The following is a 533,094-nucleotide window of genomic DNA, read 5'->3' as shown; positions in this document are numbered from 1 at the left end:
ACGTATCGTGACACGCTCGATTAAGACCGAGTTTGGTGTGGGCGAGTTGGTTTGTGTTGTGAAGCATTATTTTTTATGACTCGGATTATCTCAGGAGCAATGAGTTCGCGATGCACTCAAACGTGTAAGTTAAGTATACCCACGTGAAAGAGGAGCACGTAAAGGCTAAATAGAGGTTGTAATAAGTAACAGAAGCTAATGCAAAACTGCAGAACAATCAAATTGAAAAGATCTTAACATTGGCAGTATGATGCCGCAAAAGAAACAGTAGATACGGGTAGTATGGGTAGGTACGTATACACAACGAAGAAACACACTTTTATTGCGTGTTATTATAAATTGTTCGTTTTCTAGAGGCACGATTCTGAATACGAGGCTCAACTTACATTGCTTAGTGTCAGAAGGATGTAACGACAAAATTGCTGTTTTCAAAGTAAATATGCCACTATATTCAGTTTTTGCCGCTTTATATTATGTCAGAATGATGTATGTATCTCCATCTTTAAAACTAACAAGGTTAGGCATCGGGGTAACTACAATTCTTTTGGAATAATTAGTGTCATAACGATTTAACACCTCATACCTCGTTGTGTCACTAAATAACATATTGTTACACCCCCGAATGGTCCCCATTTGGGGATGTCTTCTCTGGGGATCTAAAGAGCCTGAACCATTTTCTAACCGACGCATAGTAATGGTTGATTACGAAAAAAAAACCTGGCAACGTTGTTTGTCCGAATGTCAAAAAAGGCAACGCCGCATTTTGTACCACTAAAAGCGAACGATTTTCCCGCGCAGCAGATGCTTCTAGGTATCGTAATTGTAAACATATACCTTTCGTCCTCCGCAAAAGTTATTAAAAATATATAAAATGTAACCAAATACGCCATAATTTAAAATAATAAATAATTTCGACCATCATTCCGGAGTTTAAATTGTTCACATCCAAGTCCCAAATGACAGACGATCTCCAGCAACCAGCATACTGAGCGAAAAGATGCATTCCTCTCCTCGCTCAGTACGCTAGTGTTTCGTCATCGTCTGTCATTTGGGACTTGGGAGTGAACAAAATAACACCGGAATAATCGAAAACAGCGATTTTCATTTGCTAAATACTATTTGGTGCTACATTTTTATACAATTTTTAATATTTTTACGGAGGACGAGTTCGACACGTATTTATAGCTTTGATGTCTAGGAGCGTCTCCTGCGCGGGAGAATCGTTCACTGTCAGTGGGTACAAAATACGGCGTTGCCTTTTTTGACATTCGGACAAACAACGTTGCTATGTATTTATTTATTTTTTCGTAATCAAACATTACTATACGTCGGTTAGAAAATGGTTCAGGCCTCTTCAAACCCCAGAGGAGACATACCCAAATGGGGACTATTCGGGGGTGTAACAAAATACACACCTTCTATGCAATATGGATATTGGGTTATAAACCCTTCTGACACCAAGCAACATTAACATTTATTTGCATTATCGTTTCATATCGATAAGGTAGATTCGATAGATAAGGTAGAGTAGAAATGAAAATAATATAGTAAAAATTGTTCAGAGAGCTCACCACCCTCTTAGAGTAAAAAATACCATCATATTATGAAAAGGAGTTTATAGAAAACTACGTAAGATCATTTCCAGTTTTGCCAGCACATTATGCTCATAAGACACTACAGTAAAGTTGTTGGGTCACTTATGATGACGATAGTGTTTTATTTTCTTCTAGAAATCTCTTTTGAAATATCTAACATCTAGATGAAACTGTGCTAAATTGCTAATTTACCTGGAATTAAAGTGCTGCCGTTGTATTAGGCCACCTATTTGTGCCTTGTCATACATCTGTTTATGACCAGATAATATGGTAAGTGGTGCATTTTACCAAGAAGTAGTTAATAAATTAATGATTATTTTCACGATTATCAGAATATTTGATTGACGATTTGACAGGTTTCAATAATCGAACAACGAATACCAACCGAACAAACTTAATTACAGTGTTCAAAATGTCAAATTCCGCAACAGAACTATTCGGAATGTTAAAACTCACCGAAAAGTACGGACACGGATTTCCATTGTCGTTTTATTTAATTCCTCTTTCATGCTGTAACTGCGCAAAATTTCGGGTAATGTCCCCCCATTACGAGGGACTTTATTATTCGTCCCCTTGACCTTTCGTCCCCTTAATGTACCCACTTCTACCGACGTTGCGTCTTCATTTCGGCAGATGGAATTATTTCTTGTTTGCTTTCGCCGCGTGTATTTAATTCTGAATGTTGGGAGACATGGGGAATTTCCCTTATATTGTTATAATTTTGTCTTCTAAAAACATTCAATTAAAATGATTTACTTAACTGTATAATATGTATTATTTTTAATTAGTGAAATGAAAATATTGTTCAAATTATCAAACTAATCATTATAGTTGGTACAATTTTTCGAGACTATTAATTATATATTGCAAACAAATTGTACGTAAGTTGAATAATTGTTATTATAAGAAAGTATACATTAAGACCATAATCCAAATTGTCAATCATGAAGATGTATATGAACTAAAAATTGGAGTGGGCGACTACCTCGGGCATTGTCAGCGTTATTACGACAATGCAAGAAGCAGCGAGTCATTCAACTATCGCACAATTGCCGCATCTGCCATCAGCATATTCTACAGGCGTGACATACTTCGATAGGGTCGACTACCTCGGGCTCTGTCATCGAAACATCTTGAAGTTGCAACGGTGCGGCAGTCAGCACATTTCCCAATTGGAAACTATAATATCAACAATGACTCTTGCAATTTACTGAATATCCATGTACATAAATAGCGAGTCACAGTTGATGGATTATTTCAGGATCATTCCGTTCAATAATCTCATCTCAGTCCGTCCAGTACCTCAGATCAGATTCAGTCTCAATATCATACCGCACAGTAAGTATTCACTTCCACCGAGCCTCGAACCGCTAATGTAACTCCAGTATCATTTACTGATTATATTGATTGTTAACACCCGAAGAAGAGGCAGCGTTGAAAAAAGAAGAAGAATTAACTACGTACAGATAGGGCTTAGAATCATATGCCGGGTACTCATTAGCGAGCCCTAACTGTGACCGAGATTTCGCGAGCTTAATAAATAATTATTTCGCATCAAGAGTTGGTTACAGTATCTACAACGGTTACAGTTACGGGTCGCTAATGAGTATCCAGCTTTAGACGTTAGTATGCCAAGAGACTAGAGTAGACAGGGTTCCAATAATCAAGAAATTGGTGCGGAGAATGGTGTTTGTTGAAGAAAAATAGGATTTTAGTTGAAATTAAATCAACATAATATCGACAAGGTGAGGTTTAACGTCCGAGTGGCACAAGTAACATGCTGGATCTAAGTATACGTTAAAGTGCCCACCACCACCCGTCATATATGCACAACCGTGGATATGCACGGCCGCTTTCTATGACGCTTTAAACGTGTCTGAAAGAAGTGATTTTAAGTGCTCATTCCGTCCCGAGACGGAGCCGCACGGGACTGATGCTGCAACCATGCACCGTAGTGCTTAAAGAAGAAAGTTAAGAAAGAAAATGTTTGTTTTTGGACTGGCTGTGCTGTCCGCTGACGTTAAGCGCTTTGTGTACCCGCATACTGAGTGTCACGAATTGAAATGGATGAGTCTACGGAAGAGTCGGGACTATCCCGCTCCCCATACGACGCTGCAAATTTCTCAAATGCCGCAAAGTTGGCCTCGGTTGCAACCAGATCTCCATGACCAATTGGGCCCGTGTGAGGACGGACCCTGGCAAACAGCTCCGCTCGTTCGAATTCCATAATCGGGCAATCCCAGAGGATGTGTTCAACATCTTGGTGGTCATGCCCGCAGGTACAACCCGGCCCATCTACTATCAAGCCAAACTCGTGGAGTCTGGCGGCGAAGTTGCCATGGCCGGTGAGGAACTGGCTAATCCAGTGCGAAGGTTGGAGTCTTCTAGTTTGGTGCCTGCAGAATACGTCTGGAAAAAAACGGTAAGTGTGCCGCCCCTTGGGGGAGGCGGTCCACCTCGCCTGCCATGCCGCAAATGCGGTCTTGTACACAATGTCACTTACAGTCTTCCTGTAAGGAACGTCCTCGGATCTCTGCGGTGGTGTCAGATGGACACCGGCGAGTATTGTGCTGATCCCCCTCAAGAGGAGGGTGATCGATCCTCTGACTTGGACGTGCAGATCGAGGGGTAGCACCCCCGCGAGTACGGCAAGCGCGTCAGTAGAAGTTGTGCGGTAGGCTTTGGTAAGCGAGATCAGCGCAAGCCGCTGCCCGCTTAATAGTGCGCGTCTCACGAGAGTTAAGGAGTTTACTCGGGAATGCCAAATGCTGGAGGCGTAACCGGCAATTCCCATGAAAATTGCGCCGTATGCAACCTTAAGGGCTCTAGGCTTAAATCCCCAATTGCTGCCCGCCATTCGGGCCATTCTCTGATAGGCCGAATTAGCCTTAGAGACGGCCGTCTTGGCGTGGTGAACGAAAGACAGCTTGTCATCAAGAATTACTCCCAGATACGTAACCCTTTCGGAGAAACGCACTGAGGTCTGGCCAAAACGAACCGTGGGCGGCCGTCGAGTTATGTTGACCCGAGAACTACCCCTGAGGAGGACAGCTTCCGTCTTGCTCGGGGCAAAGGTCAGCTTGTTCAGCAACCCCCAATTAAGGATTCTGCCCAAGGCGTCCGTGGCTGCACGCTCAAGTGCCGGTCGGCTCGTCGCCCCAACAAACAGGAGCAAGTCGTCGGCGTACGCAACGAGCGTGCAGCTCGGAGGCAGTGGCAGGGACAGAACGTCGTCAAACAGAATGTTCCACAGAAGGGGTCCCAGGACGGAGCCCTGGGGACACCCCATGGTGCTCCTCCTGTGAATCAGGCTGGGGCCGGAGTCGTAGGTTATCTCCCTATTGCTGAAGTAGCTTTGAACTAAGGCAAAGAGGTCCCCGGGGATCTGTTTCAGCCTAAGCTTTGCCAGAACCAAGGGCCACCACGCAGTATCAAACGCGCCCGCGATGTCGAGAAAAATCCCGGCAACGAGGTCCTTGCCAGAGCTCTCCACAGAATCGATCACAAAGCGAATCGCATCCTCGGTGGACTTTCCGGGTCTACATCATCTAAAACATCTCTCTACCTGGCTCGTAGTTGGCCTTTTCTTTCACACGAAGCCGTCTCTGGCAACGAATTGCACCGCATGGTGTGACCTTTCCGAAACCAACCTGCAATTCTCCCGATAGTTAAATATTACGATTTGTTAAACTCATTTGTACCCACATACAAAAATGAAACTTATTATTAGAAAATTGCAGTTAATACCACTTATTTAGTCGCTACGATGTCGTTTGTGACTTGACACCCAACATGTAGGTATCAATATGTAACAGTGGCGAAGGGTGGAGGTAGGTTGCTAAAATCTGACGTAAATAGTGCGCACTAAACTTTGCCAATCAAACATATTTGTTTTAATTGAGCTAATACTACAATGTGTAGATAGTGTTCATTAGTTTTTAAAATTCAACTAAGCCCTGTCTAATCCAAGCGATAGTAGATTATAGTCAAAAAATATTCGTTTCTCTATAAAATATCTCAAATTATGTCATCAAGCTATACATAATTTTTTAATAAACCATTTCTTTTATTCAACGAATAATTGACAAGATTTTGAGAATGTAACATTTCATAATATATTGTACATAGATATTTTATAGATAGAAGATTTTTTTATTGATTATGGTTTGGGTTAGCAGCGATTAATGAATTTTAACAAACTAACCAACACCATCTGTAATATTTATTTTTCATTCAACTAAAACAAATAAGTATGACGCAACAAGTGTGCACTATTTTTGTCGAATCGCCCATAGCATACCTAAATTATTATAGTTTAGCTTAGGCAGAGTTAAATTGAATTTTAAAAACTTAAGAGCATCATCTGAAAATTGTATTCTTAGTTAAATAAAAACAAATAAAAGTATGACTGACAAAGTTTAGCGAGCACTATTTATGTCGTTTCTTAACAGCCTACCTCTACCCCTCGGCACTGCTATGCACCTATATAATGTCAAAAGTTTAAGAGTTAACTCTATCATTTAAAAAAACATTATTGATTTTTATTTTTCATAGCCTTTACCGAAGGAAGAAATTTTATAGAAATAAATGAAAAATACGTACCAACTGCTGTGTAGGTTCTAAGATCTACATAATTGAATTATGTAGGTGTATTTGCCCAGGGCTACAGATTGTGAAGAGATATGTCTGGCGTATTTTTGGCATTGATATTTTACCCAAATAATAACCAAACTCAAGAGCCCAAAAGAGGAAGAATGAATACCCATCTCTTATAAGTAGGTATTTACTGCGTACTGTATCTACGTACTTTACAATACAACGTTATTTTTCTCGAAAATATTATGTCATGCGAAGATTTTTTGTTGTAATAATAACTGTCCTCTTAGAAATCAAAATTTAATCAGATTTCATCTCAATGTGGATGGCATTTTTATCAAATTATATCTTATGTATATAGGAACTACAGTGACGTCCTGTAGGGGTTGGCAGATTGAGCGTCGCTTGGGGGCGGTAAATCGAGGAGAATCATTTGGAATAGCTACTTTTTTTTTACCGAGGCTTTGACTGCGACTTGTCATATCGCTCAGTTCCTCACTCCTATTCTGCTAAAGAACTTTCCAATTTCCTTCTTTTTTTTTTGCTTGATGCTTCTGGTATTCCATTGCACAATCCTAATTTGATTTTTATTATCCATTTTGTTGCAGAAACTCCCCAGAATCTCTCCTAAAACTAAAAGTGTTTATATACCCAATCCACTGCTTTATTTATTAGTTGCTTTATGATCTGCTGCCAGTCTCCACCATTTAGCAAGATTTTCATTATCTCCCCAATCGTATTAACATCTGTCTTCCCCTTTGTCTTTTTCCTATTTTGTGCACGCTATTGCCTGTAGCTGTTATTGTTGAGCCAGAGGCTTCTTCCACCACTTCTTCTTTCTTTTTGTTTTCCTTTATTTTTGGAATTATTTCGCTTTCATCTCTTCCCACGTTTTTATTTTGTTTTAAGATGTCAGCATAGCTATTACTTAACATATATTTTTTTCTTCCTTAAATGTCATGTTCATCTTTTTCATTTCTGCTTAAACTTAAACTTAGTAATAACAAACATATCTTTCCATTAAAAAAAATCAGCTTACTGGTTTTCTCGGTTTCGCGATGTCTAGCTTACTTCCGTTACCCTTCCGTCCTTGGTGACCAGAAACGAAACGTGCAAAGTTGTGAATAATTACAGTCTGAGTGATTAACCTATACCACAGCAGTTGCGTTGGTCGTCGAAACTAAAGATGCACCCCACTCTTACAGATCGTCCCACCTACCGCTCCTAGTCTACGAAACATTTGCAAGCTTAGACTAAAAATATCAATAAGTACAGATGTTGCCAAGTTTTGTGAAGAAGAAAACCGACACGGATCGCCCTTAATTCCTCAAGACAGAACAAATAATGTATCGCAAAAATGACATGTGAGAAGCCACTGTATTACCAACGTTAAAAAGATCCCCACTTTTTGTATGTTTTAGTCATTTAGTCAACAGTGGTATATAACACATTTCTTAGATATTGGACTCATAAAAGCATGATAAAAAATACTGTTTAAAAAAATGGGGCAGCATTTTGTCTTAGGACGTCAATGAGGAACTATGTGAGTATTTATCTATATTGAAATCTCTTAGCTTTTTTAAACCGTAACAATACAACGTAATGATGATACGCTTTGAACAGTTCTTAATATGTAATCTCTAATTCAATGCCAAATATTTTTAAATTGAAAAATCCTTTTTTTCCAGGGGGAAGGCAACAATATGTTTTATCTTCTTCTATGTCTCATAAATACATACAACTGCCTTATTTACGTGTCTTCCTGGGAGAAATTGATGAGATTTATTCTTACATATAGATAAGTTAATTACATACTTAAATAATTTAGTATGATTTTTTGAGTGAATATTCATCATGAAAGATATTTATGATGTTTGGTTAAATAAAAAATGTTAAAAAAAGAAGTAATTTATTAACAGTGAATCTGGGTGAATGGAGTACCGTCAATGTCGATAAATTACGAGTGAATTGTAAAGTCAAATAAAAAGTTTAACCAGATTGAAAAACCGCGGATGGAGTGGAAAAAAATCTTTCGTTGCACTTTTCATAGTAGACTGTAATTCTGCGATGGAATGATTGTAATGGTGTATGTGAATGCTGAAGGGGGGTATGTAAGGATGCTAGGCAATGACCTTTTATGACGTTGACTTCGTGGTCTGGTTGCACTAGCACCCGCGCGGTATTGTTTGTTGGTTACCCGGTGCGCGGCACTTGACGGCACACTTCTGATGAATGAGGTTGAAGAATGACAAGCGTCGGTATCACGGCTTGTCAGGTACTCAGAATTATCGCTTGGACGACCATCGCACTATATCAAACTAATCCGGCCATGGCTCACGATTAACGTAATAATCACTAAACAGCGGCTTAGCTGTAACAAGCCAACACGCACTTGTTGTCTTAAGGTAACTTGAGCTAACTGAATGTTCTACAATCATGGTCGACTGGTGACCCGTAACTGCTAGTCGCCTGGTCTTGCGATAATAACTAAGGATTTGAGGTAGGTAAGAAAATAAGGAGGAGAGCAACCATAATTATTGGCTTAACCAATATTATTATTCTTAGTTTTAGAACGAAGACGCTTAAAATAATACTATTTTATAATATTATATACATATTTTAGGTACTGTTCCTGTTCGGTTATCAGGAATACAGCGGAAAACAAATTTTGAAAATACCCGATATACTGGATTATTTGTTAGTTTGGGTTAGTTTAGGTTAGGTTAGGTTAGGTTTGGTTAGGTTTGGTTAGGTTAACCTAACAAATAATCCAGTTTATCGGCTACGTATGAAAATGTGTTTTCCGCTGTATTCCTGATAACCGAACAGTACCATATTTTATTCTGACCATAAATGTTGATTTCTACAATAAGAAATTATAGGACATACTATATTATCTTTCCTAACAAAAAATACTGATTTCACTGGTCTAAGATACATACCCGAATTAATTATTTTAGTTTGAAAGACAATAAATATTGCATAATAAATACTACAGTATTACTAAAGGAAATTAAATTATTAGCGAATACTGTGTTTTAATAGAAATTTAGAGAGAGGATTAACTTCATTAAAATAATCAACAAAGTTATTTATTTACGAATAAATTCACCGATATCTCGGCTCGTTTCAAGGCCTTTCCCTGGCAAGTAGATACTGTGTAATTGAGGAAAACGTATCAAATACCGCGCAAATTTGTTTACATTTTCGGATACTATGCTTATAAAACAGCAGGGCTCTTTATTAATCCACTAACAAAGTGTATAAAAACGGAGATTTTGACGTGGATATTAAAAGGAATAGCTGTTTGGATTATGTACAGAATTTTAACGACCGCGTTATTAATTTCATACCAAAGCATAGACAATTTGACAGGTGGATTAGTAAGTTTTTATCAATGGTGTTTTTTTAATTACTTAAGTGGACTGTATTGATGGGGAGGTTAAGAGCATACTTCAGCGAAACAGCAAATAATTTTTAGCAATAGGTGGGACCAGGGAACTCAGAAATAATGGGAAATGAAATACCCAACGGGTAAGGCGATAGCAGGTAACCGACTCGAGTAAGGAAGAATCCGGGTTAAACTTACACACGTGTGAAGAATACGTAATATCGAATACTGAAAACTGCTCTCGGTTTATGCATTAACGCTCATTTAATGTTGGTGTATTACACACACTATTGCACGTGCATAATGCGTGCTTCATTTTAGTAGGACACTCACACGTTCAAAACCCCTGCTTCAACGTGCGGCGTATTGCATATAGCCTATCGGTATTCTATTTATTATCTGTTCTGTGGGTGGGACATTGTTAGTCAGAGCGTGATAGTCGACTTGTGAGCACGTCAATTTGTTTTGTGATGGCGTCAGACGAATTAATTCTTAAATCGTGTAAAGATGACTAAAAACGTTACGTATTTACTCGAAAAACAAAACATGTCAATGAATATATTATTATTACTAATTAAATAACAATAAATATAATATTAAATGGACGCATGTAAAATTTTTATGACAAATTATGTTTTGTTCGTCACGCGTCGATTGCACAATCTGCGCGTCGCCTAGTCACGATCGTTTTAGACCATGCCTCAGCTGAAGTATAGCCTTAATATCTACCGAACGGATCAGTCAGTAACCACGGCACATTATTCATAATAGTATATTTGTCTTGATTTATCTGTCTGTCTGTCATTTGTGTGTAAAGCATCTAACAATAGACTGTCTTTACCTGACGAATATAAATTTGCATGCGAGAGGGTTTGCGGTTTTGTTTCGCGATTGCATAAATAGAACGCCGCACTTAATCGCTTAGTCACGTACCTACAAGTATCTATGCATTTTCCTCACATGATTCTTAACCCATTCACTCATGAAACTCACGTAAAATACACCGGGTGTATCGAAATATATACCTACCAATATACCAATCTATATTGATATTCAAATCGACGCGTAATTTAGCTATGAATATTGTCACCATATTGCCATGATACAAAAAGATAGTATTATCGAGCGCATCAACAGTTATGTTGACAGGTGGCACTGCCACCCGGTACTTTTTCTAGTTATTAATAAGTATATTTAATTTGTATCAGTACAATATATTCTAAAGGCCGTTAGTATTATATTAAAAATATTTTATGAAATGTATTATAACATTGCTTTTGAGTGCATTCTTTTATAAAACACGAGAGGGCAAAATTTTATTACAACATATTATAAAATATTTAAAAACAGTTATGTTTCAAAAATAGACAACAAACGTATGTTAGCTTTCACGTTTATGTTTTAGTCTTTTATTTTCGTTTTTGTAATCTTTTTTACAATCAATATTTTTTTTTGTTAATTTCTTGCCGTCTTCCATTTTATATTTTATAATAAGCTGTAAAAACAACAGTAGACCCAGTGTTTACTAAGTATACTGAAATTTCAGTATATATACCTGCTTGGGTTGGGTATTGGGTTAAAGGTCATATTTGCATAATTTTGTCAGTGGATACTTGTGAGATTATCCCAAATAGCATGCTTTAAAAATTACTCATTCATTTTTCATCAAGTGCAATAAAATTGTTGATTTTTATGTATTTTGATGATAAATCTATTTTATTTTTAATTTTATATGGGTACACTGAAAAACACCTTTTACCATCGACCAATATTGTATAAAAGTGCTATTATTTTTTTATAAAAGATCTTTATTAGAGACGTCATGTATAATATAATATAATATATATTATATTATATTAACGTCAACAAATGTTTGTTTAATTTAAATTTTCTACTTAGCTCCAACTGACATATACGTAAAAAAAAAATACAAAGTATCTTTGTTCAAATTAGTTTTCCTGCCAATTCCAATTTTGAATTTTCACAAGAGATCAATATAATGTTTGCATATTTTGGATTCGATTTTAATTCGATGTTCTTTTATTTGAATTAGCTGTCAGAATTTTTTTTTCTTGATATATCCTCTGTCTAGATACAGATATTTTAATATTGAAGAATGTAATTATCATTGTTTTGTTAATTAAGATAAATGTATAACGAGTAAGAAACGCCGTGTGGACTTCATTGATTATTGCACTGCAAAAGATTTTAACTTCATGAAAGATATTTGTCAGTTTAATACCGGCCTTCGGTGTATTGAAGTATAAAAAGTGATCTTCTGAGAGTATGTGATGTAACCTATTATTTCCTCGTGCACTTTATCTACATGTTTGTAATTATCATTACTCTAATTCCCTACTAGTAAATTAGAATTTTTCCCTTTTTTAAAACGTAACCCGAGTACCTACTTAACGTTATTGAAGTGAGCTCAGCTTGCAATGTAGGCACTAACAAAGGGCTGTAACCGAATTCACAGTATGTCGTATACTAAGTATAATAAAAGTTATATTATGTGGGTGTCACTTCCTAGAAGTGGGGGTAAAGTGAGGGAGACAAGAGAGTGCAGGTATCTGGAAAAATGCTTGACACGACACAAAAGAGGTTCCTAGAAGAATTTTCCGGATATGACTTCGCTACATGATATCGTTAATGGGGCAACGTCACGTATCCATGTAATGGAAAAAAAATGTGTTTAATTATGAATATCGTATTATTTATAACTTGCCGTAATAAATATTTGACAATTCAATTATAATGTATCAACATCATCATTTATGGCACTACAACCCCTGGTGAGTCTTGGCCTCCTTCAAAAACTTCCTCCATCCTGGACGATCCAGCGCCGACACTCTCCAATTGCTTTGACCTAGCATTTTTAAATCTCCCGTGGCATAGTCCAGCCATCTCTGTTTCGGCCTACCAGGTCTCCTTTTATCAGGGGTTGCGTACATAGCTCACCTCGCCGGGAAATCCGCCGGCATTCTATGCACGTGGCCGATCCAGCGTAGTCTCCGCATTAAATTATATATAATTATAATGTATATATTTTTATCAGATATATCAAATTATAAATGTATTGTAAACTTTTACAGTAGGGTTTAAAATCTTGGATGCCCGAGACACTGGTTGATTTTGAGGCACCACGATAAAAAAATAAAAATCATACATTTCACCCACCAACTAACACCACTAAAAGTTGTCATCCCCTAAGGATAAAATTCAACTGAACCCAAAAGAGGCCGGAATCATTATTGAGCAATCTCATAAAAATATGAGCAGGGTCGATTACGAGACAGCAAAATTTTAAGCCAAGAAAAATGTTCAATTTGCTTCTGATCCACAATATGTTAAGGACAAGGCGGATCTGTCGCATGATCCAAGTCGTTTTTGATTGGCTGGATTGAGACGCAATGTTCTATTTTTTATACGTGCATCCGTAAACTCCTTCTCGGACGTTCAATTCGGCGGTACTGACACCGCAATGCAACAACTACTGTAATCATTCTCTAGTAATTAAATCTCGCCGTTTTTTGTACAAACATTCTTGTTTTTTTATCATCCCAAGAAACAAACAGTTGACGATGCCATCCTACACCAAACACAGTGAGAGGGAGTACCAAAAGCTCCTCTCCCTTACTTTCGGAAGTGACACAACGTACATATTAAAATATCAATGCGTATCTTTCCTAAAAGCACACCTGTAACTAAAAATAACTATTATTGAAGATGACAGTGGTGACACATCACAATAACATTAGTGGCTAATTTTTTCAGTACAAATAAACGTAGGTGTGTCGAGTCGTGGACCCTGAAGGAAGGAAGGCAATTGATGCCTTTGAGATGTGGTATGGCGCCGAATGCTTCGTATTTCTTGGACTGAGCACAGGACGAATCAGTCAATCATCCAGAGACTGCAGATAAAGGAACAGCTCTCGACAATATGTCTGAGAAGAATTCTGCAGTGTTTTGAAGATATTGTCCGGCGCGGACCGGATAACCTGGAGAGATTGATGGTTTTGGGTGGCCTCCAGGGAAGGCGAAGCAGAGGAGGAGCGTCTGCGCGCTGGAGTGACCAAGTGAAAGAGCTGACATTCATTCTGCCCTGCGAGCAGCGGAAGGTCGAGGTGGATGGAAAGTCTTGGTCGCTCAAACTGCTCAAAGGATGGCAACATTAAAAAGTGGTCACGATCCTCAGCCATGAGTGTACGACCAAGAAGATAAACTTAGGTATCTGCTTGAGGGGTTATATTATGGCCCCCTTTGGTGCATCGTAAGGTTGGTTGTAAGGATTTTTTATGCCAAAGGTAATATTTTATACTCGATTTGTGATGAATATACATCGTTTCAAGATTTTGGAATATTTTAATAACTGTCATATGACTAATTTCAACTGTTTCGAGGCCCAATTTTAAAAATTTTGACGAATCGATGACGTCAACTACCTACGTCAAAGAAAATCGCTGCTTACGATACGCGGGTCATAATGCATCATAATGCACACGTCCGTAACATATTATGAAGGTTATCTAGGATCTCAGAAATATAACAAAACTGTGCTATGTGTGTTACGTAGATGGAATAGATCTGTAGATATCAATCTTTAGAATAGATCCTCTTAACATTCGTATAGAAATATAATGTAAAATGATACATGATGTATAAATACTCGTACAAGGACTACTTATGATTTTATTAATTCCTGTTTCATCCACACGTTCTTGCGAAAGCTTCCATATTCTTCTCAAAATAAAATTGATAAATTCGAGTTACGTGATTCTGTGGCGTAGAGCCTCGTCTACGGCGAGAACGTTTGAAGGTTGTCCGTACACGTTCGTACGAGAACATCAAATTGTAAAACTTTAATAATTTTGTCTGCCGGCTTTTACAGCGTCACATAAATTTTACATTGAAAAAGAACACCTTGTGTTATGAACGATGCTTTCGCGAACAGATGTTATTGTTGTGCTCATAGACGTCATATTTTTTATGTCAAAGTTGGTAGGCTTCTACCAATTATAAAACAATTCTCTTAACGGCCGTTCCCTCAATTTTTGTGTGCGGATAATGAATTCGTCTGAGCAGTAAGTTTTTTGCAAAAAATATATCCTCAAATATTCACATTTTTTGCGTAAGTAAAAGCAGTCGTAAAATTATTATGTATTTGAAGTAAGGTACCAATACTTGTAGGTAAATAATTGCGCAACATTATTAAAAAAAATTGGTGATTAATCACGTTAGGTTCAGTAGGTCAACCAATATATATATATATATATATATTATATCAGTGGAGTGCAGTCCATAGCTGCTGTGGATACGGCGCATTCCCTAATTATTTCAAGCTATTTTAAGCAAAATTATGATGGTATATTTTTTGAAGGTATACTTCTTTTCGTTTGGTAGAGAGTGAAATTGAGAGCTGCGCGCGCACACTGTTACGAAAATGCGCGACAGTATGAAGTTAGCTGCGAATCAGTCAGCTTTATACAAACGCAAATTTGTTAGTAGAATAATTATTCCTTTGCCTAGGCAACGAATTTATTATTGTAGGCCATTTGCAATTCCTTACGTAAACAAATGATTAAACGCCAGAATGACAGTTGTTACTTAAAAAAACAACGAGAAATAATTATATAATTTAGTAATATAAATTAAAGTCTATAGAAATAAACCAATGGCGCTCCAATAAGCGGCCCTGTTTCTTGAATGTGTAATTTAACAAGATAATTGAGAGCTAGTCGAAGAATCTAGGTTATCACAAGTTTTGTTTTTGTTTTTTTATGCCAAAGAAGTATAACTTCTAACCCGCGTACATAAGTACACACACACACCGATTTTTTGACTATGTCTGATTCTAATAGGATCATATGGGCCTCCACAGAGCAGAGGTTTGTAGTAACAATTTTTTTTTTTTTTTTAATTTTTTACGAGAAATCCATGTTAGCCACTTGCTTAAACTATTAGGTCCATACTTTGACTTCAAATACAAATTGAAAAACAATAAGTATGTGCATTTGCCAGACCCATGATTCGAACCCAAGCCGAGGCGAAAGCCGTTCGACCATCGTATGGGTAATGTAACCAATAAATAAATTTAATGATATACCAGCATATCGGTACTGCTCCCTATGGGAGAACATGTGGTATGGTGTGAGACTTGCTATCTGATAAATCTCTTTCATGTTTTGCAAACAGTTTCCCATTATTTTAAGATTGAAATGTTAACGTATATTTCATCAATGACATTAACACTAAATTCATGTGTCTTGAAAATCTGTTCTCTACCATTCAAAAGAAATTGTGTATTTCAAAATTGGAATATCCAACGTCATAAAAGTGTTACATTGCCAAATACTCCTATGATTTTAATATATGATTTAGACGATCGTGCCCGATCTGAAAAGACACCGCACGCCATTGATATCTATATGTCTTTACAATGTTAATAATCCTATTATTCCCAGTGTTAAAAAGATTATTTTAATCACGTTCGATCCTGAGAAGATCATATGGGCACCACAGCGTGAAGGTTGTATTAGCAGATTTATGTTTTTTTTTTACGAGAAATGGATGTTACCCCTTGCTCAAACTAGCAGGTCAATACTTTGGGTGGAAACACGCATTAGAAAACAAAGTGTGAATTTGCCAGGCCCGGAATTCGAACCAATTTAATCCTAAGTGGAGCATATGGGCCTCCGGAGTGGAGTTGTTATTATTATATACTATTACCAGACCTTTACGAAGAAAAGTTACGATATAAAAAAAATATATACTTATCGTGTGGCATATAATATATAATTGATAGAATTTTAATGGAAATTGTAGCCTATATTATAATATATTTATATTTTTTACGGAAATATTAAGTATATTGTTCAGTTACTTTTACTATTATCACGTTAAGAAAATATGGCAATAATAAAAACAAAGGGGATGTATTATAGTAAATTGTATCAAACAAGGGTCGCGTGCAGGAGGTAATATATTGAGTACCTAAGTATTTATATATTTTTTGCAGGTTTCCCACCACCAGAAAAAAATGTGCGAACATTTGTACCGATCGTGGATTTGAATATTTATTTGGAATTGGAATAGTCCACAAACGTTCAAAGCGCCACGATCCAACAGTTTGACGGAAAAGTATGGAGATGTGTTAAAAAGTCGATTTTGGACATTTGATATTAAATTTTTGAATACCTATGTAAATTATTCTTTAAAATGACGTAAAATTCAATCAGGCCAGTGTGTATAAATGGAAGTAAAAGTGTGAATTGTTTACACAATATGATTTTTGTCCGTTAAATTTTAACAGTAAATATAAGCGATGATAATAGTATAAACGTTGCGTGCGGTCGATAGATGCTGTAGAAGCAGAGCATTCCCAATAATAATCGATAAAAGACTATTGAATAATAGTATTTATTAATAATTGTGCAATACCACTGCATCTTTTACGTAATTATATTTCATATAATGGTTATATAGTATTGTCAGTACGTTAATATTTTTAAATATCGCAAAGCTAAAACACACACTTCGCCTAAATGAGAACTCTGCCAATCTGGGCAGTGTTGTGTCCCTGATAACTATCTTAGAAATAGAGAGCATCAGTTGTTTATTCTCCCAAGGTGCAGAACCAACCTGCCACTGGTAATGCCAATTCGGAAGGCGATAACTACGTTCAACCGAATTGCTTCAGGTGTTAGTATATTCCACTTGCGTGAGCGTGAGTTTAAGTGGACGCTATTTTATAAATTATTAAAATAGGGTCTCCTTAGCAAACTCGGTGTACTTGTTTGAACTTCTACATATGTGTAATTGTATTTTTAATCCTTTTGTATGTTTATATTATTATGTTCTCTTTTTATATTTTCATTTTTAACGTTTTTATTACTTTTTTCCTTATAATAATGTTTTATGTCATGTTGTGAACGTTTTAAACTTATAATTTGTAATGTCCATAATATGTCAAAAAAATAAATTGAAATTGAAATCACAACATTATCTGCCCGTCAAGACTAAATATTTTCTAAAGCCATAAATAGATAATATTATGTTAAATGGTAAGTAGGTAAATATGTATTTTTTCGACAGAATCCCTACAAGAAAAAGTCACCGCACGCCACTGATATAAACACTATTGTATACATATTTTTAAAAATCAATAACATAAGTATATAACTACTATAATTAAAACGAGATGTCGTTGATTTTTACCTCGATCAGACTATAATAAAACTATTTAATAGAGATACCTATGTTTTAATGTGCTTGTATGATTTAATTTTATGATAATGGTACCCTTTGAAGTTTGAAGGTATGTGTACCGACAAATTTCTTACTTTGCTCAACTTTAGAACAATGATGTTGTTAATTAGTTAGGCATTATGCTTTTGATTAAATTAATTGTATACATACTAAACATTGGGGTATTATAATTAGTTCATCATTGTGTTATGTACTAAATTTCAAAGAAACAGTATATTTACCCTTGTTTTGTTTGTTCAATGAAACTAAATTAGGTAGTATTATTACTTATCTATATATTATATTATATATAAGTGAAAAGAAGGTTTGTTTGGTTTCGTTTTGCTACTTGGCCCCAACTGAAATCTACAAATATAAAAAATACAAAGTTTATTTGTTGAAATTAACTATGCTGCTAATTCCAAATTTAAATTTTCATGACAGATAGGTAAAATTTCCATATTTTGGATTCGATTTTAATTTGATATTTTTTTGTTTGACTTAGCTGTCAGAAATCAGAAATAACTTCGTGAAGAATGTAATTATTATTTTTTTGTTAATGCGTCAATGTCATTGAGCTACTTTACGAGCTGCTTGTTGGCAAATTTACAATCTGCCTGTTAAGTCGCCCAGTGTCATCATCGAACAAGCTAACAAGCAGATTGTAAACAATCTATCGAGAAAAGTTGAAAGCCGGTCAACTTTACACGTTACACCCGGCGTGTGGGCCTACTGCGTCTGCACAATAGAGCGTAGTAGCGACCTTCCGGTAAAAAACAAACTATATTCTGTCAAAATAGTCGCTAGCTTGTTGGCTTCTCAGCGAATGGAAAGTTTTTTGTGTCATCATCACAGTCTCAGTAGCTGAATCGGCCGCTTTTAAATTCGCCAACAAACAGCTCATAAAGTAGCTCAATGTAATTGACGCATAAGTAACATAACACTCAACAGGTTTGTATATGGGTCTATAGCTATTTTGGCTTCCAAACCATGATTACTTTTCACACTACCTTGCTAAATGACGTTATACTACCTATTTCAGTCAACTCAAAACTAATTTATAGAATGTAATATGACGTAGATATGGGCTTACTGAAGAATATTTAGGATATCATAGAAATGATGGATATTCTGTGATAAATGAGTGTAAAAAATCAAGAACCTTTTTTATTGTGAGGAAATAAAGATTCTTCGTGAAATGTACGGTACCAAGAAGACGTACTTATTTTACGAAAATTAGAAACGCACATTATCACTTTTCGTAAACGTGATGAATACAGTGGAAATTAAGATAATGATAGCCACTCTTCATTTTTTCAATAATGGCATATATTTAAAAAGTAGAAGAATACTTATGTCATGCGCAAGGCCGCGTCAAGTTTGATTGCCACCCGGGTGCCAAGTCAACGTTGCCGATGTCATGTTTAAAATTGAAATATCTCTTTTTGGCCATTCCCTCATGGTTGAAGATCTGACCAAGACTTTACACTCCTTTTGATCCTCTGCTTCTCGCAGGGCAGAGTGAAGGTTGCTCCCAGTAAGATCCTACGCCGACACTCTTCCTCTATTTTGCCTTCAAAACCACCAATATCTCCAGGTTATCCGTAATATGTCCAAAAAACTGCAGAAAGCGTCTCAAATATAATGAAATAATTATTATATTTACACATATATATCGATATTTTATAAATCGTCTCGAAGAAGTACCTACAAAACAGATTTTAAACCACGTTAACTCTAGATTAGACACGTATTAACAGAAACGACACCGCAAATTCAATTTCGACCACTATGTCTTTGTAGAAATTTCGTATATAAATCTAGAAACTGTCATATCGCTGTATAATATGGTCATTGATAGACCATTAATAGACAACTATGCATAAACGGAAAAGGAAATGGTTGCATCTCGACCGTCCTAGAACAGTTGCATTTTGGCCATTCAACAATGTAGTCAATTTACGTGCGCAACTCCGCGTAACATTCAACCTATATTCAAATTATAAAGTTCACCTTCCAACTCAGCATTAAACCAATGTGACAGCCCTTTATTAGTGCTGTGTTTATCCAAACATTATTACTACAATATAAAATCATGAAAATACCACCGCTGTGTATTATTCATCACTACCCGAATTTAGCATATCACGTAAACTCAACGCAACCTTCCAGACAGAGATATTAATAACGTTGGGAGTAAGAACAGCATATACATTCACCCAACGATACTTTCATGGTACCATATTTAGAAAGTAGAGGTTCTATATCAGAGCAGATGTTTTTCCTTCAAAATTATACATTGTTTTTTGATTTGACAAACCTACTCCAAAGAGTGGGTTTCAATTGTAAATCGAGATTTACGTGACATTGAGATTTGCACCATGCCAGCCAATATGATTCTAATTTCACCCGAACTCCTTACTCACTTTATACATTTAAACGCGCCATTTCCAAAAACAGTGTATTTCGGCATCTCTTGAAATACTATCGACCGCGTACTGCGTATCCTCAACACTCCACTTTATACGGACCTGGGAAATATATATCTAATAAGTGGTTAAACAAGATGGTGGATATATTCATCCAAGACCTGTACTTTATATTCCTTATTTTATTCTATAAATACACAAACGAGGTTTCCATTTTTTAAGACAATGAAACAACGCACATTAGAATTTGAATATGATTAAAGTCTGAAGTATTTGTAAGAAAATTTAAATTTTCTTTTTTTAACATTTCAATTTCAGCTTAGTGTTTTACATTTTCGTTTTTATCATCTCCAAAAGTTATTTTTCTGATAAAGTTAAGCTTTGTAATGAAATGCTATGGGTACAGTATCATTTTTACTACTAGTATATATTATTTTTCAGCAAAATTTAGATTTTTTTAACATTATTCCACGTATGTGGGCTGGAAAATTTATAAAATACATTAAAGTTGCTATTTGAGTCGGCATCGTTTTATGTTATTTTCACGAAGGTAATATCATTTTAATTCTTATTTTATTGCTACATAGAAGTTACAGATACAAATATTCTTGTATATATTATTATGTATCGAATACAAAAATATTTGACTACTATTTATTTTATACTATATTATTTCCCAACCAAGTTTAATATGACTAACGCAACAATTTAGATTTATTTTAATAACCAAAGAATTTTGATTGTATAAAGAAGGATCCTTATACATTATTTCTGTTAGGAGGTTTAAAATTATCTAGCAAACGCGTGAAGTATGATTAAGTTGGTACACAGTTAGCATTCTGATTGTTTTATTCACATAATATGGCGGTCATTTTTTTAATGTTCATTGTGATTATTTACTCGAGTACTGTTATAAATGGTTATGCACACATTTTACAGGATTTTTCAACTATATAATAATAGTATTACTGAATGCTTATATTTTCATCGTGTTCTGAAAATTGACAAATAAATATCATAGTGATCACCTTTAACTAACTTTATCAGTGGATCAGTGGTAGTTTTTTTGCTTCAATTTTATACATTTAGGCTCAATCTATCTAGAAAGAGGTATTCAACATATTCACAAAAGTACGGTTGATTTAAAGCGAAGATAATAAGTTATTATTTTTTAATTAATTACAAGATTGCAGTAGATATGGATAAAAAATGATTTTTTTCAATTGATAATAATATACGTTTAGCAGTCTTCAACCGTTGTATTTGTAAACCAGTTGTGAAATTTACCTCCAAAAACCTCACGAAATATTAAGCAACAAAATAACACAAGAACACTACAAGAAATATATAATTCTGGCTATTAAAATGATTAAACAAATAAGACGTAAGTACCTTTTTGTATGCAAAACATAAATACTCTCCATCACTTTTTGTTTCTGTCATCAATGTTTCCAATATATTTATTATTACTTTAATTTAATAAAACGCATTTTTTTAGTGCTTATTCCACTTTTAATAAATAAATCTGGACCTCTGAGCCGGACGAAGCCGGCTTAGATTTGTTAATTAAAAATAATATAATGCATTTCCACCATGAGTTATTACAATAAAAGAAATTTCGTCTAAGCTAAAGCCTTCCCAGTAATATTTTTTTTTTGATAATAAGTAATATGAAGTAACTATTTGCCATTTGGCCATATACATAAATAATAAAACAAATAAGGCAAGTGATAGTAAATTCTTTTCAATCCATATTGAAAGTTTTATCTTTCACTACATTTTGCTTTTCGGTTAATGATTTTCTTTCTGTAAAATATAGCATGTTATTTATTACGATTAAAGTGACAGCTTATATTGTTAAAAAAATCCAATAATATTTCAATCCGCTTTAAATGTCACATTATTTTAAATTAGACATAATCAAATATCCCAATGGCGCAGGCCTTGGTGGATAAAGAATGAAAAGATAAATAAAGTTCGAGATATATAGATGTATACGGAGTACAATAATATATGAGTTTGAAAAGAATCGGGGATGGAAAAGGGAGACAATATGGCCGACGAATTTATTTACAAGTCGACAGATGACGTCCGCAATGCCGCGTGTGAACATATTTCATCGCTTTAAAAATTCAGAGAGCGGCCTCGTCTTGGCTGGAAAGCGGATCAAGTGGCAGTTGGATTCCACTTGATATGTCAAGTTGAGATCACGGGGAAGAACCCTCGTCTATCGGCAAAGCCCGGTTTACTAAGCATAACTTGGTTTAAGAGGAAAATTTTATTTAGTTTAGAGTGAATTCGATAACTCAAAACAAAAATGTAAAATTCAGTATCGTAATAGATTTTTGGGTTTCCACCATGTCTACTTTTTCCTTCTTTCCTCGACGTTTGCAAAGGCCATTATCAAATGTTTTACGATCAAGTGTAGTGCAGGTATATGAATGCAAAAGTCGCTCTAAGAATGCCAAAAGGTATCCGATTAGCTAAGAGCAAACGTTGCTCAGAGTAATGTGTCAATCGTTACGACCAGAGATACCGAATCGAATATTGGATTTTGCTGACAGTGCCGGAAGCCATGACGTTTTTAATCGTAACTCATCATCCCTATTAATGCTTTCAGGGTTTCTCTGGATTTTGATGGCTTTTTGAATAAACCTTTTTTTCCTTTTTAATGTTTTTACATACGTACTGATCAATCATAATACTTTGAAATGTAAATTATTGTATTACAGTGTCTGGTTCATATTTTGTCGCTAGATACCGTTATTAGCAATAAACTCTCTCTCAACATGGTAGAGTAATCACGTATAAGCGCATGGACTAAACTACGAAAAGTAAACTTGCGCTCGTTTATTCCGTCGTGCAAAAAAGAGTATTTTCTAGAAAATATGTCGCGTCCCGTGACATAAATGGAAGAGACGTGTTTTTGAGACAAATTAACTCGGATTTGCCATCGATGGAGGAGATCGGATAATTCTTTCTCCTTGAAATGTGACGTTGCCAATTTTAATTTAGTTTTGATAGGGACACAAGAGCCAATAAAATATAAATTACTTTTGTTTTCAATAAAGGGAAAGCTACACACTGAAAGCTTGCATTCAGCTTTGAATAAGAAATAATCCAATTATTTGTATTGTTTATTCAGTGGGATTTGCAAGAAAAATTGTCAAATAGTAGATCTCACCTTGATACCTTGTGAAAACAATTAATACCGTACCGTAATGTGTTATTCTAGCACATATAGTAAAATATTGAAAAAAAAAAACCAGATCCGGAATCTACAATCATTTAAATTACAGTCCTCTACATCAGTGCTCCGCAACCTTTTCCCACCCACGGCACACCAAAGGTCTTCCCAGAATTCCGCGGCACACCACACGTAAAACAATTTGTACACCAAAACATGGACCCCATATCCTTAAGGGGGACCCCATGCCAAGATCTTTGGCGGGTCCCCTCTACCTATCGCTATGGTTAAAGACAGTGTGATACTCTAAAATAGTGTTCGAGGTAAAATTAATGGGATTGATTTTATGTTTAGCGATTTTTTGTATGGCTATATTATATTAATATAATTATGTTTAGTTGTCGGGTTAGGAATAATTATTTGTCGAGTATTGACACAATAATAATAAATTGTACCCTACAATCACATGTCTTAAAATATTAATACTAGTGTAAAAAAATAGCCTCGAATTGAATCGAAAACATGAGCTGAATTGCGATAGCCCTGTCGGAAATCCGAGGATATTTTGTATTAACTGAAATCCAGAAAATAGCCAATGTAAGTTCAGTTTTAGCGTCCCGTCGTTAATCAATTCAACAAATTCCTCTCAAATCTATAGGAAAAGCGCTTCTATAGAATTTTTGGCATTGGTTGCAAAAGGGTTTCGTCTCCAGTCACATTGATTGTATGAAAGTACTGATGAAATTTCTTTTACAGCAAAGTTAAAAGTTTTTGAGACGGATCCAAAATTATTTGCTTGTTTTCAATGGTGGTCTGGTAGTTCCTTTGGAACATTTGTAGAAATCCTTGTCTTAACTCCTTCTGCCAAAGTTCGAGTTTATTTTTGAATTCTTCTAATTTATCAGAGCACGTCAATATATTTTCATTCTGACCTTGCATTATTTTATTAAGTTCATGCAGGTTCTCAAATATATTACCAGCCACGTACGCAAATTTGGGTATTGCACCGCGGCACACCTAGCATCGTCTCGCGGCACACCAGTGTGCCGCGGCGCACCGGTTGCGGAGCACTGCTCTACATGACAATGTAAATATGTAAAAATATTATTATATACATAATTTTGAAAACAATTCTGAGAAAATATTATATTACAACCAATTGAAAAAAATCGGTGTGTGTACTTATGTACGCGCGTCAGAAATTATTATTCTTTGGCGTACCAAAACAAAAAAACTCATCTTTGCCATACAGCGGTTATAATCGATTCAGAAGTGCCCATGATGAATGAATAAGAAATCAAATTTTATTGGCGTATTATTATGATTATATTCATTTCGGTCTCAGGGGTATTTTATCGATATAGGTACCGCCAGCAATAATATTATGTACGCAAATAAATAATATTATTGCAGAATGTACCTACTTTGGAAGAAGAAAATCTCAAAACCTATGTTTGAAAAATTTAGCAAACCGCTTTCGACCACCTTTGCTTAAACAGACGACTGTACAACTATTTTCGTTAACAATAATACTTTATTACAAATCAAAAGTAAAACATAGCCTATTTAATGGTCTAACTCTAACTGAAACGTGATATTGACTTTTGTGATGAAACATAATAATTATTATTTTCTTCAATTATTATATACCGCTAATAAATAAATTGACATGGGATATGCGACAAATATTGTCTTTAACTCTAAAAATATGTATTTTTGTGTATGAAGTGTCTAAATATTGTAAGTTTACAACATACCAATGTTTGAATTATTTACCATCTCAACATTCACATTTTTTTAAATCTATTTATATATAATTTTAATCATAAATAATAATTACATAAATATAGCCTCAAATATTGATACACAATCTTTACAATGAAAAATAAATATGCACTCCAATATAAATATAGTTTTATAAATATAAATTAACAGTGTAGAATGTTAGTCTCCAGAAATTTGTTTATAAACATATATATTTATTAATATAATATGTAACAATCACTTTTTTTTATTTATTGATATATAATTTTACTCATAAACAATACTTACATAAATAAAGCCTCAAATCTTAATGAATAATCACAATAATAAATTGTGTTGCATCGGCACGTGAAACTTCCGTCACACGCCAAAAATACACTCTGATCTGTTTTCCCAAACGCGCCAAAATAAGTATAACTTCAAAAATCGTTTTGAAAAAAGTAAGATACCCCGCAGAAATCGAACCTACATCTCTCGGGTATCGCGCCCACGCACATTTTCTCAGAAGTGTTTTCAAAATTATGTATGTTCAATAATTAGAATGTTAGATTCTTAAATCTTGTGAATTATTCTTTGTATAAAAAATAGTTAATTAAACATTATTAGCAAGTTCAAGTAAGTTACATCAAAGTTGAGTTGTGTTTATAATATTTTGTTAAACGGACAAAATAGATACGAAATGGATTGTTATTAAGTGTATCATGAAAGGATGTTGAGTGTGATGTGGTAGGTAGGTTGACTTAAATGAATCGACGGTGGATGCGTGATTAAGTAAATACCCGATTTATTTCCCTCAACGATAAATGATACAAAAATTACAGACAGTACATTGATAGTTAAAAATGAGTTTGAAAATTTAGATTACGACGATGCGTTATGAGAAAAATTACTATTCGTCGATCAGAGATTCGACTGTATGTTGAAATGAATTTATAACGTGTGATAATAGATCTCTCGTGCCCCGAGCTTTTATACGATTTCAAATAAAGGAAATCTATCGATGGCTTGGGGTACATGACCTGAAGATGCATGTCACTGTTTATTGCATGAACTAAGCAGGGTTCACGCAAATATGACACTGTCAGCGTTTTATAGTTGCATTATAAAATAATTAACAATAAATTTCCAAATACAATGTTGCAGTGAATCAGGCGAGTTGATTGACCTCAGTACGTGCCGTCAACAAGATTTCGTAAATTATATTACAAGCCTTTTTTATCAACTATCTTACAACGTGGCATGGTTATTAGGTACTTAAACAAACTATCATAACTTATATCTATACTATGATGGGAGATCTGTGGGTGGAAGAAGACTCCGCAGACAACGTGCAACATGTCAATAGCATTTAAGTTATAGTTAAAAAAAACCTAGACATATGTACATCATATAAATAATCTTAGAATGTATTTCAAATCAAAATTTACAGCAATATAATTTTTACGATCAGTAAACTCGATTGTGCGAACCGACGCATTTACATTTCCTGCAGTCCGAAGGAATGTTTACATGTCAAATTTCATCTGTTGTATTAGAAGAATCAACAAGTAAATGATGCATTTCTGCTACATTGTAGTGAGAAATCCATTATTTAATTGATAACATTTGTGTCATAGTCAAATTTCGCAGACAAATTTCTAAGAAATAATCCACAGTATGGGAACCTACAGAGGTCAGTCAACCCACGCCGATTCTGATATTCCTTTGTCTACTTTTGCTATAAGAACAAATGTCGCAATACAACGGTAACTAGTACCTTCAAATCATTCAAACTAACTACACGCTTCTCGCTTCGATGTTAAATAATTTTCATTGCAAACACAATTCTTCGTAAATATTATTTGTAAACTTCTCGTTGTACGAACTGTAATTGAACTTGTATTTTTGTTTGTTAAGGGATAATAAATTTGGGCTACTTTATCATGCAATAAATCCTTCTGTTCATTCGTAACCTACCTCATCATCCTCCCTTACAACAGATCTTTGAGACACCCACAAGTGTGTTTTATTTTAATCAACGATTACTCCAATCAACGTTTTAGCCCCGTAAAAATCTTCGTGTTTATTTTTACGTTTACCTGGATTTTGATTATATCATAAATACAACCTGATATATAAAAAAGGTGTAATGTAACATTAGTACGTTGCATTTTCCGTCGAACAGATTAGGAGATCCGTGTGAAACACCGTAACAAATACTGGGGAAATCTAATAGGCATTAAAAGAAAATTGATGACACCGCTCGAGTGCGCCGTTACTCTAGGGCCTAGGCTAGGTAAGCAGGCCATTCGGCGAAGGTATCCTACCTTGTCGAATAATGTTTCATTTATCAACGCCAGATTAAAGCTCTTCCTAGGCTGTATTGCCTTAGGGCCTGCGTGGGTTGTAGTATCGAAGCTTTGGACGATTTATAAAGGATATAAATAGGTATTTATTGCATAAATTCTTTAGTGAATGTCATAAATTTGTTTGATTTGAGGTCTAGATTGTTATTTATCAAATATATACAATATATGTGAAGTGTCAAATTTGAAAAAGGTACAGATTCTATACCTAATATTAATATGTTATTGTGTTGACTTCTGTAGAATGATGGATGTGTCAGACGAATTTTGCTGATTGGGCTTTAGAGCAACTTGAAAACAAATAATATATAAATCTCTTATTTGGCAACCCTATATTATAATAGTTGTTATTCTGTAACATAAGTTCCATATCTATCTGTCAACATATTGAAGAATTTGCTTTAGATACTTTAGAGCACATGTACCCAACCTTTTTCGGGTGGCGACCCTTTTTTATAAAAGCCATGTGACCCGCGACTCCGATGCAATTGAAAAAGGCATTTTTAATAAGGTAGGTAATTAAAAAAAAACAACGAAAATAGTTATTTTAGTATAATTTTATTTTAAATTATGTTTAATAATTAATTTATTGCGATGGTTGAAATTGCATGTTATTAGCGAGCCACAAAATTTGCGGGTGAGTTTTTGTTGACGCCTACCTCATGTCATTCTCAGCATTTAATTTATTTCTTTCTTTTGTTTTTAAACGAAGAAGAGTTGAAAATCTACTCTCGCGGAGATATGTAGATACAAATAGAACTAAAACTTGAAAGGCAAGCATCGTCACATTTGGGTATGAATGATACATACCACACCAGAATTGTGTGAACAAGGAAAGCAGAGAATGGATTTCGTGTCAATGTAGTTTCTTCTTCTTTCAGTTTATGGAAGTAACGCTGAATTTCGTTTTCAAGGGATTCGAGATGCTCAGTAATCTCCTTCAAATTTTCATTTATTTCACCTTCAGATTCATGCAGCGTATCTTAAACATGGCAATGTTTCCAAGATTTATTTTTCTTCGCCAATTTTAGCGAAACTCTCAACACATGTTTCAACTAATTGTGACAGAATAGCGTACCGAGATTACACTTATTTTAATTAATAAAATATATATGAAATTATTAAAACTTCAAGACACCATTAAAAATAAAATTTGCATTATATTGAATATTTTTTTTAATTGACTGTATAAGTTGGCGACCCCACAGAAAACCCGTCGCGACTCATTGGTTGGGAACCCGTGCTTTAGAGTGTATTGGGGCTAAAAAAACAGCATTCCTGTACTATTTTACTTAGCACTACAGCACTGGATGTAAACACCAATAATTATTTTCAATTAAGATATTTTTCATGAAGCATTAAACGTTACACAAAAAATTAGCAGTACGATTAATATTATTAGAATGGTTCTCAGTCTTAGACTATAGATACAGTGGTGTAATAAGCTGCAACGATTTCATGAGCTGGAAAGCCTGGAGAGAACACTGCTTGTAATAATATAGTCAAAATAACATATGTACGTATATAAAATTATGGACATCACATAATATATTCACAATCAATAATGACTTCAAAAGAAAAGCTACAAAGAAAAGTGAGTAATACTTGCATATTTTTTTGTTGGGGAACAATCTGAAGGTTGTGTGGGAAACTTTTTATCATGTTTTTTTGTTGTATGGAAAGTTTGCATATTACAATAAACATAATCAATCACGAGCAAAGAAAAACTCTGTATTATTATGAAGGGAGAATGTAAATAAATAATATGTATTGGCCTGAGTTATTCAAAACGTATGCATGGAGTTTGTAAAGGTAGAATGGAAACATCTCTTTTATATAATATATCCATTTTAACAGCTATTATGTTGTATAATAAAATCACGTATTTATATTAATGACACTTATTTAAAATGTTTACAAAATTTATAATCATTATCTATTTTCTATTGAGTGATCTAGCGGAAAATTATTTCGAGTTTTCATTGCCACGTTACATTACTTTATATATTTGGATATCTCGTATAATATATTAATATAATATTGAGTTCATGTTCGAAAAATCAAAAATAAAATACATGCCCTTAAGGGAGGTCATGTCACGCTCAACATTCAGATCAAAGGCTATGAATTTGCGAGTTGGGATCAAGCATTACCCTTCAATACATCAGTTGAGAAGTTTTTTTAAAATTTTATCAAGTCTATGCTGAGCCTTATATAGCTGTACATTACATTAATGATATAAAACTAATGAGTATATAAAGAAACCATAATGGGTTGGTACATATTACATGTCATCTTCAACCATGTGTTTTTATAATTTGTACTTGCAAGTTACTTTTCTCCGAAATATTTGCATACTCAAAAACGCTTTGATTTTTGACTGAGCTATAAAAAGTGCAAAATTAAATGGTAATTGATAATTTTGACTTCTTGATTTTTTTTAAAATTTTTTAAGGAATCAATGTCTTTGACCATCATAAAGTGGACATTCCCAACAACATGATTTATATCTTCACCGTCGCTTCCGCATTGACATTTATGATCATTTATTATATCTAAGCGAGCTAGGGATAGATACTGCATGAGCTGAGAAGTTAGTAGAAGAATTACGACGGTTTGCAGAGACACTTCAGATCTTGAGTACTTTCAAGGAAATCCACAATAAAAATATACAAAGCTGTCATCAGGTCTATATTAAAGTATGAGTTGGAAAGGTGACCTTGATCGAAAAGATGACATGACACTAGTGGCGAAGGGTGCCTGTTTACTAAACGTAGCCTGTGACATATAACCGAAAAAATCCTAGGATAGCCATGTCTACGGGACTTGAATTAAGTATAAGATATTTGACTAAAAAAAGTCAACATGCATTAAAATAGATATTTTACAAAAAAGTGATCTTCTATCAGAAATTGTATTTGCGTCAAAAAAATCTATGACTTTATAAGTCAGCCGTCTTATACAGTAGATAGGCTGCTGTGAACTCAGATCACTGTGCGTAAAATAACAGCCATTACTCAATATACGCAAAGATAGGTAGGCTTTGTCGTTGGAAGAATGGGTTATTTTTCTAAAATACTGTGGACAGCCGTTAGGATAACTCAGACTCAAGGACAAATCATTTCAAAATCCATACAAAAAACTTTGAATAATCTCGAATCTTTGTTTGCATATGTTGGTAGAAGATTCGATAGACTTAGATATAGTAATTATATCTGTGTGCGTGAATTTTAAATGCAATAATTATGGACAGATAAGTCTGTTGGTAATTGTTACGTTTGAAATGTCTTTAGGTTATGTAAATTTATTTGTCTTAAGAAGGTAGGCTTTAAATAATTGCTTAGTATAGAGTCTTTGCCGCCGGAGGAAACTGGTCATCTTTAAAAGTAGGATAAACGACTTTAAAGGGTCTTCGGAGACGTGTGGAAGGAAGGTAGGTACAATAACGAATTGCAAGCATATTACGATGATCCCCCCCGTCGCCTCATACTTGAAAGTGAGGCGACTCCGTTATGCAGTCCACCTCTCAAAGATGGAACATAAATTAAATACTAAAGAGTCTTCTCTTCATTATAAAAGATAGTACAATGAAGATCAAAATACCAATAATGAGGTGGTTTGACTGTGTAGAAAGAGTCAACATCCCTGAGACTAAGTTAGTGACGGGGGAGTTTGTGGCAAATAGGGGAAGAGGAGGCGTCCAATATCCAAATGGGTTATAGTGCAGATGATAATAATGATGGAGTCCATGTTTCATCAGAAGTTTATATGAACAACAGAATACATCGATCATTCAAGAGACATAATTAGATTGTTTAAATGGAATCATAATCCAAAACAGTGACGGACATGAAACCAAAGAAAACAGGCGCCCAAGCATATTATTTATTCTTCTTCTTTGTGTACTATATCCGTTATCGGCCATCGGCGATGATTTCGGCTATTTTCCTCTGTATGTTGCTATTTTAAATGTCTCTACCAAATACCAGTCTCTGAAATTCTTGAGAGAGGATGTTCTGCTTCTTCCATAGGCTCGATTACCAGAAATCTTTCCTTGAATGATAAGATGCAGACACTGATATCTTTCGGGATGTCTTGGCAAAAGTAAGCCAACTTTCTGGTTTTTATTTATCTGATTGTTAGTCTTTTTTGTCATCATTGATATCACCCGGACATTAGTAATTTTGTCTTTCTAGCTGACACAGAGCATGCATCTGTGCCAGGATTGCAAACATAACGTTTTTCTTGCACGATCTAGCATTTTTCAATAGGCATCTAGCTTATGGCGTTTTTATTAGTGTTTTTTGATGCCTTCAACAGCTTGAAATGTGATAGTTTATTTATTAAGATATTTAATAAAGTTAGATCGGTACTTGAGAAATAAACCAACACAATGAAACAATAGGAGCATTCTTGGCGTTATAGTGATATAATGGCATCATATATTACAATTTAATGTGTGTTTAGGCATGTGGCATCGGATTGATGAATATCGGGGATTTCACTCTCTGGTATTACCTAATTATTACTTATCGTAGGTTGTGAGATTAATTTATTATTTCATGTCAATTTTGAAATGAGTTTTTTTGCACTTTTTTCGATAGGCAAAAAAAGGAATAGACATTTATTTTATTTTCACATAATCTAGCGTTTTTTCCTGCTGGATAGTTTGTTTTCGTACCGTCTGGCATGTTTTTGTCAATGATAGTTGGTAACACTGATCTGTACACCCAAATTTTCAAAGGCTTCAAGTTTTCTGGGCGTGTTTCTGTGACGAATATTGTTTAAAAAAACTGTAAATATTGTTGAAAATACATCAAAATCGCTCATCTTGCACGGAGAATTAATACTTCTTTAATAAAAACTAGTCATGTGGTTAGAATCCTTAGTAAAAGTGTATCTATTTAGGTCTGTTTTGTATCGCGAAAACGTTGCGCTAAGTCTCGCAAGCACTTCCACTGATAAAGTCTACGATCGGTAAGCCTACGGCATTTCTCGATTTATCTCCTGCAATCCCGAGAGGAGACTCGAGAAATTTTCGTGAAAACGGGAAAGTTCAAAAAAATAAAAATAGTTTTATATTTCGTTGTTAAGACGTCAAAATATTATTGATGGTGGAAGGGTATACCCTGAAATTCTCTCTGTAGTAAGCTGTTTATAAGTTCTAATTTAAACTGATCGTAAGGTGAGTTAGACCCTTGTAAGTTTAGTTATCCATTAGTTTGAGTTTAAATTAAACTTCTATTGAGCACTTATAGTAAAGTTGAGAGTCACTGTTCAAACTAAAGCATGCATTAACGGTTTTAAATAAATTGTTTTACCGGTATTAATTATTATAGCATTCGGTAAATTACCGGTTGACCGAAAAAAGTTGTATTTTTATGTTTTAAAGGAAATATTCGTAGTTGTTTAGGTATCTGGAAATTCTTATATATCTTTTCCACCTATTTCTAATAAATGTTTTTTTATCTTAGGGGTTACTTCATAGCCTGACGGTGCTTTATGAATAGTTAAAAATCAAGCCTGTCTATTAACTATTTTATTAATAAAGCTATTAGCATTTATAGTTACTGCTTATTCTATAAATAAACGATTAACTATAAAATTAGATTTGGGAAAAACGATACTTTAAATATATTATGTTTTTCTTATCAATATTTTAGTTCTCCTTCCGAAAAAGAATTATTTAAATAAATAAGAATATACTAGATACATTGATGACATTTAATATTCTCCTTATTGTTTTTGTCCCTTTGAAAAGGAAATGTTTTCGTAATAGTACGTTGATGGCATTAACTAGTTGTATAATCAGAGGCTTATTTTGTTAATAACTATTATTTAATAATTGCCTTCTGATCTGGGAACGAAGAAATCAATAGAATATTATTTAATTTATATCCATATCTGAAATAAATATTTATAGTATATTTTGTGTCAGTTGAAAATATCCCATTCAACCGAATGAAACCGGTTCTGCTTATTATTAAATTATGTGGAATAAGTATTACAATTAATTATGTTATATTTTATTGAATATCTTCATAATTCCAGAAATATATAACGCACTAGAAAAAAACATGTTTTTAAAAATCACGACACCCAGCAGGATTTGAACCATTCCTCCCCTGGATTTACGCCCATGTGTCTTAATACTTTGGACGCTTAAGACGCACCTGGCGCGTAATGACCAGGCGGCCGATTGATGTAATCAACGTGCATTTTCAAGGTGGTAATTAAAAATCATTATCTAGTCAGCAGCGAATAAGTTAACCGTTAAGCAATATGTGCTGTATATAATTAACTAGTGTTTTTACAATTCTCTCTGAAGAGCTTTCTACATTTAATTGCGTTATAATCAATCGGCTTTAGTATTTACAATCAAAGTATTATGTATATACAAAGTATTCATTGAATAAAAAAATACAGTTTATTACCTTCATAATTACCCTTTTTACCAGTATATATTTTTTACCGATTTATCAATATAGCCTTTTATCGGTAATGTTTTATTCCCTGGTGGAGTGCCTTGATCGATGAGGCAGCGACAATGCCCCAATGACCTGTTAAGGGTCTTGACCTCATATAGCATCTACCTATATACACGTTTCTATGGCACTTGTCTGATTGAGTGATTTTTAACGGTAAGTTCAGCTGTTTTTCAGGTTTAAAAGAGTATGAGAATATTCTTACTGAGGTGTGAGAAAGTAGTTTTACAACAAACATAATATCTTCTTCTTCCACTCTGTCACGTCCCAACATTGGGGCATAGGGCAAGCACAAGTTAGCGCCACTTCCCTTGGTCCATCGCCAACTTCTGCGCCTCCCGCCATGTCAGACCTGCAGCACGTTGGTCGCTTTTGTAGCATCGCTGCAGGGTGAGGGAGGGCCGGCCACGGCGACGGAACCCTTGAGGCTGTGCCACAAGGGTACGAAGTGCCGCACTCTTTGGCGGCATCCGGAATACATGTCCCAGCCACGTAAATCGTCTCTTCGTGATAAATTCAACCACCGAAGGCTGTTGTGTCTGCTAACGAACTGTTTGTAACGCGGTCGTACCAATGTACCCCTAAGATTCGGCGGAGACATCGATTCTCAAATATAGCCAATGTTAAATATTATGTTTAAGATAAGAGCATTCAACAATATTTTGGTATATTTTTAAGATTATTAGAAATCACATAATATGTCTAGTAAAAATTGTTGCATTATTAAAACTTGTGTATTATTCATTGAAAAATAAAATAATTTCTATACGAAATATAATATAAGTTTGGCAGTGACAAAATCCACGCAACCTTCTGACCAGGCGTGTTCGACCTTCCGGGATGACTAAGCTGGCTCTCACATCAATACTCGTCTCGTGTGCCACGTGTATAAAATAAACCTTCCGAGAACTGAGACCCAATGTTGCTTGTGAAGACCGCGCGCACCTACTTAGCGACTGTCGCGCGTAGCATTCAAAACGTGTAGAATATAGATATTTGAATGCGGTGATCGGCGAGCCGGTGTATGAATGACCAATTTGTAGGTGTTTGTATGTGACTTCGACTCTTCGACTCGGAGCCCGAGAAGAATTTAACTTGTCGATTGCAACAGCAAATGTTTTTTTTAACGAAACAGTCGCATTCGACTAATCTGTGGATCACCATTTGGCAACGTGTGTTTTGGTAATAAAGATGACGTCACATTGACGCATTCGACACGTTTTAGGCGAGATGAGTTTTGATATGAGAGCCGGCTAAACTTCACCAGCAGCAAATAACCATGACAACATAGACTCCACAAAGATCAAGGAGAAGGTGATACTGGCACAGTCAGCAACAGAAGGAGAGACCACCGTTCTTTCGAGATTCGATTTCGTATCTCCACGTTTCTTTTAAAGTAATTTATAATATATTCGAAGCCCAGTATACCGCTGCCCAGATTATACCTTAAAGGAGCACCGTCAGAATGGAAGCGTAAAGCAGGTGACATTATATTATATTAATTAAATAAATAATAATAATCATTAATTTATTTTAATACCTTAATATTTATTTACAATCTAATATTGCATGTTGAAAATGTTCGATGATAATAATATAACCTTTTCAATGCCATTGTCGACACTATCGTTCTATTTTTAACGTATCGTTCCCTCTTAACGACACAAAAAAGGGGCGAAGAGAGACATTTAATATTCATTACATCGCATAGCTGTGTTACAGGGTGGGTAATGTACATTTGGTGAGTTTTGCAATAGTCAACGTATCGCATGTTCATCGCTTTTAGATCAGAATAAACTTGTTACTAAATCAATACTAAACGTTATTTGAATAACATGTTTGTATTTTGAGATTATCAAGTAGAAAATAATATACTTATGTGGTGTTCGATGTGTGGGTAATGGTGTTGAGGATAATGATGAAGTCGAAGATGTATGCAGGAGCGAGTTTTATTTGCAGCGTAACGGTTGGTACGATAGTATAAATACAATACAATACCCACGATATTATGTACTGAGATAGTAACGAGCCAGGTGACATTTTGATAAATCAGTATTCGAAATTTATACAGTCAAAAGTAATACCTAAACATTATATTCCAGTACATAATTATATTGAACAAGTCAGCGGTTTAAATACGAGTAGCTGTGAATTTTATTTATTATTACAGTCATAATATAATATGACACTATGGGAATTGATATTAGACTAATTTTCCATTGCGATACCACGTTTAATATCGCCAATCAATCTGCTGACACAAGTAAACAGTTGTTTACCGGTATATGAGTCGCTGGGAATTTATTATTGCGGTCGAATAAATTGATACATTAAATATATATATAATGATCGATAATATACTGACACATACACTTATAACAGTTATAACATACTTATCGTCAGTGTATCTTACACACATCACATAGCACATCCATAAAAGGCGTTGTGTAAAAGGTAACAAAAGTATCCATCTAAATACCTACATATCTAACTCAACAAATTTCAAAACACGTTTTAGGGGGATTTGAAACTATGCGCTTCAAATATTAATTTATAAAGATAGGTTAATCATAATAATATTCTTTATGGGTTCAATATCCCCGATATATGAATAATGATGTGCGTCACAGTTATAATATAACAATAATATATTGAAAAGCATTCTCTCGAAGTCTCAATAGAACGGTTCGGTGTCAGGAATATAATATTTCTGCAGAAATGTAATTGAATATAGACAATAAATTAACCGACCGAATCATTAAGTTACAATATCTTTTTTTTTTACCATGTCCGATCCTAATATGATCATAATATGGCCCTCCACAGAGTGGGGGTTTGTATTAAAAGATTGGCCACTTTTTCAACCTATTAGGCCCATACTCTGACTCTAAACACAAATTGAAAAACAATGTGTATTTGCCAGACCCGGGATTTGAACCTGGGACCCTTGATATTATAAGCCGATTGGCTATCTGAAGAGGCATTATCATAATGGCTTGGTTTAATAATGGATGATAAAAAAAATTTGTCTGCGGCGCAATAATTATCGTACAGGTTATTAAACATTTTAATTAAAAATGAGAAACTATTTTTAGTTAGAATACAAACATTTTGATTAAAGAAGAATAATGATTTTAACTATTTTAATGTCTTATTTGATTTAAAAAAATATATTTTTGGGTTGAGGCAATCACCCTAGATATGACCCTGATTCTACTTGTGGCATACTGAGTACCTAGTGTACCCTCGTGTTGTTTAATAAACATGCAATGTACTTATTATAGTTTTAAATTCATGATTTCCATATAGGTACAATGTTGCTTAAATGGGGGTTAACTAGGATTAACGTGTAAGTAGTTTTGATGAAAAAGGTAGGAACATTCTACACATTCGAGGTTATACGAACCGCGTTATATTATTTGAGAGCACATAGAATAGATATGTAGCCAGTAGCCATAGATATAAAAAAGTGGGTGGCTCTGAAATTTATTGCGGTCCATTTTTAGGAGACGCAGAGGAATAAAAAATGTCCCGAAGCTTGTAACAACATTGTCAGGTACAAACATGGTGACATGTTATTTTTAGACTCGATCCTCTGACGTATTTCAAAAACATTTATCATTTTTGACAGTATAATACCCGACTGAACGGATTGTGCCAGAGATGGATGTTGTCGACCACTGTGGTTAATTGACGGAGTTTCGCATTATGGGATGACAATTTTTGGTTTAAGTAATTTCCCATGTTTTTACAATTTTATTATTATATAGTACCTATAATATGGACTACCATTGAAGATTTTAGTTGTAAAGCATTCAAATACTAATTGATGAGATTTTTTTGTACTATAGTCTATCATTTTTTCTGTAGGTACTGTAGGATTGTGTTTTAAACATTTTCGCATTACGGTCACAGCACAGTATTCTAAATTCAAAACTTTGGCGGCAAACTGAAGAATTTTGACGTACCTATCACAATTTTTAAACTTTATGATTTCTAAATGCATTTTATTGATGTATTTTCTTTTAGAAGTAAAGAGAGCACACAATTTACTACAATATATTACTTTAATATATTATACTGAATTTGTAAGCGGTATTTTCCGATGTTTATATATATATTATTTATTTGTTTAACCATTTCAAATTCAAAATATATTATTCTTTGACTTATTTTATACAAGATTAAAAAAAACAAAAGAATATAATATAATATAGAATATACAAACTGCGTTTAGATGAAAATTGTATGTAAAACGTGTCAAAATGTTTATTGAATGATACAAATTTAAAAAAAAACTCTCGGACATAACTGCAGGTATGTGAGTTCAGTAGAATAACTGCCTACAGAGCTTTTAGAATATTTTTTCTCTGTTGACAGCTGACCAAGGGTGCACCGAGTGAGGGAGGGAACACCCGGGCGGCAAAGGTCCTAAGAACCAGTCACCAGAAAATGATCTGGGTCATGAAGGAACAATATTTCAAGAAAAAACAATTAGTCTTATGAGCCTCTTTTACGGATAGTAAAAAAAGTCGCCTGTGGTGCAATTTTCTCTAATGTCATTAAAGATTATTTTATAAATTTAGGCTTCCATGTTCCATCGATACATATCGATCGTTCAAGTCACTTTCAGGACGTTATATTATTAATTTAATAAGTAGGTAAAATATGACATAGTGTTTGTTGTGAATGATGACAACAAAATATTTTATCAAATTTTCTTTGACTTTTGCCATATTTCCACTAAAATATATATTTTATATGGGGGGGGGGGATTTTGGACTAGTACCCAGCGGCAGACGGTTACATGTAAATTGTACGTAGCACGGTTCGCCGTGAGCTTTCTTATCGTATACTATACAGTCTCCTCCTATACACTTTATTAGATTCAATATGAACATTAATTAATTTTCATAGATTTTGGCAAATTTCATGAATTCAAGAATAAAAACCTAACCTTACCTAACAAATAATCCAGTATATCGTCTATTTTCAAAATTTGTTTGCTGCTGGCTTAGATTAGGCTGCTGGCTACCTGTAAATTGTAAACCGACAATAACCATGTTTTATTTAGACATGAATTTTATGCCAGTACTATACGACCCAAGGAGGTTGGACAGTCTTTAATATACGACCATATATTTCCGATACAACATTTATTTTCACGGTGAAGTATGATACGGCGAACTGCATACGTACACGTTTTCGGACACGGCGGCAGACACCTTTGGCGCGTTCCTGCTTTAATCTATAATATGGAGTAGGTAAAAATTAATAATTTATGATATTTTGAGTCGGATATCTGTCTGACTTTTATATTAATTAATAGATAATAATAGATAATAGACAAAATTAAATTTAAAATTCCTCAGTATTAAATGAATTTTTTTTATCATTGATAATTCATACGAATAAATTGGCTAAAATATAAATTAAAAAAAGGTCTTTTGCGATCTTGTTTCCGACTGAATGCTTTTTTCCCTTCCATTGTTGAATTTTGATTTACTTACTTTATGGCTTGGATTTGAGTAAAGAAAGAAATCTATCTCAAATTGAATATAAAATTGCTGAGACGGCATCCATTATTTTTTGCGGGAAACGCGTTTTAACCGCGTACCAATCTTCACTCATTGTCTTCTGCATTGGGACTAGGAAGAGCTTGTATAAATCGCTAACATAAAGCTTCATAGTATTTACTGTGAATGAGAATTCCAACATAATTCTTTCAAGCACCATTTAGAGTCTATTCAATTTAATTTAATTATTTTTATTCAGTATATTATTCTGTTTTCTTTTGAGACATTTTAGAGGTCATGATTTCGACAAATTAAAGGTAAAATTCTCAGATAATTGTTTTAAATTTTTGACAATGGCGGTTTTCCATACTGAAACAGAGGAAGCCATTGTTAGAGCGCTCACTAATTATCTGAAAATATTAAAGTGTACGAGTTTTTTGATATAATATACATTGTACAGCTGGCGATACTTCAGTGAAACGGCAAATAATTTTCAACTATAGGCGCGACGAAATTTTGGACTCACTGGCAGTCTGAGAGCGAACGTCGAGGTGTCAATACGTCATTTTGTTTCGTGATGGCGACGGGGGTATTAATTCTTAAATCGTGTAAAGATGACTATAAACGTTACCCATTTACTTTAAAAAGAAAACATGTCAATGAATATATTATTATTGTTACTAATAGAACAATAAACAGAACATTAAATGGACGCATGTTGGATTTATATGAGAAATTATATTTCGGTCGGCATACGTCATTTGCACCCGCGAGCCGCAATCCGCGCATCGCCTAGCCACAATATTTTTAGACCATGCCTCAACTGAGGTATAGCCTTAAGGAGGATCCTTATACCATCAGAGGCACCTAGCGGAAAAATACGAATCTTGCAATTTGAGACATATTTTTGATAATTTTCAATTTTAACTGTATTAATTAATAAATATGTAGGTATCTGAAAATATTAAAAAAAAAAAATATTTTTTTAAATCAAAGATAAACTTAAAATTGTAAAAAAATGTGAATTCGTTACATTATTGTCACACATATTTTATGGTCATATTTATTATTAAAATTTATTTAGTTTTCTATGTTCTGACATAGAGATTTTTGACTAATACATAGTTATAATATTTTTTTTATATTTTATTCAAAAAACATCATTTTTTATAAAAATATAAATGTGTATAACTTGAAAACCTTTAAAGATTTTAAGATCATTTGAAATCCTTTAAAGTTTTAGTTGAAAAGGTGTGAATAACTAATAAATTTAAATTCTGCATTTAGACATCTTTAAACTTAACCATATGGATGCGATTGACAAGGTCTGTCAAGTGTACATGTTCTTTTTTAATGTATATTAATAGACTAAAATGATGCAAGATGTGCAAGTTGTTAACATCCGTTTCTTGTAAACCTTTTCGTGATGCGACTAAGTTCCACATCGGATTGTAACGCCAATTAAAACAATATTCAGTATAAAGTATAATGTTTTACTATCTCCGCTTGTTAGCTCAGGAAAATGTATTAGAGAGAGAGTTCTTAGTCTTTTGATTGCATAATAATATAAAAGGAAGTCGGTATTTTCTGAAACATTCTTCCGTGCTGTGTTTCGCTCTTGATACCTCTGAGCCACGGGCACCTTGCTTAAAGTCGATAAATTATTCATTATCTTTGTTTATATAGAATCTAGATAATCGAAAATCGGCACGTATAGAATACATGATTAATAATTAATTATATTATTAAATGATTAAAAATAATAAACGTGAAAGCGACATCTTGGCAATAGCAATAAAATCAAAATTGAAGACATCTAAAATAATTATTGTTTTTTTTTGTATTCGAAATTACGTATTATGCATATTTTGTTGGTATTGATTTTTCTGAAATAATAAAATTACTGTACTTAAAAGAATTTTAATAAAATCTTGCTTTTGAAACTGTGAAATTCGAAAATAAATAGAAGTTTGTGAATTATAGGTACTTTAATAATATATATTTAATTATTATATTATTTAATACTTGGTGAAAAATTAAATATACACACGTAAATAATGTTTTAATTGGGCATATGTCAAGTTCCAACGAGATGTGAGTTCTTTTTATTTTTATATACAGTGTCAGGCGTAATAATTTTCAATCCTCAATAAAAAAACATGATGTTAAGAGCTAAATGAATTAAAATTAGTAAGTAGTAAATAGAAGCTTATAAAACTTCTTTGTCTACTTTCTGTATCAAATCGTAACGAACGTCTATTTATTTCATTAATGGACGTTATTTCATTCGACCGTGCGGTGCCCACTTGTCCAGTTGTCCCAGTACCGTGAATTCATTTGTTTACCTAGAGTCCTTTGCATGGCTCCCACAAAGGGGGGGGGGGGGGGCTGACAGGGCTCTAGCCTGGGGGCCCGACGAGGCGAGTCGACCAAATACGTGAGATAAACAACATAACAAATTTGCTTTAATAGTGAAAAAAGTCACCTGCGGCGCTATTTCCCTTCTTATTTAAATTTATTATTTAAAATTATGTGGTTGCGCGATAAAAATTCTAATTGTGTATCGATACTCGACAACTACATAATTCAAATGGATGTATTAACTCATTCGCTGCTGACTAGATAATGATTTTTTAATTACCACCTTTAAAATGTACGTTAATTACATCGATCGGCCGCCTGGTCATTACGCGCCAGGTGCGTCTTCAGCGTATTAAAATATACAAAAAAACACTAAATGCACCTACACATTAATATTACCGCGTACACCATTTGGAAAACGCTACTATAGACCCTCACAGTGCTTTTATCCTTAGCGATAGGTAGGGGGACCCGCCAATGATCCTAGCCTGGGGCCCTATGTTAGAACTTGCGAGTGCAAGCCGCCCGGTCGACATGACATCATATGACATCATTGTGACGTACTACCGGAGTGATAATAGCACTCGAGAAAATAACGCTGGTCAGACAGCGGCGTTATTCATTGTCACCATACACATATAGGTGTTTCATCATAATAATATCTACGGTGAGCACTGTGCGCTGGGTGGCATGCCTCGAGCGTGTATTGGCTGACGTCACAATTACGTAATGTCGTCGGCTGGCACACGAGTCAATAGTTAGGAAATCGCGGTGCTGGGGTCCCGCTGCAGAATGTGGGGGCCATGGTCCTTTGTAACAAACACTAATAACACAAGCGGCGAAATAAATCGCTAGATTAACCTCGCCAACATGTGCTATACAAGACACTTTCAAGGAAAACCAAAACAACCCTATTTAAATTTTCCAGCGCCCAGTAACTAACGTATTAAGAATCTTTGAGGCTGATCCAAAATATGGCATTTGGACGTCCTGCTGTCAAAATACACATATTTTATTAATAAATAATGAATATTAAACATGTTAGAATAATTATTGTCTGCCCGTTATAAAAATACATAATAATATGTAATATTTTTTAAGGCATAGTTCGGATTATTGGTGTTTTTCGTTTATCCATGCCGCATCTCCTCACCATTAGCCCGGATAATCGGGAGAATATTATATTTTTTTGTTCACAGAATATATACATAATAATATATAAAATTTATTGATATCAAATATTATAATTATACATACCTAATATAAGATAAGATAAGTAAATTTCTTATCTAACAGTTTAAAAATCATAAAAGTGTTTGAATAGTATATTTTTTGTGGGTACTTCACGGATCTTAAATCAGAGTGTATATTTAAGTTAGCATCATAGTTTGTTTAAATACCTTAGAACCTATGTTTTTATATCTTTTAATATCAGTTACAAATCATTTGTCAATGACACGCTCTGTGGTCAGCGAACTCGGATGAGCAAAACCGCCTCGACAATGATTTTTTCTTCTTCCACCCTGTCACGTCCCAACATTGGGGCATAAGGCAAACACAAGTTGGCGCCACTTTCCTCCGTCCATCGCCAACTCCTGCGCCTCCCGCCATGTCAGACCTGCAGCACGTAGGTCGCTTTTGTAGCATCGCTGCTGGGTGAGGGAGGGCCGGCCACGGCGATGGAACCCTTGAGGCTGTGCCACAAGGGTACGAAGTGCCGCACTCTTTGGCGGCATCCGGAATACGTGTCCCAGCTACGTAAATCGTCTCTTCGTGATAACTTCAATCACCGAAGGCTGTTGTGTCTGCTCACGATAACATATAATATTTTTCTTGCTAAATTAACTGTTTATAATAATTCAGAAATGCGAAAATGAATATCGAGTCATTGTTATTGCAAGAAAATTACTTGTCCGATCGTGGAGGAATGCAAATAGTGCAACTTTGTATAATAAAATATATTAATAATTATTTGATAATGTGATTTTGCAGTCATTTTTCCATGAATTATTTACCAGGGCATGAAATCAGCATCGGTCATGCAGTAAATAATGACATACATCTCCAGGTCGTTCGCCCCAAGCTAACATAGTATTTCCTTTATCTCAAATCACTATAAAAACCAAGGGGGCGAGAGACCTAACAACACAAGTCATAAAATCATTCTAACATCCAGTCGAATCAACGATCTAACGATTAGTAATTTTCTCAAGTCGCATCTCCGAAATTATTAACTGTAAAAATCAGTTAAATATCATAGTACGTGTCTGTATTAAAATTGTATCATTTATGGTTAAGGGAAATATATTGGGTCTTACTTTATCACGCACAATACTTCTATTCATTGGAATCAACCTACCCCATCATCCATCCTTTACCATATATTTGTATACTTCATCATAATTATCAGCCGGAGTTGATCTACTGCTGAATGAAGGGCTCTCTCAGCTCCTTATACTCTTCTTGGTCTCTAGTTTTTTTGGTACGTACATCTGCCAAATGAACGATCCGAATTCTGCAGTGGTTTAGTGGCTCTTGGGTGTGATTGCATTTGTCCATGCGTTAGCCGAGTGACTTATTTAGTTTAGCGACATTTATCACGTTACCAAAGGTATCTTTTATGATCTTTCATAATGAATCTCTTCATGCTATGTTGTGCTACTCTAAGTTTTTGAATTTATCTCATAATATACATACATACATGAGTACTACAAGCGTACATTAGTTGAACATTTCTTAACGCTTCTGGCACAATGGGATGTCATTTCCTTTGCTTCGGATGTTTATATATTTTGCATACGTGAGAGTGAGGCGGGTGCTGTTTTATAAATTCATAAAATATGGTCTAACTAGCTCATTCGGTATACTTCCATGTATATAGGTATCTACTTTAAAAAATTTGTATTTACTCTTTATACTGTTTTTTTTTTAATACTGTATCTATTTTATTGTTTTTTTATACTTGTTAAATACTAGGTTTCTTAAATGTCATATTGTGAACGTCTTAAATTTATAATTTGTAAAATTCACTAAGTATAATATGTAAAATAAATTTGAATTTTAATCATTTTGTAATAATATACTATTCAAGTACCCGAATGCACTTCATTTCAGTTTGGTTCTGCAAGAAACTCTAGTCAGACTATCAATTTCGGAGTCAACATAGAGTTAAATTCTAATCCATCTACATAGTGCTTGCGAAGTCCAGCTAATGGGTAGCGCCACCAATGGGTCTCATTTCGAAGTCACGCCGCTGTATTTGGAGGTAAATCCTAATCTGTTTACATAGCGCGTGCGATGTCTAGTCAATGGGCCGCGCCATATATGGGTCTCTTTTTGAAGTTGTACTTGCAATTATAACATTAAAAATGGTATTCGGGGTGATCCAACGAATTATAGTTTTAACGATTTTAATAATTATCAAAATTAAATAAATTTAAACAAAAGATTTATTGACCCCGCTCCAAATTGCATTAGACACTTTCTGAATAATAGCTCGTAGTAATATGTTCGAAAAATTGTTTTTCAGTCAGAAAAAATAATATGTTTTAATTTTAAAGAAATTGAAAATTCCGTAATCTGAAAACAATTCATCATATTTTAAAGCTAGCAAAGAGACCGACATAATATCCAATTTAAAATGATGGATCGATGGTTCAATAAAAACAGACTATCAGTTTAATGTTTTTTATTGGTGTCAAATTTTACAAATTTTATTAAAAGTAAAAAAAAAAACGAACACGTCACAAAGACATAAATGCTCCTAAATAAAATGCACGCGATTTATCAAATACTTTGGCACAAACAAATACTCAGTAAAATTATATTTTTTTGTGTATTTACACATCAATCAGTACTTGGTGATAGCATTTGATTAAAATATGAATTGTCAATCTGCTGTTATTATATTATAACAGCGGTTACACATGAGCTAGACATTACATCGTTTTAATTTTTTTTTTTTAACAATGAACAGTAACGTAAAATCGATCTTACCTGTTAATAAATTAATTCAAAATATTTGGATTATGACACTATAAATAATTAGATTTTTTGACTATTTCAGGTGATTCTGTTACAACGATCTGGGTTTCAATATTTACTATATTACATTACATTGCCAGGTTTAATCAGAAGACAATCATGAAGGCTTAGGTACACAGAGTAGAGGCTGTATTAACAGATTTTTGACTGTACGAGAAATGGATGTTGGCCACTTGCGCAACCTATTAGATAAATATTCTGGGCCCAAACACATATTGAAAAACGACAAGTGAATTTTTCCAGACCCATGATTCGAACCCGGGATCCACGATAATATAAGCCGACTAGTTATCGATCGGCCACCGTAGGCATCCACACTACACATATTATTATTATTAATATTAAAATATATATAAAACTTTTCAATAACTAATTTAATGAATGATTTTAACAATAATTGTTTAGTTAATTAATTTATTATAGTAACAAAACAGTTATGCATACAATACATATTATGTACATACATAATTTGGAAAAACCTCAGAACTACTAGAAAAAATCTTTTTGAAAAAATACGACGCCCAGCGGAACATAAAAACCACTAGTTAATTTCGTCGCAATTAGATGTGACGCACATATCTTAGTTGATAGAGTACATTGGCGCCAATCTAGTAAACGCGGGTTTGTTTTCAGTAGTTATAATATATGGTTTTTCTCAGTTGTTTTCAAATTATGTATGTTTAATATAGATATATTGTGAATTATTATTCTTTGAATAATAAAATAAAAATAATTTATCACGTGTTTATTATGTAGATTTAAATTAGGCCTGGAGAATTGGAGATGCACAAAAGGCAAAACTCGGATCATTAAAACCTAGTTCTGTGGAAAAGTATGTATATCTAATCAATGAGAATTTTAATTTCATTTTCATGAAATACGATAGTTTCAATTGAAGCTTAATGTAATGGTTCGGCTCATGTGTATACGTGGCTTTATAAAAAAATGGTTTTACAGACTCTGAGAAATAAATGCATTTTCAGTTAACACGAATGGTACAAAAATTAAATTTAAAATGACAAAAAAATGTAATGATCAATAAACAATAATGTCTAAAGTTTTAACAATATGATATAAATTATGTGAAACTGCGATGTTTTATTGTTTTTAAAAAGCAAAAGCAGAATTATATACATATCTCTATAGCTAAGTCCAGACTAAATTAAAAAAAAAACAATTGTTCGTAAACTTTTGCAACTACACAATTAATACAGTACAGTTATTTTACTTGAGATTCAATTCATGCCCATCTCTTTAAACATTGCCAAGAATTAAGTGTTGTTTGGAAAGTCTATATTCTACAAATTTGCACTCTTGGATCAAAACAAAATTCCACAAGACCATGCATCACTTCCTTTGATTAACAGTTTACCATTTTTCATTCGTTGCGGAATACATTAATTCATGATCAATAATTGGCCGAGGGTCGAGGGGTCTGACAATATAATATGACAAAAGTCTCAAAACCAATAAAAATATAAATTTACGATTTTTAGAATAAATTATCCCGTAAGATACTGTATCGTTGTTTGGGGAGGCGATATTTTTAATTTTATACCACTATTCTTCAAAAACGTTTAAAATAATTTTATACAATTTGATCACCTCGCTATTTTAAGTCAGTCTGTACTAAGCTTCATTTAAAATAATTGACTAACTAATATTATAATAGTAAAAATTTCTTTAATTAAAAAAAAATGAATAAAAGGGGAACAAACTTAAAATAAGAATGACAGCTTTGGTGATAAGAATCAAAACTATTCCATCTAATGCCTAGTCTAGAACAATATATATATATATTTTCATGAATAAATGGATATTGTATTAAAAAAATGTTTATTTTATGCGAAAATTATCGAAAATATAAACTGTTTTTTTGTATTCCACTAAAACATCGTTCATGAACAGATATTTTTGATCTAGACTAGGCATAACGATTACATAAAAACATAGTGAATTACATACAGATGACGAACAAATAAGTAACTCATTAAAATCATGGATTTAAATAAAGGCAAGATAGAAAATAAACAAAAATATTATAGTTATACTTTAAATAAATAAAATATAATAAAAAAAACAAAAGACACAGTATAGATAAACACTGCCCTGCTAAGTAAAAAGACAGCGTTTTTGGTTATAGTGAAACTGTTGAAGGATAACTCAAGTTTTAAACTATTCTTTCTCTTATATTATGTAAAATTACTGGATTGTTTTGATATACTTAATATAAGCAAAAGGGTAGTTTAAAACTTGGGTTCTTTTAAAACAATTTCACTACAACAAAAAATATTGTATTTTTACTTAGCAAGGCAGAATACTTCACAAAGCATAATTATAAAACCAACTATTCTTACATTATCTTTTGATTTTTTTTTACAATAATCCATCAATGATTAACTATTTACAAAAAAAGAAAACAACTGCAGAAGAAATATTAATTTATGTACTTAGATATTATATAATACGATTATATTATATTGTTTCCCTTTTATATATATGTATAAAAAATATGTTGGTTGTTTTGGTAACCGAAATATAATACAAATAATATTGATTTTAATTTTATTCAGTAAAATTTAATGATAAAAATTGTGTATTTTGATAAATAAATATCAAATGAAATTATAACTTAATAATTAGCATTTTTTATTTTTTTCCTAGTTGGTATGACTGTGCCCAATAAACAATACATAATTTAGGTAGGTACGTCATAATAATTTTATTTAAATTATTTCCGTATAATCAGCGCTCAATTAACAAACAAAAATAATAAACCAAAGTATTTGGAACTCATTTGAAGTATTAAAGATATTTTAATAAAATAATTAAATTAATTTTGAAGACAATTTAGAGATATTAGTTCTACCGTAAGCAAATGCTTTGTTTTATGAAAATAGCGTATAATTATATAATATGAATCAATCTGTTATTATTATAAATGTTAATGTGAATTAAAAAAACGGTCAGAGTTCCAAATACGGCGTTTGAATTATTATTCCATTTGCCCTCTACGCTCCTCTACGATCGGCCGCCATCGTAGCACCACGCTTTGCACGACGTAGAGCTCACTCGGCGAAAATAACATCGTAGACGGACCTAGGAAAGTGGTCGGCTACGAAGGACTGGAGCTTCTCGCGGCGGGTGACGGGGGTGTAACGGGCCAGGGGGAAGGACCTGGTGACGGCATCTGTCAGAGCACGGGTCACTGGCGTTAGGTCGGCGTCCTGGAATAATAAGTAATTGCAGATGTAATATTATTTATTCGTTTGAATTGCAAAGGACAGCCATTTTGTGGGTGAATTAGCAATTAGTATTTAGAAAAAAAATGCAAAACGAATTTAATTTAAAAATCTTTGACCTATTTAAGTAAGTAAAAACATGAAGATAAAAGTCAATATCATTTGGTTAATCCAAAGACAATTACATTGTAATAAATGATTCAGTTCGAACAGATCTGCAACTTTACTACATTATTTTTGATAATAAAGAGCGAATTATATTATGGTGCTTGTCGTTGACTATCACGTGACGTCACAGTAAGCTGCCGCTATGGGAAAAAAGTGTGTAATGACGTTTTTCTTGGTGTTATCAGACTGATGCTCCCATCCCGTAGCACATTTTGAACCTTTAAACTTACATTGTCTGTTGGCAAAATCTGCCGAAATCACCAGAACAACAATGAGGTCACCTCACGTTGAACCGCACTGCATGACGTTGTATCATTTTATAGAGCTCTACACTTTTCCGAATCATGTCAAAATGACGTTTTTTGTTTTTAGTGGTTGGCACTATGTATTTTATATAAGAATATTGTCTATTATTTATGGTCTGCAGGCTGGGTTCTGTTCAAAATATTATCTTTGAATATATTAACGTATGTACACGTAGAAACTGTTAAAATTAATTAAACTTTGCATGAATAATTAATAATAATTCAAAATACTAACACATTATAGTTGGCACTCTCTATAGTTGAATTTAGAGAGGTGGCGATCGTTTTGCAAAATGACGAAACCATATACTAAATTTGTCACCGTGACAGTGTGACAGTGACGTGAAATGCATCTCAATTTGATTTCAACTTTAGTTGCTCATACACTGGTGTGTTTTGGTCTGGACTTGGGGCATAAAGCTCCCATTCACTATAATATACCGTGTAGGAAAAAGCTATAATCGAAATGCATTATGAACGTTCGATAAAAGGTATGGATTTATTATTAAAGGCTGCAAATCATGCCATCTTACTCTTGCCTACGCGTGTTTCGAATATCAATACATACCACGTGCCTATCTGGAGCGGAAGATGTGTTTCTTTATGTGACCGGATTCTACGATAAGACTTATCACTAGTAAAATTTCATCGATTTTCTCAAATGGCTTTTAGACGTACGAAGAAAAAGTGAATGAATCTCCGATTGGTTTCTGATACAAAATATTTTCTTAAAAATAACTTCTGTTTGAAATAAGTCATTCATTTGATTTATTTACAAGAATGAACATTATAAAGTTTAAATTCAATATGTACGCGTCACGTGATATAATATAAAACATAATATGAGGCGTGTATATTCAAAGTGAACTTATTCCATTTCAACATTTTTTTGGCGAAAGCTAAAAAACTGTTTACAGTGTTGATGTTACATATTATGCTTTTTGTATTGAAAAAAGTTACTTTTGTTACTAACACTGATTTTGAAGATGATTTTTCTACTGGTTTGAACTCTATTAGGATCTTCTATAGAAAAAAATACATTTTTTCCCCTTTAAATTCTGGCATTCATTACTCATTTTCGTAAAGTAGTGGAATAAGTCCACTTTGAAAATACACCCTTCATATAATGTAAATATTGAAAATAATACATAACCGATTGTAAATTATCTATGCCTGAAAAAGATTTATAAAAAAAATATCTATAACAAACAGAAATATAAAATTTTCTTAATTATTAGTATCTACGTATTCAACATGTCTGAATAGAAATATGATATATAGTATACAAAAAAGGTACGAGTGCAGGTCCACCGAACTGTTCCGGTTAGCAGACGACAAAGATAAGATCGCCTTGATGGTGACCGACCTCCGCTAGGGGATGGCACAATAAGAAGAAGATACAAAAAGTCCGGATTATCCGTGTTTTTTGACTATCTATGCCTTCTTCACACCATTCCCAGACAATCAACAGTTATGTGTAACTAAAAATACGTATGCAAGATGACATATACGTACAAGGAAGTACACCAGGTGAGCTAAATAAACCATATCTTAAGAATTTATCAAACGTAAACGTAAACGTTCACCTAACCTCACTTTGACGCAAGTGGAATCAATATTACCATAAGCAAGTTAGTTGTGTACCTTAGGAGAACAAACAACAGATAAAGCTGCTGATTTCTTAGAAAGTTATCAGGGAACGATTATATGTCGGAAAAATACGTAACCAAATAAAGATGTCTTCTAAATTTAAGACTACATTTGTGAACATTTGTTAGAAAAGTCAGTCGGATAAAGTGTGGCTCTATTCGACTGACGATAGTATCTATACAGCCTCAACCATTCCCACTATACAATCGTATATGCAGACTACATCCAAGTATACATGAGCATTGTAAGATCTGATGAGGAAGGGTAGGAGGGGGGTTGAGGAACAAGTGGGCTGTTGAACTGAATTCATGTTAACTTCCGATTGAATGAATATAATTTCGAATATATTACGAGGGTAGTCCCAGAAGTACCCGACCTAACAAAGAAAACACAAAAAATTTGGGAAAAAATATTTTTATTTCTCTACGTAGTCTCCTTTTAGGTCGATACACTTTTCCCAGTGATGTTCAATAGCTTCGATACCCTGTTTATAGTGAGAATCGTCGAGCTCCTTAAAATAGCCATCAACCGCAGACTCCACGTCTTCATTGTTGACAAATCTTTTACCACCGAGCCATTTTATCAAGTTTGGAAACAGAAAATAATCCGAGGGGGCTAAATATGGCGAATAGGGTGCGTGAGGAAGCAATTCGAACTTTAACTCATTGATTTTGGCCATCGCGATAACGGATGTGTGAACTGATGAATTGTCCTGATGAAAAGAAACTTTCTTTTTCGCCAAACGCGGTTGTTTTTTCTTGATTTTATCACTCAAACGCTGCAATAAGTTTGCATAATACACGCCGTTGATTGAAATCACCGTTCGAAGATAATCAATGAAAATTACCCCACGCGTGTTACAATGTCACAATAATATTATGTTACTATTATAAACAAAGTAGCAGACACCCCCGAGTAGGATCTAGCGCCACTTTGATATTGGTTGGACTGAAGCCTTTCAAATGAAAGTATTGTATCATATAGCTATGACCAATTTTTTACATGTTTACAAATTCACTGAGAGCGCTCACTGTTGATGACTAAACTTCAAACTTAGGCTTTATAAGGTTGGTACTTTCTATCATAGTCATTATTTTCAAACAACAACTGCTATCTATACATCAGGTCGGGTACTTCTGGGACTGCTCTGTATTAAAATTCTTATTAGTAAGAATGTCCGACGAAGTGAAAAAATCTCACCCAATCTACACTAAAACATCAGATAAAATGCAGAAGCTTGCAAGTGAAAGTCGAAAAATAGTTTTAAAGATTATTATCCCAAAGACAAGATAAATGATAACATATATAATATGACGAACTTGCGCGCAGAATCAAATTGCTATGGGACGCAAGTAAGTGACAGGAAACAGATAAGAGTAAGCAGTGTGATAGAGGACGCCAAACGAATTCTAATAGGCTGGACAAATGCAGTCGTGTACGGGTCACCAAAGGTCACGAAATGACCATAGGGACATGATAAAAACAGCTGAATTGAAAGTTCACTGGCTCCCGTGATACTCTTGATTAAGACCGAGGGTGGTACGGGGCGGGTTTGGTGGAGGGACTTTAACTTCAATGGCTAAACATTGCAGTGAAAGACTAGGGACCAAGAAAAATGGACGGAGCTAAAAAAATATTTTCGTTGAATTCCATTGTTATCTTTGCATATCCTAGTTCGTTGGCACCATAGATAAGCCACCCAAAGTAAAAGTAAAGAACATTATGTTTTTGTCACTTGGTTATCTCTCCAGTGGTTTAACCAGTTTTCCCGGGGTAACGTCCTTAAAACTATCTTAATGGTTTTATAATTGCGATCGCCTACTCTATCGGCCATATCTTTGTATGAGTGATTCGAGTTATAAATAAATACCATACTACGTAGCATCTTACTAAGCCAGCGATGGCATTTATTTTCTTGTCTATTCCGGAGCTTTAATTTTTGTGAATTAATTTTGAGATAAACCAGTTTGACTCTCAGCAATAAATGCGCATTAAATGCCACCTATAAATAAAATGTCATGTTATGAATGTTCAATCTGCCGTGAATTGAAGATTCATCCAATTGCTGATCTCCTCATTTTGGATCCGTTTTCTATCGAAAGTTGGCGACCAACATACAGTACACCTTCCTATCCAGGGCCAGTCGTATCAGACATCCACTCGACCCCTTGGATATTGAACAACTGACGGACATAGTGTATCCAAGAAAATAGCCTTCTAACTTCACTTCTGCTGTCCTGAATTATGGTGTGTCCCTATCTTAGAAATAGAGAGCAGCAGTTGTTTATTCTCACAAGGTGCAGAACCAATCTATTACTGGTGATGCCAATTGTGATGGTGATAATTATGTTCAACCAAATTGCTTCGGGTGTTGATGTATTCCACTTGCGTGAGGGTGAGTTTAGGTTGCAGCCATTTTATAAATTCTTAAAATAGGGCCTCTTTGGCAAACCTTGTGTACATTTTTGAACTTCTATAGATGTATAATTGTATTTTCACTGCTTTTGTATGTCTATATTATGTTCTCTTTTTATATTTTAATTTTTATCGCTTTTATGATTTTTTTTTTTAAAGTTATACTTCTTTTGGCGGGCTTGGGAAAACAGATCAGAGTGTATTTTTGGCGTGTGACGAAGTTGCGCGCGCCGATGCAACACAATTTATTATTATGATTATTTTCATTTCGGTCTCAGGAGTACATGCGCATGCGCATAGTGTCATTTAGTTAGTCGTTAAATACAACCAAGTAAACAGCACGTGTAAACATAACTACTATTGTGTCATAATAAATATAGGTATATATTTACAAAGAAATTTCTGGAGACTAACATTCTATACTGTTAATTCATATTCATAAAACTTTGTTTATATTGAAGTGTATATTTATTTTTCATTGTAAAGATAGTGTATCAAGATTTGATGTTAAAATTATGTAAGTATTATTTATGAGTAAAATTATATATCAATAAATAAATAAATTTTGTGAATGTTGAGTTGGTAAATAATTCAAAAATATATTAAAATTTTATTTTTTATTAATTCATCATGGGCACTTCTGAATCGATTATAACCGCTGTATGCTTTACGATATAAAGATGAATTTTGGTCCAATACAATAATTAAATTACAATTATCATGTGCTATTTATATGAGACACAGATGGATCGCGTACGTTCTCATTAACCTAATCCACTGTAATATTAACTGACTCAGGTAACGGCTTATTTTGTTTTGTTACGCCAAAGAAGTATAACTTCTAACGCGCGTACATAAGTACACAACGATTTTTTTTTATTCTTTATAATAATGTTTCATGTCATGTTGTGAATGTCTTAAACTTATAATTTGTATGTCCACATTATGTTAAAAAATAAATACATTGAAATAGAAAATATGCTTCTCATTGAGAGGAAACTATGCCCTGACTGATATTATTTACATACATTTCACAACATAATATTAAATAAAACAGTGGAGTATATTATACAAGTAATCATACATAAACGTAAAGTACCGACCCGTTATAGAATTTTATTATATTTTTTAGTATCGCCGAATGCGTATTGAAAAGCCATACTGTATTAAATTGCTTGTGTTTTCGTTTTCATTGGCCAAATTTACGTGAATGTTTTATAGGAGGCGAGCCGTCGGGAAAGAGGGAAAAATTTCCCTACGTAAAACGAAAGAAAAAAACCGTTATACATTATCATAATGGATTTATGGGGAATTCAATAAATATTGTAACAGCGCGAATTTGAATTACGCTCACGGAATTAAAAACATATTGGGTTAGTCAAAAATCGTTTACGCCTTCTTATCGTGTTCCGTTTTACATACTCGTAATATTATTATAGAATCAGTTTTCTTAAAATATCTACTACCATAAATTATGACAAGTACGTATTTAAAAATAATCATTTTTGTTTATGGTGATAATGTGAATCTTTATTACAAAAAAATCGAATTACGAACTACGGGAAAAATATTTTGATGCTCTGGCAATTCTGTAAATATAATTTAATGTTCCCAATTCATATAGAACATTTAAATAATTATTGTTAGGTAATTAGGTACATACCAACACTATAGAAAATTCGGTACTGTTCAGTTATCAGGAATACAGCGGAAAACACATTTTGTAGCCGATAAACTGGATTATTTGTTAGGTTAACCTAACCAAACCAAACCTAACCCAACCTAACCTAACCTAAACTAACCCAAACTAATAAATAATAAAGTATATCGGGTATTTTCAAAATGTGATTTCCGCTGTATTCCCGATAACCGAACAGTACCGAAAAATCTTTATTGAAATACATAATTTTGATTTTTTAATGTTTATTTACGAGGGTGGGTCAATAATTCCTTAGAAAAAAGCATTAAAACAGTTTTTATTTTTGTATTTTTTTTTTATTTCTCAACATAATCTCCTTGGAGCTCAATACACTTGGTTAGACGTTTCTCAATATTTTTTAAGCCGTCAGAAAAATAAGTTTTCGGAAGGTCCTCAAAATAAGCATTTGTCCGATCGATGACTTCTTCATTTGAAAAAAAACGTTGTCCACTTAGCCATTTTTTTAAGTTTGGGAAAAGGAAAAAGTCACTGGGGGCTAAATCTGGCGAATACGGTGGGTGGTCGACCAATTCGAACTTCAATTCTTCAATTTTAGCCATTGATCGTAAACATGTGTGAACACGGGCATTGTCCTGATGAAAGAGGATTTTTTTCCTGTTTAAATGAGGCTGTTTTTCTTCAATTTTGTTTTTTAGCTGGTCCAATAAAGATGCATAATAATCCCCTGTTATTTTTTTTCCTTTTTCCAAATAGTCAACGAAAATAATTTCACGTGCATCCCAAAATACAGTAGCCATAACCTTACCAGCTGATTTTACGGTTTTCGCCTTCTTTGGACATGGTTTGCCTTCGCAATCCACTGCTTTGACTGTTCTTTCGTCTCGGGAGTATAGTGGTGTATCCATGTTTCATCTACAGTCACAAAGCGACGAAAAAATTCATCCGGATTGCGTTGCATGAGCGACAACAGGGCTTTAGAGGCCACCACCCTATTGCGTTTATTGTCGACTGTGAGCAAACGCGGCACCCATCTTGCAGAAATATTTTTCATGCCCAATTTGTCATGTAAAATAGAAATGACGCTACCTTTTGAGATCCCTGTAACCTCAATTATCTCACTCAACTTTAATCTTCGGTCACTTAACACCATATCGTGGATTTTATTGATCATTTCTGGTGTAGTCACCTCTACAGGACGTCCTGAGCGTGGTTCATCCTTTTTAGATGTACGACCACGTCTAAATTCATTTAACCAGTTATAAATAGTTGCAAGTGAAGGAGCAGATATGCCGTGAACTAAATCCAACTCATTTTTTATTTCCTTTGCTGTTAACCCTTTTATATTAAAATGTTTAATAACAGCTCTAACCTCAATTTTCTCCATTTTCCATTTTTCCATTTTCCACAAGCAAATTTTTTTTTGAAATGTACGAGAAACACACAACAACCCGACCAATCTGATTGAAACTTCGCAGCATACTGAATCGCTAGTGCCGCTGCATGAAAACAAACCGCTTACAGTACTAGTCGCGCCACCTGTCGGCTTTTCTAAAGACTTATTGACCCACCCTCGTACAATCATCGTTTTATACGGTTTTTTATTATGTGTAATATTACTGTCTTCATGATACCCCATCATATAATGGACTTGAAGTTTCATGATGCTGTATATCGTGCGGTTTACATATTTAATAGCACCATTAAGGTCGGTCTATTTTGTAAAACATTTATTTGTATCATTTTGTGGTCATGGCGATTTTGTAATTGGTTATGCCATATGAAAGTTTCACAACATAAAGTGAATAATACAAATTTGTGAATAATACAAATGAGGATGAGCCATCGTCATGTTAGCGAAAGACGTGTGTTCAAACCCCACTCGGTATATGTTTTATTTTTCATGCTTGATTCTAAAAACCAAAAATTAAGTAGGTATCATGTCAATATAATAATATGTTATAAGCAGTCTGACTAATTTTGTTTCGATTGTTTTATAATATTATGTAACTATTTAACTTGTTTTTATTTTTGCCAGGCTCTAATTACCTTCATAATATTTCTGCATGTCGGATACATTAGCTTACAGACGATAATAATTGAATAAATGACGTACCTATTATATGATTTGTTTGTTTCATCTATTGCAGCAAAAGTTAAACTTCTACCTGAATGCCCTTCACATACTTACATACTTTGAAAATACTTTATTACGAATAATACATTTTAATAAAGACATTTTCTATAAATGTTACTCACACTTACCTATTTCATTAATTAATGATTATTAACGTCAAATAAAAGTTTTTTTGTAGACGATTCTTCACACCGTTTCATATACACAATAAATTTCTTTTTTACTCGTATTTAGGGATTCCAATCCCGGGATCCCGGGCTATTTTCGATACCTATGAATCTCGGGATTGATAAACATAATTTTGAAACTTTCGAGATTGATTTTTTTTTATCAATTTTTATGGAAAATAAAATAAAAACGAAAATATAACAGAAAAAATACTTTTAATAACAAATAACTACATTAGAAATAAACTCAGTTTAAAAGAAGTTTGATTTATACCAATGTGTAAGTTGTCGATTCATTTTATTTTTTCACATAAATCAATAAAAATGAGAAAGACTGGAAAAAACAATGCATCGCACTATTAACAAAGTAATTCCACCATGATCTCATACGTTTTACGGCAGTTTCATATTTGCTGACTAATTAGATTTATGAAGCGGAAAGGCCATAAGTACACCAAGATTTGCTTTACTATTTTAAATCTCGCTAACCCATTCATTAAGTCTTTACTATCAGAAACAGCAATTTCATATTAAATTCACATTGTTATTTATATTACAATATTATTTACCCCATTAAACTTATGTATTTCCAAGATTGAACGTATACAATATTAACAATAAATGTCTTAAATAGTATAAATTATACTAGATTTATTTTTGACCGATTTTATCAATGTTATTTGCAAATATAAAATTTTTATATTAACAATGGAAAAAATGTCAATCCCGGGACTGTCAAATTGTAATCCCAAAATCTCGGGATTGGATTCCCTACACGTATTATAAAAAGCCTTTTTAGATTTTTTCTAAATTAAAAAAAAATACAAAGAAAATAACAGTTCTCATTAGGTACAATACTTCCCCTACCCATGCTATGATAACAAAGCTTTCTCAATATTCGCATATTTACAAAACTACACGTAATGACTGAAAAAAATGGCGACATATTTTCTTGGAAAATTCTTACTAAACAATATTTAAATAATTTTATATAGATCTTACAAACAACGGTAAGAGAAGGAATTTTAATTAATAAATGCTGAATCGACATAAACAAACAATAAAGATGAAGGTCAAATCATTTTGGAAAATACTTTTAGAATCTCAATTTTATTGCTGTTAAATTTAAATGGCGTAATGAAAAACGCCAAAAATTTCACGGACAAGCATTAATTAAAATATTGACCTATATTTGAAATAAGAAAAATGTTTGATAATATTATCCTGGGCTAGGGGTCAGAAAACTGCGACTCGCGAGCCACGTAAAGTTCTTTGGAACGCGTGCGTGGTTCTTCAGAAATATTGAATATGAAAATACAATTCCAAATTTCCAAGATTTTGTCAAAACATCGCCGAGGATACAATACCACAATCATCAATTTATTATTTCAAGACAACCGTCTTAAGATGAAAAAATCAGTTTTCTTTGAAACTTTTTGGAATTTATGAATAGTGAAAAGATAATATTAAACCCGTGCTGAGAATTTAAAAAAATGTAATTAATAAATGCTATAAAGCGGTTAAGTATTGAAAGTTAGTAAGATATTCTTTACGGATATCTGGATTGTTGACATACATCATTAAATTCTGCAGAACCATTCGACAATGCAACGCATAATATAAAGATATCTTCAGACGACTCTGTATTGATCGATGAAGATAATAATTAAATAAAACAAAAAAATAATTAATATCCTACCTCTCCCTTTGTAAACTTTTCCAAGTGCTTCAAACTCTGTTCAAAGTATTCCTCTCCATAAGCTCCCCTCTGCTCCTCGCTGAGCAGCTGCCACATCTCCTTTGCCTGCTCCAACAGTCCAGCTTCAGACAGCCACGCACTTCCGGTGGTGTACTCTCCGGGTGCCACAACGACGACGTCCACACCCCTGGGCCTCAACTCTTGACGAAGGCAGGATGACAGTCCCTCCAGGCCGGCGAGGAGAGCGCAATGGACTCCGCGCACCGGTGAAGCAATACGGGCGAGGCCTGAGCTGACATTGACGATGCGGCCTCTGGCGCGGCGGACCAGCGGAAGCATGATCTGCATGACGCGGGCAGGACCTGTGAATAAAAAAATATTCTGATTAATATACTTTCAAAAATATAAGATTGTAATTTATTTATTATAGAAATGGGTAGAAATTATTTATATTACAATACCATAGCGATTCCAAAATGAAATTAGTATGGCTGAGTTGATATCTATTGAAACATATATATTAAATGCGCTGGAAACACTGTTTGATGGTGGCTTATTTTGACATTTTGATTTAGATGGTCGCGTCTTGTCAAACCCTACTTATGAGAAAGCATGATCAAGGAAATTTTCGCACCTACATCATTGTAGCCTTTAGTGACCACATTTCAACATCACCCATATAGATAGACTATAGCTCCAAGGTTTACTTATCGTAACTTAGTAGGTACATCGCAGCTGCCTTTCGTGCGTAGCGATTATGCTTTGATATTATTGTTAATGAACCTCAAGCCTACACCAATTTTCGATATTAGCTTTACATGTATATGATATTTAGGAATGTATGATAGAATGATATTAAATTTGGAGCGTACTGAAAACATAACCTTTCTCTTACTCTGATAGTAAATTCCCTTCTGAACTGTGATATTAAATGACGTTACCATATCACTGTCGCGATATAAACATATTTTAAAATAGATATACCGGCTTATATAATATATCATATCTAATATCATACTTTAGTATTTTATTTATTTATTTAGAAAAAAAGTATTCCGGCATTACAGCGATTGGCCAATGCGCCATAATACATAATAAATACAAAATTATAAAAATATCTGAATTACAAATAACAACTAATATAACAAGAAAGTAGAAAAGACATCATGTGTTTATGTAAATATTAAAGAAACATGATAATATATACAATTATAAATTTAACCTATTTAACACGTCCACAAACATTATGTAGTTAATAAAAAAATATATCAACCTTTATGGTGCCATCAAATAAGTTAATCGCACGATACACAGCATCATGAAACATAAAATCTGTCCTGCGACGAGGTATCTTGAAGACCGTAGAGTTACGAGTGATATTGGTGGGAACATGACAATTAATATTTGCCAGTATATACGGATTGTAAATGAACCCACGAAGAAGTAAAAAGAAATGCTTTAAAAAAGCAATCACTCTTCGGGTGGACAAGGATTGCATTGATATTATGCCCAGAAGAATAGATTATTAAATATGTGTTCATTATTGAACTTATGAAACTTGTTTGCGGCCATTTTAGTGTATTGGAAATACTTCGAGGCTAAATATCCAAAGTAGCGAGATGTCTTGTATTTAGGTACTAAACATGTCGCGTTTTTTTTTTTTATATTTTCTCCAACTGTCCTAACAAAGGTGGTCGGGACACTTAAATGTCTCGTATCAATATAATTATTGGTATTAATCTATTTTATAATTTCGTGGCTTACGAACCACCGTGATTGGTACGAGTGCAGCTCCTTGGCTGAGACTTAGTAGCTCAATAAAGAAAAAATGTTTAATATTTCAGGTATAATAATTATTATGTCATTCATTTATTGTACAAACACCGAAATAACTTAAATATGTGATTACATGGCAGAGGTATTCAATTGAATTTTAGACCTTCAATTAAAATCAATAAAATCAAAAAAAAAAAAATAATATTTTTATAAAAAGTTTCACTTCCCTGGCGGGTGTTATATACATATTATTGAATATTATACATATTATTGAAGCGCCTAGTTTCAAAAGCCCCTAAGACAGTTTTTATGATAGTTAGATGGATATTTTTGTTATGATGGCTAAATATTGAATTTTAAAAAACACCAAAAACCGTCAATACGTATGTTCAAAAATTAGGGTAAATTTTAAAACCCGCTAAAATGGTTAGGTGTGCTTTTAAAATACCCCTAAAATGGAAAGCAAAACTACACTTTATAATGTAATGAATTAAAAAATAAATACATAAAGTTCACAGATTCATTGCTTTTGATTATTGATTTATAGCTTTTATTGTCACTAACTAAAAGAATCACTAGAAAGTATTAAATAGATTTTGTGCATATTCCGAGAAATATTTAATGAACCATGTCACCTGACTTGACATCATAGAACCGGCAAGGTTAATCAGGATATAATCAGTATGTAGTAAGGGATGACGTAAAGTCGATTTATTGAATGCTTGACCACCAAAGATTCAATCTTGGGTACGAATTGACAGAAGGGTTTTGATGCGTGATAAAGTAGCCCAAATTTATTATCCCTTAACAAACAAAAATACAAGTTCAATTACAGATCGTACAACGAGAAGTTTACAAATAATATTTACGATGATTGTGTTTGCAATGAAAATTATTTAACGTCGAAGCGAGAAGCGTGTAATTAGTTTGAATGATTTGAAAGTACTAGTTACTGTTGTATTGTGACATTGGTTCTTATAGCAAAAGTAGACAAAGGAATATCAGAAACGGCGTGGTTGACTGACCGTTGTTTGTTCCCACACCGTGGATTATTTCTTAAAAATTTGTCTGCGAAATTTGACTATGACACAAATGTTATCAATTAAATAATGGATTTACCTGATTTACAGATGAAACCTGACACGTAAGCATTCCTTCGGACTGCGGGAAATGTTTATGCATCGGTTCGCACGCACGAGTTTACTGATCGTAAAAAAATATATTGCTGTAAATTTAGGTTTGAAATACACTTTAAGATTAGTTATATGATGTAAATATTTCTAGGTTTTTTTTAACTATGAATTAAATGCTATTGACACGTTGCACGTTGTCTGCGAAATCTCCTTCCACCCTCAAGTATATGATTTATTTGCTAAACGATGATAATCGTCAATTGAACTATGTGACCCATATAACTGATCTGTATTGTTTCTTCCTCGAAATGTTATTGTCATTAAAGCGTGAATTGGAAGTGAATAATAATGAAGATTTACATACAGTTAAGTACATGATGCTTTTACCGTAAAAGCCTTCCACGAATATCCTATTTAACTTATTCTGAGAGTATGTTTAACGATCCACAAAATAATATTTTACGACAAGTTGGAGTGAACAGGAAAGGTGAAATTATTTTGACGGCCCACGCACAAAGTTAAGTATGCAGTAAAGCGAAGCGGACGCGCAGGGCGTTTGTGTTGTTTGGTTGTTGGACAGGATCATATGAAGGGTAGCTGCCGTGCGAGCGCCAATTTTCTGAGAACGCCGATTTCTTTACTAAATGACGTATATATGTGTAGATAATTTTCGCGATTTGGCTAAATTCAAATTCCGCTCGAGTGCCGTGCATACTAAGAACTCCCGATTGAAGCTGGTTTGGATAAAGCAACATCTGAAGAATCAGATTTTTTACTAAATTTACTGTAGGATCCGAATTAACAATAATTGTTGTATGAGTAGTCGAATTAAGAATTACAACCACGGTCTTTCTACTCAATGAAGGTTTCCTCGGGAAGCAAGCCAACTTGCACCTAGGGGTTACCATACCTGTTATAATATATATATATACATGTTTAACCATGTTCGCCCATAATCAGAGTATTTGGAGAAATATTAAACGTTTTTACGATGAATGATTATTGATAAATTGTACAATCCATTGGATTTTTTCACGGCACGGAACGCACATTGAAAAAAAAACAACGAATTGCGAGCAAGTCCGTGATGTACGGCCGCTCTGGGAACTAGAAAATCGTGGGTGTGATAGATACGAACATAATACAAGAACCATAAACGTACTACGACAATATGTTTAGACAAATTAATTTAAAACAAAAAAAGTAAATTAAACAAAAAATGTACTTATTATATAAAAATGTTGACAAAAATCTTCTTCCGTAGAATCTTCTATGGTTTCACTATCGAAATCACTCAAGCAACATTTAGTATATAATGTATGTGCCATTTTTCTAGACAACAAACAATATGTAAGTTCATCGTTTTTACAACGTTTTTCTTAGCTCGTAACCTTATTTGTCCGGTGGTTCTTTATCCAGTACAAATTTTGCAATCGATTTTTAACTAACTTCCCGACTAGCTAGACATTTGAAACTTATAGAATATATCAAAACACGATGCCAATGCATTTTTTTAATACTTTTAGCCATCTTTAAGTAGAATTGGATTGATTTTCAGTTAATTCTGTTTTGTATGAAAAGTTATTTCGATACCATTATTGGTTGCTAGGGGTCTGGGGGTACTAGCAACTAAATTATTAATATATACGTACGTTACAATGGAAATCAATATGACATGTCAAAATGACATTTCAGTATTATTTCTATCAAGTACAAATTTTTTTGATCGTTTAAGTTAGTCAAGTCAAGTTTATATGATTCAACAGAAAATATAAAAACGTTGTATATAAACATTTCTTTTTATCTTGTAATTATTTTGTGATTATTACACAAATTAGTATACGCAGGGTCCTTCTTTGTATAGAAGAAGGTTTTCTTCAACAGTTTTTGAATTTATCGAGTATTTTTACATAAAGTTAATGGGATTATATCTTAGGAAACTATGAAATAAACCAACGCCTGCGGTCTCTGCGAAACAACCACTGAACACGTACTCGTAGCATCAGAGAGAAAAGCACGTAGTAACCGACGTAGCGTATATTTAAAAAAAATATATAGGGGAATAAAATGAGAGATATTTACTTTTAACTTTTCTTTCAATAAGTTGACTGTATCACGAGTAGTGTGGTATGTTGCACCATCGTGTTGGAACCATATATCGTCCAGATTAAAATACTCTAATTTATGCCAAATAAAAAATCAGTAATCATTTTCTTAAGAAAAATACGGTCCAATTATACAACCAGACCATAAGCCACACCAAACTGTTAATTTTTGTGGATGTAAAGGTGTTTCAAGAATAGCACGTGGGTCTTCATTACTCAAAAAGCGACAGCGAAAAATAAGCTTAATGGCCGAAGAAGCTTCTCTAAAACCTAATCAGCAAAATTTCGACGCATCAGTTTGACATTTGGTTTATTTTCTTGTGATATCTGTAATTTATGTCATGTATTATAGTCATGTAGCGCGACTACAAGATGAGAGATGGACAAAAATAATTACTTCATGGAACGGCCCAAAACGGAAACGCTATAAAGGAAGACCCAATGCGAGATGGCAAGACAACATCATAAAGACAGCGGGCCCAAATTGGCTACAAATAGACAAAAAAAGAGTCCAGTGGGACTCTTTGGAGGAGGCCTTCACCCGAAGAGGGGTTCTTACAAACCAAACAAACTAATTACATATCACTGTTTAATTTATAAACATTATCTAATAATATTATATTATACAAAATAAAAAATATTAATATATGTATGTATTACACAAAAATATAAAAAAAAATAATAATTAATATTATATAAACTAGAAAATAAGTAGATAATACAATCATAGATAGATATATACAAAATATATATATTCATAGGTTATATATATATTCATTAGATATAGTCAATTAACTGTCATTTACTTTTGTCTGTAAGAAATGAAAAGGCTTTTTTATTTTTATATTTATAACTGTAATTTATGTGCCTTCAAATGTAAATCTTTATGAAGAATATTCCATGTAGTGCCATAAGAAAATCAAAGCTCTTGAGAACGACGTGTAATTGATTGTTCTGGATTTTAATCTACACTTTGATTCACAACATCGATATTTTCAACAGTACGTTAACGTTTTTGGCGAGTTCTTAACATTACAAACATTACAATTTGATTCAAATTTCTCAAAAAAAAAATACGAATAATAAGCTCTGCAGGTCAATGAATTTGACCACCAATTTCACGTAATGCCCAAAACGTACCTCGAATAGATTCATTATTGTTGTAATATTTTTTTACAATTTATAAACGCTGCAAAACTGTGTATCTTTTTATAATGATTTTCTAAACAATGCTGAAAACAAATTAAAATTTTGGCGGGAATTAGAAAAAAATGGCTGCTATGACGTCTTAAAAATCTATAGTACTCATTTGATAACCCTTTATATACGAAATTAATATTATTGAAAATCATTTCCAATAGAGTTTTGACATGCCTAAGGGTTAAGACATGCCGCCGCAAAACGAAGTCGGTATCGACTGAGACAAAATCTTAAACCGATAATATTATGCTAGCAGCGGTCACGTATGCCTGTGAAATACGAACCATTAATACTTGAAAAGTTCATAAGAAATAGTAGCTCACTGAATCACTGGAAGGTGCATATTGGGCATATACCGCACATTACTGAAACGGGAATATGAAAAAAGCAATGGGTAAAAAACCAAAAAATAAATAAAATCGGTGTATGTACTTATGTACGCGCGTTAGAAGTTATACTTCTTTGGCGTAACAAAACAAAACCAAAACTTGTGATAAACTAGATTCTTTGACTAGCTCTTAATTATCTTGTTAAATTACACACTCAAGAAAAAGGACCGCTTATTGGAACGCCGTTGGTTTATTTATATACACTTTAACTTATATTACTAAATTATATAACGGTTTCTCGTTGTTTTTATTTTTAAAGTACCAACTGTCACTCTGGCGTTTAATCGTTTGTTTACGTAAGGAATTGCAAATGGCCGACAATAATAAATTCGCTGCCTAGGCAATGGAACAATTCTAAACTATAATATTATACTGTATAATCGTCACGATTGCAGTACCATACCGTGACGTAAAGGTAGTGCGTTCGGCTGATAACCGAACAATCGGTTGTTCGAATCCAACCGAGTGTGTTTTTTTCGTGTGAAAAAATAAATTATGTGTTACATGTCACACGCCAAAAATACACAAGGATCTGATTTCCCAAACGCGCCAAAAAAAGTATAACTTCAAAAACAGTATCATCAAATAGCTGAAATTCAATAAATGCTGAATATTTTGATACTCGCAGAACAAATAAGATTATAAGTGAGTGCTATCAAATAGTAACAAAACGTTAATACGACCTGCGGGTCTATTCTATACACAAGGCGACTATCGACCGCTAAAGTGATACAGTGATAGTATGTATTAACTATTTGTATTGAGGTATTATAATTGTTACAATAAGTTAGCCGTCTAAACAGTCAAAACTTTCTATCTCGCTCCAAATTTTATCACAGCCAAGAGAGGTGCTGTTAAAATATAGCACTTATTGCAATCGTTACAATAATAAGTGCTAATACTTTGATACAAACCTACCCTAGTTTGATCACTTTATCACTTTAGCAGTCGATAAGTATGGAATTGACCCACAGAAGCCAATGAATCGATGGATCGATTTAGTGTCACACAAGACGGTAAAAAGCTGATCATTAATGAATTAGTTGAAGAAGTTCAGTGGGCCTTTGCTCAGTATTGGATGGACTACGTAGGTTCTTCACTAGGTCACTTTTAATTATTGTTTCTTATAATGAGTAGCGAGTGTTGTTATAGATTTCCGAATGATATGATACGTGTTTAAGAAGTATTCTGCTTGAATTGTTTCTGGTTGGTGAAAAATCCGTAACTCTCTAAAATTATTATTGATGCGAACTTTTAATCTCATTCCTAGTCATAACCAAGACCAGCGCTCGAAATGGAAAAGTTTACGAACCGGAGCGTTCGACCATTTTCTGAAGGTATGAACATAGTGATCAAATTGAATCTGTATTTTATAAAAATAAGTGTGTTGGATTTTTTTCATTATGGCTTATCTAGCTCAGACAGTCAAATTATTTGTTTCACGAGACGGAGCGATAATTTTACCGATTTCACGACGCGGAACGGCGCTCCAGTGCGTTCCGGTCCATTTCGAGCCCTGACTAAGACACATCCATGCATAAATGAATACATACTATACACATATTATGTTGGAAAGATGTATACAACTGTTTATAGACGTTTGCATTAAAACATTTGTTGTATTTTTACGTATTTGTACGTATTTTTTCGCTCGTCTGTGAGCTGAATTTGACGTAATGGGCTGAAATGTTAAGCTATGTGTTTACGAAAAAGAAAAATGAAACTAAACAAAATTAACCTTGTCAGATTTATTTTTCAAAAGCTTTTGATGAAAATATTCATCTTTAAATGTCAACTAATTTCATCAAAGTCAAGTACAGTCGTTGAAAAATCAACGCCAATATAAATGGCGTGGGCCGATGACATCTGTGAATTTAAAACCTTAAACGTTAAATTAATAGACCGTTTATATATTTTTTCAAGCTTGTTTCAGATCTTGTTTAAGTTTCAATGAAATTCAGTTTAAAAAAAACATATTTAATTGTTTTAAATATACGAAATGTCAAAAAAATCTGGAACTCAGTAAAATTTCATACTGTTATTACTGTGATTTAAATTACAAAGATGGTAGTCATTCATTGACGGAAATTCGAAACATCCCCCGTTTATAATGTTTATATTATACAATGCAAAAAATCCGCAAGGAAGGCACTTGGGTCGATATCTCAGTGCCTAGAGTATGTACGTACCTGTGAGCAAAATGCGTACTCTAATATTCTCAGTTCAAGGTTTTTTGTGGACTTTTACAATGCGTATGTCTTTTAGGCTTTTAGAAAGTTATGTTTAGATTATGTATTTATTTCAAATTCGAGACAGTACCTAGCAGTTGCGAAGGGTGGAGGTGGGCTATGGAAATGTGACATATATAGTGCACACTAAGCTATGTCAGTCATATTTAATTATTTTCATTGAACTAATAATACAAATTGCAGATGGTGCTGGTTAGTTTTTAAAATTAAATAAAACCGTGCATAACCATACCATAATAGATAAAAAATATTCTTCGATCTATATAACGTCTAAAGTTATACGTCATTTTACATATTTCATAGATATAACAATATTTATTGTTTGGTTTGGGTTTAAGTGAGTTTTTCAAAACTATTCAATACCACCAGCAATTTTTATTCTTAATTAAATGGAAACAAACTCATATTACAGTTTGGTTTAGGCAGTGCTTAATTTAATTTAAAAAACTAACCAGCACCATCTGCAATTTATATTCTTAGTTCAATGAAAACAAATAAGTGTGACTTATAAAGATTAATGTGCACTATTTATATGAGATCTCCATTGCCTATACCTTCACTCTTCGCCACTGTAAACTATATTTACATTATCGTCATTGATGAGGGTTATTTTCCCCTTTGGCATATCACAGGGTTGACCATCACTGAGGAAAATGTTGTTAGTCTTCAGGAATGCCCGAAACAGGTCTTCCGCTTGTCAAATTCCGCTCCAGTTACGATATTAACTTAGAGGTTTTCTTTTTCCCAGTTCCTCTGAGTCCTTTGATTTTTTTGTTATTTGAACAATCAAACGTCAACATTAGGTATATACCTGTTGTGATGGGTTGTTTATACTGCAGACAGTGATTCTTTCGTTCTGATAATTCTTTTAAAAACGTACATTTTTTTAAATCCTATCTATATATTATTATGATATGAAATCTGTAGCAATAATCTCTGCAGTCATCTATCATAAAAGTTTTTAGGTGCCTAAATATATTTTCCTTCATGTTATGCATATTGACTTGACAAATTAAAATGTATCACACATACAGATAATATTCGATTCTCTTTTCATATATTTAAAGTTTAATAAATTGTAAGTAGCCAAATATTGAACATACAAAATTTAAAAACATTTCATGCATATACTTAATAAAAAAAAATCTATTTTAGAAAAAAATACCACACAGTTAAGCTACGGGCGTCCTTCTTAATTATGTCGATTTTAACTAGTAGTTCTTACATGAAATACTTACACATACAATTAATTGCCCTAATAACTAACCGACGTCACGGATCACTCTAAGTATTTAGTTTTTAAAACGTACTTGCACTTGCCAATTTTTTAATAAAATAAGTAGTTTATTAGCCAAATATTGTTTATTTTGTAATAATTAACTATTTTTTTTCAATTAATTAGCACAGGGATTTTAATCGGTAGTGTTTTTCGAACTCTAATAAAACATACGTTTAACACAATATAAATAATTCCGTTATATCCAATTTTATTTTGCTTATGGTTATTCTAATTAAAGAACAGATTAATAAGATAGAAATATAAACGTAAGTCGCCATGGACCAGTGTTTTAGAGCCGGACTCGATTTATTACTTTATGACGGTCAGAAATCGCAAGAAACATGAAGTGTCCTCGGAACATACCAACTAATTACCATAATACCAACGCATTTAGTTTACGTAACAAACTTCAACGTACACTATAAATAATACACACATTACTATTGAAAATAGCTTATTCTTTAACACGTGTTTAAGTTTATGTCGTATTTACATTTGAGATTTAAACCTAGTTACAGCCTCACCCAGAATGTAACCCACCTTCTATTATTTCTGTGTTCCCTGATTGTAATAAACGGTTTATTGGGCAATAAAAATGGGCATATTATTTTAATTTGAAAATTAAATACGATGTTAAAAAACTAATATTAACTGAACCATTTATGCGTTCAACATTAATTAAAGACGTTTAACAATGAACTTAAATCGGTAATAATTGTAAATAAATATCCTTTAGTTAGGATAACCATTAAAGTCTCTTATACCTAGGTAAGTTATTTTTTAGACAATCGATATTATATTATTATTTTAGTCTTATTTTAACCCTCTTTGCACTCAGTGGATATTTAAACATCGCTCAAGCCTCCTCACTAGTATTTCTCTTTTCTAGGTAAAGTGACTTTCAAATTGAAAGAGTCCACTCAAATCTCAAAAGCTGTTTGACTCCTTCATTAGGGGGCTTTGTCACGACATTTAAACTTGGGGAAAACATCATTACTCAGCTCGAAGCCAGCGACATTTCTGCGAAAAAGATTTAAACTGCTTTTTTGTCGCTGTTGTTACCTCCAGTCACTTTCGACTTTCTGAAAATTAAGCAAACTCGCGTTTAACAAATGTTGTCCTTAAATTTTATGCCACTTTCTTAAAACGAGCGCAGAAATGTTTACATTAAGATAAAATGTAAACGGCACATATTGCATATAATATTAAAAAAAACGTACTAAAGATACTACGCATTTTTAGATAGTTAGACACATTCCATTTTCAAGGTGACAGTTAAAATTTAGATTTTTTAAGCTAAGATAAGGTACTACTTACGATAAAATATCTTACCACAAACCATCATTATTATTTAATAAGCTATTTTTTTATTTTACGAACCGGAGCGGTAGAAAAATTTCTAATTAATTTATTTCATTATGCGTATATTTTATAAAAATAAGTGTATTAGATTTTTAATCAACGAATAATTAACAAGATTTAAGAATATAACATTCTAATTATTGAACATACATAAGATGCAGGTTATAATATCTTTTTTCTTAGAAGTGTTTTCAAAATGATGCATGTTCCATTGTTAGATTTTTATTTTGTAAATTTATATTCTATCAAGCTCCGCAAGACGGAACTATAATCTCAAGAATTCTGCTAACCGGAGCTGAGCTTCGGTACGCTCCGGTCCATTTATACTACTGAAACGAATAATTATTCACGATTTGAGAATGTAACATTCTTTATTAAACTTCTTTTCATTATGTTAGCTATTAATTCTTGATGGAGATAAAGTGAATTAATTAAAATAAAACACAATAATATAAGATTTATTTATTTATTATTATTTAGCCATGTGCGATCCTAATAAGATCATATCCTCATGGGCCTCCAGAGAGTGGAGGTTTGTATTAACAGATTTTGTTTTTACGAGAAATGGATGTCAGCCACTTGCTCAACCTAGTAGGTCCATACCCTGACTCAAACACAAATTGAAAAACAATATGTGTTTTTTTTTCCAGACCCAGTATTCGAACCTGGGATCCACGACGCTATAGGCCGATGCTTAAGCCGCACTGCCATCATGAGTAGAAGTACAAATTCTGATTTCATAACACTCCAGCGGCAAGATTAATGGGGGGGGGGGGGGGGGGGTCAGAAAAATACATTTTAATGATATAATTAAAAAATGTAGGTTTTTCAATAACATAAACTTAACTTTATGATGAAAAAAATGCTTGTGGCGCAATTCTTTTCTATGCCTTCATTTATAAATGGTTCAGTGCTCCAATTATTTTTAATTCGAATATGAACAAGTGTTCACAAGAGAGATAGAGCGAGAGAGGGAGACGACACATTAAACATTCATGTTCTAAATTTGAAAAATCGGAGGAATCGTTTATTTTAATCGGGTCATGAAAAAAAACAAATGATACTCGCATAACAGTTTGACAGATGCTTACATACATAGCATATTGAGTGATTAGTGTGTCGTGAAATTAATGTGTTATTTCAAAGATTTCAGGATAATTGTAATATAGACAGGATGCTGTACCACTATAACCTTAGGCAGTACACACAATCAATCAAAAAATAAAAACATTATGCATGATAAAGAAGTATCGGCTAAGCATCGCCGCTTGACAAATGAACAAGGTTAGCAATGGTGTGCTCAGAAAAGTCAGAAAACTCTACAAAGACTCTGCCAGACTCATGCAGCAGTTCATAGACAAATAATGGAGTCTGAAGCACCAAAACAAAGACAGAAAGGCAGAACTACACGTAAACGTATGAGAGAGAAGGCGTCAGGGAGAAGACATATGAGAATGGGTTACATGTAAATTGTACGTAAAACATTATTTCACTGTGAGCTTTCTATCGGAAAGAGATGCCCGTATACTATGCAGTCTCTAATTTTATTAGATTCAATATGAACAAATTCAATTTTCATATCTGATTTTGGCAAAATTCATGAATTAAAGAATGAAAATCTAACCTAACCTAACCCAACCTAATCTTACCCAAACTAACCTAACCGAACCTAAGGGAACCCAACCTAACAAATAATTTTCAAAATTTGTTTGCTGCTGGTTTCCTGTAAAGTGTAAACCGAAAAGAACAGTGTTTTATTTAGACATTATTTTATGTCAGTACTATACGACCCAAAAAGGTTGAACGGTCTTTAATATACAGCCATATATTTCCGTTCACGGTGAAGTGTAATACGGCGAACTGCATACGTACAAGTTTCCGGACACGATGAGAATGGTGATAAGTGGTATATAAGATAGTGTATAACACCCATTTTTATTATAGTCGTATGGAAAGTAATTATATGAAAAACAACCTCATTTGCTTCATAGAAACCTGCTACTGATTGCTTTGTTGATTATAATAATTATCAGCTTAACTGTTAAAATTTTAAAATTAGTTCCTAAGACTTGTCTAACTGAATAAAATTCTAAATTTAATTATTAAAACAATGTCTGTTAAATCGTATGCATGGTTATAGCATGTTGCTGTTTTTGATAACTTCAGTTATTATAAAATTTTAATCTCTCTTGTTAAGTGAATAAATACAAAAGAAACTTATAAACAGAAATAATTAGCAAAAAGCCTAGCTCAAAGAGGAAAATAATAATACAAAACTTTGTCTTATTTTCGCGTTTCGCCGCTAAAACTAACAGACTAAAATACGCGAATGAAGACAAGTAACACAATCATACTACTTTGTGGTTAAAATAAAATGAAATTTGGCTAGCTCCGTTGTTGGCGGATAATGATATTAACTGTTAGCATTTAAATAATTTTGTTAGTAGCGAAACAGAGAAATTTAGGTACCTACTTGTAGTTTTAGTTTGTGTATAAATACCAGTGTTACCCAACTGTCGGTCCGCAAATAGTTGCACCCCATTTTAAAATGCATTTATTATTATGCCAAAAATTCCAAGCGAACTCTCATTCAATAAAAATAATCCTGTCATGGAATACGTTAATTTTATTAATACGCAATTAATAGTCGTAAATAACAAAATGAATCGATTTTTTTAATACCACTCTTATAATTTGTAGGTAAAAACTCATTATATTATCGTCCACATTAATTTCGATTAGGCGTAGATACCTATTAATTCACGTGAAACTTTTTTGGTTGTCAGTAAAAAAAAAAACTAATCTAGCAAAGATGCAGCAGCAGATTTCGCACTATTTTAAAAAAATAGACTTCCTTAAATTATCTTAGTCTTATTTTTAACAATTGATTAACCAATCATTTTCGGATTATTTTAATAATTGACAATATAATTTTCATGTATTTTTTTGTATTAGAAATCAGACTGTCGTACTCTGTCCAGCTAAGTAAAAAGACGGTGTTTTTAGTTTTGGCAAAATGAGAACCCAAATTTTAAACTACCATTTCTCTTATATTATAAAAAATTATTGAATTGTTTTTGTTTTTTAAATAATATAAGAGAAGAGGTAGTTTGAAACTTGGGTTCTCATTTCACCAAAATCAAAAACACTGTCTTTTTACTTAGCAGAGCTGTACTAAAATGCTGATCTTCGTTTTTCTTTTGACTATGTTCGATCCTAATAGGGCCATTGGCCTCCACGGAGTGGCGGTTCTTGTATTAACATATTTTTGTTTTTACGAGAAATAGATGTTATTGATGAATTGCCACTTAGGTACTCGACCTATTAGGTCCATAATCTGACTTCAAACAAAAATTGAAAAACAATAATGTGTATTTGTCAGACACAGGATTCGAACCTGGTACCCACGACATTATAAGCCGACGCATAAACCACTCTGCCATCGTGGACGTCAATGTCTGTTATTAAGTGACGCTTAATTTTTCCCGTAAACGCAATATTGAAGTTCGGCATACATTATGCTAAGGCAATAACAATATTATTCTAATTTGGGGGCGGTCCAGTACTCCAAACATGGGTCTCAAAAATTCTTAAAAAACTATTTTTTTTGAATATATGAATAGAATTGAACACACCTATTGGACATATAGTTTTGAAAAAAAATACAAATTATGGATATTAAAATAACAAATTCATGTTAGTACATTCTTAAATATTGTGACTAATTATTGTATTCATTGAATATATAAATAATTTTGTTACGACGCTAGCCATTTAAGATGAAAACGTAAAAAAACACGTGCGTCGTTGATCTACTATTCGAGATAGAGGAATTCTGCAAAAACACTGAAACGAATTCGGTGGTTGATAGTATTCCTGGTTTAAGCTATCAGTTATTAGCTACCAAGGGTCTCGTAAAGAATGTAAAAATAAAATGTCTAGGAAGTTTGGTCAACGGTTTTAAAGCAAAAATTAAGATGTCTACTTATTAATATACCATTGTATTGATATATTTTGACATATTGTAGATTCAAATGTCATAAAATTTATTGGGATACCACTGTACAAAAAATGAATAAAAGTTTATAAATCATAATAGGTTATGAATAAAGATAAAACGAAATTAATCTTTCTCTCAGGGTCATATCATAATCGTTTACCCGGTAAATATTAAATTATTATTTATTACCTTGCTTGAAATTATAAAAGATTTCTCTTTGACTTCACCCTAATTAAAAAGAAAGTCAAGTAATTAGTTTGAGATAAATAAAAAATAATGACGTACGTATTGCGTAACATTATTTTCCTTGGAACATGATCGCTGAGAATTCTAGTTTTATCTTTTTTTTTGTTTTGAAATGATGTTTATTATCTAAGGGAGGGTAGAGAGATTCTCAAGTTTACCTTTCCCACGCATTTTATAAAGGTTAATGTATTGCTGAAAAATAAAGTGCTGGTGAACAATGTTTGTAATTACGAAGCATTGCGTAGGTAGACGTAATTAATTGATTAATATGAGATGGAAAATGGAAGAAAAATGCTGGATTGAAATATAAGAAATACTTTCATCAAGTTGGACACAATTATTCATTAGAATCATGATTTAAACCTACACCCAAGGTAACGAAGGGTTATGTTATGGTTATGGAAAATCTCATCTGATCCACTATTGAGCCTGTTAATTTCTTACGACTTGGCTATGAGTTACAAGAAAATAATTTGTATCCAAGACAAATGACGAATGAATCTCTACCAAATTAATTAGTTAAACCATGCAAATGTAATTCTAACTGCCGTACTTTATCATGTAGTTATAAGAAATCGGCTTTGACATGTATATCATTGTGAAAATGTGTAAGTAGTGTTTGTAAAAACTGTGATCATGATACTTAAAGCAGTTTGAACACTTGACTTGTTGTTTCTTTTTTTTTAATAAATGTGTACTTAGTGTGGTTAGTGGTTATCGTTATTTCATTTATTCACCTACCTATATATGCAACCTACACTGTTTCTGGATTAACCATAATACTAAAACTAATATCATATGAATATATAATAATATATAGTAAAGAAACCAATCTGGGTGATTCTATATGAAAATGCTATTAAATAAAATAATTTAAGTCACGGTGGATCCTAAGAATCAATAATTTTGAACACATTGCACTACGCGCTATTTTTATTTTTTCAAATGGGACGAACCGTTCTACGACCATGCCGATGGCATGGTAAATTATAAATCAATCCCTGATTCGGTCTTGGTTTTATTGTAGAACTCAGAACAATTTTTGGTGGGTTATAAGAAAAAAATTAAAACCTCAATAAAAAAAAAATTACCACTAATATCGCCTGTCAACATCGACATTATATATCTTTGTGACCCCTAGAACCTATTCCAATTGTCAGAATGCGTTCCGCATATTATGTATACGAAAAGTCTATGGGATCCTGGACTATGGACAAAGTCACGGACGATTGCTAATCTATCATAACATATTATGATTTCTGCACGCGCGCAACTGACATCCATAAATACTAAATCATAAAGTATCCGGCCTGCATGATGTACAGCGAGGTGTTCGATTATATCACAGATTGCATTTATTTGTAATGTTCTATATTTAAAATAATAATATTATGTATTTACCCAATTGATACTTATGAACGCCGGATATATAGACAATAAATTAAAAATGTCCATAGATAACTTTTTCATTCTGTATAACCACATATTAGTATTAATTTAAATATGTATTTTCTTATTAATGTGTTTTATGCGGACTGAGCTCCGGTCGACCGCCAGAATTAAATAATATAAAATTTTACAAACTTTTATAGGGTAAAACTTGAGTATCGGCTAGAGAACAAATGTCTCCCACCGGTGTCCTTGGTGTTCTTTTATGTAAGATAATTCGTCCAAGGTAAGTGGTATGATATACAATGTACAAGATGGAAAACACATTGCCAGCGGTACGTGGAATGGGAAGTGTACATATTATAAATAAAATAAGTAAGTGGCTAGTTATTTAACGAAGACAAATGAATATTGAATATGTAATTTTAAAGAAATAGCCAAATCTAACACTCGGTATTTTTATTGATTTACAGTTCATTGTTCACATAGCCAGAAATAAATACGATGATTTCAATATGCTCATCGTCAGAGGAAACATCCAACAGAAGGTCGCTACAGTTCAATGCATGGAACACTGAAGATCATGCCCCCCACAAGAGAGAGGCTGATAGGTCTTTGCCAAATGATCCGGGCTTAGGAGGTCAACCAAAGCATGTGAGATAAACACAGGTTAAAAATTTGCTCCAATAGTAAAAAAAAGTCCAAGAATAATAACATTTTAAAATATGTGGTTATGCGATACAATTTTCAATTATTGTGTGTTGATAATAACTCCATAATTCAAGTAGATGTAGGTTGTATAGCGTCATATTGCCTTTAACTTTAGCGATGTGTAGGGGGCCGCCAAATATTCTAGCCTAGGGGCCCGTTTCAGGACGTGGGGGGCACGCTGGGGATACTAGGACATTAAAATTTAGTCGTGATTCTCAACAAAGAAATGATCATTGATGTAAGGTTATATTAAACTGTTATATTAAACCAGACTTGCGTCACACTATGCTTAGCTTTGCTAAAGTGGTGCTTCAAATATGGTGGAATTATTTTTGAATTTGACTGGAGTTATAAGATTGATTGTTCACATACTACAAATTAAATGGTGCTTGATAATGGTACGAAATATTATCGGATAAAAATACCATGATAATCTAATTTAATGTTGCCGCCATATGATATTACGTAGTCAACAGAATTTTAAAACGGTACTTAACTATAGTGTCCATAGTGTCCAAGCATTGGATTTCTATAAATCTTGTTTTAACAGCTATTTTGTCATTTCATTATTATATACGTACATTATAACATACGTAATTTCCTTTATTGGGTCTTATTGTAAATGGAGAATTTATGTGTCAATTAATAAAAAATACCAACAATTCAAAACAAATTAATAAGTATATATTATATAATATATTATAATTTATGAAATTCACTGATCAAGTGAGTCTGAAATTATATTGAACCACCGTTATTAGTGTGAAGTGTGTTATTATTTAATATTAGCAGTTTTACTTTCAGATTCACATTAGAAATCTATAAAGAGAAAGCTTTATTATTTATTGGATACCCAAAGCAAAATCTTTGGGTGTGCAATAAATAAAAAAGATTGCATGATACACGAGTCGCTTTAAAAGAAAATAAAAAGTACATTATAATATTTTTTTAGAGAGATATATTATACAACACGTGTTTTGACTTTAACTTGCTGTTGTTAAGTATAAGAGAAAATGTTTCCCTAAAGAAAAATATTGTTGTGTTTACTGAATGTAATGGAAAATTACTTATATAACTACCGCTGAAAATGGGAAAATGGTGATTGTAATCATATAAGTTTGTTCAAACAATTTTTTTATTCAATGAATAATTCAAGATTTGAAATGTAACATTTTTTATTAAATATACATAATTCTGTAATATAACACCAGAAATCAATATAAGTAGTTAGATATTACTGGTCTTTCTTTGCATAGTTCGGTTGCTTTTCTGTGAGGACCAAATATTGTTTGTTCAAGACGTGCGTGCTACCTGTGCTCCTGTATGGCTGTGAGACGTGGCATCTTACTAAGCTTCAAAAGTCTCGGCTTTTGAGCTTTGAGAATCGATGTCTCTGCCGAATCTTAGGGGTGCATTGGTACGACCGTGTTATAAACACTCGAGTTCATGAGCGGACATAGCAGTCATCGGTGATTGTGGTAATCACGAAGAGATGCTTTACGTGGATGAGACATTTGTTCCGGATGCCGCCAGAGAGTGTGACACTTCGTACCCATGTGGCACAGATGAGTTGGCGATGGACCGAAGGAAATATCGTGAACTTGTGCTTGCCCTGTGCCCAAATTCAAAAAACACTCCACCAAATTTATGACTGTTGGAAAGTTAACCATTGCGTAACGTACCGTGACTTAGGTTCGTGAAAAACGATTTCACTTGGCCTTTGTTTATTATATTTCATACTAAGAAAAAAAAATACTATAAAACCACAATGATCCAGGCTATAAGCAGGTAGATAAATTCAAAATGAATTATTATTGTTTCAGAAATAGAAGCAACAACAGGAAAATATCAAGGCAGTTTTTTCACTATACGATTCATGGAGTTTTCCAACTTTGGCACTATGCGCCTCAAATAATGCTCAAACTTTAGATTTAATGGCGCTCGCGAAAGTTTGAGATACTTTTGTAAACCTATATCAGTTTTACCGAAAGTTTTCTCATTGAAAATATATGTATCCTGAGGAAAATTTCTGTACCTAAAATCTATTTCTACTGTGATAGTAGAATTTTCTTTTCAGATTACTTATGAACTACTTGGAAGATCATTATAATAAAATTAATGGCGTTATATAGTTGAAGGCCTACAGTATTTGTGTGAAACTGGGATAATAAAATTAGCATCATAGTCTACGTTGCCAACTTAACTTTTTTCTTGATGATATAGCATTTTTGAATAGGGCGTTAAATTTTGCATTTTTCGGAACCGGAAATAACTTAAAAAAATCTCATAAAAAATAAGAATATTATAAGTACCAGATTTGTTTGAAAATCAACATCCTGGCCTTTTTCCCTTATTTATATGAATGAAATATTAGTATATATAAAAAAGAAACATTACGTATCCAGTGATCACTGAATTTCGTATCTGCATTAATTGTTATTTGTATGATATATATTTATTAGTAATTATTCTTCAATCTTTGTTCCCGTGAAAATATTTGTGATAATTATTATGACTATCTTTTTGAAATGATGGTTACTAATTTCCTTTTAACTTCAAGTAGAATTTATTCATCGACCAAGTTTTTTTGCACTATCTAGCAAATTTTATAAAACACTGGTTATAGTTTAGTGATAACATAAGAATTGTTGATTGGATTTAAAATAAAAATTATGTATTTTAAACCAAAGACTTCTTCTATAGAAACCAAAATATAAAATTAAGCCAAAAAGAGTTGATGCGGGGAATAATTAAAATAACTGTAACTCATTTCGCATAACAGATGAATTTAGATTAACTATCACTATTTTTTTTCTAGAATATACCGAGATAATAAGCGACTTCTATTAGTGTTACGAGTGTAAACCAAAATGTTATACAATGAAAGAGCACAATTTTGAATATTTAGATGAATAATCACAAAAAATTAAAATAATAATACATTATACCTACTGTATAATAAAACATCTTAACAGGTCGTCATCAATGCTGCTAACGCATAGAATATTATGTTATTAATACTATCAATTCAACTACACACAAAATCTGGAATTACTATCAAAGATTGTTGAATACGATTAGCTCATAATTACTATAAATCCATTCATGTATAGTATATTTTTTTTTGTTAAAACTGTAAATTTATTATTTTTACTGTGGATTTTACCAGAACCCCTCATCTTTGCATGCGGGCCTATCATATAGCACATCAATAATAAAAGTACCCTTAAACCACGTTCGGGAATTTTTTTCGTTCACTAGAATCTAGATGAACGCATCGCGGTACATGCGTAGCCAGCGCATTGCCCGCCTCAAATCGGTTTCAAAATGACCGTTTTTCGTGATAAAAGTGCTAGCTGCTGTTGACAACCTAATGATTTCCCATATAATGTATAATAGTAGATTATATTATAATTTTACGGCAAATGCGCCAAAAATATTATAATTTTGAAGAATTAAAAACGAAAAATGTTAAGTGTACTAGGTATAGTTCTTTCAAAATATTATAATTATTATATATCTGTATTAAAATCAGCATTAAAAAAGGATGACAACACAAATTGATTACTTGACGTACATTATTGTAGACAGCATACGCAAAACTACTTGGTGTTATAACTAGAATTAAAAAGTTGAAGAACTCTAAAGAGACCATCTTAATTTCCTACAATAGGTTTTCATTTAAACTCTCATTCAATTTACGATTTTACAACGTCTATATCAAAATCCTCTTTTGGATACCATTTTACTTTGTGGCTTTCGCAGTGAAGATTTACAGCTCTGTTTCTCTGAGCTTGACAATATTATTATAATATGAACCAAAACAGATTTTTGGTTGCCACATTTGATTAACTTGCAATGTAAACAGAACACGCGTCGCATAAAATTAAAACAATGTCATAATATCTGGTGAACACGAAGAGATACAAGATTAAAAATATTAAAATAATTGTGTTCGTGTCATATGGCAGATTACATATATATATTTTGTTTATGTTGATCAATATTTGGGGAGATTTTGAAATCTCTCTCGCGTATGTGGGCAAATACTTGTTAAAAACATAAATTGAATAAGTTTTTACAGAGTGCGGTTTCAAGTGAGTTTAACATTTAAATTGAAAGCTTTGTGGGATACTGTCGCTGTATAAACTTTACCCTAAAGTGTGTAATACACGCCTAGTTTTGTATTCTGCTGTACTTTGCATTATAATATTGCAATGTATACATAATTTGGAACACCCCTTTTAAAATTCTTGATCCGTGGTGTGTACGTAGACCGCAATAAGATTTGCTAAATGTAATTTTGAACACTTGGTATCAGATATATTAATTATATCATAGTCGATTCGGGTTCGATTCCTGGTGATGACACTGTATTTATATGATTTTTTCTAAGCCTGGGTATTTGTGATTGTTAAAATTACTAAAAACCACTTTGCACGAAAAAATAAGGGCATAGTTAAAAAAAATCTAACATACATAACATACATATTATGTTGACTTTTAAAATATAATATATAGATGATAATACGGTAGAATTGTTGATTTTTACAAATACCTCGAATTTATTCATAATTTGGATAAAATTATGACGTGTCAAGAAGGCTAGTTTATCAAGTAAAGTAGAGTCTGCTAATCTCAACATATTTGCGTCTTGCCAGCACAGAGCTTCTATACTCAATTTAACTCATTTAGTGCCAACACCGCGACTGGCGCGTTTGGAGTCGTTGGCCGTTAGATATAATTAACAATTAAAAGGTTAGCAGTAATGATATACAATAATGAAGAAATTACAATAAATTCTGCTTTCTTAAAAATACTGGAATACCGGTTTTGGAATGCCAGTGTTGCAATCCTTATATCCGGTATTTCAAATAAGTGTGAATAAGTAGGTAAAGAACACGCCACGGCGTCCCTAAAATACTAATGTGTAAGGGCACCTCTAACGTAATACGCATGCAACGATAGAGACATGAATTTTTCTAAAATATTCTTACTGGCAGTGGCAGGCACAACATTTACGATCAGACACACACTATCGCGCGCACGCAGTATAAGGATTGCGTCAGAATGCTCCAAACAGTCCAAACATTAATAAAAATTGACGCAGTGAACATGAACCCTTAAATGTATGATGTAGGCAGTGACGTCCCATAGGGGTAGCCAGATGAGCGTCGCTTGGGGGCGGCAGTTACTCGAAGGGCGGCAAATCACGGAGAATCATTAGATATATATATGGGAATAGGTACCTAAACTTAGTAATAACGGAAATATCTTTCCATTAAAAAATCAGCTCACTGGTTGGAAACAAACTAACGTAACGTATTAACTAACATAAAAGGTTTCACAGGACTGTATTTTTTTTGTCGTTTTCGCGATGTCTAGTTTACTTACGTTATCCTTGGACGTCACGATCTTGATGACCAGCAATGACACGTGGAGATTTGCGAATTGTATTTGAATTATAGGTAGGTACATACTTACCTAATTAATTTATCCAAATATTTTTGCCAGTGATTCGCGAGTTTTGAAAGTTTTCAGGTGTATTTTTAAATGTATATGAAACCATGGACTACCAATATTGTCTATTGAAGTAGAGATGGCATTTACATTAGATTTTGTGGAATATATTTTGTTAGTAGTGTATCCGTACAACACGTCATTTCTTAGATATTGGAGTCATGAAAGGATGATAAAAAAATACTGTACAAAAATGGAGTGGCATTTTGGCGCTGCCTAGGGGCGGCATTTTGTCTAGGGACGTCGTTGGATGTAGGTCTATATTACTTTTCTAATCGATCACATTATTATTATTATTATTATTAATGAACAGTAAGTAGCACCTGTGTATAAAAACTATAACTATTTTGTCAGGTCACTTAATCTACTGCAGAGAACTGTAAGTTTTTAAATAAAATTTCATTCACAACAAAATACAAAGAGCAATATAGTTTGTTGTTGAAAAGTAACACCGTGCAATTTAGAGTTTCATGTACCTACATTGTACCTATGCAGTTTGCCGTATCACAGTTCACCATGAAACATAATATGATCGCATAGCATTTAAAATTTACATATTATTAAAATTAATTAGTTAATAATTGTTGTAGAACACGTATAAATACTAATTAAAGCCGTGGGTTCAAATCCTGGGTCTGGCAAGTACACAATATATTGTTTTTCAATTTGTGTGTGTCAGGGTATGAACCTAATAGGTTAAGCAAGTGGCTGACATCCATTTCTTGTAAAAAAAAACAAAATCTGTCAATACAAACCTCCACTCTGTGGAGGCCCATATGATCCTATCAGGATCGGACATGGTCGGAAAAAAAAATAAAACACTAGGTACCTAACTAAACTATACCTGGTGGACCTTACGGTATGAAGTTAAACACCACATATTATTGTTTTTATTTAAATAATTAAAACAATGTTTTTACAGTTAATAAAATTGAAGTGCACTACATATTACTTATAAGAATCACTAATTATTTATACAACATATTAATTTACATCCTTCTACCTCAGTGATACTGAAAATATGTTTTTTTTTTATTATTATGAAAAATTGTTTTTAAAGTAGATGCTAGTATTTATGTAAGCAAGAAGAATTACAAAATAACACATACTGGTGAAAACGCGATTAAATGCGACGTGTTTCTATATACAAGATTACAATTTGACTAGAAATATTAACTGTAAGCCGGGTCGCACATCTAAACTCATCTTGTCTGTAACGTGTCGAATACGTCGATGTGACGTAAAACACACGTTATCTTATGGACCTTTGCACACTGCTGGAATAAAACATTCTAGTTTGAAAAAAAAACATCAATCACATTCAACTATTTTCACCCGACATGCAGCGCGCAGGTATAATCCCGAAATGTTGCACTTCGTCATTTATTTTGGCTTGCCGTGTAACGTCACTGTTCTCGCATGGCCTTGTCTATACGCAGATAAGACAGTTGCATGTTGCGCTCAGTTTTGATTTATGATTATTATCCCAGTCGAGACGATTTTCAATGTGCGACATGGCTAAGAAGAATATATTATTTAAATGCTGTTTGTTCAAATTATACACACAAGCAGAAGATTTGACCACTTAAAATACTCGTACATACTGAGAAAAACTACGCGGAACCCTTTCAAACTTTCATCAAACGCAGTAGTCGAATTGAAACTGACTAATATTTGACTTTCTAGAAAATATTACTTGTGTACTTGCTACCCAGAATTCTTACAATTTAACACACAAAATCTAACCTTATGATCAGTTAAAATTAGGATGATTATATTTTTTCGTTTTTAAGGATTTAGTGTTTCCCAATAATTGATGAATAGCCTTTTAAAAGGCAGGTGCTTCCGTCTATCGTACCAAGATTATAGTTAATCCTGTTTGTTTATTTCTTTAGCAACGAATCGATTCAGTTTTTCATCCCAACTTGTTTTGACGGAAATTGAAATGTACCTACCTATTTGCTGCAAAAACAAGTAAATTGGTTTTGCTTCGCAGCAACATTACTAAAGCAAAGTGAATATTGGCAGAGATGAAATTTATTTGAAATGAATTTCGTTCAGTTTTCATAAAAATCATCTTGACGTTGATTAATATTAACTACAGTTTTTAAATTATTAGTCTCCAGAAAGACAGAGCCATACTTGTAATTATTATATAATTATTATTGAAGTGCTTTTCTCAAGTTTAATTAAATTCACTTCATAATATGCTACGGAAACTTTGTAAATGGGAAATCTGCACCTGAGCTTTAAAGTAGTGGTATATATTTAAAAATACGTATATTTTTTAGACTAATCGCTATATTCAAAGCCGAAATTTTACCCCCTCTAAAGATGTCCTTTATTAACTTATCTCATAAAGAACAAAGAAAATAATTAAGTAAATAAAAATTGTACATGTAAAGAGTTATTATATTTATTTCAATTGATAATTCGGTCTTTCCTATTACACATGGAATGCAAAATCATTCAAATAACCTCCCCGGGCCATCTTGCCAATTCTGACCATAATTTTGTCAAAGATTAATTTACCATTTTCGAAGTATGATTGTACGATTTTTATGCGCTGTTCAGTTGAGAAATGATTCATTGTCTTAAATGGTAGACTTTCAACAGACTATACGTCAAAAAGTACGTGCGAAATTTTTGACAGGTAACAAATGACAGGACTGTGAAATTCGTACATTAGTTGAACAAACCTACACGTTAATAATATTTATTGTCTATTGGCTCTAATAAGCAATTATAAACTGTACTACCAACCGTAGGTATTTGATGGAATTTGAATTTTAACTGATTTGAGTTTTTTACCATTCAACTCCGAGTCATTTTTTGCGACCCGGGTTTCGTCTTTCGGAGTCTAAAGGCACTATTCGCACTCACCAATTTCAAATACATACTGACATCGAATACAGTTAATTCTTGTTCATATAGTAATTTAATACAATAAAAGAAGGTTTATTTTATTGTATTAAAGGTTATTTGCCATTGGTGAGTGCACATAGTACCTAAAGATGCCAAAAGGCGAAACCGTAATCGCAAAAAATGAGTCAAATGGAATATTATATCTGACTCCAGACCATTACACCAGTCAATTTGTGACTGGTCATGGTGGATTCGCTGGCAATGACTGACTTGCAAGCCGTCCGACATGTCCATGCGGAGGGAAAATACAGGATGCCAACCACATCCTATGGGAGTGTATGAGTATGTACTCCGAACGGGAGGAAATGCTCAGGTCGGTCCAACCAGCTGTTGGACCCATCGGCCCGTCCGACCTGGTTGCTACTAAGGCCAACTATCTTGCATTCAAAAAGTTTGCGGCGTCTTACTACGGGCGTGAAGATCTCTTCACATAATTTTTTGCTGCCTGTATGATTAGCTTCGTTCTTTGATATAATAAATAAGTAGCTTATTTTCTTTTTAAGTAATTTTCGTGTGCTTTTTCTCTCCCTGGCACTTTGCATTAGAGTAAACTCAGTAAACTCAGCCAGAGCTCACTTTGAGCGTAGCAATCTAAGTCTTGGGCATCTTCTCCCAGGACACTCCCAGGCCAATTCTTAGATGCCTCACATCACCAATTGACGGGTCCCGTGATACTCTCGATTAAGACCGAGGGTGGTACGGGGCGGGTTTGGTGGAGGGACTTTAACTTCAATTAGAAGTATAAGTTATTGTTGCAATTCAGACATTTTATCAATCTGCTCATATTATCTTCTGTATTTAAGAATGTCTCCAATAAAATTAGCGATTTGCTACGGTTTTCCATACAATTTCAATTTAATATGCAGACGTACTTGAATAAAATATTATTATTTACGTTTATTATATTGAATGTGGTAAATTACACATAATTCAAAACGTTCACAAAACGGTCTATAAAACAAAGACTAATTAGCGTTAATAATTTTTTAATAAAATACATGTTAATACGAGTAAAAAAGTACGTGGAAGCAGTCTACTAAAAAAACGTAAAGTAATCTTAAAATCTCATAAAACAACGTCTACCTAAACTTACCGCATATAAATGTAATGTATTCATATCCTTAGCGATTTGATTAAACACATTTATGGTCCTCCCTATTGGCTATAATACTATAGTAAATATCTGAGCATGTAAGCCCTGTTTAAACTCTGATATGTCGCTGATAAGTAAGATGTTTTTATTAGTATACTATGTTCATGGCCCCCACAAGGGGGGGCTGACAGGGCTCTAGCCTGGGGGCCCGGCGTGGCGGACCGACTATCACAAAATTGCACTAATAGTAAAAAATGTCGCCTGCGGCGCTATTTCACGACTATTCTAACATTGATTATTGTTTGTCGATATTTGACAACTCCACAATTCAAGTGGGTGCATTAAAATACAAAAAATCGTTATAAAATACCCTAAATTACACTATTTGTATTATACTATTGTAGATCGTCACACTGATTTCAACCTAAGCGATAGGTAGGGGGACACGCCGAAGATTCTAGCCTGGGGGGCCGCTTCAAGATGTGGGGGCCATGATTATGTTGTAATGTAAGAGGGAATTATTTATTTGAACACAGGAGGCTCACCTTTCGCGGCGGCCCTGATGTCAAAATTTGTCACCCTGTCAATCTAAGGGAGTTTGATTAAACGTATATACAGCCACATTTTGAAGGTCTCAACCATCAAGTTATATTATATTATAATATTTAAAATTATTTACACACGTTGTAAGTATAGCATTATATAATATATTAATACATAATAGGAGCAAAAAAAAAAGTACCAAGCCGGTGGTATAGGATATTCGCAATTTACACGTGTACCCAGATATCAGGGCGTTTAATTTTTCCCTCGCGCTCACACCCCCAGCCCAGACATCGTAAGTAATAAAACATATTACTAGATTCCCCGCGGAGGGCGTGCAACATCTGGTTGCTGTTTTACTTTCGCCACAAGGAGAAAAGAAACAACAAAAGCGCGCCCTCCGATAATGTACGAAGGTATTATATTATAAAACGTATAACGACCGCTATATACAAGACTCGTTTGTTTTTGCTGTGGTTACTTTGCGTTTAGACATTGTACGCAAAATTCCCCTTTGATGATTATAGGAAAAAGTATGTTTTAAAATGAGTAACTTTATCTAGGGACATCACCTCGACATTGGTAACATTATCTTTCCATCTAATATGGAGCATGCGACTGTACATTCATATATCGAAACCTTCAAGTTTTCTAGGCATTGTCTTCATGAGTGTCTACGCTTCCATTCCATACAATAGTACTAATAAGACAAAATTTCCTCTTATATTTTACATTCCTTCTGAATCCCATATTTAAGTTGTGGCCACATAGTATTTTTCTTATTTGTGTAAAAGAAACCGTGGCTTTCTCAATTCAGCATTTCAGTTGAATGATATGATTACAGTTATCATTCAGAGTGAAATCTAAGTTCGAAAAATAGGAACAAACTCTAGATTCTTCTAGATACGAAGTCACACAGGGATAGCCGGAAACGAGGAAGCTGATAAATACGCCAAAGACAAGCCATAACAGATAAAATACCTTCAACCTACACACACTAAGTCACGCAAAACAAAAACTAAACGAAGACACATCAATATAGCTATGGAACCACAGATACACAACATCCGCCACAGGATCAATAACGCAGAAATTTATTCCAAACACAAACTTTGCCATCATTTTTGCCAGGAACATAAAAATATCATACGAACTCACACAGATACTAACAGGCTATGGAGCGGTGCGATCTTATCTAAAAAGATTTAAATTGAGGGATGATGACTGTTGTCCATGTGACGGCAACACGTCTCAAACTGTGTGGCATGTCATCAACGACTGCCCTATACTAGAAAGGGAGCGATGGACTCTCAAGACTCGGTATAGACAGCATAATCATGAAATTGACCTCCAAAAGCCTCACGAAGTACTAAGCAATAGAACAACACAAGAACACTACACAAAATATTTAATCCTGGCCATAAAGAAAATTAAATATATAAATGGAGGAACCTAATTAGCCCCACATCAATGCAACTAACCCACCCAACTACCTTGTACGAAAAAGCAATGGCATGGTTATTACTATTTAAAAAAAAACCTAATTATACAATGGAATGTGCTCTCTCCAAGGGCACTCCATTCACTTCGCAGGTTCAGTGATGTATAGGAGAGTCATTGCTCTTCATCTTGTTTGTTCCCTTGTGGCTGAGGATCGTGACCACCTTAAAATTCTGACATATTGTGAGCGACCAAGACTTTTCATCCCTATCGATCCTCTACTTCTCTCATGGCAGAATGAAGGCTGCCCCCAATCAACTCCTTTTCAGGCTACCAAAAACTACTAGTCTCTCCACGTTATCCGGTCCGCACCTAACAATATGTCCAAAAAACTGCAGAATGGGTCTCAAATATATCGTCGAGAGCCGTTGCTTTATATGCAGTCTCTGGATGATTGACTAGTTCGAATCATTCGGCGCTAACATGATATTTTTTGAGAGCATTGATTACGTTCCGTTCCATTGCTCCCAGGGTCCATAAGTCGACACCGTATAAAAATATGAAGAACACTAATGTTTGCACAAGCATACTTTTATGGCAACTAAAATTGTCCAATCCTACCTTTTCCACTAATGGTCGATCCCAGATATACAAACTCATCCATTGTTTCTAGATTTTGGATTATAGTTGCTGCTGGTATAAAGTTAACCCGATCGATAACCATTCTTGCTATACTCATTATTTTAAGGTTCGTATATGACGACATTTATTTTATGTGTTGGTATTAGACAACTAGAATATTTGAAAGGTATCACTATCCTCAATATTGTACATGAAAATTAAGAAAAAAAAATATACATGTCAGCATTGTGCAATAACTTATGTTTGTGGGGATTAAAAATACATTTATTTCACCTACCTACTAGTTGCTACATATTGCCTACTTAGGGGTTTTAACCAATTGCACCGTGACGGCCGGATGATGTATTATGGTATGTGGTATTTCAGCTTCGTAGGTGTGATATATTTTGAAAAAAAAAACCAACATATCGTCACTGTTCTGGCAGAAGACACTAATTCGAGAAATTGACATATTGAGTTAGTTATACCAAAATGTTCCTTATTTCAAACTTTACCGTCTGGAAACCTTCTTAATAAATTTAATTAATTTTTTAAAGTCATCCTTTTTACGATTACTTATTAAACTCACATGATAGACCATTTTAAACATTTTAACAACTTCAAAGTCAAATTACTCAAAACTAGTATTCTCCAGTTAGTGTGTTCTGCCAGAACAGAGACGATATGTTATATAAAATAATAACGTTAATAACGTAAAATAAAGTAAAAGCATGAGACAAGGAACCGGGTCGTGAAGTTACCTGATCTTTTCCAATCTGAACTCCGCTATCCGTCAGAAACTCGCAACTGATAACTGTAATTTGAATTTAAAAAAAAGGGATTGCACGGCTGAAGGCTCGTGCAATCCAGGGTTTAGGATGTACATAATAAATTTCTGGGCGCCACACGATCTTACGACCGTGAAGATAATAATAATTATTTAACAGTGTGGAATATGGGAACAAATAAAATAAAAGAGAGATTTATAGTTGACAGGAACTATATTATCGCAAAGACAAGAATTTAAAAATACATTAAATGGATATTAAGCAGCTCGATACTGAAATTTGAAATACTTACTTTAAATATAAGCAGCTAAGTTTGAAAAGAAATAAAGGAAGAATGGTGAATCAAATAAATAGTTTTAAAATACCCAAATTGGAACGATCAGAGACTCTTGACATCGTGCTCCGTTAGGTGACGTCCATGATTAATATTTGGTATACCCAATCGGAGTACGACTGTACTGGGCGGCAGCCAAAATCAAAATGCCTTGTTTCTACTGTCGCACTACGCGACCTGACACTGTCTCCGGAAATTCCAACAGCGCCAAATTTGTCCACACGACTCGCGAATATAGCTCGTCCAAAGACAAGTCGGTGTGAACAGTAGAATTAATGAATATTGTAGCTGATGTTTAATTTAAACATAACACATACTAATATTGTACCCTTAAAAGTTAGGCTAGGTAAAGCGTGTCATACAATTTTCATACAATACCTAGTACCGTTTTTTTGTAATATCATTTTTTATGGGGATGCAGAGAATTTACAGCATCTATGGGCCCCACGCCACTGATATATAATACATTGTAAAGTATATTTTCATCAATGTTTCTCGATATAACCTACGACAAAACAATACATCTTATTGTTGAATCAATATTCCATAATATTCATTTTTACAAAAAGAAATTTAGAGGAAAAAATACGAAACAAACATGGGTAAATTAGTGTAAAAAAACCATTTCGGTAAATATTGAGAAATGGGTATGGCAACCCAATTTCGTTGAATTTGAACGAAAATAGATGGGAAAAAATTTATAGGCTGGGGTTCAGTCATGTATCCAGAATATTTTCCAATAATCGTCGACGAGCCATTTCAATTTTCACGGTTTATGCTATTAATTTATTTTCATTTCGATATGAAGAAGTATAACTGAGGACGTATATATATTTCGTGGATCGGATTTTTTCTCATTTAACAGTATTCGACTAAAACATAAAATATGATGTTCGTATGTATACAATTACAATGAAGGGTGATCGCATTGCTTCTACGAATGAATTTGAATTTTTTTGATAATTTTTATTTTAAATAATACCTTAAAACAATAAGTACATTTTTTTAATTTAGAAAAAAACTAAGTATATACAATGTGTTCTTGAAAGTCAGATTTTTAATAGTTCATCCGATTTGATAAATAATTTTATCATTAAAATTTGGTTTGATAACTTGTTTTTTTGCAAAATTTCATAGTTATAACGTTTTTAATTTTGTAAACATCATTTTTTCTAGAAAATAATATAAATGAATATAACTCGTAATCCTTTTCATTTATATTGATGCGAGCTTTGGTATAAAGACCGCACAAAAGCTTGTTCTGATATAAATAAAAAGAACAAGTTATTCGCGCAAAAATCAATATTGTTAAATTTAAAAGAGAAGAATGTGTTAAAACTATTAAACAACTTCTGTCTTCTTTCTTTTGACTATGTTCGATCCTAAAAGGATCATATAGGCCTCCACTGATTGGAGGTTTTTATTAACATATTTTCGGTTTTTACGATAAACGGACGTTAGCCATTTGCTCAACCTATTAGGCCATACTCTGACTCCAAACACAAATTGAAAAACAATATGTATATTTGCTAGACCCAGGATTTGAGGCTGGTACCCACGACATTATAAGCTGACGCTCAAGCCGCTCGGCCACCGTAGGCAGTAACTAATCAAACTATATTATGTCTTCAAAATATTCATAAAATACAATTTATTTAATAGTTTATTTTGTAACTAAAAAATAACATATTTAAAATCAAAGATATCTGTAAAATGTATTAAATTGTAAGTTATATTACAAACGTTACTCTCCCCATTAAAATATGAAAACTTCAAAGACGTTGTAGAGACTCTAAATATTAGTGTACATATTTTCCGTTTTATATTGTCGAGAAAATCGTATTTGAATGATTCGAATCTATTGAAAACCGATAACAAAATAAACATAATATAGGTATTATAAGATTGCTTATTAAACAAATAGAAACATCTCCGGTTTTAATATTTATACACAGATATTGATCAACAATAAAAGAGAAAACTTCAAACGGTACACAGAGAAATAGATTAACAAGATAATAATATGACTCATGACTCGCTCGACCCAATGAGCAGATGAAGTTGCCGAAGGATTAGTTCACTTCATTTGATAACTAGATAACCACACTTACTAGAAACGGATCTCAATAGTGTAAGGTAGGTAGTTAGTCTCAAAATAGAGGGCCTGTATGATTAAAAGAGTCAAAGGTAATCAGACTAAACTGAAGCTGTGAGATTGTGAGTGAAGATTACGAAGTGAACATAGGGTTAAATCCTATTCCGTCTGCATAACGCTTGCAACATCCAGGCAAGTAGACAGCGCCCTGTTTCTCGAATACCCTATTTTTATGTAAAATATTTTTAAGGGTGTAATTAATTTCAATAAAAACTTGACATTCAATATAATAATTATTATGCGCACTAACTCGTCGCTATACTGGATTGTAGTTGTAGAGAGATGACTAGGAAATCCAATCCCGAGCCAAAATCTTCATCCTGGGATTGGCTTTTTTTTAAAATAGTTAATATAAAGTTTTTATATACACAAATAACGTTGATAAAATCGGTCAAAAATAAATCTAGTATAATTTATACTATTTAAGTCATTTATTGTTAATATTGTATAAGATCAATCTATATGTACTTGCCAGACCCAGGATTCGAACCTGGGACCCACGGCGTTATAGCCCAAGTGGCTAACATCCATTTCTCGTAAAAAACAAAATCTGTCAATACAAACCTCTACTCTTTGGAAGCCCATATGATCCTATTAGGATCGGACATGGTCGAAAGAAGAAAAGAAGTTCAATCTTGGAAATACGTAGGGTTAATGGAGTAAATAATATTGTCATATAAATAATAATGTGAAAGTAAAACAGTTTTATTTATTTATGAAAAGATAATATAATAAGATTATTTCTATTGTACTTATATGTTATTAAAAGTATTTTTTCTGTTATATTTTCGTTTTTATTTTATTTTCCATAAAAATTGATAAAAAAATCAATCCCGAAAGTTTCGGGATTATGTTTACCAATCCCGGGTTTCATAGGTATCGAAAATAGTTCGGGATCCCGGGATTGGAATCCCTAGATGTGACTAAAAGTATTGATTTTATTGGCTGGATTTAAAATTGTAAATCTGAAGACAAAAATTGTACGTATGTTCTCGCATTTGGTGTAGGTACAAAATAGATTTTAAGTGTAGAAATAGCTGGTATACCACTAACTAATATAAGTATTAATGTAATTAAGTAATAATATGTGTCGTACAGTTGACGAAATCGGCTCTGTACAAGCGTACACATAATATAAGCCGTAAATACTATGATGCTTAGGTATGTGTGTGTACCTATTTATACTAAATATATGGAGGCATTCAATGTTGGAGTGTTCGATTTGGGGTATTTCCCCCCTCTGCTGCTTTCAAGTATGTACGTCACTGCTTTGTAGGTCAATACGATGATATTAATACAGTTTGTGAGAAAAATGCAACTCGTTCATCCAATATTCACTAATCATTAGATTTTTTTTTACATATAATGAACTCTACAAATTATAAATTCAAAACGCTCACACCGTGACGGTGAAGTGAAGATACAATTACTAGGTTATAAGAATTAATAATTTTCGAAAATACGATTGATATTGACAGGATTGAGCTGTATGTAATAAAATTAAACATGAAAAAATACATTTAAGAGTTGTACATTAATTAATTGTGTGCCGATATATAAATTCTGTGATAATATCGCCATATATAAGACAAATATACAATCATCATAAAAAATAACAAAATAGTTGACCCGAAAAAATATACAAACGTTCAACTCACTACTTGCAGAACGTTTTAAAGTTTATTAAGAGAAAACGAAAAGGGAGGTCGCTCGCGCTAACAGTTACATGACACCACCAAGGCCATCGACGTCGGGCTTTACAGCTACAAAACGAATCAAAATGATTTCAATTATCATACGTAATCGGTTATTCTTTTATTCATCACTCCGATTACACAATGCTAATATCAATATACGCAGTTCTACGATAATCCCAAATGGCTGTGACCCTGAGCACATAGCCTTTTTTTTAATACAGTCGTGATCATGCCAGTAAATTTGTACGTGTACAGTTGGCCGTATCACAATAATTAATCGCAAACTGTTGTATCAGATCTAGATGGCCGTATAGTCTTTTTCTTTTCTTTCGACCATGTCCAATCCTTATAGGATCATATGGGCCTCCACAGAGTGGAGGTTTGTATTGACAGATTTTTGTTTTTACGAGAAATGGATGTCAGCCACTTGCTCAACCTATTAGGTCCATACTCTGACTCATACACAAATTGAAAAACAATATGTTTACTTGCCAGACCCAGGATTCGAACCTGGGACCCTCGACTCTATAGGCCGGCATTTAAGCCACTCAACCATCGTGACTAAATAAAACACACCAGAATACAAAAGAAAGACAGAAGGAAATAGGTAGATAAGTAAAATTAGAAATACAATCATACCATATTTATATATGTATATGAAATTCTGGTAGGTGCTCGTAAGAATCAACTCGTAACTGTCAAATATCTGATAATAATGACAGCGTTATTATTAGATAATGTTATACAAATCATTATCAAGTTAATGTTCTTATTGAATCTAATAAATTTGGAACATTATGTACCTACTGTATTTTTGAATCTCAATACTATAAAGCCATCTCTTTATGCTAAAGCGTCAATGACATTGAGCTACTTTACAAGCTGCTTGTTGGCTAATTTAAAAGCGGGCGATCAGCTAGTGCGATTGTGATGATGACACAAAACTTTCCACTCGTTCAGAAGCCAACAAGCTAGCTAGTTGAAACCGTCATTTTTAGTACTATTTTGACAGGACGTATGACGTAGACGCAGACGTAGTAGGCCCACACGCCAGCGTGTAGTTGGCCGGCTTTCAACTTTTCTCGGTAGACTGTTTACAATCTGCTTGTTAGCTTATTCGATGATGACACTGGGCGAGTTTACAAGCAGATTGTAAATTCGCTAACAAGCAGCTTGTAAACTAGCTCAATGTAATTGAGGCTAAGACAGCTTATATTAAACTATACTACAGCGAAATGTGCTACGTACAATTCATATTTAACCGGTCGTGATAACCGATAATATTATCAATTCAGTTATATTTGGCAGGTAGAGGTGTGAATAATCAGATTGTATATATTACAGTAGGTTTTACTCTAGGTCAGTGGTCGGCAAACCGCGGCTCGCGAGCCACATGCGGCTCTTTGGTTCCTTGAGTGCGGCTCTGCCACAAATGCCCACTGCCCTATTTTACATGGTAACAAAGAAAATGCATGCGTGAATTTTAAATTGAATTAATCGAGACTTTCGCGTTTATTCAAAACTTAAGTGGCCTACCGACCTGTATTATTTGTCGGGAAAAATTAGCGCATAACAAGAAGTCAAATTTGGAGGGACACTTTACAACTAAGCACGCGTCATTTATCACTACATATCCTGTCGGTGATGCAAGAAAGAAAGCAGTTGAGAAACTTTAGAAGAGTCAAGAAAAATCAAGTTCTGTATTTAATTTTTGAATACAATCTTCCAACAATGTTAATATTGTATGTTTTGTGATTAGTAAAGAGATTTCTAAGAGAGGAAATCAAGAGTAAATTGAGAAGTTGTCTTATTGATGAGAACCTGGAATCATCAATAAGTCTTAAAATTAAAAACATCAACATACAAACCTGACTTACCCAAACTTTCCAAGCCATTATTCAGATTGAGTGTTTAACAGTCATTGTCATGATTTAATTTTATGGATACCATACTTACAATTTAATTTTTATCAATAAATAAGATCATTGATAATATCAAGTTTTATTCAGTGTACCTACTTATTAGACTTAAATGTTAACATTAAAGTTTATTTAGTTAATAAACAGTGTACCTTCATAGGTATATACTTTCAGCTTAAGAAATTTGGCTCTCAAAAGAAATCTCAATTGTTGAACTGTTGATATTTGACTCTGTTGACTGATGAGTTTGCCGACCACTGCTCTAGGTTGTTAACTATTATGTATTGATAATCTATTTGCATATCGAGTAGTGAAAATGTATTCAATATAATACTCGTACATGAGCAGTTTTGAAAATCAATCCAGGCCATGTCAGTATTAGGCTTTCGCGAATAGAGTTTAATATTATGTAGTAGGTATGTATATTGTATATACGTTTTTGATAAGTAGTTGCCCTACCTATTTCCTTTGTCACTTTGTCACCGTGTACATTCGACGTCAATGGTTTTGAAGGCCAATATCCAAATCCAAATTATTGTCGTATCGTGGAATATTGACATATAATAATAATGTGATTGACTGACGATATTATATTTATAATAAGCATGTCAGGATATAATATAACAAAATAGATTCATTAAAATTTATATTAAGTACCACGTACGTATTCCTGAGAATAACATTATTCAGTGTACGAAATTTATTCTATATATTCAAATTTATTTGTAGGGTATTCTACCCACTAGAATACATGTAGTATATAACAGTGGCGAAGGAAGTTATTGAAGGTTGAAGGCTGTAGTAGGTAACTGAAAGAAAGTCCTACCACAGCCATATTTTCAAGGTTACATGGAAATTGTACGTAAAACATTTCACCGTAGCACAGTTCGCCGTGAGCTTTTTTATCAAAAAGAGATGATAGTATACTATACGGTCTCCAATTTTATTATATTCAATATGAACATTAATTTAATTTTCATAGCTGATTTTGGCAAAATTCATGAATTCAAAAATGAAAACCTAACCTAACCTAACAAATAATCCAGTATATCGGCGATTTTCAGAATCTGTTTGTTGCTGGCTTCATGTGAAGTGTAAACCGACAAGAACCGTGTTTTCTTTACACATGAATTTTATGTCAGTACTATACGACCCAAAGAGGTTGGACGGTTTTTAATATACGCCATAAGTTACGTATTAGTGGAATTGCTATGTGCCTACATATCTACAGAGAGATGTCGTTGTCATGTTGTGAACGTCTTAAACTTATAATTTGTAATGTCCACAATATGTAAAATAAATAAATTGAAATTGAAATTGTAAATTGCTTTTTTTAGAATGTACATAAATGAAGTTATTATTTAAATACGTTAATAGGTAGTTAAACAATATTTTTTATTAAGGAGGTAAGCTTTTAATATTCGCCTAGTATGGATTTTTCGTAAATGGTTTAAAATATTACACTATTGTGTCAAATTGCGTTGTCGGTGATATTTTTTTTTTGATGTAATGTGGTAGTTCGGATGGGTAGGGTGACATGAGAAACCCTGGGCACTAACTTTTAATTGATAGTGAGCAGAGTAAGTCTCCTAATCTTGGCTCTCAGTAACTCACGCATACACTGTCACAATTTCACTCACGAATTTACAGCCCACGGTCTGTACAGGTGCGCGGTCACATTGTAGTTCTTGGTGTTTATTGGTTTTGATGAATTTAATTGTTTACTGTTATACTTCTGTATATGCGCATTATTTGTAAGAGATTTTCTCTCACACCATGAAATGTAGCAAAGTTTTTCAAGGCCCTCGTGTAAACAAGTAACAATTTTGCGATTGGTCCAGTTGTGGGTCACAATAACCCGACAATATTTTCCCGTTAAATGGCATACTGCAATTTTCGATATAAGTCAGTGGGAGATGCTATTATGTCAACTTGGCAAAACTTGACGGCAATTTCACCAAAGTTAAAAGTTCAATGAAATGTTCAGTCACTATACCAATATGTTCGATGTATAGATCTATAGAATTTCAAATGCTCGAATTACAATGGAGATTTTTAATCTAAGATTCCACCGTTCAGTTGAATTGGTGCGACGTTCTATTATACAATCCAGTGGTGCGCACCATTGTAAATCAAGGATAACTTTTCCAACATTTAATATTTAAAGTGTCACTCTAAAGAAAAATTCTTTTAGATGAGAAGAATTCTATGTATAGGTACTAATAATTCAATCTAAATATTCGCTTTTTGATCTCTTGTCTGTTTGTTTCGTTATTACCCAAAAACTTCTTCACTAATAGGGCGGATGTGCTCAGCGTGGGTCAAAATGGAGCTTTTTTTCTATTTTCAAAGCATGATCCTGGACAAACCTTAAACGTTGTAGATAATTTGTTAATTTGATTTTGAAGCCTTATTATCCTTTATATTTATTTTAAACATTTGATGACTGCATAAAGTATTTTTATTACATAAAATAGTATTCTTTTGATCCTCTCGCTCTAATGTTTTAGAATATAGTCATATTTCAGTACATAAATGTGCAGTGGTGTTAAGATTTTTTACATTTATTGATTTTTAAACGCATTTATAAAACCATCAGTATAATTTATATCGACATTATTATAGTGAAATATTTACGATAAAAAAATATATTGATAATCTCTGTGATCCCAAATTTGACAAGAATTGGGCATTTTATTATTCAAAAATCGGCAAGATTAACACATTTCAAGATAATTATAAATATACTCATTATAAGCTATGTATTTGACCATTCAAGTGTGATAAACATCCTACGAATAATGATTGCTTTATAATAATTATTGACCTAAGAATAAGGTAGTGTTTTTTTGAAATACGCCATTTCTTTTGGCATTCCCCAGTGGTTAAGCTACAACATACGGCCGTAACCATAAATTAACTAACTATAATTGAAGTAGGGAGTAAAATGATGTTAACGCGCGTGTTTGAACATGTACCGTTTAAAAAAATCGGTTAGGTATCATCACATTCAATTCACTTAAACTGTTAATTTTTCACATCAACTTCCAAAATATGATAAGTCGGTATCAAAATAATCTTATGGGAACACGCCATGTTAATTGTTCCATGTTCAACACGGTGTATATAAAATTAATTATTATATGTGAGAAAAACATGGAACCATCCACTATTTTTCATTTGAATAATAAATATATAAACACATATGATTATCCAGTTTTAATTTATGATTAGTATCTACAAAAAAATATCATTAGCTTGCTACGAAGAAATTCTGCGTGATGAAAAGAAGGTATTGTGTCATCACTCATCAGAAGAATTTGTTAGATTTTATAAAGCTATCGAAATAACCCTTTTACGTAAATTATTTATTTTTTAAATATATATTTATACATATTAATATGTACAACGAACTGCAATTTCATTAAATATTTTTATATGCAAAGTTGTACCCCGACTTACGCGAATTGGACTTACGCGATTTTCGTCGGATCCGCCTATCGCGTAACATCGGGGTATTGCTTAAAAAACTGTAATACATTATTTGGCGGTCTCGTTGTAGATGGACGAGACCGCGGTGGTAGACGGGCCAGGAGTTGTAGATGGAGAGTCGTCTGGAGGAGAGATGACAAGTGGAGATTTGGTGGCTGTTCTGATGGACGGAGGAACGAGTTTTATTTGCAGCGTAAACAGTCGGTACAATAGTATGTTGCAATACTTATGATACTGTTCCGAGGTCCGAGTCTCGGTAGAATGGGATGCTGTGCGGAGCGATACAGAGACTGAGATATACTAACAGACCGGGAACTTATAATCGAATGATGTTTTCAATCAATTGTGATTCGCTAATATTTATCGAGGTACTCACAATCAAAATAGTATCCTAAAAGAATATTTAGGAAATAACTATTATAATTGAGTCAGTTATTTTATATGGAGTTTGCGTCATTGAATATGACTGACATTTGACTGATGGAAATTATAATTGCAGTCAGCTATTTAGTGAGTTTGCAATAATTGGACACTACTGTAAATGGATGTTAAAGAATTCGTAATTGCGGTCAGTTATTTAATATCGCCGATCAATATGCTGACACCGCTTGAGTTGTTTATCCCCATAAGCATAACAGTTAAAATATAACGTTGTTTTTCAACAGGGATCTATTTTGACCGTGCGATCAATTCTGCATAAACCGCTTCAAAGCTTAGGGATACCAAAAAGTGACCAGTGCCATATTAAGTGTCCCGCAGAGCACCACTTGCGTACCACTATTATAATCCAATGTAGCAAACATTGTGTGATACAATATAAGAGACATTTTATATTTATGTTCGCGGCGAAATTTAATTTATTAAAGGATAAATTCTACCTCCTACATGTTCACATAAAGGCTCTAAAACGTCAAGCCTTGGCTTAATTTATGATCGCAAGAATAAACCTCGTCTCTAACGAATGCTCCTTTTAACAGAGGCTAAAATTAACCCGGGATGATTTTACAGTTTTGGAGGGATTATAACGTAATAATTCGTCAAATTGCGCCGTAAAAAGTGTTTAAGTAGAGCTATAATGATAATCGTGGCGTGATATGATAATTAATCATCATGACATAACGTTAAACCGGGCTTAATGAATAATATTTTGTTCAAAGAATTCAAATAAAGGACGCTATCGCTCGAAGAAAATTACTATTTTTAAACAGATAATAAAGAAAAAAGAACGAGTCACATAGAGAAGAGACTACATTACAATGGATCACATTCATGTATCATGAAATTAATAATACCAAGGATAACAACTTGTTTAGAGACATTTTTAGGAGATACGAGATTTACCAAAAATTAGCCGCATGATTCTTACTCTGGATCCCCATAGACAGGGCTTTGAAAAAAAAAAAACAAAAGTGCCGGAACTCACTTCTTGCCAAACTTCTTACATACTACAGAAAATTATATTCAAATACCATTTAAAGCAACTATTCCTACGCCACAAAGTGCATAAAAATTAAACAAACAAAAAATACAAATAAACAACTAAGTTAATATAATAAAGTTGAAAAAATAAAATTGTAAAAATATCATATATTTGAAGAAAATTATATGGTGATTTCCATGACCCCCACATTATTGCAATTGAGATACTATTAAATTGGTACTGTCTATGTAGGCTTTAAGCTGTGCAAGTTTCATCAATATCGGTCTAGTATTTTTAAGTTGTAACGGAAAAAACTAGCCAGACAAAGAAAATATTTTATGATTTCTTTTATTTTGTTAACTGTCAATTCATGGTGGAACTGCATTGTTGTTTTAATTAAATAAAACGCAAATTTTTTTGTAGTACTTATTCCACTTTTAATCAATGAATTAGGACCGGTTCAGTTGAAAATGTCCCTCTGAGGCGGACGAAACCGGTTCTAATTTATTGATTAAAAGTGGAATAAGTACTACAAAAAAAATGCATTTTATTAAATTAAAACAACAATAAATATTTTATGCTTGCGTATCATAGAAATTTTATAAACGCTGGTTAAAAGGAAAATATTTAGAATTCACAGATAGACACTTCAATTTTATTATCGGTATAGATGTATCAATAATTCATTCCCAATTAATCTGTTAAAATACCAGATAGAATACGTATATTAACCGAGCAAAATTTTCGATCGAAGTTAACGATTATTTCGAGTGGTTTGAATGACAGCAAAATTTTTGAGAGGATCACTTATAAACTGAAGCGTCCTCGCTCCGAGCAGGAATACTTGAAAAGTTGATCTTGCGAGATTGTTTGTATTACGAGCAAAGCCTTCAATCACGGCGGGGATTCCCGGCTATCGTTTTGCCCCCGTCGAATTTCACGGGAAATTTAAGTGAAACAACTAAGCCTTATCGGAAAACTTTGCATAAACACGCGGGAAATTCCTCGAAATAGAAAACCGATCGGTGTTTCCCTAGAAATGTTTACTATCTTACAATACATATAAATTGTATATTTTTATTGTCGTGATTTTTACAAATAGCACATTGAGATATTAAAAACGCGGTGTGACAAAATTTAAATTTGAAACAAGAGACAAAAAAATCCTTATTTTTCTCAGAATGACACGATTTCTCTACAAACAGGTAGCGGGCGGCGCGCTATCATCGAGTCTTTGTAATACGTACATACTCGTATTATAAAGATATTACTCTTATAAGGTGATATATTTTATATGAGGGATTTCTATAATTTGTTATAATGGTACTCGTACATATTGTGTAGAATATTATATATTTCTTATATAAACAAGAAAAAAAATAACAAAAACATTTTGACAATTTGGCACATCAGAGGTTTTAACAGCTACAGTGTCGACAAAATCACCATAATAAAGTTACTTTAGATCATGCTTTACTTACAGTAGATACCCACCATGTGCCTAAAATACCGTCAGGTGTATACCATGGCGTAATGAACAATAAGCATTATTAAAATATTTTCCGAAGACGCTGGTTTTGAATGATGTACACCATAGTGTGCAGAGTTTCTAGATTGAATGTTTCTATTGATGTTTCTGTTCGCTGAGAAAAAACCACCTTTCTTAACGTACCTATAACGTATACTATTGAAAACATATTAAATGCAAATAAATTAGCCTTTGTAGAAACCAAGTTGCAATGGCCGAACGGTTCAACTGAGAGTAGGACAAATTTAAAAAGCTCTCTCCCTTCAATTACAATCTTCGCTCAGAGAAGGTTGTAATTTTTAATAAACTATTTCTTTTATTCAATGAATAATTCGTCGAGCATCGTATTTTTTTCAAATATGATTTTTTCTAGTGTGTATATATCTGAGGTGTTTTTAAGTAATAGATTGTAATTTATTGATAGCTTTCAATCCGTCACACTCTAGCAGTCCAGCATGTCTTACTAGGACTCTTCTGGAACCTTCATAGCATGGCTGCAATTAGAGTTGGGTTTCGAGAATTTCCCGACGGGAATTCTCGAGAAATTTTCGAGACTTTCCATCCCGAATCTCGAGAATTGAAATTTTTAACATTTCGGGAAATCTCGGATCTCGAGAATCTTTTCTCGGGATTCGGGATTTCTTTATTATCAAATATTAATTGGACATAGTTATGCAGAAAGTAGCCAGTTCACAAAAAATAAAAAAAATAAGATATGATATAGATCAGATGCGAGAAGGTTTTCTCTACATTCTGCTGAAAATAGCGAAGCCGCAAAAAAAATATTCTGAAAATAAAATACTACTTACAATTTGACATTTTACATACATTTTTAATAACCATGTTGTTACTAAAGTGCCATTATCTCAGCTCGACATTATTGTGGACTGGCTACATTCTGCATAACTACGTTCAATTAAAAAAACGATTTTTATATGAAAAAAGTGGATACGAAACACAAAACGTTCAAAGACTAATCGGAGCATTTAACACAATTAAGCCAACGTAGACTCAAAATGAGCGCAATTTTTCCAACATCAGGGTATGTTGTATCTCAAAAGCGTACGCGATTGTCAGACGCAGCGATTGCCAGTCTGTGTTTTTTGAAATACTATTTTAATAAGTAATGTTTTGAATTATTTTTGTTTTCCTACTTATAATTTCTCGATATCTCGAGAAATCTCGAGAATTCTTTTCTGGAAATCCCGAATCTCGAGAATTCAAAATTTCATCATTTCGGGAAATCCTGAATCTCGAGATTGAGATTTTCTCGGGAAATACCCAACTCTATCTGCAAGTTTATGTTGCTGTATGCTGTGATAAATAAATAATTCAGCTGGAGCCGAGGGCATATAAATATACCTAGTAGTGCTGAGGAATCCATCGGTAGATCACCGTTAAGGAGTCCGCAGGCATGATAATATATTATAAATGTAAGGCAATGTAATATTATATCGTCAAATTATTATCAATAATTCGTATGAATAATAGAAAGATAAGAAACCCAATATATTTTCACTTTTATGTAATAAAAATACCAGTTAGAAGGTGATGTATATGCGAGTATATAATAAACGGCTTTTACACTGTGGAGGTGTCGTTATATAATTAGTTTTAAACAAAGCAACTAATCCCATGTACATAATAATATTATCTATAATTGGATCGGCGCGACACGATCTTAATATAATATGTTAGCGGCGCTATCTCTTTTTGTAAGCGATTTCAAAGGCGTTTGACATTTTTCTAAAGAATATATTTTTATTTTATGACTACACGTAGCACTGGTTTATGTACATTGGTTCGGTCGCGATGTCACTATTTTTAAATGTGTACTAAAATACATTAATTTGAATTTTATTTATTGTACCTACTAATTATTTATTGTGTGAAGGTATATTTTAAAAATACTACCAATTATTCGCTCTTGAATGATAAATTCATTATTATGATTTTGGTCTCTAAATTTTAGGATACACTAATGTTATTGGTGGATGATGATTACGCTTATCAATGACTCATATAATGAAATGAATGAATGTAATATAATGGTACATAATCATTGATGGTAAGGGTAGGTACTCACTTATTTGAGTAAAGAAGAATCATTCAATCGTTCAATCATTAAATCATTTAATCAGTTCAATCGTTCATTTGTTCAATAGTTCAATCACTCAATAATTCAATAATTTAGGAGTTCAATCAATCTATCAATCATTCAATCGTTCAATCATTTAATAATTATTCAATCATTTAATATTTAATCGTTCTATATTTCAATCGTTCAATCGTTCAACCATTAAATTATTCAATAATTCAATCGTTCAACAATTCAATCATTTAGTGAATTGAGTCGTTTATTATATTTGAATTTGAATAGTATCTTTAAAAGTGACCTCCCATTTTGTCTTAAATGAAAAGTGTTCAAATTACCAGTAGTGCAACGGGCATGGAAATGTGGATGTTGGGCATAGCGCGTAAAAAATAAACCAATTGATAAGGAAGCAGACAAGAGTAGGTACGCGATGTGATAGAGGTCGCTAAGCAGATGAAATGGCAATGAGCTGCACATGTCACTCGGCGAGTGGACAGCCGCTGGACAAATGGCGTCACTAAACGCCCACGAGGACGCACTAAAAAACCCGCTGGATAGACGAGCTCATAAAGTTAGGTTAATGCAAAGAACTAGGGACCGAGAAGAATGGAAACAACTAGCGGAGGCACTCATTCAGCAGTGGACCGATTCCGGCTGATTATGATGTAGATGGTATATACTTTTATTATATTTTTTTATAATATGACATATCTCGCTCAAAGTCAAATTAATATTTACACAAGACGGAGCGATAATTTTGGGGATTGTATGAATCGGAACGGCGCTCCGGTGCGTTCCGGTACATTTTGAGCCCTGGTATATACCTAAATCATTTATCTTGTATCTTATCAAGATCAGTCATAATTGGATCTGGGCATTAAATATTATGGGAAGTATACGTTTCATAATAAATATAATAAAGCCATTCACAAAAATCATCAAAGAAACCTTAGATACTAAGAATTGCGCCGAGGGAGGTAGCTATTTGATTAAATATTTCATTATTATAATGCCGTATTGTAACATTCAATCTACGATGGTACTATTTTGGTAAAAGTACAAACGTAGCCAAATCAAACCGACCTTTGTTGAAATAATATCATACAATTCGTGCCGAACCATTGTCGACGGAATCAACTTTGGATTCCAGGAATCCCAGATGAATAATTCACGTATATTCGGTGACCTTGGCCTTTCAAAATGTTACGTTATTACTTATTATATAACATAATTTAAAATTTCGGGAAAAATAAACAGAGGACTAACAAAAATAATATATAATTACAGTTTTCAAACAAAGAGAGTAGAGCTGTGTTTTAGTCAAATGAATAATAGGGGTGTGCATTTTAATATCGAATTTTTTTGAAATCGATTTTTTTAAATTTTCCGATCTTTTAACGCCAAACAAGACGTTTCACTCTACAAAACTATTTTAGAAGTATGGAAGTATACACATGCAGTAGGAAACATGTTGACAAGGCGAGTATAAAGGATTACATTATTGTAGTGAAACAACTTAACCATGCAATTGCGCACTACTGCACATGAATTACACGGGGTACATTTAATTATTACTACCATTATTATTTCCGACTGTTCATGTACATGGAGCCGATCGCATCATTTTCTCTCTCTCGACTTCGCCAAAAAACTAATTGGGAAACGCTGGATTATACTTATAATTGATAATAGTTTAATAAACTATTTTTTTAATCTTTAATAAATATGTCATAATTAATTTAAGTCTTGGTATAAAATATGGTACCGGGCAGGACTCGAATCCACATCCACTGGATTCAGACTAATGTGTTTTACCAATTTAGCCACCTGCGCTATATCAAATTACGACGAAATTCACTAATAATTATGTGAATGGAGTGTTTATTAAATTTCGTAACCTTTTTACCGCTGACGGCACAGCTGTTGTACCCTCATTAGTTGGCCATTCGATATAATTAGCATCTTATTCAAATGAGGTAATTAAACAGTAATTAAATACTCCGCGGTGAAAGGGTATTAGAGAACGGATTTTATGGTTTGAATCAAGGTATCAGGAAACACAGCATTACAGGTAACTCGCTTACCCTGCCGGGTGTTGTATAACAGGGTATACATATCCTGTATGGAGAAATATGGGATAAACTTAAACTCGTGTTAAAGAATATTATATCATACGCATTAAAGTTTAACACATAAACGAGTTGCGTATTAATTCAAAACGACCCGCTTTGTGTTACTTGAGTTTTATTGCCATGCTTAAAAACTTTGGTCCATGGCGACGTCGCGACGGTCTTTCAGATTTCTGCTTGATTTTAGTCATAACTCACCTACTCGTCTTTGTTTTAAGTTTTTAATTTTACTTTTTTTTATTCAAGAAATATTTCACCAGATTTAAGAATGTAACATACATAATTCAGAAACACATCAAAAACACACCCACTCGAATAAATCTTGTATGTTCAATTAAATCTTGTGAATTATTCGTTGAATAGAACAGTTCAATAATTTTATATAGGCGTCTATCACTGTTTCACGGGTAGGCTATAAACATAGAACATACCATTAGCCGTTATGTGTCTGTAATATTAATAACTTAACTTCGGATATATCGGACGTATAAGCGAATAAACCATCCACGTGGCAGTTTTTGTTATTAATTAAATACATCAAGCTCAGTTGTAATCAGTAATCACACTATCGTGACAAACTATTTGTCAGACAATTCCGGAACATTATTCCGCGTTTTGACAACATCATCAAAGCACAAATATTGTCAAATTGGAATTCACTATACTTGGGATGGAATTTAGTATTAGTTTTTACTCAATCTATGTTTTTTTAGAATAATTATTAATAACCATGTCCTTGCCTTTTCGTACAAGGAGGTTGTTGGTAGTTTTGAACAATGATTTGAGTTTCCCCATCTCCATCCGTCATGTATATGCAGCCGCGGGTTGTGCACGGCCGCCTTCCATGACGCTATAAACGTGTTAGAAAACAATCACAAACACCCAGGCTTTGAAAAAAACTCATAAATATTGTGTCTTCACCGGATCGAACCCAGAACTCTCGGGTGGAAGACCAGCGCCTTACGCACTGCACCACAAGAACCGCCACTATATTTATGTTGAATTCAAATTGCACATTCTGTATTACCGTATCTGGTAAAAAATGAGTTATTCATCTTTGACTGTGATATATTAAGGGGGTTGGAATATTAGTTAAATATTTTCTAGGGGATGTTTGAAAGTCTTAGACAAAGAACGGCTACTGGCCTTGAGGTCAAAATATTTACAACACTCACTAGCTTCTTATATTCTGGTGGTTCGAGTTATTGAGACTGGAAATCATCGCCCCCACAAGGGGGAGGGAGCTAACAGGGCTCAGGAGGGGCCCAGCGTAGCCAGTTGACCAGATAAGTGAGATAAACACACAGAACAAGGCGCTATTTTACTTCAATAATGTTATTACTTAAAATTATATGGTTGCACGATAAAATATTTGATTGTGTATCGACACTCGACAACTCCTTAATTTAAATGGATGTATTAAAATATACAACAAAAACACTAAATATACATATTATTTTTACCGCGTGCACCATTATTTGGTAAACGCTACTGCAGAGCATCCCACTGCCTTTATCATTAGAGATAGGTACGGGGGCCCGCCAAAGATCCTAGGATGGGGGCCCGGTTCAGAATGTGGGGGCCATGATGGAAATAGAGTGAGTTTCAATGTTGTCATAGTATCCCCCTCATAGTGAAAGCTTTCATGATCGATAAACCACAAATAATGTTATTGCTGTAGTATTTAGAAATGGTGGTGTCAATGTATATGGTTGATAGCAGTTGATGATTAATTGTAGGAAGAAACGGGCATGTAAACGTTGTAACAACAACAACTGTGAATGTATTATCAATATTCAACCTGTACAACGTATGTAATAATATTATAATATACCAATAGTGGTAACTGGTGACGTAATCTGAACACGTAACCTTCTGGGATGAGTTCCGGAGATGCATCTAGCTTTGAGACAATTTGAATGATCATTTTTTATCAGTTATAATTAATGTAAGTAAGTGGTTTAAGTGTATCTGTAATTCGATTCCCGGTGAAGTCACAATACAGATGCCAATTATTTTGTAACAAGGCGTTTAAGATGTTGGGCTTCGTCATGCGTACTTCCTGGGTCTTTTCAAATGTTATACCCCGTTTACACGTGCGTCGATGTACTGTGCACAGTAAGAAAATGTATGGGGAAACATGTATTATCCTGCAGTTGGCAAGATTGCGTGCATACATCAAACAAGATTGGAAGATTCCAAATTTCCAATGCGACAGTAAGATTATTTTCGATTTGCGCCTGCGCAGTAGAGCGATCGTAGCGAACCTGCCGGCAAAAAAACGAACTACTTATTTTGAGCTCCGATTTTCAATACGACCTGTCAGATAGTAGTATAAAATGACAACATCGCGCCTCGCTTACTCTTAAAGAATGAGATTGGAAAGACAGTCAGCGCTTTTACGTGTAAACAGTTTAAAATAAGCACAATTGCCGACAGTTATTCCATGCATGTGTACAGGCACTATAATGGTATTAAAACTTTTGTTTAATTCTTTAGTTCGAAGCAGGCTTGAGAGTGGGTCTATTGTTTGGGCGCCGTATCGGTTGAACAGCCTTATGGTCGGGAGAGTTCAGAAGAAATTCTTGAGACTCATTTACTTGAGGTTGTATGGACACTATCCGTGGCTTTATCTAACTGACTTTCTCTTAGGTATGCTTATATACTGCAGTCTGCAATTTAGAAGAGTTATTTGTTTCGCTACGTATTTTTTCCACTTATACGAGGTATAAATGAAAACTCTGCCATTCTAAGCAGTGTTGATCTGTGTGTCCTTAATAACTGTCTTAGAAATAGAGAGCATACGTTTTTTATTTTCCCAAAGTGCAAAACCAACCTGCCACTGGTAATGTCAATCTTGAGGGTGATAACTATGTTCAACCAAATTGCTTCGGGTGTTAATATATTCCACTTGCGTGAGGGTGAGTTAAAGTGGACGCTATTTTATAAATTCTTAATAATTCTCCAATAGTCCTTAGCAAACTCGGTGTACTTATTATTTGAACTTCTATATATGTATAATTGTATTTTCAATGCTTTTGTATGTCTATATTATGTTCTCTTTTTATATTTTAATTTTTTTCGTTTTTATTACTTTTCTTCTTTATAATAATGTTTCATGTCATGTAAACTTCTTAAATTTATAATTTGTAATGTCCACAATATTTAAAAAAATTGAAATTGAAAATTAAATTAATATTATGTAATATTTTTCAAAGAATGTATGTTTTAATATATTATTGAGAGAAAAGGTGAAAAAACGGTTTCAGTAATTGAATAATATCAGTGATAGTATTAGATTTAATCAATCACCATTATTCGGTATTTTTATGCCGCTATTTTTAAAATTAAAGTCCCGCTAGGGATTTTACAAAAAACCATGAGTGCACCTTAAATAAAACAGTGTTCTGAAATTGCTTACTAAACACCATTAACTATTCATGTCAGGGGAAGGACTAGGGATGAAGACCCCAAAATACGTATATGCAAGGCTAATCCGAAATGGGAAAACATCTGAACACATTCATAATATTATTAGAAATAACGTTTGAAAATTAGATGGGACATTTTGTTAATCCAAAATCCCTTAAGATTGGACAAAATAATTTATTATTTATTTAGATTTCTCTACTTGCACGACATGATATAGATAATAATATAATATTTTATTAATATATCAATATGAGAATAAGATCATAGTAGAGAGGGGCTAATGAGATTTTTGTATTAACACCTTTATTTTTCGACTTTTTTTGATGTACCTACCTACCTAGATGGTTTGTCAGACATATGAAATTATAATATTAATACTATCGACCGAAGGTACTTCATTGAATTTGAATTTAAATTCTAATGGATTTAAGTTTTGCACTACCTATTCCATTTGAGTCGTTTTTTGCGACCCGGGTTTTGCCTTTCGGCATCTTCAGGCGCTGTGTTTACTCACTTAATAAAAGGTAAACACACACTGACAACGAACACTATTAACTCTAACTTATATAATAATTAATCAATACAATAAAGTATGTAAAAACTTATCATCTACCTAATAGGTAAGTCAAAGATCCAATAAAAAATAATATATAACAGACAAATTATGAATAGTTGAAGTGTTAGTAAAAAATCCCATACATGATCAATAATAATACACTCGATAATAGAGTTGGGTATTTCCCGAGAAAATCTCAATCTCGAGATTCAGGATTTCCCGAAATTATGAAATTTTGAATTCTAGAGATTTGTGATTTCCAGAAAAGAGTTCTCGAGAATTCTCGAGATATCGGGAAATTTAAAAAAAAAACCCGTAAAAATCCTAAAATTAGTGTAAAGACAGACAAATTCCAAAAAAAAATATTTTTTTTTATTTATATAAGAAGACAAACGAAATAGAAGTAGGAAAACAAAAATTATTCAAAACATATAGAAAATCGTTTTTTAAATTAATATTTGATAATAAAGAAATTCCGAATCCCGAGGAAAGATTCTCGAGATCCGGGATTTCCCGAAATGTTAAAAATTTCAATTCTCGAGATTCGGGATTTAAAATTTCTAAAATTTCTCGAAAATTCCTGAAACCCAACTCTACTCGATAAGCGTATAATAAATCGTCAAACCTTTTAGATCATTAGTAATTATACTAATTTATTATCAATAGTATTTATATCAGTCTCATTAGTATTTAGATCATTAGTATAGTAATAACACAACTTAAATCGATTAGAATATGTAATTATATTCTATATGTTGGTACACTGGAAAATGGTGGCTATCAGAATTGAAAGAAAAATAATAGATATCGAAATAATTATAATAATTAATAAAATATAATGGGAAAATGTTGCGATTTCTCTAAAATGATAAATCAAATGCCACATCTAATATGAAGTTTTACTAAATCTAAATATAATGATGTATTGACAAAAGAATTCTTTGAAACATTGCCGTAGCGATGAATAACTTTTGAAATAATGAATTAATATAAAATTAATTTAAAACGGAGACACTTAAAATTATACCCAGGTTTGTGATATAGTTATAGTTTGTGTGATTGTTAAATATCGAATTACATGATAAGAGAAGGTTGTGCACCATAATGACATATGTAACTATTTTCTACAAAGTTTACACTGATAATGATTTTATTATTTTTTACAACGTTTTTATTAGCTAGTATTCTTGTTTGTTCGGTTGTTGTTTGTCTAGTATAAATCTTGCAATCGATTTTTAACTAACTTACCGACTAGCTAGACATTTGAAACTTTTAGAATATATCAGAACACGATGCCAATGCATTCTTTTAATACTTTTAGCCATCTTTAAGCAGCATTGAATTCATTTTCAGTTAATTCTGTTTTGTATGGAAAGTTATTTCAGAAAAATCCGTAAAAAGTGAAAGACTATTATTGGTTGCTAAGGGGGTAGTCCTAGTAACTAAATTATTATTATATACGTACGTTACTATGGAAATCAAAATGAAATATCAAAATGACATTTCAGTATTATATATTTGTTTGTTTGTTTGTTTGTTTTTTATTTACTTCATATCAAGTAGAAGTTTGAGCATATTCAACATAATAAGTCAACAGAAAATTTAAAAACGTTGTATATCAAAAGTTCTTTTTATCTTGTAATTATTTGTATTTACTCTGTTACTAACATAACTTCTATTTATTTATTTTTTCAATACTGTTTTAATAATATTTTATTATTTTTCATAAGCTGTGAAACGCAATACCAATGTCACTTAGGCCTTGTCCATATGGGGCGGTTTGACTCGCGCGCATTTCAGGTACATGTGACCTCATTGAGCCGTCCACAAGCACTCGCGCCGTGACGAATGTTGCGCACGGTCGAGGTACAGGTGATCTCGTTGAGGTATTCACATTCACTCACGGCGAGACACGCGCCATGTGGAGAAAGCTTTATAGATGATATTCGCTAGAGAACCCTATCATGCATTGAATATTGGAAAAATAATACCCGTGAGGCTCTAGTAAAGGATAAAAGAGTACATTTAATGATATTAAAGTCCAGTTTGTTACGTTATATAATATCTATTTCAAGTTAGAGCTAAAGAAACTCATCCAAGATGACAAGTTTCAAGAAGAGTTTCAAGTCATCAGCGACTATCTATAAGCATACTACGAGTAACATTGTATGAATTTATTTCTATTGAATTCGAGTTTGGAGTGGAGCCAAGTTAAAGTCAATATCTAACCTTATTAGAATCGAACTGAGAACCATCTGTTTATTTTTCAAGTGATTTAATCAAGCATACGACAGCTTTTTCATCTTTGATTGCGTTACTTAGAAAATACACAAGATATATTTCAAAAGTATAAAAGAGTTTCGTACAGCGAATGAATAAAAAAAAACAATATAGAATAAGTCGAATAACGCGGGAAGGTCACCACTTCATAATACCGTAGACCTATTGCGTAACTTTAAAAAAAGTTTTCGCCGACCGAGAAAACTCGGCAAAAAATCGACGATAATTCTGAATCGAAACGACGCCCATTAATCTGAGCGCCGCGACGTCGATGTGTTGCTATCTGAAAATACTTATAAAAAAGATAGTAATACGTAAAATATGTCACGTATTTAGCAAACGAGAGCACCCGAAAGGGTAAGTTAAAAAGCGCCCTTTTATCAACGTATTTTTAATATTACGTTTAGTACTTTGTAATTCTCGGGGTTGACCTTCAACACCTCAAGCAGAGTCCTTCATTCTGCTCGATTTTTTACAACCTTGACTCCTAGCGTATATTAACACACCTTTTATCAGGAATAATAATTATTAGTCCTTTTATCATTGCTTCTTTGCTATGGATCTAACATAATATACTGGAAAAAATTAATCAAATTAAAAACAATATTTATTTTTGTAATTAATGACTTAATAGATGGATTTTAGAGAGACTTTTAATATAATACAGTGATGGCAAACCTATCATTATCATCAGCCGGGGCCAATCCACTGCTGGATGAAAGCCTCCCCAAGCTTTCTACAACTCTCTCGGTCATGTGTCGTTTGCTGCCACGTATTTCCGCCGAACTTTATCAGTTCGTCAATCCAGTGGCTTTTAGGGCGACCCTGTGGCCGTTTCGTACCCCTTGGGTACCACTGGATGACGGCATTTGTCCAGCGGCCGTCCTTTCGGCGAGCAATGTGCCCCGCCCAACGCAACGTCTATTACATCGCGTACTCTTGTCTGCTTCCTAACCCATTCGTTCCTCTTACGGTCCTTTCGCGTGATGCCCAACATGCACTTCTCCATGCCTCGCTGTGTGACTCTTAGCCTTTGGACAAACCTATAGCACGCGAATATTTTATGTTGAAGAGAAAAAAAATTAGATAATTAGTATAATAATATAATATTATATAATTAAAAAAAAATAATGACGACATAGCCATGTATATTTCTTCGATTTTTATTAACATTTTTTCCAATAATATTTACCAATCGATGAGCGTTTAAACGCAAATGATGAAATTCACGTATACATGACAGATCGCATTGAATAAAAAATAGCATTCAGATACTCTTCAAGAATAAACATTACGTTTAATTTAAAGTGAATTTAAAGGTTCTTAAGTTTTATGCGTCACACAAAAATTATCGCACTGACCTCATTAGGTGGCGGGGGAAACCGCGCCGCGAACGTCTGATTTGAACAATTTTATCTGATTTAGGTGTGATCCCAATATTTAAGCTCGATTTGATATAAATAAAAAGGATTTCAAGTTATACACATTTACATTTTTATAAAAATCGATGTTTTTTTTAAATAAATATAAAAATATTAAAACTATGAATTAGTCAAAAATCTGTATGACGAAAAATTGAAAACTTAATAAACTAAATGTAAATAATAAATATGACCATAAAATATAATGTATTCATTGATGTTTGTCTTTGACTTAAAATAAAAAAATAATTTTCTTTTTAATGTTTTCAGATACATATTTATTAATTAATACAGTTGAAATTGTAAATAATCAAAAAAATGTTTCAAATTGCAAGCTTCGTATTTTTCCGCTGGGTGCCTAAGGTACTCCCTTAACATACTAATAATTTAAAAAAACATTTTTTATTTAACGAATAATTGTATTGTTATTCAAGGCTTGTGAATTATTCGTCATATAAAAAAATAGTTTTATAAAACGTAACATGAAATTTACTCAGCTGGCCGACCTCGCTCGCCGCCTCTTTGACAAATACAATGCGGTCTAAATATTATTACGAAAAAAATATAGTTCAAGGTTAACATACTTTATATTTTGAGTGTGTGTTTATGTAAATATAAGCTCTCACGAAGGTAAGTATATACTCTATTTACTTAGTGCGATACAAAGATGCTTTATTTTTCTAGTAGACGGCTGAGATTTTGCCTCGGGATTTGCCAGAGCACCTTCGTACTTACTTTTCCTGGAAATATATTCCACTAGGAGGTCACTTTAGAGGTCTGTGGGAAGCCGGGAAAAGTCTTTCGATGTATAGGTACGTATACAGAGTGGCGTCAAAGTAGTGGATCAAAGGAAAGCTTTACGATTGGCGCAAAGGCGAACGGAATGTTTGCCATTGTAAACCGATGATTTGAGAGTACTCTGCATTTTTTGATTTTTAATTCATTTGATATTAATATATTTTAATTATTTTACATAAGTAATTGAAAAATATACAATAATCTAATGTTGAATCGATCCCGGATAATTATTGTGATAGTGAATTGAAATATTTATTTTATCACTAATATTAAGTAATGTGTAATGAAAAGCACTAATAAACTACAAATTAAATTTATCAATAACTTATTATTCTACTTTATTATTACTATGTCATGTAAATATATATATATCATTACCTTACTATTAAGACCTCGTAAGTCCGATATTATGGAAAAATGAAGTATGAAATCCTTAGTTAGAAGCAGACTTGAGAGTGGGTCTATCGTTTCCAAAAGAAATTTTTAAGACTCCTTTACTTTCGGCTGTATGGATATTATTATCCGTGGCCTATCCGACTGATTTTCTCTTAGGGATGCTTACATACTGTAGCTTAAAATTTAGAAGGGATCTTTATTAAGCTACATATTTTTTCAGACTTATACGCGGCGTAAATGTGAACTCTGCCATTCTTGGTGGTGTTGGCTTGTGTATCTCTGATAAGTACCTTAGGAATCGAGGGCATCCGTTGTTTGTTCTCCCACGGTGCAGAACTAACCTGCCATTAGTAATTCCAATTGGGAGGGCAGTAACCATGTTTAATGAAATCGCTTCGGATATTGATATATTCCACTTATGTGAGGGTGAATTTAGGTGGACGTTATTTTATAAGTTTTTAAGATAGGGTCTATCAAAGTTCACTCTGTGTGCTTCCATCTACTTTTATTTTGTTACTTATTTTATTTATTTTCTTATTTTATTACTCATTCTCTGTATTTTTATTTAAAAAAATGATTAACACTTATTTTATGTCATGTCGTGAACGCTTTGAATTTATAATTTGTTATGTTCATTTTATGTAAAATAAATAAATTTGATTTGATTTGAAGTTTGTTGAACAAAATTTAAACAAAAAAACATTGTAAATCATATCAAAACCTCGGTTGTTTAGACTAGTATCCTGTCCATCTATCTATTAATAAATTTTAAAAACTCGTAAGTCTCGTGGTTTTGAACATTGAATTAAAGCCTTGTATTTCACAACCAGTGTTAGCAGATTCATCGATTAGAGAAGTGTTTAAAATATTGTTTTTATTACGTTTTTTCCTTCCTCTCAACATTTTTCTCAAACAGACTTACAAGTTTTTAATAGTTACGTGACAATATATATGAAAAGCTGCATTAGTTTATGAGATGATACGTAAGATTGACTCCAGAATATATTGTAGGGCAATGTAAAGGGCAGCAGACGAAGATTTTATAGACTAGGCAACATCCGTAAGCTGCTCAATGTCCAAGGCTTTAGTGATCTGAAAGATCCTTATAATAAAAAAGGATTTGTTAATTATAAGAGGGTTTTTACTTAGACGTTTTAGTGTTTCATATTTTTAAAGGAAATGAGGGTACCTACGAGTGAACTATTGTGTATTATCACAGTCTTAATATAACACTCTGTATATACATATATATAACAAATTTAAAAATGAAATAAGTAAACGTATCTTAACATGTCAAATTTATTACATAGTAATTTGTAGATATAATTCATGAAAATATATTAATATTGTTGTCTCTAATTAAGTATTCCCCATAAACATTTTTTTTACCAGTTATCTCAAATGCAAGTGTTTTCAGTTTGTATGCAATTAAGGTACTTATCTATCGCATTATCAACTATCAGAATTGATTATATTGCATAACTGTAATTCTTTCATGTTGGCAAAATTAAATTAGATCTGATGACTACGTGTTTTGCTTGTGGTACATATAATATTTAAATAGGTTTTTGTAAAAAATATTATGTGGAATTTACGCTATTGACCTACCCATTTCCTCAATTGTATATTATATTCTATTGTATGTAGGGAGCAACATAAAATATATTTGGATTCAAACACTTAAATTTGGATTTTCCCAAAACTAATTAATCGCACCTTAAGAATAAATTAATAGAATTGGAGTGACAAATTGTGTCTTACCAAAAAGGCTATTGAGATCTATTAGTAATTTTTCACTGTCACCCTGTACACCTTTATCATTTTGTGACGTATATAGAACGAGTGGGTTTTTCGCTGGAAGGCTTTGTTTTCGCGTAAACAGGAGACTATTGTTTCACGTTTGCCTCAAAAGAAGGAAAAACATATTTCATTTATACGAATCAAAACTGTTGTACCTATGTACCTAAGTTGTTGACGAAACACTCACTTGGCTATGTTCAATGTTTCAATTATTCATATTGAGAAAATGAAAACAATACACGACTGTTACGTAGCACGATTGTGTATTTTAGTTTTCACGAAATGATGAAATTTCTTATTTTTTTTTCTCATATGTATAGAACTCGATCAAGTTTCATATATATGCATTTTTACGTATAATTTGTGAAATGAACAAAGGTTAAAAAAAATTAAATGGGGACCAAAAAGAAATCAATATAGTCCAGTCATATTAGGTAAAAATAACCCCGTATAGTCAACGCTGGCTTAGTACATAGAGGTTTGAATCCGCGGCTGCTCAAAAATGCATTTTGTTTTTTCAGTGTGTATATTTTGACCCTGTGCAAGAGGTAAATGTGTAGGGCGATGGCCAACGGCTATTCTTTGTAAAAATCAGTTAATACAACCTCCACTCTGTGGCACATATGCTCCGCCTATAATATATATCTATTTTAAATAATTCCCCTAAAATGGAGGCTTTGTATATCGAGAGTTTTCATATCCAGTAATGATACGATAGTAATAACACTCGTGAATGCTATGCTACGGCCGCCATTTTGTAAAATGGTGGACGATTTTAACCTTTTCAGCACAATCTAGTTAAAATCTCAAAATATCGAAACATGTTTTAAACAATGTATGATCACAATAATGAAGCATGATTTGATATAAATAAAAAAGATTTCAAGTCATACCTACACATTTTTATTTGTTATAAAAATCGATGACTTTTAAAATAGATATAAAAAATACATTAAAACTATGAATCATTTAAAAATATTTTTACAGTAATAAAGAAATTAAATTGTTATGATAGACATGATATAATTAGTAATTTTATTGAAAAATGCGATACTTTAATAAATTCCCATTTAATATATATATATATATATATATATTTCTTATTAATTGTGCGATTATCTTTGACTTTGATTAAAAAAAAGGTATTATGACACCTATATGGATAATAAAGTGAAATTTGGATGATAGCTATACATCATGTTAGTATAATAATAATTATACTTCATTGATTTAAATAACAAAGCCGGTTGCCTTTCCTTTATGGATTTTGAAACACTGCAGGTGGTGTAATTATTAGTAATAATTAGATTGACAATTAAACGGATAAGACTCACTCGGTCCATCTTTTTTTATGGAATTTTCTGTAATATTTATGTTTCTAAAGTTTTTTTTTAATTATGTGCCATACGTACGGGCCTCGTAGTCCAGTGCGTAAGACACTGGTCTTTCATTCGGGAGCTCAGGGCTAGATACTCGGTGATGTCACAATATTATATTTATGTGACTTTATCAAAGCCTAGGCGTTTCTAATATTTTTTTCACTTATTTACAGATTACACTAATGTCATTGGGCCACATGGCCTGGTGTAGTATTGAAAATAATATATCATATGTTTATATAATGTATATAATTATTTAAAAAAAGTAAGTTTAATGTATATAAATACCAACTCACTTAAAATACAACGTCTACATATACGAGGAAATTCCTATGTGTATTTCACAAATGCCGACTTGACTTATATTAATATATTTTGTTGTTAATAATTGGTAAGAATATTCAATGATTTGTTTTCTTCACGCCAACCGGATTCCGGCGTCCTGGAAAACGGCTGAATACAATCCATAGGGTGTATACGGTGAAGCTATGTGACGCAGAAATTCTTGAAGGCGTATAACAGAGGGGGGGGGGGGCATGGACAATGAAAGTAAAACGGAGATATTCAATGATGAAAATTTGAAAAATTCAGCTCCACCACTACATTCACGTGGTATGATCCCCTTCATTATATTTATCATTCACTTATACCTACATATTATAATGTATTATAATAAATTTAGCTGTAATTTTAGTATGTTTGTAAACATAACGTCCATTTTATTATTACATATGAGGCTATTATATTTAAGATATTTTGACATAATCACAAAAGGACTGAATAGTAGGTACTAATATTATTCTTATTTCTCATTAATAACTATTAAATTTCCAATATGTGCACAGTAATTGACGATTGTACACCTGTTGATTGTGTCATTACTCATTACTGAGTAGATATCAAATGATCTATTTTTTAGGGTCTTGACAACTTATACGTCTATTGAATGTATTATTAGTAATTGGGTAAGGTTTTTTTACACACACTTCAACTATTCATAATTTGTTTGTTATGTTTTATTGTGATCCTTGACTTGATAGGTAGTGATACCTATTTAACTACTTTATTGTATAATTTTAATATATAAATTAAAATTAACTGTATTCGTTGTCAGTGTGTATTTACCATCGGTGCCTGAAGTTGCCGAAAGGCGAAACCTGGGTAGCAAAAAACGGCTCGAATGAAATAGTACAAAACTTAAATCCATTGTAATATTGAAGTATAGATAATTATAAAAAGGCGAATATATAAATTAAATGACCCAAGGTCACTAAAATTAATAAAAAACACTGTTTAATATTTGTAGAGAAATATTAAAAATGGTTTAATACTATTTTAGCAAAAAATAGAGCTGGATTTGATAGTTTATCAATAAATGATCAGAGAATAAGAATACAATGAGTTTCATATTGAAACATTTTATTCCTTATTTTTACATTATATAACGTCTTGGTGTGGCCCGCATCGGAAAATGGTAGAATGTCTTATTCTAAAGCCGTAGAGCACAGTTTCAAATATATCGCGGCTGGCCATTGCCGACTGAAGAGAAAGCCGATACATTACGATTGGTCCTACCTTTCCACCTCTCTCGTTGTCTATGGATGACCTGTCATCACCTGTCATTGTTCTATAGAATGCTCATACTAACGCGTCTGTCGTGTTTATTTGTTAGAGTATTCTTATTTTCAGATTTCATTCAGATTATTTTAACGTATCTTGGAGACCTTGCAGTTCATCTGATTTAGTGGTTATTACAAATCGATATTTCCAGCTGTCTTGACACAGGGAATGGTTTGATTTGGATAGATGAGTAAAATGATAAATAATACACTAGCATTAATACATCTTCTACAAATTTAATGCATAGATCAATGCTACATATTTTTTTGAAATCAATATTCCCGCCGGTTTTTGTGTGAAGGACTAGTCTGACACTGGCAGTTGATGAATAACAGGAATGTATATTATTTATAAATAACACTGATAGTTAGTATATTTTATTTGGGAATTTTTTTATAATTCAATTTGAAACGAGAAAGGGCGAATCAATATATTAAGAAATCTGGGATCTGATTTTGACAACTGAAAAGTGGACCACTCGTTGCTTGTGCAAAAAGTTATGGCCAGGCTTTATTAATCTAAATATGGTGGTGGGCTGGCACAATAACACATAATTTTTTTCATGTGTGGTTAGAGCTAATACTAACTTAATACTTGGAATATAATAGGTATTATGTGCTGGACTGAAGGCCAATGACATGGCATGCCGTTGTTTACACTGGAAGCCTATAGTTATACTTATTATATATTATTTACATAAATAAATTAATAATGTGATATTTTTTAGTCAATTACTAATTTATCAAAAATATATGTAATAAATAATGGTCATCTCAATGATGGAATGCAATACTTTGGGATTTAATTTAGTATCATAAATACCTTTATGTACATTTATATACGTATTATATGGCAAACTTAGATTCATCAAATAACTGAGTTGCCTAGGGCATTGTGTAGATCTATTATAATATCATATAAATATAACATTGTGGTTTAATATTTCCAATCGAGAATTCACAATTACATACTTGTAATTCTTCTCTATTCAACAGAAATTCCTATTGATGTTTTACGTTCAAAGTTGAGTGTTACTAGTTTGCTGTATATAAATATAGAATCAAAGTTATTTTTTCCAATACAATGTGCCAATCATAAAAAATATTGTGAATTTCGACTACTGAGGATTTTGACAGCAAGGAAAATCTGGGTAGTACCTATGTAAAACTTAGTAATAAAAATAATCTATCAAACGTATTTAGATTACGATTTTCAGATTGACACAGACTTTTATCTGGATTAATTAATAGTTAATCTAACCTGACGTAAAATTTGATGTATATATTATTCTTTTAGATAATTATTACGAGAGACATTAGACAGGGTCTTATAAAAGTCAATATATGGGATATAACCGTTCCTTGAGAGCATACTTCAGTGAAACGGAAAATAATTTTCAACTATAGGTGCGACGAAATTTTGGACTTGCTGGCAATCGGAGACCGAAAGTCGAGCTGTGAACACGTCAATTTGTTTCGTGATGGCGACGGAGGTATTAATTCTTAAATCGTGTAAAGATGACTAAAAAACGTTACCCATTTACTTGAAAAAGAAAACATGTCAATGAATATATGATTATCGTTACTAATAGAACAATAAACAGAACATTAAATGGACGCATGTTTAATTTTTATGAAAAATTATATTTTGCTCGGCAAGCGTCATTTACACAATCCGCGCATCGCCTAGTCACGATCTTTTTAGACCGTGCCCCAGCTGAAGTATAGCCTTAAAGACTTTACGCTATTTGAAGCAATGGTGACATTTTTTGTAATAATGCCATGTACATGAACCCCCGTTAAATTTAAAGATCAGTTGCTAGCCCATTACCTATCCGTTAGTCCACACTCCTCCCACCCCTTCCTGTGTGGTAGCAATTACTTCCCAATACAGTCTACTAATTTTATCATACTTTTGTAATAACAAATCAGGTAGAAATCTATTTGAAAATTACTTAGTAGTTACGAGCGCTGAATCGTCGAAGATGGAAAAAGTTTTTGGAGGGCGCCGAGACCCGTCGAGTGTTGTGGTGCCGTACATAATGACTTAGTATTTTGTGACAAATGTGATAATACAAAATGATTACAATAACTATTATTATATTATGTGTGGAGTGGATAAATACAAACTGATTTGAAAGTATTATGCATTCATTTTTAGCTACAATCGTGAAATGTTTTGTACTTTGTTCGCATTGTGATTAGTCGTATCTCTTAGCGATGAATCATCATAGCGACTGTGTTTAGGAAAAAGGGCGTAACCCTCGATTTTTTGAAAAGTGCTTTATTAGATATTAGCAATGTATACAACTAAATACACGTTATATAAAAAGGAAGTAAGCCGCAAATGCCGAATTATTATCTAAATTCAGGTTTTAATTGAGATTAATTAATTTTTAATTTATGGAAAAAAGCATTTATCCTCAATTTTAATGATTTTTTCTGTAATAATTTCTTTAATTATTATTAGATCGAAAATATATTACACCAAATCATCAATCATCATGCACCCAATGTCTGTGCCTATTAAAAAAAATATATTAAACTAAAATCACTATTTTTTTTTGCCTCTCCTGTAAAATTTCTTCTATGAGAGTTACGCCCCTTTTCCTAAACACGGTTGATAGGTATTTGTGAAAAAATCTTTACCTCAAAGTTGGTATATCTCAAGTCCGATTTTGTCAAAAATTGGTTTAGATTTTGTCAAATTTAATATCTAAATTGTCATAATATTATCTTATCGTGTCAATTAATATTTTGTTTATATTCAAAACAGATGTCTGAAGTTTCCAAATCCATAAAGTTCAATAACATAAAGATCCTGAAAAATCTTCAATACCGTTTTTCTTGAAGGTATTCTGTTTGGACTTAAGATACATTGGCTCTCAGGTAAATACGTGGGTTTTTCAAAATAAAACAATTCTCAAGGATACCGTGGCCAAATAAAAGACTATCACCGTGAATTATGTATGAATAAAAATACAAGTATGCAAACATAAACATCGCAACAGAAAATAATATGAAACTTAAACATTGCATTTTGTGTTCGTGCAAGAATTTGTAGGCTTTCTCTCCCGTTGGTGGTGTATTCAGCGGAGTGGTGTTATGTATACAACTGAAGGGCTGGTAACAATGAATTTTCTAGTATTTATAAACCGAGCTGTTGGATGTTACACCACACACTGGAATTGCCGTGGTTAAAATGAATGCATATTGCATACTGTATGCATGTAAGTAGGTTAATGCAGTCCTGATGTATTGCCATCCTACAACGTTGGGTTGCATAAAATATTATATTTACCAATCTGCTAACAAATAAAGACGATTAAAAGTGAATAATTAAATACATAATTACATTAATTAATCTCTGCAGAGTTGATCACTATAATATTGCGGGATCCCTAGCTTGCTTAGGTATAATAAATGATACTAAATGTCAACGCGGAAGCGACAATGAATATATTATTGTGATGACGTTTTATGATGACCAAAGACTAATATACCTTAAAAATTTGAGAAGTCAAAATAATCAATTAGGTACCATTTAATCTTAAAATATTTATAGCTCAGCCAAATAGTAAAACCTTTTTGTGTATCCAAATGTTTCTGAGATAATGTAACTTATAAGTATAATTAATTACCTATTATTATGTACCTACCTATTAGGATTTTTTTGTTATTTTTATAATCATTAATATAATATAAATGTATAAATAACAGTGTAATTTACAGCTAATTAAAAGCTTAATAATATTACTAAAAATAATGAATAATGGAGGTTCTGAGCGTTGAACGAGTACAAGTAACATACTATAATTTAAAAAATGAGTTAGGAGCAGTTTTTACATCACTACACATATTATATTTATACGTAAAAGATATATTCTTTTTTCTTTTCTTTCGACCATGTCCGATCCTAATAGGATCATAATATGGGCCTCCACAGAGTAGAGGTTTGTATAGACAGATTTTGTTTTTTACGAGAAATGGATGTCAGCCACTTGCTCAACCTATTAGGTCCATACCCTGACACACACAAATTGAAAAACAATATGTGTACTTGCCAGACCCAGGATTCGAACCTGGGACCCACGGCGTTATAGTCCAACGTTTAACGGCGCGGCCACCGTGGATAAATATATATTATAAGAATATATATTAAGATAAGATAAGATAAGATAAGAATATATATTAAGATAAGGAAAGATATATATTATATAATATATGTAAATATTTTATTTTTATTCATATAATGAAATATATCTGTCCCATTCACGTGGTGTACAACATATTGTAGTGTAAAGTGTTTTTATGACAACCCTTTACAATTTGAATGTTTTGGTTTTATTTATCGTCTTATGTGTATTTTGGTGAAAGCAGATGCTAGAGGAGACAAGGATCTATATATGGCTGTAGCATCAGAAAGACGACTAATCAGGAGTTCACAAAACTTTGGGGATCGGGGGGGGGGGTCTCCCTGAGAAGTGATGAAGTGATAAAGCAGCGACGCTGTAGAGTACAGAGAATTACAATGGCCAGAGTAATGATTAACGGTGCAGAGTAATCGAAGTGAGCTCGTGCTCATACCGAGCCGCAATCCGCGACGACTACCGATCTACTGTTAACGAAAATACTTTGAGCAGGTGACTGTGTCAAGTGACGAGTCAGGAGTGAGTGTGTCGAGTGGAGTAGTGAAGAGTTATGAATCGTTATCGCTCTTTATACAAATGAAATCAATACAAGAGTCTTTGACGCAATTAAATTAATCATACTAGACACAGTTAATCCAGGTTATGATGTAGGAAACTGCTGAAAACAAAACATGAATATCGAAGTATGTCATACTTGTAATGTTGAATGGTATGATTAGAGTTGGGTTTCGGGAATTTCTCGACGGGAATTCTTGAGAAATTTTCGATATTTTCCATCCTGAGTCTCGAGAATTGAAATTTTTGACATTTGGGGTAATCCCGGATCTCGAGAAACTTTTTTCTGTATTATCAAATATTAATTGAAAAAAAAACGATTTTTCTATATGAAAAAAGTGGACAGAAAACACAGACAATTAAGCCAACGTCGACTCAAAATGAGCGCAATTTTTCAACATCAGGGATTTTTGTATCTCAAAAGCATACACGATTGTCAGACGCAGCGACTGACAGTCTGTATTTTTTGAAATTCTATTTTAATAATTAGTCATTTATTGAATAATTTTTGTTTTCCTACATATTTTTGTTTGTCCTTTTACATCAATAAAAATGGAATTTGTCTGTTTTTACACTGATTTTAGGATTTTTTACAGGTTTTTTTTCAATTTACCGATATCTCGAGAATTGTCGAGAACGGTTTTCTAAAAATCCAGAATCTCGAGAATTCAAAATTATATCATTTCGGGAAATCCCGAATCTCGAGATTGAGAATTCTTCGGGAAATACCCAACTCTAGGTATGATTACTACAAAACTATAATACACACAAATGTACAATAATGCGATTATTTAGTGATTCTGTATAATACATTTAAAAAATTCATTATTTCTAGATATTTTGGGACCAGTTAAATTATTACAATAAAACTTTAATTTCAATCTATCTTATAAGATGACGAATATGTATGGAGCATGTATGGAGCATAATAGTATAATTTGATTGCTTTCAAATATCGAAATAAATGAAAATCGTATATTAATTGTTCGAAATTGGAAATTCATATTGCCGAAGATATTAATATAATGTTATCAATGTATAAATATTAGAAACAAATGAATTGTCATTGAGATATTTATGTATCTAAATTTAAACATTATGGACGTGTTTGATTGTACTAGTAGCTTACTAGTATATAACTCATTTCAGTGTTATAGATAATAATATATAATGTATTAATATGTTCACAGAAGAAGTAAATTATTAAAACCTGTCGTACCTACATCAATACATAATATATTGATCATTTATTAATGGTAATTCCATTATGTAATATGGTGATATAATCCACGAGGGTTATAATATTATATAGAGGTAGATTTATAAAATAATGATGATTAAAAATATATTTGGCATAGTATAAATTATTGTATAACGAGACATTTATTTGACACGCAAATAACAGAAAATGTTATTTCATATATCTGTGTTACAGTTAGGTACTATATAGAAGTTGAAATATTGTCGATGAAACAAAAGAAAGGTTACTTATTGTGCGTAAAATATTAGCAGTGGAGTGCCAGGGTTTTATAATTTATTCATTAATAACGTTATTAATAATGCACATACATAACTTGAAAACACCTCAGATATACGCACTAGAAAAAAACATATTTGAAAAAATACGATGCTCGACGGGATTTGGTATTGTGAGAACTGTGCATTAACCAATTATGGTACGAGCCTCCTATCTAATTAGGAGAGTTTAAACTAGTAGGTCATACATGAAATGCTTATCAAATTGCTTTATTATTGAGGTATTTTCTAGTTATGTATGTTTAATATATATATATATATAATTACATTTTCAAAATCTTGTAAATTATTCGTTTATTTATTAATATGCTGTTTCATGACAATTTTTTTTACTAAAAAGGTTACTTGGTATGTTTTTTTTTACTATTTTTTGAGAATTATCATGGAACCCTGATTAGGAATCACTGCTTTAGATATTATTTTAAAGTCAATATTCGATTTAAACTATTTTAAATCACGTAAATTAAAATACAAAAGTCGATAATCAATAGTAGTTTAATTTAGAAAGCGCTTCAGAGAGTAGGTATTATGAGAGCCATTAGTTAAAATTTGTCGTAATTAAGTATGGTGCCTTTAGCATAGTGGTCTATGTGAGTGGGCGCAAAACCCGAGAGATGCAGGTTCGCTTCCTGCGTGGTGTCTTACTTTTTTCAAAAAGATTTTTTTTATTGGTTATAACATATTTTCTCAGAAGTGTTTTCAAAATTATGTAGGTATGTTCAATAATTATAATGTTACATTCTTAAATCTTGTGAATTATTCGTTGAATAAAAAAGTAATCAAACAATATATTTAACTATTTCTTTTATTCAACGAATAATTCACAAGATTTAAGAATGTATCATTCTAATTATTGAACATACATAATTTTGAAAAACACTTTCTGAGAGAATAATATATTATAACCAATAGAAAAAATCTTTTTTGAAAAAAGAAAGCCACCCCGGCGGGGAATCGAACCTTGCATCTCCCGGGTTAATGCCCCATCCGCGCATTACCACTATGCTACGCAGTGACATACTAATTGTGACAAAGTTTAACTATTGGTCAATTTTAATACCTATTCATCAGCGCTTTTCCAAATCAAGCTACTTTGGCAGTCGATTTTTGTTTCTTAAATCAAAGTAAATACCTATTACATCGATTACTAACCGACGTCGTGGATTTCTCTAATATTTTTTTATGATGTAACTTACTTGGACTTGCTTATAATTTATAATTAACTATTTCTTTTATTCAACGAATAATTCACAAGATTTAAGAATGTATCATTCTAATTATTGAACATACATAATTTTGAGGGAGATGCAGGGTTCGATTTCCCGCCGGGGTGGCTTACTTTTTTCAAAAAAGATTTTTTCTATTGGTTATAATATATTCTCTCAGAAAGTGTTTTTCATTACTAACGAAATTTGTGTTTATTAGAATGAGATAATAATTGCCTCATGAGTGAGTGAGTGAAAAAAACTAATGAATATTCACCAAGTTATGAGTACGAGTATAAAATAAATATATGCGTGTAGGCCTGATGAAATCGATTAAAATTTGATTATACCGTGTATAAAATTTACTTAGCCGTATTTTAGATCAAGGACGAATTCATTTAAATTCTGGGTCCTCCATATACATACGATCTGCATACATTATTTTCTGACAAGGTTTCTAAACATGGAATAATTAATTTATTAAGATCGACCTGCCACCTTTTCAGTGTTTCCAGTTACATAACTTTATTCAGAAAATAACAAAGTTTCACTCACAGCTTTTCCCCGAAATGAGCTTTTGAGTGGTTAGTGAAATGAATTAAAATTAATTTTACATAATATTATCCCCTCAAGTCTTTAGACATCTTTTCAGTTAGGAAACTTTTGTGATTATTTATTGTGTTCATGTGAAACAAGCTGTACCTAATTATATCATCATAATTTTATCTAGATCTCTCTCTCAATCTGATTCCAATCTTTTCGGCAATGCGTCATGTATTGCTTAATTTATTTGCAGGACGTAACTGAGTCGTAGATCCAGCAGTCTCTAGATTTATTCTATAAGTCTGCTATCATCGGGGTAATCTTTGCTTTATCATCTGCTACCCAGGACAGTTCGATGGAACTGCACTCGTACCAGTTCTTAAGCAACAAAATGCAACGTTGTTTTCTGTTAAATTTACCATTGATTTTTCTTTGGATGATGACAAATTGAGGCATACTCTAACTTTGTCCTTCGATAATGTAACATAAGTAATGTATTTTTCTGATTTTAATACCACGCAGAACTTCTCAGACCTTTCTCATTCGATTGAGAATGTCCAATGAATTTTGACGATCTATCTATACACTTAAATCTCGAAAGCCTCCATTCTCCGTGATATCTCATAGTTTAGTGTCCATACCAGCATACCATTTCTTGGTTTACATTTTAGATATTCAGTACCACTGGGTAACTACATTTTCCTAACAATTTTTTTTCTTCGAGTTTCTCGTGTTGCAATTCGATTACATCGCATAGCTTTGTTTGTGCTTATATATATTATTATTTCATATATATCGACCGTATTTAGGAAAAAGGGCGTAACCCACACAGAACAAATTTTACAAGAGTGGCAAAAAACGTTTTTTGAATGATTTTGGTTCAATATTAATAAAAAAAATAGGCACAGACTAGGTGTATGATGATTGCTGATTTTGTGTTATATCTTTTTGATCTATTAATAATTAAAGAAGTTATTACAAAAAAATCGGCATTTGCGGCTTACTTCCTTTTTACAGAACGTGTATGTAGGCACTTCGAGGTTTACGCCCTTTTTCCTAAACACAGTCGATATATATATATATATATTGTATCTCTTAAGCAGTGACCTCCCACTGCGTTTTTAGAGTAGTAAAGTGTGTGCTATCGGTGCTCACGTATATAAACGAAATAAACAATATAAGAATAGCAAAACTTGGGATAAAACAGTGCACGTTGAATATAACTTGCTGTCCTTCCACGTCTCTACACCCGTTATGCAGGCATATACCGTGGCGTAACGAATGTTAGGCGCTCTTCAATTTTTTACTGAAAATGTTCCAGGAGCAACTTCCCAAGACCTTGGTTGGCGTGCACTAGAGTGTGCGTGATCCCTACTTTTATATAATATATTACAGTCAATTCTCGATGAGAAAATACCTTCTCGCTCGCCGTAAAGTACCGAATTTTTTTTAAAAGATAAAAATTAAAAGTAAAAATTAAAAAGATTAAAAGAAAATATAACTCGGAAATATTAGAAAAGAGAAAACTAAATAACGAGGCTGACGAGTATTTGAGAGGTTACCAACATGACGAAATGGCAACATCCCGGAAATGTCGCTCAGCGAGTAGTAGTAGTAGTAGGAAAAATGCATTCATTCAATGATCTTACCCAAGTGACACTAAACGACTTCACGGTATAAAATTCATTGAATGTATGAACTCAACAAGTTTTGTAGAGGTACGTAACAGAGAAAAACTAAGGAGTTAGATGAGTGCTTCATTCAGCAGTGGATCAACGTCGGCTGATGATATTAATGATGATGTTATATAACAGGGTTGGCGAACCTTTTTACGTACGCGTGCCAAAACTTCCCAAATATCATTTTTCAACTGTCTGACGTGCCGAGCAGTTTTTCATGGGGGAAAAATAGTTTTTAAAAATGCTATTAAAAATAATTATGTTTCAGAACTCACAAAACATAGCACACATATTATAATAGCTTTACCACTTTTTTTCAATTACGCCATATATTTCGGTCAGCCAATTTTGAAACTATATGCTAGAATTACTATTATTAGCTTCACCAAGCTTTGTTTCTTATTTGGTGCAGTCATTTTTTGTGGGTATAAATCAAATTGTTTGTTAGTGTATTGCCCGATGAGGTTAGTTTGATAATATTATATGTAACGAAATAGTCTAAGGACAAGAGGTGAGTTGGAGATACTGTCACCAGTTTGTGTACTCAAGTTTCAGATGAAACTACCTATACTCAGTATGTGTGGCACAATAAACTTATTCCAAAAAACTTGTGATGATATCATCGCGAGTCGCTGTTTTGTGCACTAGCCAGTTAGTAGACTTTCAATACTATTGATATTAAATGCGCGCGAACGATATAATAGCACTTGGATATAGGTATATTAGTCTATTGCGTTCGAATGTATGAATAATAGGTCATAAATTTTGTATCGTAGCACAGTGGTGAGGTGACGCACAGGCTTAGGCTTATTATATTACCGCTCAAAACATGTTTAAAATTAAAAAAATAACACTGTTATTCCTTTTTGTTAACAAGAATATTGTAACCTAGCAGAAAAATAACTCATAAATTTTAAATGTGTTTAAAATTTTATAATAAATGGGACTTTACGACAAGCGGAGTCCAGCGTATTTTTAGCGATTCTATTGAAGCCGATACACAGTCTGAGTTCCCTGAGCCGATACGTATTTCAAATATGGAAATATGGAGTTGGTTTTAGTTTCAGTTGAGTATGAAACTTTGTCGCATACGCACTCCGAACACTATATATAGTATTCCAAATACTAGTAAGTATTTTGGAACCAGTTTCTATACTAAGTATTTTTTTATACTGGTAGTAAGTATACTTAGTCTTCAAAATCGACCAGTTTTTCCATCTCTACTAAGGACCGCCTATTCAAGTATATTAACATTAAACGTAATACTTATTATTGAAGAGTATTTCCCTGCTACTTTGTTTTCAATGCGATCTGTCATTTATTAACATTATAGGTATTTTTTTCTCTTCAAACGCGTGCCATACAAAATCATCTCGCGTGCCAATGATAGCACGCATGCCATAGATTCGCCACCCCTGATATAAAATATAATATATAATTTAAAAGTGTGCTTACGTGGTATCTGGGTATTGTTTTCGTTAGTAATTAAAAACAAATTTTCAAGGTAAATGCGAAACTAGTAGGGTGATTTAGGTATTTATAACATATAACTATTTAATGTAGAGGATTTTTTCTTTTGAAAATGTTTGAAACTCGTTCGTATTCGAAAGTTCATGGTCAGATTTCAAGATAAGATAGAAATTATAGTAGGTTATATTATTTTCATCAACAAAAGATTTCTCAAAGAGTATTCTAAGAATCCCTACTATCTGAGAGATGGTTTTCTCGACTATTTCTTAGAAAAACATATTGGATATCTTGGTTAAAGTATAAAATATCTTTCATCGTTTAATATTGAATAACGACCCTTGATATATAATGAATATAATATATGAATTCTGGACAATTGTAGATGATACCTACAAAACAAATCTAGGGAACAAATGAATTTAATACGGTCGTATTCATGAATAAATTATGACACCCGAGATAACTCTCTGTAAATTATACTGAGCTAGAATAAAATAAAATCATTATTTTGATTAATATATAATATGAAATCCTTAGACCAAAACAATAACTGTGTGTCTTTATTTTAAAAATATCTTTTTAATTGTGTTAACTGTCATTTCTTAGTAGAATAAATTAAACCGTTATGTAGTACTTACAAATTTAATAATAATCAGTATTGACTTCGTCCGCTTCAATTGAATCGTCAACTACATATTATACAAAATATAAAATATACCGTATCTATAATAATGTATATTTTTAGGGATTTTAATACCGGTTTTTAAAAACCGGTATTAAATTATTTATTGATACCGAAATATCGGTTTCAAAAATACAAAATACCGATATTTTCTGTATTAAGAAAGCATATTTTCAAAAATGAATTTAATGTTATTTTTGAATTATTTACTACTGTATTGTATATACAGTGTATAAGTTTTATGCTGCCAAAATGCAAATATATTGACTGATACCAACAAAAGTTAAATAATAATAAAACAAATTCCTCAAATATACTTATAGAATTGTTGCGATGAATTAACATAATATGTCGAAAAAGAAAATATTCGTGGCAAATATTTCCATTTATTCTATAACTATTGATCCAACGTTGATAGTAAACCTAACAAAACGTAAAATAAACTTTGTATTTCAATGTATTTCAGTAGGTATTTTTTTGTAAAAATTAGCAGTTCTAAAATATTATGATCTATACATATTTACAAAGGTAGGTAGGTACTTTATATTGCTATAAAATAGTGTTTGGAATAGATATTAATAGTTATATGAATTGTTAGGTACCTTCTTATTTTTGTCTATAATATGTTTTGACGAATACCGGTATTAATACCGATATTCAATAAGAAATACCGAAATACCGGTATTGATATATTCATTCGGTATTGCAATCCCTACGTGCTGCAGGTCTGACATGGCGGGAGGCACAGGAGTTGGCGATGGACTGAGGGAAGTGGCGCCAACTTGTGCTTGCCCTATGCCCCAATGTTGGGACGTGACAGGGTGACAGAGAAGAGAGAGATTGCAATCCCTATATATTTTGTATAGGATGACAATATACCATTGAAGCGAACGAAATCGGTACTTATTATTAATAAATAGGATGGAATACATATAACGTATTATATTTAATTCCATTTAATTATATAATATATTTTCATTCACTAGTATAGTGATTCAATTTATTATTATTGATTAAGGGGGATCCTTATACCAACAGAGAACCCAGCTGAAAAATACGAAGTTTGCAACTCATAGAAAACATGCTTTATAACAAAATCTCATTTTTGATCAAAAGTGCAGTTAGCTGGTTTGCGGATTAAGCAGTCGAATAGGTTATCAAAAGTTATAACCATTACTTAGTCGAGAATTGAACCCAAATAATTAGAATAGTTAAAGCAAAAAGCTCACTCAAAATTTTAGAGGCGAAGTCGAATATTGTCTATGATTTCATTTTCATTATTGACATAACAATAAACGTCGTCAGTAAAATTATATTTTATTTGGTCAAACATTAAAGTAGTCTTCTATTTAATTGAAGGTTCAAAATCCAATTTTGAAAACGTAGCAGTTACAGAATGCTTCAAAATCTTGGCATATGACCCGTCGGTAAAATTGAATAGGGCTAGTTCTATCCGCCAGAGCTATTTCAAATCGTCAGTGCTGTGGGTCTATTCTATACTTATCGAACACTAAATTGATAAATAGTATCAAACTTAGGGTATGTTTGTATCAAAATATTAGCACTTATTGTAACAATTACACGAAGCCGGTTTTTATTGTTGCAATAAGTGCGATATTTTAACAGCAGCAAGATAGGTGCTGTTAAAATATAGCACTTATTGCAACAATAAAAACCGGCTTCGTGTAATTGTTACAATAAGTGCTAATATTTTGATACAAACCTACCCTAAGTTTGATAATATTTTTCACTTTATCACTTTAGCGGTCGATAAGCATAGAATAGACCCACTGAATCAGCTAACGTGACCGCAGAAATATGGCTCGGTCACAATACCGCCAGGGGCCGTAAACTGCGCGCCGTGTTCGAAATCGGGCCCGTGACGGCCTACGGTTCGCTTACGTGGCTGTGAATAAGAGCTGACTACATTTTGTGCTGAAATTGTGTTTTGACGTCTAGGTCAACGAGCACGACTTTTTGGTTAGGTATAAGAATGTATGTCAGGGGATTTTAAAGTGTTTGGACTATAATTAGAGAGAGTTTTATGAACTTATAATACTACGACATTTGCTGGTATCAATTTTAGTATGATTGATATAAAAAATATAATTTTGTAATAATATGACTGTTATAAATTCAACAGCCGCCATCTTTAGCAGTATGCTTTGACGTTTTGTTTTTGTGTAAGTATCTAGGGAGGTTACATGTAAGTTGTACGTATGCAATTTTATGTAATACTCTTTTATATTTCTTTCATTCTAAATGTCATATTGTGAACGTCTTAAACTTATAATTTGTAATGTCCACAATTTGTGAAAAATAAATAAATTGACTTGAATTGACTTGAATTCATCGTGGGATACTTATTCGTGCGCCGCAGTACGTGAAACATGAGTTCCTATAACATTTTATCAAATGACGAGTTCTTCGTTGAACATTTCACCGTGGAATACATTTGTACGTATCTTACAAAGTGCGGCGATATTTTTCAAATAGTACTGTTCCAATTAGATTAACCCTAACCTAACCTAACCTAGTAAAGACATCTCCACATGTTGTAACATACGTACAAATATACTCCACGGTGAAATGTTCAACAAAGAACTCGTCATTTGATTAAATTAATGTTACACGAACTCATGTTTCACGTACAGCGGCGCACGAATAAGTGTCCTGCGGTGAACTGTTTACGTACAAATTTCCGGATACGATCTAAGGCAGGGCATAATATATGTATGATATTTTGTACTTCATTCAATTTGATGCATTTGTTTTATCTACTATGGATTAACAATATATATTTAATTTTAGCACCTCATATATTATATTTGTGTCGCTACATTTCTAAATCAGCCAAGTCCATCTTTAGGTATTTTTTACTTTTGTTGTGAATTGCTGAAGAACTACTGCTCTCTAACTTTTCTGCATTATCAAAATATGGAACTTATTAATTTTAAATATTCTATACTCGAAATAATATAAACTTTCACCCTTGTGACTGTGTATTTGAGAAAACAAAAAGCTGTTTTTCTCCTATTCATCTATTATGGACTTGGTTGATTTTGAAATCTAATGACACATTTGTCTTGACATATATAGCGCATGAGAAAAAAGCACATCCAAATGTGTAGGAGAAAGCAAGACAGCGAGCAGACGTATTAAATAGAGTAAGATAAAAGAAAAGATCATCGAAAATTGTAAATCTGTAAAATAAACTGCCACGAAAATGAAGGAATTGTTTATTGTAATCGGGTTATGAAAGAAAACAAATAATATAAAATATTTTCATAATAGTTTGACAAGTGCAAAATTAAGCCATATCCAAGAAGGTTGACAGGTCACACATCACCTGGTTATTTTGTATAGTTCAATAATAGTGACATATTGTCGCACTCATATTATGCCAGTTTGGTTCTAGCATTGTTACCACCTAAATAGAGGAAATAGTAAAATGGAATAGATTTCTGTTGAAAACATGCAAACCCAATAATTATTATTAGCGATGGGATCAAAATAAATTAGCTAAACAATATTTCCACTACCGGAAATCATTATTATATTTCTAATGAATTGAAATTCAACGAATGGGTTATTATTTAATGACGGTTAGACACTTCCATTGTTACAATTTTCCTCAAATTTCTATGAATCCTTTGATAACATGAACCGTTGATAGAAATTTTAATAAAGCATTTCAAATTCTATTTCGAGGGTCAAACCATACAAACGTATTTTAATACAACCTTATTCGCCATTTAGTCTGTCCATTGTGATAATTTGTCAGAGGAATAATCAGTTTTTAGTTTATTGAAATTATTGTCAATTTAATATTTTCGTGTTATAAAACTATGGACCTGTAGTAAGTCTATTCTATCTATACACAAGGCGGCTAAAAATAATTGATAAAATAATCGATCAGTTTATCATATTTATGTATTGAGGTATTATAATGTTACAATAAGTTAGCTGTATAAACTGTCAAAACTGTCTATCTCGCTCTAAAATCTAATACAGCCAAGAGAGGGGCTGTTAAAACACTTTCTAAATCACTTTTTGACAGTTTAGATGGTTAATTTTAAGTAACAACTAATCGCCTTTATACGTAAATGTGGTAAACTACCGTCGATAGCCTCCTTGTGTATAGAATAGCTTCGCTGATGTCATAATGCACCTATCAGGCACTATTGGCGAGGGGTGCATGACTAGTCATTGCGCTCCCCAAAGACGTATAAGTACATTTTCGGTGACGTGGTATTATTTTGTATTCGAAATTTTATTTTTCTGTATAAAAATGTACTTATATTTTTATTAATATTATTATTATATTGACACCCCGGAAGTCCGGGTAGGGAAGGGAGTCGGGGCCGCACAGCCCGATCCGATCTCCGCGCTCGACTCTCCGGTCGACCGGGCGTCGATGACGCCCTGGTTAGCGTGCTGTAGGTCGATTCGTGTGAGTCACACGACCAGCTTCCATCCTTCGACTAGCTCAGTGATTGAAATTGTTTAGGGCGGTCAATAGAAGCTGGGTTTTGTGTTTGGGTAGAGCACGTTCAGTGTAAGGTTAGGCCTTGACAGTTGATTATGGTGGATCTTCACAATGAAACACACGTTGTTCGTAGCACAAAGTTCTATTTTTAACTTATAGTTCACAAAAAAAGGTACGTACACAACACACAGATACACAATATTAAGTTTTACACGGTTTATAATTTTTCAACAGCCCTAAATTTATTAATGATGGGCGCCGTAGGCTGTGTCAATTAAAATTTAAGAATCAACGGGCACGAAGTCCATCGCGTATCGGAGACTCGGGCTTACTGCCCGCCAGATTGGTTATGTCCCCGTTCCAGCCTTATCGCTGTCCCTCTCGATCTACCCCTGGACGCTCATCCCTCTCTGTCGTTCTCGCCTGCGGCAGAACGCTTGGGCCTTTACTTGGGTTTTACCTAAAGGGTCGTCCAAGTCACCTTTTTGCCAGTAGATGAAAGTTACAGCGATTTCGGAGGGATTGAGCCCAAAAAAAAACAACACTAGGTATCTTAATACAAATACGATTTAAAACTAAAGCTATTTCCTTTAAGTCTCGATCATACCAATCCCGCAGGTCCAACCTTTATCTCCCTATCTAGCAATTTTTATATTTATAGATAATTAATAAAAAGCATCTTATGCATAGAACGGCGATAGAAGGACTTTGGCTTGGCGGACTATAAGAAACATGAATGTGGCATCCATAGCTTTGCTCGTACTTTGCCCTTAAGGGGTCCTCCATACACGTATAAACGTGGCGGTATCAATATTATATTATATTCTTATCTATTGTGAGGGTAATATTTGTGATGATGTAAATATCATGTTATGAGCGTCTTGAATTTAGATTTGTTATGTCCATAATGTTTTCTTTCTTAAATAAATAAATAAATAAAATAAAATGACACTTGGTGAGAATTCCACCAGTGGTCATGGTGTCAAGGTATGGGGCATGTAGCTGGGAACGTAAGTGGGTCAGAAGCAGCGCTCGAAATGGAAAAGTTTACGAACCGGAGCGCTCGACCAATTTTCTGAAGATATTTACCTAGTTATCAAATCGTATGTGTATTTTATAAAAATAAGTGTGTCAGATTTTCTATTGTATGGCCTATCTACCTCAGACAGACAACATATTTTTTCCACGAGACGGAGCGATAATTTTACAAATTTCACGAGCCGGAACGGCGCTCCGGTGCGTTCCGTTCCATTTCATGCCCTGGTCAGAAGTGGAAGCGGCAGTGTAATAAACGTGTACGTACGAGTACTTATCAGTCACATTGGTTAGCTGTGTGGATTTTCTGTACTCAATAACGTCGTCTCACAAAACATTATAGAGAATGCAGTCCGCAGCGTGTGATATTTATCGCGTCTACACCAAGTGTAAGTTAACACATTCACTGTAGACCTTTTAATTATTAATATTTAATTACCACATTTAAATAACATGCTAATTATATCTAATGGCCACCTGATATAATATTACTAATTTATTACAGTAATCATTGATATACGACTTGTGAATATAATATGTTTTAATATACCATTTCTGCAAACCCCTTTATTACTCTCAATTAACTAAATCTGACAGAAAGAAGCGAAGAATATTTGAACAAAGAATAATACCATTATGCAATCGGCAGTTTCGCCAACTTAAACATACGGAAACAAAATTAATTGTCTCTTATAATTTACTGAGTATTATGTTGGCAACAGTGCTTTCCCTCTGTTGCAATTACAGTGTTTTCTTATCAAATTTAACAAGAGATGTCAACTACATAAAATTATATTATTTCACGATTAATAATTCATATCTGGTATTATAATTAATGTACGAGTAGTATATTAAACCAATTTTGTAGGAGTAAATTAACAGAATTTCAAGCGAATTCCAACACGTGCGTGCCATATTTGTTGTGAGTAGCATAATATCTAGTTACAATGATAAAAATGTATGATACTATTCTATATTATGTACCTAACATTATAAATAATTATATTATATACGTAGTACCTAACTGGTATTATATTTTCATCCCATATGATAAAGTAATATAATATACATAGGACACAAAGTGTAATTATCTTTTAGGCAGCGTCATGACACACATGATATGGTATATATTAAAGGTTGCTATACCGTGATTCCCGCTCGATTGATTAATTTAGAAATGCCGGGATTTTGCGCTTAGTTTTCATATGATTTTCACAATATGCTGAAACTATAGCTTGTGATTTCTCGACATTTTTTTATTTTCAATTCAAAAAGCTAATGTATTTATATTACTGTTTCCTTGCGACGTCGAAATTAGTTTTTTTGATTTTCTGAAAATTCTCGAGATTCTCAACAAATCGACATTGTTGTGACGTATGATGTTACCTCTTGCCATTAAAAGAATTACCATTACAAAATCCATTCAAGATCGATCTTTTTTGTTCTGCAAGATTTAAGAGATTTCATTCAGAATCAAAAGCGAGATTTTTTTTAGTTCTTCCGGCAAAAACAAATTCCGTTCAGCATCAATTAGGAGAGATTTTTTTTGTTTAAAAAAAAAATACCGGCGAATATTTAACAGTTTGGTCGTAGCCGGCATCTTAGCTTAGTAACAATTTATCGATTTTTCGAGAAACTCATTGGTGGTGTCTCGAGAAATGAGAATGGTGGAAATTTCGGAAAATTTATTTCTCTAGATTTGAGATTGGCCTTTTTCGAATCGATCGAAATTGATCGAAACGAGATTTCTCGATCACAACCTGCAGTCGAAACGTATTTTAGTGAAGTTGGTATGTAGTTGCTTAATAATTAGAATATAAAATACCGGCAAAAGTGCTGTATAAAAGACGAAATAAGGAATTTGGGAAGATTAACATCCTGAACGTCATAAAAATTAATTTATTAAACTTTGTAGATATATTTTTATCATTATGACAACTTTGCTTCTTACCTATGACAATCAACATTTCATCATACAAAATATTTTTTTTTGTACCATCCAAAATATTATTATGAACGTCCTTGTTACATACTAAATTAATTGATAATAGAGTCATATTTTGATTCGATGGTAGGTATTATGATTTTTTTTACACGTCTTATATTATTGTCTATTTAGGTTTAATGTTCAGTTGACATTATATAATAAAATATATTCGATAAACATAATATTAGAGTTTCCAATTGAGTCGTATTTTTTTGAGAAACTAAAACAAATTGCCATGTTATATTTTGGAATAATTTAATATACATGCCTACATTAATCCCGAAATTCTAGAACTAAGAATTCTGTCCGGGATTATAATCCCTATTATGTATGTGGATATAGCGCGAGGTATTTTTATTTTCGGTATAAAAAAATCTATGTCAATATTATATTTCATTCTTAGAAATTCGTCGTTATCAGTATTAACCGGATAAATCCACTGTTGGATGAAAGGCTCCGCTAGTTCTTTCCACTTTTCTCGGTCCCTGGTTCTACGCAGCCACGAAAATATGCCATATTTTATGAGTTCGTCAATTCATCGGGGTTCAGTGCGACCCTTAGGTACCAGTGTGGGGAGTGTCTCTATATGTCGGTTGAAAGGGAAGAGCTTCTCAAGTCAGTCCGACACTGTTGGACCGATCGGCCATTGCGAATTAGTATCCAAGAGGGAAAAATTTTAAAAAGCTTGCGGCATTTTACGGCGAGCAAGAAGGTCCTTTCTCATCTAGAATTGACAGTAATTTACTATATCAAAGCAGGAATCAAGCACATTATATTGCACGCCAACTAAGGTCCTAAGACACTCTCAGAACAACTTTGAAGTACACCTAACGTTCGTTACGCCATGGTATATGCCTGCATAATGGGTGTGGAGATGTGAAGGGTGATGGAGGAAAAATAAAGTGTATGACTGTATCTGTCTAGCGGTTGTCCACTCCCTAATTGACATATCTATCCCATTGACATTTCATCACATCACGTACTCTTATTTGCCTCCATATCTATTGGTTTATATTGTGGTTTTACCGCGTTATACTCAACGGACACCTTTTCATGCCACATTATGATAAAAAGTAGTTATTGTATTTATTAGTTGTTTCAAATTATTAGTATTAATATAAGGTAGAGCTTTATATAGCGAATACTTAACTGTGTTTAAAATAATGTAGTGTGACACCCCCGTATGGTCCCCATTTGGGGATGTCTTTGTGTATCTGGAGAGGCCCGAATCGGTATCAAATCCAACAAATAGTAACGGCTGATTGCGAAAATAATTAAATAATGTTAAATATCTGCCGGCAACATTGTCTGAATAGCGTTAAAAATACAAATGGCAACGCCGCATTTTGTACGGCTCTCAAGTGACCGTTGGTTTTAGCGGGAGAAGCGTTTTTGACAGCAACGCTGTAAGCAATGTTAACCTCGCTATCCGTCAAAATTAAATCGAAACGAATTTGTATAAAAATGTAGCCATTTAGAATATATTAACTTAAATATACCTTGCCGTTTCCAAAACAATTCCGATGTGTTATCTGTTCACCTCCACATCCCGAATCCAGACGAAAAACCTGACAACAAAATAAGTGGCAGTTTGTTTCTCACTTACGAAATTGGAGGGAAATGATAGTAGGTATATGATTCTCTTTCATGTTTTCTCTTTTACGATCATTGAAACGTTACTTTTTAGTATGTCTACTTAACAAAAACTGAAAGATTGTGTAAATATTTATGAAAGTAAGTCAAAGCATTGTGATAATAATAATAAATATTATAGCGTTATAATATGAAATACAATGCGATTCCCAAAAGACATTTATAAAATGAAATATAAGTCTGAAATAATATATTCGATGGCCCACGAGCGGCGCTTTCATTTCCTAACAGCAGCGAGAGAGATAAGAGAAACTGACATATTTGCATTAAATTTCACCGCCTTGTGAAACAAAATATACTATAAAACATTTTCAATTGGATGGATGCAACATAATAATAATAAATACTGATGGTTGAGTCCACCCAACGTGAGCCGGAGACTAGCACGCCTGTTCACTGATCGATAGTTTGATGTTTCGAATCCAGCAATAAGGTTATTTAAAAAAAAAATAAGGCTTGACCTCAGAGTAATAATATAAAGAGAGTGCTTAGTGTTCGGCAAAATAAACCTGTGTTTCTTGCGTATGCATGTATGCTTGCACAGTAGAACCTAAAGTAAATGTTCCGTAGACGATGTCATGAGATTTTATAACTTTCTTTTTAGACCAAGCCAAACCCAACCTAACCTAACCTAACCTAATCTAACCTACCCCAACCTAATATTATAATAATATTAGGTTGTAATTATAATATAATATAATCTTAGTTTGTGGTAATGATGCATAAATGTATGAAAATTTCGAATTTCGAATTTTCAATTAATAATTATTAGATCGAAAAGCCTATGCGCCGAAAAAAAGGTATTTATTATAATTGTCTACATGGAATAAACTGTTTACGTAAAAAAAATATAAAAGCTCATGACAACATCTGCGGTTCAATTATTATCAAACCTAAATTTTATTATTATAACTTAATTATGTAATGTTATACCATCATGTTACTTCTCAGTATGGGTAACAAATTTAAACAGAACATAATTAACTGTATTTTCTACTAAATAAGGTAATCATTCAAATCAATATTTAACGGCGACGTGCACAAAAAATATTTAATTCAGCCGTAGAAATTCTATCTTACTCTAACGGTATAACGCATACTGCGAAGATATAAGAGTTTGGAATACTTTCTCATTCGCACGTATGGTTCGTTTTTGTTCAGGCCTTAGGTTAGACCTTATAGGGTGAGTAAATCACCTAATATATTGTAGGTGAGTTAATCTCTTTTTATACAGTCGCGTGATCCATGAGGTCAAAGTTGTGTACTCTGAGCCGCTTTATTGACTAATTGATTGCTGATATAGTAAACAATCTAACCATAACCTTGCGCAGATGTGATTTCTTCTAGTGCGCATGAAATAGCCGATACTATTTCCGAAGGACTGCTTGCTGATGGCATCCGACAGAGCGGAGCTGTTTGACAGGGTCTGTTCACACGGACCCAATCAACTAAGGCCAACTTTGCGGTATTTGAAAAGTTTGCTGTGTCATGTAGAATAGATGACAGAATAACTCCGATCTTTCCTTAGATTCATCACTTGCTGAATCCTCTGTTTCATATAATTTTAAATATACGTCTTTAATATAATATGACTATTTTATTTCTGATACAACGTTTCACGGTGAAGTGTAATACGGCGAACTGCATATGTATAAACTTCCGGACATGGAAAATTACATCTGCCTTGCTTTTTGATAAGTAGAATTAGCAGGATACGACGGGGTGAATGACGCCATGGGATCTTATTCACTAATGGTCTCCAGAGCAGCAAAGTCTACAAATGAATGGCGGAAGGTTATCTAGAATAAAATAACTGTTTCGGTCAGCAGAAAAAATAACGACAATGAAGAGAAATACAACCACGCTAAATATCTTCTGAAATCATTATCGTGTATTGTATAATACAATACGTAGTCCTATCCCTATAACTCTACCAATATTAACTAATGTATTGTCGATATTACATTGTTCAAAAGCACCCCTTTCTAAAAATAGCATTGAATGTCAGTAGGGTGAATTTCTTTCTCGTGCTATGCTATAAGCTTTAAGTGGGTACACGGGATTAACAGTGTTTTATAAAATTTCATTTTTACATTGTTAAAAAAGCGTCGCCGAAGCCTGACGCATATTAATTATTTTCCAGCAGGGTCCCGTGCGAAAGCTTAATGACGTACCATTTTTTTTAAAGTGGCCGCTCTGGAAAAGCTCGATTTTACAAAAAAAACTGACTGCAAACAAAATGAGAGTAATTATATCAATTTTGTTCGTGGCGTAGAAACTTTATTTCTTTAGGTAGCAGTATTTCGTTTCCTTTTGTTTCAGTAGACATTAATTTGGTTTGTCTTTGCTAGATGTACAATTAGTATTTTATTGTCATAATAATAAATGATGGTGTATAAAGTAATGACCAGACTCGAGTTGACAATATCATACAATTAGCAACACGGTATTAATAATGGGTGTTTTTTGATGTTGCTTAGATAGACTTCACAAAAGAGGTAACTGTCAAACCGAGCTGAGGTACTGCGCTCGTTTTTTAACAATAATGATCAGTTTAGTTTGGAAAATCATCACGAATACAGTCACTACCAAACAGTGGTGAAGAGTGGAGGTAGGCTGTTAAGATCCGCCATAAATAAAGCACACTAAACTTTGTCAGTCATACAGTAACGTCCCTAGAAAAAATGCCGCCCCTGGGCAGCGTCAAAATACCACTCCATTATACAGTATTTTTTATTATCCTTTCATGACTTCAATATCTAAGAAATACATTATTAACAAAATATATACCACAAAATTTAATTTAAATGTCATCTCTACTTCAATAAACAATATTGTGAGTCCACAGTTTCAGATATATTTAAAAATACACCTGACAACTTTCAAAACTCGCGAATGACTGGCAAAAATATTTAGATAAATTAATTAGGTAAGTACCTAAGTATGTACCTACCTATAATTCAAATATAATTCGCAAATCTGCACGTGTCATTGCTGGTCATCAATGAATGATGTCCAAAGACAACGGAAGTAAACTAGACATCGCGAACCCGAGGAAAAAATACAGTCTTGTTAAACCTTTTATGCTAATCAATACATTTTGTTCCCAACCAGTGAGCTGATTTTTTTAATGGAAAGATATTTCGTATTTCGATATTCCGTTATTAGTATCTATTCTTATACATATTTAATGAATCTACTCAATTTGCCGCCCTTCGAGTAACTGCCGCCCCCAAGCCACGCTCAATCTGCCTATCCCCACGAGACGTCACTGCAGTCATACGATTTGTTTTCATTAAAATAAAACTACAATTTACAGATAGCGTTGGTTAGTTAGAGAACTATTCATAATTTGTTGGTTATATTTTTTTATTGTGATCCTTGACTTAATAGGTAGGTGATAAAGTTTTTACCTACTTTATTGTATTGATTTGTTATATAAGTTAGAGTTAATAGTAGGTACTCGTTATCAGTTGTATTTGCCTTTTGGTGAGTGTACACAGTGCCTGAAGATACCGAAAGACGTAACCCGGGTCGCATAAACGACTCTAATGAAATAGTACACAACTTAAATCCATTAAAGATAAAGAATTTGTTGTGAACATTTTTAAAGTATTTTTTTTAATAAGGAAATTTTTTTAACAGATAAAACCGTTTTTTTTTTTAAATTTTGTTATTGTTTCATCCTAACAATATATGTTATGAATTTTGCACCCAGTTTATTTTAATTATTCACTGAGTTTAGCCAAATAGGCCACTATTGGTTAATTTAATATTTTAGTTAAAATGCTTGTGTAGCTAAAGTGACAAACAGCGCATAGTCATACGGTACGGGATTCCAATATTAATGCGGCATTTCGTATGCAAGTGTTGCTCCTCAAACGCGTATCTAATACACTCGTATCGGTGCGACCTCACGTGACATGCATAGGTGTTCAATGTGACCCCGAGGTCAGGGCCGTGGAGAGGACCGCGACTCGGTAATGTGTACCGCTGTATTGTGACTGCGACAGCTAATTTAAAATGCAAGCGCACGCCTTTATTGCTACTACTACAACTCAATTGTGGAAACTCATGTTAATTATTAAAATAATTGAAAAGATTAATACAATATAAATGTACGTGCATATAAGCGAGTCGAAGCACTTTGATAGGTAGTTGTTAACTAGTTCACGACATTCTTTGATATTTATATAAGTATTAATATATAAATATCAAAGAATGTCGGCTATTATAGCGACTTACTAGTATATGCACGGGGTATGGCAGTGCTTATATATCTGTCTATAATATAATATATATTTACAATAATGTGTTGAATATATTTCAAGAAAAACCAACAATAAAAATTAAAAAAAAAAAAATTATGGATATCTAAGAAATCATATTGTTTTTATATAAATTAATAGAATAGAATTTTTCATTATGTTGCCACATATTTTCTCATCATAATATGATACATACATAAACATAATCATTTGCACAGTGACGTCCAGAGGCAAAGTGTCGCCCTTAATCAGATTCAGAATGCCATCCCTCTTAATTTTTAGTCTCAAATTGAATGCAAATTTGTTGGGTAGCTACTGACCTATTTTATTAGTCATCATCAGCAAATTTTCATGAAAAACAGTGTTTTTAGGTAAGTAAGTATAGGTCTGAGACCTTGACATGTTTGGAGGCCCCCTCTGAACATTTTTTCTATGCGATAAACCACCATCGGGTGTTATAATACAAAAATACGAATAAGAGGATAGGTTACCGAAATTTTGAATGCTTCCATTATTTTTTAAACTGTCGGTACTTTTCAACTAATCGACTGCATCGTCTACATCACAGAAAACCGCCCCTGGTCTCAAAAGTTATATTATTCGTATTCGTTCCTTCATTTGCCGCTCTTTATAATGCATATAATGTATATATGCAATGCATAGCCTGCCTATCCCCATCAGACGACACTACATTTACAAAATATTTTCATAATAATGTTTACTATTTTTTAAATGTTGTCAACTCCAAATAAATTCGAATTATTTAATTTTTGAAACCCCGAAGTTCAATTTTACATTATTCATTCATATTAGATTTATTGAGATTTTTTATTAGCTGGCTATATACTTATACAAAAATATAAGAAAAGCATAAATATTAAATTTGAGATAGTGGCTGAGTGCCCGCATCTGAAAACGTGGATGCGGTTTCGATTCTTGGAAATATTACGTATTCTTTTTACAATGTGTGTCCGATCCAGAGAAAGTACCCAATGGGCCAAACGAATCGTTAATACTAGTAGTAACTATTTCACGTAAAAATGTTTATTAATATAACCTTCGTGTTGATATTATATTTTAATGATAGAAGAATGTATAAGGAAAGTTTTGATTGTTTTATTAAAAACATGTGTCATTTTTATAATAGTTAGCTTTCTTCAAATGGAGTGACTAAATGCAGAGTTGGTAACTCGGGTTCTTTCCTTTACCAACCTGTCTGATGCTAAATGCTGAAGGGGATGGAACCAAGTAATATTTAGCCATAAAAGAACAGATGAAAAATAAGCTTTATTGGACAGTATGGTTTTGTAAAAGACATATTAAACATATTCTTTTGGACGATATAATTTAGTTTGACTGCACTCTCGCGATTATGTTATAAAACATAAATTCACAACGGTACAACGTGCGACTTGATAATTTAAAATAATCTTATTTAAAAAGTTTTTTTCGGAACAAACAAAAGTGAATAAATCTTACTTATAACTCTGTTTGCGGAGGGGTGCGGTTAATACAAAGTTATGTTCCCGGGCGCCAGTAAGAAAAGCGGCGCTAGTGTTTAAAATTTAAATTCGTGCCTGCTGCGGTTTGCGTCTTTGATTTAGAGTAAAGTCGGCTGACAGTAAAGTTCAGATGTGGAGAAATTACATTAAAGAGAGGCTTAATTAAAGAGAGAAAAATTTAAGTCAGTTCTGGGAAAGCGTTGTAATACTCGTAATATGTCACTTTGGAATACTAAGTAATATAATAAAAAATCAATCGGAAAAGTTTTGAAGCAGTGTTTGATTTAGTCTGGTTTGGACAGGTCTGGTTTGGTGGTGCCATTAGCTTAAATTAATGGCACCACCAAACCAGACCCGGTCTTAATTGGGCGTATCACGGGACCCTACGTTTGGTTGAGAAGCATATTTTTTTATGACTGATAATGTCTCAGGAGCAGTTACCCAATTCTAAATGTGGTTTGACTGAATTTACATGACTTTAACTTAAGAATACCCATGGAAGAGATGAGCATGTAGAGGCAATATTCAAATTTGTAGTAAGTAGGTAACAAAAGCTAATATAAAACTGCCGAACAGATCATAAGTGAAGAGATCTTCACGTTGGCAGTATGACGCCGGAAATTTTCTAAATGCAACAAAAATGGCCTTTGTTACTACCGGGTCGGACGGTCTGATGGGCCCAATAGCTTGTTGAACCGATTTGAGCAGCTCTTCCCGATCCATATACACTTCAGGATATTCTTAGAGGATGTTGTTTGCATCCTGTATTTCTACGCCACTTGGACATGTTGAACGGGTAAGAAGATCAAGCTCATAGAGCCTGCAAGCAAAGCCACCATGTACAGTCAAGAATAGACTGGTGTAATGATCTGGTATAAAAGCAGTTATCTCCATTCGTCATTTGATATTTAAAAAAAAAAACATTTATATTAGACTGTTTTTGGTGGACGCATCCCATTTTTTCTGCCAAGTCTTTAACGCTGCACCCAGCATCATTAGACATATCATTTTATTCAATAACGTCGTTCTTTTAGACAATAAAACCTTAAATAAAGGAAATTAAAACATGTCACATACCTTAAACTATGTGAATACGTTAGCACCATAGCCGAAAAAAAAAACTTACACGGAATCCACCATTATGTAGGTACATAATCATGGCCCCCACAATGAGGGGCTGAGAGGGCTGTAGCCTAGGGGCCCAGGCTTAGGGGGCCCGGCGTGGCGGGTCAATCAGATATTTAAGATAAACACACATCACAAATTTGCTCTAACAGTAGGTAAAAAAAGTTGCCTACGGCGCTATTTCTCAAGAAAGAATTTTAAATTTAAAAAAAAGAGGTCGTTAGATGCATTTTGATTGTTTTATGTTGATTCTTGACAACTACATAATTCAAGTAGATGTATTAAAACTACAAACATCCCTAAAAATATACCGAAGGCACTTACTTTTACCTCTAAGACAATTTTGAAAACGCTTCTGTGTGCGTCACACATGCCATTAAACTAAGCGATAGGTAGGGGGGGCGCCAAAGATCCTAGCCGGGGGGGCCGTTTTAGGATGTGGGGGCCATGTACATAATACTCATAATTTCTGCCTGAATTTACTTTCTCTAAGCAACGCATGACCTGCTTACTTCCACGGGACGTTACTGATTAACAAACAGAAACATTGTTGAATGATTGAACGATAGTTTTGCGTTTGTTCAATGAAATCTAAATCAGTAGTATTTAAAAATATTAATTTGTGAAAAATGTGCTCAACTTTTTTAGATTTTGGTTATTTATTAATTGTTTGACTGTACTATTTTCGAGGTGCCCTTTTAATTTTTCTGACGAATCGATTACCTACGTCATTTGCATCAAAGAAAATCTTTGCTGACTTTTTAACGTTTAATATGCGACTGTAAATTCTGTTCGATGTTCTAGAATCTAGTATAAGTTTTGTAGACTTGCATCTCGATTCTGTATAATCTCAAAATAACTTCTTTGCAACAATATGTGGTGGAAAACAAGCAATAATACAGATCATTATATGTCTTCGTTGTGTAAATCTATCTATTTTTTATTCTCGTATTTCACTCGGGCGAAGTCGTGGGGATTCGCTAGTCAAGAATAAAATATTATCGGTTTGCTATATAGGATAGGCCTTTAGCTAAAGTCATACAGATTTGATGCATTTACATTTTCTGGCAGTTCGTAAAGCATTCAGAGCCATTCATTGGTCGGCGGATTAGTATTAAACGGCATGCAGCAAATGATGTATCGACTTATTAGTATGGAGTGGTTTTCAGCCAATGAGATTTTATATCATGTTTGCCCAAATTGAAGATGGACAATGCAACTAAAAAATCAAACCTCATTGATGCAATATAGGGAACTTTAATGTTTTTTATTAATTGTAGGTTGATAAAAATAATTTTACTCTCCACAGAGAGATAAATAAAAGGCAGGCGAAAAATATTTAGAACTAGCTGAAGTACCCGGCTTCGCACAGGGTCGCTTCGTGGTTATATTTATCTTAGATATTTAAAAAATAATAAGAGGTAATTATTTTTTTAATATTAAAATATCTGTGTAATACAATATATCAATATGAAAATAATTCTAATAGGAGTAAAGGTCAAACAAAAGAACACTAAATTAAAATCGAATCCAAAATACGCAAACGTTTTTAATGTTATTATTATGCACTAACAAGCCAAATTTGGATTAAACGAACTTTGTATTTTATATAACACTAATTTAGAAACCTTTGCAGGTGTGCGCACAACAACTTACAAAATTTCATCGCAATCAGATGAATGGTATAAGAACGCATACGAATAGAAGAAGATAGAATAGAAGAAGAAGATGGTCGTACTAATTCAGAAACCTTTGCGGGTGTTATCACAACAACTGACGAAGGTTTCATCGCAATCGGATGAATGGTATAGGAACCATACGAATAAAAGAAGATATAATGAAGAAGACGAAGAAAATGTTTGTACAAATTCATAAACCTTTGCGGGTGTTGGCACAACCACTGACGAAAGTTTCATCGCAATCGGATGAATGATATAGGGACCATACGAATAAAAGAAGAAATAATGAAGAAGAAGAAGAAGATGGTTGTACTAATTCAGAAACCTTTACGGGTGTTACCACAAAAACTGATGAAGGTTTCATCGCAATCGGATGAATGATATAGGAACCATACGAATAAAAGAATACATATATAATAAAGAAGAAGAAGAAGATGGTTGTACAAATTCAGAAACCTTCGCGGGTGTTGGCACAACCACTGACGATCTGAATCGGATGAATGATATAGGGACCATACGAATAAAAGAAGATATAATGAAGAAGAGGAGGAAGATGGTTGTACTAATTCAGAAACCTTTACGGGTGTTACCACAACAACTTATGAAGGTTTCATAGCAATCGGATGAATGATATAGGAACCATACGAATAAAAGAAGATAGAATGAAGAAAAAGAAGAAGATGGTTGTACTAATTCAGAAACCTTTACGGGTGTTACCACAACAACCGATGAAAGTTTCATCGCAATCGAATGAATGGTATAGGAACAATACGAATAAAAGAATATAGAATGAAGAAGAAGAAGAAAATATAGATTTTTCTAATTTAGAAACCTTCATGGGTGTGCATACAACCACTTACCAAAATTTCATCGCAATCGGATGAATGGTATAGGAACCATACGAATAAAAGAAAATAGAATGAAGAAGAAGAAGAAGATGATGATTTTTCTAATTCAGAAACCTTCATGGGTATGCATACAACCACTTACCAAAATTTCATCGCAATCGGATGAATGGTATAGGAACGCATACGGGACAGACACACAGACAGACAGACATTCATTTTTATATATTCGTATAGCCTATACTCTTCGCGAAAGTGCAAGCAATAAGTTGATAAAGTTTTATCGCAATCGGATGAACGGTATGGCAGTGCATTCAAAACGAACAAACAAACAAACAAACCCACAAACAAATATTATTTTTTATATATTAGATTTTATATTATTATGTTCGCTTTCGATATTTTCATTTTTATCGTTTTTATTACTTTTATACTTTATAATAATGTTTCATGTCAAGTTGTGAACGTCTTAAAATTATAATTTCTAATTTACACAATATGTTAAAATAAATTGAACTCAAAAAATTAATAAATTGAAAAAGTTATTACGTATACTTCGAACACAGTTAATAAACTATTTTTTATTTAACGAATAATTATTTACAAGATTGTAATATTCTTTTATTGAACATGTATAATTTGAAAATAATTCTGAGGAGTATATATATATCTAGATGTATTTTTCAACAATATTTTTACTTGTAGTTATTTTTACTATGCCTGGAATTGTAAATTTCTGCTACTCGGTTTTGGAGAGGTGTAATATTATTTTTTTCAACCTAATGGCTCAAAGAGACTCTATGACGATCGGTCATATAAATGGCGAAACAACTGTTTCTTATGTTGGAGTCCTGTGTCACAGGATGTCACAGTGTAAATACGATGTCATAGCTGTCATACAATATATATGTATAATATGTCGGAATGGCATAGATATGATCATAGACACTAAATCGCTCTTAGCATAATATATATCTGTCCGATCGTCATATAGTCTATTTGAACCTTAAGCCGTTTGGTTGTATTACTAAGTGTATAATTTGTGGTTTGTACTTACAACTAATTTGACTGTCTCTCCACTCAAATCATGTAGAAACTTTGTGGTATTTAGATTACTATCCATGTATGAAATGTACGCAAATAAAAAAATAAAAAAATAATTGCCAGAAATAAACTTCATTACTTGACGTAAATCATTGTCAAAATTTCTAAATATATGGAGCGATTAAGGCTTTAGTAATCAAGTCTGATGAATGACTATCATCATGATCATCAATGCTATAAGATAACCTAAGTTATACGCTTCAGTATTGACTTTATGATCCGGGTGACTCGTATTATACATCTACCATAATATGCTCTCCCACCACTGCACATCGATGATATAACAGTTATCTACGCATTGCAGGGACAGAGAGAGATGGTATGCTTTACTTATGCTTCAAGTAAATCGTATTATAAACGTACCACATTATAAGTAATTTTCGATTGTTTGGGTAGCCAGCAAAAAATATTGATTGAAGCATCAAGTGAGAAAAGATGGTACAATAGGTGTCATCTAAATAATATTATTTGACATTTAGAAACTTTAGAAACGTCAGTTTTGTCCACTTTATGCGCACTGTTTGGGAATTATTCCAAACAATGGCGAATAACGCTAGCATTCGGTGTGTATATAAAAATGAAAAGAATTTTTCACATTTGTATTATTATTATTATGATGAATATAGTTTTTTGACACAAATAAAAAAAATGGTAAAAGTAAATCGTAGGATGAAAAATGTAGATATTTGGGAAATAATGAGGTAACTGTCAAAATGCGGGAAACCGTTTGCGCTCGAGGGTGACTTTTAATAAAAATACTATAGGGGTAGGCAATAAAATGTTGCGTATGTATGCCCATATACATTCACGTGCGTATACAGGTAAACTCGCGTTTACGAACAATTTTCACCCGAGATGAAATAATAAAAGTTTTTAATACTAGAAACGCTAAACCAAGAGATGTCACGGAGACTTGAAGCTTTCGAGATGTGGCTGTATAGACGCATCCTCAAAATTCCTTGGACTGACCGGGTGACAAATGTTCTCAACCGAATGGGGAAGGACCGAGAAGTTGTACGTAGTACCAAAACCAGGAAACTACAATACCTCGGCCACATTATGAGAGGACAAAAATACAGCATTCCCCAAATTGTCATTCAAGGAAAGATCAATGGGAAGCGTGGCAGAGGACGGCGCCGCATTTCGTGGCTTAAGAACCTCCGTGATTGGTACGAGTGCAGCTCTACCGAACTGTTCCGGGTAGCAGACGACAGAGATAAGATCGCCTTGATGGTGGCCGACCTCCGCTAGGGGATGGCACAATAAGAAGAAATACTAGAAAAAATTGTGGAAACGAGTGAAGTCGAACTAATTTTTTTTACTGTCAGGGCCGTTGCGTCCAACGCAACTGTTGCGTTACCCATCAGGTGGCCATTAGATATAATTAGCATGTTATTTAAATGTGGTAATTAAATAGTAATTAAAAGGTCCGCAGCGAATGGGTCGCTACCAATCCGTCTATGACTCAATATCTAATAATTCTGACAAAAAATAAAGTAATTAATTTATTTATTTAAGAAAACAAAACATTGTGGACATAAGAAATCTAAATTCAAGACGTACACAACATGAAATTTACATTATAAGTCAAACATTACCCTCACAAGAGAGAAGAGAATATAGAAAAATAAATATATATATAATAACAAAAAAAAATAATCGAAACATACTTAAGACTCAGCTGAACAGGAACAAGGTCATTCATAGTTTAGTCAGAAATAAACCTCAGCGTTGAAAGGACGTCATTTTAATTCAGTCTAACCTCAAAAACCTCTAACCATCGGGGATTTATTTTAAGAAACGCAATAATTATTAATTACAATTCTCGGTCGAACGAATATCATTATTATTATTCCCTTCAAACATAACATGTATGCGACGTAACCTGAAGCCCGCCGAACGAATACAGGGCTGTCAAAAAATTTAAAGTTAAAAATAGCTTACTGTACAGATGGAATAATTACATACTTCCAAGCGTCAAACGGCATACAACATTCATCTAAAATAATTATGAAAAGACTAGCTGATTATGTTATGTTATTTTTGTATTGTTCTTATTTTTTTGCTTATCAAAATATTTCACACATTATCTGATGATGTGTATTTTGGATATATCGTAATATGTATCTGGTCTCATTAAAATTGCTATTAAGTTGATATAACATAGGAAAATCTGTAAATCATTAAAATGTTAATTTCGTTATAGTTTTTAATTAAACCGGTGCAATTACATATTAGATTTAAACACTGTTGTACTGTGTGACTTTTATAATATCAGATAAAACTGTAGGATGTCAGCAAAAGAGTAAACAAAACCCAGCTCATGGGATAACCGAATGGTGAGCAACTGTATATATTATATTTTCCCGCCAAATTGCACACAATTAAAAACAATTTATCATAAAAACAAGTAAGACGTCTTCGACAGCCCTGGGTGATTGATTCGATAAAGTCGGCAGTTTTTTTTGTCTTGTTCTCTGCGATCGCTAGCTTTGAATAAAAAAAATCTATGGGTGACCATTTTTTATGAGTATAAATTATTTCTTGCATTGGCTTTTATTAATTAATAATTATTGTACCTACCAACTAAAAGTAAAGTTGCGTTACTTGTTTGTAAAAGTGTCAGACTAAATTAATTAAACTAATCGGGTAAGTAATAAAAAGTCATTAATTGAGTTAGCATTTACTTGGTAGAATTCCATTTTAAAAGAAATGAAAATATAATTAATTATATTTTCATTTCTTTTAATAAAAAGTCACTTTTATAATAAACAGACATCACTATATTAATTTTTTTTTTAAATATGCATTAGAATTAAACAATATGTACCCATTTTTTTTTTTAAATAGTTATGTAATAGGTCTTACATATTCAAAATAAATACTATTCATTAATAATGTTTTTTGGATAGCACATGAAATAAAGATGTAGGTAGATATGTATTTCAACATCCTCTCGGACAATTTCAGGTTAAAACGTTATTAATATATTATTATTAAGTTTATATCGTGGCTATCCATCATATTGGTTGCAATGTTTTCCACCAAACACCTGATTAACAAATTGAATTTAGTAACATTTACGTATATTAGAAGATATCATTTTTTGGTCACCCCATATTTTATACACTTTGACAGTGTTATGATTTAAATTAAATAAGAGATCATTATTTACTTTAGACCAAAGCATTGTCGGCGACCTTTGAATATTACCAGTAGAGCAACAATTCCGGACCACATGTAAAAAAATCATATTTTCAATTCTCAAGGGCAATTCTGTAGAGCGTCCCCTTAAGTACAATTTAATACAGAAAAATATAATTTTTGAGAATGAGAAACATACAATTTTATACAGAAAAATACAGTTTTGAAAACAAAATGCAAAGTACATCATTCAAAATGTCTATGTCTTTAGGGAACGCATTTACTAATCTTGCACCCTTCGCTAATGGTGCCTGATAGGCTTGACACGAGGAAACGGTTCCAATCCAGAATAAATCATGGCTGCGACCACGTAGGTAATTGACAGGCGCATAGAAATTCAAATTCATTAGGACACCAGGATTGGAAACCAACCCTCGCGATAACAGGCAAAAGTGTTTCAACAGCAGAAGAGACCGACCAGTGATGATTGATAATGTATGTATGTACTTAGTCGATCAGAATGCAAATCATTTGAAAATACGGCTGTCTAGCACAGTAAATATTGAACCAAAGATGAAATGTTTCTTAGGCTAAAGGGCCTCATATTAGATTAGCTACCATTAGCTCTAAATTCAAAATTTAAATATAAAATAACCACATGGACACAATTGTGTAGGAGGCTACTGCTTCCAAGTAGCAGTTAATGCCATTTCGCACTAAAAAATAGATTTTTTTTTCTGTCGAACTGCATTCATAAGTCATTGTTGGATTTTTTTGCAGTTACGACCTTATAGATCTCAGTATGCGATATTACTAACACGAGCTCTCGTGGTGCAGTGCTCCTGCAGATCCCGGTGTGGACACAATATATTTATGTGATTTTCTAAACGCCTGGGGGTTTGTGATTGTTCAAAAATTACTAAAAACCACCTTGTACGAAAAAGCAAGGACATGGTTATTAATAATTAAAAAAAATATCACAAGCATGATTTTAGATAGCGTTCGGTATTAATCAAACCTAAAAATTACGTGCATGCACTGATTAATTACATTTTTTTTATTTACTGAAAATATTGATTTATGCACATAATATTTTAAATTCTTATTATTGAACAATATATATCATTTGTAAATTTTTCTTATATTATAATAATCACTTTAACATATACGTTAATAGATATCTTAGTATACCTTTAGAAGATCGTTGTATGGTTTATTTTATCAATACGTATAACATAATTATGTCTTTATCATCATTTGAAGGGGATGATCCTTTACAGTATAAATGCCTTGCTTTCCTCTTTCCACTTCGTACGTAGCATTTCACTGACACGTATTTCCGTCGATTTTAAGGGTGATATAAATAGGTAGACATTCATAACGTAATGACATATCAAGATTATGTCCTTTAGATAATTCAATGTGAAACCTTTGCTTATCTTCGAGCGTCAGGAAATAATTAATATAAATTAATAAAATATTGAATTAAACTATGTAAACAAAAATGATTATTATTATTTTATGTTACATATTACTACGTCAAAGAAAAGATTTTATGATTTTTCCGGGTTATTCGAATATATATTGATGACTTCAGATATAGACAATCTATACTACTTCACAATAATATGTCAAAGTCATATACAATGTCAAAGAAAAGCATATTTTTGCACTGTCACAAGCTATTCCGATTTTCCATTTATTGAGTGGCTTGAGAGCGAATGCTTCATACAATACTGAATAATATGTCTCATTTTTACAACGATTTTATTAGGTCGTATTTTTATTTGTCCGGCGGTTGTTTATCTGGTACAAATCTTGCAATCGATTTTTAACTAACTTCCCGACTAGCTAGACTTTTAGAATATTAGAACACGATGCCAATGCATTTTTTTAAAAATACTTTTAGCCATCTTTAAGTACAGTTGAATTCATTTTCAGTTAATTCTGTTTTGTATGAAAAGTTATTTCGGAAGAAATCCGTAATCCAATCCACTATTATTGGTTCCTAGGGGTCTGGGGTCCTAGCAACTAAATTATTAATATATACGTGCGTTATTATGGAAATCAATATGAATGTCAAAATGACATTTCAGTATTATTTCTATCAAGTACAATTTTTTTTGATCGTTTAAGCTAGTCAAGTCATGTTTATATGATTCAACAGAAAATTTAAAAACGTTGTAGGTATATAAAAAGTTCTTTTTATCTTGTAATTAATCTTTCATCAGATTGATAGCATCTATATCAACGGATATATTTCAATGTAGATTTTTCTATACAGCCCAAGGCTAACTATAATACAGACCGTGGTACCGAATTGTGAATTACGATGTCAGTGCTAGTTATTGATTATCTTAGAATGAAATACAGTAAGATGTATGCATTAAATATAGATTTTCGATTGCATTATAATGCAACAATAACCATTTTATACAGTTTATCATACAGTATTCGAAGTATGAGCAATTACTAGCACTACCATCGAAGTTTACAGCTTCGTGTGTCGACGAGGTATAGGATTAGCCAGAGCTTACTTTGCATGCTCAGCATACACGAAATGGAGACGAACACCGCACTAACGAGTTCAGTAGCGAAGTAGTGAATGGTTGCCTTTAATTATTTAGAAGAGTAAATCGATGGCATATATTTACGTTTATATTTTAAAAACAACCATAAAGAATCGATTGGTAATTTTTGAATCGATTGGAGATATATATATAAACGGCGTGAGTGTTGTGACGGTGGTGGTGAAAACTAAGGCTCGCAATATCGTCACGCGCCTTCTATGGAATATGCTCAAGACTAGGGATTCCAATCCCGGGATCCCGAGCTATTTTCGATACCTATGAATCCCAGGATTGATAAACATAATCCTGAAACTTTCGGAATTGATTTTTTTGTCAATTTTTATGGAACATAAAATAAAAACGAAAATATAACAGAAAAAATACTTTTAATAATAAATAACTGCATTAGAAATAAACTGAGTTTGAATGAAGTTTGATTTATACCCATGTGTAAGTTGTCTATTCATTTTATTTTTTCACATAAATTAATACAAATGAGAAAGATTAAAAAAAACAATGCTTAGCACTATTAACAAAGTAATTCCACCATGATCTCATACGTTTTACGGCAGTTTCATATTTGGCTGACTAATTAGATTTTTGAAGCGGAAAGGCCATAAATACACCATGATTTTCTTTACTATTTTAAATCTCGCTAACCCATTCATTAAGTATTTACTATCAGAAACAGCTATCTCATATTGAATTCACATTATTATATTACAATATTTTTTACTCCATTAAACTTATGTATTTCTAAGTTTGAACGTATACAATATTAACAATAAATGTCTTAAATAGTAAAAATTATACTAGACTTATTTTGACCGATTTTATCAATGTTATTTGTAAATATAAAAAATTTATATTAACAATGGAAAAAAATGCCATTTCCGGGATTGTCAAATTGTAATCCCGAAATCCTGAAATCCCGGAATCAGAATTTTGGCTCTGGATTGGATTCCCTACTCAAGACACAATATTTAACAGTAAAAGATAGGGAAGGCCACTGGATCAAAATCGGTACACCAGCGAACGACAATGAGGCGCCGTTGTAGGATTTGATGCACTCTCAACAGTGTTGCAAGTTCTTGTCAATGAAGTAAATATGACAGGTGAGGTAAGAAAGAATAATTCATTGTCATGAAAACACGCTGGATTTCCTTTAAATCTTCTAAGTTTAGATACAACGTCATATTGTCTTATAGTTATCTTATAAATTGATTCTATATACAGTTAAACAAAGTCGTATGTGGCACATTTTTTTGTCATGTTAGCGCGCAACTAAATGTTTTCATTTTTTTATATCAGTCAAATAAAATATTTAGGTTTTACCTATTGGCATTTTTCAGGTGTTATTCATTATAAAAAACGGCGATCTGTGGTAGTTTATGATGACGCTTAGATAACGATATTCAGAGTGATAATACCATATTGGCTGTTTAAAGTATGTCCTGCGGAGAACTCATATGGATTCTAGTTTTGCTCATAACTGCTTACTATGCCCCAGTGACCCTGAGACAAACAAACGGAAAAGTTTCTCGACATCAAAAAATAATAGCTATATTACGAAATAAAATTCTTGTCATAGTAACAACAATCCTTGATTGAATAAAAAAACTATTACTGTTTTTGTAAAAATAACATTTTGTTGTAGTTTTACAATGCCTATCTGATGATTTAGTTGTATAGGGAATAAACTGTATGTTATAAAATTTTGTGACATGCCAAAAAATTATATAAGTAGGCACATAGTTATACCATTTAGGCCATCCTCCCACGGCGCAACTGAAATCTGATGGAACTGGTTTATGAAGGAACTCATAAACTGACCAATGTGATGCTTCGCACACGGCGCCACTGAAACCCAGTTGAAATAATAATTACATAACCTCAAACTGTCAAACTTAACTATCAACCGTGTTGTACAAAAACTGACAACACGCGCGCTGCAGCGTTTACATAAGGTTATTTTGATTTTCCAATTAACATTTAACCAATTTTGGTAAGAAAATATGATTTTTCACCGAAATCTAATGATGTTGGTACCACTGTTTTACGGTGACTGGAAACTTCAGAGACCGCGCGACTAGCATGTCGCATCTCTTCGCGACCGTTTTGAAGCTGAGAGATTCCAGTCTCGCCGTCAGCGAGCCGCCATTGAAATACATTAGCTAGATACTGGCTGGAATTTTAGTTTCAGTTCCGACGGACATAAGTTGCGCCGTGGGAGGATGGCCTTAGACTTTAGAGGATTTATATTACCTACTAATAAACATAAAGCACTAATATTCAATCTATATCCATGTAGATAAAACACGAAATTACGTAAAATATAATCTGGAATTAAATTTAAATGTTGATTGGAAATAAAATAACAGGCAACGTTTTTTTATTGTTTTCGTGAAAATTTGTTTTTCCTGCGCCATCTAGTTATAAAAATTAAAGTAATAATATGTAGTTATGGAAATCAAGTCCGTGTCGGTAAAACAGAAAATATTTTTAGAGGTGAAAACCCTTGCTATTTCACTTACCAAGAAGGTTGATATCAGTAGCTTTTCGGATAACTGGGAAAGGCACCCATTCTAGTTCTCCGAGCGCACACCAGGCAGCAGCGTTTACTAACCCCCACAGACCGTCGGCGCCATCTGGCAAATGCTCTGCGATGTAGTGGGACGCCGAGAGAATCTGTAATAGGAAATTTCATGAAAGATGGGAAACTGTATTATTATTTAAAAAGTGGTTCATTTCTCTGCTGTGGAAATTATAGTTTTATTTTGTATCAATAGAGGGTTTTGTATAATATAGTTATTGAAATCATAATAATGACGTAATGGCAATGTTTTATATAGGAACACTCCTATGAATATCGTAATAAAATATAGGTGATTATTAAAATAAAAGTTTCCCGATTCAATTGCATTATAATATGTAATAACTAATAATGTATATAATGTAAATAAAATTGTGGTTTTTAGAGTTGAATGGATTGAATTATAAAGTTAAAACAGTATAAAAATGGACAATTAGAGTAGGATGCATATTTCTTTTCTATGATTTATTTTTTTTGAATAAAAAATGAATCATGGTGTATTTACTATATTTATGTTTGCAATAAGTATAATAATATATGTCATCATCAGCCGGGGTCAATCCACTGTTGGATGAAGGCCTCCCCTAGCTTTCTCCAACTCTCTCAGTCCTGAGTCATTCGCTGCCACGTATTTCCGCCGAACTTTACCAGTTCGTCAATCCAGCGGCTTTTAGGGCGACCCTGTGGCCGTTTCGTGCCCCTTGGGTACCACTGGATGACGGAATTTGTCCAGCGGCCGTCCTTTCGGCGAGCAATGTGCCCCGCCCATCTCCATTTCAGCTGTTTGGCAACGTCTATTACATCGCGTACTCTTGTCTGCTTCCTAACCCATTCGTTTCTCTTACGGTCCTTTCGCGTGATGCCCAACATACACCTCTCCATGCCTCGCTGTGAGACTCTTAGCTTTTGGACATCTCTCGTGTTGAGGGTCCACGTCTCGCTGCCATACGTGAGCACGGGTAGCACACATTGGTCGAACACCCTACGCTTAATACACAATGGTAGGTCACTCTTGAAGATACTATTCAGACGTCCGAAAGCACTCCATCCCAGCTTTGTTCTTCGAGCAATTTCATCGTGCATGCTTCCGTCTATGGACACCTGCTGTCCAAGATAGATGTAGCTGCTGACTTGCTCGAGTTGGGTGCCATAAATACAGATAATCGCAGGGTCCGAAAAACAGTTACTCATCACTTTTGTGTAATAATATATAATATACATTATTTGTTTTCCTATATCGTTGATAATCTGAGAAAACTTATAAAACTATGTATCATTGACTAAAATAATTACCTAACCTACATAATCTAAACTTCTCTCAACGAATGCTCATTTTTTTGTAATGCTGAAAGTTAATAGTTGAATGAAAATACTATTTCTTATGTTGCTCACTGTATTAGGTAATAATATAGGTATTTATTTAGAAATTAAACACCTGTGCTTGAAACTTTTCAGTTAACTGTATTATTATGTAAATCCAGCACTAGATGTTCCTAGTACCTACTGTTACCTCCTAAAGGTATCTCCTCTTAAGGTATTACGTTTGGAACCAATTTCTGGCTGTCTTATTGCAACATAATCAGGAGTTGGCTTCAAATTTAGCTAAATAGCATAAAATTCTATAAAATTTTAATGTTTTCTTTTAATGTAATTCTAGTTGCAAGCTATGTGTAAGATACCTGTACAATTAATTTGTATAGCATAAATTGTATGTAAAATAATATGTTGTTAGACCGACGAGAATAATAATAATTTTTACTTTATAACTAACTCAAATTTAGCTGTACATAAATTAAATAGTATACCGGATGCCTGAATGTTCTGCCAGTGAGCCATTTCCGATAAGCACACACATGGCGTCAGTCAGCTACGTGGGGACGGGTCGCATCATTTTAATTATCTATAATACTTGCATTATAATTATTATAACACACTTGTCCCTAGGGCCGTCATATCGAACGAAAAAGTATCAATACCATCGTATCTAAAGAAAATATCGATATCTCAAAGTATTAATAGTTTTCTGACGGCCTTAATTGTGTCATCTAACTTACCAATAAACATGCCGTTCTACGTCTACTTTGATTTTTTTGTTTGACTGAACCGATCGAATCTTGACTGTCAACAATAGGGCATAAATGCCCAATGCCTTGGGCCCACGGTGGCCAAGCGGCTAATGCGTCGGTTTATAATACCGTGGGTCCTAGGTTCGAATCCTTTGCCTGTTTTTCAATTTGTGTTTGGAGTTAGAGTATGGATCTAATATGTTGAACATGTGGCTAACATTCATTTCTCATTTAAAAAATCGGTTAACAAATCTCCTCTTTGTGGAGGCCCATATGATTTTATTAGGATCGGACATGGTCAACTGACGGATATCTATCAATTTATATTACCTATGTATTTGCTGGATAATATCATTGATTTTATTAACAATACTAACGTATATTATGATTAACTGAAGTGTTTGTAGTTTAATAGGCTGGGTAACCCAAGGTTAAGTTTAGTGTTAAATCTTCACAACATTGTCGTATTTTTATTTTATGGTATTCCGTATTTTTGTTAAACCTATTATTTTAATAAATTCAATGGCTTTCGGTAAATAACACAAGTTACTTATCACTTGATGACTGAGCTAATCTGAAAAAACTCTGATAACTCATGGATGTTTTTACAAAATAGCATTCACTGGTCCGGAAAATCCTAGATTTACACAAAACTTACATTACTATAAGTATATCCACTTACTTACATCTCAGAGGCATAAATAATAATTAAGCAAATGGAAAAGTTCAAAGAGACTATACCACGGCTATAAATAGCTGAGGGAAAATACAGTCATAAAATAATGTCTAGTTATTTCATACAAAATAAGAAAAACCCGTATCAGAGTATATTGTAAGTAATAACGCGCGTAACTAGATAGATGTGGCGATAAAGATGTCTTTACGTATTTGTGAAGTTAAAAAAAGCTCACAATAAAAGCGTCTCTATTCTATAAGTTTCCCTAACCGCGACCAGGCACTTGTTTGGTCAATAGCGTCTCATAATATCAAAGCTCACTACATATATAAGGGGATATAATTATTATTATATTTCGGTTACAATTTATAAGTGCACATTTTTTAAAACTATGTGCGATCATAAGAAGATCATAATGAATACGTGTATTAAATAAGGCTCTAAGTACCAAAAAGTAGTATTGCCCGTAGTTACAAAATACCGAGTCATTGTAGTGAAATTTCATGAAGCAGACCTTTTGAAAAATGTAGTTTTACAGTGTGAAGCAATCACGGCAGCTTCTATAATTTTAGGTATTAAGAACTCGCAAGTGTCAACCCACCATCGTCAGCTATTTTATATTGAATGCCGTTGACCACTGCAGTGCTACTTACACCATTATAAATAAAACACGCCAACGGACTTACAACCTCGACAGGTTTAATTATTTTGCTGTATTTTTTTGACTTGCTTGAGGCACTTAGACTATAGTTGAAGTTATTGGCATTGGTATGTAGAACATTTTTCTATAAAATGTCAGTTTTTATGTTTTTGGTACTTAGCGCCTTAATTAATACACGTATTCAATTATGAGCCTTCACAGTGTGGAGGTTTTATTAATATATTTTTGCTTTTTTTAAATGGATATTAGCCACTTGCTCAACCTAGTAGGTTCATACTCTGGATTCAAACACACGTTGACAAACAACACGTGATTTTTTTATCACTATGTTCAGTTAAGAATTATTGACTGGTGCAATAGTCTGAAGTTAGAGTGGTTATCTTCATTTGTCATTTGATATTTGGAAAAAAAACCTAGTACTATAGATATTTAAAACATAATAGCCATTTTTTTCTGATTCTCACCACAATTGAGATTTTTGTGTTCAATACTGTTTGGAAAATCGAACAATTATTATCGATGTTGTAAATCAAATGTTGATGAAAATTCAGAATAGTCAATTACACGTTGTTTTTAAGGACTTTCTTATGGCACTACATGGAGTATTCTTCATAAAGATTTACATGACGGCATATAAAATACATTTAATACAATAACTTAAATCGAATGTATATTTGGTACGTCAAAACTTTGCTGATTGAGCTTTAGAGCAACGTGAAATAGACCCATGATTTCATTTAAAAAACCATTTTAGCGATGAAGCTCATTTTTGGATAAATAAGCACAATTATTGGCGCATTTGTAGTAATTTGTAATGAAAAATTAACAGTTTGATGTGGTTTATAGTCCGGAGGTCTAATTGGATATATTTTTTTTTTGAAAACGAAAATGGTAATGCATTTACTGTCAATGAAGAATGCTACAGAAACATCAGTAATGATTTTTTCTTGTATGAGTTAGATGATTTTGAACTGAACGATATGTCGTTCCAACAAGATGGTGAAAGATGCCACACAGCTCGCGACACAAATAACTTTTTGAGAGAAAAGTTAAGTATATATATATTTTTTTTGATAACCTTATATGTGTACATGTCTTTGGTGGTAGCATCGTCATTAGACCAGTGTCATTAGATGAATAGTCCGATTCATTACGAATAATCCATAACATAGGATGTTTTAAATCAGGGTTTCCCAAACCTTTTCTGCAATGGAACACTGCGCAAACACGGAAATTTTAACGGAACACTTAGCTTATTTTTTAGGTTGGGTAATTCTTAATAGTAAAAATTAAAAAAAACACATTATTTATTTAGTAATTATTTTTAAATATAAAACTATAATATAATGTAAACATTAAAAATATGAATAAATAAAGCACTGAATGACTTTGATGATTTTGAGTCCTTGAATTGCATATGAGTACCTACCTACCTTGGTATCAAAGTGGGACATAAGCCATTTACAAAATTTTACAGAAGACTCACAAAAATGTGTGAAAATTGTCCGTTTTTTATATAACATACCAACTTTAAACTAAAAAATCTCTATGAAAACTACCGTTTTTGATACGTTTGGTGGATTTTTTGAAAAGAACATCGCTTGCACTACCATGATCAATTAAAACATGAATTTAGTGGGAGGTGGCGTTTGTCCCACTTTGATACCAAGGTACTCAATCTTCTTGATATCAGGCACAATACTGGTAAGTTGCATTCTATTATCTGGTGTAGCGTCGAGCCTGTTCCTTCACTTTCACTTCATTGCAGCACAAAAAGAAAATCCCGCTTCGCATAAATTGGTTGTAGAAAACGGAAGTAAAACAATAATAGCTTGTTTTGAAAAATTGGGCTACTCTTCTGACAAACTCACCCAGAAATCATTTAAAAGCTGATCTTTGTATTTGTGTTTCAAATCAGAGTCACTAATTAAATCAATTATATTTTCATAGTCACTTGCGCTTAAGTTTACTAGTTTAGCTATCACGGAAAATGGATTCTGAACCCAGGAATCTTCCTTACTAGTTTTCGGAAAATAATGCAAAAGTGTACAAAACATTTTCAAATTGTCGTGGAACACCTATTCAGGTTCGGCGGAACATAGTTTGGGAAACCCTGTTTTAAATAAAAAAATGTTATATTTTGTCTGTCATTGTGTACGTATTTTTATTCATGTACGCCAATGTATTGAAATATTAGTAATATCACGAAGTGCGCAAAATGAACCAGTGAAATAAATTGAAAAGTACCGAAATCGTAACTCCTCCCCGTCTCCTCAAATCCGGCCATGAAACTTTGTCGACTTAACTAAACTTAGTAATATGCCAGATTTAGCAATAAGCAATCGTGCATATAAAGCTAATAGTTTGGATTATAGAAGAAGGATTTCTTCATTATCTTTGATGTATACATAGGTTAATATTGCACAGTTAAAATTGCGCAGAAGTTATGAATGATTTTGTGTAAATAAATGAATGTACCAACATACAGTACCAGTTTTGTTTTGCAAGCATTTTACGTTAGCAGGGTTGCAGTAAAATGCATTTTGACTGATGTAAGGTCTTTGTAATTTGACATCGCAACAACGTGCAAAACATTTTGTCACCTCAATACTACAATAAGAATAATCTAATTATTTTGACGCCCTTGATGCTCGAGCGGTAACGTGTCAGCTTATATCGTCGTCCAGGATACAAATCCCGGGTTTGGTAAATCCGAATGTTGATTTTTATGTGTTTTTGAGTGAGAATGGACCCAAAAAGTTGAGCAAGAGGCTAATATACATACATAAGAGGCCATCCATAGACTGAAACCGTATGTGGCTTAGAGCCGTGTGCCATACTAAATTTATGATTTCTATATTGAACAGAAATCAGTATTAGTATGGCACACGGTTCTAAACCGCATGCGGTTTCAGTCTATGGATCGCCTCTAAGACGCTCATTATTATTTTGATGCCAACGATGGCCGAGCGGTAACGTGTCGGCTTATAATGTCGTGGGTCTCGGTTCGAATTCCGGGCCTGGAAAGATCGCAGGTTGATTTTTAATGTGTGTTTGAACTTTGACCTAATAGGTTGATCAAGTGTTTAACATATTATATTTCTTATGAAAAGGAAAATCTATTAATGCAACCTCCATAAATAAACCCATAATAATATGATCCTCTCAAGATCGAACATGGTAATTAATGTATGTATATAATATATAGACAAAGCTAATCTCTACTTGCGATCTAATCTGAGCTAATCTGAACATACTAGTCAGTTATTTGTCATTATTCTGTAAATATAAATTTTCCCCCCTTTTTATAATATATTTCGGTGATATCATATTAATTAGTTTATTGACTTCTTGTGTATGATATCCGGGCATGGGTCCATAGTACTATGACCGTCTGCTGGTCAACAGTTTTGTTTATCAAGTTAGAATAATTCTGTAGGTAGTGCATCATATTACCTACATGGCTTTTGTTTATTAATCCTTATTAACTTGCAAAGTTTGGTAGGTATAACATACTCTGAAACTTGGGAGTAGGGAATCCAATCTCGAGCCAAAATTTTGATCCCGGTATTTCGGGATTACAATTCGACAATCCCGGGATTGGCATTTTTTCCCATAGTTAATATAAAATTTTTATATATACAAATAACATTGATAAAATTGGTCGAAATTTCGTAAAATCAATATTGTGTTTATATTATACGAGATTGCTGTTTCTGATAGTAAGGACTTAATGAATGGGTAAGCGAGATTTAAAATAGTAAAGCAAATCATGGTGCATGGTCTTTCTGCTTCATAAATCTAATTACTCAGCCAAATATGAAACTACAGTAAAACGTATGAGATCGTGGTGGAATTACTTTGTTAAAAGTGGGAAGCATTATTTTTTTCCAACTTTCTCATTTTTATTGATTTATGTGAAAAAATAAAATGAATCAGCAACTTACACATGGGTATAAATCAAACTTCATTCAAACTCAGTTTATTTCTAATGTAGTTATTTGTCATTAAAAGTATTTTTTCTGTTATATTTTCGTTTTTAATTTATTTTCCATAAAAATTGATAAAAAAATCTATCCCGAAAGTTTCGGGATTATGTTTACCAATCCCGGGATTCATAGGTATCGAAAATAGTTCGGGATCCCGGGATTGGAATCCCTACTTGGGAGGTATAAACTCTAAATGACAGTATGTATTATGAAATTTTACGTATGCACTGAAGTAAAATACTTAATACAGTTTAGCTATGGCTTGAAACTTATTACTTTTTATCTTCGTATATCTACAAAACACTGTTAATGGTCAGTTATATCGGTGTGGTTTCTGAGCTAGTTGTTTCTATTTTATCAGATAATCTCTACCTCTACCAATTACTCTATCCATTGTTTTAAGGCTTGGTTAAGTGAGACTATCATATTTGCATTTAATTATCTCAAAATTATTATTTTTCACATATTATTAAAATGGACATTTGTTGTTCTAGAATATAGACAGTGAAATAATATTGAAATAAAATTTAAATATTCAAATCTCTCGTAGATGGTAATTGGAAAATTTTAAATTTACATATAAATTAAAGGTTTTAAACATCGTTATCAACACAACGTTTTTATTGCTAGGTCTAGCATTTTTAATAAACATCTAGTTTGCAAAATATGCCTCTGTAGTATGGTGTTAAATCTAGCGTTTTTCAATACCGCAAACAGTTTAAAGATTGAATATTATTCTGCATTTGCTTGAAAATCAACATGTTGATCTTTTGAACCTTATATCTTATAAAAATGCTATGTACAAAATGATCGCAAAACTTCTTATCTGTAAAATACAAAATTCTTCTTTGATATTTATTCTTGTAAAAACAATGTTCATAATTATTACTATTATGACACAACACAATGTTTAAGAAATGCTAATTTTTAGACATTGTGCATTTTAAGAAAATCTAGCACTTTTTCTGTCACCGAGCACAATTTCTTATTCTTTCTGGTATACTTTTGTGAAGTACAGTTGGAAACACTTGTTTTATATGCCCATCTCGTATACTATCAATCGACTGTAGAAAGGTAAAAGGGCACAACCCTCAGTTTTTTCAAAATAGGTTTTATTGCATTACAACGTTGTACACGACTAAATACATACTGGGTCCAAAGGGTATAAGCTGCAAATGTCGATTTATTAACTAAATTAAAAAAAGAAGAAAATGGCGTGAGAAAAAAACTTCACAATCATTTTTGTTGTTTTTTTTTTAATTAACTTAATAATTAATATCAGATTAAAGATATAAAAACCAAATTATTAATTATCATGCACTAAAATGTTATGTCTATTTTGTTGTAAAATTTGATTTGTGTGGATGACGCCATTTTTTCCTTTCAATATTCGAAATGTTAGTGTGAAATATCTAAGGTATAGAATTCCTTTTCATTAATTTGTTTCAATTCGGTTGACAACTTGTCAAAAATAAAATGTTCCAGGGATAAATAATACGTTTTAAATTTAGTATAAAATAAGATATTTAATACTAGAAGGTTTCATTTTCATGTACGCTGTACAATTTCTGAGAATTATTTTACCTGGCGGCAAAGTTGGTTATTTGAAACAAGCTTTCTACCCACAAGTATTTTGGAAAGCTTTGCAAAAACTTAAAAGCTTAAAGATAATATCAACCCCAAATTACAAGACAACTGAAGACGTTCATTCCCCAAGAAGTAGACAGGCTAACGTGAAAGTAAGAGTTGGCAGTTTAAAATAAGAATTTAGTTAAAGTCAATCATGTTACGGGTAACCCACGGGTCACACTACCCAAATTCCCGTTAGCAATAAAGTCGTGTATCTTGTCATCCAAAAAATAAATTATAATGTGTAATCGTCATTGAGCTGGTGAAACCTCCAATACACGATACACGAAAGACATAACTACACACAAAACGTTTTAACACAATTGTCACAAAGTACGTTTTAACAGATTGAAAACGATATATTACCATCATTATCATTTACGGCACTACAACCCGTGGTAGATCTTCGCCTTCTTCAAAAACTTCCTCCATCCTGGACGATCCAGCGCTGACAATCTATTATTGCTTGGACCGAGCTTTTCTCATGGCACAGTCCAGCCATCTCAGTTTCGGCCGTCCAGTTCTTCTCTTCCCATCAGGGGTTGCGATATATTACCATATATTATATCCAAAGAATTGGAAGATGGTATCACCTCAGAGTTTAATAGTTTTCGAATTATTCAATTAATCTCTCATTTCGCCTACATTTTTCCATGGTAACTTTAACAATATGCTCTGCATACACGATAACCAATTGTAAGTTTTTAATTTAATAGTTGGCAACCAGCAGTTTTTTGTACTTGCTTTTAGTACCTGCTTCAAAATTATCGTATTTTGCTTTAAACCAGGGCCAATATAACGTTTATTCATTGAAATTTTATACACTATGTCATAGACCGTTGACTGAGAATTGGTATTATTTATAGTAGTGGGAGTTTCATATTAATTTTTATCAAACTCAACTTAATACGACAAAAAAAAATATCGCCGGCGGCGTAATTATGTTGGATATTGATTATTATAACAATACAATGATTCATGATTTGACATCACTGCTTTGTATCGTAACATTGACTGCTGGCTAGATAATTATTTTTAATTACCACATTTGAATAGCATGCTAATTATATCGAATGGCCACCTTAATCGTTACGCGCTGGGAATTATTGCCTATTTTAAAGAGAGTATGTATTTTTTGGTACTTAATATGTTTTGAATTTTTAAGCCAAGAAGACGCGTTCTTCACTAAATACTTTTTCCCAACACACACACAATGTGTAATCTAACATTATATTATATTACTTATACTCACATTTATAATTTATATTGTGTTAATAAATCAGTTTTCTTAAACTAAATTTATCCTAAATTACCCCTCTTCCAGATAATGATATCTTCCTTCAAAATATTCCACCCCCTCTCCTGCGATTCATCCCCATATTTTTGTCCGGAGCTAAAGTGCGGTTTGTTACTAGGTGTAAAAAAAACTAGAATTTTCCGACATTCGGAAAATATTATCGAGCGCTCCGGTTACTAAAATTTTCTATTTCGAACGCTGACTGCCATACTGGCTGTCTTTGCCGTTGATGTTTATTAAAGTTTTAACTATGGAAGATCAATAAACTTTCGTTGGTAGTAATAATATTCAAATGCATATTACAGGCTCCAAATAAGGTCAACAGTGACGGTTAAGTTGTGATCAAACTGGGATGCATGTCCCGCACTGTTACGCTGTCACGGCGACAAATTTAGTCGATGGTTTCGTCATTTTGCATCTGTAAATCCAATAATATTTTGAATGGAGCCTAATGGTTCAAATAGACTATATGACAATCGGGCACATTTATGCTAAGAGCGTTTTAGTGTCTATCATCAAATCTATGCCATTCTGACATTTATACATACATATTGTATGACAGCTATGACTTCGTATTTACACTCTGTGACACCCTGTGACACAGGACGCCAACATAAGAAACGGGTTTTTCGACATATATATGACCGATCGTCATAGAGTGTATTTGAAGCATAACCCGCAGACCATAGATAATAGACAACATTCTTATAGAAAATACATAGTGGCAAAATGCTAAAAACAAAAAACACGCGATTTTAACATGATTCAAAAGTGTGTAGGCATGTGAAAGTGATAAAAAACGTTCATTGAGTCAAGCAGGTATCGATACAGTGCAGTTTAACGAGAGGTGACCTCATTGTTGTTCTGGTGATCTCGGTGGATTTTGCTAACTGACAATGTTCGTTTAAAGGCTCAAAATGTGCTAAGGGATAGGAACATCAATCTGATAACATTTAAAACACCAAGAAAAACAAAAAAAGCTTTCTGTGACGTCACCTGATAGTCCGCGACATGCACCATAATATATTTCGCGCTTAAGATTTAAAGTTATACGACACAGCGGCTATTAAAATATACGAGAGTGGGAGTGTCCATATTCATTTTTATGTGTCACGTCATCGATATAATATGCAACGCTCTACTAAATTCGTGTTATGTCAACGGCACAGCATTGTGAAGCTTTATCGGTTTTGTGTGCTAGAGAAACTCCGTTATCCTTGGGTCGGGGTGTATATAAGTATACAAAGCAGGAGAGATTCACAATACGTCGCATCTATGTTATTGAAATGGTATACATGACAAGGATTGTCATGGAACTGAGATTTAAAAAAAAGAGCGCTGCGTGTAATAATAGAATATGCCTAGGAAAATTTACAAAACCGGTGATGCCGTTTTTAAATTCATTGTGGAATTACTTGATTTCTTTGCCATGTCTACGCCAACCGTACTATAATTATAGTATTTGTACTATAATTTTGGCCCACGTACTATGTACGACAGTGGTTTCCAAACTTTATGTTACTACGCCTCCCTTTAAAAAAATCTAATCTTGACGCCTCCTCCCCTTTATTTCATTAAATAATACAGACACCTTTTTAAATAGCGAAAAATGTACTACTTAATACAACAGAAAAAAAAAACTTAATAAAGTATAAAATTAAACTTTTATTAAGTATATTAACTTTTAAATTAATTACTTTTTCATGCGATGGATGTGCTTGTTTCTTAGCACAAAGTGCTCTTTTTTCTACTAAACGGGATCGATATTTGGATTTCATTGCAGCTAATGCAGAAAATCCCGTTTCGTATAAAAATATGATGTTACGAATGGTATAGCAGTACCTACTTTACTTATATAACTTGCATTGCTTTTCTTAACAAAGTATTATATTATTTCTTCACTTCTATTCAATCAAAATTGAACTAGGGTTTTTGTTTCAATGAATTATCGCATGTTAATACTATCGATTTCTTTTCCTTTTCAATAGTTAGTAGTCAATCCAAATAATTCATCATCGTTCATTGACAAATGGATTCTATCATGGGGTGAGGCCTCTAAAGTAGTGTTTCCTAAATTGTACACGGAAGTTATCATTTAAGTACCTATAGCAATTATCATATAGGTATCAAATCAAATGCATCATGCAATGCACAACTACATATTTAAAATATTTAATAGTTTTGAAACAAAATAGCGTCGCAGGCGAATTTTTAAAACTATTGGGTTAAATTTGTGATGTCTGTTATGCCCGGGCCCCAGGCTCTTTATAAACTATGCATTTGCAAACTGCAAACCCGTGCCTACATTTGTGTTAAACTTTTCGCGCCTCCCTTCACAACACTCCGCGCCTCCCAGTTTGGAAATCGCTGATGTGCGATATAAAAAAGGTAGTATGCCCAAAATACTATATTTTGAATACTTATAAAAAGAACTTTTTATATACAACGTTATTAAATTTTCTATTGAATTATTATGCTCAAACTTGTACCTACTTGATATGAAGTAAATAAAAAACAAACAAATATATTACTGAAATGTCATTTTGACATTTCATTTTGATTCCAATAGTAACGCACGTATATATTAATAATTTAGTTGCTAGGACCACCCCCTTAGCAACCAATAATTATAGTCTTTTACTTTTTATGGATTTTTCTGAAATAACTTTCCATACTTACAGAATTAACTGAAAATGAATTCAATTCTGCTTAAAGATGGCTAAAATTAAAAGAATGCATTAGCATCGTGTTCTGATAATATATTCTAAAAGTTTCAAATGTCTACCTAGTCAAAAGGTTAGTTAAAAACGATTTAAAAAATTTTACCGGACAAACACGACTACGAGTTAATAAAAACGTTGTAAAATACACCAACACTACCATAATTTCAGTATTTCCGTAGCATAATTTGGTGCGAAGTATTCTAATTTCGAAATATAGGAAAATTTGTCCATCCGAGAAAACAAAAGTTATTTGAGAGGTAAAAAAAAGTCCTCGAAACGAAATAGATTTTTTCAGATTCACCGGTATTTTTTTTAAACCGGAAGAGATAAAAAATATGACTCAAATTCTCCATTACGTTTTTGTGACAAAGACCTATACATTTTCAACCGAAGACAATGTGTACTATAATTCGGTGACAAAGAGATGGCAACGCTTAGCAGTTTTACGTAGCTCCGCCGTAGATAGTATTTAGCGTCCTTCCATGACGCCGGAATCCGGTTGACTTGAAGAACCGACAAGAAAGGTTGAAGCTTTCTTCTGACATCCGCAGTACGTGGCCGAACCATGCCCAACTTGTAACTTTCTGTACCACTCTGCATACAGACCTACATACAACTCCACTACTGCTGCCTCAATCAACTCACCTGCCTACTCCCTTACGATCCCAATAGTGTCTCTGTAAAATTGTTTATTTAGTAGAATTAGATAGCATAGTTATTTTTTTTGCTGTTCTTCTGCTGCTATTAGCTATTATAAAATCCTCACAAAAATCCTTCCACGTATATCCAACTGGTATTCTATTCACTAAGTATTTACAAAAGACGCAAACTTTGTAAGTTTCGGCGGGGAATGCGATGAATGGAAGATTCGATACATTGTGGCTCAGTCTCGTTGTCTCGGATGGAAAGATGAGTTACTTTTTTTATTCCGTCGCTTCTCTGGAAGAGAAACGTAAAACTTAGGCGAATGCGAAATCGCAGAAACGGAAGTAATGGGGTAAAAGGTTCTGTAATGCTAACCTGTAAGTGTTTCAAATAATATAAATATTGCTTAGCGGATGGGGTTGTTATTTATATGGTTTTATGGTAAAAGAATTTCTTGTTCTTCAATTGCCGTCTCCTCTACGCAATGATTATGTAGGCTAAGGGGATCATAGTGCATAGATAGTGTAAAGTAATGACATTAAGTCTACTTATTATATATTATAGCATACGATATTTTTTGAAGAGTGTGGGTTTGATGTATTTAAACACTGCATTTAGCACGTGGAAACACTTTTATTCTTCAAAGCAAGTACGTTACATTTGGGTACCTATAAGGTATAAGAACGAACGTCACATTTAATTGAGGTTTCACCAAAATATGTCATATTATAGCACATGAACAATTGCAAACACGCGCGTTAACATCATTTTACTCCCTACTTCAATTATAGTTTGTCAATTTATGGCTACGGCCGTATGTTGTAGCTTAACCACTGGGGAATGCCAAAAGAAATAGCGTAGTTAAAAAAACACTACCTTATTCTTAGGTCAATAATTATTATAAAGCAATCATTATTCGTAAGATGTTTATCCCATTTGAATGGTCAAAAACATAGCTTATAATCAGTATCTTTAGAATTATTTTCAAACGTGTTAATCTTGCCCATTTTTTGAATAATAAAATGCCTAATTCTTGTCAAATTTGGGATCACAGAGATTATCGATATAATTTTTTATCGTAAATATTTCGCTATAATAATATCGACACAAATTATACTAATGGTTTTATAAATGCGTTTAAAAATTATTAATAAATGTAAAAAATCTTAACACCAATGCACATGCATGTACTGAAATATGACTATATTCTAAATCATTAGAACGAAAGGTTTAAAAGAATACTATTTTATGTAATAAAAATACTTTATGCAGTCATCAAATGTTTAAAATAAATATAAAGGATAATAAGGCTTCAAAATTATGTAACTAGATTATTTACAACGTTTAAGAAATGTCCAGGATCATGCTTTGAAATTGCAATAAAAGCTCCATTTTGACTTACGCTGAGCATGTCCCCCCTTAAGGCGATATCTTTACCTATCAGAGGGCACTTAGCGGAAAATTTACGAAGCTTGCAATTTGAGACATTTTTCTGATAATTTACAATTTCAACTGTATTAGTTAATAAATATGTATCTGAAAACATTAAAAAGAAAAATATATTTATTTTGAGTCAAAGATAAACACTTACAATTGTAAAAAAATGTTATACGGTGTGAATTTGTCAAAGGACCCAATCTTGTTATTAAATATATTTTATAATCATATTTATTATAAAAAAATTAGTTTATTAAGTTTTCTATGCTGTACCTCAGAAATTTTTGACGAATTCATAGTTTTAATATTTTTAATATTTATTTAAAAAAAACATCAAATATAATGTGTATAACGTGAAATCCTTTTTAATTATATCAAATCGAGCTTCCATATTGGGACCATACCTAAATAATACTTCATATAATACTACTCCTGGTAAAATCCCATTGCTCCACTGCTCCATGGTCCTACTCCGAGTTCCGCTCCAACGCTCTAATAAAAAGGTTCGCCATCGCTGCTCTAATATAATAATACTATCGAATTTAATAAAACATAGGTATTATAATATTTAATAATACAAGTGAACTTTGATCTCTCAAGGTGATAAAAGACACTGTGTAAATTATTATTTCACTCTAATGAATAATTGATTATAGTAAAGCCTATCTTAACGCGTTACGCGTGAATAGTTTTCTATCGAATAAGATGATATTTACGTTCTAAGTAGCATTGAATAATGCCACCTATGAAGCGTGCTGTTTGCAAGAAGAAGCATATAGGCATAATAATATTATTGAACTGTGATATAAGTACCAAATTCGCTTACACTATTTATTTCTTACGATTGAATTTGCGATAGAAACGTTCTGTGAATAGATAGTGTTACCATTATAATAACAGACGTGTTAACCGATGTATTATTGTGAGTGTGATTAATTGACCAAAGTAGAGCGAGCCAGTGAAGGCCTCCGACTTCCTGACTAGCTCAGGCACTTGGAAGTGGAGGTTCATTAATGTGGAAGAACAGGCAGGAACCTCATGGACGTGGAGTAACCAAGAAGTCACGGGGCACAAAGTCAATTAAACACCAGATGAAATCTTCAGAACTCGTATTTTATTGTTATTAGAATATGTTTGGCCTTATGGCATTCCTTCATCAAGGATTATAGTCCAAAGGTATCATTCACATTGGTATCGAAAGTCCCAAAGTTTATAATAATTAAAAGAAACTCGATTTATTGTTATTATCCATACACCACAATTAGTAAAAAAAAAAGAAAAGTCAAATCAATTAATATTCGAAGTTCACAGTTCGAAGTCTCAATAAACAAGAGTCAACTAATATCCGAAGTCACAAAAATAACCACATTTATTACTGATTAATTAAAAATTAATTCGAATATTATTATATAATTATTTTAAAATTAACTTGATTATTATTAACTAATTATTTAACATTAACTTAATTATTTCTAATTAGTTATGCAGACGAGATCGTGAGGGTCCCGGGACAACAAGCCGTCGCAGAAGCGACTCCCGGAACCCACAAGTGACAAAACAGACTGACTTTGGATTTAATAATCTTGCCTTTTTATCCGTTAGGGGTGGTTGTATTTCTTACAAATTCACACCGATCACCGATACCGCCATATGCTACACATTTATATAAGGTTGACGGATGTCAGACTATCAACCAAACATATAGCGATATCGATGTACATAATATGATTAATATTAATATTACTTTAATTACATTAATTCCTTAATTATCTTAATTATTTTAAATACTACATAATTATTACTAACGCCCGTCCATACGTCCTACTTTATTATTTCTCTAACCCATTGCATATTACATTAAATTTACCTATTATATTACAATTTACATTACATATTACAATTACAAATCAAATCTTATCTTACATTTAATCTAACTTAATTAACCCTTTATCCAATTATGTATTCAATCTAAATTTAATCCTATTACCTTTTACCTTATATTTACATGGTCTGCGACCGACTTATTCCTCCACAGTTCACCCTGGGAAGTGGTGGGACCTGCCAGAGCAAACTGCGGGACTTCTACATATATGAAATATTGTTAATTTTGTTCAGCTTTGTCGAGGGTCGTAATCATTCCACCGGTGGCACATTGACTACCAGGGACAGACCGAGCGGCTGGGAGGCACTACTCCTTATGGGAGCGCCCCCCACAGGGGCAGAAAATTCAGTGTGTGACACCAGTTTGATTTTTGTTTTAAATTTACGCTTTTCAGCATACCTTGCGCTTCAGTGACGAGGCGTAATCGGCCAACGCAACTGGTTTTAGCATTTTTATATCTGGTGACGAGCAGTTTCGTATTAGTAAAGATCCTATTCAAAATGTAACTTCCCTGGTCTTGTTTAGGTAAGATAGCGTGTTGTAATCTCGAGCTCTTTTCAATAAATAAAAAAAATCCATATTATTATATTGTAGTTGTTCATCACTTTCCGTCGGCATAACCATTAGTAGTTCTTTTGTATTTTAATTTGGTGTGATGTCCAATGACTCAGTTTATATGGATACATATTATTTGATTAATAAACACATAACTGTATTTATGGTTTGTATTATATTTTAAGTATTTATAATATGTTTAGATAATATTAATTTATTTATCTGTGTATTTCGTATTTAATGGTTGTAATGACAAACACAGTATGAGAGTAACGATTATTTAATTGAGAGATTATTTGTGAACCGCTTGATTGAAATGTTTGATATCGATTAATTATTATAATATCTAATATAATGTAATACTTTGTGTGACGAGTATTTAATTATTATCATCCGAGATTGTTAGCTATATTTTATGTTGATAGATGTTACGATAGTCACAGAATCTAGCGAGGTATTACTATCGAATACACAAGTGTGCTTTGTAAAATGTCAAAAGTTTGCATTAAAAAATATGTCCGCGAGATGAGACCTATTATCAGTTATTAGCACTAGACCTCCTCGAACTCAAATCTGGACGAATATTTTTCTACTGTTCCAAAAACCATAAATCCCATAGTAGTTCTTTGGTAGCCTTGTAACCTTGGTAACATCAACTATTTGAGACTGGAATTATTAAGTCCAATTTTATGTTTCTCAAAGTTATTTGAACCCTTAAGGGCGGACATGCTCAGCGTAGGTCAAAATGGAGCTTTTATTGTATTTTCAAAGCATGATCCTGGACATTCCTTAAACGTTGTAGATAATCTATTTACATAATTTTGAAGCCTTATTATCCTTTATATTTATTTTAAACATTTGCTGACTGCATAAAGTATTTTTATTACATAACATAGTATTCTTTTAAACCTCTCGCTCTAATGTTTTAGAATATAGTCATATTTCAGTACATGCATGTGCAGTAGTGTTAAGATTTTTTATATTTATTATTTTTAAACGCATTTATAAAACCATTAGTATAGGTTATGTCGACATTATTATAGTGAAATATTTACGATAAAAAATTATATTGATAATCTCTGTGATCCCAAATTTGACAAGAATTAGGCATTTTATTATTCAAAAAAATGGGCAAGATTAACACATTTGAAAATAACTCTAAATATACTAATTATAAGCTATGTTTTTGACCATTCAAGTGTGATAAACAACCTACGAATAATGATTGTTTTATAATAATTATTGACTTAAGAATAAGGTAGTGTTTTTTTGAAATACGCCATTTCTTTTGGCATTCCCCAGTGGTTAAGCTACAACATACGGCCGTAGCCGTAAATTGACAAACTAAAACTGAAATATGGAGTAAGATCATGTTAACGCGCGTGTTTGAACATGTACCGTTTTAAAAAAAATTCGGTTAGGATGTCCCCCCTTAATCTTTCGAAGAAAAAATATTGAAAAGAAAGATAGCTTATTTAAAAGTGCTTGATTTTTTGCTATATATCGTATACTTATAGATTTAGTTTTACCTTTCAAGGAAATATTTAAGTTGTTTTGATTCAACATGATATCACACAAAAATGCAACACTCCTATGAAAATTTAATGACTGCGAGCGTCTTCTTTTTCAGAAGCATTTGAAGACCAAAATAGCACCTGTTGGCGAGATTTATTTGATCGCTTATGTTATTAGTGTTTGTGACAAGAGACCCTAGTGACCTAGATAAACAAATGAATCCACAGTTTCAAAAGCATCGCCGCCATTAATAAGGCTGTTATTATCATTTGGTTCACTTTGGAAAACTGATAATTATTTTGTTTTAACAGATAATTTTCAAATAGCAAGCATACGTCATTAACAAACAGTATTTTCATGAATGGCTCAATGTAATTAGACATACATGTTCATATGACGTCATTCTGTATCTATTATTGAGTAAATATTATACCTGGTACCCTCAAAGATTAGTTTGAGCTTTCGGAACTATGTAAGCTTAACTTAAATAGACGTTCTTAGGGAGGTAACCTGCAAAGCAAAGCAAGCTTTACTTAATACCAAAACAGTGGTCCCCAATTTTTTTTTGTTTACCGGAACCTTTGAAGTATTTATGTAGTTAAATCTCAGGGAACCCCTACTTGACTGACATATAGTAAGGTGCCGATGACTAAATTACAAAATAGTCGCATAAAGAAGTGATAAACCCTTAATTATTTATATTATATTCCAAAATTGTAAATATATTCATTACTTTGGTATTTACTACATTTGATTAGGTTAATTTGTCTAAAGCGAATCGAATAGTCGAAAAAATAAATAAGATAAGCAACTTTATAATATGTAGCTTAATATACATAATTTCAAAATATCTCGTGCATATACCTACACAATAGAAAATTGCTGGATTCGCGCCAGTATGCTTTTCCAATTAAGCTACGGGAATCATATTAAATTACGACAATTTTAAAAACCTGGTGTTTGTTACATGAAATGCTTATCGTTAATACAAATCTGTTAATACAACCTCCACTCTGTGGAGGCCCAAATGATCCTTTAAGGATTGAACATGGTGAAGTAGTAGCGGTTGTTACATGAAATGCTTATTGAATTACGTTATAATGTTTGCTATCGGTTTTAGTATATTAAATTAAGGTAGATATCGATTAATTCCTTAATTACAGACCGACGTCGCGGAACACTCCATTATTTATTTTTTATAACGTACTTGCTAATAATTTTTATAGCAGACAGTCCCCAGAATTGTCTCAAAACCCAGGGGAAAGACAATATAATTAGGTAAAAGACAGTATTATTTTTTGGTATTGTTAGACTCAGTCAAAAGAGCTGCTGAACCTGACGATTAAGCAGATTCGTCCAGTTGGGATGCCGCGAGTGTATGTATTCACCACAGTGGCATCTTAACCATTTATTTTCCTTCTCTCTATGGAATCATCGTGATACCATCAAGAATTATATAAATATTTACAATGTTTATAAATAAGCCACATATAACATTGTTTTTAGCAAAAAAGTTTCACGTTGGACTACTTTTTTGCAAACTTTTGCGAATTTTCGCGGAACATTGATTGGGAATCATTGTGTTATACTCTAATAACCTAACACATTATATTTCTATTTCTCATAATTAATTAGAACGTAATTTGCTTCCTTCATAATATTATTATAAATACACTTTTGAATTATTTATGATTGAACCCTGACTTGGATTATAATATAATGAAGAACTATTTCTAAATAATAAAATTTAGATAAGTGTTGGTTAACTACGATAGAATAATTAAGAATAATCATTTCGTTGAGTGGTGGTACATATCTAATCAAAGGTCAACGGTCTCAGCTTTTGAGTTACATTTTTTTATATTACAAGTATTTTATATTACAAGTATATTTACGAGTTTTATATATTATATTTACTATTTCTAAAAAAAATATCAGCTTTGATTTGGGAAATAAAAATGTACAAGACAATATAATATCAATAAAAATATGTTGCTATGTCAGTTAACTAGCATGCAATTAAATTTGAAATAGGTACTTAAATTAGGTAAAATATATCTCATATAACCTTCCCTATACGATGCTGATAAATTTCGTCTGTTCCAGTGATGTCAACTTGAGTTATCGTAAAATATTTACAATATTAAAATAAGAAAAATGAAAATGCTTATTTTGAAAACATAAATAAATCAAATAAAGTTTCATCGTCATTATTTGCTATTTGTTTTATCTATAAAATGATAAAAAAGGCATGAAAATTTAATTTTAATCATACGAGTATTTCTATACATTTATGCAATCTTAATCTCACTCCTTATTTATACATATATATATATATCTTTCTTACAATAATTGAGCATGTCTCTCTTTGTCGTATATACTTTTAGATCTATATATTTTATTCGCAATAGAATGCGACGCTATGTATGCAATTTGCAGTTATAATAATTTATGACAGGTAAATGAAATCTTACACACATAATATAGGCATACATTGCATGCATTTACCAGATAATGTTACCGATTTTAAAAATAATATTATTTTAATTAGATGCTATTTTGCTGATTCTAGAAATAACCGAAATATGAAAATACCAAGAGTCCATATTTGCAGTTAAATGGATTGGGCATGGCCCCCACAAGGAGGGGGCTGACAGGGCTCTAGCCTAAGGGCCTGGCGTGACTCGTCGACCTATAAGTGAGATAAACACAGACCACACATTTGCTCTAATAGTAAAAAAAGTTGCCTGCGGCGCTATTTTAGTTCAGAAATTATTAATTATTAAAATATTTGATTGTACGATGCAATTTTTAACTGTGTGCCGATACTCGACAACTCCTTAATTCAAATGGATGTACATATTAAAAATACAAAAAATCGCTAAAAAACACCTTAATTTTACCGCGTACACCATAGAAAAAGCTACTGTAGCGCGTCACACTGCCTTTACCTTTAGCGATAGGTAGAGGGGGGGCGCCAAACATCCTTGCCTGGGGGCCCGCTTCAGGATGTGGGGGCCATGGGGTTCGTTCACGTAAGGTGATATTACAGTAATGGAAGAGTTAATTGAAAATCTCAATGAAAGGTAAAGTAAAGGTTTGAGACACATTTTCGTAAAGAAAAGTCTCACGAATAAAAATTTGAATATTTTGAATGATAGGTATTTGAAGGATACCTACTTTTTTGAATACGAGTTAAATATTTTTAGATTTGTCGTACAGTTATCAAAATGACCAGATATTTTTTACGAGCCTTGTCCCGTCAAACTATTGAATAAATAAAAGTGTTAATCGTATGTATTTATAATATCTTTATCGAAATATTATTTACTTATTTATATATGAAATCGTTGATTCATTATTAATTATTGAAATACGATATCACTATTTTCTCCTCTGCTTGCGATAACTACGTAATTACACATGCGAAGCAAGTTTACGATAGTAGCAACACGAATATCTGTGCCAATGCTTTTCGCTCTTTTGATGAAAAGCTTTATAGTAAAAGTTGAAAAACAATACTTAAAAAACTACTGCTGTACCAACATGAAAAAGAAATCATCATAATCCATAGTTGTTCTATTACGAAACTGACGATAAAAATGATTATTTTAAACGTATAACGATTGTATAAATTCTTACATTCGCGTCGGTGGCATATTATAAAGCAGGGGTAGTCAACCTTTTTATACCTACCGCCCACTTTTGTATCTCTGTTAGTAGTCAAATATTCTAACCAGTTCCACAGTAATGATGATTTATAAAGCAGAGTTACAGCAAGTTAAAGCATATAATAATAATTACTTACCAAATACTTTATGTCAGAATAAATCTTTATAAAACTACTGACTGTAGTTAAATCTATCTTTTTATTTATACTTTGCATACGTATAAGCATGAAGTCTGATAAAATTATATTTAATTAATTAAAATATAATGAGATTCCTGAGACTGATGCTGCGAAACTAAATAATGGATATCTGGCTCAATTTTTGTGAGGAATAAAAGAAGGTCTCCTCTTTCGGAAATATTCAGGCAGTTTCCTTATTTGCTCATAATATAATTAACAAAACACATTCCCTGATTCCACAAAATATGAGGTAAGGAAAGGTATCAATAAACTGAATATTATTTTGTTGACTACTCCTGTTATAAAGATTTCACTAGTAGTAGACAATCTTACAAAATTCTAGTAATTAACTAAATTATTTTTGAATGTAATCGAGTATTCAATATTCATGATAATCGAGTATTCAATAGCAGTTCTCGGTAAAATTCAGCTTGGTTAAATTGACAAATACATTGGTTAAATCAATAAATTTGATTGACGTATCTCACTGACTCGTGCTACGTCTTGTTTGACGAGCTGCGACATTCTAGCAAAGATGTGCGCTCAAGCGGAACTTCACTTCACTGTTATATTGCACAGTTGTAGAACATAAAGCTTCTCGATATCTACACACACTACCTACATGGTATTACAATGTTGAGAAATACTTGAATCGGGATTTCTCATATGAGTTATTTTATAACAATCATGGCTATTTTTTTATTGTCTCTACAATTCGGTGTTGATTATGGTCTTCTTTAGAAACTTCCTTTCGGAAAAACGGCTTCATAACCGAATTTTCTTTATTACGGGGTAAAATAGTTAGTTATTGGCTCTCAAAAAGGAGATATATATGCAGCTCATGCCATATAATTATCACATTGAACGAGAAACCCACAGTTTGGCCTGTCTCGGCTAACCGGGTTGACTCCTAACTACTACACCAGTCAATTTTTGAATGGTTACGGTGGATTCACCGTCAAGTTCTTTGAGGTTGAACTTGTTACTCCACCAACATGTCAATATGGTGGAGAACTACAACAGGGTGCAAACCACATCATCTGGGAATATCCGAGAATGTGGTTTAAAAGTTTGCGGCGTTAGAACTACAGATGACCGTATTGTTTCAGCTTTGTATTTTGTATAGTTACTCTAATATATTATTTATTAATTAGAATCATTTGTTTTTAGTCTTAGTTCAACTTAGTCAAATCACACTTGAGTGTGTGATTTCAGTCTTAGGTATCTTTGGCGGTCTCGTTGTAAAGGGACCGCTGTAGGAGGATGGCCATAAAGAGTGATGGACAGTTGTTAAGAAGAGAGATGAGACGTCGTGATTTGGTGGTTGCTCCGATGGACGGAGGAGCGAGTTTTTATTGCAGCGTAAACAGTCGGTATAAGAATATGTTACAATAGTTATGATACTGTTCCGAGGTGCGAGACTCGGTTGAATGAAGTACTGTGTGGAGCGATATAGAGATTGAGATACTACATATAACAGGCCCCGGGAACTTATAATCGATTGACATGTCCAATCAATTATGATCTGCTATTTATTGACGTACTCACAATCAAATAACATCTTGAGTTTGCGATCATTGGATCTGGCTGACTATGAAAAACGGATATTGCGGAAATTATAATTGCATTCAGCTATTTACTGAGTTTGAAATTATTGGGTACTACGGAAAATGGATATTAAAGAATTCGTAATTACGGTCAGTTATTTAATATGCTGACACGGCTTGAGTTGTTTATTCTCATATATCTACTCCTGAGACATTCTTACGCGTAAATAACTATTGATGCTTCCCATCAAATATAAGGGCCTCGTGATTATATTTTATTAAGACCGAGTGTGGTACGGGGTGGGTTGGTTTGTAGGGGTCTATGTTTGTGTTCACAAACGCCTTTCGTAACTCTAACAGACGCGTTTCTTGTTTTGGCTGGGGTCTTCCCTCTCGATCTGTATCATATACAGGTATGTGACTCATCCATGATGCTCCTAAAAGGTGAAGAGGCGAACCGGTGACTTTCATCTTACACCGATGGTTAGAAACTGTTCATGAGAACGTATACTATCTAATTAATAACACTGGATCCACACTGGACCTAGCAGAAAAAATGGGATGCCTCTATCAAAAGCAAATGGCAAATAGAGATAACCGCTTTGACTTCGGACTATTACACTAGTTAATTCTTGACTGGATATCAAACGACATTTGGTCCTAACAGAATACAGCTTTGAACTCAATGGTACTTCAAGTTGACTGGAAAGACTGTAAGTTATCGTAGGTAACTATAGCACCAAAGTATTTTAATCTGGTTACTAGGCTTGACGGGCATATTGGAAACCCGCAGAGGAGTGTCGGCATCAATACATGCAGTACTGCACGTATATTTGGTCTTCGCAGTATTCAAAGCCATACAAGGTTCGAGTTTGCGGCAAGCCTGTTCAAGGTATCTCCAACCATTCGATCGTCAAGTCAAATATGACTGCATCATTTGTGTATTCCAAATCGCACAGTCTTTATTCGCATACTTCGGTTACATCATCATGATATAGGCTGTATATTATACAACTTTATGGAATCACGTACCCTCACGGTATCATTGATCCTATCAATGAGTACAATGAGTACCCAAAAGCAGATTAACGGCACCCCGACAAAGCCACCCGGACATTGCCGCCCAGACACTGTCACCCGACATTGCCGCCAAACCAAATCCACCCGCAAAAAATACAAAAATATAGAAAACTAAGTGCTGTTTTGGTTTTTAGAATTGCGATAGAAATTTACAAACTTACGATAATCAGTGTAATTTTAGATTTAATCTGTTGTAGCTGTTAATAGAGTAATAACTTAAAATCATCAGCTTTTACCACTTAGTGCATATTTATAATTTAGAATATTTAAGAAGATTAGCACACAATATTGAAATTTAATTTTAAATACCTTTGTTCGTATGTCTTTTTTAATTGTGTATCTAAAATATAACATTATGTAAAAATTAACATTGCCTCATTTCTAAATTGTATTGGCGGCAATGTCCGGGCGGTTTTGGTTCGGGCGGTTTTGTCGGGACCCCCAGATTAACACTTAGTCAGTCAGGTATTTATAATACGTTTGGTCAAGTTAAATAATGACAATGCGAGAGTATGAATGGTAAATTGGTGCCAGTTTTGATATTGAGTAGTGTTGATCAAAGCCTGGTCTTGATTAGGCTCAAAAAATATTGCACTACACAGTGTGGGAATGGACATACCATGAAAGTTTATAGATGATTTCAGTACTGGATTAATAGTTATAACGATGATCTATTGAAAAGAGTTATGTCGTTTGATCTATGGGAATCTATAAATATGGCCTTTGAAGACAGCAAAAACATCTTTGGCCGGCGAAATAATAATTAGTTCGCGGTTAGCGTGGGGATACATCAGAAATAATAAAATTATTTTTAGACGTACTTGTACCAAATATTTCATACTCGCCATCATGGATTCTTAATTTAGAGTGAAGTTAAATTCAAGTTTGAAGCATTGCGATTGGTTTCGTAGTGAATAAACATCTGCTTGTTTATTGTGGTTTGTCGAAAAAATGTGAGGAACGAATGAAAAAAATATGTTGCGTTTAAATCATCGTAATAGATTTGTGTTTTATGATATAATTTTACCATGTGTCTTTCCGGCAGATAGAGATATTCGAGTAAAAATAATGTAATGTGCATAAAGTAAGTAGTTTGCAAATTTTTGTATTATATCCCCCACGCTATCGCCATATCTTAACGTATCCGGAAATTTGTACGTAAACAGTTCAGCGCAGGACACTTATTCGTGCGCCGCAGTACGTGAAACATGAGTTCGTGTAACATTTAATCAAATAACGAGTTCTTCGTGGAACATTTCACGGTGGAGTATATTTGTACGTATGTCTTTACTAGGTTAGGTTAGGTTAGGTAAGGTTAGGTAAGAGTTAATCTAATTGGAACAGTACTATTTGCAAACTATCGCCACATTTTGTAAGATACGTACAAATGTATTCCACGGTGAAATGTTCAACGCAGAACTCGTCATTTGATAAAATGTTATACGTGTGTTTCAAGTACTGCGGCGCACGAATAAGTGTCCCACGATGAACTGTATACGTAGAGCTTACATGCAGATTATCACTAATAACTATGCTATTTAAGTTTGATATTCTACGAAGTAGATGCAACGTATTATAGAGACCACAGCCCCAAATCTACTTCATAATGTGATGATAAGACGTTTTTGGGTACAAATACCAGTGTAGTCACAATAGTATTATAATATGTATGTGATTTTCTCAAAGTCTGGGTGTGTTTCACTCCAATTAATAACTAATTGGGCCTCATGGCTTGTTGAAATGTTAAAAGAAATTACTATACATATATTTTTTTTTTAAATAATAACAAAAATAAAAACTGTCCAGGCGAGTGTTTTTATCTATTAAGCAATCAATATGAGTCTTTAATTGAGGTAAATGAATGCTTATTTTCATCAGCCTGGATCTATTTACTCTACGATGATTTTATTTTTCGATCCAGGGCGTTATTACGTACTTTTGCAAAACTTTGGTAGATTCAGCGATCGCTAGCTCTCTACCTTTCGAACGTTTTCCAACTCTTGGGTACTACTTCTTTTCTTTCGACCATGTCCGATTCAAATAAGATCATATTATGGGCCTCCGTGGAGGTTTGTACAGATTTTGTTTTTGTGAGAAATGGACGTCAGCCACTTGCTCAACCTATTAGGTCCATACCCTGACTCATACACAAATTGATAAATAATATGTGTATTTGCCAGACCGAGGATTCGAACCTGGGACCCACGACCCTATAGGGAGACGCTTAAGCCGCGTGGCCATCGTGGAATTACGTGGGTCTACTGAATGGCTGTATATTAAATCCAGTGATCATCTTACTTTGTTGTATACCATTTCCGCTTCCGTTATCCAATTATGCCTTTGTAGTTGCACTTGGTAATAATTAATACTAATAATTTAATATGTAAATTGTTCTTGCGTAGTCAGTATTAAATAAAAAATAATCGTAGGTATTCGAAATAAAATAACGTTCGATATTTCAAAACATTTCAGACATGTCATCGCGTTCTCAGTATTTTTAATATTGACAAAAAAATAACCTTTCATCTTTAAGTTTTAGAACTTATAATATTTGTGTAAGTTTTTGATGAAAGATGAAATCAATAATATTATGATCGCGTATTTATTTAATATTAAAAATAGCCCTGCGAACTTTATTGAGTGCTTTTAAAAATCGTCTGTGTAAAAGAAAATTTAATTTTCTTCTTTGAAAACGTTAGCTATTTTAAAAACCCACAACTAAAAGAATCTTGTCAAATAAATGTTATTTTATAAAAAGACTCTAAAAAGACTTTGATCTAAGTGTCTAGATATGTCAGGGACTAAAAAGATATTTGACTACTCTTTGTCGCTTCAAATTGCGGTGGAAAATCAATATTAAATTGGAAATATAAGCAAGCCAAATTGAAACCTGAACTAATAGAGAAAACAACAAGAGGATTTGTATAGTAATATATCCATATAATTCGAACATAGGAACTAATGATTACCAGTCGCGTACAATACCAATACGACATTGCCGACATCATATTAAATGATAAATTATCTTCTTCTTCCAATTCGTAAGGCACTGTCTTCTCATTTTTCCGGGTTAGATGGGTTTGGTCCTGATGAAGTCATAATACATAATTTTGATTTTATCTAAGCGTGGTTATTTATGTGAAAGCTTAACTACTACAATTATTAATGTTTGGATATTATACCGTAATTAAGCCTCACGCCTTGTTTGTTCTCCCAAGATGCAAAACAGTTTTGTTAGTAGTTACCATTCAGCCCATTTGGCTCAAAGAAACGTGCCAATTGGGAGGGCAATAACTGTGTTCAACCAAATTGCTTCAATTCAATTCAATTTAATTCATTCATTTATTTTTTTAACATATTGTGGACATTACAAATTATAAGTTTAAGACGTTCACAACATGACATTTAGAAACAAAGATATATAAATATAACAGTATTACATAAAAAAAGAGATATATCAGTAGATGAATTAGATAGGTACAAGGAAGTACACCGGATGAGTTAAGCAGACCCTATTTTAAGAATTTATAAAACAAGATCCACCTAAACTCATTCTCACGTAGGTGGAATATATCAACACCCGAAGCAATTTCGTTGAACATAGTTATCACTCTCCCAATTGGCATTACCAGTGGCAGGTTGCTTCTGCACCTTGGGAGAATAAACAACTGATGGTCTCTATTTCTAAGATAGTTATCAGGGACACACAGGTCAACACTGCCCAGAATGGCAGAGTTCTCATTTATACCTTGTATAAGTCCCAATGATCCCAGTGATCCCAGTGATCCCAATTTTCAAAAACGGCTCCACTTCGAGAGCAGAAAACTACAGACCAATCTCGATACTATCAGTACTCAGTAAACTTTTCGAACGTATAGTATATGATCAACTTTACCCTGCTATATGTAAAAACATTAGCGAAAAACAACACGGTTTCATGCAACGCAGGTCGGTGGTAACAAATCTTGCTATATTCTCTAGTTATCTTCTTAATTCCATGGATAAAAAATCGCAAGTAGATACCATCTACACCGATTTTTCTAAGGCCTTTGATAGAGTTAATCATACTATCCTGATCCAGAAACTAGAACTACTTGGTATTCACGGAGATCTACTCCGCTGGCTTACTTCATACATTCACAACCGATGCCAAGCCGTAGTTATTGGTGGACACCGCTCAAACTTTATCTCTATTCCCTCAGGCGTTCCCCAGGGTTCTCATCTGGGCCCACTTTTATTCAACTCATATATCAATGACATTGGCAAGTGTTTTCAACACGCAAACTATATTTTATATGCAGACGATCTAAAGCTATACACGGAGGTGAATAGCCTTGCTGACTGCCATAGACTGCAAGAAGACATAGAACGCCTAACATCATACTGTGACCAGAATCTCCTTACTCTAAATGCTTCCAAGTGTCAATCTATTTATTTTACAAGAAACCGTACACAAATAAAATTTCAGTATGAAATTAACTCCGCGCCAATCCCATTCACTCCGGTAGTCAGAGACCTGGGCGTCCTATTGGATATAAAACTAAACTTTAATGCTCATATTGATCACATTGCACAAAAATCCTCAAAAGCATTAGGTTTTGTTTTGCGTACAGGTAAGCCATTCACCAACACACACGTCATAAAACTACTTTATTTCTCCTATGTACGCAGCATCTTAGAGTTTGCTTCTACTATTTGGTCACCCACCTATAAATCACAAAAAATCAGACTTGAAAAAGTACAAAAACGATTCATCAAGCACCTAAGATATCACAAATCATCACCTCCAACCCAAGTAACACAACATAATTCCACCAGCACACATAACTACAACATCAACTCCCTGGAATCACGACGCACTGTCCACGACATTAAATTCCTACACCAAATCATACATAACGCCATTGACTCGATCGAAATAGTGCAGTCCAGCATATGTTTAAATGTACCCCAGAAACGCACGCGCTCTCAAAAATTATTCCATATACCTAAACACAACACTAACTACGCTAGTAATGCTGTATTCGTTAGAATAATGACTACGTACAATAATTTTTTCAGCGATACAGACATTTTACACCTAACATTTGACACATTCACAAAAACAATTTGCGAAAAAACATACAAAACTAACTTCATACTACCGCAATAAATACCAAAGCCTACTCCCACGCACTCTCACCCATATATACACACGCACGTAAACACATACCTTATATTATATACTTATTTTAAAGTTGTTTCTTCTATCTCACTTTGTTTTAGTTTAATATAAATGTAATAATAAATGTGGAAACCCATTATTGGTCTTTGTATATTATGTAAAAAGTTGTAATATGTACTTTCAATGTCGACTGTGAGGTTTCCCAAATAAAATAAAATAAAATAAATAAAAATAAGTCAAAAAAAATACGTAGCTAAATAAAGATTTCTTCTAAATTGCAGACTGCAGTATGTAAGCATGCCTAAGAGAAAGTCAGTTGGATAAAGCCACGGATAGTATCCATACAACCTCAAGTAAAGGAGTCTCAAGAATTTCTTCTGTACCCTCTTCACCATAAGGTCATACTTCAACTGGTGCGGTGCCACCAACGGTGCGGTGGATATTCCTATAGTCCACCTACGTGAGATGAGTATAACGTATACGTAGATGCACGTTGTTCGATAAATTCTTACAATAGGGTCCTACTTCGCTCAATCAGCGTAATATTTCCTTTATAATAGTTATTATGAATTTACTCTTTACACTTTTTATACTAAGTTTCTTATACTGCTTCTTTGCTTTTTCATGTCATGTTGTAAACGTTTTAAAGTTATTGGTTGGGCTATTTATATTCCCATTCCATTTCCTATCTCATCACCCACCTCCTAATCCCACAGTGTTATTGTCACCAGACAATCTATAAGCAATTATGCGTCATTGGAGACTGTGTTGCAAAGAGACATTCAGTTGCATCTCGACAGCGGGCGTGTGCGGGCTTCTAATAGCTTTCCGTCGCTTAAGTGATTGACTCAATAGATACAGACTCATTCATACTCTATCATCATCATTCATACACCCTCACATATAACCCATAAAATTGTGTCACAAAGTGCGTGAGTGTACGAACCAGGTGACCCAAAACAATAATACCGATACTCGAGTGAAAGTTGAAACCAGACCACGGAACCATCAAATATCATCACAAAAGTCAGTGTCTGGCATTCTAATCCATCGCCTCCACCCCTAGATCCGACCTCCTCATCTTCCCTTAAAATAATTACAGTCCACTTAAAAAACTCAATCAGTTATAATTTGTAAAATTTATAAATAAATAAATTTCAATTTGTATTGCAGTAAGTACCTACCTACTAAAAATGTTTTTTTAATAGTACTGTTTAATACAATTTCCATATTTTTGTTCATGTCTTGTTGTGAGCGTCTTGAAATTGTAGTTTGTGAAGTTCACTATAAATGTAAATAAATAAATTGTAGTATATTGAACTAAGATAAAAAAAACTTTTTATATACAACGTTTTTAAATTTTCTGTTGGATTATTATGCTCAATATGGTCAAACGGTACTGTTCGGTTATCAGGAATACAGCGGAAAACACATTTTGAAAATAGCCGATAAACTGGATTATTTATTAGGTTAATCTAACCAAACCTAACCTAACCTAACTTAACCCAACCTAACCTAACATAAACTAACCCAAACTAACAAATAATCCAGTATATCGGGTATTTTTAAAATGTGTTTTCCGCTGTATTCCTGATAACCGAACAGTACCGGTCAAACGTGATATGAAGTAAATAAAAAACAAACAAACAAACAAATATAGAATACTGAAATGTCATTTTGACATTTCATTTTGATTTCCATAGTAACGCACGTATATATTAATAATTTAGTTCCTAGGACCACCTAATAGTCTTTTACTTTTTACGATTTTTTATGAAATAACTTTCCATACAAAACAGAATTAATTAACTGAAAATGAATTAAATTCTGCTTAAAAGAATGCGTTCGCATCGTGTTATGATATATTCTAAAAGTTTCAAATGTCTAGCTAGTCGGAAAGTTAGTTAGCAATCGATTGCAAGATTCGTACTAGACAAACAACCACCGGACAAAAAAGAATACGAGCTAATAAAAACGTTGTAATAAAATAATAATTTATCCCGCAGAAAATGTCAAATCGCGTACAGGTGATACAAAATCATTTACAGTTGAAATGTTTCTCTTACCTGTGATTCCGAGGTGACGTCCAGTTGCAAAGTCTTGAGCCTTCCTGAGCAGTCGTTTTTGAGCATCTCAGCGTCAATGTTTTCAGCCTTGTTATTGAACCCAGCGAAGACTGTGTAGCCGAGCTCGTCGAGTCTTCGGGCGAGTGCATTGCCAATTACGTTATCGCAGCCTGTGATCAGTACTGCCTTTCCTGCGGCGGTTACCTGTTGATTACACAATAAAAACAGAGCTATATTAATAACTGTTTACCTTTTTTACAGTTGCCTAACTATCAAAAAGCGTTTGACTATATGTATCGCTAGATTTCAAAATCAGCCAAGTCCATAATAGATGAATAGGAGAAAAACAGCTTTTTGTTTTCTCAAATACACAGTCACAGGGGTGAAAGTATATATTATTTCGAGTATAGAATATTTACAATTAATAAATTCCACATTTTGATAATGCAGAAATGTAGTAGTTAAAAGCAGTAGTTCTTCGGCAATTCACAAAAAAGTCAAAAATACCTAAAGGTGGACTTGGCTGATTTTGAAATGTAGCGACACATATACGATAAAACTGTATGTGAAAGGTAATTTTTTAAATGGGAATTCCAGCACATGTTACACATGGTTACATGTAAATTGTACGTAAAACATTTCACCGTGGCACAGTTCACCGTGAGCTTTCTTATAGGAAAGAGATGACCGTATACTATAAAGTCTCCACTATTATTAAATTCAAAATGAGAATTAATTCAATAATTTTCATAGCTGATTTTGGCAAAATTAATGAATTCAAGAATGAAAACCGAACCTAACCTAACAATTATTTTTTTTGCTGCTGGCTTCCTATAAAGTGTAAACCGACAAAAACCATATTTTATTTAGACATGAATTTTATGTCACTACTATACGACCCAAAGATGTTGGACTGTCTTTAATATTCACCTGCCTCCATCGATCCCCTTGCAACCATGGCCAAATCCACTCGAATGGAATACAAGAAAGCGATTACTCAAGCCAAAAAAGACTACTGGCGTAACTTCGTCACCATTGAGGGAGGTTCGGACCCCTGGGGTCCTCCATACCGTGCATTGAGGCTGGGACTCAGACCGACGAGCCTCTTGTGCGGCATCGAGAAACCGGGTGGCGGACTCACCAGTACTGAGTCTGAAACGGCTGCGGTCCTTCTCGAGGCCCTCATCCCACTGGATGATGAATCCAGGGATGACGACGCCATGAGGATGGCCCGCTTTGAGGCATCTCTTCCCATCGACACGGATCACTCATCGTTGCCTTCCGAACAGGAGATCAACCACATCATACGCACGTTGATTGCTGGCAAGGCCCCGGGCCCGGACTGCATTGACAATCTACTTGTCAAACGCACATGGGCCATCGCCGCGCCAGAGATTACAGCCCTCTTCAGTGACTGCATCAGAAGCGGCACGTTCCTCGACTGCTGGAAGAGGGGCTTACTTAAGGTAATCCCCAAAACTGGCAGCCGAGAACCGTCTAGCCCCAAAGCCTACCGCCCTCTAACACTCTTGCCCGCTCTGGGTAAAGTGCTGGAGAAGCTACTGTGCCACAGGATTGAAGCCCACCTGGAGACACACTCGCCGCTTTCCGATAAGCAATTTGGATTCAGAAGAGGCAAATCAACAGTCGACGCCATAAGGAACGTGATTGCCATTGCTGAAAATTCTCGCCGTAAATACGTCCTAGGAGTTTTCCTGGACATCGCAGGTGCGTTTGATAGTGCGTCCTGGCCTCTTATACTTCAAAAGCTCCGGCTGAAGAGACTACCAGGAAATTTGTTCGCGTCAATTCAAAGTTACTTCACCAATAGATCGATCGAGTTTCGAGTTGGATCAACCATAATAGAGAGGAACACCAGCATGGGATGTCCCCAGGGCTCAGTCCTCGGGCCCCTTCTCTGGAACGTACTCTTCGACGATCTCCTTAGAATTCCGCTTCCAACCGACTGTACTGTCATTGCCTACGCAGACGATGCGCTGCTGCTGGTCGAGGCCGACAGCAGGGCGAAGATTGAGAGCACCGTTGGCGAAGCCTTAGCATCAATTGAGGCTTGGGGTAGATTAACTAGACTATCATTCGCACCTTCCAAGACAGAAGCCATTGTCCTCAAAGGACCAAGACGACTTAGCTGTTAGAGACTACCCACAGTCCGATTCGGTGACACGAGAGTGAAAGTGTCGAAGATCGTAACCTATCTAGGCGTCAAAATGGACACAATGTTAAATTTCCTACACCATGCCGAAACCCAAGTCCATAAGGCTGGGGTGGCCTTTCAGAGGATCGGCCGCATGGCTGGTGAAGGATGGGGCTTAAAAGTAAGGGCGCTCAAGATCGCCTACGGCGCCATTTTTATGGGAATCGTGGCTTATGCCGCCAGTGCTTGGTGCCCGCGGATTCCCAAAAGTGTCAAACTTAGAATCTCTCTTTTAAGAGGACAGCGCATCGCGCTTCTGTCCATTACCAAGGCCTACCGTACTACCTCAACTGACGCGCTCCCGGTCCTGGCCGGCATTCTCCCACTTGACCTGCATATTCAGGTCAGCGGCGCTTCAATATTGCTCCTCAGGGGCGAGGAGGCCGACGTTGGTGATTTTCACCTCGTCCCCCCCCCTCGGCTAGCTGGCGAAGGAGTAGCATTATTGAGGCGCAGAATTAGACTCATGTCGCTCAATGCGGCCATTAAGACCTGGCAGCGAAAGTGGGACGAATCGACCAAGGGCCGGCACACATATACGTTTTTTCCAGACATACAGTGGCGAATGGAGATAACCAAATATCTGACTCCAGACCATTACACCAGTCAATTTGTGACTGGTCATGGTGGATTCGCTGGCAAGCTCTTCGAGCTTGGACTTGCAAGCCGTCCGACATGTCCATGCGGAGGGGAAATACAAGATGCCAACCACATCTTATGGGAGTGTCTGAGTATGTGCTCCGGACGGGAGGAAATGCTCAGGTCGGTCCAACCAGCTGTTGGACCCATCGGCCCATCCGACCTGGTTGCTACTAAGGCCAATTATCCTGCTTTCAAAAAATTTTCGGCGTCTTACTACGGGCGTGAAGATCTCTTCACATAAATTTTGCTGCCTGTATGATTAGCTTCGTTCTTTAATTTAAAAAAACAAGTAGGTTCATTTTCTTTTTAGTAATTACCATGTGCTTTTTCTCTCCCTGGCACTTTGCATTAGAGTAAACTCAGTAAACTCAGTCAGAGCTCACTTTGAGCGTAGCAATCTAAGTCTTAGGCATCTTCTCCCAGGACACTCCCAGGCCAATTCTTAGATGCTTCACATCACCAATTGACGGGTCCCGTGATACTCTCGATTAAGACCGAGGGTGGTACGGGGCGGGTTTGGTGGAGGGACTTTAACTTCAATGTCTTTAATATTTCCGTATATTTCCGATACAACATGGCACGGTGAAGTGTAATACAGTGAACTGCATACGTACAAGTTTCCGGACACGGTTACATATATCATCAACAATCTATATAAAGAATAGTGTATTTTCTGTACGTTTCCAAAGTGAGAAAGGAGTCTGTCTGATATGTATTTTATCTCCGTACTTGTTCAAATGGAGAGTACGTAATATAATCTAAAAATATCTAAATAATTGGCGCGGCAGTATAAAAATAATTGGTGACCAGAAAATAAATCAATTCAGATTCGCCATGACACTACACATAGATTTTTTTATTTATTTTTATATAGAATATTATTAACCATGTCCTTGCTTTTTCGTACAAGGTGGCAACACCCAGGCTTTGAGAAAATCACATAAATATATTGTGTTCTCACCGGGAATCGAACCTAGAGCTCCCGGATAGAAGGCCAGCGCCTTACGCATTGCACCACAAGAGTCACTCACTACATAGAGCTGTAACACCGGATAGAGGAAGAGAGCCGCAAATACGATCTTATTATTAATAACTTTTCCGACTGCCTTTCTACAAGGCATGCTTACTTTTCACTCTCTTGAATCTCGTCGGTCTCTTCTTCTCTTGAAACACTTTTGCTTGTTAGCGCGAGGGATGGTTTCCAATCCTGGTGTCCTAATAAATTTGAATTTACATTCGCCTGCCAATTTCCTACGTGGTCGCAGCCAAGATTTATTCTGGATCGGAACCGTTTCCTCGTGTCAAGCCTATCAGGCACCATTAGCGAGGAGTGCAAGATTAGTAATTGCGCTCCCTAAAGACATTGACATTTTCAGTGATGTACTTGCATTTTGTTTTTGAAACTTTATTTTTCTGTATTAAATTGTACATAAGTTTTGATTAAAATTGTTTTTCTGATATTATTATTATTATATTCCAGATTGTAATATTTGTTACAATGTAAATCTTATGTTGTGTACGTCTTGAATTGAGATTTTTTATGTCCACAATGTTTTGTATTCTTAAATAAATAAATAATATGAATAATACCAAATATAATAATCATTGATCGGGCTAACCTCATACACGCATCAATAGTACACTCCATACTTTAGAAACATTGAATGAGTTGTATATAATGGCATCGACCATTAGTGGAAAATGTGGATGTGAAGCAGAAATAAGAAAGCGAACACAAATTGTCAAAGATTCGATGATACGTTTTACCATTAAGGCTAATGTTGAGGTTTCGTGGCTAGGCGATGCGCGGATTGCGGGTCGCGGGTGCAAATGACGCATGCCGAACGAAATATAATTTGTCATATAAATCTAACATGCGAACATCGTGTAGCTCCCGGGTCTTTTGTGCTTTAAAAATCGAAAAGTCATCCGATTTTGAAAAAAAAAAGGTTTTTCTGTTTTGGCTCATGAATGTCAACCTGGTGTTACCAAATTTTTTCGAGAGATTCCTCCGGAAAGCCGTAAAATCGGAAAATCTTTTTGAATGTTAGTTTTTTGATAAAGTGTCGCGAGAAAGTGTTTCAAAAAAGTCGGTTTTTGCTCCCAGGCGTCGACGGAAGCCCCCTTGCATTCAAAGTCGTCGGAAAGTTTTCGGAAAATCTCAAGGTTCTTCGTGAATCGAGTGAAAACCATTTTTTTTTGTCTTTTTTTGTGCTATTTGTGACATTGTGAAGGCCCCCTTTAGGCTATAGTAATAAATTGTTTGTGGGATACCGGCGTATGCGCCTTAAACGTTTTGGTGTTTGTCCGAAGAAATTCGGTTCAGACCAACCGATTCTAGCTCCAAAAAACCATAATTTGTATTGTACCATTCCCCGAACACGTGCAAATTATTCATGTTTTGATTTGAACGATTTCCAGAACTTTCTCGAATGATCTGGAAGAATCGAATTTTGAAGTCCGCATAGCAAATACATTTAACTGCAAATCCTTCTAGAAGTTTCTCGAAACTACTGGAGGAAATCGAAAACTTCGAGGGACTTTTTTATTAATAATATTACTTGCATATATATTTTAAGTTTAAATTTAATTTAGATTATTTTATTGAATTGAATAGTATCATTTATAGTTTTCTTTAATAAAGAATATATATTTTATATATATTTTTTAGAAATATTTTTTTTTTTTTTTATAATTCTAAAAAAGGATTTTTTAAATAGTTTTTAATATTTTTAATAATATTTTTTTTAAATAACATTTTTTTTTCTTTCTTTAAATATTTTTTTCAATAATTTGAAAAAAAATATAATTTTTTTTTTACTTTTTCTTTTACTTTATTCATTTACTTATTCCACTAATCTTATATATATATATATTATAATAAGCTTCTCCACAGCAACTCCACAAGAAAAGCAACGGCATGGGAAAACCTGCAGTCGATCCGCCCCCGGGAGGGGATAAGCCAATAGTTCCCGAGGACTGGTACAATACGCAATCCGACCCCTCCTCCGAGGACTCTAACACAGATGCAGTGCTTGACACCACCAAATCCGAAAAGGAAACGGTGAGAACTAGGGCAGAGGCTGCCACAAAGGCGAAAATCCTTGCTCGAAAGGCTGCGGATCTGATAGCGGAAAAAATCCTAGCGGAAGCTGCCGTGAAAGCCAAAGCATCCGAACGCCAAGCGGCCACAGAAAGAAAAGAGAGGGAAGAGGCGGCAGCCACCAAGGCCAACAAGAAGATCAAAAAGGTCAGGAAGAAAAGACGTTCCCTGGCTGAGGAAATACCACAGGACTCCGAGGAAACCCCGATGCCAAACGCCAAGAATCCAAAGAGCGTTGCCCCCCCCGGAGATAGGATAGCCGACTTGGATGTGACGGACTCCCAAAACGGGGCTACTAAGGTTGCTCAAGCAATCCAAAGAGTAAAAAAATTACTCTCCGGCGACGGAAATATCCCCGCATCGACAATTAAGGCTATAACAATGGAACTGGAGGCAGTCGTCGCGGAGACTTGGTCTCTCGCAATCAAGCTTGAATCCAGCAAAGCCATACTGGAAGATCGTGCCTCCTACATAAACGCGGTTGCCGCTGCCACTGGTGACGCAGTCAGTGAAGGAACCAAGTATTCTTGGAGCGACGTCACTCGAAAAGGCGCCAAGCCGGTCAGACAGACTTCTCCGGAATGGCAAATTGTGCCACCAACAACCGCCGCAAGGCCCGGCGTGTTCTTTTTTCCTACACAAGAAGGAATGGAGTCTCCGGCCACTAAAGAAGTCGTCAAGAAAGCCATCGTGCCCGCGGAACTAAAAGTCCAAATAACGGGCTTGAGAATGGTACGTGGAGGTGGGGTAATCATTCACCCCATAACCGAGGAAGAGGCCAAACGACTGGCCGCCGCTCCCGGTCTAAAGGAGGCCGGTCTCCGAACTGAAATCGCAGGAAAAAGGCTCCCGCGGATAATTGTATTCAACGTGCCGGTCAAGACGATGGAGGACGACCTTAAGGAAGCCATTAAGGCCAACACTCAAGAGGTCACGGGTCTCCTCTCGGAGGCATACCGCCATGTTAAACTGAGCCACAGGGCAGGCCCTAGAATCGGGAAATGTCACATGGTGATATCGGACCCGGCAAAGGTGAGGGAAGCGCTCATCAATGACGGGCGCATATATATGGGATGGGAATCCTTCCCAACCAAAGACTTTTGTGGCGTCGTCAAGTGCACAAGGTGTCACTTATACGGCCACATGGCAAAGAATTGTTCGGCGAGAAGCGCCACATGCGGCCATTGCACCGAGGAAGGACACGATAGGGCTGAATGCCCTAATATTAAGGCCCCCGGAAAGTGCTCGGCCTGCGCCAGGCACAAGAAGCCGCACCAACATGCAGCGATCGACCCTGATTGCCCAGCGCGCAAGTACGCAATGGCACAGGAGCGGAACCAAACGGATTATTCGATTCAATGATTCGGTTCGGTCAGTTAAATGCGGGCAAAGGGAAGGCTATAACGGCGGAGCTGATCAAGACGGTTCGGGAAATGGACATCGATTTGGTCCTGGTGCAGGAGCCTTACTCCTACGGTCCCAACCTGGGTTTCAGTGGGGGTTGGGTAATGCACCACGGCCTGGGGTCCATGGCCTGCATCTTCGTTGCGAATCCTACCCTAGTGGTGCTACACCTTGCCCACTTGTCGAGCGAACTCTTTGCCGTAGCGGAGGTCTCCGACCGATCGGGGAACTCCATTGTGGTGGTCTCTTCTTACTTTAAATTCAGCGTAAACATCCTGAAATGCGTCGAGCAGCTCGGTAAAATTCTGTTTGCATGCCGCGGCAAACAGATTATAGTGGGAGCGGACGTCAACGTTCAATCATGGCTGTGGGCCCCCCGGGGGCCGCGGTCTGGCCGGGACAATCCGGCGCCCCTCGAGGAACTCGTGGCAACTCACGACCTGACGGTGGTGAATAACTCTAATAGTCCAGCCACATTCTCTACCAACAATGGGGAATCTCACATTGATGTCACTTTGATATCCACTGGTTGGAAATGGGTGGCAATGATCCGTGGGGCCCTCCCTTCCGCGTGATGAAGCTGGGCTTACGGCCCGGAAAAGTCATGTCGGCGGTACGGCGCCCCGACGGATCGTTCACTAATAGCTCTGAAGAGTCCGCCACAGTCCTGTTGGATGCTCTTATCCCGCAGGACAACGAGTCGCTCGACATTGACAACGACCGATTTCAGCAGCTTTGCGTCTATGCGCTGCTCTCCTTAAACACCCCGCGATCCGCAGCCACTACCATGTCCGAACTAGGGATCCTGTTTACCAGCCTCCCGATTGGCAAAGCCCCGGGGCTTGACTGCATAGATAACGTGCTAGCGAGAAGGGCGTGGTCTCTTGCCTCACACGAGATCACGCAACTCTACAAAGAATGCATGAGTAGTGGCATATTCCCCGACTGCTGGAAAAAGGGTCATCTCACGGTGATCCCCAAAGCCGGCAGTCGCCCTCCTTGTGACCCAAAAGCGTATAGACCGATTACGCTCCTTCCCGTCTTCGGGAAGATATTGGAAAGATTGATAAACAGCAGGATTGAGTCCCACCTGTCGGAAAACTGTCCAATCTCGCAAAGACAATTTGGGTTTAGACCCGGAAAGTCCACCGAGGATGCGATTTGCTTTGTGATCGATTCTGTGGAAAGCTCTGGCAAGGACCTCGTTGCCGGGATTTTTCTCGACATCGCGGGCGCATTTGATACTGCGTGGTGGCCCTTGGTTCTGGCAAAGCTTAGGCTGAAACAGATCCCCGGGGACCTCTTTGCCTTAGTTCAAAGCTACTTCAGCAATAGGAAGATAACCTACGACTCCGGCCCCAGCCTGATTTACAGGAGCACCACCATGGGGTGTCTCCAGGGCTCCGTCCTGGGACCCCTTCTGTGGAACATTCTGTTTGACGACGTTCTGTCCCTGCCACTGCCTCCGGGCTGCACGCTCGTTGCGTACGCCGACGACTTGCTCCTGCTTGTTGAGGCGACGAGCCGACCGGCACTTGAGCGTGCAGCCACGGACGCCTTGGGCAGAATCCTTAATTGGGGGTTGCTGAACAAGCTGACCTTTGCCCCGAGCAAGACGGAAGCTGTCCTCCTCAGGGGTAGTTCTCGGGTCAACATAACTCGACGGCCGCCCACGGTTCGTTTTGGCCAGACCTCAGTGCGTTTCTCCGAAAGGGTTACGTATCTGGGAGTAATTCTTGATGACAAGCTGTCTTTCGTTCACCACGCCAAGATGGCCGTCTCTAAGGCCAATTCGGCCTATCAGAGAATGGCCCGAATGGCGGGCAGCAATTGGGGACTTAAGCCTAGAGCCCTTAAGGTTGCATACGGCGCAATTTTCATGGGAATTGCCGGTTACGCCTCCAGCATTTGGCATTCCCGAGTAAACTCCTTAACTCTCGTGAGACGCGCACTATTAAGCGAGCAGCGACTTGCGCTGATCTCGCTTACCAAAGCCTACCGCACAACTTCTACTGACGCGCTTGCCGTACTCGCGGGGGTGCTACTCCTCGATCTGCACGTCCAAGTCAGAGGATCGATCACCCTCCTCTTGAGGGGGATCAGCACAATACTCGCCGGTGTCCATCTGACACCACCGCAGAGATCCGAAGACGTTCCTTACAGGAAGACTGTAAGTGACATTGTGTACAAGACCGCATTTGCGGCATGGCAGGCGAGGTGAACCGCCTCCCCCAAGGGGCGGCACACTTACCTTTTTTTCCAGACGTATTCTGCAGGCACCAAACTAGAAGACTCCAACCTTCGCACTGGATTAGCCAGTTCCTCACCGGCCATGGCAACTTCGCCGCCAGACTCCACGAGTTTGGCTTGATAGTAGATGGGCCGGGTTGTACCTGCGGGCATGACCACCAAGATGTTGAACACATCCTCTGGGATTGCCCGCTTATGGAATTCGAACGAGCGGAGCTGTTTGCCAGGGTCCGTCCTCACACGGGCCCAATTGGTCATGGAGATCTGGTAGCAACCGAGGCCAACTTTGCGGCATTTGAGAAATTTGCAGCGTCGTATGGGGAGCGGGATAGTCCCGACTCTTCTGTAGACTCATCCATTTCAATTCGTGACACTCAGTATGCGGGTACACAAAGCGCTTAACGTCAGCGGACAGCAGAGCCAGTCAAAAAGAAACATTTTCTTTCTTAACTTTCTTCTTTAAGCACTACGGTGCATGGTTGTAGCATCAGTCCCGTGCGGCTCCGTCTCGGGACGGAATGAGCACTTAAAATCACTTCTTTCAGACACGTTTAAAGCGTCATAGAAAGCGCCCGTGCATATCCACGGTTGTGCATATATGACGGGTGGTGGTGGGCACTTTAACGTATGTTCTATTCCTAACAATAATAATATATTCATTGACATGTTTTCTTTTTCAAGTAAATGGGTAACGTTTTTAGTCATCTTTACACGATTTAAGAATTAATACCCCCGTCGCCATCACGAAATAAATTGACGTATTCACACCTCGACGTTCGCTCTCCGAATGCCAGCGAGTCCAAAATTTTGTCGCGCCTATAGTTGAAAATTATTTTCCGTTTCACTGATGTATCGTCTTAAGGATATGGAAGGATTGAGGTATCTCAATAATTGGTATGAAACTTATGCTTATGTAAATATTAGTCATGTATTCTGCGAGCAAGAGAGCAAAAGGCAATAGATACTTTCGAAATGTGGTGTTGAATACAGAATACAGAACAAAAGAGTCAATTATCCAGAGGCTCTAGATAATAGAACGATTCTCGACAGTCGACAGCAAAGCAGAGAAATGCGTCGGCACGCTGGAGTCACCTAATAAAGGAGTTGTTTGGAGGCAGCCTTCATTCCGTCTTGTGAGAAGCAGATAATTGAGAGGGTTGGAGAGTATTTTAGTCGCTCACAAGATGACCGAGTTTAAGGGTCGTCACGATCATAAGCCATGAGGAAACGTCAGAGAAGAGATTGAACCCTATTGGACGTTTAAATAATATGTACGAAATAAAGAAACTATGCCCGTCTTGAAAATTTTTACCGTTTGTTTACTTATACACATCTAGTCTTAATGACATTTCACCCTGTTAAAAACGCTAAATTATCATTACCTGTTTAATTGTCAGATATTACCTTAACCATCAAGCCGTCGAATAAGATGACCGTATTTTTGATACCTTCAACGTTAAATATTAAATGATTAAATACTTTGGCCAATATCCCTTAAATTCTCATATGTTTATAATAATTTCATTTTATATTCTGGTGTAGTTACTTAGATAATCATGTGTCAAAATCACAGAACAGATAATAAATAGAATACCGATAAGCAATATTCAATACGGCGCATGGTGAAGCAGGCTTTTGAATGTGTGAGTGTCCTACGAAAATGAAGCATGCATTATGCATGTGCAATAGTGTGTGTAATACACCAACATTAAATGAGTGTAAATGCATAAACCGAGAGCAGTTTTTAGTATTCGACGTAAAACTTATTCTTAACACGTGTGTAAGTTTAACCCAGATTCTTCCTTACTCGAGTCGGTTACCTGCTATCGCCTTACCCGTTGTGTATTTCAGTTCCCATTATTTCTGAGTTCTCTGGTTAAAATACATAGTTATGAACCTATTTACTGCCAAACATTAGATAAATTAAAGTATTTTCTTCTAATTTATTTGATTTATATATCCATTCGTGGAATACGAGACAGCAATTCCTAATTAATAATAAATGTCAAGTAAGGTTTTTAAAAAAGTTCAACCAATGTGTGCCACCCGTGCTCACGTATGGCTGCGAGACGTGGACCCTCAACACGAGAGATGTCCAAAGGCTAAGAGTCACACAGCGAGGCATGGAGAGGTGCATGTTGGGCATCATGCAAGTAGTATTCCAAATCTGGATGTTGCCTCAACGTCAGGAAAACCGTCATGCGGTGCCCAATCCGTCGATATTTTTTCAATTAATGAGAGCGATGTACTTCAGTTTATTAAAAAAACTGAAGAATACTCGCTCTTTGGGACCTGATTATGTTCCTACATTTTTTTTAAAGGGTTGTATTGACTTCGTTAAAGGCCCGCTTTCATATATATTTAATCTCGCAATGGAGACAGGTATCTTCCCGGAAACGTGGAAGATGTCGAAGGTTACTCCAATCCATAAGAGTGGTACAGAGTCATCAGTGGAGAATTACAGGCCGGTAGCTGTTCTCTCTGCACCAGCAAAAGTTCTTGAGTTGATCATGCACAACATGATTTATCCAAAAATTGAGTCATTCATAATAAATGAACAGCATGGATTTAGAGCAGGCCGATCAACGGAAACTAACCTGATGGTATTTACCGATTATGTGTCATCGGCACTGGATAGAGGCCACCAGGCTGACTGTTCTTACAATGACTTCTCGAAAGCATTTGACAAAGTCGATCATGACATCCTGATGGAAAAACTCCAACTTATTGGATTGTCGGATCGATTTTTGAAACTATTCGGGAATTATTTTAGGAACCGTCAACAATACGTATCGTACGGCCTTTATCAGTCACAGACCTTTTACACATTTTCTGGTGTCCCTCAGGGCTCAAACTTAAGGCCGTTGCTGTTCACGATTTTTATAAATGACATAGCATTGGTAATAAAAAATGCTATGTTTATGTTGTTCGCTGATGACTTGAAACTCTTTTTGGAAGTTGTCACCTTGGACGATTGTCGTCAGCTCCAACTTGATATAGATAATGTATTAAATTGGGGCAGGCGTAACAAACTAGAATTCAATATTGATAAATGCAATCTTTTATCGTTTACCAGAGCCTCAAAAGTGTTGTTTTTCCAATACTCGATGCATGGCAGAGTTCTGTCACGAATATCATCTGTAAGGGATCTTGGCATTACGTTTGAGAGTAAACTGACATTTATTAGCCATATAGTTACCATTTGTAACAAAGCGTTTAAAATGTTGGGCTTCGTCATGCGTACTTCCCGAGTCTTTTCAGATGTTACGGTATTAAAACTTTTATTTAATTCTTTAGTTCGAAGCAGACTTGAGAGTGGGTCTATTGTTTGGGCACCGCACCAGTTGAAGTATGGCCTTATGGTGGAGAGGGTACAGAAGAAATTCTTGAGACTCCTTTACTTGAGGTTGTATGGATACTATCCGTGGCTTTATCCAACTGACTTTCTCTTAGGCATGCTTACATACTGCAGTCTGCAATTTAGAAGAAATCTTTATTTAGCTACGTATTTTTTTCGACTTATACAAGGTATAAATGAGAACTCTGCCATTCTGGGCAGTGTTGACCTGTGTGTCCCTGATAACTATCTTAGAAATAGAGACCACCAGTTGTTTATTCTCCCAAGGTGCAGAACCAACCTGCCACTGGTAATGCCAATTGGGAGAGTGATAACTATGTTCAACGAAATTGATTCGGGTGTTGATATATTCCACCTACGTGAGAATGAGTTTAGGTGGATGTTGTTTTATAAAATCTTAAAATAGGGTCTGCTTAGCTCATCCGGTGTACTTCCTTGTACCTATCTAATTCATCTACTGATATATCTCTTTTTTTATGTAATACTGTTATATTTATATATCTTTGTTTCTAAATGTCATGTTGTGAACGTCTTAAACTTATAATTTGTAATGTCCACAATATGTTAAAAAAATAAATGAATTGAATTGAATTGAAAATCACGTGAAAGGACCGTAAGAAAAACGAATGGCTTAGGAAGCAGACAAGAGTACGCGATGTAATAGACGTTGCCAAACAGCTAAAATGGAGATGGGCGGGGAACATTGCTCGCCAAAAAGACGGCTGCTGGACAAATGCCGTCATCCAATGGTACCCAAGGGGTACGAAACGGCCACAGGGTCGCCCTAAAAGCTGAACGAAGACGAACTAATAAAGTTCGGCGGAAATACGTGGCAGCGAACGACACAGGACCGAGAGAGTTGGAGAAAGCTTGGGGAGGCCTTCATCCAGCAGTGGATAGACCCCGGCTGATGATGATGATGATAACTGATATATCAGTTCAATTTAAACGTGCTTAAGGAGGACATGTTTTTATCAAAACAGTGATGGAGTGTGGTGATCTGCCGGACATTGTGAAAATTTTCCGTTAATTTGTATAAATTCAATAAAAACGACATGCTTATTATTCACAATTAAGTAATAAAGATAATTAGGCGGTATATTTTAGAATTTATGGATATTGGTTATTGTAGTGTCAAATCAGGCCGATAGATAACTTATTTTGGTGCGTCTATTGTTATGTAAACTTAACTTTCATCATGGTTTTAATGTTAACGCAAATATAATCCGGTGTCGTTTGGGCATAACCTGATAACTGCTTTTTTGGTCATTTTATGTTAAGAGTAAAAATTGGGTCACTATAGTATTATCTTCCATTTGGTAATAACCCGATATTTATATTTCACTTAAAATGCTCAAAACGCTATTGTAATAATATGATGATATGTGAACAAACACAGTGGTTAGTTTGGTCAAAACATGACCAATGACCTTATCATAGTTCGATCACTGATAAGTGACCTTATTTTCCTAATTAGTGAAATAATTGACAATCTAAGTATTGCCATATTCTTCTTCAGTTATTTATTTTAAAATGTTTTTTTCAATTTTAATCAAAAAAATGAACTGAAATTTATGTGGGCAATTCAAAGCTTAAAATGGCTCTCCTGTAAATTCAACATTTTGCAGTTAACATGTTATGCCCAAACGCCACCGAATCTTAACTGAAGAATAACCAAATTATTAAACTTGTTATATTATACAATATTTTTCTCAATCTATCAATTTTATTTGACAAACATCAATTAGATTATACATACAAAAACATTGTTAATAATATAACAACCATCAAACTTGATAACGGTAATAATAATGTATACACGATGTACCTACCTATAGTAGTATTGTATTACTTAAGAAACAGTTTGACATTGTAAAGTTAAAAATAAGTTTGAAAGTAAAAGAGTTGACAAACAAGTAATATAAGTTAGGTATTTAAATAATTTTGTAAGTGTTAAGTATTTATAAATTTAAAAGAGTTTTTCGCAAATAAAAAAGTTAATTAAAAATAATTCTCCGCGATTTCTTTAAATAACATCTTTTGGTTTTCGAATTTTATCAGATTACAAAAGAAAATGTTGATGGTTATTTAAATTTTATTGCCTAATTTATTAAATTCAATTACTTATGTACCTATAAATGAGTATTAGAAAGCTAAATACGTTCACAACATGAAATGGAAAATAATTTAATATGAGATGTCTGTTTCCAAAAACCGACTAGCCTACAATTCAATATATATTCATACACCTACACTACATTTCATCATAACACAATATATTTCCTGATAATGGTCTCTGTAACGAGTCCGAAACTTTGAGGAAAGAAAGAAGAAGTAGACGCAGTGAAAACCCAAGAATCTACTTTAAACGTTTTCCAAACTTTGGTATGTATTCACCTAGTGTTACATAATATGCGAATGTCTTTTTTTTACAATAATTATCATATTTAATAAACTATTTCTTTTATTCAACGGATAAGACACAAGGTTTGAAAATGTAACATTATATTATACTGAATATACATATTTTGAAAATATCTCATGCATATACACTTAAGAAAAAATCATTTCGTAGAAATTTGTAGAAAAAAATACGACGACCGACGGGTCTTGAACCTGTATCTGTTGCATTCGCGCCAGTATGTTTTTCCAACGACAATAAATTATAATATTTTAGAATAATTTTAATCATTGTTTTGTATAAATTAATACAATACCTACATCAGTATTATTATACTGTTTTTGTATTTCCTTACTGCTGAAACATCCTTACAATTTTTTGAATCTAGAAAATAAAAGTAGGTCGTAAAAGTTTAAAGAGGGACTGACATAATTTGTCATCAAAAGTAAGATAAATAGATCCCTCTATTATTTCTAAGACTGTATCGGTATATTGTACATATGGAAACACTGTATTTTTGGTATCATGCTTGATCCTAAGAAGATCATAATATGGCTCTACACAGAGTGGTGGTTGCAGTGGCGAAGACTCAATACAAGGCGATTATTTGAAGCCTACCTTCCTAAGAAAAATATTTTTTAATTACATATTGACTTATTTATATAATCAATTATAATATATTGTATAAAATAATTTATTTTGCCAACGAGAGATGCCATATGTGTAGGAATGTGTTACACAGATAATAAAAAAACAGTCTGCAAAGGTTTTAAAAAATATACCACAGCGCGTCATCTGTCTTGACGTAAATAAAGGTCGGATTATGTTTCAAATAATTCTCATTAGTGTGTACCTATTCATTAATAGTGATATTATCTTCTTATTTCTCATAAGTATACCTGACAAGTGTGTTTTTTTTCAGATCTCCACAGCCTGCCTCTTTCCAAAAGTCACCCTTTGCCACTGGGAGGTTGTATTGAAAGATATTTCTTTTTTACGAGGAATGGATTATGTGCATACTCTGGGTCCAAACACACATTGAAAAACAAAATGTGAATATTTGTTAGACTTGGGACTCGAATCAGAGACCCACGACATTATAAGTCGATGAGGTAGCAAATTCGACCATCGCGGATGTTGAAATTAATATAAGTGACGCTAATCTAATATTAGAAAAATAATACATTTAATATAACTAAAATTAGAAATATATATAGGTAAATATACATTTTCTTTTATTGTGAATATAAAAGAAAATGTTATTATTAATAAAAACGAGATTCCTATCTACGTTCATATTACAAAAAAAAATATTACATTACCTGAATATTTATTTATTTTGGAATCATTTGAAATTTGATATAAGTAGTGTTTTTTGTTCATAAAAGGATTTCATTTGTTTTCTGAAATAAATATTATTTTTGAAATAATGCTTGTAATACTATACCGAATTTTATTAGAAAATTCGATGAGGATTTTCAAAATGTAATATTATTATTGAAGAAATTAGACTTACTTCAAAATACCGACCAAGGAATTAAAAAAATGAATTTATTAATGGCATTTGAACAATATAAAATTTTAATGCTTTTAACTATCAATTTCTGCTGGAAAGATTTTTTTTAAATTAAAATAAAGCACAATATAATATATTCTATAACCTAATAGTGATAATAATAGAGTTCGCTAAAAACCTCAAATGGAAATGGGCTGGACACATAGGTCGAAGAAGGGACAGTCGTTGGACAAATCTAGTCATACAGTGGTACCCAAAAGGTACAAAACGTCCGCAAGGTAGACTTAGAGGCCGCTGGATCGATGGAATGATTAAGTTATGCGGAAGTACGCGGCAACGCAACGCACACGACCGAAAAATGTGAAATCAGCTTGGAGATGCCTTCATCTAGCAGAGGATAGATTCGGGCTGATGATTATGATATATATATATATTATAAATACATACTTATTATAATATATAAACATCCAACGTTTAACCTAATGGCAAGTATAAAAGCGCGCGCCTACTATAACGTCTGGCCGTTACAACTTGATTATATTATACTAAATGTAGGAGCCAGTTGGTATGGTATACATGTGTGGGGCTTAGAGAACACACCTACATAAAAACGCAACCACAAACGGCGTTAATGATAGCGTGCGGTTCATCAATGGTTGCGTTTTTTTTTAAAATTATTAATAACCATGTCCTTGCTTTCTCATACAAGGTGGTTAATAATTTTTGAACAATCACAAACACCCAGGCTTTGAGAACGTCACATAAATATATTGTGACCTCAGCGGGATAGAACTCGGAGCCCTCGGATGAGAAACCAGTACCATACGAACTGGACTATGGGGACCGTGTATTTTATTGACCTGGCCATTAATTTGAGAGTAGATTGATTGCGTGAGGATGATTAATTTCATACATGCGGTGCTTACATACACTGAATATTCTTAATTGTAGACGTGTATATGAAATTTGTAAAGAATTTTATAGTAGCACAATTATAAAATGTAGTAAGAAGATAGGTTATTAATATTACATAAATTTTGAGATAATAATAGGGAGAAATTAATATAACTCAGTTAAATAGGGCTTTCCGGAGATTTAATATATAAATTGCTCGAAAGGTGTCTACAAAACAAAAAAGGTTAGGAATCACTGTTACAGGCTGATAATTATTTGTTTTTGTTATTTATTATATAGAATCGAAATGAGCTTAATATAAACAGTAAAAAGCTCGGTATTGAAATTTCTAGTTCGTTGTATTATTATACAGCGAATAAAAAAATGTTGCCATTAAAAAGAGAACTTGTTAAAAGCTTTGAAGTATGCGTTACAGACATCAGTGGCAGTAATACCTCATTAAAAATCGTCCTTTGATAACAGCTGGTTCAATGAAAAGCTCATCAGATTAACAAACGAGTCAGTGGAAAGAGTTCATGGGATTTGTTCAAGTAACAATATTAAAATGGTCGTGTGGTTATTTACATTTTTTTTAAAAGCTAACTAATTTAATATTTTTACGTGATGTATGTTTAAATTGTCAAATAATTAGAAATATTTTTTTAATTAAGTATATAACATATATTTACAAATATTCTTGTGTATTGTTGTACAATTGTGTTGAGTAGTTTCATTTATTTTCATCTTGCTTTTTATACAGTTGACCTTTGGTTATATAATAATATAATGGTTAATTTGATTTTTAACTGTCTCAAACTCTGAAGTGTACTCACTGGATATTTAAAAAAAATATATGACAAATTTAACGTTGATTTTTACAAATTAAACAATTCAATACATTCACTGATGTATTTAAGTTTTATACTATTCCATTTGAGTGGTGTTTTGCGACCCGGGTTTCGCCTTTCGGCATCTTCAGACACTATTTGCAGTCACCAACAGGTAAATACACAATGACCATGACAGTGACTTTACCTGTTCGTGAGTGCACATAGTGCCTGAAGATGCCGAAAGGCGAGACCCGGGTCGCAAAACACGACTCAAATGGGATAGTACAAAACTTAAATCCATTAGAATTTAAATTCATTTTCCATCAAGAGTATACGTTTTATAACTCTTAATACTCTTTTTTACACCTTTTACTACACTGATACGCCTCTTTTCCTTATTACCATGCAAACAATTCGATTAAATGATATTCACTTGTATTAATATAATAAGAAAACAAATAGAAAATAAATGTAAAGAAAATATTTTTAAAACATTACAACACAACACATTACAACACATACTCTACCCTCGGTTTACAGTGTTAATATTCACTAATACCAATAAAATATTCTCTTTATGTTGTATATTGACGTGTTCAATACCTCAGTTGAGGCACACAATTATTATAGTAAATGAATGATCAGCAAGAGCGATTCTGGGCGAATTTGAATGAATTTTTAAGATTTCAAAAAGTCATATGCATAAAATGGCCGCCAGAATGCAGTTATCGTAATGCATTTTGTCAACTTCCGGTACTTGTAATTTAAGAGCCAAGATAAACAAAATCGTCGAGCATCTCCAGACCTTGAAGTGAATTGTTATTAAGCTACTCACTGTTTCATAATAATTAAAACTGTATCGTGATAAAAGATAACGGCGGTGATATTTTTAATTATTGTTGTAAAATTGTTTGCTTCGCAAAAGAAAAGCTTTCAAACCGGCTCAATTTCGGCTTCAAGATGCGTTTGTTAGCAGCGAAGTAATGTTTATAAAAATTAAATGTGTAATCTTATCACAGTAGCTTTATTAATTATGAAAAGGATTGTATCTGGCGGAAAGAGGAGAGTGGATAATGAATCACATCTTCCAAGGATGTCTCTCTCGCCCTGGCTTTTCTCTTAAGCCAGACGTTCAAAGCTGGTGTCGGATTTCATGAATGAATGTATAAATAAATATAAACACATAATAGGATAACTTTGTAACTAAAGGGTACTTTTAAGCTCAGTCTAAGAGTTTTAATTAAATTGCAAATTGGAGAGTAATTTATTTACTCTAATAGTAGTGCCACTTTTGTCATAGAAAATGAGTCACTTAATTATGAACGGAAGTTTTCACGTCAATTATATGACGTCATGTCTCGTTATGCTTGATTAGATCATTTGAGTCACAAAGAACATCAAGTTATCTTCGAACGAGTTGATTAAGAACGCTCTGACTTGTTCATGTCTTCAGAACTTTCGCAAATAATGTTGACTAGATGGAAACGTACCCTTTTAACCATAATACCCATGATACAGTCCCGACTGACTTGCACGTTGCCTCTGATTCACATTTTGTTTCAAGACAGTCGTAGTGAAATGACGCAAGTCTAGCTTGTGTTTTTAATTCTAAGTTTGAATACCATGACCATAGCCCCCATAAGGAGGAGGCTGACAGGGCTCTAGCCAGGAGGGGCCCGGCGTGGCGAGTCGCCCAGATAAATGAAAATAAATACACATCACAAATTTGCTAAACACTAAAAAAAATCGCCAGCGGCGCAATTTTCCTTTAATAATATTATTATTGAAAACTATGCGCTGGTACAATACAATTTTTAAATGTGTATCGATACTCGACAACTCCATAATTTAAATGGATGTATTAAAACATACAAAAAAACACTAAATATACACATTAATTTTACCGCGTCCACCATTTGGAAAACGCTACTGTAGAGCATCACAGTGCCTTTAACCTTAGCGATAGGTAGGGGGCCCGCCAAAGATCCTAGCCTGAGGGTCCGCTTCAGGATGATGTTCAATTTTTCGTCACCCGCCGTCTCATTATATCGTTATATGCATTATATATACATATGCAGTGGCAACATAAATAGTACACACTTAACTTTGTCAGTTGTTATACTTATTTATTTTCATTGAAGTAAGACTTGCAGATGGTCATGGTAAAATTCAATTAAACCCTGCCTAAACCAATCCATACTAGTTTAGGTACCTATGTTATGGGTGATCCGACAAAAATAGTGCACACTTTTTCGGTCGAATTTATTTGTTAAGAATACATATTACAAAATGGTGTTGGTTAGTTTTTTTAATTCAGTAACCAATGCCTAATCAAGTCATAATCGATAAAAAATATTCATCCATATAACGAATGTTTTTTACTATTTTCTACTATGGCTTGCATTAGGTAGCGTTTAATTAAATTTTAAAAATTAACAAACACTATCTACACATTGTAGCCTTAGTTCAATGAAAAAAAATCATTTGACTGACAAAGTTTAGTGTGCACTATTTATGTAAGATCTTATAAACCTACCTCCACCCTTCGCCACTGCTATATAGCGTATCGAACTATGAGCGCTATATAAAGTGCTGGAAGCATCCAAGGATTTTTAGAAAAATAAGATTGAGTAAATATTTTTTTTTATATGTGCCAGCCTTTTCCACCAAGAAAGAAGAGTAAAAAAATTTTATGTTTATTAAAATTGAAAATATATATTTGATGTAAAACCAACGTAAATGTGTCATCGTTGTAGATGAGTTTTTTTTTTTTGAGATTTTCATCAGTATCGAATTATTGCTGATTATACTTACTGTAGGCACTACGTCCACTAGTTAATGATATTATATGCTATTAATTTTATAGCCCCGTTTCATTCAAAATATGCCCACACTATTTTGTCATAAATGACGAAAAATCCAGTGTATTTGAACTTGAATTACAATAATTAATTTAAATAGTATGCAATAAAATCGTAATTATTAAGAGTGAAAGCCGAGCTTAATTCATTTCCCGAGACGCTTCTAAAAATAGGCTCACAGAACGAAAGAGACGCGAGATACATTAAAAGGAGCTCACACGCGGCAGAGGGAGATGGCAACAAAGCCAAAGCTCTTCCCAGCGGTTCCTTTTTTAAGTTGAAACCGCCGTTTGCCGCATACCCAATTTGAAATAAAAAATTTATGACTTAAGTGAGCTTTGAAAAGATTATCGCTAAAGCTTGAAATGAAACGGAGGATTAGTAATTATTTATTTATTTGTTTATTTGTAGGGTAAACAGGACCTATAGTTTTAATTTGTTTGTCAAATATAAATATCGTTCGATGATTATTTATTAAGCTGATGTTGACGAAATTGTGTGTCTTCCAATCATGAACACAATTGCTATCCATTCATTATCATCGGCCAGCATAAGATGCAGTTGCCCGCGGTCTGACTGATTTTAAGGGCCTGAATTTTCTCATTAATTTAAATAAAACGCAATTTTATAGTAAGTACTTAAATTATATTTTTATTAAATATTAACTGAACTGGTTTTGTCCGTTTCAGGGGGACATTGTCAATGTTTTGTGAATGGCCCAGTTAATATTTAATAAAAATGGAATTAGTAGTATAAAGTTGTGTTTTATTTAAATTAATAATGCAATGCATTTCCACCGTGAATTGAGAGTTAATACAATAAAAAAAAATTATACTCTTTGTCTAAAAAAATATTTGTAGAAATTTAATATTGAATGCTTTTGATGAAACATTTAAAAAAAAGCTCTCAGCTTTGTTATTATTTTTATATTGGACCATTGATCACACATATAAGTTAACATCAGATGATAATAGAAGCAGTGGCGGCCGGTGACAAGAATATGAGGGAGTGCAAAAAAAAACTCACCTATTTATACAAGAAGTCCATCTTCCATCGATTTTGAAAACACGTCGATAAGACGAACATCTATACTTAACATCGCAAGAGCATTTAGCCTGTCTTGAGTCATTGTATTTCTCAAAAATGACTTAACCTTTTCTAAAGTTGAGAAACAACGCTCACTTCCCACTGAAATCATCGGGATTGTACAAATTATTTTTAATAGGGTAACACTTTTGCCAAATACTTCCAGTAAATTATTATTAGTGAAAAGTTGAAGTATCAATAATGCTCCAACAGTAACGTAGAAATCTTCTCTACTGTATAAGACTATTAGTTCATTTTTAAGTTTAAATTTGTCACGTTCATAATAATTATTCATTATTTATAATTAAGTATTAAATTACCCGATTTAAAAAAGAATCATTTACTAAAATATAAAGCCAGCCGGCTAGGTAGGCGGCTAGCTCTCTTCAGTACACATTTTAAATATACGTATGATTTTGAAATGATTAATGCGAAACATAGCTGATAATTTGGCATAATTCGGTCGCGTTGTTTACGAAACTCTAACTGTGACCGCCGATTTTTAAAAATTCATTGCGTGCGGCCGCATTGTAGATATGTTTCAGACGATGCATATTTACATATTCCAAAGTTTTAGCGTTGTCCATCGAGTAATAAGATAGTTATAATAAAAGTTATAAAAAATAAATGTCACCTCCGCGCATTGCCAATCTGCCCCTATGTTAAACGTCGAACTGCAAAAAATGATATAAACTTTGCAACGAAGGAATTTCGGCACATTTAACATGATAAGTGACATGCTTATTGAACATATTTAAGCCGAAACGTCGATATTGAGTGGAAAAAATTAATATCTTCGGTATTTTCTTTAAAATCAGCCCATGTCAGATTCAAATCGCAGAACGTTCCCGCGACACGACAGTGCTGTGATCTGTCATATAAAATCGCAACTTCGTTTAATGAATGCATTTTCACGATACCTACGATGACGTTATTGAATTGAATCGTCGATTTATGCTCTAAATTCCCATTGATGACATTCTGCCGCTACGGCAGCTATCCAAGGTAGGGTTGTATCGAAGTATTAGCACTTATTGTGATCCAAAAGCAGTCTTTATACTTACCCACCTATAGAATAGATGATGCGCCGATGTGAATAATAATTGCTTCATGAATTCGACTCGGAAAATTAATTCCCATTAAACTATAGGACAGTGGGTAGTTATCGACATACTACCTACACAATTACCTACCTAATAATAAGGTTAATGATACCTACTTAATCTCAAAATGACCACAAAAGAAATGGGGCCTTTTTATCGTACTTACTTATCAAAATAGGTACCACCTAATCTCAAATCGACCACGAAATAGGGCCCCATTATCGTTTCAAATAAGAAAAATTATAAATAGGTAGGTAGGTACCGTTCAATGAATGAATACTTGGCTGAGCTAATAATGTCGGCCAATGTAAACTGTCATCCTTCTCGATGTGAATCGCTAATTAAAATAACGATGAACAATAATAATTTCACTTGTAAAATTCTCATTCAACGACAGTACCTATGCTCCATGTTCATTCTTATTGAATAGATACCTACCTACCTATCTGTACAAAATAAACGTAATCATAGATATTATAAGTCCTATGTAACTAGGTACCTACTTCAATGCGGCAAACACAGGCTAATTAATTGTTAAAAGCTACCCACCCACCTACGTCTACAATTCTACACCTAAGTACCTATTTATTCTCAATAACAGCCTTTCTGTGGAATACCCACCTGATTAAAATCATAATGCACCTAAGTACCAAATTAACAAGCTGAACTGAACTGTGTGTACATCAAATTTAAGATACCTACCTATTGAAACACTAATAGTAATAGGGTAATCTCAAAATGAAAATAAAAAAATTAATCCACCAACGTTAGCATAATAATATCGGCGAAATCGGTGAAACCGGGAGCGGCTTACGTTGAACTAAACTTACTAAACTAACCGTTTGATAAATAAGTCGAGAATATGTTTCTATTTTTGCACTGCATGCATCGACACGACATTAGTCATCAATAATTAGGCTTCCAACTATATCTCGACGCGTGGCCTAAGCGCTTGTGTTGGAATATTTATATCGGCCAGTGTATGATTTTATTGTCCGAACGCCGAGTTAAGCTTTGTGTGCTATGGCATTAGGTACAGGCAACCTCCTGAAGAATTAACTTGGAAAACATCATTTCCAACGAAGATTCATGTAGTTTTATAGAACTTTGTTGGTTTTGATTCTACTAGCCTCATTTGTCGATCTAAATTTTTAAATGTATGCGTGAAAAATAGTGTAAATTCAAGGTACACTTTGAATTTTGCTCCATGGCATGTCTCACCGATGGAGGCATGTGTGTATTGGTCGCGTCTCATTGGTGTAGTTACGTGTGTTTTGGTAGACGGTGGCGTTGGCGCGTCGAAATCACATGTTCGAATACGCGCGGAATTCAAAATGATTGATTTCGTATAAGTTTCCGATATCGCATTTTTCGGAATACATGGGGGTTGTATATTATATATTTTTATTTAATCGATGATGGGAGTGCAGTGCACACTTTGCTCCTTTACTAGAACCGTCCCTGAATAGAAGTTAACCAAACCACACTGACCCCGGTCTTAATCAGGCGTGTCACGGGACTCTATTTTAAACTCTCATTTTTTGATGTGAACCAACAGTATTTTTTAATTTCTAAAAATGTCTTTGGCAAAATTCAAAATTGTAGTAAATAACAAAAGCTAACAAACAATCTAAGTAAAAATGTCTTCACGTTGACTGTGTGACACCGCATTTTTTTAATGCAATAAAATTCACTGTTCTTGTGACCAGGTCGGACAGTTCAATGCAACAGCTGATCAGCATGGAAAATGCGGAAAATACCTGCAATAGAATATATGAGAAATAATATTGAAATATCGCCAGTTTGTGCTGAAATTGACTTGGCTCAAAAATTACATACTATTAATAATATATAATTCGAAGTTAAAATGGGGTTGAAAATTGAAGGTAGCCAGAAGCAAACTTTAAGAAAAGACCAATATCATTACTGTACAGAAATCCAGTGGCGAAGCGTGAAGGTAGGCTTTTAAAACCCGCCATAAATAATGCACACTAAACTTTATCAGTAATACATATTTGTTTTCATTAAAATAAGACTACAATTTACAGATAAAGTTGGCTAGTTTTTTAAATTCAATTAAAACCTGCGAAATCCAAGCCATCAAAGATAATGGTAAAAAAATACTCTATAAAATATCTAAAATCATGCTATTGAATCATACATAACTTTGGATATTTTATAGATAGAAAAATATTTTTATCCATTAAAGTTTGGTTTAGGTAGGGTTTAATGAATTAAAAAAAATGTATTCTTAATCCAAGGAAAAAAAAATATTATGAATGAAAAAGTGTTAACAATTTTGTCGTATCGCCTAAAATATACGAAAATTATTATGGTTTAGTTTAGGTAGGGCTTAATTGATTTTCAAAACTAATCAATACCATCTGTAAATAATTGTAGTCTGTTCAATAAAAACAACTACGTATGACTAATACGCACTTTTTATAGCGGATATTAACAGCCTATCTCCACCCTTCGTCACTGCAGTAATCCAAAAAGTAATTAAAATTGGAATTAAAAATCCATTATATAGTAAATGTCACTATGTATGCATTATGTATTTCGAAAAAAATATTATTATTTAATTAGAAAGAAATTTAATTTTGTGATTACACGTTATTCCATGGAATTGTATAAATAAGTTTCCTCATTTTTTCAAAATTCGCAGAAATATACGAACCACGTAGGTACCTACCTACCTGTTAAATTTTCCATTAAGAGGAAATTATAATAAAATAAATATATAATATATTATGTATATGAACGATGACCGTGACCTTTCTCTCAAAAGGCCTCTTTGAAATAATTGATTTCCAGATTTTAATATTCATCGGTGATTTTTTCACCGGATGTGTTTCCGCCTACGCGCGCAAAACTAAAGTTTAATGGACGTTGAATTAATAAAATAAACGGGATTATGGGGCGATACGGTGGCGCTATGGGGCGGTATAACGCAGAGAACCCGAAATAAAATTGAGCCATATGGTGGGAACATAGTGGAGGAAAATGACGCCGAAATGCGAAGTGAATGTTGTCCTGTTACTGATAGAATACTATTGTAAATACTGGTTGGGCCAATTGTGGTCGCATTCATCCTTTCTTCCCACCTACCCTCGAATCATTATTTATTATTTTCGCAAGACTAGGGTGACTAGCAGTTACGGGTCATGAGATGACCGTGATTGCGAATAATATTCAGTTAGCTCAAGATAACGTATGCGTGTAGGCCTGTTACCACTAAACCATTTATTTATTGATTAATTTAATTAAACAGACTGCTTCAAAAGTTAGCTGGAGTGACATTCAGAAAGTGGTCGCGTTGCGGGCTTGTGATAGCTTAGCCGTCGTTAACTACTGAGTGACTCAAAACGCGTATGTTTGACTTCGTTGCACTAAATCTGATACGGTCATTTATTCTAAAACCAGGTGAAACCGTGAGAGTGACATTCCGAACCATCCGTTTACCAGTGCATGAGTACGTGAATACCGAACCGGCTCCAGCGCGCGCCAGCCCTCTCAACATAAAAAGGTCAGTGTCTGGCATCCTGGTAAAAACCCCCCTCCATTTGTAATCCACCCACCATCACTTTCAAATTACAGTCCACTGCTATCAGTGCCACCATATACTATGCTGTTTAATTGGAATGTGGATGCTGACTAAAAAAAGCCAGGATCAATACTAGGTGCTCTGACAACTGGACGATGGAATAACTGTGCGGCGCGTAGATTAATGAAATGAGCGAAGAAATACATATACTACAATTTGAATCAGTGACAAATATGATTAATACTGAGTCGGTGTCTATTTATGATGATGATGCTGTATATGGTGGGTCCAATAGTCAACAATAAATGTTGCGGAGAACGATATTTATTTTAAGATCAATACAATACATAATGGCGATGTAATATGGCTAAAGAAAATAGTCTGAGAGATATTCAGATAACTGACGGAGTCCAACAGATAAGTATTCTTTGGTACGTACTAGAGATGCGGTATGATAGCAGTTAACGCCAGCTTTCTCGGAAATGGTCCACAAAACTCTTAAATAGTATTCTTAAATTCTAGTTCTAATCTGGTCCCAAAAAAGGAGCCATTTTAGTTGATGTCACTAATTTTAATAAAACGAGGCATATGTTTGTTGCAATATACTGACGCCGATGGTGTGCTTTTACATTCCAATATTTCACGGAAGAGGATTGCATAAACATTTCGTAAATTGCGCAACTAGTTTTCAATTGGCACTATGGTATGCATTGCATAATTATTCGATACATCGACCAAACGATTTTCCAGCCCAGCAATTCCATAAATGAATATGAGTTGAATGAGGGTTATGGAAATGATTTATTTAATTTTCTTTAAGGGAAGTTCTGATAGTAAACTGCAGTACGTTTTGTTATACGTCAATTTTCCCGGTTACATGTAAGATGTACGTAAATAGTTCACCGCAGGACACTTATTCGTGCGCCGCAGTACGTGAAATATGAGTTTGTATAACATTTTATCATGTGACGAGTTCTTCGCTGAACATTTCACCGTGGAAAACATTTGTACGTATCTTACAAAATGCGGCGATAGTTTGTAATTAGTACTGTTCCAATTAGATTAACCCTAATCTAATCCAACCTAAGCTAGTAAAGACATCTCATAAAATAAAATCGCCACATGTTGTAGCATACGTACAAATATACTCCACGGTGAAATATTCAACGAATAATTCGTCATTTGATTAAATGTTACACGAACTCATGTTTCATGTACTGCGGCACATGAATAAGTGTCCTGCGGTGAACTGTTTACGTAATAATTTTCGAAAACGAATTTTCCTTGCTATGTTGTCAGCTTTATTATGACGTGTGGTTCCTATCTACGGAACATGTCACTCGGGAGTGGTTTTTGTTTTTTGATAGCGCCTTTACCTACTAGAGATGAACCATTTTACGACAGCACATTTTTAAAATGATCTTTAACGCGTGCCCAAAAAATATACACATGTGTCAATGATATTATTGCAATAAAAGAATTTTAAGAAAGCACGCATTCCACGCGTAATACAACTGTTGATCGTTTTATACTTTCACTTCGATCTATTTTTACACATTGCACGTAGTTTTAAAATCTTACACTTGTATTTTATACGTAAATCGAATCTTTTTTACGACTTTCTAATCATACCTATGAATAATTATAACACATTCATCAAATTACATTTTTACACAGCTATTTTATTAATAAGAATTTAAATTCTAATGGATTTAAGTTTTGTACTATTCCATTTTAGTCGTTATTTGCGACCTGGGTTTTGCCTTTCGGCATCTTCATGAACGATGTACACTCACCAAAAGGCAAATACACACTGACAACGAATACAATTAACTCTAACTAATATAACAAATCAATACAATAAAGAAGATAAAAACTTTATTACCTACCTATTAGTCAAGGACCATAATAAAAAATATAACAAATAAATTATGAATATGTAGTTGAAGTGAAAAAAAAACCTTTACCAATAATTATACACTCGATAAGCGTATATAAATCGTCAAAACTTAATAATAGATCATCAGAGATAAATATAGCACGGGTCGCAGATAACGATTCAAAATGAAAGTACAAAACTTAAATCCATTAGAATTTAAATTCAAATTCTATCATGTACTTTTGGTCGATTATATTAATATATATAAGAAAATATACATTTTTAAACTGTAAAGTGATCAATCAGTTTAACACCGGCAGTGATCACCGGATGGTGAGATGTAAGATAAGATTGAACGTCAAATCAGAAAGATCCAAACTGCAGAAGAAGTCAAATGCTCGCGTATACCTGCAGAACAATACTGAATTCCAAAATGAACTCAAAAATGCACTATCGGCTTTCTTAGATGAGAACGAAACCGTTTCCCTATCCAACGCGGAGGATATAACGAATATTATTCTACAATGTGCAGAAAAAATAGGCGTAAAAAACTCAGAAGTTACACTTTCCACCAAGCTTTCGAAGGCAACATTGAATCTTATGGAGCAGAGAAGGAAAACCAAGAGCGATAGACAGGCACAAAACGATATGGAGTTTTCATCACTTTGCAAAACCCTCCGAAGGAAGATTAGAGAAGACCTTCGTAAATTCAATGTAAACCTCATACAAGCAATTGTGAAAGCAGGCAGAAGTCTAAACAAAAACAAGCAATGCTTGTCGATAGGAAAACGTCAAATCACAGCACTAAAAGCAAAAGATGGTTCTATCGTCAGAAATTGGGAACACTTGTTAAGCCGAGTTGAAGAGTTCTACAGCGATCTCTACAGTGATGACACTGACAATACGACTATAGACTTAGATCTTCAGAGAAATGGAAATTCGGAAGACCATACTCCCGAAATTACATCCTGGGAAGTAACCCATGCTTTAAATTACATGAAAAGTGGGAAAGCCCCCGGGGAAGACGGTTTAACGATAGATATCCTCAAAAAAGCAGGAAAGGATGCAAATGAAGTACTTGCACAATTGTTCACAGCCTGCATATGCAAAGAGGATGTCCCAGAGGTATGGAAAAATGCCAGCATTGTCATTCTTCACAAAAAAGGTGACAGAGAAGACCTAGCAAATTATCGTCCAATAAGTCTACTCCCTATTCTCTACAAGACGTTCACAAAAATTCTCTCAAACCATCTGCAAAATGTACTAGACGAGAACCAACCGAGAGAACAAGCCGGATTTAGAGGAGGATACAGCACTATGGACCATATCCAAGTCGTCAGAGAAATCATAGAGCGGTACCAGGAATACAAACTGCCACTATGCATGGGTTTTATAGACTATGAGAAGGCGTTTGATTCGATAAAGAAATGTTCAATACTCGACGCACTCAGAAAACAAGGAATCCCTGGACGCTATATAAATATTTTCAATAATATATACAGTAGCGCAACAGCATCTGTAAATCTCCATAAACCATCGCGCAGATTTCCTATCAGCAAAGGAGTCCGACAAGGTGATACAATCTCACCTAAACTATTTACAGCTACCCTTGAAGACTTATTCAGGCAACTTGACTGGAATGACAAAGGGATCCCCATAAATGGAGAATACCTGAGTCATCTGCGCTTTGCCGATGACATAGTAATTTTCTCGCAAGACTCAGAAGACCTCCAAAGCAGAATGCAGGAACTCGCTGAAGTAAGCAACAAAGTAGGTTTGAAAATAAATGTAACAAAGACGAAAGTCATGTTCAACTGCTTTGCAGGCCAAAAAGAGATCCTCATCAATGGCACTCAGCTCGAACAGGTGAAAAGCTACATCTATCTGGGACAACAAGTATCTATAGATGGATGTATATTTGATGAAATTGTTCGCAGAGTAAAGCTAGGCTGGAGTGCTTTTGGCCGCCTGAATAATGTCTTCAAAAGTGACCTTCCACTGTGCCTAAAGCGCAAAGTGTTCAACCAGTGTGTGCTTCCCGTGATGACATATGCGTGTGAAACATGGGCCCTAAGTAAAAGAGAGATCCAGAAACTTAGAGTAGCACAACGTGGTATGGAGAGGTGCATGCTGGGCATAACGCGAAAGGACAAAAAGAGGAATGAGTGGATAAGGAAGCAGACAAGGGTTTGCGATGTAATAAAGTTTATTAAAAGCCTTAAATGGAGATGGGCTGGACACATAGCTCGAAGAAGAGACAATCGTTGGACAAATCTAGTCATCCAGTGGTATCCAAGAAGTACAAAACGTCCACAAGGTAGACCTAGAGGCCGCTGGATCGATGAAATGATAAAGTTCTGCGGAAGTACGTGGCAACGCAATGCACAGGACCGAGAGAAGTGGAAGCAACTTGAAGAGGCCTTCATCCAGCAGTGGATAGATTCAGGCTGATGATGATGATATTAATATAACAAAAAATTCTTAGAGATAGAAGGTGATTCAAGAATTGTATTCATTTTCAGTGTGTGCCTTTTGGTGAGTGTATATTTCAGGCACTCCTGAAAATGCCGAAAGGCGAAACCCGGGTCGCAAATAACGACGCAAATGGAATAGTAGAAAATATGAATCCATTATAATTTAAATTCAAATTCCATCAAGTACCTTCGGTCGATAGTATTAATATAACAAGAATTCTAATTCTAAAGCTTCTCTTAATGTTTATGAAAGAATTGCAATTTAATCCAAAGCGTTATTGTGCAAAAGCTTTATTGGTTAGGAGGTAGAGTATTCGTGATTGCATTTCTGATTGCCGTAAGATGATGATATTAAAACTGAAAAGTTTTTGTCATGTAATCTAGTAATCAATCATCGTATTTGGAATATTTATTAATTATTCTATATTATCATAATTAGCAATAGATAAATAAGAAATCAAAGCAAAAAGTAAATGCGTACTATGTATAAAATTTTAATTATTTTATTCTAATAATTAAGATTAAATATAAAATGTAGAACTAATTCTAAATAGTTTATTAATAGTCCGAATCGTTAACTGATCTCTCTGAAGCAGATGAAACTTCGTCCAAATCATTATCAAATTATGTTGTAAGTATATAATATTTATTTTAATGAATATAACAAATTTCTACAAGGAAATAACAGTTAACACAATTAAAGTAATTGTTAATTAACTATTTTTTTATTTAACGAATAATTCACAAGATTTAAGAATATAACATCCTAAATATTGAACATGCATAATTTTTAAAAACACTTCTGAGAAAATATATTATAACCAATAGAAAAATCTTTTTGAACGAAGTAAGACACCGCGCAGGAATCGGACCTGCATCTCTCGGGTATCGCAGCCACGCATATTGACCACACTGCTAAAGGGGTCATACTTAATTACGTCAAATTTTAACTAAATGTCTTTTAATAATCACTGAAGCGCTTTCTAAATTGAGATACTATTTGGCGATCGGCTTTTGTATTTTAAATGAAGGTTCCTAGTATGTATTACTATAATTACTAACCGACGTCACGGATCACTCCAAGATTTTTTGTTGTAACTTACTTGAACTTGGTAATAATTATTAATGAAGTATTTTTTTTGTTCAACGAATAATTCACAATTTATATTAATCAATATGTTATTAAAGTAATTATTTTTAACTACCAATTATTATTCAACTATAAAAAAAGTGTTATAATATAAAACGTTTAAAGCACTACCTCTATAATAATAACATAATGGTTCAATTTGTTTGTGTATGATCATTATATTAATTGAGTCGCATTTACCGTGATTTAAAAATGCTTTTCAAGTGATTTTTGATTATTGTCTTCACTGGAACATTGATGTTTAGTCATAACATTCGATTTCAATTGAAAAATGTTTCGTACATTTACCGGGAAATCTTTACAGAGCTTGCTAAATCAGGGACCAACAGTATATTAATTATTATTTTTTTGATATTGATGTTAACTAAATATACGTATTAGTGTAGGTATTATGTAATACATTAATTCTATACATTTCCTGTTGATGTTATAATTTCTATGTGTTTTGCGCAACAGCAGGCTGTCAACTTGAAAATAAAATAGTGTATGTAGTTATCAAATACTCTGTTTCAACCCCATATAATGCAATTTTATTCTAAAACGTAAATCACAGTTCAATTATTCAAAACGATATCACCTAAAGTGTGATTATATTGATATTCACGTCGTGTGCTGTTCCGGCGACAAATTAGTCTACGTTTTTGTCATTCGCAGAATATTTTGAACGATCATCATCTCTGTAAATTCTATTATGGAGAGTGCCAACTCTAATGTATTAGTATTTTGAATTATTATTCATGCTAATTCAATTAATTTTAACAGTTTCTACGTGTGCATACCTGCGTTAAAATAACTTGCGATATTATATCCAAAGATAATATTTTGAACAGAACCCAATAGAAAATTTATAGTGCCAATCGCTAAAAACAAAAAAACACGCGATTTTGACGACATGAGTCGAAAATGTATAGGTATGTAGAAAATGATAGAAAGTGTTCATTTAGTCATGCAACTGTCGATGCAGTGCGGTACAACGTGAGGTGACCTCATTGTTGTTCTGGTAATTTCGGCAGATTTTGCTAACTGACAATATTCGTTTAAAGGTTCAAAATGTGCTACGGGATGAAAGCATCTGTCTGATATCATTTTAAACACCACGTCACGTGATAGTACGCGACGTGCAACATAATATAATCACAACTTAAGTGGCAAAACGTTTAAACAGACTATCCATACCCTGACACACACAAATTGAAAAACAATATGTGTACTTGCCAGACCCAGGATTCGAACCTGGGACCCACGGCTTTATAGTCCAACGCTTATGCCGCGCGGCCACCGTGGGCGTTGAATATTGAAATTATTATCAAATTTTACATAGACATATAGCGTAATGCCGATGATACATTGGATAAATCAGGATTACCTCAGAAATATATACTTTATCATGGTAGAAAAATCTGCCATTGAATGCGGTTCTAGATCAATCAACACTTTACAAAACACATGCGTGCGAGTGAAGCTTTATCGAGCTAAGCCCTCATGATCAATGGTTTAAAAAAATCTAAGAATTTATAATAACAATTACGAGTTAGTATAATAAAACAGGATAATAAATCTTACTATAATTTACACTGTATATCGAGACCTGAAATAAAGCTCATAAAAGCTTTCACCCGTCTCAATAGCGACGTCCCTAGGCAAAGTATCGCGCTTAGGCAGACATAGAATGACGCCCCTTTATTTTTTAGTCTAAAAAATTTATGCGGAATTGTTAGGTTAGGTTACTAAAACAGTGCTAACAATCGCAACAAAATTTTTGAAAAAAAAATGTAATAGAGAATTTAAACGAAACCCAATCTCAAATAGCGGTGGTTTAGGTACATAGAAGCTTGAATCGTTAAGAAGTATGGAAGCAACCATGAGATGTTTTAAAACTAAAATATAGGTACTTTCTAACGAAGCGACAGCATTATCAGCATGGAAAACCACCACTGCTTTACCCTACTCACCTACCAACTCACCTAAGCGATTTTTTTTAACGGTACATGTTCAAATACGCGCGTTAACATGATCTTACTCCCTACTTCAGTTTTAGTTTGTCAATGTATGGCTACGGCCGTATGTTGTAGCTTAACCACTGGGGAATGCCAAAAGAAATGGCGTATTTCAAAAAAACACTACCTTATTCTTAGGTAAATAATTATTATAAAGCAATCATTATTCGTAAGATGCTTATGACACTTGAATGATCAAAAGCATAGCTTATAATTCATATCTTTAGAATTATCTTCGAATGTGTTAATCTTGCCCATTTTTTGAGTAATAAAATGCCTAATTCTTGTCAAATTTGGGATCACAGAGATTATCAATATAATTTTTTATCGTAAATATTTCACTATAATAATGTTGACATAAATTATACTAATGGTTTTATAAATGCGTTTAAAAATTAATAAATGTAAAAAATCTTAACACCACTGTACATGGATGTACTGAAATATGACTATATTCTAAAACATTAGAGCGAGAGGTTTAAAAGAACACTATTTTATGTAATAAAAATACTTTATGCGGTCATTAAATGTTTAAAATAAATATAAAGTATAATAAGGCTTCAAAAGTATATAAAAAGATTATCTATAACGTTTAAAGAATGTCCAGTATCATGGTTTGAAAATACAAAAAAGCGCCATTTTGACCTACGCTGAGCATGTCCGCCCTTAAGTAGTGCATGCACTGGTAGTGAAGGAAGCTTATGACAAGCAGATGGAGTGATGACGTAGCGTAAGTTAGTTGTAGCACTGATGATCATGAAGATTGTAGTTATTTCATATAATTTAATAAGTAATACACATATTTCGAAGTTTTATCAGTAAACATACTTTCATCACTGGACACAGAAGTTCTGGCCTACTCAAGATATTTTTCTCAGTATTGGATATCTTCCGGTATCTTTCTTCAATCTGGGAGTCTGGATACATGCACATCCTTAGCCACACCCTCCAATCATCGTATTTTGTATCTACCAACACTATTCAGACCATACCTATAAAGCTGAGATTATATTATTATGCTGCACGTCGTGTACTATCACAGTGAGCTGCCGGAAAAAAGTGTATTATGTCGTTTTTCAAGGTGTTTAGACTGATGCCTCCATCCCGTATCACATTTTGTATCTTTAAACGAACATTGCCAGTCAAAGTCTGCCGAAATCACCAGAACAACGATGATGTCACCTCAAGTTGTACCGCATTGCATCGAAACCGGCATGACTCAATTGACGTTTTTCATCATTTTCTACATGTCAACATATTTTCGACTCATGTCGAAATTACGTGTTCTTTGTTTTTAGCGGTTGATACTATGTATTTTCTATAAGAATGTTGTCTATTATCTATGATCTGCAGGTTGGGTTCGTTCTAAATATTATTGAATTTACAGAGACTCTTTACTAGGTTACTCCATCATTGAATTTACAGAGATCGTGTTCGTTCAAAATATGACGATATATAATATATAATGACGAAACCATAGATTAAATTTGTCGCCCCGACAGCGTGACAGTACATCTCTATATAATCACAACTTAATAATCTTCTAATAGATATTATATAAAAATAATTTAATTTACTTATTTTATGGTATTTATTAAAATGTGCAAAATCTCTGGAATAATCAACAAATTGTTTCCAATAAAGCATTTCTAATGAAACTATAAAATGTACGCTCTCGTGTTCAACTCGATTTTTTTATAAGCACCCAATGAATTGTGACAAAAAGCTTTGTGTAACGTTACTCATAAATTCTTTGCTACTCAATTATAATAAACTTTGAAAGCTTGCATGTATATAATATGACTAATGCAATACATTTCGTATTAAGGTTTCTAATCGATATTTTATTTCTTTGAATGATTAGTAATATACAAGTAAATTTAATTATATAATTAATGAACAAGCGATTCAATTATGTAACTATATAGGGAAATATATTCTGTAATCTGATTTAATAACCTGTAGGTTATTTGAGTAATGCTAAGGGAAAATCTATATTTAACATCGCACGATTTTTTGGTATTTTTGACCACCCCTCTTTCCCCGTTACTTCTTCTTCTTCTCTCACCCTGTCACGTCCCAACATTGGGGCATAGGGCAAGCACAAGTTGGCGCCACTTCCCTCGGTCCATCGCCAACTCCTGTGCCTCCCGCCATGTCAGACCTGCAGCATGTAGGTCGCTTTTGTAGCATCGTTGCAGGGTGAGGGAGGGCCGGCCACGGCGACGGAACCCTTGAGGCTGTGCCACAAGGGTACGAAGTGCCGCACTCTTTGGCGGGATCCGGAATACATGTCCCAGCCACGTGAATCGTCTCTTCGTGATAACTTCAATCACCGAAGGCTGTTGTGTCTGCTCATGAACTCGGATGTTTGTAACGCGGTCGTACCAATGTACCCCTAAGATTCTGCGGAGACATCGATTCTCAAAGCTCAAAAGCCGAGACTCTTGAAGCTTAGTAAGATGCCATGTCTCACAGGCATACAGGAGCACAGGTAGCACGCACGCGTTAAACAAACGACATTTGGTCCTCACAGAATACAGCCTTGACCTCCATGCGACTCCAAGTTGGTTGAACGAAGAGCCCGCCACACCCATGCGGATTCCAAGCTCACTAGAAATACCACCATCATCGGCAACCGTGGCACCCAAGTACCTGAATCTGGACACCAGCTCGACGGGCAGACCAGAAACCCGCAGAGGAGTGTCGGCGTCGATGCAAGCAGCACTGCACATGGATTTGGTCTTAGCGGCATTCAGATGAAGACCCACACGCATCGAGTTCGCGGCTAGCCTGTTCACGGTCACCTCCAACCTCTCGATCATCGAGTCAAACACGACTGCGTCGTCTGCATACTCCAAGTCGCACAGTCTTTCTTCGCATAGATCGCTTGTGTCATCATGATGTAGGCGCATCTCACTGTCGGGGCAAACCGTCTTACGCATTATGAAATCCATCATGATGATAAAAAGAAAGGGCGCAAGTACACATCCTTGCTTAACTCCTGACGTGATTTCAAAGAGGTCAGAGGATCTTCCGGCTGCTCTCACGCGACACTCTGTAGTGGTGTAGAGAGCACTTATCACGGCGACCAGTTTCCGTGGGACACCATATCCTAGCAGAATTTGCCACAGAGATTCACGATGAGGACTGTCAAATGCCTTTTCATAGTCCACGAAGCAGCAGGCGACAGGTATATTAATCTCTTGGTACTGTTGCAGAAGGCATAGGAGAGTTGAAATATGCTCTGAGCAAGACTTCCCCGGGACAAATCCACTCTGCTGCGCACGCAAAATGTCCAGCATGGGACTTCTAATCCTGTACAGGAAAATCTGCGCCAACACCTTCCCGGGAACGCTGAGGAGAGTGATTCCTCTGTAATTATTACAGTCTTGTGGGTTACCTTTTTTGTGCAGAGTAACAACGGTACCATCCCTCCAGGCTTTGGGCACTGCTCCCTTTCCCACACCTCGTGCAGAAGGTCACACAAGGACGGCAATACAGCGCTCAGTCCGCAGAGCAGAAATTCTGCATGGATGCCATCATCTCCAGGAGCTTTCCTGCGCTTCAGTCTTTGAAAAGTACCCGTGTGCGTACAACCTATGAGCTGGAGCTGCAGAAGCGCTTATATGATGCTAGAACTCTCACGTCCTCCATCGACTCGGATCCCTTGGAAGGAAAATGGATATTATTCCGGGATGCTATAATGAGCTCCGCAACTACTGCCTTAGGAGAGCGGCATACGCACAGGCCGGACTGGATGTCACCTCATACATGGGAGATGATTGAGAAGAGGAAGCTCCTGAAAGAATTGCGAGACAATGGTACATACGACTCACAGCGCAGCGCGGAATACCAGACAATGGACCGCGTGGTAAAGCGTTCTGCCCGCCGCGATAAGCGCCGACGCCTGGATGACCTCATTCGGGATGCGGAATCTGCTGTCTGCAAGAATAATCCAAGTGCTCTCTTCCGCATCACCAGAGCAATTTGCGGTAAGAAACGTCCAGTGGTCACTGCATTACGCAACTCTGACGGAGTGACAGTCACTGAACCTGCAAAGGTCCAGGAGCTATGGCGCCAACATTTCAGTGATGTCCTGAATCGCCCACCTCCATTGCATCCCTTCGATATTCCGTCGGAGATCACTGCCCTCGGAATCACTACTGCATCGGGATTCTGCGAAGATCCTCCGACAACTGCTGAAGTTAAAGAGGCTGTCAAAAGACTGAAGCGCAGGAAAGCTTCCCCGTTACTATTTGCTACAAAATATTTTACCACCCCAAGAACATAATATTATATACGTCGGTATATATAATATATTTTGTATTATATAAATTATCTATTGCGTAGGTACGTATTCTCAAACGGACACAAAACGTCGATTGTAGGACGACTTAGTGCTTGTCTACAAAATCGGTTTTTAGACATAGTATTACTTAAATTTAATCGTTTCAATATAATTTAAAAATACAATCCTAGATTAGACAGTGCCATGAAAATCAGCCGGCGAATTATTAATTTGGCAGTAATATTAATGCTAACGGACACTTCATCAGTGTTAGAATAATTAACCACTTTTTAAACTGTGACTATGTTGTGTATACGTATGCCGTTGACGTATGAAACGGACAAAATATCTATGTATTAACGACCATGTCTCATAGAATTCTGGATCATTTCATGAAAGTCATTTGTAAAGATATAGATAATATGAAAGTGGTTGAAAAATTATCTTTCCCTCTATTGTAATAAAAGTCATGAACGACTGCCCAATACTAAGAAAGGAGTAATGGGCTATCGAAACTCTATCCAGATAGCTAGTAACATAATTACAAAATTTACCGTTAAGACGATACTTCAGTGAAACGGCAAATAATTTTCAACTATAGGCGCGATAAAATTTTGGACTCGCTGGCAGTCGGAGAGCAAACGTCGAGGTGTGAATACGTCAATTTGTTTCGTGATGGCGACGGAGGTATTATTTCTTAAATCGTGTAGAGATGACTAAAAACGTTAACCATTTACTTGAAAAAGGAAACATGTCAATGAATATATTATTATTGTTACTAATAGAACATACGTTAAAGTGCCCACCGCCACCCTCCATATATGCACAGCCGTGGATATGCACGGCCGCTTTATATGACGCATTAACGTGTCTGAAAGAAGTGATTTTACGTGCTCATTCCGTCCCGAGACGGAGCCGCACGGGACTGATGCTGCAACCATGCACCGTAGTGCTTAAAAGTTAAGAAAGGTTTTTTTTTGTTTTTTGGACTAGCTCTGCTGTCCGCTGACGTTAAGCGCTTTGTGTACCCGCAAACTGAGTGTCACGAAGTCAAATGGATGAGTCTACAAAAGAGTCGGGACTATCCCGCTCTCCATACGACGCTGCAATTTTCTCGAATGCCGCAAAGTTGGCCTCGGTTGGTATCAGATCTCCATGACCAATTCACGCCGTAGCATAATGGTGAAATGCGACGGATGAGGCGTAAACTCGGAAGATATTAATATAACAATAAACAGAACATTAAATGGACGCATGTGGGATTTGCACCCGCGACCCGCAATCCGCGCATCGTCTAGCCACGATTTTTTTAGACCATGCCTCAACTGAGTTATAAACCTTAAGAACTCACAAAATATCTAATTTTGGTTTCTTTTTCAATAATTTAGAAATAAATAGAGACACATAACAATGACACGATACTCAATACAGACTCCTACTAAAATTTTTATGTAATAAAAACAAGGTTTATAATAATTAGAGAGATAATTAAAGAGTTGATTTATTTTATATTCTGCTAATGCATATTTATATGTCGACGTGCCCTAGAAAAACCATGATAAGTCTGAAAACAGCGTTTTAAGTTTTATTAGCTTTTTATAATATCATATTTTTTGTGCATGTCCTGTAAAAATTTCAGGTCTCTAGCATTAAAATTGACAAAGTTAGGTTTTCGACAATGGTGCTCTATATTTACATATCGCATCGACCAAATTTGTGTTCACATAAATATCCGAGGAGTATAGTCATATATCAATAAAAAAAGTGTACTGCGTTTTATTTTACGAGTAAGAAGGTTGTTATACTTGCAATAACAGTCTTTAACGGAGATCCTAATATATGGCATGGTTTATATTGACGTATCACATTAGTTTTGAAAAATATATTGGTTTATCTTCGGAAAATATTGGAATTTGCAGTAAGTAAATGCAGTTTTAGTTAAAAAGCTACTCACTAGTCACTAGTACTAGTGTTTTATTATCAAAATATTATATTATTGAATATAAAACAAACAAAATAGAAAAGAATTATTTTGTACTAATATAGGTAGGTACTTTTACTATACTAGGACACAGTAATAATGTTTAAATATTGATTATTCATTATATTGATTCATCAGCCAATTTCAATCCACCGCAAAATAAAGACCTCCACAAGCTTTCTTCGACTATTTTCGGTTAATTACTCTTCTACTTAGATACCTAAAAAACAATGTTGTAGGTAATGTTTAAGTTTGAAATTGTTATATTATTTGATATTAAACAAATATCCAATAGAAAACGATATGGATATATCATTATAATAATTCACTGTTTCAATTATTTAGATGAGTAAAAAAAGTATGTAATTATAAATAAACTTAATTTAAATAAATACCCAGCAGAAAACGACATATTTTAATTAAATATTATTACCTATCACTAGAAAACAAATTGTTTTGCAATTAAAAATGTACCCACCTAAAATATCCGATCATGTCCGATCATAATGAGGCCCCCCACAGATTGGAGAACAGGTTTTGTTTTTACGAGAAATGGATGTCAGCCACTTGCTCAACCTATTAGGTACGTACTCTGACTCCGACCACAAATTGAAAAACAATTTGTATCTATTTTTCAGACCCATGATTCAAACTCGGAACCCACGATGTTATAGACCGATGCTTATACCTATAATATTATGTTTTAACTTCAAAACGTTATTTTATTTTCGGTACAGTATGACACATTTTGATTAAATTAGTCTTGTACATCGATAATAACAACTAAGCAGTATTTTCATGTTTAAATTACAAAATATTTTATTATTTAAAAGGAAGGACTTATCTAGCTAGCAAATACAAAAGAGTTTATTTTATTATTCTCTTAGTAAAATTCTTACTAATTACGGAATAATATTTATGACTTAAGAAAGTGAAAAAAATCATTTTTATTACTCTTTCAAATGGTGAGAATTTCCGAAAGGCTTACTAATTGATTTGTACACATTGGGACCAACTTAAGCTCATTGTAAAACTTAAATACGTCCGACGTGTTAATTTTATGTTTGCAATAATATAAAAGGGTATATATTATTATTACTTTGTACATTGAATGTTTCTCGAAAACGAGCTCTGTGGATTGTAAATTACATGTCGGTCACCTAAAAGAAAAGATTAGCCGGGTTTTTTGAAAACTTATTTTATCTATTATTTTCAATAGAATTTTACCGAAAAACGTGTATAATAGTCAGTTTATGAATCATTTATTGTTGTCTAGAATCTAGGTAAATAATATGTATGAGATGGGATTAACATATTGTGGTATCCCCGGTAGGTATAATATCAAACAAAATATCAATTGGTTTTGAAAAATCTAGTACCTACTCTCATATATACTTACCTCGTATTAATTTATTGAATATGATTGTTTTAAAATATGAAAACTAGCATAAATAGTAATTACTATTTTTTATCTAAGTTAAATCGGTCGGAGTTATATAGATCGTTCAAAATAGTAAGTTAAATAAAGTGCTATGAATGATAATTGATATTAAACTATGTTTTTTTGAGAAAGTATTTAATAAAACTCTACGTAATTGATTAGATAAGATAACAATATAATGTATCATTTAAAGAAAATACTAGTTAAAAGCCAACCGTTTAGAAAAATGCAGATTCGTACCACGATTATTTAAATTTTAAACCAAATATTACAATGTTGGGGAGGCACATATTTATTTTATCTTTCCAAATAAATTATTGCAATCATGACACCTCGTATTAATTAACATAACTGAGTTCAATTAAGACGTACTTAAACTGATGTTTCATGATTTATGTTGACAATTAAATATAATTCAACTATGTTTACTAATCGATAATTAAACTCAGTATTTATAAGCTTTTAATTACAATTTTACAAGATCAATTACAGAAAGATATTATGTTGCAAAAATTGAATTGAAAAAAGTGAATAGAAGGTAGGTACTGAAAAGGTTATCACTCTTGCTACAGCAGAACTACATAATGTTGTATCAATGTTATTTTAGATAGGTAATTACCTAATCGTGATTATAGAATGTGTATGTAATACAAGCCTAGTATAAATTTTATATGAATTTAACTTCTGCTGGTGAACATTTTAATAATGCGATCTCATTTGATAACGAAAGTGAATTCAGCTGTCTTTAAATAATAATTATTAGGTTATAAATAACACTTTCTTTAGGTTTATTAGTATTAAAATTTTTGAAACTAATAAACCTACTTAAATATATTTTTTTCAACATTTCGATGCTTTGGTAGATACATTTGTGCCAAATTGTTATGTATAATATTATATTCCACTAGTTATTTAATATTTTTGTATTTTTGTATTGAACAATAATAATTATGTGTGTTCTAAAGTGATAATTACTAATTTAATTCACTCAGTATATCCTTTATGTAAACCATTAACGAACTTATAATGATTTATTTAATGAAATATATTATCTCTCTGGTTTCGATAATTGTACTGAATATTAATTAAATTAAAATTGTCCTAGCGATATACATGACCATTAACATGACATTGTTTTTTTCTATCTATTCTTTATTTTTAATGAAAAATTTGTTACGAAGTAGGTATAAAAAATAGATATTTTATTGATGGTGTGGTAAGTAGTGTTATGTACTAATTTCCTCATAACTTCTTTATTATTCCATTATAAACATTTTTCCTGAATGTTTATTATTTCGTAATGTACATATTCTGATTATTTATAAAAATATCAATAATAATTTGCAAAAAAACATAAAAAGTCACACTTAAATACATTTAAATTATAAAAACTCCGTATAAAAATATATATATATCAATATGTCCCTGTATCCCTTGTTAAGATTTTATAGACACGCTGTACTATTTCGAGTTAAATATTGCGCAATGTAAATTTTTCCGTAAAAGAGCGTTATAACTATAGTTGTAATTAATAAAATCGTATGGAGTAAGAAAAATGCGACGTAAAATAAGGTTTCTATCTCAGAATATGAATGTGTTATGTGGAGTCAGTAATCTATTTCGTCAGCGCAAAAGCATGTTGAATCGAGTCAAAATATAAAGTGCGTAATATTATTCCAAATAAAAACGATTTTTGGACATTATCTCAGCTGTTAATTAATGAATCACCATTAAATTTTGATGGGAATATAGACCATAAAATGGTCTATCTGATTTACTTAAATAAAATAAGAAAAAACTTACTCATTTTATATGATGAATTTAATAGCGTAAATATTTTAGTTTTTTCGCTCTCCTGAACATTTATGATTTTAGACTTATCATGGTTTTTCCTGGGGCCGTCGATGTATAACTAACTATACAGCCAGATATTTATTTAGTTGTACATTTGGCAGATGTCAGTGACCTATTGTGAAGAACGTATTCATTTTAATATTAAGATTTTGTACACGAGGGTGTATCATGTACATCAGTAAGTTTTAATAGTTAATGGTACTATTATACAACCAATATGTCATGGCATCGATTTATTATAATGTTAGGGACAGGGCTCGGTGTATAAAAAGTGTACATGAAAAAGCGGGGATCTGTAGTTTCGCAGATCGCCGCTAAAACGTCCGGAGCCATGGCATAATGGTAAATCTATACTAGAATATATCCCCAGAGATATAAATTGTTGAATCCGTATTTTATATAGTTTTATGCGAACGTAAAAATGAAATTAAATATCCTATTCCCCAACATAATATGATAGCTTGAAGACAAATTACATAAAACCGCTTTCATATTTCAAGCGCGTCTCGTTTTTCAGGTATATTTTTGTTTATAAAAAGATTCATCATTTTGTTTATATAGTATTATTATTCTGTTTCCTGAAAATGTGAAAGGCTTGTAAAAATAATGTAAATATAGAGGACCCCGTATAATATTACCTATGTAAGATATTCTGATATGATCCCCTTGAGGCATTGCAAGGCTATATTTCTCAAGTATTGACAAACACAATGTACAAAAAGTACAAAATGACAATAAAATTAAAACAACTATTTCGTTTCTTCAACGAATAATTCACGAGATTAAGAATATACCATTCTAGTTATTGAAGATACATAACTCTGAAAACACTCATGAGAAAATATAGCCAATAGAAAAAATATTTTTCGAAAAAATGGCTTGTGCATTATTGTGAATTATTCGTTGAATAAAAGAAATAGTTATTTAAAATTATTAGCAAGTTCAAGTAAGTTACAACAGAAAATATTGGAGTGATCCATGACATCGGTTAGTAATTAAAAGTTACAAAATACTTTAATTTAGAATACAAAAATCGATCGCCTACCGTAATTAAAAATTTGGAGAGCGCTTATTAGCAGGTATTAAAGGCCAATAGTTAAACTTTGTCGCAATAAATTAAGCATGGCAGTCGTAGCATAGTGGTAATACACAGGGTGCGAAACCCAAGAGAAGAGACGCAGGTTCGATTCCTGCCGAGTGTCTTACTTTTTTCGAAAAAGATTTTTTCTATTGGCAATATTTTTCTCACGAGTGTTTTCAGAATTATGTATGTTTGACAATAAAATTATTGAATAATCATTATCGTTATCACTAGAATATGAGTGTTTTGAGTGAAAATCAAAAAAACTGAGCATATTTTCATGCATCATGCCTCTCCTGGGAAATTTTCTGCCATGGACGGTGGAGGATATTAGTTTTTATTCGTTTAGTCAACTACCCCCGATATTATTTTATATTCAAACGGTTGCGTTTGTATGTGACATAATATTATAATGATGTTGTATGGGCAGTGTTGAAGGAAAATACGCGTTGGTATTTTATATCGTTTATATGGCACAGATAAATTAGTAGTATTACACGGCAGATAGCATAAAGTTATATTAAACTATGTTTTTAGTGTAAAGGTTTATCATGATTGTTTTAAATTGATAATTTGAAAAAAGGGCTGTGCCCTTGTAACTTCTACATAATATATTGAAGATCTCTAGACAACTGTCATTTCCGACTAGCCATTGTCTATGCTCCAAAAATGAGCATAAACAATAACGTGTCAGTTGTAGTGTTGGGTAAAACCTCTACAGTAGACCAAGTTGCCGCCATAAAGCCTACGGAATGACAAGCTCACCAAGTGTGGCTTGAGTTCGTGGCAGCATTGAAATAGATATCCGTTACAACAGGATAAGTTGTTGATAAGACATGCTATTGATACAGTAGCGGGTATAATCAGGTTGATAATGGTGATATCGTGTATGTATAGTTAAAGCTTATTTGAGAGTTCAAAGGAGTTCATTAAATGACTATCACAAAAGTATACCTACCTAATGATATGCGTACTTTACAACAGACAAAATCTAAATATTCATTGTTGATGAATAGAAAGCAAATATATTTAAAATTATAAAGATATTTGTTCAGAATACTTATATGTTAATTATTAAAATTATTTTATTCGCCGAGATATTTTATATTGTCGTATATTTTAAAAGTAAATTAAGAGGAGTTTTATTTACGATATAATGACATTATTTATGACTTTAATTGTTATAATACTTATTTATATCTTTTTTTTTTTTTTTTTTTGTGATTTTACCGAGGCTTTGACTGCGAATCGCTGTCATATCGCCTCTTCTCTTCTAGAAGGGGATCCGTCGATCAGGTTCTCACTCCTATTCTGTTAAATAACTTTACAATTTTGCCTAGCTCTTCCGTCTTACCCACCGCCAGGACACCCTTCAATTCGTCGACATTCTCATAGATATCTGCAATTCGCAGCTGTACTCTGTGAATTTCATATTTGGGGCATTGCAGTGCTATATGTACAATGTCTTCTAAAACATGACATTCATCGCAGAGCTGCGACTCGCTTCTTTCCACGAGGACATCAAATATTTTGCCCATGGTGTGCCCTGTTCTTAGCCTCAGTATTAACTTAAGCTCATTCCTCGTCAAAGAAGACTCTACAAACCAGGGCACCTCTCGTGGTGATGGTAGAATCGACTTACTCCATTTCCCCTTTTCTAATGATGCCCTATGGTGAAAATCTATCCACATACTATGGCACATTTTCTTTATAGCCTCATTCCAGTCCAGGTTTTCTGGTATCCATTGATATGGTACCCCTAAATAGCCGGCTTCCTTTGCCAGATCATCTGCCCTTTCATTTCCCTCAATGCCCATGTGCGATGGGATCCATTGAAGGCATAGATCTCCTCCTCTATTTTTCTTGGCGTCGATCTGCTCAAGGATGTGGTATGCTATGGTTTTACTGTTATGTGAGCGAGTTGCTGCGGCAAGATGTTGTAAAGCGCTTTTGGAGTCTGTTAAAATGACAGCGGATTGCGCCGAGAAATCATCGCTTAAAGTGTATTTAATTGCTTCGTTTATCGCGATGAGTTCCGCCGTCATTACTGGTATTGCTGGGTTTAGCTTCCAGCTTTTGTTTATACCTACTTCTGATATCACAAGAGCTGCTCCTGCTCTATTCTGATCTTTGGATCCATCTGTATAAAGGTGGCTCCATCCTGCGTACCTCTCTGTCAGCATTTTTTCGACACGCTCTCTTGCTTTATCGGATACTATGCTCCGTTTTAGGTTATATCTTATTCTAGAGACTAGTTTTATATACATTGTACTAACCTACGTAAATATTGGTTAATTTAATAAAAATATTATTGATTTCCCTTAGAATAGGTATCGTATTTGGTTGATTTAGCAAAACACGTGAGGGCACTTGTGATTTTAGATTTATTTGTGGTTTACTAAATAAAGATGTTAAATTAGACTTGTATGCATGAGTGTATAATGTACGTGTGTTGCGCCCGGAGGCTTGTGGTGGACTGAGTCATGCTTGAGTTGAGCGGTACGCTACAAATTTAATTAGCTTTTATATCGTCAATAAATAATTGTAATTTTTAGAATACTATACGAATATATTTTCCTGTTAAGAGGACGAAACCTGTCCTGATCGTCATTAAATTATACTGATATTGTATTGTAAAATGAGAATTATATTGAATGAGATATTATATTGAGTTTGACCAAACTGAATGTGGGTGATGTACGGTTTTTCGTTTGTAAGAACGTCTACAAAAACGCAGCGAAAATCAAATCTAATTATAATTGTTCTATTTATCTATCACTAAGCACGGTTTGAGAATCTTTCTATGAAAAGATTTTGTAAAAAAAAAACACCACAGGTATCATAGCCGAGTCAGTCAGATGAAATGTTTTAATATACTCGGCTATACGTAGATAGGCGTTCTCATGCCAAATACATTCGCACATAAAGGAAACCGAATCAGCAATTCAAATCATAAGCCGAAGAAAGCTCAGCTAGGAGGTTTTTTTTTTGAAATTATTATTTTCAAACAGAGAGTTCAGCGATTTTATAAGATTTAGTGACGTCAATAATATATTATACACTAAGCATTTCAGAGAAAAAGTTCATTTAACATGTCATTTAATAGAAAAATAAAATATTATTATACTGTATATTATTATGTGACGTATTTTTAATATAATAAAATCAATTCAAATTTCTAAAATGGAGACAGTTTATTTTGCACTGTTTCACTGCACAACTAACATTGGGAACAGATAAAATATATTAATTAACAGAAGGTTTACATTAATAATTATTTTAGTTAATCAATACATACAAACAACATTTAAAAGAGCATTCGTTGAACGCTTTCAGCTTAAAAATACATATTTTATTGAAGTTATACTTCTTTTGTGGCGTTTGGTAGATAGTGAAATTGAGAGCTGCGCGCGCACACCGTTACGAAAGTGTGCGATAGTATGAAGTTAGCTGCGTATTAGTCAGCTGTATATAAACGCAAGTTTGATAGTAGAATTGTTCCGTTGCCTAGGCAATGAATTTATTATTGTCGGCCATTTGAAATTCCTTAGGTAAAGAAACGATTTAAACGTAACAGTTGTTACTTTAAAAATAAAAATAACGAGAAATAATTATATAAGTTATAGTGTATAGAAATCAACCAACGGCGCTCCAATAAGCGGCCCTTTTTCTTGAGTGTGTAATTTAACAAGATAATTAAGAGCTAGTCGAAGAATCTAGGTTATCACAAGTTTTGTTTTTGTTTTGTTATGCCAAAGAAGTATAACTTCTAATGCGCGTATATAAGTACACACACCGATTTTTAATGTATATAGTATTATATTGTTATATAATTTTGTTAATGAAATGTATTTTAAAATGCTCTCTCAAATAAGCACATAAATAATCTATGCATTTTTATAAACATAATTATAGGTAGGTATATGAAATAAAACAGTTTTTTTTTTGCATTATATTATATTTGAAGTCTGGCCAACACAAACATGGGCTCCTCCAAACTAACCGACCCGCATTATACTCGATCTTAATCGAGCGTATTACAAGGCCCTATATTTGGATGTGTAGTATCAGCAGTTTTTTTTGGCTGGGAATGTCTCAGGAGGATATACTCAAAACTAAGGTCGCCACTCACTTAGACGTGTTTCGATTGAGTTTGCAAAGACATTCTAATAAAAGTGTCCATGGAAGATAGGAGCATAGTGAACTCACAAAAATAAATAATATATATGGTACAAGTCTGACTAAAATAATGTCATATTTAAGGCTGTCAAATAGTCGCAAAATGATCTATAATATACCGCCTATAATAAACACAAATTAATTTAAGTCACACCATGAGTACTTTAGTGTATTAACTCCAAAAATATAGTTTTGAGGTATCAATGTTTGAAGTTATAAATCATTTATATCTTATTGCGGTTAGTTTAAGAACTTCGTATGAGCTTAATACTATATAGTATTAAGCTCTATAATATATAAAATCAAAATATTACATTAATGCACCAAAATATACATCACATTGATGCATTACCATAGTACCAAAAATAATACATCACATTAATGCATTACCATAGTATATCCTAATAATATAGTAAAGCAGTCAACTTCTTAAAATACTTAGTGAAATAACTCAATTACAACGCATTTCACATTTTGTTTGAGTTACAACGTTAAAGTAATAAATAACGCAAAAAATTCTGCATTATTAACTACAAAATGATAATTTTTGATTTAATCCACTAAAGTAGTCATGCTGCGAAGTATTCAGGCCAGAAATAACCATAATACAACATATTTATTTCAAATACTAAATATCTTTTTCATCATAAATTTCATGGCATAGAGGTTTTTAGAATTTTTTTCGAAATTCTACTATAAAGCATTTGATCAAAAAAATTTAAAAAATTGACCCAGAAATACGTGATGCCACCTTGATGGACTTGTTTCGACTGCATATTACACGATCATTTAGTAAATGAAAAAAAAATGTCAATAAATCACGATACAACGATTTTATTTTTCTATAAGTTAAAATTAAATATTTACAAGATAAAAATAACCTTTTATATACCACGTTTTTAAATTTTCTGTTGAATCATATAAACTTGACAATTCTATGTATTAATAATTTAGGACAAATAAGGCAACAAATCATTTTTTTGCTATTTTGCAACAAACAAACAAATATAGTACTGGAATTTCATTTTAATTTCCATAGTAACGCACGTATATATTAATAATTTAGTTCCTAGGACCACCCCGCTAGCAACCAATAATAGTGGATTGGATTACGGATTTCTTCCGAAATAACTTTTCATACAAAACAGAATTAACTGAAAATGAATTCAATTCTACTTAAAGATGGCTAAAAGTATTAAAAGAATGCACTGGCATCGTGTTCTGATATATTCTAAAAGTTTTAAAAGTCTAGCTAGTCGAAAAGTTAGTTAAAAATTGATTGCAAGATTTGTAGTGGATAAACAACCACAGGACAAACAAGAATACGACGCTAAAAAAAGTTGGGTAGGTACTACAATAATATATAAAAATATAGATTTACGACTTAAAAATGTTTCTTCAATAATTCTGTGGGGGTCATCACTGTGGGAGTCGAGATTTGGTGGTTTCTCCGATGGATGGAGGAGCTAGTTTTATTTGCAGCGTAAACAGTCGGTACAAGAGTATGTTACAGTAGTTATGTTACAATACTTATTATACTGTTCCGTGGTCCGAATCTCGATAGAATGAGATGTTGTGCGGAGTGAGAGACTGAGATACTAACAGACTGGGAACTTATATTCGAGGGGCATGTCCAATGAATTATGATCCGCTATTTACTGTCGTAGGTACTCACAATCAAAATTATCTTGAAGAGAATATTTAGGAAATAATTATTATGATTGAGTCAGCTACTATATGGAGTTTGCGTCATCGGATATAGCTGACTATGTAAAAAAACGGATATGCAGAAATTATCATGGCAGTCAGCTATTTACTGAGTTTTCCATAATTGGACACTACGGGAAATGGACATTTAATATCGCCGATCAATATGCTGACACGGATTGAGTTGTTTATCCCTATAATTCAGTGAACAATTTTGATAGGTCAATATCGGATATTTGATGTCATTTAAAATGACTTTTAAAAAAACCTCTGAACATTTGATAACTTTTTTAAATGGGTAAATGTATTCATCGAAAAAATCTACCTTTAAAAGAATTGTCATTAATCGTTTGCTATACGAAACCCTGAAGTTTTCATTTAATAATGTCAGGTTGTTTTGAATAAGTTGAAAGATCGCTGGAACTATTATATGAGAGATAAAAATAGGGTTGCCCCTTCTGCAACAAGTGTCTTGAGAGATCTCTTTTAGTTTTATAGTGCTGCGTACTGTATTTCGTTTTATGGCTTTAAAGTGCCTTTTTCATCAGCTGTTTTCATACTTGCCAAGACAATGAAACTTATTATTTTATAGTATAAAATAAGGTCTTGCATCGACTTTCTGGGTATCAAATGACTGCTGTTTCTGATTATAGTTATGAAGCATATATATAAGTATATAATACTTTTATTTCCTTTATTACAAGACAATAATTTTATATTATTATAAGTTTTATGGAGGAGAATAACACTTTTAGTAAAACCTGTAATTTGATAGATTTTACTGATAGCTTTTATTTTAAATAATCTATACGCTTATATGAACAACAATATATAATTTTTTAGTTAAAATACAATGTAAACTGTGTATTATTTGGAAGCCATGTTTTTATTAATACCTACCTATATCGTTATTTTATGAATATTTTTAACGTTACAATAAAGTTTGATACATTATTTAAAAGGTGGCAATACGATTTTTGAAATTGTCATAGTTTTATTGTAACCTATTCATTTTATTATTTAAAAAATATCGATTTTTTAAAATAAATAAAAATCTGTTATTTTACTTATATCAAATTGAGCTTTAATGCTTTAACAATCGCACAAAGTTTCAAGTTATCAATCAATGACTTTAAATTATATTGTACGTTCAAATTGTTTTAAATTAGAGCTTTTAAATGACACTTTAATTTAAAACACAAAAAATGATAACTAAAATTATATCAAATTGAGTAAATAATAAGTACTGTTAGTTAATTTTGATGTAATTAGATAGGATGGCCGAACTTAACTGGTCTGAAATTAAATTACCCGAATCCAGTGGTTACAAATCCCATCGAGTGACAGCTATTTGTCAAACAAGATTTTTTCTATTACGTATATATCTGAAGTGTTTTAAAATTATGTATGTTTAATAGAAAAAATGTAACATTCTCAAATCTTGTAAATTATTAGTTTATAAAAATATTCGTAAAATGATATGTAGGTACAGTAAAAACAAAACAATGGTTCGATTCATGGATTGTATGCGTAGAATACGTATAACGTCATCAGCATACTAGTACATCGGCTTCCAGGTAATTAGTAGCAGGGAATGGGACAATAGACGCCAGGACAATTGGACGCCGTACTATCGTAGACACCTATACAGAACGTAGACGACGAATTTTAATCAGATTCTATCTACTAATTAGTAGTTTTAATTCATTTTACTCTTAACATAATGTTTTTTTATTGTGGATTGAGAATTACTATGCCTAAGGCTTTATATAAAATAAAAAACTCTTTTTTCGTTGGAACTTAAACATATGCACGATTAAATCATTATTTGCGCGTGCATATTTAAATTCTCACCAACTATTAAATCATAATATAATAATTTAAATATACATAATATTATTAAATATATTTTTTAAAAGTACCTGTAAGTACCTAACGTATATATAGTTTCGAATTGCGTGGCGTCCAGTAGTCCCGGCGCCAAATCGTCCTAGACCCTTAGTGGCACTAGTAGGGGTAAACATCCGCACGCCCACCATCGACCAACCAAATCAATGTTTTGTTTTTACTGTACCTGATAATAAAAACTTGACTTCAAAATAATTCACATTTCAATATTAAGTACCTATGTAGTTTTTTTTCTAAAGTTTTTATAATGGTTTAGATACGTATTGATCATCTAATATATAAAAATTAATATTTGTGTGTTTGTTTGTTTGTTTGTTTGTTCGTATTGTATGCGCTGCCATACCGTTCATCCGATTGCGATAAAATTTTGTTAACTTATTGCTTGCACTTCCGCAAAGAGTATTATAGAGTATAAGTAGTAAAATGAAAATCTGTCTGTCTGTATGCCTGTCTGTCTTTCTATCTGTCCCGTATGCGTTCCTATACCATTCATCCGATTGCGATGCAATTTTGGTAAGTGGTTGCATGCACATTCGCAAAGGTTTCTGAATTAGAAAAATCATCATCTTCTTCTTCTTCATCATTATATCTTCTTTTATTCGTATGGTTCCTATAACAATCATTCTATCTTCTTTTATTTGTATGGTCCCTATACCATTCATCCGATTGCGATGAAACTTTCATTAGTGGTTGTGCCAACACCTGCAAAGGTTTCTGAATTAGTACAACCATCTTCTTCTTCTTCTTCTTCATTATATATTCTTTTATTCGTATGGTTCCTTCACTGTTCATCCGATTGCGATGAAACCTTCGTCAGTTGTTGTGGTAACACCCGCAAAGGTTTCTGAATTAGTACAACCATCTTCTTTTATTTTATATTCTTCTATTTGTATGCGTTTCTATTTTATTCATCCGATTGCAATAAAACTTTCGTTAATAATTTTGCCAAGCCCCGCGTAGGTTTCTGAATTATAATAACCATCTTCTTCTTCTTCTATTTTATTCTTTTCACTTCTATTCACAATGAAACTTTGGTGAGTTGTCGTGCGCATGCCCACAAAGATTTCTGAATTAGATAATCATCATCTTCTTCTATTCGTATGCGTTCATATACCATTCATACGATTGCGATGAAACTTTTGTCAGTTGTTGTGCGCACACCTGCGAAGGTTTCTAAATTAGTATTATATAAAATACAACGTTTGTTTTTTGTTTGTTCCATGCAATTTTGATTTTTTTTTACTACATATTAATAACATTAATAACGTTTGCATATTTTGGATTTGATTTTAATTTAGTGGTCTTTTGTTCGACCTTTACTCCTATTAGAATTATTTTCATATTGACTTATTGTATAATACAGATATTTTAATATTAAAAAAATAATTACCTCTTATTATTTTTTAAATATCTAAGATAAATATAACCTCGAAGCGACCCTGTGCAAAGCAGGGTACCTCAGCTAGCTTAAAATAAAAATCATCAATAAACTGTTAATACTCACCCGCAGAGGAATTGCGACCACCCTTAAAGGGTGGTTGATGGAAATTGATATTTCATTAAAGTTTGGTGAGATAAAAATGTTAAATTTGATTTGTGTGGATTAAGTCCTCTTTCCTTTCTACAGTCGAAATGAAATAACATTATATAAAGATCAATATTTAACCAGATAAAGGTTCCGCAAAGTCCGCCAAAGACAGGTTTTATCTCGCCAGTTATTTAAAATATAGCATATAATGCGGAAAGTCCTAGATCAGTCGTACGGTGGAATAACAATTGCTGACCAGAAAATAAATATCACAGATCTGATACACCAGGTAGAGGAAAAAAGTCTTATTGATATGAATACGACCAAATTAAGGTTATTAATCTTAATTAAATGGTATATATATATCTGTGGTGTTTTCAAGTTATGTGTGTTCAATATATGGAATGTTATATTCTCAAATTTATTAAAAATTTGTTACTTTGATAATAATATAATGGAAACATGACTAGGGTGTTGCAATATGCAACCTGATTGCGGCTTCGCCCTTAAACTATACTTGATTAAATAATATTATACAATAGTTAGATCGATCGTGCCAAAAACGCAACGAAATTGACGTCATACTAGTGTTAAGCTCGTGTCAAACACTTGCGAATGTTCGCCGAGAGTTTTTTGTATTAATCGCCCAACGCAATAGTAATCAGAGCGATGCTACATAACATCGCCCACTTGAAGTTATTGGCAGGCAGAGGCGAAAGTGATGTTTTTATTAGAAGACGTCACGTACAGTGAATAAAAATAATGTAGCGGTAACTTTACTACGACACGAGAGAGAGAGAGAGAGAGAGAGAGAGACATGTGACTAAAAAAGTTTAAACCAACATAATGTACTACCTATATTAAATTTGTAAAGGGTATTTTTCGATTTTATATTTATATGTAACTAGAGCTGGGTATTTCCCGAGAAAATCTCAATCTCGAGATTCGGGATTTCCAGAAAATAATTCTCGAGAATTCTCGAGAAATCGGGAAATTTAAAAAAATCCTGCAAAAATCCTAAAATCAGTGTAAAAATAGACAAATTCCGAAAAAATATGTTTTTTTTTATGTATGTAAGTAATTAAGTAATAATTCAAAGCATTACTTATTAAAATAGAATTTCAAAAAATACACACTGTTAATCGCGTACGCACAAAATTCCATGATGTTGCAAAAATTGCGCTCATTTTGAGTCGACGTCGGCTTAATTGTGTTCAATGCCCCGATTACTCCCTGAACGTTTTGTGTTTTCTGTCCACTTTTTCCATAGAGAAAATCGTTTTTTCGATAAATATTTGATCCGGGATTTCGCGAAATGGAAAAAATTTCAATTCTCAAGATTCGGGATGGAAAATCTCGAAAATTTCTCGAGAATTTCTGTCGGGAAATTCCCGAAACCCAACTCTATATGTAACCATTCCAAATTCAAAAAAATATTTTGATATTCAATCATTTTTATACAAGATTTAAAAAGAAGGTTGCACATATACTACCGCTAATTTTATAGAAATTTTAAAAAACAAACGAATACCTGTTCCATCTTATTTCACTTTTATACAAATTATTTTACTTTACTATGACAATTTATTCTCTAATGTCAGAAATGTCATTTTAAAAACATATTTTTGTTTATTGATTGCTACGAATTTAAAAACCTATCCGAACAACTTGTGTATCATGAAAATTAAAAAAAAGTGTATTCTCTGTCTACTTAGGATACATTTATATATTATAAAAGCTCGTGCAAAGTGGGCAAGCTAAACCGTATTAACTTATTTACAGATTATTTATTACCAATTTATACTTATATATTATTATTATTTCATCTTTATGTAATATAAAACCAAACTTCAAATTTCCACTATGTCAATTTTATCTTTCATTGGAAAATAGCAAATCTCACACCATACCACATTAATTGCTCCCGTAGAGAGTTGTTCCGGGTAGCTAGTAATATTTTATGTAAATACCGATTGAAAAGATTGTATAATTTTTTTTTAATAGATGAAGTTTATTTCAATTAATCAATGGAAATTTAAATCTGACGAAAATTTGAACCGATGGTATTGCCACGGTGAGGACGGTACGTTGAGCTCGGTCGCACTTGAAGTGTTAGGCCATCCTCCCACGGCGCAACTTATGTCAGTCGGAACTGAAACTAAAATTCTAGCCAGTATCTAGCTAATGTATTTCAATGGCGGCTCGCTGACGGCGAGACCGGAATCTCTCAGCTTCAAAACGGTCGCGAAGAGATGCAACATGCTAGTCGCGCGGTCTCTGAAGTTTCCAGTCACCGTAAAGCAGTGGTACCAACATCATTAGATTTCGGTGAAAAATCATATTTTCTTACCAAAATTGGTAGCACTTCGTAAAGCCGCTAGCGTCATATCGTAAAAACCGAAACAACCAGAGACGTCAAAACTCAAAAGTACAAGATGAGCGAAGCAAGCATGTTTGTATTTTCTTTTTGAATAGCAGGAGTGATGATCCTAGGTAGCTTTCCTTGGACATTCTATAGAAAGCCAGAAATTTGGAATCGGTTTCTTGCAGTTCCTTTGCAGCAACAAATAGTCTGCAGTCTATGTTCCTTTCTATATAAGGATGAATCCAATAATTTCTTTTATTTTGACTCCTGTATCTGTTGTATTGATACAAAACCAAAGTCTCCTCGTCGCTTGACCCGCTCGAAGACATTGTTTGTTAAATATTAACTTAAATTAAAATAACCTAATAAGCGCGCGTGTTTTGTACAACACAGCTGATAGTCCAGTTTGACAGTTTGAGGTTATGTGATTATTATTTCAACTGAGTTTCAGTAGCGCCGTGTGCGAAGCATCACATTGGCCAGTTTATGAGATCCTTCACAAACCAGTTCTGTCAGATTTCAGTTGCGCCGTGGGAGGAGGGCCTTAGTCAGTCGACGGAGTGGCTAAAGTCTTCAACGCGCATTGCGGATCAATGGCTTATAAGTTGTGCGCTACGGTTAGAATGAGGTGGATGTGTCGTTTAAACAAATATCTAGCTTTTACCTTTTATTATAATAAAAATATAGCTTCTAAACGGACTATATGTGAGAAAAATTTCAATATTATAAGATGGCAGTTATTAAAAATTCATTAATAGTTTAATGCGCCAATTTATGAAACATTATTTTTTTCTGTGACTACCAATAATTATTCATCTAGGTACATTAAAAAAAATTAAGAAACGTCACGAAGTTATAGAAGTACTAATAAAGCTCCCTCTAGGTATAGGTACAAGCTTTTTGGAGCGCTATAAGTAATTATATTACTTGAAATAATAGCATGATCATTGTACCAAATAATTTTGTAATTACGGAAAGTCTTACAATATAAATGCGGTCATAGTAATAATTATTGTTGTTGTACGCTAATTTATACGTCACTGCTATGTAAAGGTTTATTCAACCCTAAAACGGTGATGTTTTTCTATACAAACGGGGCCTAATTAATATATAAATAATTACAAAATAAAAAGAACTTTTTACATACAACGTTTTTAAATTTTCTGTTGAATCATATTGCTAGCTAGAGCCCCAGACCCCCCTAGCAACCAATAATGGTGTCGAAATAACTTTTTATACAAAACAGAATTAACTGAAAATGAACTCAATTCTACTTAAAGATGGCTAAAAGTATTAAAATAATGCATTGGCATCGTGTTCTGATATATTCTAAAAGTTTCAAATGTCTAGCTAGTCGGGAAGTTAGTTAAATATCGATTACAAGATTTGTACTGGATAGACAACCAATACGACCTAATAACAACGTTGTAAAAATGAAGCTATGAGAACGATATCAAAAGCTAATGATTAATAATTTGAAAATTCATAATACCCACTACTGAATGATATCCAAAATATTTTTTGTCAAAGGTAGGGTACGTCAGTAAAGCAAATTATCTCTCTGAAGTGGTATTAATATCAATGTTTGGGTACTGAAGTAGCATAATAAAGCTAATGCTGAAGATTAAATGAATATAAGTGCACCTTGACCAAAAAAAGTAAATCAACTTTAAAGCTAGATATGTCATAAATTCCGTAGACCTATCTTAATAGCCCATTGCTATATTGAATATTCTATATGATTGTTTACATGCGAGACTATACTATTAGGTATTATCATGTATTGTATATATGGTAATGTATTTGTTTATTTGGGTATGTGTGTAATTTTTACAACGTTTTTCTTAGCTCGTATTCTTATTTGTCCGGTACAAATATTGAAATTGATTTTTAACTAACTTCCCGACTAGCTAGACATTTGAAACTTTTAGAATATATCAGAACACGATGCCAATGCATTATTTTAATACTTTTAGCCATCTTTAAGTAGAATTGAATTAATTTTCAGTTAATTCTGTTTTATAAGAAAAGTTATTTCGACACCATTATTGGTTTTTAAGGGGGTCTGGGGTCCTAGCAACTAAATTATTAATATATATGTGCGTTACTATGGAAATCAATATGACATTTCAGTATTATTTCTATCAAGTACAATTTTTTTTTTTAGTTTAAGCTAATCAAGTCAACACCCACGGTGGCCGCGCGGCATAAGCGTTGGATATCACGCTGTGGGTCTCAGGTTCGAATCCTGGGTCTGGCAAATACACATATTGTTTTTCAGTTTGTGTGTGAGTCAGGGTATGGACCTAATAGGTTGAGCAAGTGGCTGACATCCATTTCTCGTAAAAAAAAAAACAAAATCTCTTAATACAAACCTCTACTCTGTGGAGGCCCATATGATCCTATTAGGATCGGACATGGTCAAAAAAAAAAAAATCAAGTCAAGTTTATATGATTCAACAGAAAATTTAAAAACATTGTAAGTATATAAAAATTCTTTTTGTCTTGTAATTATTTTTGTTGGTTTTTGTATTTATTAATACCAATTGTTATTTATTATTAGTAGGTAATTATATTATTGTCATTTCTCATTAGTAAGCTCTATTAAATTCCCAATACATTACTCTGTAATTACGATTTTATGCCTATTGATTGTGTTGTTGCGTTGTTATCTAATGATCTGTTATTTAGGGTATTGACGATTTATACGCCTATTGAATGTATTATTAGTAATTAGGTGGGGGTTTTTTTATAAACACTTCAACTATTCATAACTTGTTTGCTATATTTTTATTGTGATCCCAGGCAGGTGATAAAGTTTTTACATACTTTATTGAATTAATTTATTATATAAGTTAGAATTAACTGTATTTGTTGTCAGTGTGTATTTACGAGAAGATGGAAAAAAGCGAAACCCGGGTCGCAAAAACCAACTCAAATGAAATACTACAAAACTTAAATCCATTAGATTTTAAATTCAAATTCCATCAAATAATCTCAGTCGATAATATTAATATAATGTAACTAACTGTTTTAAACGTACTGATTTATAAGAATATTAATAGGATATTTTTATAGCCGTATCTATACTGCCCTTCCAAGGAAGAAGGCAGTAACTCGCAAAATTTTTGAAATTGAGTTATGAATGCCATCCGTTAGGTAATTTTGAAAGCTATATATGCTGTCCATTTTAAAATCAGAATTATCACTAAAATACCGTTAAAATCCTTATAAAAAATGGACATCTGCTAAAATAATACAAATTTTTTAGCAAAAAGCCAGTAATTGCACCTATGTATTGCAATTACTGCTTGTTTATTATTACTTTATTTGTATTTTAACATCCGACTAATAAAAATTATCACCATTTTTTATTAATTCAAAGTATCTACTAATGTTGGAAAAAAAAACAACATTATGTCATTTATCTCAAAAGTGTATGAGAGTCAGTTACTGCCTTCTTCCTTAGAAGGGCAATATATCAGATACGTCGTAATTTTTTAGTAAATGATAGTTACAACCGAATTGCTTAGTATGTATCGAGTTTTTTCTCAAACTCTGTAAATACGGCTATTAAAAACCTCGATTACCTTTCTGTAACTATTATAGCAGTTACTGTTTGGATTTATTTACCGATCTTATACAAAAACTTGGCAGAATCCAAATTCACGAAAACATGAAAATACATAAATACGTCAGTTACGGCAGCAAAAACCTTGTGATTCCCGTATTACCAAAATGGTTTTAAGTTGTACATTTATCTTTATGTACTTTATATAACAAGATACCAATATTTGGTGACGTATTTTTTTCGACTTATACGTGGTGTAAATGAGAACTCTGCCATTCTTGGTAATATTGACTTGTGTGTCCCTGATAACTATCTTAGAAATCGGTAGTATCAGTTGTTTGTTGTTCCGAGGAACAGAACTAACCTGCCATTGGTGATGCCAATTGGCAACAACTCTGTTCAGCCAAATCGCTTCGAATGTTGATATTATATTCCACCTACGTGAGGATGAGTATAGGTGGACGTTGTTTTAAAAATACTTAAAATAAGGTCCATATAGCTTATTTGATATGGTTCCATGCTTTATAATTTATATTTTTTATAATTTTTCTACCTTTTACTTTACTTTTCATACTGTTTTTGTGATACTGTAGAATATATTTATTTCTTCTTTACCCTGTTTCTTTGTTTTTAAATGTCATGTTGTGAACGTCTAAAATTTATAATTTCTAATGTTCACGGTATGGAAAAAAATAAATAATTTGAAATTTGAATTTACGAATTCCCGTGGAACCTCTGGTACAGCTCACGGAGCCACAGGCTTCTATGGTTTGGAATCATTGGTATATAGAGATTAATTAACGTATTTTTTTTTGTAATCCATGGAGTTGCGTCGATGCATGTGATTTGAGTATTAGGGAAGGATATACTCGGGTGCTCTATCCCGGAAATGTTAATTTATCGGGGATTTAATGTTAATCTATATTTTATATATCGACTGTAGAAAGGAAAAAAGGACGTAACCCTCAGTTTTTTTCAAATAAAGTTTTATGGGATAATAACGTTGTACACGACTACATACACGTTATATCCAAATGATGTAAGGTGCAAATGCCGATTTATTATCTAGATTTAGCTGGTAATTTAAAAAAAAGGAGGAAGTGAAGTGGGAAAAACGACTTAACCATCATTTTTGTAGGTTTTTCTTTAACTCAATAATTAATATCAGATTAAGAATACAAAAACCAAATTATTAATTATCATGCACTTTACGGTTATGTCTATTTGTATTTTAACTTTGACCGAAAACCATAACAAAAAGTTTTGTCTGGATTATGTCCTTTTTCCTTTCTACAGTCGATATTATAGTTAACTGAATTAATCATAGTTATTTAAAAAATGTTTGAAATTAAGGATCGACACAAGGGACATGAATAAAACGAGCAAAATCCATAGACGCCTACTATGTGCCGTCACTGGCGTCACTGGGGGGGGGGGGGGAGGGGGGACGCCCTGCAAGATTTTCCGAAATGGGCCAGTCAAATAATAATGACGTCTCTTAGGACAACTATTAGGGGAAGGTTGTTTGAAAACTTATACGTCTCGACAGAACATTACTTCCCCTTTATTAAGGGGTATAAGGGTTTGTGTTATTATTCACGAAAGATCACAAAACTATTGAAAAGGCCATTAGTTCAATGAACTAATTAAAAAATGTAGAGCTTCTTCTAACTTCATTACGAATTATTGATGGGATGAGAAGACAAAAGGCATAATATGTAACTTGAATGATATTTTTTTATTTCATGTTATTTAGTAAACAAAATATAAACACATCAGACAATCGATCTTCGTTGAATTTCGAGGGTTTCACACTCACCAATCACGAATATTTTAATTAATAAGTGGTCTTTATAATAGATAACTAACCATGGTTTCTAGACAGCGTCAGGAATTCTGTAAATGCTGTATATTTATTTTTTAATATGTGTATTTTAATGTGTTGTATATCGTCAATAGTTAATACTATATTCTTAAAACATATTTAAAATTTGTAAAAAAAATAGTTAGTGATTGTCGCTGCGAACTGGCCGCAGGCGGTTGGCCACCGTTAATTGGCCGCCGGTACAATTGGACGCTAGCCCAATTAGCCGCTGGGACGATTGGCCGCCGGGAGGATTGGACGCCGCACGGTTGAATTAAATTTGCAAAGAAATAAACGTACGTAACGATTTGGTAGAGTAAGTAGGCAAGTCAGTTTAATATGCGGCTCATAGGCGGCTCTCATGGTTCAGTGCGTAAGGTGCTGGCCTTCCACCCGCGAGTTCTGGGTTCGATTCTTGGTGAGGGCACAATATTAATATGTGATTTTCTCAAAGCCTGGGTGTTTGTGATTGTTCATAATTACTAACAACCACCTTGTACGAAAAAACAAGGACATTTATATTAATAATTCTAAAAATATATATATATACCAGCGGCCAATAGTACCAGCGGCCAATCACCCGCGGCTAGTTCGCAGCGCCAAATCGTCCTAGACCGCTTTCTTGGTCTATAGACATGCCCGATGAAAGGTAAACAAAATGTAATTACCTATAAAATGCCGTAATTTGATATCAGGTGATAACAGCATTAAATGGAAGGCGATAAAACGTCCGTTAGATTAGGATATTGTTAAATTTATAATTTCATTAAAACATTTACAAAATAAAATAAAATTATAATATGTATGTATATAAAAATAAAACCTTTATATACACCGAATAAACTCACAAACACCATAGATTATTATAATTTATAACATTTAAGTTATTTATACACACTTTATTTATTACGATTATGATTTGATATTTTTCTGCTAAAAACACATCAAAACTATCAGAATTAGACATTTAATATTAAATACTGACAACCTACAAAAACAATGATTCAATCACCTGTGACTTAAAGTTCCCTTCCATAATATTAAAATTCAATCTAAAAAATATACGTGAAGGCATGCGACAAGAAAAAAGTTCTCGCGTGAAATTTGTGGTGCAACACGATTTTTCTAACTGATACTAAGCTGATACTATTAGTTTTCGGTTCAAAATGTGATACGGGATGGCACATTTGTCTCATAACATTTTAAATACCGAGAAAAACAACCATTGCAAACTTTTTGCCCGTGTCCTCACGAGCATTCACATGATCATAATATGGTTCTAGCATTATTGTCATTATACGACTGCCATTTTCGACATAATATTTTTTGGACTCCTAGAGAATCGACACGTTCAAGATATGATGATAGCGAAGGATTCTCAGCATAAATATTTCTATGTAAGAAAAGCTTGACACGAAAGAATATTTCTATCAGTCACATGCAAGAGACGCATTCTTCAATTCTACGTCACATAATATATAGAAGAGATCAGAGCAGCCCATAAAGGAGAGTAATTACTGGTGCTAATGAAGAGCTAGGGAGGCCACGTAGGCGAGTGCCTCCAAGATGAAGCGAATTAATGGTGACCTGAGCAACAAGATTGGTGCAGAAATGATTCAGATGAAAGTAGATTGTTGGAAACGTCTGTGATTAATCAGAGACCACCATTCTCAATAATTAGGCAAAAATTATGAAGAGATTTAAAAATTAGGATGCATCTTATAATTGAGGGTGTTTTCTGACCTATGCACTTTTGTAGATTGTGTCACCAAATATGCCCCCCCTCAAAGAACGCCTCAAATCACTCATGAGTAATCTATCACAAATTTAAGAACAACGTTAAATGACCAGCCCTGCAAAAGTTTGCAACCCCCGATAAATATTATAAAAAAAATACTTCGCAAACGAAAGACGCTACCTGCTTGTTAGAGGCAATATACCTACATCCGACTTTGAAAGTACATACCTCAAGCGAAAATCCCGTTAGTTAGCCAAATCACCTCCTTGCCCTATGCTCACACGTTTCACCCCCACGCGAGAAGGGATGCATTTTTTTAAATAAGAGATACGAAGGTCAGTACCAAAATGACCATCAAGTCAACATAAATAAACGGTCCTTCGCCCGCCATGCGGCAGAAATGCCCATGAAACCTAATAAATAATGAATACCACAAGGTACCTAATTAAATCAGCCGAAAAAAATAGTGTCAGTGTAGTACCTAATCTAAGCGATAACGCCCATTGAACGGAGCGGAGTGCGGCGATCGTGGCGCAGTCGGCACAAGAAGCGTAAATACATAACCATAATCACACACCTCTTGCCGCGCATTACCTTTCACCTATGTAAAAAGCGGCGCCGATCACATTTCGCCTCGTGTTTCTTTGCAAAGCAATAAAATTTATTAATTAATTGGTTGGCTCTAAATTCATTTTCACAATTATGTCATTGTGCTAGCTGAGTAACTTAATATGATGTAAGCACACGGTGTAGAATAACTTATAATATGCGGAATAAGCGCGCGCCTGTACGACAACGCTCCCAACAGCCGAGTCAATTAGAGACCGTCGCGCCCCATTCGCTGGTCACATCCAATGTATTTTCATTTTATTGTCGTGCTATGACGTCAAAAGATGCCGCACTGAACTCTGTGTGCGTTGAAATATAAGGCGCGCGAGGCGTTATGCCGGGTCCACACTGGCAACATGTCGCGCGACAACCACGTTAAATTTTACGATAATTCCCATAATTGCTAAAGAAATTTTACGATAATTATCATACTTATCGTACAATTTAACGAGGTTGTCGCGCGACATGTTGCCAGTGTGGACCCGGCATTATGTTCATCATACGCTGTGTATGCTCTATTGTATTTCTTGGTGATTCATCGCCCAAACTGAAAAAATGCGCGAGCGCCCCGCGCGCCCGATTGTATATGCTCGGCGCCTTAGACCTCTTTAAATATAATTGTAATAAGACCCATGCTTGTCCATGCTTTAGTGTAATAAATCATAATACTGTGCGAAATTATAAATTAAACCTGTGTGTTATACTAATTTTGCTCGTCATATTATTGTCTTTCACTCCCCAAACATCAAAAATGCCAGAAGGAGGGACTCCACCAATACACACGTGAGTTTAAAAAGGTATTAATAGGTATAATATGGTATATGTATTTTATAAGTCAAGCAATAATTATTGCAAAGAGTCAAACCATATACCACGCTGAAAAGACACCGGATACTGAGTATAGTTACTTGAATAACAGATTATTGTGATTAATAAGTAATAGATTATGTCAACAACACGTGTATTTATAAATAGGTATACCTACCTACGTTCATATTCCAGTTATTGAGTGGGATAAAATAAATATCATACATAAGTGCGTATAAATAAGCCCACTCGCATTGTAATTTTATGTTGTAATTTATTTATATTTTTGTCATCTGAACCTTCAAAATAATTGTTTAAAAATAGCAATAGTATAAAGATTATTTTGTTCCTGTATAAATATCTACCCACGGTGGCCGCGCGGCTTAAGCGTTGGAAAGCCGTGGGTCCCAGGTTCGAATCCTGGGTCTAGAAAGTACACATATTGTTTTTTTAATTTGTGTATGTCAGGGTATGGACCTAATAGGTTAGGCAAGTGGCTGACATCCATGTCTCGTAAAAAAAAATCTGTCAATATAAACCTCCACTCTGTGGAGGCCCATATAATCCTATCAGGATCGGATATAGTCGAAAAAAAATAAAAATATATCTAGTATCTGAAAAATTGTATATGTGGGGAGTGCCTCGTTGTATTTATAAAGAGTTTTGATCACTGCACAGTTTCTCAATTATTGGAAGAAAACCAGATACAGCTATTATCTTTTGACGATATACAATTATTTTGATTCCATGCGTAATATTCATAATAAGTAAAAAACAATACGCCAATGAATCAACTGTTGTGACAGTGTATCAACGCATCTAATAAAGATTTCCTGAAAATATTGTTGTGAAAACTTCTGTAATTTGAAAATGCGTCCGGAAATTTAAGCATATGCGGTTCCTCGTGAACTGTTATAAATCAAAAAGCTTAATTTATAATATATCTTTGAGGTTAAATTACGTAATAAAACCCACCAGTATATAAGGGAAAGATAGAAGAAAATAGGTAGGTAAGTAAATTAGAAATACAATCATATTGTATATATTTTATGTAGAATTCTGAATGGTTCAAAAGTGTGTTAGAAGATATAATGATAGAATGATATCTACAACGTTTAAGGTATGTCCAGGATCATGCTTTGAAAATAATAGATGCTGAGCACGTCCGCCCTTAAATGATTTTGTAAGATACGTTCAACTTACTTCAAGGTTGAAATCCTCCACGATCGCGTTATTTTATTACCACGTTATTATTAGCTCGTATTCTTGTTTGTCCGGTACAGATTTTTTCTTTTGTGTTCAGTACAATTTTTTTCTTGTTTGTTTAAGATTTTTAACTAGCTTCCCGACTAGCTAGACATTTGAAACTTTTAGAATATATCAGAACACGACGGGAATGCATTTTTTTCCTCTTACCATCTTTAAGCAGAATTGAATTAATTTTCAGTTAATTCTGTTTTGTATGTTCCGGAAAAAAATCGTTAAAAGTAATATTTACTACTCACTATTATTGGTTGCTAAGTGGGTCCTAGCAACTAAATTATTAATATATACGTGCGTTACTATGGAAATCAATATGAAATCTCAAAATGACATTTCAATATTCTATATTTATTAATACATACAATTATCAGGTTTACATGATTCAACAGAAAATTTAAAAACGTGGTAAAAAAGTTCTTTTTATCTTGTAATTATTTTGATCTTAATACCACAGTGGCAAAGAATGTAGGTGGGCTGTTAAGATAGTTACTGATATACCATCTGTTTCTGGCACAATAGGTTTTGGTGAACTGCGATACATCGAAATGAATACGTATGGTTTACCTGTTGAAATGTAAATATCTACGGTTTTATAAAGCGTAAAATACACATTTCAAAACAATATTAGAAACTTGTATGGATACTGTAACAGTGCAACATGACAAAGACTAGACGTTTCAACAACATGCACGCTAGGTGTTTATTGCAAGGATATCTTGGATATGAAGATTTGATGTGGGGAAGATAATGATATAATATGCTCATTAAAAAAATGATTGTTGTCGGAACAATGTATTGTCGGATTTGATGATCTTTTACACAGTGGCGGCTCGAAGACTTTCTAGGTGGTGGGGTTTAGCCATTAATTGTTAAATATACATACATACCTACATATTTTCTCATATTATACAAATGATACTTATAATAATATGACGTTATTAATGAGGAAATGAGTAATTTTTCAGAATAAATAATATGATTATCTGAATCGTCACTTAATCACATTTAAAAAGCGTGTTTAAAAATATTAACTTAATTAATACATACCTATTAATAATTATTATAGACTTAATATTATCAGTTTTGAACAACGACAAACAGCGAGCGTTTTAACTGATCATGGGGTCATTTGATTCGCTCCTCTAATGATAAAATAAATTAAATGGTTAATTTAATCATGTAAATAAGTATGTATATTGTGACAGTGATAAAAATATTGAACTTTTATTTTTGACATAACGATGTGGGGATGGTCCCTACGAACCCTTAAGGTAGAGCCACCCCTGCTTTTACATGAGAGAAATTTTATAATATTTTGCAAGAAAACTAAAAAAAAGCTCTACCGTAAATATTATATTTATATGAGTAACGCTCACGATGGCCTAGCGTTTTATACCTCGACTTATAATGTGGGTCCCAGGTTAGAATCCAGGGTCTGGGAAATTCACATAGTGTAGCGGCGTGACTTCAAAAAGAGACCCATAGATGGCACTGCCCATTGACTGGCCGCAAGCGCTATGTAGATGGATTAGGATTTAACTCTATGTTAACTCCGTAATTTTTATCTCTCACAGTCTTACAGCTAGTCAGCTTAGTATGATTAGCTCTGACCCTTTTGATCATACAGGTCCTCTATTTTGAAACTAAGCACCTTACATTATCGAGATTCGTTTCTAGTGATAAGTCTAGTTGAAAAATATGATACCTACCTGAACTGAACTAATTCTTTGGCAAGTTTATCTAGTAATTTGGTTGAGCGAGTCATCTTATCTTATTAATCTGTTTTCGTGTACCGTTTGAAGTAGTCTCTGTTATTGTTGATTAATCTATGTGAACTCTGAATACATACTAAAACCGGAAGTGTTTCTATTTTATAAACAAAAAATATACTATAATATTGTTTTTCAATTTGTGTTTGGAGTCAGAGTATGGAACTCAGGGAACTCAGAAATAATGGGAACTGAAATACATAACGGGTAAGGCGATAGCAGGTAAACGACTCGAGTAAGGAAGAATCCGGGTAAAACTTACACACGTGTCATGAATACGTTTTACGTCGAATACTGAAAACTGCTCTCGGTTTATGCATTTACGCTCATTTAATGTTGTTGTATTACACACACTATTGCACGTGCATTATGCGTGCTTCATTTTCGTAGGACACTCACACATTCAAAACCCTGCATCAAGATGCGGCGTATTGAATATAACCTATCGGTATTCTATTTATTATCTGTTCTGTGATGGAACTAATAGGTTGAGCAAGTGGCTAACATCCATTTATCATAAAAACAAAACAAAAAATCTGTTAATACACTCCCATAATATGATCTTATTAGGAACGGACATGGTTGAAAGAAAAAGAATGCGTGAACAAAATATGCATTATAAGAATTCTTGGAAGCTCAATTGAAACTTCACTATTATTTCACTTAAATGCTTAGCATCTATGCAGTGGCTGTATCCTACGCAAAAAGCACGTTGGATATAACACATAAAGCTTTCATGAAAGTATGCCAATTTTTCATGCCGTTTCTTTTTAAAGAACGGTTTCAAAGTTTCGCGGCCAAGAATTAAATTAGCATATTATTTAAAACCACTTAACTTAACTTTTAAATTTATCTCTGACCATTTTCAATGTCACGGTCACCGCAAGAGAAAATAAAATACACACAAAATTGCACGAACATGAAGTAATATTGTTATGAAAAATGCAGTTAATCTATAATATCCGGTGAGTATTTTTTCATTACAACTTCGTTTTCGCCCATAAAGATCCTAATAGAATTTCTTCTTTCTTTGCTTAATAATAAATAATGCAATATGTGGCATTTATCGTATTTATTGCACCAAATTTCAGGTACCTTGCTACATAGGAAGTGAACAAAAAGAGAATTTTAAAATTAAAAAAAAAAACAATTACATAATTACGACCGTATTATCTTATTAGAAAGCATAATTGTGTCGCTAGATTTCAAAATCACCCAAGTCCATAATAGGTGAATAGGAGAAAAAGAGCTTTTTGTTTTCTCAAATACATAGTCACAAGGGTGAAAGTTTATATTATTTCGAGTATAGAATATTTAAAATTAATAAATTCCACATTTTGATAATGAAGAAATGTTAGAAAGCAGTAGTTCTTCAGCAATTCACAAACAAGTCAAAAATACCTAAAGGTGGACTTGGCTGATTTTGAAATGTAGCGACACAATTATGCTTTCTAATAAGATAATACGGTCGTAATTATGTAATTGTCTTTTTTTAAATTTTAAAATTCTCTTTTTGTTCACTTCCTATGTAGCAAGGTACCTGAAATTTGGTGCAATAAATACGATAAATGCCACATATTGCATTATTTATTATTAAGCAAAGAAAGAAGCAATTCTAATAGGATCGTTATGGGCAACCACAAACTAGAAGTTTGTATTAACAGATTTTGTTTTTTACGAGAAATAGATGTCAGCCACTTGCTCAACCTATTTGGTCCATACTGTGACTCATACACAGATTGAAAATTATGCGTGGATGCCAGATCCAGGATTCGAACCTGGGACCCACGACTCTATAGGCCGACGTTTAAGCCACGCGGCCATCTAGTGTGTCAATTAAGATAGACAATGCAAAACATAGCAATAGTATAATATCTATTGGTTAATTAGTAGGTACAATTAACAGTTTTTGGTTGATGGAAAGAAATTAAAATACCTATTTGTAGGGTTACTGCAAAAAGTCTTGAAGTCATGTTATGGAGTAATTACAATTTGGAAGTTTGACATGCCCTATAAAATCAGGCATAGTGGTAATTTCTTTGTGCTTTATGTGCATGTTATATACTGGATGACCTCGATTTTTTTCTAGCATACGTATTTATATATGTATAAACATAATTTGTTGTTTACTCTAAATTTAATACATAAATTATCGACTTACCAACTTTTGGCAGAAACTTAAGAATATTAGGTACCTAATCCACAAACTGAATTCAGTGCATTTTTATTTATTTATAATTGCGTGGATGAAGTACCTAGATAGGTACCAACTTATGTGGTTTTATTTTAATTGATAATGTGAACTTGAAGCAATAAATTTTATTTACTTTTATCTTAGTGGAATACCTACATAATTTACGACTTACATAATTAACAATACGTAGCGTGATGGGATGGGTACCTACTACTTTTGTTTTTTTACATTATCGGAATAGAGATGGTAGTATATTATATAGAATATTACATTCTAAACATCTTGTGAATTATTCGTTGAATACAAGAGATGGTTTATTGAAAATTGTTAGCAAGTTCAAGTAGACATTATAACTAAAATATTAGGCGAGAACCGGGCTTCGGTTAGTAATTTTAATATTCTAATACACAAACACCGATAGTGAATAATAACGCAATTTGATAAGAATTTCATGTATGACCTACTAGTTTAAATTGTCGCAATTAGATAGGAGGCTCGTAGCATAATTGGTTAATGCACAGTTGGCGCGATACCAGTGGTTATGCGGGTTCAAATCCCGTCAAGCATCGTATTTTTTGCAAATATATTTTTTTATAGTGGGTATGGAATGTTACATTCTCAAAATGTTGTGAATTATTCCTTGAATAAAAGTAATGGTTTATTAAAAAAATTACTTTGATAATAATATAATGAAAACATGACTATGGTGTTGCAATACGCACCCTGATTGCGGCTTCGCCCCTAATCTCTACTCGATCAAAGATTATACCATAGTTTGATCGATCATGATAATCATATTATGTAGGGTTCGCAATACCGGTATTTAAAAACCGGTATTCAATTATTAATCGATACCAAAATACCGGTTTCAAAAATAAAAAAAATACTGGTATCTTCGGTATTAAGAAAGCATACACGTCTATGTTTTTTGAAAATGAATTTAATGTTATTTTTCACTACTTAATACTATAGTGTATATTAAATTTAGTGTATATGCTGCCAAAATGTTAATATATTGACTGAAATCAACAAAAGGTAAATAACATTAATACTCTAAAAAATTTACATACTTCGAAAAAGGAAACATTTGTGCCAAATATTTTCAATTATTCTAGAATTATTGATCAAACGTTGAATTTTAGAGCAATTTTCCTGTACCCGAACTTACAGTATTTCAAGTCAACTTTCAAGTTTCAGTCAACATAATAAATGAATGGCCTTTAGGTTGCATAAAATAGTATTTTAATTGGTACTTACTACTTTTTTATATAATATGTTTTGACAAATACCGGTATTGATACATTCATTCGGTATTGCAATCCATAATGTTATGTATAAAAACTCCGTCAAAATCTTAAAGTATGCCTATATTTTTTGCTGGTATTAGCGTTAACACACACCTACCCATATACACAGCTATTTTAAAAATACATATAAATTTGTTTTCTTCGCCAAAAAAAAATCTTTTAAATAAATTTTCATCCTGGTAAGAAGGAAAACGATCGATTTGACATATGTTTTTACAATGTAAACTGGAAAAAGGTGAGTATTTTCTTGTGAAATATTAATATCTTTGAAATCAGTCAAGCCTGCAAGACCCTGACATTAATATGATTTTCTTTTTCTCATTTCTTTTGAGTTTGAATTGGAGGCTTAAAGTTTTAAAAGTTTTTCAAATTTTTAGCAAACTTTCTTGCTAAGTAAAGTAAGTAAAGCCCAAACACGTGTTACGAATTTCTAATTTCTCGATGATACGATATCATATTTAAAAAAAAGTTTTGTATCGGTTTAATATTTTTATATGTGTATCATTTTATTATAACAATCTTGTATGTTTTTGTCTATGTGGTTAATTATAAATTTCATGATAAATAAATGAAAATGTAATTGTAAGTATTTCATTTTAAAATGTAAATACTTAAATGAATTCGAATTTTAAACCTTCTTAGTAGAAATGAGTTGGAAATACTGTCACTAGTTTGGGTACTCAAGTCTCGGCATGCAACTACCTATACTCGGTACGTGTGGCCCAATAAACTTGTTCGGACGCATGCGATGAGATCATCGCGACTCGCTAGTTGGTAGACTTTCAATAGTATTGACATTAAATTCGCGCGAGCGAGATAGCATAATACACGTATGTCGAGCCATAATACACCCAACTGTCATTGGCGTCATTGCTCTCTCTTTCTCCCCAGTTGTAAAGTTGGTATTATAGTGAAGGACAGAAATGGTGACAAGTTCATTTTATAGTAATAATATGGAGTTAGTTTTACTTCCAGTCGAGTATGAGACTTATGCCGAGTTGACGTCAGTCTCAAGTCCTGGAATAGGTACTAGTTCTCGAATTCTGATAAGTATTTACGCGTTTATCTGGTTTTGTCACGTCGAATTTTTCGATTTTTAGTGTTATAATTGGAACTTATAAACCGATTCAAATTTTATTTGTGATTGTGTAAATGGATATTAATTATATAAACAATTTGGGTAAAAGTGGCTTCTAAAAAGTCAAGTTTCTTGTGGAATCATTTATACCTATTTATCCATTACCTATTTATACATAAATATATACCTACGCCAAACGCTTTATATAATATCCCAAATACTAATAAGTATTTCGGAACAAGTTTCTATACTATGTATTTTTTTATACTGGTAGTAAGTATACTTGTCTTAGTCTTCGAAATCGACCAATTTTACCACCTCTACTACTTACTAACAAAATACTAGAAGTTGTAGAGGTTTCGTATAACCCTACAACCGACATGTTATTGTCTATGGTCATTTATAGACCATAGACAATGACGCAAACGGAAATGAAACAGTTGTCTTTCGGCCTTCCTATAATGTAGTCGACATGCGCCACTGTTCCGCGTCTCACTGTATCAAAATTCCAAAGTATAATGTAAACCTTTCAACTCAAACTAAAATCAATGTGATAGTCATTTCTTAGTGCCGTGTTTATCCGAAATTTATCACTATTCAATAAAACCTAGAAAATACCAACTCCGTGTATCATCATTGCCCGAACCGGCCCGAACGATATCATGTCACGCACACTCAGGCAACTTTCGGAACATAAACTTAATATCGGGGGTAAGAAAACTCAACGTTCACCCCCCACCTCGATAAAGTTTAAATTGTGAAAAAATATTAACTTATATTCTGTCCTGTAAAGTTGGCAATATATAATTAACATAGTTTAATTTAAAAGATATTATTTTCTGATATTGGTAAGTAAATGATAATTTTTCATTTCAGTTAAATCGACTAGACAAGTTTAAAAATATTCTGTTCAGTTTTATAATGATGAATGAATATATATTTTTGTTCTTTACATTGTGAGGACAATGATTGTATGAATGAGCACCAAAAAGAAATAAATTAAGGACAACAACCGCGCATTGTTATAATATAATAATGTACTCAGTGTTGCCTATAAATAAAACTAATCATTTCCAACGCCTCTCTATACAATGGCCGCTTGTTTGGTTCAACAGCCGTTGCTATTATGAAAATTTTCTATACACGGAAAATTACTATTTGTATTTATGTTCCGATAGAAAATGAGGCTTTATACATGGTTCGCATGTTTGGTAACTGCCAGCATTAGATAAAACGGTTTATATTAAACTAATAAGGGTCGTGAAATTATTGTATTACCGTAATGCCAAATTATAGTCCCCAGTAAAGAACTAAATGTATGATACACTTGCATATAGAACCCATTGTAGTGTTACAAAAATAGTCGGTTTAGTTTTTTTTTTACAAAGAAGATTGATTATTATTGCAAATTCTTAAAAATATATTTTTTTGTATCCGGAAATATGCTGTGTTATCAACTTGGGATTTTTTATTCTAGATCTAGCAATCTTGAATAGGTTTATAACTTGGAAAAATTTCCTCTGGCGCATGGCGTTAAATCTAGCGTTTTCATCATCGCAAACAGCTTAAAATTTTATCATGAAAAAAAACTATAATTATACTCTAGAGTTCCTTTAAAAACAACATGCAGGCGTTGTGTATATTACTGTGGCGAAGGGTGGAAGTAGGCTCTGACATAAATAGTGCACATTAAACTTTGTAATCATACGTATTTATTTTTATTGAACCATGACTACAATTTACAGATGGTGTTGGTTAGTTTTTAAAAATCAATTAAACCCTGCCTAAACTAACCATAATAGTTTTGGTATAATGTTGGGCGATCCGATAAAATTGTGCACACTATTTTATTCATACTTATTTGTTTCTGTTGAATTAGAAATGCATATTACACGTCATGTTGTTGGTTATTTTTTTAAATTCATTAAGAGCGTACATAAGTGAAACGGCAAATAATTTTCAACTGTATGTAGAACGAAATTACGGCCGCGTTGTCATTCGGAGAGCGATAGTTGAGGCGTCTGATGAAAATATTTTTAAATCGTGAAAAGATGACTAAAAAACTTTACGTATGTACTTAAAAAAGAAAACATGTCAATGAATATACTATTATTATTACGAATATAATAATAAAAATAACATAAAAAGGACGCATGTTGAACTTTTATGACAAATTATGTTTCGTTCGGCTTCCGTCATTTGCACCCGCGACCCGCATTCCGTGCATCGCCTAGTCACGATCTTTTTAGACCATGCCTCAGCTGAGGTATAGCCTTAAGCCCCACCTATGCTAAAATATAATAGATAAAACATATTATTCTATCTATAAAACATTCAAAATTATATGTGATTTAAAAACATAATTTTAGATATTTTGTAGATAGTATTTTTTGACTATTATCTATAATGGTTTGGTTTTCGCAGGGTTTAATTGAATTTTAAAAACCAACCAACACTATTTCTAAATTGTAGTCTTATTTCAGTGAAAACAAATAAGTATGACTAACAAAGTTTAGTGTGCACTATTTATAGAGAATCTTAGCAGCCTACCTCCACCCCTCGCCACTGGTATATTATACCTAAACAATAAGAATATAAGATAAACGATACATACAATATTATACAAGTGATGATAAATTTGGTGTTTGAATTATTTTTATTTGTCTGACTTGTCGCAACAAAATGTTTACTTTATTATTTTTACCTGCTGCGCGGTAAAAAATATCAGCGCGGCGAAATATCTCTGCATAGCCACCGAGTAGAACTTATTAATATAATGCTAAGTTATGCATATGTTACACCGAATGTGCGAAATTGACTATTACATGAAATGGGCAAAATTTTGGCTAATTCATGTAATAGTCAAGCCTGTTGCCTTATTCATGAATTAGGTAAATTTTCTGCTGAGTACATGAATTCGCCAGGGTATGGAATTCTTGAACTGTTAACATGACAGAAGAAAAAGTAAATTTAATACGGATGGTTTTATTAGTTATAATTGGACATAATATAATATTATTATTATTAGGTTAGGTTAGGTTAGGTTAGGTTAGGTTAGGTTTTGTAATTCTGAATTAAATTATTCAACTATATGTCCATTTTGAGGTTAGCTATCAAGTGTCAACAAACTATCACAAACATTCAATCGACCATTGCACGATTGATACTTTGAAAATACTTTTCAATAAAATTCTTCCGTTATCATATTATAGTTCTAGATTTTTTTGCGCATAGTAAATGGATATGAACGTCATTGTAGTTATTGATTGGTATATTTTTATATTATAATCAATGACATTTGACACATTTGTTTAGTTTGATTAGTTACAAACAATGACATTATTAATGGACGACGCACTCAATACAGTAGCTAGCAAGTAAATTCGGGCATTCGCATGTATAGGTAGACATTACGCAATTTCCAGTATACGATATCACGCATCGAGAATTTATAGCAATATGACCTTTATTGTAATGGCGTTACAGCCGTGTTTCTAATGTCAATGTTCATTTGAGCGAACCCGTTCGAACCGAACCATTCGGCAGACCCAACAAAAAGCATCAGGAATTTAAAGCAATATCACCTCTATTGTAATGGCGTTAGAACAGATTATGCCATTCGGCAAACCCGACAATAAAGTGAGTGTCATTTTTTTTCCACATGATTCGTCCATATTAATGTCATTGGTTACAAAAAACACCACCGGAGCGCGACATCTATTTTGACCATAGATAATATATGTACATTTTGACCAATGCATGAGCATTTGATACATTTAGTTTAGTTGCAAAAAATACCACCGTAGCGCTACTATCTAATTTGTCCAATACATGAAATAGGCAGAAAAATTACTGCCGAATTCACGCACTCTCCAGATATTTTGTCTAATTCATGAATAAGGCAACGGGCTTGTATTTTTCACGATTTAGGCAAAATTTTGCCCATTTCATGTAATATTCAATTTCGCACATTCGGCGTAACACATATAAATATTCAGTTTTACACTATAACTGTGACCAAAGTGTATTACAATAATCTTACCTTAAGGTTATGGTAGAACCAGACGGCACCAATCGTCGAGATGGCGAACCACAGGAAGAGTGTAAACGCTGACACTTGCGAGATCCTCAGTACATTAAGGAAGGTGGATAGGATCACAGCCAAAGCGTGGCAGAAAAGAATGGGCGTTAGACACCTATCCACGATGTCCCAAGGAATTTCCTGTGGAGTGTTAGGGGATTTGTTGAGCAGGGATCCACGTCTGGACATCCGCCTTTGCGGCTTCAGCGAAGCTCTCCGTGTGACGTCACCGGCAGGCATTTTGTAATCAGGTATTTTCACCGGGTTCAAATGGTGGCCTGTAAGAAAAACACTACATTATAATTATCGACGAATTTTATGCTTATGTGGTGGTAATATATTTGTTTTATATAATACTAATACCTAGTCTAACGCATTATATATCTTCTTCATTAATCTTGTCACGCCCCATCATTGGGGCAGAGGGCAAGTACAAGTTTGCGCCACTTCCCTCGGTCCATCGCCAATTGTCGAACCTCCCGCCATGCCAGACCTACAGTGCGTAATTCACTTTTGTAGCACCGCTGGAGGATGAGGGAAGGTCGACCACGGTGATGGAACCCTTGAGGCTGTACCACAAGGGTACGAAGTGTCTCACTCGCTGATGGTATTTGGAATACATGACCCAGCCACGTAAAGCGTCTCTTCGTGATTACCTCAATCACCAAGGGCTGCTGTGTCCGCTCAGAGACTCGAGTGTTTGTAACGCGGTCGTACCAATGTACCCCTAAGATTCGTTAGAGACATCGATTCTTTGAGACCTTTGAAGCTTAGTAATGTCTCACAGGCATACAGGAACACAGGTAGCACGCACGCGTTGAACTATTTTGTGATGATCAAATGTCGTTTGTTCATTATATTATCTACCCGTAAACAAATTATTCAAATATTCATAATTAAATATTTTATTTTATAATTTGTATTTTTCTTAAGTTACTATTGTTTTTTTTTTTTTTTTAATTTTTTCATGGTTTTAAAATCATGTATTTTGATATATTATAAAATGTTACACTCTAAAAACATTTTTATGTATTGAAATGCACAGAATGTCCACCAAAGAGATCAGTTCACATGTTACTTGGATGATGCTATAAATACTTTTCTCCCTAAAGAGATTTTCAATGATATACTTAATATTTTGGACGCGGAAGACGCACACGGCGCGTAATGACCAGGCGGCCGATCGATGTAATTAACGTGCATTTTAAAGGGTACAATTAAAATCTCATTATGTACTCAGCAGCGAATGCGTTAATCTCATGTTGTAAACGTCCTGAATTTTGATTTGTTGTGTCCACAATGTTTTGTTTTCTTAAATAAATAAAAAAATTACACTAGGCTGTAATGCCAATGATGATACTGGCACATGTACTGGAGTCAAGGAGCTTTGAAAGGTGATAGAAGTACTTTTCGTTGACCTATGAGAAGTTTTTCGATGGAATTAATAGGCTATAGACACTAAAGCCTTACTTGTGCAGGCTAAAAAAATCATAAAAAAATAATAAAGTTTTTTAATTTAACTTTAAAACATGAGAATAAAAAAAATGATATAATTTTAATTAATACGGTTCTTTGAAAAATTCTCGTTAAAACATAATTAAGAAATTTGCAGACCACTTCTTAGATTTCACTTGCAAGTTGGAGCAGTGTTATTATTATTTATCGTGTTTTTTCAAATCATGTCAATTTCTACAAAGAGTAAAGGTATTGCAGAATCTTCCAGACGCTCTATTCCAACTTTATTTTGCTTGTTAAGATATAACTCCGATAACATCTGAATCAATTCTGTATACAAGGCGGGTATATAAACTGCAGTTTAACACCTGCCGCGCGTACGCAATGCAACTGGTATTTTTTATGTCACTTTGATGTTTGGTTAACCTAAAAAAGATTCCGTCAAACAGGAACTATGTACACTCTATATCACGGTAGGTAACTATTATTATATTATAATAATATCGCACTTATTATAAATAAAGCCAAGTTTACTTCGTATGTATTACATTGTATAATATTTCACATTGTACAAAATTGCACTGCCTTTGCGATTTGTTAATCATATTTTGCATAATCAATGACATTTGACATCTTGTCGAGTAACGTGGTGGCGCTAATGTCGCGATGTGACTCGGTCTTTAAGGGGGACATGCTCAGCGTACGTCAAAATGGAGCTTTTATGCTATTTTCAAAGCATGATCCTGGACATTCCTTAATCGTTGTAGATAATCTATTTACATAATTTTAAAGCCTTATTATCCTTTATATTTATTTTAAACATTTGATGACTGCATAAAGTATTTTTAGTACATAAAATAGTATTCTTTTAAACCTCTCGCTCTGATGTTATAGAATATAGTCATATTTCAGTACGTCCATGTGAAGTGGTGTTAAGATTTTTTAAATTTATTAATTTTTAAAAGCATTTATAAAACCATTAGTAAAATTTATGTCGATATTATTATAGTGAAATATTTACGATAATTTTTTTTATTGATAATCTCTGTGATCCCAAATTTGACAAGAATTAGGCATTTTATTATTCAAAAAATGGGCAAGATTAACACATTTGAAGATAATTCTAAAAATACTAATTATAAGCTATGTCTTTGACCTTTCAAGTGTGATAAACATCCTACGAATAATGATTGCTTTATAATAATTATTGACCTAAGAATAAGGTAGTGTTTTTTTGAAATACGCCGTTTCTTTTGGCATTCCCTAGTGGTTAAGCTACAACATACGGCCGTAGCCATAAATTGACAAACTATACTTGAAGTAGGGAGTAAAATGATGTTAACGCGCGTGTTTGAAGTGTATCAAGTACAAATGTTTTTGATCGTTTAAGCTAGTCAAGTCAAGTTTATATGATTCAACAGAAAATTTAAAAACGTTGTATCTAAAAAGTTCTTTTTATCTTGTAATTATTTCTAAATACGTTCAGAAATTATATATTTTATCATAAAGTAAATCATAAACTAACAACATAATGATCAGGATAGTAGGCCACTAAGATACTTGAAAGATACGCAAGTCAATAGAGACATTAATCATATAAAATATTCAGTATTTTCCATTCGTAAATAATTAAGTACCCAAATAATAATGAAATTGTATTTTTTTTATATTACAAGGGCGTATTTTCCTGGTCAAATGTTGCTTTCAATTTTTTGTTTGAATATCACAAATATATTAGTGTTTGACAAATAAATATACAATTTCATTCATCTTTTTTTAGGTAAAACAATGAAATCGATAAATTTAATAAAGGACAAGTAATGCTATGTGTGACAGGATAGAATTGGGAAATTATTAAAATTTAATTAATAAGTTAGAATATTTGATTGAGCGGATGTAGTGACGATTGTCTTAGAGACATCACTATTGAAATGAAAACAAAAGCTTACAGCCCATTACAATGGGTGGTGCTCAGCCGTAGTGGTTTGGCGGGCGCGGCGCGGCGACGTCTTGCGTAACTCAAACGTATAACCGTGTGTGAAATGTTCGTAGACAGTGTCTTTTTTCGGGCATAATACATACGGTTATACGTTTGAGTTTCGCAAGACGCTGCCGCGCCGCACCCGCCAAACCACTACGGCTGAGCACTTAGACGAAACTGTAATTCGCAGAATGTAGTACTATAGATTAGACTTGGGAAGATTTTTGCAGGGAAATTGTTTGTTGGAATTTTCTTCAAGTGTCACTGTCCACGGCCTATATTATAATGTAGCATTTTTATGATAAAGTGAGTATTTAAATCTGTGTACGTACCTGTCATAACAAAAAAAAAAAATACAACGTTTTCGGTTTCCTGTAAATTAATGTGTGATTGATGTATGCATCATTGCGCACTACAAAAATAGCGCGTGTGTTATTTTACAACTTAATCGGCTAGCTGTCCAACTACACACTCTACGATACGATTGTGGAAAGCCGATTTTCGTCTGTAGTAACTGTGCGTATGTAAAACGTATATGTATTTTAATATGTTTAACCATATAGGCAAAAATTACTTTTATTTTCCCTTAATTCAAGCGGTCACTCTAAAAATTCGGACGATTTGGACATGAGAATAATAATACATTGATGAGCCGACGGCGCCCTTATGATAATGATAATACAATGAATTTTCCGACTAGTTTTCTTCTGAGTATGCTATCAATGCAATCCCTGTCCACGCGAAGAGTAATTGCTTTTTTTAAAGCATTTATTTTTCATTCTTCGTGGGTTCATTTACAATCCGTATATACTAGCAAAAATTAATTTTCATGTTCCCACCAATTTCACTCATAACTCTACGATCTTCACGATACCCCGTCGCAGGACGGATGTGATTTTCCATAATGCTGTGTATCGTACGATTAACTTATTTGATGGCACCATAAATGATAATTATTTTTTTTATTAACTATATATCATGTTTGTAGACGTGTTAAATAGGTTAGATTTATAATTCTATTTATAATTTTTCTTTAATATCTACATAAGCACATACTTTCTTTTCTACTTTCTTTTTAGTTTGGATGTTATTTGTAATTAAGTCATTTTTATAATTTGTATTTATTATGTATTATGGCGCATTGGCCAATCGCTGTAATGCCATAATACTCGTTTTTAAATAAATAAATAAAATAGCTAGGTACTGGAAATATATTGTACATAAACGCGCGGTCAACTCTTAAAGCTTTAATCAAGCCGCGGATTGAACTACATCAAAATACCATCATCTCCAAATTGGACATAATATGCTGCTATTTCCTGCGTTCTGTGGATGCGTCTTATCATCATAACTATCAAAGAACTGATAAGGTCAGCATGACATCTCCATTTCCAAGCCAGTCACGAGTATTGTATATGAAAAGCTCTCAATAGATCTCGATAATGACCACCTGTCAGTGGCAAATTACAAGTCTGGCAAAATGAATCAGCTATTGAAAATAGCTTTGTCTTGCTAACCGTCGGTTTAAAGCTCATAATATGAAATGAACTGCGCGTAACCAATCTAAACCTACTTTTAGTGCTATATATTTATTTATAAGATAAAATATGTTGATTTTATATGTAATATAATATGTATACTGCGTTATTTGATCTAATTTACCGTAACCTACAGATATTATAATAACACTCTTTTCGGGAGGAGGACTCAGTTGTAAATATAAACTTATATTATCAGTCTTAATGTATATATCTGTCTGAGATCATCATCATCATCATCAAAGAAAACATATATATTAATGTGTATGAGAGAGCGCGAAAAGAAGAAGACGTATTAAAATGATAAGGCAAGAGAAAGCAAACATGTAAACGAAAATTCTAAAATTTTAAAGAAAACAAATGAAAGAATACTCTCATAAGAATTTGACAGATCTCTACAGTGTATTACTAGCATATCGAGTAGGTATATATACAGTATTAAACGACATTATAATTAATTTGTGATAGATTCACGGAAAAAGTTGAAGAAGTATAGTGTCTGGTGATAGTCAATGAAAATTAATTTCTGTTTCAGAACTAAGCCACATCCAAGAATGTGAAAGGTGCTAATTTTTTATAATATAATTATAATAATATGGTTCATTCTGTTTTCATTATGTTCAATAAAGAAACACACTAAGTACACGTCTGTTAAAAATTGTTATTTTAAAATTAGAACACAATCAAAAAAGCTTTCGGTTTGACACGTTCGATCGATTGTCGCCTTTTTCAGTTTGGCTTTTGTAATTTACCTGTCAAAGAATGCTTTTCGGTTTGATGAATGGATTGCCGGCGGCTAAAGAACGCGCGTCTAACCTAAAACCTGATGAGCCCAAATAGATAAAAATGTGACGTCAACGATTATGTATCGCGTTTCCACATTCATAGAATAGCATGAATGGAAGGGGAGCTTTGTCGACTTAAGCTAGTACACTTTATCATATTTATTATAATATATAACTGAGACACTGAGAATTAAACGAACGTGTAAAAGATATATGTAACTACATAATTAGTAAAAAGCATAAGTCAAACACGATTAAAATATTATGTAACTAATTCAAATATACATAATTTGAAAACACTTCAGAGAAATATTAAAATACCTACTAGAAAAACACTTAATAAAAAATACGACGCTCACCAAGACTCAAACCCGAGTTCACTGGATTCGCGTTAATGTGCTCTACCAACTAAGCTATGTGAGTCCTATCTAATTACGAAGAAATGAACAAGCAGTTCATTTTAAATTGCGTTAATTTCGGCAGTCAGTTTACCGGACTAATTTTTAAAAAGAATTAACAGATTTTTGATAAGAATTAATTTCAGTACAAATTACCTTTCTATGGCATAAAAGTATGGACGGTAAACCAAGAGATGTTACGGAGAGTTGAAACTTTCGAAATGTGGCTGTATAGACGCATCTTCAAAATTCTTCAACGGTAAGCGTAGAAGAGAACGACGCCGCATTTCTTGGCTTGAGAACCTCCGTGATTGGTACGAGTGCAGCTCCATTTAACTATAAATACCGGGTAGCAGACGATAAATCTAAGATCGCCCTGATGGTGGCCGACCTCCGCTAGGGGATGGCACAATAAGTAGACAAATTACCGCTCGGCGAAATAATGAATAAATAACGTATCATCCGGTCTCAATGATAGTCTGCCATCTGTTATTAGAATAAATAAAGGTACAATTCGGTTATGAGGAATACAGCGGAAAACACATTTTGAAAATACCCGATATACTGGATTATTTGTTAGTTTGTGTTAGTTTAGGTTGGGTTAGGTTAGGTTAGGTTTGGTTAGGTTAACCTAACAAATAATTCAGTATATCGGCTTATTTTCAAAATGTGTTTTCCGCTGTATTCCTCATAACCGAACTGTACCTAAATAAATGTTCACGGTCATAATATTTATGTACAATTTTCATATAACTAACCTTGTTTTAAACCATAACTTTAATTTTGTTAGTAAAGACTGGTTAGTCAAAAATATAATTTTCGATATTGGAGGATTTATAAAAAAAGACCTAGCATGTCCATGGGAATTTATTGAATGGGAATACATATCTTCATAATGATATGAAAAGAGATAAATTTCTATGTTGAGGTTCGCGTCAGCTAGTGGAGAGAGTACTAGCGGCGATTTCTCGTTAAAGCAAAGTTATAGGCACATTATATGACGCCCACTTCGCTACAAGGTTTATTTTGTAAGATGTGGCCGCACACTAATATTGCCCGAATACGCAATGGCAACCACAGTAATGTTCACAAAGAGACTGCGATTAAAAATCCTGAAAATTAATATATATGTATTGTTCTAGTAATACCGAAACTGAAAAACGTAAAGAATTAGCGATTTTATAATACATATATTTATAAAGTGTATTGTTAGTTTTTTTTTTTTTTTTTTAAATTAAAATAGTTAAATAGAAATCCAAAAAATCCGCTAGTAAAACTCATTACACCCAATTTGATTCTTATTGAATACACTAGTATTGCATATAAATTTGTGTAAGATTCTTGCACCCGTGATATTATATATAATAATTTCAAAAACAAATTCACAAAATATATTTTCTAAATTGTGTCCATTTATCATGGAAAAATTTGAATTTAGAACATACTTAAATACTTTAGCTTTTGCTGTCTTTTGGAAAAAAAAATATTTTCGATTAATAAGGTTTAAATTATATAATGACAATAACAGACGATAAACTGTGCTGTATTTTATAATGAGCCGTTGCCCGGAATAACGTTGTATCCAACAATATTCTTGTTTTGAGAAAAATGGAAAAAATTAAACCAGTTATGTTTTGTTACATTTTATATTTTAAATACAATAAACATACAATTATTAAGAGTTTTAAATGTAAAGTGGCGAAGAAAGGCAATTAAATTTGGATTTATCACAAAAAACTATAGTAAATTAGTGGAAAAATGTTGTATATGAAAATTTCACATACAAAATTATTCCGCAAAATGTATTTTATTCATTCTGCTTCACTCAATAGTGCCTTAAAAAAGGCAGCATGCTCATCTAACATGAATTCACACATGTCATTTGAGGTTTTTGAGCTTATAATTATCTTCGTCTGCGTTCTGAACATAGCGTCCGACATTCGACTCTCAATACATGAGACGAGATGATGACTTTATCCATTGTGATTCAGTAACCTGAATGCTAATTGAACGTAGTTATGCAGAATGTAGCCAGTCCACAATAATGTCGAGCTGAGATAATGGCACTTTAGTAACAACATGATTATTTAAAATGTATGTAAAAATGTAAAATGTCAAATTGTAAATAGTATTGTATTTCAAGAATAATTTTTATGCGGCTTGGCTATGTTCAGCAGAATGTAGAGAAAACCTTCTCGCATCTGATCTACATCAAATCTCATTTTTTTTAATTTTTTTGTGGACTGGCTACTTTCTGCATAACTATGTCCAATTGAATATTCGTCTTGATATTAAAATTGAGAACACGTCCCGGATAAAATTTTTTTTGGCACAAACGCGACCTTGCAAAATAGAACTAGGAACGATTAAAAAAAATTGAAACGGTATTAAATTAAGTTACAATATAATATAGCACTACAATGCCAGCATTATTATCAAACAACATTTCCAATAACAATATGGATAAATCAATTGAATACAATCGAACGTAATAATTTTATTCATGAGATCAACAGAACTGTCAAATGGTATACAACATTATTCCACAAAACTGTTTCGACGGGTAAATTGCAGGCTTAGATAGCTTCCTAGCTTTGATATTTGTCCAGTTTAAAACATTAGATGTCCGTTATCTTCCTTTATTCAAGTGAATTATACCACGCTCCGTGATATTGACGGATGGCGACGCCATTTTGACAATAGCATAAATATAACGTTCTTCCACAAACCAATAACTGTAAAATGCTGCCACAAGCCTAAATATTTTTTCTTTGCTATACTACCTACCTTAAACGATGCATAAAAACATACCCAACATTATTCCATCAATACCTCAATATTGACAATTTTGTTGGATACAACATTATTCCGGGCAACGGCTCTTAATGTTATTGTTTTTCCTGAATTAAAATGTTGTAGACCTTTAATTTTAATCATTATTATACCAAACACAGACAATTGAGCAGTAGCGAAGGGTGGAGGTAGGCTGTTAAGATTCGCCATAAATAGTGGACATTACATTTTGTTAGTCATACGTATTTATTTTTATTGAACTAAGGCTACAATTTAGAGATGGTGTTGATTAGTTTTTAAAAATCAATTAAGCCCGCCTAAACCGAACCATAATACTTTGGGTATATTTTGGGCGATACGACAAAATTGTGTACACTTTTTTATTAATACTTATTTGTTTTTGTTGGACTAAGAATACATATTATTACACATATTGCTGGTTATTTTTTTAAAATTCATTAAGCCCTGCCTAAACCAAACTATAATAGATAAAACATATTATTATATATCTAAAGTTATGTATGATTTAATTGCATAATTTAAATATTTTATAGATAGACGGGAATTTTTTGACTATTATCTATTATGACTTGGTTTTCGCAGGGTTTAATTAAATTTTAAAAACAAATACGTATGACTGACAAAATTTAGTTAGCACTATTTATGGCGGATCTACAGCAACTACAACAGCCTACCTCCACCCTTTGCCACTGCAATTGAGTATATAAGATTCACTGGTACACAAGAGTATCTTAATTTTGATATAATGTCAGAATATCTTGTCAATTAAGTACATAAATCTAAGAGAACTGTTATCGAAATGTTATCAACAGAAAGTAAACACATCTATTTTTTGCTTTGAATTTTATTCAAAATATAAAGATTTTTTTTCTAGTATTGACAGGAATTATGCGATTTTTGTGAATTATGTTTTTAAATGGTTATACGTGTTATGGATTCAAGAATTTTACAAAGAGATAGATAATTGATAATACTAACATATTCAAATAATAATAATAACAATAATAATAAATGACCAAAATGCTATTTTAAAGTTTTATAAGGTAGACTGACATCTGATTTTTTTGGAATTGTTAGTATGAAAAAATAAACATATCTATGTATTAAAATTTGAACCTATTAAATCATTACAAAACCTAGTCACTGAATGTCCATTTTTTTTTTGTTATTTTATAATATAAATTTTAAAAAGTGCCACAAACTTTTGTTTATTTTAATACGTCTACAAAAATTTTCATAACAATTATTACAATTTCGACATACTTAATGAATATCGTGGTGAACACAATGTACCTATTAAATTATTGCTCGTGTGTTGTGGTTAGCGGTGTGCGATGCGCCTTTAACTTGTAAAATAAGGGAAGCGCGTCGTACCGGCCTTTTCTCAGTGCAGTAATTTTCCACTAGTGTAAAAAGCTTTTCTCTATGAAAGCGTTTATCACTTAGATCAGCGTTTCTTCTCAAATAATATAGTATCGGTTTTCAGTAAATATAATAATAAATTTAATCCTAATTTCGCATTTTAATTTACCACAATTTCGTTAGTAAGACCTGCTGTAGAGGTTTTTAAATTAAAACAATACTTTTATTTAATGATTTTTGATATGTATAAAACTTTAGGAAACAAAATAATTTTAACTCATCGCTCAATTTCGTTCTTATTTCCTGTAATAGCACCTGTGCACGTGCACGGAATTACTGTCGGCAATAGTGCTTATTTTAAACTATCGTGACAATAATTATTTACACGTAAAAGTGCTGACTGTCTCTCCAATCTCATTCTTCAAGAGTAAGCGAGACGCGATGTTTTCATTTTATGCTACTACTTGACAGGACGTATTGAAAATCGGTTAACCTCAAATGAGTAGTTCGTTTTTTTTACCGGCAGGTTCGCCATTATAAATAAATGCGCATAAAAAATCAGCACAATTCAGAAGCTTCCAAACTTGTTTGATTCATGCATGCAATCTTGCCAACTGCAGGATAACACATGTTTTCCTATACATTTTCTTACTGTGCACAGTAAATCTTTGCACGTGTAAACGGCGTATAAGTAAATCTGGCAAGTGTGTTCTTTTTATCTGATTTCCACAACCTACCTGTTTCCAAAAGTCATTCTTCGCCACTGATATAATATAATATGTACGACTGGACATTAATACTTAAATGCTTTATGATACGGAGTACTCACACATCTAAACATCTAACAGTATGTATATTTTATTAAATATAATTATCTCTTAAGAATGGCATCTGCATTTCCCTAATAACGTTTAGTAAAAAAAGGGGAAAAAAATGATGACAACCCAAAAACAAAATACAATTAACATTATTTAGTTATATAACTTAGTTTCACTTTCACTATATAGTTCGAAGTCATGTGTGCTATAAAAATTGGCTGCCCACTGCAAATATATACAGATATATATTCATTAACCAGCTGTTGGTGGGTATCTTATATTTGAAAAGCGCTGGCTAATGATTTTGGCTTTTAAATATGTCTCAATTTGAGAGCCGTTAATCTATAGTGAGAGTGATGGTACTCTCACCGTGGAAAGCGTGGGCTATGATGACGCAGTTGGTTTATATTTTTAATTTAAAACAAAACTAATACAAGCAAATAAAAACGTATTATTGCATTTTATTATTTAATAATATCTATTACATGAAAATGTTTAGTACGGCAGGTAAAGAAGAGTGAAATGGTTTTCTAAAATGAATTATAGTGTTTATTTTGATTGTTTTGATAAATATGAAAACAAAATATTATATTAATTAGTAACCGCAGGACCTTTAGCGCATTAGAATTAATTGCCCATTAGCTTAATTCTAGTCTAAGTGGTGCAGATATCATGTTCTATTTATATTAAATAGTTATTTTATATTGGATATAATATATTGGTATATTCCCTTAATCTGTAGAGATGGCAGTAGCGAGGGGTAGAAGTAGGCAGTTATACATAATTAGTACACACTAAGCTTTGTCAGTAATAATTATTAGTTTTCATTGAACTAATTATACAGATTGCATAAATGGTGCTGGTTAGTTTTTAAAATTCAATTAAACAATGCGTAACCCAAGCCATATTAGTATAGGTATGCTATGGGCGGTTCGAAAAAAATAGTGCACAATTTTTTAGTCATACTTATTTGTATTCGTTGAATTACGAATGCATACAGTGTTTCCAATCGTACTATAATTATAGTATTTGTACTTTAATTTTCGTCTACGTACTATGTACGATATAAAATAACTATAGTACGCCTAATTACATAATTTACAAAATTCGGAAAAAGTTTGCAATAGAATAGATAATAAATAGCCCTAAAGCTGCTCCGGAGAACTAAAATACCTAATGAGACGTCAATCACTTTCCATTTGAATTTTTGTCTAAAAAATCGAGACGGTAATCACATTAAATTTGAACTTTTGTCTAAAAAAACAAAAAGGTGACGTTATTAATTTACTTTACGCGCATTTTTTTGAAAAATAAATGCAGAAAAGTATTGGTCATTCAACGCGTATTATATGTTTTGCCGAAAAACTATAATTCCACTTTGGAAATATGGCAACGCTGAATGCATATTAAATGAGTGTTAGTTAGTTTTTATAGATCGACTAATATTTTTTTATTTTTTCACTATTATCCGTATGGCTTGATTTACGCATGGTTTAATTGAATTTTAGAAACTAACCAACACTATCTGCAAGTTTAATATTAGTTCAATGAAAACAAATAGGTATGACTGACAAAGCTTAGTGTGCACTATTTATGTCGAATCTTAACAGCCTAACTCTACTCTTCGACACTATGCTAAGGATCGTCGCACAGTACGACGGCTAGACGCAACCATACATTACAGGAAATAGCAGTCCAGATGTACTTTTCAGAGACTGCTCGGACATAAATATATTACTCGGAGGGATGGAGGTCACATTTATACCCGTTATTCGGCGGTGGGTCAAAATACTGCCGACAAGACTCCTACTGATAATGATTTATGGCTACATCTAGTCACTGTGATGTGCGACGAGCCTAAGTACGTAAGTTAGTAATAATTTAATTAAATTTTCATATTGATTGCGAAATGGTCTTATGGATGGCCGGAAAGACGTACGTAACATTACTTAGTTTTTCCTTATGACTATATTATAATGCTGTAATAATTAAAAAATCAGCTATATACGAGGGTAGTCCCAGAAGTACCCGACCTAACAAATAAAACACAAAAAATTGGCATTTTTTTATTTCTCTACGTAGTCTCCTTTTAGGTCGATACACCTTTTCTACCGATGTTCAATAGCTTTGATACCCTGTTTAAAGTGAGAATTATCGAGCTCCTCAAAATAGCCATCAACCGCCGACTCCACCTCTTCATTGTTGGCAAATCTTTCACCATCGAGCCATTTTTTCAAGCTTAGAAACTGAAAATAGTGCGAGGGTGCTAAATCTGGCGAATAGTGTGGGTGAGGAAGCAATTCTAACTTTAATTCATTGATTTTGGCCATCGCGATAACGGATGTGTGAACTGATGAATTGTCCTGATGAAACAAAACTATCTTTTTCGTCAAATGCAGTTGTTTTTTCTTGATTTCATCACTCAAACGGTGCAATAGGTTTGCATAATACACGCCGTTGATTGATTTTCCTTTCTGAAGATAATCAATGAAAATTCCCCACGCACATCCCAAAAAACTGACGCAATGACCTTGCCTGCAGATGGAACTGTCTTCGACTTCTTTGGAGCCGATTCTCCCCTTTCAGTCGATTATTTTGACTGTTCTCAGGTATAAAGTGATGGACCAATGTTTCATCCATGGTTATGAATAGACGCAAAAACTCTGCCTTATTGCTGTGAAAATTCGCCAAACACTCGATTGAAACATCCTCACGATGCTGTTTTTGTTCCATTGTGAGTAATCGCGGCACCCACCTTGCGCACAACTTTCTCATGTCCAAATTTTCAGTCAATATGTGATGTACAGCATTTTTTGAAATGCCTACCATGTCTACTAGCTCGTGCAATTTCAGTCGACGATCATCCAATACCATTTTGTGGATTTTCGTCACCATTTCTGGCATGGTCACCTCATTTGGTCGACCACTGCGATGTTCGTCTTGGCAGCTCGTACAGCCTCGTTTAAACTCACCCACCCAATATGTTACTGTTGTAAACAAAGGAGCAGACACTCCCAGAGTAGAATCTAGCTCCGCTTTGATATTAGTTGGACTGAAGCCTTTCAAATGAAAGTATTGTATCACATAGATTTGACCAATTTTTTTCCATGTTTACAAATTCACTGAGAGCGTTCACTGCTGATGGTTGACAAATAATTACTGAACAACGTAGCGTCGTCAAACTTTAAACTTAGGCTTTATAAGGTTGGTACTTTCTATCATGGTCACTATTTTTAAACAACAACTGCTATCTATATGTCAGGTCGGGTACTTCTGGGACTACTGGTACATCCATTATAGTTTAATCTGAGATAATCTTAGATAACCTGTTTTGTCGTTGGTTAATGATAAATATATAAATATCAGTTAGTTGACGTTATCGACTTTAGAACTTGCTTTCAATTTTAACAACATTTTACCAGTGTAATCAGTTTGAACTAAAACTTGGCGAAGGCCAAAAAAATACAGTAGTAGTTCGTAAATAAAATAATTCGTAACGAATGTAAAATTAAAGAAAATTAGCTAATTGGATTTATAACAAATAACTATAATACATAATGTGTTATTATTTTTGGTTTTCATATATTTTATAAATAATATGATTGTTAATATAGGTCATAAAAAAGTATGTGAAATGGCTTTATAAATTATAATTCAATGCTATTGCCGAATGAAGATCTCTTCTACTGATTTCAGATGCCATAAATATATTTGCTACAAGTGTCATAAACATGTTAAAAAACTAGATTTATTAAGATACTTATTCTCGCAATAAAAACACTTTTTGTTATAACGTTTTATCTAGCGAAGCAAATTGCCATATTCAGGACATGAACGATAAATTATTGTTGTGAAGGATTGATATTAAATCTATATTTAGTGTAGTAATGTAATAAAATGTTTTTTTATTTTTATTTCATTAAAAACAGCCTACAGTACGACCAGCTAAAGGTACTGAGTAGTCAAACTTCAATAAATAATTAGCTATACACTGCTGGTACACATGGGCCATGGCGAAGACTGCCCAGTGGAAGACGGTAAGAAAAAGGAAAAGCTCGTTATTCAACTTATAACGGGATCTAAATATCCACAGTTAATTACAGTGAAATCGCGATTTTACGTTATTGAAGTGACTGATGAGAACAATGTAAATAGTGGAAAAATTTAAATGTATTAAAAATTAAAATTTTGTATTTATTAAAAAAATATTTGCATTGTTTTTTTAACATATTTTTACTCTTTCAATACTAGTTAATTGTATTGTAAGTTATTGATTGAAAGATTTGATTTTTTTTGGACATTAAATTAAAACGGATGTAAGCAAAAGAACACACAGCACACATATAGATCCATTATAAGCAACGCATCCCGCACCACACTCAGTCTTAATTAGGGATTCCAATCCCAGGATCCCGAGCTATTTTCGATGCCTATGAATCCCGGGATTGATAAACATAATCCCGAAACTTTCGGGATTGATTTTTTTTATCAATTTTTATGGAAAATAAAATAAAAACGAAAATATAACAGAAAAAATACTTTTAGTAACAAATAACTACGTTAGAAATAAACTGAGTTTGAATGAAGTTTAATTTATACCCATGGCCGATTCATTTTATTTTTTTCACATAAATTATTAAAAATGAGAAAGATTGAAAAAAAACAATGCTTCGCACTATTAACAAAGTAATTCCACCATGATCTCATTCTCATACGTTTTACGGAAGTTTTATATTTGGCTGACTAATTAGATTTATGAAGGCCATGATTTGCTTTACTATTTTAAATGTCTAGTCTTTACTATCGGAAACAGCAATCTCATATTAAATTAACATTATTATATATATTACAATATTATTTACTCCATTAAACTTATGTATTTCCAAGATTGAACGTATGCAGTATTAACAATAAATGTCTTAAATAGTATAAATTATACTAAATTTATTTTTGACCGATTTTATCAATGTTATTTGTAAATATAAAAATTTTATATTAACAATGGAAAAAATGCCAATCCCGGGACCAGTCCCGGGTGCCCGGGATTGTCAAATTGTAATCCCGAAATCCCGGGATCAGAATTATGGCTCGGGATTGGATTCACTAGTCTTAATTGAGCGTATTATACAATATAAGTTTGATTGTGAAACATCAGTAGTTTTTACGCCTAACAATGCATCAGGAGCAGCTATCTAAGACAAAGGTCGCCACGTACTCATGTGTGCTTTGACTTATTATTATTATAAAAGTGCCCACGAGAGCGAGGAGCACAGTGAACTTATGAAAATCAAAAGAATGATTCTAGTTACAAAAATAAACTTAAAAATGTATGGAAATACAAAAACTAAGTGAAAGGATGCGATGATTCAATATGCGATAAGACCACGCAAAACTTAAGAGCATATTTCAGTCAAACGGCAAATAATTTTCACCAATAGGCGGGACGTAATTTCGCATACGTTGCCAGTCGGAGAGCGATAGTCGATCTGTGAGCACGTCAATTTGTTTTGTGATGGCGTAGGAGGAATTAATTCATAAATCGTGTAAAGATGATTAATAAACGTTACGTATTTGCTCGAAAAACAAAACATGTAAATGAATATATTATTATTATTATTACTTAAATAACAATAAACTTAACATTAAATGGACGCATGTTGAATTTTTATATCAAATTATGTTTTGTTCGTCACGCGTTGTTTGCACAATCTGTGCGTCGCTTAGTGACGATCGTTTTAGACCATGCCTCAGCTGAAGTATTATAGCCTTAAGGTGACGCATCAGTGAAACGCCAAATAATTTTCAACTGTAGGCGCGACAAAATTTTGGACTCGCTGCCATTCAGTGAGAGAATGTCGAGACAGAAACACGTCACTTTGCTGCGTGATGGCGACGGGTCAATTAATTCTAAAATCGTGTAAAGATGACTAAAAACGTTACCCATTTACTTTAAAAAGAAAACATGTCAATGAATATATTATTATTGTTACTAATAGAACAATAAACAGAACATAAAATGGACGTATGTTGGATTTATATGACAAATAATATTTCGTTTGACAGGCGTCATTTGCACCCGCGACCCGTAATCCGCGCATCGCCTAGCAACGATCTTTTTAGACCGTGCCTCACTAATGCATGGCCTTAACAAAATTGGGCTTTGGGATGACCTCGCCTAAAGCACCACGAGTTCGAGCTTCAGGTGAAAAATGTGTACAAACTCAAATGCGTCCACAAAAATAAATAATGGGGTCACCTAGAATTGTATAAGTAGTATTGTTATGTGTTATGGTGTTACATAGTTGGAATAGACTTGCTGTAGGGTTAAAATGAGAGACCATTGGTTATGCCGCAATAAATGAAAACCCCATAACGAAGCACCTACCTGCATAGAGTGAGCAGAGGGATGAGTTCAACTGATGAAGATAATTAATATCGAAATTTCACAAAACGGTAAATAACAAAATCGTTCCGCAATGGTAATAATGTGTGGGTGCCCGATACTCATTACAATTTATTTTCAAATTAAACTTGTACATTATTTTGAGTTGTATTAGTATTATTACGTCATGGTTACAGCATATAGTGATGGAGTTTGATGCTTGTCCGTTTGCGCTGTACGTATCATTCATTTTAATAAACAGTTTAATATTACAGATCACGATTAAAGTCTTTCCATGCGCTGGATGCCAGAACCCGTTCTGTAAATAACTTTTGACATCGTTTTATTTTTCACTCCGATCTAAATGAAACATGTAAATAAATCATCGTGCATAATATTACATATATTCGAGATGTATTACGAATTTAATACAGGGTATCTGTAAACAATATTTGTGTTTATTTGATATATCACGGAGTTACTGCCAAAAGTTGGTAAGTCTCGAAATCATATTATGTAATAATTGCAATTTGAAGTTTGACATGCATTCTAAAATCAGGCATAATGCTATTTTTTGTGCATGTTCTATTTATTATATCGGATGGGCTTGAATTTTGTTTCTAGCATATTTATATTATATTTATTGAGCATACATAATTTTGAAAAACACTTCTATTCTAGAAAATATATTATAACCAATAGAAAAAATCTTTTTGAAAAAAGTAAGACACACAGGAATCGAACCTGCATCTCTTGGGTTTACACCCCGTCCGCGCATTATCCACTATGCTACGAGGTGACATACTAATTACTACAAATTTCAACTATTGGCCTTTTAATACCTGCTCATCAGTGCTCCTCTAAAATTATGTATGTTCAATAATTAGAATAGTGCATTCTTAAATCTTGTGAATTATTCGTTAATAAAAGAAATAGTTAGAATATAATTAAAAAATATATTTCTATATACAGATACATAATTTGTTGTTAACTCTAATTACTTAAATTATCGACTTAACAACTTTTAGCAGCAACCCCAATGATTACCAATTGATCATAATGAAAAAAAAAAATTATTGTAACTGGAAAAAGTCTGAAGTCATAATCTCATTATTAGGGAGGTAAGTGGTAAAAAATGTGACATGGAATTTATTCACATACGGTCGAAGGCAAAATATATTTAATATAAGAATTGAATATAAAAAAAAAATTTACTACCTGGTAAATAAGGGGCATTTATATATCACTTCTGCAAGAAGACACCAAAACTTGGTGGGATTATAGTATATTATAATTTATTTCACCAAACCCACTGATAAAAGTTCACTTAGGTACATAGCCAATGACGAAATAGTTGTTCGCATCGCGGGCTTGGGTGCCTCCCTCACTATTTTTGAGTACATTTGAATTCTATAAAATTAATTAAGCCGTAATTTAGTTACGTTATCCCATTATTTATCATAATGCAATAGTTTATAAGATTCATCGAAGAATAATTGTAATGATGGTATCATTATTATTATATCTTACATAAATCATTCTGGATGATCTATTCTTGTGATTTCTCAACGTTTTTATATTCCTTCAAAAAATTATGGAATGTTTTATTATAGAAAATATGAAGAATACAATTTCTTTATAATGAAGTAACCGTATAAAACTTTAATGTTTTGACTTGAGTTGTCCTTTTAAATATACTTAATCAAACTTTCAATCAACACAAATAAATATAAACATTTTTTAGTATTTAAAACAATTTTTTCAGGTAATATAAAATTGTTTATATATAACTGTTAAGTCGATTACTGGAATTAGTCACGAGTACACTTTTATTCATTTTATCTTCAAAGTCACATTTCCCACCAAAGATAGTATAAGAAAGTGCCAGAAGAATTATTATTTTATCTTACGATAGTACAAATTTAATCAATAATTAAAATGTAAACATTTTAACTGAAAATTTCACTTAAATACTGAAAACAGGCTATAATAATTGAGAAACATACAGTGAAAGCCTAGAAGCTTCATATGATTATGAATTCTCCGCGAAACCGCGATAGCTTGTAAAATTACTCCGCGGGTTTAATTGAGTTATACAAAGTTGTGACGTGTCAGTTAGTTTATAAACGCCCTGTATATTATTCACGAGTGAGAGATCCAGCGATCAAAAATACTCTCGGAAAATCTTCAAATAGACTTCGCGATGCATTGCCACATTAAATGGACGAAGAAGTGTTCGAATGACTAACTTATGCGAATATACTCTCATTTTTCATCGTCCAATATTCAGAATTTATTGGATATATTCACATCTGTGTGATGATTTTGTCGTGTGAATTAAGGCTTTATGAGTTTACTACCTGGTATAATGGAAATATAATAGCCTTTTGCATGAGTAAAGATCTAAGAACGCGTGAAGAAATTTGAAGAATGGTCAACACGTGCGTGTTTCGTGTATGGTTGTGAGACATGGCATCTTAACAAGCTTCAAAGTTCAAATCTTAGGGGTACATTGGTACAACCACATTACAAACACTCAAGTTCGTGAGCGGACACGGTAGCCCTCGGTGATTGAAATAATGAAATACATAATTAAACGCTTCACGTGGTTGGGAAATGTATTCCAGATGCTGCCAGAGAGTCGACATTCCTTACCCTTGTGGCACGATCTCAAGGGTTCCGACGCTGCAGGTCTTGCATGTCAAGAGGCGTGAGACTTTGCGATGGGTCGAGGGTAGCAGCGTGACCTTGTGCTTTTCCTATTCTTCAATATTAGAGCGTGACAGAGTAAAGAGGCATACTTATTATACCCTAGGCCATACAAAAAAAAACGCGTGGCCCAGGGCATTCTGAATTTTATAGACCCTCTTTAAAATTTAAAGCTATAAGGAAGAAAATTAATAATATCTATTTGGATGAAACAAATATTTACGAATTCGTATCAACAAATAATAATGTATTAATTGCTTCGGAATAATCGAACGTGTTTGCAATATTGTCAGTCTATTTAAATGGTTTTAACTAGGGATTCCAATCCCGGGATCCCGGGATCCCGAGCTATTTTCGATACCTATGAATCCCGGGATTGATAAACATTATCCCGGGATTTCGGGATTGATTTTTTTATCAATTTTTATGGAAAATAAAATAAAAGCGAAAATAAAACGGAAAAAATACTTTTAATAAAAAATAACTACATTAGAAATAAACTGAGTTTGAATGAAGTTTGATTTATACCCATGTGTAGGTTGCCGATTCATTTTATTTTTTCACATGAATTATTAAAATGAGAAAGATTGGAAAAAAACAATGCTTCGCACTTTTAACAAAGTAATTCTACCATGATACTCGTATCATACGTTTTACGGCAGTTTCATATTTGGCTGGCTAATTAGATTTATGATGCGGAAAGGCCATACGTACACCATGATTATTTGCTTTACTATTTTAAATCTCGCTAATCCATTCATTTTGTCTTTACTATCAGAAACAGCAATCTCATATTCAATTCTCATTATTATTTATATTACAATATTATTTACTCCATTAAACTTGTGTATTTCCAAGATTGAACGTATACAATATTAACAATAAATGTCTTCAATAGTATAAATTATACTAGATTTCTTTTTGATCGATTTTATCAATGTTATTTGTGAATTTAATATTTTTATATTTACAATGGAAAAAAAATGTCAATCCCGGGACCAGTCCCGGGATCCCGGGATTGTCAAATTGTAATCCCGAAATCCCGGGATCAGAATTTTGGCTCGGGATTGGATTCCCTAGTTTTGACTGATTTTAGTTCGTAGAAAGTTTTTATTCCTTTTCAGTAGGTACTTATTATACTACACCAACAGGTTGATAAGTTCGAAGTTGAATTAATAGATGACATTGTGTGTTTATATAAATTATAAAATTGAAGCCCCCAAAGTCCCTTACAATCGTGAGGACCGGGAAATTACCCAACCTATCCTCTCTGATATAGTAATACCTATATACATTTTATTCAAATTAAAATGTTATAATTTTGACGTTTAATTATCTTTCTTTTGTTTTATATGTGGCGAACGTGTGCATTCCACTGAAGTCAAATCGTAGTTTAAAAATGTTTTGAAGTAACAAAACAAATGCTGTCGATTGATCGAATACAAGTTCATTGCTGACCAAGTTGTGTAAATTGACTTCAAAGGTAAACATTATACGTTTGTAAATTCTACACAGTTATTTTCAATATTCTATAAATAAGATTATTACTATCAAATAATTAATTATCCATTACCAGAAGAAACATGATTAAGTCTAGATTTTTTTTAGTATTTTAAAAAGAACAAGTTAGAGTAAACGTTGCTACTAAAAAAATAATGAACTTGTATACAACATGTCCGTGAACTATTGGAATAAAGCTTTTTATCAAGCCCTCCGCATGAGCCGATTTTAGTGAGTAATGTTTTACCAAGTGCACAGCCAACACGCCAGTATTGCCATAATATAATTTATAAAAACGTCGCTTGTAAAATTATAACATTGGAATAAATATTCGATATCTGGCAACACTACGACACGCACACAGTCACACATATTTTCGAATAACCCAGGAAAGGGTCGCGGAGGAAGCTTGAAGGGGGCGAGGCAAGTGCGTGAAAAAGTTTGTCATGTTTTGAGGGACAAACACTTGCAATAGCTCTATCTATATTTTTCTATAATCTAAGCTTCTTATACAATTTGAATCCAATTTAAAGCATAGGTATTGTAAAATCTGTACCTTAGGGCTAAAAATGCGGAAGTTACATTTTTATCGTTTTTGAGTTAAGTATACAGATTTAAATGTGTATTCACGTTCTGTTAATGCTGAAAAAATGAGAGTCTAATCTCACATGGTTTTCAAAATACTTACTTCTAAAACGACGTTAGTCCAATTATACTTTAGAGCTGAAAGAGTGGATGTTCAATTTAAGTCATTTTTGCTTTAAAATATAGCAAAAAGATAAATTATTGCAAAAGTGCAGAAGTCCAACATCTGGAGTTTTAGTCCGAACGCGAGTGAGTATTTTAACTAACTTTGTTTGACTGTGTTTTTGGCTGTCACCCGTATATTTTAGTGTGTTTAAGGTGAAGCCTTTACTGAGCCGTTTTTAAAGAGGCACCTAGCGGAAAAATACGAAGCTTGCAATTCGAGATTTTTTTTTTGATAATTTACAATTTCAACTGTATTAATTAATAAATATGTATCTGAAAACATTAAAAAGAAAACTATTTTTTATTTTAAGTCAAAGATAAACTTACAATGATTGTAAAAAATGTAATAAAATGTGAATTTGTTGAATCGGACCGCATCTTATTATTACATATATTTTATGGTCATATTCCATCCTTTGCCATTGTCAAATAATATGCTTTCAAAAAAAGCATGCCTTATTCGGTAAGTGATAGAAAAACTTAATAAAGGTAAGTTATCGCCCAAAATACATTTTCAAACATGCGTTTATTGACAATAACTCATAGATTAAATTGTAGTTATGTTATATATATCATTTAATGCTTTCCGGCTTCAACAATTAAAATTCCAAAACATTTTGTAACTACTTGAAAGTATTGTAAGTTAATTTATTCGTTCTTTTATTTATGTCAGTTGATCTAAGATTTAACACTGTGGATCAAACATTTTAATTTAGCTTCATTTTGTTGACGTATTAACGTATCACCATGGTTACAGTGACGAAATGGTATCACCCAGATGTGAAAATAATATATTTGTCAACCGTCTTATAGATATAAATACAAACATTTGTAAATAAATACAATACTATTATGTAAACTTAGATTTGAAACACTGCCAATATTATAATATCAGTATAATGATTGTAATAGATAGATGATATATAATAGTCTGTTGAAAATGTGAAGTGGACTCTTCGTAATCACTAACATGCATAATAAAATAATAATATGGACCCGACTAAAGAAGTCCGAAAATTTTGAGTGCTACACTGTAGAGTTCTGACACAAAATAGTGCAAACTAAATTTTGTCAGTCATACTTATTTATTTTCATTGAACTAAGAATTAAAATTACTGATCGTATTAGTTAGTTATTAAAATTCAATTAAATCCTGAATAAAGCAAACCATAATAGATTATCGATGAAAAATATTCCTCTGTCTATAAAGTATCTGATCTATGTCATTCAATCATGTATAATTTTAGATATTTCAGTTTGGTTAGGCTGGGTTTAATAGAATTTAAAAAAAACCATCTACAATTTGTATTCTTAGTTTAATGAAGACAAATACGTATAATTGATAAAGTTTAGTATATTATTATTATACAATATAAAACAATATATAACATTGAATATAATTAAGTTCCATTAGAATTTAAATTCAAATTCCATCAAGTAGCATCGGTCGATAGTATTAATATTATAACTAAGTTAATTTAGTTTTGTTAAAAAAACATTTTATTATTAAAAAATCGCTATTGCCTATACCGATGTATATACATAATACATTTAATTGATTGTTTTACTAAATTTTTAATCTATTGTATTAACAAATACTATTAAGTAATCACAATCATAAGTAGTTATAGTATTATCACATAGTTTAATTTAAAGTAGGTGAAAGCTCTTACACAAACGTATGGAACGATTTAATTTACCAGAAATTAATGAAATTTCCTTGCTGGTATATGTTACGTAAACTTTCATTACAACTAGAAACTATGTACACAACGACGCAACGGTAAGTTATTATTCAACAACACTGTCTGGTTATGATATAACTTAAAATTAACGTATTTTGTAGAACAATATTTTAGGTTTGTTTGTAGAATTTTTTTGTTATGACAAATTTTTTAACACATTACTGAAGAATTATTTATGATACATTAGAATTATATTATAATATAAACTTTTAAATATGTTCACTCAATTTTCGTTTAGTAGACGACAAAAAAAATAAGAATATAAATACAATTAAAGCAAATTATTCATATTACAAAATGTTGTAGTAGGAATACAGTTATAATTTTTTAAAAGCTGTCAAATTATATAAACATATTCGTTAAGTAAACTCTCTTATTATCCAATCACTGATTCATACGATATATTTCGAGAACGGTGTAGAAAGTTTTAAAAATAATGGCTGTGTAATGAAGAATACATTGAGTTCATTATTATTGTTTTACACTTTTATGTTGAACACAAAAATTGTAAACTATTTACACACAATAAATAAAAGTTTTCTTTAATATAAAATAAAATAGTTTAGATAGTTATAACAATAATAATTAGTGTATTAACGCACAATATTGTGAATGTTTGTCATATATTATTTCGATAAAAGACAGTTATAATATTAAGTAGATACTACCTTTAAATTGTGTGTCAAAATTTTGTTTGTAGAACTTTTGTGTTAAAGAGCTGAATACACTGTGAAATAATCACTGATTTTTGTGTTTTATATTCACTGTAAACTCGCATTTACTATCTACTGTATAGTTTTGTATTACACCATCTAATTTGTGGCAAATTGGTCGAAAGTTGTAAGATAACAACATTAATAAATCAAATGAATACTTACAGTATAATATACGTCAAATTTAATATAAACGAAATACCTTGGTTGTATTATTATGATCACTGGAGTATGAGAACTTTTTATAAAACACTGTGACAAGTTGAAACTTTTTGAGGTAACACAGGGATAAAATATTTTCAGTGCAGAACTGTTGAAACTTTCGAAATACCTTTGTTTGGCGCCTGATTGAGGTAGCGACGTCCAACCAAAGGTGGTTTACCTTGGTTGTGTAAGTCACTTTGCTACGAGAGCCACCGGAAGTGGAACTGTGTTGAGCTGGACTGAAATTCGAAGGCCCGGGCACGCAGCAGCGCGGTCACTCGGGATTCTTATTTCTGGAGGCGCGGGTCGAAGCGCAGTCGAAAAGCGAACGAAATAAGCCGGCAAATGACACGGGTTTCAAGACACGCAGGGTTGACACTTAATGAGCTTATCGCGCGAGCTTTTGGAAACTAGGTATATTATTATATATATTATATCATAAAATAAGCATAATTTGCAACATGACAACATTTACATACCTAATATTATTATAATAATATGCCATATTTGTCGATGCCCTATGTTTTTTTTAGGCTGGACGGCCGTATTGAAAATTTAAATAGAAGTGGGTCACCAAGTAAAATACTATTTTCCGATTTATAAAAAGTGTGTATGATGGAAACTTAGATAAATCGGACATACAATATAAAGAATATACAAATGATTCACAAATAATTGATAATAATATTGTTTTCACACATCTACCAGCAATTTAATGTTGTGTTGATATTGTATAGGTAGGTACATACTTATAAATTCCATAATAATGATTATATTTTGTTAAAGTTCTGGTATTTATGTTAGTACTGTGGTATCATCATCATCATTAGCTAGGGTCGATCCACTGCTGGATCTTCGCATTTCGCTATTAAAATAAAATAAAATAAAATGAAATAAAATAAAATAAAATAAAATAAAATAAAATAAAATAAAATAAAATAAAATAAAATAAAATAAAATGCAATGAAATAAAATAAAATAAAATTTAATTAAAATAAAATGTAATTAAATAAAAATAAAATAAAATGTAATATAATATAATTAAAATAAAATAGAATAAAATAAAATGAAATGAAATGAAATAAAATAAAATGAAATAAAATAAAATAAAATAAAATAAAATAAAATAAAATAAAATAAAATAAAATAAAATATATTCCTTCGTTATTTTCTGCCACGTGCATTCACCGTGAGTTCGTCTATCCAGCGGGGTTTTAGGGCTTGCCTGTGGGAGTTTACTGGCTTTTGGGTACCACTGTATGACGGTATTCGTCTAGCGGTTATATATTAGACGAGCGAAATATGCAGCCATTTCATCTGCTTAGTAACCATATCACGTACTTCTGAGAGCTTCATTATCAATTGGTTTTTTTTTGTGATCATTACGCGTTTTTCCCAGCATACATCTTTTAATGTCACGCTGCACGAATATTGTATACCTATGTAATATAAATATACCGTTAAAGATAAAATAATATTTGTAAACTGCATACAAATACATGACAGACCATAGTATTATGCAGCCCGCGGGCCATAGTTTTCCTATTGTTCGGCTTCTATATATTGACATCTACGTTATGGCGCTGTTTTTGCGATTTAAGTATTACGCGTATTACGCAACGGTTTTAGTTCCAGAAACGGCCGCGTGACGTATACGTCTCGATATAGCCGAAGTCTAATGATGGTGTATCATAATAAATCTGTACCTACTACCGTACACCAAAATAAATAACTGATAAAATTAATTAAAAAATATATAAAATAATAAATAAACAATTATTTTCACACCAAGTATAATAATATTATGGTTTCTATTTATTTTGTTTCCTTGTTTTTTATGACGTTTTAACTCCCGTATACAATAACGATTGAATGTGATTTACGATTATGTACCTTTATTTACTAATATGCACACGATGGCTGAGCGGTAGCGAGTCGGCTTATAATGTCGTCGGTCCCGTATTCGATTCCTAGGTCTGGTAAATTCACGTTTTGTTTTTAAATGAGTAATAATCTAATAGGTTGAGCAAGTGGCTAACATCCATTTCACATAAAAACAAAAATTTGTGACAACCTACAGTTTGTCGACGCCTATATTATGATCCTTTTGGGATCGAACACGATGATGTATGTAATGTAATTAATTAATATATAACCATGGTCATCAGCCTGAATCTAAACACTGCTGGACGAAGGCTTTTCAAAGCTGCCACGTACTTCTGCAGACGTTAATCATTTAATTGATCCAGCGGCCTCCTGGGTACCACTAGATGACTAGATTTGTCCAACGATGGTCCCTTCTTTGAGCTATGTATCAGCCCATTTGGCTAATTAATATAAATTTTTTTAATAATAATCGTATCCAGTTTGAGTGAATTATGACAAAAAATAATATTATAAAGTAATTAAATATTATAAAATTAAGAAATTAATAATATTGACACTCTGAAACTCGACTTTTTGAAAAGATTCAGTTCCGGCTCAAGGTTTGTATTTGGTTTTATGGCGATAAACAACTCATTACCTGTTTCAATAGAGTACCGGAATTTTGTAAAAATTCTTTAATATGCATTCCGTAGCAAATTATAGTACAATAGTTATTTCCGCGATATCTATATTTTATACAATAGTCAGCTACTCAGATGTCCATTGACGCAAATGACAGTAAGTAGCTGACGCGATTAATATACCTAGTATGTCCTACATTATAATGGGTAGATATTATTTTTATGTATAAATAGCGAATAATAATTCATCGGACATGTCACTCGAATCTAAGTACTTGGTCCGTTACTATCGCAGTATATTATGTACTGTCAGTTTATTTATATTAATGTAGAGAGTGTACCCTTGTATTTATATAACCATAAATAAACTCTCACTTCTCCATCATCACGAATAACCACGATCGTATTTCATATACAACACCATCGACCCTCAGATAGACCACTCCCGCAGTTTCATTTCCAGTTATGATTTCAATACAATTTTGTACGGCTAAAACACTTCCCGAAAATGCATCAGTAGCCTGATGCCGAGTACCTTCGCTACATGGAAGTACATTGGAACATGTATATATCTGAGAATGATTGAAGACACATATCCACATTCCAATGTACTTCCATGTAGCGGAGATACTCAGCATTTACCCACTAACCAAATGTTTTGTTCAAAATTGATTTTTTTACCCAGCCTCTCAAAAGGTTACCGACCACCGATAGCAGATAGTGTTTGTTACTTTTTGAAATTCAATTAAACCCTAAATCGAAGTCATAGTCAAAAAATATTCATTTATATATTAAATATCTAAAATTATGCCATTAAACCATACACAATTTTAGATATTTTATAAATAGAAGAATATTTTTATCGTCCATTTGTTTAGTCTAGAATTCACTTATTAACGTATATATGTCTTACTAAGATTAAAAATATAAATTAATAATTTAAGAAATACAAATAAGTAATAAATTAAAATACAAAAATATTTTTCGGAAGTTGGATTCAAACCCACGCCAACAGAACATCAAGTCAATTTGTATACAATTATCGCAGCCTTAGACCGCTCCGCCACCGTGCTCTTCGCGATTTCATGAAAAATTGTAATGAAATACTAATGGTAACATTTTGCGTAACACTCAAATTTGGTGGACAGAATTTTATTTTAATGTCACGGCGAAAGGTTAAACATATATTTATGTTCAAAATGAATCATTAAAAATATTATTTCATTATTTTGAGCACCCTGCGTTCGGCGTGCTCCCGGTGAAATGTGGGCCGCAAGCCAAAATATACGATGAGTTGACTGCATCGCCTAACCGACGGATCCGCTAGCCACCAGCAGTGAAAGGTTCCTACCTCACTATGTATATTCCTAAGTCACCTTTGCCTTATCTTATCATTTGAGATAATCCATCAAAAGTAAAATTAACTTACGTAGAATGCGCATAAGCAGTCGTTTTATTGAGTAACAGTGTTATTAATACTTACACATAGCGTTGTCAGTTAGGTTAGGTTAAATGGTAGCACCTGTATGATTGAACTTTTTTATATTTTTTATGTATATTTTTAATACTTACTAGGATAAAATAAAAATTTTATGGTTTTTTAAGAATACATATTTCAAATACGAGCTTTGAATTAATACATAATTTAATAGTTATTAATTAAATTACTTTGTTTAGGTATTTATGATTCAAGAATATTAGAGGATTGATAACTAAATGGATAAAGATAAAAATGATTGATCAAATGCGTTCGAATCTTTTAATCCAATTAGTTTTTTTAGTATTTTTTTTATTATTATTAATATTTTGCTCCTTTTTTCCATGAGTACTCTTAACTTAAAGTCACGTCACGGCCGCAGTCTTGGGTAACTGCTCCTGATACATTTCCAGTCATAAAAATTATGCTGTGTATCCAAACGAAGAGTTCCGTAATACGCCCAATGAAGACCGGGTGTGGTGTGGTGTAAATTGTACGTATTACATCAATTCACCGTAGCAGAGTTTGCCGTGAGCTTTCTTATCTGACATGAAAAGATGGAGAGAAAAAAATATAAGTGGTTCGTGGAGCATTGCAGACAATAATGTTCCGATTTTATTAGATCCTAACCTAACCTAACAAATAATCCAGTATATCGGCTATTTTAAAAGTTGTTTGCCGCTGGTTACATGTAAACCGACCAGAACCGTGTTTTATTTAGACATGAATTTTATCTCAGTTTTATACGATCCAAAGAGGTTGGACGGTCTTTAATATATGACCATATATTTCCGATACAAAGCGCACACGGTGACACACTTCACCGTATGGGTGCCCGGACAAAACAGAACATGCCAAAACAGAACAGTGACAAAACAGAACAGCCAGGGGAAAAGATAGATTAGATTAGATAGAAGATTAGATTCTAGCGATTAGGAATGCTGAAATTAGGCATATAATTTAATTTATTATGGCGTATTGAAAATCTGTGCTATTAAAAATTTATCAACATAATAGATATAGGACAATTTCAATATTAAATTTATATTTTTCCTGAAAGGTCATAGTTATATTTATCGTTGTTCTGTTTTGTCACTGTTCTGTTTTGTCATGTTCTGTTTTGTGATGGAACCGTTAATAACATGCATTTACTGATATCTTCAAATTTGAATGTAAATTACTATTCAAAATTCGGTTTTATATACAATTTTACATGATTAACATTCCTGTTACTGTATTGTCACATGAGGTTACCCAGCCCAATAAACTGAAAATATTTCAATTAATATGCACTTTATCATTTTAATATTTAGACTAGTTATAGAATCATCAATATAAGATCTAATTAAAATGTTATTATTTACAAAGTCGATAGCATTATCCAGTAAAAAACATATAATTGATAGGTATTCGTCAGATTTTATTTACATGTCATTAATTATAATTAATGCACATTGAAAATACAGCGTCGCATTCCACTATGAACAAAAGAGATAGATCTAAACTAAACGTATTTATATGCGACAAAGAGAGACATTCAATTATTGTGAGAAAAATATGTGAAATTAAGGGGTGTGTATGATCAAGATAGTATTACGATTTGCAGACTGTAAAAATGTAAAGAAATACTCATATGATTATTTAATTAAGTTTTGATGCCTTAATCATTTTATATATAAAACAAATAACAATTAATAATAATGTTGAAACCTTATTTGACTTATTTTTGTTGCCAAAATATACATTTCTTTTTTGGCTTTTATTGACTGTAATATTGTTAATCTCTGACGGTGACTCAAGGTGACATAACCAGAACGGACTGAATGTATTAGCATCGTAAAGAAAAGATGAAAAAGCTTAATTATCATTACAACACCTTGATTGCTACATATAATAATGGTAATAATTTCACCCTAAAATAACTCTTAAGTAAACATTAACATCCTTATATATACGTTATGTGTAATGGCGGGTCCAGACGCGTGTAATGTAACGTGTAATGTAACGCAAATTAAGTATGGATGGCACACGATCTCAACGTGAATCCTGTTATTATTCGAGTTCTCGAGCACTGCGAGCGCTTTTGTGTTCATGTTAAAACCGACTGTCAGTGCAGTGTTACCAAGTCAAAATTTAAAATTTCAGTAGATTTTGACAAAAAATTCAGTAGATTTCATAAAATATCAGTAGATTTTAAAAAATGTGGTTTATTAGATATGATTTAAAACTAATAAGAATAACAATAACTAATAATATTAATTTATTGTAAACAATGATGATATTATGGGTAAAATGGCGCTCTTGGGTAGAGTTACAATGCTTTTTATGTCAATTTAGAAGTGTATAACATCAAAAAAGGTCATGCGTAAATCATTTCAAGTTTATTATTAAAAGAATCATCAGTTAATTTACAATTATGGAGAAACACAAATATCAGTAGATTTCTTGAATTTCGAAAAAAAATCAAAAATTCAATATATTGGCAAAAAATATCAGTTGATCTACTGAAATTTCAGTAGATATGGCAACATTGTATCGATGGATCAGCAAGAACGTCATTACGAGCATTACATGTAAAAGGCCAGCCACACGCTCATGCTTCACCACGGTATTGCCTGCGCAAACCGGTTTGCGCAGACAAACCCGTAAGTGTGGACGGCAAAAGTGTACACCGCGCAAACCAAAAAGTGCGGCCTGCGCAAAATTTGACTAGCTTGAAATTTTAACTGCGCAAACCGAGTTTTATAAGCCGCGCTCACTTCGTTGAAAGTTACGGTCTTTTTTCATTCATACTTATTTGTTTTCGTTGGATTAAGAATAGGTACATAATATTACACATATTGTTGGTACGTTTTTTAAATTCATTAAGCTCTGCCTAAACAAAATCACAATAGATAAAAAAAAATATTATATCTATAAAATATTCATATTTATGTATGATTTAATTGCATAATTTTAGATATTTTATAGATAGACTAGTATTTTTTGACTATTATCTATTATGGCTTGGTTTTCGCATAGTTTAATTGAATTTTAATAACTAACCAACACCATCTGTAAATTGTAGTCTTATTTCAATGAAAACAAATACGTATGACTGACAAAGTCTAGTGTGCACCATTAATGGCGGATCTTAACAGCGTACCTCCACCCTTCGCCACTAGTATATATTATATTTAGGCAAAAAATGCTGATTTATATGCGAGTGTATGTATCTTCTCGGTAGCCATTGTTTGGTCCACTTGGATCTGGAGGATTTATTTCTTTTTTTTTTAACCAATAAACAATAGAAAAACGCTTGTGACAAAACAAATCGTCACTTGACGACATTGCTGCGATTCCGAAAAACAGTGTTTTCACGACGCTGACTTCTGTCGTAACGTAATGAGTTTTGCGCAGTTTTACTTGTGCCGTGTGGCCATGCGAGAGCATTCCATTTTTTTTGCACAGGCAAAACCGCGCAGGCAAGTTGCTGCCGTGTGGCCGGTGCATAAAGATCGTAGCTACGTCCAAACGACAAATTCGCGTTACATTACAAGCGTCTGGACGCGGCATAAGGACTTATTTAAAGATTCCTGTTCGCTATTAATAATGTAAGTATTGGAATTGATTTGTTTGCACATACGTAATTATATGGTTAGGTATAAATTGAGTCTATCAAAGCACAAAGTTGCTTTGTTGTTTATTTTAGCTTCCGTCAGTGGTATACATAATTTCATTATAATATTAGTATATTATATTAAATTTAAGTATTAATAGAGTTACTAACTAATTGTATTAGATCGTACAATTTTAATTGAAACTAGACTATAAAATTAGTAATGTTTTCGCCGACGTGGTGTGTACAGCTGCACCTATCCACTGCTGGATGAAGACCTCTCCAAGCTGATTCCACTCCACGTATCTCCGCAAAACTTAATCATTTCATCGATCCAGTGGCCTCTAAGTCTACCTTGCGAACGTTTCGTACCTATTGAGTACCACTAGATTACTAGATCTGTCCAGCGATTATCTCTTCTTCGAGCTATGTGGCCAACCTATTTCCATTTTAGGTTTTTATCGAACTTTATTATATCGCAAACCCATGTCTGTTTTCTTATCCAATCATTCCGCGTTATGCCCAGCATGCACCTTTCCATACCACGCTGTGCTACTTTAAGTTTGAGGATCTCTATTTTACTTAGGGTTCATGTTTCACACGCATATGTGATTACGGGAAGCACACACTGGCTGAATACTTTTCGCTTGATGCACAATGGAAGGTCATTTTTGAAGATATTATTCAGGAGGCCAAAAGCACTCAAGCCCAGTTTTACTCTGCTAATAATTTCATAATAATATATACATACACCTATAGACACTTGTTGTCCCAGATAGATGTAGTTTTTTTCTTGTTCGAGCAGAGTGCCATTGATGGGGATCTCTTTTTGGCCCGCAAGCAGTTGAACGTGACTTTCGTCTTTGTTACCAAACCTGTTGTTTTCAAGCCTACTTGTTGACTTCAATGAAGTTTTTAGAAAAAAATTGATAGGATAATTATTCGGAGGCCTGTAGAGGTATATAAGCTCCAATTAGGATCGATTGTGATAATTTGAAATACATTATAATATTTTAAATATTTATTAATCTTTATTCAGCATACTATTCTGTGAACTCACTTGCTTAGAGATTAATATTATCTTCCTACTGTATGTTAATTTCCTTCATTGAGATAAGTGAGATTATTTCACTAGGACGCCACTGTGGAAAGTCCCAATAAATTTCCTAGAAACCGTACCTACTCCAAAATATCGTTTCAAGGCGAAATAACTGTGGTAGGCGAGCGTCTGAGCTTAAAGCTTTGATTTGGTTTTAACTTTGAAGCTCATGAAAGGTGCGGATGTCATAACAAAGTCATTTGCAGTAAACGGTTTGCCACCTAAGCGGTCCCTACTGTAAAACCTGTCTTTAATACTTCGGTCAATATCAAATAAGATATTATTCAAAAATAAGCTTTACAATTTACATCAATGTTTATTTTAATAACGTAACATTGGTTAAATAAACTTTACTCGACTGTATTTACGTATAAAAATGACTTTTGAATTTATTATTGTACCAACTCTTTAATTGTGTTAACTGTAAATTTTTCGTCGAATTGTATTAATTAAAATAAAACACAATATTATAAAGTTTTAATAGTATTTATACAAGTTACAATATTCGAGAAATGGACAGCTTATACAATTATTAAGTTGAGGGGTTCAGAATTTTTATTAGGAAAATCGTGTTGAGCGGGAAAAATAATTATTATTTCAAATATTATTAGTAAGCTTCTGAAAAATAAGTACGTATTGGAACAGCACAAACATACATACCTACCCCTTCAAACCAACCCACATTGCACTACGCGAAACCCTGTATTTGGACGTAAAGCATTACAAGTTGTTTATACCTGCGAATACTTACAGGAGCAGTTACCCAACAATGACATTGGACTGCACATAGACACTTCTTGCAGTATAAAGCTCTGAGCATTGTGTTTCCTAGAAAGCCACGACAGCCAGTCAAGATTTGACTGGTATAACGGTCCGGAGTAATTGAAGTTAATGTAGTTTAGGAAATATTGATGTAGAGCAGCGATTTCCAAGCTGGGAGGCGTGAAAAGTTTCACACAATTAATGTAGCCACAGGTTTGTAGTTTCCAAATACTTATTTTATAAAATGGCCGCTAGATATAAACTACATAAAATAGTCCTATAAAAGGTTGTTTGCAAACCTGTCTGAAAATATGGAGACTAATATTGTTTTATAATACCTCACTTCTATAGTATATTGTGAAGCGCGCTGGCTATCTCGTGAACAAATGAAATAAAAGGGTCAAATCATAATGTTGAAATTTGAGGCTAATTTGTTAAGGAACGATAATTTTGTTGTTGAACATGTCTATTTGGTTGAAAGTTAAAAAAATGAGTGAATAAATCAATGCAGGGACCACTAATGCATTCACTGATTTAAAAAGACGAAGTAAAGCCATTCTTAAAATATTGGAGCTTTGGAAATCAAAATTACAAAAAAAAATAAGTTCGCCATGTTTCCACTTTCAAATGATTTGTGCGCCAGATACATTGAAGCAAACAAAAATCTATTTACTGAATTCTTGGTTAGTTTGGGAATGCACTTTTCACGTTATTTTATTAATAGTAAAGAAAGTCGCCGGCGGCGCTGCTGTCTTTAAGGGCTATTAAACATTTTAAATATCTGGTTCTGCGTTGCAATTTGACGTGATTTGATATGATGATTGATATACTTAAATGATAATTTTTTATATAATATTATGATGATATTTAAAAAGGTGTCTGTATTATTTACTGAAATAAAGGGGGGGGGAAGGCGCCCAGATTAGATTTTCTTAATAGGGATGCGTAGTAACATAAAGTTTGGCCATCAAAGACCGTGGGTTGGGGGCTCGTTTCAGGATGTATAGGCCATGACTTTTGTTTTCAAAATATTATTTTTCTGTATAAAATTATACTTAAGTAGGTACTTATGTTTTTATTTTAATTTTATTTATTATTAATATTATTTTATATATATTCTTCTCTTTTGTGAGGGTAATATTTTGTTATAATTTAAATCTCATGTTGTGTACGTCTTGAATTTAGATTTGTTATATCCATAATGTTTTGTTTTCTTAAATAAATAAATAAATGACTTAGTGTAATAGAGTTTGTTATAAACCTAAAATTAAATTTCGCTGAATAAATAGTGCCCACGTTGGCTGAGTGGCTTAAGCGCCGGATTATATTATATCGTGAGTTCCAAGTTCAAATCCTGAGTCTGGCAAATTCACATATTGCTTTTCAATTTATGTTTGAAGTCAGAGTATGGACCTAATAGATTGAGCAAGTGGCTAACATCCATTTATCATAAAAACAAAACCTGTTAACACAAACCTCCACTCTATGGAGGCTCATATGATACTAAATTAGTATCGGACATAGTTAATAGAAGAAAATGATCAAATAGATAAAAGAAAATACAATAATTAGTGAAACTAAAAGGTAGAAAACGTCGGAAAGGAGAATAATATAGTATAAATAAAATGGAAGTACGTAAAAAATTGAATCAGCTTCAAGAGGCCTTCATCCAGCTGAATATAGATCGTGGTTGATGATGATTATAATGTATTCCTTTGGTTGTCAAAAAGGCCATCGCGTCTTCTCACTTTATTTATGAAGATGGATAAATGAAGACAAACAAATAATTAAGTTTCCGCCGGAAATATATTAATTTGAAATTTTACTACTGCGGTTCTTAGGTTGTGAACTAGTTTGCAAATGAATGTATGTAGGTACTGTTGTTTAACGAGATGATTCAATGAAAATAACATTCTGTATACCAGAGGTAAACTACGGTATATCCAAAATGACAACTTTACAGGAGAGACGAATTTGTGATTATTGGTAGGTACTTTCAACTTCTGGCATTCGTGAATGGAAAAAGATAAAATTTATTTATTTATCAAAACAAACATATTTTCTCGTGTTCTATTATAATATGTATATAATTATTATTATTATTTAACGCTCATAATGGAGATACATTTGTTTACCTTGAAATCTGTTGGTAGTATACTATAAAATATGCTAAGTAATAAACAACTGTAAGCCCAAGGGTTTTTTTTAATTGACTCCTTGGGATTGGGAAGAAATGCAACAAATACACATTTTTTTTTTTTAAATAAAAGGGTAAATTTAAATTTTAATTAATATATATTATAATAAAATTAATATATATTATAATAAATATAATAAAAGCATATTTTATTGTGTACCACCAATAGATTTCGAGGTAATCAAATGTATCTCCATTATGAGTGTTAAAAATAATAGTAATAATAAAATATATTCATAGTATATTAGAACGCGAGAAAATATGCTTGTTATGATAAATAAATAAATTTGATTTTTTTTCCATTCACGAATGCCATAAGTTGAAAGTAACAAAAATCACAAATTTGTCTCTCCTGTGTAGTTGTCATTTGGATATACCGTAGTTAACCTCTGGTATACATATGCTTCGTGCGAATAAGCTCCGAGGTTTAAACAATTGTAACATGGACTTACCATTGTTTACCGCTGTAGTCGGATTATAAGTTTCATCAAAAGAATTGTATGTTTTTGTACTGTTGTTTACCTCTAATAGTTATGGAGTTACAATGACATTTTTAATTTTTAACTTTTATAATAAGAGTAATATGAGTTACAGCTGTTTACCACGTATGCATGATAAGTAATGAAGTAACAATATAACAATAACTCCATTTCACGATTTTTGGGAGTTACAATAGTTTACCTCTGGTATACAGCATTAATGGATTTGTTAAGTAGTGGCATTGAAAAATATTTTACTATTACGAGTATATTTCTAAACAAGTAATTCATTGAAAGCTGTAAAAATTTTATATTTTAAATTAATTAGAGCGTTAGGTTTTATCAGAGATGAGCATTCATTAAATCCAGCAATCAATTATTGAATTGAATGTGGTTTTGCTTTGAAGTGAGAATATAATGAAAATAAACCTGAAAAAGAGGCTACTATGGAAAATGATTAGATTAGCTGCAGTCAGATTGTAATTTTACTTTGTAACTTTTTTTTTCTTCTTTTGCCATATCCGCCCCTTAACTGGAGCATATGGACACCACGCGGCGCCTCCAAGAATCTCTGTCGTTTCTTCGTTCCAGGTCAAACCAGCATCCCGTAGCTCCGCCGTATACACTCTGTAGATTGTATTTAGCGGCCTTCCAGGATGCCGGAATCCGGTCGGCTTGAAGAACAGGCAAGCCAGGTTGAAGTTCTCTTCTGGCATCCGCAGCACGTGACCGAGCCAGGTCCAACGTCGCCTCTTCACTTTCAGCGTGATGAGAGGCTGCTTGGTGCGTTCTCTTATCTCCTCGTTGCTCCTAAAGTCATACCACCGCACATCCAGTATTCGTCGCAAACATCTATTTTCGAAGCTCAGTATACGGTTGCTCTGAGCCTTCGTAAGGTGCCATGATTCGCTACCGTAAAGCAGCACCGTCAGAATGCAAGCGTCGTATAGGCGGCATTTGGTTTTGACCGAGTACAATCGTGAGTCCCAGATATTCCGCATCGAGTTGAATGTTGCTCCAGCCATTCCCATTCGGATAGCGAGCTCCTTCAACTTTGTAACTTAGTTTACCATAATATACCTAATTATTATATTCAAAACTGAAAAAGTTATTTTTTACTACGTTTTTATTAGCTCGTATTCTTGTTTGTCCAGTATTTTTTTTTCTTGTTTGTCCAAGATTTGTATTGGAAGATTGAAGATTTTTAACTAACTTCCCCACTAGCTTGACATTTGAAACTTTTAGAATATATCAGAACACGGCGACAATGCATTGTTTAAATACTTTTAGCCATCTTTAAGCAGAATTGAATTCATTTTCAGTTAATTCTGTTTTGTATGGAAAGTTATTTCGGAAAAATTCGTAAAAAGTAAAACACTATTATTGGTTGCTAAGGGGGTCCTAGCAACTAAATTATTAATATATACGTGCGTTACTATGGAAATCAATATGAAATAATTGAAAAAAAATGAAAATTTGGAGGTATAGTGAGGGGGTGATAGATAGAAGGTCGTTGATCATTGGTTGTTGAGATGAGAGTTTATTGGTTGATACAAGAATACATTGAATGCAATAATAAGCATGATGACGTAAGATTATAATTGCAAAGTAATGATGTACTGGTGAGATCGATATGATCAAGAGATTAATTATAAGAATGCACTCAAAGACTTGATTCGACTGGAATAACCGATGCACTATGTCGAGTGAAGAACTCGTGACAATAGCAGCACGTCTCGTGACGGACTCGATGAGTTGGATGGATTCATAGATAGTCTTTCTTATTTATATTATACGCTCACAATTATTATTGTTCTAATATTTTGTTTTAACAACAAAACCTAGATATTTAGAGTAGTATTATTTCTATAGTTATATGTTATAAATATAATATATGTTTATATATCAAAAGATTTATATTGTATTTTCAAACGTTAATCATGGAAAACTTTGCTATGCGAAAAAGTGACGTAACCCAGTGATATCTGGCGTTTAATTGACGTTTCCATTAAATATTGTACTAATTCATTTGTATGTTGGTAATACTATCTAATATGAAAAGCACACATTATTTTTTTATAATAGTTAAATGTCTTGCCAGCTGGACATTTATTGCTCGACGAGCGGACAGCCACTGGACAACTTCTGTCATACTGTTGTTCCCGAGGGGCACTAAAAGACTACAGGGATATTATTAAACCCGCTGGATAGACGAAATCATAAAGTTTGGTGGATGTACGTGGTAGTGAAGGAATAAGGAGCGAGAAAATAGAAAGGAGCTAGGGGAGACCTTAATTAAGCAGTCGATTGACCCCGACTGATGATAATGAATAGTTAAATCTCTTTCTTGTCAACTTTATTTCTAAGTTTAAAGTGGTAATTTTACTTGTTATTAAAAAAAAAGGTCAGACAAGCAGTTTATTAAAAACTCGGGTTTTCTTCCTTAGTTATAACTTACTTAAACATTATCTATAAGTTTCTTAGGAATTTGTTGACATTTAGAGCGACCTCTAACATTAAAAGAAGGTAGATTACGGTAATTGTGTTTCATTTTCTTTCTTTAATAGTTATTTTATAATAATTTGATAAGTTAATCTAATCTACAGCATCATAAAGTTGTTTATTAAACGGATCATTAAAATCGTTCTATTTATAACAATCACCCAATCATCTCATTTATTACTATTGAAATTATAACAATTATTGAGACTGTTTTAAAGTAGGTAACCTCCATATTTCGCAATTTTGTGATAATCACGAAAAACTGTCATGCACACATGGGACTGAAAATATTATGGGTCTAGTGATTGCAGTTACCACCTGCAGTTGACTGTTTTGTGTAAAGAACGATATCGCATTTATTTATAGGCTTAGGAGTTTAAAAGTTTGTTTGAGCATATTAACATGCTTTATAACAAAATAGCATCAAAATCTCATTTGTGGTCAAAAGTGCAGTTAGCTGGTTTGCAGATTAAGCTGTCGATACTGGATACATTAATTATTATACCAGTGGCGAAGGGTCGAGGTAGGCTGTTAAGACCCGACATAAATAGTGCATTAAACCTTGTTAGTCATACGACTAAGACTATAATTTACAAATGGTTACAATACAATAAAAAAAATATTCTATCTATAAAATATCCAAAATTATGAATGATTTATTGGCATAATTTTAGATTTTTTATAAATGGACGAGTATTTTTTGACTATTGTCTATTATGGGTTGGAGTAGGCAGGGCTTAATTAATTAAATTTTAAAAACTAACCAACACCATCTTAGTTCAATGAAAACAAATACGTAGGTATGACTGAGAAAGTTTAGTGTGCATTATTTATGGCGGATATTAACAGCCTACCTCCACTCTTCGCCACTGATTTATACATATATTATAATATATACATATTTTGTGTAAAGTTTTTACCATATGTGAACTTATCTGTTTTTTCGTTTTCATTTATTCTTTCCATATCTGATGAAAGGTAAAGTAATATTAGTGCAATGAGTTTTAGATAGATGGTTTTACTTAGGATATTTCACACATAGCTGTAAGACTATATAATTCAAACGGCATGATTCCCAGTAGGCCCATGCAGTCTGCTAATTTCGTTCAGAAAGTTCGCGTACGTTAGTAAGTTATATGAAATGGAGGGTTATAAATAGCCCACGTCCCACATACCGGCCGCACATTATCACTCGAAACTCTTAAATATCCCGCTGGGAAGTTCAAATTAACGCATTTGGTTTGCGAATTACCTAAATATAATTATTACAGACATACAAAATTTTAAAAATGATGATTTGTCAATTTCACTGAATTTCGATACAGTATTTTAATTAATTTAATTTTTTACATACGGTGAACTGTAGAGGTTTCGTATAACCATACAACCGATATGTTATTGTTTACGATAGGCGTTTTGCAGGGGCAACCTTTTGCATACCATGCGCCAAATTTTCACAGATGAGCTCAGAGTTCACTAAATTAATTAATACTATCGACCAAGGGTACTTCGTGATTTTTGAATTTAAATTCTAATTGACTTAAGATTGAGCCCATATCCGGAAAATGAGCGTTATCCTGAAAATGGCGTTCAGAGTTTATTCTTTAATCTAAGGCTCAGAGATAGTGGCAGTAAAAATTTCAGTTGCTTGTTGTGGAGATACCCGTTATCGAAAATATTTAATAATGATGAATAAAAGTAGTTTGAGTAATTGAGAACATGGTTTATTAAACAAAAAAACTTCAACCACCATGTTTATAATAAAATATACGCTAACAAATTTAACGCTGTTTTTCCGTATAACTTAAAATAATCGTACAACTCTGATTTTGATGGTAACATCATTTACCATAAGTTTTCAAGTGAGTCACTAAAAGTGATGTCTTCATCAAGAGTCAATTTCCAATATTTATTGGGATAAATTCCAACACATTTTTCAACCAATCAGCACTTTGTTGGTTTCGCAAAAAGCAAACAAGGCAAAATGTTTTCATTTACTTTGCATCCCGTTGGATTTTATTTCCCATTTCCCAAAACTTGAAAAATAAATTATTTTGTTAAACGGCTGAAAAAAATTTAATGCATAACTTCTGACAGCACTTACCCATATACATCAAAGTATATTTTATTGATAATCATTCCTTAAAAAGTTTTATAATTTTGACCACTATTCTTTTTTGACGTAATAATTACTTTCATAAATGACACGCCTTTTTTAGAACAGATAGATTCAGATTTTATACTCTGATGAGTAAAATATATTTATCGCAATAACAAATGGAAATGCCGCGAACATCCGTAAGAAGAAATTGTGTGTACAGTGACGGAAACTTATCTGAAGAATTAATGGGGGAAACACAATCCAAAACACCCAATCAAGACTCGCAACTGGACTTGGATGATTAAAGTTAGAATTCAATAATATATTACTTGTGGTTGTCTTCATCGTCTCGCAATAGGACTGAATGATACTCGTACATCCATACTTACACAACAAATTTTGAAGTCGGGATTGATTATACTAAGGTTTATTAAGACTTTTTTGAAAAAATCTTCGTTTAATTGAAGTTTAAAAACTAACTAACTAGATCAATAGATCAATGGCAACAAATACATTTGACTGAAAAAGTTTGGTGTGCACTATTTATGTAGGAACTTAACAGTATACCTCCACCATTCGCTACTGCCATATACTTTGTGATTTTATCAAAGTCTGAGTTTTTTGTTTCACTTCTATTACTAATTACACTACAGGCATTGGGTCTCATGACCTTCTGTAGTATTAAAATATATATATTTATAGGTATGGGTTTACGTAGGGTGTTGATTTATACTTTTCCACTTATTAAAAAGACGGATTCAGAGACATTAAGTATTATGTAAGTATATTTCGCTTGACAAGTAACAATTAATTATTAATAACATTTGCAAACGCACGCTTTGGCGCAAAAAGGTGGCAAATCGTATTTAGAGGCGACGTTCAAGGCTCAAGGGTAGGTACCTACTCTCGATATTTCGTCCGCCCAGAAACAGATAACGGTAACATTCTTTTTGTTTGTATCGCTGTGCATCCTGGTCTAGCCTTGACTCATTTACAGTTATACAATAATATTATTATTATATTCCCAACTCTGTCGACTGGAGGATTTTTGATGGGGGATTTAGGCATTATGATATTTGGTATCAATATACACATATATATAATTTATATAAGAATAATATTATGAAATTCGCACTAAATAGTTATAAAATACAAAACAGGTTGCAGCATTCAATTTAGATATTATTACTAATTGATTTTTAAAACCTTAAATTAATATTAGACTCATCAGCCTATTTAATATATAAAATATTTATTCAACGTCACTGGTTTTAAATGGTTATAAAATTTTTCTCTTGTATTTTTTGAAACTGAAGATAATTGCTCAATTTCACCGATTAAAATAATCTCATCCAGAATTATGGCTCAGCACTTCAAAGTGTTCTGCAGGCAAAATAATTACGTGTCATTTAGCTGTCAATTAAAAAGAAATAATTAATGAAATCATGATTAAAATGTTATAATTAGGCTTATTATCATTCTATTCACCTTTCTTTGGGATAATTAATATATATGGATGAGTAGTGGTTTAAAATATTTAAAATATTTTTTTTAGGCTCTAAGCGAGCGATGTAGAACCAGAATTAGGTGCGTAAGTCCTTAAACGCCCTCATGCGTATAAAAATAGAGATTTTTGGTATTTGCAGAGCATAAGCCTGGACATTCCATAAACGTTGTAAATAATCTATTTATATAATTTTGAAGCCTTATTATCCTTTATATTTATTTTAAACATTTGATGACTGCATAAAGTTTTTTTTTATTACATAAAATAGTATTCTTTTAAACATCTCAATCATATTTTAGAATATAGTCATATTTCAGTACATCCATATGCAGTGTTGTTAAGATTTTTTAGGTTTATTAATTTTTAAACGCATTTATAAAACCATTAGTAAAATTGTTGTTAAAATTTTATTATAGTGAAATATTTACGATAAAAAATTATATTTATAATCATTTATATTTATAATTAATAAAAAAAAAATCTTTTTTTTCGGTTAGGCACATGTTCAAACACGCGCGTTAACACGATATTACTCCCTACTGCAGTTATCGCAATTATATAATTTTTTATCGTAAATATTTCACTATAGAATGTTAACAACAATTTAAATAATAGTTTTATAAATGCGTACATTATTTCCGATAGTTTATAAGGTAATCAAGACTGTTTATTTGTAAAGACTGTCGTGGGTATTCTGCCAAAAAGCACTAGGTCAAAATTTTGCTGTTTTGACTTAATGATGAGGTAATCTTATTAAGAGTACGCTCTACAGTCTACAAAAACACACACAGTCATATCTATGAAACTGGCGAAGATAATTTATGTTATAAGTCAAAAAGACATTATTCAGAGAAAAGGCACTAAATGAACTTAGTGCATTTGCTTCTCTCATTCTCAGGCTATATTCACAAAATTATGCGTGCGAAACTGCACTAAGTCATACTCAAAGCAATATCGCAGAAAGGAATTTGCCTTTTATATATATAAAATAAGTTAAGACCGTCCAAACTTTCAAACTCGATTATCTCAAAACTAGTATTTTTGACTTGCTTATGCTTATTCGCAGTAAACCCACGGCTATGTGGTTATTGAGGTGTCGGCTGATTAGTATGGCATGGTTTTCAGCCAATGAGATTTTATCTGGTGAGCCCAAACTGGAAGTGAACTCATCACAATTTTTATTTTTAAGGTCGTCTCTATGAACACAGTGGAAAAAAATATACTTAACCTCATTAGCTCTATGTACATATTTACAATTACTATCTGTATTTAAACTGCCAATAACTTTTCTATATATTGTTCACTATATTTAAAGAGACTTAGATTGAGTACACAGATGTTAATGAATTGATATGAAATACATACTTTGTTTATGCTTGGAATCGGTTTTATGGTCTAAGTGTGTTATTAATCCCGTGTTATCATTTTAAATTTATCACCAACTGATTTCTGATAATTGAAAAAATAATTTAATCTATTTTAATGAAAACATATTAAATATAATGTTAAGAGTAACGGAACGAGACAAGTAAAAAACACAATTTATTTTGAAAACCTGAATATAATAATATATAACAATACAATTTTATTCAAATTGATTTACACAAGGCAAGATAAAAATGTAAAATAAATAAATATACAGTATATTAACCAAAATTTTAAAGGATTATTATCAAAAAAAAGAATGTGTTAACATAACCATAAACTAGTCACTGGAACTATGTGAAATGCTTGATGACACTCCCTCATCGTTTTGATTTACTGCTTCTGCATGGGCTGTCGCATCTCCACTTGTCCACGTTTCAGTCTTTGGAGGTCCATTTCCATCTGACACGCTACTAGAGTAACTCGATGATCCTCTACTATCAGTGCTACTACTCCACGAAGAACTTTGCGATTCTCCTCCAACACCTCCCACGGATCTCTCTGCTCGTTCATTTCCACTGCTAGTTCCAGGACTTCCATTTTCACTAGTAGTTAGACTTACAACTCCATCATTGTTCTCAGCAAAGGCTGCAGCTTGTCCTTGTCCAGTTGTTTTGGCATCTGTCTCAGGGTTTTGGTCTCCATTACTCTCACTTATTGATAGACTTGTTGATTTTTCACCAGCACTGTTAGTTTCTGCATATGCTGATGCTTTACCATCTCCTGTTGTGTATGTTTCTGTTTTTGGTTTTCCATCACCATTGTCTACACTACTGGAGTAAGTGACTTCTCCTTTGTCGTTTGTGCTACTGCTAAATGATGTACTGGTTCCACCACCAGAACTGCTGGAGGAACTGCTACTTGAAGAATATGATCCACCTGAATTCATCATATCTGGAAAATTTGGGGGACTATATGGCCAAGGAAAATTTTGTACTGGTGGGTAATAGAAAGCAGCTGCTTTTACGTCAGGAATCTGAAAATATATAAGCCACAATAAGCGATGTATTTATAAGAGTTCAATGAAAACCTAAATTGGAAATGATAAATGCCGTCATAAAACGATATTCTGACGGAAGCCTTTAAACTCACTGAAGATACCAACATTGAAGTTATTCCCTCCAAACCAAACCCACCCCGCACCACACTCGGTCTTAATCAAGCGTATCACGGGACCCTATAGTGGCGATTGTGAAGCATCTATTTAATGTATGACTGGAAATGTCTTGTGAGCAGATACCCAAGACTAAGGTTGCTACGCTCTAAGTGAGCTCTGACTGAGTTTAAAATAATACTTTAATGCATAGTGCCGGGGAGAGACGAGCGCATGGAAATTACAAAAATTAAAAGAATGTAAGGTATATGTAACAAAAGAAGCTAATTATACGGGCAGCAAAACTTATGTGAAGAGATCTTCACGTCCGCAGTAAGACGCCGCAATTTTTTTAAAAACAAGATAATTGGCCTTTGTAGCAACCAAGTTGGACGGCCCGATAGATCCAACAGCTGGTTGGACCAGCTTAAGCATCTCTTCCCTTTCGGAGTACATTTTTGGACATTCCCAGAGGAAGTGGTTGGGATCCTGTATTTCCCCATCCACGTGGACGGTTTGTAAATCCAAGCTTGAAAAGCTTGCCAGCGAAACTATCGTGTCCAGTCATAAATTGACTGGTATCAATCAGGAGTCAATAATTTGGTTATCTCCATATACAAACAATGTTCAGTAGATGTACATAACAGCATAGGGACCAAGAAGAGTGGAAGGAGCTAGGGGAAGTCTTTAAGTAAGTCCCCGGCTGATGGTCATGATGCCTTTTATACAAAAAAAAAATCTGTATGTATTTTAAATTTAAAATATTTAATACAAAACTAATAATAATATGTGCTATGACATTAAAAATAATTAAAGAATGCTTTGTAAACAAGAAAGAAAAGTCTTTATAAAGAGAGGATATAATTTGTATACCAAAAACTAGTGGTTTTTTCTCTTTGGTTGTATGGGAAAAAATCTGAAAATGTATAACAACATTAAACGTGACTTGGTGTCAGATCGTGTATTAATAATGAAAATCGCAACATTTCTTATCTATTTTTACAATAAAATGAGAGCGTGCGCATAAAACGTCACGTGACATGTAGGTATTTACCTGCAGTATTGTATTTTAGTTGCTGATTAGCGTTTGCACAGGTGATGTTTACATTCGTTTGGTTACACAACAAAATGTACTCTGCTGGAATTTAATGTAGTGCATGTACTACTCCCAGTAAAAATAGACAGATTAAACACTCGATCAAAGATAATTTATTGAATGCGTTGAGTATTATTTTTCTCAAATGCATTCTCTATTGCGACGGAATCCCACGACAGCTGTATTTATACAAATAATTACGCATTGAGTAAATAAGTGTAAATAACTCCCACAACTGGTGTATTGGGAAGTATTCATGCTCAAGGCATGAAATTTTTTCGACATCCTTTGTATCAACATTTATAAGTGTCGCTAGATTTCAAAATCAGCCAAGTCCATAATAAATGAATAGGAGAAATGGTGAAAGTTTATATTATTTCGAGTAAAGAATATTTAAAATTAATAAATTTCACATTTTGATAATACAGAAATGTTAGAAAGCAGTAGTTCTTCAGCAATTCAGAAAAAAGTCAAAAATACCTAAATGTGGACTTGGCTGATTTTGAAATCTAGTAGTGTCGCTAGATTTCAAAATCAGCCAAGGCCATAATAGATGAATAGAAGAAAAACAGCTTTTTGTTTTCTCAAATACACAGTCACAAGGGTGAAAGTTTATATTATTTCGAGTATAGAATATTTAAAATTAATAAATTCCACATTTTGATAATGCAGAAATATTAGAAAACAGTAGTTCTTCAGCAATTCACAAAAAAAGTAAAAAATACCTAAAGGTGGACTTGGCTGATTTTGTAACCAACAGGAAAATATTTGACAAATACAAAAATCGATGGAGCCATTTTTACAGAAGTCTTAAAGAAGAACAGTCTAACGATTGAACGATTGCAAATGACAGCACATGACAACACAGATTTTTTTAACAGAGTAAAATGAAGGTTAAAAATATTAATGTTAATGAACGAAAAACTGTAAAAAAAATCACTTAGGTAAATAAAGATTAATTTGATAAATCGTTCAATGCGCAAACCGCACCTAGCGCGTAGCTACTAACATTATAATTAAATGTAGTCATTAAGTGGTCAGCAGTTTTAATGCAATTAATATAAAATATTATGCAGTAAATTGTATTTCGTATTATTATTATATTAGTATTTTAGGTTACTAATATAAAATTTTAAATTAGTAGTCGAATTGTCAGCGATACTTTTCATGTACTCATTAGCGAACCGTAACTGTGACCGTTGCAGATACAGTAACTTATATGGACGCCAAGTAAATGATTAGTTCTAACTGAATATGTTAAAAAATGACAACAATCTAAGTTCTGATATACCCATATGAACATGGTATTATTTTTGTTGATTCTATATTTTGATGTGACGCTTTTGGCATGAAACAAGCGACTATTGATGTAATCAACAAAGTTCATGATACAAAACTATACATGCGTTGAGAGACCAAGGAGAAAAAAATAAAAGCTTTATGTATAATAACTTAATATGGTTACAATATGTAAATTGTAGGTAATACATTTCATCGCAGTACAATTCGCCGAGAGCTTTCTTATCGGAAAGACAATAAGGCCGTATACTATACGGTCTTCAATTTTATTGAAGTTATACTTCTTTTGGCGCGTTTGAGAAATCAGATCAGAGTGTATTTTTGGCGTGTGACATGTAACACATAATTTATTTTTTCACACGAAAAAAACGCACTCGATTGGATTCGAACCACCGATTGTTCGGTTATCAGCCGAACGCACTACCTTTACGCCACAGTATGATACTGCGATCGTGACGATTATACATTATAATAGTATAGTTTAGAATTGTTCCGTTGCCTAGGCAGCGAATTTATTATTGTTGGCCATTTGCAATTCCTTACGATAACAAACTATTAAACGTCAGAGTGACATGTCACCAAAAAAACGCACTCGATTGGATTTGAACCACCGATTGTTCGGTTATCGGCCGAACGCACTACCTTTACGCTACAGTATGATACTGCGATCGTATACAGTATAATATTATAGTTTAGAATTGTTCCGTTGCCTAGGCAGTGAATTTATTATTGTCGCCCACTTGCAATTCCTTACGTAAACAAATTATTAAACGTCAGAGTGACAGTAATTGGTACATTAAAAATAAAAACAACGAGAAACCATGATATAATTTAGTAATATAAGTTAAAGTGTATATACATAAACCAACGGCGTTCCAATAAGCGGTCCTTTTTTTTGAGTGTGTAATTTAACAAGATAATTGAGAGCTAGTCAAAGAGAAATTTTGTTTTGTTACGCCAAAGAAGTATAACTTCTAACACGCGTACATAAGTACACACATCGATTTTTTTTGTTTCAATATGAACATTAATTCAATTTTTATAGCTGATTTTGGCAAAATTCATGAATTGGAGAATGAAAACAATATAACCTAACAAATAATCCAGTATATCGGCTATTTTCAAAATTTGTTTGCTGCTGGCTTTCTGTAAACCGACAAGAACCGCGTTTTATTTAGACATGAATTTTATGTCAGTACTATACGATCCAAAGAGGTTGGACGGTCTTTAATATACGGCCATATATTTCTCATACAACATTTCACGGTGAAGTGTGATACGGCATACTGCATACGTACAAGTTTCCGGACACGATAATCAACAAAGTGCACGATACAAAACTACACATGAGTTGAGGAGCTACCACTAGAGTTGGATTTCGGGAATTTCCCGACGGGAAATCTAGAGAAATTTTCAAGATTTTCAATCCCGAATCTTGAGAATTGAATTTTTTTACATTTTGGGAAATCCTGGATCTTGAGAATCTTTTCTCGGGATTCGGGATTTCTTTATTATTAAATATTAATTGAAAAAAAAACGATTTTCTTTGTGAAAAATGTGGACAGAAAACACAAAACGTTCAAGGACTGATCGGGGCATTTAACACAATTAAGCCAACGTCGACTCAAAATGAGCGCAATTTTTGCAACATCAGGGAATTTTGTGTCTCAAAAGCTTATGCGATTGTCAGACGCAGCGATTGACAGTCTGTGTTTTTTTAAATCCTATTTTAATAAGTAATGTTTTCAATTATTTTTGTTTTCCACTTCTATTTTGTTTGTCTTCTTACATAAATAATAATTAAAAACATATTTTTTCGGAATTTGTCTGTTTTTACACTGATTTTAGGATTTTTATAGGTTTTTTTAAAATTTACAGAATTCTCGAGAACTATTTTCTGGAAATCCTGAATCTCGAGAATTCAAAATTTCATCATTTAGGGAAATCCCGAATCTCGAGATTGGGATTTTCTCGGAAAATACCCACTCTAGCTACCACGTATAGTACAAGTGACACAAGTTACTCTCGTTGCACTATATGCGCACTACTTTTATATCTATTTGGCATTTACACTGTTATAAAATATTACTATTGTAAAGTTCACATGAAAATATTGTAGATTTTATGAAATATAATATAACCGAATAAATATTATTATGGAATTGATAGTTTTATGGAAAATTGTTTTTATAATAATTTAATAAAAAAATATTGAATGATAATATTATAAACACCTACAGCATAATGAACCTTATTCTTTCAATTATTTATTTATTTAAGAAAACAAAATATTGTGAACATAATAAATCAAAATTAAGGACGTTCACAACATGAGATTTACATTATAACACATATTACTTTCACATGAGAGAAGAAGAAAATTATATACCTATCCCATATTTACATTTCCCAAATCTTGGCATCACGAGACATAAACGGAGAACATTAAATCGATGTTCTAACATTGAAACCACGTAGGTATCTGACATCTATATCAATATTTTTGATAGGGAGAATTAAAATGTTATAAAAATTCAGGTAATCAACTTAAATAAAAAAATAATTACTAGATAAAAAGAACTTTTTATATACCACGTTTTTAAATTTTCTGTTGAATCATATAAACTTGACAATTCTATACATTAATAAAAACTTTTTTTGTACTTGATAGAAATACTGAATTAATATAGAATACTGAAATGTCATTTTGACATTTTGACAATTTATTCAAAGCATTCATGACATGACATAAAAATAAATATTAATAATGTTGAAATAATTACAAGATAAAAAGAATTTTTTACATACAACGTTTTTAAATTTTCTGTTGAATCATATAAATTTGACTTGACTAGCTTAAACGATCAAAAAAAACTGTACTCGATAGAAATAATACTGAAACGTCATTGATTTCCATAGTAACGCACGTATATATTAATAATTTAGTTGCTAGGACCGCCTTAGCAACCAATAATAGTGTTTTACTTTTTACGGATTTTTTCCGAAATAACTTTCCATACAAAACAGAATTAACTGAAAATGAATTCAATTCTGCTTAAAGATGTCCAAAGGTATTAAAAGAATGCATTGTCATCGTGTTTTGATATATTCTAAAAGTTTCAAATGTCTAGCTAGTCGGGAAGTTAGTTAAAAACCTTCAATCGTCCAATAAAAATCTTGGACAAACAAGAAAAAATTTGTATTGGAAACACAAGAAAAAATCTGTACCGGACAAACAAGAATACGAGCTAATAAAAACGTGGTAAAAAATGTAAAAAAATGTTTTTGCACGAAGCGTACCTGTTTTGTTTTTATTTAATTCCATTTGGTAGTTTTTGTATAAATTTTAAAATATTGAATGTCAAATATGAGGAGTCAATGTTAGAATATCGAAATATTAAATTCAAATTTAGAATTACATCAATCAAAAAAAAAAAAAGGTTTTTTCAATATAACATTTTCACGATTGTTTCATTAATAATGGTAGTTCACCCATTGACTATTATTTATTATTAAGTTTTTAATTTTCTTTGTTAGAAAATTACATTTATAAAATTAAATTAAAATAATATTAATTACTTACCGTTACAAATATTTGACAAAGCAATAAACCCGCTGCAATATTAGAACATACACCCATTTTGTTATCAAAAATTACAAGCTGCAACTATTACTAGAAAAATATGTACAATGGAGTAAGTATATACTTGTTAAAAAAATAACTGAAACTATATTATAAAATATAATATTTTTAAATATTATTTTTACTGACCAGCCTAGTTGAGTGGCAATGTCAAATTATACTGGCACAACATTGGCAGTTGGCTACATATATATTAACAATGTGTAATGCAAATTGTGTTATAGTTGAGAGGCAAATATGAGATGCAGCCATTTTGAATCTATATCACATTATTATTGATTTATTAACCGACTGTATTTGTTTTATGTTATTTTGAATAGTAATTACGTCTAAAATAAGTAAGGTGAACAAACAAAAATGAATATCTACTGTCGAATGTTCTATACCAAAGATGATTCGTAAATTTTCAGAATTTTTATTTCATCATCATTATTATTCGTCAGATGTTTTTCGATATTTTTTTTATCCACCCCCTTCCCCCGCTTGCTAATTAACGTCACGTTCTTGATACCCCTCCATTTGCTAATAAACATTTTTTCCCAAAATTATCGATTTCAGATTGAGCATAGAAAATAATATATTAATTTAGCAACGTGGCGTGGAAAGGTGTATGTTGGGCATAACGCGTAAATTTCACAAAAGAAACCAATAAATTCTAGTGCGTCTATTCTATACACAAGGCAAATATCGACCGCTAAAGTGATAAAATGATATTATTTATTACATATTTGTATTGAGGTATTATAATTGTTACAATAAGTTAGCCGTCTAAACAGTCAAAACTCGCTCTAAATTTTATCACTGCCAATAGAGGTGCTGTTAAAATATATCACTTATTGGAACAATTATAACCAACTTATTGTAATTGTTACAATAAGTACTAATACTTTGATACAAACCTAACATAAGTGGTAATATTTATCAGTTTATCAGTTTAGCGGTCGATAAGTATAGAATAGACCCAAAGATGAGGTTATAATATATTTATGTGATTTTATCAAAGCCTGGGAGTTTGTGAATGCGATTCACTTCCATTATTAAATACACCACTGTTTCACTACACTACTGTCATTAGGCGCCATGGCCTGTTGGTAGTGTTGAAAATATTATATATTTATATTTATTAATTGATATATTTTTTTTAACTCATGTGTGCTACCAACGCTCACATGTCCGTGTGAAACGTGGACTCTTAATGTAAGAGAAATGAAAAAAATTACGAGTAGTACAACGTGGCATGGAAAGATGCATGTTGGGCATAACGTGGAAAGATCACAAAATAAACCAAAATATAAGGAAGCAGACAAGAGTATGCGATGTGATAGAGTACGCTAAGCAGATGCAATGGCAATGGGCTGGAATGTCACTCAGTGGACAACCGCTGAACAAATGCCGTCATACAGTGGTACCGAAGAGGAATTAAATATCCACAGGGACGCCGTAATACCCGCTGGAGAGACGAACTCATAAAGTTTGATGGATGTAGGTACGTGACAGTGAAGAACTAGGAACCGTAGAGAGTAGAGAGAGCTAGGGAAGGATGATATTATCTGTTTTGTAATGTTTTATTTTAAATATCTCCCTCCCTTAACCTTTCATAATTATGCTTGACTCTTTGCCCTATATTTCATTATAATATCACAATACATAACATTTTTTTCTTTATTCAAAAATATTTTTGCAATATTAGAATGGAATAAACAAAAAAAACTATATTTTGTGATTCAGTGTCATGGAAACAGTCAAAACGATCTTCAAAGTATATTAAATTATTATAAGTATATATTTAAGTACTTAAGTCAAAAATAAGTTGAAAAAATCCAATAAATAAATGTTTTCCTTTGAAAAAAATACTTGAAATATTGGTTGTCACAGGTTAATTTAATCTTTGAATAAAGTTTATTTAAGGTGAATGGTTAAATGTACAGATGAAAAGGGTATATTATATTTTTCCCAGAAATTAAAACGAGGTCAAATATTACAGATGTCAAAATACAACAGCTTATAAAGAATATTATGTTTGTGATTTTAAAATCATTTTTTCGATCAAATTCAAAATAATATCTCCCACAGAAGATATTTTTTTACAACGTTTTTCGGTACTGTTCGGTTATACGGAATACAGCGGAAAACGCATTTTGAAAATAGCCGATAAACTGGATTATTTGTTAGGTTAACCTAACCAAACCTAACCTAACCTAACCTAACCCAACCTAACCTAAACTAACCCAAACTAACAAATAATCCAGTTTATCGGCTATTTTCAAAATGCGTTTTCCGCTGTATTCCGTATAACCGAACAGTACCCGTTTTTCTTAGCTCGTATTATTATTTGTCCGGTGGTTCTTTGTACGGTACAAATATTGCAATCGATTTTTAACTAACTTCCCGACTAGCTAGACATTTGAAACTTTTAGAATATATCAGAACACGATGCCAATGCATATTTTTAAATACTTTTAGCCATCTTTAAGTAGAATTGAATTCATTTTCAGTTAATTCTGTTTTGTATGAAAAGTTATTTCGACACCATTATTGGTTAATATTGGTTATTATTGGTTAGCAACTAAATTATAATATTAATATATACGTGCGTTACTATGGAAATCAAAATGACATTTCAGTATTATTTCTATCAAGTACCTAAAAATTTTTTTGATCGTTTATGCTAGTCATGTCAAGTTTATATGATTCAACAGAAAATTTAAAAACGTTGTATATATTTTATCTTGTAATTATTATATATACCTATAAATTAATTCCACTGAAAAAAATATGGACAGAATTTTATTATATTGATTTAATGTGTCCTGCACTAATGATGGTCGTGATTCTTTTTAAATATTCTAGTAGTCAAACGTTTAGTTTACTGATTTTTCTTTCTGGTTATCTGGCCAATGTACTACAAAACTATTTAGAAACATATTTTTGTGAATAAAATCATCGGTATTTCACGTTTATTTCTTTCAAAATTAATCTGTTCTGTGCTCTGTACGTAGTAGATAAAAATAATATATATTTTTTGAGTTACACCATAGCTTATCAATTTGTAGAAAAGCTATACAGTTTTAGGTAAATACTTAGATAGGTACGCCATTTAAACCATTTTTTTTGAAATTATATTTCTTTTGACGCGTTTGGGAAAACAGATCTGAGTGTATTTTTGGCGTGTGACGAAGTTGCGCGCGCCGATGTAACACATAATTTATTATTATGATTATATACATTTTGGTTTTAAGGGTGCATGCGCATGCGCATAGTGTCATTTAATTAGTCGTTCAATACAACCAAGTAAAGAGCACGTGTTGTAAACATAACCAATATTGTGTCATAATAAATATATATGTTTATAAACCAATTTCTGGAGACTTAAATACTACACTGTTAATTTATATTCATAAAACTTTATTTATATTGAAGTGTATATTTATTTTTCACTGCAGAGATTGTGTATCAAGATTTGAGGCTATATTTATGTCAGTATTATTTATGAGAAAAATTATATATTAATAAATAAATAAATTTTGTGAATGTTTAGTTGGTAAATAATTCAAAAAATATATTAAAATTTGATTTTTTTTATTAATTCACCATGGGCATTTCTGAATCGATTATATCCGCTGTATGGCAATGATGAGTTTTGGTCCAATACAATTATTAAATTACAATTAGCATGTGCTATATGAGACACAGATGAATCGCGTACGTTTTCATCAACCTAATCCACTGTAATATTAATATACTCAGGTTACGGCTTATTTTGTTTTGTTACGCCAAATAAGTATAACTTCTTACACGCGTACTTAAGTACACAAACCGATTTTTTTCTACAAAAATTCCCTAAATTAAATAAAAAATAGTTATTCTCTTTTTAGAGGAAGTAATAAAATGTGATTATCAATATAATGAAATTTTTTTCGAAAAATATTTTTCTATTGTATGATATATTTGTTGTACATTTTAATATTATATTTTCATGACTTCACAGCGTCACTATCAAATGATACATAAACGGGTTTATGGATTCAAATGGACTCATTATAGTCGAGTAAATAATGGTAATGATTCACAGCCAACGGGCTTAATAACTTCCGTTTCAAAATTTATTGTGAGAAAAATAATGTGTGTGGAGTCAATGTGTTGATTAAATCAACACCTGACGAATACGTTATGCATATTATATTAGCAATATATGTCAACTCAAACCAAACAGTGTATCTAGACATGAGTAATGTATTCTAGGAAATAATTATTAATTAATTTCTAGAATATTCACTTTTTTCAAAATAATATGTGAATTTGAAAACCTTAGAAACATACCACACAGTGACGAAGGGTGACCTTTTGAAAGTAAGTAGGCAATAGGGGTTATAACAGTGCAAAGGCATATGTACAGGAAAGAAGCAATGGCGGTTTTAGGGACCTAGAAATTTCGACTACCAACGTCAGTAAAAACATCAATGTATAACTTTCTTATACATACATAATTCGAAAACACTTCTGAAAAAAAAAAATTTTGAAACCCTCAGGAATTGAACCTGCGTCTCTCGAGATTCGCGCCCACGCACATTGACCACAGCGCTATATGCATTCTATCTAATTGTGATAAATTTTAACTAATTACTCTTACAATACTCTCTGAAGTGCTTTCCAAATTGAGTTACTATTAGCAATCGAATAAAAAAAAGATTTTTTCTGTTGGTTATATATTTACTCCGAAGTGTTTTCAAAGATATGTATGTTCAATAAAAATAATGTTACATTCTTAAATCTTGTGAATTAATCGTTGAATAAAAAAATAGTTATATCACTTACGATCATACCTGTTGTAGCCAACAACATTTTATTAATAATATAGACAAATAATAAAACGAATGGTTTAATTTTATATGGAAGTATAATAATAATATGTTGGAGTGGTTAATGTTACAGGCCCTTTTGGTATTAGTTGCAATGATTTTGTTATGCTTTTTTTTTTTTTTTAGAATTATTAAAAACCATGTCCTTGCTTTTTCGTACAAGGTGGTTGTTAGTAATTTTGAACAATCACAAACACCCAGGCTTTGAGACAAACACATAAATATTGTGTGTCCTGACCGGGAATCGAACCCAAGAACTCTCGGATGGAAGGCAAGCGCCTTACGCACCGCACCACGAGAGCCGCCCTGGCTATGCTTGTATAATGTAATATCTTATACGAAATTTGTGAGAAATACGCATATTTTGAAGATTTTGGTATAATTTAATTATTTTATGGGTGGTTTGAACCATTTACAGGCCCCCTTTAAAATATTTTGAAGAATCGATTGCGTCATCTGCGTCAAAGAAAATCGCCGCTGTTAAATGATGACAATATTAATATGATATTTCTACTGATTCGTAGGTAGGAAGGTACAACGTAAAATAATATCGTAGAGGTGATTACATGAGGTTTTTAAAAAATATTACATTTTGAACAAAGAACCATAAGCGATAAAGTAAAAAAAATATTTTTTAAATTATCTATAATTAAAATAAGATTTGATCTTTAATTATTTGCTGAAAGCTGATAATGATGACTCAAGTGCAATTTTACAGTAGATGTCTAGATATCATAAACAAAACATCCTAGTACGGATTATTACAGCCTTTCAACGCCTTTGTCTGTCAAACGAACGAAATATAGATACATCTGATACAGCGCATCGGAGGGTAAATATATTGCGACATTCATTAGGAATATGAAAGTCATTCAATGACATATTTTTATATATTATGTACTTACTTTGGTCAGTAATATCATCAGATAATAAAATACCGTTTCAGACAGCGATTGTAAGACACCATCGATTATAAGTTGCACCCGAATTCATAAACACCAAAATAACAAGAAAACATGCGTCTTATAATTGATAAAAAATTCAAAAAAAAAATATGGGATTTGAAATCCATTTAATTCTGGGCAGTGTCTTTTACTGCTAAGATACCGTATATTAGTAACAGGTAAAAAGCATTATTTTATTGTTAACAAAAACTTTTGAGTTATGTCATGATAATATAATGTGTTATCACCGGATTAGCACATGTGTACCGAATTTATATTCCCAGGAAACTGTGGAAAGCGTCAAAACTATTTATAGTGATTATATGGGGAGATTTAATTGAGAGTGATGGATTTGGCAATTTAAATATTTTATTATGTAGTACAAATGTTACGCATTGAAAAATAATTATCTGCAGGAATAGACAATTTAAAGTTTCACTAAAATGTGTGAATAAATACATTAATATATTATGTGGGTTGCATTGTGATATTTTTGGAAAGGTTAGACCAATATAAATAATGATTATTTACGAGATTACACATTTATTTTTGGTCCTCTTGTGGTGATAAGTTAATTTACATTTCCTGGATATAATAGTATTTATTATAATGTTTATTCAGTGGTAATTAGTGTTACATTATATTATATGGTAATATATGGCAATAAAAATATAATGACATGTAGTATAATATAACCCTTAAGCTGCTATTACATTATGATCAGATCACGTGCCATCACGTACTGGCACGATGACAAATTTGGTCATTCGCCATTCCGAATAAATTCAATTATGGAAAGTCAGAATATATAAATATCACAAATGAGTACCTATATCTCTTTTTGTTGCATACAATTTTAGATCTATCTCTTTTGTCCGTAATGAAATGTGATTCTTTGTTTGCAATGTGCATTTATAAATTATGATAGGTAAATGAAAACTGATGGATATCTATCAAATATATGTATTTACTGGATAATTCTATCGATTTTTACAATAGTAACATTTTAATAAGATGTTATATTGATTCTAGGAATATCTGAAATATGAATATAATATTTGAAGCTTTCAGGATTATTTTTTATCGTAGTAGATTTTTGGGTTTCCACGGTGTCTCATTCTTCCTTCTTTACTCGACGCTTCGGGCTCGTTGCAGAGGCCATTATCCAGAAATGATATGTTTTATGATGAAAATGTAGTGTAGGTATGTGAATGTAAATGTTGCTCTAAGAATTCGAAAGGAATCCGATTAGCTAAGAACAAACGTTGCTCAGAGTAATCTGTCAATCGTTACGACCAGGAGTACTGGCTCGAATATTAGATTTTGCTGATAGTGCCGGAAGCCATGACGTTTTTAACCGTAATACATCATCCCTATTAATATTTTCAGGGTTTCTATGGATTTCAATGGCCTCTTTTACCAATCGTGCGAAATATCCTTTATTCTGACCCAATATTTTGGTTTCAAAGTCAAATTTGTGTCCTGTATCCATCGAGTGCTCGGCAACGACGTGATGTCGGAAATTATGCTTAATGCTCTTAACTAATCGGATTCCTTTTGACATTCTTAGAGCAACGTTTACATTCACATATCTACACTACATTTTCAGTTGGTGATATCGTGTAATGTTTAAGTCGGTATGCCCTCTCGTGTTTACTCACACTTTACTGTTCTAGAAGTTTGGCCTATATACTTTTTTGATTTCCTTTTGACATTCTTAGAGCAACGTTTACATTCACATACCTACACAACCATAAAACATATCATCTCTTGATGGCCTCTGCAACGAGCTCGAAACGTCGAGTAAAAAAGGAAGAAGGAGACACAGTGGAAACCCAAAAATCTACTACGATCTGAAATATGAATTTGATGACGAAGTGCATATTAACTGAAATACTTTCAATTTATTAGGCTGGGTAGTATTAGGTTATGACATTATAGTGTTAATATTGTCAATATTGGTAATTAAAATTGACAAAAAAACAACTAATGTATCTAAGTTATTACAATGAAATGTATTTGCAATTATAAAACATTGGCAATAATTTATACCACGGCTCAGCGATATTTGAAGCGCCTAGTTTCAAAAGCCCCTAAAACGGTTTTCGAAAATTTTTGAGTTGGATATGTTTTTAGATGGATATTTTCGTTACTTATATGATGGCCAAAGATTGAACTTTAAAAATCGCCAAAAACCGTCAATACGTATGATCAAAAATAAAGGTAAATTTCAAAACCCGCTTAAATGGTTGGGTGTACCTTTCAAATACTCCTTAAATGGAAAGCCAAAATACTCTTTAGAATGTAATGAATTAAAAAAATAAATACATAAAGTTCACAGATATGATTTTTCTCAAAACTACCTAAAATTTTTCTCATTTTTTTCAGAACTACCTAAAATCGTTTTAGGGGCTTTTGAAACTAGGCGCCTCATTTTCAGACTTCAAGATTCATCTCTGAAGTCAAATTAATATGGGTGTAATGACTATTCCATTATGATGTTCCTTGTTGACTGCGGAGCATTTAATTACCGCATTTAAATAACATGATAATTATATCGAATGGCCAATTAATTAAAGTACAGTAGGTGTACCATACGCGTTGAAAGGATTAAGAAGATATAGCGGAATGGGAGATTTTTCATGACCATGTTTTCAAGCCTCTACAATAATTCATGGCACCCTTGCTGCATCAGGATTTTTCTATGACGGCCTCGAAAAACGAAATGTTTTTTAATAAGGTATTGCAGAAGAATTTTACCAGCGTGATATTTGAGTGTAATGGTTCGCTAGAATTGCTTCTAGATCCTTTTTTTTATAAAATAAGATTAATTCCGATACTGTTTCATCTTTCAGCCACTTCTCATGTCTTCATACGAGATTTCAGATATTTTTGGTGGCATATGTCTCGTCTAAGCAGTTTGCAATGATTGAGAATATCGTAAGGCACACTTTAATTATTAAGATCCCATAACTAAGAAAAATGTTGTTGTTTTTACTAATTTTTGTAGCCCAAACCCAAAATAAAGACGTTAATCTGACGTCGTCTTGTCAAATTATCTCTAGTTATCTTAGTGACTTGAGTATCTACCCTTAAGACTCTCCGAGTAGTAAAAAAATCGGTGTGTGTACTTATGTAAGCGCGTTAGAAGTTATACTTCTTTGGCGTAACAAAACAAAAACAAAACTTGTGATAAACTAGATTCTTTGACTAGCTCTTAATTATCTTGTTAAATTATACACTCAAGAAAAAGGACCGCTTATTGGAACGCCGTTGGTTTATTTCTATACACTTTAACTTATATTACTAAATTATATAATGGTTTCTCGTTGTTTTTATTTTTAATGTACCAACTTTACTGTCACTCCGATGTTCAATAATTTGTTTACGTAAGGAATTGCAAGTGGGCGACAATAATAAATTCGCTGCCTAGGCAACGGAATAATTCTAAACTATAATATTATACTGTATACGATCGCAGTATCATACTGTGGCGTAAAGGTAGTGCGTTCGGCCGATAACCGAACAATCGGTGGTTCAAATCCAATCGAGCGCGTTTTTTTGGTAACATGTAAGTTGTACGTATGCAGTTCATCGTGGGACACTTATTCGTGTGCCGCAATACGTAAAACATGAGTTCATATAATATTTTATCAAATGACGAGTTCTTCGTTGAACATTTAACCGTGGAATACATTTGTACGTATCTTACAAAATGCGGCGATAGTTTGCAAATAGTACTGTTCCAATTAGATTAACCCTAACCTAACCTAGTAAAGACATCTCATAAAATTCGTCACATGTTGTAGCATACGTACAAATATACTCCACGGTGAAATGTTCAACGAAGAACTCGTCATTCGATTAAATGTCACACGAAAAGAAGTATTTTGTTTGATAGATCGTATAAGTGTGCTAGAGACGGTGTGTAATTTTTTATGCAAGTTTTCAAAGATATATTTTGTAAACCATACTTTCAGATAATTGTAAACTTAACCTCATCAAGAAAAGTACAAAATGTTTACAAATATAGCTGTGTACTACAGTAAAAATGTTAATTATGTAATAATAATATGCAATATGAACACTTTCGTGAACTCTCGTTTCAGGTACTGCGGCGCACGAATAAGTGTCCTGCGGTGAACTGTTTACGTACAAATTTCTGGATACGGTTTTTTTTCGTGTGAAAAAATAAATTATATGTTACATGTCACACGCCAAAACTACACTCTGATCTGATTTCCTAAACTCACCAAAAGAAGTATAACTTCAAAAACTTCTGATGACTCATATCAAACGTAGGGTTTGTGATATGTAGATTAAGAGTGTGGTGCGGAGCGGGTTGGTTCGGAGAGGTCTATGTTTGTGTCAAATTAAATTCTTGTCCACGTAGTCCACATGATATTACGTGACATCATATTACCCTAATAAAGCCGAGTTCAGTTTTAATTTAAAATCTAAAATGTTTCCTAGATTTAATTTTTATTACACCCACTCGGGCCTAAGTTAATATCTAGTTATTTAGGCATTAAGCATCTAGCGAGGCTCTCATTACACTTTAACTGTATCGTAAATTAAACAAGGTAAACATTCTCAGGTTTGTTATTTCAGTCTGTAAACTTTTTTACTCCTAGTTGTAATTAAGCCGTGCCATTCTTTGACTTTTGGCGAACGTAAACGTAATTGATAGCCACTTTGCTTTGAAATAAAATGTTTTTGTTTCAAATTTATCAATGAATTCTCTAGTAGCGTCTTGCTTACATTTGAATGAACGAAATCAATGAAAACGAATAATATTTAAAAGAATAATGTATTGGGTAAAATAGAGTTTGCGGAAAAAGAGCCATTAGGTGAGGTTAGGTACACAACTAGGGTTGGAAATATGCCTAAAAGTATGAGACGCAGGCATTTCGAAACCTTTTTGCAGAACTTGAATGTGCGTACGTTTAGTTGTTCATTTTTTACTGTGCTGTTGATGAGAAATAGTAACAAGATAAAAAGAACTTTTTATATACCACGTTTTAAATTTTCTGTTGAATCATATAAACTTGACAATTATATGTATTAATAAATACTTTTTTTGTATTTGATAGAAATACTGAATAAATAATATAGAATACTGAAATGTCATTTTGACATTTCATATTGATTTCCATAGTATCGCACGTATATATTAATAATCTAGTTGCTAGGACCCACTTTGCAACCAATAATAGTGTTTTACTTTTTACGATTTTTTTCCGAAATAACTTTCCATACAAAAAAGAATTAACTGAAAATTAATTCAATTCTGCTTAAAGATGGCTAAATTGTCATCGTGTTCTGATATATTATAAAAGTTTCAAATGTCTAGTTAGTCGGGAAGTTAGTTAAAAATCGATTATTGCAAGATTTGTATTGGAAAAACAAGAAAAAAATTGTACTGGACAAACAAGAATACGAGCTAATAAAAACTTGGTAAAATTCTCCTGTCATATAGAATGAAGCTATGATAGTTATACGTTCCGTTTGACCGCGGGCGATATTGAACCATTTGTATTAGTCAAAAAATAACTTTTCTGTATGTACTATCAGATTTAAATGTTCACTTATCGATTCTCCGTGGTTAGATTCCAGAAAAAATGTAAACAATGTACCTATAACATGTCGTCAATTTACTTTCTGAAATAATTAAATTCAAACATTTGGAATTAAACTGCAGTGTGTTTTTTTCTATATGCCTTTATGAGTAGGGGAGACTGGGGACAATAGAAACAAGGGACGATAGAAAGAGCGGCTATAGCAGTCGATTCATATGTCCGAATCACGAGAGAGTTTACCAAACTAAGTATCATTGGGAGCTTCTGCCGCTCAGCAGTCGTCCATCGAGCGCAGTCCAGAGCGGACCTGTATACCTCGCAAAAACGTTATTCCCACCATTAATGTAATATTTTGCGTTTATCGAAAAAGTGTGACTGAAGATACAAAAACGTCAGTCAGATGATTTCAATTATATTAACATATTTATTTGTCTATTAACTTTAGGTGAAATAGCTTACATTATTGCAATTGATTGTTGTCTATAAAATAATTAATGATATAAACAAAAAAAATGGTGCGGGGACAATATTGAAGTTAATCCCTCCAAACCAAAACCCGCCACGCACCACACCCGGTCTTAATCGGGCGTATCACGTGGTTCTACATTGGCGATGTGAAGCATCTAGTTAAGTCTTAGGCCGGGAATGCCCTAGGAGGAGATACCCAGGACTAAGGTTGCTACGTTGCTAAAGTTACTTTCTAATGCAAAGTGCCGGGGAGAGAAGAGCACAGGGAAATTATGAAAATAAAAATGATTCTAGTGTATATAAAACAAAATAATGAAGCTAATCATACGGACAGCAAAAATTATGTAAAGAGATCTTCACGCCCGCAGTAAGACGTCGCAAATTTTTTAAATGCAAGATAATTGGCCTTAGTAGCAACCAAGTCGGACGGCCCGATGGGCCCAACAGCTGGTTGGACCGACCTGACAATCTAAGGTGGGGACGTTAGAAACATATTTCTACTGTTAGTCCAGTGCATCGATTGTCATGGTTGGTCAAACGAGGCATGCACTCAACAAAAATTCAACTATACATGTCACAATTGGTTATCAGAATCAATTTTTACTACTAATTATATTTTACTATTACTGTTTAGTCTCGTTACTATTACTTACCAACTACCTACTTACGTTAATATAACTTATTGTGTTGTTACAATATTTTTTTTATTTTTTCAATGTTAACTTTAATTATTTATAATAAGATGTAATTAAATAAATCTGTTTTCTTATTATTAGCACTAAAGACGCCATAGAATCTAAGTACTTTTTCAATTGTTCCCAGTATGTGTTTCAATTGTCCCAGACACGGGGACAATTAAAACACGTTCCCAATCTTCACTGTTTTTGTAATATCTCTTTGATGCATGGTTGTATACCATATATAAAAATATACACAGAAACTAGAATAGATATGACAACAATATCTTACTTAAAATTATTGAAATTTGAAATATGTAAGAAGAAAAAAATTCTAAAACCCAAAGTGTTTCAATTGTCCCCGGTCTCTCCTACCTTGCATTTACTATCGAGGCTTCTTTACCACTCAAACTACTATACTTTAATGCTAGTTAAATAAAAATTGTGCCAGATAAAAAAACACCTTGTTTAAAATCATACATCTACCCGCATCGGGAATTGTTAATTTGAATTCGGCCAGGGCCTATGAAACCACCTTGCAAAAACCCTGGAAAATTCTTTGTAGCGCAAGGCGGATGGTGCGCGGTTTCCTAATATGTATGAGTTGATCGTGTCACGTAAGCCCTAAGCCATAGTCAAACAAATTCCACACCCTAGCCACGCCGGTTTCTGCAGGTTTCCTGTCTTACACATCTGCACTTTACATGTTGCTAAGCGGTGTGTTCCCTATTTTCATATAGTAATTGTATGTACACGCATTTAAGTACTTAGCGCATATTGGCCATGGCGACTTACTGTGTGTGATTAGTATTTTTCTAATACACGTGAAAATATATTAAGAGTAATAAATACATAAAAAAATAATGTAGGTAACTGAATTATTCAAACTTTTATGTGGTGGCTGATACAGAGAAGTAAATATTATTTCCCCCAATTTATTACATATATCTCTACCAGGGTGGAGGTAGGCTGTTAGGTTTCGATATAAATAGTGCACACGTAACTTTGTTTTCATTGAACTAAGAATACAATTTGCAGATGGTGCAGGTTAGTTTTTAAAATTCAATTAAACCTTGCCTAAACCAAACCATAATAGTTTAGTTCAATTCAAGTTCAAATATTCAATAAAAAATTGCACACTTTTTCAGTTATTTATTTGTTTTAGTTGAAATAAGAATACATACTATTGTGTTGATTATTTTTTTAAATTCACTAAGCCCTGCCTACGCCAAGCCGTAATCGATAAAAAATATTCTTCTATCTATAAAATAGGTACCTACCTAAAATTATGCATAGTTCAATGGACTTATTTTAGATATTTTATATATAAATTATTTTTTTTTACCGTTATCTAATATGGCTTGGATTAGGCAGGGCTTAATTGAATTTTGAAAAGTAACAAACACTATTTACACATTGTAGTCTGAGTTCAATGAAAACAAATACGTTTGACTGATAAAATTTAGTGTGCACTATTTATGTCGGATCTTAACAGCCTACCCCCACCCTTCGCCACTGGAGTACAACATAGCTTATTGAAAATCTCTATTCCATTTTACTTCCTAATTCGTACCCCACCGTATTATAGCTTTGTTTTTTCTAGTACATAATATGTTTATTTATGTAAACGCCACATAGAACATTTATATAGATTTTTTATAATTAATCTAATGATGGATACATAAAAACTAGTAAGTATATTATTGTAGAAAATATAAATACAATTGACAATTTAAAATACACTTGAATTGTGCATTTCTTAGTATTCTATTTTAAACACATTGTAGGTGACATAATAATTGCCATTAAATCAAAGCAAAAAACAAAACTAACTGCACCGTGCTTCAAAAGAAGATGGCAATATCATTTATATTAATTTTTAGATATTAAATGATGCAATGAAAGATCATTGATATCGGACGAAGGTTCTATAATAATATTACGATTTTTATGTAATCTTGTAATCCTAAATCAAATGTCCAAATCCCAGAATTTTTGGGTTAACTTTAGTTTTACTGTCATTTTTTGAATCGTTTGAATGCTAACGCGGTCGAAAGACAATTATTATAACTGATCTCTTATCAGGCAGAAAAAAAGCGCAAGCCGTGCAATGTTAGCTGTTTGTATTTTTTACTGAAGCACCAGGCGCGCTTAACGGTGTGAATTTAAAACAAAAATCAAACTAGCTTGGCTTTGGTCAATAATTAATCACGATCATAATAATATAATGAATCACACGTTTTACTCATGAATTATTACGATGGTGACAACATCTACTAAAATATTTTTTGTTCATATTTTTTGTCGCTAGGACATAGTGTGTTCCGGATGCCGCCAGAGAGTGCGACACTTCGTACCCTTGTGGCACAACCTCCATGGTTTTGTTACCGTGGCTGGCCCTCCATCACCCTGCAGCGGTGTCACAAAAGCGATCTACGCGCAGCAGGTCTGACGTGACGGGAGCCGCGAGAGTTGGCGATTGACCGAGGGAACTCGCATGAACTTGCGCTTGCCTTATGCCATAATGCTAGGGCGTGATAGGGTGAAAGAAAAAGAAGAAGACAAGTATTCATTTTTTTATTATGACAGTTTGATACAATTGAGATGAAAGATTTTTTTGTTTGATTACATTGTTTTATACGTCGGTTACCTCCATTTAAAAAATCGGTTAGAAGTTATACTTCTTTTGGCGTAACAAAACAAAAACAAAACTTGTGATAACCTAGATTCTTCGACTAGCTCTTAATTATCTTGTTAAATTACACACTCAAGAAAAAGGGCCGCGCATTGGAGCTCCGTTGGTTTATTTCTATACACTTTAATTTATATTACTAAATTATATAATTATTTCTCGTCGTTTTTACTTTTAAAGTAACAACTGTCACTCTGCCGTTTAATCGTTTGTTTACGTAAAGAATTGCAAATGGCCGACAATAATAAACTCGTTGCCTAAGAAACGGAACAATTTTACTATCAAACTTGCGTTTGTATACAGCTGACTGATTCGCAGCTAACTTCATACTGTCGATTACTTTCGTAACGGTGTGCGCGCGCAGCTCTCAATTTCATTCACTGTAAAAATCTTAGTTCTGATTCTCAAAGATCTTTTCCATTGTATGTATATTCGTAAACTAAAGAAACTAGCTTTGTAATAAAATAATATTAAACCGGAAGTTGATTGCTAAATTATTTGTATTCAGTACCCGCCATTTTTATAATATATCTCTACCAATTTTAAATATATAATTTATTAATTTTAATGACTTTAGGATCTTATTATTTAGTTATTTATTTTTTCACTAATTACATAATAATATTTACAAAAATAAAACATTCTATTTCCAGTCCTAAAATTTGACGGTTTTTTGCTATTACCTCAAAATGGTGGAAGATAGCGGAAACCGACTTTGAAATTACTAATTATGGTCTCATTTGTTATGTAGTTGACTTTGGAATAAATTAATAGGACAATTAATAGCCTTCTCCTATGTGAGTTTTGATACAGCGGTTGATGCAGAAATTAATTGCATACTGAATATGACATGACGTATTTATTATGTCTCATTTAAGAAGCTGCCTAAAACATTACTACATTAGGTAATTGAATATTCCCAGCCACTTCCCTAATTGTAATATAAATATTTTGATAATAATACCACATCACATTGTAACGTCAATATTAAAAATGTAATCCAATATGTATTAGAGACATCTAGTAACAGAACTAAGAACTATACAATCGGTGACTTTCCTGGGTAAATTGCCGCCCTTAAGCAGATTTAGAAGAGACTGAGACAACTGGACTCCAGGACAAGTGGCAGCCGTACTGACGAATAAAATAAATAAACGTTCGTTACGATTTGATACAAAATAATAATTGTAACAAGTTGCTGTCTACTACGTAGTAGTTTTAATTGATTTTGCTCTTTAAATAATGGTTTTTATTGCGGATTGAGAATTATTATGCCTGAGGCTTTATAAAAAAAATAAAAAAACTCTTTTCTCGTTGGAACTTAAACATATACACAATTAAATATTTATTTACTTAAGGGGGGACATGCTCGTCGAAGGTCAAAATTGAGTTTTTATTGTATTTTAAAACCATGATCCTGGACACTCCTTAAACGTTGTAGATAATCTATTTATATAATTTTGAAGCCTTATTATTCTTTATAGTTATTTTAAACATTTGATGACTGCATAAAGTATTTTTGTTACATAAAATAGTATTCTTTTAAACCTCTCGCTCTAATGTTTTAGAATAGAGTCATATTTCGGTACATAACTGTGCAGTGGTGTTAAGGTTTTTTACATTTATTAATTTTTAAACGCATTTATAAAACCATTAGTATAATTTATTACGAGATAATTTTTGTAAAATATTCACGATAAAAAAATATATTGATAATCTCTGTGATCCCAAATTTGACAAGAATTAGGCATTTTATTATTCAAAAAATCGGCAAGATTAGTTTAATAGACATTTAATAGACGTTTATAGACAAGTTTAAAAAAAAATTAAAAAAAAAAATGGTTAGGTACATGTTCAAACACGCGCGTTAACATAATTTTACTCCCTACTTAAATTATAGTTTGCCAATTTATGGCTACGGCCGTATGTTGTAGCTTAACTACTGGGGAATGCCAAAAGTAATGGCGTATTTAAAAAAAACACTACCTTATTCTTAGGTCAATAATTATTATAAAGCAATCATTATTCATAAAATGTTTATCACACTTAAATGATCAAAGACATAGCTTATTATATGTATCTTTAGAATTATCTTCAAATGTGTTAATCTTGCCGAATTTTTGAATAATAAAATGCCTAATTCTTGTCAAATTTGGGATCACAGAGATTATCAATATAATTTTTTATCGTGAATATTTTACAAAAATTATCTTGTAATAAATTATACTAATGGTTTTATAAATGCGTTTAAAAATTAATAAATGTAAAAAATCTTAACACCACTGCACAGTTATGTACCGAAATATGACTATATTCTAAAACATTAGAGCGAGAGGTTTAAAAGAATACTATTTTATGTAACAAAAATACGTTATGCAGTCATCAAATGTTTAAAATAACTATAAAAGATAATAAGGCTTCAAAATTATATAAATAGATTATCTACAACGTTTAAGGAGTGTCCAGGATCATGGTTTGAAAATACAATAAAAACTCAATTTTGACCTACAACGAGCACGTGGGCCGTTAAGTTAAAAGTACCTATAATAATTGAAGGCATCCCCCGAAAAGGGATCTATATAATACATCATGTCAAAAAGTGATTTTATTGCCTCAAACAGGTCTACATAGCATTGCTCACGTTATTGGAAAGTTTTATTATTTTATCTGCCACAGTTTTTGAGATATTAGCAATACTAAAATGCTTACCGTAGAAGAGGGGTCTATATGATTTAATTTATTATCAAAAAAAAAAAAAAAATTGTCAATAATATAGAGTGCTTTCATGAACATAATTATTATCACAGATATACTCCAAAAGTCCCCATGATTGAATAAAACGTTTTTTTCCTCTCCTGAACAATTTTGTTTTTGCATACAGACCCTTTTTCGGGGGACGCCTTCAATTATTCATGAACGTCTATTTATTTTCGACTTTCATTTAATTTCGTAGCGCCCGTTATCCCGGCGCCTAATCGTACTAGACAAGATTTAGAATGCCATCCCCTTTCATTTTTACTTTCAAATTGTCTGAAAAATCGTAATATACATACTTATCTATTTTATTGTTTATATTTGGCTACCTTAAATAGACAATTATACAAAAAAAATATATTTAAATTGACGAACACCATGTACTGAGAATTACAGCATTTCCACGAAACCTACACTCAAATAGCGGTGGTTTTAGGTATGTAGAGATTTGGTGGCACGCTTTTTGCTAAATGCTGTATATACGATTATGTTGTCAGAATTGATTATGCTTTGATTATTTTTAAACTAAGATGTTTAAGACTTTCTAGTGAAGCGATCGCATTGTTTGCTTCATTGAAAACAACCCCTGATCTCAAAAAATGTAATATTTATATTCACCCCATTGCAACGAATGGCCTCCTTACACCCACGGGACGTCACCGTATACGATTTACTGAAAAAGTTCATGGATAATGTTAATAAAAATATAATTAATAATTTATGAAAAACAGTAAAAAATATAAATTGCTTTATAAACCATGGATTATAATCTACATTGTTTCAGGATTATAGTTATTAATTCAGACGTCCACAAGAATTTAATTATTATTTAACTTTACAACATAATTAAATTATGCAACAGTTTAAGTATGCTGAGAGAAAAATGCGTTTTTTATTTTCTACAAAAACTCATGTTTTTAAAAAAATATATATAAGCTGAAAAATCTAATAAAACAGTATTGATAGCAATGTTTCTACGTATACTGAATCTGTAATGCTTTAATTAATTGAGTTATACTATTAAACATTCAGTAAAGTTTATATTAACTAATAATTTATAATTATTCAATTTATATTATTGTAGAATTTGCATATTTTTACCATTCTTGATAATAAAACTGATATCCAACGATGTAATTATTGATATTCAACATTTTGTACAATAATACCTTTCCTAATACAGATTTTCCCCTGATTAGCGAAGAGCAGAACGTCGAGAGTCGACAGCTTCAAATACCTAGGAATATATATCACGGGAGATGGAATTTGGATCAAATTATAAATTGAAAATATATTTACAAATAACAACTGATATAACAAGAAAGTAGAAAAGAAAGTATTTGCTTATGTAGATAATTAAGTAAAATGAAGAACAATTATAAATTTAACCTATTTAACACGTCCACAAACATGATATAGTTAATAAAAAATAAATCAACTTTTATGGTGCCATCAAATAAGTTAATCGCACGATGCACAGCATCGTGAAATATGACATCTATCCTGGGATAGGCTATCATGAAGACCGTAGAGTTACGAGTAATATTGGTGAGAACATGAAAATTAATATTTGCCAGTAAATACGGATTGTAAATAATTAACCCACGAAGAAGTAAAAATAAATGCTTTAAACGAGTAATCACTCTCCAGGTGGGCAGGTATTGCATTGATAGTATACCTACCTAGAAGAAAACGAGTCGGAAAATTCATTTCACCGAACGTGGTGCGTGGCGGGTCGGTTTGGAGGATCCATGTTTGTGTTTTCATTATATTTAGATATATGCGTGTAAAAGTGGGACTACACCGGAAACTTTTGTCGCCAACCTCATAAAATTTAACGACTACGTCTCGGAATAGGGTAATAAAATCGAAGGTGTTGCTACTTGTTGACGTTGCTCATTTGTCCACACAGAGAGGCAACGTGTTGCGGCAACGTCATTTTTTCTTGTAAGCCACGGAACGTTCGCCTGATTATTATTATTTAATCGTATTTGTCGCGAGTCGGGACACGCTATACCTACCTATCAAAAAGCGCTCGATATTTGCGACTGGGACTCATGCACTCTTTAATGTAGGTATCTATTACAGTGGAAAATATTATAGGTACTTATTTATATATTAGTAGATGTAGGTAAATAGGTACCTTCTTCAATTTGGTCGATATCAAACTTCGAGAAAAAGACACCAAAATTATTATTTTACTTTACTATAAATTCTTAATAAAAAGATAAACCATACCAATACGATAATAATCAATATCATTGTCTTCATCTATGGCATATTATTTTAAATCAAACCTCGATGTAGATGTAGGTAGGTACATGTAAACACTTACATGTAGGTTATCATTCTTACCTATCAGAGAATTATGGTTATATTTTTTATTGCTCGCGTTTTATAATCATGATGCAATTAGGGATTTCAATACCGGTACATATTTCAAAACCGGTATTCAATTATTTACCGATACCGAAATACCGGTTTCAAAAATCAATCAATGAGTCACCTGTACCTCGACCGCGCACGAAAAGTGACACACGGAGATTACATCTTAGGCTCAGTTCCATAGAAAAGTCAAAAATTTCAAGTTTTGAGCTATGTTGGCCATTATAGTGGTATATCGCTCCTCTTCTGTTCCACAAAATTACAACTCAAAAAAATTACAAAATGTCATCGAAAGTTCTATGTTTTTGTCACTTTTAGGGGAGTCAAAACTGTGATCAGCCATTACTCAAAACTAGTTATTTGTATTCCAGCCATCGACATGCAAACGACTCAATTCACTTGTACCTGGAATGCGCACGAGTTTTTACGCGCGAGTCAAATCGCGCCATCTGAACAAGCCCAAAGTTACAATAGAAAGAAGTTACAGTTATATACCACTAACTAATCTAGCTATCTAGATAATACTATTAATAATCTAGATAATAACATTATCTAGCTAGGTAGCTATATATAGGTACTTGCAATTTTTCTTAAACGTTTTCAAAATTACGTATGTTCACACTTATTTTTGTTTCATGTTATTTTCGAGACATTTTATATCAAGCTGATAAAAATGTCATGTCTAGTCTTTGAATGTACGTGATGCAATATAGAAAAAATACTTGCACACAAGTACGTGGAAAAAATGGTCAATAACGAAATTTCTAGTTTTTTTAACAAATATAAAAATATCAGGCATGCTTTTCCATTTGCGACTTATTACTGCGTCGCGTATTATTTATGATTATAGTAAAATACTATTATTTTGATTCTGTAAACAATGTAACAAAATACGTAATAAATAAGTAATTAAAATAATTGCTATGCTCCCATTGATGGGCAATGGCTACCTACACGGGGGAGTAAAGAGTAAAAAACACATAGTCAAAATTCCAGTACCTACCTACGTTGCACTTCGTATTAAAATCAACTGGTACTTATGTGAATTTTATTAACACTAATTTTATTATTAATGAACCATTAAGTGTGTTGCTCGCTCTTTGACAAAATACCGACGCTCCTCGAAACAAGCGTCAACAATTCTCGACATCAACATGTAAGTGAAATACGATTCCTAAAACGATAAAAGTAATTAAAACTCGGGAACTGGAGCGATTATTTTTATGATGAGTGACCTCATTTTGAGATGTCACCACTTGTTGATTTCAGTGAGGACGATGTTGTCAACTCCAACATTTGTCAACTTAGTTCAACAAACGATTAATGTAATTTATGTTCCAATAAAATATGATAATTATCGTTAAATTTTATGAGGTTGGCGACAAAAGTTTCTGGTGTAGTTCCACTTTAATATTGACGTTATTTTGATTAAATGTAACTCGATATTAAGTATCCTCGTTACTTCTGAATCACACTATGTTATAAGTGATTGTTAGCGACAGTTGGACTTGCATTTTTGGCACACTTTAACGATATTATTATTAGGTTGACCCGTCTGCAACCGCGGCAGATATGTCCAATCCGTTGACCACACATTATACAGTGGACCTTTACATTTCTTTCATATTATTATCCTTCAACACCCGATTCGCAAGCATGTAATATATTTACATACCACTATATAATTTTACACAGAAAACTATAAATTTAAAATTATATTAAGGTTGTCCACTAGTCGTGCGATGATCTATAAAACGACGAATACAAAATATTTTTTTTTTTTTTATTATTATCATAACGTATTTTTTATTATCAGTTTATTGATGAGCAACTATTTTATTACTTAGTAATTGTTTTAGATGCAAGAGTAGAAATTTTAAGTAATGTTTTAGAATATACTATTTCCGATCCTTAGAAGATTATAATATGAGCCTCTACAGAGCAGAAGCTGTGTTACATAAAAGATTTTTGTTTATACTTGAAATGGATGTTAGCAACTTGCTCAACCTATTAGGTCCTTAATCTGATTCAAACAATACATTGAAAAATATCATGTGTATTTTCCAGACTCGGGATTCGAACGTGGGACCCACGGCATTATAAGCCAACGCGGTAACCGCTCAGCCACGGTTGTTGATTTTCAACGAATAATTTACAAGATTCGAGAATGTTACATTCTTTATTGAATATTCATAATTTTAAAACAACTCAGATAATATTATATTACTCGAATTCGCATCCACTTGATTCGCACCGATGTATTTTATTAATTGAGACTTGTGTGTCATATCTAATTATGACGAAATTAACTAGTAGTTCTTACATTTTGAAGCGCTTTATAAATTTACATATTAAATTAAAGTTTTAGTATCAGTTACTTACGTCAATTATTAACCGGCGTCAGGATATGTCCAAAGTGCACTTGGTAATAATTTAATAAACCATGCTATATTTTGAAAACAGTGTTTTCAAATTATATATGTTCACAATAATAAGTAACGTCTTCCAGAGATGACAAAATGCATTGAAAAAAAAGCATTCATTTCACAAAGTATCGAAATACTTTTTAAGTATAGTTACCAACTTTTAGCATAACGTTATTGGAATGATTTATTTTGACACCAAGTATCATATACCGTAACTGGTTTTAAAAATATTTGTTAAAGTTTCAATAATTAAACCTGAAGATATTGTTAAGTGTCGACTTACAAACTTTTCCCTGACCACATATTGAAAAATCAGTAGTTATAACATTTTATCAATACTATGATTAAGTACTCGAAAACTCCCTTCCCTTGATCGAAACAGGTGCAATAATTAACTCAAAATACCTACCTAAAATTTCGACTTAACGACTTTTGGCAGCGACCTAATTTGATGATAACAATTGTGGCTATAAGTACTAGGTATGAATTCATTGCGAGAAACTTAAAGTAAAGAAAAAACGCTTTCCTTTCATTCAAATACCAATAAAATAATGTTTATTATCAGAAGGGCTATCGCGCGGTGGCGTTAAAAGTTTGATAAATTTACGACTTTCTTAGAAGATTTACAATGTTCCATATCGATCTAATTTTAAAGCTCTATTTGAGGCGAGAATTTAGGTACACAAATTTAATACTTACAGCAATATGTTAAAAGTTCATTACATTACGTTCCCGAAAAAAGCGTTAAAAGTCGTGAGCTTTTTTATTTCACGAGGCGTCCATAAATTTGATGGGTTGCAATAATAACATTTAATAGTCTCGCCGACCAGAATGGTCGTAAAATACTAAAATAAACCGTTTTGTTTACAAAATAAGGATTTTCTCAACGTGTGATAAAGTGCAAACTGCTGGAAAATTTTATTGGACTTTTTTCGAACCGCGTTGTTGTGTTTTTCTTGATGTTGAAAATAAGAAAATGTATTTTTTTTCGTTAATTTAAAACGAATGAAAGATGCATACGTTCTGTAAGGTGCTATTATTCTAGTATCATTGTATGTGTAGACTGTTAATTGACCAATATAATATGTCTAAAATATACGAGTTTATGTTTGAGGTTGTGCTTTTAGGTGGATTTTTGGGACTGTATGGATATTATCCCTGGCTCTATCCAACAGACTTTCTCTTATGTATGCTTACATATTGTAACTTAAAGTTTAGAAAAGCTTATAACACTCCCGTTATTAAGCTGCAAATGTTTCTATTAATACGAAATTCTTCATATTTCGTTTATTTCTGGAATCATCAATACTACAAAATCATTAAAATGTTATTATTTTAAAAATCGATATCATTATCCAGTAAATACGTATAATTAATAGATATCCGTCAGATTTCATTTACCTGTCATAAATTATAAATAATGTACATTTGAAACAGAGCGTCGCACTTTCTTACGAACAAAAGACAGATCTAAAAGTTTATGCGACAAAGAGAGACATACTCAATTGTGAGAAAGATATAAGAAAGTAAAGGGTGAAATTTAATATGCATTTCACTTTCAATTACTGTAATATTATCAACGGTAACCCAAGGTGACATCGCTGGAATGGACGGAATCGTACGGAATTTATTTTCTACGTAAAGAGAAGGTTAAATGAAGTGTAAGTAATTCTGTGTAGAATTGACGTGTGTCCCTGATCGTTTTATTAGATATCGGTTGGCATTTGTTGTTTGTTCTTTCAAGGTACATAACTGACCTGTCATTACCGATTGGAAGAGCAATATCTATGTTCAATCAAATCACTTTCGATATTGATATATTCCACTTACGTGAGGTGAATTTATGTGGACGTTTTTTAATAAATCTTTAAGATATGATCTACTTAGATAGAGTTTACTCGGTGTGCTTCCATTTACATTTTTTTACTCATATTAATTACCCTGTGTTTTTTGTAAATATTGTTAATACTTATATTTAAGTCGTGATTGCTTTAATTTTGTAATTTCAATATTATTGTTTATATATCTATCAGTTTGAACACTTCGTAATCGTAGATCTCACGCAAAAAGCTTTACTGGCTACTTTTATCATCGTAATAGTAATATATTATCGATGACATGTGTGAATTGATGTATTATTCTAATAGTGATCGATGGACAAAAATAGAGCCAGTTTGATTTTATTTAGAATTGGCGCGATGTATAAGCGCACACAAATAATGTTACATTCTCAAATATCGTGAATTGTTTTTTAATAAAAGAAATTCTAAATTATTTATAAGGTAGGTATGTTATAGGTATGCTGTGTTCATGCACGACTGACGAGTCAGATTCTATCTATGAGTCAGTCGTACGTCATCTTCTATGCGCATCCTACACGACTGACTCATGACATATCACGGCAAAAATGCTATGTTTCCATATAGCCAACGTTATTCGTGAAAGCTCTGAAGTCAATAAGCGAGTCAGATCAATTTTTCAATATTTCAATATTGAAGGAAAAATAATATATTTTTTTTTACGAAAATTCCATTAAATTTTGTATGTTACTGCGTGGTGTCGCAGATTTACGACATTAGTAAATCTTACATTTCAGTATAACAAAATACAAAACCAAATGATAACAATTATAAAAAACTAATGTACACACCTAATTTGAAATGTAGATATTTTTATTCAACCAATTTCAATCTTCTATACATTTTATTTATTTATTTATTTATAAATGTGGATTTTCGCGTATATACGAATTCATCAACTGTCAAAGCAGAAATGCATAGACTATAATGCAGAAATGCTTTATTTCTTGAAATGTCCAAACAAAATCGGTAAAGTAGGATGTTTATGGTAAAACAGTTTTCTAGGCATCGAAAAAGGATATTATTTGATAATTTATACAGATAGCATTGGCTATATCGAAATAGTTTGAAATGTCGCAAATTTGCGACACTATGCAGTAAAGGGATATTTATAACAAAATGGCTTCTAACCATCATCACTATCAGCAGGGGTCGATCCACTGCTGAATGTACGTCTGTCCAATGGGTGTCGTGGACGTTTAGTGCCCCTTGGGTACGGCTGTATGACACTTAGACTATAGATACATCTAGACGCCACCCATTGCATTGCTAAATGAAGCTGCATGCCGTGCGTTTGGTTTGTGGGCGAGCGAACGCATTTGTACACACATGTTTGAGACCATAGGCCATTTTGCTAGTGCTCTCCCAAAGTGCTTGCACTAGACGCTCAGAATTAAAATATAATTTTCTATTTTTTTTACGTTTTATAGTATTTTTAAGCGGTTAAAATGCAACCATAAGGTAACAATATCCATAATTTAAGTTATTTTAAAGAAACACTAGGTCACTGATATTAAAATATATAATAATATACAAATAAATTATCACGAACATGTATCAACTTACCTATGAAACGTAATACTATCTTCTTGCTTATCACTACGGCTCCCACATTTTAATACAACACACAAAACCATCTTTTCTACTTAATTAATTAAAAATATTTCCCACTGACTTTATGTTTAACACAAAAAATATCAATTTTAGCAACACGCGATCGCAGGTTATCGACGCTTAGTTAAGCAACAAACTAAGATTTGGCAGCGACACCACAGTAAATCATCTCACACATCTGTAAACCTTTTATCTTTCTCTAGCGCGTGTCGCAGAGATTATAAGGGTGCCGAATACTTTCTCACTCGCACTTATGCATCATTTTTGTTCAGACCTTGGTATGACAGCATTTGTCTAGCGGTTGTCCACTCGTAGAGCGATATGCCAGTCATTGCCATTTCATCTATTTAGCGAGCTCAATCACATCGCGTACTCTCGTTTGCTTCATTATCCATTGGTTTATTTTGTGATCTTTCTATGCCACGGTGAGAAACCAAAAATTACGAGTAGGTACCGCAACGTGGCGATGGCAATTATTATTAATAAATTTCTGAATATTGGATTCTTATTCAATTATTTTTGTTAATTTTATATAAATTATAATCTATTGTGATAATAATTTATAAATTAAATAGTAATTCTGATCATGTAGTTTTCCTTCTATTCCCCGTTTTATTAATATACTACAATAAATCGTCAAGACTAGATAACTAGATACCCTACTTAGCAAGTTACATTTATACATATTTTTTTTTGAAGTTAAACGATTTTTCTAGTAGAAACTTGTAGCTGTTAGACATGAAGCCTAACGCAGAAAGAGAAAATATAATAAGCGACCTTTTAACGCAAAATACTTCGAAGAATCTTTTGGCTAAATAAAGAAGATTCTGGGACTGGGAGGTGGATTAATTAATTGAGAGGTAAAATGTTATTGGGTTATTAAGGATAATATGAGAGGTATGTCAAAAAATTGTGAGTAGGTACCACCATTATTAGGGATTGCAATACCGAATGAAAATACAAATACCGGTATTTCCTATTGAATACTGGTATTAATACCAGTATTCGTGAAATATATGAAAAAAACAGAAGTATCTACTAATAATAATATATATATAAACATCTCTTTAAAATACTAATATCTTAGAGAAAAATATCTAAATGAGTTGCTTAGAGTCATAACTCACATATTATTTCAAAAATCAAGTTTTGAGATAATCGCATAAAACCAACAGACCACTATTTTTTTCTAATTAGAAGAAAAGTATTGAACTCCCTTGAATATTAATGAGTGAGAGAGTCGATTAACATTTTTTTAAAATAAATAATATAATACTCCATACTATGAAAAATAGATCTCTCCGATTGGTTAGAAAGGCCTTGGTGACAAAACTCACAGTATTCTTTGAAATATGCGAAATATGACACCGACAGTAAACTTTGTCAACGATTTTCACATGGTTTAAAGTGACTTTTGATACTCAACTATTTTTCTGTATTATTAATGCATTTAGAATCACTTGGCATATTTAACTAAAAAACGACAAAATTGTAATATGTGAGTTATGACTCCAAGCGACTCAAATATTGTTATAGATATATAAAGGTAGAGATACTGATGTTTACAAATATACAATGTAGTTGAACTATTGGTACTTTCTTCCCGACAAAAAATTCACAGTCTTGTTAAATCTTTTATGTTAATAATTAATACATTTTATTTCAACTAAGCGAAAATATCGGTATTGTCTGATTTTTAAAACCGGCATTTCGGTATCGAAAAGTACTAGGATACCGGTTTTGAAAAACCGGTATTACAATCCCTAGCTAAATAGAACATAATAAAAATATTTACCAAGTGTGTTCATCAGACGAAACAAGCAAGCAAACTCAGTTATAAAAGAATTGGGATAATTTCCTGAGGAAAATTAGAACTACATCAAAATGCCTGAAAACTAGAGAGCAATGGTCGTAGGGAAACCGATAGAATACTCCTGTTATATTACTTCGCTGAACTTTACACGGTTATTGTTAATAATTATTATCTTATATTTTTACAAGATTGATAATCGTAAAAAAAAATAGAGAGAAAGGAGTCAGCGGGGTGCTATAGTGGAAGAAGCTAAATCTAGCCATAGTAAACTGAAAAAAGGTAAAGTTTTACTACATATAGAAAAAAGATAGGTATTGTTACTAAAGAACCACAGCCGTAAAATTGCTCACAACGAAAACGTAGCGGTTGGTACAGGGGAGGTTTAACATTATTCTGATTTTATTGATTCTGGTACCTAAACTAATGGGTTGAACTCGGTCAGTTCCAAATGCCACGTGTTCAAAACTTTAAATTTTGACGTTGCTACTTCACTGTATTTGAATCTTGGTTGAACACAGCTATTGCCCTTCTACTTGGCAATACCAATAGTAGGTTAGTTTTACAAATTAATATAATAAACAACACACACATGCACCAACTAAACCAATCCACCCCGCAAAAAACTCAGTCTTAATTGACCGTACAATTGGATATGAATCATCAGTAATTTATTACACCTAGGAATGTCTCAGGAGGAGTTACCCAAAACTGAGATCGTCACAAACTCAAGTAACTATGCCTTGAGTGAGTTTAAATTTATATATGTAATAAAATGTACCCATGGGAGAGAGGAGCACGGAGAACTAATAAAAAAATGAAATAAAATTGGCTTTAATGGCGACCAGCTTGGACGGCCCAATGAGTCCAACAAATGGTTAGACCAACTTCAATATCTCTTTCCTTTTCGTACACATTTCAAGATATTCGCAGAGGATGTGTTTTGCATCCTGTATTTCTTCGTCACATGGATATGTTGGTTGGGTAGCAAGTCTAAGTTAATATTATAGCTTAGTAGCAAATCCACCGTAATATCTTGGGATGACTGCCAAACGTTTGTGAGTCTTGAAATCATGTTATGGAGTAATTTAAATTATTTTAATGATTGACATGCCCTATAAAATCAGATATAATGCTAATTTATTCGTGCGTTATGTGCATATATTGTTTGGGTTTGAATTTATTTAAGGATATATATACACATAGTCCGTTGTTAACTTTAAATACCTAGATTGTCGACTTACCAACTTTTTGCAGCAACCTTATAAATATTTATATATCAGGAACGAATAGATCAATACTAGCATAGATGGAGTGTAGAATGAGTGGGACTGGACACCGGGACAACTAGGCGACGGATAAACTTATAATTAGTATTAAGTATATTTTAATCGTATTGAACTTATAATCTTTAATTATAACGTCTATGGTGTGCTAAAATAAACTTTAATCGAAGAAAAATAATAAATAGCCTAATGTCACGAGTGAGTGGTTGTTATGGTTTTGTATTAGATAAAATGCAAAAGATTTCGCGGTTTGCAAAAGATAAATGGATTTGCGTGGTGGCGCTGCATTGCGAATAAATAAAGCCCCGCTTTGTCGGGCGACACGTGTTCCCACGTGTAATGAATACGCCGTGTTGTGTTTGCATAGTGGAATTCAATCCCGGGCACCTGGGGTTACCTTTTGAATAATGTTTGCTGTACGGGTGAACAAACCGGCATGCGAGAAAGCGCTCTGTAAAAGTTTTCATTGAATTTTGTATGATTGCCAAATCAATCGCTAGAATTTCTTCGATAGGAGTGTTTGACCTCTTGCCAGAAATGTAATCAAAATATCGACGATATTAATGTTTGCAAATCAATATTATTTTTCAAATGTAATAGCTAATATGAATGCAATGAAGAGTATTGATGTTTAATATCGATTAATAATAAATTAGAACACTAGAATTAGAGTACTTATATGACTTTTAATCAAACATTAAACATTTAAGCAAACATGTGTCTCACCTAAAAATTATATTTATTTATCAAATTGAAAGCTTTACACTAAAAAAAAGACATTAAAAAAATGATATTTAAGTTTTGTGTATGTAAAGTATGAATGAAAAAGAATAAAATAATACTATTTATAATTAGTGTTTGTATTAATTTGTGGTGATTATATTTGGCTGATAAAATACGGCCAGTTCTTTCATATCGACTGCGCACTTTTGACCAAAAATGAGATTTTGATTGCATTTTGTTATAAATCATGTTTTCTATGCTCACAAAAAATTTAAAACTCCTAAGCTTATAAATAAATGCGTTATCGTCCTTTACACAAAACAGTCAACTGCAGGTGTCAAATTTCCAATATCATAAATGGAACAACTTCGCTCTTTATATTAAAAGTTTTCTTTGTGTATAAAAGCGAAGTTAAAATAGTGTATTATTTCAATGACATTAATATGGACGAAGCATCTGGAAAATAAAATGACACTCACTTTGTGTCGGGTCTGCCGGATGGCGAAATTCATATTTTAATATCGGTATCCTACGCTCAAATGAACATTCTGCTTGCAAGCGGTCTGGCGACACCGCTGGGTCTGCCCATGCATAATTTCTGACTGTCAGGTTTCGACTCCGCCGTTATTGTTGTGTTACAAAATGCCAATGTGCCTAGTTAAAAATTGTAAAAAAAAATCTACTAAGCACTCCAAGAAAGATGGGATATCACTTTTCATGTGTTAGTATTATTTATTATTGATAAAATGCCATTTTAAGATATTGATGAATGTTTATTCATTGCAATTGAATGACAGAAACCATTGGACAGACGCCTGTGATGCGCTGGGCTCACATGCGTCTAATCTCCGAGAAGTCGTAAGTAACCTAGAATCCGTTTCTAACGTAATGAGTAATGACACTAATACGCCATTACAATAAAGGTTATATTACTATAAATTCTCGAAGCTTGTATTGCATAATAGATATGGATACGTCATATGGTCACGTGACATCTACCTATACATCTGTGAATGACTTTCGTGCACAATTTCTCGTGCGCGCCGATATGAAGTGAGTTGTCCATTTAATATGTCATTGATTAATTCATAGTGCAGCTTAAGTGCAAAAAAAATGTATTTTTGGAATTGTTAAATTCCACTCGATAGTTGAATTATTGTGTTTTTTCTCCTTCCTGGACAATTTGCAGTTTTATAGATCAAACAGTCGATATGTAGGTATTAGGATCATGACAATTTCTCGACATTTTTCGTTTCTCAAAATTATCGAATTCAATAATATTTTTTTCTGAAGAATTCTCGAAAAATATCTTTATATAACTCATTTAGCCTAGATTATCTGCATATCTGATGTGTTTGAGATGAAATTATTTTCGTTTTTTATAGACAACTTTATTACAATTTTTTTTCACTGGCGAATTTAAGAAATTGTGTTTTCTTTTAAGAATTCTCGATTACAACCTTTAATGTTGCCCGGAACCAATGATGATGATGATGACTGATCCCTAACATACAAAAATTCTACATCTAGGCCTATATTTAGAGATAAAAATAGCAGATGTTTCAAATAAAAATTCTCGCTCGTGTACCCTCACAATAATAACAAGTTGTCATTAAGAATCACACTGTCTGGTTGAGAAAAAACCTATTTATAAATGGCCTTTTATTAACACTTATAATATAATTTAGATACAAATAAATATACATTCCAGATACTTCCAGATACAATTTGATGTGATAATATGATGATTAATATAATTTTATTAAAATTACAATTTGCACGTGTTGAATTTTATTTTATAATTGATTTTAGTGTATTTTAAAGATGAAACCAAGACTGACCATGTATGTACACATGTATTTAATATTTTTTTTTTATTCAACGAATAATTTTTATTCAGAAGATTTAAGAATATAACATTAGTTTATTAAACATACATAATTTAAAATTTCGAACCAGGGATTTGCACCCATGTGCCTTGACCACTAAGTTATACGTGTCCGATCCAATTGCGATGAAGTTAACTTTTTTTTTTTCGACCATGTCCGATCCTGATAGGATCATATGGGCCTCTACAGAGTGAAGGTTTGTATTGACAGATTTTTGTTTTTTACGAGAAATGAATGTCAGCCACTTGCTCAACCTATTAGGTCCATACCCTGACACACACAAATTGAAAAACAATATGTATACTTGCCAGACCCAGGATTCTAACCTGGGACCCACGGCGTTATAGTCCAACGCTCAAGCCGCGTGGCCACCGTAGGAAGTTAACTAGAGCCTTTTTATAATATTCACTGAAGCGCTTTCTAAATTGTGTCACTTTTTTGACAATTGGCTTTTGTATTTTAAGTCAATGTATTAAATTATCTTTATTACAAACCGGTGTCAGGATCACTACAAATTTTTGCTATAATTTACTTGCACTTGCTAATAATAATAATAATAATAAATAATTTTATTCATAAAATTGAATAAAAGATATTTTATATCACGTACTTCTTTGTTAAGAACTAATTTCGTGTATTTATATAAGTTTATTTGTTGTTCGTTCGTAGGTGTAATAATATTATTTTAATAGGCAGAAAGTTAGATTATAACAACTATTTTATTAATTTTGTAAACAGCATTTAATTTATCTTATTGTCCAATCAATTATCACTTCTCGCTAGTCTGTTTTGTTCTTTTATGCGACAAGGATTCTTGGAGGTTCCGAGTTATATATAAGTTCCAGCTAAAGAGCTAACTTGGACAAAAAAGAAGTATACATTATTATACTTAAATTTAATACTTAACTATACTTAAAATTAGTCAAGACCATTGTTCCAATATTGTATATGGTATGAGTTTGAATTGTATAAATCAAGCTGGAGAGTATTCTGAATATACAATGTGTATCTCCGTATAGCGGAAAATTTAAATGTGTTTCGATTGTTTTTTGCGAAAGACTTCTGACTTGTTGCCCCAGGCCGTAGCTAACCCGCAACCACATCTGGAAAATATTGTAAAAGGAAACCACAAATGTATTTTTACGATTTTCAGGCAAATAGATTTTGTGTAGCCACAAAAATATATTTTATGAGAATATTTATTTTATTATATTATTAGAAATATAAAATAAAATCAAATGTTAATTAAAATATTTCATGTCTCCAGAAATTTTCTTTCCCTCAGGGGATGTGTACATACCCCGATATGCACGTAACTTTGTGACCGATCCAGCGCAGTTTCTGCATTTTAATACGCCACATGATCTTTTAGAGACCATAATTATTAAAGTATGTACAGCTCCTCACCATATTATGTCTTCCTCTAAATGCAATCTTCTTGAATAACTTTAAACAAATTCTCAAAACTTTCCTCTCTAAGATATCCATTTGTATCTTTATTACAATACAAGGTACCTACTTAGTTTTTAACTATTCTAACGTAGAATAGTTTGAGGCGTTAGTTTTTAAAGTCGATTAACCTCCACATTCCGCAATTTTGATATAATCACAAAAACCGTCAAGCATACTTAGGAAGTTAGGACTGCAAATAGAATAATTTATTTTTGAAAAAATATTAGTAAATAATTAGAACATGCTTAAAACAAATTAAAATATTGTCATTAACGTTATCACCGGAATTAAAAGAAGCAGTCAGATTGGAGGTTGGTTCGATGAATGAAGGAGCGAGTTTTTATTGTATCATAATCATAGTCGGTACAGGAGTTATGTTACTAGACCGAGACTCGGTGGATGAGATGCTGTACGGAGCGATGCGAAGACAAAGATTGATAACTAAGACTACTGAACTGACTGAGCTTAAGGTAGACTCACTATTTATATACATGAATATTTTGTAAATTACGAAGATCATTGTTGATTTAGTTTGCAATTCGGAAATCTGCTGGCCTCTGCATTATTGCAGCTTCGAGTGTTTTGATGAAACCCAAGGCAGTTAAATTCCATCGAAAAATGTCACGCGAGTGGAATATGCTGACTGTAGATGGGTCGATTATGTGTAATAAAAAAACATGTTTAAAGTTAAGATATAAAAATGGCGACTGATAACTTAAAACGACTTTGCAATCAATTTTCAGTTTAATTCTGTTCAACTAACAAAGCGAGCTGGATTTCATATTTTGTAAAATTAATAGCCTCATTAATGTCATATTATAATATTCAAAAAATAATGTATCAATGATTCAATTCTTTCATATTCTTATAAGAATAAACATCACGTACAAATAAATTAATGTTGATGTCTAAAAAAAAGATAAATTAATCTTTAATTAATAAAACAATCTTCACGTTTATACTATGATTGGATACTCTGATAAATGCTAGTTTTTTTCTTATAAAAATTGCCAGCGTATATATCCCTGGAGAAAATTTAGCAAATACACCAAGGATTCTTAATTGAAGTGTATTGATTCCCATTCTTTTCGTTGTTTTTGTTATATTGACACTGTACCTACATTTGTGGTATTTTGTTTGCAAACAATAAGATATTTTTATTTCATTTCCAACGATTAGGTTTATACAGAGATATGTTTATTTTTTATTTCAGGTTTATTCGTTATATAAATGTGTTCATTAGGTAACTAGGTTTAGAAAAGATTTTGTCTTAAATTTTAGTATATTATATCTCGTTAAGGGCCCACATGCTCAGCGTAGGTCAAAATGGAACTTTTATGGTATTTTCAGAGCATAACCCTGGACATTCCTTAAACTTTGTAGATAATCTATTTATATGATTTTGAAGCCTTATTATCCTTTATATTTATTTTAAACATTTGATCACTGCATAAAGTATTTTTATTACATAAAATAGTATTCTTTTAAACCTCTCGCTCTAATGTTTTAGAAAAGGGAGTAAGATCATGTTAACGCGCGTGTTTGAACACGTACCGACTTTAAAAAAATATTTTTTTTTCGGTTAGGTACATGTTCAAACACGCGCGTTAACACGATCTTACTCTCTACTTCATTTATCGTTTGTCAATTTATGGCTACGGCCGTATGTTGTAGCTTAGCCACTGGGAAATGCAAATATAAATGGCGTATTTTAAAAAAATACTACCTTATTCTTAGGTCAATAATTATTATAAAGCAATCATTATTCGTAGTATGTTTATTACACTTGAATGGTCAAAGACATCACTTATAATTAGTATCTTTAGAATTATCTTCAAATGTGTTAATCTAGCCCATTTTTTGAATAATAAAATGCCTAATTCTTGTCAATTTTTGGATCAAAATGATTATAAAATATATTTTTTTATCGTAAATATGTCACTATAATATGTTAACATTAATTTTACTAATGGTTTTGTAAATGCGTTTAAAAATCAATAAATCTAAAAAATCTTAATCTCTATATATATAAAAATCTCGTGTCACGATGTTTGTGGTCGAACTCCTCCGAAATGGCTCGACCGATTTTTATGAATTTTTTTATGTATATTTTTTAGGTATGAGAATAGGTCACCAAGTATATTTCATACCGTTAGATGATTAGGGTATCTCTATCCAGAAAATTTTTCTTTTATTTTTTTGACAATTTTTTTTTTGTATTTTTTTTATTATTTGGCATAAAAATACCTATAACCTCAAATTTTCACTTTCCTACCCCCATCCTCCCATTTTTTAATCGCGATTTTATTATTTTTGTATGAAAAATTTTTACCGTCGTTCGTATTTCAAACAGAACGAAATTATTTATGTTGTTGAATGACAGATGGCACTACGTCCGAGAAGAATTCAAGAGAAGCGTCGCGTCATTTTGACATTTCATTCGTCAAATCACAACGCAGTGCGTGCAAAATTTTGTACGATTTATTTTAATTTATCTATTTTTATGTGCGTGTATTACAGTGCACAATGCCAGCAAGACGCAAGGGGGGCCATTTGGGCCGTCGAACGAATAAAGCAACAAACATGCGAAATAGTAGAGTAGAAAGAACAGACAAACAAATCCAACAAGATAACAAAAACGTGCGTGTAAGCATGTCGCAATTGCGTGCATCTCAATCACAAGATGCACGAGCTGAACGAAATCAACAAAGACAATTGGAACGGAGCAAAGCGCGCCGGTTCGTAGTTAACACACGCACAGAAAATGACCGACAACGCCAACAAGTACATCGAACATTTACATCCGCTTCGTTCCTTCGTCTCGCATTCAAGTACGAGCCAGATATTGAATATTCCGCTCATCCGAAAGTGCTGATTGGTGCTATGGACAAAGAATGTCCCCATTGTCATGCGCTCAAATTCAAACATGAGTCAGCCGGGATGTGTTGCGCATCAGGAAAAGTGCAACTACCAGAAATTGAGATACCACCAGAACCATTGAACAGCTTGCTCATTGGCACTGTTCCAGATTCAAACCTGTTCCTGAAGTCCATTCGCACATTCAATTCATGCTTCCAAATGACTTCGTCCGGAGCAACAGAAATAGTTCACAATACTGCGGCAAATGGTCAACAATTCCATTCTACGTTCAAAATCAAAGGTCAAGTATACCACAAAGTAGGCTCATTGCTGCTAATGCCAAACGAACCACATACATTTTTACAAATCTACTTCATGGGCGCGGCGGTGAGCACATCAATCATGTGGATGCACGTTGCAGCTACAATAGCCTCAATTCGCCTAATGCCAGGCGCATCGTCGGCGAACTGGACGCCCTGTTGAATGAGCACAATGAATTATTGAAATTCTTCAAAGCACACATGCATGAATTGCAAAGTGACAATCACGCTATTGTCATCAATCCTGATAAAACACCAGCTGGAGAGCACATACGTCGATTCTATGCGACTGTTGTTGACGAAATTGCTGGAATCATGGTTGGCGACCGCACATCGACGCGAGAAATCGTGATTCGAAGAAGAAACAATAATCTGGAGTTCATCGCTGACACACACCGTTCATACGACGCTCTCCAATATCCGCTAATTTTCTGGAAGGGACAAGACGGATATTGCATAAACATTAAACAACTAGATCCTGTCACAGGTAATTCATTCATTATGAACATCATTACTCATTTTGAATTGAGAAAATGAATGGTTGATGTTTTTTGTTTTTATCGGCGGTCATCGTCTACAGTGCTCTATTCCTCTTTCTGTCATAGATCCCATCCCCACACACTTACGATACATTCGTTACTTTTTATTTAACAACCAAAATATTCACTAGAAATAATTTATATGGCAGAACAACGTTTGCCTGGTCAGCTAGTATATATATAATAATATGACCATATTCTAAAACATTAGAGCGAGAGGTTTAAAAGAATACTATTTTATGTAATAAAAATACTTTATGCAGTCATCCAATATTTAAAGGATATTAAGGCTTCAAAATTATATAAATAGATTATCTACAACGTTTAAGGAATGTCCAGGATTATGCTCTGAAAATTTCATAAAAGCTCCATTTTGACCTACGCTGAGCATGTGGGCCGTTAAATAATTATCTTTATAGTTTACATATATATTGTGATTATATATTTCGAGAGTATAAATTAATACTAAAGTTTACATGAGGGATACCACAGTTTGTTATATTAGTTAGTGTTAGGAATCGTTAGCTCACTATACTATTAATATTACTTATCTGGTTTATTTGGTTGTAACCTTACGGTTTTTAGTGAGTTAAGATGTTTAATTCAACAGTTGGATGTAAGGAGTCGGGAATATTCTGTAAAGTAACAAAAATGGCAAAATAAGTAATATAAGATGACGACGTTGTTCGTTATCGATAGATTAGCATTTTTGTCATTTTAATTATCTTGAAAATTCACTGTTTTCGATTAATAAGTAATTGCCTACATATAATATTATCAAAAGTATCATATGAATAGTTTAACCTCTATAATAACTATAATTGATGTGCCGGTCAATGACTTCGGGCCTTAGCAGCATTATTTCGATAATGTAAAAATTAGTCATTAATATAATAAGTCATTTAATTATCATATAATCGTGCCATCTACAGTCCAAATATTCTACACACATGCCATTCTTCGATGGGGTCCAATTGTCTCGCGCTGAGTAATTGAAATGTTCGAAGCTGCAATAATGCAGAGACCAGCTAGCAAATTTCCTAATTGCAACCTATATCAATAATGGCTCGCAATCTACCGAATATTTATGTATATAAATGGCGAGTCATATTTGATGAATTAATCGTAGTATCAACATTAAGCTCGGTCAGTTCAGTAGTAATAGTATCAATTTTAATCTAAGCATCTCATCCAGAGAGCTTCAGATCAGTAATATACCTCTTGTACCGACTGTTTACGCTGCAATAAAAACTCGCTCCTCCATTCATCGGAGCAATCTCAAATCTGACTTCTCCTCTCAACTCCGGGTTATCCCCAAAGTGGTCCCGCCCCCTTATAAACTGAGTCGCAAAATTAATATAGGCTAAAAAGATTTGCTATAAAATAACTCTAATATGTATCTAAAAATATATCGTCACCTTACTATTAAAACCTCGTATGTCTGTTTGAGAAGAAAGTTGAGGAGAAAGAAAAAACGTAAAAAAAACAATATTTTAAACACCTCTCTAATCGCTGAAACACTGGTTGTGAAATACGAGGTTTTAATCCCATGTTTGAAACCGCGTGACTTACGAGTTTTTAAATTTTTTCGATAGATGGACAGCATACTAGTCTAGAGAACTGAGGTTTTTATACGATTTTTAATGATTTGTTTTTGAATTTTCTCGAACAAACTTAATTTTTCCATAATATCAGACTTACGAGGTCTTAATAGTGACGATATATAATATTTTCTTGTTTTTTACGGTTCCTGAGATTATGTCATTGGGAAAATTGTATGAGTCTACAGACTTGTTTACTATGGTATCGTGAGGATGTCCTTTAATATATCCTAGGATGGCTTGTTTTTCTAATACTTGATTTAACTGTTCTTTTAATTACGAGTATATATAACGTACTGTGAACGTATTGAATTAATAATTTGTTTTGTAGTCAATATGTTTTTTTCAATAAATAAATAAATGATTATTACTTCTTCTTTTCTTTCGACCACGTCCAATCCTAATAGGATCATAATATAAGTCTCCACAGAGTGGAGGTTTGTATTGACAGATTTTTTGTTTTTAACAGAAATGGATGTCAGCCTATTAGGTCCATCATACTCTGACTCATACACAAATTGAAAAACAATATGTGTACTTGGCAGACCCAGGTTTCGAACCTGGGACCCACGACGCAATAGGCCAACGTTTAAGCCGCGCGGCCATCGTATGCAAACTGCAAATAATTTAAAAAACTGATCACAATGAATATTTGACTATCTTCATATTAAATTTTCCACCCCGAATATTTGAGAGCAATTTCACAATAAATCAAAAAAAATCATGTAACGTGCAAAGTGTAGTGGATTTGTTGAAAGTGAATTCAATATTATTGAAGTAGAGTTGAAAATAGAAAAGCTCAAAGAGGACATAGAAATCCCCGGAGCTTAAAGCTGCGCCGAGATGTCGAGCCGTATGGGAGAAGGCAGTCGTACGTTGAGCCCAGTCGAAAACTTGCTTATATGCTTTAAAGCCTCGCAAATTGGTTCATACAGTTGTTTGCGATGGTTGTATTTTAGCATGTGATTTCAGGTGATGATTTGATTTGGCTCTTAGAGAGCTTCATTCTTCGAAAATGTATTTTCTATAAAGTTTCAAATTTTTTACATGCATATTTTATACGTTAAACTTATAAGGTTTTACATTTTCTGCAGATCAAGGTGTGTAGATACTAGCTATAATGCAACAACGTAGTTATCATCAAATTTCATACTTTTTCTGATATAATTTTACACAAACAACAGAAACAAGATACAACTAATACATATTTAATTAAGTATTTTTTTTATTCAACAAATAATTCACAAGATTTAAGAATGTAACATTTTAATTATTGAACATACAACTAATACTTGGAGTGATCCGTAACGTCGGTTAGGAATCAAAGTACCACCTACTTTGATTTAAAATACAAAAGCATATCGCCAATAGTAACTCAATTTGGAAAGCGCTTCAGAGAGTATTAAGAGCCATTAGTGAAAATTTGTTGCAATTAAGTATGGCGCCTATAGCATAGTGGTATATGTGCATGGGCGTGAAACCCAAAAGATGCAGGTTCAATTCCAGCTGGGTGTCTTACTTTTTTCAAAAAAGATTTTTTTCTTTTAGTTATAATGTATTTTCTCTAAAGTGTTTTCAAAATTATGTGTGTTCACTAATAAATAAGTGTTTGTTATTTTAAAAATCATGTCTTTACATATCAACAGTGACAGAAAAACTTTCATTTTTCAAATCAACATTGTATATTTATTATTTGGATACATGATGTCGACGCATGATGTCGACGCAGTTATTTTAGCAAATTTTATGTTTAATAAGTAATCCTCGAAAACATCTGTGAACCTTAAACTGTATAGGTACAGAATATAGATACGAAATCATGATTTATATTTGTGGTGCCCCTTTTAATTTTGTATCAGTATTTTTAATATTATCAATAAAGTTGCATCTTCGTTTGGACCTCGGCCATCGCCAAAATTGGTCCACCATCTTCTTTCATTGCCCTAAAATACCAGCTAGATACATTTAAAGTCTATAAATCCTTTTCTTATCCACCCAGTCACCGGAGGTAACTCGGACTTTTGGCTTTATCGATGTCAATTAACTCAATATTGGCTCTTACAAGAGGAAGAAGCTAACAAGAAATTAGCCTGAAGGGGTGCCCGGCTTGGCAGGTCAGCCAGTTAGGTGTTATGAGCAAAATGCAAAAGCGACTTTATGAAATATCGATTTTTGTTTTGTCTATTAATTATTTTATTATACATAATAATTTATCTTCTTGTATCACCATTTAAACCATATGTGGCCAACCTTTTCAGCAGCCGGGCCAGATTCTAAAAATGAGATTTCCTACCGGGCCGCACAGCCGATTTTTTTTTATTATACAAAACAAAAAAGAAATATATTATAATTATATATATTAATAAAATAAAAAAAAAAAATGAGAATCAAACATATTTATTAGATTAGATTTTTTTAAATAATAAAAAATAAACAATTAATACATTTTAGTGAGAAGTTTGATTTTGTGTGGCAGAACTGAGTGCATCAATATCGATATCGAGTGAGGTTGTTCCTACACGCGAACAGTTTTCCAAAAGCACATCAGTGATTCGTGTTCTCTCTCGGGATTTGATATGCTTCATCCGACTAAAAATCTGTTCACACGTGTAAGTGTGCCCAAATAGCGAAACATTAGAGCATGTTTGTAACATGACGTGTTTGTGCATTTGTGTTTGTAAACATGCTCTAATTGTTTGTAAAATGCAGGATATTTTTCTCCTTGTCCAAATATGATCTGTAAAACTCTTCCAAACCAACCTGATGGAATTTCTTCTTTAACTGTTCATCGCAACATATTTTACAATGTTCCATTTGTAAATTTCCCGGTAATAAATTCACGTCTATGGAGAATAGCGTTGCAAATGCAACAAAAAGCACACGGTGCTTTTTAAAATCTTGAGCCAATATCGAATGTAAATTTGCGAAATTAGCACATCTAGCGGCAGCATTTGATATTATTTTTATTTTCTCACTGCTCCACGGGCCACAAGTTGACACTCAGTGGGCCGCATGTGGCCCGCGAGCCGCGAGTTGGCCATCCATGATTTAAACTGATTAATTGTATCCTAAATCCTATAGAGCGGTGTTTTCCACTTAAATTTAGTCGCGGATTATAAATAATTATAAGATTTTTCTCTAAATTCAATGATACTTATGGTATCAGATTCTATATATTAATTGTCATTATTCGGAAATTCCTGAACAGAAAAAAATCTTTGTAGGTATGTACTGCAAAACGAAAATCTCTCACTCTTACGAATAAGCTTAAATTATTGCTTCCTAATCCATGGACCGAGTGATTTCTATGGAATCGTCAGTTACTCTTTAATTATAATGAAATCTAATATGTTCATAAAGTACTAATTTATTCCATAAATAGTAAAAAATTCGCCGGCGGCGCTATTGTAATTTATGTGTATTAATAATTAAATGCATATAACTGCGAGATATATTTTATACTCCTATGTATTCTTTGATTTTTAATTATTTTATACTCCTTAGAGTTCCGAGGAATACCTATTAGTAAACGTTGCTGTAGAATAACAAACTGCCCTCAGCAATTGGTAGTGGGGCCCAACAAAGATCCTGACCTGGGGGTCCATGTTAGGATGTGGGTGCAATAAGCTCAAAACAGTACTGTTATTTTTTGAAAAACACTTCGCCTAAATTGGCGTTGCCATATTACATTTTTATATCTTGACCAAAAGATCTACCTGAATAACATAATAAATATATGTTTCTGACAATTTGTATTGTATAGTGTCTATGGAGTGTAGAAATTCATATAAAAATTGCGCCATATTAAAAAAAAACCCATTATAGAGCTACGTATCGAGCAGTCGTACTGTGAGGTATAGACCGTATACGTACCTAGTTATAAATAATATGATATTATTATTACTTATAGATTATTATTCGCTGTGCTGAATGTAAAAAAACGATATTTCGCGTCAAAAAGTTGGTTTGATTAAGCATCGCGCGATAGAAATACACCTCCAAAGTTTCTCTTTAAGACCACTTTAAGTTTTTCATACCAGATCAGCGATTTGGCGACTCGATAAAGTTGGGATCCGAAGCAAAGGTTTAAGATTAAAACATGCTTTCGCATTTCGAGAGTGGTTGACCGAAAACTTGGACTTTGAAAGTTTTCAAAATATTTTTCAGATGCGATATACTTTTAACTACGCACTAAATCAATGGTTTTCAGTATCATGTCGCGACTAAAATCTGTTAGTCCACAAAATACTTATATTAACAAAATATATTATATATACGAAATTAAATCTAAGGTTTAGATTAATATGAATAAAAAATACTGTAAACTTTTATGGTATGAAAGGTACCTACAGATTTTACCAAATCATTATAATCTTGAGATTTTGGGGTAAGTTTTGCCCTGAGCAAATAAATATAATTCACTATCTACTAAGTACGATCCTCAGAGACTATTGTCCCGATCTAAAAGATGAGTATGGCTATGTGGACGACAACTGGCTCTGTAAACCGATGACAAATGCCACCTATTCGATGCTTGCATTCTGACGGTGTTGCTTTACGGTAGCGAATCATGGCACCTTACGAAGGCTCAGAGCAACCGTATGCTGGGCTTCGAAAATAGATGTTTGCGACGGATACTGGGTGTGCGTATGACTTTAGAAGAAACAAAGAGATAAGAGAGCACACCAAGCAGCCTCTCATCACACTGGGAGTGGAGTGGCGACGTTGAACCTGGCTCGACCACGTGCTGTGGATGCTAGAAGAAAATTTCAACATGGCTTGCCTGATCTTCAAGCCAACCGGATTCCGGTGTCCTAAAAGGCCGCTAAATACTATCTTTAGAGTGTATACGGCGGAGCTACGGGATATTGGTTTGACATGGAACGATGCAAGAAGACTGGCGAGCAACAAGGGTTCTTGGAGGCGCCTCGTGGTGTCCATATGCTTCAACTAAGGGCGTATATGGCCGAAGGAAGAAAATATCCTTGGTGGTTTCTTCTATCTGACGAAGCTTGGTTATTCCAATGTTACATCATCGCTTATCTGGCTTGTTCACAGGTTCTTATAGGTAAAAACGTTATCACTTGAAGTGATGAGGATTGAATGACAATAAATGCACCGCTGACCGAATCGACTTCAAAGTAAAATATACGATTGTAAATTAGGTATTTTGTAAATGAGGTTTTGATCATAAACGATGTGTTAATATTATTCTATGAAAACCGACTAATATTGATTTGTATTTATCATTTTTTTTGTGGATGATGATGAGGTGGAGATAAAAGTCGTTGTTGCTTGTTCCTAGGAGGCTTATTTTTTGTCGTTACAAGAATGAATAAATACAATAATAAAGATGTCGGCGTGAGTCATCGCGGATACGGATATACTGATCATATATATGTGATCGAAAGATTGATTATATTAATTAACTGAGAGACTGGATTCAAGAGGAATGATGGTTGACTATGTCGAGTGACCAGACTCAATGTGAGAGTGGTGCCTCAAATGACGGACTTATGACAATAGTGGTACGTTGCGTGACGGAATCGATGAGTGAGTGAGGATTTATTACAAGAGACATTGTCGCAATTAACAAATCATAATATACACTACTAATCTAGTTATGATTGAGAAAATGCTGACGATCGTTTTCGCACTATTGTGTTATTTTGACAACAAAACATACGTATTAAAGTGTGTCATACATGTAATGCTGAGTAGTATGCTTGCTACAATTTTAAAGAGGATAAGCCAGACTAAAATGTTTAAAATTATATACATACGTAGGTACATTGCTACGAAAATAATAACGTCATTTTTATACAGTTGTCAAAGTTACGTAATCCAATGATATGACTAGAATTCTATTACTTAGGTAATGAAAATATATTATTATTAATTTTAAGTCACATAAACCCCAAAAAAATCAATTCAATTATTATACCCCGGTAGGAAAGGAATCAAAATAAAAAAATCATGATATTTAATTAAATTATAATAATAACACAATAATCTTATATGTCGTGCTGAAAAATCCTTCTCCACTTTGCTCGGTCTTCTGATGTTTTCTATATTATTCATTCCAGCGCTTGCAAGCCCTTTAGATCACCATCAAGCTACCAAAGTCATAGTCATCACATATTATGTATTTTGTCTTTTGGTTAACTATACGTGAAACGTTTTGAAAAAATATTTTGATTATAATATATCTCATGTTAACTTTGCAGACGATGACAAACATTGTTCGTAAGATTTTAAGCTCTACTCGTACTTGTCTGAGAATAGAAATATGGGAAAAATCATAAGTAGTAAAAAATTCTTAAAATAGATTATGTTTAAGTATATATAATAATATGTATCTTTTTAATTATTATATCTTCTATAAGCATCTTTTAAGATAATCTATGTATTTATATAAACAAATAATACGGCGGGATTAAAGCTATATACTAATACCCATGGGCACCGCAAGTTTTTTTTTTAATAAATAGCAATTCCAGACAAACTAAATATACCGCGGTAATCCACGATGACAACAAAGAATTCCATTATCTTATACCTACTTCTTCTCATGATAATATAATGTTTTTGAAGTGCACCTATCTCAAGTTAGAAACTGGTTTCAAAAATATTATCATGTTAAAGTTCAGATGGATTTAATACGATACTATTAATATTGAGGGTAGATAACGTCCCGTACAGCTAAAGGGTTGAGCGTTACTTGGGAGTAGCAATTAAAGAAATTAATGTGAATAATATATTTTTAAAGAGTATATTTCGCGGAATCGATAAAAAAAATCGCCTGCGGTTCTAACGATGAATTTATATGAGTACTAAAGTTTTAAGACTTAACTGTCGTTGGTCTCATGTTTGAATCCCGGGTCTGACAAATACGCGTATTATTTTTCAATTTGTGTTTGAGATGCTGAGAAAGACGCTAACATCCATTTCTCGTAAAAAAAAAGCCTTTTAACACAAGTTTCCTTCTGTGGAGACCTATATGATATTATTAGAATCGGACATGGTCAAATAATAAAAATAAATAAGAGTTTTAAGGAATATTTGCAGTATTTTGAGTGTGGTTAATTTAATTTCATGATTTAATACATTTAGTGAATAACAGTGGCCTCACCAATCATTTTCTCATTTCTAGGTCGAGAAATCACTAGACATAAAAGATGCAAGGAATGGTTTGAAGTCCTGGTGTCCTAATGAATTTGAATTTACATGCACCCATCAATTACCTACATGGTCACTGCCATGATTTATTCTGGATCGAAACCATTTCCTCGTGTCAAGCTTATCAGGCACTATTAGCGAGTGGTGCTACCCAAAGACGTAGACATTTTTGGTGACGTGCTATGTATTTTGTATTGGACATTTTATTTTGCTGTCAGTATACAATTGTATGTTTTTTTGTTTTCAAAATTTTATTTTTCTGTATAAAATTGTACGTAAGTCATTTTTATGTATTTTATTATTATTATATATATTCTCTTCTTCTTTCTTGTGGGGATAATATTTGTAATAATGTTAATCTCATCTTGTGAACGTCTTGAATTTAGATTTGTTATGTTCACAATATTTTGTTTTAGAAGGAGCCGCGAGATGAATACGTTTTAAAGACCACCGAACTGGCACATTGAATTAATATTTTGTAATATCTGTAATACGTAATAATACATAAGAAAATCGGTGTGTGTACTCATGTACGCGCGTTAGAAGTTATACTTCTTTGGCCTAACAAAACAAAAACAAAACTTTTGATAACCTAGATTCTTCGATAAGCGAATTTAACAAGATAATTAAGAGATAACACTTATTTATCTTGTTAAATTACAAACTCAAGAAAAAGGACCGCTTATTGGAACGCCGTTACACTTTAACTTATATTACTAAATTATATAATGGTTTTTTGTTGTTTTTATTTTTAAAGTAACAGCTGCCACGTCTAGTTTGAAAAAAATTAATCATGTGTTACATGTCACACGCCAAAAATACACTCTGATCTGATTTTCCAAACGCGCCTTAAAAGTATAACTTCAATAATTTTAAAATAAAATATCAACCAGATTATGAAGGACATAATATTAATATCCTTTATAAGGGAAGAATATAATTTTTGGAAAACATACGTAGGTATTATGGTAATTTAAGCCTGTGATAATATAATTATTAATTTTCAAATAAATTTCATTAAAATGTCTACGAAAATGCTTTTATAGCATTATAAGGATTAATTAAACAATTTATCAAGCAGAAGATTTATTTTCTTAGTGCAACAGTGGGTGAAAGAAATGTTTTTCTTAGAAAAGCTTCACTTTCCCGGAAAAAAGGTACATTAGAAATCAAGGTAATCAGAACGTATAGAGCCTGTCTCAGCTGGTTGTATACACAATTAGTAAGGCTTAATTACGTATTAACTTTCTGTCTTGTAAGGCTATACACGCATTAGCACGTACGAGTCAAGTTCAAGCTCAAACACCTACACAATATATTAAAACGTCGATGAGAAAAAAGTAATGATTGTGCGTGGAAATGTATACCATGCATGTATTAGTTTTATTAGATTAAAAGATTTTTTGGAGCACGAAAGTATGATCAACAAATTTAGTTAATTAAATTACCAAATATTTTTTCCGGCAGTGCTACATCAAGGATGATTGCCGTCCGGGTTTTAGCCCAAATTTGCCACCGCTACACAATGACATTATAAATGGACAACGCATTCAATACAGTAGCTAGTAAGTAAAATCACGCACAGTGACATTTGCACATGTATAGGTAGACGTCACGCAATTTCCATTATGCGATATCACGCATCGGGAATTTATAGCAATATCACCTTTATTGTAATGGCGTTAGAACAGTGTTTCTAGTGTCAATGTTCATTTGAGCGAAACCGTACAAACCAAGTCCGGCAGACCCAACAAAAATCATCGGGAATTTATAGCAATATCACCTTTATTGTAATGGCGTTAGAACAAATTATGCCATTCGGCAGACCCGAAAAAAAAGTGAGTGTCATTTTTATTCTCAGATGCTTCCTCCATATTAATGTCATTGCCTCTACATATATTAAAGCATTTAGTTAATTAAAATTATAATAGATTTAAGTGATGTACTATTCCATTTGAATCGTTTTTTGCGAGTCTGGTTTCGCCTTTCGGCATCTTCAGGCACTATGTACACTCACCAAAAGGCAAATATACACTGACAACAAATACAATTATATAACAAATCAATATAATAAAGTAGGTAAAAACTTTATCACTTACCTATTAAGTGAATGATTATAATAACATAATAAAAAAATATTTAACAAACAAATTATGTATACTTAGTTGCAGTGTTTGTAAAAAAACCCACCACCTTATCAGTGATAATACGCTCGATAAGCGTATATAAATCGTCAAAACCTAATAAGATCATTAGTAATTATAAACAAGAAACATACTACACTCAAGAAGTGTAAAATCGTCCATTCTGGGAACAATGGTAACGTATTGGGAATTTAATAGCGTTAATATCTGTCTTTATTAGTTAAACAATTACTATTCAATAATATTCTTACATGATACCTACTTTTTTGTAATATTATTTTTTAAATATAACAAATCCACATAATAATTAGTTAGAAGCTGACTCTACGGATCATTCAAGTTCATGACTAACTGCATACTCGTCCTGTAGGAATCTCTATTTTTGCTCAGACACAATCAGCCTCTCTAAATCATTCATGATTTTATCCGCCCAGTGTACCTACATATAATATGTTTTTTTTTATTAATAATCATGCCATTGCTTTTTCCTACAAGGTGGGCACATATTATAATATGTTAATATAATATATCAAATAAAAAACTTAAAAATAGATACCTACACGCAAGCACAAGATTTTACTGCATTTGATTGTTAAAAGGAAAAATGACATAACCCACACAAGTCAAATATTACAGGAGGCACAAAAATGCTTTGTTATGGTTTTTGGCTAAAGTTAAAAAAAGATACAATATACATAAACCTTAAGTGCATGAAGATGCTTATTTTGGTGTTTTATGTTACCAATATGATATTAATTAAAGAAAAAACGATAAAAATGATGATAATAAACAAAAATCGATTGCCGAAGTAACATGATTTCGAAGAGCGCTGAGTGGTAGGTATTTAATAGCCAATAGCTTAAATATTGTCGTCATTAGTATGTCTTCCGTAGCATAATGGTTGAATGCGACGAGTTTGAGGCGTTTACCCGTTGGAAATGCCGGGTTCGATTCCCGACCGGTTGGCTTACTTTTTTCAATTAAAGTTTTTTCTATTGGTTGTGATATACTCTCTCAGTTAGTGTTTTTCTAAATTATATAATGTTTAATAAATTTTTGCTTTGACGAGAAATGAATTTTAGCTATTTGTTTAAACTGTTAGGTCCCATAAACACATTGAAAAAACAACATGCGATTTTTTAGACTTGGGATTCTAAGCAGGGACCCTCTAGATTGTAAGTCTACACATTACCACTCGGCCATCGTCCTAATATATTTTGGTATAATCATCCAACATTACCGTAAGGCTCGGTAGTTTGGGTACGAAATAAGACGTATCGCGAGCAATATAATTTAACGCAGTATACTTGAATACGTGTATTAATTAAGGCGCTAAGTACCAAAATAATAAAAACTGACATTTTTATAGAAAAATGTTCTACATACCAATGCCAATAACTTCAACTATAGTCTAAGTGCCTCAAGCAAGTCAAAAAAATACAGCAAAATAATTAAACCTGTCAACGTTGTAAGTCCGTTGGCGTGTTTTATTTATAATGGTGTAAGTAGCACTGCAGTGGTCAACGGCATTCAATATAAAATAGCTGACAATGACGTGTTGACACTTGCGAGTTCTTAATACCTAAAATTATAGAAGCTGCCGTGATTGCTTCACACTGTAAAACTACATTTTTCAAAAGGTCTGCTTCATGAAATTTTACTGCAATGACTCGGTATTTTGTAAATACAGGCAATACTACTTTTTGGTACTTAGAGCCTTATTTAATACACGTATTCACTTGATGCAAGCACTCAAAATAGTATCTATTAATAATTTCATTAGCCCATACTAATTCAAACGAACAATAAAAAAATGTATTTGGGTATATACATAAATTTGAAAACATCTAATGAATATACAAACTAGAAAAAATCATTTTGTAAAAAAAATACAACACCCGACGGAACTTGAACCTGTATCTGCTGGATTCACGCCAGAATGTTTTTTTTCCAATTAAACTACGGGCATCTCAGTTAATTATGTAGAGTTAATACCCTATCATCCGCATGACTTGGCAGGAAACCATCAATTTATAATTACAACGTATCTTGCAACATAATATTGTTAAAATTGCAAATCAAGCGATGTATGTGAATCAATCAAATTTCAACAAAGCTAATTTAGCAAAAATAATTCAATAATTATATTAACCAATTATTTATAATTTACAAAACGATTTATCATGATATGCACAAAAGTTGTTTATATGAAAATCAATATTGTCTAATTATTAAAAACTGCTTAATTGTTCAAATTAAAATCAATTATTTATAAACAAGCCATGCATTACACAATAAACCTAATAAGCATGATTATCAAAATATTCAAGTAGTGATAGCAGCATTTTCTATTGTATCGAAGCACTATAAAAATACTCATTACATGAAATCAATATGTCAGTCAGTTATCAAAGATTTAACCGTAAGGTTATCGTTTCGCTCCGCCCGATCGCACTTCGCTATTCATCAGAACACATACTCGTGATTTCACCCAGCTAAATTATAATCTGCAAACTTATATGTAATAATTAAATTAATATTTATTTGGAAGGAGATAATAAAACCAGGGTTCATTTCATTCACGCACCAAATTCTGAGTTATTCATTTTGGAGTCAACCTACACTGTTCCTTATTCCATCTCACTTCTAAAATTATGACGATTTTAACTAGTAGGTAGTTGTTACATGAAATGCTTATCGAATTACGTTATAAGGTTGGCTGTCGGTTTCAGTATATTAAATAAAGGTAGGTAATTAATAATTAATTATAAATCAATTAATTCCTTTATTACTAACCGACATTACGGATTACTCCAATATTTAATTTTTATAACGTAATTAGACTTGCTAATAACTATTTCTTTTATTCAACCGATAATGCACAAGATTTCAGTATATAGAATGTTTCATTCTGAAATCTTGTCTTATTCATTGAATAAAAGAAATACTTAAAATAGTCCACTAAGTGAAGAAGATACTATCCAACCGTGTAACTTTTGACTAACGTTATTCTTCTTATTGTGCCATCCCCTAGCGGATGTCGGCCACCATCAAGGCGATCTTATCTTTGTCGTCTGCTACCCGGAACAGTTCAGTGGAGCTGCACTCGTACCAATCACGGAGGTTCTTAAGCCACGGAATGCAGCGCCGTCCTCTGCTACGCGTCCCATTGATCTTTCCTTGAATGACAAGTTGGGGAATGCTGTATTTTTGTCCTCTCATAATGTGGCCGAGGTACTGTAGTTTCCTGGTTTTGATACTACGTAGAACTTATCGGTCCTTCTCCATTCGATTGAGAACTTCAACATTTGTCACCTGGTCAGTCAAAGGAATTTTGAGGATGCGCTGTTATGACTTTATTAACTAACGTTATGCATATTTTAATATGAGTTTTCTTATACATTATTACAATGATTATGGTGCTAGTATGTTTTCTAAAATTTGAAAATATTACATATAAAGTATTGTTATGTGGCATTGTTTCCATGGCGTCTAAGGGACTGAGTATCTGTAATATTATCATATATACCATTTCGTACGGGGTTGTAAGAACGCTAGTGAAAGTTAAATGTATACAGAATATGTTTGCAGCTGGAGGAAAAAACGCGCTGAGTACTTTACATATGAATATGCTATGGTGTTACAATATTCTTTTATGTTTATCTATATGTTTACGTGACATCATTCCCTCTGCGGAGAAATTTTTGCTGGGAATAAACAAGCGTGCATACTGTTTGTTTTATTTTCTCAAAGATAGTAGTGTTCTACAATATTAGTCTATAAAAAAAATGTTAATAGGTACTTTTATTAACAAACAAGAATTTATTATATTTTTATTAACTTTTATATATGTTGTAGTAGTAACTAAGAAAGTATTCAGTTTTACTGTGCTTCTATTTTTATTTTCACTCAAATTAGTCAGAAAATTGGAAAGTTTGATAACGTCATCTAGATCAGCGCTGTTCAACTTCTTTTAGGCCGAGGGCCATTTTTTCTTTAGCAAACATTTCGGGGCCAAAGAGGATAGGTAAATGAAAAGTCAGTTTATGTCAATTCAAAAGTTATTTTTTATATAAAAGTAATCAAAAATAAAAGATACTTAACTAGAAATAATAAAAAAATAGGTATTATTAAATTATTTCATTTTTTTGTTAATTTTTTTATTGATCATAAATTAATGACTTTACAAAACAAAGATTATACTAATTATACGTACTTATAAGTTATTTAATGGGAGCATTGTGGCCTTAGTTGTTGAGCAACAATTTCTTTTTATATACAAATAAACATTTGTTGTGGCAAGTCCTAATTATATTTTCAAGCGTGGAGTCCTTCAAGCTATTTCTGTGATTTTATGTATTTCATGTCAGAGAAGGCACGCTCGCAGATATATGTACTTCCGGACATAGAAATGATTTGAAGTCCAAAATCTCTCATTTTTGTGTATTTTTCTATATCCAAAAGTTTGAACACTTCCATTCCAGTTGCTCCACTAGATGCAATAAATGGGTCAGCCTGAAGGTTGCATAATTACAATATAGATATTTAGTATTATAATGACATGTTTTCATATTTCAATGTATGATGGATAATTCTCTCCCCAATGTTTGATGAAAAATTTACTGTACATTTTGCGGGCCGCCAGTTGGACAGCACTGATCTAGATGATGGGTCAACTGGACAATAATTTCCATCTTGGCGTTGGTAAATAATACTAAAATTATCTAAGACATATTATATTCACATTTCGATTGATCATACATAATGATAAAATGGTCTTTTCACAGTGATAAACTCAATTCTTGACTGGGCACGGTGGATTTGCTGCCAAGCTCTTTAATTTGGACTTAACCCGACCAACATTTCCATGTGGCGGAGAACTACAGAATGCAAACCACATCTTCTGGGAATGTTTGAGAATGTACCCTGAAAGGGAAGAGATGCTCAAATCAGTTGTTGGGCCCATCGGGCCATCCGATTTGATCGCAAAAAGTTAGAAAAAATCGGTGTGTGTACTTATGTACGCGCGTTAGAAGTTATACTTCTTTGACGTAACAAAACAAAAAATAACAAAACAAAATATTGCAGAATGTACCTACGTACTTTGGAAGAAAAAAATCTCAAAACGTGTGTTTGAAAAATTTAACAAACCTCTACTTCGACCGTCTTTGCTTAAACACATGACTGTACAACTATTTTCGTTAACAATAATAAGTTATTACAAATTAAGAGTAAAACATAGCCTATTTAATGGTTTAACTGCAACGTGATATTAGCTTTTGTGATGAAACATAATAATTATTATTGTCTTCAATTATTATAAGCCGCTAATAAATAAACTGACATGTATAAAATATGTATTTTTGTGTATTAAGTGTCTAAATATTATAAATTTACAACATACCGTTGTTTGAATTATTTACCAACTCCAGATTCACAAAATTTATTTATTTATTGATATATAATTTTACTCATAGATAATACTTACATAAATATATCCTCAAATCTCGATAGGTACACAATCTTTACATTGAAAAGTAAATATACACTCCAGTATAAAAAAAGTTTTATGAATAAAAATTAACAGTGTAAAATAATATTGGTTTTGTTTTCAACACGTGCTGTTTATTTGGTTGTATTGAACGACTATGCGCATGTACGCTTGAGACCGAAATGAAAAATGAATAATCATAATAAAAGTTGCAACATTCAGTCTTTACCTAACCGGCCCAAGCCACAGCCCTCAATATCACAGCAGAAAATTACAAACCTCCAGCATTTAGAACACCCAAACGTCGACGCGCAAAATAAATTATGTTGCATCGGCGGGCAAAACTTCCGTCCCATGCCAAATTAATGCGTTACATATGCGCGCGCAACTTCTTCACACGCCAAAAATACACTCTGATCTGTTTTTCCAAACGCGCCTAAAGAAGTATAACTTAAAAAATGCGGCGTCTTTTATACCCGGCCTCAGTTTCAGTGTGACGGTCTGTTTTTAAATTCATCCCAGTTTATAAAGATATAGTACTAATTTTATGATCCGCATGAATGATATTGATAATTTGAGCCATAAAACTTTACCTATTTTATTTAAAAAAAACTATATTTAAACTACTGATATATTTAGCCAAGATTATAATTATAATTACTTATTGTAGATGGTGTCACATCATATTATATACCTACGCGAATTTTCTGAAATTTTGTTATTAATATGTCAATCATTGTCAGAGAGTGGGAAAACGAACTTGCTATTTTTTTTTCTTGGACATAGCATAATATGCTTAGATAATGTTGTTATAATACTCTAATAAATGGCACTTCTAAATTAATAATATCGATGTTTTTCCATTTTTATAAATAGTCGATATCAAATGAGACAGCAAATAAGAATAAAAATCCAAAGAGGTGGTGAAGTCGCTATTTTAGGTACTCTTCTGGTATTCATGGTATTGGATGAGATATTTTAGGTACGATTAGTGATTATATGGATACCATTTGTAAAAAGGTGCTACAAATGATGGGCTTTATCTTGCGTACTTCCCGGGACTTTTCGGATATTACGCGATGGTGAGCTTAGGTGGATGCTGTTTTATGTTTTAAGTTTTTAAGATAATGTACTTATATCAACCTTGTTCACACTCTGTGATTCTATGTACCTACTATTATTTTTATTATTTGTTCATATTCCCCTGTATGTTAATATTTATTTTATGCAATGTCCATGAATGTTTTCAATAAATTGTCATGTTCATTATAATGTGTAAACTAAAAAAATGAATTTGAATATATTTGGGGAATCCTTGTGTCTACTTTATCAGTAATTTTATTTATTTTGTTACTTATTTTGCTTTACTCTATAATTATCTCGTTATTATTTTTCTCTATAATTCTCAATGTAATATAATTTATTAATATATTTTAATTGTTTGTTTACAATAAAAATTTATATTAAAAAATTAAAAGGATAAAAATAAAAGAAAAATTACTAAACATAGCGATTATTATTTAATATAAAACATTCATTATTTCAAACAGAATTTTGAAAACACTTCTGAAAAAATGTATTATAACCAAATAGGAAAAATCTTTTTGAAAAAAGTAAGACACCCTGCAGGAATTGTACCTGCATCTCTCGGGTATCGCGCCCGCCGCGCATAGACTACTATGCTAAAGCTGTCATACTAATTACGACAAATTTTAACTATTGGCTCTTATAATACTCTCTGAAGCGCTTCCCAAATTGAGGTTTTATGTTCGATTCCCGTGGGGTGTTTTACTTTTTTCAAAAAGATTTTTCCTATTGGTTATAATACATTTTTTCAGAAGTGTTTTCAAAATGATGTATGTTCAATACTTAGAATATTATATTCTCATATCTTGTGAATTCAATATTTCAACAATGTGTTACTTTTCATTTTATTTTGTCCCAGCTTAGAAAAAAATAATAAAGGTAATCCTATCCATACGTACATTTTAAACAGCTATTGGGCAATCTAGTTGAGCAGTCCATTTTTTAAGTTCTCTACCCAATTTGTCATTTTACGCAACGAATAATTTACAAGCTTTGAGAATATAACATTATTATATATGTTATATTAAAAATATACGTTATTTGAAAATATCTTTCGAGATTTTGGCGATTCGCGATTTCGGTGTTCGAGTTTTTGTCAGTCGGGATTTTTTAACAATTATCTCACCGTTTTCAATGTTAGATAGGCGGCTTATTTTTTTCCATTTTTCAAAAACGATAGTAAACATCCGTATACTCCATAAATTTTACACAATATCTAAATAACACTCTATCATAAAAATAAATAAATTTAATATCAATTGAGCGATATAATTTAATCCACACAATTACATATGCTTATTAAGAATTTATTATTTGAATACAATATAATTAAGCATAATATTAATATTGTATTGTAGTGTATAAATTCGTATTATAAAGGTTAACGTGCACGTAATTGTGAATTTATGAAACATTAAATAATATTATTATAACGAGTGGAAACACGTTCGCAATTTTAACAGGCGAATAAAAGTTGTTTTCTAAAATTATTACAATACGACTAACATTATATTATGTATGTATATTAATGTATGCTCTCTTAAGACGAAAGTTTGAATATTGTAAATAAAAATGAGAGCATATAATTATATAACATAATATAATATATGAAAATTGAAAGGAATATTACTGAGTAGTATTATAAATTAATGACTTAAAAAAGTGACTCGGAAATTTTTATTAACCTTAACATGAATTTAATTTACTGATATTTCACGGTGGGAAGACATGGTTATTAAAATAAATAACATCTTTTCTAGTGGGTATATTTTCAAATAACTTATGTTTAATATTATATATTATAATTTTATATTTTCAAAGCTTGTGAATTATTCGTTGAATAAAAGAAATAATTTATTATAAGTTATTTAATTTTGATGGAAAAGTTTGTTTTTATTTTTTAATATATATATATTTTTTTTTTACATATTTTATATAATCTCAAAAGTTTATTCTACTAAAGTATAGTATACTCGTACCTTTTATTAATGCGTACGTCATGGCCCCCACAAAGGGGGGGCTGACAGTGCTCTAGCCTGAGGACCCGGGATTAGAGGGGGCCGGCGTGGCAACTCGACCGGTTAAATGAGAAAAAATTTGCTCTAACGGTAAAAAAGTCGCCTGTGGTGCCTTTTTCCTTCATAATGATTAACATGTCAAAATATGTGACTGATATAATTAAATGATAATTCACGCGTGGAATTTTATTTTATAATTATTTTTTGTGTGTTTCCTGACTTATTGATTATCCTGATTTACAAAATGACTTTTTATCTAATATAGCGAAGGATTCCATGTTACTTGGGTACCACAAAAGGAGTTCAGGATCAGTGCATCATAATATGCTGAGTGCCGATAACTCAATAAATCAACTATATTTATTTAAAAATCCCTAAAAATACAAGGAATACGGTTAACTCTGGGGTTCCATGGAAACCACCTGGGGAACACTACTGCAGAAAATCACACTTACCTTAACCATAGCGATAGGTAGGGGGGCCTGTCATATATCCTTACCTGGGGGCCCGCTATAGGATGTGGGGGACTTGGGCAATACGGTACTGGTTTTTGATCCGGAGGCTCCTGGTTTGATTCCCGGAGAGGTGACAAGTCACAAATAGGTACATACACTAAGTGATTTTCTCATGTCTGGCTTTTACTAGTATTATTGGGCTTTTGTAGTGATGAAAATAAATATATATACATAGATACGCACACACACACAAACAGACATATATATTACCCGCCACGTTTCCACATGCTCATAGAAATTGTGAACTCATGTAAAATGACATGAAAATGTAAATCAGCATGTATATTCAGTTGAAATATAAAATGATTTTATTGAGCTTTTGAAGAGGAAATATTAACCATTCCTATTTATATTTTATTATACAGCTTATGTGAAAGCCATTTTCAAATTAACCATAAGAAAACCCGCGTGACCTAGTCATATAACTTGATTCGTATTGAATCAATCACGGTCTGCCGCTAGATTGAGAGAAATATAATTTGCGAATCCCCGTGCTTTAATTTGAAGCATAGTTTAAGTTTAAAGTACAGTAGCGCAGTAGGGTCTTTCCACATTTTGATGATAGTTTGACGATGAGTGCCAGAACGATTACAAAAACTTAATATCGTCCTCCGAATATAATATTCTGTTTGTTTAAGATGAAAAATGTCAATGGTAAATCATGCCATATCATTTTGAGAAAGGCGCTCCTTTAGTAATATACCTGAAGTTTATTCAATTTTAGTCTTTAAATAACATCTAATTTGTTGCATAAATTTTCCAGATTTGGCAAAAATAAAATGGTTAAAAAATCTCCAATATTTGAACGAAGAATGTTTTATGATATATTCTGTTATTAAGTAAATTATTTATTTCTTACAAACATCTTAAAAATACAAGAACAAAATAAGCATAGTTAAATGGCAAAGATGATATTATAATGTTTGTTTCTCTTTTGTGTAGATATTTACCTTTGGTAATAATATATCAAGCATGTTAATATTATTAACATGCTTGATAATTATTATAAAGATACACATTGGATAATTATTATACTTGTGCGGTGTTCCGATATTTTTATTTATCTATTATAGAAATTGATATTTATGGAAAATACGTTTTATACACTCTCTTTTGGTATATGTTCGTAAAAGTTATCAGTGTATAAATACAAAATATAAACATTTTAAATATTATACACTTAAATTAACTTGTGGTTGATCTCTTAAACACATTGCGCATGCATTGATCATTCCAAGTTGCGCTACTTGGATTTCTCAGTTTATATTAACAGCCCATGTTTCACATGCATACGTGAGAATTAGTAGCATACATTGGTTGAACACTTACGCTTAAGACACAATGGGAAGTGACTTTTGAAGATACTAATAAGGCACCCAAATGCATTTCCATGCCAATTTGGTTCTGTGAGCAATATCGTCATATGTACCACCGTCAATTGACATTTATTGTCAAAGATAGTAGTAACGATAGAGAATTACTTTTGTTTCAACAAAGCATTTTATCATTACGTTTGTTTTTTAGATATTAATCTTTAAACCTGCTTTAAAGCTTTCATCTGAAAGTTTTTGACGATTATACTGTTGTCTAGAGGTGGGAAAACTGGTCGATTTTGAAGACTAAGTATACTTACAAGTAGTATAAAAAAATACTTAGTATAGAAACTTGTTCCAAAATACTTACTAGTATTTGGAATACTATATAAAGCGTTTGGCGTGCGTATGCGACAAAAGTCTCATTCTCAACTGGAACTAAAACCAACTCAATATTAGTATTTTTGAAATACATACGTATCGGCTTAGGGCACTCAGACTTTGTATCGGCTTCAATAGAATCGCTAAAAATACGCTGAACTCCGCTTTTCAAAATGTCCCATTTATTATAAAATTTTAAACACATTTTAAATATTTATGAATTGTTTTTCTGTTAGGTTATAATATTTTTGTTAACAAAAATTAATAACAGTCATTTTTTTTTTATTTTAAACATGTTTTGAGAGGTCATAATTATAACAAGCCTAAGCCTGTGCGTCATCTCACCACTGTACTGAGACACATAATTTATTACCTATTGTTTATACATTCGAATGCAATAGACTAATAAATTAAAATATACCTATATTCAAGTGCTATCTCATTCGCGCGCATTTAATGCCAATAGTGTTGAAAGTCTACCAATTGGCGAGCGCACAGAACAGCAAGTCGCGATGATATCATCACAAGTTTTTTGGAATAAGTTTATTGGGCCACACATACTGAGTATGGGTAGTTTAATCCGAGACTTGAGTACACAAACAAGTGATAGTATTTCCAACTCACCTCTACTGTTCTCCCAGTCAGGTCGCCTGCGGTCTTCCTGAGTGGCGGTGAATAATTTAGGTGACATCGTGTCACCTTGTCGGACACCCTTGCTAATAAATAACTTTCAAGATGGTTTATGAAGCTTTACACTAGCAAATTAAATATATTATAAGTAGGTATCTTATTAGACAGAATCAAAATTATTATAAAACTTCCAAATTGTAATTCGCTCTCAATGTTAGATATAGCGTTTGACATTTTGACAATAATTCAATCTCAAAAACGTAATACAATTCAGGTACACATTTTTTTCTCCAAAAACCTTTTTTATTGTCAAAGATAAGTCTTTATTCAATTATGAAGAGAATTTTCACTGAAGAAAAACGCCTCGGCGATTTTTTGCACTTTTTACCTGCATACACGAGTGGAAAAAAAACATGTTGAAATGTCAAACAGCATGTTATATCATACATGTGTTCAGAAAATCCAAAGCTTTAGTCATATTATAGTAGATTTTCTTGTCAGAATTTTTACCTACTTAAGAATCAGCTAACACTATAAAAACTTTATTTTACTTACACAAGAAAGCAACAAAAAAATAAACTAGTGAAGAAATTATATTATAAAACAGAATAATTTGGTTTATTATACAACAATATAATAAAAGTGAATCGCAAAGCTTTGTTCACTTATTTTTTTCTACGAAATGGTGCTACAAATCTCAAGACGCGGGGCATTGTGATGGACTGAGGGAAGTGATTGAACATTGTGCTGGTCATGCGATTCAATGCTAGATAGTCATAGGCAATGACATTAATATGGAGGAATCATCTGGAAAAGAAAATGACACTCACTTTATTGTCAGGTCTGCCGAATGGCATAATCTGTTCTAACGCCATTACAATAAAGGTGATATTGCTATAAATTCCTGATGCTTTTTGTTGGGTCTGCCGAATGGTTCGGTTCGAACCATAGACTATCGGACAGGTTAGCTCAAATGAACACTGACATTAGAAACACTGCTCTAACGCCATTACAATAAAGGTCATATTGCTATAAATTCCCGATGCGTTATATCGTATAATGGAAATTGCGTGACGTCTACATATACATGCGAATGCGCGAATTTACTTGCTAGCTACTGTATTGAGTGCGTCGTCCATTAATAATGTCATTGGTCATAGGGTACATCCGTAATTTAAAAATACTTCATATTATATCATAATATGCCTATTAGAAAAAAATCTTTCTTGAAAAAATACGATGCCCGATGGGACTTGAGCTTATATTCACTGGATTTGCGAAATTGTGTTTAACCAATTAAACTACGCACGCCTTAATTAATTAGGACGAAATTAACTAGTAGTATAATATGAAATCGATTTTTATTTTTTAAATCAAGGTATCGATTAAGTTTCCTCATTACTAACCGACGTCCAGATTACTCCATTTTTTTATAACGTACTTGCATTTTTTAATAATTAAATAAACTATTTCGTTTGTTCAATGAATGATTCACTAGATTTGAGAATGAAACATTCTTTATTTTAAACATAGGTAATTTAAAAAAAAATCTCAGATCGCAAAATACAACGCCAGTGTACTTTACTAATTAACTTACGGGCATCATAATATCTAATAACGACGAAATTAGCTACTAGAAAATGCATGTTAAATTAAGTGCTCTATGATAGAGTAGTCAGTAAGTAAATAATAACTATTTTTTTACCTTGTCCGATAGTAAGAAGATGGGCCTTCACAGGGCGGAGGTTGTATTGATAGATTATTTTTACGAGAAATGAATATTAGCCACTTGCATAACCTATTAATTAAGTCTATACTCCGATACCAAACACACACTGGAAAAAAAATATAAATATTTTTCAGCCTCAGGATTCGAATCTGGGACCTACAACGTTATAAATTGACGCGTTAGCCGCTTGGTCATCATGAGCGTCACTGTTTTAACGCACCTTATTCATTTTAAAATAATATGCCAGAATAATTGCCGATAGATATTTCCAGACCTATAATTAATTTATTAGTCGATAAAACTCACAGAACAGATTAATAAATAGAATTTCCATAGGCTATATTCAATACTTTGACGCAGGGTTTTGAATGTATGAGTATCCTACAAATATGAATCACGCATTATGGACGTGCAATAGTGTAATACACCATCATTAAATGAGCGTCATTGCATAAGCCGAGAGCAGTTTTTAGTATTCAACGTACGACGTATTCTTGAGACGTGTTTAAGTTTATCCTGTATTCTTCCTTACCCGAGATCGATTGCCTGATATTCCTTACCCGTAAGATATTTAAGTTACCATTATTTTTGAGTTCCCTGACTCCCTATGTTATATAGAAAGAATTTAAGTTATTTTCAATAAAAAAACTGTAGTTTTGTTATTGATATAGATTTTAATGTTTAAAATAATTTTATCCGACAATATAAAATAGAATTTATAAATAAAAAATTAAATTCAAGATAAGTATTTTTATTTTGAAAAACTGAAAGTTATTAGACGAGAACATTTTTCTTTCCATCGAAAGAAATACGAGAGCTTTTTTACTTGAATGAGTTGGTAAAGATAGTCTTCTTAGTTGATGTTACTTGAAAAACAATAATTCTTGTTCACTTCAATTCTTTGGCGTGTTGAATAGTAGTCTTATTAAATATCGATAGAATTACTCGGAGCTTATTTGTAAATCGATATGATTATAACTTCCCTGGATTTAATATAGGTGAAGTTTAAATATATTTTTTAATAAAAAAGCTTTTAACACTAACTTAACAATAATTACAAGATAAAAGGAAATGGCAAACACATTTTGAAAATAGCCGATATAATAGATTATTTGTTAGTTTAACCTAACCTAACCTAACCTAACCTAACCTAACCTAACCTAACCTAACCTAAACTAACCCAAACTTACAAATAATCCAGTACATCGAGTATTTTCAAAATGTGTTTTCCGCTGTATTCCTCATAACAGAACTGTACCAGAACCTTTTATATACAATGTTTTTAAATTTTCTGTTGAATCATAATATAAACTTGACTTAACTAGCTTAAACGATCAACAGAATTTGTACTTGATAGAAATAATACTGAAATATCATATTGATTTCCATAGAAACGCACGTATATATTTATATTAATAATTTAGTTGCTAGGACCCACTTAGCAATCAATAATAGTTTTACTTTTAAGGATTTCTTCCAAAATAACTTTTCATACAAAATAGAATTAACTGAAAATGAAATCAATTCTACTTAAAGATGGCTAAAAGTATTAAAAAAATACATTGGCATCGTGTTCTGATATATTCTAAAAGTTTCAAATGTCTAGCTAGTCGGAAAGTTAGTTAAAAATCGATTGCAAGATTTGTACCGGACAAACAACTATCGGAAAAATAAGAATACGAGCTAAGAAAAACGTTGTAAAAAGACTAAACATCGGAAGATATTTAATTAAGAGTCACCATTAATAATATTGTATAATTAAATCTGCTTCTTCATCAATTACTATAATACTTACTGTTATTGCATGATAATATAAAATCATTATATTTTTAAAATGAATGAAAAATAACTTAACCTACGCAATTCTAGGCAAATCTTTATAAAATAAATTATATTTAAAGATTGAAGTTATTAGCCCTATCAAACCATATTCGCTCCGCACCACACCCGGTATTAAACAGATGTATTACGGGATACTACGTTTGGTGTGAAGCATCATTTTTTTAATCACTGGGAATGTCTCAGAAACAGTAACCAAAGACCAAGGTCACCATGCATTCAATTGTGCTTTATCTCACGGGAGATAGGAGCACGTAGAGGCAAAACTTAAAACTGTAATAAGTAACAAAAGCTAATACAAAACTTCCAAACAATCAAAGTGAATAGGTATTCAGTAAACGCAACAAAATTGGCATTTGTGGCGACCACGTCGCACGATCTGATAGGTCCAACAGTTGGTTGAACCGACTTGATCAGCTCTTCCTTTTCCGTGGATATTTTACGAAATTTCCAGAGGATGTAGTTTGTATCCTGTATTTCTCCTCCTCATGGACATGTTGAACGGGTAACAAGATCAAGCTCACAGAGCCTTCCTTTTAACTTGTAACATATTCACAGTGTAATCAATATGATTCCTATAAACTATTTGATGATAATACATATACGAATTTAATGATTTCGTGATCTTCAGAGGCCGCGAAAAAGTTACGCGACAAATAAATTCCCCGTGGAATCATTCGGGAGAAACTTTCTCAATTCGAACATGGATGGAACAAAGATATCATTTGTAGAGGATACAACCATTTTTTGGAATTTTAATTTTTGGTGTGATGTCCATGACAACCCCTACGAATCATCTGAGAAATACGAGAATAAATAAAAATATAATTCAATTCAAAATATATCTTTTAATTATACAAGATACGGTATATGGTATACTGCATTATTTAAAGTAACTATCAATAGCTTCACAACACCAATTCATTTTTATTGCATTAAATGTGTAAAGAACTGGCTTCTCACGTGATTTTAGTAAGACTTGTAGACAGATTAGGATTTAAATCTATGTTGACTCCATAATTGAAATCTCTCACAGTCTTACAGCCAGTCGGTTTAGTCTGATTAGCTCTGACCCTTTTAATCGTACAGCTCCTCTATTTTGAGACTCAGCACAATAGAATATCGAGATTCGTTTCTAGTGATAAGTGTGGTATGTAATGGTCAAATGTGATACCTACCTGAACTAAACTAATCCGTTGGCAAGCTTATCTGGTTATTTGGTCGAGCGTGTCAACTTATCTTGTTAATCGGTTTTCGTGTACCGTTTGAAGTAATATCTGTTATTGTTGATACATTTCTGTGAACTCTGAATAAATACTAAAACCGGAAGTGTTTATATTTTTTAAGTATATAACATTTTGCAAATTTCTGGGATTGATTCATTATTTGTGTTTTAGTGACCTGTTTTAAAAATTCGTACACTATCTTTCATTCAGTAAAAGCCGTCGCTAAGTTAAAAGTTCGCCTTTCGTTTAAAACGCCATAAAATACAAGCATTTAGGAAATAATATTATTATAACTTAAATAGGTACGTAATTTTTTGTTTGCTTGCTCTTGGTTAACAAGCCATGAAAATAATACGTCAATTCTTTGGAGAAAGTTCTCATTTCTGGGCACTCAAACGTTTCAGCAAAGTTATTTTTGCAGATTTGCGCCGAACAAAGTAAACGGGCCTTTTGAAAGTGAAATTTCCAGATATTCGTATAATCTAATAATCCCACTCTTTCTCTAAAAGCCCATAAACTCATTTTTTTTTAACTTTATATTATTATAACCCCAGGCATTTTGGTGCAGCTTCCATGTGACGTATACAGTGACGCACATTTAGGATTGGCGAATAAAATACAGAAAAAAGGCAAGATAATAATATCAGAGCGTTGGAACAGAAGCACGGAGCAGTGGAAAAATGAGATTTTACCCGAAGCCGGAGTACTGAAAATGCGTAGTGCTCCACTGTTCCGGATGTTTTTTTTATTATTAAATTTTCATCCTAAAATCCAATGAAAATATGGTACAGTTCGGTTATGAGGTATACAGGGGAAAACACATTTTGAAAATACCCGATATACTGAATTATTTATTAGGTTAACCTAACCTAACCTAACCTAAACTAAACCAAACTAACAAATAATCCAGTATATCGGGTATTTTCAAAATGTGTTTTCCGTTGTTGTATTCCTCATAACCGAACTGTACCGAAAATATTATATTTAACTCTTTGCAATGCTGGAATTATTTGAAATACACCAACACGGCCGAGTGATAAATAACCTCACTTTTTTGACAGAAAGCGCAAATAATAAAGACGATTTGCTGCCGGACAATTTTTTTGATAGAATACAAATAATAACTCTTATTTCAAAATAACTTATTTAAAAAAAAAACATTTGTAAACATATTAAACCCCGGTTTGACTTGGAGCGGAAGAACTTAAAAAAGAGTTAGCTCCAACCCTCTGAATAATATAATATCTTCTTTCTTCCCAGACCTCTTGGCAAAGACGTGACCTAGATGATTTTACCATTTAGCACCTCGCTTCATGGCTTTATTTCATCCATTCTGAGGGATTCTTCATTTGGTCTGTCCACCTGGAAGGAGCTCTTCCTCGGTTCTATGATCCTTGGACCGATTTAACATAATGAGTTTTATAACCAAAAAACTGAAATGTCCGGCAAATTAAAACCGAGGAGAGTCGTTTCAAAACTCGAGTTTGCTAATTATTTAGTAGTTAAACGCTTGGAAATCAACAAGGTTATCAGCGTTCGCTTCTAGCACATATTGAAAAAAATCTAGCTTTTGTAATTCCTTGTCTTTACCGTTCAAGTCTCTGATACATATATTATATAGAAATTGGGAAGACAAGATATCTTACTAGACGCGTTTAAAACATTTAATATTTAGGGTGTTTCTAGGGCTTATAGTATTTTAAAGGGAGTCACAGGAAACTAGACGTATTAACGATTTGAGGGGTAGATAATCGACAATGGGCACTTTATTTGCAATTGAGTTCGGTAAAATACGTAAGAACATTTATTTGATAATTATACAGGTAATTGAATTGATTTTTCATCTGCCTGTCTTATGTATCTGTCTGAAATCAAGGCGCTTATGTTGGGTACCACTTTTGTAAAAAGAAAGCACATCTTGTTAAAAAACGCGCTAATTTCAAATACAATAATCAAACTGGGTCTATTCCGGTCATTCACTAATAATTTCAATAATACATCGATATATTATTATGATGGTAATGGTATATATAGACATACGTGGCATACCGTTGTGTATAAAATATCAAGTATACACAGTGTGCAAATGCAAAACGTAGATTCTCAGTAAAAGAGAGATTCAGAAATTTAGATTTGCAAAGTGTAGTATAAATGGTTAAGCTTTTTTAGTGGACTGTAATTATTTTGTGGGAAGATGAGGAGGTCAGATCTAGGGGTGGGGGCGATGGAACAGAATGCCAGACACTGGCCTTTGTGATGATGTATGATGGCTGCGTGGTTTGGTTTCAACTTTTGCTCCCGCGGTATTGTTGTTTTGGTTCACCCGGCTCGTACACTCACGCACTTTGTGACACAGTTTTATGGATTTTATGTGAGAGTGTATGAATGATGATAGATTCTGAATGAGTCTGTATCTATTGAGTCAATCACTTAAGCGACAAAAGCTATTAGAAGCCCGCTTACGCCCGCTATCGAGATGCAACTGAATGTTCTTTGTAACACCGTCTCTCATCATTCGTAATTGGTTATTGATTGTATGGTAACAATAACACTGGAGATTAGGAGGTGGGTGAGGAGATAAGGAGTGGAATGGGAATATAAATGGTCCAACAAGTCTCAGATGCTACATATAGCATGTAGAGATAAACTGGAATCACTTGTAACTTAAAAACATAAAAATATATTTTTTTAAATATTTCCTTTCAAAGTCATCGAGAATGAGTTTTCGGCGACCATTTTGTTCGTATAACTCCGTGAGATTTCTACTAATCCAGAAGCTAATATGATTTGAAAACTATTCATTCATTCAATATTCATAATGAATTGAAGAGATATTTCTTTCGCTGATGTCGCCCAAAACCGCCTTTGCTGACAAATATAGTTATACGTCTATAAATTCTTTGGCTTCCTTCGCCAGTAAACCACTGATTTTCTTCAATAAATTCGGATCTAGATCATGGACGTAACATATTGAGAGATTGGCTATTGATATGTATTGTAAGTTGTAACTACTACAGTATTTTCACACACATGGCAATATAATATGCCCTTTTAAATATTATATATACTGCAAAACATATATTTTTAATGATTGAGCCAAATATGGTGGCTCTCATCCCTTATTTCTCCACCTACCTCAAATCCTTATTTATTATTGCCACAAGACCAAACGACGACCAATTATGGGTCATCAATAGACGGTGATTGAATAACATTCAGTTAGCTCAAGACAACTGGTGCGTGTAGTTTGTAACCACAGTTTATTAAAATTCAATTATACAGACTGATTCAGAAGTTGTTTGTGGGCCACGGCCGGGTAAGCTTGATATGGTGTGACCGTCATCCAAGCGATACTTCTGAATACCTGGCAAGCCGTGATACCGGCTCTCATAATTCATACAACCTATCATCATTATTCATCAACCTCATATTATATCAGCCATCAACATTGTACTGTCAAGTACCGCGGACCAGGTAACCTAATAAACAATACCGCGGCGAGTGATAGTGCAACCAGACTACGGAGCCATCATCAACATCATAAAAGGTCAGTGTCTGGCATCCTGTTAAACCCCCTCCTAGATCTAGAATCGACCAGCATAACCTTTAAATTACAGTCCACTGCAAAAACGCCACCAATTAATATAATAAATAACGGTGTTCCTCAATATATAATTGAGTATATTTAGTGAGAGTGGTATTTAGATATCTATGGACGTCACTGCATATGATAATATATCTTTACGTCTACGTGTAGATAACACTCAGTATACAGTAATTTTTGGAACATCAAAAGCTTCTTTGAACTTTTTTTAATATCATTTACTTTGACTTCATATACAAAAGTAGGGATGATCTTCTATTCAGATTTCGGAATTTATTAACCTATATTTAAAGCCTCGACAAGATTTAGTATAATATGTAATTCGATTCTCAATCAATTTTACGTTCATAATATTGAGTAGTACCTACGCTTCTTAGATATATGATAATATAATGTAAGTATCTTTATAATAATATAATATATTATTTTTAACACTATAGCAGGCCATGAAATCCAATTGTAGTGTGATTAGTATTAGAAGTGAAACAATGATAACAATTCGGCTTTCGTAAGACCTCATGTCGGATACTATTTATAAGTAAGGTTTTTAGTAAATTTATTCACCTGTTTACTCAATCTCATCGGCGGTTGTTCTTTACCTGTTTTACCTGACAGAGTGCGGTAAACCTTTTGAAGGCTTCTCGGCCACGAGCTAAAGTGTATTTGAAAAACCACATACAACAATTCAGTACATAGAATACAGTTGTTATTTTACTAACGCCAACATTTTGTAATTGGTTTCGGTATATCATTCTACGATTTCTAATACCAAGGGCACAGGTATTTGTGTTATTTTCTATAATAATTCATTTTACTTCGTATTTTAACTGTTCAACAATAAACATCAATCAAAACCAGTTATTGTAATTATATGATATTATCCACATGGCGAAACCGCAATATAGTAGTAACGTCAAAAATGTGATACCACAAATTTGTGACCCCCAAATAAGTGAAGGTAGGCTGTTAAGATCCGCCATAGATAGTGCACATTGAACTTTGTTAATCATATGTATTTGTTTTTATTGAAGTAAGCCTACAATTTATTTACAGATGGTGTTGGTTAGTTTTTAAAAAACAATTAACCCCTGCCTAAATCAAACCATAATAGTTTTGGTATACTTTGGGCGATACGACAAAATTGTGCACACTTTTTCATTCGTACTTATTTTTTTCGTTGGATTAAAAATACATTTTTTAAATTCATTTAACCCTGCCTAAACCAAACTATAATAGATAAAAAATATCTTTAAATGATCCAAAAGTATGGATAATTTAATTGCATAATTTTAGAAATTTTATATAAAGAGTTTTTTTTTACTATTATCTTTTATGGCTTGAATTTTGCAGAGTTTAATTGAATCTTAAAAACCAACCAACACCATCTGTAAATAATTGTAGTCTTATTTCAATTCAAATAAATACGTTTGACTGATTACGTTTAGTGTGCATTATTTATGGCGGATCTTAACAGCCTACCTCCACCCTTTGGCATTGCAGACTTCATATAGAGAATGTCATAATAAAAGTGAAAACAAAAAAATATTACGATTACAAATTCTAAACAAAAAAAAAATAGCTGAATGGCAATGTGGATCGAGAAAATCAAAATTTTAATCAACGGATAGGTAACAAGATTTGAAACAGCGTTCTGACCAAATTAAATAAAAATAAATTATTATTTTTTACATTTCAACAAATAGTTTCCTAAAAAAATAAACGCAAAAAATTAAAAAAAAAGAAACTTAAATACATGTGACAATAGAACAACACGAGGAAAGAAACTTATAAAAAATAAATACAAGATAAAAAAAACTTTTTATATACCACGTTTTAAAATTTTCTGTTGAATCATATAAACTTGACGATTCTATGTATTAATAAATACTTTTTTTTGTTCTTGATAGAAATACTGAATAAATATAGAATACTGAAATGTCATTTTGACATTACATATTGATTTCCATAGTAAAGCACGTATATATTAATAATTTAATTGCTAGGTACCCCTTAGCAACCAATAATAGTGTTTTACTTTTTAAGAATTTTTTCCAAAATAACTTTCCGTACAAAACAGAATTAACTGAAAATGAATTCAATTCTGCTTAAAGATGGCTAAACGTATTAAAAGAATGCATTGTCATCTTTTTCTGATATATTTTAAAAGTTTCAAATGTCTAGCTAGTCGGGAAGTTAGTAAAAAATCGATTGCAAGATTTGTATTGGACAAACAAGAAAACAATTGTACTGGACAAACAAGAATACGAGCTAATAAAAACGTGGTAAAATGGGTTTCAACGCCACACTTGATGCCATGGTTGATACCACAAGTATTTTGAAGTAACCATGTGGAAACCACGTAGCTTCAACTTTCAGCACACAACAAAAGACCAGCACCTCCATAATCAACATAATAGGTACTCAGTAAATACGTTATTTGTTTACTAAGTGAAACTTAAACAAATATAAAATAGATACTGTATCAGCTATTCATTAATGTTGTAATTTATTAAGTATCTATACCATTGAGAGAATTTTTTAAGCATTTTTTTTTCTATCGATAATTATTATTCTTTTTTATTTTCATATTTTTTTTAACCTGATCGTATTTTTATGGTTTAATAATATATATACATAAGAATGTTTTCTTGTATTTGAGGTAAGGGAAGGATGAATCTGCTACTAATCGTTTATCCTTGTATCTTTGATTGTACAGGATTGTACAGGATAGGATGAAGGTTTTGAGATAAAAATAGCCATGCGGAGTGAAAGGAAACTGAAAAGTATAGGAGGATTACAACGGTAGATAAACTACCAAGAATCAAGGACGAATTTTGGAGAAATACTACATATTTTTTTGTTGATGATAAGATAATTTTGATAATTATTAACATACTAGGTATATTACTCGGGAAAAAATATATAGGCGCATATTCGATGGCATTATTCAAAGAACAAAACTAGGCCGGGATACTTTTGGCTGCCTGAATAATGTTTTCTAAAGCAGTGTTTCTTTACCTCGAGGAAAGAAATGAAAAAGATAAGCAATAGAAATTGCATTGTCTATTTTAAAATTACAAAATCGAGTTTTTGATAGAAACAATTATTCAACCTTTTTTATAAACCATATATTTAAAAATAATTAAATTAGTCTCTTTTATTTTGCATGATCCTTGTGACTTATGCAAATTAGCAAGTTTTTAAAATTTCTTGTTGCAAGTTTAGCAGCAGTAAACGAAGATCGCCTTTTATTCACAACAGCAAAATTATCACGAAGCTTTGAGAGCAGGTGAATAATACGACGAAACCCAGGATCCGGGTTCGGTTCCCGGTAAGGTCTTAATAAATCTACGAGTATGTGATTTTCTCATAGTCTGTACCTGAATACTGTAATTCGTTATACACAGTTTTGGTTGTATAGATATTTGTTAAACGTTCAATAAGTTAGCCTAAATATATTGTTATATGTCGACTTACAAACTTATTCTTGAAATCAGCAGTTACAAACTTTTATCAATGTTATTATGAATATTTGAAAAAGTACCTTCCCGTGTTCGGATCAGGTCCAAATTTATTTTAGAATTATATATTTAGTTAAAGACACATAATTTATCATTAACTCAAAATACCTAAAATATCGACTTACCAACTTTTGGCAGTAACCCACGGTATTTACTTTATTTTTTATGTTTATTCTTTATACTTTTTTATACTGTTTCTATTATTCTTAATATTCCTGCCATGTTGTGAACGTATTGAATTTGTAATTTGTAATATGTAAATAAATAAAATTGAATTTTTGAAATATGAGTACATACCTATATTCAGTTTTAAATGAAAAATTTACTATATAGAGAAAAATATTGATTTACAGTGCATCTACCGAAGATAAATTTATCAACTATTTCTTTTATTCAACGAATAATTCACAAGATTGTAAGAATGTACCGTTCCAATTATTGAACATACATATTTTTGAAAACACGTATGAGAAAATATAGCCAATAGAAAAAATCTTTTTTGCAAAAAATAAGACTCGCGGCAGGAATCGAACCTGCGTCTCTTGGGTATTGCGCCCTGTGCATTACCACTATGCTACGACTGTCATGCGTGATTGCGACAAATTTTTAACTATTGGCCTTTTTAATACATGCTAATAAGCGCTCTCCAAGATCGCCTACCGTAACTCAATTTGGTTCAATAAATTTCAATGATGTTCAATAAATTTATCAATTTGAAGAGAATGAAATATTTTGGGAACACCTTATATCTGTATTTTATGTTGCGTCATCGTAGCTCATTATCGGAGGCAGTACTGATGAGCGGAGCGGATATATAGCGACGGACCCCAACTCACCTGGGAGTGCTTAGGCTCTGATTTAAGGCCTCCATTGATTAATGTGGGAAAATAGTTGTGAGGAAGAGATATTTGGTTACTTGGCAGGTGTTCTTGGTCCAGTGATACACAATCAACCTTTTAAATATTCATTTTATATGTTATACTCTGACAATATTATTGACTGATAACTCAAGGCGTAATGCATACTGAAATTCAACCTGACATCAACAATACCTACCATAAATAATTATAACTACCAGCTATGTTGAAAATCTTTTCTGTGCATACAGCCTATACAGTGAGGTAATTTGATCTCCTGTCAAAATGGATAAAACGGTGATTGTACATCCTTCAAAGAAACAGTGATTTGTTTTTTTCCAAAATATTGTAGTTTAAAATATAAGAATGCACAGTGCTTGAAGGATATTTCTTAACCCGAAATGACATTTCATTATGATTGTCATTTTATTAAATGTTATTTTTACTCTGTCGTGATATGTCACTGGCAGGCTCTGTATTCGCGCGGTGCGACTTTTTGAACTACACACAAGCGACATTTATATTGTGTGATTGGAAGTATTTTTCATGCAATATCATATATTACGTTGTGTGCTGTAGTATATTAAGTTACATGTGTTTTGTGAATGCTAAAAAAATACACCCACGATTGCCGCATGGCTTAAGCTTCAGCCTATAACGTCATGGGTCCCAAATTTGAATCCTGGGTCTGGCAAGTACACATATTGTTTTTCAATTTGTGTATGAGTCAGAGTATGGATCTAATAGGTTGAGCAAGTGGCTAACATTAATTTCTTGTAAAAAAAAATCTGTTAATAGAAAATCTCCACTCTCTGGAGTTTAGGGATTCCAATTCCGGGATCCCGAGCTATTTTCGATACCTTTGAATCCCGAGATTGATAAACATAATCCCGAAACTTTCGGGAATGATTTTTTATCAATTGTTATGGAAAATAAAATAAAAACGAAAATATAACAGAAAAAATAATTTTAATAACAAATAACTATATTAGAAATAAACTGAGTTTGAACGACATTTGATTTATACCCATGTTGTTTATTCATTTTATTTTTTTCACATAAATTAATAAACATGAGAAAGATAGGAAACAATAATGCTTCGCACTATTAACAAAATAATTCCACCATGATCTCATACGTTTTACGGCAGTTTCATATTTGGCTGACTAATTAGATTTATGAAGCGGAAAGGTCATAAGTTCACCATGATTTGCTTTATTATTTTAAATCTCGCTACCCATTCATTAAGTCTTTACTATCAGAAATAGCAATCTCATATTAAATTCACATTATTATTTATATTACAATTTTATTTACTCCACTAAACTTATGTTTTTCCAAGATTTAACGTTAGATTTAAATATTAACAATAAATGTCTAAAATAGTATAAATTATACTAGATTAATTTTTGACCGATGTTATCAATGTTATTTGTAAATAAATTTTTTTTATATTAACAATGGAAAAAAATGCCAATCCCGGGACCAGTACCGGGATCCCGGGATTGTCAAACTGTAATCCTGATATCCCGGGATCATATTTTTTTCGAGATTGGATTCCCTAGTGAAGTCCCATATGATCCTATTAAGATCGGACATGATCAACAAAAAAAAAATCACATAGGAAAATTCGATGTATTTCAGTCGAGATGAGTTTTTATGTGCGACTTGGCTAATAATTATAAGAATCATGTATATTAAGGAAAAAAATCAGACTATGGACACGTCACATAACATCATGGTTTGCTTATGCTACGAGCAAAGAATGTGCATTGTCCAGGAAACACATAATTAACTGTAATTTGGCTAATATCGTTTTAATTGTTATTGAAGTGTATCAAATCCGCGCTGAAGTCATCTCACTCATATCACATAGCACCGCAAACCTATAACTGACAAATAATTGACATAAGGTTGTCAGTAATGTTGTTATTATAGAATGTTGTGACGGTTCTTGTCTAGCGCACGAGTTTACGTAATATGTTAAGGGGGGACATGCTCGTCGAAGGTCAAAATTGAGTTTTTATCGTATTTTCAAACCATGATCCTGGACACTCCTTAAACGTTATAGATACTCTATTTATATAATTTTGAAGCCTTATTATCCTTTATAGTTATTTTAAACATTTGATGACTGTATAAAGTATTTTTGTTACATAAAATAGTATTCTTTTAAACCTCTCGCTCTAATGTTTCAGAATATAGTCATATTTCGGTACATAACTGTGCAGTGGTGTTAAGATTTTTTACATTTATTAATTTTTAAACGCATTTATAAAACCATTAGTATAATTTATTACGAGATATTTTTTGTAAAATATTCACGATACAAAATTATATTGATAATCTCTGTGATCCCAAATTTGACAAGAATTAGGCATTTTATTATTCAAAAAATCGGCAAGATTAACACATTTGAAGATGATTCTAAAGATACTTATTATAAGCTATGTTTTTGAACATTCAAGTGTGATAAACATCTTATGAATAATGATTGCTTTATAATAATTATTGACCTAAGAATAAAGTAGTGTTTTTTTGAAATACGCTATTTCTTTTGTCATTCCCCAGTAGTTAAGCTACAACATACGGCCGTAGCCATAAATTGACAAACTATAATTAAAGTAGGGAGTAAAATGATATTGACGCGCGTGTTTGAACATGTACCGTTTAAAAAAAAAATTTAAAAAAATCGGTTAGGTACATGTTCAAACACGCGCGTTAACATAATTTTACTCCCTATTTTAATTATAGTTTGTCAATTAATGGCTACGGCCGTATGTTGTAGCTTAACCACTGGGGAATGACAAAAGAAATGGCTTATTTCAAAAAAACACTACCTTATTCTTAGGTCAATAATTATTATAAAGCAATCATTATTCATAAGATGTTTATCACACTTGAATTGTCAAAAACATAGCTTATAATAAATATCTTTAGAATCATCTTCAAATGTGTTAATCTTGCCGATTTTTTGAATAATAAAATGCCTAATTCTTGTCAAATTTGGGATCACAGAGATTATCAATATAATTTTTTATCGTGAATATTTTACAAAAATTTTCTCATAATAAATTATACTAATGGTTTTATAAATGCGTTAAAAAATTAATAAATGTAAAAAATCTTAACACCACTGCACAGTTATGTACCGAAATATGACTATATTCTGAAACATTAGAGCGAGAGGTTTAAAAGAACACTATTTTATGTAACAAAAATACTTTATGCAGTCATCAAATGTTTAAAATAACTATAAAGGATAATAAGGCTTCAAAATTATATAAATAGATTATCTACAACGTTTAAGGAGTGTCCAGGATCATGGTTTGAAAATACAATAAAAACTCAATTTTGACCTTCGACGAGCATGTCCCCCCTTAACAAAATATTTCTGGCTTAAGTGGTACCGTATCTACCGCACCGTTTTCATAGTTGCATCTGCAGTCAAGGATACTTCCATCAAAAACACGACAAAAAAAAATTATAAATATAACGAAAATTTTGCTTTGCAGGTAGGTATTCACTTGAGGAAACTTCTCGGATTTCAAGATAAAAACTGTTTCGAAATGGGATCGCGCAGAAAAATACTTGGCAACCTAACTGATAAGCATGAGGAACTCCATACTAATTGCCACTAGGGAATCCAATCCCGAGCCAAATTTTTGATCCCGGGATTTTGGGATTACAATTTGACGATCCCGGGATTGGCATTTTTTCGATAGTTATAGAATATTAAATTTTTATATATACAAAAAACATTGATTAAATCGGTCAAAAATTAATAAATAAATAATATATACTATTTAAGACATTTATTGTTAATATTGTGCACGTTCAATCTTGGAAATACATAGGTGTAATGGAGTTAATAATATTGTAATATAAATAATAATGTGAGAGTAAAACAGTTATATTTATTTATGAAAAGATAACAAATACAAAATACAAGTTCAATTAAAATAAAAAAAAACATATTGTGTTGACAATAAATACAAGGTATCATGAAGTGTTTATTTTTTTTAGCTTTTTCTGATGTTGTTACGATTGCGTAAGGCAGCAAAAAATGGTTATTTATTATCTAGTGATTCCTTCTGTGATCAGTGGGTCTCCAGAATAGCATTTTCTGGTAGAAACGTCTAACTAAATATTTCTTGATTTATTTATTGTATTTCTCAAATTCATATCACGAAAGTGCGAAACATTGTTTTTTCCAATCTTTCTCAGTTTTATTAATTTATGTGAAAAATTAAAATGAATTGGTAACACATGGGTAATACATCAAACTTCATTCAAACTCAGTTTTTTTCTAATGTAGTTATTTATATGTTATTAAAAGTATTTTTTCTGTTATATTTTCGTTTTTATTTTATTTTCCATAAAAATTGATAAAAAAAATCAATCCCGAATGTTTCGGGATTATGTTTACCAATTCCGGGATTCATAGGTATCGAAAATAGTTCGGAATCCCGGGATTGGAATCCCTAATTGCCACAGATATACACAGATTTGAACCAAATCTACTATGAGCATTTCAGATGTACCAGATTGTCCCAACTCTGTATTAAACCGATTTAAATTACTAAGTATAATAATATGTTGCTTAACGTACTTAACTACGTAATAACTTATTTGCTTTTTTAGGAAGACTTTCATCCATACACCGAACAAAATCGGAGGCTGACGTTTGGGTACTATTCCACATGAGAATGTGAACATCCGCAGGTTACTTACTCTGGCCACCAACCGTCTCTAAATTTTGCAAAATATATGTGTGTCAAAATGCGTGAAAACAAAAACACTACGACATTGATCTCGCACTAGGCAATGACATGATTAGTGATTCCAATCCCGGGATCCCGAATCCCGGGATCCCGAGATCCCAAGCTATTTTCGATACCTATGAATCCCGGGATTGATAAACATAATCCCGGGATTTCGGGATTGATTTTTTTATCCATTCTTATGGAAAATAAAAAAAAAGCGAAAATATAACAGAAAAAATACTTTTAATAAAAAATAACTACATAAGAAATAAACTGAGTTTGAATGAAGTTTGATTTATACCCATGTGTAGGTTGCCGATTCATTTAATTTTTTCACATAAATTATTAAAAATTGAAAGATTGAAAAAAAACAATGCTTCGCACTATTAACAAAGTTATTCCACCATGATATCATACGTTTTACGGCAGTTTCAGATTTGGCTGACTAATTAGATTTATGAAGCGGAAAGGCCATAAGTACGCCATGATTATTTGCTATACTATTTTAAATTTCGCTAATCCATTCATTTAGTCTTTACTATCAGAAACAGCAATCTCCTATTAAATTCACATTATTATTTATATTACAATATTATTTACTCCGTTAAACTTGTGTATTTCCAAGATTGAACGTATACAATATTAACAATAAATGTCTTAAATAGTATAAATTATACTAGATTTATTTTTGACCGATTTTATCAATGTTATTTGTAAATATAAAATTTTTATATAAACAATGGAAAAAATGCCAATCCCGGGACCAGTCCCGGGATTCCGGGATTGTCAAATTGTAATCCCGAAATCCCGGGATCAGAATTTTGGCTCGGGATTGGATTCCCTAGACATGATGTTACCAGTATAGTAGAAAACCGCTCGCTAATGCCTCCAGACACGATCTGACCGCTGCTCAGTTTCCGAATTACGTTTGTCTAAATATACTCGTTATAAATACAAGGTTCTGTTTCGAAATTGGTAGCCTGTAATCCGCGGCATTTCACCTTTTTGTTTATAATAGCTCTAAACCACATAATCTTTGGATATATATAGTGTATATATAACAAGTATACATGGCGATTTAATCCTATTCCTTTTTGTGAGTGTGGGGATATTCAAACCACCGAATGTGTTGATGAGACCTGTATACTGCATGTCTTTCCAGAGGATTTCTTCTCTATACATAGAATCTATGAAAACGCTCTAGATTGGACCTCTACCCGTGTCTTTCTAGAGTGTCGATATCTTGACAATGTGGTTATTTATTTATTTAGGAAAACAAAACATTGTAGACAAACAAATCTAAATTCAAGACGATCATGACATGAGATTTACATTATAACAAATATTACCCTCACAAGAGAGAAGAAGAGATTATACATAATAATAATAATAAAAAAACATAAGTACAATTGTATATTATAGAAAAATAAAATTTAGAATACAAAATACATAGCACGTCATCGAAAATGTCTACGTCTTTAGGGAGTGCATTGACAAGTCTTGTACCCCTCGCTAATGGTGCCTAATAAGCTTGACACGAGGAAACGGTTCCGATCCATAATAAATCATGGCTGCGACCACGTAGGTGATTAACAGGCGTATGTTAATTAAAATTCTTTACGACCTTATGGAGTTATGTGTTTGTGACCACGACTTTGGTTTTATTTGAACATCTACATGTATACTGCCACTAACATTCTGCTGTCATACGAATCGAATAAACATTGAAACAATTAAAACACAGGTATCTTGTTTAACAATAAATTAAACGATTGTTTAATTTAAATTGTTACGTATGTTATTTTAAATATAGAAAACGTTAACAATTATTATTATGCATGTGAATAAGTTGGGGAAATAGTTTCTACCCCATTTGCGTCTCATATAAAGCTACATTTGAATTTTGAGTAGGCAACTTGGGTACTGATATGGATTTCACAATTCCTGTATTCAATTGACCAGTTATAATTGAGGGGCTCAGACTTCTGGTTTTGAGAAAGCGTAGAGAGACGAAGTGCTACGGGAGTCTACGGATGTCTACGGCGGTCTACGCCGGAACCCGACAAAGCCGTAATGGTGATTATTACGACAACCATGTTTGCGAGGTTTCAGAATATTAATTATTTTGAAGCTTCTATACAATATAATACATAGGGTACGTGAAATAGCTTTCAATGCTACAGAATTTCAATAAATTTCTGGATGAATAGTTACTTAGTTTATCAACATTCAACTAAATACCACAATAATACAGTTTGCACGTTCGAATATAAATACTTCGATAACACTAGAATAAATTGATTGTTATTATCAATCATTATAAAGCAATTCTATAACATAAAACAACTCAGTCTTTTGAGTAGGTATTGGATTTATATACATATATATAATGTGTCCGGTGTCATCGCTGTGTCTAAAAACTGATGTGATCAAATATTAGTGTTTTAAATTAACTGTTTTTTTTTCGACGAATAATTTACAAAATTTAAGAATTTAACACTCCAATTATTGAACATACATAATTTTGAAAACACTTCTGAGAAAATATATTATAACCAATATCTTTGTGAAAAAAGTAAATTACCCCGCAGGAATCGAACTGTATCTCTCGGGTATCGCGCCCACGCACATTGACCACAATGCTAAAGTAGTCATAATTAAATACGACAAATTTTAACTAATGGATTTTAATACTCACTTTTTCTATTGGTTATAATATATTTTCTCTGAGGTGTTTTCAAAATTATGTGTGTTAAATAATATTAGTGTGACAAAACTTACTTGTTGATTGTTTTTAAATCCATATTTTATATTGTCATGTAATCATCCAGATAAAACGTTTATAAGTTTGGATATTATATCCAACGTGGCAAAATCCTTCTTCGAAATCCAACCAAGCGGCATTTCTAAATAATGTAAATAGTGTGTATATTTCCTATATCTTTTCAGGCCTAGGTAAAAGACCCATTAGCCTAAAGTCAGTAAATAATTGTAGTTAATATAAATAATTCCTATAAAATAATATATACGGGCCGATAGAGAAAATTCACCCAGACAGTAAAATATGTTTGTTTAAATCCTAAATTCAACATGTTTATAATATGAAAAGCAAAAAATAAAGGAATAGGTGATAGCATTAACAATGTTTATATAAAAAAACAGAGTTATTAGAATACTAGAAAGAAACATAATTTATTAAAAGTGCACAAAAGTATACAAAATTAACTAAATATATCATATTTAATAAATGTACAAAACAATGCCTACCTAAACTCATCGTCACGCATATGGGAACTTAAAAATTATCTGACACGATATGGGAGAATACAGTTAATATAATTACTTATTTATTTATTTAGAAAAAGAGTATTATGACATTACAGCGATTGGCCAATGCGCCATAATACATAATGAATACAAATTATAAAATGAATTAATTACAAATAACAACCGATATAACAGGAAAGTAGAAAAGAAAGTATGTCCTTATGAAGATATTAAAGTAAAATGATAAATACAATTATAATTTCAACCTATTTAACACGTCCAGAAACATGATATAGTTATTAAAAATAAATCAACCTTTATGGTGTCATAAAATAAGTAAATCACACGATACACATCATCATGAAATATCACATACAACCTGCGACGGGGTATCATGAAGACCATAGAGAAGGGAACTCAGAAATAATGGGAACTGAAATACACAACGGGTAAGGCGATAGCAGGTAACCAACTCGAGTAAGGAAGAATCTTGGATATACTTACACACGTGTCTAGAATACGTTTTAAGTCGAATACTGAAAACTACTCTCGGTTTATGCATTTACGCTCATTTAATGTTGGTGTAATACACACACTATTGCACTTGCATAATGCGTGTTTCATTTTCGTAGGACACTCACACATTCAAAAGTCTGCTTCACCATGTGGCGTATTGAATATAGCCTATCGGTATTCTATTTATTATCTGTTCTGTGCCACAGAGGTACTAGTGATATTGGTGGGAACGTGAAAATTAATATTTGCCAGTATATTATGGATTGTAAATGAAAACACAAAGAAGTAAAAAGAAATGCTTTAAAAGAGAAATCACTCAATGCCCACCAAATTAAAGGTTGGTTCTGAATCTTGCTAAAATTAACAACTAACCGATTTTAAAGATATTTATCAGGGAGATACAGGTCAGTAATGGCAGAGTCCTCAATTACACCGCGTATAAGTTAAGGTAAGCTTACGGTAAGTAAGAGAAAGTTAGTCGTATGAAGCTACGGATAGTATCTATCCATCCTGAAGTAATGGATACTTAAAAAAATCTTTTGAACCCTTTCCACGATAATGCTGTACTTTAACTGATACGAGACCTAAACAATATACCCATTCTCAAGTATGCTTCGAACTGAGGAATTATAAATAATGCATTTTGTTTAATAAGAATCTTGCATTGATATTATATTTTTTTAATGTGTATTTATTTAGTTTTCATTAAATAAAATAATATTATAGTAAGCCAATAATTTCAAGGAAATTTTAAAAATAATAATACAATGCTTGCGACAGATATGTTTGGTATTATTATATTTACATATGTACTCATAAAAATACAGGGCAAAATAGCTATCGCAAAACGCTAACCCCTACGGTATAAAAATGGCCATATAACTATTACATGATACAATATTGGTGTTTTTTTAAAATTTATTCTTATGGCGGCAGGATGCAAAACATATCACAAAACGTGCGTGTAAACTATACCATCAGAATTAATATTAATAACCCATGGTATATAATATAAGGTCCTTCAAGTGGTAATTTCAAAATTGACGGTCTTTTGCTGCCAAATGCCTGTCAAACATACAAATTCTCATAATAATTTAGTTTTTGCAAAAAATACAATTTTACGACTCTACGTCATTTATAATTAATTACTTGCCCATTGAAGACGTTCAATCTAGGTACAGTGAGCAGTGCTCTTATTGTTATACAATTTTAACAAATAAATCAGTTAACAATTAATAGGTAGCGCATGTTATCTTTTGTCTACCATTTTGAATTTTGTTGTTTAATTTAATAAAACGCATTTTTTTGTATTAAGTATTCCACTTATAATCAATAAATTAGGACCGGTTTCGTTCGCCTCATAGGGACATTTTCAACTCTTGAATACAAGTAGATACTGTTATGATTTCAAGTGGAATAAGTACTACAAAAAATGCGTTTTATTAAATTAAACAACACTACAATGCAGTTCTACCATTAATTGACAGTTAAAAAATAAAAAAAATTTAGAATTTTATAAAAAAATACAAATAACGTGTTTGGAGAATCTGAGACCTGGGATATTGGTTCATGTTGTATTGTCTCCTGTCTGAATTGTTGTATGCAATATTAACATCATAAAACTTAGGGCCATAACAAGAATATAGAAATTAATACGAAGTAGGTTAAAAATGTATTTATAGTAAAATACAAAATGTAGCTATTAGCTACAACTAATGTAAACAGACAGACGCATCAGTTAAATTATTTGAATATATCAATTCCTGAATCCTGAAATATTTTTATCAAAATTAACTGATTGAGTTTTTATCAGAGCGTTAAAGCGTAGCTCAGAGCAGAAGCACGGAGCAGTGAAGCAATGGGGTTTTACCCGGAGCACGTGCAGAGTCGGAGTACTGAAAAATTGTAGTACCTACTGCACTACCACGGATGTTTTTCTAATTATTAAAATTTCACTGGAATCACTCGAAATACGGCAACACCGCCTAGTGATAAAATAACCTCACTTTTTTGACAGAAGAGGCAGATAATAAAAGACGAAACTACAAACCTACAAACATATTTGAAGAATGGGACGGGGAGCCACTGTCGAAAACTACCCAATCAAGTCTAGTAATTGGACAAAATCTGACATTCAAATGAAATTTTCAAAATGGCGTCCTATGGTATTTAGTATTTCCATTTTTGGCCATTCTACAGATAAGTTTGTAGGTCTGTACTTATTTTTTTATTTTTTTTAAACACTTGTATACAATATATAATAAGTATTAAAACTTTTAACCTGGAGCGGAGCAGGCCCTGGAGAGGAGCTGGAGTAACTATTAGGTCCCGGAGCGGAGCTGGAGCAGAGGAACTCAAAAAGAGTCTGCTTCAATCCTCTTTAAATTCATGGCATTAGTAATGGGATCTAAAATACACAAATCTCTCGATTTCGGCCGTATTTTTTGATGCAATGATAATTCAATTTCAATTCAATTTATTTATTTTTAACATATTGTGGACATTACAAATTATAAGTTTAAGACGGTCAAAACATGACATTTAGAAACAAAGAAATATAAAACAGTATTCCATAAAAAAAGAGATAGATAGTATGTTATTAAACAGTAGAAATATGTACATACAAAAATATTAATTAGATAGGTACATGGAAGTACACCGGATGAGTTAAGCAGACCCTATTTTAAAAATTTATAAAATACCGTCCACCTATGCTCATCCTCACGTAGGTGGAATATATTAACACCCGAAGCAATTTTGTTGAACATAGTTATCGCCCTCCCAATTGGCATTACCAGTGGCAGGTTGGTTCTGCACCTTGGGAGAATAAACAACTGATGTTCTCTATTTCTAAGATAGTTGTCAGAGACACACAGGTCAACACTGCCCAGAATGGCAGAGTTCTCATTTATACCTCGTATAAGTCGAAAAAAATACGTAGCTAAATAAAGATTACTTCTAAATTGCAAACTGCAAGTATGTAAGCATGCCTAAGAGAAAGTCAGTTGGATAAAGCCACGGATAGTATCCGTACAACCTCAAATAAAGGAGTCTCAAGATTTTTTTCTGAACCCTCTCCACCATAAGGCCATACTTCAACTGATGCGGTGCCCAAAAAATAGACCCACTCTCAAGTCTGCTTCGAACGAAAGAATTAAATAAAAGTTTAAATACCGTAACATCCGAAAAGACCCGGGAAGTACGCATGACGAAGCCCAACATTTTAAGCGCCTTGTTACAAATGGTAACTATATGGCTAATAAATGTCAGTTTACTCTCAAACGTAATGCCAAGATCCTTTACAGATGATATTCGAGATAGAACTCTGCCATGCATCGAGTATTGGAAAAACAACACTTTTGAGGCTCTGGTAAAATAAATGTAAATAAGCATTTTAATATAAAGAAAATTAAATATACAGTGATTATAAATATTGTTCAATGGTGTTGTCAAAGTATTATATTATCAAATTGTTCGTAAATAATGTTAGCCTTATTGAGGAAGTCTGTAAACAAACCGAAAAGAGATGAATTTAGTATTTGGATTATCGTCATAAAAGTTATATAACTTTTTAGTTGTTTTATAAGTAAAAGATTATTTTATCCAAAGAAAGACATAAAATATAAAAGAGTCATAACAAAGAAAGTTTCATGATCTTCGAAGTGCTATTATTATTTCCCAACTCTGAATGGAAATACAGTTTATTTTTATACTTTGCTAATGTTTATTAATGAAGTCACCTTATTCATAGAATGGCCCAAAACTGTAAGTACTAGATAATATTATTATCAACATATTTCGACGTTTTTCGTTTTCCGAGATTCGATAATTTTCAAACACAAAAATATTAGAGTTAGAGATTACTTACTATTTATTGATTTCTCGAGAAATATTTTTTTTTTATCCGACTAAAATTCGAATTCTCAAGATTATCATTTCAAGATTTTTAGAATAATGAGATTTCTCGAAATTAGGGAAAAAATATTTTTTCAAGATTTCTCGATCACCGGTTGTGACGCCTTAATGCAGAGCATAGTGTTGTCAACATTTTTCACTATTCCAATCTTCAGGCTACGTATAAAAATAACAGTTTTAGGTTAACACGGAGAATTCGTTATAATAGTATTATATTATGTTTTATTAATCTGTACATTAATTTAACACACATTTGTTACAGCAACTCCCTTTAGATGGAAATAGTAAAATTAGCCTAAAAAGGAAATTGCATTTATAAAGTTGTTGTACCCAGTAACAATATACTAAAAATCAATACACGAATAATATGCTATGCTATAGCCGCCATATTGAAAAATGGTGGAAGATTTTTAGTTTTCCTATTAGACTCATTGACGGTTAAAATATCGAAAACTATTTCAATAATTTTAAGAAAATTAAAAAATACATACATATTTTTTTCTTGTGTCTGCAACGGTAACCGACCTGTAGAATATTAATAATATTATAAAAAACAGATTTTAAATTTGACTTTTGAATTTTAATTAAAAATAATATTACGATACTTTTAAATGCAATTTGCATCTCATCTTTAAATTGGTTTTACATTTAAAACTATTCTCTATTATGGCGATAATACTATTTATTGGAAACTAGTACCTTCTATATTATGAAAAGTCTCCTTATTAGTTTATTGGGATTAATAATTACGGATGAAGCATTTATTGTAAAAATCAAAATTCCACATTACATTAATTTTAATAAAAATAAAAGAATATCAATTGAAAGCGTCCCTATTAAAAGGGTCTATATAATACATTAGTATCAAAAGTGATGTTATTGTATTGAAAGTGTCTATATTATAACAGTTAACAATTTCATCTTCTTAATATCGCCATACTTCTATAAAAATTCGTTCGAAAAAGGTTGGCTAACGCCCTGACTTTTAGAGGCCCCTCTTTCACGTTAGCCGATGTTCATGCAATGTATAATTTGATACTTTTACTTTAAATTATTTTGTACGTTTTTATTGTTTGCTCTATTACGCGTTATCTTAAAATAATATGCTAAATTAATGCTTATAATTCAAAATATGCACATAAAACATTGTTTTTGCATAATATACCCTTTTAATCGTCTATAATTCAATAACATCAATTTGAGTTATTTTTTAATGTATAAGTATTTGGATTAGTATTTTTCTGCCTTCCTGTAAAACCGGCATCCAGTATATTGGCCGCATACAGAGCGTGGGTGTGAAACGACCGCAACTTTATGCCCGGCACGTTTGTAATATTGTTACCTCGATTATTGCGTCGTTGGTCCATTGTTCTGGCACGGCGGAGAAGGGTGACATGACATGCGCCTATACTCCGAAACTTCCATCCGCTCATACATATCTGAAAATCGCCTAACAGTTTAACACCTGGCATATTATATCAGGGAAATTGCTGAATAATACATATTGTTTCAGAGAACTCGTATAGTATCGTCAATGATTGAATCTGGCGAGATTACATTGTAACGCATCGGTGGCGCATTTAGATAACTAGACAGCTGTAGCGAAGAGTGACTTTTGGAAAGAAGTAGGCTGTGGAGATCAGAGAAAAAGAGCATACTTGTCAGGTAGGTATACTTACGGGAGATAAGAAGATAATACTTACGATATTACTACTGATGAATAGGTGCACACTAAAATGACAACGACACACTGAATAATTTTACAACTACCAGTTAAAAATGAATATTTATGATATAAATTGTTGTGATAATATCGAATATAAGTTTTTTCTGCTGTGTGCAAATCTAAATGAACCCTTGACCTTCTTTGATAATGTATGATTTTTTAACAAACCTCAAACTCGAGAATGATATTCTTAAAATTTGGTCTGTCATACTTACAATTTTGAAAATCAATTGGTAAACTAGACATTTTATAAATACTTATATATTTAAAGCACCGACAAATGACTTAGAGTACAAAATAAGATAATTTATCCACATTCAGAACACAATAAATCACTTTTTTTTATCTAACAAAATAAAACTTTACCACCGCGTTTGGAACAACAATCTGACTGAATTAAAATGATATAAATTATGTTTGTCTATGACTGAACTAATCTAAATAATATTAACGAGATACAATTGTTTGTTGTTTTAAAAACAATTAATGATTATATCTGATTGAACCCAATAAAGATTTTAAATCATCTTATTTATTTATTATTTGCTTAAAACGGCAGGCATTGACAATAAAATTTGCATTAAGAGTTATAAGTTGTGTCTCGAGCGCTTACCAAACGAGACAAAATTTGTAGACTTGCCTGAAGAGATGATTCATCATAAGTATAGAAAACAATTTTCGATTATGATGTCAATAATCGTCATTCAAAGAACAAAAACTTTTTGAAATTTTTTTTGTTTGATTCTAAACTTGACTAATTTAAACAGTCGCCATTCTAAATTCAAATTCTGACCATAGATGACTCAATATTTTAAATTATTCCAAGTTTTAATAATGTATTTAAATTTGAAATAAATACTTGAAGATATAGTTTTCTTGGAGGTAGGCTTTAAATAATCGATTAGTATGGAGCCTTCGCCACTGCTAGACAGATTCCTGACTATTAAATATCTCTGTTTTAGTACGCTTTTATGCTACACTTTACACTAGTAGAAAAGTGTTATGTTCAATATTTTGAATAAGTCATTTTACTTAGAGTTAAAAATGATTTTCTTAATTTAAGCTATTTCGACAAATTAAAATAAGTATCGATTTATTTTTCTGACATATTATGACAAAATCTATGATACACTAAATAGAGAACAATTCTCTTCACATTTTGACATTAACATCTTAATTTCATAAAAACGCGACTTAACGGCCCACGTGCTCGTTGTAGGTCAAAATTGAGTGTTTATTGTATTTTCAAACCATGATCCTGGACACTCCTTAAACGTTGTAGATAATCTATTTATATAATTTTGAAGCCTTATTATCTTTTATAGTTATTTTAAACATTTTATGACTGCATAAAGTATTTTTGTTACATAAAATAGTATTCTTTTAAACCTCTCGCTCTAATGTTTTAGAATATAGTCATATTTCGGTACATAACTGTGCAGTGGTGTTAAGATTTTTTACATGAATTAATTTTTAGACGCATTTATAAAACCATTAGTATAATTTATTACGAGATAATTTTTGTAAAATATTCACGATAAAAAATTATATTGATAATCTCTGTGATCCCAAATTTGACAAGAATTAGGCATTTTATTATTCAAAAAATCGGCAAGATTAACACATTTGAAGATAATTCTAAAGATACTTAATATAAGCTATGTCTTTGACCATTCAAGTGTGATAAAGATAATATGAATAATGATTGCTTTATAATAATTATTGACCTAAGAATAAGGTAGTGTTTTTTTGAAATACGCCATTTCTTTTGTCATTCCCCAGTGGTTAAGCTACAACATACGGCCGTAGCCATAAATTGACAAACTATAATTAAAGTAGGGAGTAAAATGATATTAACGCGCGTGTTTGAACATGTACCGTTTAAAAAAAAATAAAAAATAAATCGGTTAGGTAAATCATATTTTCGTACAACTGTAATAACAAATAATATTTCATTTCGCTACTCAATTTAAAACGCTGATTCTATAATTAGTCTAATATGATTTTGTACCAGAATTTTATGTTAATGTGTTACTTTTTATTGTATAAATAACGAAGAATAATTTATCTAGATGTCACTCGAATTCAAGTACCTAGCTCGTAACTATCATTGTATAATAATATACTATTGTACCGATACGATGCTAATAAAATATCTCACCCAACTACATCGTAGGCTTCATTATCATCATCCTCAACCTACACATCGAACACCACAGTAGTGACCCAACAAACCTATAGTTGAAAATTATTTGCCGTCTCACTGAAGTATGCTCTTAATAAATACGTTGATCGGTTATGATCGGATCATTAATATTACGTATAGAATTATCATTTTCAGGTAAAGGTTTACTGTGTTTTACATTAATCGACTTTTTAAATAATTGTTTTTTCCAAACGACAGATTTCATTTAAGTAATTTATTACATATTTTGTCAATTTTATTTCATTATTTATTAACTAACGTACATCCTGCCCCTGAAAGTACTTAGGGGTTTACAAATTGCTCCGGATATCCACCGAGGTCTATTATAACTGCGCCGGTGATGACTATTTCCCTAATGCACCAGAATTGCACTACCGTCATTCGTGACAGTGACACGTGAATGCGGCTTTGGGATATTCAATGTAAACGTATGTGCGTGATATTAAGGTATTTATAGTCAAAAGGTACGTATGTGAATACATAGTGCAGTAGATTAACCACCCACTACAGTTAAGAACAGTAAAAGACCATCAAGAAATGCGTTTAAGAATAGACGGTTAATATTTTACGGTTGACATTTAAATTGACGAGTAAGAGAAATGTTCTAGTTTAATGATAATAATATATTGTTGATATCTGTGACATAAGCAAAAATTTCTTTTACTGAATGAAATAATTAAGTAGTCAACTTTTAAATAAAATTTAACTTACGTTTCATATGTATTAAAATTTATAATACAACATCATAGGTATTAGTTTTATATTCACAGTTAGATAATATAAGACAATACAATATAATACAACAATAAACAATTTATCTCTATATAATATGACTTCAGAATGTTTGATTCTTTATTATAGAAAAAACAATGTTTTGAAAAACATCAGGAAAATACATAGTATAAGAAAAAAAAATCGGTGTGTGTACTTATGTACGCACGTTAGAAGTTATATTTCTTTGGCGTAGCAAAACCAAAACAAAGCTTGTTATAACCTAGATTCTTCGACTAGCTCTTAATTATCTTGTTAAATTACACACTCAAGAAAAAGGGCCGCTTATTAGAGCGCCGTTGGTTTATTTCTATATACTTTAGTCTTATTTTATCTAGTCATCCAGTGGTATCCAAGAAGTACAAAACGTCCGCAAAGTAGACCTAGAGGCCGCTGGATCGATGAAATGATAAAATTCTGCGTACCTGACGTACATGGCAACGCAACGCACAGGACCAAGAGAAGTGAAAGCAGCTCGAAGAGTTCTTCTTCCAGCAGTGGATAGATTCAGGCTGATTATGATGATGATGACTATATTATATAATTATTTTTAGTTGTTTTTATTTTTAAAGTAACAACTGTCACTCTGACGTTTAATCGTTTATTTACTTAAAGAATTGCAAATGGCCGACAATAATAAATTCGTTGCCTAGGCAACGGAATTATTCTACTACAGACCTACAAATTTATACTGATGGCTAAAATTATTAAACATGGGACATGCTTGGCCTACTGATTCCCTGAATGCTGGTTGTCTAAATTATAAAGAAAATTTATTTGTCAAAGTAACCGAATCCAAAGGATTCAAACAATTTTACTTCTTTGAAAATTATGTAATTGAAATAATAAAACTAAAGAAGACGTAGTAATAAATAACACGAACAATACGTCGCACAGAATGTAGGCTACTGAACGTAACATGAAAATAATCGGCGCGCGTAAGTAATCGGGGCGGGCTGCGCGTCTATAGTTATTAATTTACGTTTACTTTTCGTAACGCTTTTGCATGTGCGATCATGAGTAAAACATGTTCCATGTTAAAATAGATTTCCGATTACGCATAATATTAAGTCCAAGTAAATATAGTATTATGTACCAGAGAGCCAGGGTTTATTAAGACTAGTTTTGCCAAGAAATGAGTTATGTACAGATGTTGTACATAATCATCATATTATAATATTCATAACAGATACATGAATATCTTAAAATAATAAATCCATAAGTATCTACATTTATATCAGGGCATGAAGATTTTTAAACTGGATTTTCCTGACATGATTATTTTTAAACTTAACATTCAGGTACAGATATTCATTATAATATGCAGCTTAAAATAAGAAAATATAAAACAATCTAGATATTATGAACGCATGGTATTACATTTACATAAGCATGTAAACACATAATAAAGACATTATTCATATAATTTAATATACTATTATATGGGTCGTCGTAACTCGTAATTAAATACATCGTAGCTTTATACTTCTACTTAACTTTCGATTTGATGAATTGAATTTGTATGGGAACATTAAACTAACTTAAAATATTCAAAATTATATTATAAAATATTCTGTATCTTATATGTTTCGATTGAATACTTCCCATTACTTATATTACGATCATAATAATATATCATTTTGCCGGCATTTGTACGTTTCACATCAGAAAAATGTAAACCGATATCATTTTATGTCCGCCTAATACCACGCAATTTTCCGATATGACCTATAAACTTTTACTGGGTCTGCCATCTTGTTAATTTGAAAAATATTTCGTAAAAAATTCGCATCCTCTAACATATAGTAAATTACATTTCCTCACTATACATACTGATGGTTTTAATTATTATAAATCACAAGGATTAGTACTTTTTTCATACAAAAATATTATAGGTGCACATTGACTTAATGAAATTATGTTAATTAAATCAAACCAAACCATACCGTCTCAACTTATGGGTTCATGTTTCACAATATGCCTGAGTCAGTTACCATAATACATTAATTATCTAAAAAGAGGAACTGGGAACTGAAATACCTAACGGATAAGGAGTAGCAGGTAACCGATCTCGAGTAAGGAATAAACACAAGATAAACTTAAACACGTGTCAAGAATACGTCATTCGTCGAATATCGGTTTATGCATTGACACTCGTTTAATATTGGTGTATCACATATACTATTGCACGTCCATAATGCGTGTTTCATTTTTATTAGGACACTCACACATTCAAAACCGTGCATCAAACTGTAGTGTGTTGAATATTGTATATCGGAATTCTATGTATTACCTGTTCTGTGCTAAACACTTGCTGAAACTACAATTAAGAGCATAAAATGACACATCTTCTTCATTAAAAAACATAAGACGATTAGGTATATTTTAACTAATCACAGGATATTTTTATTTAAATCTGTTAATTAAACTATTGTAAGTTTGTCTGCAACCATTTTTTTCATTTTTTACTACATAAGAAAGCGTTTGTCAAACAATGGTGTTTGGTCAGGAGAGGATGGTTATACTAAGCTATACATTATAATATTTTCTCTTACTACAAGCTCTATGTGTCACTTGATGAAGAAAAAAATGACTGAGTATAAACAATTTGGACTCTAAATAAAAGGAGTTTGTATACGCATTTCGTGAGAATTTTGAAAGCAGGTAAATTTTCGAACCGAACTATTTATTATATGACATGTGGTTGCATCGGTAACTAGTTAATTGTTTTTTTTGTCAATAATTAATAGTCGCGGCCCCAAAAACAAAACATCAGCTTACGTTTTGCTTAGAAGTTTATTGCTTTTGTTGTTTTCGGTAACGGAAAACCCTTATCAATGGGCCATGATCATTCACATGGTCCAGTGGAAAATGTATGTCAGTAATAAGACTCGATTTATATTAATTTGAGGCGATGTTTATTCGTCATGGTCTCAAAGTAAAGTTACATGTTGTAAATAAAAGGGAAATAACTCATGACAGTTCAATCCGCAATGAAACAACTCGAGGAGTAGGGCTGAGTTAAGTTTACACAAGTTTAATAGTCCGAGTTGAATAATATTAGAATCATTTACAATTGTTTAAATATGAAATAGTAAGTAAGTAATATTAGTGACGCTTAGTTCATTAGGTTTACATATATGTAGTAACACAGCTAGATATGGAGGATAAATTGGGCTTAATCAATAATATAATATTGAGTAAGTACATTGCCAAGTTTGAAAGGTTTCGGTTTTTGAGCTTTGAGAATCGATGTCACCGACGAATCTTAGAGATACATTGATACGACCGTGCTCGTGAGTGGATACAGCAGCCTTCAGTGATTGAGGTAATCACAAAGAGACGCTTTACGTGGCTGGGACATGTGTTCCGGATGCTGCCAAAGAGTGCACTTGTACACTTTTAGCACAGTCTCACGGGTTCCATCGCCATGGCTCACCCGGTGATACAAAAGCGATCTACGCGCTGCATGCCTGGCATAGCGGGAGGCGCAAGAGTTGGCGATGGAAAAAAGGGAAGTGGCGCAAACTTTTGCTTGCTCTATACTCCAATGCTGGGTCACAATAGGGTGAAAGAAGAAGAAGCCATTGCAAGAGTCAAAATCACACCGATTGAATATTGTTAACAATGGTACATAATTAGTAACTTAGGGTATTGATGAATTAAATAAACGACAATGTATTTTCATATATAGGAAAGTTATGGATACATAACACTTTGTTTACATAACCTTGATAATATTATGTATTTCTCAGTGGTTTGCATAATTATTCATGTTAAAAATAATGTAAATTTATTGCTATTGCCTGCCTACTTAAGACTGGCGGATTTTATTCATTTAGATCATAACTCCGTAAAAAAGATTATTTCAACATCTTTGGTCACATAATATTATATTATATGTCTTTCACTGGACATTATATTTTACCTTGAACTACATTTAAGAACTATATGTGGAATTACAATATCCACTGTTACATTTTATAAAATATTCAAGTATCCACCTACGCTACGGATATGTGTGTATACTTTGAATTTCGATAACACTGAGTTTATCTATGAAATTTTTCTACAATTCAAATTTTATCTCAGTGATATTTTGTGTACAACATTTTTCGCCAGATGCAATATATTGGTTTATTCATGTGGGTTTATATACGCAGATCTTTTTCCAGACATAGGTCATGTTTTGAATAATTTCGAGAATACAAAAGAAGCAACACAAATTCGTATTTTATTTTATATTTTATTTTAAACATCTTGTTGCTAAGTGAAGTACTACATAGAAAATAGCTTAGACGCCTTTTAGAGATGCGATCGCATGTATTTTTTTATATACACCCACAAGAAAAATATGCGCTGATACGAGGGAAAAATATAAAATTTACGTATTATTATATTGCACTTTTAAAACTCATATTTTCTATCGCGGGCGGAATGTCCCAGAGGGGCAACGAGAAAAATCCCAACAGGCTCACAAATCCCAAATGTAAAACTTTTCACTAAATATTTTTATTCTATTTTAATACAACAAAAAGCCAAAAGAGAATGAATTGAAACACCTGGTGAAAATCTTTTACAGAAACAACCTGGCTTAAAAATTACGTATTATGTCGTCACCTCAATACTACAACTAAATTACTCTGATTTGGTCAGTGTTGGGAAAATGAAATTTATACTTTATTTAATTAACATAAATCTAGGCTAAAAGTATTATTTAAAATAAAAATGTAAAATTGTGGTTGTATAATTATTGGAAACAATAATTAAAAAATGTCCATTTGTATGAAAAAATATTGTAGATAATAAATATTAATTTATTTATTTAATGTATTTTTTAATTATTTTAAAGTTATATAATATTTTCAAACACAAAATGAATACAGTTCCCATTAACTTCTGAGCAACATAGTTTTATCATTTTGTAGAGAAGGAAATGTAGAATCATATTCGTTAGCTACCTATCTCAAAAACATTGAAAATCAAGTTATCTAGTTATAGTATTGAAGTGACGATATATAATAAATAATTATATTATATTGTACAATGGCGAGGGGTGGAGGTAGGCTGTTAAGATTCTACACAAACAGTGTACACTAAACTTTGCCGGTCACACAATTTTTTTTTTATTGCAGTGATAATATAATTTTCTGATGGTGTTGGTTAGTATTTCAAATTTAAATAAACCCTGCCTAAGCCAAACCATAATAGTTTAGGTACGCTTTGGGTGATCCTACAAAAATAGTGCACACTTTATCAGTCAAACTTATTTATTTTCGTAGAATTAAGAATACGTATTGATGGTGTTGGTTAGTTTTTTTTAAATTAAATAAGCCCTGCCCAGTCAAACGATAATCGATTAAAAATATTCCTCTACCTATAAAATATTTAAAATTGTATATGATTTAATGGTATAATTTTAGATATTTTATGGATAAAGGAGTCTTGACTATTAATTGTCTACTATGGCTTGGATTAGTCAAGGTTTAGTTGAATTTTGAAAACTAACAAACACTATCGACATATTGTATTCTTAGTTCAATGATAACAGATACGTTCGACTGGCAAAATGTGCACTATTTGTGTCGGATCTTAACAGCCTACCTCCAGCCTTTGCCTTCACCATAAATCACTGGAAACTCGGAATCCGTGGTGCTAGAAGAAAGTAACTTATGCATTGGACTACGCATTAGAAAGCTATCAAATCGTGAACAATACATGTATAATAATTCTAAATATGTGATATTATTGAAATTTAAAATAATTGTTGAATAAGATAAAACGCATTGTGTTTATTCCATTTTTACCACCGCCCTTACCCTAGCTGTTCAATATTCGACAATATGGTGTATTCAGTTTCATGATAACAGTTAAGTCGTGTTCCACATATTTGACCTATGTAAATTTTTGCACCCTTGGTTTCAACATTCGGCATCATCAGACAATATGCGCACTTATATATCAATGATTAATGTACACTGACTGGCACAGAATACGGTTAACTCTTGTATATATTATATAAGGAAATATTTTCTACTTATTTGATTTTTTATTATTATTTTGAATAAATACCTTAGTTGAATATTTTTAGGCGGTAATTTCACCATGCTTGCAAGAAGAACACATAAAATATATTTACTTTGTGATGTTATAAGATATCTAAATATAAAACTATATGAAAGAGAATTTTACTTCACGTATAATTAGAAGTATCATACAATTATAATATTATATTAGTTAAGTGGTTCTCATTTTTTTTTTTTTATATTTTAAGGGGATGACGTTAGGCATGTCTGCTCCCATATGAACCAATAAAGGGTGCATTCGACCACCTTATCGCCTGTCAACTCTTTCGCCGTAGCAAATGTAGAATCCGGTCGCCGTTGTATGTCTTTGCGGGTTATACAAGGTGCAAAATGTAACCACACCATGCACGTCGCATACTGTCACGCTGCCACGGCGGCAAATTTAGTCTATGGTATCGTCATTTTGCAGAATATTTTGAACGATCATCATCTCTGTAAATTCAATGACGGATAGTGCCAACTTTAATGTATTAGTATTTTAAATTATTATTCATTATCCACGCTAATTTCAATTAATATTACCAGTTTCTACGTATGCGTACGATAAATTTACTTACGATATTACATCCATAGATAATATTTTGAACAGAACTCAACCTACAGACCATAGATAATATACAATATTCTTATAGAAAATACATAGTGCCAACCGCTAAAAATAAAAAAAAACACCCGATTTTGACATGAGTGCAAAATGTATAGGCATGTAGAAAATGATAAAAAACGTTCATTGAGTCATGCAGGTGTTGATGCAGTGTGGTACATCGTGAGGTGAACTTATTGTTGTTCTGGTGATTTCGGCAGATTTTTCTAACTGACAATGTTCGTTTAAAGGTTCAAAATGTGGTACAGGATGGGGGCTTACGTAGCGGCAGCTTACTGTGATGTCACGTGATGGTACGCGACGTGCATCTCAATATAATCACAACTTAATGGGCGCGCAGGCTAACCTAACCTAACCTGCATAAAAACTTCATGAAAAAATATCGAGCGAAAGAAGTAGACCATATTTTAACTATGCAATTATAAAACAGCGTCTACCTTAGCCTTTCTTTGTACTGTTTTTACATGTTCTATATTATATCGGATGACTTTGAATTATATTTCTAGCATACATATTTATATATAGATACATTATCTGTTGTTAACATTAAATACATAAATAATCGACTTACCACGTTTTGGCAGCATCCCCATGATATTATATCGTTTCAAAATTTTTAGTCCTCCCTACCATTAGGTCATACTTTCACTGATGCGAGGACATGACGATATATTGATATAATACTAGCTTAAAATAATTACCACCAATAAGAAATTTTAAAAGCTTTTAAAAAATATTTGTCGACTAACACTTAACTTAATGAATTTGATAATGAATTTTATTTGTTAATGAAATGATCTAAAACCAATCGCTTCAAAAAAATGATACATTTAAAACTAATTATAAATGCAAAAATCGTATTTAATTGACATTGGTGCAATCTATAAAGATACGTCCTTATCTATCATAACGATGACTTATTAGCGAGGTGTTTACCATTACCGTATGTAATCATAGTATACTTTGAAAACTTTAAAAAAATATATAATGTATATTCAGAATTGATTCAATGTTGTCTAAAAATATTATTCCATATCGCAGTATCGAGCTGTATCTTTTCTCACGAGCAAAGATTTTGTGAAACTCTGAGATAATTCTCTCTCGTATCATAAGAGGATGATAAATAATTCAGAAAGGAAATCCATCGCGGATTTTTCGAGAATTATAAAGAGTGGATAACAAACAGGTTTGCTAACAACAAGTTGAATTTTATGAGCTCTTAAATAATTAATTATTTAGCTCAAAGTTTTCAAATTTCATGTTTGAAATTTTCAACGCTGCGAATACTTAAATGAATCCAATGAACTTTTAGCATTATGAATATTAATTATGATGCTAAACAACTACCTACTATGAAAATGCGAAGCTTTAACGTAATAATGTATCATTTATAATAATTTTAAAAACTTTGGATGTATGTGATGACGGTGCGGGTGTGATGAGGAGATGAACTGAAGTCTGAGGATGATGTAGATTACGTGTTTATTTGAGAGTTTGACAGAAGTACAGTTTACATAGATATATACTATATACAATAATAACAATATTACGGTTCCATGGACAAACAGAACATAAAGAAACAGAACAATAACAAAACCTAATCTATATATATTTTACCACGTTTTTCTTAGCTCGTATTCTTGTTTGTCCGGTGGTTGTTTATCCAGTACAAATCTTGCAATCGATTTTTATCTAACTTTCCGACTAGCTAGATATTTGAAACTTTTAGAATGTATCAGAACACGTCGATGCCATTGCATTCTTTTAGCCATCTTTAAGTAGAATTGAATTCATTTTCAGTTAATTCTGTTTTGTATGAAAAGTTATTTCGGAAGAAATCCATAATCCAATCCACTATTATTGGTTGCTAAGGAGGTGGTTATAGCAACTGAATTATTAATATATACGTGCGTTACTATGGAAATCAAAATGACATTTCAGTATTCTATATTTGTTTGTTTGTTGCAAAATAGCAAAAAAATGATTTGTTGACAATTGCCTTATTTGTCCTGAAGTATTAATACTTATATAGAATTGTCAAGTTTATATGATTTAACAGAAAATTTAAAAACATGGTATATAAAAAGTTATTTTTATCTTGTAATTATTTATATATGGATCTGATATGGTAAAAAAAGAAGCCGACGGTAACTATATAAAAAGGTAATCAGTCAGACATTCAGTCAATAGTTATTATTATTTATAGAATTATAGAATCAGCATTTTTTCCGACCATGTCCGATCCTAAAAGGATCATATGGGTCTCCACTAGGGATTCCAATCCCGGGATCCCGAGCTATTTTCGATACCTATGAATCCCGGGATTGGTAAACATAATCCCGGGATTTCGGGATTGATTTTTTATCAATTTTTATGGAAAATAAAATAAAAACGAAAATAGAACAGAAAAAATACTTTTAATAACAAATAACTAAATTATAAATTAACTAAGTTTGAATGAAGTTTGATTTATACCCATATTATATAAGTTGCGAAATCATTTTTTTTCACATAAATCAATAAAAATGAGAAAAATTGGAAAAAAACAATTCTTCGCACTTTTAACAAAGTAATTCCACCATGATCTCATAAGTTTTACGGCAGTTTCATATTTGGTTGATTAATTAGATTTATGAAGCGGAAAGGCCATACACCACGATTTGATTTACTATTTTAAATCTAGCTAACCCATTCATTAAGTCTTTACTACCAGAAACAGCAATCTCATATTAAATTCACATTATTATTTATATTACAATATTATATACTCCATTAAACTTATGTAATTTCAAGATTGAACAATTAACATAATTAACAATAACAATTACAAGATAAAAAGAACTTTTTATATACAACGTTTTTAAATTTTCTGTTGAATTATTATACTAACTACTTGTACTTGATATGAATTAAATAAAAAACAAAAAAACAAACAAATATGAAATATTGAAATGTCATTTTGACATTTCATTTTGATTTCCATAGTAACGCACGTATATATTAATAATTTAGTTGCTAGGACCACCGCCTTAGTAACCAATAATAGTCTTTAATTTTTTATGGATTTTTCTGAAATAACTTTCTATACAAAACAGAATTAATTGAAAATGAATTCGATTCTGCTTAAAAATGGCTAAAAGTATTAAAAAAATGCATTGGCATCGTGTTCTGATATATTTTAAAAGTTTGAAATGTTTAGCTAGCCGGGAAGTTAGTTAAAACTCGATTGCAAGATTTATACCGGACAAACAACCATCGGATAAATAAGAATACGAGCTAATGAAAACGTTGTGTAAAAATGTCTTAGATAGTATAAATTATACTAGATTTATTTTTGACCGATTTTATTAATGTTATTTGTAAATATAAAAAAAATGTATTAACTATGAAAAAAATGCCAATCCAAATTGTAATCCCGAAATCCCGGGATCAGAATTTTGGCTCGGGATTGGATCCGCTAGTCTCCACAGAGTAGAGGTTTGTATTAACAGATTTTTTTTTACGAGAAATGGATGTCAGCCACTTGCTCAGCCTATTAGGTCCATACTCTGACTCACACACACCACGGCGTGATAGTCCAACGCTTAAGCCGCGCGGCCACCGTGGGTGTGATCAGCATCATACGTAGGTAATAATAGTATTTAAAAATCTAAACGACTGTGTTTATTAAAATATGAGGTAAAATACCTACACACGTTTAGAATATCTTTTCTGATAACATTTTTCTTTCATATTTCAGTCAGTGTGAAAGTGTTGGCCTTCGCAGATCTTCTCAAACTTAAAAAAAAAATATACCACTTATTAATTAATAAGGCGAATGAACCTGTAGTCGTTGTCCATGAGAATTTTAGTCAAAAACCCAGAATAGCTCTGATTACTTGATGTGTATATGGAAAAGTTACATATATTGCTAATAATAAAATTGGAGTATCTAATGTATGTCAATTAGAAAATATAACTTACTTAAAAATGACTGGACCAATATTTGTAAAATTACACAGTTTATGAACGATATTGTTAACACTTTCACCTCGACTCTCGATATGTCAAAATGTGAAATTTCACAAAAAATAACGGTACCTACAGTAAGGAAGGTGAAGTCTCAAAGCTTCACTTTTAAACTCAAAATTAATTACTTTTTTAAAATTAATTTATTAACATTGTATCCTCACATTTTATTACATTTATAAATTAACAAAATCACTGCTAACCTTTTAATTACCACATTTAAATAACACGTTAATTATATCTAATGGCCAACGACTCCAAACGCGCCAGTCGCGGTGTCAGCACTAAATGGCCCATTCCTGCGGACCAGTTAATTACTATTTAATTACCACACTTTGTTAACATGATAAAAGTATCTAATGACCATCTAATGGCAATGTATACCGAACTCTATAAATCTATTGATACAGGTTTTCCGATTTCCGATTGATGGCATCATTTAAAAATAAGTTAGTTAGTAACGGGGCTCCATGATTTGAGCTTAAACTCCGAAAAACTTGTACCGAGAATGCAGTATATATGTAAATTGTAAAACTTTCATAAATATTGGTCAAGTAGTTTTCAATTTCAAATTATAATGGCATAAGCAGATAATTTTTTTGGTACGATATGATAGGTATAAAAAAACCTTTTATTTCTTCAATATAGCGGCACATATTTTTTTTTGTGTTGGGTTATAATATATACATACCTATATAAATAAACACTGAGTGAGTATTTGCCATTGGTGAGTGCGCATATGCCTGAAGATGGCGAAAGGCGAGACCCGGGTCACAAAAAACGACTCAAATGGAATAGTGTAAAATTTAAATTCACTAAAATTTAAATACCATCAAGTACCCTCGATCGATATTATTAATAGATAACTATATATATTTTTACACTACAGCTTCCCTTAGTGAAACAGTTTTGTTGCAGTAGAAGTGAAACAATCAAACACATAGGTTTTGAGAAAATCACATAAATATATTATAATTATCTCACCAAAGCCCTAGGATGAAAGGCAAGCCCCAAACGCACTCTGTATGAATAAATTTAAAACACAAATATGTATGTAAAGTATTTTATAATTAAATAAACATATTATTATCTATCTTTCGAAAGAATTCATTATTATATTGTGGTGGTGATTTTAGCAGTGGACTGTGATTTGAAGGTGATGCTTAGATTCGAGATCTGGGGGGGGGGGGGGGTGGGGTTGAACAGGATGCCAGACAATGAGCTTTTAGTGCCCATACGCACTTGCGGTAGGCCGCCTATCGTTTTTGTATGCAAAGTGCGATATGCGGCAGGCCGTTGCGGTTAGCCGGCATACAAAAAACGATAGGCGGCCTGCTGCAAGTGCGTATGGGCACTTATGGTGTTGATGATGGGTTAGTGGTCTGGTTGCACGATCACTCGCGCGGTATGGTTTGTTGGGTTACCCGGTGCACGGCACTTGACGGTACATTGTTGATGGATAATAAATGAGGTTGATGAATGATGAAAAGCCGGTATCACGGCTTGCCAGGTATTCAGAAGTATCGCTTGGACGACGGTCACACTATATCAAGCTGACCCGGCCGGGGCCCATGAACAACTTCTGAATCAGTCTGTATAATTGAATTAATTAATAAACTGTGGTTACAAACTACAACACGCACCAGTTGTCTTGAGCTAACTGAATGATATTCAATCACCGTCAATTGGTGACCCACAATTGCTCGTTGTCTGATCTTGTGACAATAATAAATAAGGATGTGAGGTAGGTGGGGAAATAAGGGATGACGGCCAACACTTCTGAATCAGTATGTATAATAATTGAATTTATCAATAAACTTGTGGTTTAGAGGTAACAGGCCAACACGCACACGATGTCTTGAGCTAACTGATCTTAACTTTCATCACGGCCGCTCATGACTTGTGACTGGTCATTTTATGATAATAATTGGGGATTTGAAGTTGGTGAAAAGAAAGGACGAATGCGAATATAAATGGCCAAACCATATTGTTATTCGTTTTATTGTACCTCGAAAATATTTTGTTTCACTCGTGTTGTATAAATACGTTAATTGTTTTAAATAATATTTCAGTTAAATTAAAAAAAGAAACGCAAGAGAAAATATTTGACAATGGAACTATAAAGTAGAGTAGGTTCACCTCGCGAATGAGGTAAGTGTGATTTATGCTGGCAGATATCAGATGGTAAATGTAAAGGACGTGTTTCCATCTTCGAGTTTCCTAGGATCTTATTTATACTCAACCGCTATACTGACAAATGACGTCATAAAGTACCCTTTCAATCACAACCCGCACACATCTTAAGTATCAAGCAGAGTTTACTTCGCCATAATAATGCATACGTCCAGTGAACTAAAGGTCACGTGTTTGACTACTGGATAATTTAATTATTGAATTTTAGCGAGTTGATATTGTGTCTGTCTATGATTAAGAAACATTTGCCATACGATCAACGGTTTGACTATTTTTATGATAGACGCTGATAATACAGTTTTTTAGAAATTAATCATTTGTATCTATGTTTATATCTTTAAAAAAACTGCTGAATATTGTGTTATAGATCTGTAACTGCCCTCTGTATGATATCTTTCAATGACAATAAATTGTCGTTTGTTTGATTCATCGATACCCTTAAGAGGACGTTCTACAGAATTGGCCTTGAGAATTGAAAATATGATTTTTTAACATGTGGTCCATAATATCTGGTCTACTAGTTAATATAAAAAGGTCGTGTCAAAGTTGTTTGTGTTAATAAATTTGCTCTATGACTGATCCGACTCATATTTCACATTTATTTCATCAGGGCTGTCGAAGACATAAATCATATATATTTATAATTTTAAATTTTTATTTATAATATATATTATTTAAGTTTTGTGCATCTAATGCCGGGTCCACACTGGCAACAAGTTAATTTGCTGGCAACCTCGATGCTTTATGATATTATGATGATTATCGTAAAATTTCTTAAGCAATTATGGTAAGTATCGTAAAATTTAATGAGGTTGCCAGCAACTTGTTGCCAGTGTAGAAATGGCTTAATATCCACTGTGGTTCACGTAGTGGCATGGACCTGGGGTTAGCTAATTCAGGAAGTCAACACCCATGATAGAATTTTTTCCAGTTTTGGTTGCATTATATTCCAAAACTCTTCTGTAAAAATCGTTTTCGAGTTTATAAATGGAAATTTCTCGGTGTACATAGTAAAAAAACCTACGAATAAAAAAAGACAAAAAGGAACATGCTGATTCATCGCAGTAAAATCTGGTAATCAAATTCGCCATTTTGAAAAGCGACGATTTTGCGTAAACAAATATCACGTGGTCTGTACGTGTGCGGCAAACTTCGAATGTGTTTGTAATTTTGTGCAAAGTGCGAATGTAATGTTTTCAAATAATTGATATGGATTAATTATACCATCGTATTATTTTCTCGAAATCATAAACATACTATAATAGTATTTGAGTATCAACCTATGTTCAATTTGAATTGGGTTATAATAATAATATACCCGTATATATATATCAATAGTATGTTTGCTACAAAATCCACCCAAGTTATCAGTACGTACTTGCACAGGTTTGATTAAAAACTATGATGAAATTAACATTTTAAAAATATGAATGCTTAATATTATTTTGACAGCCCTGTTTTCTGATCGGCTTTACATCTCGCAGGTGTTCATTAAAAAAAAAATGCTCCGCGGCAGAAATTATCAGTAATAATAATAATGTTTCTTGAAATAAAATCTCCGATGATTAGTGATTTTTGCGAAAAGATCGATTTTTAATTAACGTAGTTAAAACGCCGAGGTCCTTTTTATACTGAATTATATTTGAACGTCGAGCTCTTCAGCGGTCCCTTAAGTTACTAATAATGTACTACTGTTAAGAATATTCGATCGGTGTGATTTCAACTATTACAATGTACCTACTCAATATATTATATTATTGATCAACCCCAATTTATCCACCATGTCTAGCTGTGTACTACATACATATAAATTCTTGTACATGAACTAAGCGTCACTAATATTACATACTTACTATTTCATATTAATACTGTTGTAAATGATCCTTGGATTCATTCAACTCGGACCATTCAACTTGTTCAAACATAATTCAGCTCTGCTCACCGAGTTGTTTCACTGCGAATCGAACTCTGCTGAGTTCTTTTCGTTTTATTTATACACCATGTAATTGTAAATTGAGTATTGACGAATAAACATCTCTGAAGATTAGCATCCATTGAGTCTTATTACTGACATAAACCTTCCACTGGACCACGTGAAGGATCGGGGCCCGTTGGTAAGGATTTCCGTTGTTGAAAACAAAACAATTGAATTTGTTAATTAAACTTGTTAATTAAAGTTTAACATTCCTAAGTTAAAATAAAATTTCTCAAAATTAACACACTTGCAATAATATTAATTTCATCTTCTTTTCTTTTTTGACCATATCCGCTCCTCAGTTAGAGCCGCATGCAGAATCTAAGAAATCGTTCCTAAGGATAAGTCGCCGAAAAGGATGACTTAACTATAGACAATCCTGAGTATAGAGTTAAGGAATCCTTAACCATAGACTACTTTTGTTATGAACACGCCCCCTTTCATATTACGCACGAGTGCAGGACCGTAACAAAAATATCGATATTTTGAAGTGTCAATACTTTATGAAAGATACATCGATATTTTGCTATTGATAATTTCTTTCGATAACGATGGATATATAATAAAATTATGAATAATCCTTCGCAAACAACCATAATTTGACAACGATATTTACAAACATGTCTAACAGGGCTCTAGCCTGGGGTTCAATCAGATAAGTGAGATAAACACACATCACAAATTTGCTCTAATACTAAAAACTTTCGGCATCTTCGAGCACTATGCACACTCACCAATGGTAAATACAATTGACACACCGACCCGGGTCGTATAAAAATGACCCATTCACTGCGTCCAACGCAACTGGTGCGTTGCCCATCAGGTGGACATTAGCTATAATTAGCATGTTATTTAAATGTGATAATTAAATATTAATTAAATGGTCCGCAGTGAATGTTTCTGCATCAGACTCTTAGAGTATATGGAGACCACACAGCGCATCTAAGAAATCCTGTCGCGCGCCAGTCTACTTACATTTCAGGTCATACCAGCGTCTCGTAGCTCCGTCGTATACAATATATCGTCTCTGTTCTGGCAGAACACACTAATTTGAAATAATGGTCTATCATGTGAGTTTATTAAGTAATCGTAGAAAGGATGACTTTAAAATAAAGGCTGTTTATTTATTAAGAAGGTTTCCAGACGGTAAATAAGGAACATTTTGGTACTAACTAAATGTGTCATTATTTCGAATTAGTGTCTACTGCCAGAACAGTGACGATATTATAGATGGTATTTAGCGGCCTCCTAGGATACCGAAATTCGGCCGGCTTAAAGATTAGACAAGTCAAATTGAAATTCTCGTGAGGCATCTACAATACATGATCGAGCCAGATCCACCCTTACCTCTTCACTCTCAGCGCGATGAGAGCCTGCTTGATTCACTTCCTCATCTCCTCGTTACCTACTTATAAAAATATATCACCACACACTTTATTTTCGAAGCTCAGTATACAGTTGCGGTGAGTGTTCATAAGGCGCCATGATTCGTTTTGACCGTACGTTAAAAAATCGAACGGCGATATTCTCTTAGTGGCGTGAAGAAGAGAATGGCCCTTTTCACATTACACGGCGACGGTAAAAAACCGGAACGGTGCCGTATAGCAACTGTCCATTCCACTGTATTCACGGCACCCGGACGGCCACCGATGACTCAGTAATGTACGTAACCTAATGCATGCTTTCACATTAGACGGTTTTAAATCGACAACACAGCCACAAACTGAGCTTGTGACGGAAAAAAACTGTGCATAAATCGTATAGTGTGAAAAGAGCGTAAACTTGTTGCTGCTTCGTATTTTTACTGTTCGATTTTTTTGCATACGGTTAAAACCGTATAGTGTAAAATAAGTGTAAAGCAGCAACGTCATAATGCAAACGATCAATCAGCGCTATCTAGTTTTAGCTGAGTGCATAAAAGTACTTTTTGTCAAGTGAAATTTTCCCCAGATATATAAATCTGTCGAAACTTTTGATATTTTATTCGTTTTAATCAAGATGAAATTTGAATCAGGACAGGTGCTACTGCACAAAACGCTGGTTTTCTTTACGTTAAATTCCAAACCGACGCAAAACCAAATATTAATATGAAAATTGTTGATTTTCTCTCACCCATAAGCTTACCTATCATCCCCATGGTATGGCTGTGCAATCTGGAATATGCCGATGACGTTGTACTGTTTGACTACTCGGTAGAGGGTATTCATTTAACGTTTACCATGACTTGAATAATTTTATTACAAGCATAAATAATTTAAAAACACTACATACTGAGAAAATTATATAACCAATAGAAAAAACCTTTTTTGAAAAAAAAAATCTATATATTATATTATAGACCTGCGTCTATTTCGCGCCCACGCGCATTGCAAGTTCAAGTAAGTTACAACAAAAAATGATTTGTGAAGTCGATTAGTAATTATTAAGGTAATTAATACCTATTTTGATTTTAAATACAAAAGCCGATTGCCAACAGTAACTCAATTTAGAAAGCGCTTCAGAGAGTATTGTAAGAATCATTAGTTAAAATTCGTCGATTCCTGCTGGGTGTCGTATTTTTTTCAAAAAAGATTTTTCTATTGGTTACATATTTCTCAAAAGTGTTTTCAAATTATGTATGTTCAATAAAAATAATGTTACTTTCTTAAATCTTGTGAATTATTCGTTGACTAAAAAAATGCAATCTTTACTCCATATCTACTATACAGTGGTAAATAAAAAAAAAATCGGTGTGTGTACTTATGTACGTGCGTTAGGAGTTATACTTCTTTGGCGTAACGAAACAAAAACAAAACCTGTGAAAACCTAGATTCTTCGACTAGCTCTAGTGTGGTGGTGTAGAATCAGGTTTACAAAATAAATAAAAGTGTTTCTTTGGTTCATCGAACTATCCAAATTACTTGTTTTTCTCATTGGTAGAAAGTTGAAATGAAGTGCCGCTGGTTTAAAATTATCTTGTTGCTTCATTCCGTATTTATAATTATTATTTACTATTACTATTTTAATTATCTTGTTAAATTACACCCCAGAATAAGGGCCGCTTATTGGAGCTACGCTGGTTGAAAATTATTTTATTGCTTCATTCCGTAATTATTAATATTAATTAATATTACTATTTTAATTATCTTGTCAAATTACACAGTCAGAAAAAGGCCCTTATTTGAGCGCCGCTGGTTTAAAATAATTTTATTGGTTATTTTATTAAAAAATTAAAATGTAAATAATGTAATTATTATTGCGTTAGGTTAGGTTAGGTTAACTTATTCCCAGTTATGAAATTCGCAATTATTATATTATACTGTATAATCGTCGCTATTGCAGTACCATACCGTGGCGCAAAGGTAGTTCGTTAGTCTGATGACCCAACAAACGGTGGTTCAAATCCACTCGAGTGCGCTTTTTTTCGTGTGAAAAAAATACATTATGTGTTACATCGGCGTGCGCAACTTTGTCACACGCCAAAAATACACTCTGATCTGATTTCTCAAACGCGCCAAAAGAAGTATAACTTAAAAAATACTATTCAAAATTTCTTATTTACATCTGCAGTCAAGCTCATGTAAACTTATCTTGATTCACAATAATAACTTGTTTTCGGGTTTATGTCATGTCACAATTTAATATTGCTTTTTATAAAAATATATTCGTACAACGTATTCTCTTTTTTACAGATAACTTTATTATTCAAATGTGATGTTCGAATACGAATCATTTATATCCACATAATAGGCTGTCTTCGTCACTGAAACCCAATGAACACGTTGTTCACTGAATTTGCTAAGTGAGTAAATAATTGAGTTAATCAGTGAATAAATTGAAGGCTCTGTCAAGACCGCTTCGTTAGTTCCCGACTCATTTATTTGACAAATATGATACGATATTGTTACAAACTAAAATTTATCTCACTATTCACGCATTTTGGTAGGCATCTGCACCTATCTATCTAATGTAATCTTGGTGATGGCCCACTTTGTAATATAATATCTTGAGATATGTAAGTAAATCAGTACATATAAGAAGTATTTATAATGAATATATTAATGGTTAACTTAGTGGTTACAAAAGTTTATAATATTACAATCAAAAGCTTAACACAGACAAAAATACTGGCCTACTTTTGTTACTGCTAAAAAAATACATCAACTATCATAATGTATCAAATAGTGTGTATTATCTTTTCAGTTACCTATGTACTTTATAATATTTAAAAACGAAATTATAATACCATGACATTAAATTTACTTGCAAAGCTGACAAGGGTTGATTTAATTATTATTATGTTATGCATGTATTTTTATTCTGTGTTCAGTATGTACATATTTTTGACATTTAACTCCTAGTTTGACCGGATTGTTACTTCAAATAAAATTGTGTACAAAGGCCGGCACTTTTGACACAATCGCAAATGACCCATGGTTATAATTGCTAAAGGTATGAGCGCTGAATCCATCAAGAGTATACAATATGACCTTTAGGTGTAATTAATTATATAATTATAAACGAAAATTATTTACTGCATTAATTAGTGATGTCAACTCTGTTACTAATTACCTGTTTCCTCGCCATATTTTGTTACAGCTTTAATCAAAATGTTTCCGTATTAAAAAAATCGGTGTGTATACTTATGTACGCGCGTTAGAAATTATACTTCTTTGGCGTAACAAAACTTGTGATAACCTAGATCCTTTAACTAGCTCTTAATTATCTTGTCAAATTACACACTCAAGAAAAAGGACCGCTTATTGGAACGCCGTTGGTTTATTTATATACACTTTAACTTATATTACTAAATTATATAATTATTAATCGTTGTTTTTATTTTTAAAGTAATATGCCACTATGACGTTTAATAGTTTGTTTACGTAAGGAATTGCAAATGGCCGACAATAATAAATTCGCTGCCTAGGCAACGGCACAATTCTAAACTATAATATTATACTGTATAATCGTTACGATTGTACTATCATACTGTGGCGTAAAGGCAATGCGTTCGGCTGATTTTCCAAACGCGCCTAAAGAAGTATAACTTCAAAAAAATCATATAAATTTTGATGTGCATGATGATTATTTTCGAATAAAATAAAATTAAGTGCAGTTACGTTAAGTTTTTTTAAGGTACCGCATATTTACTGTTTTAATCGAAAGGTATGACGTATCCAAAAAGAAAAGTTGAAAAAATAACCAAATTTATTTCATACTTAAATTATATTTTTGACAAGTTTTGTACTATTCCATTTGAGTCGTTTTTTGGACCCAGGTTTCGCCTTTCGGTATCTTTGAGATCATTGCCTGAAGATACTGAAAGGTAATGGTATAGTACAAAACTTAAATCCATTAGAATTTAAATTAAAATTCCATCAAGTACCATCGGTCGATAGTATTAATATTTCGTCACTGTTCTGGCAGAAAACACTAATTCGAAAAAATGACATATTGAGTTAGTACCAAAATGTTCCTTATTTCAAACTTTAACATCAGGAAACCTTCTTAATAAATAAACAGTCTTTATTTTAAAGTCATCCTTTTTACGATTACTTAATAAACTCACATGATAGACCATTATTTCAAACATTTTAACAACTTCAAAGTCAAATTACTCAAAACTAGTATTCTCCAGTTAGTGTGTTCTGCCAGAACAGAGACGATTTTATACTTTTGTCCCGATATTATCTCAAGTTGGCACCCTTCAATTCTGGGGTATTTTTAAATTATGTATGTGAATACAATATTATATTCATTGCAATGTTACAATAATATATTTTTTAATACGAGATTTATGGATAAAAAGTTTTGAAAGTGTCCTTCAACTAACTGCAAAGTGAAAACTGCTAAAAATTTGATTGGAATAATATGAAGTTACAAAGCAACATCAGAAAATAGATAATAATGGTTTAATAAATGTTTCGTCTCAAAAGCATCCGGTGTTACTTAGACAATAAAGAGTTTAACGTAAAATGCTTTATTACAACTGTAACGAAGTACTACGATATAATAAAATAAACGAGTCTATACAAGCGTTTTCACAATAGATAATTGAAGTCACAGAACCCTTTAATATTTTATACATTAGTGGTGTACCAATCCTGCTACAAAAATTAATATAATCCAGTTGTTTTTTTTTTAACTCATTTATTGAATTATTAATGTTAATAGCTATTTTAGGCTTAACGGCTTACAGCTAAAAAAATATATTAGAAAATTATGCTCTGAAAATTTCGGAAACAATCTAACATGTCAAGTACATATCGACTTTTCCAAGCCAAAAGGGCGTTAGTGACAAATTGCTTCTATTGAGGAGAGCAATACAAATGAAAAAAAAATCATGATAATGAGTACAACATCGTTTTAACGATTTTTTTTTCTCTTTCATTTATGGTAGAATAATATCGTTTTGGTAGAATAATATGTAGTGTTAATTAATTTATTTATTTGCAATTCGAATTTTTAAATCACTCAATTCCTTTTGGTTGTCGAATAAAAAATACAAAGTTCACAAAGAAAACACAGAATTATTTTTTTTTTCATTATTTTATTCATGTTTTTGTTTGTATTTCTGTTATGTTTTATTTGTTAATTATCATTTTAGTGTTGGTACGTTACGCTAGTGTAAGGTACGTTAATTCTCATTGGCTTTCAGTGGGGTTATCAGTTATCACTTACTCCCAAATTTAAAAATCGTAACTTTGCAATTGCAATCATCTATGAAGAATGCCCTTTTGCCAGTCTGTAGATATTTTTTTTTTGAACCTAACCTCATATTTAATTCAAAATCACCAAAATGTTACTTACGGCCTTTTTCCTTGGAGTAGTCGAGATTCTTATGAACAACGATAATTTATTATATCGTTCTTTAGCTTCAAAGAGTTGAGTAGTTCAAATGAAATCGAATCAATCAATCAAATCAAAAGTATTTTTACACAAGTATAGTTAATTTTACAAATCATTAATTTAAGACGTTCACAGCATGGCATTTAAAAACAAATACATACCTAGTATTAAAACAGTATATTATATTAAAATAGAATCTAACCTATAATAATAATATAAAAATCACCATTTAGCTTCAAATACAATTTATGGTTCATTCAATTGAATGACTTTCCTGTAAAGTTTGTTATTTTGTAGATATTATGATAATATATTGCCAGAATTCCTGCAATATCTTATGATTAAATTTTTTTTTTTAAGTTTGGTAGTATCAATATTCTTGGCCATACACTCATGACTGAGGACGCGACCAAGACTTTCCATCCTTCTTGATTTTCCGCTTCTCTCAGGGCAGAATGGATGGTGAGTCAGTCAGCTCTTTTACTTGGTCGCTCCTGTGCGCAGACGCTTTTTCTTTGCTTCGCCTTCCCTGGAGGCTACCCAAAACTACCAGTCTATCCAGGTTGTTTGGTCCGCGCCTGACAATATGTCCAAAAAACTGCAGAATTCGTCTCAGACATATTGTCGAGAGCCGTTCCTTTATTTGCAGTCTCTGGATGATTGACTGTGTCGTCCTGTGCTCCGTCCTAGAAATACGAAGCATTTGGCACCAACACCACATCTCAAAGGAATCCATTGCCTTCCGTTCCTTTGCCTCCAGGGTCCACGACTCGACTTCGAATATAAATATCGAGAAGACTAATGTTTGCACAAGCATCATTTTAGTAGTATAGTAAATTTGAAATATGTTGTCTATTAGTGGCGAAGGGTGGAGGTAGGCTATTGAGATCCGTCATAAATAGTGCACACTAAACTTTGTCAGTCATACGTATTTGTTTTCACTGAACTTACGACAACAATTACAGATTGTGTCGGTTAGTTTTTAAAATTCAATTAAACCATGCGAAAACCAAACCATAATAGATAATAGTAAAAAAATACTCTAAATATCTAAAATTATGCCAATAAATCATACATAATTTTAGATATTTTATAGATAGAATATTATTTTTTCTAATATAATTTGGTTTAGGCAGGGGTTAGTGAATTTTAAAAAAAATAACCAACAACATGTGTAATATGCATTTTTAATTCAACGAAAACAAATAAGTTTGAATGAAAAAGTGTGCACAGTTTTGTCTATACCAAAACTATTATACTTTAATTTAGGCAGGGTTTAATTGATTTTTAAAAACTAAACTAAAACATCTGTAAATTGTAATCTTAATTCAATAACAACAAATACGTATGACTAATAAAGTTTAATGTGCACTATTTATGGCGGATCTTAACAGCCTACCTCCACTCTTCGCCACTGTTGTATATTGATTTCAAATCTTCAATTATGCTGTAGTGTCATACTTAAAATTCACATTAACGGTTAGCGATAAAGGGTTCGTGAATGAATATTTAATGGGCGATAGTGTAATGAGCGGTGATGCCAAAAATACTCGTCAATCAATACGGCAATAAGCTTTTAGCCTGCTGTGTTTGATAATAATATAATCAATATACAGCCATATTTATCCAATAAACAAACTTTTCAAACAAAATATTACCAACGGCGTCGGCAAGCGCCCCTTGTAACTAAAATAACATCTTTCTACGAAAATCCAACCAACACACAACCGCTAGAAATATTACACCATAAAAGGATTCGAATTTAAAAATTTCGCCTGATAATAAACAACTGTAATGTGTTCCTTATTAATAAATTGCTTTTTATTGGAGACAAATAATACACATGATTTAAAATTCAATATTTTTTTTTTTGATTTTACTGAGGCTTTGACTGCGACTCGCTGTCATATCGCCTCTTCTCTTCTAGAAGGGGATCCGTCGATCAGGTCCTCACTCCTATTCTGTTAAATAACTTTACAATTTTGCCTAGCTCTTCCGTCTTACCCACCGCCAGGACACCTTTCAATTCGTCGACATTCTCATAGATATCCGCAATTTGCAGCTCTACTCTGTGAAGTTCATATTTAGGGCATTGTAGTGCTATATGTACAATGTCCTCTAAAACATGACATTCATCGCACAGAAAATTCAATAATTAATATGGTCCAATGATGGCTGAGCTAAGACTAATAATATTGTGGGTCTCGGGTACGATTTACACGTCTGGGAAATTAACATAATATAAAGGGTACACGGCAAAAATAGGCACATTGTATTTTTTTAATTTTTAAGATTTAAATACCAATTAGTTCAACAGAAGAATTGCTCAAGGATGGTATCATTAAAACTACTAAAATTGATTTCATTGCTTCATAAATGAAGAGAGAAGAAAGTGTAGTTAAGGCCAAAATCATTGCTAATTTTGTATGAAACTGCACAAAAACGTAGGACATGTTTTCAGTATCCTTTGTCACTTTTATTATATTTAAAAATAAATGAGAAATCAATATATAATTCCTTTTACTTATTATTAAATCCATTTTTGAACAAAATATTATTATTATTGTTTATTCTTCTTTTTGCTCTTCTGCACAATTACCATTATGTTTTTGCCCTGTACCCTTCATATTTTTTTTCAATCCAGGGTGTGGACTTAATAACAAGTGGCCAACATCAATTTATCGTAAAAACAACAATTTATTAAGGCCATGCATTAGTTGAGGCACGGTCTAAAAAGATCGTTGCTAGGCGATGTGCGGATTGCGGGTCGCGGGTGAAAATGACGCCTGTCAAACGAAATATTATTTCTCATATAAATCCAACATACGTCCATTTTATGTTCTGTTTATTATTCTATTAGTATCAATAATAATATATTCAATGACATGTTTGCTTTTTAAAGTAAATGGGTAAAGTTTTTAGTCATCTTTACACGATTTTAGAATTAATTGGCCCGTCGCCATCACGCAGCAAAGTGACGTGCGTCCGACTCCACGTTCTCTCAATGAATGCGAAGCAAGTACAAATTTTCGTCGCGCGTACAGTTGAACATTATTTGGCGTTTCACTGATGCGTCACCTTAATACAATCTTCACTTAGTGGAAGCCTATAATAATTAAGGAATTTGACAAGAATACGCGATATCATAGATGTCGCTAAGCAGTTGAAAATATTGCCATATCATGTCGCTTGGCGAGTAGAAACCCGCTGGAAAAATGCTAGCGAAGAATTAAGGATCAAGAATAGTGAAGAAGACTTGCAGATGCCTTCAGTCAGCAGCGGATCGACCCCGACTGATGATAATGATTATGATTATTTACAAATAGGAAGTGGTATTTGTTGGGACTAGTGGATCGTTTAAGGATTGTAAATTATCAACGTAGTTTTATATATATGATTAACTTTATTTATTATCAACTTCATGAATAATAATATACAGATTTATTATAATAGATTACATTTTATTATGCGCGCGTTACAATTGACCTTCGAGTACTTACTGTTGTCATGCCGTACACAGAAGTAAACATAAAACAGTAATTAGTATTTAGCAGCGTCGCGCAGCTAGTGCTAGAGTTAAACACGTATTTATTTTATTCTTATATATTATTAATTATAATATTTAATTATGTTGTTATATTATACGGCTATACATCAATAGTATTTTTAACGGAAAATGCATAAATTAATAGTGTAGACTGAGAGTAAGTACTTGGTGGAATTAAAATTAAAATTATAATCGATTTAAGTTTTGTAATACTCCATTTGAGTATTAATTATAGATATATTCAAGCAATATGCGCACTCACTAATGGTAAATGCACACTGACACAGAATACTTGTGATTCGCGTTAAGCCTAATACAATGAAATAACGTAAAAAGTTTATTAATAACTAAAAAAAAAAAAAAAGGATTTTTTTGTAAGTAACAAGATGCTAGAAAGAGTCGTCTATTTAATGATGTCATATTATGATTTTCAGTATGTTTGACTCTTCCTCCCTCCATCGTCACACTTCGTCTTCAAATCATTTACCCCCCTAGTTTTTGACATTATATTTTATACAAACTCCCAATTTGGACAATTCCTAACTAGGATATTTGAAGAAGTTTTACACCCTCAAAATTCAATGACACCAAAATCAACAGTAAGTATATAATATTATTTATTTATATAAAAAATGAGAGTTCAAAAGTTAAAAGTGATAATACCTATAACACTCGAAAAATATTAAACTATTTCTAGAAGTAGCGATTGAGACCTTTTATTAGTAATTATAGGGCGTTGTATTTGGGTGAACGGTAGGCGATAGGCCTCAAAGTAAAGTAGTTCATTAAATATTTTCGAAAGGTCAATTTTCGTAGGCACTAAGTAAAACGGGCAGGGAAAATTTAACAAATCGAGTTAAGTACTTAAAAAACAAACACTTCCGTACGAACTGATTTCGAAATGTTAAATCTTATTATGAAGAAAACGTCCGTTTTAGAGAGTAGGTCAATATAATTATATTGTATCACTTTGGAAATTGTTTGAACGGGAAGAACAGGTTTTTATTTAAATACATAACATTTTAAAATTAAAAGAACTATTTCTTTTATCCAACGAATAATTCACGAGATTTAAGAATGTGCCATTCTAATTATTGAACGTACATAATTTTGAAAAACACTTTCTGAGAGAATATATTATAACCAATAGAAAAAATCTTGTTTTAAAATGTTCAATAATTAGAATGGTACATTCTTAAATATTGTGAATTATTCGTTGGATAAAAGAAATAGTTAATTATAAATTATTAGCAAGTTCAAGTAAGTTACATCATAAAAAATATTGGAGAAATCCACGACGTCGGTTAGTAATTTAAGTAATAGGTATCTATGTTGATTTAATAAAACAAAAACCGATTGCCAAAGTAGCTTGATTTGGAAGAGCGCTGATGAGTGGGTATTAAAAGTGGCCAATAGTTAAAATTTGTCGCTATTAGTATGTCACTACGTAGAATAGAGGTAATGCGTGGATGGGACGTAAACCCGTGAGATGCAGGGTTCGATTCCCTGCCGGGGTGGCTTACTTCTTTCAAAAAAAGATTTTTTCATATTATTTATTCATTTTTCAGTTATAATATATTCTCTCAGAAAGTGTTTTTCAAAAGTATGTATGTATAAGATTAAATGTTCTGCCCTAGATGCTTGATAATAACATCATAATATTATTATTTTGTGAAATTATTTGCATTTCAATAATAAAAGTTTCATCTAGATAGTAGTGGTGAACCTATGGCATGCGTACCACCAGTGGCACGAGAGATGATTTTGTATGGCGCGCGTTTGAAGAGAAAATCCACCTATAATAGTAAATAAACGACAGATCGAATTGTATAGAAAATAACAGGCAAATAGTCTTCAAGAATAAGCATTACGTTTAATGTAAAATATAATTGCATAAATCGGTCCTTAGGCTTTATGCGTCTAATATAATATTATCGCATTAACCTCATCAGGCGGCGGAGGATGCCGCGCCACGAAACTCTAATTTTGATCGAATTACAATGCTTGAGCTTGAGACCACTGCAGCGAGAGAATGCCTTATCTAATCAGAGCAATCCTGGTGTCAATTTGTGCGTAAAGAACCAAACTATATAATACATTAACAAACAATTTCATTTCTACCCACAACTGCACAAAATAAGAAACAAAAACTTGGCAGTTTCAAAATTGGTAGACCGAAATTTATGGTTTAATTGAAAAAAGTGATAAAGCTATATGTGTGCTATGTTCTGTTAGTGGTATCTAGAACATCATCATTTTTTGATAGGATTTTTTCCCCATGAAAAACTGCTCGGTACGTCAGACAGTCGATTTTGGCACGCGTGCGGAAAAAGGTTCGCCAACCCTGATCTAGATGAATACATAATAGTATACCTTAATCGAGTTATTAATTATTAGGTTCTTATAGGCTTAATAGAAGATAGGCCGGGTTGTACCTGCGGGCATGACCACCAAGATGTTGAACACATCCTCTGGGATTGCCCGCTTATGTGGGTCTATTCTATACTTATCGAACACTAAATTGATAAATAGTATCAAACTTAGGGTAGGTTTGTATCAAAATATTAGCACTTATTGTAAAAATTACACGTAGCCGGTTTTTATTGTTGCAATAAGTGCGATATTTTAACAGCAGCAAGATAGGTGCTGTTAAAATATAGCACTTATTGCAACAATAAAAACCGGCTTCGTGTAATTGTTACAATAAGTGCTAATATTTTGATACAAACCTACCCTAAGTTTGATAATATTTTTCACTTTATCACTTTAGCGGTCGATAAGCATAGAATAGACCCAATGGAACTCGAACGAGCGGAGCTGTTTGCTAGGGTCGGTCCTCACATGGAGATCTGATTGCAACCGAGGCCAACGTTGCAGCATTCGAGAAATTTGCAGCATCGTATGTGGAGCGGGATAGTCCTGACTCATACATTTCAATTCGTGACACTCAGTATGCGGGTACACAGGGCGCTTAACGTCAGCGGACAGCAGAGCCAGTTCAAAAACAAAAAAAAACTTTTTTAACTTTCTTCTTTAAGCACTACGGTACATGGTTGCAGCATCAGTCCCGTGCGGCTCCGTCTCGGGACGGAATGAGCACTTAAAATAACTTCTTTCAGACACGTTTAAAGCGTCATGGAAAGCGGCCGTGTATATCCACGGCTGTGCATATATGACGGGTGGTGGTGGGAACTTTAACGTAGGTACCTTACCTTTTCCGGAACCCTCCGAAGATGAGGGAAATTAAAAGACATGATATAGACAGGACAATGATTCATATAATTGTTGAATTGAACACAATATGTGTGTATAATATGAAATGAATACTTATACTTTAAGAGAACTTTTAATTTTTATTATGTATACATTTAAATGATCAATACATAAACGATTCACGTGGTGTTAATTATATTATTGTGGCATAATATAAATAACTGCATCAGGAATTTGTCCAGTTGATTCTAAAAATGTCACTACAAAGCTATAAGCTATAATACACAATTGACTTTAAGTCTGGAGAGACATGGGTGTATGTTATCAGATATCATTATTGTGTACATAGTGGAATACTAAAAATATAATTTATAGTTACTTTGAAATTTGGATAAAATACAAATTGTACAGCGGCGGCATACCGATCAGTTATTTTCTGACAGTACCATTTGAACTTTCCACTACTGGATGATGACTTCCCCTAGCTGTCTTGTCAGTCCCTAGTTATTTGCTGCTACGTACATCGATTGAACTATACGAATTCGTCTATCTAGCGGGTTTTATCTATTTGTCCAGCGGTTGCCCAATCACCGAGCCACACGTCCAGCCCATTGCCATTTCATCTGCTTAGCGACCTCAATCACATCAAGTACTCTTGTCTGCTTTCTTATATATGTATTGGTTTCTTTTGTGATCTTTATGCTCAACATGCACCTTTCAATACCACGTTGAGCTACTCGTATTTCTTAGATTTCTTTTACATTAGGAGTTCATGTTTCATATGCATATTAGGTCAACGTTGGTAGCACATATCGCACCATCAAAAAAAACGTCAAACAGAGAAAATCAGCTTTGAAGTTTTTACCTTTCGCATTTTTGTACTGTGTTTTGAAATATTTTTAGATATTGAATGACGTTTTGACTTGAATTTGATGACTTAGAGATATGAAATTTTCGGTACATATACTATGAACGATAGACAATGAAACGTAGTAACTAACTCAAAACACGTAAATTTGGACTTGTGGCAGTTTAGTTGGGAGGGTGCGATACACGAATACAAGAATATAATATTATTTATTTTTTTAGAAAAAAAAGCATTATAACATTACAGTGATTGGCCAATTAGCCAAAATACATAATAGATACAGACATTGGTTGAACACTAAACGCTTAAGGCATAAAGCCCACCAAAAAAGCGCTCGGTGCGCTCACTACTGAGTATGCCCCCTCCCACCCGCGCATTACCCTTTACCTATGTAATAAGGGGCCCAAGAAGCACAAAATAATTATTATTATCAGCGTCTCTCATAACAAAGCAATAAAAATATTATATTATTTCTCGGGGCTTGTAATTGTTATTAAATAATGGCTTCTCGCCCGTCTATCGACGACGCTTCAGGGAGCGTGATTTTGCTTGCCGTATTTAATGAATGGACTACGTTGTATTTTCGTTAGTTCGTATCGCTGAGAAGCCAAAAAACGATGAATCATGGGGCACGCGGGCACAATGCGTCGTCAAATCCTGTGTGCGCTGGCGTATTTGATTACGTTACGTCGAGATCACTTTTGAAGACACTATTCAAGCGCTCTAATGCACTCCATGCCATTTTGGTTCTGATTCATACGATTACAGTAGCTTTACATTATTTAGAGAAGTCGTCCACGATAACTGCATTTAATTAAGTAATACGCAGTCGTAGATGTGGGTTCGAATCCTGCCTGGTACCATATTTTCTTCAAGATTTTTTTAAAGGTGTATTTTTGAGGTATTTCCAAACTATGTATGTACTATATTTTATGTTTAGTTAAGTTTAATAACTACGAATTACCGAGAAATTCATGCAGAATCAATTAATGTTGTGCTTTATTTTTTTGACCGCATGAAAATTTTAATTTTCTCTCCATAATGAAATTTACAACAATAAACGAGAGAAAAATCTCATTGTTAGATGAAAAAGAAATGTTCCGATCTTGCAAAAGGAAAAACGTTAATTGCTTTTAAAATATAATTTCCGGGGGTAAAAGTTATTTACGGTGCAAAGTAATTTAAGCGGAAAATTCAGAAATTGTTTTAGTCATTCTATAAATAAGCATTTGGAGAAATTTATTGTTGGTGCCATAGTGTACGAAATTTTTAGCGTTTACTCCAAATTTTCTATTTTTAAAAGACGCGATGCGATCGCAGGGCTTTAACACTTTCAGTACCTACCCGCGCGTTATATATTTACTATAAAATCGAGATGACATAGAGCGGAATGCAGAAACATTTGTCATAACTAAAATTTCCTTAGCAGAAAACACAAACATTGTCCTTAGTTAAGATCATTTCTATTGAAAATAATACCATATTTAAAAATTCTCTTTTCTATAGTTTAGGTAAATTATTTCATATTTGTTAAACGATAACAAAAATATGACAACTGCATTTTATAAATGCAATAACTATAAATACATATTAATATTTAATTATAATACTCTTATGATTCCATTATAAGTCATTATACGTGATTCCACAGGCACCGCAAGATATTTTTTTAACATGGTAACACTAGCGTCAAGTGTCATTCTATCATCTGGCATCTTGTATTTCTGCGGGCTGGCGTATAAAAGTAAAATAATATTCTGCAAGTACATGCCAAATGAATTTGCGTGTATGGACTGTTTTATAGACATGCGCATTTATTTTGACAGCAGTTGTCAGTGGTAAATGGTAATACAGAAGGTGGCGTGTTCATAACAAAAGTAGTCTATGGTTAAGGATTCCTTAACTCTATACTCCGTATCAGTGGCGCACCCAGGGCGGGGGGGGGGGGCAAGGGGCCCTGGCACCCCCCAAAAATGAAAATTATCAGATTGATTTTAAACATTGAAATTGAAAGCCAATAAACTATAACCTTTGGGCTTAGACAAATAAAAACACAGCAACAATGATTTGTAATAATTCTCCAGCACCATTTTTAGAAAAATTTCTTAGATTTTAATTTCTAACACAAAAATTTCGAAACACTAATGTCAGGTTTTTTAGAAACCCAATCCCTAATGGAACTGTCAAAAATTCTCGGTGTCCACCCGAATTCCGGAATGGTGTAGGTCATGGCTGGGGAGGGCTGACAGGGAGCCTGGGGGCCCGGGCTATGGGGGGCCCAACGTGTCGGGTTGACCAGATAAGTGAGATAAACACACATCATAAATTAGCTTTAATAGTAGAAAAGCCGCCTGCGGCGCTATTATACTTCATGACCATATTTGATGATTATGTGTCGATACTCGACAGCTCCAATAATTCACTGTATAAGTATCCTTAATTTGAACTAAAACACAATTTGAAGAACGTTAATGTAGTGTTTCACACTGCCTTTAATCTTAGCGGTAGGTCCAAATATCCTAGCCTGAGGACCCGTTTCAGGATGTGGGGACCATGGCATAGGTACACCGAGTGCAATAGACAAAAGACTGATAAACGAGAAATTAGGCTGTGAAGAAGAAAAAGAGCCTATGGGACTAATTTACATTCTCCTCCTTGGGCCCCCCCAATATTAAATCCTGGGTGCGCCACTGCTCAGTATAGACTATAGTTAAGTCATGCTTTTCGGCAACTTATCCTTAGGATCGAAATCTTGGATTCTGCATAGGGCTCATAGTCATTACTAATTATTCATTTTTTATTAGTCTATTAACTATTGAGGTAGAGGTATAATATGCATCATTAATCGTGATAATAAGATAATAAATAGTTATATCAATGATAAAATTTACACCTGTAGCGATCATGTCACTCTACATTAAATTAGTGACATACTTTAATATTATTGTAGGTTTTGTTGTCATCGGTTCCTTAATCATAACTAGACCAGTAGTGGTTATTTTGATTGAAATTTTCAACAATATCTATGGTAATATAATATGTACCTACTGCAATAATATAAATAAGAAGAATAATCTATGAACTAACATTCAACTGATCGAGTCCGTCACGAGACGTGCTGCTATTGTTACGAGTTATTCACTCGAAATAGTGTATCAGTTATTCCGCTCGAATCAATTCTCTCAATGCATTCTTAATTATTCTCTTCACGTTGCTTGGGAATGTCCGCTTTTTATGATGGTCAAAGATGAATGCTCCTTAAAATTTTAAGAAGTTAAAATTACCACTTAATTTTGAGATGTTTATAGCTCAGCCAAACACCAAAGCATTTTTTCTCTATTTTAATATTTCTGAAAGAATATCACCTGTAAGTATAAATTACAATACTGCATGTTTGAATCTAACATGTAATATGTAGCTACACAGTATGAATAATACGTATCTTTTTTTTGGTTAGGTACATGTTCAAACACACGCGTTATCATGATCTTACTCCCTAATTCATTTATCGTTTGTCAATTTATGGCTACGGCCGTATGTTGTAGCTTAACCTCTGGGAAATGCCAATAGAAAAGGCGTATTTAAAAAAAATACTATCTTTTTTAAGTCAATAATTATTTCAAAACAATCATTATTCATAGGATGTTTTATCACATTTGAATGGTCAAAGACATAGTTTATAATCAGTATCTTCAAATGTGCTAATCGTGCCCATTTTTTGAATAACAAAATGCCTAATTCTTGTCAAATTTGGGATCACAGAGATTATCAATAAAAAAAATTATCGTAAATATTTCACTATAATAATATCGACATAAATTTTACTAATGGTTTTATAAATGCGTTTAAAAATAAATAAATCTAAAAAATGTTAACAACACTGCACATGGATGTACTGAAATATGACTATATTCTAAAACATTAGATCGAGAGGTTTAAAAGAATACTATTTTATGTAATAAAAATACTTTATGTAGTCATCAAATGTTTAAAATAAATATAAAGGATAATAAGGCTTCAAAATTATATAAATAGATTATCTACAACGTTTAACTCATTTAGTGCTAACACCGCGACTGGCGCTTTTGGAGTACTTGGCCAGTAGATAATATAATTAACGTGTTATTTAAATGTGGTTATTGAAAGGTAATTAAAAGTTCAGCCGTGATTATGTTAATGAATGTACAGGCTTATGCTCTGAAAATACCATAAAATCTCCATTTGACCTACGTGGCGCACGTGGGCCGTTAAATTCAACGTATAATGTATAATAATATCAATGAAAGGTTTCGCGTTTAAACTGTCTGCATGTGGTTAAACGTAATTCCGTTACATAGTTCGTTACCTACTTTTTTTTCAATAGAAAAAGGGGTACTGTTCGGTTATCAGGAATACAGAGGAAAACACATTTTGAAAATTCCCGTTATATTGGATTATTTGTTAGTTTGGGTTAGTTTAGGTTAGGTTAGGTTGGGTAAGGTTAGGTTGAGTTAGATAAGGTCAGGTTTGGTTAGGTTAACCTAACAAATAATCCAGTTTATCGGCTATTTTCAAAATGTGTTTTCCGCTGTATTCCTGATAACCGAACAGTACCGAAAAAGGTTACATACATGTTTCACTTCAAAAATTCACATATGCGCTCTGTCTGTTAAGTACTGTAGGGTGAGCGACCTTTATCTAAGTGGATTATCTCATTTAAAGCGCCAAGGACGCGAAACAAGGACAAAAAAACATCAACTCCCTCGCTCTTTTTTTATGGTGAATGATGCCAGTTTTATTTCGTTCTGGAATGTTCAGTGATAACAGAACAGAGATAATAAAAGCTTAATGCGCTGTTACATTAATCCTGGTTACAGCCAAACTAGAAACTATGTGTGAGGAACCCAAAGAGGTAAAACCCCCGTTGAAGTAAAAATAAAAGAAGATTAAAATTAACTCATATAACATGCATACCTTAGAATATATAACACTCTGGCTCCAAGTATTCAAATTATATGCTAATTTAATTTAATGTTGTGATTCGATTTAAATCTTCTCTTCTTGTTCGGTCATATCTGCCCCTTAGTTGGAGCATATGGACACCAGACGACGTCTCCAAGAATCCCTATCGCTCGCCAGATTGTATTTGGCGGCTTTCTAGGATGCCGGAATCCGGTTGGCTTGAAAAACAGCAAGCTGGGTTGAAGTTATCTTCTTGCCGAGTGACCGAGTCAGGTCCAACGTCGCCTTTTCACTCTCAGCGTGATGAGAGGCTGCTTGGTGCGCTCTGATTAATTAGAGTCATAATATTATAATGTTTCGTCTATACGTAATATTATGTTAATGAATTATTTTTTTTATTCAATGAATAATTCACAAGATTTAAGAATGTAATATTCTAATAAATATTGAACATACATAATTTTGAAAACACTTCCGAGAAAATACACAATAACCAAGAAAAAATTCTTTTTGAAAAAAGTAACAATCGAACGTAAAATAATCGAACCTGCATGTCTCGGATATTGCGCCCACGCACATAGCCCACTATGCAAAAGGAGTCATATTAATTACGAGAAATTTTAACTGTAGCCATTTTAATACTCACCGAAACACTACCCAAATTGAGCTACTTATTGGCGATAGGCTTTTTGTATTAAAAAAAATAGTAGATTAAAAATTATTAGCAAGTTCAAGGAAGTTACGAACAAAAAATCTTGGAGTGGTTAGTAATTAAAGTAACACCTACTTTGATTTAAACTCCTTTAGCATAGTGGACTATGTGCGTGGGCGCGATACCCCAGAGATGCAGGTTACTCGTACTTTTTTCAAAAAGATTTTTTCTATTGGTTATAATATATTTTCTCAGAAGTGGTTTCAAAATTATGTATGTTATGTTAATGAAAATTTCGCTTTTTTAATATTAATTTGCGAATCTGTATTTTTATTTTTAACCCCCCCCCCTAGAGTCGTTGCTGAGTCTTGCAGAATGTAGTTTTGTGACTACCAATAATTATCAAACGACAATACATATTCCGATTATTATGTCATTATAGATTGGGATAATGGGGTAAACAACTCAATCCGTGTGCATAGTGATCGGCGTTATTAAATCTCCATTTCCCGTAGTGCCCAATTATGGCAAACTCAGTAAATAGCTGACTGCTATGATAATTTCTGCCTATCTATTTTTCACATAGCCAGCTGTATCCGATGACGCAAACTGCATATAAAATAGCTGACTCAATTAAAATAGTTAGTTCCTAAATATAATTTTTAGATATTAATTTGATTATGAGTATGTCGATAAATAGCGTTCCACAATTAATTGATTGAAAGGTAATTCGATTATAAGTTTCCGGTAGAAACACATCGCACCTAGCGATTGCAATGCCGGTATTTCAAAATTGGTATTCAATTATTTATCGATACCGAAATACCGGTTTCAAAAATTGAAAATACCGGTATTTATGGTATTAAGAAAGCATACATGTTTTATGAAAATGAATTTAATGAGATTTTTTCATTACTTACTACTATATGGTAATATTAAATTTAGTGTATAAGATTAATGCTGCCAAAACGCAAATATACTGAGAGAAACCAACAAAAGTTACATAATAATAAAAAAAATCTCAAATATTTATAGAATTATTGTCGCAATGAATCAACATATTTCTAAAAAGAAAACATTCGTTTCAAATATTTCCAATTATTCTATAAATATTGATCCAGTGTTGATAGTACATCCAAAAAACGTTGAATTTGAGAGAGATTTTCTTGTACCTTGACTTATAGTACATATTTGTAAAAAGTAGCAGTTATAAAATATTATGATCTATCTATACATATGTATAAAGGTCGACGTAATAAATTAATCTATGTATATTCTTTAGCTTGCTGTAAAATAATGTTTTCAATGGATTTTAATAGCTATATTTATTGATTGGTACTTTTTTTTTTACTATAATATATTTTGAGGAATACCGGTATTCAATAAGAAATACCGGTATTTATATATTCATTCGGTATTGCAATCCCTCTCTTCTTGGTTGTGCACTCATGGCTGAGGATCGTGACCACATTTTAATTTCGTCAGCCTTTGAGCGACCAAGACTTTCCATCCGTCTCGATCTTCCGCTTCTCTCAGGGCAGAATAGATGGTGCCCCCAGTCAGCTCTTTCACTTGGTCACTCCAGCACGCAGACGCTATTCCTCTGCTTCACCTTCCCTGGAGGCCACCCAAAACTACCAGTCTCCTCAGGTTGTCCGGTCCGCGCCTGATTATATGTCCAAAAAACTGCAGAATTCTTCTCAGACATAATATTGTCGAGAGCCGTTCCTTTATCTCCAGTCTCTGGATGATTGACTGGTTCGTCCTGTGCTCCATCCAAGAATTACGAAGCATTCGTCGCCAACACCACAACTCAAAAGCATCAATTGCCTTCCGTTCCCTTGCCTTCAGGGTCCACGACTAGAGTCCGTCTAGAAATATCGGGAACACTAATGTTTGCACAAGCATCATTTTTATGGCAATCGAAATTCCCCGATCCTTCCATATAGTGGTAAGGCGTGTCATCGCATTTTTTGAAATCTGTATGTCCCTAATCGCACCGTATCGTCATTGTATTTTTAATTGTATTGTACCGACTGTACCCTTGTACTTATGTAACCGTAAATAAACTTTCGCTTTTCCATCATTACGAACAACCATGGCCGTCTTTCATCTGCATCACCTATCCATCGTTGAAGTAGATATCTACAGGGATTTTTGCTTAAACTCAAAGATTTATTCGTCAATTTTATACGAGTTTCAGTTCTAGTTAAATTTGTTCTTTGAAAGGCTATGGGAAATGATATGTGTCACCAAAAGAGCGAATAACATAAAAGGATAAAAATAACTTATTTATTACTTGGAGAGCAAAATATAGCTGTAGGAAAAAAAATAATCATTTTTTTCCATATCTGATGTTAACGCAATGTCAAAGTTTTTAAATTACAAAAATAGAAATCGGATTACGTTTCTTGAAAACAAAATTCAATGCCTGAAGCGTGGGAGATGCGTTTATTCGGAGAAGTTTCTCCGATCGCGTTATTATTCTCGCTAACGCAGTATAAATTTGTCATTTGACGACAAATTTTATTTCACGACGACCGAAAATGACACAAAAAGGTTTTGCTTATGGTCGCGCCAAATCAGACTCGAGGCTACCGCGGTGTCTAGCTGGATCAGCTAGCAAAGATGTGAACTAGAACATATTATTATATCACCAGTAAAAACTGTGGGATTTATTAGTTTGGAGCTACCCACTCTAGTATGAAGTCTGAATCCAAATAATTTATACACAATGTGTGTTTTTACATAAGATATGTGTTTTTAATATAAATCAAGGGAGATTGTAGCACTACTGATGATATTTAGCGACCAAATACATGATATAATTGAATGGTTATTTACATTTTAAAGTAGGTATAATCATAAAAAAACAGCGGGCCCAAATTGGCTACAGATAGCCAAAAACAGTCCAGTGGGACTCTTTGGAGGAGGCCTTCACCCGAAGAGGGGTTCTTACAAACCAAACAAACTAATTACATGTCACTGTTTAATTTATAAATATTATCTAATAGTAGTATATACAAAATAAAAAAAAGAATCTTAACTCATTCGACGCGGATGACACGGCTGCCGTGTCCCCGTTAAGCGGCCGATCGATCCAATTAACATGTTATTTAAATACGGTAATTAAAAAGTAATTAAAAGTTACGCAGCGATTGTGTTAATATATATATGTATTAAACAAAAATATAAAAAAAATAAATAATAATTAATATTATATAAACCAGAAAATAAGTAGATAATACAATCATAGATATATATATATATATATATATATATATATATATATATATATATATATATTTATATCCGACCACATTTAGCGGCTCATGTGTGAATAGACGACTTTCGTCGATCACTATTTCACATGTCATATATAATGACATGGATGAGGTAGCAACTTGCTGTCTTTTTCGTTATATTTAAAACATGGTCAGCTATCACTTAACTATAAATATTATGTTTATACCCAAAAAAATATCATCTATTTTTAATGTCTCTACATTGATCATTTTGATCAACACACTTGTTCGTTCATGCAACGTTGCCAAATTATCTTGAATTCAGAACACACAGAACTGAGAGCTAGCTTAGTTCAACTAATGTTTACAGCTGTTGTATTGTTATTATGAGAGTTTTTAAGACCATTTTATATTTGAATGTAAATTACAAGATAATAATATTAGAAAAATAAATAAAATTAAATTTTGTGTACTAACATTATATTGTATTTTGACAATTACAAAAAAAAATCAAGTTGATATATTATTTTGGAATGAGTTTGTTGCTTTGAAAAATGAAATTTGACTATCGATAAGAAAAATATCTGTTTAGTCGGTATCTTGATAAAATCATGAATAAAAGTATTTAGAAATGATTAAGACGATAGGTATTGTACCTAAATGAATGATTTACATGTGTGGTGTACGGTGTGGTGTACCTTAATTATTAAGGTAAGTAGGTACATGCAAAAAAATAATTCGTCCACACCAGGGATATGTACATACTATTGGAGAAGACAGATGAAGGTGTGAACTGTAATAATTCTAATTAGTTTTTCGGCAATTATAAATATGTCTCCAGTGCCAGTGGCACCCATACTACTAAATAATATTTTGTATGAATAAAATTATCTTGTGAAGTGCATGTAAAAACAATACATAGCATTATGACCACTGTACTGCTTGGGCTTATTTTTTTTCCACTAAACAATGGCTACCTTTTTTTGTTTACTAATAATTGAAAAATTACTCATTTTACGAGATTCTCATTTTATGCCGTGTTTATTCATAAAAACTTTTTAGATTTTAGAACTGTATTAAATTTTATATTTGGCGTTTTTTAAATCATTCTGTTATTATGCCTACTGTTAATCTTTTCGATGCACCCCAACTATTTTATAACTTATTAATATAAATTCTCCACCTAAAAGGTACATATTAATAAAATAACCATACAATTTGAATTTGTGAAATGATACCATCTTATTATTAATTTTTATTTTATGGTTATGTTTTTCACCCTATGATTATTGGTTTTTCTCTTGTGCAGCACAAATTCAAATGATTTTGAATAATTCATTTTTTTGATTTTTTAGATAAATAAAAATGTGTATAACGCGAAATCCAAATCTGTACCTTAGCGTCAACTTGACCCAAGATTTTATAATATTTGTATGGATGTGATGCAATTTTATGTGATATAATAAATTATCTAAATTTGATGATAATTCACATTTGGAATTTTATTTTATAGTTATCTGTAGTGTGTTTCCTGACTAATATAAATGGCTATTTATCCAATACGTAGAAGGGTCGCATGTTACTATGTTACCATGAAAGGGGGTCGCGATCAATGGTTCATAATAAGCCAACAACTCAATAATTCAAGTGGATTTATTTGAAAATTACAAAAAATACACAGAATACCATTCATTTTACCTCGCCAAACCCAGGGATTCTACGGAATATCATTTGGGGATAATATGGGGAATACTACTGTAGAACATCATACTGCCCTTAACCTCAGTGATAGGTAAAGGGGCACGCCAAACATCCTGGCATGGGGCCCCGGTTCGGGATGTGGGAACCATGGCCAAAGCATAATAAAGCAAAAAAAAAACTGTCTACGATGAGAATTTTCACATTCAATGACTGGTGTAATTTTGTCAAAGAATGCGGAAATTCATTGTATCAATGACGTTTCAGGTTTTTAAATCATTCGCATCTAAATATGATAACCCAACGCACCATTTAATTTATATTACAAAAAAACATTGTGTGGTAAAATAGTTCCCATGTACAATATGGCGTGGTTTCACGTTTGAAGAGATGATTTTGAGAGACTCTTTTTATATAAACATCATTTGAAGAAAATGATTTTATGGTAGTTGGTTAACGACGAAATATAGAAAGAATTCCTGTTATTGTTCCAGATATACCTATAATAATTAAGAATCCAAAGAAATCATATTTCTAACAGCGCTCGGAATGGAGCGAAACGCCCCGGAGCGCCGTTCCGGTTCGTGAATTCCTCGACAATTCCGTTCCGTCTCGTGGAATCCTCGAATCTACCGTTCCTTCTCGTGGAATCCTGATAGCGAGATGTCTCGTAAAATTCTCGAGCCTCATCAGACTATTTAATATGGCGTTCCGGTTCAGAATGTGTTGAAATTGAGGAATATGAATTAGTATAATATATTTAAAAAAAATCTTTCTATTAAACAATGATTTTACTTGTTGACGACTCCTGATTTTTAATAATTCGTAAATGTCGATACAATTGCGTGCCACAGTTAGCCAAATTTCTTCTTAGAAATGCATCTAGGTATATTTTTTCCTAACAATGCATTTCTAGACAACCCATGTGTCTGTCTGATAATCAAAAATACAGCTTTTATTGAAGAAAGCACCCTTACATTTATTGCTCTCTTCGGTTTTCTTTAAGACAATATGAGATAATAGTATATTATTTAGTACTATTCAACAAGTTTTTTTGCTTGCAGACAATATCACAAAATACATAATTTATTTAGGGTAGGTACCTACTACCTACTACTAATAACGATAATAACTTAAAATTATTACGTACCTTTTTTGATTTTGTTTAAAGTATTTGATTTTCAATTGAAACACATGAAATATCTACACATTGTCAAAAATAATTCATTTGTTAATTAATGTTTTATAAATAAATAAACTACCTCCGAGTAGGTATCTACCAAGGCTTGGATTTTCGACCCTTTGGTATGAATCACAGAGCAATTGACTTGGTTAAGAGTGTAAATCGCGGGTTCCTAAATAGTTATCATTTTGAGTATATTTGTATTCAATACGGGAGTGGAAGTCACAATATTTTATGGAATGAAACGGGAGAGAAATGAATGGTAAAAACTAAACCATATGTAACTTTCCGATTGACGATTGCGTAAAATATAGCATATATGATAGCTAACTTTACATATTATGTAGGCTTGACGCGTTCATAGTTTTGACAATACATCATAAGACAATCGAGGCCGTTCATTAGTCGACCTGTTGATATTAGATGGTATGCAACCAACGAGGCGTCTTCCCATTGGTATGGAGCGATATACATCCGAGGAGGTTTTATATCGCTATTGTGCAAGTAAATTAAAATATCAGTGGTCTCTGTAAAATTTTTGCGTCTATGGGCATCTTCATCAGAGATAACGAACAAATTTAAACGTTCATAGACCCATATCATGCCGAGCTACTTTTATTTTTAATTTCGATTTTAGTTCGGCAGAAATACTTAAAAAAAATACGCGTAGGTAGGTACCTTCCTAAACTCTATCTATATGTATCCCTTCATGTTATACAGAAAATAAAGCTAATGGAAAAATATATTGTTGAGGATATTAAAATAACCGCAGTAATGCGGTCCTTTGAAATAAATCAATATAGGTAGGTACCTACTTAGTTCATATTTTTTGTTTCACAAAACTTCTGCGTAGCAAAGCTGTTTACCATTCAATAATAATACAATAAATCCTATCTACTGTGCATTGAAAAAAATATTGTCGGTGCTCTCAAATTCACAAAACTGTTGCATAAGGAAGAGATTTTTTTGTCTCAAAAAAGGTTTTATAAACAATAGCTAATAAAAATAGCACATGTACTTTTTACTACTAAATTTTTTACTTTGTACTAAAATGTTAGTTTAACCAACAATCCTGGAGTATCTAGAGGTCGTTTACATCGTCGTAGTATTTATTTGAGTCGCTTAGAATCATAACTCACATATTGCAATTTTGTCGTTTTTTAGTTAAATATGCCAAGTGATTCTAAATGAATTAATCTATATACCAAAAAATAGTTGAGTATTAAAAGTCAATTTAAACCATGTGAAAATCGTTGACAAAGTTCATTGTTGGTGTAATATGTCGTATATTTCAAAGAATAGAGTTTTGTCACCAACGCCTTCTTAACCAATCGGGGAGCTCTATTTTTCATAGTATGCTGTATGTCTGCAATGTTAGGAGTATTAGGTATATATATTTAAAAAAAAAAAAAAAGTTATTCGACTTTCTCACTCATTAATATTCTAGGGAGTTCAATACTGTTCTTCTAATTACAAAAATAGTGCTCTGTTGGTTTTTAGCGATTATCTCAAAACTTGATTTTTGGAATATGTGAGTTATGATTCTAAGCGACTCATTTATAAAACCATAGTATTTATAAAAAAGTGCATACCCATCTAAATCAAGTAAGTACCATAATAATTATGGTGTCTTGATTGTGAGTTTTTGTTGGTGTTTTGAATTGTTTGTCTTGTGATTGGGGAAACATGTTGCATACTATGCAAACCACGAACATACTAAGGATTTTTATAGGTACCTACTGTACAATAATAGCAAAGTACAAATGAGTATAAAATATTAAAACTGTGTAGGTATTGCCAAGTGGTAACGACGAAATCTCAGAACAAGGTATTTTGAGTTGTTTCTCTATAGAAGTTGGGTATCGAATAGGACCTTACACTCTGGTGATTTGGATAAGTGTCTAAACACTCTAAACTCTATATTGTAGTAACAAATTAAAAAGCGAATAAATATTATGTATTAGCTTTTTTTTTTAATTTAATTTCATATACCTATTATCGTAAAGGTCTTTTTTGTTATATACTCATAGAACCGATTCCTTATTACAGAGGTATTTGAGTCGTTATATGGAGATTCAAAATACTGTAGAAAAATTGGGGCAGCATTTTATTTAAGAACATCATCGGGTGTTTTGCTACCATCTTCTCGTGTTCCATGACTGAGAGTATTGCAGGTATATTATTTTCTAATTTCAATTCATATAATCTCAGAAAATATGTAACCATATATTATAATATAATATAACATATAGATTGCATTGAGCAAATAATAGGTACATTGCGAAAACTCACGAAATAAAATAGGTAAAATACATTTAAATAAAATCATCACAATCCAATTGGAAAAATATTTACTTATATAATAATTAATAATTTCAATAACATCAGAAATCTATTAGAATAAATTATCCCACATGCCCACATGATGTAAATATTTAAATTTTTTTTTTCTAATATCTACAAGTCTGAGGTTGTTTAAAATTATACATATTTAATAAAGAATGCTACATTCGTAAAACTTGTGTATTTATTAAGTATATAATATTATTAAATTAATTTATTATGATATATAAGCTCTTGCCTTTTCGTACATGGTGGATTTTGATGTGATTAAAAAATAGTGAAATCAAAATATTTCCAATTTAGGTACTAAAAATCAGAGCTTTAAAAATGAAGTAGCATGTATCTTGGTTTAACCAATGTACCTATCTTCTGCTTGAGACTTTCACGGTTGTTTGTCATGGTAATTGATTTTTGGGTTTTCGCCGTGTGTAATTCTTTCTTCTTTCCTCGACGTTTCGGGCTTGTTGCAGTGGCCATTATTAAGAGATATTATATGATATCGAGGAAAGAAGGAAGAAGTATACGTGGTGAAAACCCAAAAAATCAATAACGATAAGGTATCTTCACTCATGTTTCCATCTACACTTAGTTACATGTTTTTATTCAAACTACTGAGGAAAAAAATGGAAAATTGTATTGGTTTGTCCATTATTTCATGTATTTTTATGTTTCCTACTCCAATTAGATTCATATACTTACAATTAGGTATTTGTATAATTATTATTATTATAAATGATTTTTTTTTAATTTTTGAGTAAACGATTTCGTAAACTTATATTATTATATATTTTTTATGTTACCAACAACTGATTCGGGTGAAGGTGATGATGGAAATGTTTTATAAAGTACATTATGTAAAACTAAGATTTTTTATATTACAGATATTATATCTAATATTGCACATTTTTGAAAAATTATTAGCGTTCCTGTTCGTTAAATTTTCCATTTCGAGCACTGATTTCTAAATTAAAATATCGTGATTTAGTGACAACGCTAAATACATACCAGAGGAATACCAAGAGTATTTTCGTGGGCTTTCCAGACAGTGAAGATTATGCCTGTTTTGTACTATTATTTTGTTGATAAATGCAAACCTAAAAAACAACGAAGATCTTAATGTTATCTAGCTTATGTATCTACCTACAGAACCCAAATCATTAAAAAACAAGAGATTATAATATTATTTATCAATAGTTATATTTTTTGTTATTTTAACCAATATGCAATATTTGAAAAAACATGAGAGCCAAAATTTCTTAAAAACCCTAAATACAGTCAAATTTACAGGTACCAAAACAAAACATTTTTCACATCATTTTTCAATAGTGGACGAACTGTAAAATTTTTGTTTTTTCAAGTGAAAAACAAAATACCTTTTTGGTGATGCGTGTGTGTAAGTAAAGTGATTGGTATTATTTTGATTACATATATGTAATTATTTTCGTCGGAAATAATTTTCCAAATTTCCATGTCGCGCCAAGTTGCATTAAATCCATTAACCAATGGTTATACGGGTTCAAATCTCGTCGAGTTTCGTATTTGTTTTCAAATATGATTTTTTCTGGTGGGTATATATCTGAGGTGTTTTCAAGTTATGTATGTTCAATATATGGAATGTTACATTCTCAAAATCTTGTGAATTATTCATTGAATAAAAGAAATGGTTAATTCAAAGATTTATTGAGTGTATTTATGTATTCATATTGGATCAATACAAGCAAGCAAAAAATAAAACATCTGGTAGGTCGTGCCATTTATTTCAACTTTAATAGTATGCTTATAGTTAAGCACATATCTACTAAAATGTAGTCTATACAATTATTACGCACTTTTTTTGCTATTCAAATCATTTGACGACCTCCGTGGACGAACGGTTAAGATTCTCGTCTACGAATCCGGAGATCGCGTGTTCGAACGCGGCGTGCTAAGTCAATTTTATTTGATTCATATGTGTTATTTTACGTTTAATTACTATAAAATATTATAGTATAGTATACTTGCGGCAAGTTCCGGAGTGGTGGATACTCTCAATATCGTGAAAGACAACAATTCAGAATCGAAACGTTGCTTGAAATGACTTCTAGTCCAAATACTAAACAAAAAAGTATCAAAATACTAAAAGTATTTTGATATCCATTAAAAACCCACTTAGGGTTTTCAAAGTATTTATAATATTACAATTAATAATAAGTATACAAAGTCATAATATTGTTTCACCGAATAAGAAAATGTATTCTGTCTTCATCTATACGTATAGTATTTAAGCAAAGGCAAACGGCCTATCTGAATAGTCTTGATAATGGTGTCACTTTATTCAGGTGTAAACAATGGACCCGTCTCCAGCACCTGTACCTACAGTAAAAAATATTTCTTATGCAGTTTACGCAAAGGATATTTTCGCATATCATTGAAATTATAAAATTTCACGCACCGTTCCCGTCCCGTCTCACCTTCCTATCACCTCTTCCTTGCAGTGGCAACGTCGCACTCTCCGATCAGCTAAAGGCGATTAATAATGAACGGAAATAATCAACGAAGTCACGTTCTATATTCAGGGATAAAAAAGTATATAGGAGCCTATTTACTGCCTTCGGAATTATCACTTACCTTATCAAATTGAGTTATAGGTACCTACGGTACCAGCTCGTCGAGCTGGTCACAACTGCATATAAATCTATACCTGACAATGATCAAGTAAGTGACAAATGAGCCAATAAGTCGAAATGATCAGGTAACTCCGGTAATTTGTGGACGGTTTGATTCACTAACTGCCCTTAGACATACTTATATATATACATAATAAATATATTCATAGGTTATATATATATTCATTAGATATGAGTCGCTTAGAATCATATCTCACATATTCCAAAAATCAAGTTTTGAGATAATCGCTAAAAGCCAACAGAGCACTATTTTTTGTAATTAGAAGAACAGTATTGAACTCCCTAGAATATTAATGAGTGAGAGAGTCGAATAACTTTTTTTTTTTTTAAATACCTAATACTCCTAACGTTGCAGACATACAGCATACTATGAGAAATAGAGCTCCCCGATTGGTTAGGAAGGCGTTGGTGACAAAACTCTATTCTTTGAAATATACGACATATTACACCAACAATGAACTTTGTCAACGATTTTCACATGGTTTAAATTGACTTTTAATACTCAACTATTTTTCGGTATATAGATTAATTCATTTAGAATCACTTGGCATATTTAACTAAAAAACGACAAAATTGCAATATGTGAGTTATGATTCTAAGCGACTCATATAGTCAATTAAATGTCATTTACTTTTGTTTGTAAGAAATAAAAAGGCTTTTTTATTTTTATTTTATTTATATATGAAATAATCGTATATAGTATGTAACAACAAACATTATAAAGAAGAAAAAACAAAGCTAATTCTCAATCAGATATCTTAGGTAATTTCTGCTTTTACAGCATTATTCTACCATGACATGGTCACTTCGTGTCAGGATTATAAAACACGTGAACCAACTGGTACATGTAATATTAAATATTTTAATTATTTTCTGGACTATGGCAACTGCATAATTCTGCAGTTGGTCAAATCGAGGCAGGTTCGGCCTGAGCAAACCTCGGAATATTGTAAATATCGGCCAATAAGAGCCAAGCTTTCAAATTATGGTATTCGGGAAGGGGGTCAACCGATCTTCAAACCAACGGATCGAGAATTTTTTCTCTTTTACGTTAACCATGTCAGCAACGGGAATGGGACGATTTGACACCGCGAACTGGCCTCCGCCGATTGGCCTCCGGTAATTGGCCGCCGGTACAATCGTACGCCGGCCCAATTGGACGCCGACCCAATTCGACGCCGACCCAATTGGCCTCCGGGAGGATTGGACGCCGCATAGTTGAATTAAATGCGCAAAGGAATAGACGTACGTTACGATTTGTTGGAGTAAGTAAGCAAGTCAGTTTAATATGCTTCTATCTTCTCAGTAGTTGTACCTTATACATTTCGCAATTGACACATTTTTAATATAGATTGAGAATAATTATTATGCCTTATGATGTTTATTAAAAGAAAATAAGTCTTCCCTCGCTAAAACTTAAAGATGTGCATAATCAATTAATTTATTGTCTATACACGGGTACTTATTTATATTTACAACAAATATTAAAAATAAAGTTAGATGTTAATATGAAAATTACATTATATTTCAGCGTTTTATCGACTTAATATTATAATAAAGCTTAAACATGTATATTATTATGCATAAATGCGTATTTTAAGATAGTATGAAATTAAAAACAAAATATTAAGTAAGTTATCTGCTAAGTATAAATGTTTCAGTAGTTTGATTGATTGATTTGATTGATTGAAATTAAATAATATTATTTCGTCGTTAGCGGTTTGAACAGCTTTATTATGGGACCATGGTGAGAAATTAAGAATTAATATATTATATTAGAGTGGAATTTATGTATTGTATTTTTATTTATTCTTTTCACATGTTTTTTTTGCACGCCGTTCACAACATGATAATTCAATTAAAAAAAAAACAGGTTATAATATATTAATATAAACCTTGCAAAAAATCCAGATAACCCGCAGCAAAAAAGCAAATAACCCGCCTTCAACTAAGCTCGACCTAATTACTGTATTGACATAAGTTTGCATAATATTGGAGGATGATATATCATTAACTCAATCCTGTAAATCTACGAGGATCATCCGCGGAATAAGGTCTTCTTTACAGCTAGTCTGCCGATCTCAATCAAAACTCACCCACGTAATTTCCCTACGGTTGCAGTAAAGGCTCTGCTAATAAATAAATTTACTGTTACCACGAATTTTTGCAATATATTATTATTTATATTGCAATGCTATTTTCTCACTGTATATACAGAATAAGGCAGTCGTCCCAGATCTACGCAGCTCTACGCCGTAGCTGTTCTTTCTCGTAGCTCAAATTATTATTAATTTCGAAATTTATAAGCGTAGGCCAGACGAGAAAAATATCACGCAGCGTCGCAAATATAGCCAAATTATTATCTGTAAACAGCTGTAATGGATTTTCATTATTGAGTTAGAAGTCTCATTTTATTTCGCATCATAATTATAATAATAAAAAAAATAGTTTTTAAATTTGAAATTAATATTATATTCATAAGTTTTCACTTAGTATATATTTTGTAAGCAGCTCACAACCCAGTTTGAGATCAGCGCATCTATTCTATACACAAGACTACTTTCGGCCGCTACGGCAGTTATCTAGGGTAGGTTTTAACAGCACCTCTCTTGGCCATGATAAATTTTAGAGCGAGATAAACAGTTTAGATTGTTTCAATAAGTGCTAATACTTCGATACAACCAACCCTAGATAACTGCCGTAGCGGCCGAAAGCAGTCTTGTGTATAGAATATATGCGCAGAAACAGCAAACCAATCACAGACACTTCATGAACATTTCAATTTTGAATGTGACATGAAGGCGAAGTTCGTATCTAATTACTGTCTGCCAAAGTTGACTAGATTTTAAAAATAAAAAAGATATAGGTATTTACTTCTAGGAACCTGCTAGTGTAATGTTGATTTAACTCTTATTCTTCTTCTTTCGACCATGTCCGATGCTAATAGGATCATATGGGCCTCCACAGGGTGGAGGTTTGTATTGACAGATTTTGTTTTTACGAGAAATGGATTTCAGCCACTTGCTCAACCTATTAGGTCGATACTCTGACTCATACACAAATTGAAAAATAATATGTGTACTTGTCAGACCCAGGATTCGAATCTGGGACCTACGACGTTATTTATAATATTTTATTTATTAATCTAGTATTCATTATCAGATATTTAAAAAAATGTAGAACAATCATTTCTGGTTCCCCTTATCTATTCTTTAATTAATAAAAATAGTTTATCAAAATAATGATTAATCTCTGATATAGACTATTAATGATTGTTTTTAAACATACATAATTTTGACTGAGAAAATGTATTATAACCAATAGAAAAAATCTTTTTGAAAAAAGTAAGCCACCCCGGCAAGGAATCGAACCCTGCATCTCCTGGGTGTACGCGCCGTCCGTCGCATTTACCTCTATGCTACGCAGTGACATACTAATTGCGACAAATTTTAACTATTGCCCTTTTTAATACCTACTCACCAGCGTTCTTCTAAATCAGTAAGTTACATCATAAAAAATATTGGAGAAATCCACGACGTCGGTTAGTAACTGAAGTAATAGGCATCTACTTTGATTTAATAAAACAAAAACCGATTGCCAAAGTAGCTTCATTTAGAATAACGCTGATGAGTAGGTATTAAAAAGGCCAATAGCTAAAATTTGTCGTTATTAGTATGTCACTGCGTAGCATAGGGGTAAATGCGACGGACGGGGCGTAAACCCAGGAGATGCAGAGTTCGATTCCATGCCGGGGTGGCTTACTTTTCTCAAAAAGATTTTTTCTATTGGTTATAATATATTTTTTCAGAAAGTGTTTTTCAAAATTATGTATGTTCAATAATCAGAATGGTACATTCTTAAATCTTGTGAATTATTCGTTGAATAAAAGAAATACTTAATTATAGATTGTTTTTAAGTAATCCTATTTCTTTAGTTATTTAATTTAATTTTATACTAGTTTGGAATTAAAGATATAATATTCATTGAGATTAAATATGTATAAATAATATATTCAATGTTAACACGATATAGTCCTGTAAATATTAATTGGTCATTAGAGCGAGATTTTTCGAGCCAAAACTCATGCCGACGAAGGTGACCGCTCTGCCGGATTTATTAGGTCCAAAAAAGCAATGATTGACACTTCTATGGAGTCCCGGGTGAGCACCTCGTCTATGCTGTCAATAGCAGTAGTGCTTAACTGGCGAAAAACAGCTTTTCCGAACGTCATGTTGATTGTCGTTAACATTTTGGGAGAGGCGTTGCGGAGAATCACTTGTTTTGAAGATAATTTTTTATCTTTTTCATTTTATAATATTATACCATAACATAACAAACTATTCACATGATTTAGAAATGTAACATTCTTTTATTGAACGTATATAATTTGAAAACACTTCTGAGAAATATATAACCACTAGAAAAAAAGGCACCCAGCTGGATTCGAACCTGCACCCTTTGGAATCGCGCCCATGTGCACTATGATATAGGTATATTCAACTAACAGTTTTTACAATACCCTAAATTTTTGTTTTTAAATTATCTATATAATATTATGTTTAACTAATGATAGTGAAGACTGTGCGGCTGGTCAATGCACTTCCTAGACATTTTTAGCGATGCATTATGTATTTTGTTTTTAAAATTCTATTTTATTGTTTAATTTGAATTTTTTTTGAATTAATGTTGTTTTTTTCTTTTATTTCTTTTCTATGAAATTATTTTTTGCTTTGTTTTTTTCCCTCTACCTTGTCGTTTCTCTAATCGATTTACTTGTAGGTGCTTTTTATTCTAAATGTCATGTTGTTGTGAACGTCCTGAATTAAAAATTTGTTATGTGCTCAACGTGTCTTTTTTTAAATAAATAAATAAAAGAATGTTACATTTTTAAATTTTGTGAATTGTTCATTGAATAAAAATAGTTTGTTAAAATATTAGCATATGCAAATACGTTAATATTATAACAAAAAATTGTAAGTAATCATGACACACCGGTTAGTAAATTGAGGTAATTTAATACTTTGATTTAAAATACAATAGTCGATTGCCAATAAAATTAGTAACGCATTTTCGAAAGTGCTTCAGAAAGTATTATAAAAATTATTAGTTCATTTTTTTCAAATATGTAAGATACCTATAGTATAGTGGTCAGTGCATATGGGCTAGATTCCCGAGGGACGCAGTTGCAAATCCTGCTGGGTGTAAAATTTTCAAAAATCAGTATAAAAATAATGTAATTATATAAAATCACAAACACATGAAATAATTAGATAGAAATATAAAAGTCAGTCCCAATAGATCAAGACTTTAAAGCCAATCACGATTTAATGACAGTTAGTAAAGTTCATAAAAATCAATAACTATAAAGCCTACCTGAATGTTGTCAAATATTACCAATATTAAGTGCGCGTTTTGTTTACTTGGTAAACTTTAATGCATAATATTACAATAAACTCGTAGTCGTATACAGTCGATCATGGCCATCACATGTGGGAAGCTGACAGGGCTCTAGTCTGGAGGCCCGGGCTTAGAGGGGACCCGTAAAAAAGTCGCTTGCGCTATACTGCGCTATACTGTACCTTCTAAGAAAGAAGGCAGTAACTCGCAAAATCTGTGAAATTGAGTTATGAAAGCCATCCGTTAGGTAATTTTGAAAGCTATATATTCTGTTCACCTTAAAATCAGTATTATCACTAAAATACCGTTAAAATCCTTAGTGAAAAAATTGACATCTTCTAAAATAATACATTTTTTTTAGCAAAAAGGCAGTAATTGCACCTATTTATTGCAGTTACTGCTTGTTTATTATTACTTTGTTTGTATTTTAACAACCTACTAATAAAAATTACCACCGTTTTTATTAATTCACAGTACTAAAGTTTGAGAAAAAACACATTATGTCATTTATCTCGAAAGTGTGTAAGAGTCAGTTACTGCCTTCTTCCTTAGAAGGGCAGAAATATTACTTGAAACTTATTTATATTAAAAATGTATATTTTGTGCAATGCAATTTGGTGAGATATATTATTATGATGATTGAAATAATTAAATTATAATTCATCTGTATAATTATATTTTATAATAAGTATACTTAGTGCGTTGCCTGATTAATAATAAATGGTTATTTATCCAATAAGGCGAAGGGTCGCAAGTTATTTGGATACCCGAAACGGGGGTCGCGATCAGTGCTTCATAATAGTATGAGGCCGAGTGCCTACAACTCAATAATTCAAGTGGATTTATTTAAAAATACAAAGAAACCACTTTGAGAACACTACTGTAAAACATCATACTGTCCTTAACCTTAGCAATAGGTAGGGGGGCTCGCTTCAGGATGTGGGGGCCATGCAGTCGATAATTAAAACATTCTTACAGCTTCACCTATATAGTATCCCACTTCCAATTATTTTTGTATTCTCTGGGTAAAATATTATATATTATAATATACAATTAAATAATTGTAAAATAAAAAAAAAACTACTTAGTAATATATTAAAAGATTAGTTGAGTACACAATAAAATAAGTTAATTTACTGCAGTGATCGAGCACTTGAAGTGAGGTGTTGAACATGTCAAAAGACGAAATATTTGACAGAAAAATTATTATTATTGTTTTATTATCAACGCAAAATGGGTTATGTTTTTGAACCTAAGTATAGTGAGGAAACGCAACTGGTCTATACCAAAAAAATTGGGGCTAGTCGTTGTCGACTCAAGTAGAAAGCCGATACATTCACAACGACTGGTCCTACTTTTTCCGCTCCTCCCGTTGTTTTCGATGGATGACCTGTCATTGCCTGTCATTGTTCTATAGAGTGCTCATACTGACGCGTCTGTCTTATTCACACAGGGAATGGTTTGGTTTGTATAGATGAGTTACATGATTAATAATAAACTAGCATTAACACACCTTCTACAAATGTAATGCATGGATCAATGCTACATATTTTTTGGAAATCGATATTACCACCGGTTTTTGTGTGAAGGACTAGTCTAGCTTTGACAGCTGATGAATAACAGGAATGGATATTATTTATTAATAACAATGATAGTTAATATATTTGATGTGAGAATTTTTTAAAATCAATATTTAAACGAGAAAGGGCGAATCAATGTGTCAAGCAATGTAGGATCTGATTTGGACAGCTGAAAAGTGGACCACTCGTTGCTTGTGCAAAAAGTTATGATAAGGCTTTATTAATCTAAAGATGGCGGTGGGCTAGTCGAATATTGGATTTACAGCTTAAGACATAACCAAATGGTCAACTGCATCGGTAAAAATCAGATAAATTGTTCAATTTTGTATAAAAGTAAATAATATGAACTTTGTCATCATGAATATGCTAAAGATATTTTTTTTGAATATTGAGCCATTTTTAAATTTACACAGATATCAGCTATACTTTAAAATTATTTTTACAAACGTTTTTATTAGCTCGTATTCTTGTTTGTCCAGTGGTTGTTTGTCCAGTATAAATCTTGCAATCGATTTTTAACTAACTTTCCGACTAGCTAGACGTTTGAAACTTTTAGAATATATCAGAACACGATGCCAATGCATTCTTTTAATACTTTTAGCCATCTTTATGCAGAATTGAATTAATTTTCAGTTAATTCTTTTTTGTTTGGAAAGTTATTTCAGAAAAATCCGTAAAAAGTAAAAGACTATTATTGGTTGCTAAGAGGGTGGTCCTAGCAACTAAATTATCAATATATACGTGCGTTACTATGGAAATCAAAATAGTATGTCAAAATGACATTTCAGTATTCTATATTTGTTTGGTTGTTTGTTTTTTATTTACTTCATATCAAGTACAAGTTTGAGCATATTGAGCATAATAATTAAACAGAAAATTTAAAACGTTGTATATAAAAAGTTCTTTTTATCTTGTAATTATTTAATTCTGATTACCCGTGAAATTTTAAAATAAAATTCTTTGATCGCGATGATGTAACTATTTGATTCCAAGAAGCGTAGCCAACCAAACAGCTAGTATTCCAATGACCTATGCAATTTTCCAAGTAACGTTACTCTTAATACAAGAAAATCTACAATAGAAGCAAACATGCAAGTGAAATTATTATTGTTCCGAGAAGTACGCCATATATAGCATTGCTTGTTGACGAACGTATATGCGCTTTATTGTAAACATGCATAGTAATGTTGTGCATACAAACGTCATTAATAGACTTTATGTGGCGGAGCTTTTTAGAGCTTTGGTGAGCTTTATTTTTTTTAAATGATTTTATGTTTTATATCAATCGAACGATAAAATTTAGCAGGACCGTTTCAACATAGTAACATATTTCAATACTTAGAAATAGTACGTGCAATAGTGTCGACTATATATGACTAGAAAACACATCAGATGGCAGTACCACCTGTCAATATTATTGTTAATGCGCTCAATAATACTATATTTATATCATATGCAAAGTAATGTAGGGGTAACAACATATTTCGATAAATCTGGTGTGTTTTACTTGAGTTGCATTGGTGTTGTCTTAATTTTTTTTTAAATAAAGAGACTTTCATATAATTCAGTGAATTGGTTACAAAGCGTCAGAGCGAAATGCGTTTACGTAACTCATTGAATAGTGCAGCGCCCATGAGAGAGATGCAACATGACTTTTCTATTTATACGATCGCGCTACAAAGACGAAATATTTTTTGAATTAAAATTTATGTGCATTAGAGAGGGACAGATTATGTGTAATAAACAATATAATGTATAATTTAGGCGAATGAGAGAAAGAAATAATTAGCGAAAATCGTCAAATCTGTTAACTTCTGACACCTATATGGTTAGATTACAATATATGGAATTAAATCCTGGATACTAAGAGTCAAATCAAAGAAAATTACTCGAAGTTTTCGAAATTAAGAGGACTGCTCAGGGTATCCTGTACAGAACCCTGACCCGATGCCTCGATAATGAAAGAATTGTGTATTGGTAGCAAAAAAAAGGTAGCAAATGTCTGCAAGGTGTTTTGTAATCCTGTGATTATGCCCATTATTGTTGTTATTCAGAAAGTTTCGAAACATCTTTTTTCTAGGAAATATACTTTGTAAAAGACGCAAAAGGCTAACATCGGCGAGGTGGAGTGATCAAATGAATTTATATGTGTGAAAGTGTCTATTTTAAAGATTAAAGTTGTCAAATTAAATTAACGATTTTTGTTTTCAAAACCATTATCTTAATAATTGCTAACTCCACCCATGTAATATATTATGAAACCTGCATTTTTATAGTCAACAGTGTAACATAGTAAAGTTGAACTGCAAACATTCAAAATGAAATTGCATCAAAAAGTTAAATTTTAATGTTTGGTGATAATATATTTTGTATTTGCATCATTGACTACTGTTATTTGTAATAAAGTCAAAAGATGAGTCGTGTTTTTGAACAAGTTTTCTGAGCTCATAGGATAGAGTTTAATATTTTCAATCTTAGTGAACAATAAAGTATAATATGAAAACTTCAGAAATATACCCATCAGAAAATATGTAATAATATTTTCCAAGAGATACATCACATTTCGGACAACATATAATTTGGTTGGGCCATTTATGTTCACATTCCACTCCTTATCTCCTCACCCACCTCCTAATCCCCAATGTTATCGTCACCAGACAATCAATAAGCAATTACGGGTCATTAGAGACGATGTTACAAAGAACATTCAGTTGCATCTCGACAGCGGGCGTGTGCGGGCTTCTAATAGATTTCCGTCGCTTAAGTGATTGACTCAATAGATACAAACTCATTCATAATCTATCATGATCATTCATACACCCTCATATATAATCCATAAAACTGACACAAATTGCGTGAGTGTACGAACCGGGTGACCCAAAACAATAATACCGCGCGAGCGAAAGTTTAAACCAGACCACGGAGCCACCACACATCATCACAAAGGTCAGTGTCTGGAATTCTGTTCCATCTCCCTTAACCCTAGATCCGACCACCTCATCTTCCCTTAAAATAATTACAGTCCACTTAAAAAGCTCAACCATAATTATAAACAATAACTCTACAATAAGTTTATTCAACCAAAACGTGTCAGATATTAATATTGTTTTAACACTGTTTATTTATTTTTTCATATATAATCCATTCACAAAATTATGAATGTATTATTTTTAAATGTTCACTATATTATGTAAAAACATAAATTTGAATAAATTACTAATTATTACGCTGATGTATTCGGAAAATAAATCATTACAATCAATACTTGTCCCAGCATAAAAATGACGATAAAAAAGTATGTTTAGGTTAGATTTCGGAATATCATATCTATTGTATGAATTGTTTGCGTTTTCCGACCGCGTATTACTGTTTATTTTGCGACTATGAGTAATCTTAAACAAACGTTTTTTTTTCTATTCACACATAATCGTTGACGGAAATACTCTACGAGTATGATAACGTATGTATAACAGCTATCACAACCAATTCAAACGACGATAAGATAAACAGGGAACCGTAATAACGTAGTGATAACTGGTAGATTGGTAATATAAACGTGAATTATTATTTTAACGTGTTATTTTAGATGTAGCGTAAATATCGTGAACGCGATGGGTCCATCACGTATTCCAGTTAATATTGATATTATGTAATATGTATAGGTACACTATTTTTATGATTGAAATAACATAAAATATTGTACATAATAATAATATTATCTAGACAAAGAATTTTATCGTGCCATCCCCTAGTACAGGTCGGTCAAAATCAGGGCGATATTTCTGTTATCATCTGCTACCCGAAATGTTTCAGTAGAGCTTCATGCGTACCAATCACGGGGGTGCTTAAAGGTTCGAATACATTATGATGCACGTCGCGTACTGTAATGCTGTCACGGCGACAAATTTAGTCTATGGTTTTGTCATTCCGCAGAATATTTTGAACAATCACTAGCTCTATAAACTCAATGATGGAGAGTGCCAACTCTATTGCATTAGTATTTTGAATTATTTGAACTATTTGAATTTTAGCAGTTTCTACGTGTGCGTACGTTAAAGTTACTTACGATATTGTATCCCTAAATAATATTTTGAACATAACCCAACCTGCAGACCATAGATAATAGACAACATTCGTATAGAAAATACATAGTGCCAATCGCTAAAAACAAAAAAAAACACGCGATTTTGATATGGGTCCAAAATGTGTAGGTATGTAGAAAATAATAAAAATAATATGCGGGCGTCGATGCAGTGCGGTATGAGTGGGGTGACCTCATTACTATTCTTGTGGTTTAGGCAGATTTTGCTATCTAACACATCAGATGGCAGCATCAGTCTGATAACATTTTAAACATACATAAAACGACATTTCTCCCGTAGCGGCAGCTTACTGTGACGTCACGTGATTGTATGCGGCGTGCATCATAATATATTTGGCGCTGTACTGTGGCATCACTTGACAGCACATAACGTGCCATGAAATGTGGCGTCATCATCTGCTACGCTTACCGTTGGTCTTTCCTTGCTTTGGGGAATGCTGTACTTTTGTTCTCTCATAATTTGGCCGAGGTACTGTAGTTTTTTGGTTTTGATACTACGCAGAACTTTTCGGTCTTATTCCATTCGATTGAGAACTTCAACATTTGTCACCCGGTCAGTCCAAAAAATTTTGAGGATGCGTTTATACAACCACGCCTCAAAAGCCTCAACTACTTTCCGTGATATCACTTGATATAGTCTCCTTACCTCCATATCATGGGAAAAAAAATGAAAGAACATAACAACCAATGGCGAGAACTCCATACTAGGCGATTGTTTAATTAAAGCCTACCATCATAATAAAAATAATTTTACTGGCACATTGATGTACACTTTATTAAATAAAAATAATGTAATTTTCCAACGACATCTGTCGTATGTGTAAGAAAGTAGGAATGTATTATAAATAAATACAGATAACAGCACGTCAGTTAATAGTTTAAAATAATGTGCCACAGCGCGACATTTGCTTCTTCTTCTTCTTTGCCCATATCCGCCCCTTAACTGGAGCATATGGACACCACGCGGCGCCTCCAAGAATCCCTGTCGCTCACCAGTCTTCTTGCTTCGTTCCAGGTCAAACCAGCATCCCGTAGCTCCACCGTATACACTCTGTAGATTGTATTTAGCGGCCTTCCAGGACGCCGGAATCCGATCGGCTTGAAGAACAGGCAAGCCAGGTTAAAGTTCTCTTCTAGCATCCGCAGCACGTGGCCGAGCCAGCTCCAACGTCGCCTCTTCACTTTCAGCGTGATGAGAGGCTGCTTTGTAGGTTCTCTTATCTCCTCGTTGCTCCTAAAGTCACACCCAGTATTCGTCGCAAACATCTGTTTTTGAAGCTCAGTATACGGTTGCTCTGAGCCTTCGTAAGGTGCCATGATTCGCTACCGTAAAGCAGCACCGTCAGAATGCAAGCGTCGAATAGGCGGCATTTGGTTTTGACCGAGTACAATCGTGAGTCCCAGATATTTCGTATCGAGTTGAATGTTGCTCCAGCCATTCCCATTCGGATAGCGAGCTCTTTCTGCAAAATGCCATCTCCCGTGATGTGTACCCCCAGGTAATTGAAGCTGTCGACGCTCTCGATGTTTTGTCGATGCGAAAGCCTAAATCTTTGCGTGTACTATAATTATTATAAAAATAATTAATAATTAGACAATTTTAAAAAACAATTTCTATGGCATTCAATCCCATATAAATAAATTATAGATTGTTTTTAAAAATAAAAAAATATTCTTATACTTAATGATTTTTGATGTGTATAAAAATATTTAAGAAATCACGTACGAGTATTTAAACTAATCGCTCAATTTTATATCGTCAGTGAGTTATAGAAATTTCATCAAATTAGCGTGTCATTATCATTAGTGTGTTAATACTCATAGCTTAACATCTTTCCATTATATATACTTAGCGTTTTTAAAACTAGTTTTTTTCATGTTATGGAGTCTAAAAACGTTTCGATAAAAGGGTTAGTCGAAAAAATGAGAAAGTAACTCTTAAAACGTGAAAGGGTAAGAAAGAAAATGAGAGCTTTCGAGAAGCGGAAAAAAGCTTTGCCGATGCTAGCTTTGCGTTATAAATTGAGGCGTGGGTGACCAGTGCTTGTTGTAGGTGCTTGCGGTATATCCGCAAAATAAATTGCGCTTATAATCGGTTTCCGGGAAGCTTCACCGTTTTATCTTGTTTCGCTTTGCCTTGTTGCGGTTCACCAGAGGCGAATTGTGACGCTTGTAAACTATCAGGATCAAACTAGAGGTATATATTTTAATTATAATCAAAGCGACATCGTAACATAATAACACAGCCTCTTTATACTAGCTAGCGATCTCGAAGGTGAATAATGATTATTTAATTACTTACTAACGTATAAAAACATGACTAATATAATATACTGTACTATTAACAAATTATGTAAGATAGAGCTATGGAACTACAGATACACAACATCCGCCACAGGATCAATAACGCAGAAATTTATTCCAAACATAAACTCTGCCATCACTCTTGCCAGGAACATAAAAACATCACACAAACTCACACATATACTAACAGGCCACGGAGCGGTGCGAGTTTATCTAAAAAGATTTAAATTGAGGGATGATGACTGTGCAACGCATCTCAAACTGTGTGACATGTCATCAACAACTGCCCTATACTAGAAAGGGAGCGATGGACTCTCAGGACTCGGTGTAGATAGCATAATCATGAAATTTACCTCCAAAAGCCTCACGAAGTACTAAGCAATATAACAACACAAGAACACTACACAAAATATTTAATCCTGGCCATAAAGAAAATTAAAGATATAAATTGAGGAACCTAATTGGCCCCACATCAATGCAGCTAACCCACCCAACCACCTTGTACGAAAAAGCAAGGGCATGGTTATTAATATATATAAAAAAAACAAATGTAAGATATCAAATAAACGAATAAGTGATTGTCACAAATAATAACACAAATATACACCCCTCCAAATCAATACACCCCGCACCACACTCGATCTTATTGGAATGTATCACGAGGCCTTGCATTTTGATGCGAAGCATCAGCAGTTTTTTATGTACGGGAAAGTCTTAAGAGCAGATACCCAAGACTGAGGCCGTCATACACTCGAGTAAGCTTTGACTGAGTTGACAAAGACTTTATAACAACAAGCTGAGACTGTAAGTTATCAAAAATAATTAATTCTGATTCAAAAATAACAGGCGGACGCAGACAATATAATTGAGCTTTGAAAAAATTACAGAAATATATTGTGACCTCACCGGGATTAAACCCACAGACTCGGATGAAAGACTAGTGCCATACGCACTATAATACAAAATCTGCCTTATAATAGTGAAAACTTGCGTATTTGCCTAGGTATATTGGAAGGATAAATAAAAATGAGTAAAAAATAGCAGTTTTTATACGACGGGCATGTTAAACTCTAAAAGTAGGATATGATATACACTCTCCTATTATCATTACGAGTATTAAACATGACTTTTTTTTTTAAGCCATATCCGATTTTAAGAAGATCATATTATCGGTCTCCACAGAGTAGAGGTTTGTATAAACAGAATTTGGTTTTTACGAGAAATTGATGTTAGCCACTTGCTCAACCTAATAGGTCCATACTCTGACGCAAACACAAATTGAAAAAAACAATAAGTGTATTTGCCAGATTCAGGATTGAACGCCGCTCGGCCATGGTGGGCGTTAAATGACCAAAAACACCTTATATATTTGACTTTGGACATTAATACGTTATAAATGGAACAATACAATTATTTTTTATCAATATTAAGAAATATTAACTAAATTCGTCGTAAAAATGTTTTAGTTTTTGTTATTTTTGGGCACTCGTACTCATCGTCGAATTATTCTCCTATACTATGCAATGACTTACTGAAGTGGTAAAGGAAAACTATGCATTAGTTTAATGCGAGGAGATTCACATTTTCACATACTCTCACTCCTATGGTAGGATGTGAGTGATGCAATATGAATCAAGTGATCTTTGTGTTAAAAAATGAAACGACTTTCTGGTAAACTGATTAGAGAAATAATAATAGAAATTGTTAATGTTTACTGGTCAAATTCTCAACGAAATCATAATTACAACTGAATGTATACGATGTTTACATTTTCATAAATCAATTCCTATGGGCCTATGGTGCGATCGACGAAAGTTCATCCTGCGATCCAGCGATCAATGTGTTGAACATACCTGGTATAAAAAATATAAACATATATATTATGTAGCAATCATACCACTGTAGCTGCAGAATAATAGCGATCAAATATCTATTGTTTAAGATATCAAATTACTCTGCAGTAATATATTCCCAGCGAATCCATTTCCAGTATACAACTGAGCTAGATCAGCAAGTCGATTGGCGAAATTAGAGACGGTGTATTATTACATCATATCACAGTACATTATACCATTACGGTGTATTAGCCGAATAATAATTTTTCATAGTATCATATTTTCTTACAACTGTAATAACAAATAATATTTCATTTCGCTACTCAATTTAAAACGCTGATTCCATAATTAGTCCAATATGATTATGTACCAGAATTTGATGTTAATGTGTTACTTTTTATTGTATAAATAACTTAGAATAATTTATCAAGATGTCACTCGAATCGAAGTACTTAGCTCGTAACTATCATTGTATAATATACTATTGTACCGATACGCTGCTAATAAATCTCACCCTGCTACATCGAAGACTTCATTATCATCATCCTCTACCTACACATTGAACACCACACTAGTAACCCAACACTATTCAGCATTACATGGGTGACACACTTTAATATGTATATTTTGTTGTCAAAACAAAACAATGGAGCAAAAATGTCAGCATTTCTTCAATCATAACCGAATCAGTAGAGTCTATTATGATTTGTTAATTGCGAAAATGTCTCTTGTAATATATGGACTGAATTTATATAAATAAGAAGGATAATCCATAAATTCTCACTCACTCATCGAATCCGTCACTCGGTGCACTACTATCTTCACGAGTCTGTCACTCAACGCACCACTCTCACATTGAGTCCGGTCACTTGACATATTCAACCATTGAAGTTAATCCCTCCAAACCAAAACCCGCCACGCACCACACCTTGTCTTAATCGGGCGTATCACGTGGCCCTACATTGGCGATGTGAAGCATCTAGTTAAGTTTTAGGCCGGGAATGCCCTAGGAGGAGATACCCAGGACTAAGGTTGCTACGCTCAGACTGAGCTCTGACTGAGTTTAAAGTTACTTTCTAATACAAAGTGCCGGAGAGAGAAGAGCACAGGGAAATTATGAAAATAAAAATGATTCTAGTGTATATAAAACAAAATAATGAAGCTAATCATACGGACAGCAAAAATTATGTGAAGAGATCTTCACGCCCGCAGTAAGACGCCGCAAATTTTTTAAATGCAAGATAATTGGCCTTAGTAGCAACCAAGTCGGACGCCCCGATGGGCTCAACAGCTGGTAGGACCGACCTGAGCATCTCCTCCCGTTGGGAGCACATTCTAAGACATTCCCAGAGGATGTGGTTGGCATCCTGAATCTCCCCTCCGCATGGACATGTCGGACGGCTTACAAGTCCAAGCTCAAAGAGCTTTCCAGCGAACCCACCGTGTCCAGTCACAAATTGACTGGTGTGATGGTCAGGAGTCAGGTATTTGGTTATCTCCAATCGCCATTATTTGGAAAAAACATATATGTGTGCCGGCCCTTGGTTGATTCATCCCACCGTCGCTGCCAGGTCTTCCATGCCGCGTCAAGCGTCATGAGACGTATTGTCCGCTTCAACGAGGTTACTTTTTCAGCAACAAGCCGAGGAGGCGGGGCTAGGTGAGAGTCACCAACAACGGCCTCCTCGTCTTCAACCGTCATTCTACTCAAGTCCAGTCTCTCAGTTCATTAATGTAATCAATCTCTAGATCACATCGATCTCAACAGAACATCCGTATCCGCGATTATAACACCACGCTGCAATCTTTATTATTGTATTTATTTATTCTTGTAATGATAAATAAACTATCCCCTTACAACATCCAAGGAACAATCCCCTTTTATCTTATCCACCTCATCATCCCCAAATATAATATATAAAATTACGTTAACTGTTAGGCTATTAACGTGGCTCCTTAATTATTGTTGAATTGATTGTTTACTTTGAAAATTGCAAATTAATTCAGTAATGGACAACTTATCTTGCTATATCATGTGTCATCACCCACGTGTTATTATGGAATGATTTTAGAAAGCTGAACGGTTCAACATATTTCAGTATACTATATTTTTTTGCCATAAATACTACTTGAAACTAGGGATTGCAATATCGAATGAAAATATCAATATCGGTATTTCGGTATTTCCTATTGAATACCAGTATTAATACCGGTATTCGTGAAATATATGGATAAAAATATCTACGAATAAATATACCTAGATATAAATCTCTTTAAAAATAATTATATTTTATAACAAAAATATCTAAATATGTACATATTATGTAAACCTTTAAAAATAGGTAAAGAGATGCTGATGTTTACAAATTACTAGTAGTTGAACTATTGGCACTTTCTTCTTCGAATGATCTTTCAATAAATTTATATTATGATGTATATTAGATATCTTAGATGTATATTATGTGTCCCACTGGTAATCCCACCTAACGTGTTATTAATTTATTGCACTTTTTACACTTAATAATTTCTTTTCTTTTATCTCGTAAGAAGTAAAACCAAAGACAATATTGCCCACTGCTTTGTTCAAAAAATATATATTTCTCCATTATTGTATAAACTACTTCTTTAGTAGAAAACATCAAAAAATTAGATACTTACGCAAGTCCATTATATTATAGTGTTTAATTATTATTTCATAGTGAAATCTCTACTTTCAATACCGAAATATATCGGTATTGTCTGATTTTTAAAACCGGTATTTCGGTATCGAAAAATACTGGAATACCGGTTTTGAAATACAGGTATTGAAATCCCTACTTGAAACGTTAAAATTGTTTCTCATTGTGAAATATTCTGACGACGCTAATATTCTAGAAACCTTCTTCCTGCCTACCAGTAATCTGCGAGTACAAAGTATTCGAATCTCAGGGTGCTGAAAAAAAAATTCATCTTGAGGGAAATGAGGCTACCCTCTAAATTTGGTAAGTCTAAAAACCATCCAATGTAGAAATTATTACAGTTTGAAGTTTAACGTGCCTTTTAAAATCAGGCATTGTACTAATTTATTTGCACTGTATGTGTATGTTCTATAATACTTTTGGCAAAAACCCCACGATAGTATAATCATCATCATTAGCCGGGGTCAATCTACTGCTCAATCAAGGCCTCTCCTAGCTCCATATACTCTTCTCAGTGTTTAGTTCATTGATGCCACGTACATATACAGAACTTGATGAGTTCGTATATCCAGCGGGTTTTAGCGCACCTTTGTGGGCGTTTAGTACTATTGTATGACGACATTTGTCCTGCATTTGCCCACTCGCTGAGCGACATGTCCAGCCTATTGTTAATTCATATGCTTAGCAACCACATCCCGTACTCTTGTCTGCTTCTGCTTAAGGCTTAAAAGGATAGTATTTTAAAGATGTCTACTCAAAGAAAACTTGAAAGACTTGAAGAATGATGTTCATTATAGTTAGAAAAAACCCGTACGTTTTAAATGCAATAATCAAAGAAATTTATTGTTCATAATTCAATTCGCGTTTACTAAGTGGACGGAGCCTGTCAAGAATTCAATACTGGCATATTGGAGAATCAATACTCTCCAATAAAGCAGTTTTTTATTTTCTTAACACGTCTCGTACGTGGATACATTACAACGGAATATTTTTTTATTTTTTTAAGATTTAAGTAATGTTAATTGTTATTTATCAGATTTAATAAGTGAGTTGAACTGTGTTACCAATTTTATCATGTTATCAGTTTTAGTCGGGTCACTACATAAGCAGCTCTCGGATAATATACTTAAGAATTTTTAATTAATCACTTTTTTTAATCAACGAATAATTCACAAGAATGTAAAAAAAATGTAACATCCTAATTATGGAACATACATATTTTCTCAGAAGTGTTTTCAAAAATTATGTATGTTCAATAATTAGAATATTACATTCTTAAATCTTGTGAATTACTCGTTAAATACAAAAGTAATTAATTAAAAAATATTAGCAAGTTGAGTGATGTCGGTTAGTAATTAAAGTAATACTTACTTTGATTTAAAATATAGAAGCCGATAGTCAATAGTAGGTCAATTTAGAAAACGCTTCAGAGAGTATCATAAGAGACATTACTTAAAATTTATCGTAATTAAGTATGGTACCTTTGGGCGAGAAACCCGAGAGATGCAGGTTCGATCCTGCAGGGCGTCTTACTTTTTTCAAAAAGATTTTTTTTTATTGGTTTCAATATATTTTCTCAGAAATGTTTTCAAAAATGATGTTTGTTCAATACTTAAGAATGTAAAATATATTCAACCATGTAAACGTAAAGACTAAGCCTTTTATAATTTAAGTATGGAAGAGTGTTAAGAACAATACATAATTAATAATATGGCAACATTTATTAGAAGATACATCACTCAAACAGGTTTTATTAATCTAGCTAAAATATGGTCCAAATACCGTGGGAGTCTTTGTGCAGTGGCGAACAAGGATTTAAAATGCCATCTAATGCCCGTAAACCAAATTGTCTGCACAACATTGTATTCTACTAGGTACTTAAGCCATCGCCAAAGATTTTATAGTTAACTTTAACGTTTATTTGTATATTTATGAAAAAGTATCAGTCATTATTATTGATTTAGGTATATTATTATAGTTGTTTTGTAGACATTTTCAAAGTAATAATAGTAACCAAGATATGATTATTGTAAATTTATTTATAAATTTTGTTTTTATGATACGTTTCAATTGTCAGTTTTATGGCAGTACATATTGATATAATTTCATGGAATCACACAAATAAATAAATTAAGTTTTTGAGTGGTGAAATGGTAGATAAGTACTCAATTAAATTTAAATATTTTATAGCTCACTCAATCACCATTTCAATATTGTGACAATATATAATTTTTAAAAATTATTTTTATTGATAGTCACGTACGCCAACATTGTGTTATTTTAAAATACTAAGTAATTTTGTTCAGTGGTATTTTAGTGGTGGTCAACCTATGTAAGTTGATTTCTCAGCCATTTTCGATCCACTTTTTTTTCAGTTAGGTACATGTTCAAACACGGGCGTTAACATTATCTTACTCGCTACTTCAGTTAAAGTTTGTAAATTTATGGCTACGGCCGTATGTTGTAGCTTAACCACTGGGAAATGCCAATAGAAATGGCGTATTTCAAAAAAATACTACCTTATTCTTAGTTCAATAATTATTTTAAAACAATCGTTATTCATAGTATCTTTATCACACTTGAATAGTCAAAAACATAGCTTATAATCAGTATCTTTAGAATTATCTTCAAATGTGTTAATCTTGCCCATTTTTGAATAATAAAGTGCCTAATTCTTGTCAAATTTGGAACACAGATTATCATTATAATTTTTTTATCGTAAATATTTTACTATAATAATATCAACATAAATTTTACTAATGGTTTTATAAATGAGTTTAAAAATTAATGAATGCAAAAAATCATAGCTATTAAGTACCTACAAAGAGTTTTTAAACGATGTCAGAGCACAACATTTTTCGGAAATATAACAATTGAGCAGCTGCTGCAGTAACTAGGTTTTTTCATGTACGCAATAATAATTATTTAGAACCCAATCCATCAACCTTGGTCGATCTAGTGATCGATTAAGGCCTCCCTTATTTTATTCCATCTCTCACGGTCATGGCCTCCACATCCTGAAACGGGCCCCCAGGCTAGGATCTTTGGCGGATCCCCCTACCTATCGCTAAGGATAAAGCCAGTGTGGTTCTCCACAGTAGCGTTTTCCAAATGGTGTACGCGGTAACATAACATTCGGACATGGTCAAATAAAAAAAAGAAGATTGAATGTAATTAATAGTCTCCGTCCGAAAAAAATTCCCACTTTAATTGAAAAAGATATTCCACAAGACTACGTGTCGCTACTTGCAATGAAACACTAAAAAGCATCTTAAACATGGTCACACTTGTTTGTTTGTCCGTATTTTTGTGCATGTTTTCCATCGACCGCGAAATGCAAAATAAAAGATGGACATTTGTATCAAAGTATTAACAAACAGTTTTTATACAATGATCATTGTAAAACAGGCGGCAATTCCTATATAATAATTACAAACATTCGATACAAATATTGTGGTTTCCAATCAAATATTTACACGATATAATAACAATTTATAAAGTGTACAGTTTCAATTATAGTATTACAAAAATTCTCAGCATTCAAACGTTAACTAACCAGCAAAACAGTTGGTAGGCATACATAGATTTAAAATTTACAAGTTTGACATGATCTCATTAGAGATTCAAATATTTTGTTGCCAAACTCTTGGCTATAATTTTATATTTTGAGGCTTTTCAGGCTGAAATGAAATAACAATGTATATATATATAATATATTATAAGTATATACTAGGGACCCTAGATTCAAGAAAATAAACAATATCTAGTCTATATTATTATAAATACATTATTACATATATATTTTTCTTAAAAACCAACTGTAAATAATTTTAGTGGCATTATTTGCGCTTATTTATAACTTCCTCATCACCTTCATAAGAGGCCTCAAGCAAGTTCAGTATAAAATCTGTGTACTACCCGCAGTCAATGCGATTATTAATAATTTAGTGATTCTCAATTGAGTGTTACGGCTCGTTTTAGGTAAGCGCGTTCGGCGGCGCGTTCGGCGGCGCGTTCGGCGGCGCGTTAAGCGGCGCGCGCAACTCAAACGTATAACCAAAAAAAGACTTTGTCTACGAACATTTTCACACACGGTTATACGTTATACGCGCACCGCTCAACGCTTCGCCGACTTCGCCTACGTAAGACGCCCAGTTAATCCCAGCTTCCAAGTCATGAAGTGTGGTTATGAATCTTCTCAAAAACCTTTAACAATCCAGTGCATATGGTGGAACTCTCACCGTCTACAAATACCATAAAGTATATAAGTATACTACATAAGTATGAAGTTTGGGTAGTTTTGACAGAAAATTTGACGTAGTTAGAGCGACGCAGAACGAGAGAAAATTATGAAATAGGCTTCATGTAAGAGCAGTCTGAAATAATAATGGTAACAATGATTAAATTTACCATATATACTTTATGCGCAGTAGATGTATCTGCGCAATTTCAAGGTTAAATTGTTCCCCTAAAGTGCCCGTGTTCCCAATCGCAATTCCGACCCAATCCTACACAGCCATACAGTCCACTCAATTTTTAATCAGTAGTTTTTAGCTATTTATGGGTGGAATTTAACACACGTCATAGAACAGTAATCACTCGGAAAGTGAAAGTGAGTCGCCTAGGCCCTAGAGTCATATAACTCACATTTTGCAATTTTGTCATTTTTGAGTTAAATATACCAAGTGATTCTAAAGGCATTAATCTATATGAAGAAAAATAGTTTGCTATCAAAAGTCACTGTAAACCATGTCAAAATTGTTGACAAAGATAACTGTTGGTGTCATAACTTACATTCTTCAATGAATAATAACCTAACCTCACCAAAAAGAGAGCTCTATTTCTCATAGTGTGCTGTGTGTTTGCAGCCTAAGGAGTATATCGCCTCTGTTCTGGCAGAACACACTAACTAGAGAATACTAGTTTTGAGTAATTTGACTTTGAAGTTGTTAAAATGTTGCGCCATCCTCTACTACGCTTACCATTGATCTTTCATTGAATAACGAGTTGGGGAATGCTGTACTCTTGTCTTCTTATAATGTGGCCGATCTACTGTAGTTTCCTGGTTTCGATACTAAGCAGAACTTCTCGGTCCTTCCCCATTCGATTGAGAACTTCAACAAACATATATAATAATATATATATATATATATATATAGAATATCGTCTCTGTTCTGGCAGAACACACTAACTGGAGAATACTAGTTTTGAGTAATTTGACTTTGAAGTTGTTAAAATATTTGTAATGGTCTATCATGTGAGTTTATCGTAATATATAGTAATCGTAAAAAGGATGACTTTAAAATAAAGACTGTTTATTTATAAGAAGGTTTCCAGACGGTAAAGTTTGAAATAAGGAACATTTTGGTACTAACTCAATTTTCAAAACTCAAATTTTCGAATAAGTGTGTTCTGCCAGAACAGTGAGGATATTATATACATATATTTTTGAAAAAAATCGACTCACTCACTCATATTCAAGGGAGTTCAATACATATTGTCTTCTAATTACAAAAAAACAGTGCTCTGATGTTTTTTTCGATTATTTTAAAACAATATTTTTGGAATATGTGATTTATGACTCTAGGCAACTCAAGGAGTGAGTTGGTATCACACTCGGTAGAAAAATATATATTTAAGATATTTTTCAAAACTCTATTCATTTGCGTATATACCCTTATTTTGTTGAAGAAATACAATATTGTTATCTATCTGATATAACACGTGTATATAAATGGATTTAAGTTTCAATGAAATTGTTTGCAGAAAAAAACTGTGGTAGAATTTTTTCGAATAATATATTATTATATAGATATGGAAAAGCTTTTTACTATTGCTTCATATAATAATATTTTTTGTGGGCGTAAACGTGCTCTGGGGGACACGTTCCTAGTTGAACTTAAATGTAATTAATGAACTTTTAAAGTCTTATACATTATTTTTTTATCATAAATGACCATGTAATTTATATTCGGCTTCTCAGAATAATAGAAATAATAATAATGTAATTCGAAATCCGTTTTCAAAGCTTAAAAAAATCGTGCTTCGAAATGTGTATGGCATCCATAATTGTGTAGGACACAGGAATCAAATAACCGTGGGCTTCTATATAATGAGCCTTACCTGTTCCGACGATCTGTACAAGTAGACAGGTAAATAATTAACGAATTTTTGTTGCTAGGCAAAACTTTATAAGTATTATTAGAAACCTCGCTGTTAACATTATTAAATTTCGTAATATGGCCGTATTTATCTGTGATCTTTCAGTAATTCAAAAATGGAACATAATATTTCTTCTTCAGTCATAATGATGATCACGGTGTTGTTAATCGGCAAATAATTCTTATAAAACTAAAAACATATTATTTATAATATTGTGTGGGTATATTTTTTTCTCTTATTTTGAACAAATTTGGTATGATTAATTTGACTAAGGTAGTGAGTAACGTTTTTAGTGAAACCTACAATTTAATATATTTTACTAAAAAATTACATTGTAAGCAATCAATATAAGAACATTTAAAAAGATAGTCAAACAATAAACTAAAAGATATCTATGTAAAATAACCATAGTGTTTTTTGAATTCTAATGGATTTAAGTTTTATACTATTCCATCTGAGTCGTTTGTATTACACTTTTTTTTGGATCCTTGACTTAATAATTACTTTTAATTACCGAATTTCAATAACATGCTAATTATATCGAATGGCCAATTCATTATTGTACAACAGGTGTTCCGTCCGCGTGGAAAGGATTAAGTTAAGTTGTTAACTTACTGTATTCGTTGTGAGTGTGTATTTGCCTTTTGGCGAGTGCACATAGCGCTTGAAGATGCCGAAATGTGAAACCCGCGTCGCACAAAACGACTGAAATGAAATAAATAGTACAAAACTTAAATCCATTAGAATTTTAATTCAAATTCCATCAAGTAACTTCGGTCGATTGTATTAATACATTTTAATAATAAAAATTCTACTAAGAAATATCTATTTTCCAAAACGTGCACATTAAATATTTTTTTGTAAATTGTATATTTATAGTTAAAAAATATAAATATTTTTTATATTTTTAGATACCTATGTAATGATTATTTAAAATAAAAATTATCTATTAAATGCATTAAATTTAAATAATTCGGATAAATTAAAATTCGGATTACTCCTGATGCTGTATATAATAAATACCATGAGTAGTGTAATTGAATTGATAAGAAAAATGATAGCCATTTCTTCTTGAAATTTGAAATAGATAAAAAATAATATACCTACTGATTATAAAAATATCTATTTTTTATTGCAAACACACAGTTACATTAAACATTATATAGAAGATTAATAGATTAATAAATAATCATAATAAAATAGTAAAATAAAATACAGTGACAAAAGGTATAAAATTAAATGCTATAAGTACCTGCATATACTTATATAAATAAATATACTAATAATTAATTATAAAACTATTGATATTTTATATTATCTTATTATAAGTATATAAAATACCGCATCTAGTCCCCTGGATACCTCAAGGGTTCCTCAAACCTACCAGGGTTCAAATGTCTCGAAACCCAGGAGACAGCTAAAATATTCAGGTGAGATGCTGCGAGTGTATAATACAAATAAAATAATTTAGGTTTTAATATTTTTATATAATATTGGAATACTAATTTTATGTTCGGATTCCTCAATGGTTAGATAGGTATTAGTGTCAGAACAGAATTTACGCAATTGTCTTTTAGAAGAGATTTTTACCAGATTTAAAGTGATTTTTTATACACAACTAGGATTCTTTATTACTCTAGGTGACTTATTTGTTTTTTTCGTAAACAATGAATGGGGATTACCACTTTGACTCCGGACCATTATACCAATCAATTTTTAATTGGATATAGAGGTTTTTGTTTTCTTTTCCCCCTTATTTTACGTTGCTTTATTTATATATATTCAATATTATATATTCAGAATTCTCTATTGAAAAGTAATTTAATTAAAAGTCTAAATTTTACGATATTTTTTTAATGTATTCATAAGAATATTACGATCATATCTATTTATAGAACCAATTAGGGTTCCATTGATTCTAAATTTGAAGTAAAGCCATAAATAAACTAACTGAAATATAAAACTCTAGTTTGGGGTAAATTGTTGACTGATCACCTCTATCAAGCGAGGCGTTTAAATATAAATGTTTCTTGGAAACCTATAAACATAAACTTAGAATTTTATGTACGCGACCCTTTTATTCCTTTGAATTTATTGCTGAAAAATACGTGACACATAAAAAAGATGGCATAAAAATCGATAGGTATAAATAAAAATAACAGGTTAATTTTCTTCTTCTTGGAAAACAACGCTATATGGGTCTCCGCCTGTATCTGTCATAGACTTAGATATCTGTCAAAAGTAGGGATTGCAATACCGAATGAATACATCAATATCGGTATTTCGGTATTTACTATTGAATACCGGTATTAATACCGGTATTCGTAAAAACATAGTATAGAAACAAAGAAGTTCTTATGAATAAAAAGAACTATTAAAATATATTTAAAACACTTTTTTATAGCAATCTGAAGTACCTACCTACCTACATTTATTATCTTGTCCTTTTAAATATGTATAAACCATAATATCTTAGAACTGCTAATTTTTACAAGAGTCCGGGTATAGAAACATCTATTTGAAATCAAACGTTTGTTGGATGTACTATCAACATTGGATCAACAGTTAGTTGTAGAATAATTGGAAATATTTGCCATGAATGCTTCATTTTTCGAAATATGATAATTCATCGCGAAAATTCTATAGGACGTATATTTGACAGATTTTGTTTTATTATTATTTAATTTTTGTTAGTTACAGTCAATATAATATTTGCGTTTTGGTAGCATAAAACCTGTACACTAAATTTAATATACAATATAGTAGTAAGTAATGAAAAGATAACATTAAATTCATTTTTGAAACACATAATATACATGTATGGTTTCTAAATACCGAAAATATCGGTATTTTGGATATTTGAAACCGGTATTTCGGTATTGATAAATAATTGAATACCGGTTTTCAAATACCGGTATTGCAATCCCTAATCAAAAGTCGCTTTTTTCTAGGGCGCCCAATGTTTTTAAATAAAACTATTCATTATCAGCTTTCCGATCGTCAGTTCCTTTATCATGTGTGAGTCGTCCATTCTGTGTAAATGCCCCAGCCATTTAATGTAGTCCAATTTGATAAACTATAAAACTGTGAGCTCATATATTAAATAATATATAGTTCATCATTTTAATATCTCTGTATATTATACACTGACTGTGTAATTCAAAGGACCAAAGATATCGTGCAGCACACCCCGCTGAAATGAGTAGATCTGTTCTGGAAACTTTGAATAATACAAGCTGAATATTTTTAAAAACCCCTTTTTTATAAATTAAATTTCATGACACTTGAAATAAAATTATATAATATTACCATATTATGAAGTGTAACCCGTTTTCTGAGATTTTTTCTTAAGTATAAAATATCTCCAGAGCAGTTTTTGTGATTCAATGACTCATTATTTACTTATTTACAAGTTCAAGAATGTCAATAATTATATTTCGTTACTTTTATACCTAATTTAGTTAATATTATTATTTACCTTCATTAATTATTACAAAACTAATCGCCTTTTATTTGGATGAATTGGAAGTAATTACCTCGTACCTATAAATTATATTTGGATTGATAGCTTAAAGTATGAGAGCATTCATCCAGATAGTGAAAAATGTTAGTTTGGATCCTATTTGTCCAACCTTTCTCTACGTTCACTTATCGGTGTATTTTTTTGTTTTTGAAATATATAAATATACCTACATATATATATTTTCAATTATACATAATCTAACATTCTTAATATCTTATAGGTATATTTAATAAAAAAATACTTATATTGTTTCGTTATTAATTATATAATGAATTTTAATTATGTTAATTAATTAGACTTGATGAATATCATATTATTTTATATTGCTGTTTTTAATAAATCCCCAGATTTTCGTAAACAGTGAATCCATAATGGTTTGTCGGTATACGTACTATTTCACGTGAAATAATTCACGTGAGATAACATTCTCTATATTTTTGATGTAAAACAATAAAAGTGGATGTCCTTGTATGTAAGTGGTGAAGGGTGCATGTTGCTGCTTAACCGCATTCGAACTCGGGCTAGAAAATTAATTCTGCTGTCCAGCATTTTATCCAAGCGACCGTTTTGGTTTGGATCCAGTGCGAAAAAAATAATGCATTTGAGGCGTTTAATTCCAAAAAGCGATAAGTTCACATTTGGTCAAAATCTAGAAAAAAATACGCACGTATTCTTTGTATAAATTTACACAATATGTATTGATCCATAAATTCCAAAACGCGACATAACCATACGAAAAAAAAAATTTAATCTCGGTTTATTACAAAAACCGCCAAGTCCGTGTTTCATAATATTATTTTTAAAGCTTGGTTGATTTTGCGAGTGTTTAAGTCAACCAATAAGGGAACGTTCAATATTGGAAAGGGCGTTTCCCATGCTGTAGCATCTGGTAAAGTCATGACAGTGCCACGGAAATATGTGCCTTATGCGGAATAAATTAAAAAAATGAGGTACAAGTAGCGCTACACCCAATTTTATTTTCCCTATATTTATTACATTTAAGAGTTTATCGGCTAAAACAAATGCCATTTGCTTCTAATTTTGACATATAGAATACAACGAAAAAAATAATCTCACGTCTAAACAAATAATTGAAGCTTAAAACATAAAAACATTGTTTCCCGAAAATATTGAATTGTGGACTTGTCGTTTTTTGTAATTAGACGCAACTCACCATATAACATATACCTCAGTTTCACGTCCCATAAATATATGACGTGAAGCATGTGCGGTATTTTAAACATTGTGACATGGCCTGCTCAATTGAATAATCCCACTGTTATGCGTGAGATCCCCCTCTATATAGGTACTATATAATTATTCATGATTGAACGCCGTATATTTATATTATTCATTAATCTATGCAAAGTATTATCATAGTCCATTACAAAAGTAAAAAAAATCAAGTTAAAAATGTGTTAAAAATTTTGTTATACCTGTTCAACCCACCAATCTACAGCAAAGTAAAATCCACATATTATAATATGTAATGGTACGTTTACATTTGACATTGTATGACACCATATTCACCAAGTGTAAACATTAATTATATTTGTACCAGCCACTTATTTTGCGTGTGTCGACACTCACCTGTCACTTATTCAATCTACTTATATACGCAAATGTAAACACCGCGTATTCGACAATTCCAAACTTGCCGCGATATATCACCGAAGTTGGACCACCGTCTACTTTTATATCAAGTACCTGACACATTATTCGTAGTTTGACAGGTACCTAGTGATTTGCATAGGTATACCTATTTCTAAAACAACGGACAATCAATTATCATAGGTACACCATGAATGTATGCCCAACGTTTACGTTAATAAATGTACCTACTGTAGCGATCTGTCAAAAATCATAGACAGTGAGAAATAAATCGGATGTGCCGTGTTCTATGGATTTTGTTCGAAAATAAAATATCGCTTGTTCTCGGCACATACGATTAATTCTGATGCACTTTGTGAAGAAAAAATGCGCTTTACCTAATTCATTTTGGCCCACACCTGCACTCGTAATACGATAATATTATATTGAATATGCAATGACGATCAAGTGCTAGATATCGCAATGTTACTGTTAATCGTTCTTCTACACTTATGGCATTTCTAAATTGTGTGTCTTGTTTTTTGGCAAAAGGTCCAATATTGCAAACTTCGCAAAAAAAAGTTCACAAATTGAGTTGGATCTTCGATTTTAAGCTCTGACATTAAACGGAAGGCACCTAGTTCTTCTCGTCGCTGAATCCATTCCCGCACCCATCTAGACCATTTTTTCCTCCTTTTTGTTGCCAAAAGACCTAAAATAATAGCACTCGCTGCTTTCTTTTTTAACATTCCCATATTGACAACTGACATAACGTTTTTGAGAAGTATACAAAATAAGTGTCCGAATAAATTACAATATCATATGTAAACACCGCATATATTTATTCCAATAGTGCCATTGAATAAAGTGTCGAGACTTTATTTCAACGAGAAGTATACCAAAATTTTATGTCAGATCCATGCAGGTGTAAACAGTAAGTGAAATTTTATGTCAGACACATAAAATAAGTATAACGGTATAAGTGTCAGATGTAAACGTACCATAATTCTTTTAATATGTATATGGGTAATTTATCACCGGGATGTCATCTGTGATTGACATGCCTATATTACGTTGACCTTTGCAAAATATTATACACAACTATACACGGTAGATATTGTGATTTAATAATCCCACGTGAAAATTTCACTATATCACGTGTTCAGAAATTGCGTTATAAACCTTATATACTATGATATACGGCTTAATGCATTACGTCTTGCCTTACCTCACTAGTGATTCGTAACCTTTTTTATGCGGTATCTGGATGAATATCATCGTGCTGCCGGTTAATATTAATGACATGTGCTTACCTACTTAAGTTATAACTTGAAACAGTTAGTATTATTTATTATCCAGTAAAAAACAAATAATAATGCTTAAAGTCAGACAACGTTATCTACAAAAAAAGTTTTTTTTTCTCGAGATAACGTTATTTTACATTTACGGCTACATGATAGTCAAAAAACGTTATGTTAATCTTTTCTAATTTCTTATTAAATCGTAAAGTTTAACGCTAAAAACATAAGTTACCCTTGTTTTCATATTTTTAAAAACTCTCCCTATAAATTTTAACATCATCATAAGCAAGATAAATGTACAATACACAATAAATTATAAAATATTAACATTAGGTTTTAAATAAACATTTCCCTTGTTGAGTAACAAGAATCTAAAATAACGATTTTTGGCTCTCCTGTAAAGTTGCACTTTTGTAGATAGTGTTGTTTGACACTAAGCCCTCAAATTATTCTTAATCTTTTTGCTTAGAGGCAGCCTTAAAATAGTTTTATAAAATGTCAAAAAACCCCGACTGGTTGCAGCATTCCTAACTTTAATAATAATTAATATAAAGGATTTCAAGTTATACACATTTATATTTTTGTAAAAATCGATGTTTTTTTTAAAATAATATGAAAACTATGAATTAGTCAAATATCTGTACAAGGAAAAATTGAAAACTTAATAAAGTAAATTTTAATAATAAATATGACGATAAAATATAATGTAATAATAACTTGACTTTGTTCGTAAATATGTAACAAATTCACATTTTTTACGATTGCAAGTCTATCTTTGACTTAAAATAAAAAATATTTTCTTTTTAATGTTTTCAGATACATATTTATTAATTAATATTGCTGAAATTGTAAATTATCAAAAAAATGTCTCAAATTGCAAGCTTCGTATTTTTCCGCTAGTAGGTAGAAGCATGCCCCTTAATATCCAAAAATTGATTTTTTCTTCTCAACATATTTTTTTTGTTGGATGTATATTTTAGTCTATTAGAAAATGGTTATAGTTGAGTAATAGTTCAATTAAATAGTACTATATAATATATTATTCAGAATTTTTTGAGATGTTATATTTTAAGAAAGATACGAGTAAGTTTAATGATTTGCTAAGTGAAAACATTGATAGTTGCTAGAATAATAATTAAATACTTCTTACTTAATGTAGAAAAGCATTCCTAATTGAAATTGAAATTTATTTATTCCAATATATAGTGAATTTTACAGAATAAAATTTCAAAACGCTTACAATATGATATAAAGACGTACCTACCTATAAGAAAAAGTATAAAAATTAAGCAGTATTAGAAAAACAGTACAATGAGTGAATATAAAAAAAACCGATGTGTGTACACACGTACGCGCGTTAGAAGTTATACTTCTTTGACGTAACAAAACAAAAACAAAACTTGTGATAAACTAAATTCTTTGACTAGCTATTATTATATTGTTAAATTACACACTCAAGAAAAACGACCGCTTATTGGAACGCCGTTGGTTTATTTCTATACACTTTAACATTATTACTAAAGTATATAATGGTTTCTCGTTGTTTTTATTTATAAAGTACTAAATGTCACTCTGACGTTCAATAGTTTATTAACGTAAAGAATTGCAAATGGCCGACAATAATAAATTCGCTGCCCAGGCAACGGAAAAATTCTAAACTATAATATTATACTGCATAATCGTCACTTTTTCAGTATCATACTGTGACGTAAAGGTAGTGCGTTCAGCTGATAACCGTACAATCGGTGGTTCGAATCCAATCGAGTGCGTTTTTTTCGTGTGAAAAAATAAATTATGTGTCACATGTCACACGCCAAAAATACACTCTGATCTGATTTTCCAAACGCCCCAAAAGAAGTATAACTTCAAAAATTTAAAGAAGGTAAGTACATGGAAGAATAGACCTTATTTTAAGAAGTTATGAAACAATGTCCATGTATTTAATTTTCACGTAGGTGGAATATCCGAATTGATTTGTTTTAACAAAGTTATTGCTTTCCTAATTGGAATACTCAATGAAAGGTTAATTATATACCTTGGAAGAGCAAACATCTTTTAGATGCAGTCGGTTGTTAGTAGGTACAGCTTTAATTAAAAAGGCTCATAGGTATAATTAAATTATTATTGTATTAATAAAATGAAGCTTTCAAAGCTTCATGGAATACTGGTATGGAATCACTGGCGTACACCAACGCGCCAAGACTTAATTATTGTGTATGCATATTATTTATATACTTAGCGAACTTTAAGGTCAGGCGATGTTATGACGCAGAAGCATCTTAATAAAACTAGGAAGTGAATTTTCTTCATCAATTTTACCAGGGTATCGTAATGTAATTAAATCATTATTTTAATATACTTAAACTATTACTATAAACTATAACTAGGAAGAGGTTTATTATTGTTATAATTGTTTAGTTAGAATTTCTTATAACCTATTAAGTATTATTGTTAGTCTATACAAATCTGTAAGTAAAAATATATTAATTTTATATTTAATTGTTGTTGGTGTTTTTGCAAAGGAATCGTAAGAGGTCTTCGGTGTAGGATCTTGCAAGTGAAAGTCGAAAAATAGGTTTAAAATGAATATTTTGAATTTAAAGAAATAACAATGGTTTTCTAAGCCTTATGAATGGCCATTGATATACTACTGGATGAATCATATGCTTCTTAAAATGACGCTCGATTTTCAGCGACTCGGCCAGTGTTAAAACTTACTGTTTTAATATCAGCGGACTTAACTCGATATAAGCTCACTTAATATTTGTCTCGAAAACAACCTGGCAATAATTCTGAGTAAGCCCGATCTAGCTTGCATATTACTCTAACTAATAGTCAGCGCATGACGACTTGCTCTGTCCGATCCATTCATATACTACTCAATGGTCCGCTCAGACATGAATTTTTGGTAGCTTGCAAGTTTTGGGTTGCAGGCACCCTTAGGGTCACTATTCCAAGAACGCAAATTTAGATTTACAGCCAGGGCAATACGAGTGAAATTCGGGAATCCATGTTAACGGTCTTAACGCATTATACCTACAAGGAAATATTATAAGACGATATTCGTAATATCTTCTTTTTTCTTTTGTGGTACATTTTTAAAATGACACTTGTATGGGAACTCCTCATCTAGTAGTATATCAATGTGAGTGGCATTTAAATCGAGCACACCAACAATATGATACGTCAATGCTGGACAACAAATTTATTTGTGAGATTGATTGTAGAATGAAACCGGCATAGAGCGCATTTGGGCGACTTAAAAGTTACCTCTGTGCTTAAAGCATAAAACATTGAACCAATGCAACTATATTACTAGTAGTCACGTATGTATTTGAAAAATGGAGCCATGATATACATACGAGAAATATAAAAGAGGGACTAGCTTAACGAGGCATGGAAAGTTGTTGGGCATAACGTGAAAAGACCAATGAATAAGGAGGCAGAAAAGGTACGCGATGTGATATGTGAGAAGTCGCCAATTTAGTTAAATGACAATATGCCGAATAATATGGCACTCAACGGGTAGACAACATACAGACAGATATAGTGGTACTCAAGGGGCACTGCATGACAACAAGACCACCCTAAAACCCGCTGGATCAATGAACTCAGCAATGTCGGCGCGTGTACGCTTCAGGTTATAACTTATGGACTGAGAAGAATAGAGGCCTTCATCTAGCAGTAGACCCGTAATGACGATGGCATTTTAGTTATGGTGTAATAGCATTTATTAACTATATTTTTAAGGATTTGTTCAGCGGGTTACGGCAGCGAGTGGCATGCTTTATACACCTACACAACTTTATACATACAAACTAAAGTCATGGTACAAAGCCGACAGAATCAGAGTAGGCTGGGCCAAAGTTCCAGTTTTGGAAACCATCAATTTGACGTTATCAACTGGTTCACATACCTAGGTTCCAATATTACAAAAGAGAACGAAGAACTGGAAGATATAAAAGCCCGAATAACCGCTGCAAATAAATCGTACTTCTCATTGCTGCCCATATTCAAATCCAGAAATGTCCACAGAAAAACTAAGACGCGGCTCTATAAAACCGTCATACGCACAGTCGTTGCATACGGGTGCGAGTCATGGACGCTAAATGTGAAAGCAGCTGAAATTGTAGATTTCTTTGAGAGAAAGATCCTAAGGCAGATATACGAACCCATGAATGATGGTGGGGAGTGGAAAATTATGTACAACACGGAACTATACCGCTTATACCAAGATTCAAAACTCTCCAACTTCAAAAAACTCCAGAAGCTAAACTGGGCAGGCCATGTCCAGCGCCTGAGTCACGGATACCGAAAAAGATCCCCGAAGGAAATCCAGGGGGGAAAAAGGCCAGTGGGAAAGCCACGCACACGATGGGGTGATAATGTTACAAAAGATGACAACCAGCTGCTAAAAATCAGGAACTGGAAAAGACGTGCGGAGGATCGTTCCGGCTGGAGGACAGCGGTGGAGGAGGCCAGGGCTCGACTTGAGCTGTAGCGCCATCGAAGAAGAAGAAGAAGAAGTGGCATGCTTTATAATAAAAGACTAAATTTAATGTTATTATTTAATTGCTCTAAGTTAATTTTGTTAGATTACTGAATTTTGTTTTTGTAATGAATTTTATTTAATTATGTAGTTAACGTCATCACGAATAGATACTGAGGGCTTTGAACGACTGATGAATACTGTATAATATAAATATTATATTATTCACTTGAGAGACATTATTTCGATTACAGATGTCACTACTGACGATACTTATTATTAATTGTATACAGTTTTATTGTACTTAGTCAATTGAGAGCAAGAATGGATTCAAAGATTATATAAAATAATTGTCTATACCTATACTGTTTACGTAAATTAATAAGTACACTATAAAACAATTACTATGCATTGAAAATCACCATGAATAACGTTTAATAACAAAATTAATATGTAGTGACTCCCTTAAATATTATTCATTCAATAACTCAAGTTTAAATAGAGTAATTTGAATGAGTTATATATTGTATAGCATGCACATAATGATTATAAATATACCACATTACATTGCGTATATAAACTACTGGGAACGAGAGGTTATTATGATATAATTGGATAGTCACGCAAATAGATAGCATAATGAAATAAATGGTAAATAATATTAGAATTTTTAAATATTAGTGAGTAGAATAATCATATAATGGGGAAAAAGATAGCTTACTTATTAGCAAAATCGGTACAGTTCGGTTATGAGGAATACAGCGGAAAACACATATACTGGATTTTGTTAGGTTAACCTAACCAAACCAAACCTAACCTAACCTAACCTTACCCAAACTAACAAATAATCCAGTATATCGGGTATTTTCAAAATGTGTTTTCCGCTGTATTCCTCATAACCGAACTGTACCAAAAAATCTACACGATTGATGGGTGCGGGAATTTTTAATTGGAAAATCATAATGAAATTATGACTTAACATATTGTAATGCATACATTTTTGATAGTCATGCCCTATGAAGTTTGCAACCTAAATAAAATTCGTTCCGTGTAAAAAAAGTAAAAAAAAAATCCTTTGAACGTGAAACAGATACATTAAAAATATATTATTATATTACCAAACTAAAAAGTCTACAACACAAAGTACAAGATAATATTGAATTGAAAAGTGGACTCTGAGAAAATTGGTTCACTTTGTGAATTTGCGGTAATTGAAGAAAGAAAAAACATCAAAAAGGAAATGGGTCCGCAGTAAATTGCCCGAGGCGCAGCTACACGGCAACAAAACGCCAGGCTGAGGTACAAAATGAATAGGTGAAGAGCTGGTTTTTTTCGCCATAGTAATAATGAAACTTGTGAATCCAGACAAACTTAACCCGCACTGCTATAACTGAAACACAATCGTTCATGCTGTGATTCTAATTAAACATTATTTATTATCCTTATACCCTTAAATGCATTGTGTTGCATTTCTGTATCAAATTAAAATGTTATTAATTACATATTTTTGTGCTAATGAAAGTATATTTTAATACCATTCAGTTCACTATTGCAGTAGATAAAGTATTTAAAATATCATAAGGGGGGGGGGCTGATAGGGCTCTAACCTGGGGGCCCGGTGTAGCGGGTTGACCACTTAAGTAAAATAAACATACACCAAAAATTCGCTCTAATAGTAAAAAAGTTGCCTGCTGCGCTATTTCACAAATAGATTTTTATTTTATAATTATTTTTAGCTATCACAAAAGGGAATCGCAATCAGTGCTTCATAATAATTATGATACCGAGTGCCAACAATTCATGAGGATTTATTAAAAATGCCAAAAATACACGGAAGCCTAGAGTTCATGTTATAGAACATTACATTGCTCTTAATCTTAGCGATAGGTTGGGGGCCCGCTTTCAGATGTAGAAACCATGGGTGCCACTGTTAATTTAGAACAATAATATAAAACAATTCTTTTTTTTCGACCATGTCCGATCCTAATAGGATCATATGGGCCTCCACAGAGTGGAGTTTTCGTTTTAACAGATTTTATTTTTACGAAAAATGGATGTCAGCCACTTGCTCAACCTATTAGGTCTATACTCTGACTCATACACAGATTGAAAAAAACAATATGTGTACTTTGTCAGACCCAGGATTCGAAACTGGGACCCTCGACACTGTAGACCGGCGCTCACGCCACGCGGCCATCGTGGGTGTGAAATTAACAGCGGTATCTATAAATAAAAACTGTAGTTTTTGTAAGCATACTTTATCCACCGCAGAGAATAAAATTACATTCACAAAAAAAATATCATTATCGGAGTCGATGCACTGATGAGTGAGTGAAAGGCCTATCATGCCTCATTCTACTCTTCTCAGTTCTCACCAGCAACTTTTATGAGTTCTTCAAGCCAGAAAGTTTGAGAGCATATCTGTGGTCGTTTAGTGTCCCTTGGGTATCAGTATGATTTAATTTAACCAGCGGATGCATTTATTTTTATGTGTGTAAATTACGTGGCTTGCCTCATTTCTCATTGTTTTTTGTCGCCTTTCTACTTTACGTATATATAACATATAAATTAAATTTTTATACTTCATTAAAAATCCATATTTCACATATTAATTACGTGTACAAATAAAACATTTAGGTACTGTTCGGTTAAAGCGGATACAGCGGAAAACGCATTTTGAAAATAGCCGATAAACTGGATTATTTGTTAGTTTGGGTTAGTTTAGGTAAGGTTAGGTAAGGTTAGGTTTGGTTAGGTTAACTTAACAAATAATCCAGTTTATCGGCTATTTTCAAAATGCGTTTTCCGCTGTATCCGCTTTAACCGAAAAGTACCAACATTTATTCTAATTCAAATTCAAATTTTATTTATTTTTACATATAGTGAACATTACAAATAATACATTTAAGACGTTCATAACATGACATTGTGAAACAAAAAAAATATTAAAACAGTATTATATAAATAAAAGAAATATATGAGTATTAAGTTGTTAAACAGTAGAAAAAGAGTAAATACAAAAAAATATAAATTAGCAAGGAAGTACACCGAATGAGCTAAGCAGACCCTATTTTAACAATTTATAAAACAAAGTCCATCTATGCTCATCCTCATGTAGGTGGAATATGTCAAAATCCGAAGCGATTTGGTTGAAGAGAGTTATTGCCCTCCCAATTGACATCACCAATGGTAAGTTAGTTCTGCTCCTTGGGAGAACAAACAACTGATGGTCCCGATTTCTAAAGTAGTTATCAGGGACACACAAGTCAATACTACCAATAATGGTAGAATTCTCATTTACACCACGTAAAAGTCGAAAGAAATACGTGGCCAAATATTGATATCTTCTAGCATTTAAACTACAGTATGTAAGCGTACCTAAAAGAAAGTATTCTAGCATTATTAGTATTATAATCTGGGTTTGGGTCGAAATCCCGAATGCTGAAATCCCGAATGGCCGAAATCCCGAAAGCCTAAATCTCGAAAGCCGAAATCCCGATGGACGAAATCCCGAATACCGAAATCCCGAACGCTGAAATCCCGAATGGCCGAAATCCCAAAAAATAAAAAAAATACAAACAGTAATAATTGCGCAATCTTAACACTTATCTTGAATTGCGAAAATTTTACAAGAGAGACAAACAACCATTTTTTGTGGAAAAATGGCAAAAAACCATAATACTAGGCGTCATACAAAATTTTATTACATACAACAAAACTATGTATTAGTATCAAAAAGTGAATGATTATACGAGTATTATAGCAAGATAGATTATTGCCCGTACTATTTCTCTATTTGAAGCTCGTCGGTAAATAGCATTCAGCTTTGGCGCTCGGTAAATAACCGTCTTTGAAGCGAAACTCATATTTTAATAATTCTTTTAATCTTCAACAGAAATTTTCATGATAAAACACGTTAAGATAATAATAGAAAATTGCGTTCAATATTTTTTTTCGTCTTGTAGAAGATATTTTTTTGTTTAATCTTAGATAACAATCAATAATTATATTATTCTTTTTTTACTTCTTCTTTATAAGTTCATCATTCCTATAGATAGGTACCACACATCATATCTAACGCTTATTCCTATACGTCCCCTTTTATAATGATCTTATGGTTTGTAAACTTTTGCGACTACACAATTATTAATTCACTTGGACAATCATTTGTTCGAAATTTAAAACACTTCAAACACTCATCAAATTAAACGTAGTTTGGAAAGTCTACACCGTAAAAAAATTGTGCTTTCACAAAACGAACAAAATTACTGACAAACCAGTAAAAATACTAAAAATTTGGACATGTTTTTGATCCGTGCTATAATACAATAAATATAGCCGTTTGTTTCAAACCTTTATGATTGTCAACAGTTTTTACATAATATTTATTTATTTGCAGATAGATTATATTAATATCTTGGTTTAGTTTAATCATAAAAATCATCAAAAGGCAGGATAAAGCCACCATTATAAAAGAAATCAATAAATAATAATATTTTTTTATTGTTTCTTTTAGTACAAATCTATTTGTGTATTAGTTTGTAATAGCAACCAAATAATAGTACCTAGTTTATATATTTCCAGGCAACAGGATGTTGAGTAACCCATTTCCCGTACGAATGCAGAAGTTAAATAATTTTACGCGCGGATAATGTTTGGATGGATGATCACTCAACATTGTACGCGCGTTGATAGCTTCGGATGGGGTCAGCAGCTTCTACTGATACTGAGATAAGCCATAATAATGGATGACGTCGTTATTTTTTTATATCTACCTTTATTTTGGTATATTTATATGCTTTTTTATATTTTAAGGGCTACACATAGGACTATTTACTTAAGAATTATATAATGCATAAACTATTAAACCAAGAGTCACATTAAAAATAATTCATAATATTATTTAAAGTGTCACACAAATAGAAGTAGTTTGTTTGATAAAATCTGTATTTGTTCATCACTTTCCGTCGGGTATTTTAATTTGGTATGATGTCCAAGCACTCAATTTTATATGGATACATATTTCATTAATAAACACAGAACTGTTTTTATCGTTGTTTTATTGTATGCGCTTGTACACTGTATTAAACTTGAAGTATGTTTATATTTAGATAATATTATCAATTTAGATATTTATGTGAATTTAGTATTTGACAGTTTTACGTCATTCACGGAAAACACAGTATTGCAAAGAACGATTATTTAATTGGGAGATTATATTTTGTGTACTGCTTGATTGAAAGGTTTGATACTGACTAATCATTATGACGAGTGACGAGTTCTTATTTATCGTCTGAGATCGTTAGTTCTATATTATGCTGATAGATGATACTATAAATCACAGTAATATTTCAAAGAAATATTTATACCCATTATATGAAGCAAATAAGCATTAATATCTACAGTTCAAAATTATATGATGTAATATTTAATGCATAGGCAGATAGATGGCAGACTAGTTGCTTACAAATTATTGTTATCTAAAAATTATTAAGTGTTTTTCTAGTTGGTTATACAAAATTTTTGAGCTATTGACAAGTGGTTACTAGTTACTACAAAGCTGAGTTATAAAAAAATATAGTTGTACGAACGAGTATGAAAGCAGATGTTAACATATTATTATTAGACCCTCTTGGTTAACTTTCTGAATTTAATGGTTTGTTGTATGAATTTTTTGGGTTAAATATCGTAAACCGTTCCAATGATGTGTATCGATGTAAAGACTGAGACAGCTATTAATTAACGTATTATATAATTCAAATATCTTCAAATTCAAAAAAATGATTTAAAACCCATTATAATTAGTTTTACCACGTAAACGTCAATAATAAGGGTACCAAATAAACTACAAGTGGTAATATTATAATACTAGTAAAATTAGAAGTATCTAATTACATAATGGGATATTATTAAAAAAAAACTAAGTAAATAAAGCGATCAAAAAATATCATTGAATAATAAATAAATTCACTGATATTGTTAGTTACAATACAAGACCTAAGTGAGCTGGCTAAATCAGTAGAAATTATGATTAGTGGAGAGGAAAGATGACATAATAGAAGTACCTACATAACAATAGATGGATGACGTTAGAAAAGCCGTATGACCCAGTTGGAAGCGAAATGTATAGTATCAGATACATTGGAGAGAAATGGAAGATGCATTGATCTAGCAGTGTTAGTCTGTAAACGAGGAAGATGAACATTGTGTGAACACAATCACTGCTAACCTTTTAATTACCTTTTTATAAATTGCCACATTTAAATAACATGTTAATTATATATAATGGCCAATTACTCCAAACGCACCAGTCGCGGTGTTAGCACCAAATGAGTTAATTAATATCGTCACGTAGGGATTAAAATACCGGTATTTCCTGTTGAATACCGATATTCGTAAAATAATTGAAAAAAAAACATAAGTATCTATCAATAAATATAATCTATGTAAAAATGTCTTTAAAATATTATATAGCATGTGTCATTGTTGGTCACCAAGGACGATCAAGGTCCACGGAAATAAATCAGACATCGCATAATACGACAAAAAAAATATAGTCCTGTTAAGCCTTTTATGTTAATTAATACATTTCGTTTCCACATTCAATGCCGATTATAATATTATGTGGTATTGTCTGATTTTGAAAACCGTTATTTCGGTATCGAAATATACTGGGATACCGGTTTTAAAATACCGGTATTGCAATCCCTATTATCACGTATACAAGATTGATTATTTAATAATAAAAACTTAGTTTAAACGAGGCAAGAGAACAAAGCAATTTCATTGTCAATCACTACGCTTGTCCATGCAATACAATAATTAATAAATACGCTTAGTCACCATGTAAAATGACACATTCTGTAAAAATTGTAAACCTATTTGCCAATTTAAGTATGAAAAATTTAAAATAATTAGCTCAGTAAAATATTGTCACTGTGTAAAGGTTAAATGAGAAAACAAATTTGATTTCCACGAATGAAATAACACCCTCGGCATTAACAAAATTGTTGACTACTGACTGGTGTTTTTCCATTAGTAACTCAATGGAAAATAAAGTGGCTTCTTTATGTATTTTAATTATTAAAAAATAATATTATGTACTACATAAAGTAATTAAATTAATTGAGTTGCTTAAAATTATAAAAATTATTTTATTACCATAGAAAAGTACCATTTTAATTAATAACGATCTGTTTAGAAAGAAAGACCAGTTATCTGAAATAAATTTACAAAGTCTTTAGCCATAGCTAAAAAAGAAAAGACATATTTGGAAAAGCTCATAGTAAATGGAAATTTTGAGAATAGACCGATGCCAATGCATTTTTTTAAAATACTTTTAGCCATCTTTATGTAGAATTAAATTCATTTTTAGTTAATTCTGTTTTATATGAAAAGTTATTTCGATACCATTATTAATTGCTAGGGGGTCCTAGCAACTAAATTATTAAATAATATATACGTGCGTTACTATGGAAATCAATATGAAAAAATGATATTTCATTATTCAGTATTTCTATCAAGCAATTTTTCGATCGTTTAAGCTAGTCAAGTCAAGTTTATATGATTCAACAGAAAATTTAAAAACGTTGTATATGAAAAGTTCTTTTTACCTTGTAATTATTATTAATAATAATAATAATAATTGTCACCAATAAAAAAGGTAAAAAGCAAAATAGAAAATAACTTATTTTCCTAAAAATACGTTTTTCGGCTATAATAATGTCTCACCCTTGGGACATTGTTTTGTTCAAAATTATTCAGAAAAAAAAATAAAAGGCGAAAATTTGCGGCGAAAGATAAAATTTATGACATTTCGATATTGTCTAAAAATGGCAACATAAAAACAGGGTCAAATCTCATTGCAATAAGGCACGGGAGAAAGGTCAACGAAGCAATACTGCCGATTGAGTTTCCCATAAAAATCACGGGAAATTCCCTTTGACGACTTACGTAGGATTGCAAATTGAATAAATGTTAGCTCGCGATCGCAGAGATTGTACATAGGCATGCCAAGAAATAAACTGAATTTTTATTTCTTTCATTGTTGATATTATATTTTTTTTACGATGATCTGAGATTTTACAATTCTAAAGCGATTCACTTATTAAGTTACTTTGCCACGAGTAAATTATTGTACATATTCACGCTGATGAGTGAGATAGCGTCACACACAGTATTCGAATCTGTGCAAAAAGAGTGCGATATATCAAAGGCGCAAAGCCTACAGGAGACGATAAGGCGACGGCGTGCATATCAACCACGGTATGACCACGCAACCAAAATATAATATATTTTAATTTTCGGTCCTATCGATCTGAAAAATTCATCAATCGACTTAACATAGGCAGTCTAGTGAGAAATGAGCAACAAATCTATTCTACATCAACCCTTAATATTTACGTAGACGCTGAGCCTTTTAAAATTATTGTTGTTTCTTCTAGCTATGTGGCTAGAAAACTACAAAACTCTCTGAAAATATATATCAGAGAACCGATCTTCAACGTTTATTTCTCTCGGTAAGAAAATATTTGCCCTCCATGGATTATTTATATAATATAATATGACATTTATTAATGATTGGAAATGTTCAGTTATTCAATTCAATTCAATTTAGAGTATGTTAGAAACAATATGATCAACTTCATTTTAGCAGTGGCATCTAAATATTTTTTTTAACTATTTCACCCCAATAACACACCCTTGCTGAAAGGCAACACCGTGCAATTAAGGGTTAAACACCTCTTTACCTGAACCTCGGCGAACCACTCGACCACTGGTATCTGACTACTTCAACTTGTGATAAAACAGTTGGAAGCAGAAATACAAATAGGTTTTTGGTGTTAGGTACACTTTTATTAAGTAGTATCAAAAATTTGGTCTCTATACGTATTTATTTATGCTATGATATTTAAAATAATTTTGCTAGAGCATGAAGTATTGTTAAGTTAGTACATTTATTACTTAGTATAAATATTAAGATCGCTTAATTTGCCATTCCAATTTTCTTATTCAACTAATGGCGGCCATTTTTACAAAGTTTTTATTAGCTCGTATTCTTGTTTGTCCGGTATTGTGTGTCCAGTACAAATCTTGCAATCGATTTTTAACTAACTTTCCGACTAGCTAGACATTTGAAACTTTAAGAATATATCAGAACACGATGCCAAAGCATTCTTTTAATATTTTTAGCCATCTGTAAGCAGAATTGAATTAATTTTCAGTTAATTCTATTATGTATGGAAAGTTATTTCATAAAAATTCGTAAAAAGTAAAAGACTATTATTGGTTGCTAAGGGGATGGTCCTAGCAATTAAATTATTAATATATACGTGCGTTACTATGGAAATCAAAATGAAATGTCAAAATGACATTTCAGTATTATATATTTGTTTGTTTTTTATTTACTTCATATCAAGTACAAGTTTGAGCGTATTGAGCATAATAATTCAACAGAAAATTTAAAAACGTTATAGGTATATAAAAAATTCTTTGTATCTTGTAATTATTTATGATTACTTACCCGAGTGCAGTTATAGACGGTTTCACATAAATTTTACAGAATTTTCAATTAAATTATAATACCGAATTCATTGTGACGAATTGTCTTTTTTATATTATGCCATGCAGATTGACAAATAAATGACGTAGCAGTGATTTAATATTCTCTGCAATGTAAAGTCACTTGCAGCTAACTTCATCAGTATACTAGTAGTCTTTTCTTTGCTTCATATTTATACAGTATGGCCCCCATCTTTATAGAAGAAGGCTTTTTTCAACAGGTTTGATTAGTATAGATTTTTTTTATTAAAGCGTCTGATATTCTGTTACATCGCATTTTTATTTACTCTGTATCAAGTTTGACAAGTTACTTTGCAATATAACTATCGCGTGTAGCAGTTTTTTTTCCTTTCAAGAAACTGTCTTCGAGCTACAAACTTTTCGAAATTCCCTCCCTGAAGGAATACCGTACTTTATCGGGTAAATCTCATGCTACGGGTTTTTTAGATTCCGAACTTTTTATCAAAGACAAAGAACATGTAATATATTATGTATTATTTACGATTACTTAATGGCCCACGTGCTCCGCGTAGGTCAAAATGGATTTTTATGGTATTTTCAAAGCATGATCCTGGACATTCCTTAAACGTTGTAGATAATCTATTTATATAATTTTGAGGCCTTATTATCCATTATATTTATTTTAAACATTTGATGACTGCTTAAAGTATTTTTATGACATAAAATAGTATTTTTTTATACCTCTCGATCTAATGTTTTAGAATGAAGTCATATTTCAGTACATTCATATTGTGCAGTGGTGTTAAGATTTTTAGATTTATTAATTTTTAAACGTATTTATAAAACCATTAGTAAAATTTATGTTGACATTATTATAGTGAAATATTTACGATAAAAAATTATATTGATAATCTCTGTGATCCCAAATTTGACAAGAATAAAATTAGGCATTTTAATAATCAAAAAATCGGCAAGATTAACACATTTGAAGATAATTTTACAGAGACTGATTATAAGCTATGTCTTTGACCATTCAAGTGTGATAAACATTCTACGAATAATGATTATTTTATAATAATTATTGAACTAAGAAGGTAGTAGTATTTTTTTTAAATACGCCATTTATATTGGCATTTCCCAGTGGTTAAGCTACAATATACGGCCGTAGCCATAAATTGACAAACTATAACTGAAGTAGGGAGTAAGATCATGTTAACGCACGTGTTTGAACATGTACCTAACCGAAAAAAATCTTTTATTTTTAAACGGTACATGTTCAAATGTACCATAAAAAAGTGTTGTAAACATAACCAATATTGTGTCATAATAAATATATTTATGTTTATAAACAAATTTGTGGAGACTAACAGTCTACACTGTTAATTTATATTAATAAAATTTTATTTGTAAGTATATTTATTTTTCATTGTAAAGATTGTGTATCAAGATTTGAGGCTATATTTATGTAAATATTATTTATGAGTAAAATTATATATCAATAAATAAATAAATTTTGTGAATGTTGAGTTGGTAAATAATTCAAACAATAGGTAGTTGTAAATTTACAATATTTAGACACTTCATACACAAAAATACATATTTTTACAGTTTAGGGTAATGTTTGTCGTATATCCCATGTCAATTTATTTATTAGCGGTTTAGAATAATTGAAGACAATAATAATTATTACATTTCATCACAAAAGCCAATATCACGTTTCAGTTAAGCTATTCAATAGGCCAGGATTTTCCAAACTATGTTTCGCGGAATACCAGTATTCCGCTGAACCCGAATAGGTGTTCCGCGACCATTTGGATAGGTTTTATACACTGCAACATATTTAAAGATCTTCTACTAAGTAGAAGTAAAATAAGTAAAACTAAAATAATTAAAGAATCTTCTTTATATTGAAAGGCGAGTGATGATCAATCTTTATTGACATTTATGACCTCAAGTACCTAGGTCGCGGCTCCCACAAGGGGTAGGGGCTGACAGGCTTCTAGCCTGGGGGCCTGGGCTTACGGGGGGCCCGGCGTGAGAGATCAACCAGCCAAGTGAGATAAACACACATCACAAACATGCACTAATAGTAAAAAAATGTCTGTTTCACTTCAACCATACTAACATTTAATAATATGTAATTTTGCCATAATTTTTTTGATTATTGTCGATATTTGACATGTCTATAATTATTGTGCATATCAACGTAAAAGTGGGTGTATTAAAAATACAAAAAATCGCTAATAATGCCCTTAATTTTACGTCGAACACCATTTGGAATATGCAACTGTAGATCGTCACATTGACTTTAACCTGAGCGATAAGTAGGGGGCCCGCCAAAGATCCTAGCCTGGTGCCCGCTTAGGGGTGTGGGGGCCATGATCTAGGTACATGCGGAGGACCATCTTTTCTAACACCGTGCGCATGAAAAAGATGGGGTATATTGTTTTTACCTGACCGGCCGACAAGTCTTGTCAGTATAATGACAGTTACCAAAATTGACAGAACGATTAGCCGCACTAATAAATAACCTAAATAATAAACTAGGTGTTTCGTTAAAATTTCCTGGTTTGCGAAGTGTTTCATTGCAGAAAAAGTTTGGGAAACCCTGAAATAGGCTATGTTTTACTTTTGATTTGTAATAAATTATTATTGTTAACGAAAATAGTTGCACAGTCATCTGTCTAAGCAAAGATGGTCGAAATAACGGTTTGCTAAATTTTTCAAACACAGGTTTTGAGATTTTTTCTTCCAAAGTAGGTACATTCTGCAATAATATTTTGTTTTGTTATTTTTTGTTTTGTTATACCAAAGAAGTATAACTTCTAACGTGCGTACATAATTATATTATACGCAATATATCAATAAAAGCTTTCGTTCTATCACATGCGAAACATTTACCAAAATAAACATCAACAGTATTGTTTTATTAATTATTCATCGTTCAGAGATTACTTGCAACCATTCCCTAATATCCGGACTTCTCAGACCGTGGAGAAATTTCTGGATTCTTCTGAGAATCAAAGCCGCAACTCTGGCAGACTTTGAGCTTAATTTCTTCCTCTTAAATATTCCCCAGAGCTTTACCTACCGTCTTTTATCTACAGCCTACAAGCTGACAAGAAAGTATTGTAGGAGTGTAACGTTATTTTTAAGAATATTTAAATATTATTTCGAGAAATCTATCATAAAATTTACGTCGTTATTGATTTATTAGCTTATAAATTAAAGATTTTTTTAATATTTAAACTAGTGAAACTCTGTTGATTATCATCCATGTTCATATCTAATAAAACCAAGAACAACTGCCATGAGGAATTTCTAAGTGAAACTTTCAGATCGGTTGCGTTAGCAATTATTTATTAGTCGTTTTTAAATATCATTGTATGGAGACTCCATGTTTAGAGTAGGTACTGAACAGCCTTCAAATTTTATTTTAATGTATTTTCATTGAATTAATTTGTAGGTACGTACTCTATTTAAAGTTTTTGGCTATACGGGAAGAACAACAAAATTGAGCGTGATAGAAAAACTTTACAAGAAAACCAAACAGAAAATCGTTTGTGTATTAGAAAATTGGAGATTGAATTAAGATGATTTATTTTTCATGTAGCGATGAAAGTTAACAATAATCGTGTGTGACGAGCACATGCGACCGAAGTGAAACTTTTTGTTTTGATTTCCATTTCTTGGTATCCATTCACTTTTACGAGTTTTTTTTTATTAGTATGAAGTAAACTCACACATTTTATATTGCGATACTCTTTTGATCGTTGTGCGGTTGATTTTTTGATAATTAAATTAGTGAAACCCAATAGTTACCTAGTAGAAGAATTTGCATGTCTAAGTATTATGATTTTACTGGTGTATCAGATCGAAATACTTACTACTTACTTCAACCTGTAACGCTCCGGCATTGTAGCATAGGGCAAGCACGAAATTGTGTCTAGATCCATTGACACGTTTAACCCCAGTACGTAGATCGTTTTTGTAGTACTGCTGCAGGGTGAGAGAGGGTCGGTCACAGCGATTGAATCCTCGAGGCTGTGCTACAGGGCATGGAGTATTACAGTCCGTGGCCACATTCGAAAAAACTACACGAAGCATATCTTCGTGATTATTTAAATAACCGAAGGTTTATCAGGGTTTTTGCAGGGTGGTTTCATAGACTCTGGTCGAATCCAAATTAGTAATACCCGATGCGGGTAGACAAATTGTTTCCCATGACACATTTTTCTCAACTGGCACAAATTTAATTTGACTTAGCATCAAGTAGAGTAGTTTGCGTACAAAATCCTTAAACAAACCTTCATAGTAAATGTGAGATATCTACAATAAAAGGCATTTAGAAAAAAATCACCCAGAGTGTAGAGTGAATTGCATTATGCACGGGTGTCTTGTCAAGAGTTTAATTTTTAGAGATATTTATTATGTTTACTAGATGAACAATTTGATAGATGTCATCAAATTTAAAACTCTACAATATTTTGGAACCGTAAATAATATACCTCATAATATTTCCAGATAGAAATAGAATTATATTTTTTGTAGTACCTATGTAAACATTGAAGATAAGAACGAGATTTCAGTTCTTCGAATCTCATATAATAAAAATAGTTTAGATGGGATAAAATCCCCTTGTATAAGGTCAAACCGATACAAATAATTTTGCGATTATATCTTCGGGGAACCCCAAAGGGCATTATCGCCGTTCCAGCCCAGATGCTGTAGCTGCAATCTGCTAGCCTTTTAGCTTATAAACGGAAAACCGTACTTAACCCACTTAGCTTCTTAACTGTTATATAGATAAAGCGCAATCTATTCCTTGGAAAAAAGTAACAATAACATAAAGAAAAGTGTCTTTATAACATAATATGTGTATTCATTTTCTTAAAAATATAACCCTGTATTTTTACCGGCCTCTTTTAATATTCGCTATCATTGATTTTGGTTCAAACCAACCTCCTGCCAATTGTAAACTCCTAATGTCAGATGCTTAGTCATCATTAATAGTCAGTTAATGTGAGAAGACGTTTAGTTAGTAGCGATGTCACTGAATAAAAGCGGAAAAGAGTACCTGTTGAAAGGTTATGGTGGTATCTGATAAAAAGTGTTTAATAATTTCGAATCTTCAGTAGTTTATTCAAAATAAAAAAATACATATTACTTTAAATATTTCACTAAAAATAGGTTACATGTACTGAAATATTAAATATTTAAACTATTATAAAACAAGTGATTCATAACCAGGAATCAAACTTATACTAAGAAATTCAATGACTTTATTAGTCGGCCCTCTTCGGGGTACGTAGGGTACTGGGATCTGAGACACTGCCAATAGGCGATGTCGTTGGAATCACGTATTCTTTAATATAATAATAACAGATATGATATCAAGGACAAATAGCATACAACTACCAATACATAAAAAAAATTGGATTATCCCAAGCCTTTATTTGTTAATAGAAGATTCGATACACTATATTAGTTTATATGAATCCTATATTTAAAAATTAAGACAGGTGACTTTGTTCATATTTTTTTTTACTTAGAAATGTCTTTATGTTTTTTAATTTATTTGTCTTAAGAAAGTAATCTATAAATATTTAGTATTTGCCACTGCTAAATAATGTAAACTTGAGAAAGGCAAGTTCATTTAACAGTGATATCTCTGCAACTGACCATAGTCTCAGCTGCTCTATAGGTATATTAGGTATACAATTTATAGGTACCTTCTGATAATCTGACATTTCAGTATGCCAGTTCAGTATTGAAGTACATTAAATTATCATTGGTGAGTAAATAATATTATTCGTTTAACTCATAAAATTAAAAATAGAAAGAGTTGTATTACACATTCCATAATATAAATAATTTGGAAGGCAGTTCGATTTTTGAATCGAACGAGTACACGTTTGGTTGCGTTGGTAACATGCTCATTATTTTCTTCTTCTATTGGCTGCGCTGAAAACAAAATGGCGATTCGCGTACTGGTTTTAAGTCTGTTACTTTGTTTACATAACCCACTTACGCATTTCTCGGTATTTTACTTTGTTATATAAATAAATTGTTTAATGAAATAATTGTTCAATGTATCCTTCGATTAAATTTTATATTCAAATGTCTACTTTGATATGGAAATATTTGAGATGCATGAATGATACATTTAATATCTGCACAATATATTATAATTATGATAGTATATAATTATTAATTGTTTCGGTAAATCTGAAAGTATGGTGGAATATCATAGCTCGTAGATTATGTGAAGTTTTCCTTAGATGAATAGTTAGTTATAGTAATTAATATAATATTCAGTACATGAGAGGTATTTTTTTCTTATATTTTATACGTTTAGATTCCATCTATATGGAAGGTTTTTTTCAGTATCTTATGGTTAAACCCCTTTAAAAAAACTGAATTTGATAGATAGCCCAAGGCGACATTGATAATAATATTTACATAAAAAATACGCATCTCCGAGAATAAATTACTGTGAAAAAAATTGAGCATGAAGCATAGAAAATTTATTGCCTTCGTATAGTCGGTAGGGCGTTCCAATTTGGTCTTCGTGCGTAAGGGCCTCGTGGGAATAGTGCCTTGTATTAGCTGATGTATCAAGACTATCAAGAGCAGGTAACTTTGTTGACCTTACGGCTTACCTGTGCGGAGGCTATTTCAAAGGTCACCGTGCACTTGGAGATAGTCATGAATTCGCGTCAACATTTTACTTGTCAAGTTTCAAAGAAACTCAAAAAGATTTTTCCTTACCTTAATATACAACGAAAAGCTTGTTAAAAAAAGGTTTACAAATGAGATTACCTACTTTCATTTCATATTATTTGCGTTATTACTATCTAATCCATACAGTTTGTTTAGTTTTGAATAATATAATGTAAGTAGATTTTTTGCTATTATGTATGACAGTGGTGGGCTTAGGGACGTGGAGGCCCGAGCCTATGACTGTTTTTGAGCCCCCCATGATAATAAATAAAAAACCATACATATATTTTACTACTGTACCTACCTAATAAAAATATCAATGTAGTTCTTTCTGTGATTTACAATTACATTAGGTAGGTATGTAAATAAAAATAATGGTACTGTTCGGTTAAAGCGGATACAGCGGAAAACGCATTTTGAAAATAGCCGATAAACTGGATTATTTGTTAGGTTAACCTAACCAAACCTAACCCAACCTAACCAAACCTAACCTAACCTAACCTAACCCAACCTAACCTAACCTAAACTAACCCAAACTAACAAATAATCCAGTTTATCGGCTATTTTCAAAATGCGTTTTCCGCTGTATCCGCTTTAACCGAACAGTACCGAAAGAATTATATTTTATTGTTGTTTAATTTAATAAAACGTATTTTTTTGTAGTACTTATTCCACTTTTAATCAATAAATTAGGACCGATTTCAGAGGGACATTTTCAATTGAATGAAATAATGAATAATGAATGAACTGAATGAAAATAATGAATACTAATGAAATAAGTACTACAAAAAAATGCGTTTTATTAAATTAAACATCAATACAATGCAGTTCCACCATGAATTGACAGTTAACAAAGTGAAATTTAAAAAAATATAAAAAATATTCTAAGCTGACAGTGATAACAAAATGTCTATCTGCCTGAGTGAGTATATTGCAATTTGATATTAGTTGTAAGGATTTTGTTATGCTTTAGGTAAGTAATATAATAATAATATTTTTATGTAATTCTGAAAAACTTTAACCTTTTCAGATTTTATAATTATTCAGTAATTGTTTCACTATTTTGAGAACCCATTTAATATCTTCCGAAGAATCGAGTGCATTAACTGCGTGAAAGAAATCGTCGCTGACCAAAATCTTTGGCTGTAAAAAAGGGAGCTATCTTTATTGCATTTGAAAAATGTTTTAATTTTTTGCTATAATTAAGAATTTAACAATTTTAAACTTTATGTCTATTAATTTGTATTGAATAAAATATTATTAATTTAATTATTCATATCATAAAATTTTTGCTAGCGCCGGATGTTTGTTACAATTAAGTTAGTAAAGTCATTTATCCTTATTGAACAAAAAGCAGATTGCATCTTGATTGATTTAATTATAAGTATCTCAGTTAAAACGTAGTTATTAGAAATAATTCGTACAGGTCATGGATAGATCGATAGCTTGGAGACAAAAGCATGTACCCGGAAAGTGAAAGACGTGAATTCGAGTCCCTATTTTTCTAATATCTACTATATTTTGGAGGTTTCTCAAAATAGTGTTTTTTTTTCTATAATAAAGAATACAACATTATTAAACCTTATGTATGTTCACTATTGCATAGGCGTGTTTTTAGTATTTACATTCAGTAACAATAACAAAATTATTATGTTGTGTGTAAGCGATTTGGAATTGAAATATGTTGGCATATTAATAGTCATGAATATATTTTATTTACAAGGTTTTATATATTTTTTTTGACCATATCTGATCCTAATAAGATCATATGAGCTTTCACAGAGTGGAAGTTTATATTAACAGTTTTTTTTTAAGAAAAATAGATTTTTGCCATTTGGTCCATACTCTGACTCCAAACACAAATTGAAAAGACATTAGTAATAATATGTGTATTTGCCAGGCCAAGTATTCGAGCCTGCGACCCACGACGTTGGTGCTACTAATAAGCACACTGCAAATATTTTTATCTAATATGTTACGAAAAATAATTCATATGCAATAAATAAAAATAGTACATTCTTAAATCTTCTGTACTTATTAGTTATTTAAATAAAACTAGTTTTTTAGTTAACCGACTGACGTATTTAATTTTTTTTAATATGTTATTTATGTGGTGTTCCATATTATTATGTATGTATTAACATACTATATTTTTAAATGTGTTATATGTTTTTTTTATTGAATAAAACGATGGTTTTATTAAAAGCCATATTATATAGTTTGAATGTTGTAATGTATAACATCTACGATTGATTACATATTGTATGGAACTATTTTTGTAATACTCATATATTATATTTCATATCTTTTTTGACGTATATATTTAGGAAATATCTCATTTCGATATTAGGATAATTTTATGAAGCTATCAAATTATTTCTGAGCAGTAAAATATGTACACACGCCGAAAAAATATTTTGCATAATCAATACTAATGGTTTGATGTATAGGTATTTGATGGAAACGTGAACTCCTTTCAATGAACCAGGCTTCATCTTACGGTATCTTTGAAATTTTTGTTTTTCACGAGAAAAGGATATTAGTCACTTACTCAAGCTATTGGATCCATACTCTGTGTTTAAACTTCTCTTCTTCTTTGGCCATATCCGCCCCTTAGCTGGAGCATATGGACACTACGCGGCGCCTCCAAGAATCCCTGTCGCTCGCCAGTCTTCTTGCTTCATTCCAGGTCAAACCAGCATCCCGTAGCTCCGCCGTATACACTCTGTAGATTGTATTTAGCGGCCTTTCAGGTCGCCGGAATCTGGTCGGCTTGAATAACAGGCAAGCCAGGTTAAAGTTCTCTTCTGGCATCCGCAGCACATGGCCGAGCCAGGTCCAACGTCGCCTCTTCACTTTCAGCGTGATGAGAGGCTGCTTGGTGCGTTCTCTTATCTTCTCGTTGCTCCTAAAGTCATCACACCCAGTATTCATCGCAAACATATGTTTTCAAAGCTCAGTATACGGTTGCTCTGAGCCTTCGTAACTTCGTCCTTCCACTGTCAGAATGCAAGCGTCAAATAAGCGGCATTTGGTTTTGACCGAGTACAATCGTGAGTCCCAGACATTTCGCATCGAGTTAAATGTTGCTCCAGCCATTCCCATTCGGATAGTGAGCTCTTTTTGCAAAATGCCATCACCCGTAATGTGTACCCCCAGGTACTTGAAGCTGTCGACGCTCTCGATGTTTTGTCCATCGGACAATGAAACAGGTAGAGCAATCCTCTCTAACAACTCGAGTATGCACATTGGGATATATAATGTTCGCACCCTGCGTACCCCCGGAAAGGACCTGCACGCCACACGCATCATGCACACTTACGGTGTGGACATCCTAGAGCTGAGCGAAGTGCGCTGGAAAGGAGCCGGGAGAAAGTTGATTGAGGGTTACTCTATTGTCTACTCAGGTCAGGAGCAAAACCATCGCCAGGAAGTGGCAGTATTGATGTCAAAGAGAGCGGCCCATTGCCTCGTGAAATGGGAACCAATCTCGGAGAGACTAATACGTACCTCCTTCAAGATGCCTGGTAGCTCCTTGACTGTCTTTCAGTGCTACGCCCCCACTGAGGATGCCGACGCGCAGATAAAGGATGCTTTTTACGATTCTCTCCACGCGGCAGTCTCCGCCATCCCCCGAAGAGACCACGTGATTGTAATGGGGGATTATAGTGCAAGAGTAAAAACAGACCCGGTGCTTGGCCCCACGGTTATGGGACGACACGGCCTCGGTGACCCCAATGATAATGGTGAGCGGCTCGTATAATTCGCCACTCTGGACGAGCTTGCAATCGGAGGCACTGTTTTTCCCCACAAAGACATTCACAAATATACGTTGACGTCTCCTGATGGACGCACGAGGACGCAGACCACTTCTTGTAGAGCTTAAAGCACCGAAAGGAACTTCTCGATGTGCGTACTTACAGAGGCGCTGATATCCATAGCGATCATGAGTTACTTATTTGAAACATCTGAGTAAAACTCAGTCGCCAGGCAAGGCCTCCAAAGCGCGAACGAATTGACGTTGAAAAGCTCCAACGCCGAAGAATTTGGATCGATTTCAAAACTGCTGTACGAGATAGTGTAGATCGTATCTACGAGCGGCAAAAATCTGAATCCGACCTCATTGAGGCGGACTGGAGCCTCATAAAGAGTGCGATTGTGTCGTCGGCTCGTACCGTCCTTGGTACCAGAAGGAGTGAGCAGCCAAAGTGGATGTCTGATGAAACGTGGGTTGAAATTGATAAACGAGTCAGGCTGAAAGCCCTGAGAGACAAGGCGACAGACCCCGACCGAACCGAGAACCGCCGGACTGACTACCAGACCCAAGACAGAGTAGTCAAACGATCCGTGCGGTTGGACAAGCGCAATTTTATGAACCGGAACATTGAAGCGGCAGAGGAGGCAGCAAGCAGAATAGACACCAGAAAACTCTTTCGAATCACCCGTGAAGTCTGCGGCAGGCGACCACCGACTCCCGGAGCCATTCGTGGTCCCAGTGGAGCAATAGAGTCTGACGCAGAATGCGTCAAGAAGATTTGGAAGAATCATTTCTGTGGAGTGCTGAACCGCCCACTCCCTTTGGATCCCCTTGACATATCTGCGGAAGCTTTATTTTTGGCCATTACCCGAGCCCACGCACACCGAGATAAAATCGGCTGTGAAAAGGCTCAAGAACGGAAAGGCACCGGGGGGAGACGGGATTCATCCTGAATTCCTCAAGTACAGCTTGAGCGCAATCCTGCACCCTATGTTTCATCTGATGACAAAGGTGTGGAAAAAAGAGCGCTGCCCAAAGGACTGGGTGAACGATAAAATCATCACACTTCTTAAAAAAGATGACCCTCTAAGCTGCGACAATTACCGAGGCTTTACGCTACTCAGTGTTCCGGGAAAGATTTTGGCAAACATCATTTTGATGAGAATAAGGGACCCAATAATGCACGTCCTCAGGAAAAACCAAGCCGGGTTTCTACCTGGTCGAGCGTGTGCAGACCAAATCCACAACCTTCAACGTCTTCTCCAGCAGAGCCACGAGCTGAACAGTCCGATGGCTTGCTGCTTTATGGATTATGAGAAGGCTTTTGACAGTCGCACCACCCCTCCCTCTGGATGATACTGGGAGCATACGGGATCCCTCCCAAGATCATTGCCATAATCAAAAGCCTGCGCGAGAATAGCGAATGCTGTGTCAGAATTGGAGACACTGTCACGGAATGGTTTGGGGTCACGACCGGAGTCAGACAGGGTTGTGTCCTTGCACCGTTTCTCTTTATCATTCTCTTTGACTTCATACTACGGAAGTCAATACCACACGACCGAGGCATACCTGTTACCCCCACGGTGAAGCTCTGCGACCTGGAATACGCCGATGATGCTGTCCTATTCGACAACTCAATCGAGGGCATTCAAGAGACAATCGACAGATTGCATAACAACTCCTCTCGCGTTGGTTTGAAAATCAACGCGAAAAAAACCAACGTCTTGTGCAATAGCACCTGTCCTGATCCAGATTTCCCTCTGATTAGCGATGGTGTTTAAACACACATTGAAAAAAAATATATGAATTTAGCAGACCCAAGATTTGATCCCAGGACTCATGACTTTATAGACCGACACGCTACTGCTCGGCTATCGTGGACGATCAATAAAATTTATCATTTGTATATTCATTACCTTTCCGAACTTGAGATTATCTATAATATTGAGGCAGGGGTATTTTGCAGGAGGCATTCGTTCTTTGGTTTTTGACGCAAGTGCCTTCATGGAGGTCCAAAGCCTGGATAGTTGGTGTGGGTGCTCTCCAGCTCAGGCCATATGCCTTAGGGTCGATTTCTTACCGAGATCATTATCTTTGTCGCCGTCGTAATCCCCGCTCAGACCTACAAACTTCTCTGTGTGAAGAGTTGACGGGACAGAAAACGCCATCGTGTGGAAAATGGAAGCAAGCTACGGTAGAAAAAGTATACATTATCATTAGGGTATTAATTGAGATAACACAAAGATTGCTCAATGCTCATCTGGTGTCATAATATGGCTGATGTATCTTCATTATAATATGGTCAGTAATATTTTAGTAGTAGTTTCTTGTAGTTTTTTAAAAGTGATAATAATTTTCCCTATTAATTTAGCGAGTTGTCAGTGGCGAATGGTGGAGGAATAGTGCATATTAAACTTTGTCAGTCATACTTATATGTTTTCATTAAACTTAGAATATCATTTTCAGATGGTACTAGTTAGTTTTTAAAATTCAATTAAACCATGCCTTAACCAAACCCATAATAATTGAAGTATTCTATAGGGCAGGGGGGCAAACTTTTTGGCTGGAGGGCCAAATTCAAGAATTCAAAATGAGCGGCGGGCCGCAAGTAAAATACCATTTTTAGATATACACTATTTATTATCACGAAAAATAAACATTACAAAAAAAATAATGAGAAGAATGAAACTGTTGTACTTTTTTTAAAATTCAGGTGTTAATTTTGTAATTGATATTCTCAAAACTGCTTGTAAATGGGCATCGGAGATATTTGATCGTAAAGAATTTTTATTGAGGTTCATGATCGAAAATATTTGTTCATCCAATTGTTGATCCAAAAATAACGAACATTTTTCTTGCATAATCTTAAGTTGGTCGAATTTGTCTGAATTAAGGGCATTGTAAAATTTGGAGATTTCTTCACGACGATGCAATTCTCTTAAATCAGTGTCACACGGCAGATCAATAATCTGAAGTTGTGACTCTGTCGGTACACTATCAATATCTATTAAAAATGGATCGCGTACTATTGCTAAACAAATTTTAATCTATTGTCAATATTTTTTAAAAAATATATAAAAAAGTTATTCGTAATCAGAAGTATAAATAATGATATCGGGCCGCAAAAAAATACCCTAAAAAAAAGTTTGCCCCCCCCTGCATAGGGCACAGGCGATCCGATAAAAATAGTATGCACTTTTTTAGTCACACTTATTTATTGTCGTTCAATTAAAAATACATAATATTACGGATATTGTTAGTTAGCTTTTTAAAATTCATTAAGCCCTGCTTAAACCAAACCATAATCGATAAAAAAACGTTCCTCTATCTTATATCTAGAATTATGTATGGTATAATGGCATAATTTTAGATATTTTATAGATAAATAAATATTTTTTTACTATTATCTACTATAGATTAGATTAGGCAGGGTTTAATTGAATTTTAAAAACTAACAAACACCACCTACACATTGTATTCCTAGTGCATTGACAATAAATACGATGACTGAAAAAGTTTAGTGTGCACTATTTATGTCGAATCTTAACAGCCTACCTCTACCCTTCACCAATGATATATATAAATATAAGTATATAGATTCGTAAGTTCCATATAAGAGGATGCCCCCAATAAAGGTAGCGCCATATATATCTAAATAACAATCAATACACATGAGGATATAATTATGTACATATAATGATCGTAACGTACATCGACCGTTGATGGTAATTATTATTTGTCAGTACTTCCTGTCAGATTGATGACTTCATTAATTTCCTATATGTAGCCTGAAGATTTCATTATACATTTTCATCGCTTGCTGTTATTCTGCGCAGCCAAAAACATAAAACGATCGACAATACATCAATGTAGATTCTAAAACAATAATTTTAAAATGTAATGTTAAAACTAAAATGACAATAGTCACCATTTTACTTGTGTAAGAATTGCTAAAATATAATATAGACATTTTATATACGTAATTTACTAAAAACTTTACTTATATATTTATGTTTGCGTTGATAGATTTGCAAACGTGAAAATTACTATACGTACCGTCATTATTTCGATAACACGACTGCAAACGATTTCCAAGGGATATACAAGTGTGTAATATAAACAAAATATATTAAAGTAGACTTACCCATTAATTTATTTTATCAGTTGTCGAATTGCAAAACCTTTTTATCAATATGGTTTAAGAACATCAATATTATTCTGACGTTATTACATAATATTTTATTTACACCATATTGCTTTTGTTTTGAAAATGTCACGTAGAATTGATTTGAAATTTGAAAAGAATGACATGACATCAGTGACGAAATAGTCTCGTAGCTCGAATGCCCATTGGTTGGGCCATAGCTGAGCTTTGATTGGTCATTGAACTGGACTTGTGGCATTGCAACTTCGTGTGTGACAGTACTGTCATCTATTAAAGTGACTATTCCTGATGTAATAGGAAGTCACAATCACTGTATGGAAGATACATCCTCCTGGTTGACTCTTGCACTGCACTGATTTTTATTATAGAAAATTTCAGAAAAAATGTCAAAATAATATTATGCGTTGCCTAGCAACAGAGAGATATAATAACAAACTAACGTTTGCTTCAGCTATTTTGTATTGTAATACCAAAGAAGACTCCACCCAACTCCACCATATACATTATGCAACACCGTTAGTAACCAATCTAATTTTTGTGACAAAATAAAAAAGACAATGATAAATTTAATAATTAACCAACGCCAATATTTAAAAAAAATGGCAAAAAGAGCCGGAGAGTTTATCGATTATGAACTTACTATTACAAAGCATAACTTAAATTTCCGGATTGATTAATATGTCACGGAGATGTGCGCATAAATTAGCCATCAGAACGCAGTTATCGAGAGTTATACTTCTTTCTACAGTACGTATTTATTTAAAAATATTACATAGAAAAATAAATATTATTGATGTACCAAGATATACAATAACAAAAAACAGTATAAAATGTGCGTTCACTGAAGGGCTTTCACTTATTATTTTATTCATTATTAAATTTATTTAGTTTAATATTTTCTTTCAAATCTTTTATAGAGATTATTGACCAATTCATTGTTTTTAAGTAATATGAATTTAATTTAAAAAAAAAACATTTTCATTTTTACGTTAAGCATAATAATAATGTTAGTTTAATGTAAAGTCACTTAAGCCTCAATTACATTGAGCTTCTTTACGAGCTGTTTGTTGGCGAATTTATAATCTGCCTGTAAAGTCGCCCAGTGTAATCATCGAACATGTTAGCTTGTTCGATGATTACACTGGGCGACTTTACAGGCAGATTATAAATTCGCCAACACACAGCTCGTAAAGAAGCTCAATGTAATTGAGGCTTTACTCATAGTTTACCAAAAAAAAAACTGCAATAACTAGATAAGTGATACTTACTCCTTTTTGGGAATTCCATTACAAAAAAATAACTCTAAAAATATATTAAGTACTAAGCTTTTAGAAGTAGGAATTAAGTACATGAAAGTCACTATTACGAGAGGTTTAAGTGCATTTGCGTGGTCGGAAATACGCAATTAAGTAATAAAATCAGAATAACACCCATCAAAAGCCCACGCACTTTTCCTAATCTCAAAAAAATAACTCATCGAAACATTTATTCGCCGATTACGTTATATTTCGCGAAAATTACATACTATTTTACTGGGACGTTATGACGTTACAATAATTATAGATATATTTTGATTTCAAAGTATTTATGTAGGAACTAGGTACTGAGCGTAGTGATTACGCGTAAATTGTACGTAATACATTTCACCGTGACACATATCGTCGTGAGTTTTCTATCGGAAAGAAATGACCGTTTACTATACGGTTTCCAATTTTATTAGATTCAATATATTGTACATTAATTCAATTTTTATGGCTGATTTTGATAAAATTCATGAACTTAAGAATGAAAACCTAACCTAACCTAAGAAATAATTCAGTATATCGACTATTTTCAAAATTTGTTTGCAGCTGGCTTCCTTTAAAGTGTACACCGAAAAGAATCGTGTTTTATTTAGACATGAATTTTACGTCAGTACTATACGACCCAAAGATGTTGGACGGTCTTTAATATACGGCCATATATTTCCGATATAACATTTCACGGAGAATTGTGATACGGCGAACTACATACGTAAAAGTTTCCGGACACGAAGCGTAGTATCTACGGTAACTCTTTGAATCCTTTCAACCAATGGATGACGGAATGATTTGATTTCAAACAATAATGCAATAAATGAAAAATAATCATATACAATAGTAAAGTATAGCTGAGATTTAAATAGTAAAGTTTTTTATAATTAATTAGAACTTAATTACAAAAGAGTTAAAATAATGGTTACACATTTCTCCTATCCTACAAATTGAATACAATTGAGGGTGCTTCATTTTGAAATACTGTATTCATTCATTCATACTGAATTAATAATACAAGCTGTACACACGATGACTGTCGTCCAACTACCACCAGGTAGAAAGAGAAAAAGCTTCGCGTTGACCGCTACTCTAACGCCGATTTTTGGAGTTCAAGTGCACATTTTGGCATTGCAAAACGCGGGAAATTTCAAATTTCAAATACATACATATATTATAATATTGGTAACAATATATTCTATATTATTTCTCTTTATAAACATTACTGTAAAAAAGATGATTCTTTTATCAATGCTACGATGAATGCTATGAAAAGCTGCGAAAATGCACGGGCAAAAAAACAGCTGTCGTCATTTTTGCCGGAAAATGTTTACCTTTTCACATAAAATAAGGATGAGTTGTTTTAATTAAACGTAAACTGTCATTTTTTTTATATTTTACAACTAAATTTAAATATGATTTCTTATTAACTTTAATGACATTTACGTCATTTTATTTCACTATTTGCTTTTCCCAATAGTGTGAAAAATATTCCATTAGCAGTTTTAATCATGCTTGACAGTTTTTTTGGTATTATTTGAAAATGGCGGAATGTTAAGTTTAACGACATTGAAACTAACAGCGTCAACATTGACTTAGAGATATACCCCGTTTACACGTGCATGGATTAACTGTGCACAGTAAGAAAATGTATCGGGAAAAATGTATTTTCCTGCAGTTGGCAAGATTGCGTGCATGAATCAAAAAAGTTTGGAAGCTTCTGAATTATTTTGTTTTTTTATGTGCAAGATCTGCGTCTGCGCAATAATGATAATGGGTAACCTGCCGGTAAAAAAACGAACTACTCATTTTGAGGTTAATAGTTTTACAATACGTCCTGTCAAAATAGTACTATAAAATGACAACATCGCGTCTCGCTTACTCTTAAGAATGAGATTGGAGAGACAGTCAGTACTTTTATGTGTCAACAGTAAGTTATTATCACGATGTTTTATAATAAGCACTATTGCCGACAGTAATTCTATGCACATGTGTAGGCGCTAATAGTTCTACTTTTAAAGGGAAAAAGTTAAAGGCAAGAGAAGACGATATAAGTTAGTAAAGTGAATGGTTTTCTGTGACGGAAATAAAATAAATATATAAATAAAGAGACGTAGACGCTCAACACGAGAGATGTCCAAAGGCTAAGAGTCGCACAGCAAGGCATGGAGAGGTGTATGTTGGGCATCACGCGAAAGGACTGTAAGAGAAACGAATGGGTTAGGAAGCAGACAGGAATACGCGATGTAATAGACGTTGCCAAACAGCTGAAATGGAGATGGGCGGGGCACATTGCTCGCCGAAAGGACGGCCGCTGGACAAATGCCGTCATCCAGTGGTACCCAAGAGGCACAAAACGGCCACAGGGTCGCCATAAAAGCCGCTGGATTGACGAACTAGTAAAGTTCGGCGGAAATAAGTGGCAGCAAACGACACAGGATCGAGAGAGTTGGAAGAAGCTTGGGGAGGCCTTCATCCAGCAGTGGATTGACCCCGGCTGATGATGATGATAGAAAAAAAAATTTAAATATTTTTTAAAACTTAAAGTCATATTCAAAATAAACTTTATTCGTATGCGTAGGTGTTTGAGGTGTATAATATAACACGATACAGTATATCCTGAACGAAAATCTAAGAATAAACAAAAATAAGTGTGACACTTTATCCCCGCATCCTCTGTATATTACTGAAGTGTTTAAAAATTTGCAACATTTCTCGTGGATTTTTCACGTCTCTTATAAATAAGTTGCAAAAGCGAAGCGGGGAAGTGGGTGAGACTGGGGTTGGGGCGGACATTTGTTTTCATTAGGGAAGGCGTTGTTTACGGTCGCGGGAAGAAAATTGAAAATTCAAAGGAAAACTTTTAAAATAGTCGAGAGAATTGCACGGTGCCCGGGGAGAGCGGGCACCACTAAAAATAATCCATTGGGACAATTCGCGCTTCGAATGTTTTTCGCACTCCTTGTTTGTCAATGCTTTTACAACCGCGATAATAATTGTGGGAGACGTAAAAAAATCTCGTTAAAGCTGTTGAAAACACAATGCAAAAATATCTGCTATTACTTAAAATAATATAAAAAAGTATTTTATGGTCTATAATAATTACTTAATATAACTCAACTATGCATATAAAACTATAAAGCACATTTTTGGAATATATTGTATTTTATTTTCGATTTCATATACTTACCTAGTTGTTTTATATACAATATATGTGTGTATTGCATTATATTATTATTTTTGTCCTGATTTATTGATCGATGTGTTGTATGTAGCCCATGAGAGAAAATATATGTGAATGTGTAGCATATTAAAGTTTGGTTTCGGATAGGAAACACGAGTTTGAAAATTATATATCTCAGAAAACGTCAATTTTTATAAGAATATACTCGATTTAAATTGAAGAGGTTTTGGAAGTGGATAAATTGAAGTAAAAGTTATTAACAAAGTGGAGTTAAGATAATAAATTAGTGTGTTATCCAATATAAAATGGACCTTTGAGTTTTCTAGTATGAATAGAATAGCTTTAAATCTTTTATATACGTGGCTGTATACACATATTCGTAAATATTTGTGTGTTAAATTTTTGGTGGGTCTCGTTGTTATGGGACGAGAACGCTGTGATTTGGGATAACCAGGAGGTGTAGATGGAGAGCCGTCAGGAGGAGAGATGAAAAAGACAGCGTAAAGCAGAAAAGCGTAAACAGACGGTGCAAGATTATGTTACAAGAGCGTTATGTCACAATACTTATGATACTGTTCCGAGGTCCGACCTCGGTGGAACAGAATGCTGTGCGGAGCAACTGACACGAAGCTTACTGATCGGACTGAGATTAACATTGATACTAATAGGTATTTAGACTGACTAACTCATCAAGTATGACCCCGCTAATTAAATGCATGAATATACATGAAATTGCGAGTCATTGCTGATGAATTTTGCAATTGAGAAATCTGCTGGCCTCTGCATTTTTGCACTTCAAACGTTTAGATCCCATCTGAGAATATCATGCGTTTAGAATATGCTGACTGTGGATGCGACGATTGTGCGATAGCTTAAATGAATTGATAATAAGGATCTAGGACTCCTAGGACTAACTTGGAGTGTGATAAATTTCGATATAATATATAACGTATACATTGATAGGAAAAGGCTAAAAAGTTATATGCAGTATCAAAAATAGCTAAAATGATACCCTAGCTACATTATGAAAGAATAAAAGTACAGCATTCATATCCCCAATATCCAAGGAGCAATCAAAGGTATTTATGTAGAATAGTCGAAAAAGAATCTCCGTGATTGGTACAAGTACCTACTGCTCCACCAAACTGTTTCGGGTAGCAGACGATAAAACAAAGATTGCAGCCAACTTCAATAGATAACTAACAACAAAACTACTAACTAACTAACTAACTAACTAAACAACTAACTACAAAAAATATTGTACTATATTCGAATGAATAAAAAATATACAAGATTTAATAATAAAGCATTGTTTATTAAACTTTTGATAAAATGATATCCAATAATTAATAGGGTTACTGCCAAAAGTTGGTAAGTCTTGAAAACATGTTATGGAGTAATTGCAATTTGACATACCCTCTAAAATCAGGCAAAATGCTATTTTTTTGTTCTTTATGTGGATGTTCCATATATCGGATGATCTTATTTTTTTTCTAGCATACATTTATATATATATATACACATAATCCATTATTAACTCTAAATACTTAAAATATCGACTTACCACCTTCTGGCAGCAACGTCCACGATATTGGGTATAAATATAGTTTATCGTAATAGGGTAGTAGATGACACAGCGAAGATCGTTCTACTGGTGACCGATCTACGACAGCGAAAGGTAAAATCTGAAGATAATTATATTCTCTCTATAATAACAATATATAATGTATTGCAGTAATAAATATTGTACCATACTAGAAGGAAGTATGCATCATAGTAGTGACGGACCTAGACAAAAAGCGGCCCATTTGTTTATACAGTATTTTTATCATCCTTTCATGACTAAAATATCTAAGAAATGTGTTGTACGGATACATTACTAACAAAATATACACCACTAAATCTAATTTAAATGCCATATTTGCTTCAATAGACAATACTGCGAGTCAACGGTTTCAAATATATTTAAAAATACACCTGACAACATCCAAAACTCACGAGTGACAGGCAAACATATTTGGAAAAAATTTAAATTAGGTAAGTATGTACTGCCAAGAGTGCCAATAATTATTCTCAAATCTGCACATGTAATTGCTGGTCATCAAGGCAGTGACGTCGAATTACAAAGGAAGTAAGCTAGACATCGCGAACCCGACAAAAAATACAGTCCTGTTAAACCTTGTATGTTAATTAATACATTTTGTTTCGAACCAGTGAACTGATTTTTTTAATGGAACGATATTTCCGTTATTACTAAGTTTGGGTAGTTATTTCTAAATATAACTAAATATTCTCCACGATTTGCCGCCCTTAGAGTAACTGCCGCCCTCAAGCGACGCTCAATCTGCTTACCCCCACGGGTTGTCACTGCATCATAGTCTGGAGCTCTATAACATCTTCTAAGAAGAATGTATCTCAACATTTGTAAAACTTGGTAGAGTCCAAAGGCGGGTCATATAGCAAGAATGGCAATTTCCAAATGCCTAGACTCTTGTGATTGGACAGTGGTAACAATGATGCCGATGCCACCTGAAGGATACAGAGGGATATAGATTAAGTTCTCGTTGGAAGAGACCCACTCTGGATTGTTACTCTGGATTGTTCGGATCCATTCTGGATTGTTAAACGACCGATGATGATTGCCTGGAATTGTCTTTATTGCATATTTTTAATTAAAATTAATTTCTTGAAAGCCATTCAAATTCTGGATAATAAATAAGTATGTAATGTAAATTTTCATGTGCTCAGTGTAAATATGAGAATAATTTAAAGTACGCAGTGAAAATGACATTTTTTTAGTCAAATAGGCACACTGAAAAAATGAAATACGACACCAGTTGAAGATTATTCAGTTCTTTTTTTATTTTATGACATATTTTACTAGCCATTTACACCTGGGTCTTTTTTGCACCTGCCATTGAAAGTATGCATACTCCCAACTAAGAAAACTTTGTTTATTTAAACCTCAAAATGTATTTATTTATTAAACAAAAAGTGTAATGATACAATACCGACATTAAAATTAATGTAAAAGTACAAAGTATGCAATGATTATAAATAGTAATGTTATGGAGTATACAATTATTTAGGTAAATATTTCATTGCCAACCGGGTTGAAGGTAAAACTATGAACAGTTAAACGCGTTTTACGACAATACCAACGTCGCTTAATACGTAAAAGTAGGGCGACTCTGTTAGGTAGGCCATGTCTCAAGTAACTTACAAGCAGACTATAAGCAAACTAATCTACAAGATAACACTCGATACATTGCAGTCGAGGTGGTAGGCATCCACCAAATTGTACATGTATTTAAAAAAAAATAAGTGTGCTAGATTTTTTTTATTATAATCTGACATATCTCGCTCAGACGGTCAAATTTCCACAAGGTGGAGCGATAATTTTAGGGATTTTATGAACCGGAACGGTGCTCCGGTGCGTTACGGTCCATTTCGAGCCCTGGCGACAAACGTATCTGTTTTTTCCAGGTGTATCCTGCTAGCTTCAGATGATATAGTTAAGTCCAATACACTGGGTGAGTCAGTTACTGATCGGCCATGGCGACTTTGCAACTAAACTATATGGTTTTAGTTTAATGGAACATGGATCAGAATGCACATGGCAACACTACCACCAAGACTCTGAACACGTACACTGCCCACTGAGGGAATCCAACCGAGTGGAGCTGTTTACTGGGGTATGTTCATACACGAGCTCAAGATATCAACCAAGACCAACTTTGAGGCATTTATAAAGTTTTTTTGCATCGTATGGAGAACGGAATAATTATTCTAATCTTTCTTTAGATTCATCACTTTCAACTTCTGACTCCACTGATAAATGACGGCGAGCAAGTCAATATTTTTTTATAATTTTCTAAACTCTTTCTTTAAGCATTGAGGTCCATGGTTGCTACATCTATCGCTTGCAGTTTCGTTTTGGGATAAGGAAGTGTGACATAGATTTTTTTTTATTTTGACACATTTATCCATGGAAGGCGGCCATATATACATGGTGGGTGGACATGGGGCAACTCAAATCACACCATGTCTCAAGAATAAAAGATACCCAACTGTCAAAAAGGCTTTTCTTGAACATAAAAAGAGTTTTAAAAAACGTAGACTGCGGTGGTTAGACTTTTTAAAAAGAGACAGTATCTCCGAGGCTAAGGCAATAGAAGGAGCTTGTGGTAGATGGTATTAGAGATATTACTTTATTTTTTCGCCAAGAGTTTCACTTACTATAGATTATTATGAAAAAAGTATTAGGTACAGCTTACACCTAAAGTGCACATAATATGTCTTGAGGGCCATTCTATATGTACTCGTAACGTATTTATTTATTTTTTTACGTATTTAAAAAAAAATAATCCATGTATTAGTATAATATAGATACATAAAGAATATTTCTAACAAACGTGTAAAATTAAATAATAATAATATATTATAAAATTAATCCACTCAATACGCAAAAAAAAATATTGATGAAAATACTATGTAAGTAAGTAATTATTAAGATTGTCAATTTTGCAAGAGTCACAATGTTGATTAAGTTAATATGGACGAATTTTCACTCACTTTTTTGTCGGGTCTGCCGAATGGCATAATCTGTTCTAACTCCATTACAATAAAGGTGATATTGCTATAAATTCCCGATGCTTTTTGTCGGGCCTGCCGAATGGCATAATTCATATTTAAATATGAATATCGCTCGCTCAAATGAACATTGACACTAGAAACACTGTTCTAATGCCATTATAATAAAGGTGATATTGCTATAAATTCTCGATGCGTGACATCGCATTATGGAAATTGCGTGACGTCTACCTATACATGTGCGAGTGCTAGCTAATGTACTGAGTGCGTTGTCCATTAATAATGTCATTGCCTACAAAGAATATTAAAGTTTTTATGTTAACTAATTATTCAACCATTCAAAAAAAAAATTGCTATTTTTATGAGGGTAGTTTAGTTATCATCTGGATATTTTATTTCATTCATTGTGATTTGAAAAATTATATAAATAAATATTTGCGCCTGGAACACGTTAAATAAAAAATGGCTCTTCCACGTAAGCAGATCTCATTTTTATTTCACGAAATAGTTTGTGTGCGAACTAAGTATTTTTCGACAGATTTCATCTGGCAGGAAGCGGCGCAGGATTTGGGAGTGCCGCGATCTAAAATAAGACATGGCCGCTGTCTGAGATGTAAAGACAGTTATGTATGAATTATATAAGACATAAGAATACAAGTCATACTAGTAACGACCGATAACTCAATCAAGAACATTTTCGCTTCACGTATATACCCGCCTTGATGTGATCTGATATGTGATGGAATTTGCACAACCAGAGTTATGATTGAAAATGTAACATTTATATTATATAGTAATGTTTTCTTATATGAGTTGTAATTTCTGATCAAAGAAGTGGAATCGAGATCTCACCCGACAAATGTATTCAAAATCGTTAATTCTTGAATATGGGTCAATCATCTGGAGTCCTTATGAAGTTTCTTATAAGATTGTTAAAAGAGCGTGTTCAAAATAAATTTCTTCGACATCTTTATTTTAATGTATATAATTATTTTCCTTTTAACAGTTTCTCGGACGAATATTTTCAGACTAACTTTCTTCAAGATATGCTCGCCTTTTATTCTCTTGAAGCTCGTAGGTCACTTCTTAATACTTTGGACGCGGAAGACGCACACGGTGCGTAATGACCAGGCGGCCGATCGATGTAATTAACGTGAATTTTAAAGGAGGCAATTAAAATCTCATTATCTATTCAGCAGCGAAAGCGTTAAAGCATTTTCCCGCGTTCTCACGTTCCAATCCCGATATTCTGGAAAATTTATTTTTTATGCACACGTCAACTACATGCGTGGTCGTAGCCATGACCTATTTTGGGTGAAGGCTGTTTCCTCATGTCAGGCTCACCAGGCACTATTAGCAAGGGCTATGCGGCTGGGCAATGTACTCCCTAGAGATGTAGACATTTTTAGCGATGCATTATGTATTTTGTTTTTAAAATTCTATTTTATTGTTTAATTTGTATTTATTCTTGAATGATTCTTGTTTTTTTATTTTATTTTTTTGGATTATGAAATTATTTTTTCATGGTTTTTTTCTTTACCAAGTTGATTTACCTCTACTTTTTATTCTTAATATATACCTTAACGTCTTGAAAAACTGGCAGCTTAATCTCTTTTCGTTGTCGAAATATGGCATTGTAAGGTGTTTGTGAATGGTTGAGGCATAGTAACTTAACATAACCTAACGTTATGACACTTAACATAAATACGCAACTCTCCTGTCATGAATCGAAGTTCTACAGAACCCAGCTTAGATACGTGGCATTTTCGCACCTCGTGAATAAATATGGAATAGAAAAATCTTTTTCTTTTAAGTGGAAATATATATACAGTTTTTGTTTTGCGAAAATGAAAACTTATTGAAATATAACGGATGGAATACTGTACGCTGTATATTATTATACTTCATTATTTATACCTACATATTCTATTAATAACATTCATAAACGGTAAGTGCATACAATGGTTGTATAATATTATATTTGAATTTGCATACATAATATGTGTCTACTTTGGGTGGGTGCAGGATATGGAAACCACCGAATATTTCACCAAGAACTAAGTTAATTATAAATTAATAATTGCAAGCATAACACATTAATTAACCGGTAAGCTTAAACCAAAAAGTTCACACTGCATGCTAATTTCTATAGCATTCGCAAAATGAATCGTAAAGTACATTGTAGTGTGTGCATTGAAATTCATTATTTTTGGTGGATTTGGTTAATTACTTTGGAAATTAATTTGTAAAATATAATTTATACGATTGTTTTAATTAGGTCATATAAGTATATTTTATTTATTTCTAGGAATTATGAATTAATAATTTTTAAACAAACTTTATATTTAGAGTGGAGGATTTTGAAAAATTACTATCTTTATCAAAGTTATATAAATAATCGGTTTGCTAATTATTAAAAATTGTTACTTTTTAAGCGTAAAATATCAATACATTAACGACTCAGATTGTCCAGGTATTAAAATAATGACACCTGTGGGTCTATACTATACTTATCGACCGCTAAAGTGATAAAGTGATAAATATTATCAAACTTTGGGTGGGTTTGTATCAAAATATTAGCACTTATTGTAACAATTACAATAAGTTGGCTTTTATTGTTGCACCTATCTTGCTGTTGTTAAAATATATATACTATATATAAATACTTATTGCAACAATAAAAACCAACTTATTGTAATTGTTACAATAAGTGCTAATACTTTGATATAAACCTACCCTAAGTTTGAAACTATTTATCACTTTAACGGTTGATAAGTATAGAATAGACCCACTGATGTATAAATGCATTATCTTTATAATTCAATAAAAGAAAAGTTATTTTTTTCCAATGTGTAATCAAATCGAACAACCTTTTCTAAGAGTAATCATTCATTTAAATAAAATATGCTATAATCACTGGATTGATACGTTGTTTAACTATAAAATTTTATACATCATTTTGAAAAACACTTTTGAGAAAATATATTATAACTAATAGAAAAAAATCTTTTTGAAAAAAGTAAGACACCCAGCAGGAATCAAACCTGCATATTCTAGGTTTACGCCCCAATCCGCGAATTATACACTATGCTACGAGGTGACATACTAATGACGAAAAGCTTCAACTATTGGCCTTTAAAACCTACTCATCAGCGTTCTTCCAAATCGAGTTACTATTGGCCATCGATTTTTTGTTTTTCAAAATAACGTTTGTTCAATAATTAGAATGGTATATTCTTAAATCGTGTAAATTATTCGTTGAATAAAAGAAAGAGTTTATTATACAATTTTATTTTGTTTATTAGTATATTAGTGTATTAGTATAAAATTCCATCATGCTAAAAGTATACACAATAAGATACTTCTCTAAAAAATTAAAATGAAAAACAATTTAAAACCTCATTATCTTGAAACAAGATTTTTTTAAGTAGTTTCCCTGTTGAACTATGGTATTTCGTTAAATTCATCAAACCTAAACATTGAAGATTCGTTGGTTTTTACCATCTAGATTATTGTAAGTGTCAGTACCAATACTTGATAAAGATCAACCACGTGAGCGAAACACGTTAAAAAGTAAACGAGAAAAATGAAAAATGTTGAATATTAAATGATAATAATTTTATGAATCTCTATATATTTAACTTATATGCAAAATGAATATGTTTAACCACTTAATAAAAAAATCGTCGCATTATGACTGTGGTAGCAATGAGAACAACTTATAAAGCCAAACATATTATAAACTTACTTACAAATATAATAAAAGTCTATGATAATTACAATCAAATTTTCTGTTGAATTATTATGCTCAATATGCTCAAACTTGTACTTGCTATGAAGTAATAAAAAACAAACAAACAAATATAGAATACTGAAATGTCATTTTGACATATCATTTTGATTTTCACAGTAACGCACTTATATATTAATAATTTAGTTGCTAGGACCACCCTCTTAGCAACTAATAATAGTCTTTTACTTTTTACGGATTTTTTCGAAATAACTTTCCATAAAAAACAGAATTAACTGAAAATAAATTCAATTCTGCTTAAAGATTGCTAAAAGTATTGAAAGAATGCATTGGCATCGTGTTCTGATATATTCTAAAATATGTAGCTAGTCTATTCATTCAAATTCATTCTCTCATTCTATTCAAATGTCTAGCTAGTCGAGAAATTAGTTAAAAGTCGATTGCAAGATTTGTACTGGACAAACAACCACCGGACAAACAAGAATATGAGCCAATAAAAACCTTGTAAAAAATAACCACACTGTAACTAAAATAATGTCGCAAAAAGTTGGTACGTCAATATTTTAGGTATTTTGAGTTAATGAGAAATTATGTCAATACAGTCTAAATATGTCAAAATTGGACCTGATTCGACCACGGTAAGGTATATTTTCAAGTAGTGGTATAATATATTATCGACAAAAGTTTGTTACAGCTGATTTTTCAATATGTGGTCAGGTAAAAGTTTGTAAATTGGCACTGACATAAATTAAGGTTTAATTGTTGAACTTTTAATAAATATAATATTCTGTACAGTAAAAGGTTTATAGCAAGAATTACGGTATTTTTATAAGCATTTTAGTGTCAAAATATAGAATTCTGACTCAAAAAATATTATGCCGAAAGTCTGTAAATATACTTACTAAGGGGTTTTATGTAATAAATACTATTTTTCAACGCATTTTGCTATTTAGAAGACATAAATTACTGTGTCCATTATAGTGAATAAACAATTTAAACATTATAACATGGGTTATCTAACTTTTACTAAAATAAATATAACGGTACCAAAGTGATAATATTATTATGACATTCGATGAATTTGATCTTTCATTCCAATATGAATGTACAGTAAGTAATTATTAACATGTGTAAAATCTTGTCTGCCAATGATTAGTAAGTATGATTGTTTATTAATAAATATCATATTGTCTATAATTCTTAGATAATGTGGACTATTCAACATACTGAAATAATAGAATAATCTACTAAAGGCTAAGGTTGATGAAAATGGCCATGACTCCATGACATGTTTTTGAGACTTACAAACTTTTGGCAGTAACTCTACCGAATATAGTATATCATTTTTAATAAGAGAAAATATAAGGAAACATAATAACATCTTGTCAATTAAATCCAATATCAATAAGTGTTCCGGAATATTATCTACTAGTGACTCACAAAGCTTTTATTCATAAACACTAACCTAGAATTTGTTATATCCGGTTAACAATGGATTTATTAATTGTAATGCCATATATTATTATCGATATTTTGTAAAGACTTTTGATAACGATCTTGATGAGATTGATGAACAAGCTTTCCCCGAAAAAGTAAAGATTACATTTTACTGAACGAAACATTATTAATTACTGAAGCGTACGATAAGTGGGCGATATATTGTCTAATAATTACACAAATTGCGACGTAGGTTCAAATCCCACCTACGACAATGTGTGATTTTGCTATCTCAATAATGTGGTCATGTTAGTACCTTTTTGTTTGTTTGTCAATTTATGGCTACGGCCGTATGTTGTAGCTTAACCACTGGGGAATGCCAAAAGAAATGGCGTATTTCAAAAAAAAAATTCCTTATTCTTAGCTCAATAATTATTATAAAGCAATCATTATTCGTAGGATGTTTATCACATTTGAATGGTCAAAAATATAGCTTATAATCAGTATCTTTAGAATTATCTTCAAATGTGTTAATCTTGCCCATTTTTTGAATAATAAAATGCCTGATTCTTGTCAAATTTGGGTTCACAGAGATTATCAATATAATTGTGATAATACTTTACATTAGTACTAATTTTATAGCAGTGGCGAAGGGTGGAGGTAGGCTGTTAAAATTCGATATAAATAGTGCACACTTAACATTATTGGTCATACTTATTTGTTTTCATTGAACTACGACTACAATGTATCGACAGTTAGTTAGTTTTTAAAATTCAATTAAATCCTGCCTAATCCAATCCATAGTAGATAATAGTCAAAAAATATTCGTTTATCTATAAAATATCTAAAACTACACCATTAAACCATGGAGATCATTTTAGATATTTTATAGATGCAAGAATATTTTGTATTGATTATGGCTTGGTTTAGGCAGGACTTGATGAATTTTAAAATACTAACAAACACCATCCGTAATAATATATATTATTAATTCAACGAAAACATGTAAAAGTGTGCACAATTTTAACCGGACCACCCATACCATACCTAAACTATTATGGTTTGGTTTAGACAGGGTATAATTTAATTGTAAAAACTAACCAGCCCTATCTGCAAATTGTACTCTTATATCAATAAAAACACATAAATATGACTGACAAAGTGTAGTGTGCCCTATTTATGTCGAATTTTAAGAGCCTAACTACCCCTTGCCACTGATATTTTGGTAATTATCCTAGATATTATTATTACTTGATTCAAAAATATCATCCATATAATGCAGAGAGGCTGAGTGTGACCAACTGAAGAGAGAGCTTGAGATAGAGATACCTGGAGGATGGTTGTGTAATCGGCCATGGACTGCGAATGATCTGTAGCGCCAGCTTAAGTAAGTAATGCACGTAAACGGAGAAGAAATATTGGCTTATTTTTAAGAATTTGTAATAAAAATATGGGTAGTAATTTTTCTTTAAATAAAATTGTATGACGAAAAAATAGTCCATCTATTGCAGGCATAAGGTGTTAAGTCACAAATTTATAACGAAGAGAAAAAACATGCTGAAAACTAAAATTCTGACTTAACAACAAAACGCGTAGGAGATGCTCATTGACTTATTAAAAATTGTTGTCTTATGTACATATTCAAAGTTGGCATTATGATTTATGATCTTTCCACCATTGCGAGCTTTTATTTTTTTGGCTCGCAAACTCTCGCGTACGTACCTCTGGCTAGAAGCATGAATGGA

General features: G+C 32.9%; 2 protein-coding genes across 4 annotated transcripts; both read right to left on the bottom strand.

Annotated features, from left to right (window-relative positions):
• Positions 1-48,335: 48,335 nt before the first annotated feature.
• On the bottom strand, positions 48,336-295,934 carry LOC147075589 (D-beta-hydroxybutyrate dehydrogenase, mitochondrial). 2 transcript variants are annotated; one of them, XM_085941907.1, is made up of 6 exons: positions 295,692-295,934; positions 270,501-270,817; positions 193,214-193,417; positions 160,373-160,526; positions 59,398-59,759; positions 48,336-49,184 (listed from the first exon to the last, which is right to left on the bottom strand). In XM_085941907.1, exons 2-6 carry the CDS (start codon positions 270,777-270,779, stop codon positions 49,026-49,028), a joined length of 1,158 nt encoding a protein of 385 aa, XP_085798033.1. In that variant the 5' UTR covers positions 270,780-270,817; positions 295,692-295,934; the 3' UTR covers positions 48,336-49,025. The 2 variants fall into 2 exon arrangements, with proteins under 2 accessions (XP_085798033.1, XP_085798032.1); XM_085941906.1 differs by having other exon boundaries at positions 295,821-295,934.
• Positions 295,935-315,451: 19,517 nt separating this feature from the next.
• Positions 315,452-322,643, bottom strand: LOC147075588 (uncharacterized). Of its 2 annotated transcripts, XM_085941892.1 has the most exons (3): positions 322,608-322,643; positions 322,419-322,508; positions 315,452-316,323 (listed from the first exon to the last, which is right to left on the bottom strand). In XM_085941892.1, exons 2-3 carry the CDS (start codon positions 322,473-322,475, stop codon positions 315,628-315,630), a joined length of 753 nt encoding a protein of 250 aa, XP_085798018.1. In that variant the 5' UTR covers positions 322,476-322,508; positions 322,608-322,643; the 3' UTR covers positions 315,452-315,627. The 2 variants fall into 2 exon arrangements, with proteins under 2 accessions (XP_085798018.1, XP_085798019.1); XM_085941893.1 differs by lacking the exon at positions 322,419-322,508.
• Positions 322,644-533,094: the final 210,451 nt, after the last annotated feature.

The sequence above is a fragment of the Rhyacophila brunnea genome, unplaced genomic scaffold (genome assembly GCF_057557595.1).
Source record: "Rhyacophila brunnea isolate RB1 unplaced genomic scaffold, BYU_Rbru_1.0 scaffold_14, whole genome shotgun sequence".
NCBI lineage: Eukaryota > Metazoa > Arthropoda > Insecta > Trichoptera > Rhyacophilidae > Rhyacophila > Rhyacophila brunnea.
Note: the sequence above shows the minus strand (reverse complement) of the source record. Positions and strands in the feature narration are given on the sequence as shown.

Bases quoted from the DNA above. Each gene is read 5' to 3' on its own strand.
- LOC147075589 (XM_085941907.1), bottom strand. From the start codon at position 270,779: ATGCCTGCCGGTGACGTCACACGGAGAGCTTCGCTGAAGCCGCAAAGG. The intron at 193,418-270,500 runs GTAAGATTATTG...TGTAATCAACAG, and splicing joins GGTTCTACCATAACCTTAAG to GTAACCGCCGCAGGAAAGGC. The intron at 160,527-193,213 runs GTAAGAGAAACA...TTCCTATTACAG, and splicing joins ACGTCACCTCGGAATCACAG to ATTCTCTCGGCGTCCCACTA.
- LOC147075588 (XM_085941892.1), bottom strand. From the start codon at position 322,475: ATGGGTGTATGTTCTAATATTGCAGCGGGTTTATTGCTTTGTCAAATA. The intron at 316,324-322,418 runs GTAAGTAATTAA...ATATATTTTCAG, and splicing joins TTTGTCAAATATTTGTAACG to ATTCCTGACGTAAAAGCAGC.